The sequence below is a fragment of the Anabrus simplex genome, chromosome 8 (genome assembly GCF_040414725.1).
Source record: "Anabrus simplex isolate iqAnaSimp1 chromosome 8, ASM4041472v1, whole genome shotgun sequence".
NCBI lineage: Eukaryota > Metazoa > Arthropoda > Insecta > Orthoptera > Tettigoniidae > Anabrus > Anabrus simplex.
Genome location: NC_090272.1, coordinates 95,025,079 through 95,601,794, shown reverse-complemented (window position 1 = coordinate 95,601,794; position 576,716 = coordinate 95,025,079). Strand labels below are relative to the sequence as shown.

Genomic DNA, 576,716 nt, shown 5'->3' with positions numbered 1-576,716 from the left:
TTTTTTTTTTTTTTTTTAAGGACGGCAAAATATCCATTCCATACTTAATGATGTACGGCATTATTATTAAAAATTATTTGGTACCGGAATTAAAGTTCGCCACTACTATTAGACCTACAATAGCCTAACTCGGCGAAAGATAAGCAGACAGAGAAATACGCATGCTAGAGTAGATACAGTAGACTATAACAGTCACATTGTCGTGGACGGGTTTAGTGACAAAGAATAAAAAGACGGTCAGTCGTCTTGACCTTGATCGACGTTTCAGTGCTCTTTTGTCCTTTATCACAAGGTCTCGTGCACTGATACCCATGTGAGCAACAGAAATGTAAGACAATGCTGGGGTTCATTCTATCACAATCAACCTTTGAGCTCACATGCGCGAGTCCAATGTTTTCTTCCTGTAAATACGCCATTGTTCTGTTACGAATTACGATATTGCACTCTGGATGATTATTCGTTCTCATTTCTGACGTCTGACAAAATGCTTCGCCAGCTGTACGGCACCTTGCTACAGTATTTATTTTTAGAAACTCAATACCTTCTGACTTTCTATTTTCCAGTCATAAACGTCAGCAGTATTTTGATACTACAGAGTGACCTGAATTACGTTATTGCCTGATGTATCAACAGTGATTTCGCTTGTATTATGCTGTTTTAAATCTATTTTTAGTGGTACTATCGGTATTTCTGAAAGATCGACCATTATTATTTACTCGCACTTCTGTTTCTGAAAATTCGGGGTATTAGAACATCGAACTTGATTAAAAGTAACATAGTCCATGTTATAAACACATGCATCACACTTTCGTACAAAATATTGCATTTTAGTACCGGTACGTTTTTTATACTATTACGCCGCCGAAGATGCGTTCGCTTCCTCTTGCCATTTCATTTTATTTATTATTATTATTATTATTATTATTATTATTATTATTATTATTATTATTATTATTATTATTTTCGTGAATCGGGCAGCACAGCTATGGTCCACTTTCAGTTCCGAACTGTTAATACCCTACTTCGTGTTATCTCGGGTGTTTTTAAAACTAACCATGTCGTGTGAAACACCATATCCATCATTAAACGTTTAAAGTACTGAAACAGTTTCTTTTCCATTTCAGGGAACCGAACACTCTTGGCCCCCCAGACTGTTCTTTTTGCTTTGTAGGCGTTTTCAACAGCAACTCCTATTCTCGCCAGTAGCATGCGTTAGTCCGCGGTATGATTCTCGTATGTATGTTCAGTCCGTCAGCGATGCCGCTGGTGGGATCCTCAACAGCTCTGCCAACAGCTGTCATAGATGGCCTAGGCATCACTGAAGAGGCGTACTAGGGAAATGAGGAGTGAGGTAGTTTCCCGTTGCTTTCCTCGCCGAGCCAGCGTTGCTATTACATATCAGTCTGACAAGCTCACTGAAATGCATACACCAACCGACCCTATGAGCAACATTTTCACACCATTCATAGCAGGGACTGGTTGCATAAGGATTGGCTCATACCTCAGTCACTTTCATGTTGTCAAAGCCAAGGATAAGACAGAGACAGATCTATGAAAGTAACAAAATTACTCTAGCCTATACCAGAAGACACTGCACTGTAAACACTAGGTCCTTCCAGCAAAGGCGAATGATTCTCGTGCTCTCCGCGAATTCAATTAGCCTACCCCAAGTTTAAAACTTGCCGTTTTTGAACGCTTCTCCATAACTCATCGATAGGCTGTCACGCTGAAAAATAAATTATTCGGAAAGAAATTCACTTCATTCGATCTTGCACCTTATGTCTAACATACTGTCGTGTTATTCTGAAATTGGAGACAGTCCAACGATGTGACATTCCTTCTAGTCCAGGTTCAACCAACTCCCCAAGTTGCGGCGTCAGAACACCTTTGCTGCGTTGGCCTTCTGAGTACAAGTTGGCGGGTTCGATCCCGGCTCAGTCCGGTGCTATTTGAAGGTGCTCAAATACGTCAGCCTTGTGTTGGTAGATTTACTGGCACGTTGAAGAACTACTGCGGGACAAAATTCCGGCTCCTCAGCGTCTCCGAAAACCATCAAAAGTAGTTGGTGGAATTGTCCATTAAACCAGGGAATAACCAAGAATCGTGCAATAATATTAAATACCTACTTGCCTTTCATTCAAATAAGGGAAGACTGCTAGACTTCGAACTCTGACACAGAGTATATTTATACGTATTGCCACCTGAAGACCAACCTATGCGAGATACATGTGAGGCTGCTCGACATCATCCTTGGTGGGGGGGGGGGGGGGGGGGGGTGTGTGCAAATCTGTCTAACAGGGATTAGTAGTGTTGGAGCTGCATACATCGGCTGAGGTTCTGTAATGCCATATATTGGTAAGAGAAGGTAAATTCTCACCAGTAGTGTAGCATCATATTCATCTCCCTGCAGGGGTCGAGCCAGCAAAGCGATACGTTTTACTGTACGGTTAGTGCTGAGAGAGGAACATGGGAACTGCTGTGCATGAGTAGCCTATCTGGCGAGCATAAATCGGTGGCATGGGCGTGTGAAGTGTATGTGTATAGCAAGCGGTGTCAATACTATCTGTCATAGGAGGTGTAGAAATGAATCCTAGTCCTGGACCAGCGGGAGCTATTGGCTGGGTAGAGATGGAAAATATGAAGGAAATAGTGAGATAGACCTGCCAGAATGAACAAAAGGGGAAACTAATCCGTGAGCAGTACAACGAAATGAAGGAGATATAAGAGAGTGTAAAAGAACAACTGAGAAACAAAAACCTACAACCTGTTTTCCACTCATTGACAGGGTCAGGGATGTAATAAATGAATCATATATATGCTATTTGTACGCTGGGGTCGCCACTCCCAAAGTGATTTAATAATGACTGATAGATGCTATGAATGTTGCTGGAATTAAAGGTGACAGGGAAAACCGGAGTACCCGGAGAAAACCCTGTCCCGCCTCCGCTTTGTCCAGCACAAATCTCACATGGAGTGACCGGGATTTGAACCACGGTATCCAGCGGTGAGAGGCCGACGCACTGCCGTCTGAGCCACGGAGGCCCCTTAAGAACTGAGAATCATAACATAAAAGATTATAGAGAATACTAGTGAAGTAGAAAGGCTAACGTGAAGAGATTAGAAAAGTCAAGTGGCAAGATAAAATTATCAACCAGAAAGCAAGGAGAAGAAATCACTCTCATCTACGGTGCACTGGAGAATGAAAATGAAAATTCAAATAAATTATTTAATAAAGTATTCGCCGTTATAAATCACCATTTGAATATAAATTACTGTGAAACGAACGTTGATGACATGCATTGGGGAGAGCAAACAAGGAGTAAGAGACCAATTATAGATAAGTTGGTGACAGCTTTGTTGGCAAACCAAGTTATACGGAATGCTAATAATTTTAAAAGGGGAAAGCTTATGGGTGAAAAGAGACACGGACAAAGAGACCATCAAGGTACAGGGAATCCTTCGTTTCCATTTAGGAAAAGCAAGGAATTTTGGACTGAAGGACTACGTAAGAAGTAAGCGCCTCACAGTAGCTGACGGAAACTGGTCGTGAACTTGGACTCAGCTCAGTTGAATGAAATGAATGAGCAGCTGAGTTCACTGACTCCTGAAGTGTGTACGCATGCGACTGAGCTAGGAATGTGCAAGGTTGCTAGGAGTGCAAATTCTGCTAGTACTGTATATCCTCAGCTGACCAGGGACATCAACGCAAAGCAGGATCGGCGAACGGAAGAGTCGACAAGCAACTCAACATACATAAGCGATGGATATTCGAGTTACAGGCAGCCGGCTCGAACTACGTCCAGGGTGTAGTGGAGGTGCAGTTGAAGACAGAGGATAGGAAACGGTGTCCAGAAGTAAACGTTTGAGTTTATAAGGACTTCTTGTTCAAAAAGGACTAAGGCCAACAAGAACAGAGAAATTCACCAGAAGGCAGCAGTTTAGAATTAGAGAACACTTGACTGAGGGTAAAAGTAAAAAATAACTAGAATGGAGACTAGGATGTATCAGCGTCGAGGGATTTTCGAAAAGATAGTGAATACTTATATAGGTATCAGACGAGAATAAAACCAGGCGCAGGAGATGAAATTCTAGGCATAGCGGATCAACTTCTTCTTCTTAAGCCGTCGTCTCCAAACGGAGGTAGACGATCCACACGGCCAGCTCCGATCTTGACGTTGCAGCCATGCCATGTGGATTTATTGGAATATATCTCAGGATCTTTAATGGAGTGGTTTCCCGTTGCCTTCTGCATCCTAATGCCGTTGACCAAACTGGTTCCTCCGCCTTTGCGAACAATTTCTTGTCCCCAGGACAATAGAGTGCCCTTACCCATACCCGCTCATCCACTTTCAAAGAGACTGTTGGCACTTGGTACAGGGGATCTCCTTATACCGGGAGATAATCGGTCCCTTGTCCGACTCGTTGGCTGAACGGTCAGCGTACTAGCCTTCGGTTCAGAGGGTCCCGGGTGCGATTCCCGGCCGGGTCGGGGATTTTAACCTTAATTGGTTAATTCCAATGGCACGGGGGGCTGGGTGTATGTGTTGTCTTCATCATCATTTCATCCTCATCACGGCGCGCAAGTCGCCTAAAGGTGTCAGATAGAAAGACCTGCACCTGGCGAGCCGAACCTATCCTGGGATATCCCGGCACTAAAAGCCATACGACATTTCATTTCATCGGTCCCTTCATTCGTTAGCCGCCTGCATATAAAATATTATATGTATATGCAGTCGTTGCCCCCTCTCTACCGCGGGGAGGTGAATGTCAGGATTTCACCATCATTGAAACAAGGACCAAGTGGTATTTCCTTGTTTCTCTGGTTCTTTAGAGAGGTAGCGTATCAACACCGAATGAAATATCAAAATGGGGGTTGCTGGGTAGATGGAGTGAGAAAGCTACTATAGGGTAGGTGACAGGAATGGGGTATTACTAAAGAAATTTATTACGGGATGACAGGAGATTGTGTAAGAAGATTCTCCAAAGAGAGAAAGATATAGAAAAATAAACAATAAGGACAGAATGTAATCGCAAGAGAACACTCGTAGAATATTGCAAAAGAAGTGAAAATGTGTCGATAAGGGTTCAAATGTTAACAGAGGGATAATTCGGTGGTTGATGGGAGCCATGGAAGTAAAGGATAATCAATGCATGTAATAAACATATGAAAACCGGTCATCCACTGAAAGAAAAGTCAGAGAGAAATATATAAATGGGGAAGAGAAATGTAAAATCGAAAATGGGCCCGAACTTTACACTCTTGTTAAGCTATTAAATAGTGAATGGAAGGAATCAGGAGGAGTAGCAAAATTATGTAATTACTAGCATTTACCCGTGGCCTCAGCCCTCAGTGTACAAGGGGCAGTCAAATAAAAACCGAACACCCGTCATACTCATAACGCACATTCCGGGCGAAAGGTAACACTCTTGTTATACGTAACAATACTGGCATCGCTGTGGTATGGCTTTTAGTGCCGGAAGTGTCCGAGGACACGTTCGGCTCGCCAGATGCAGGTCTTTTGATTTGACACCCGTAGTCGCAAGTCGTGATGAGGATGAAATTATGATGAAGACGACACATACACCCGGCCCCCGTGCTAGCGAAATTAACCAATTATGGTTAAAATTCCCGACCCGGAACCCCTGTGACCAAATGCCATCACGCTAACCATTTAGCCATAGAGCCGGACATGTCACGGATGATCTACGCTATCTCCTTTCAGCAAATTGCAGAATTGCTCATTCTCGAGCTACATTCGACGGAGCATTCCCATTACGACACCTCTACAAGAGCTGAGTCACGTCCTGTAATGTCATGAATGATCTACGTTCTACGTATCTCCGTCAATTGGCTCTATCGGCTGTGGAACTCGCTAAAAGGAAACAGGTCAATCGGTACACCTCAGGTATTGAGCAAGGTCGTGGTCGCATGGCAACCTAGAATCAAATCATCTCAACTTTCTGTCACGTAATGCCACAGAAAGATATCATTAACACGTCAGCGAGATGAGTTAATTATCTGTACTAATGTAACAAGAGTTCAGAGTTTATCTACAGAATATCTGGAGCTCGAGTTTTATTCATTTTTGACTATTTAACGAATAACTACAAAATCAAATGAATAATAATAATAATAATAGTATGCAGCCTCGGGAGAGGTCTGGTGCAGGTGTTTCGACTTGACGCCTGATTGTCGACCTGAGCGTCTGTGAGAGTGGGACCCTACCTTTAATGAACACTAATGCTGAAAATGGCACACTCACCCATCCCCCGAACCATCGGAATTAACCAGTGAAGGTTAAAATCACAGACTTGGCCAGGAATCGAACTCGGGGCGAATAGGTTGAGATCCGTATGTAAATTATTCATCACATTGATGAATGGTAATTGGTGAAATACTACCATTTCACTGGTAACATAATTTTGACTCATCCTGTATAATTAATTATCTGTGTCACTAGGTAACCAGTCAGATAAGGTAGTTCCCGATAAATAACATCAGTAACATAACAGCCGTAAAGATAAAATAGTTACTCGGTTTATTTATTTATTTATTTATTTATTTATTTATTTATTTATTTATTTATTTATTTATTTATTTATTTATTTATTTATTTATTTATTTATTTATTTATTTATTTATTTATTTATTTATTTATTTATTTATTTGTTTCCCGAAAACCCAGGGTAACAGTTCCTCCCCTGTTCCCACTTGTACGCTTTTGGGGGACATGCTGTACGCATTTTTTAACAGTTGGCATGTAACTGAACGCAAAGTTTCTTCACAAAGGTTCCGTGTCCTGTTGTCTTTCACAGCCCTGATCGCCAAGTTAAATTTAGCCATTTAAAAAACGTAGAATCAAATTAACTTCCATCACATTTAATTAATTCGCAATGAACAACTGGTAACCAAATCAATTTCACATCACGTTATCCACCGTGTTATTAGCATATTAATCAATCAATCAATCAATCAATCAATCCTGATCTGCATTTAGGGCAGTCGCCCAGGTGGCAGATTCCCTATCTGTTGTTTTCCTAGCCTTGATGCTGCAATTTCTTTCATATCACTTACAGAAATGCTAAGGCACCCGGAGACACGTCTGTGGACTGAATAACGCTTATCATTACACATTTCGCTTTACAGTTAAATAAGAAAACAAAGCAAATTGCACTAATAAACAGTCATCTCTTGGAGACATCTTGAAGTTTAACTGTGAGGTTCACTGCACAACATCGAAAGTTAAAATACAGATACTAATGTAACAGTTTATAACTTAGCCTAACATGGGACATTCCGAATACAGGAAACAAATTAACAACAGCTCCTTAAAAATATAAAGTATCAGTAACAAAATGTAAAAGCAGCATTTATGAATGCTGCAGGTATGTATCATTGAAATGTGGTAACAATTTGCTCTAACCGTTTCTTTATAGGTGTCTCCCGAAGTTCAGCTTTGCTCGTAAAATATTAAAAATCACGCTCTTTATCGCTCTCAGTCGCAAAACATGACCTTAATGGTTTCAAAAAAAAATTTCCACTTAATAAATATGAAATACATGTAGCTTAACGTAGAAGTATATTTCGTAAAAGTTGACCGGGCAGTTCTCCAGATTTTCAGTTTCAAATTAGGTGAATATACTTTGCGTCTACAGTAGGTTGAGTCAAATCAAACTGTCTACACCACACGGTTGATGCACTCACAATTCTACATATATAGATTATATATATTAAGTTCAGTAGGTTTCTCTTCATAAGCAACCAAACGACCAAAGGCGATCATAACGACTTTATTAATATATTAACTATAGGACTACTCTGTAAATTCCAACACACTAGATCGGAATGGAAAATCTGACTGACCTTTTAACCAGTTCAGACAGTTGAGCACTTAGACTCTTATCATTTGCGAATATTTTGCGTTATTAACATGGTCAATTGGAGATATCGGGCTCCCGATTATGTGATAACAACTAACACTTATTCGCATCATTATTGTAGTACCGGTACTGAAAATGTTATAATATCACGGTAATGATTTCCTTTCGCTTGCAAAAAGGTTGAAATACTCACTTTTCATAACTGCCTCTTTCATTGGATTGAACATGTTATTTGAGTTAAATTAGTTTCTTGACAATGAACTGTTGACATGTTTTGCGTGCTACTGCAGTCAATGCATTATGACACTCTGTGTCTTTCTCACTGGTATAAATATCACCTACAGAAGATCGTTGTATTGTTTTCATCTTCATTAATATCCTAAAGGCAAGGCCTTGTCGTTGCAACCACATTTATCTCTCTGCTGAGCGTTTCAAGTCAGCATTTTTCTCCATCACGGAATCCAGATTATTCTTCCACGGTGTTCCTCTTCCCCAGAACTTTTCCTTCCAACATGGTCATGAGGAATTTGTTATGACGTAGTGTGTGGTCGAGGAACTTGGTTTTCATCTTGTCTGTAGTGGTGGTCAACTCCCTTGTTTCATCTACTTCCGTAAGGACACTTTCGTATGACTTTTTCTCTGTCCAGCTTATTTTCAGTATCCTCTTCCATACCCATATTTCCATTGCTTCCAGGTGTTTATCTCCTGTTTTGCTAAGACCAATGTTTCACACAATACACTCAACACAAGACATTTTGACACATTCTTTCCTAATTTTAATGTTTATGTTCCTGCTTGTCAGAAGCTGTTTCTTATTACTCAAGGCTTGTTTAACTAGGGCAATCCTCCTCCTAATTTCTGATTTCACCTCAAGTGTCGTGAAAAACTGTTAGGCAGCAAATCTCTCAACATGTACGTCCAAACAGAATATACAGACTGTTTCCGCGAGGATGATAAAGATTTTCAAGGATGCTGCAGAAGGGCACATGTACGATTTGAGATAGGGAACCCCGATCTGGAAACGTCTCAGTCGCCGGGTATAATCCGAATTTGTTTTGGGATTTCTATGAACGTGGGATAAGAAACTTTACGAATCTTTGTGTGGAAATGTAATACCTGTGCTGAATACATACCCTACGAGACATTTACAATAGCTTCGATACGGACTTCACAACGACACATTCATTTCTGGAGTATTCGGCCGAACAATCACAGCGCGCAGCGTCGTTCTAACGATATCACAGACAAGCGAGGATTCTTGCCAGGACCAGGAGTCCCTCTCCAGTCTCTATAGGTGTGTCGAAGAAAAAACTCTTCACATGACCCTACAAGAAAATAATGATGTGATTAGGTGAATGGGTTGGCCAAACAACAGGATCTCCACTTCCTATCCACTTGTCCGAGAACATCTATTAAGGTGTTCAAGAGTGGCATGTGAAAAATGGGTGGAGCCCCTTCATGTTGAACCCACATGCGTCGAGACATGTGCCCTTCTCTAGCATCATCACGGGGAAAACACTGCGTTTTAGCTTTAACTAGCCGTACTACAGATCGTGACGTATTATTGACATTTGTCAGCAATATTCGCCGTTGATGGGTTAAATAATAAAAATCTAACTTCATTAATATCTCCATTATCGTAACTCACACAGTAAAATTGTCTTCTTCCTGGAGTGTCTATCCGTTTGAGATCAGAATGGCAACACATCCTTTATCTGTAACATATTATCTTAAGTATGTGACTTATCTTAAAAGTTCATCCCAGCTTGTATTGAACCACATTCTCAAGTTCTTCAGACAATATATTATTTTTCATCCAATTCCTTCATTTCCTTCTTTCTCTGAAGAAGCAAATTCTTTTCATAATCCTCATGATATGCCATAAATTTACGAGATTAGACCGAGCGGAGTGGCCGCTCTGCATTCGGGAGACGCATGGGTTCAAAACCGTTGTCGGCTGTCCTGAGAATGGTTTTATGTGTTTTCCCATTTTCACTTCCAGGCAAATGCAGGGGCAGTTCGAATTCATGTTTCTTCCACCTCCTTACCCAGTTTCATTCACCATCATTCATTTCATCTCCATTAGCTCCTCAACTGAGGTTGGCGTCAGGAAGGGCATTCAGTCGTAAAAACACGCCGTATACATTCATCTCACCTCATCCCCGACCTCGTATCAAGAAACGGGACAGAGGGGTAGATAAGAACACAATAAACGAGATTTTATTGTTAAAGGAATCTCTTTCTGCTTTTCCATTATTTCCAGAACTGCCATTGCAGATGTTAGCAGGGCCGGAACTAGGAGATTTGTCAGGAGGCGCAAAGATCAGTTTGCCGCCCTCCATCCCCCGACCCCCTTCCCCTACCGCTAAAATATAATACCTCCGTAAGCTATACTTTTAGATGCGGCAGTTCAAATTACACACCATATGTATGCTATTAAGAAGTGTTATTTATGAATAAAACACTTATATTATTATACTTATACATATTAATACATACATTACACTTATACTGAAAAACACTAATACATGACTATTACAAATAATTTGTTTGTAGTGTAACTCAATTGTAACTATGCAAAAATTTGCTATGTATTGTACCTCAAAATTGAATTCTTCGAGCCTTCTTAGCTGCAAATGTACTGATGATGTCATCAAAGTTGATAAGGGATGCTCGTTTGTGTTCAGTTGACATTATACTTAGATTAGAGAGTCTCTTGTCCCATTGCACTTCTCATGTAGTTTTTGATGATTTTGAGTTTGCTAAAACTTCGTTCTCTAGATGGAACTGTAAATGACAACGTGCGGAACATTCTCAGTGCAGTAGTAATGTTAGGGTAGCCTTCCTCTAATTTATTTTTATAAATAAGACTTAACATTTCTCTTGATGTGGCTCTTTAAATTTCCGTCAACTGATAAAGCGTGGTGCTTGAAACTTTCTATTTCAAATTTAAATTCTTCATTTTTGAGATTGGCAGTGTAGATATTTGCCAATTCTTCTGTTTTCATTTTTAGATCTTTTGTTTGCATTTCTTTAATTCGAACTGCATTCAAAAATCCAAACTTACTGTTTATGTTGTCCAAACCCTTAAACCTGTCACTGAGTTCCGTAATCATCTGGTCAATAACCTCTAACATAGCTACTTGGTACATATTCTCAGTACTTGTCGGAGCTTCATCGCCACACAGCTCATCAGACATTTTTTTTCTTTCTTCTTTGCCTTTTTTCTGAGAACTCAGATGGTAGATCACTCATGCTTGCTAAAAATTTACCCTCAGTAATAGCCTCAGATGGAGCATACTCTCTGCAAGACTTCAAGAACGTTAAAAGACCTTGAAGGTTCCGGGTAGCCAAATCTACTGTTACATCTTTTCTTTGCAAAAACTCATTGACATGATTGATCTTTTTGAAGAAAGCATGCCAAAAACATGTGAAAACGATGAATTGAAGTTACCCAATATTTTTCAAAAGGGAGCTGCCCTCACTCTTAGTTTGAGGTGTTGAGAGATCATGGTTTTTAAGATCCTCTAGAGCCTGCACAACTTTACCGCAATGTTTATACACAGCTTCGACCGCATCTAATCTTGCAGACCATCTTGTATTGCTTTCAGGTTTCAGTGTCAGTGGCACATACTTTCGGAGAACTTCCCAGAGTGAAGTTGAAACCGCAAAGAAAGAATACATACTGTTCAAAGTTTCGAAAAGATTCTGAGCCATAAAAGCCGCATTAACACCAACTAAATTGAGGGAGTGAGCATCACATCGGACAAAATATGCTAGCTCGTTCCCCTGAAGTACGGTAGTCTGGACTGAACTCCTTTATACTTCCCGACCATATTTGCCCCATTGTAGGATTGGCCTCTACAGTTCTCTAAGTTTAGTCCATCTTTGTCTAATTTTTTTAGGATTTCTTGGCTGAGACCTTCACCTGTTTTGTCACTAACCAGGACATAATCAATGAAACCGTCTTCTACCTCCGATATATTTGCTTTGATGTAACGAACTACTTGAGTCATTTGCTCACTGTGGCTGATATCCGGAGTACAGTCAAATATTAAGGAATAATATTTCGCATCCAAAATGTCTTGTATTATCTTTTGCCTTATGTTATTAGCAATAATTTCAAGGAACTCATCTTGTATTTTATGAGAGAAATACGAAATTTGCCCTTTCTTACGCCGCTCAATATGTTGTAGAAGAGAGACATTGTAATGCGATATAAGTTCTACTGTATTCAAGAACTTTTCACTGGATGGGTCGCTGAAACCACAGTCTTCTTTAGTTCCTCAGAATGGACTCCCTTTGCTTTGCTAGGAATAGAATAGCATCGATAATGCGGCGCAATACCGCCTTCCAGTGAGACTTTTCTTGATGGATCTGGTTTTGGAGTTCTGCATCAATACCTCTCTTTCCTAAACAAGATTTCAAAGCTTTCCACGAACAAAAGCAAAGTTTTTGGATGGATGAATGTTCATGTTCAGGCAATTTTTCACTGAGTTTTCTCCAATTAGTAAGTCCTTTTTCTTTAGCTAAGGGAGGCACTAGATTTGATGCTAAGTGTGAAAACAGCCTGCAGGGAACACAATATAGAGCTTTCTTACTTTCACTGTAGCCTAACCATGATCTCTTTACTTTTTCTCCATTTTTGAGAACTTTATCAAACCAATCTTTCGTTAAGTTATGTCCTTCTCTGCTGCTATTACTTAAATTTGGCTCAATCAGATTTTCAAAGTTCATTTTTTTATGTAACACCTTTCAGAATCTGAAAAACTCTGTGGCCATGAACCAGGATCCCTAAAATCAAAGGAAAAATCGGATGTTTCTTCAAGACCAGTTGTAGGGTCTGGACGAGATGATAATTCATCTTCATTCGCTTCACCAATAGGACTGAGTTTCTTGCAAAGTTCCACATGTTGCGAACCTTCCTCTCCAGCTTCAACGTCATCTAAAATATTAAAAGCCGGGACTCAAATTCAATCAGTAATATGATATATTACAAAATGAAGTATTCAAAAAATTGTCCTAAAGTCCGATAAGGCACAATTAATTCATCTCTTCCCTAATGTGCTATAATTTAATTATTGAAATAAAAATTAATATTTACTTACCTGATTTTTCTTTTCAGCCTTCATCTTCATTAACATTGGTGTTTGTGACAGCACATCGCTTTCTTTCTTCCTTTTCTTTGACAAGTTTTCTATACTCGGCTCCACTGAGTCGTTTTCTGCCATCCATAATTTGGAAACTGATAAAAACGCAGCTCAGAGTGTACTAAACAATTCCGTTTTCCAAACGATGATACACGGTAACACGAATAACTAACCAACGCTCCGAAATAAAATAAAACAATTGTCGGTTCGTATCAACACACGCAGGCTGCATGTGTAGCCGTCGATAACGACAACGATGGCTGCAGGTTTCTGTTTAGCATGAGGAGAAAGGGGGTGAGGCAGATGAGATGTTCGCGCATCCCCGACCCCGCTGCCGAGCGCTCAGGCTACTAATTGTTCATATCAGTAGTAGGCATAACAGTATAAGACTCACTTCAGACCCATGAAGTACGTGTCTTATAAAGAAGAAAATAACTAGGTATATGGTGTCAGTGTAATAAAGTTGATGAATTGGGCAACAGAATTAAATAAAACTAAACAATATTAATTGTGGTATTATTATTTTGAAAAATTAAATGCTTATTATTTTTTATTAAACTTTTCAAATTTTGCCGCCCCTGAAATCTGCCGCCCGGGGCACGTGCTCCCCCTGCCCCGCCCTAGTTCCGGGCCTGGATGTTAGTATCCGATAATACAAGTGCATTTCATAAGCTTCCAGTTTTCTGACTCGATGGTTGCTTCAAGGTCCAAGCCAAAGACGATAGAAGCCTCAACTCCGTTCAGCGGTACTGGAAAGACAATACATTTCAACAATCTCATTTCACATTGGAGGGGATATATCCTGGCATGTACACAGCTTCAATATCTTTTGCAACTTTCGTTATGTACAATTATCAGACAGAACTGATAGTTGTACATATATTTGGATTTTTGTTAACATGAAATATTCATTTAGGAAGAAAGTCTTTCTTTCAATCACTCACCACTGATCTGCATTTAGGGCAGTCGCCCAGGTGGCAGATTCCCTAATATTAAAATTGATCGCAATTAATATAATCGGTATTTTAAATTTTGTGTGTTATTTATATCATGTTACGGTATATTTATTATACCATGTTCGAATAAAACATATTAATAAATACCCTAATACGTATAAAATCTTCTAAGAATTTTTTTTCACAGCCTTAGGTTACTGTTGTTTAACATATTTTTCATTTTGTATAATAAAAATGCTTGTGACAGTGCCACACGCCATTATTACACTTAGGATACACAATAATAATATATTTTAGTCAACGGTTATTTTTATATATTACAGGTAAGACACTTAACATAACAGGAAAATCCCTGGAAGCAATCAAATATATTGGAATTAATTTAAACACAAATATTGTCAATACGAAACTGAGTCAACACTCTATGAATTTTCTATGTAAAAATATGAACTGCCAAATGTACAAAACGTTAAACGAACGTTCTACAACATCATCTGAACTCAGACTAACGGGTAAATAGTATATACCACTCGACAATGTACAATATTTCACATCTGCTCTACAGAACATTTTATGTTTCACAAGTAAGTTTATATGGTATCGGCCTTATGATTGTACCTTCTTGATAAGCGGCACGACTTTGATACTCCTATCTCTATTTCATCTGTAGTGCAGATGTGATTGTCGTTTCGGAAGATGTGATAGAAACAGGACGCTTTACTGCGTTTTGGAATGGTTACTATACACGCACGTCTACGATGTCTTCTAGAATACATCCGGTGACATCTGTCTTCCTGCTCTTTGAATTATGCCCCAGGTTGATGTTATTCGTCGAAACAGACTGAACAATATTCTTTTCATCTCTATCACCGGGCGAGTTGGCCGTGCGCGTAGAGGCGCGCGGCTGTGAGCTTGCATCCGGGAGATAGTAGGTTCGAATCCCACTATCGGCAGCCCTGAAAATGGTTTTCCGTGGTTTCCCATTTTCACACCAGGCAAATGCTGGGGCTGTACCTTAATTAAGGCCACGGCCGCTTCCTTCCAACTCCTAGGCCTTTCCTGTCCCATCGTCGCCATAAGACCTATCTGTGTCGGTGCGACGTAAAGCCCATAGCAAAAAAAAATTCATCTCTATCGCCGTGTGTGTGTGTCCTAAGTATGGTGTTGTGTAAACAAAAAGGGCAGGGTCAAGTCGTGCTGAATACAGAAGAATATTACGAGTTATTATTAGTGCCGAGTCAGATATCGATGAACATGTCAGCAGTATAATAGAGAATGACTCTGTCAGCAAACAGTAGCCTAGCGAAATTGCGGACAGTGACACTGGAAATCTAATTTCGCGTCTTTTGCAGAATACAGATATTGTAACCAAATGTAATTATTGCAAAATGTGCAAACTATCTCAGAAGAGGGACCAAATTCCAGGTGTTTGAAAACTAGTCCTTAAAGTTGCTACGCTAATCAAATACAGTACATAATACTGTATATACCCTAGCGCATAAATCGGTTGTTTCTTAAGTCAAATACTAGTTACTAGAAATTCTATTGTGCCATTTTCCCGTGGTAACTGAATTTATGTTCAACTTTCGTACACCTAATCCGAAATAAAAATGAAGTAGCCTATGAGGCAAAAAAGTGAATTGTACACACAAAATTATAATTGTATGTACTGTGTATAGAACATTAGTCCGCCCCTGTAGTGTAGTGGTTAGTGTGATTAGCAGCCACCCCTGGAGGCCCGGGTCCGATTCCCGGTTCTGCTACGACATTTGAAAAGTGATATGAGGACTGGAACGGAATACACTCAGCCTCGGGAGTTCAGCTGAATAGAGGGGTGTTCGATTCCCGCCTCAGCCATCCTCGAAGTGGTTTTCCGGGAGTTTCCTCACTTCTGGTATCTAACTTAAGGCCATGGCCGCTTTCTTCCCTCTTCCTTGCCTATCCTTTCCAGTCTTCCCATTCTCCACAAGGTCCCAGTGCAGCATAGCAGGTAACGTCGCTTACTGGTCCTCCTCCTCAGTTGTATCCCCGACCAAATGTCTCACGCTCCAGAACACTGCCCTTGTGCCGGTGGAGGTGGGATCCGTCGCTGAGTCTAGGGGGGGGGGGGAGGACTTACCCTGGAGGGTAAACGGATTAAATAAATAAATAAATAAATAAATAAATAAATAAATAAATAAATAAATAAATAAATAAATAAATAAATAAATAAATAAATAAATAAATAAATAAATAAATAAAATATAGAACAATAGTGTCTTATAAACGTCTCCACGTATTATATTGCAAGAACCGGCTCCATGGCTAACAGATTAGCATACTGGCCTTTGGTTCAGGGAGTTCTAAGCTCGATTCCCGGCTGGGTTGGAAATGTTAACCTTCATTGCTTACTTCCTCTGGCTCGGGGACTGGTTGTGTGTGCCGTATTCAGCATTAGATTTCATTTTATGTAGAGTACCATCCTCACAGACGTGCGGGTCGCTCATGTGCGTCAACTCGAAAGACCTGCTCCACGCCTCTCCGGGGGCCATATAACATTATTATGTATTATTGTGCAACATTTCAATTACTCTGTTATATTCCACAATGCACATTGGACGCCCATTCTGAATAAGTGAACAGTCATTGTCTTGATCAGATAGATGTTTTGTCGCATTCGCTGCTTCATCCTCGAAAGGATCAGCGTGACAAAGAGAAACAAGACATTGTTCTAAGATTTTATTATCTCTCTCGAAATAAACATGTAATCATCGCGTATTGACAGTTTAACGGTGATATATCAAAATAAGCAGTAGAAAGCGATAGGAAGGTGCCCTCTAGAAACATTTATTTTTTCTCTTAGCAACGGCAGTATTCAACTGAGCAGGTGCAACAATTAGGCAACGTTGCGCTACTAATATTATTACTACCGTTACAGAAACAGCTTCCCATTTGATTTAAAGCCAATAAATAGCTTATTGCACACTCCCTATACCCTATAGCAACTCAGTAATATTTCGTTGTTCATTTGAAAAAATAAAAAATTCGTAACAAGCTCACTTTATCACTTACCAAGGGAGATGTTGAATACATTTCCAATTTCTTTGCAATCATTTAGGAAAAGGCTAGGAAAACAACAGGTAGGGAATCTGCCACCTGGGCGACTGCGCTAAATGCAGATCAATACTGATTGATTGATTGATTGATTGATTGATTGATTGATTGATTGATTGATTGATTGATTGATTGATTGATTTGTACACAGACTGATGTCTTCATTTTCCTTGTATACTGTAGTCATGTTAATATCCTGAACCCTCCTCCAGAGACATTGCGTAAAATGAAAAACTCCCGCCGATATTAACTGAGGGAAATACCTCCTTTTAAGGCTGAGATAGCCGACGTTTCAAAATTAGTATATACCGTCTCAGGCTGCCAATCAAGTAATTCTCATACAAGCAATCGTAGCATTCGCAAATGACTTTCTTTCTGTCAGGAAAAAGAGCAAAGATGACTGGTTTAACGTTTTTTTTTTTAATTCTATGCTTCCAAGGTCGACATGTATGGAATATATTTTATTAAACTGACTACTGCAGCTTTTCAATGTCCCCTCCACGAAGAGAAACTTTTCTCTTCTCAAAATCGCCTTTCCTTTGCCCCCACTGAACACCAACAACCTATTTTTACACCATCATCGGCCAAGAGAAAATTCTCCTTGTCAGACATTTTTGGGATTTCCTTACGAAGAACAACCTCCTCGAAACTTCTTGGCTCTTTTTGTCCTCCTTGAGCATGGCAAATTTATGTAAGAGTATCCATTATATAAAACGTAGGGCTTGCTTCTGTTCGTCCCAATGAACTCCACACAGATAACAACAGAAACCACATCAATAGCTGGGATAAGTACGTTGCAGACTATAGACTAAATATTACCTCAAAACAGCTCAAGAGCGAGGGGACGGGCTGGAAGAATCCCTGAGCCTAGCCGTATCACACGGTTATCTGGAATATGCCCTAATTAGCAGCCCCCTACTACATGGATGTTGGAAAACCCTGACAGGCTGCTGGTGTTTCTTTGCATTATTTTTTTCCTCTGTAATGATAGTGTTCGCAAATAGGACACAACCATTCGATCTACTCATCTCACCTTCAGCATTCCTCCGTGACAGTAGCGGCGATTAGGGAGGGGAGAGCGAGAGGGGGAGGCAGTTGCCCCCCCCCCCCCACACACACTTTTTGGAGAACATATTACATTTTTATTCGCACTTTTGCCGGCTGAAACTAGGAATTACAGGAATTATAAAAAAACAATTTGTACAAACCCTGTTGTCTTATCAGCAAATTCTTTCCATTATTTTTTTAATTATTTACAAAATTATTAGCGGACATACGCACAAAATGTTCGTCCCGGCTAACCGAATTGTATAGCGCCACAGCTGGTATTTATTATAATTTACTTTACGTCGCACCGACACAGATTTTATTGGCGACGATGGGATAAGAAAGGGCTGGGAGTGGGAAGGAAGCGACCGTGGCCTTAGTTAAGGTACAACCCCAGCATTTGCCTGGTGTGAAAATGGGAAACCACGGAAAAACCACCTTCAGAGCTGCCGACAGTGGGGTTCGAAGTTTAATATACTAGACTGGTTCTTGCTATTTGTTTCACGTAACGCCGACACATAGAGGTCTTATGGCAACGATGGGATAGGACAAGGCTAGGAATCGCAATGAAGCGACCATGGCCTTGATTAAGATACAGCAGGCTCACAGATACGTGATTCAAACCGTGTAACAAACTTGCTCTCACCCATTTCTGTTATCTTCAAGTACTGAACTACAGCTATACGCAGCAAGGTCTCAAGGGCGTTCACCTCGTCCATGATCGACTATTTATCAAAATGAAGATCAAATTCCTTCGTATCAAGCCCAAGCCCATAGTGATACTTATCGGTATCAGCTACATACTGTCATAACAGTGATAAGAAACAAATTAGTTGTTAAGCCTAATACATTGAAAAGTACAGTTCCTTTAGCAAGGGTCTATCCAGTTCTTTGTGGCAGTCAGACAAAAGAACAACCCAACATGTAAACATGGATGTGGAATGCATGATTCACTACGCTGAAGGTATGGTACATCTCGTGTACAATGTCCGTAGTCCTTCCTCTGACCGCACCTCGCCGCCGACAGATGACCCCATTCTTTCCCCACATGAACTTTGCATCACAACGCTTCATCAGCAGTTTCTACCGTAGCACGAAGAAAACACGCTCCCAGTTTAATCGCGTTCTTACTCGTTCACAATGAGCCAACACATTCTGATCATTCGGCAGTCTCATGAAACTGTAGCCTACCAGCTGTTAATATTTGACTGATATTTCCATATCTCCTTTGCACTCGGCAACTGTTTAAGCAAGTGAACGCGCTACTATCACTTGAAAAGTAATGAACATCCCGACCATGACACTTGAGAAGACTGTGACGCTTCTTTTTCTTACATGCTCATGACATACATCTTTCATCATCGCGGAGGTCTAAACCCTCTAAATTAACTTTATACGGAGTGATTCATGAGACTGACACTTTGAGCAAATATTTCATATGAACCTGTGTCCTACTTTCAATTCTTACAGAGTTACAATAATTCGAAAGGTGTTTATAAAACACTTTTTTTTTTCAATTTCCTTTCATTTGAACGGTAAAATAAAACTTTCCTTTATTGGTGCAATTTGTAACAAGTGTTACTGTTTACCCTCCAGGGTTGGTTTTCCCTCGGACTGAGCGAGGGATCCCACCTCTACCGCCTCAAGGACAGTCAGTAGCGGCGCTAAGAAGCTCGCCCCCCCCCCCCACCCCCCACCATCCTCACCCCGGCAATAATTGAAAATGGGCCCCTCGTTTCCTGATAAGGAAAGTTATTTACAAGTTCATTTCGTAGTACAGGGTTGTATATTATTGCAATGAAAAACAACGAGGCAACAATGATAACAATAATAATTACGTTGTAATTTAGTTTTCAAATCTGAAGGAACTAAAATAATACACGTATAGAGTACGAACACACGCACAAGAAATGCATATTGCAATTATAGTAACCAAAACACGCTGACTGTCACAATATTAAGAAATAACCTCGTTCCTAGGACAAAATAGTTTACCACTCAACCGTCTATCGTAGGCCTACTTAGCTACACTGACTGCCAAGAGTTATAAACAGTCTCGAAACTTCAGTATTTAGAGTTCAGAAAGGAGGGCGTCTTTGTTATCGCATCTTCGCTGACTACTGGGTTCTCAGAACTGGCTAATTACTTCACAAGCGTTGTTGATTGTTGTGAGTGGCAGCAAGCGATGGTTATTAATGGAACAGCTTGGGAAACCCACATTTTTTTTTTTTTCAGAAATAACTACCGTACTCCTTTTGACGAAAAAAGCTCTGCAATACGACGGCCTAAGTTTGGAATAACACTCTGTAATACGAATAGTACTGTGTTGGTGTGCTGTAACTTTGTAAAATCACTCTTCAGCTACCGAATTAAGAAAGTCATGGACCCCTCACAAGCCATGAGCGGGGGGGACCCCGCGAGGTCTGCGGGATCCTTATCGCCGCCACTGAGGGCAGTGTTCTGGAGCGTGAGACTTTGGATAGGGGAATAAAAGTGGGGAGGAGGACCAGTGCCTCGTTCAGGCTGCCTCACCCAGTTGAATAGGGGCCTTGTGGGGGATGGGAAGATTGGAAGGGATGGACAAAGAAGAGGGTAGGAAGCGGCCGAAGCCTTAAGTTGGGTACCATCCCGCCATATGCAACAGAAAGAGCATCAAAAATACTCTTAAAGTTCTCCTCGACAGCATGAACAATGGATGTAATGGTTGTTTTTGAATTGGCTTTCAGCCTTCTGAAGTTGAAGAGTCCACCATCAGTATCATAAATAACAGAAACGCCAGATGGAAGTTTCCCATAGACCAGAGAAGAGTGCTGGCGCAATAACTCGCGACTGTTAACGTAGTCATACGTTCCTCCACAACGACTACATGGAAAGAAAATGTTAAGACGCTTTTAGTGTTTGGGTAGAACGCGTATACTGTCGAGAGCATTTAACTTACGATTATGTTTAATGTAAATGTAACAAGTAGTGCTTGGTGACAACGGACTTAGCATCGGCAGTCTAGATAAGTCTTCGATCATAGTATTAATGCTCTAAGAGATAAGTACGTAAGTTTTTCATTGTATTAATCCTTGTAAATTGATTTTCTGTCATTACTGGTTCATGTTATCACTAAACTCTCTATCATTGACAAGTTTACGCAACGTAAACAATACTGTACATATACATAAGCACGTTTTAAGTGACTTGATAGAATCTGAGGATGTTCTTGTAGAACGAAACATGTCATTCTTTGTATAATAGTACCGTATGTATTTTCACGGGTATGTTTATAGTTTTTTATAGTTTATGTTTATAGTGTTACAATTTATATTGTAATTGCAGTGTGTTTGACAGACTGAAAAGTTTTTGTTAGATTTAACTAAACGAACACTGTAAAGTATTGGCTTCATTCTTAACAAAATATTCTTAATGTCTCAATTGACAGATAAAAGGGGAGGTTACCTGTTGGAAAAAAAAAAAAAAATCTGAAATGTAGTTTTCATGAAGAGGAAGGCAACATTTGTGCTCAATATGCGACGTCACACGCATACTGCGTTATAAGATGGCGCTGTGTTGACTCGCGCGCTCGGTTGGAGGTTAGCTGTCGATATAAATACATTGTGGTCAGTTGTATAGAATAACATGATATTTGTTTTTTCCTTTTAAATATTTCTGATGGGTAAGTCTGCGAAAGCCTCAAAACTTTGCGCCCTTTACAATCGTGACAGCCTGTCGCTAATGTTCTCACTGCAGCTGTCATGTTTTCATATAATGGTCTTAAAACCGATTTTAATGTTGGTGGACAGTCGTAAGAGGAGTAGTAGTTTCCAGAGTGCTGGGTGGTCTATTGATTCAAGTGCTTTCATAAGATCGATAAAAGCTATGAATAGCGGCTTGTTCTGTTCTGTTCTGTTCTCTACATTTGTCTTGTAGTTAGCGCGCAGTGAAGATCAGATGTATTGTCCCTCTCTTTCGCCTGAAACCGGACTGACTTTCCAGTAGAACTTCTTCACTAAGAGGCAACATTCGGTTATCTAAAATGAGGGTTAACATCAAAGGTGTGTTCATCAACGCTTGTGTCTCGATTTACGAGATCTTGAAAATGTTCTCTCCAACGGCTGTCAATCTTTAAGATGTGTAGTTTAATCCTTAGTACAAAGAGGGTTCACTCCATTGAAACTTCGCTCATCAGTAGCGGCGATTTGGGGCAGCGAGAGCGAAGGGGGTAGGGGGACAGTCGCCCCGCTCCCCACTCTGTGGAGAAAAATATTCCATTTTTGCTATCTGAGTTCACAAATAGGAAAAGTCCTCTCAGTTTTAATTATTGCGTTGATGGGGCAAAAGTTTCTTATGGGGATCACTGTAAGTACCTAGATATCAATATAATGAAAGATCTTCATTGGGATAATCACATAAACGGTATTGTAAATAAGGGGTACAGATCTCTGCACATGGTTATGAGGGTGTTCCCTCCACTTCTAACTCCCAATCGCCGCTACTGTGGTCCAAAAGCGTTGGTAGCCTTAAAAAGCTCATGGGTCTTGTGTCAATCCGCAAGATGTTAAATTTCTTCTGCCTTTGCCCTCCACCATTCATGTTTCAGTGTGCGGATTTTCTGTTTCACTTAAGCTCTACTTCATTGAAATGACCTTTTCTTTGTCACAGAGTTAACTTCATTACGCCAAGCGACAAAAGCCTTCCTTTTTACAATCAACGACGAGACTTTGTATTTCCTCGTCATTTTTATCGAACCATTCCTGATGCCTTGTTAGTCTACAGCCCAGAGTTTTATCAGAGACAGTGTGTTAGTTTCTATACCATATGATACATGTTACATTAAAGTATAATTTTGATCGTTCATGCTAGCAGACAGGCCAGCTGTGTCAGCGTAGAAACAGCCATAATAATGAGCGACAGTGTTTCAGACCTTAATGCTAGTATCGATTGCAGTAATAAATGGCGGTATGCCAGGTCGGAGGAGCATATAGGACAAATATAAATACCGAGCGAGTTGGCCGTGCGGTAGGGGGCGCGCAGCTGTGAGCTTGTATTCGGGAGGTAGTGGGCTGTCTGTAGCCCTGAAGATGGTTTTCCGTGGTAGGCTTAAATGTTGGGGTTGTGGGTTGTGCCTTAATTAAGGCCACGGCCGCTTCCTTCCCACTCCTAGTCATTTCCTATCCCATCGTCGCCATAAGACTTATCTGTGTCGATGCGACTTAAAGCAACTTGTAAAAAAAAAAAAAAAAGCGAGAAATAATTTCTATTCGTCCTGGTGTTACTGTTCTGTCATGCCGTAGCCTATTCATGTTGTGCGGTGTGTATCCATATTACTCGTGTTTTGTGAGTTACGTTTTACTTTTTCTGGATAACAAAAGCCTGCAAAAATTGCCTTTAGATTTTTAATTGATTTCTATGCAGTGTTGCCAGGTCTGCAAATAAAAATCGATAGATTGTTCGTAAAAATTTCGGTAGTTTTAATGACATTTTCGGTATCTCGAGCACTGAAATGTTATAAGTAAAATAAAGGATGTAAATAGTCATGTGAAGTTAGTATAAGAAAAATACACTATTTCACTCACTCGTATTCTCTGACCTCTCTGTCCGGCTCCATGGCTAAATGGTTAGCGTGCTGGCCTATGGCCACAGGGGTCCCGGGTTCGATTTTAATTGGTTAATTTCGCTGGCACGGGGGCTGGGTGTATGTGTCGTCTTCATCATCATTTCATCCTCATCATGACGTGCAGGTCGCCTACGGGAGTCAAATCGAAAGACCTGCACCTGGCGAGCCGAACTTATCCTCGGACACTCCCGGCACTAAAAGGCATACGCTATTTCATTTCTGACCTCTCTATGATTCTTCTTCTTCTTCCTCCTCTTCTCCTCCCGCTCTTTCTGTTGATGTAGTTATTCATCAGGCGTAAAAAGCGTGTGCCAATTTTGAAGTCGTAGCAGTATGCAGATTTTGTTCTATATGCGGATTGGGGATTTCCCTTCGAAATGATGCAGTCAAGCGTGAGTTTTGAGTTCGATAAAAGAGCCTAAAATGAATGCGGGGAAGTAACTAACGAATGATGTTATCGATGACGGAGTTTTCCGGCACAAATATATTATGTACCATTAATCATTATTATTCCTTTTCCTCAAATTTGGGTTAGAATAAATTTCGGGATTTTTCTTTTTCGGGTTTTCTGGTGTGTTGCAAAAAAATCGGGAGATCTCCTGAAATTTCGGGAGACTTGGCAACACTGTTTCTATAGGACTTTTGGTCTTGATTTCAAATATGATATTTTTTTCTATAACGTAAGAATTTTTTTACACAAACGTATCTAACTGTTGTGTACAAAATGTCAATGGTACAACACGAACAATCTTTATTCAATAACTGCTCAATAGATAGTCTACAACTTAAATTCCTGTAACTTCACAGGTTGACCGTAAGATGATTTCTCAGAATACTTCCCTTGGATAATATCTACACTACGTACAGAATGTATATTGCCAGTACACATTTGTGTATTAAGAGTTTGTCCGAGAAGACGGCGACCTGATTATGCCTATTTACACTATTTACAAGATTCTGAGTTGTCAGGACACAAACTAAAGAACAAGAGTATGTTTTGTAGTCTAAAGCATAGAGTTCTGAAGTACAGCATTCTGTGAGAATACAGCCGTCAACATTGATTGTAGACGTGTGTGTGTGTTTTTTTACAATTTGTTTTGCGTCGCACCGACACAGATAGGGCTTATGGCGACGATGGGATAGGAACTAGGAGTCCAACAGACTAATTAAACCTAACGGCTCGCTAGCTACATCTAATAAAGACAAAACCGAACATTAGGAAATACACTAAAATCTATATATATATAAAATAAAGAGTTTTGTCTGTACATTGCTCAGAATTTGAAAAGAATGGTATTTTTGTATCGGTCATGTTCACAGTAACAAGAAAATGCATTTTTTACTTTTCCGTAATTTCTGTCTGTCTGTCTGTCTGTCTATCTGTCTGTATGTATGTACACGCATCACGAGAAAACGGCTGAAGAGAATTTTATGAAAATCGGAATGTAAAGTCGGGTGATGAACCGCTACAATCTAGGCTATAAATTATTTTAATCACGCTGAGTGAAATGGTAGTTTAGGGGAAGGCCTGAAATGTAATTCTCAAATATTTATGTTATTAGTGGTCGTGCCTTAATGACAATCGGTAGACAAAGATGGAAAATAAGTCGCTACTATATAGGCTATACACGCTGAGAAAAATGGTAGTTTAAGGGAAGGCCTAAAATTTTATTGTCAAATATTCATTTTATTAGTGGTCGTATCTTTACGAAAATGGGTATGCAAAGTCGGGGAATAGGTCGCTATAATCTAGGCTATCAATAATGTTATTCGCACTGACTGAAATGGTAGTTTAGGGGAAGGCCTGAAATGTAATCTATATATATAAAATAAGAGTTTTGTCTGTACATTGCTCAGAATTTGAAAATAATGGTATTTCTGTATCGGTCATGTCCATAGTAGCAAGAAAATGCACTTTTTACTTTTCCGTAATTTCTGTCTGTCTGTCTGTCTGTCTGTCTGTCTGTCTGTCTGTCTGTCTGTCTGTCTGTCTGTCTGTCTGTCTGTCTGTCTGTCTGTCTGTCTGTCTGTATGTACACGCATCACGAGAAAACGGTTGAAGAGAATTTAATGAAAATCGGTATGTGAAGTCGGGGGATGAGTCTCTACAATCTAGGCTATAGATCATTTTAATCACGCTGAGTGAAATGGTAGTTTAGGGGAAGGCCTAAAATTGAATTCTCAACTATTTATGTTATTAGTGGTCTAATGAAAATCGGTATGTGAAGTCGGGGGATGAGCCTCTACAATCTAGGCTATAAATCATTCTCACGCTGAGTGAAATGGTAGTTTAGGGGAAGGCCTAAAATTGAATTCTCAACTATTTATGTTATTAGTGGTCGTATTTTAAAGAAAATGGGTATGCAAAGTTGGGGAATAAGTTGCTACAATCTAGGCTATCAATAATTGTATCCGCGCTGAGAAAAATGGTAGTTTAGGGGAAGGCCTAACATTTAATTCTCAAATATTGTTGTTATTAGTACGGTAGTCGTATCTTGATGAAAATCGGTATGCAAAGTCAGGAAATAAGTCGCTATAGTCTAGGCTGTAAATTATTTTATTCACGCTGAGTTAAATGGTAGTTTAGGGGAAGGCCTAAAATGTAATTCTCAAATATTTCTTATTAGAGGTGTAATCGATGAATGCTACATAACTAAGGTTATATAGTATTAAATTTCCTATTATTCATGCCTTATACATTGTTACCGTACTGGCTTTCATCTCAAACATGTTCATGAATTTGGATTTTTGTTACTAAGTCCATATCAGCACCGAGTAACCAGAAAATGGGTAAACAGTATTTAATGGAAATCGCTATGTAAGTCGGAGAATAAGAAACTACATTTTACGGTATAAAATATTTTACAAATCACAGAGTCGAAAGAAAACTAAATGTGAAGGCCTACAATATAGAAAGCTCCTAAAATTGATCAACAATAACATTACATTGACCATTGTTTGTCGTGATGTGCTTTGTCTTCTGTTGCCCCTCATCTCCGGTAGATAGGACTACTGCAATTTGATTTACGTCGCACCGACATAGATAGCTTTTATGGCGACGATGGGATAGGAAAGGGCTAGGAGTGTCTTAGGCCTTAATTAAGGTACAGGCCCAGCATTTGATTGGTGTGAAAGTAGGAAACCACGGAATACCATCTTCAGCGCTGCCGACGGTTATGTCTCAAAACTCACGAGTCCCAAAACTCACGGGCTAAAATTAGTAACAAATAGTCTCAAAACTCACGAACACGAACTGGTCGCTAAAGTAAACATTCTAATGAGTCCCAAAACTCACGAATACAAACTGGTCACTAAAGTAAACATTCTAATGAGTCTCAAAATTCACGACTCCGGACAGCAGGTGCTTGCGATGACCGCAGGAGGGACGATCTGCGTGATGAATCACGCTTCCCTTCAACCCGTGTTTTTCTACCGACTTTTAGAATGGTATTTCCCATGTACTATTAACGGGAATTATCATCCTACCAAAGATCAAATTCCCAAAGTGTAACACTGATCTTTATTCAGTTATTTTGCTTGGTGCCATCGAACAGTGCACAGCATGCAATTCATTTCTTCACAAAAGGGTAAAATAAATTTAGTGTACAATGGTTATAGGTTTTACAAGCAACGAGAGAACAAGTCGGGCGAAACAGTATGGTTTTGCTATAAAAGACTGTCATCCGCGTGTGCCGGTAAAGTGATAATAGTGTTTTTAGTGAAACAGTCCACCAGTGTGTACCTGATGAAGCAAGTCTCGATGTGTACAAAGCAGTCAGCCAGGCCAAGAAACGAGTTCGCGAAGAGCATGGAACATCAGTTACACAGGTAAGTTAAACATTTTTTTTTTACAAGTTGGTTACGTCGCACCGACACAGATAGGTCTTATGGCGACGATAGAATAGGGAAGGACTAGGAGTGGGAAGGAAGCGGCTGTGGCCTTAATTAGGGTATAGCCCCAGCATTCGCCTGGTCTGAAAATGTGAAACCACAGAAAACCATCTTCAGGGCTGCCGACAGAGGGGTTCGAACCCAGTTGCTTGCCCCTGAACTCGCGGCCAACTCACTCGTTTTTATTTTTGAAGAGTCCGCAGACGAAATTAAAGACCGTTAAAAATCGCGCGCGTGTCTGCTCGTGCATTGTAGCTAACAGCCTGTTATCTGTGTCGTTTCAATAGAAATTGAGCCAATGACCTAGGTGTTAGGCCCTTTTAAACAACAAGCATTAATAGAAATGGTTTATAAATTATATTTGTTCCGAGTAAGTGAGTACTTAAGACATATTGGTACTATTGGTTATTACTATAAGTTAGGTACAAGAAGGTAAGGATAATATTTTTTTTTTTTTACAGGTCTACACAGAAGAATTTGAATCCTTGCAGAAAAGAGGATATGAATTTATCACCAGGGTACCTCAATTTTCCAATGTAAAATCATCACTCTACAGGCACCGAAATAAAGCCCAGGGAGTCCAAAAAGAGCCAAAACATCGAAACGACATTAATTTAGATGAAGACACTCTACGCATGACCGATGGCAGTACATTTCTTCTTGCAGACAACAGGGATGGAGAAAGAATATTAGTATTTTCAAGCGCAAAGGGAAGAGAATGTCTCAAAGCGCATAGGACATTTCTAATGGATGGTACTTTCAAAAGTTGCAGCAGCCAGTTTTCACAGCTATATACGATACATGCTGATCTTGGAAGCCCCATCGAGGAAACAAACATAACACCTGTCATATTTGCTCTTCTCCCTAATAAGACCACGGGAACATACGCTAGATTATTTAATATCATAAAACATGAGATCCCAGAATGGAACCCAAATGAAATAAACGTCGACTTTGAGGCAGCCGCTATCAAAGCAATAAAAAAATTCCTTCTATCAAAGTGCAAGGATGCTTCTTCCATTTATGTCAAAGTCTCTGGCGAAAGGTTCAGGAAGTCGGCCTCACTGAAGCCTACAAAACGAATCAGGAAGTCCGACAAACAATTACAATGTGTGCGGCACTTGCCTTCCTGCCGCCTGAGGATGAAGACGAGGGGTGGATCTACATTCATAGTAACGCCCCCGAAAACCAAATGTTGACGATATTTTTTGAATATTTTGTCGATCATTGGCTACAAAATCCACTAGTTCCAGTGGAAACGTGGAACTGCTATAACAGAAGACACAGAACAAACAATTCTGTGGAGGGGTGGTATCACCAAATAAACAATGTTCTGGGAAGACCTCACCCTCGAATAAAAGACTTAATAAAAGGGCTTAAGCAAGAAGCTGAGAAATCAGATAAGAAGATTATGAGGATTGAGTTGAACCTAGAGGGTTTAAAAAGAAGAAAGAAATACTACCAACTTGATAAGAGGATCGAACGAAACACAAAAAAATATGAGGAGACAAGAGATGTAGGTGCATTTCTGAGAGTCACTTCCTTCATCCTTAAGATGGGTTAGACAGAAAGTAAATCTTTTCTTGTTGAATTAATCATGTAAATATGTAGATAAAAGTAATGTAAATAGTGAAAAAAGACCAATTGAACCAAATTAAGCATACTAAACCAATTGACAGAAATATATAAATAGTAAAAAAATATATACAAAAATACATAAAAATAAAATTCATTGAAAAAGACAAAGCTTTACAGCGGCTTATGGAACTAGGCCTTCATTTGAAAGGCCGAGTGTGGTTATCCGCGCGGGTCCATGGCATCCGTGGGTTTCTCAACCCCCTGTCGCGTATATTTTGTATGAGGCTACACGACAGGCCCACCTCTTGATGAGAGAGGTGCCAATTACAAGAGGGCACGCAGTTCCGGCTGACGCTAACAATGGACCTTGTCACACAATTCCGATTAAATTTTCAAATATCTACAGTCGTTATGTGACTGAAAAATCGAATACAAATTATTCGCTTATTCGATTATTTAATTTTATTCTATTAATCCATTTGCTTAATTTTTCGTTTATTCAATTACAGTATTTCTTCGATTCGATTATTTTTTCGATTATTCATTTGAAATTCCATTCGAATGACTGGGGCAAATAGATAGTGAACGCTTTCGAAATAATGGCACGAAAAGTAATCCTAACGTCATCAACTCATCAATCTCATCACAGGGAAATTAAAATCACCTATCTCCACCCCCTTACAGGAAGTGCACGGGTAGGACGAACGGTCTCTGATAAGCTTTCCGAGAATAAAGCGAACTCATGCTGCTCACGTATGAATGAGCCGTGCACTCAGATGCCATTACATAAAATGCAAAGATTAATATATTGCATCACGCGCCCACGCGGTTACGCGAAGTGCAATGCTATAGTATTGGCTACTTGGCTCACCAAATTTCTCAAGTCGTAAATTAAAATGCGTCAGAATTTTCTATAAAATATGGCGAAGTCGTTGGTCGCTATCTTTGAAATGATTTCGCTAAATGACTTCAAAGAGACTCCAGATCGATGATGATGGTGATATTTAGTGATTTTGGTTCTTTCCCACGCCAATATTTAAAAATAAAGAGGGTTCCTCCTATTCAATACAAAGATATTTATTAATGTGAAAGAATCACATATCGTTCAAATGAGGTACTAGTTTCGGCACCAGATATGTGCCATCATCAGCCACAAAGTCCAGCTCTGTCCGCCGATCACTCAGGCTGCTCAAGGTTCCTCAACCCATATTGAAGTGGGAATTAATTCTTTGGATCTTACCAAGTTCATGTTTACGTTTATTTTCCGGAACCAAACTACAGAACACACATAGTGTCAACTTCATATGACAATAAACCTCACAGCATAATTTAACAGTTTTAGAAAACTAAAGTTATATATAAGCTGGACAAACCGCCATGGGTATACAACAACGTAGTCATCATTTTAACGGATTTTAAAATGGAATACAACTTCATCTACTATATGTTATTTTATATTCATCTGTGCAAATGTTATAGTGTGTTTTTAAAGTTGTTTTAATGTCATATTTCATATTCATCCATGCAGATGTTATAGTGTGTATAAAGTTGTTTTAGGGTTTTATTGTGTTTGCCCGATTTGACTTTGTGGCTGATGATGGCACATATCTGGTGCCGAAACTAGTACCTCATTTGAACGATATGTGATTCATTCACATTAATAAATTTTGTATTGAATAGGAGGAACCCTCTTAATTTTTAAATATTGTAATCCCACTTCAATACGGATCATGAAATTTCTAAATATTCCCACGCCAAGAAAAAGTGTAAATGGTCAATACAAATCAGTAAGGGTTGAAAACAATGAATGTTGGTGGTGGTACTGTAAAATGAAATGGTGTATGGCTTTTAGTGCCGGGAGTGTTCGGCTCGCCAGGTGCAGGTCTTTTGATTCAACGCCCGTAGGCGACCTGCGCGTCGTAATGAGGATGAACTAATGATGAATACAACACATACACCCAGTCCCCGTGCCAGCGGAATTAACCAATGATGGTTAAAATTCTTGACCCTTCCGGCAATCGAACCCGGGACCTCTGTGACCAAAGGCCAGCACGGTAACCATTTAGCCATGGAGCCGGACTTGGTGGTGGTTATTACTGTCTTAACGGGAAACCTAATACCGTCGGGGTTCGGAAAAGAACAAGAGTTGACTAAGGATAGATGAAAGCAAGTAGACCGCCACAAGTGGGTGGAAGCAATGCCCGGATTCAGCAAAGGGCCCCGAGGTGGCCAACCCACGTTCTCTTGCTCAATCAGTCAATCAATCAACCAATCACTACTGATATGCATTTAGAGCAGTCACCCAGGTAGCAGATTGCCTATCAGTTGTTTATCTAGTCTTCTCTTAAATAATTTAAGAGCTCCTGGGGCCCCTTTTTAGTCGCCTTTTACGACAAACAGGGGGTACTGTGGATGTTATTCTGCCTCCCCAACGCGCAGGGGTAAAATAATGGGTGGTGAATGAAAGAGACAGAGGTGTATAATTATTATTTTAAAAAAGGCTATTTTGCTGTTGTCTTAAAGCTAATATAATATATTTTTTCCCTTTCACATAAATTTATAATAATGGCGTGTGGTCTCCGGGGAGGTCTGCTGCAGGTCTTTAGAGTTGACGCCGTACAGGCGATCTGCACGTCTGTGAGGATGAGGCCCTACCTAAGGTGAAGTCTAATGCTGAAGACGGCACGAACACCCACTCCCCGAGCCATAGGAATTAACTAATGGAAGATAAAATCTTCTACCCGACCAGAAACCGAACCCGGGACCCCCTGGACCCCTTGGACCAAAGGCCAGCAGGCTAACTATTCATGAATAAAGCCGGACGACATCAAATTAAAGTAGGTATATTGCCCGATGTCAGTAAAAAGAAACTGTCAGTTGGTAGTACTGGGCCTTAGATTCATTATGTGTCCAAGGCGGCATTTACTTCAATAAGGAATTTTATTTAGAGATATACATCAAGACAGTTAATTCACTCATTTAGTTTCAACATTTGGAGATTCATTTGGAAAAAAAGGCGTGTTTCTATTTTTCGTAAGAGTTCATCTATTCGCTTATTTCAGTCGATTATCTACCCGACACACTTAAAGAGAAAAATTTATTCATGGCGCATATAACTGAATGATATTTGGAACTCATTCCATTATTTGATTTGATTATTCATTCGATTATTTAAACAATCGGATAGAAGTTATTGGATTATTAAAAGTATTCCATTATCCCATCACTAATAGGGTGGACATTTATCCATTCAAAGAAGAACTGGCCCTGCTCGTGAGTTTTGAGACTGGCTCAGGTAGAGAAACCTGTTCTTACTAATCCTCTTCCTGGAATTCGTGAGTTTTGAGACTGGCCAAGGTAGAGAAACTTGCTCTTATAAATCCTTTTCCTGGAATTCGTGAGTTTTGAGACTCGTGAGTTTTGAAACTCGTGAGTTTTGGGACGACACGCTGCCGACAATGGGGTTCAAATCCACTATCTCTCGGATGCAAGCTCACAGCTGCGCACCGCTATCCACACGGTCAACTTGCCCAGTCGTACAGAGTGTAACAGCCTGCCTGAATATTGATGGGAAGTAGCTGGGGAGTTAGATAACTTTCTTCTTTAGCATGCCATTCTCCTGGTTTATAAATTTTCTGATACTACTGGTACGTAACACACTGGATCATCATAGCATTCGGGCTATTCAATCCCTACTCTGAGGCACTGATTGGAATGAACAGTGTGCATATTTAGCGGAATAATGGCAGATGAGTGTTCATGGCAATCTGCGGCCTGGTCATACCAGCTCTGGAACTTTTGGCTATTAGATTGGCACCGCAATCTAACCGCAGCACTGTTCGTTAAAAGTGATAAAACGTGCGGCTTTCCATTTGATCGAATATTTTATATGATAGCATTGCTTTTAATCGCTACATTGATACTTACGTTTTTTTAATTACCTATGTTGATTTCAGTTAAGAAAACCACAAAGTCAGTCTTTCTGAGAATCCCGTAGCGAAGCACGGGTACATCAGCTAGTATAATTATAAACCTAACGAACACTTAATAAACCAACAACACGATGGCACAGTCAAACACACAGTAAACAACTATTCACACACTCCAAATTACTCACCAGAATAGAAGTCAAAAAATAAAATAATCTACTTAATAATAAAGCCACCGGAAATAACGAGATCCCGGCATCACTACTAGAAAATCTAAACACACATACGCTACAACTGTTAACAGACATTTTCAAAACCATGGCACTTCTAGAATACCTCCCACAACAATGAAAACTGGCCAAACTTGTGTGCATTCCCAAACCAGGAAAGGACTACAAAAATCCCGCCAACGATCGCCCCATAACCTTATTAAGTATTGAGCCCATAATTCTACCTTGCTGAAATTTCAACTGCAAGATGAAGTGCATTCATATTTTTCATATTTTTATTGCAAGCTGACCTCGTCTTCCGTGGCGTGCCAACTCACAGCGGAAGGCGACCCACCAAAAACATCGAACGAGGTCGGAATATTTCGGAAGACCTCGGGTAATTAATAATGAAATTCTGGCTAATAACCCTCATTGTGAGAGATTTCGGCACTGTCATTAACAAGAAATAAGTATTGCCATTGATGCTTTCACGGCCCGTACTTATAGACATGATACTTTAGAGGCTTTTGGGCTTATGCCGTGTCAAGAAACTAAGGTGAAATTCTTTACGTTTCGCAGAGGATCTGTGCATGATGCCATTTTTTCACTACATATCCCATAATCAGCACCACGAATTCTACAATATCCCATTTATTATGCTTCGGACAATTTTACCATCGCAAATCCGTGTTATGCATATTCCGAACAGCTTTCTTGTTTTAATATTTATTAATTTATTACCACTGGTTGAGATAGCAGAAATGTGGAAAATGGATCCATTAGGAGTAATCTGCAATGCAAAGTATAGCAAAGAATGAGAGAAGAAGCCGCCGTGATTGACTAATATCGGGGTAGTCACCAAAAACAGAAAAGAACCAAAAGCATAATATTTATTAACTTATACAATAAGTTGTCCGCCTCTGTGGTGTAGTGGTTAGTGTGATTAGCTGCCACCCCCAGAGGACCGGATTCAAATGCCGACTCTGCCACGGAATTTGAAAAGTGGTACGAGGGCTAGAACGGGGTCCACTCAGCCTCGGGAGGTCAACTGAGTGGAGGAGGGTTCGATTCCCTCCGCAGCTATCCTGGAAGTGGTTTTCCGTGGCTTCCCACTACTCCTCCAGGCAAATGCCGGGATGGAACCTAACTTAAGGCCACGACCGCTTCCTTCCCTCTTCCTTGTCTATCCTTTCCAAACTCTCCATCCCCCCACAAGGCCCCTGTTCAGCATAGCAGGTGAGGCCGCCTGGGCGAGGTACTGGCCATCCTCCCCAGTTGTATCCCCAGACCCAGAGTCTGAAGCTCCAGGACACTGCCCTTGAGGCGGTAGAGGTGGGATCCCTCGCTGAGTCAGAGGGAAAAACCGACCCTGGAGGGAAAATAGATTACGAACGAACTTATACAATAAGTTGCATAAGAATAACAATATTAACTATCCAGTTTTAAAGCGAGCATTATCCCTCACATACCTGCGCGGTTTTCTTTTTTATACCCTTTTAAGAAGGGCCTAATCCGAACCTACACTTTGGAAGTAAACTTTCAACAATTCAAAAGGATGAGAAAAGTGGGGAAGAAATATACAAGGTCATCAGCTACCCCTTTGAACAAAAGTTAATCCCAACCTACATTGTCAAGAACAGAATTTAATTATAACGTTTTCCATTTTTTTTTTTTTAAATCAAGAATAGTATATGCCCATTCCGCTCTCTCGGCCTCGTACTTCTTAACAAATAATTCAACTAGAAGCCCGAAAAGCTCACCTTACTAGAATAAAGGCTCTTTTGACAGACCCTAACAGATGGACAGTTCAAAGCTATGGTCTTCTTCAGTACTCCCCTAGGGGGCACCACAGTAGGAAATGTGGAAATAGATCGAGGATGATAGAGGACTGTCATTTCGTATATGAAATCAGTCTCATACACTAGTAATGGGAATCCCATAATATGAAAATAAATATTTTATTTCACCAAACGGATAGTCTGTGCTTTGTTCTGTGCTCAATATTGAATTATGGTTATGATTCAGCCACTTCGACATTTATGTTTGCAAAAAGTTAAAATAATGTTCAAGGGAAAGGGATCTATATTTATTTAACAATTCTAAATTTTGTAGCAGGTGTAATCTAATAGCCAACTGTATTGTTAAGAATAAAACACCGTCTGTTTTATCGCTCTATTCAGGGTTTACCGGGCGGGTTGGCCGTGCGCGTAGAGACGCGCGGCTGTGAGCTCGCATCCGGGAGATAGTAGGTTCGAATCCCACTATCGGCAGCCCTGAAGATGGTTTTCCGTGGTTTCCCATTTTCACACCAGGCAAATGCTGGGGCTGTACCTTAATTAAGGCCACGACCGCTTCCTTCCAACTCCTAGGCCTTTCCTATCCCATCGTCGCCATAAGACCTATCTGTGTCGGTGCGACGTAAAGCCCCTAGCAAAAAAAAAAAATTATTCAGGGTTTCCCAACCTTTTTGTTTCTGAAGATCCCTCAGCATATCGCTGTATGTCCCAAGGATCACTGGCCGTAGAACATAACACTTAATTCAGTAAACAAGACAGATTTTTTAAATGTTACCGTGTTTAATTTCATTTGTATAATATAGGCCTACTATTTAATTTCCTTTAACGTTTAATTTAACTTCATTTTACATAAACAGACTTCGTAAAAATTATAAAACAATGTGGCACTTGCCTAATTATTACAACGGTCTGGATCTGGAAATTTACTGGAGAAAATTCCCTTTATATTTTTTTAAATGCAATAAAATCCATGTACCTTTCTAGAAGTGGGCGGGTATAGGGGACCAGGGGCGTAGCGTGTATTGGTGTGAGAGATGTATTAGAGCGACGTGGAGCCAAATGAAAAATAAGTCCAATGTAAGAACAATAATTGAGAAGCTATATGGCGCTGAAATAGCGGTCCCGGTCTAGAAAGCCAAGAGTAACGGCCAAGAGGATTCGTCGTGCTGACCACGAGTCACCTCGTAATCTACGACCTTCAGGCTGAGAAGCGGTCACTTGGTCTGCCAAGGCCTACCAGAGCTGCAGCGCCATAAAGGTACACGTGTTTGTGACGAGGGGTTAATCTCAATAACGGAATATCTCACAGAAGTTCTTCCGTAATTAATGATCAGAAGTTTCCTTTCCAGAAATCTGCTGCTCTGATTGCAGGTGAAAGCCATCATAGGGCACTCAAGCTAATGTTCTCGAAACTGGATTTCTCCACAGTCGTAGTTCGCATCAGGAGTATAACACCACTTCGCCACAATGCTTCTGAACTTTGAACCCTTAGGTAGTTCAGTGCCTTACAGCTGATAAAAGTTATATAAAAATATGACGTTTGGCAACAATAACGTTCTTCTTTTCTTCTTGATCTTTTCCCCAATTTATTTGGATAGAAATTCCGTATGGATCTGGCCCAGTTTTACGGTCGGATTTCCTTCCTGACGACAACCCTATGGGGAAGGATGTTTTCCCTATTATGTGTTGATTGGTAGTGAGGTGTGTTGTATGGTGGTAGTGATGATTGTTTTAAGAGGAAGTGCAACTAGGCAACCATCCTCTATATAACACTAATCAGAGAGAAAAAATGGAAGGGATCTGACTCTTCGAAAAGTGAAGGTACCGGCCAAAGAAAGCCAAGGGCCACGAAGGGCGTGAAAATGAAAGACTTCCTAGTAGGCCTCGAGTGCTCTAATACCGTCGGGGTCGGAAAAGAACAAGAGTTGACCAAGGGAGGTCGGATAGAATAGATGAAAGTGAGGAGCCCGGCACAAGTAAATGGAAACAATATAAAGACCCAGCTAAGCGCCCCGTGGTCACCAACCTACGCTCCCAAGTTCAGACCCCCTTACAACAGATAGGTTATACCGTGGGTGTTATTCTACCACCCCACCCTCAGGGGAGAGAGGTGTGTTGTATGTTTATGAAGAGAATTGTATTAATACGAATATTCAATCGCCGAGCTAGAGGAATTAACCATACCCAGTTAAAATCCTCGACCCGGCCGGAAATCGAACCTGGGGCCCTCAGAACCCAAGGCCAGTATGCTTGTTATTCAGCCAAGGAGCCAAACATCAAAAAAGTTACTTTACTGTACTTTGAAGGGGACAATCAATCGATCAATCAATCAATCAATCAATCAATCAATCAATCAATCAATCAATCAATCAATCAATCAATCAATCAATCAATCAATCAATCAATCAATCAATCACTGATCTGCATTTAAGGCAGTCGCCCAGGTGGCAAATTCCCTATCTGTTGTTTCCCTAGTCTTTTCTTAAATAATTCTGCCGGCCCCGTGGTGTAGGGGTAGCGTGGCTGCCTCTTGCCAGGAGCCCCCGGGTTCGATTCCCGGCCAGGTCAGGGACTTTTACCTGGACCTGAGGGCTGGTTCAAGGTCCACTCAGCCTACGTGATTAGAATTGAGGAGCTATCTGACGGTGAGATAGCGGCCCCGGTCTAGAAAATCAAGAATAACGGCCGAGAGGATTCGTCGTGCTGAACACACGGCACCTCGTAATCTGCAGGCCTTCGGGTTGAGCAGCGGTCGCTTGGTAGGCCAAGGCCCTTCAAGGGCTCTAGTGCCATGCGGTTTGGGTCTTCTCAAATAATAGCAAAGAATTTGGTAATGTATTGAACATCTCCCTTGGTAAAGTATTACAATCCCTAATTCCTTTTTCTATAAATGAATATTTGCCCTAATTTGTCCTCTTGAATTTCAACTTTATCTTCATATTGTGATCATTTCTACTTATAAAAACACCACTCGAACCAATTCGTCTACTAATGTCATTCCACGCCATATCTGCACTGACAGCTTGGAACATACCACTTAGGCGAGCAGCTCGTCTTCTTTCTCCCAAGTCTTCCCAGCCCAAACTGGTGTAAAACTTGGAACTAATAATTGTGGCATAATTAATTCGCGAGCGCATTGCTTAGTTAGCATATTACGAAATTTTATATTCCTACGATCTTTACAGCCCGCGCTGAATACCATAACTTTAATTGTGGACACCCGGTACAACAGAGCATAATGCCTCATTGTTGTGAAGTTGGATCTTGCATTTTCTCTTTTCATTTCGATCCCCGACTCTTGGTGTAAATGCTTGTTTATTTGAGTACCTTCAAATACAACTGGACTGAACTGGTATCGAACCTGCCAACTTGAGCTCCGAATGACATCACAGCTACTCAGCCCGGCTATATTAGTCATCTACGTCTACTTCCTCTACTACATGCACCATGTTTTCTTGTTGGCATCTGCCGAAAGAATTTGTGTGCTGTACTAATCATGCAAGTACATCACATTTCATTTTTCACTTTGCAACTTGCATTACGTCGCACCGACATTGATGGGTCTTATGGCGAGAATGGGATAGGAAATCGTTAGGAGTAGAAAGGAAGCGGCCATAGCCTTAATTAAGGAACAGCCTGGTGTGAAAATAGGAAACCACGGACAACCATCTTCAAGACTGCCGACAGCGGGCTTCGAACCCACTGTCTCCCGAATCAAGCTCACGTTTCATTGTCTGCACTTTATATGAGTACTTTCGTTATGAACAGTGCCTCTTTAGTACCCTTAGAGCTCCACAATCTGATAGCTTTAACAGTCATTTTATGGTCTCATTCGAGTTCAATGCACATCACAGTTATGATGCTCTCAATGTGACGGTTTTCATAAGAAATTCGAATGTGATGAAATCAACATTGTGTGCACTGTCAGGTAAGCTACAACTCCCGAAACTCATGCTAAGCAGAAAAATAAAGTTGGTGGTGTGGTGGTGATTTTCTATTTTTGCGTCTCATTGACATTTGACAGAAGAGGCCCAGGCTTGTATTCTCGCATGTGGACTGCAGAATAGTGTTCCAAGATATTTAGTATCGCGAGTGCGTATGAAAGCTGTAGTTAATTACAGTTGTTGAGTTTGCCCGGTATTTCTCATTGACTTAAAGTTTGGCATACTTCATTCATATGCTTGATAGTCCTAGGGTCGGAAATAACTTGGCATAGCTGAACACTTGGCTACCGGAGGTACGTGGGCCCCTTTGTGACTAGCTATTTGCGTCGGTTGAGCAGATGAACTGTTATCTGAATTTCTTCTTCACATGGACACACGGGTGACGTAGTTTCACCGGTTCTGCGAAGGTACTGAAAAATGTCCGATGGTTGTTAGTAATCGTGTTAGGATAAGTGAGGGACTATGTTGGTCTGCTGTCGGCATCTGTAATGAACAGTTTTGTGGATGAGGCTTTTGGAGAAGAAACGTACAACGTATTCCAGACGTGTGTGTAGAAGTTGTTGAATACGCCGGTTCTCGTCCCATCTAAGCAGTTAAGCAACAGTGGGTGTGGTCAGTACCTACTTGAAAGGGTGACCGCTTGGGAACACGATGTGCCGTTGCCGCAATTCCCTTCGCACGTTGTTAAAACGTTAATTTTTAGCTTCTACTTACATAGGGATAATGGAAGCTTATCGTATGTCATAATCTTCTGTCTTGCGGTATCCACTTTCGCTGGAAAGGCAGCTCGTTCATTTTTGTAATGTCCGGTATGTCCTCGAATCCAGTGAAGTGTGATTTTGCTGTCAGCAAATACATGTGCATGTTGTTGTTTGAGTTATCAGTCCATAGACTGGTTTGATGCAGTGTCCATATCACCCTATCCTGTGTTAATCCTTTCATTTCTACATAACTGCTGCACCTTGCATCTGCTCTAATCTTTCTTTCTTTCTTTCTTTCTTTCTTTCTTTCTTTCTTTCTTTCTTTCTTAATCTGTTTACCCTCCAGGGTTGGTTTTTCCTTCGGAATCAGCGAGGGATCCCACTTCTACCGCCTCAAGGGCAGTGTCCTGGAGCGTGAGAATTTGGGTTGGGTGATACAACTGGGGAGGAGGATCAGTGCCACGCCCAAGCTGCCTCACCCGCTATGCTCAACAGGGGCTTTGAAGGGGGTACGGGAAGATTGGAAGGGATAGAGAAGAAAGAGGAAGGAAGCGGCCGTGGCCTTAAGTTAGGTACCATCCAGGCAGTTGATTGGAGGAGAAGTGGGAAACCACGGAAAACTACTTCGAGGATGGCTGAGGTGGGAATCGAACCCACTTTACTCAGTTGACCTCCCGAGGCCGAGTGGACCTCGTTCCAGCCCTCGTACCAGTTTTAAAATTTCATGGCAGAGCCGGGAATCGAACCAGGGTCTCAGGGAGTGACAGCTAATCACGCTAACCACTACACCACAGATGCGGACCTGATCTAATCTGCTTGTCATATTCATACATTGGTGTACTCCTACCGTTCTTACCGCCTACACTTACTTAAAGAATGAACTAAGTCCTGGGTGTCTTAAGTTGTGTCCTACCATTCTATTTCTTATTCTTCCCCCTGTGGGTGGGGGCGGTAGAATAACACCCATGGTATCCCCTGCCTGTCGTAAGAGGCGACTTAAAGGTCCCCAGGTGCCCTGAACTTTGTGGAGCGTGGGTTGGTGACCACGGGGCCCTTAGCTGAGTCCTGGCATTGATTTCACTTACTTGTGACAGGATCCTCACTTTCATCTATCCTATCCGGTCTCCCTTGGTCAACTCTTGTTCTTTCCCGACCCCGACGCCATTATGTTTCCGAGGACTAGGGACTTTCATTTTCACGCCCTTCGTGGCCCTTGTCTTTCTTTGGCCGATACCTTCATTTTTCGAAGTGGCGGACCCTTTTTTTCCTTTTCTCTCTCTCTGATTAGTGTTATATAGAGGATTGTTGCCAAGTTGTACTTCCTCTTAAAACAATAATCACCACCACCGCCACCTATCTCTTCTTCTCATCAAATGTAATCAAATCGATATCCTCTCACCAATTCGATTCAGTAATTCTTCATGCTCTTCATTAGTGATTCGATCTACCCATCTCACCTTCAGCATTCTTCTGTAATACCACATTTCAAAAACTATTCTCTTTCTTTCTGAGCTAGTTACCGTCCACGTTTCACTTTCATACAAGGCCACGCTCCAGACGAATGTCTTCAAAAACATCTTTCTAATTCCTATATCAATGTTCGAAGTGAGCAAATTTATTTTCCTAAGAAAGGCCTTCTTGCTTGTGTTAGTCTGCATTTTATGGCCTCACTTCTGCCATCGTTAATTATTTTACTACCCAATTAACAATATTCATCTACTTTCTTTAAGACTTCATTTCCTAATCTAATATTACCTGCGTCACCTAACTTCGTCCGAGTGCACTCATCCAATACACTGTCCATACAATTCAGCAATTTCTCTAGATCTTCTGCAGTCTCAGATAAAATAACAGTATCATCGGCAAATCTCAGGGTTTTAATTTCCTCTCCTTTGATTGTGATTCCCTTTCCAAATTCTTCTTTGATTTCCTTTACTGCGTGTTCTATATAAACACTGAAAAGGAGGGGGGACAAATTGCAGCCTTGTCTCACTCCTTTCTGGATTGCTGATTCTTTTTCTAAGCCTTCGATTCTTATCACTGCAGACTGATTTTTATACAAATTGTAGATAATTCTTCTTTCCCGGTATCATATCCCGATCGCCTTCAGAATCTCAAATAGCTTGGTCCAATTAACATTATCGAGTGCTTTTTCTATATCTACGAACGCCATGTACGTGTGCTTGTCCTTTTTAATTCTATTCTCTAAGATCAAACGTAAAGTCAGGGTTGCTTCACGTGTTCCTACATTTCTTCTGAAGCCAAATTATCTTCTCCCAACTCAGCTTTAACTTGCCTTTCCATTCTTCTGTAAATAATACGTGTTAACATTTGCAGGCATGACATACTAAACTAATGGAGCGGTAGTTTTCACACTTGTCAGCACCGGCTTTCTTAGGAATATGTATAACAACATTCTGCCGAAAATCGGATGGCACTTCTCCTGTCTCATACATCTTACACACTAAATGGAATAACCTCGCCATGCTGGTTTCTCCTAAGGCAGTCAGTAACATTGAGGGAATGTCATCAATTCAAGGAGCCTTGTTCCTAATTAAGTCTCTCAAAGCTGTATCAAATTCTGACCTCAAAATTGCGTCTCCCATTTCATCAGCATCAACAGTCTCTTCTTGTTCCAGAACCATATCAACTACGTCTTTACGTTGGTGCAACTGTTGGGTATGTTCCTACCATCTTTCTGTCTTGTCTTATTTCGTCAGAAGTGGTTTTCCATTTGAGCTCTTAATATTCATACACCTAGTTTTCCTTTCTCATATCCTTTCTAATCTCAATGATTGTGGGATTTGTCGGAGACAGCTTTTAGCGTGGCTTATAAATCGATGTTGATCACATACCTGTTGTTTGTTTCTGTGTTGTGGGCTATCCAGTTTACAGCCAGCCATCTGAATTCCTTGAACCTCTGCTTGAAAAGCTGTACATTGTGGATTTAATTTAATTTAATTCGAGTAAATTTTTGAAGTACCACTAAAGACAAGCTTGTCTGCACCCATATTTTCTCCCTCTTGGATCCGTGCCGTGAGTATGGTGTACTTACCTTCCCCTTGTGATCCTGATAACTCAGCACAGTCTGGAGTCCTGCTGCTTTAACTGGTATTTTGGCCTTGAAAACTTCTGGTGTAACAGCAGAGGGCTTGAGACCTCGTTTAAGTGCCTAGATGTCATTTCTCAGCCTTAAGGCTCTGTCAAAAAAGAAACGGACTGTGCGCGCGGACTCTGTACACTGTGATATTACGTCATCCTGGTCAAACAGAAGGCGGCCTACCGCAGCGGACCAGACTTGTTCGCAGCGGACTGGCGGACAGTTGTAATTTTTCAGAGTTCGCGCGGCCAACACTGAACAATATCTCCAGAAGATACGGAGAAATTAGTCGATCTAGTGCGTGGTCATGAACACCTGTACGACACACGGCACGTCGATTACAAAGATCACAAGTAGTTTCATGGTTCTAATGTCATCATCCCTTGGTCGCCCCTTTTCCTCTTACTACAGTCAGGGGATACCGTGGTTGTATTCTATCCTCAGGGGTTGCTGGACATTTGATTAAAACGACAAAATGATAACGCCAGTTCAAGAACAAAAATTGAGTCGGTACGCACTTGATTGCGACTGCTTTCACACTGGTTCGCCCTGACTTGTGCGCGTTCTGTTTGACTACCCCAGTCCGGCCTGCGGTCATTTCGTCCGCTTCCTGTTTGACAGAGCCGTAAGTCCCCATCGTCGGCTGTCCTGAGGATGGTTTCCGTAGTTAGCCATTCTCCTGCACTAAGGCGAATTCCGGGAGAGTTCCTAAAATAGGCAATGGCCGCACTCACCTTACCTTCTCCGCAAAACACATCATCAGATTTTGGCATATTTGCATGTTTTGTTTGTTTCCAGATATAATAGGCCTATGCCCATAAGAAATAAAGTTTCATGTAATTTGAAATCGAATGGCTAAGTTTTATAGTGCATATAAATGCACAATTGCAGTTTTTATTGTCCGCCTCTGTGGTGTCGTGGTTAGTGTGATAAGCTGCCAGCCCCGGAGGCCCGGGTTCGATTCCCGGCTCTGCCATGAAATTTAAAATGTGGTACGAGGGCTGGAACGGGTTCACTCAACCTCGGGTGGTAAACTGAGTAGAGGCGGGTTCTCCCCTTGAGGGTGGGGCCGGTAGAATGACACCCACGGTATCCCCTGCCTGTCGTAAGAGGCAACTAAATGGGATCCCAGGGGTTATGAACTTTGGAACGTGGGTTGACGACCACGGGGCCCTTAGCTGAGTTCTGGCATTGCATGCACTTACTTGTGCCAGGCTCCTCACTGTCGTCTATCCTATCCGACCTTCCTTGGTCAACTCTTGTTATTTTCCGACCCGGACGCTCTTAGGTTAGCGAGGGCTAGGGAGTATTTCATTTTTACGCCCTTCGTGGCCCTTGTCTTCTCTGGCCGATACCTTCATTTTTCAAAGTGTCGGATCCCTTCCATTTTCTCTCTCTGATTAATGTTATATAGAGGATGGTTGCCTAGTTCTAATCACCACCACCAACACCACCACCAGAGGCGGGCTCGATTCCCACCTCAGCCATCCTCGAAGTGGTTTTCCGTGGTTTCTCACTTCTCCTCCAGGCAAATGCCGGGATGGTACAAAACTTAAGGCCACGGCCGCTTCCTTCCCTCTTCCTTATCTATCCCTTCCAATATTCCCATCCCCCACACCAGGTCCCTGTTCAGCATAGCAGGTGAGGCCGCCTGGGCGAGGTACAGGTCCTCCTCCCCAGTTGTACATCTAAAGTCCAATGCTCCTGGACACTGCCCTTGAGGCGGTAGAGGTGGGATCCCTCGCTAACTCCGAACGAAAACCCAACCCTGGAGGGTAGATGGATAAAGAAAGGAAAGCAGTGGTTTTTTTTTTTTTTTTTTTTTTTTTTTTTTTTTTTTTTTTTTTTTTTTTTTTGCGTTTAGGCCATCTGTGGACCACGGTGCTTGTGTTCTAGCTGTGTTTTTGTCTTCGTCTGCCCCTTTTAGCATACTGGATTGTGTACTTAGTGGCATCTTAAGCCTTCCTTTTGGCCCAGTATTCCTTCATTTTCTCGCTGAATTCTTTCCTGCGCTCCTCTGACCAATTCCTGGCTCCTTTGTGGCTATCTGATGTAAGGGATGTTAGGAAAGGTTTAGTTTTGACCATTAAACGGTATGCATTTCTGTCAGTAATGGCGGCTTGATTAATATTAAGCTCTGCAAGATCTTTGTCCACTTGTTTGGTCCAGGGGAATCCAGTAGCTTTGCCTTTGTTAGCAACCTTGAAGATCTTATGGGATAATCTATTAGGATCCATTCTGTATAGGTGTCCATAGAAAGTCAGACGTTTTCTCCCGATGGCATCTATGAGGTTTTCTTGATGCTGGTAGAGCTCATTGTTGGGTTTGTACCATCGCCTTCCATCTGGTAGGATCCTTGGCCCTATTATTCTTCTCAGGAATTTCCATTCTTGCACTTCCAGGGCTCTCAGTGGGTTTTTTTAGTTAGGAATAGGCATTCTGCTGCGTAGAGGACTGATGGTCTGACTACTGCATTATAGTGTCTCAGTTTTACATTCTTTGATAAATGCTTTGAGGCATACAGTTTTCTGCAGGCATGGTAGGCCTTGTCTAATTTGATTATCTTTTGTTCAAGAGCCATCGTTTCACTTAGGTCCTCCGATACCCACTCTCCGAGGTACTTCACACTTTTAGCTCTCTTGATGTGTTTTGTATCACTGACTCCCATTGTTTTATTATTATTTTGTACAAAACAACGTGTAATATTGTAATAAGAGTTTTGTTTGTACACAGCTCAGAATTAAAAAAGAACGGTATTTCTGTATCGGACGTGTCCGCAGTAACAAGGAAATGCACTTTCTATTTTTCCGTCATCTCTGTCTGTCTTAGCCTCCGTGGCTCAGGCCGCAGCGCGCCGGCCTCTCACCGCTGGGTTCCGTGGTTCAAATCCCGGTCACTCCATGTGAGGTTTGTGCTGGACAAAGCGGAGGGGGGACAGGTTTTTCTCCGGGTACTCCGGTTTTCCCTGTCATCTTTCATTTCAGCAACACTCTCCAATATCATTTAATTTCATCTGCCAGTCATTAATCACTGCCCCAGAGGAGTGCGACAGGCTTCGGCAGCCGGCACAATTCCTGTCCTCGCCGCTAGTTAGGGGCTTCATTTATTCCATTCCTGACCCGGTCGAATGACTGGAAACAGGTTGAGGATTTTCATTTTCTGTCTGTCTATATGTATGGTACGCGCATCACGAGAAAATGGCTAGAGAAGATTTAATATCGATAAATAGCCTACTACATAAGTAAAGTTATATAGAAATTACATTTCCGATCATTTATATCTTATACATTTTTACCGTACCGGCCATGACGACAGAGATGTTCATGAATTACGATTTTTGTTGTTAAGTTCACATCAGCGCCGAACCACGAAAAAATAGGTGAACAGAATTTAATAAAAATCGGTATGTAAAGTCTGGAAGTCCGCCTCTGTGGTGTAGTGGTTAGTATGATTAGCTGCCACCTCAAGAGGCCCAGGTTCGATTCCCGGCTCTGCCACGAAATTTGAAAAGTGGTACGAGGGCTGGAACGGGGTCCACTCAGCCTCGGGAGGTCAACTGAGTAGAGGACGGTTCGATTCGCACCTCAGCCATCCTCGAAGTGGTTTTCCGTGGTTTCCCACTTCTCCTCCAGGTAAATGCCGGGATGGTACCTAACTGAAGGCCACGGCCGCTTCCTTCCCCATCATTGTCTATCCCTTCCAATCTTCCCATCCCCCCGCAAGGCCCCTGTTCAGCATAGCAGGTGAGGTCGCCTGGGTGAGGTACTGGTCACCCTCCCCAGTTGTAACCCCGACCCAGAGTCGGAAGCTCCAGGACACTGCCCTTGAGGCGGTAGAGGTGGGACCCCTCGCTGAGTCCGAAGGAAAAACCGACCCTGGAGGGTAAACAGATTACGATACGATAGGATACGATGTAAAGTCTGGGAATAAGGTACTACAGTCTAGGCTATAAATAATTTTTATCGACGCTGGATGAAATGGAAGTTTAGGGGAAGGTGACTAAGATTTTAAATTTTTTAAATATCTATGTTATTAGTCCTATCGAAAAGAATTATAAACAAACGTTTTTCCAAATATTTACCATGCTTTGTTTTCTATAGTTTTAAAGCATTTTTTACAAGTCGTTTTACGTCACACCGACACAGATAGGTCTTATGGCGACGATGGGACAGGAAAGGGCTAGGAGTGAGAAGGAAGCGGCCGTGCCCTTAATTGAGGTACAGCCCCAGTCTTTGCCTGTTGTGAAAATGGGAAACCACGGAAAACCATCTTCAGGGCTGCCAACAGTGGGTTTTGAACCCACTATCTCCCGAATATTGGATACTGGCCGCACTTAAGCGACTGCAGCTATCGAGCTCGGTCTTTTACAGTTAATGATGTTGATGATGATGACGATGATGATAATGATAATGGTTGTTGTTTTAAGGGACCTAGCATCTAGGTTATCGGCCCCCTTTACAATTAAGCCTTCAATAATTTGTCCTTGAACATTACATTATAAATACTTATTTTCTTTGGCTGTCGAGTGCAATAAGGAAAACCTCATTGACACCATCTGTAAAAACTGATAATCTCAGATATAATTTTATTACATTGTTTTCCAGTGGCAATGACATTTTAGATATTTTTATATAACATTAATTCTGTGCACATGTCGGGAGTAAGCTTGCGTTATCACAATGGGTATCCTTTAATACACGACCTTATCAGGTCAGCTTATCAGTAATAAAATGACTTTTGTGTAAGTTAAATTCTCATGGTGATGGGGACTTCAACCAAACATTCAACTTTCTTTTATGTGAAGGATGTTTAACACAATACTCTCCTGATTTCCCGTGTAGGGTTATTTTAATCGCGCAGGATGTTTTAATGCAATCGTCATAAAGTAAACAAAGAATTTTTTTAGAGTCGCATCGACACAGGTAGGTCTTACGGCGACGATGAGGTACGAAAGGGCTTGGAGTGGGAAGGAAGCGACCGTGGTCTTAATTAAGGTACAGCTCCAGAATTTTCCTGATGTGAACATGGGAAACCACGGGAAACCATATTCAGGGCTGCCGATTCGAACCCGCTATCTCCGAAATACAAGGTGATAGACAAAGCCTTTTCTTCAAAAAGTTAATTTTTATTGACAGTTTATTTATTTTCAGTGTTCTCGCGTGGTTGCTCTGACCATAATAAATGTAAGATGCAAGTTAAATTGCTAGGAAGAAATTTCCCCCAAAAGATGATTATCTACTCAACAACTCGAAAAAACTGCCAGGCATCCGAAGAATTTACATATTTCAGTAAGATATAGGCAGAAAATGAGAGCCACCGTGGCTCAGACGGCAGTGCGTCGACCTCTCACCACTGGATACCGTGGTTCAAATCCCGGTCACTCCGTGTAAGATTTGTGCTGGACAAAGCGGAAGCGGAACAGGTTTTTCTCCGGGTACTCCGGTTTTCCCTGTCATCTTTCATTCCAGGAACACTCTCCATTCTCATTTCATAGCATTTATCATTCATTAATAAATCACTTTGGGAGTGGCGACCCCATCATACTAATAGCCTATATGTGCTTCATTCATTACATCCCTGACCCGGTCAATGACTGGAAAACAGGTTGTAGGTTTTCATTTTCACAGGCAGGAAATGAACAAGTAAGGAAAATGCAAAAATGAATAAATTCAATAAAAACGGAAGTAAACCAGTTCATTTCTAATTATAAGGTAAATCGCGTAATCTCCATAAACAACCCCTACTTGACCGTGCTAATTTTACTGTGTCCACCGAAACAAGTCTTCCACATCAATGAGTCGACTGCTTCTAAACCTCCGACAAAACTCCGATTGAGCACGAGGGACTGATTTAATCCGATAATGGCGCTTCATTCATACTGTCGGTTCACTCATAGAAGCAAGAGTGTTGCTGAACTGCCACAATTGTTGCTTGCAACTCGGCTTACTAGCGGAGCTTTGTCTCATTTGGAGGAATTCTTCTTATGGGTACCAGTTCGTAATTTACGATCAGCTTTTATGGCCTAGTTGAGTTCTGAGGAGAAGACGACTTGCTTTTTGAAAAGTGAATGGTACCTTTAAAAGCAGTGTGTGACGCTAAGGTGTAGTTAGCGGAGATATTACCTGTATCAGGATATCATGTGTTGACCGTACGGTCTCTGAGGCTTGTGTATGGTTACACAAATTCATCAAAGTTTGTCGCTTTTGAATTTGTCAGTCGGTCCGCCTCTGTGGTGCAGTGGTTATTGTGATTAGCTGCCACCCCCGAAGGCCCGGGTACGAGGGCTGGAACGGGGTCCATTCAGCCTCGGGAGATCAATTGAGTAGAGGGGGGTTCGATTCCGTCCTCAGCCATCCTCGAAGTGGTTTTCCGTGGTTTCCCACTTCTCCTCCAGGCAAATGCCGGTATGCTACCGGTACATAACTTAAGGCCACGGCCGCTTCCTTCCCTCTTCCTTGTCTATCCCTTCCAATCTTCCCATCCCCCGACAAGGCTCCTGTTCGGCATAGCAGGTGAGGCCGCCTGGGCGAGGCACTGGCCATTCTCCCCAGTTCATCCACCGACCCAAAGTCTCACGCTCCAGAACACTGCCCTTGAGGCGGTAGAGGTGGGATCCCTCGCCGAATCCGAGGAAAAAGCCATCCTTGGAGGGTAAACAGATTAAGAAGAAGAAGAAGAAGAAGAATTTGTTAGTCGTTGTCTCTTGATTACTAGGAATCGCTATCACTTTGAGTCACTGAAGAAGAGGAGCTATGTTTCCGCATGCACTTTTCTTTCAGGATTAGCTTTGCTATATAAATTTAAAGTCCGGGGGAAATTTTCCAGTAGTTTTTTATATATTCAACAGGGCCAATTGATACGTTTATTTTGATGATACGTACATGCATATAATAATAATAATAATAATAATAATAATAATAATAATAATAATAATAATGTCAGAATATAGGTAATTCATTTAAATTCATTGTGGACGCGTTATTTCAGGAGGGTATCCTAATTACAGTGCCCGAGTCATACTTACCCAAACACAGCCTCGTATATACGCTCTGGAAGAGAAGACAACTTTCATGCTCTGACAAAATTAAATTCGAGGGAGCCATTCTTGGTGAACTCTGGCTCTTCAATCTGCGGACATTCTGGTTATCGACCGGGTGGTTCACCAGCCCCTTATTCTTTCCGAAGGTAGTTAACCCAACTAACGCGTATATCATAGTCATCCGAAAAACATTAGTACCTGCTTCTTTATGGCCTTAGTAAAACCATACCGTGTATACTTCTTCTTTTTCTCCTTTATCTGCTTACCCTCTAGGGTCGGTTTTTCCCTCGGACTCAGCGAGGGATCCCACTTCTACCGCCTCAAGGGCAGTGTCCTGGAGCTTCGTACTCTGAGTCGGAGATACAACTGGGGAGGATGACCAGTACCTCGCCCAGGCGGCCTCACCTGCTATGCTGAACAAGGGCCTTGTGGGGGATGGAAAGATTGGAATGGATAGACAAAGAAGAGGGAAGGAAGCGGCCGTGGCCTTAAGTTAGGTACCATCCCGGCATTTTCCTGGAGGAGAAGTGGGAAACCACGTAAAACCACTTCGAGGATGGCTGAGGTGGGAATCGAACCCACCTCTACTCAGATGACCTCCCGAGGTTGAGTGGACCCCGTTCGAGCCCTTTTACCACTTACCAATGCTCGCGAATATAGTAGAAATCATTAACGGTAGTGTTATTTCTATTATTTAAACTATAATGAATGAGGAAAGCTATCACAGCTGCGAATAACACTATTTTACGTTTGGACGGGAAGTGTCTATAAGGACTACAACGTGCTAGCAGAACACCGAGGCTCGCGGTAGCGAAGGTGGCTAAAGCACGCATTAGTGCTCTTATATGAGCCAAGCCGTGTGCTAGTAGGTTCGAATCAGAGGCCATCTACAGTGACTGTAATATGGCCGCATATCATCCTGCTCCAAAGAGTGAATATGTATTTGGCCCTTAAAAGTACCGTTTTTATCCGATGTTGCGTAACCAGGTTGGACTACGACGTGATGATCTGTAGGTAGGAAGTATGGTACCCTGCATCTACCACTTTACAGTGTTTGGTCCACCTTGTCAATACACTTTTTAAATTACAAATTATTAATTTTTATTCATACTTTTTTTTCTTTCTTTCTTTCCTTCTTTATTTCTTTCTTAACCCGTTTACCCTCCAGGGTTGGTTTCCCCTCTAACTTAGCTAGGGACCCCACCTCTACCGCCTCAAAGGCAATGTCCTGGAGCGTGAGACTTTGGGTCGTGGGATACAACTGTGGAGGAGGACGAGTAGCTCGCCCAGGCGGCCTCACCTGCTATGCTGAACAGGGGACTTGAGGGGAGATGGAAAGATTGGAACGGATAGACAAGGAAGGAAGGAAGGAAGGAAGGAAGGAAGGAAGGAAGGAAGGAAGGAAGGAAGGAAGGCTTTTGCCTCGAGGAGAAGTGGGAAACCACGGAAAACCACTTCGAGGATGGCTGACGTGGGAATCGAACTCCCCTCTACTCAGTTGACCTCCCAACGCTGAGTGGACCCCGTTCCAGCCCTCGTACCACTTTTTAATTTTTGTGCCGGAGCCGGGAGTCGAACCAGGGCCTCCTGGGGTGGCAGCTAATCACAATACCACTACACCACAGAGGAGAACATTTATTCATACCGTAGATGTTTCTTTAAATTTTTAAAAGTTTGGGCTAAAACAATGGTGTTATGTTGTTTTTATTCTTTGATTGGACTTCTCTGATGAAAGGAGTGTACTATGTTCCTGAAACATTGTATAAATAAATAATTTTCAGTTATAAAAAGTGTATTGACAAGGTGGACCAAACACTTAGACCCTACTATTTTAAATAGTTTTTAATAGCTTTAGACATGTCAGTACATTATGGGTAAGTTTTTTAACACTTTACAGTGTTTAACTTTTTACCATTACGGAGCACGTGGCATACATTTTAATTCGACCGTACTTTCTCCTTAAATTAGCAACAACTCAATGTACTCTTCATAGGAATACATCGTGAGGAAATGAATAAGTGCTGTGATGTGACCTCGTAAGTTTGGATTATTATTTGTGTGTGTTGGATTCGGTAGGTTGTGGATTCGAATCCCATGCTGGCCGTTCTGAAAATGGTTTTCCTCGGTTTCCAATTTTCACCACCAGGAAAATGCCGGGACGGTACCTTAGTAAAAGACCAAGGCCGATTTCCTTCTCAATCCTTCCTCCCACTCATTCTTAGGGGAAAGACACCAAATCGGAGCGCATCCCTTATTACCAATAGCAAAAAAAAACTAATATTGTATCCCCGCAAAAATAGATCACCTCTGTCGTTCAGAAAGGTTATCTAATGTTGGATTCGAACCACTATCCTGCCGATATACATCTTCTCTTCTAGCCCTTGGCCGATTCAGCCACGAAGTCAAGATACATGATGCTTGCTAGAGGTTCTCGTAAAGTATGGCCGTTCCACCTGGAAAGTTAACATACGTGTCAAAGTCTTCAACGAAGGTTTGGAGTGTTCAATTCATTTTCTTACGTTACAGAGCACGTGGAATAGCCTATTAATTCGATCGTATTACGGGTACCTGCTATATTGCAAGGCGCAATAAATCACATGTTTGTAGAATGGTCCTTAGTATTTGGCGCGGAATTGTGCATAGTAGTTTTTCCTTTGCTAGGTCCATGGATCAATTTACAGTGATGACACACGGGTAGGGGAGAGCCTTATTGACCATAAGGAGATATTTCAAGTTATTTGGTGTTCATAAAATGAAATTATAAGGATATTTGTGTTACACGCGTTATTTGGGTTGCCTGTCTCCGAAAAAATGAGAGTCTGTGTGTGCGAGTATTTATTATTTTTTATTTGCGAATTGACCCCTTAGGATCATGCTAAAATTTCGTTTTGTCTTTCTCTGAAGTTTGTTCTTCCTCCGGTACTCCTCCATATGGGCTCTATGCTGTTTCTTCTTTTCATCCATCCAGCCTCTACCCGTCTTTGCAGTTCTTTCGACTTGAAACCCTTCCTAATTTTGAATAATGGTCCGAAATTTTTCCTGTCTAACATCTGAACTTCCTGGATGTTGGACTTCTCTAGATCTTTATGAACTTCCTTAATCCATGCCGTCGTTGTCTACTTATTCCACAGGTAGTCGAATAGCATTTTGGTTAGTTGTGGTTAGTCTGGTTTTGTCCATTCTGTACAAATGCCCGAGAAATGATAACCTCCTCTTTTTCATGGTTTATGAAATTTTCTCGAGATTTTTGTAGACTTCATTGTTGTTCCGAAGTTTCCAGGCGGTTTCAGTCTGCATTGGGTTCAGTATTTTCCTTAGTATTCTTCTTTCTAGGATCTCCAGCATCTCCAAATTGCAATTTATTTATTTATTTATTTATTTATTTTGAGGTGAGTATAAAGAGGAGTAGTTCTAATATAGTCTATATATGAGATATTATCCATAGGACCTCCTATATCTAAAGTGCCGTGATTGTAATTTCTAAAATCCCACGTGCATTGTGTGGGAATTGAATCACGGTTGCCTCGGTGAGATGCCAGTGACAGTGGCATATGGCTACCAACTCCCTCCTAAAGTATCCTTGAGTTGGTACATAATAATGTTAAGTTTAATTGAAATACCTCCAGTAGGTTACACGTAATAACGTACAGACGGACAAAAATAAATTTTCAGAGCATTGGTCATCAAGCAGTCTGAAAAGTGTCACCAAACGCGATGTGAAATCGGAAGAAACAAACAAAATTTGAATATCATTATGTTATAGATAATTGGCGGATAAAGGTGAGGACACAAAGCTTGAGAAACTTTTGTTGAGATGGGGTGAATTGAAACCTCTAACATTCATGTTCCTTCAGTAGTCAAAAATGCATAGAGACACAACTTCTCTTAATTACTGTATATTAATTTGACCTTAGGCGTTGAGCAAACCTAATAGCCAGCCAAGTGATTCAACATACAGTAAATGTTTTACATATTACATAGTAATAAAACACACATTGTTGTATTCAAATTTAGAGATGAGCTTCTTTAACACAGTCGTTATGTAATTGGTGTTGGGTGCGAACAAGAACCCTTATCAGGACATTTTGCACATTTCCTCTTGGTTGGCTTTATATTGGATGATTTGCTTTAAAGTGTAATTATAGTGGCGTGGTCTAGAGTGTAATAGCTGTACTAACCTTGGAGTTGCCTCTCCTGTATTTAACTGCCATTGCGCTTACAAGAACGAAGGGGAAAACCTACATGATGTTCATCATGTGTACATGTATTCCGAAAGGGAATACGATATCAACAGCCGTTATCAATATGAGAGGAAAAGAAGATCGAAGTCATTGTCCAGGAGCCTCGGGTTCGATTCCCAGTCAAGTCGGACATTTTAATTTAGCCTTGTTAATTTCTCTGACTCGGGGACTGGGAGTTTGTGTTTATCCCAATCATAGATAGGTCCCAATCCTATGGCTATACGGCGTCAGTTCAAAAGACCTGCACCAGACCTCTTCGGAGGCCAAACGCCGTTATTGTATGGCTTTGCTTAATCTTAAATTAGCTTCCGGAGTAAGTTCCCCATTCGGATCTCCCGGCAGGGGAAACAGGATTGAGAGAAGCCTCACAAAGAGATCATCAATGCAAATTGTCCTTGCGCACGATTACGATGCTTGCAACATGGAATGTTCTTGGCCTATTACAGGCAGAAAAGCTTGCAATTATTGAAAGAGAAATGCACTTACATGATTAGAAAGGATGTGGTCATTTCATTACCAACGAAGAGAACATAGTATACTTTTCAGGCTGTGAGAATGAAAGCCGGAGTGGTGTCGCTGTAGTTTTTTCAAAGAGACTGCCCAGTGCCGTCTTGAGATATTAACCAATTTCTGATAGGATCATCTGCAGTAAGTTGAACGCTTCTCCTTGTAAAATCAATTTAGTTCAGGTTTATGCTCCTACGTCAGCAGCATCTGAGGACGAGATTAACGAATTTTATGAGCTACTAGAACATGTCATCAAGAAAATACCAAGCAAGGAAATGTTAATAATCAAAGCTGAATTCAATGCTAAGGTAGGAGACATTGACATGAAGTCTGTGGTTGGACACTATGCCCTGGGTGAGAGAAATGAACGCTTATTGGTATTCTGTGCAAACGATGATTTTGTTATTTGTAATACACTCTTCTAGCATTATCCAAGACAGGTATACATGGGTTTCTCCAGTGATAGGACCAGAAATCAGATTGATTTCATCTTGGTACGACAACGTTGGAGGACTTCGATTCTAGACTGTAAGACCTTCCCTGGAGCAGATTGTGGCAGTGATCACATTATGCTCCCCATGAAAGTGAGAATCAAAACTGACCAAGAAGTTAACAGTTGGAAGGGTTCGTATTATTCATGAAAAAACCCTCCAAGAATTTGGAGAAAACATAAGACCAAAGCTACATGAATTTAACAAAGATGAGAATGAATCATTCTCGCAAACATGGGATAAAATGAAAGAGTTCATTTCTTCGCCTATTCCTAAACCAGATACTAGATTTTCAAATGCAAAACACCCCTGTATTTCACACACCACATTACTGCTAATTGAAGAGAGAAGTAATTTGAAGAAACGTGGTATACATACCATGGAGGACAACGATAAATACTCGTACAAGACACTTTGCCCTGAAATACAGCGTAATTCCAGATCTAACAGGACACGCTTTCTCAACAATGTATGCGAGGAAATAGAAGAACATCGAAACCAGAACCAGGTATATGACCTCTACAAAAAACTGCACAGCATTGCCCGAGAATTTGAACCACGCACATGGGTAATAAATGATGAAAAATGCAACCTTATCGTAGATAAAAAGGAAGCTGTAGAAAGGTGGAACCAATACTGCAAAAAAAAAAAAAAAAAAAAAAAAAAAAAAAAAAAAAAAAAAAAAAAAAAAAAAAAAAACCTAAATTCTAAAGAAAATAACATATTAAATCAGAAAATAATGAAACAACCTCAATTGGAATCTGATATTTTGTTCAGCGAAATAGAGAATGCAATTAAACATTTGAAGAATAACAAATCCCCACGTATCTTTCTTTTTTTTGCTTTACGTCGCACCGACACAGATATGTCTTATGGCGACGATGGGTAGGAAAAGGCCTAGGATGGGAAGGAAGCGGCCGTGGCCTTAATTAAGGTACAGCCCCAGCATTTGCCTGGTGTGAAAATGGGAAACCACGGAAAACCATCTTCAGGGCTGCCGACAGTGGGGTTCGAACCCACTATCTCCCGATTACTGGATACTGGCTGCACTTAAGCGACTGCAGCTATCGAGCTCGGTAATCCCCAGGTATCGATGGTGTTTCAGGAGAAATGCTTAAAGAGATGGGAGAGGAAGACATTCACGTATTGCACTCATTATGCAACAAGGTTTGGAGAACAGGGGAGTGGCCAAAAGACTGCACAAGTTCTAACCTAATTCCCCTACACAAGGAAGGGTCCGTTAAAAATTGCTCTAATTACCGAACCATAGCACTTGTATCCCATGCAAGCAAAGTCCTACTACGCGCACTTAATCAGCGCTTGAAGCCTTTCTTACAACCTCAGATATCCCTGGAACAAGCAGGTTTTGTGGAAGGTAAAGATACACGAGAGCAAATTCTGAACATGGGGCAAATAATTTAAAAATGTCGTGAGTTTTGTGTTCCTGTTTTTATCTGCTTTGTAGATTACAAAAAGGCTTTTGGGTGTGCTGAGAGGGACAAACTATGGAAAGTATTAGATGAATTCGGTGTTCCAGCACATCTTATATCGCTGCTGAAAGGCCTTTATGACAGTAACTTGGCGACCGTCAGGGTGGATGGTAATACCTCAGACTTTTTCAGTGTATCCAAAGGCGTAAGACAAGGCTGTGTATTGTCTCCCCAGTTATACAATATCTATCCCGAGCACATCATGAGGAGAGCGCTTGATGGTATAAATAATTTCGTGTGGCTATTTCTAGCCGAGTGCAGCCCTTGTAAGGCAGAGCCTCCGATGAGGGTGGGCGGCATCTGCCATGTGTAGGGAAGTGCTTGTTATTGTGGTGGAGGCTAGTGTCATGTGTGGTGTATGAGTTGCAGGGATGTTGCGGACAGCACAAATACCCAGCCCCCGAGCCATTGGAATTAACCAATGAAGGTTAAAATCCCCGACCCGGCCGGAAATCGAACCCGGGACCCTCTGAATCGAAGGCCAGTACGCTGACCGTTCAGCCAACGAGTCGGACGCTTGATGGTTGGTCTGGTGGTATCTCAATTGCTGAACGAAAAATCAACAACTTGCGTTTTGCTGACGACACCACACCCATTGCCAGTAATGAAGATAAGCTTGCAAATTTACTTGCAAGAGTAAAGGATGCAACTCTCATTTACTGATTAGAAATCGTTTTGAAGAAGACCAAACTCATGATCACTGATCGTAGAAATCAAGTGCACCTCACAGGTCGATTAAAGGGACTGGAGTTGGTTAATGACCTTGTATACCTTGGGTGACGTATAAGTGACGCAGGAAATTGAGATAAAGAGGCGTATTGTCCTGGGACGTGCAGCCATGAGTAAACTAACTAAGATCTGGCAGAACAGGCCAATATCCAAAATCACGAAGATTCGATTAGTTGAAGCACTAATATTTTCCGTGTTCTTTTACGGTTGTGAGACGTGGACCGTCAAGGCTAAGGACAAAGACCACGTCGATGCCTTTGAGATGTGGTGTTGGCGAAATATGCTAATGTAGCTTGGACCGAAAGGAAACAAATGAGTCCTTCATCAAAGAACTGAAGATAGTGAAACGTCTCTCTACACGTGTCAGTGAAAGAATACTTCAGTTCCTTGGACATATCTTAAGGAGGGGTGGAGACAACCTGGAGAAGTCTATCACAGAAGGCAAAATAAAAGACAGAAGACCACGTGGAAGGACAGCAAGCAGGTGGCTAGATCAGGCTAGGAAGATAACCGACCTTCCTCTTTAGAACGTCCTAAGAAAAACTGAAGATCAAGTTGGATGGCGACACTTTGTGAAGCATGTAACTCTCTAGAGATAAAACAGTGGGGTCGCGACACACAGTAATGAGTAATATGACTGATAATGATGATTTTATATCCACATCCTGAAATAGTGCCACAACGGAGTGCATGCGGTAAAATTAAATGGTCAGCTATTCCATCTAAGTTCAAGAAGCTGCTACTGTTCCGGTGGCAATGCAATAAAGTTTTTCGTACCTTAGAAGCAGAATCAAAATTGAAATATGACGAATACCCTTTTTAGTTTTGCTAGTTATAGTTGTTAGTGACTATATTACAAATTTGTAGGCAGTTTTGGTTAAGCCTTGAGGAGACCCTTGGTGCTATTTGACAAGAGTAGGCTATGCGCCGGCACCGAGTTTCACCCTCTCACCCTCCTATCATATATCACGTCATTTATTTCATACACGACCCCGTAGAAACAGAACAAGGGTTGAATGTACTTTGGTAAGTAAATTGAATTATGGGCTTGAAGTTTGTTTCGTCTTTTTAATTGTTGTTTATTTTCCATGTTCAACCAATTACCTCGGACTCGGCGGGGGATCTCACCTGAATGCCGTCGTCGAGCAGACAGGCATTGTATTAGAGCTGGATCACACTGCAGCTGGCGATGGGGTTTGGTCTTGGTCTTCCGCCCAAGTGGTGGGGCCCTCGGGATCGAACGGGGACCTTTTACCAAGGACAACTTAGGATATGAAAGGAAGCGGCTGCAGTCTTAACCCTTAAATGCATTGTGTAGAATATCTGCAACAAGAATTTTTTAAATAATATGGCACTTCTGGAAGGAATTTTGTTAACTAATGTGTTTCCCATGTGCCCCATGTTGTTAACAGACACTGGTCAGCTGAACAGTGGATTTACATTTGTATCTACTGATGAACAGGCAGAGCTTACATCATACTGCATTGGATTCGTTTGGAATTACATCATTGTATTTCCACGTATTATCTTTCGATATAGCGTCTTTGTAATTCTTTTTTCCTTTTATTATACGCACACACAAAGATTATTTTGAAAGAGAATTGCACGTGTTTCGTCGAAAGAAGTCATTATATCGCGCAAAAAATACAATGTTTACGTCTGCTCTGATTGGCTGGTTCTTAAACTTAAAATAAAATTAACCGCAAGAGCTTTGCGCATTGTGAATGGTTCCATCAGATAACATGGCCGCAAACTTCTAAGTTAACGGTAATTTTAAGTTTACGTTACGTTACGTTTGCGTTGTGAATGGAGCTTTACACAGGTTTGCATCAGTGCCTTGGAGTGATTACTCTGGTATTTCCGTCTGTGATAATACCGTGCTTCTAAAAGTAAGAGAAACTGAAACTAAGCTGAATGATAGGTACATAAAACTGGAAAAGTCAGTCGATTCCGTTCTTGGCGAATGGATCAACCCCAATGGTAGAAACGGAACCTCCATCTTAGGCAGATATGCCAAACTCAACGCAGCATTCCAACTGTCGCAAAACCGTTGCAACAAGAAGTGGATTTCGAAGAACGCCAAAATATGCCATTAAAAAACTGTTGTCAGACCTCAGTTCTTATCTCTGCGGAGATCTTACTGATGAATAGGAAAGGCACTATGGACAACCTGGGCAAAGTCGAAAGACGTGTATCCTCAGGAAAATTCATGGGCCAAGAGTGTTCGCGGATGGAACCTACCGGCTGAAAGCGAACTCTGAACTGTACCAACAGTTGGAAACTGCTACACTAGCATGCAACGTAGGCGGCTCAAGTTTTACAGGCACCTTTTGAGAATGGACAACGACAGGCTTACGGAAGGAGTTCTCACTCATCAAATGCTAAATGAAGTAAAAAGAGACTTAGCTCCCGCTGAAATTTCTGATACTGATGTCTCAGAGCGCCCTAAATTTTGTAAATTGATAAATACGTGGTCTCCTCTACCAAAGGTTGTTAAATCTCGCAAAACTCTTTCACGGGAAAGAAAGGAAAAACTACTAGCAGGACTCAAGAGGTAGTGAAACGAAAGTGAGCATAAGCGCTCCCTAGTGGGCTTAAATCACTCATAAATAAATAAATAAATAAATAAATAAATAAATAAATAAATAAATAAATAAATAAATAAATAAATAAATAAATAAATAAATAAACTTCATTGTTGTTAAACTTGACCATAATAGGTGCTGTTATTTCTGTATTGACTTACCTAAATTTATTTAAAAAATTATAAATTATAGTTCTTTAAATTTAGGCTAAACAAATGAAAATTGTTATATTGTTTTTTACTCTTTTGATGCTATAATTAAGCTGTACTTGATGATCGCTGATGAAGAGGATGTATATTGTTCTCGAAACATGTTCTAAGAATAAATAGTTTCATTAACAGAAAGCGTATTGACAAAGCGGATTAAACTATAATACCATTTTAAATAGTTTTTAATAAGTTTAAACTTTATTCTTCAGTACAGTATTTTCATAAAAAAAGAACGTCAAATATTTATATTTTCAACCTAGAATATCCACAATAAATATTTTCCGAGGATTATGCTACTTGATAAAACAATGCATGAATAGTTACTCAAAAACGAATGAGTGCATAGCATTATTATATGTTCCTTGCACGTAATATTTTATCAGACTTGATTTGAATTATTATCAAAATACAATTCACCTCTCATGTATAGTAGAAACCCACAGCATACATTATATCTATAGGTTCAGTTGTTTCTGAGAAAAGTGTACCTGTAAAGAACTTTTACAATACCATGAGCTTATTTTTTGTTTTTTTCTTCAAATCAAATCAAATCACTTTATTTGCAAATTAGATGTCTACCTCGGTGGAAAATGGTACACAAAAATATATTATTATCAAGCACTAAATTTTAAATTAACAAGAGAAGAAGACATTTTCCTAAAATACAGTATTACACAATTTACTCTAACAATTTTTCTATTAAACACACAGCTCATCCTTAATAAATTTATGTTATTTACAAAATTCTACTCATAATATCTTCTGTACTTACAAACATAATCAGTTCATATGCAGTATGTGTAATTACATCAAATAATACTATAACACTGCTATAAGATTAAAAATTACATTGCATTTTTTTACCCATTTTGGTACCTAACAAGTATAATGACCTGCTGCGTCTTAACCAGAGCCCCTTGTGCCATCGCTTTTCAGGAGTTCTCGAAGGACCTTCACAGCTACCGTAGCGGTTTGTTTTTTGACCGACTGTGCATTTGTGGGTGGAGTAAAAATCTTACTTTTCCAAATATGTCTCAACCGAATAGTAAACTTTATCAATAAAGACTCTGGCTGAACTGTTCTAGAATTACACATAATTTGTGGTGGTAAGGCATTAGCATTGTTTATACCAGTACAACTAGGTTTCTCTTCGTTAATTCTAACAGCGAGTCTTTTCTCTTGTGTTGTAGCACTATATATCTGAATTTCGCTGCTTTGGAAATCTAAATTTAACGACATAAACGTGTTCTGAAGATGTATATGCTGGTCAGGGTCATAAACTGCAAATGTTTGGATGATTCATTATATTTCAGTTTTGTTATGTACCTAACAGTTCTTTTCTTTAAAATAAAGATTTTATGGGTTCATCTACAATCGTATCAGTTTTTAAACGGAAAGAAAAGAGAAAGAACACGTCTTTATGTTCCTACAGAGGGTGTTTAGGAAGTTACCGCTCTCCCCCCCCCCCCCCTCCTCTCAAAAAAACCGTTATGCAAAAGTCCCTACGAACATATGCTCTATTGTTGATCGTTTACAAGTTATGCCACTTTTAGTTATTCGGTGAAACGGGGGGAGAGTTCTTATGTAGGATTACGTTAGGAGTTATGCATGGCGGTACGGACATGGCAATACTTCGCCAGCCTGTGGAACAAGGTTGCCATCGATGCCAGGAGTGTTGGAATGTGCATAACAATCATTGAGGTGGCGTACATTCAGTCGATTAAGAAACAAATGTTTATCCATGATATATTTGCGAAACATACAAAAAAATCACTTTCTTGTTTCAACTACCGACATGGAAACAAAAAAAATCCCTTCCAGAAAATGAGAAACATTTTTAAAGTCAAAATAAAAAATCCGCTTCTGTGGTGTAGTGGTTAGTGTAATTAGCTGCCAGCCCAGGAGGCCCGGGTTCGATTCCCGGCTCTGCCACGAAATTTGAAAAGCGGTGCGAGGGCTAGAACGGTATCCACTCACCCTCGGGAGGTCAACTGAGTAGAGGGGCGTCCGCTTCCCTCCTCAGCCATCCTCGAGCTGGTTTTCCTTTGTTTCCCACTTCTCCAGGCAAACGCGGGCCACGGCCGCTTCCTCCCCGTTCCTTGTCAATCCCTTCCAATCTTCCCATCCCCCACAAGCCCCTGTTCAGCATAGCAGGTGAGGCCGCTTGGGCGAGGTACTGGTCCTCCTCGTCAGTTGTATCCCCCGACAAAATGTCTTACGCTCCAAGACACTGTCCTTGAGGTGGTAGAGGTCGCTGAATCCTGGGGGGAAAAGCAACCCTGGAAGGTAAACAGATTAAATAAAAATAATATATTCGCTTAAGGGAATCCAGGATGGCCGAGAATTAGTATTTCATTTCACCTCAGATTTATTGCTCTCCCGTCCCACTTTGAGTTAACAGTGCTGATGATATCACGGAAAATGCCACACAACATTCTGTTTACACGAATAATTTTAGCTGCTAATGGAAAAATCATGTCCACAGGTGAACGTTCGAAATGTTATCTTTGGTCGGTGCGAAAAGCATCTGCCTCTAAATAGAATGATGATGACCTGTAAGAGATATATTGCACAAACTTGTCATTGTCAGAGTTTACAAAATGATTGAAGCAGGCGTCTTTCCTATGTCCGATATGTTCCGACATCACAACCACCTGTTGTACTCCTATGGTGTTGTTTATTGTCTTAAGAGGGAGTACAACAGTGCAACCATGCTCTGTTTATATAAATGAGAGAAAAATGGAAGCCGTTCTGCGCTTCGAAGAATGTAGCTATCGACTAAAGAAAGGGTAAGGCCACGAAGGGTGTGAAAATGAAACGCTCCTTGGGCCTCGCAAACTTAATAGCGTCGGGGTCGGAAAGGACGGAAACTCACCAAGGGAGGTCAGAAAGGCATCTGCCACAAGCAAATGGAATAACTGCCAGCCTCAGCTAAGGACCCCACGCTCCGAACTTTGCAGCCCTTTTCTTTTTTTTAAAGTTGCTTTACGTCGCACCGTCACAGATAGGTCTTATGGCGACGATGGGATACAAAAGAGCTAGCCTGGTGTGAAAATGGGAAACCGCGGAAAACCATATTCAGGACTGCCGACAGTGGGGTCCGAACCCACTGTCTCCCGAATGCAAGCTCATAGCTGCGCGCCCCTAACCGCGTGGCCAATTCGCTCGGTGGAGCCCCTTTTAGTAGCCTCTGACGACAGGCAGAGGATAGTGTAGGTGTATCCTATCCACAGAGGAATTGTGTTCGTATGACAGAACTCTTTCGACATCTGTTTATTCTCAGAATACAGTAGCATGTGTTAATGACAGTATTTGAGATTTCAGTAACCCCGTGGGCAATATAGTATCTATGAAGTAGCAGTTCATGGTCTGTCCTGTCAGAACGAGAAACCAGTGGGCGGACAGCTGTTCTTCATCACTCGGAAGATTACAAGTGGCTTGAATAATGGCGTGTGGCCTCCGGACAGGATTGCTGCAGGTCTTCCGAGTTGCTGCCGTAAAGGCCACCCACGCTTCTGTGAGGATGGAACCTTAACTATGATGAATTCTGATTCTGAAGATTGGCATACACACACTCAGCTCCCGAGCGATCAGAATTTAACAATGAAGGTTAAAATCCCCAAATTGGCCGGGAATCGAACAAGGACCCCTTGGACCAAATGCCAGCACGGTAACCATTTAGCCATGGAGCCGGTCTAGAAGTGATTGAACTGAGACAGGTAATCATGCTGCTTCGTTCCTGGCTGTCGTTTTAATAAAAAGGCAATTAATACAACTAAAGGGAAATACTGTACAAACATAGAAATCACACCCGCACAAAGCCGCAACCTCGACCACAACCCCTCCCTTCCAGAGCCTCCGAACACCATCTGGAACAGCCTCACTTAACTACCACAAACAAGACTCCAAACCAATACTCCTTCTTCAAACCTCAACACCACCACTCTAATATTTCTACTACTCCTGATGAACCTCCTAGCGAAGCCGAGGAGTTGCCTTAAATGTTTTCCAAATTTTATTTATTTATTTATTTATTTATTTATTTATTTATTTATTTATTTATTTATTTATTTATTTATTTATTGGTTATAGAATGTCCCAGTGAGCTAGTGGCTCAAGGAGGGACTGCCCTTTACAATCACAGCTTGGCAGCTTTTAGTTTCAGTTAACAGATAAGGCATAGGCCTACATATAGCCTATAACAAGGAATGTTTTACAAATATTGATTTACATCATAACATCATTATCTTACATGGAAAAACAAGATGAAATGAAATGAAATGGCGTATAGCTTTTAGTGCCGGGAGTGTCCGAGGACATGTTCGGCTCGCCAGGTGCAGGTCTTTTGAATTGACTCCCGTAGGCAACCTGCGCGTCGAGATGAGGATGAAATGATGATGTAGACAACACATACACCCAGCCCCCTTGCCAGCGAAATTAACCAATGATGGTTAAAATTTCCGACCCTGCCGGGAATCGAACCCGGGACCCCTGTGGCCAAAGGCCAGCACGCTAACCATTTAGCCATGGAGCCGGACAAAAAGAAGATATTCAAACTAAACTAAACTTAGGTGGAAAAATACCAACATACTGTTCAAGGAAGTATCTGCGTATTTCTCTCTTAAATCTATACAACTTATTGATTTGTTTTAATTTTGGTGGTATATTGCTAAAGGCTGTGCTTGCTGAATGAGAAATGCTTTTAACACCATATTTGGTAGTGATAGTGGAATCTTTGTAAAACCGGTTTGCTGATCTTGTGTTATGGGTGTGAATATCTTTGCTGTATCATAGTTTCGTATCAACAGAAATCATATTATTTTTATACCTGAACATAAATAAAGCTTGAGAGTATTTAATCTGGCATTGTACTGGTAATATGTTTGTTTCCTGAAAAACTTCCACAGATGGTTTTAGTAAATCATATCATACATAATTTTTAAAGCTCTCTTTTGGAGTACTTCTAGTCCCTTTACACCTTCCTGTGTACAATTTCCCCATATTATATTCATATACATAAGGTGTGAATGTATGGGGGAGGTATACATGTTTCTTTAGTGTTGGTTGTTTGTTCCATAGTCCTTCAATATTTTTAGTACTCCAATTACCCTAATAATGTTTTTTTCTTTACATTTGAGATATGCTCATTCCAACTTAAGTTATTGTCTAGAGCCAGGCCTAAAATATGAAAACTGCTTTACTCTTTCAATGGGCGCATTGCCAATTTTTACTTCATTACAGGTATTGATAATTTGTGTTGGTTTATGGAATATCATGCATTTTGTTTTTGAGGTGCTTATTACTAGATTACTTTTGTTCAGCCATGATGTTAGTATGTCCATATCTTTTTGCATATACTCCACAATAGTTTGTTCGCCAACTGCTGTCATAAAATATATATATATCATCTGCAAACAGGAATATCTTACCAGTAAACTCAAGATAACCTATATCATTAATAAATATTAGAAACAGTAATGGTCCCAGCACTGACCCTTGTGGGACACCATGTTTAACATTGTAGATGGGCCCTTTAGTTTCATTGATATTAACATATCAGTAAAATCATTTTTAAACCACTCAAAGGCAATTCCTCATCAGAAACATAGCTAAATTCCTTCTCAAAAAGCTCAATGACTTACATTACTGTAAGTACGCGGAAGCCAGCGGTAATGCCCCTTCTCTATTAATCCAAGCCACACTGAGCGCGGCCAATGCCTAGATGGGTATACTTGGGGACAAAACATAACGACATCGCCTCACACCACTACTCTTCAGCGGCATCCCGGTATACATTATCGGATTATAGGATTTACTACGTATACTGTAGCGAGAGTTACCAAATAGTCAGCTGCACTCGATACGAAGGAAGGTAAAGTCTGAACAGATTGTGAAAGAAAGTGGTTTGGCAACCTCTCCAGACCAAAAAAGGATCACTTAGAAGTCAGGAGGGTGCAGGGTGTGATTGACTGCTGGCTTCCAGATCACTTCCAGGAACTGAGGCTGTCATGTTTTGCCTCCAACTATACCCACCCGGATATACCACATGCCATCGGCTTCACTCAAATTATCAGTCATGTTAGTCCACGCCAGCTGTCGTCAGAGGCAGCGATAAGTTCTGGTTTTCATTTACATTATTATTATTATTATTATTATTATTATTATTATTATTATTATTATTATTATTATTAAATGTTAAACTTTCATCAAATTCGTTTTTTAATTCAAAGATTTTTCTCAGTAATATTTTTTCTTTAATAAGTACCGAATACGTGTAGAAATCTCTAAAAAAATATCCACTCTCTTTATACTAAAGTATTCCTGTTCTAAGCAAAGTTATTAAAATACAAATCTTCTAAAAAATCCTGAAGTTTAACGACTGCGAGAAAAGTGCGAATCGCTCATACCTCAGTCACCTTCATATATTGTGAAAACAAAGTATGAGACAGACAGAAAAATGAAAGTAACAAACTTGGTGTTGCCCATACCAAAAGACACGAGCATTGTGCACACTGTATGTCATCAAAGATGTATTTGAGCAGTGTAACCATGTAAACAATTTAAACAACTTCAAACTGAAAAGGGAAGTCACGATTATATGCATTCTGCCAGTTCTTCTGAACGGCTCACAAAGTCCTTAAGACAAAGAGTCAGGGACGAACTAAAGATGTGCCCGAGGAAAATCTTACGGGGTGTGTCTTGATTGGTGACTGCTGACAGTGTCGATTGCGGACACCTCATTAACAGTCTCGATTTGGGAAGAGTGTCAGCTTGTTCCAAGATTTTCCTTTCCACCCCTCTCCAACCCATTTTACCAATCCAGTTCTGCTCTATTTCTCACACAAAATGTTAGCTCTACCACTGTGTTGAGTTTTTAGTTCGTTTGCTTGTTTCTGTTCATTAACCATTGTGTTGCTATTATGGAATTTATTGAGACGGAGAAAGGTAAGCCATGCGCTTTTTTGCATGGGTGTACATACAGATGAGTAAAAATGATGTTAGCACATGGATTTGTTTGAAGGAGAAAACGAAGAAGTGCAGCGGAAAAGTATTTACTAATGATGTAACAGAACTTAATTTTAAAATATGTTAATAATTTTAATATGTATACCTCTGTATTAGGATCCGTCGTGCTGACCATACGACACCTCATAATCTGCAGGCCTTTGGGCTGAGCAGCGGTCGCTTGGTAGATCATGGTCCTTCGGGGCTGTTGCGCCATGGGGTTTGGTTTATACCTCTCTATTAAGTTTCAACTCTGATTCATTTAAAATTTAGGTGCAAATGTGTTAAAACATATTGTATTTACTAAGTTATTTGATTTTTTCCCAACTGGCAAATTTAAAATCTTTCAGCACGTGCCATGAAGCGTGTAGAAAAGTTTGTAATATTAATTTAGTTGTAGGAGTAATTGTTTTATTTAAATATTTTTATTCATATTATTATTTAATTATTATTTGTTTACAATTTGCTTCACCTGTCTAAAGCTGGAAGCAGATAATTCAGATCACTCAGTTATGCGGATGGACTTAAATTTTGAAGGTACTAGAAGAAACTAGTGTAAACTGGATGAAAGAATAGCTCGAAGCACGAGGAAGTACAATGAGGATGGTAACTCGGAGAGGTTTTTGAACGTAATGACATTTGTCTTCAGAATGGAGTAAGCGTAAGTGTGGTTCATTCAAAAAAAACGTACGTTGTAAATAGGAGTATTATTAGCAGTATGCATTTAAAATGATGACGAATCTTATAGATGAGAAACAATTATAAGCCTAAATTAATACGTAGATAATTAGTAGAAAAAATGACAAACTTCTTTAAAAATGCAAACTCTGGCAAAGCAAAAGAAAAGAAAAGAAAAGAAAAGAAAAGAAAAGAAAAGAGAATCTAATTATGGGACTAGGTCTTCATTATTTTAAAAGCCGAGTACGGTTAACCGAGTGGACGGCAGGCCTTTCTCGAAAATAAATAAGCGAGGTGCTCTTAAAAGAAAAAGGGCACGCAGTCCTGGTTGTTGCTAGCAATGAACCTTTACACATTTGCAGTAGGTAGTGATAAGATATAGATGCTTTATTTCACGAAGGCTTATCTTTAGGAAATAGTGTATGCAATCGAGGCTTATCGAGACTATTAATGGGGTGTCCGCAATCGAGACTGTCCGTAATAAAGACGTAACTGAAAGGGTAAAACCCTGGAATGAGCTGGCACTCTTCCCAAATATTTTGTGTCCGCAATCGACACTGTTCTCAATCGCGACGACACCATCTTAGGCATCACTTTGAAAGGCAAAATTAGGAACACGGAAGTGAGGACAAAAATAAGAATTCAGGACGTAGCGACTGCAGAAGAATGTCTTAGATGAAGGTGGGCCGAACATGTGGTGAGGTGCGCACACAGACTCACCGCTTGGGGACCCATAGATAGGTAGAAGGAAAGTAGGAAGACCGAAGACGAGTTGGTCAGTCGAATTGAAGGAAATTTTAGGAAAACAGTGGCCAATGAAGGCAAAACACAAAAAAGGGCTGGGAGAGACTGGTCAAGAGAGTTATAATAGAGATAAGCGGAAATTTCCCGGAATTATTAGCCGGGACTGTCCAAACTAGCCACCTTTCAGCACTTGACAGAGGCCATTGCCCTATATGAGATGTTCTAGGCAAATTCTAATTCTAATGACGTAAAGTATGTTATTGCATTTTCAGATAAAATAACAGTCTTAAAAATAGAGAGCAATATACCCATACTTTGACAGAAAAATAAATACGAGAAGATTTCTGTAAGCTACCAAACTTATAATAATAGATTGCTGTAACTTGCATCATAAACAGCGAATGAAGGACGAGAGTCGTTGATTGGATTATAAATGTCCACTCTACCCCTAATTCGAAAATAAACGCCATCCATGTGGAAAATTACTTAGGATGATCATATTTCTACGCCGTGGTGATTCACATGCAATTTTCAAGAGCGGTTACCCATCTGATGGTTTACCACATCGAACAAAATCGCTTTGATTTAGACAGTGAACTTCTGTGATAAGTGGAGTGATTCGATCTCCATTCACTGCCATGGTGCATGTTTGTTGAGTGCGCTCCGTTCCAGCCTCCGAGTTAGATTTTAAATCCCTTACAGAGCCACGAATCGAACCTGATAACTTAGATACCGAAGTCCCAATAGTTATCCCGAGACCACGCAGGGGGTCGTGACGAAGAGATTATAGCACAAGTTAGGTGGAAGCAAAAGCCATACACACAAAGGACCTGTTTGGATTAGACAAATCCGATTGCAATGATACTTGGTAGCATAAACATTTATGACATCTTCAACTTAATGATAGCAGATATTTATTTATTTATTTATTTATTTATGTATTTATTTATTTATTTATTTATTTATTTATTTATTTATTTATTTAATCCGTTTACACTCCAGGGTTGATTTTTCTCTCGGACTCAGCGAGGGATCCCACCTCTATCCACCTTAAGGGCAGTGTCCTGGAGCGTGAGACATTTGGTCGGGGGATACAACTGGGAAGGAGGGCCAGTACCTCGCTCAGGCTGCCTCACCTGCTATGCTGAACAGGGGCCTTATGGGGGATGGGAATATTGGAAGGGATGGACAGGGACGAGGAAGGAAGCAGCCGTGACCTTAAGTTGGGTACCATCCCGCCATTTGCCCGGAGGAGAAGTGGGAAACCACGGAAAACAACTTCGAGATTGGCTGAGAGAGAATCGACCTCCTACCTTCTCTTTATCTCTCTCTACTCATTTGACCTCGCGAGGCTGAGTGACCCCGTTCCAGCCCTCGTACCACTTTTCAAATTTCGTGGCAGAACCGGGAATCGAACCACTACACCACAGAGGCGGAGCTGTTTTTCTGCTGTAAAATAATATTTACTTAATTAAATAATAGTCTTTTTTTTTTGCTGCAGTTCTATATGGAACGTCATGCATCGAAGGCATCAATTGCAATAATACTTTGTAAGACGACCAATTTCGGACATCCTATCATATGTTGCGAGTGCTCGCCGGCCGTTGTTTCATAACCTGTGGACAATAAGAAAAAATGAACGATTCTGAGCAGGAATGCAGCGATTTCCTCGTTTGTGCTAATAAAATATTACATAAATAGCGTGTACATTTATTACTATTTTTCTTCTCTCATCGTTCCATCCGGTGCGCTTTGATGTCCCTTACCTTGTGCTGCGCCAATGACAGCTTCAGTAGACTAGAAGAAAATATCCTTTGACCCTAACCGTACTAATGAGAGCTCTCCGGTATCCAATAAAAACCTGAGAATGCTGGATGACAGTTTTTTGTCAACTCCGCGTGGAGTGACGTGCAGGGTTGCGATATCTTGTTGCCTTGTTTCATATTGTGCTAGGTCGCTTGAGAACATGGGTGGCGTTATTATTAGTTATTAGTAGTTGCACTGCAGAAAGAAAACTGACAACTCCGCTTCCTCTTCTTTCCATCCCACATGCTTCTAGGCACCACTTCGAGGTGGCGGTTGTTAACTTCTTTTTTTTTTTGCTGCTAATATTATTTTTCTTTTTCCAATTTGATTTACGTCGCATCGACACAGATAGGTCTTATAGCGACGATGGGGCAAGAAAGGGCTAGGAGTGGGAAGGAAGCGGCCGTGGCCTTAAATAAGGCACAGCCGCAGCATTTGCCTGGTGTGAAAATGGGAAAACAACGGAAAACCATCTTTAGGGCTACCGACAGTGGGATTCTTCTTACTTTTTGCTATTTGCTTTACGTCGCACTGACGCAGTTAGGTTTTATGGCGACGATGCGACAGGAAAGGGCTAGGAGTGGGAAGGAAGCGGCCGTGGCCTTTATTAAGGTACATGCCCCAGCATTTGCTTGGTGTGAAAATGGGAAACCACCGAAAACCATCTTCAGGGTTGCCGACAGTAGGGTTCGAACCCACTATCTCTCGGATACAAGCTCACAGCTGCGCACCCTAACCGCACGGCCAACTCGCCCGGTACAGTGATATTCGAACCCACCATCCCCCGAATGCAAGCTCATAGCTAAGAGACTGCACGGCCAACTTGCTCGGTGCTAACTTATTGAGAATCACAATTATAAGTGAAAAAGATTTAGTACTGTATAATACGGCAACAGAGACTTCCTCGTCACGGTCTTCTGCTCGGTGCAAGGGGAACGATTTACTGATTGGAGGCGAACGTACTGTTTAGCCCAGGGAAAAACCTTCGCTCGTTAGCGGAAAATATTGTCGCTGACTGTATAGCTATTATTTAACATCACATTTATATAAACAATTAACAAATATTATCATTATTTATTATGGTTTTAGCAGCCTGTGTCTCTGGCATCTTTCAGCAAAATAAGCATTAACACTTTACAATAAATGTTTTCTCTCTTTTTCTCTCGTTTAGATTATATTATAAACTATTCAGAAATAATAATAATAATAATAATAATAATAATAATAATAATAATAATAATAATAACACTATCAATATATACGTCATCATCAGCTAACTGTTCCGGACCATTCAGCTATTTTTCATCAATTAATCTTAGGACTGTCGTTAACATTCGGCAAAATTATTTTTACCACTAAATTTAGGATATGTTAGTTATTCATTCACCCAAGTTTCATTGAAGTCTGTTTGGTCCAAAACAAGCGGTTCCCTTGACAGTCGGGTCCTGAGATTGCCAAGCACATTTTACAACCTGTGAGTCCCTAAGGGAATATCCCTCTCCTCGCCCATCGTTTCACTCTCTCTCTTGAAGACTACAAAATACTAAGAGAACATGTAGGAAATTTCCTTTTCATGTCATAATATATTGAGTAAGTTATCATCCTCTTAATGACTGTCGAAGTTCAATATTCCATATCTTGACCTTGTGGCCTAATAAATGACTCGTTGACTGGTGTTTATGTGCAGGGCTTCTTGGACCTCGGACGGGAAGAACAGTGGGGAACTCACTATCACATTTCCTTAAGGCGCAATAATAATAATAATAATAATAATAATAATAATAATAATAATAATAATAATAAAACGATACTTACTGATTTTGAAGCTCCGCTGACGAGTGATTAGCTCAGGCGATAGAACACTGACCTTCTGAACTCAAGTTGGTGGGTCCGACCCCGACTCTGTCCGGTGAAATTCGAAACCTTGTTAAGAGTGCGATAATTTGTCGTGATATAAAGCAAATAACACCGAATGGTATTCAACCAAATGAGATGAACTAATATAAAAATCACAATTGATCAGCTCAAGAACTTGTATCTACTTCAGTCAGTTGTGGAACTTTAATTTGTTTGTAAAAAACAAAACAAAACAAGAACAGAGAACGCAATTGGTCGTAGCGCTATAAGCAAAGTCCAATAAATTACCAAGCAGAAGAAGAAGCTGTAAGCCACGGTTTTGCCCGGAACATTACGGTATTTTCTCGTTTTGTTCCGCATAAAACGTAAACCGTGCGCCGAATTTTCTCGTGGTTTAGACAATATTACGTATATTGATCGAACAAGACCGCGGTTATGATTTAGTACAAGATATTCTATATTCTGTCCCAAAATATCAGTCATCATAGTTGAGAACAGTGCCTCTGGCAATGTGCTAGTGGTACTAGTGAGCATGCAGAGCGTGTAAAGAATGGGGAAATCACTTTTGGTAACAAAGTGACTCACACATAAAAGAAATCGAATTATTTGCTTACTGCAGAAGTTAAGGTCTGTGCAAATGGTTTTAAAGCTGCCTATGAGGTGTGTGTTGTTTACGGAGCGAGTTGGCTGTACGGTTAGGGACGCGGAGCTGTAAGCTTGCATTTGGGTGATAGTGGGTTCGAACCCCACTGTCGGCAGACCTGAAGATGGTTTTCCAAGGTTTGCCTATTTTCATACCAGGAAAATGTTGGGGCTGTACCTTAATTAAGGCCACGGCCGCTTCCTTCCCACTCCTAGCCCTTTCCTGTCCCATCATCGCCTAAGATTTTCAGTGATTTTTACGCCTCTGCACCCGGGAGACGGGACAGGGCTGGACCTCACGGCTGGCCCCAACCGCCGGCTGTCCTGAGAATGGTTTTCCGTGATTCTCCTGCACTAAGGCGAATGCCGGGAGAGTTCATATTATATGCCACAGCCACTAGCCCCCTCACCTTCTCCCCGTAACAAATCTCCCGGCCTGAGGGACGGCGTCACCGTCTAAGAGGCCCGCCTCCCCCGTCAGGGGAGGAATGAAAACGTTTTAGTTAGTAGTAGTTAAGCGGGTATTGTTGAGTTCCGTGACTGATAAAGCGGTCAACTGAAATCTTCTCTGAATCCTCGAATTTCCCGCATGTTACGTTCCTCCACAGCATCCTCGTTAAGGCGTCAGGTCTGATACCGTAGTTAGCCCGTTCGAGTCCCGTTGCTGCAAAAAAAAATTCACCATCAAAATGTTGGCCGGCAGGTTAAAAGAGACGGTGCTATACAATTTCTAATCACTAGATTGCATGGATTAGGGGCTGCCTGACCGAGACGGTAAAGGCGTGCTCGGTTCTCCCGGAAGGACGTGGGTTCGAATCCCCATTAGGAAGTCGTAAAATTTCAGAAACGAGATTTCAACTTCCTAATGTGCACATGGCCCTGAGGTTCACTCAGCCTACACCAACAATGAGTATCAGGTTAATTCCTGGGGACAAATGCGGCCGGGCGTACAGCTACCCACTCTACTCCATCAAGTGCCGAGGTTACGGATAGTGGAAGCCTTTACCTTCCACTCCTCCAAGCGCCTTCATGTCCTGTACGGAGATGACTTTACTTTGCTTTTAGATTGCATGGATTCAATTTCAAAATCTCTCCGCAATGTTTTTTTTTTCAGTTGGAGTGAGGGCATATGATGCTGCCTTGAGCAGGCCTTTCGTGTTATTGGACAGGAGTGGGTTATGTGCCGATATTGGGTTTCACCCTCTCCCTACCTCATTACCATCATCATCATCATCATCATCATCATCATCATCCCCACAACCAGATGTGCAGGTCACCTATGGACGGCAAACAAAAAGACCCGTACCAGGCGAATCAAACAGGTCCTCGGACATTTCCGGCAATAAAAGCAATAAATAAATAAATAAATAAATAAATAAATAAATAAATAAATAAATAAATAAATAAATAAATAAATAAATAAATAAATAATCGTATTGGTCTAAAATTAAGACACGCTAATGTATAATCCGCATCTGTAAAAATCTGAAGAAGGAAATAGAAGAAAGGGGAAAACAAGAAGAAAGCGAGAGTGCTGAGGGGAGACGTGCAAAGTTTTATTTTTCAATTGCAGCACAGAATATTACCATTCAAGACATTCACATTCAATATAATTCGTGGATTTACAAGCAGACACACGAAGTCAAAAATATTACTTCTGAGAGAAAAGAAGTTTGAAAGTTTCCAGTCTTTCGTTGCCAATATCTGCTCTCAGAACAAGAATATTTATCTTTAAAATTATGCTGTGGGTTTTTAGAGTATCTAGAATAGCGCTATAGGGCAGTGAGAAAAAAAATTGCGGGGGGGGGGGCTTAATTTATTTTTGTTTTTGCATATAATCGCAAAACACATACAATAATTTAAAACATCCTTAAAGCGGCGAATTGAAACGAAACATCCATTTCTGTTCTGATGCGACCCAACATCACATATTAGGTCTGTTATTTGCCATTTTAACATAATGAATACTTGTTACATTTAAACTTGCATCATCTTTCGTTACTAGTCGTTTTGCCCATTGCTGAGCGTCGAGACCTCATAACTGCGTTGCAGCTTTGATGAGCTTTCTGTTCGATCACGATTCAGTAGAGCGTGAAATTACTTTAGGTTTATCACATGTGCAACGAAATTAATACCAGTTCCTTGGGCCATAATGTCCACAAGGAGTCCCTCCGAATCCCAGAAAAGGTTATAGTTGGTCGACATTTAAGAGTATGTTAAGAGAGAGAGAGAGAGAGAGAGAGAGAGAGAGAGAGAGAGAGAGAGAAGGGACGGATCTAGGCTTCTGAAGTTGAGTGGGTAGAGGGTAGGCGGGTCGTTCATTTGTGTGGGTGAATGGGCGAACTTCACCCAACGAAGGTCATGGGACTATAATAGCAATGGCACGGTGTTACATTTAAGTTTGCATGTGTAGTGGTTAGTGTGATTAGCTACCACCCCCGCAGGCCCGGGTTCGATTCCCGGCTTTTCCACGAAATTTGAAAAAGTGGTGCGAGGGCTGGAACGGGGTCCACTCAGCCTCGGGAAGTCAAATGAGTAGAGGTGGGTTCGATTCTCACCTCAGCCATCCTGGAAGTGGTTTTCCGTGGTTTCCCACTTCTCCTCCAGGCAAATGCCGGGATGGTACCTAACTTAAGGCAACGGCCGCTTCCTTCCCCATCATTGTCTATCCCTTCCAATCTTCCCATCCCACACAAGGCCCCTGTTCAGCATAGCATGTGAGGCCGCCTGGGTGAGGTACTGGTCATTCTCCCCAGTTGTATCCCCCGACCCAATGTCTCACGCTCCAGGACACTGCCCGTGAGACGGTAGAGGTGGGATCCCTCGCTGATTTCGAGGGAAAAACCAACCCTGGAGGGTAAACAGATTAAGAAGAAGAAAAAGAAGAAGGTTTTTGAAATAAGTCTTTTGTCTGTACTACAAAGGGACAGATGATTACACAACCACTAGCGAACTTCAGTAAATCTAGAGACGTACCTCTCGACGACAGAATGGTGCATCGACGAACGATTCCATTACATCTGAGCAGTTTTTAGGATTTCTCTGGCACTATGGGTGTCCTGAATGATCGTCATTCAAGAAGTGCACGTTTAAATCTTTTACGTTTTGGCATTTTACAAAATCAGTTTGACTCAAATGTTACCTAGCACCCAATACAGTTGACTAGATTCAATCAAAATACAAAACTAGTGTGCCATTGTAACTAATATTTAAATGTCAACAAAACATGCTACCGAGAATGATAAAAGTTTATTTCTCCTCACAAGGTAGAAAATCATAATAGGCAAGATCTTGTGGGTTACTTTACACCCCGACCACTACTAATTAATTTTATAAACAAAATTGGGGACAGGGAGATTTCCTTCGTCTATCTATATAAATAAAATTACAGTTGTGTATGTGCACTTACAACTTTTGTATCATACGTTTTAAAAAAATCTCGATTTAGGTATACAAAAGTCCAAAGTAGGTTCAGCTAAATGTTTGTCTGTTTATTGGTTTGTTTGTTTGTTTGTTTGTTTGTTTGTTTGTTTGTTACGATATAAGTAGAAAACAGTTCAACAGAATTTCTTTCTCGAAACTCGATATTTAGGTCTGGGGATAACATGATTATGCAGTAAGTTATACACAGTAATATTTGTTTGGTCGACGGTCGCGTAGCAATGTTGAGGGGACCAGAACAGGAAATGTCAAATTACTCAGTTAATGTTAACTTTATTGAAAACTACATAATATAACAGAAGCCTCCGTGGCTAAGGCGGCAGCGCGCCGGCCTCTCACCGCTGGATACCGTGGTTCAAATCCCGGTCACTCCATGTGAGATTTGTGCTGGACAAAGTGGAGGCGGGACAAGTTTTTCCCCGGGTACTCCGGTTTTCCCCGTCATATTTCATTCCAGCAACACTCTCCATTAATATTTCATCTATCAGTCATTTATCATTGCCCCGGAGCAGTGCGACAGGCTTCGGCAGCCGGCACATTTCCTATTTTTGCCGCTAGCTGGGGGTTTCATTCATTCCATTCCTGACCCGGTCGAATGACTGGAAACAAGCTGTGAATTTACATTTTCATTTTCACATAATATAAGTTGTGAAAAATATAATTTGCAATATTTTATTTTCCATGCGTTTTTATCATTCGAGGAATAAAAAGGATATATTCGCTGTTATTTCATTCTTCACAAACTTCCCAAATATCTCTGGGAATATTAGTTCCATCGAACAAGTCTACACAACAAAATCCAATTGCAATATCTGATACATTTTACCCTAGTTACCGAGCAAGTTGGCCGCGCGGTTTAGGTGACGTAGCTGCGGGCTTGCAATCGGTAGATGGTGGGTTCAAACCCATTGTCGACAGCCCTGAAGGTGATTGTCCGTGGCACCAGGAAAATGCTGAGGTTGTACCTTAATTAGGGACATGTCCGCTACCTTCCCAATCCTAGCCCTGTCCTATCCCATCGTCCCCATAGAACCTATCAGTGTCAGTGCAACGTAGAACAAATAGAAAATAACTACTTCTTCTTCTTCTTCCTAGCCATGTCCCAATTTCCTGGGGTTGGCATGGATCTAGCCCAGTTTTACGGCCGAATGTCGTTTCTGATCCCAATCTTCTGTGGAGGGAAGTATTCAATACTGAATGTTTCTGTGGTGAGTTTTAGTGTGACATGTAAATAGAGATTGGTATTAAAACGAGCACAAATACTTGTCCCAGAGTTAGATGAATTTACCAGACAAAAATTTAAATCCCCGTCCCGACCACGAATCGAACCCAGGGGCCTCTGAATCTAAGGCCAGTATGCTGACCAATCAGCCTAGAAGTTAGACATAGATATATTATCGGTATTTTTTTTAAAAAGTTTTACGCCCCACAAACTACATTTACGATTTTATGAGTCGCCAAGGTGCCGAAATTTAGTCTCGCAAGAATTCTTTTGCGTGGTAGTAATCTATCTGTCCGCCTCTGTGGTGTAGTGGTTAGTACGATTAGTTGCCACCCCCAGCGGCCCGGTTTCGACTCCCGGCTCTGCCACGAAATTTGAAAAATGGTACGAGGGCTGGAACGGGATCCACTCAGCCTCGGGAGGTTAACTGAGTAGAGAGGGGTTCGATTTCCACCTCAGCCATCCTCGAAGTGGTTTTCCGTGGGTTTCCACTTCTTTTCCAGCAAATGTAGGGATGGTACCTAACTTAAGGCCACGGCCGCTTCCTTCCCTCCTCCTTGTCTATCCCTTACAATCTCCCCCCCCCCCACACACACAAGGCCACTGTTCAGCATAGCAGATGAGGCCGCCTGGGTGAGGCAATAGTCCTCCTCCCCAGTTGTATCCCCGACCCAAAGTCTCACGCTCCAGGACACTGACCTTGAGGTGGTAGAGGTGGGATCCCTTGCTGAGTCTAAGGGAAAACCAACCCTGGAGGGTAAACAGATTAAGAAAGAAAAAGTAATCTATCTATATGAGGCTGGCGTATTTGAGCACCTGTTTTTTTACGTCGCACTGACACATCGAAGGTTTTCGGCGACGCAAGGAAAGGAAACGGCTAGGATCGGGAAGATAGCGGCCGTGGCCTTAATTAAGGTATAGCCTTTTTAATTCTCGACTCGGGGCTCCAAAGGGGCAGAAATCTCCTTCCTCCGCCCCTTTTGTGCTATGACCACCAGAGACGTAGAAAAATTGCTCGGTCGTCAGGTATCGATTTAACTGGCGATGGTCGTGGTTGCTATCCTCTCAACTTCTCATAGTCACTTCTTAATCTCTTTCAACTTAGACTGCGTTCATTTAAATCCAAAGATATACCTCCCTATGTGGATCAGTGGTAGAGTGTCGTCCTCCGTCCTCCCACTGTGGTCGGGGTGGTAGAATACATCCGCCGTATCCCCTTGCTGTCTTAAGAGGCGACTAAAAGGGGTAACCTCGGGGGCTCTCAACTTGGGAGTGTAGATTCGTGGCCACCGGGTTCTTGTCTGAACCTGATATTTCTTCCACTTACTTGTGCCACGCTCCTCTTTTTCTTATTTCTTATCCGACTTCCCTTGGTCAGCTCTTGTTCTCTTTCAACCCCATGGCTATTAGGTTTGCGAGGTCTATGAAATCTTCAATGTTTATGCACTTTGTGGCTCTTTCCTTTCTTTTGCCGATATCTTCATTCTTCGAAGGATTTAACTTTTTCCTTTTTTTCCTGTTAAGAGAGGATGGTTGCCCTATCACAGGCCTACTTCATCTTAAAACAACTATCTATACTAGACTGGCGTATTTGTGCACCACCAGCACAACTCGGCTACCGAATCCCAAAATGGTGGGCTCAAACCCGGCAGAAAAGTCGGATGTGGAGAAAAAGTACATTCGACACTCAATGTTGTCATGTGAAAAATCTCGGTGACACATTCGGAATTTGATGTAAGTGTGTAATGGACTAGTATAACTTGGAAACAATTCTCTAAACCCATGGGTAAATAGTGAAAATATCGAGCTCGATTAGTAGGAATTATTATTATTATTATTATTATTATTATTATTATTATTATTATTATTATTATTATTATTATTATTATTATTATTATTATTATTATTATTATTATTATTATCTACGTAGTTATGTACGACAGGTTGTCAGTACGGAATTATTTGGTATAAATTGTGGTCGTATTATTTGTGCGTTGTATGATCTGTCTTGTGTAACAGCACATGTGAGGTTATGTCACGATACTTCTGCTGTATGTTTATTAATACGACTTTATTTAATATAAGAACACGTAATTAATTGTATATACTTTATTTATTACCTGTAAATATGATGTATAAACCCGATGTAATGTGCAACACAGGATAAGAGTCTACAACAACGCACCTTTGACCTTATGTCACTCGAGGTTTACAAAATGTTCCAATCATTTGTATATAGGTTGTTGGAGACTCGAGAAGATACGAAACATGTCGTGTCATACTTTTCTCGAAGCATGGCCAGGCAAGGTATATAAAGGACAGTCTTGGGTTGTTTAGTCGAGTTGTTAGTGAGAGTCGATTGAGTTCAAGATGGTGGTTCATTTGATGTGCAACTATTAATGCGTATAACATTTGTAAATAAAATAGTATACACAACTGACAGCATCTCGTGTATGCGTCTTTGTGAATACGATAAATTTACTCAACAAAATTAATACCTAAGCCATAGATCGCTCAACAGAAATATATATATATTTTTTATTAAGATAATTTAGAGTCACTTTAACCCTAAGGTCTTATCGTGACTTCTAACTGTAGAATTTACATTAAATTACAGTAGGGTGAAGAATGAAAAAAATATAAAAGTGGTATTTTAAACTGAACAGTTAAATTTTTGAATACAGACCAGTGTCTATGAAAAACTTGATAATTTGTTTGCACAGTGAAGGAGATGAGTGTGTCCCCTTAATATCCTTAGGTATACCGTGGTACTGGCGCCATTTGTCATACAGTGAACAGTCTGTTATGATGTGCTTCACAGTCAGCACACTATTGCATGTTGTACAGATGGGAGGCAGTTTCTTCTCAAGGAGGTAGCTGTGACTTATCTTGGAGTGGCCAATCCGTATTCTAGTTATTAGGACTTGATCTTGCCTGTGAAGGTTGTGAAGATAGTGTTGTACTGTAGATTCCGTTGTTACTTCGTGGAGTTTGCTGTTCGAAGTTTGAAGCCATTTTATCTTCCACTGTTGGTATAATTTTGTTTTAGCATAGGCAATAATGTCAGTGTGAGGGGTAGCTATTGTTAGATCGCCTAACGGGAGGTAAGTAGCGTCTTTAGCTGCTTGATCAGCAGATTCATTGCCTTGAATACCTCTATGAGAGGGTATCCACACAAAGATGACTTGTTTGCCTTCTTTCATGATGTTGTTAAACAACAGTCGTATTTCTTGTACAAGGATGTGTTTTGATGATGGACTTTCTATTGCGTTTAATGCACTTTTTGAATCAGAAAAAATGATGGTGTTATTACAGGTGCTGGTTTTCAAAATATATAGCATAGCCTGCTTTATTGCGTACAGCTCATTAGAGAAGACTGTATAGTAGTCAGGCAATCGGTATAGCATGGTACGTTCAGGATATATAATCCCACATCCATTTCTTTCCTCACATTTTGATCCATCAGTATAGATTGCAGTGTGCCTTGGGTATTTATTAGAAATTTCAAGAAATAATTGATGGTAGTGAGATCTGTCAGTTTCATCTTTGACACTGTAATTTGTTTCAAAGTTAATTTTTGAAAGGGTAATAGTCCATGGTGGGACATTAAGAGAGTTGTCTGTGAGGAGTATTGGAGGGATATTTAAATTTAGTTCTTCAAGAAACTTGGCTATTCTGACATTGAAAGGCTGTGGTTGTGATCCTGATTTAATGAGTGTACCTTGATGCTTGTTAGGAAAAGCATACAACTTACTTCTTGATTCACTCATAGTTGCTACCTTGAGCGCGTAAGTCAAACTTAGTTGTCTACGTCTAATTGTGAGTGGTGGTTCATTTGCTTCTATTTGAATGCTGGCTACTGGACTGGTACGGAAGGCTCCTAGAGCAATTCGAAGAGCTGAGGACTGGATGGAATCAAGGATTTTGAGTGAAGACATTATTGCGGAATTGTATACAATGCTGCCATAGTCTAATTTAGCCCTAATAATGGCTTTGTACGTGTTCATTAGCACTTGGTAGTCTGCCCCCCAGTTCTTTGCTGCCAGGATCTTCATTATGTTCAGCCTTCGCAAGCAGTCATCTTTAAGGTTTTTCAGGTGAGGTATCCAACTTAACGTAGTGTCAAATAAAACTCCTAAGATTTTCATAGTTGTTACTGTTTCAATTTTGTGATTGTCCATGTACAGCTCAGGGTCTTGTAAAGTATGTTTACATTTGGAGAAGAGTATGCATTTGGTTTTAGTTTTGGAAAACTTGAACCCTGTAACTTTAGCCCATTTTTGGATATTATCAATTGATTCTTGAAGTAACTGTTGAGTAGTTAATTTATTTCTTCCTGCACTTAGTATAGTCAAATCATCGGCAAAAAGGCAAGCCTTTACTGGTAGGTGAATGTTGGAGACAATGCCATTTATTGCAACGAGGAATAATGTGACACTGATGACTGATCCTTGGGGAACTCCATTGTCAATGGTTACTTCATGTGAAAGAGTTCCATTTGTCCTGACTTGAATTCGGCGATCTTTAAGGAAATTATAAATGAAGTGAAGCATGTTTCCTGAAATATTATGTTTCATCAGTGTTTCAATTAGATAGTCTTTCCACACCATGTCATATGCCTTCTCAATGTCTAAACTAACAGCTATGAGGTGCTGATTATTTAGGAAAGCTTCTCGGATTTCTGATTCTAAACATATCAGAGTATCTGTTGTTGAACGTGCTTGACGAAAACCATTTTGTGCATCACTAAAAAAGTGTATATGCTCCAAATACCAGCGTAATCTCTTGTTAATAATTTTCTCCAGTAGCTTACACATTGTATTTGTCAAGGCGATGGGACGATAATTATCTGGGATCAAAATGTCCTTTCCTGGTTTGAGTATAGGCACTACAATAGCACAACGCCATTGATCTGGAAATAGTTTGGAACTCCATATGTAGTTGAAAATAACAAGTAGATAATTGAGTGCACTATGTGGAAGCTGTTTTAAAAATTCATATGGAATGGTGTCTGGGCCAGGACTAGATCTGCCGCATTTGTTGAGTTCTGTAACCATTTCTTGTAACTGTAAAGTATCATTATAAGCATAGTTCGGTGTAGGTACAGTTTCACTTAAGTCTATTGGATCTCGAGTTGTTTTCATGCGAAGAAATTCAGGTTCATAATTGTTATCGCTAGAGATTTTTGAAAATGATTTAGCCAGTTGATCAGCTATTTGTTGAGGTTCATTTACAATTGACCCAGCGACTGGATCTCTTGGAGAGGTACCATATAGAATTTATTGTATTTGCCACTTATTCTTTGGATTTTATTCCACATAACTTTTTGTGAAGTTTGGCAGGTTAAGGAGGAGATGAATGTTAACCAGGAGGTTTTCTTACTTAATTTTATTTTATTTCGTGCTATTGCTCGGTGTTTTTGAAAATTGATTTTATTTTCAGGCGTAGGATTTCTTTTGTATAGGTAGTAAGCACGGTTTTTATTTTTGATAGCCTCTTTACAGGAGTCATTCCACCAGGGAACCGTTTTCTTGAAGGGCATAGGAGCTGTTTTTGGGATGCTCTGGTCAGCAGATTTAATTATTACTTCAGTGAAGTCTTGAACAATATCATTGATGTGCTTAGAAGGAAATTTATTTGTTGGAGTTAGATCATTTAAATAGTTATTTACAATCTTTCTAAATGATTGCCAATTTGCCTTATTTAAATTCCATTTACAGTATTGGAGTTTTGATGTGTTGTCTGAAGAACTTTGATCATCATTAATTATGATGGGGAAGTGGTCACTTCCTTGTAGAGTTGAATAAATGGACCAGTTAAATAGTGCAGCTATGTCTGGCGTACATATAGTTAAATCTATGCTACTGTATGTTCCGTGTGCTATATCAAAACGAGTTGGAGCAGTTGAGTTCAATAATACTAGAGTAAATTCATCTAGTATCTTCTCTATTTCTTTCCCCTTGCATCAGTATTGCGACTACCCCATAAACTGTTGTGGCTATTAAAATCACCCATCAAGATGAAGAGTTTGGGGAGTTGGTGTATTAGGTTTCTTAAATCATCAGCGTGAGATGTACTATTCGTAGGAAAATAAACATTACATACACATATAGCTTGTGGAAGGTATAATAAAACTGCGACTGCTTCTAAATCAGTAGTTAAAGGAACCTCTTGATGGTGTCAATTATTTTTAACATAGGTGGCTACGCCTCCACTTGCATGATTTGGATTAATTCGGTTTTTATAATGTACGTTGAACTGTCTTAAATGGGAAACAAAGTTGTCTCTAAAGTTAGTTTCTTGTAGACAGACAACTGAAGGCTGATGTTTATTTAGTATAAGTTGTAAATACTCTCGCTGTGATCGAAAACTGTTGAGGTTCCATTGAAGTAATGATATAGTCATAAGAATGACAAACAAGTGTAGAGGGAATTTTATCATTATTATGTGAGGGAAGTAGAGTCATCGCTGGAGTAATCTGGAACTAAACTGTTAATTGCTTCACCTCGGTTTTCACTGCTAGCCTTAAGCAGTTTCTTGACTATTCGAGTACTCCTGTTCTTAATGGATTTTTCAGTGTAGTATGGATATAGTTTTTGAAGGGCTTGGGCTAAACCCTCTAGATCTTGGGTGTAATTGGAAGCTATTGCTACAATGTCATTAACTCCAATACTGTTTTCAAAAAAGGATTGGAGTTGTAAGTAATTGAAGGGAAAGGACTGAGGGTTGGCTTCTAGAACTTGCTTAATTGGCTTAAGCATATCACTAATAGTTGTGCTTTCTTTTTCTGTCTTTGGTTTCTTGTAAGTTTGTTTTGTCTTGTGTTTCCCTGTCTGTTCACTTGTCTTAGGTTCAGTTGTTAGGGGAGGTTCCTTAAAATCAAGGTCTTTTCTGCCTGTAGTTTCACTGCTAGATAGTGATATTGGTCTCTTTGATCCAGCAAGATGAACACATGAGGGGTTTTGAGGGCATTCCAAATGAGAGGTTAGAGTCGTTTCGCCTGAGGGTAAAGGCCCACAGTTTTGATTTTGAGAACACTGAAGAGATGTAGATGTAGCAGTTGTCTGAACAGTAGTTTGTGAGGGAGTACAGGTAATATTTTCTTGACAGTTTGTTTCAATTTTTTGTGTATCCGCTACTAGTTGGGGAAATTCTGTTAGATTGATCTTGCCACGAGAATGACTGTTTTGATTTAATGAGGAGCCTTCATTTATTATTTCATCATTATCAGGACAGTTTCTAGCTAAGTGCCCCTCAGTTTTACAAAGAAAGCAGGTGGGTGTGTCAGAGGATAAATAAATCCAGTAATTGGTACCCTCATATTCGATTTGGAGTGAGTCTGGAAGTTTGTTAAAGTCTTCATTTTGAATATAAATCTGTCTCCGAAAACTGAGAATGTGAGAAAATCCGGGGATTGTTAAACTTGCTCTAATAGATGATATCTTTGACATTGATTTAATGCCGAGTTTGAGAAATTCTTCTTCAATAACAATATTAGGAATCACAGGGCAAACATTGGATAGAATAACTCGTTTGTTTTTAGTTAGGAGAGGTCTTATTTCCAAGGAGACATTATTTATGAGAATCTTAGGATGTTTTGAAATTAATTCTTCAACACACTTTTGACTTGCAAGGAAGATACATATTCTTCCATTAGATATCCGTGAGACAAATCGGATGTTTCTAGGGCTAGTGACTTTTCCAATTGCTAGTATATAATCTCGGATACTAATACCATCGCAAGATTAGCTTGATCTTTGGTAGGATAGGATTGCATTGCTGCAGAGTAACTTAACCTTGGGTTGTTAGGAGATTGATTAAGTGTGTTAGGAACAGTAATAGAGGTTGTCATGAGATTACCTGGTTCACCGGTACGGGTGGGAATTATGCTTTCTTTATTCTGTCCATTCGTGAGGTTACTTGAGACTTGCTGATTTTCATTATTTAGATTCATTGAGTTAGAAAAAACTTGCCGACCTCCATCAACAGAGGCGGCCATTATCGGTTAGCTAACAAGATGAGGTTATAGGTATGAGAGTGATCCTTTAATGAACACTAATCTCCACAACGCAGATTTAAAACCACACTCACTACAAAAGTACTTAGCAGCTTCACTCTGGTACTTCAGACGGTAAATTTTAGCTTAGAATGACCGATTATTCAATAGTTCCAAGCGACAATATTACACGCGAACATCATGTAAGTCACTGCCATCTTGACTCGTTTGGTAAGAGAAATATATTTGTCTGTCATCTGGTAAAGTAAAACGGAACCGCGAAATTGACGCGCAGACAGCCTACAGGGCGCGAATAAAATAACTGAACACTGTACCTGAGGTCATGCTATTATTATTATTATTATTATTATTATTATTATTATTATTAATAGTAGTAGTGGTAGTAGTAGTAGTATTATGTTGTTGTTGTTGTTGTTGTTGTTGTAATATTCTAAAATATTCTCATTGGGGAGTGCAGGAAATCATGCAAGGTATAACCCCAATAACCACAGCTCGACCTGTCCCTGTAATCTGAGGTTAACCGATATCGATAGCTGCAGTCACTTAAGTGCGGCCAATATCCGGAATTCAGGCGATAGTGCGCTCGAACCCCACTGTCGGCAACCCTGAAGATGGTTTTCCGTGGTTTCCCATTTTCACACCAGGCAAATGATGAGGCTGTATCTTAATTGAGGCCACGGCCGCTTCCTTCCCACTCCTAGCCCTTTCCTGTCCCACCGTCGCCATAAGAGCTATCTGAGTCGGAACGATGTAAAGCAACTTGTAGAAAAAATTAGGTTAGTAAATATAGAGATTGTTATAGAAAAAACATGCATTAAATACATTCCACATAGCGAACACATAGGCATTATACCTCCGAGAGTCCTACTTTTCGTGTAAACCGTGAAATAAATATTTTTTACGTTCAAAACTACCCCAAATTAGAAGATGGATCAGTTGTGAGTTGTTCAATAACCCGTCAGAGACTAAGATACAGCTACCTGTAAACTTAGTACATGTGATGTGAGACATTACAAAAGTACCATTCTTACCCCCCGTGGCGCAACAGCCCCGAAACGCCATGGCCTACCAAGGACCGCTGCTCAGCCCGAAGGCCTGCAGATTATGAGGTGGCATGTGGTCAACATGACGAATCCTCTCTGCCGTTATTCTTAGCTTCCTAGACCGAGGTCGCTATCTCACCGTCAGACAGCTCCTCAATTGTAATCACGTAGGCTGAGTAGACCTCGAACCAGCCCTCAGATCGAGGTAAAAATCCCTGACCTGGACGGGAATCAAGCCCGGGCCGCCGGGTAAGAGGTAGGCACACTCCCCCTACTCCGCGGGACCGGAACAAAAGTATCACTATCTCACAATCCTCAATAGTATACTTTGAACTATAAAAAGAACGATACATAGAGAGTTAAAATGCTCCAGATGGTCCTTTGTAGATTAAAAGGTCTCAGGAAAATAAGTTCAGATTGAAGGGCAAATGCAGTGAGCGATCTATTTGCGTATGTCATTGAGTCTTTCATGAGTCATGCTTTCTGGTTTCGGTGTCTGCTCCCACGTCCCACTTGAGGTCTTTAAAGGCCTACAGTGTTTTATTTGAAGGTATAGGCTGGCTCCAGCTCTACCTCATATGAAGGCGTGCAACATCGCAGCGCTCCTACGCTCCTACTCCTACACAGACTGAAGTAACAGATGGTAACACACAACCAAAGACATGTTGTTTGAAATATGTTTCGTACGCAAAATTGTTGCGAATAAGCGTAAAAAATATAGTCTGAACCAAGTTCGAATTACCTCTTTTGCACGAACTAAAGTACTTAAGTTAAGAAAGCCAAAATTTTGCCCTTACCCATCTTCTAATCTAGGATAGTTTTGAAAATGAAAACTATTTCTTTATCGGTTTGCAAGAAAATTAGAACTCCCGGAGGCATAATGCCTAAGATGTTCGCAATGTGGAGTCAATAACAATCAATCACTACTGATCTGCATTTAGGTCAGTCGCCCAGGTGACAGATTCCCTATCTGTTGTTTTTCTAGCCGTTTCTTAAATGATTGCAAAGAAATTAGAATTTTATTGAACATCTTCCTTGGTAAGTTATTCCAATCCCCAACTCTCCTTCCTATAAACGAATATTTACCCCAATTTGTCCTATTTGTTCTATTTATTCTATTTATTGTCGCATGTGGATGTGTGACTGTAACTTTCCGGGAAAAGGTATTTAAAGGCCTACAATGTTTAATTTGAAGGTATAGGCTGGCTCCGTTCAACCAGTTTCACCTCCTTTGAAAGCGTACAGCATCACAACGCTCATACACTGTTACACCTACACAGACTGAAGCAGCAGATGCTAACACATAACAAAAACCATGTTGTCTAAAATATGTAAGGAAATCGCTTCGAACGCAAAAAAAAAAAAAAAAAAAAAAAAAGTTCAAATCCAACTTTCTGTTCATATTATGATCTTTCCTACTTTTAAAAACTTCATTCAAGCTCATAGTAATGACCCAAGCAGATAATGTATTTCTAACGTGTGAAGAAAAAAGCTGCGAAAATCTAGGAACTTCCTCCGAAGATGGTAAGAAACGGAATACTGACAGCTCCTCAGATCGCGAGTTGTGTGCTGAGTAATGATGTTCGCAGATAAACGAAACATTGCGGCAGAGAAACGAAGAAATTTGCCACTTCTGCCTAAAATGTAGAGGAATTTCACAACGCTCTGGTCATTGTAGACTTAAGATATAACCAAAAACATATTATTATTATTATTATTATTATTATTATTATTATTATTATTATTATTATTATTATTATTATTATTATTATTATTATTATTATTATTATTATTATTATTATTATTACGGGGATACCGTGGTGGACAGAGGTGAAAGAAGATGAGGCAATCAGAAGATCAATTGTTGTTGTTTGAGTCATCAGTCCATAGACTGGTTTGATGCAGCCCTCCATGCCACCCTATCCTGTGTTAACCTTTTCATTTCTACGTAACTATTGCATCCTACATCTGCTCTAATTTGCTTGTCATATTCATACCTTGGTCTACCCCTACCGTTCTTACCACCTACACTTCCTTCAAAAACCAACTGAACAAGTCCTGGGTGTCTTAAGATGTGTCTATCATTCTATCTCTTCTTCTCGTCAAATTTAGCCAAATCGATCTCCTCTCACCAATTCGATTCAGTATCTCTTCATTCGTGATTCGATCTATCCATCTCACCTTCAGCATTCTTCTGTAACACCACATTTCAAAAGCTTCTATTCTCTTTCCTTCTGAGCTAGTTATCGTCCATGTATCACTTCCATACAATGCCACGCTCCACAGGAAAGTCTTCAAAAACATCTTTCTAATTCCGATGTCAATGTTTGAAGTGAGCAATTTTCTTTTCTTAAGAAAGCTCTTCCTTGCTTGTGCTAGTCTGCATTTTATGTCCTCCTTACTTCTGCCATCGTTAGTTATTTTAATACCTAAGTAACAATATTCATCTACTTCCTTTAAGACTTCATTTTCTAATCTAATATTTCCTGCATCGCCTGCCTTCGTTCGACTGCACTCCATTACTTTCGTTTTGGACTTATTTATTTTCGTCTTGTACTCCTTACCCAAGACTTCATCCATACCATTCAGCAACTTCTCGAGATCTTCTGCAGTCTCAGATAAAATAACAATATCATCGGCAAATCTCAAGGTTTTGATTTCCTCTCCTTGGACTGTGATTTCCTTTCCAAATTTCTCTTTGATTTCCTTTACTGCCTGTTCTATGTAAACATTGAAAAGGAGAGGGGACAAACTGCAGCCTTGCCTCACTCCTTTCTGGATTGCTGCTTCTTTTTCAAAGCCCTCTGTTCTTATCACTGCAGACTGATTTTTATACAGATTGTAGATAATTCTTCGTTTTCGGTATCTGATCCCTATCGTCTTCAGAATCATAAATAGCTTGGTCCAATCAACATTATCGAATGCCTTTTCTAGAACTACGAATGCCATGTACGTGGGCTTGTCCTTCTTGATTCGATCCTCTAAGATCAGACGTAAAGTCAGGATTGCTTCACGTGTTCCTACATTTCTTCTGAAGCCAAATTGATCTTCTCCCAACTCAGCTTCCACTTGTTTTTCCATTCTTCTGTAAATAATACGTGTTAAAATTTTGCAGGCATGAGATACTAAACTAATGGTGCGGTAGTTTTCACACCTGTCAGCACCGGCTTTCTTGGGAATAGGTATAACAACATTCTTCCGAAAATCGGATGGGACTTCTCCTGTCTCATACATCTTGCACACTAAATGAAATAACCTTGCCATGCCGGTTTCTCCTAAGGCAGTCAGTAATTCAGAGGGAATGTCATCAATTCCAGGTGCCTTGTTCCTATTGAGGTCACTCACAGCTCTGTCAAACTCTGACCTCAAAATTGGGTCTCCCATTTCGTCAGCATTAACAGCCTATTCATGTTCCAGAACCAAATTATCTACATCTTTACCTTCATACAACTGTTGGATATGCTCCTGCCATCTTTCTGCTTTGTCTTCTTTCCCTAGAAGTGGCTTTCGATCTGAGCTCTTAATATTCATACACCTAGATTTCCTTTCTCCAAAGGTTTCCTTTATTTTCCTGTATGCAGCATCTACCTTTCCCAGGACCATACAGCCTTCAACATCCTTGCACTTCTCCTTCAGCCATTCTCCCTTAGCAACCTTGCACTTTCTATCCACTTCATTCTTTAATCGCCTGTATTCTTTTCTGCCCTCTTCATTTCTAGCATTCTTGTATTTTCGTCGTTCATCAATCAGGTCTAGTATCTCCTGAGTTATCCACTGATTCTTAGTTGATCTTTTCTTCCTTCCTAACATTTCTTCAGCAGCCCTACTGACTTCATTTTTCATGACTCTCCACTCTTCCTCTATAGTGTTTCCTTCAGCCTTTTCATTTAGTCCTTGTGCAACATGTACCTTGAAGCAATCCCTCACACTCTTTTATTTCAACTTGTCTAGATCCCATCTTTTTGCATTCTTTCCTTTCTTCAATTTCTTCAACTTCAGATGGCATTTCATGACCAACAAGTTGTGGTCAGAGTCCACGTCTGCTCCTGGGAAAGTTTTGCAATCCAACACCTGGTTTCTGAATCTCTGCCTAATCATAATGAAGTCTATTTGATACCTTCCAGTGTCTCCAGGTCTCATCCACGTATACAGCCGTCGTTTGTGCTGTTTGAACCAAGTATTGGCAAGCACTAAATTATGATCAGTGCAGAATTCAACCAGCCGACTTCCTCTTTCGTTCCTTTGTCCCAATCCAAATTCTCCTACTGTACTACCTTCTCTTCCTTGGCCTACCACTGCATTACAGTCTCCCATCACAATTAGATTCTCGTCGCCTTTTACATATTGTATTAAATCTTCATCTCTTCGTATATTCTTTCGATTTCTTCATCCGCTGAACTAGTAGGCATATAGACCTGCACTATTGTGGTGGGCATAGGTTTGGTGTCTATCTTGACAACAATTCTTTCACTATGCTGGTCGTAGTAGCTTACCCGCTGTCCTATTTTCTTATTCATTATTAAACCAACTCCTGCATTTCCCCTGTTTTGTATTGTATTGTATTGTATTTTATTTCGTCCAACTAATCATACAGTGATATGGGACACGTCAATAATCATATTTACAGTAACAAAGGATAAAACAGTAATATACATGCCATGATAAATAAAGAGAAATATACAATGTGGTAAAGAGGCACAGATTAAAAAAAAATAAAAAATAAAGTGATACATAAGTTAATTTTCAAGAGCTAAGTATTCTTCAATAGAATAAAAACAATGGTTAGAAACAAATTTGAATAATTCTTTCTTAAATTTTGAACATGGTTTTATCTGCTTAATGCAGTCTGGTAATTTATTAAATAAATGTACTCCTGCATAACTCAAACTTGATTCATATAGCTTAGTTTTGTGTGGTTCTATGTGCAGACTGTGTTTATTTCTAGTATTATACCTATGTACATCAGAATTTATGGTGTAGCTGTTTACATTCTCCTTCATATATACAAGTGTATGGAAGATATAAAGGCTAGGCAATGGTAAAATAAAATAAAGTTTAAAGTATTTCTTGCAGCTTGTCCTCCTGCCGACACCGGCCATTCCTCTAATTATTTTCTTTTGTAACTTAAAGATGACTTTGCTATATCGTGAATTCCCCCAGTAAATGATTCCATAGGTTAGTATGGGATGGACATATGCAAAATACATAATTTGGCAAGCCTTTAAATTAAAACTATTTTTCAAAGACATTATCATGAAATAAATTCTACTAAGCTTTTTCCCTATAAACTCTGTATGTTTATCCCAGGTTAATGATTCATCCATCCACAAGCCAAGAAACTTTGTTGATGATGAGTACTCAATTATGGTCTCTCCAAATGATATTGGACTAACTTCCATATATAAATTAATCTTATGGTGAAATCTAATCACAGAAGTTTTCTGTTTACTTAAAATTAATTTATTATCCTCAAGCCAGCTCAGGATATTACTCACTATATTGCCTGCCTTCAATTCTAACCCTTCAGAACTTTCATCAGCTACAAAGACAGTAATATCATCTGCAAACAAAGTTAATTGCACTCCTTGAATATCATCAACAATTTGGACGATATCATTAATAAATACTAAATACTAAAAATAATAATGGTCCTAAAACTGACCCCTGTGGAACACCATGATCTATGTTTCTGGCACAGGAATACACATTCTTAATTACATTTTTGCTCAAATCAGTACCGGTATATGATATTTCAACAATCTGCCTTCTATCCCCTAAAAATGATTTGAACCAGTCATAGGCCATTCCCCGAACTCCATACATGTATAACTTTTCTAAAAGCAAGCTGTGGTCAATTATATCAAAAGCTTTTGTTAAGTCCAAGAAAATACCTAAACATGCACCCTTCCCATCTAGTGTGTCATATATCCGTTCAATAAAGTTAATGAATGCTGTGGTAGTTGATCTATTTTTACGAAAGCCATTCTGGCAACCAGCTAATATATTATGCTTCTCTAAGAATGATAACAGTCTATCGTACATAATTCTTTCCAGTATTTTGGAGAATACAGAGGGGAGGCAGACAGGCCTATAGTTACCAGCATCTTCTTCACTACCCTTTTTATGTATCGGAACAACTTTGGTTACCTTGAATTTGTCTGGAAATTTACCAGTGGTTAGTGACAAATTTATCAAGTAACAGAGAGGCTTGATTATGTATTGGTAACAGCATTGAATAAGGTAGTTTGAATAACCATCTAAACCAGAAGACTTCTTTTTACCCATCTGTTTTATTATCTTATCTATCTCTTGCTCAGTCACAGGAGTAAGAAACATGGATGATACATTCCTGTGAACTGTATTCAAGTTTGTTCTTGTCACTGATGTTTGAAAATTTTCCGTTAACCTCAAAACTGCTTCTATAAAATAGTTACTAAATATTTCTGCAACTTCTTCTGGATCACTGATTTCTTTCCCTGCATTTGTAAGAGTAATATTATTTTTTAATGGAACTAGAGTACCTTTCTCCCTTTTTATAATGTTCCACATACAACTCCTGCATTTCCCCTGTTTGATTTTGTGTTGATAATTCGGTAGTCGCCTGACCAAAAATCTTGTTCTTCCTGCCAACGTACTTCACTTATACCAACTACATCTAACTTTAGCCTATCCATCTCCCTTTTCAGATTCTCTAACCTACCATAACGATTCAAACTTCTAACATTCCACGCTCCGGCTCGCATAATGTCAGTATCCATCTTCCTGTTGATCGCCCCCTCTCGTGTAAGTCCCCACCCGGAGATCCGAATGGGGGACTAGTTTACCTCCGGAATATTTTACCCGGGAGGAAGCCATCATCAGTACATCATTCATACAGAGAGAGCTGCATGTCCTCGGGAGTTAGTTACGGCTGTAGTTTCCCGTTGCTTTCAGCCGTGTAGCAGTATCAACACAGCTAAGCCATGTTGAGTATTATTACAAGGCCGTATCAGTCAATCATCTAGACTGCCGCCCTTGCAACTACCGAAAGGCTGCTACCCCCCTTTCGATGAACCATTCGTTAGTCTGGTCTCTCAATAGATACCCATCCGATATGGTTGCACCTGCGGCTCGGCTATCTGCATCATTGGGACACGCAAGCCTCCCCACCGCGGCAAGGTCACATGGTTCGCAGAGGAGGAAGATCAATTTAAAACTTTAAAATAAGATAGCTATATTTCTTTTTCTGCTGTTTTTTTGTTGTTGTTGTTTCGATGCTAGATTTTAACAAAACAAGTCACTCAGCGACAGAACAAGATTTAAGGTACAGAACTAGCTCGTTACCTTTGGTACAAAGTTGGAGAAATCAGAAAAATCAACAAAATTGCCAATTAACAATATGAGCTTACAGCTACCAATTTTACAAATGTTACTTGAGCACTATTGTTCCATCCACTCAACAGTCAAGGAGACAGATCGCCCAATTTTATTTACAGAGTATTCACAATGTACAATCTTCCAAGTGCACGTTTTGCTCCACAAAATTATCTAGGTGACCACGACGTTACCGCCTTCCAAAAGGCACCATTCAATATTTACACTCACACCTCTTCATGAATAGAAAGATCATCTATGCTCTATGCATTTATCTAGAAGATTGCGCTTACAGCCTTCTCAAGGCAACCGTCAACTTTTACATTTATAACCAGAGTATCTTTGCTCAATAAAATTTACACTTTTCAGGCCCCTCTAGGCACAACCTACATTTAACAAAACCGCATTAGCTGTCTTCTAGGCTCAACAGTCTGCCTATTTACACAAAAGAAATGATACAGGGGTATCGAGTACCCATTCTACCGGGCCTTTGTGGAAAAACTACAGGTTAAAGTTACTGGCCCAGAAAGCAAATGAGATGGAGGCGGACACTTGCACTCATTAAAATTTGCAATTAAAAGATTAAAACCCTATTTGGGCTTTTGGCCCGAAGTTACAGGGGCTAAGCCTAAACTACCGAGGTGACTAGATAGAGAGAAAATTTAAATTACAACGATTTCAAACTGAAACAGGTTACGAAACCATAGTCACCTCAAAATCAAGTTGATAGGGAACGCGAGAGGGTAACACACTCTCTATTCCCGGATTTCAGCTAAATTCTATTGACTTGTTTGAAATTTACACTAGAAGTAGAAATTTACATTTTCGGAAATTTAAGGTTACATTATTAAAGACTGGAAACCTTCGCCTTGAGCTAGCTTTCAGAGGCTATCACATAGTTATATAATGGCTGCCATTACCTTAAGCTGATGGAATACTCGATGATGGGCGAGATGCCTCCGCCTCCTCTATTAACACAAACTCAGTAGACTGGACGATCTATAAGACAAGGTGGCTCGAAAAAGTGCCAGCTTTTATACCCGAAAGGAAGGTTCTAGAGAGCTCTGGGCTAATGTCCGACACACCTCCAAATTTTATTGGATAATTAAATAGATACAAGAAAACGATTATTGGTTGAAAATTAAATACACAAAATTTTCTGTTGGCCAACATTCCAAGTTGGCGGAAAGAGATAGAAGTGTAGCAAACTTTAATACACCAAAAACAAAGAATAATCAACACAGTCTAGGAATTCTATGAATACAAAATTACTTAACAATTTTAATAGTTCCTCTTTACGCCAGAGGGCATGATATGAGATTTGTTTTTAAATACAGAAATTGTATACGTATGAGCTACGCTAGTCATATCATTCCCTTCACAGCCCGTTCCTGTTCTCGAAGGTATCGCCTGTAAGAGAGGTTAGGAGATGCTGTTTTAATGAGTTTAGTGGACTAATATGCGTGATATGCATTACATCATGAGGAAAGCAACGCAAACCTACATCGCTCCTCATTTCCCTAACACATCTCTTCAATGACAGTTGATGGTGGAACTGTGGGGATTCCGACGAGCCTTCGAGTTAACGACCAACATATTCTGTAAAGTACATATAACCTTAATACTTATCGAACGTCAGAAAAATAAATTATTCGAGAAATTACAGACTTACTGACTCCATAATATACAGTATATTGTATCATCTGGTCAGAAATTTCAGAGATCATATTACTAATGTAACATAACTTCTCTTTTGGTGTGCTTATGCCCGGCTCATTGGCTGAACGGTTAGCGTGCTTGCCGTTGGTCACAGGGGTCCCAGGTTCGATTCCCGGCAGGGTCGGGAATTTTACCCACCATGGGTTAATTCCGCTGGCACGGGGGCTGGGTGTTTGTGTCGTCTTCATGATCATTTCAGCCTCATCACGACCCGCAGGTCTCCTACGGGAGTCAAATCAAAAGACCTGCACCTGGCGAGCCAACCATATCCTCGGACAGTAAAAGCCATATGTTTCTTTTTTGATGTGCTTATTCCTATTTTAGTATTAAATTCAAATCTTTTCAAAATCTCCTTTCTTTTTAGTGACTGACTTCAATTTTAGGGGCCTATATATATATATTTGTATGTTTTCTCCATTGAATGTGTTAAGAGGGACTTGATAAACCCGTTGTTTTGCCACCTAAACAATTCCACTACCATCCTCTGATCCATTTGCGGTATATTTGACTACCAATGCTATTTGACCAAAATTGGACCAATCGTTGCCATGCTCCTTGTCTTGACACACAGTACGTAACCTCTATATCCCGTCACTTCGTTTGCATACACCAAGGTTACGCCTGAAATACGTTGGCGGCGAATACAGGAAGATCGAAAAGTTGGTTACAAACAAATAATCCCGCTCTGCGTTTACTTCCGGCTAATGGCAATCTTCAGAGAAGCTAAGTTTTGTACTGAAACGCTTTTTCTACTTAGCAATAACCATGTTACGATTATTGCTATCAATGCTTCTTTTTAGGAATGTAGGGCATGGCGGTTGACAGCATTACGTGAAGTCCGATATGATACACAGGGGAACAAAATACATTTGTGTCTGTTGCATGAGATTTTTCAACTGTTTTTATGCATTTTGGCATCGTTGGTTCTAAATATCAAGTCAGTTTTTTCCCTGTACATACTACATTTTTCATGCAATATGAGTTTTAATTATTGCTACAGAATTTGGTTATTACGCTGACTGTTTTAGTCTCCATAAAATATTATTTTCATTATTGGAAAACAGAAAGGTTTCACAAAATATATTTGCTACCTGTGCATGTGGCATAGCTTGGGAGATACACTGCACACGGAAGGAGTGGTCCGAACGTGAAACTCTCGAAGTAGAAATGCCAAATACAGTATTGTGAATGAACCTGTTGTCAGCCGAGTCAAAATCATCTTTCCCCCGCTTCATATCAAGCTTGACTTGATGAAGCAATTTGTAAAGGCTCTGAATACTGAAAATGAATATTTTCAACACATTGTTTCTGCTGTTCCTGGCCTGAGATTCGAGAAAATAAAAGCAGGTGTGTTTGATGGTCCTCACATTCGATCCCTTATACGTGAAGAGGAATTTGCTACGGGCTTTACGTCGCACCGACACAGATACGTCTTATGGCGACGATGGGATAGGAAAGGCCTAGGAGTTGGAAGGAAGCGGCCGTGGCCTTATTAAGGTACAGCCCCAGCATTTGCCTGGTGTGAAAATGGGAAACCACGGAATACCATCTTCAGGGCTGCCGACAGTGGGATTCGAACCCACGATCTCCCGGATGCATGCTCACAGCTGCGCGCCTCTACGCGCACGGCCAACTTGCCCGGTAAGAGGAATTTGTCAGGAAGATAATGTAGATCAAAAGGAGTGAGCAGCATGGGTGTCTTCTGTAGCAGTAATTTTTTTTTTTTTTTTTTTGCTAGGGGCTTTACGTCGCACCGACACAGATAGGTCTTATGGCGACGATGGGATAGGAAAGGCCTAGGAGTTGGAAGGAAGCGGCCGTGGCCTTAATTAAGGTACAGCCCCAGCATTTGCCTGGTGTGAAAATGGGAAACCACGGAAAACCATCTTCAGGGCTGCCGATAGTGGGATTCGAACCTACTATCTCCCGGATGCAAGCTCACAGCCGCGCCCCTCTACGCGCACGGCCAACTCGCCCGGTGTAGCAGTTATTAAGAATTTCCTTGTTAACAAGAAGGTAGAAAACTATGTACTTCTGGTTCAAAGGATGCTAAAGGTATTTTGCGATCTTGGATGCAAAATGAGTATTAAGATGCACTTCGTAAATAGCCATCTTGATCAATATTTCGATGTCAAATAGTATGAATCGTCTTTATTTCTTAGGTCATATTATATCTTGAAACAAACCATGTAAATATGCCAACATCCGCTTTGTAGTGATGACTGATTGATATGGAATAAAAACGGCTGAGAGATGGTGATGTGGTGGTGGTGATTATTGTTTTAAGAGGAAGTACAACTGGGCAACCATCCTCTATATAAAACTAATCAGAGATAAAATATGGAAGGGATCCCGAACTTCAAAAAATGAAGGTATCGGCCAAAGGAAGACAAGGGCCACGAAGGGCATGGAAATGAAACACTCCCCAGCCCTCGGCAACCAAATAGCGTCGGGTTTGGAAAAGAACAAGAGTTGACCATGGGAGATCGGATAGGATAGATGAAAGGTTTTTTTTTTTTTTTTTTGCTTTACGTCGCACCGACACAGATAGGTCTTATGGCGACGATGGGACAGGGAAGGTCTAGGAGTGGGAAGGAAGCGGCCGTGGCCTTAATTAAGCATTTGCCTGGTGTGAAAATGGGAAACCACGGAAAACCATCTTCAGGGCTGCCGACAGTGGGGTTGAACCTACTATCTCCCGGATACTGGATACTGGCCGCACTTAAGCGACTGCAGCTATCGAGCTCGGTGATAGATGAAAGTGAGGAGCCTGGCACAAGTAAGTGGAAGCAATGGCAGGACTCAGCTAAGGGCCCGTGGTCTCCAACCCACGCTCCAAATTTCAGAACCCCTGGGACCTGGCCGAGAGAGACTAAGAGATCGGTATAACAAACCGATTAGAAAGGATGTAGGATCATATAGTTATGTAGTAATAAAGAGATTGGGCCAGGATAAGGTGGTATGGGGAGAACTGCATCAAACCAGTCCAACTAGACAATACCTTAACGTGCACGGTATCTCCTCAGAAGGCCGGCAGCGACATACGTGGATGTCGTGGCAAGCTGATATGCATGATAACCTACAGTAGGTGAGCACGGAGGTGGTGGTGGTGGTAATTACTGTTTTAAGAGGAAGTGCAGCTGGGCAAACACCAAACATCCTCTGTTGAGAACAGAGAGCTTGCCTGGTTCGCTCTGAGAGACCGCAGGTCGTATCTGGAAGACCAGACGGTCTGTAGGAGGGTAAGGTTAATATGTAGATTAGAGGAAGGTGAGATGGATTGGAGAATTGTACCAGGCCAGTCCAAGAACTGACGCCGCTCTCTCACACACACACACACACGCGCGCGCGCGCGTATTCGTTTGAATTCAAGTAACCACTAAACACGAAAGTTACTTCAACTTTTTCCTCGACTTAGCGGAAGCGTGCCCCACGACGGGAACGCGCCAAGTGTAACAACCCCAATTCCCAGAAACTTCACTCCGAGAAAGAGGGGTCGAAATTAGCGAACACATGTTTCAGCTTATCCGCAGACATTCGACCATTTCCGAGAAAATGACGATCGAATTTCCGACGTTCTTTACGTGTCTTTTAGAGCGTAACAAGTTCAACTGGCGTGGTGGCGAGGGCTGGAACGGGGTCCACTCAGCCTCGGGAGGTCAGCTCAGTAGAGGGGAGTTCGATTTCCACCTCAGCCATCCTTTACGCGTTTGCGCCCCGTGTTCAAATATCGAATTTTTTTTTTTTTTTTTTTTATTTCATTTATCTACTTATGTCCATCGACGATTACTACACGAATGTTTCTTATCAAGGTAGTGGATACAAGGGCGTTATGTTAATTGTAAAATTACAACAGGGTTTCACAATATATGGTATTTTTCAGGGATTACAATGTTCTCTAAGTTCATTCTTATATTAAAGCTTCCGGGAGATACGGTGCATTCCTTTGGATTATGTTGATCGTACAAACATTCAAATCATGGAAATTTCGCACACCACGAGCATCGCGCGAGGGCAGCTTTGCTACAGTTACATTTCTGGGAGGGAATATCACTCGGAAAAGAAACGTCGTTATCATTACTGAAGATTGCACGTGTTGGCAATAGTTTGCGAAAAATCACGTATAACGGATCTTTTTTTTTTTTTTTTCAAAAACTGACGCTTGCAGTTGATTATGAATCAGTGTGTGAATTTTTATTGCATCGCGTCTAGTCATGATATCCCTTTGCTTTGCAATGAGTATAGAATATCTGATGTTTTAAAATTCATTTACAGTCCACCTTTGTGATGTAGTGGTTAGTGAGATAAATTCCCACCCCCGGAAGCCCGGATTCGATTCCCGGCTCTGCCACAACATTTGAAAAGTGACACGAGGGCTGGAATGGGGTCCACTCAGCCTCGGGAGGTCAAGTAAGTAGAGGAGGTGGGGGGGGGGGGTCGATTTCCACCTCAGCCATCCTCGAAGTTGTTTTCCGTGGTTTCCCACGTCTCCTTCAGGCAAATGCCGGGATGGTACCTAACTTAAGGCCACGGCCGCTTCCTTCCCTCTTCCTTGTCAATCCTGTCCGTTCTTCCCATCCCCGCACATGGCCCCTGTCCAGCATAGCAGGTGAGGCCACGTGGGAGAGGTACTGGTCCTTCTCCCCAGCTTCATCCCCCCGACCCAAAGTCTCACGCTCTAGAACACTGCGCTTTTGGCGGTAGAGGTGGGACCCTCTCTGAGTCCGAGGGATAAACCAACCCTGGACGGTAAAAGGATTAAGAAAGAAAGAAACAAAGAAAATTAATTTACCAGACAGAACATTAATAGAAGGAATTCGTGTACTAATCGTCAATGGACATAAATAGATAAATGAAACAAAACAAAAATCACCGCGATTTGAACACGGGGTGTTAAGATGTGAAACGGTGGCAATAGCCGCAGCACCACCGCATCGGTTGAATTTGTTACGCGCTAATAGGCACGTAAAACACGTCGGAAACTTCGACCGTCATTTTCTTGGAAACGGTCAAGTGTCTAGGGTAAGCTAATTTCGGCCCTTTCTCACCGAGCGAAGTTTCTCGTCAGACTGACCGCGCTGTGAGCTGTTACTACAAACATCAAACCATGAAGCACTGTCACCTCTTAGCTGCCCCGTCAGTTACTATTTGCAGTATCTTCAGCCCTGTCAATGTTTCAATTGAGCAATCTTTACACTATTTTGAGGGGTCGAAAGACTCTGGTATACACTTTTCATCTCTCAAAAGAGATGCCGTCTGCCGTCTGTCCAGACAAAATATCTCAAAGACTACAAGTTTTAGGAAGCTGTAAGTTTGCATGCAGCCAGCATGAATTGTCGGGGATTTTCTCCCGCAGAAGCTCTTTTATATGCCGGCAAATCTATTGACAGAGGCTGGCGTATTTCACCATTTTCAAATACCACCAGATTGAGCCGGGATCGATCCCTCCAGCCTGGGCCCAGAAGACCAGCGCTTTACCATCTGAGCCATACAGCCATTTTTATGCATAATGTGAACGCACGATGAGTACTTTAGGTCACATAGGTGACAAATAAAAATGAAACTGTTTCTTTTTTTTTTTTTTTTTTTTTTGCTATTGGCTTTACGTCGCACCAACACAGATACGTCTTACGTCGACGATTTGATAGAAAAGGGCTAGGACTGGGAAGAAAGCGACCGTGGCCTTAATTAAGGTACAGCCCCAGCATTTGCCTGGTGTGAAAACGGGAGACCACGGAAAAACATCTTCAGGGCTGCCGACAGTGGGGTTCGAACCCACTATCTCCCGAATACTGGATACTGGCCGCGCTTAAGCGACTGCAGCTATCAAACTCGGTGCTATTTTATTTTTACAATCTGCTTTACGTCGCACCGACACAGACAGGTCAACTGACGACGATGGAATAGGAAAGGGCTAAGAACGGAAAGGAAGTGGCCTTAACTAAAGTAAGCTCCAGCATTTGCCTGGTATGAAAATGGAATACCACGGAAAACCAAATTCAAGGCTGCCGACAGTGGGGTTCGAGCCCACTATCTCCCGAATTCAAGCTGACAGCTACGTGACCCAAACCTTGCAGCCACCAGGTGAAACTAGATTTTGTTTGCTGAGTTGTGTTCATAGAGATAAAAATGCTGTTAACAATGACAAACAAAACTGAGCGATAAGGAGCCTTTAGAGCCGTGGACGCCGGGCTGAGTAGCGCGGACAGTAGAGCGTTCTGAACCTAGGTTGGCTCAGACCGGAGGTATTTGAAGGTGCTCAAATCCACCAGCTTCGTGTCGATAGCCTATATTTACAGGCACGAAAAAGAAGTCCTGCGGGACAACATTTCGGTACCTCAGCGACTCCGAAAACAATAGAAGTATTTAGTGGCACACAAAACCAATTATTTTATATTAATCTCTCGTTTCGACCAACTAAGGACCCCTTCATTTTAACTATTTTCGTCTTCTTCCATGTTCGTTAAATTTTCCCCAGTACTCCTACCTAAGAGTGCATGTATACCTTGTCTTTAAAATCGTATTTTCCTGGAAATTTATGCGATTGAAGTTTCTCCTCAATAGGGTTCTGTTTCTAAATGCCTTCATGTGAGATTCCCTCTTCTTGCGGGTTCCTCCGTGAACCAGGCTCTCTTGGATTTATTATTTAGAGAAATATCCGGGTGGTTAACCCCCCTGTGTAAATTAAAGCCAAGTGACCATAAAGGACAATCCCCCACTTTTCTGAATTTCGTCACTGATCTTTTCCATGTGTATGAAACTCAGTTCGTGGTTATGTATTCTCCTGAGCTCCCTAGTTTCTTTCACAGGACCTAGAATTCTTCTCAGCACCTTTCTTATCAATAAAAGCGGGATTATTTACAGATAATTTTACATGTATATTTACATATAACTATTATTATTGTTGTTGTTGTTGTTATTTCTCCGTCAGGGTCTTCTAGGGACCATGAGACAATTTCAATGCTTCATCCTTTGCTGTTCCTTCTTCTTCCTCCAATACTCCTTCATCTGCTCTTTATGCCTCCTTTTCCTCTCCTCACACCATTCTGAGCCTGTTTTCTTTCACTCTCGACCTTGGAATCCTTCCCTTTTTAAAACTCTTTCTAAAATCTCTCTCTCTCTCTCTCTCTCTCTCTCTCTGTTGCTTCTTCTTCCCTTACCTTCTTTCTTTCCATGAATCCAGGTTGTTGTTGACTTCTTGTTCCAGAGATATTTGACGATCTGTTCGGTTAACCTCTTGTCACCCATTCTGTATCAATCGCCTCTTCCGCATTATATCTCTTATATTTTCTATGTTCCGGTATATTTGATCATTAGTTCTTTATTTCCAGAGTTCTGTAGTTCTTAGCGGACCGGGCATTTTCCGTATAATTTTTCTTTCCAGAGCTTCTAATTTATTCAGCTTGTAATTCAGTACTAGACATTCACTCGCGTACAGTCATTCCGGTGCGACTGTTGTGTTGTAGTGTTATATTTTGAGGTTTATAGATAGACACTTTCTGTTGTAGATATTCTTAGTTACACCGTATGTTTTTTTTTCATCGTGTATATCCGTTCTTCTACAGCGGATTTTAAAAACCATTTTCTTTCATTGTTTCTCCCAAATATTTTTATTTCTTTACCTTCTTCATTCGACCAATTTCTGTTATTAGAAATTCTGGAGCATTTTTTAAAACTTGTCATAAATTTGTTTCTTCTACGGAAATTCTTAAACCTGTTCTGTTGGCTATTTCTTCCAAGAGTTTGGCTTCTATTGCTGCATTTTTCAGGTTTTCTGAAAGTATGGCAAAATCATCTGCAAATGCCAGACAGTTTGTTTCAACACCTCTGTTCTTTCTTCCCAGTTTTATTGGTGATAGCTTGTGTTCTTTCAGTTTTTCCATTCCAAATTCTTACTATGTTCTCCAGGACGCCATTGAACAGGAATGGAGGTAAACCATCACCTTGCCTTACACCTGTATTTGATCTGAATGGTTTAGCGAGCTCGATAGCTGCAGTCACTTAAGTGCGGCCAGTATACAGTAATCGGAAGATAGTGGGTTCGAGCCCCACTGTCGGCAGCCCTGAAGATGGTTTTCCGTGGTTTCCCATTTTCAAACCAAGCAAATGCCGGGGCTGTACCTTAAGTAAGGCCACAGCCGCTTCCTTCCACTTCCCAGGCCTTTCCTATCCCATCGTCGCCATAAGACATATCTGTGTCGGTGCGACATAAAGCAAATAGCAAAAAATGTTCTGAATGGTTTACATATTTCACCAATAAATTTTACTTTTGATATGGTGTCTGTGAGGGCTTCACGGATTAGTTTTGCCAATTTGGTTTTAACGCCGAACTCTCGGATTATTTTATCTAGACCTCCCCTATCAATAAAGTCAACAGCCTTTTTAAAATCTATAAATGTTGCTACTATGTCTTTGGAGTTCATTAATCTGTGACGGATTATGGACTTCAGTTTGAATATCTGATCTGAGTAAGATCTGCTCTTTTTAAATCTACTCTGATATTCACCCAAATGAATGTCAAGAGTTGCTTCTATTCTGTTCAGTAATATTGTTGAAAATATCTTATAAGCCACTGGCAAAAGGGATATACCTCTATAGATGTTGACATCCAGCTTGTTACCAGTGGCGGCTCGTGAAAAAATCGTCCTACGTGCTACAAAAAACAAGCTAAATACGCTGTTTTAAATCTGCATATTGCCATGATGAACAACGCATACTTCAAACTTGGTAATAATACTACTACTAATAATAATCATAATAGTAATAATAATAATAATAATAATAATAATAATAATAATAATAATACAACTTTTCTCGCAATTTATTACTCAGAACAAACAAAAACAACATTAATTTGGAAGCAGATGAATTCTTCGACAACTGCCTGCGAGATAAATAATTCATTGAAGAAATATTGTTTTTACTAACCTAATGGCGCAACTTACATCAGTGCAAATAGAATCGTGGGAATATAGATCCCCACTAAGAACACTAATTTAATTTCACTTTATATACACTGCAGTGGATAAATAATTTGATAAATCTTCGTATAAACTTTAGCACTAACACAATGACAGGAAAAACACGCACCAGTAATATAACCGCGAGATTAAAAACTGCACAAAGCAACTGAAAGAGCTGCCAACTGATTCATTGAGACATCCCCTATTAGGTTACCAGAGTAAATGTCCGGCTCCATGGCTAAATGGTTAGCGCGCTGGCCTTTTTGGTCACAGGGATCCCGGGTTCGATTCCCGGCAGGGTCTGGAATTTTAACCATCATTGGGTGTACGTGTTGTCGTCATCATCATTTCATCCTCATCATCGCAGGTCGCCTACGGGTGTCAAATCAAAAGATCTGCATCTGGCGAGTCGAACATGTCCTCGGATACTTCCGGCACTAAAAGCCATACGCTATTTCATTTCACCAGAGTAAATTACATTGTAATGCGGGATAACATTTAGGGTCAGTCAAAGATTCTTTGACTCACCTACGAATTCCTTATTTTTGACACAAAAGGAAGATGGATATTTTAATAAGCATGTGTGAGATAGATTGCCTCCACTTACGCTTTACTTTCGAACCCAGACGATGCTACTCTCTAGTGGCAGATTCGCTTACCACGTTCAACATAAGCACGGCCGACTGGATCCCTCGCTGCGCTCCGGGTAGCAGGAGACATCGAGTAATTCCACCCCCTTGCGGAAGAGGAAGTAACTATAAACGGGATCAGTGAAAGTTGATCCCGGTTTACGGTATACTCCGCCGGCTAGGGGGAGTGTTGCAAGCTTGGCTGCGCGTGCGTATTGCTTCCTTCAGGCTACAGGCAAGGGCTCACTTCACATGAGCACGAGCCTTGTTCCTCGGGAGAACGGCGCTAGGTGTTTGACAGATCTCGTCCTGATTTTCACAAAACACAAATTCATATCGTACTCAAAACAACGAAAAGGCACCAGGATAATTGTACTGTACATAAATAATATTCCTTACAGTTCCAAGCTACGTGCTGGAGCCCGGTAGCACGTACTGACCGGCCGCCACTGCTTGTTACCTTTCTTATGCAAAGGATGAATAAGAGATGACTGAAAGTAAGTACTGGTCTCTTAAACCATTTTATAGTAATTAACACCTACTTCGAGCACCAATTCATGTTAAAAGGATGACAATAGAAACTATAGATCAAAATAGAATTTGAAATTAGTCCATAAGATAAAATATCTCCCCCAAAACAATAGCTTAAATTACCAAAATCACATTCCATTCTTCCGGGATCTTCTCCGTTTTCCAGATTTCTTCAAATATGATTTGAAGATCATCTATGATTTTTGGTTGAAACCATTTTATAAGTTCAACTGTAATGGAGTCTTCTCCACTAGCTTAATTGATTTTTAGGGTTTTAATTGCTTTCTCACTTTCTTCAACAGTAGGTGGTAGATCTGCGTCTAAGTTTTCACGAATCTCTGGAAACTCTAACTTCACAGTTCTCGGTGTTGGTTAGATCTATTCTGCCATATTCATCTCTGAAGCAAATACTTGGAGCTTGATAACCCTTCAGGTTGTTTTTAAACATTTGATGGAAATTCCGTGAGGTTTTTTTTTTTTTTTTTTTTTTTTTTTTGCAAAATTATCCTGTATGTCAATAAGTTGTGATGTTTCAAGAGATCGTTTGGCACTCCTTATTATTCTTACCGTTTCTTTTCTTTGCTGCTTAAATTGCTTAAAGTGTTCTTTCTTTCCAGAGCATTCCATTTTTCCTTAGTTTTTTTTCTTTCTGATAGCTCTTCTTCACAAGTTTCATTCCACCAAACTTTCTTTTTAGTCTTTGCTGATCCGAATACGTTCTTTGCTTCACTGTTGATTTCTTTGGATAATTTTTGCCAGTTACCATATTGATTTACTTGAATTATTTCTTGAAAATGTTGTTTCCTGTGTGCTGTTGAGTCTGTCTGTGTTATATCTCATTAATTTCTTTTGCCTTCTTTGATTTTTATGAGGGAGAAATTGAGCTTAACTTTAGAGAGGCAGTGATCAGAGTCAAATTCTATATTTATTACTACTTTTACATTCATAATTTCTTTAATATTTCTTTGAGAAATAGTCGCATGACCCAACTGGAATTCCTCCAACATTGGATTCGGAGATATCCGTTTTACCTCTTCTTGGTAGTTTTCTGAAGAAAGTCGACATTAATTTTAACTGAAAGCTTTTACAGAGAGTAATTAATTATATTATTATTATTATTATTATTATTATTATTATTATTATTATTATTATTATTATTATTACCCGGCGAGTTGGCCGTGCGGTTAGGGGCGTGCAGCTGTAAGCTTGCATCCGGGAAAGAGCAGGATCGACCCCACTGTCGGCAGCACAGAAGATGGTTTCTTTCCCGTGGTTTCCCATTTCCACACCAGGCAAATGCTGGGGCTGTACCTTTATTAAGTCCACGATCGCTTCCTTCCCACTCCTAGGCCTTTCCTATCCCATCATCATCGCTATAAGACCTCTCTGTGTCGGTGCGACGTAAAGCAAGTTGTAATATATATAATTATTATTATTATTATTATTATTATTATTATTATTATTATTATTATTATTATTGTTGTTGTTGTTGTTTAAAGTCCGGCTCCATGGATAAATGGTAAGAATGGTAAATATATCGATATTGGTTCAAGGCATCCCGGATCTGCTCTTTTTTCATTGGTTAATTCCTGTGGCTCGGGGGCTGTGTCTTCAACATTAGAATTCATCTTAGGACAGGCCCCATCCTCACGGAGCCTATAGAGCGTCAAATCGAAATACCTCCACCAGGCATCTTCGAAGGCCACACGCCATTGCTCTTCATATATATATATACTGCGTTTCGCCCACTAAGGAGCACGTAGAACCATTACTTAGCACTGGTTTTCTTGTTCTTCTTATATTTCCAAAACTTCCTTTCACTTTGGAACTGTCTTCTTTCTTGCATCCATGCGTTTGTGAGTTTCAAATTCCTTCCTGTTGGGTTCTTGGGTATGAAGTTATGTGTATTGATTTTCTGCCTGTATGGAGTCCGTGTAGTTGCAAGTGGGTCAATATCGATTTCTGAGAGGTCACTTTCGGCAACTTTCCGTTGATGATGTGGAAGATTTTCTTGGTCAAGTGGGAGTCGTCCATTCGTGCTATAAGACAGTAGAATTGTATACGTCTTTTCCGTGCAAGTGAGGTGAATCTTTCAGCCAGCGAATACAGTTCTTCTGAGCTTTTGCACATCCAGAAACCATCTTGAATCCTGGGCCCAGTGGCGTGCACTGAACCCCATCTACCCTAGCGCTGCTGAAGTAAATAACTTTGTATTAACATTTTCTAATTATTCCTTAGAACTCTTTATAATGTTTAAAAAATTGCGAAGATCTAAGCCAAGCCGAGTACAGCTGTCTCGACAATCCACTTGCACTACCGCAGTTCATGTTCTCCAGCGAACTAGGTTTCCTTGTCGACGTGAAAGAGAGCGACCCCAGCGAAATTTAAGGTCACTTGGTTGACGCATGCACTTGAAGCTTCATTGTCCTGGGAGCGGTGCGGAGCTGTGGGCCCTCCCCCGACAGCAATTTACGGCGACAGGCCAGCTAGCTTGGGAAAGGTATTTTAGTTTTAATACTTGACACTCGAAGTTTTCAGCGCCACAGACTGGAGACTACAAGAAAAATATCAATATGTTAATAGTATAGCCACTTGCACATCGTCTTGCTAATAAAAATAGAGCCATTTTATTAAATCAATTGTATTATAGAAGAATGTATTTAATTCTTGGGTTTTGGCATGTATACCATTTTTTCGATCAATTCATTGATGGCACGTGTAGAGTACGTTTTCCGATAGCCGCAGAAAAATATTTAGGTTGCCCAGCATGAACACACACACCTAAGGGCGAAGTAAAATAATTTTGTATTTGGTTGTCTGTGATGATAGTATATGGTGAATTTTTGTAGTGTTCCTCTTGGATTATAGGTGAAGGTTTCGCGAGTTCTGTGGCATTATTCATGTTTATAACGTGTGTTATACGTCATGACGAATATTGTCCCTCGTTTGTCGTTGATGCACGTACACTCAGTAGGCAAATGAAAGTATAAAACTTCGGCGACGGTAAAATACCAGTTAAATTTTACTGATTCAGTTTAGATTAGGCTTTTTAAGTAAAAAACAAATAGTCCCAGTTTTTTCGTGAAAACCATGACTGTACTACTATCACGAAGCATCACTGGATGAAACTGTAAGTACATTGTTTAAAATCTGCTATAGATTATGATGGTGTCGTCACTGCCGTGAATATCGATTTGGAAGTACGTGCGAGTGTATGGTTGAAAATATTCTTGAAAGATCTTTCTCGGGTAGACCTTTCCACGAAAAATGCAGCCTTATAAAATGGTAATGTTGCCTTTAGAGAGTGTAGTGGGGCTACGATTGTTTATATTTAAAAATATTTTTGCAGCTGGGGTAATGAATATGTTCACCGCACGCCACTGCCTGGGCCCAAATATTTTCCTCAGTACCTGTCCTTCTATTGTCTCGATGCCTTTGACGTTGGTTGTTAAAGATGACGTCTCCGCAGCGTAGAGTGCTTCTGTAAGAAGGACCGTGTGGCAGTGACGAAGTTAGGCTTTGGTGGAAAGCGATTTCTTGTTGTGCATAATTCAGGTGATTGTGTACGCTTTCCGCAATTTTTCTGCACGTGTTTTGTTAGTTATTCTTTCGTTTCCAGTGTTTCCAATAATTTCACCTAGGTACCGGTACTTGAAATATGTAACTTGTGTGATGTTGCCATACTTGGTTGTAACTGATGCCAAGTCGTAGGATTTTTTGAAGTCTACGAAAGTGTAAACTGTGCGGTTCGACTGGTGGTGTTGCAATATCATCTTGGGGTACAAAATCTGTTCCGCACATGATCGGCCCGGTCGGAAGCCTGTTTGGCTTTTGTTCCAGTGTGGTAAGCAGGACACGTGAGAACACTTTGTAGGCAATTGGTAGCTCGGTAATTGCTTGGATCCGTCTTGGCTCCGTTTTTGTGCAGTAGGCGGATCAAAGCAAGTTCCAATCTGCTGATATGCCGCCGCAATGATGGCTTGTAGTCTGTCAATCAAGGAGTTTACCCGATTTTGAGCATTTCTGCGATTATACCACGTTCTTCTGGAGCTTTGTTGTTTTTTTAGGTAGTTCCTCATGTGTAGGTGGAACAGAGTTTGGTGCGGTTAAATGGAATTGGAGTAGATCTGCATGTGATTCACAGCTGTGTAATTTCCCGAAGTACCTACTGCTTCAGGATTTCACAGTTGGCCTGTGTGTTCGTCTTAAGTGTTCCATTAGGACGACGGAAACAAAGACTGAGTGGCTTGTAGTCCATCAGTTCTTTCCTGTCCTGTAAAATTTTGTGTGTTGTTTCTTTTGAAATCTTTATCGATTTCTTGTAATTTTTTGATGTGGTATACCCTTTTAATACGCCTGATTGTTTTAGATGATTTTCTCTGCATTTCTAAAAAGTGCTGCCAATTCTCTGGAGTTTTGTGACTATGGCAAGTATTCCAGGCTCGGATACGGGATTCTAGCGCTCTGTCGCAATCAAGGTTCACCATCTGTGTTTCCGTTTCCGTGGGGGTTAAGCGCGTTTTCTTGCTGATTGTTGGATGGTTTCAAGAAGTTGATTCCATATTGTGTGTTGGTCTGTATCGATTATGCGAACTCCTCTGCGCGTTCTTTTGAGCATTCTGGATCTATATATGGCAGTTTAGACTTTCGGCTTTCTGTTGGATATGGGTGGATTTTGATCTGTGATTGGTGATGATCGGACTCCACGAAACCCCTGCGTACCCTCACGTTCATGATTTCTGGAGAGATTTTTCTGATTATCGCCACATGATCAATTTGGTATTTCCAATGTGGTTGGTTGGTAATTCCCAAGTTGCCATTTTCCGTGGTGGTTTCTTTAAGTGTGTGGACGTTAGTTGGAAGTTGGACATTCCACATACCTTGATTAGGCAATGTCCATTGGCATTTGTCTCTTTGTGTGCCGAGAAATTCCCAGTGATGTGTCTGTGCTCTCGTTCTCTAATCGATTTTTGTATTGAAATCTCCCAGAAGGATATTGAAATGGTGCTGGGGAATCTTGGTGAGTGCCCGTTCAAGTCGTGACCAGAACTTCTCAACTCTGATCTTGTCAGGATCATTGTTCACTAGGGCAGGTGCGTTTACAAGTATGTAGGCTTTGTTGGCGCATTTAACTGTGAGTAGGGAGAGGCGTTCCGAGGGTGATGTGAAATCTATCACAGGATTGTTTATACTGTTGTGTTCTAGAAATGTGGTTCCCAAGATGTGTAAATTACTGTTTCTGAGCTTGGTTGCAGATTTTCCTTTGTAGATGAGATATCCACAAGAGTCAAAATATCTAACTCAAGCAAGCAACGGAAGTGGACGTGCTGAGTGGAGTGTGCAGAGTAATGGTTGGAATGGAACAGTACCGGGTCACGATAGGGAGGTGGCTATGCGAATGAAGGTGAAAACAACTTAGAAAAGGGAGTGCAAGAGTGATCGATGGAAGACAGGAGAGATGGTGTTGGTGGCAGCAGTAGTAATGACGCTACTAGTTATTGCGGGCATGGAACTAAACCCCGACCCCGAATGCTAGTGTCAACATGAGCTGGGAGGATATGAAGGCTATTAGAGAGATAGTGAGAGAGGTGGTGAAGGAAGTCTGTTCATCGGATCAATTAAAGGAGCTGATCCAGAACCAGTTCAAGGAATTTGAAGATTTGAAGAGATGGACAAAAGAGAAATCAAGAGAGACAATAACAAAGAAGGAAAGTAATGAAGCAGAAATTGTGAATCTGAAAGAGAAAGTTAAAAAATTTGGAAGAGGAGGCGACAAAATTGAAGAAAATAGAGGCGAACTGCTGTCAGGAGTGTATGAAGAAATGCATATTCATATATGGAGTGAAGGAAGATGCCAAAGAGTCTAAAGTTGAGCTCATAAGGTGGTGGAAGTGATACAGAAAAAGATGAAGATCGACTTCAGTGAAGTGGATATTGATGATGCTGAAAGGGTGAGAAAAGTGAGAGGGAATAGGCCAATCAGAGTGAAGTTGCTATCAACACCGGGCGAGTTGGGCGTGCGGTTAAGGGCACGCGGCTGTGAACTTGCATACGGGTGATAGTGGGTTCGAACCCCACTGTCGGCAGCCCTGAAGATGGTTTTCGTGGTTTTCCATATTCACACAAGGCAAATGCTGGGGCTGTACCTTAATTAATGCCACGGCAGCTTTCTTCCCACTCCTAGGCCTTTCCTGTCCCATCGTCGCCATAAGACCTGTCTGCGTCGGTGCGAAGTAAAGCAAATTGCAAAAAAGTTGCTATCAACTTTGATGGCGGAAATCATGGTGAGGAATGCGGACAATCTGCAAGGCGAAAAAATATGGGCGAGAAAGATATGGGAAGTGAAGGCAGTAAGTGCGTAAACACTTTAAGGAAGCATCTATGGAGGGCAATACACCAAGGACTTAGATCGCATATCAGGAGCCAACAGTTGATATTATCTAACGGCAGATGGGTGAGACGCTGACCGGTGGCGAAGCTGCAGCAGATGGACGAGGAGTTAAAGAGGGAAGAAATTGTGGAAACAAGGCAAGACGACAGGCAGGCGGCTGAGCAAGCAGAGCGGGGCCACGAGGCAAGAGAGGAACGCACGCCAGGGATCAGTGTACAGAGCAGACCAGGAACGGAAGTAATGAGCCAGCAAGTGCTGGCAGAAGAAGATTCACAAGAACCGGAAAGTTCAAATGTAAGTAGGCAAGTGCAAAGTAACGAACAAGGTGCACGTGATGAATTAAAAGGGCGAGATATCCTGAATAAAGGGAGGAGTTTGAGTCTAAAGGATTTATGGGGAAAGAACAGTAAGTTGTTGAGGATAAGGAAGCACAAAAAAGAAGGCTTGTACGCAGAAGAGGATAGGGCCGTAATAATGAGAAGCCAAAACAGGGGAGGAAATGGGGAGGGACGGGAGGGTAAGTTATAGCTAGACTGGAATATATGGTTCGTAAATATTGAAGGGTTATTAAATAAGCTAGGTAATGAGGAAGTTATAAAAACAGTGGAAAGCTTTGACATTGTGGCGCTCCTAGAAACGTGGCTTGAAATCGGGAAAGAGATAAAATGGAAAGAGTTTGAGGTCAAGAATAAATGAAAAAGGAAAAACACGGAAAGGTAGAATGCCGGGAGGAATAGTATTATTAAAAAGAAGAGATTAGTGAACTAACAGAGGACATCGATAGTCAGATAGAAAAGTTAATCTGGATAAGGCTTAGTATGGGGAAGGTACAAGGGAGAGAAAAGAAGATATGTCTGGCCTCTGCATTATGTCACATCCAGAACTCTGCTTGTGCGAACGAAAAATTTTTTGGGGAACTTTTACTTGAAACAAGTATCATAAGAGGGAAATTTGACGAAGATAGAGTGCTGTTATTTGGGGACTAGAATGCAAGAATAGGAGAACTGTGCCCTTTATAAAGCAAAGAAGACGAGATGACGAGGAGGGTAGGTAGAAGAAATGCAGATGAAGACAGGAATGATGATGGATAAAAACTGTTGGAACTATGTGCCGCAGGTAAATTTTATATTTTGAGTGGTTGGTGGGAGGGGGATAGGGGGTAAGCTGACATTCATCACAGGACAGAGTGGGAGTGCTATTGATTTAATAATGAGTTTAGAAGACTTGTTAGACAAAATAAAACGATGGAGCTGGGCGACTTGGCGGAATCCCATTATGCGCCGGTATGGGTAATGACACAAAGATTTGAGAGAGACATGAAGGGCGGGGAGGAAAGGAGGTGTATTGAGAAGGGCAAGAGTTATACTAAATACAGATGGACAGAGAAGACTACACAGGAACTAGAAGCCCTTTTAGAAAATGAGCTGGATTTAATTAGTTGTGGGTGGAAAGAGGCCTTAAAAGAAGGTAATATTGACAGGGCGTTAGAATTATTTGAATACCCGATTAAAAGGGTAGCTCAGGCGACTACAGTCACGAGGAGGGAGAAGAGGGGCGAAGAAGATTGGTACAACAAGGAGTGTAAAGAATTAAGAAAATTAGTGACGGAGGCATTAAAAGAATTCAGGAGGAATGGAAGGAGTGAAGAGAGAATGGCGTTTCGTAACCTAAGAAAAGAATACAAATTGAAAGTTGCAGAGAGGAAGACAATTTGGATGAAAGAACAAGCCGAGTTAATAAATAGAGAGTGTAAGATGAATCAAACGGAAAGGTTATGGGACAGAATAAATAAAATTAACATGGGAGGGACGAGGGCTGACAAACCGAATATAGATTACGACCAATGGCTAGAATATTTAATAGAACTATTACGGGGTGAAGATAAATGAGTCAGGGGAAGAGGGAAATTGCCTTAGGGAGAAGCATAGAGGTTCGAATTCAGCAACTTGATAAAGAGATTTCAAGAGATGAAGTTATGAGGGTGATAGGTAACCTTAAGAGTAGGTCAGCAGGAGGAAGTTATGGTATTACCAACGTTTTTGGAAGGAAATAGGCAAATACGAACAGATGATAGAGGTTATAGTTAAACTTTTTAACAGGATCTTCGAAGGGGAAAAGTACCCAAAAGAGTGGGAAGTTGGGGTATTATGCCCAATATATAAAAAGAAAGGTAGTAGAAAATATTCCCAAAGAACTATAGAGGAATTACATTATTGGACTCGTTGAGTAAGGTGTATGCAGGAGTATTAGCAAATAGGTTGAGAGACTGCGCCGAGGGGCAGTCGATATTGAAAGGGCCGTAGGACAATAGACAGTATAATGACCGTTAAGATGATCCTGGAAAAATACTTGGATAGGAAAGGGGGTAAAGTGTACATAGCCGCAATAGATTCCAAAAAAGCGTTTGATACGGTAAGCAGGAGTACGTTAATAGAAAAATTAGGGAAGGTGGGGGTGTCAAGGAAGATTATCCAAGCGATCCAAGCGTTATATGATAAGGTATAGTGTTGTATTAGATGGGAGGAAAATTTAGTGAGCACGCAAATAGAATGTAAGGTGAGGCTTAAGCAGGGCTGTAAGTTATCACCGATATTATTTCTCCTGTTTATTAACGACATTCTACAGTCTCACGGATGAAATAACTGGGTAGCACAAGCGGTAAACGGGTTGGAGATACCAGGTTTAATATTTGCCGATGATGTGATTCTAGCCCTAACATGGGTAGGCCTGTAGAAAAGTCTCAACATGGTAGAGGAATTCGTAAGGAAGTGGTCCCTAAAAATTAATTGAAGCAAATCGAAGGTGATGGTAGTGAGTAAGAATAAGAGGAGGAAGAATGAAATGAAATGGGTGGTCCAGGGAGAGAAAATTGAAGAAATAAACAAATTGGAATATTTAGGAGTGATTATAAACAGGAGGGGAGGATGGGAGGACCAAAGTAAGGGGATCAAATGGAAAGGGGGCTGCAGCTCTAGAATCAAAATTCCCCGGTATAAATTACAATTTACAAAGACTGGTGCCAAAGACGTTCAATCAATCAATCAATCAATCAATCAATACTGATCTGCATTTAGGGCAGTCGCCCAGGTGGCAGATTCCCTATCTGTTGCTTTCCTAGCCCTTTCCGAAATGATTTCAAAGAAATTGGAAATTTATTGAACATCTCCCTTGGTAAGTTATTCCAATCCCTAACTCCCCTTCCTATAAATGAATATTTGCCCCAGTTTGTCCTCTTGAATTCCAACTTTATCTTCATATTGTGATCTTTCCTACTTTTATAAACGCCATTCAAACCTATTCGTATACTAATGTCATTCCACGCCATCTCTCCGCTGACAGCTCGGAACATACCACTTAGTCGAGCAGCTCTTCTTCTTTCTCTCAATTCTTCCCAACCCAAACATTGCAACATTTTTGTAACGCTACTCTTTTGTCGGAAATCACCCAGAACAAATCGAGCTGCTTTTCTTTGGATTTTTTCCAGTTCTTGAATCAGGTAATCCTGGTGAGGGTCCCATACACTGGAACCATACTCTAGTTGGGGTCTTACCAGAGACTTATATGCACTCTCCTTTACATCCTTACTACAACCCCTGAACACCCTCATAACCATGTGCAGAGATCGGTACCCTTTATTTACAATCCCATTTATGTGATTACCCCAGTGAAGATCTTTCCTTATATTAACACCTAGATACTTACAATGATCCCCAAAAGGAACTTTCACCCCATCAATGCAGTAATTAAAACTGAGAGGACTTTTCCTATTTGTGAAACTCACAACCTGACTTTTAGCCCCGTTTATCAACATACCATTGTCTGCTGTCCATCTCACAACATTTTCGAGGTCACGTTGCAGTTGCTCACAATCTTGTAACTTATTTATCATTCTATAGAGAATAACATCATCCGCAAAAAGCCTTACCTCTGATTCCACTCCTTTACTCATATCATTTATATATATAAGAAAACATAAAGGTCCGATAACACTGCCCTGAGGAACTCCCCTCTCAACTATTACAGGGTCAGACAAAGCTCCACCTACTCTAACTCTCTGAGATCTATTTTCTAGAAATATAGCAACCCATTCAGTCACTCTTTTGTCTAGTCCAATTGCACTCATTTTTGCCAGTAGTCTCCCATGATCCACCCTATCAAATGCTTTAGACATGTCAATCGCGATACAGTCCATTTGACCTCCAGAATCCAAGATATCTGCTATATCTTGCTGGAATCCTACAAGTTGAGCTTCAGTGGAATAACCTTTCCTAAAACCGAATTGCCTTCTATCGAACCAGTTATTAATTTCACAAACATGTCTAATATAATCAGAAAGAATGCCTTCCCAAAGCTTACATACAATGCATGTCAAACTTACTGGCCTGTAATTTTCAGCTTTATGTCTATCACCCTTTCCTTTATACACAGGGGCTACTATAGCAACTCTCCATTCATCTGGTATAGCTCCTTCGACCAAACAATAATCAAATAAGTACTTCAGATATGGTACTATATTCCAACTCATTGTCTTTAGTATATCCCCAGAAATCTGATCAATTCCAGCCGCTTTTCTAGTTTTCAACTTTTGTATCTTATTGTAAATGTCATTGTTATCATATGTAAATTTTATTACTTCTTTGGCCTTAGTCTCTTCCTCTATCTCGACATTATCCTTGTAACCAACAATCTTTAGATACTGCTGACTGAATACTTCCGCCTTATGAAGATCCTCACATACACACTCCCCTTGTTCATTAATTATTCCTGGAATGTCCTTCTTGGAACCTGTTTCTGCCTTAAAATACCTATACATACCCTTCCATTTTTCACTAAAATTTGTATGACTGCCAATTATGCTTGCCATCATGTTATCCTTAGCTGCCTTCTTTGCTAGATTCAATTTTCTAGTAAGTTCCTTCAATTTCTCCTTACTTCCACAGCCATTTCTAACTCTATTTCTTTCCAGTCTGCACCTCCTTCTTAGTCTCTTTATTTCTCTATTATAATAAGGTGGGTCTTTACCATTCCTTACCACCCTTAAAGGTACAAACCTGTTTTCGCATTCCTCAACAATTTCTTTAAACCCATCCCAGAGTCTGTTTACATTTTTATTTACCGTTTTCCACCGATCATAGTTACTTTTTAGAAACTGCCTCATACCTGCTTTATCAGCCATATGGTACTGCCTAACAGTCCTACTTTTAAGGCCTTCCTTTCTATCGCATTTATTTTTAACTACCACAAAAACAGCTTCATGATCACTAATGCCATCTATTACTTCAGTTTCCCTATAGAGCTCGTCTGGTTTTATCAGCACCACATCCAGGATATTTTTCCCTCTGGTTGGTTCCATCACTTTCTGAATCAGCTGTCCTTCCCATATTAACTTATTTGCCATTTGTTGGTCATGCTTCCTGTCGTTCGCATTTCCTTCCCAATTTACATCTGGCAAATTCAGATCTCCCGCTACAATCACATTTCTTTCCATGTCGTTTCCCACATAGCTGACTATCCTATCAAATAATTCCGAATCCGCATCAGTGCTACCCTTTCCCGATCTGTACACTCCAAATATATCAAGTTGCCTATTATCTTTAGAAATCAGCCTTACACCTAGAATTTCATGTGTCTCATCTTTAACTTTTTCGTAGCTTACAAATTCTTCTTTCACCAGAATGAAAACTCCCCCTCCCACCTTTCCTATCCTATCTCTACGATACACACTCCAGTGCCGTGAGAAAATTTCTGCATCCATTATATCATTTCTCAGCCATGATTCAACTCCTATTACAATATCTGGTAAATATATATCTATTAAATTACTTAATTCTATTCCTTTCTTTACAATACTTCTACAGTTCAACACTAACAATTTTATGTCATCCCTACTTGATTTCCAGTTCCCTGTTCCCTTATCACCGCTCCCTAGGCCATCCCGTTTCCCTGAATGTACCTCCCTATTACCCTTCCAAACAAATTTCCTAACTTATACGTACCACTGCGGTTTAAATGAAGGCCCTCTACTCAGTTAACCTCCCGAAGCTGAGTGAAGACCGTTCCATTAGCCGCCTGCCTCTTACCTGGGCTTGGGTTCGATTTCCGGCCAGGTCAGGAATTTTTACCTGGATCTGGAGCCTGGTTCGAGGTCCACTCAAACTACGTGATTATAACTGAGGAGGTGTCTAATGGTGAGATTTCGAGCTGAGCAGCGGTCGCTTGAGAGGCCAAAGCTCGCCATGGGGTTTGTTTCTATTTTTATTATTATTGTTTTTAGCAATTTTAACAATACATTGCAGTTCGGAAATATGCCTGTTGCAACGCCTGCTTATAACATCACAGCAACGAAATTAAATTGAAATAGTTATTTACGCAAATGCCACGAATTATCCCACGCGTTACGAGTGAGATGCAGGAGAAAGGAATTTCGAAACTAGTAACGTAAATTTAGTGACGGTTGCTTACAGTATTTTATTTCATACTATGGTGAACTTACTTACTTTAAATTAAAATATGTACAGTCATTATAAATATTTTTGACACGTCGTCACGCAAATCATCCATGTTTGATAATAACACCATTGCTTTTGCGTACGTCACGCTGACTACTTTTAACGGTTTTCGGAGTCGCCAAGGTGCCGGAATTTTGTCCCGCAGGAGTTCTTTTACGTGCTAGTAAATCTACCGACACGAGGCTGACACATTTGAGCACCTTCCAAATACCACCGGACTGAGCCAAGATTGTACCTGCCAAGTTGGGGTCAGAAGCCATTGCCTCAACCGTCTGAGCTACTCAGCCCGGCTCCATGTTTGACAAGTGCAAACATGTTTGTTGTTGTTGTTGTTGTGAGCATGTTCCTAAGAAAGACATAAAAGGGGTATACATGGAACTATGCGGTAATAAAACATCAAAATTAATGTTTCTTGAAGCAGTCAAAAGTTCGCTAAGGTCTCACAGTCCGATCCTGGATTAATGGATGTAATACAAAATGTATAATATATTGTAATATATGAGATATTTATCTGTTGGAGATGGATAAACCTATACATTAGTCAACATCTTGATGGCGGCAGATTAAGGGAAGTCCGTGTAATTTGGACCTGCGTGTAATTTGGGCCGATAATATTTTTGGTATTTGCAAGTTTGGTCACCCTCTGACTGAGGCAAGGTCAGCAAGACAGCCAAGGGTAGCTTTATTCTTGGAACTTGTTTTGCTAATGGATTTACGATTGAAAGGGGAGGAGGGAAATTATCTTAATACTCACATTCGTTGTAAGCTTATATGGTGACAAGTAAGTGTACTGTGAAGTAGTTACTTCAGCCAAGAGGGTGAAATGGAAATGGCGTATGGCTTTTAGTGCCGGGAGTGTCCGAGGACATATTCGGCTCGCCAGATGCAGGTCTTTCGATTTGACACCCGTAGGCGACCTGATGATGAAGACGACACATACACCCAGCCCCCGTGCCAGCGAAATTAACCAATGATGGTTAAAATTCCCGACCCTGCCGGGAATCGAACCCGGGACCCCTGTGACCAAAGGCCAGCACGCTAATGGAACGCCATGGAACCGGACAGCCAAGAGGGTGTTAAGCCTTTACAAGTACTGATGAAATATCTACGTAAGTTTTAACATAGTTTCATTCATAAATTTTAAATACTTTGCATGTTATTTTGTTTTCGATTAGATCTTTGCATGTCGTGTAATTTGGACCGTTGAAACAACTGTAATAATTACGTTTCTTCGTAGTTTTACTGGTGATAATAAATTAACTTGTTTTATAATATGAGGCCGATCCTGCGGTGTAGAGGTACCGTCCCTCCCTCTTACGCGGAGGACCCGGGTTCGATTCTCGGACAGGTTAGGTTTTTATACCTGGACCTGGGCTGGTTCGAGGTCCATTCATCCTACGTGATTGCAATTGAGGGGCTATCTGACGGTGAAATTGCGGCCCCGGTCTAGAAAGCCAAGAATAATGGCCGAGAGGATTTGTCGTGCTGACTCGACACCTTGTAACCTTCAGGCCTTCGGGATGACCAGTAGCCGAGAAACTGTTCACTACAGACGCAAGAAAAAATCAAAAACAGTTTGCATTGTATGTGACAAGTATTATGATGACGATTGCATTCAGTGCAATAGTTGCAAAAATTGGGTTCATGAAAACAGAGCCAAAATTCAGGATGAGTTGTTTTATCATTGTCTTACATGCCAAAAGTGACGACCACAATACATGGTGCCGTATTTTATTGCTTAGGATTTCATAATAAATACGTTAAATAACTTTAAGTGTTTATTTTTACCAGTCCAAATTATCGATCACCTGGTCCACATTACACGCTGTCGGTCCAAATTACACGATAACAAATTTCAGAATAAATATTACTTCAAAAAATCCTAAAGATAATATTAATATTTATTTTCAACAAATCATTACCTCTGTGGTGTAGTGATTAGTGCGATTAGCTGCCACCCCCGGAGGCCCGGGTTCGATTCCCGGCTCTGCTACGACATTCGAAAAGTGGTACGAGGGCTGGAACGAGGTCCACTCAGCCTCGGGAGGTCAACTGAGTAGAGGTGGGTTCGATTCCCACCTCAGCTTTATCCTGGAAGTGGTTTTCCGTGGTTTCCCCATTTCTCCTCCAGGCAAATGCCGGGATGGTACCTAACTTAAGGCCACGGCCGCTTCCTTCCCTCTTCCTTGTCTATCCTTTCCAATCTTCCCATCCCCCAACAAGGCCCCTGTTCAACATGGCAGGTGAGGCCGCCTGGGCGAGGTACTGGCCATCCTCCCCAGTTGTATCCCACGACCCAATGTCTCACGCTCCAGGACATTGCCCTTGAGGGGGTAGAGGTGGGATCTCTCGCTGAGTGCGATGGAAAATCCAGCCCTGGAGGGTGAGCAGATTAAGAAAGAAAGAAAGAAAGAAAGAAAGAAAGAAAGAAAGAAAGAAAGAACAAATCATTTGAAACATTGTACTAATTATCGTGTATAAAATTTCAGAAATTTTCATTACGGTCAATAGTTAATGACGTTTAAATTTAAGTGGTCCAAATTACACGTTCCTCTACCTGAGCTGGGAATGCCGTCCGACTCGTTGGCTGAATGGTCAGCGTACTGGCTTTCGGTTCAGAGGGTCCCGGGTTCGATTCTCGGCCGGGTCTTGGATTTTAACCTTAATTGGTTAATTCCAATGGCCCGGGGGCTGGGTGCTCGTGCTGTCCCCAACATCCCTGCAACTCATACACCACGCATAACACTATCCTCCACCACAATAACACGCAGTTACCTACAAATGGCAGATGCCGCCCACCCTCATCGGAGGGTCAGCCTTACAACGGCTGCAGTCGGCTAGAAATAGCCACACGAAATTTTTATTATTATAGCTGGGAATCCCGATACGCTGTAAATGGGTACGGGCGTGCTGCAATCAGGTAGAGAAACAATTCAACAATTAGGTTCGATTCATGATCTTTCTGACTATCCGTGTTTACATTACTGTGAAGTGGAGTTCAACCAATCAGACACGATTTCTAATAAAACAGTGTGGAACGTACGTAACTACAGTACGGTGAAGTGTCATTTTCCGTACTCTTGAGTACGGAGAGAAGGCAATTACGTCGTAGTATGAAATAAAATGCATTACAAAACAACGAAAGAATGACATGGGAACCAAATTTTCAGTTGCAACTGTTTAAACGTCACAACGACACAGTGAGATCTTCTGGCGACTGTGGGATAGGAAAGGGCTGGGACTGGGAAGAAAGCTATTTCTTTTACGTCGCACCGATACAGATAGGTCTTATTGGCGACGATGGGACAGGGAAGGTCTAGGAGTGGGAAGGAAGCGGCCGTGGCCTTAATTAAGGTACAGCCCCAGCATTTGCCTGGTGTGAAAATGGGAAACCACGGAAAACCATCTTCAGGGCTGCCGACAGTGGGGTTGGAACCCACTATCTCCCAGATGCAAGCTCAGAGCTGCGCACTTCTAACGCACGGCCAACTCGCCCGGTGGGAAGAAAGCAGCCGAGGCCTTAATTAAGGTACAACCCCATCATTTGCCTGGTATGAAAATGGCAAACCATGGAAAACCATCTCCGCAATGCAAGCTCACAACTACGTGGCTCAAACCGTGTAGCCAATTCGCTCGATGGCAAACAAAATATTATGGCAAACAAAATATTATTGGGAGCTATATCAAAACACGAAGTTACACGATAAGAGGAGAAAATTTGCATCCGGGAGATAGTGGGTTCGAATCCCACTATCGGCAGCCCTGAAGATGGTTTTCCGTGGTTTCCCATTTTCACACCAGGCAAATGCTGGGGCTGTACCTTAATTAAGGCCAGGGCCGCTTCCTTCCAACTCCTAGGCCTTTCCTATCCCATCGTCGTCATAAGACCTACCTGTGTCGGTGCGACGTAAAGCCTCTAGCAAAAAAAAAAAAGAGGAGAAAATGACTAAAAAATTCATGAAAATGAACTATTAGTTTTATGAGTAAAGTAACATACTTAAAATCAATCGCGTAAGAATTAACACAAAATGTATAAAATACAACTTAAAAGGTCCAATTACATAACTTGGTTATACAATTATTCACAAGAGATATACAGAATATAATTTAAATATTACAGTACAAAAAAATAATTAAAATGCAATGACACAGTAATTCATACATAATTTAAACATGGGCAGTGCTTAAATACTAGCCTACGAATTGCAATAGATTGATCGGTACAATGACTTACTACTACCTTAACATTGTATTTACAACACATCAAATAGATATGCATACACAGTTAACGGGAATTGAATTGTGTGTGTGTTTTGCTTGTAGGTTTATTATTTCTTTAAATAATCTAACACTTTTAGTTAAAGTGTCGAAGACTGTTGAAAGTAATCAGTTCCCCGATTTACAAATGAACATTTACCGTAGTTTACTTTCTTTTACTTCACGTGAATGATCGGCCCTGCCTATGTAACAGGGCTTTTCAAATCGACTGGTGCAGTCGTGTGGGATCATCAAGCGGTGGTGATACTGAATGTTCTTTGAGGTAAGAAGTGGGATAACCAGTCTCCCGTCACTCGATCAGAAAAGAAAGACGAGATACGAACTTCCGAAGAATGTAGATATCAGCTAATGGAAGGACGATGAAAGAGATTACATGAATGATTAGCTGACGAAGCGAAGTCAAAAGGGAAGATGAAAGAGGTCAGTCTAGAAAAAAAGTAAATGGAAGTTATGCCAGACTAGCATCTAGTACGTTCTCCTATCAGAGTTGCCGTGTTGAACCACTGTCGGAGGTTTCGCGTCTTCTCAACCTACCTACGTCCTCGTTTTCTTTCTGTCTTGCCTATCAAAAACTATGATGATGAAAAATTTCCATTCGCGAAACTGAGTCAAAAATAAAAATAATCCAACGCTCTTTGGAACTTTATTAAATCCAAAAGAAAAAGAAAATGAAAATGAAAATTCTTTCAACACGTGTCATTTAATGGAAATACTTTTACAAGTTACCCATTGTTTCGATGTTTGATTGTTTGATTGCTGATTGTTTTGCCACGTATTTCAAGAGTGTTTAAAGTTAACTTGCATTCTTTCATTTAATTTGCTTATTGAAAAAATGTAATGAGGTATATAATATATTGGGATTAAGAACAAGAAATTCGCTGATTCACATTACTTGATACCGAGCTCGATAGTTGTAGTCGCTTAAGTGCGGCCAGTATCCAGTATTCGGGTGATAGTGGGTTCGAACCCCACTGTCGGCAGCCCTGAAAGTGGTTTTCCGTGGTTTCCCAGTTTCACACCTCGATAGCTGCAGTCGCTTAAGTGCGGCCAGTAACCAGTATTCGGGAGATAGTAGGTTCGAACCCCTCTGTCGGCAGCCCTGAAGATGGTTTTCCGTGGTTTCCCATTTTCACACCAGGCAAATGCTGGGGCTGTACCTTAACTAAGGCCACGGCCGCTTCCTTCCCCACTCCTAGCCCGTTCCTGTCCCATCGTCGCCATAAGACCTATCTGTGTCGGTGCGACGTAAAGCAACTTGCGAACATTACTTGATGATGTCCGCTATTCTATCATTAAAATGCATTGATGAAAATGAATACAAGCGAGCTATTAGTAAACTCAAACAGGGAAAGCCAAGTGGTGCTGATGGGACACTACCTTATTTAATAAAGGGATGCATAGAATCGTAGGCCTAAATGTTTTCATTATGTACGGTATATCATTTACTTTTAAAAACTCGGATATTCCCCGACTTCTGGAAATTAAATCGAATATGCTCCATCTTCAGGTCAGGAGATAACAACATAATAGATGACTATCAACTGGTCTCAATTACGGTATTTTGCTCCTGCCAAAATGTTTGAAATTATTTTAGTTCTTAACATCTTTTATCATGTCAAACCACATCTATTAAAATATCAGCATGGATTTTATCTGAACCGATCAACGTCAACAAATTTGATGAACTTTTTTCGGTGTGTGTTGAATTCAATGATACATCGTTTGCCAGTTGATACGATATTAGGACTTTTCTGAGGTTTTTAATCGATTGGATCATGATGTTCTTTATAAGGTGTCAACTTTTGGCATTTCTAGCGAATTATTAAAATTGGTAACATCTTACAGAAAACAATTTGTTACTCATTCTGAAGCAAAGTCTTTCGTTTCTTAGTGTCAGTTCTGGTGTACCTCAGGGGTATAACCTGACCCTTTGTTCTTTCTATTGTTTTAAATGATTTAACGATTTAACGGATGTTATGCGATGTTCTAAATGTATGTTGTTCGCAGATTATGTTAATATACTGTATTAAAAAACTAATTGCCACGATGCATTAAAATTACAAATGGATTTGGACAGATGTTTTGAACGGAGCATTGCAAACAAGATTCCCATTTAATATTAGAAAGTGTTTTGCGATTACGTTCCCTAGAATTAGGAATGATTTATATTTTAAATGCTAAATAAATAACCAAGAGGTAGAAAGGATGAGAAGTACAAAAGATCCGGGCGTTACATTAACTTTCAATCTTTAATTTAATTTGCATACTAGCTGATGTACCCGTGCTTCGCTACGGGATTCTCAGAAAGACTGTCTTTGTCGTTTTCCTACCTGAAGTCGTCAGAAGGAATGTAGTGATTAAAAGAAATGTTATATAAAATACTCGATCAAATTAATAAACCGCACATTTTCTCACTTTTAACGAACAGTACTACGGTGCCGATCTAACAGTCCAAAGTTCCAGTGTTGCAATGACCAGACCGCAGACAGCCGTGAACACTTTCCTGCCATTATTCCGTTAAATATGCACACTGCTCATTCCAATCACTGCCTCAGAGTAGGAATTGAATAGCTCGAATGCTATGATGAACCAGTTTGTTACGTATCAGTAGTATCAGAAATTCATCTTACTCCCCAGCTACTTCCCGCCAATTTTCAGGCAGGCTGTTATACTTGGTACGACCGGGTGAGTTGGCTGAGCGGTTAGGGGCGCATAGCTGTGAGCTTGGATCCGGGAGTAATGGGTTCGAACTCCACTGTCGACAGCCCTGAAGATGGTTTTCCGTGGTCTCCAATTTTCACACCAGGAAAATGCTGGGGCTGTAACGTAATTAACGTAGGGGCGGCTTCCTTCCCACTCCTAGCCCTTTCGTATCCCATCATCGCCATGAGTCCTATCTGAGTCGGCGCGACGTAGATCAAATTTTAAAAAAACTCGGTATACAGCAGTAATCCCATCTATCGGAGGTGAATGGCATCAGAGACACAAAGAAAATCACAACAAACAATGGTCAATGTAATGTTATTGTTGATCAGTGTTATGAGTTTTCTGTATTGTAGGTCTTCACATTCAGTCTTCTTTCGACTCTGTAATATAAGGCCGTCTTATAAAATTAATTATAGCGTAGACTCTAGTTCTTTATTCCCCGACTTTACAAACCGATTTTCATTAAATTCTGTTTACCCATTTTCTCGTGATGGCGCTGATATGATCTTAGCAAAAAAAAAATCCATATTCATGAATACCTCCGTTATCATAGCCGGTACGGTCAAAATGTATAAGACATAAATGATCGAAAATTTAATACTATGTCACTTTATTTATATAGTAATTGTCAATAAGACCACTAATAACACAAATATTCGAGAATTAAATTTTGGACCTTCCTCTAAACTACCATTTCGCTCAGCGTGAATAAAGTTATTTATGGCCTAGATTGTAGCGACTTGTTCCCCAACTGAGCATACCGATTTTATTTTCGATAGGACAACTAATAAATTTTTCAGAATTACATTTTAGGCCTTCCCCTAAACTACCATTTCTCTCAGCGTGAAAAAGATTAACTATAGCCTAGATTGTAGCGACTTATTCCCGGACTTTACATACCGATTTTCATCAAATTCTCTTCAGCCGTTTTCTCGTGATGCGTGTACAGACAGACAGACAGACAGACAGACAGACAGACAGACAGACAGACAGACAGACAGACAGACAGACAGACAGACAGACAGACATTACGGAAAATTAAAAAATGTATTTCCTTGTTACTATGGACTTGACTGATACAGAAATACCATCCTTTTTAAATTTTGAGCAATGTACAGACAAAACTCTTATTTTATATATAGAGATTGAAAACATTGGTAATGATACATATAATCTATTGGGATTTTAAGTTATCCTTATTTCAAGCAGTACATTCGCTCATCGTATAAAGATAGAATTCTTCTTCTTTTACTTTTTCCTTTTCCTACCGCTGTTCCCACACCTGTGGGGTCGCGGGTGCGAACTGTGTAGCACATATGGATTTGGCCCTGTTTTACGGCCGGATGCCCTTCCTGACGCCAACATTATATGGAGGGATGTAATCACTATTGCGTGTTTCTGTGGTGGTTGGTAGTGTAGTGCGTTGTGTGAATATGAAGAGTAAAGTGTTGGGACAAACACAAACACCCAGTCCCCGGGCCGGAAGAATTAATCAGAGGAGATTCAAATCCCCAACCCGGCCGGGAGTCGAACCCGGGACCCTCTGAACCGAAGGCCTCAACGTTGACCATTCAGCCAATGAGTCGGACCGTATAAAGATAGAATACCATACAGAAACCTGTTAATGTTATTTAATTACGTGTATTTTAAAAAACCGTAAAGAAGTATCTCAACAAATTTAACTATATAAAATCGGCAAATGGCATGATAGATAACAGCTCATTTTTAGAACATTTAAACTTGAATATCCAAATATCTAATTTACAGGTACGGCAAACTTTCTTATCGTATACGAAGTAACACATTTAATTACAATAATTCATCAACAGAGAGAATGTGTGAAATATTTAATAATTTGATATTACAGAAAATACATATTGATTTTAACTTGAATTCTTCCAAATATTCGTGTTTGATTAAATAAATTTTCAGCAAGTGAATGGCACCGTATATTATTCATAATTTTAGCTCTATACCTAGGTATTATGACTTCAGCAATGATTCTCTAATATACCATTATTTCATATCTGTATCTCATTACCACCATCGCCATTGAAATGATTATTCTCGACAATTTGAAACCAAATTTGAACACAATCCTTTATTAAAAAATAAGATAAAAATATTATTGTAATCTTTCTATATTGTATATATCGTTTTTAACGCAGCCTGTTTGTATATTTGTCTTTCTTGTAGTTTATTAGTCATTTTATCAATTTCTTTACAGAGAATACTGAAATCTGAATCTTTCTCTGTCAACCAATTTGGTGAACTTTGTTCAGCATGTGTTGAATTCAATGATTCATCGTTTGCCACTTGATACGATATATTCGTACTTTTCTGAGGTTTTTGATCGGCTGGATTATGATGTTCTTCTTTATGAACTGTCAACGTTTGGCTTTAATAACGAATTATTAAAATTGATGACTTCTTACAGAAAACAATTTATTACATATTCTCAGGCAAAGTCTTTCGTTTTTAATGTCAATTCTGGTGTATCTCAGGGGCCTGAGCGATTTCCGAAATAAGAGCAGTGTTACGAACATGTTGAAAACTTTGGGCTGGGAAGATTTGGGAGTAAGGAGACGAAATGTTCCAATAAGCTGTCCGAACTGTCAGTGGAGAGATGGTATTTAATGATATTAGTAGACGAATAAGCTTCTGTGGAGCGTTTAAAGGTAGGAAAGATCACAATATGAAGATCAAGTTGGAATTCAAGGCGACAAACTGGGGCAAATATTCATTTATAGGAAAATGAATTAGGGACTGGAATATTTTATCAGGGGAATTTTTCAATAAATTTCCAAGTTCTTTGAAATCTTTTAAGAAAAGACTATGTAAACCACTCATAGGGAATCTGCCGTCTGGACGAGAGCCCCAAATACACAACCATGGTGACTGATTAATTAATTAACTAATTCATTCATTCATTCATTCATTCATTCATTCATTCAAAGAGACTGAACCTCTCGTAACATTGATCGAAGAAGGAAATTGTTAATAATTGTTTCATGTGTAACGTTTCTTCATTTGTTATGAGCGTTAATAGAAAGAGTACCAAAACTCCTGAAGAATTAGGACATGGGTTGAAGACAGATTAGGGCCATGAAAGACGGGAAAGTGAAAGACTATCATGGGCTTCCAAATCTAATATTGTTGGGGCCAAAAAAGAACAAGGGAGATTGGTTAAAAATGATAAGAATAGGGGAATGCGGTGCAAGTAAGTGGAAGGAATGCTTGTCTTGGCCAGGGTTCTGGGATTGCCACAATTGTTGTAAATTGTAAATCGGGTAAAGGAAGACTTCAGATGGCGTAGCCTTAACCCATTCGTACTGTGCTTCATTAAGAGAGAAATACGAAAGTGGAAGTGGCGGAACGTTCACATCATATTTACTGCAGTGTACTGAATGTTCTTGTAGCAGCACACTGTGGGATATACAGTGAATCACCTTAATATTCGGACACCGGATGGCATGTGACAATCTGAACATTATATTTGTATTTTCTTGAGCATACAGAAAGGAAAGTTTGACAATACAAAACACCAATGTTTCCAATATGATTACATAATAATACAAGTGTATCAGAACAAAAATGACTTGTAGATAAAAAATCAGTCGTCACCTTATCACATGACAAAACCACTTTAATATTCGGACACAAGGATCATAATGACCGAAACTGTAGCGTAACATAGAACTCAAACCAATCTAGTACTTGGTGGCATTGCCACGTTGTTTTATGACGGCTTTCAGTCGTTGTGGCATAGGAGAAACTAACTTTTCCGTGTCCTTAGGCCTAATATTAGCCCATTCTCGTATCAGTCTCCGTTGCAGTTCCTTCTTTGACGTTATTTTGGACTTCCTCGCTCTCTTGTCAAGTTCACTCCATAAATTCTCAATGGGATTAAGATCCGGGCTCTGGGGTGAAGTTTCAAGCACCTTTGGGCAGTTGAACTTTAGCCACATTTGGACATTCCACGCTTTGTGCTTAGGATCATTACCTTGATAGAAATGCAATGTGTCCCTGATCCCAAGCTTTGTAGCACTTTGGTGTAAATTCTGCTTCAGGATGGCTAGATACTGTTTATGGTCCATTGTATGTTCAATAAACGACATTTCACCCACTCCAGCAGACGAAAAGCACGCCCATACCATTGCATTCGCGCCTCCATGTTTGACAGTTGGTTGCAAATGTTTCGGTTTTAATTCATTTGGTTTGCGCCAAACCATTCTCCTCCCATCCGATCCATGAATATTAAATTTGCTCTCATCACAAAATAACACATGTTTCCACCATTCTGTGTCCTTGTGTGCATATTGCAAGGCAATCTTCAATCATTTCCTTCGGTTCACTTCACTGATAAATGGCTTTTTCCTCGACACCCTCCCGTTAAATCCGGCCTTTCGAAGAGTCCTGCGCACAGTTTCAGGGTGCACTGATTTGCCAGCTTCCTCTTCTAACTCCCGTGCAAGTTGTGGCGCACTCAGTTTAGGATCGTTTCCTATTTTTCTTAAGAGAAGTCTTCCTTCACGACCAGTTAGCTTTTTCGGTTGACCCGTTTGCGGTATAGACGCAAACCTCTCCTCTTCTTTAAATCGCCGTACAATGTCATTGACAATACTCTTACTCATACACAACATTCGCGCAATATCTCTGCAACTGCGTCCCTTTGCATTGTGGAAAATAACCAGTTGGCGCTGTTCAAATGTTGTGTTTCTGCCTTTGCGCCCCATTATACGTACAGACTAATCCCTGTCGTTCTGTACAGCGCTGCTCACTGCAGTAAAGTTCAGGGATACGTATCCTACTCCTTACGTTTCTCCCTTGCCGCAATTGGGTCAGGTAGTCACGTGCAAATGGAGTAACGATGACGTGTCCGAATATTAAAATGATGTGTAGTATCTCATTATTTCCTTTTCTATCACTATCAGAACACTTCACCAATTCGCCTGACATTTAATCTTGTTGTGATACGTGCGCTAAATACTCACGAATTGTTGGACGTATGTTTGTTGTATACACAATTTTGTTTGCGAACAAATTATGTCCAGAAACACTCCATTATCTGTGTTGTCCGAATATTAAAGTGACCCACTGTAATTCAGATTTTTGTAATGTACGAATGGTACGCTTTGAAATCGCAGGATTTGACTGAATCATCATATTAAGAATAATGCACATTTTTAATCGCGTGACAACATACAGAAATACAACGTGAAAGAAAATACATAAATTACAAGTCATGTATTTTTATCCAGTTAACATCAGGAATATTAGAATACTAGCTGAAGTACCCGTTCTTCGTACGGGTTATCAGAAACTTACTTTAGTTACTCATACTATCGGCGTGACGACTTCATTAGATATTTATATCACTGGTGTATTTACTTAAGTACGTAGAAATTATTTGTCATGTTTGTAATTATAGTGTATCTTCTTCTTTTATTCATGGGGGCTTCTAAATATTAGTTCCTAATTAGCTTCGACCTCTGAGATCTTTTGCTACCATGTTTTTCCTTCATTCCCATCTAGATATACCTGTTCCCTTCACAAACCTGCAGGTTTAGTGTAAGTATACTTCCGCTAGATAGTACCACAAATATAAATATTATTGAATGTATTTGTTTGATCCGACATTTCTTAACTATTACAAATGATCAAGGAAATATGCGATGCATAAGAGAAACTACTATAATTATCGAGAATTATAATTCTCACGGCTTGTCAATCATGTCGCACATCATATAATGAATCTAAGTATAAATGTTGAGAAATTTGTTCAAGTCATGGGCGCACCATCTTGACAATTGTGTACAATATATAGGTTATCAAAAAAGGCTTTCACGGCCGCAGATCTTAATCACAGGAATAGAACCAGCTTTTGGGTGGTTAGGCCGTGTGCATTATGCAGAGTTTCGTCCAGACGTGCCATTTGGACTCATTACAAAAATCTGAATTACAGTGGGTCACTTTAATATTCGGACAACACAGATAATGGAGTGTTTCTTGACATAATTTGTTCGCAAACAAAATTGTGTATACAACAAACATACGTCCAACAATTCGTGAGTATTTTTTTTAAACGGAGAAATCATTTCTCCTTTAGCAGGTTAGCAAACTTGCTTTGCTAACACGGCGGGGCCACACAGTTTGGTCTGCCACTGCTAAGCAGAGTCCTGGAGGGGCGTGCCATTCCAGCTGATGAGTCCAAATGGCACGTCTGGACGAAACTCTGCATAATGCACACGGCCTAACCACCCAAAAGCTGGTTCTATTCCTGTGATTATAAGTATATAGGTTGTTTTCATGGTTACAGTGATCGTAAAAGTGGACCAAAATATCGGCACTAATAACATTAGTGATCCTACTATTCCATAATTTGTTAGAAAATAGTTTAAAATATACGTAACAGACTCTGCAAAATGCTGAAACCTAAGCCAGTACGTAAAAATGGAGGCCCATCGGCAATCGCTGGTCGCTGTACTACGGAGATCTCCGGGGCTATTATTTTTATACTTCACTCCCTTTCCATACCCGCCCAAAGGAGTGCTATGAGCGTCTTACACAACAGTTTATTTTTTCCAGATAGTAAGTCATATGTGTATCAATTTTGGTTGGCAGCTATGTCCAAACGTATATGCATAATCTAGCTGCTGTAGAATCCTGGAGCTGACGTTGCCATGGTTACGGCCGTTCGTTTCTTTATCCGATTCTTAGAGCAAGGGTAGTGTGGTTCCAATATCTCCATAACGGTTGGTTTTAGGGCCTTAAAACATGTTTTCGGGCCCGAAGGGTTTACCGAGTTTTGTTCTTTGCGTCAACGGGCTTAAAATGAGCTTTGTCTCGTCCTTGTACGACAAATTCGATTTCGCCTATAATAGCCTATTTTTTAATATTTTTATTATATCTCGCCCGTCGCCCCCTCGAATTGTTTTGAAAATAAAATACAGTCCATGTTACTCACTGGCAATGTAGATTACTATAGGTGAAATAATTTTTAAAATCGGTTCAGTAGTTTTGAGTCTATCCATTACAAAAAAGATGCAAGTTTTTCCTCTTTATAATATTAGTATAGACGTATAGATTACATCCCTCTACATACGGTTGCCGTCAGGAAGGGCATCCAGCCGTAAAACAGGGTCAAATCCACATTATGCGACACGGTTCGCACCCGCAACCGCACAGGTGTGGGTAAAGCTATAGAAGAAGAAGATACTCATTTTAAAAATTCACCCGCTTTTTTATTCTTTTCACTCCCTTTAAGTGGATTTTCTAAAAAGAGTGTGTTCATTTTTAAAGGAGATTCCAAGTACCAATTTTAAAGTCTGTAACATCTTCATTTTTGAGATATATGTATCCTCATATAAATAATTCAACTCGCTCTTCACTTCTTTTCACACCCCTTTGAGTGGATTTTCTGAAAACGAATACTTGTGTTCTTTTATTTTTAAAGGGGATTCCAAATATCAATTTTCATGTTTGTAACATGTTAGGTTTTTGTGATTTATTGTAGATAATTTCGCTGCTGTAGAATCCTGGAGTTGACGTTGCCATGGTTACGGCAGTTTATTACTTTATCCGATTCCTAGAGCAGGGGTAGTGTGATGCCAATATCTCCGTAACGGTTGGTTTTAGGGCCCATAGGGCTTACCGAGTTTTGTTCCTTGCGTCAAGAGGATTAAATTGAGCGTTGTCTCGTTCTTATACGACAAATTCGATATTTTGCCTATATTAGCCTGTTACTTTTATATCTTCCCCCGTGCCCCCCACCTAGAATTGTTTTGAAAATAAAATACAGCCCATGTCACTCACTGGCAATGTAGTTTTCTATAGGTGAAGTGATTTTTAATATCGGTTCAGTAGTTTTTGAGTCTATTCGTTACAAACAAACATACAAATTTTTCCTCTTTATATGTTAGTATAGATAGATGCCATTAGGGCTTCCAGGATAGGAATGCAGAGGGCAGCGTTGAATAATACGAGTACTGTTTCAATTGCCTGATCTTCCTCACTACAGACGCACGTATGGCAACTGTAGTTTGATCGGCTTGTAACCGTACAACAGGGTTACAGATTCCATTCAGTTTTTATTATTATTATTATTATTATTATTATTATTATTATTATTATTATTATTAACCCGATTCATTAGATTTTATATATTCTGTTTCTCATCATTTAGACTGTAATAATTAGGTATCACGTATATTATTGTATTTAATCATAGGTTAAGTGAAATTTGTTTGTAATTATTCTGTATTGTAGTAAGTGAGTTTTGTTGGTTTCATATTGTCATGCTGTGGCTTGTAACTCTGACTAGATGAGCTGGCATAGTATTTTGCAATCGAGGCTATGTTTAACTGTGCAAGTAGATTTCCCGGTGACGCATTCAGCATAGTCATTCTCAATCCGCTTGGGTACGCTTAGACGACACATGACTGATGACATCAGTGCGTGGGCACGTGATTGCGACCAAGTGTCAGTATTCGCCAGCTACTGTATGTTGAAGTGGAAGGGATGAACAGTGAGTAGGGAGATGAGTCGTCATCGCGAGGTTATATAAGTTGATGCAACAGTGGGGAGAGGTGTTCAGTTCATATTTCAGTATCATATCTATTCAGTTCATATCGTTCAGATCATATGTAACAGTCAGATGTATCAAATGGAAGAAGTGGTCTTAGTGTGATGGTCAGAGCTAAGAGTTGTGTTTTCAAGAGGTCTTGTAATCATCGAGGAGGTCTACAAGTGGTGGTTGTATCCGAGCAGAGACGGGTACTATGCTGATAAAGAAACATCATCTTCTTGTGAGGATGGACTTCACAAGATGTTTCAATAATATTTTCAAATTACTTATAATATATTGAGTGGACGTAATTACATTGGAGCTCCCTACACGCGTACATGGTATGTAGGCCAACTCCTTGTTATATAAGAAGATAACAGCAGACGGCTCCCGACTTCAGCTCAGAGGTTTTCCCAAGAATTTCAAGTTCAACAGCGGTGCATGCCGACATCAGGTAATTAAAGCATCAGACATGTTATGCATTCATAACATGAAGAAGAATGTAATCAGCGGCGATATCAGATCTCACTTCAAGTTCATGCCAATAGCGTTTTTTGTTTAAATTAAATTTTCCTTTTATTAGTACCGCAAATCTCACGATATATTTTTTTTTGTTAAATTAAAAGACGTCAATGATTGTTCATTGTGACGTAAATTATAGTCATAAACTCAGTTTTATTTTAATTATAATAAGTGATTCCAGCTCCATGTACAATCCTCAATTGTGGAAATGCAACAGTAATTTAATATTGTCCTGATCCATATCCCTGTATATTGCCAGATATGTGAGTTTATCACCTCACGCCTTGAGATAATTGATATAAGAGGTATGCTCTACCGAATTTTGTTGTTTTTCTTAAAAAAAGCAACTGGCGCTCAAACAAATGTTATTTATATTGTGTGGAAGATATGAAGGTATAAGAGTAGTGGTTGGAGTAGCCACAGGCTGTGAAGAGTAAAATAAGATAACTTATGTTGACAATCTCAAATGGATATTTAATTTTTTAAATGTATTGCGTTTTATTCTTTCTTTGCTAGCTTTATAAGGTCACACTACTTTTATAGGTTTTCGATGACACTAGTATGTTATAGGACTAGAACGAGAAACGTTCCGGTCGTGGCCTTAATGAAGATACATTCCCAGCACCTGTATCTTGTTAAAATGAGACCGCGGATAACAATTTTCAACGCTGCCGACAGTGTGGATTGAACCCACTATCTCCCGAATGCAAGTTTACAGCTACACTCGCTCGGTGTGCTATAATTCAACTAGAATTATTTTTAATTGCTAGGAACCCAGTACTTCCGAGAGCAAGATTAATTATTCGGCAGGTGATGGGTTCGAGCGCTGAAATGGTTTTACCGTGGTTTCCCATTTTTACACCAGGCAGTTACGGCCACGGCCGTTACTTTTCCAACCCTTTACCGTTCCCGAAAACCGTCAATGTGTTAGCACGACGTTAAACTAGTAGGGAAAAAAAGAGCAAGATTAATAGTGAACACTGATAAATTAATACAAAAGATAAAGTGTCGTATTAAAGACAAAAGCAGGTGAATTATATTACTGCTAATACACGGCCACTACATAGTTATATTTCTAGTCCACTTATATTCATATGAACCCTTTTCATTTGAATTAATACCGACTACTTCCCGCTAACCATTATCTTATATATATAATTGTTATGTACAGATTGTGTCTTTTAGGTTAATCATTCGCGTGATGATATGGCTAGTAATTTTCAATCAGTTGATGCTCTCTCATTTTACATTTCAAAGCTAACTTTAAAACAAATCAGAACGTGCGTAGAGAAAGATAAAATGCATTATATTCTGTCTGATTCGTCCTTGCGCTACTCGTTTATTGTTCCGAACAAGACCTATTAACGTTCTCTGTTTGTGCTTGCAAGTTCATTTCAGATTCCACAAGCCGGTCGGCGGGCTCTCCTTATACGGGATGGTTCTGAAGCTGGTCTGCAGTCACCTGGTCCAGTTGTCGTCTGTCAGTGCTGCATTTAAAACTCGCCTCTTGCCAGCACTTCACACTCAATACAGATCAGCCCACTTGTCGGAAGCCCTTTCGATATAGCGACAAGATTATCAATTCAGCAAAACCCCTAAAACACAAAAACCTCTGTAAATCGAAGTTTTAGTACGCTCCTGTCCGCCCCGCAACAATAATTAAAATTAAAAAAAGTTTGTCAGACAGAAATTTGACCTTTAAAATTAGAATTATGGCAATCAGAACCTCTGTAATAAGAAGTCAAGGTAACGGAACCTTCACAAATCGAATTTTCTCAATCCGTGCCTCTATGACAGTGACGGCTGAAAGAAGGCAACGGAAGCCATTACTATCGCCCCGCGGCCTAGGCGTAGTGAGTCTGCCACTTATCCGGAAGACTCGGGTTTGATTTCCGACTTCCCACGGATTGTTAACTAGATCTGATGGCTGGCTGGAGATAGACTCAGTCTACATGAGAACAACTGAGGGCCTATCTGACGGTGAGATAGCGGCGCTAGTTAGAAAGCCTAGAATAACGGCCAAGAGAATTCGTCGTGCTGACCACGCATTACCTCTTACTCTGCAGGCTTTCGGGCTGAGCAGCGATCGCTTAGTTGAATTTAGTCTTTTTGAACTTACTGTACCTTGAAAAGTTTAGTGTTGTTATGGACGAAGTACACCGTATTTTTTGCTATTATAACAATCGCAACGGAAATCGAAATATAGACGCTTCACACTATAAATTAGCCTACAATTACACACTTTCTTACTTTAAATTGGCCTAACAGATAGGTTTTCAGGTTTAATCGTTTAATGCCTTACAAGTTTTCTCTATTCAAATACAAATTTTGCAACTAGTTATGTTTTCATTAAAACATCAATTTTTACATCAGTTATTAGAAAGCTTAAAACTGATTTTATTAAACAAAGGAATTTTTCAGGTACCGTTTTATTAAATCTGAGAATAACTCCCTGAAATAGTCAGAGTTCTATACGATTAGTGAAATTTACACGACACCTTAAAAACCGAATCTTTATTTTATTTAACATCGTTACATTGAAACGTCTATAAACCGAATAAATTGTTCTCTTACTTTGGCATTCAAGTTATAGAGGTTTTATTATATTTTTCTTTATCAACTTCGTAGTCGGTTACTGGCAATAGCTTCTTCAAAACTCAGAAGGTTCCTAATGGAGTAAGAAAATTCCCATCATCGACGAATAGAAAAATATAAAACAGTCTTCGAATGACGAGTGTAGCGGTACGATCGTACACCAGCAAATTTTGATGAACTTTGAATGCGAGTTATTAGAGCAACTCTCTAGGGAGCAGAGTCTCCGATCGTGACGACTGGTTACTGAGGGAGAACGGAGCAGCAGACAGACATCGCATATGCTGTAGTGGTGGCACTTGCAGTAATCGCATGGAGATAATTCGTTTGTGCATAGAACTTAAGGCTTCTCTTCTCTTCTCTTCTCTCCTCTTCGAAAATGATCCGTTCGGGCCTCTGTTTTAGTGGTTTCTCTTCAAATGATTTTATACTGTCGATTCTTCTTCTGAACTCTCTTCTATTATTATTATTATTATTATTATTATTATTATTATTATTATTATTATTATTATTATTACGGTACTGTATTTTCTCATTTTGTTCCTCTTTCAACCGTACGCCGAATGTTTGTTCGTTTTAAACGTCGTCGTTTAGACAATATTATATTTATCGACAAAAAGAGAGCGGTTATGATGGAGTACAAAATATTCTGTATTCTGAAAAGATCAGTCTTCATAGTTGAGAACAGTGCCTCTGGCAGTGTGCTAGTGGTACTATATAGTGAGTATACAGAGCGTGTAAAGAATGGGGGAATCACTTTTTGGTAACAAAGTGACTCATACATTAAATAAATTGAATGCTTTGTTTACTGGAGAAGTTAAGGTCTGTGAAAATGGTTTTAAACATGTCCGTGAGGTTTGTGTTAATTATCTATCTATTTAAATAGTTTGATTTTAATGTTTCTAACGATTTTTGCGTTGATGAATTGAATAACTCTATAAAATTCACCTCATTCAACAAGTTTTTTAAAATTAGTGGAGACATTATGTTTAGGAGAAAGGCTATGGATAAGATGGATTCAATAGGTTGTTGAAATAGTCAACTTGTTTTCTTGGGAGAATGGTGATGGTAAAACAATACTAGAGAGGTGGGTATATAGTTCAGGTTTAGTAGGCCCAGAAAAATTGAAGACCAATTTGATGGTATTTAAGTTTGTACTTTAATTATATTTCCATTGAACGCATATACTGAAATAATATTTTCAGTCTTTCTTTATTTCTTAATCTGTTTACACTCCAGGGTTGGTTTCTCCCTCGGACTCAGCGAGGGATCCCACCTCTACCGCCTCAAGGGGAGTGTCCTGGAGCGTGAGGCTTTCAGTCAGGGGATACAACTGGGGATAAGGACCAGGTAGCCCCACCTGCTATGCTGAACAGGGGTCTTGTGAGGGGATGGGAAGATTGGAAGGGACTGACAAGGAAGAGGGAAGAAAGCGTCCGTGGCCTTAAGTTAGCCACCATCCCGACATTTGCCTGGATGAGATGGGAAACCATGGAAAACCACTTCAAGGATAGCTGAGGTGGGAATCGAACCCTCCTCTACTCAGTTGACCTCCCGAGGCTGAGTGGACCCTGTTCCAGCCCTCGTGCCACTTTTCAAATTTCGTGACAGATCCGGGAATCGAACTCGGGCCTCTGGGGAAGGCAGCTAATCACGCTAACCATTACACCACAGAGGCAGACAATATTTTCAATAATAGCAATAAAATGGAGAGATTGCAGAAACAGAAGCTGATTTAATAAAAATGAAGTGTTTCCATACTTCAACTATGATGAGAACTGGAAGAAATTTCACATGAAAGTTCTTTTGAATTGTTGCAAATTGGTTCTTAAAGTGACAAGTATTTGCGAAATGTACAATTCATTGTAAGGACTGACGCATTATTAGTTTGTAATCATCAGAGTTGGGAAGTAATTGAGTAAAGTAATTGAACTACTTGTAACGATTACATTCTTAGTCATTTTTGCTTGTAATTTACTTGTTGAAACAAAATTGTAATCGTTACATTCCAGTAATCGATATACATCGTATCGAGAGTTTGGCAACTTTGGGGCCCCAGCACTCTCAACGGTAAAATTCCAGGATAGTTTGCGCGCTCTTTCATTTACTAGCAGGCTGTCGTGGTTACTGCTTGAGATTTAGATAATCGTGTACTGCGTGGTCTAGATGGTGGTGGTGGTGATTATTGTTTAAAGAAGAAGTACAACTGGGCAATCTTCCTCTACTAACACTAATCAGAAGAAAAATATAGGAGGTTCGACACTTCGAAAAATGAAGGTATCGGTAAAAGAAAGACAAGGGCCACGAAGGGCGTGAAAATGAAAGACTTCCTAGGCCTCGCACACCCAATACCGTCGGGGTCGGGAAAGAACAAGAGTTGACCGAGGAGCCTGACACAAATAAGTGGAAGCAAAGCCAGGCTCACTTAGCGAAACCGTGGCCAAGTTGAGAGTCGTTGGTCTCCCTTTTAGTCGCCTCTGACGACAGGCAGGGCATACCGTATATATTATTCTACCTCCCTCCACCCACAGAGGTTACGTGGTTGATAATGGGGCCAGAATAAACACGTGACTGTGAAGGGGTTAAGGCATTTCCATTCCCCTATTTGAATAAATTAGTTATCCTGAAAATGTCCGACTCGTTGGCTGAATGGTCAGCGTACTGGCCTTCGGTTCAGAGGGTCCCGGGTTCGATTCCCGGCCGGGTCGGGGATTTTAATCGCTTCTGATTAATTCTTCTGGCTCGGGGACTGGGTATATATGTCCGTCCCAACACTCTCCTCATCATATTCAGACAACATACTACACTACCAACCATCACAGAAACACGCAATAGTGCTTACATCCCTCCATAGAGGGTTGGCGTCAGGAAGGGCATCCGGCCGTAAAACAGGGCCAAAACCACATGTGCGACGCAGTTCGCACCCGCGACCCCACAGGTGTGGGAAAAGCGGCAGGAAAAGAAGAAGAAGTTATCCTGAAAATAATGCAAACACAAAAGTGACATGCAAATTTTGCTTGGGAGCAATAGTTTTGAAAGCCTGATTAGTTTCGCTTTGTGATGACAGTCTCCATGCTAAAACACAAAATGGAGTAATTTATTTTTTTCCTTGCAAACTTTGGTTATCATTCCATCCCCATGAGAAAAAATGTCAGTGATTCCCTAAAGACTCACGTTCTCTGAAGTAGTTGGAATTGGAATTTTACTGATTACTTTTTGAAAAGTACTTAGTAATTGTAATTGATTACATTGTCTCAGATAACTGTAATTCAGCCCAGTTACGTTTATTTTTGTGCTTTTCCCATCACTGGTTTATTTATTTATTTATTTATTTATTTATTTATTTATTTATTTATTTATTTATTTATTTATTTATTTATTTATTTTACGTATACAAGCTATCAGTTTTACATAGTTAGATAATTCTGTGAGTATACAAACTACATTACTAATTGGAATGTGAGGATCAAACTTCAGCAGTCTTGATGGCCTTAATAATATAATAATGGTAATAATATAATAAATATTTCACGCTGGTATATTATCACCGGTATTTATTAGTTAATTAATCCCTGGTGTTTTCTCTCATTCTGTGGTGTTTTATTTTAGCGCTGTCTGGCAAAGAAATTGAAGTGTTACTTATTTGCCATTCCCTGCCTGTCCAAATATCAAAAAGGCAATTAAAGCACACTACAGACGTGCACACCATCTCACTCACACCAACACAATTTCCCAACCAATAGCCCCCACCCACCTTCAGCCAAGTGACACACCACCCACCAAGTCCAGTAAGACCACACAAGTTCTCATTTATTCAACTTCCTCCACTGCAAAACATCAAGTGAAAAATGGAAGAGTATGTATAGGTACTTTAAGGCAGAAACAGGTTCAAAGAAGGACATTCCAGGTATCATTAATGAACAAGGGGAGTGTGTATGCAAGGATCTTCAAAAGGCAGAAGTATTCAGTCAGCAGTATGTAAAGATTGTTGGTTACAAGGATAATGTTCAGATAGGGAATGTGAGTAACACTAAAGAAGTATTAAAATTTACCTATGATAACAATGACATTTACAGTAAGATACAAAAGTTGAAAACTAGAAAAGTGGCTGGAATTAATAAGATTTCTGGGGATATACTAAAGGCAATGGGTTGGGATATAGTACCATATCTGAAATACGTATTTGATTATTGTTTGGTTGAAGGAGCTATACCAAATGAATGGAGAGTTGCTATAGTAGCCCCTGTGTATAAAAGAAAGGGTGATAGACATAAAGCTGAAAATTACAGGCTAGTCAGTTTGACATGCATTGTATGTAAGCTTTGGGAAAGCATTCTTTCTGATTATATTAGACATGTTTGCGAAATTAATAACTGGTTTGACAGAAGGCAGTTTGGGTTTAGGAAAGGTTATTCGACTGAAGCTCAGCTTGTAGGATTCCAGCAAGATATAGCAGATATCCTGGATTCAGGAGGCCAAATGGACTGTATTGCGGTTGACCTATCTAAGGCATTTGATAGGGTAGATCATGGAAGACTACTGGCAAAAATGAGTGCAATTGGACTAGAAAAAAGAGTGACTGAATGCGTGGCTATATTTCTAGAAAATAGAACTCAGAGAATTAGAGTAGGCGAAGCTTTATCTGACCCTGTAATAATTAAGAGGGGAATTCCTCAAGGCAGTATTATTGGACCTTTATGTTTTCTTATATATATCAATGATATGTGCAAAGAAGTGGAATCAGAGATAAGGCTGTTTGCAGATGATGTTATTCTGTACAGAGTAATAAATAAATTACAAGATTGTGAGCGGCTGCAGGGTGACCTCGATAATGTTGTGAGAAGGACGGTGGACAATGGTATGATGATAAACGGGGTTAAAAGTCAGGTTGTGAGTTTCACAAATAGGAAAAGTCCTCTCAGTTTTAATTACTGCGTTGATGGGGTGAAAATTCCTTTTTGGGGATCATTGTAAGTACCTAGGTGTTAATATAAGAAAAGACCTTCATTGGGGTAATCGCATAAATATGATTGTTAATAAAGGGTACAGATCTCTGCACATGGTTATGAGGGTATTTAGGGGTTGTAGTAAGGATGTAAAGGAGAGGGCATATAAGTCTCTGGTAAGACCCCAACTAGAGTATGGTTCCAGTGTATGGGACCCTCACCAGGATTACTTGATTCAAGAACTGGAAAAAATCCAAAGAAAAACAGCTCGATTTGTTCTGGGAGATTTCCGACAAAAGAGTAGCGTTACGAAAATATTGCAAAGTTTGGGCTGGGAAGATTTGGGAGAAAGGAGACGAGCTGCTCGATTAAATGGTATGTTCCGAGCTGTCAGAGGAGAGATGGCGTGGGAGGACATCAGTAGACGAATAAGTTTGAGTGGTGTCTTTAAAAGTAGGAAAGATCACAATATGAAGATAAAGTTGGAATTCAAGAGGACAAATTGGGGCAAATATTCGTTTATAGGAAGGGGAATTAGGGATTGGAATAACTTATCAAGGGAAATGTTCAATAATTTTCCAATTTCTTTGCGATCATTTAAGAAAAGGCTAGGAAAGCACAGATAGGGAATCTGCCACCTGGGCGACTGCCCTAAATGCAGATCAGTAGTGAATGATTGATTTGATTGAAAGCACTGGAACCTGGGGTACAGCCGAGGCGGAACGTCACAATACCTGCTAAACCAAATATGCTTAAATTAAATTGCACCCGCAATAACTTATTAACATGTACACTATAATAAGTAGCGCTAATCTAACAGTGCAGCCAGTTGCTACCCTTAAAGCAACATCGGGTGTGGTCAGTACCTGGATCGGTCACCATCCAAGACTGCCACAATATAACACTAGATTACTGTGTCAGCCAGACCACGAACTACAATAGAATGGCGACATAGCGTACCTAAAACCAAATCAAACCCCATGGCATTACAGCCTTTGAAGGGCCTTGGCCTACCAAGCGACCGCTGCTCAGCCCGGAGGGCCTGCAGATTACGAGGTGTCGTGTGGTCAGCACGACGGATTCTCTCGGCCGTTGTTCTTGGCTTTCTATCTCTTCGGAGATAGGTGCACATACGGATGACCAGGGCTTATTTGCCGTCTGGGAATCTGGCAACCCTACCTGGAGTGCACCTTCCGATTACTTTCCACATGTTTGGGAACACTCTGTATTAGAGTTGCCACCTGTCCCGTATTTGAGGTAAAAAAATTTGCGTCCCATAAAAACGAGCGTTTTGTCTTTTTCTTGTCTGTAAACATGTTAAAATCCGTATTTGTTTTGAGCACCATTGAAGTTCAAACTAGGTCCATTATTTTTTTCTCTGGATGCTCATAAGAAGGAAATCTCGTGATGTTTCGCCACTTGATGGTAAAGCTGAGCGTGCTGGGGTTATTTACCTCGTCTTCTACCGCGTACTTTCGTAGGTCTTCCATTCCAATTTCTAACGTGATTGTCCAAGGACCAAGGGGGATGTTTTCATTCCCCTCCCCGAAGGGGAGGGGCGGGCCACCTAGAAGGTTACGCCTTCTCTCTGGCCAGGAGATTTGGCGGGGTTTGGGGATTTGATGGGGTTTGAAGTTAAGAGGGAAGTAGCTTTGGGATTTGGAGATGTGAAGGAGTTTGGCCTCTTGGCTAAGTGTGCAGTATCTGCTCTTGTGCTTTTTATTAGGTTAGATACAATGGTGTTACAATAGTGTTTCATATTTACATTTGGAGATACAATGGTTATACATAGATACAATGGTGTTTCATATTTACATTTGGTTTACAATTTTGGTGTTATACTAGGGGTTACAATTTTAGTATATGTGATTTGGGATTAGGTTTGACTGTGGGTATGGTGGGATGACCATGGTTGGGAGCAGGTGTGAGGTTAGGAGATGAAGAGTGGTGGTACAGTTGTGAAGAGACAGGATGAGGAAGTGGAGGAGATCCAGTGAGGGTGTGGGCGGCTGGTAGGGGCTGGAGTGGGGGAGAGGTGGGAGAGCTTGGTGATATGGTGGAATTTGTGTGGGGGGTGGCCGGGGGCGGGGATGCATAGTGGCTGATGGTTGGCGGGTGGATGGGGGTGGTGAAAAGGAGGGTTCCACTCGGTGTTGTTCTCCGTAGATTTGTGCTCCGTTGTTGATGAGTTGTTGTACATCTCGTTCCGATGGTAGTTGCAGGCGGACCATATAGGTAGGGCCATGGTTGTTTCGGATCCTTATGGCCTTCTTCACTGGGATGCCTGCAGTGCGGAGTTCCTGAATGATGGCTCTTGTAGGGATGTCCGGGTTGATGCCACGCAGTACACAGCTGTGGATGGACATGGGAGATGGTGGCTGCTCGGTCGGCGTTGCTCGGTCGGTGTAGTACTCTTGTTCGGATGGTGTTACCTGGTCAGCGGTATAGTCCTGCAGAGTTATTTCGGACGTTGTTTGCTGTGGACTGGGGGGTTGGTAGATGGGAGGGGGGGGGGGAGGGTTGATGTCATGACCGGGAAGGAGTGGCAGGGTGTGCTGGTGGTGGTTGTGGTTGTGGCATGGGTGCTGGTAGTGGTTATGATGGTTGTGGTAGTGGTTGTGATAGGGAGGGAGAGTGGCAATGGTTTTGTCTTTATTGGAGGCTCATGGAGGATGGGAATTAATTCAGGTTTGGCTTGAAGTTGGTCTAGGATGTTCTGTGGCGGTGTTATTACCACGTAGTTGTAGTTCCTGAGGTGATTGTCCATGCTGTTTGGGACTAAATCTACGTAAATTGTGAAGTTATCAAAGCTCATCGAAGACATCAGTGTTAAGATGTCAGATGCGTTGTACCTACTGTAATATGTACTGTTAAAAGGGTGGAAGTTAGTTTCTTTAACGAATTTCAATAATTATCTGATTCTGTTAAAGAAACTAATTATAATCTAACTGAAACTGGTACCTAACGTTTGATTTTCTAGTATTTATGCACTGTCCCTTAATTTTGTGTGAAATCCCGTATTTTTAGGTAAATGTCCCTTATTTCTCAATATCAAAATATGGCAAACCTACTCTGTATATACAGGATGAACCGAAATTCGCGCACTCGGGCGTCGCATCGCGACTCCTCACATGCCAGCAATAAAAAAAATGTCTCTCACACAAGTTCATCCTGGGAGTATATCCGGCAGAAAAAGGACGTTGGAGGGTGGCAATCTGGCAACACTGTAACCACATATAGGGTAACTACCTTTGTCAACACATATTAGTCGTGCAGTGCAGTTGGTGCAGTGGATAGAGTTTTGAGTTAGCATGCAAGAGATCGAGGGGTCGATCCTGGGTTGAGGCGTATGTTTTTATTTCGTAAATGTAGTCCAGGTGGTATGGTATCTGGCATCTTAGTCGTCAACAGCGATTGCAGCGGGTCCTCTAGAAACCATTTGCACGTACATACTACCATCCTAGAAATTGACGAACAATCGTTTTCATTGGTCAGTTTTGAAGGACGCCCTTTCCACGTCGTGGGCGTGAATTTATCGCTGTTGACGATTAAGATGCCAGATACCATACCACCTGGACTACATTTACGAAATAAAAAACATACGCCTCAACCCAGGATCGACTCCTTGACGTCCTGCATTCTAACCCAAAACTCTATCTACTGCACCAACTGTACAGTACGGCTAACATGTGCTGACAAAGGTAGTTACCCTACATGTGGTTACAGTGTTGCCAGATTGCCACTCTTCAACGTCCTTTTCCTGCCGGATATACTCGCAGGACGAACTTTTGTGAGAGACATTTTTTTATTGCTGGCATGTGAGGAGTCGCGATGCGACACCCGAGTGCGCGAATTTCGGTTCATCCTGTATTTCTAAAATGTGCATGGTATTAATCTAATGTGCAGAGCCCGGAAGTTCAGGCATTTATTTTTGCTAAAGTGGGCAGGCAAATAAGCACTTAACATTTAGGAAATAGGCAGTAAAATAATTAAAATAGGCATTTATAATGACTAAGCCGGTCCCGTGGTGTAGGGGTAGCGTGCCTGCCTCTTACTCGGAAGCCCCGGGTTCGATTCCCGGCCAGGTCAGGGATTTTTACCTGGACCTGAGGGCTGGTTCGAGGTTCACTCAGCCTACGTGATTAGAATTGAGGAGCTCTCTGACGGTGAGATAGCGGCCCCGGTCTAGAAAGCCAAGAATAACGGCCAAGAGGATTCGTCGTGCTGACCACACGATACCTCGTAATCTGCAGGCCTTCGGGCTGAGCAGCGGTCGCTTGGCAGGCCAAGGCCCTTCAAGGGCTGTAGTGCCATGGGGTTTGGTTTGGTTTTTATTTATAATGACTAAAATAATAAAGATGCTTCAATGTAAGCTACGTCACACACATCTGCATCATGTTTTAGTACTTAATCTTACACCCCCTGTGGGTGGAGATGATAGAATAACGTCTGTCGTAAGAGGCGACTAAAAAGGGGACCAGGGGCTCTCAACTTGGGAATGTGGGTTGGCGACCACGGTTCCCCTAGCTGAGTCTGGCAGGTTCCTCGCTATTATCTTTCCTGTCTGACCTCCCTTGGTCAACTCTCGTTCTTTTCCGACCCCGATGGTATTAGATTTGCGAGGCCTAGGGAGTATTTCATTTTCATGCTTTTCGTGGCCTCTCCCTTTCTTTTGCAGATTTCTTCATTGTTCGAAGTATCATACCTCTTTCATTTTCCTTCTGATTACTGTTATTAGAGTATGGTTGCCAAGTTGTTCTTTTTAAAACAATAATCACCACCATTACTTAATTTTACGTAGCAAGGACGGGATCTGGCAACCCCCTCGACCATTTGGCTTGTGGAGTTTTCAGTAGAAATTTGTGTAATATGAAAACAAAATTTATGTGAATGTTATTTTAATTTAACTTCTTCTTTATTACTGATACAGTGAAATGTAATTATATTTTCTTTCCACTGATTAATTTTAATATATAAATAACAGCAGAAAATATCCAAAACAACTCAGAAGGCATTAAACCTATCAAATAGTCCACGGAAGCTGAAAAAAAAAAGAGGCAAAATAATAACTGGTCCTACCGTTCTCAAAGGTTCTAGGATATTTCGTACCACGGACATTTCGTACCACCGGACATTTCGTACCACTTGACCGGCTGATTACCTGCGAAGTGTCAGTTAAATATTTAGGAGAGGACATTCCGTACCACTTGAAAGAGAACGGAAGTACTGCGAAGTTAAAACGATTTCATAATGAATGTTCTGTATTCGTTTGCATACCCAGTGTCCACTAATGGCGCAGAAGCCTCCGCACGGTGTGACCACTGCTGATGTTAACCTTCCGTCGGGCGCAACTGACCTGATCGGTTTGTTTGTTAATTTTTATCTCGTATTCGCCATTCGCGGGGACCTAGCTACTTCCACCTTTCAGTACTTTGCTGTTTCCTCGTGACCTTCAAATCCCATATCGGAAAGTTCATCAGAATCTTTTATTTTACTTAACCTGATAATGAAATAATGCAGTAGTTTATAAATAATCACAATAATAGTAATATTATCCAACTTTGTGCTGGTCAGGCACATTGCGCCCGAACATAATGTATATTTCTATTGTATTGTTTTCTTACAGGCTTTATACTTCAAAAATCGACTTCCTTATGATATCTACGTAAACATAAGTGATAAGTATAGTTTAAACGGATATTATTAAAATAATACAGTTTTCTTCAGCAAATGTTGTAAATTTTATTTTTCTGATTTCTGAAGTGTGCCTGTCAGGCTCATTACATCCTTTGGCGTGGAAATGGAATTCTAATTTGACATCAAGTGGTACGGATTGTCCTGGCGTCAATATTTGGGGATTACGGGGAAACCGTTCGCAGGTATATAACGACCTAGGTGGTACGAAATGTCCTCAAAAATCAAGTGGTACGGAATGTCCGTGGTACGAAATGTCCGGACACCGTTCTCAAACGTACGGAAACATGTTAGTCTATATTTGACACTTCGATATATCCACCCAGATTTAAAAAAAAGTCATTTTGCCTAACTTCCGCGCTCTACTAATGTGTTATATTCCCAAAAACGAGGAATTATGCTCATAATCACTCATGTTGTCACTCTATGGACAGGCTATGTAACAACGGCAGGCATGAAGCTTTTTTTTTATGTCGTCATTGATCATCTCACCAAGTTCCACTGGAATCGCTCTGCTCCAACCGAAATAGTTTCCTTTCCTTGTGAGTGAACAAAATACTAATTTACCTCGGAATTAAATATTAACAGAGATTTCCCCCTTTTTGGTCTCAGAATTAACATGGGTTACCGCTTCGCTACAGTACTTCCTCACCAAGTTAATTCGAGCGCATCTTGGAGAGTGTAGGCAGTGGTTATATGTAGGAGTGGCTCAGGTCGAACCAAGCCCAGCCTCCAGAATGCACAAACAAGGTGCCTAACCCAAATTGCCTTGATCGCTCACAAGCCAGTTGTAACTGCAAATGAAAAGATGATTCTTGTTGTTAACAACATTTACCGAAGAAACTCCTTGATACTGTCTGTTAGGTCATCAGCCCAAAGGCTGGTCGGATCCTCAGATAGCACCAACGACTCTGCAAAAACCGATGGTGGCGCCAAAATGAGGTGAACTTGGCAGAATGAGGAATGAGATAGTTTGTCATTGCTTTACTCACTGGGCCAGAAAGTGCTATTGCACTGAACCTTTGAGTAGCATTTTTGTAACACTCAGACGCATTAGTCGTGATCCGATTGCCATTCATTACTCAGCACCACTAGTGCCTCGGCAGCTTTAATACCGTACGGCTATTCACGGGACTGGGACTTCGGCGGAAGCTACATTTCACTCTGGGCTGTCCCAGGAGACGGATGAAAAATACATCCATCAAGAAATAACAACAGGTGGCTTAATCAATCAATCAATCAATCAATCAATCAATCAATCAATCAATCAATCAATCAATCAATCAATCAATCAATCAATCAATCAATCAATCAATCAATCAATCGCACAAACAAACAAACAAACAAACAAACAAACAAACAAACAAACAAACAAACAACAGGAGCACATATGCATTTTCTTCCTTACTCTAAGATCTGCAGAAAATGAACTACACAGTAATCAAAAAATCGATACTGTATGATACTTATTTTCGATCAACGAAATGGAAATGGTTTCAGAAATGTTGTACCTGGGTGCCATTATAACTAGCAACAACAACTGTGAAATAGAGATCAGGAGAATGACTGCCATGGCCAAGAACATCATGCCTCAGTTATCTCATATTTGGAAGGATCGCTCCATTTCTGTAAAGCTAAAGATGAGACTAGTACAGACACTGGTATTCTCTATCTTCCTCTATGGTGCTGAAACGTGGACTCTACGAGCTTCAGATTTGAATAATATCAACTCATTTGAGGTGTTGTGCTGGAGAAGAATGCTTCGCATTCCTTGGAAAGCACTTCGAACCAACGAATCCATCCTCAAGGAGATAAACATCAGTACCAGGTTATCGGCAAAATGTCAACAGAAGATTCTCCAATTCTTTGGTCATATTATGCGTCGTGGGGGAAGGAAGCCTTGAAAAGCACATCATCTTGGAAAATGTGCCTGGAAAGAGGGAGCGTGGGCGAACACCTATACACTGGACAGATGGCATAAAACATGCAGCAAAGACATCGTTCATACAATCTACCCGTATAGCAGAAGACCGTGGAGGATAGAAACGGGTACAAAGAAATATCTTCAGAGATCACGATCCTCAGGATTGAGGGACCGATATAATAATGTTATTTGCTTTACGTCCCACTAACTACTTTTTAAGGTCTTCGGAGACGCCGAGGTGCCGGAATTTAGTCCCACAGGAGTTCTTTAACGTGCCAGTAAATCTACCGACACGGGGCTGTCGTATTTGAGCACCTTCAAATACCACCGGACTGAGCCAGGATCGAACCTGCCAAGTTGGGGTTAGAAGGCCAGCGCCTTAACCGTCTGAGCCACTCAGCCCGGCCGGGGACCGATATAGACAGACAGTATCACTCTAGAGAGTGTTTAAGAAAACACACGCACTTCCTTTGCAGCACATTCTGCTCATTTGCGTCTGGTTAAGGAGGCGAGGGGAGAAGGAAGGTCACGTAGCTATCAGCTTGCATTCGGAAGATAGTGGGTTAGAACCCCACTGTCGGTAGCCCTGAAGATGGTTTTCCGCGGTTTTTCATTTTCACACCAGGTAAATGATGGGCTGGGGCTGAACCTTAATTAAGGACACGGTCGCTTCCTTCCCACTGCTCGAGGGACTGTCACATGTGTCACTTCCGCCAGTTACGCTCATACCGACAAGTTTCACATACTTTTCGGGTGGAGCGCTGAAGCACTGCTGTTGTCTCACGAGAAATCAGACGAGAGCTACTTAAAATCCAAAGCCCCTTTCCATTCATTTGACCGGGTCAGGAATGGAATAAATGAAGCCCCCATCTGGCGGCGAGGATAGGAATTGTGCCGGCTACTGAAGCCTGTCGCACTCCTCTAAGGCAATGATTAATGACTGACAGATGAAATGAAATTGTATTAGAGAGTGTTGCTAGAATGAAAGATGACAGAGAAAACCGCAGTACCCGGAGAAAAACCTGTCCCACCTCCGCATTGTCTAGCACAAATCTCACTTATTTGAACCACGGAACCCAGCGGTGAGAGGTCGACGCGCTGCCGCCTGAGCCACGAAGGCTTCCCTACGAGAGCTACCATTGACATAAATTCGTATCAAACTGGAAGGAATTCTACAAATACTAACATAGAATAATGTATTTATTATAGTGACACAGAATCATACTGTAACATATTTATATATTGCGTGACATTCAGTATAAACTTATCGATCTTTTTAACTAGCAAGTTCTATAGATTAAATTTATAACACCTTTCTTCCTGTTAAAATCCATTCATCTGTCGAAGCATTCATATATTTCGGGCACACAACGATGATTATGCCTAATATTTATTGCAGTCTATATAATTTGCAAAATACCAGTATCATAATCGTAATTTACTGATATTTGGTAAGTTTTCATCTTGTAACCAATCTTACGTAACGATAATACACTTGTCACTGAAACTCGATGCTAGTTGTTTACATCTAATTGCAACCAGTATTCTACCATATTATGCGACTTTATTTAAGACGGCTGATAATATTCGTACAGTAATAGATATTCGGCAACCACATAGAAAGGCATAAGTATGTCCACATATAGGCCTGCCAACATAACGAAAATTGAGCGTCATGTTTTCGAGAAGCAAGAGCATTACTTTTGTCAATCCTGTTTTGGGATCTCTTATAGAGACACTTGATTTTATTAGCTTTAGTAGACACAGTGTACCGGTACAGTAAATCATTCTCTATCTTTTGGTGTTGCGTGCTCGGGTATTTCCGTCATTATGATGCAGGGTGAGGGAATTGAAAAACATCCTCAGGTAGGGAGGATATGAAGAATTCTGTATTTTATGAAGGATGCTTAGGATATGGCAAGTGCGCCACACACTTCGACATGATGGGAATAGATTAATGATTGATGACGATACAGCGTCGAAGTACCTCAAATTGTAGATCATACACATGGGTTCTCCACTCGTTATAGTCGATCTTTCTTTCCCTGCCGCTTTTTCCCACACCTGTGGGGTCACGGGTGAGAACTGCGTAGCACATGTGGATTTGGCCCTGTTTACGGCCGGATGCCCTTCCTGACGCCAAGCCTATATGGAGGGATGTAAGCACTATTGCGTGTTTCTCTGTGGTGGATGATATTGTGGTATGTTGACTGAATATGATGAGGAGAGTGTTGGGACGGACATATACATACAGTCCCCGAGCCAGAAGAATTAATCAGAGGCGATTAAAATCCTCGACCCTGTCGGGAATCGAATCCGGGACCCTCTGAGTCGAAGACCAGTACGCTGACCATTCAGCCAACGAGTCGGACTCCACTCGTCATAGTCGATCTTGTAGCCGAACTCAAGTACTTACACACACACACACACACACACACACACACACACACACACACACACACACACACACACACACACACACACACACACACACAGAGGCAGGCTGTTACGGAACCACATTTATTCCATGGACTGCCGTGTTATATCGTTTGGTATATCTATGGACATTACAAGTGACACAACACTGTTTATCTTGTTTGTGTAATCTTTGGTTGTAATGTTGTAATGTAGATCATGGCGTACAATGCATCTCTTGGTTAGTGCAGTGAATTGTAAACTTGTTTTATGTAAACAAATAAATTGTGTTAACGTTACATTATAAGCACATTTCTCAACATCTGGCGACCGCGACAGGAATAGTTTTCGCGTAAATATGGCAGAAATTACGAAATTGAAATGTGAACGAACACAATTGCGCCGATTGTTTACACGTGCTGGCAATGACTTTGAACAGAAGCTAAATGCAGAACAACCCACAAGAGAAGAGGTTTCAGCAGGATTCAAGATCTTCGAGGACAAAGCCGAAATATTATTCGGGCTCGATGAAAGAATTCGTGATGTTTGGTACGCCGGAGAGCACGAAGAAGAAGAAGAAGAGATCACTGCCGAACACGAAATCATGGAGGGATACCGCGAAAGGTGGTTAACCTTAAAGACCAGGTATGAGAATTTTTTGCATGATGCCACACTCAGTGACAATGGGGCAAATAGTATTGCTAGTACTAGTTCTAGTAAATCCAGGAGTAAAAGAAATTTAAGATTGCCTAAATTAGAACTTAAACAGTTCGATGGAGATGTGCGTAACTGGATAGCCTTCTGGGGGCAGTTCAGAAAGATACATGAGGATGACGAAATCGAGGAAGAGGATACATTCCAATACCTTTGCCAGGCTACCGTACCCGGGACGTCAGCTAGAGAACTCGTGGAAATTTTCCCACCCTCAGCTTCAAATTATCAGAAAGCTATAGAGCAATTAAAATCGAGGTTTGCAAGAGATGAACTTCTGATTGAGATTTACGTTTGCGAACTCTTACAATTAGTACTTCAAAAGAGTAACATGCTAAATGATATAAGTCTACGGAGTCTTTTTGGTAAACTGGAGACCCAGTTAAGGGCACTAGAGTCACTAGGGGTTACTAGCGATAAATATGCGGCAATCCTCTACCCGCTTGTAGAATCAGCACTACCGGTACCAGATGACATTTTGAAAACATGGGAGCAGTCTCGTATGTCGCAGGCATGTAAAAAGGGTGACCAGTCTAATTATCTCGAGACACTTTTGAGATTTTTGAGACAAGAGGTAGAAAGTGAAGAACGTCCTTCTGGCTCGTACTAATTTCTTAGGTGGCTGTGGGGGTGCATCGCAAAACAACAAAGAAAAGCTACCGACAGCAGCAGTAATTTTCTCGAGTGAAGAGAAAAGGAGTGATAAGGCATGTATTTGGTGCGATAAGGGGAACCACATGTCTCAGGACTGTTTTAAAGCTAGAGGTCCCACTACAAAAAAAACAAGAAGTTTTGAAAAAGGAAAGGAGCATGTTTTCATTGCCTCAAGGTGGGTCATGGTGCAAAAAAGTGCAAAATTGTGCTCAAATGCTTGTTGTAAGGGGCATCACACTATTATGTGCAATGGTTTAAAGGATATAATTCCAGTCGATAGCAGCAAGAAAAGTTCAGTTGAGAAAGGAAAGGAACCAGGTAGAACAGAAAACTTACTGTCTCACAAAAGGGTCAGACATTGTTGCAAACTTTGGTAGTTAAAGTGTCGGTGGACAAGGTTGTTAAATTGGCAAGAGTGTTACTAGACTCGGGATCTCAAAGATCATACATCACGAAGGACAGTGTTCACAAGCTTGGGCTGGAGAAGATAGGGGACGAGACGATAATACATAATCTGTTTGGTGGAGTAGAGACAGGGCGAGAAGTGCATGGTATTTATGAGGTTACTCTTAGAAGTTTAGATGAAAAATTTGAGTGCACCATTCCTATGTTGGACCAACAGAAAATTTGTGATTTTGTACCCCGGCTTGAGACCCAGCGGTATTACCCAGTGCTTCGAAACCACAACACTATCTTATCAGATGTAGGCTATAATGTTCCTGAGGTAAAAATATTACTTGGGGCGGACGTAATGGGGCAACTGCTAACAGGCTGCAGATTAGTTTTAGATGACACAATGGTTGCTCTCGAAACTAAGCTGGGCTGTACGGTGATGGGGCAGCGAAGAATATTCAGCAACTGCAATACAGTAACTGACCTCTTTTGTATGGCAGGTTTTAATGTAGCTGATTTGTGGCGTCTGGAAACCATAGGCATTAGCGATCCAGCAGATGTCAAAACCAAAGAAGTTCTGGAAGCAGACACACTTGAATTCTTCGAGAAGACAGTGAAAGTTGACCAAGAAGGAAGATACGAGGTTTGCCTACCCTGGAAGTAGGGGCACCCGCAGCTGAGGGACAACTACGATCTAGCGGAGAAGAGATTGTTGAGTGTAAGCAAAAGACTAGAAACCATTGGCAAGTTGGAAGAGTATGATGATTTCGTGAATGGCTGCGGGAGGCCATAGTGGAAATGATACCCTCTGCCAGCAAGAATGATGGTCACTACCTCCCTCACCAGCCAGTAATAAAGGTATCTAGTATTATCACCAAAATTAGGCCTGTGTTCGATGCCTCAGCCCAAGATAAGAGGCAACTCACTTAACAGCTGTCTGGAAAAAGAGCCCATTTTGGTGGAATTAATACCAAAGCTGTTGATACAATTCAGAAAATATGCTACTGGAGTGATAGCTGATATCAGAAAGGTATTTCTACAAATCAAGCTAGCCCAAGGTGACAAGGATTTTTTAAGATTTCTTTGGTGGAAGGACTGTCGCAACAAAGATGTGGCAATCCTCAGGCACTTCAGAGTTGTTTTTGGAGTGTCGTCTAGTCCATTTCTACTGGGTGCGACTATATCACATCACTTGAGACATGCTCCTGAGGAACTGAATAGTACCGCAGAGGGACTCAGAGACTCGTTCTACGTGGACAACTGTGTTACCAGTGTAGCCAATGAAAAACAGCTACAGAAATATGTTAGGGAAGCTACTGCACTGATGTCTACAGCACAATTTGATCTTCACGGATGGATCAGCAGCTCCGTTCATCAAGAAGACAGAGCTGCGATGCAAGATGGAGTTGTTACAGTCCTGGGTCTCTTATGGGATGTCACTACAGATGAGCTTCTCTGTGATGTCAAAACCATTGCGATGACCACTTGTCGAGTTACCAAGAGGAATCTGTTGTCTGTGGCTCAGCGTGTTTTCGACCCAATTGGCTTCACATGTCCGTCTACCTTACTACCAAAGCTGATGCTGCAAGAAACATGGAAACACAAATTTCGATGGGATAAAGAGCTTCCGGATAGCATTACAAGTAAATTCAAGAACTTGGTGGAGCAGATGCAATGGTTAGCTAGATGTCGCCTTCCAAGGAGAATGGTACAAGTGGACTGGGGAGCGGAAGATATCAGTCTTCATGTATTTTTTGATGCGAGTAAACTTGCCTATGCAGCTTGTGTATTCTTGAGGGCAAGGAGAGGCGCAGAGGTATCGGTCCAGTTGGTCCAGGCTAAGGCGAGGATTGCTCCTGTCAGACATGTCACTATACCACGTTTGGAACTGTTGGCATCAGTCATTGGCACCAGAATTTCTACCCAAGCGAAAGAGGCATTGGGACTACAACGGTGCGGAACATTCTTTTGGAGCGACTCGTCGGTAGCCGTGACTTGGATAAAGCGGGCGGACAACTGGAGTACATTCGTGGGTAACCGTTGTCATGAAATACGACAGTACACCAATACTGATGATTGACGCCACCTACCGGGTACTCTGAACGCAGCAGATCTTCCATCAAGGGGCTGCATTCCAAAGGCACTCTTTGAGAGCAACTGGTGGGAGGACCACGGTGGCTAAGGGATAATCCAGAGCAGTGGCCGTTTTATGAAATTGCCGCACATGAAGTCAATATTGAGAAACGGAAGACAGTTCTCCTGACTTTTGTTCGCACCTCTTGTATTTCTCTAGTTATGTCAAAATAGTCAGAATGATTGGTTGGATCATCAGATTTTTCCGCAACCTTACTAAGGCAAAACAAGCAAGAAGAGGTGAACTCACTGGTGAAGAAATGCAACAGGCCGAGAACACCTTGTTGAGAGTTGTGCAGCAGGAATTCTTTCGAGATCACGAGCAGGAACTTGAGAAGAAAGTCAGGGCATTCAAGAACGAAATGGGAGTTCTGAGGGTTGAAACAAAATTTACCTTTGGGGAAGAAAGTGAAGCATTCACGAAACCCATCTTGTTGCCGTCAAACCATGCCATCGTGACCAGATTGATTTGGGACGAACATCATCAGTCACAGCATGCAGGGCTACTGACGCTGTTAACTAGACTCAGGGAAAGATTCTGGATTATTGGAGTTAGGAAAGTGGCAAAGCGAGTTATTGCAAGATGTGTCAAATGTAAAAGGTACAAGGCTAGTTCTACAGCACCAGCTTTTGCTTCTTTGCCCAAGGATAGAGTGGGCTCAACAGCAGCTTTCGAGGTCTCGGGAGTAGATTTTGCTGGACCGCTGTATCTAAAGTCTGGAGAAAAGGCGTGGATTGTATTATTTACTTGTGCGGTGTATCGTGCGATACATCTGGAGCTGCTGCAGTCTTTGACAACTGATGCTTTCATTCTGGCGTTAAGAGATTCATTGCCCGGCGTGGAAGAATTTCTGTGCTGTACTCAGACAACGGGGCCAATTTCATAGGACTTAATAATGCCCTGAAAGCGTTGGATTGGGATGAAATTATCACCCACTCGGCTGTGAGAAAGATTAGTTGGAAATTTATCCCACCTACAGAAACCTGGTGGGGAGGATGGTGGGAGAAACTAATCAGAACAGTGAAAGAACTGCTGCGTCGAATCTTGGGACGAGCCTCTGTGTACTATGAAGAATTATATACTGTGCTGTGTGATTACGAGGCGTCGATCAACTCTAGACCACTTACACACATTGCGGACCATTCGGCTGAACTAAAGCCTTTGACACTAGCAACATTTCCGCATGGTATTCCTACAAATGAGATTCCAGATTTGGACGCAGTTGACAAGGTTGACTATGTTAAACGTTCTAGGTACCTCCAGAAACTACGTGAAGATCTACGAGAAAGATTCAGGAGTGAATATTTGGCGCTCCTAGTTCACCACGGCCAGAGGAAGACCAACAGCATCAAGGTGGGAGATGTGGTATTGATAGGATCAGATTCCACAAAACGCATCAACTGGTCCCTCGCGGTCGTCGTGGAAGTGTATCCAGGGAAGGATGAAGTAGCAAGAGTAGCCAAACTGAAGACATCTGAGGGAGAGCTGATCAGACCACTCCAGCGTCTCTATCCATTGGAGGTGCACACAACTCTAGAGGATTGGAAGCAGCGTGAAACTGTGACTATCACTTCGCCTGAGACGAAGCCTCCACATGAAGAATTCAAATTGTCAAAGGAAGGGGGGGGGGGGGTGGCGGGAGCGGAGAATTAAAGTGCCATCGAGACTTGATTTGTGAATACTCTTGATGTGACCTTGCTTTTGTGTTCACTTATTTATTGTGTTATGTGTTTGTGTTTCAGTTGCGGTACGGAGTATTTTGCAATTGAAAATAACAATTGCAAGGTGGGAGGATGTTACGGAACCACATTTATTCCATGGACTGCCGTGTCATATCTTTTGGTATATCTATGGACATTACAAGTGATACAACACTGTTTATCTTGTTTGTGTAATCTTTGGTTGTAGTGTAGATCGTGGCGTACAATGTATGCCTTGGTTAGTGCAGTGAATTGTAAACCTGTTTTATGTAAATAAACTGGAGCATTTGTGTAAAATTGTGTTAACGTTACATTATAAGCACTTTTCTCAACACAGGCAATATAAGTGTTTCGACCACTGTTTGTTTAACTTTCCCAAAAAATATGCATTTTAGCCTGTTGTGTAGCGAAGAGAATGAAACACTTCTTTCATTGTACTGTATTTTAAAATATGAGCAGTTCAAGACAGGTTTTCAGTCGTGCAATGTCAATGCATTTCATTGTAGAAGTTATGGGAGTTATACAGCAACAAATGACGATGAGAGAAAGATCTATGGGGTTAAATTTTGACAGGATCTTGTGATAGAAAAGAAGAATTGCTTGCAATTTTGTGGGATTAATTTTTCATCTTAAATCCATGATATAGCATAGTCTATCTGTAACAAGGTTTAAAACATTATGTGGGTGCTTCTGGAGGGGATTTCGTGAACTAGTGTCCGCTTCAGTGCACTTCTCATGAGCGAGAAGAGGTTACATCGTATGACATTAAAATTTGGAACAGTAAGCCGCACTCCCCGCCTTTAAAAAAATTAAGACTCAGACTGATCAATGGCCTAAGTAGAATAAAATACAAAAGCGATGCAAGGTTCCTGGATGCAGTGGATTCACATTGGTTTCTTGCATAAAATGTGAAATGTTTCTTTGCTTCGGCAAAGACAAGAAACGCTGCATAGGTTTCCGCCGGAGTCTGGATTGATCATCGTGGTCTCTTTGTTCTTTAGGATACAGTGTTTCTAAAGTGAGAGAAACACTGAAACCAAGAACTTACGCTGAATCATGAGTAGGGCCCGGATTCATATGCACTAAAATCTCCACAAAAATATGCATGCATATATGCACTAAAAATGTTGACAATGTGCACGAAAAATAAAACAAAAGACACTTACCGAACGCATTATTTAATTTTAACTCAGCGTTAAATTGATAAACATATTTCATTCCTTATAAAATGATGCCTGGCAGTAGGTTATTAACAGTTTTTTAGTCTTTTCCGGGGTCAATGACTTTCTGTTGTCGGACAGAATTATTTTATACGCTGATACTGATAGTTCTACGTCGACGGACGTAACTGGGCAATTTTTGTACTCCGGCACTGACTGCTTAGAACATTCTTCTGCCAGAGACTGCCTGATTCCACTTATGTAGTTGCTTATGGATTGAATGTCAGAAAGAAGGAAATAGCTGTTGTTAAAAGTGTCATTATCCGTCTGCGACACTGAAAGCACCTTCCTTCATCAGGGAAGGCTTCTCGTGTTGCCAAGGGATGTACAACATATATATAGAGTTCATTAGATTTTTCACTTCGTTCAGAAATCTTAGATAATCGATTACACATAAGAGAAAAATATGTCTATATATGCACTATCGGTCAAAATATGCGCTAACGTTCAAAATATGCACTTGCATATGCATTGTTTTAAATCCGGGCCCTAATCACGAGTTCATCTGCAGTCTTATCAAAGAACCAACACACACCATGTATGCATATAATTTGTATAAAATAAATAGGAAGAAAAGAGATGGAAGGTTTTTTGTGTACACATTGAACAGAGTAACACATTTTTATCCATGATGTAGCAGATATGCAATACGCAAAATATCTCATTGTTCTACCGAGTGAGCTGGCCGCACGATTAGGGTCACGTAGCTTTGTGCCTGCATTCGGGAAACGGTGGATTCGAATCCCACCGTCGTCGGCAGCCCTGAAGATGATTTTGAACAGTATCCCATTTTCACATCAGGCAGATGCTGGGACTATACATTGAGGAAGGCCACGGTCGCTACCTCCCCAATCCAAACCTTTCCCATCCTAGCATCGCCGAATTTTTAACATTATTTTTCTCCTCTTATACACTTTCCGGGGAATTCTAAAGTAATGCTTAAATGGCGAAAAAAGAATGCATTTAAGGGCTAAGACTACACGATGACTATGACGCTATGGAAAAAAGATCTTAGTTGAGGAAATCTACAGGTAACAGAAGATCATCTGGAGTAACACGAAAAAAAATCGTGTAGGTCATCAGCAGGGCATGGATTTTTATGATCTAATAAATGCCGAAAAAGGCCAATAAAGTGACTTAAAAATCCCCAAAAATTAAATGTGCGAGAAATGACCCAAAAAGCTTAATAATAATAATAATAATAATAATAATAATACCGAGAGACTTAGCCACGCGGTTAGGGTCTCGCAGCTGTGAGCTTGCATTCAGGAGATAGTGAGTTCGAACCCACTGCAGCCCTGAAGGTGGTTTTCCGTTGATTCCCATTTTTCACACCAAGCAAATGCTGAGGCTGTACCTTCATTAAGGCCACGGCCGCAATATCTGAGATAATAATATTTCAGTTCCTTTTAAAAATATAACTCTTACAAACAAACTGCGCATCTACAGGTTGTATCATAATTAATAGCGCAAATTAAAACAGCTGTCAGTACACGATACTAGAAGCAGACAAGTCTTAGTAAACATGGGTCGCAAACGAGCCGTTTGCCAGATAATTTAGAATTTGTGGTTATCAGCCACCACTGGCTTGACTGTGTGTAAACGTCATCCTAGTTAGGAAAAGGTACGATTAGAGTATTAAGAAAAGTTATTAGATACTTTGATAGAAGTGCAGTTGTTTTTAATGAACAGAAACACAGTCTTACTTAGTACACGTACACCTATGTTACATTTATAGTTTACAATGCCCATTCAACCAACCATTCAATCAATATCGATCTGCATTTAGGGCAGTCGCCCAGGTGCCAGATTCCCTATCTATTGTTTTCCTAGCCTTTTCTTTTCTTAAATGATTGCAAAGAAATTGGAAATTTATTGAACATCTTCCTTGGTAAGTTATTCCAATCTCTAACTCCCCTTCTTATAAACGAATATTTGCCCCAATTTGTCCCCTTGAATTCCAAATTTATCTTCATATTGTGATCTTTCCTACTTTTAAAGACATCGCTCAAACGTATTCGTCTACTCATGTCATTCCACGCCATCTCTCCATTGACAGCTCGGAGCATACCACTTAGTCGAGCAGCTCGTCTCCTTTCTCCCAAGTCTTCCCAGCCCAAACTTTGCAACATTTTTGTGACGCTACTCTTTTGTCGGAAATCACCCAGAAAAAAATCGAGCTGCTTTTCTTTGGATTTTTCCAGTTTTTGAATCAAGTAATCCTGGTGAGAGTCCCATACACTGGAACCATATTCTAGTTGGGGTCTTACCAGAGTCTTATATGCCCTCTCCTTTACATCCTTACTACAACCCCTAAATACCCTCATAACCATGTGCAGAGATTTGTACCCTTTATTTACAATCCCATTTATGTGGCATTAATCAAGAAGGGTGGACGTTCTCTACCAGATGTCTCTACAAAAACTATGGTAACACACTCTGGTGCAATGGCATGAACTTTCTTGAAGACATTTTGTATTCATAAGTTTTGTCTTTACTAAATTTTGTTCTGTCATTTGTGGGTTGGCAATATAAATCCTTTCTTTCCGCCTGTTTTGAATGTAGCCAATCAGGAATTTCTGTAATTAATTTTCCACCAATAAGGTGTTTCTTCCTCGTCTTGTGTATTAGTTTTTGCTGTTATCCAATAAACGTTTGTGGGCGGGTTGTTATCATTCATGAAAGGTCTCGAATTTTCCACGAGGGTATAAAAACTGCTGATTTTCTTGTCTCCTGGCCACTTCAGTAACATATTTCTTAGTGTGTGGATATGTAGCAGGGGACGGGAAGCGCCTCTTTCTTCGGGCAACAGATCTCCAACAAGGTAATGACCTTTTAACATCTGTATTTCTTGCTAGCTCAGCAGTTTAACTCTCGGGGAGGGTTCGAAACTTTTAATATGTAACCAATTCCTTTAAAATGTAAATTACTTTTCAGTATATGTAAAAACTTCAAATCCCGTTTCCATAAAGCAGGGATAGAGAGTGTTTCACCCTCTCGAGCTCCCTTTCATTTTGAAATCGAGGTGACTACGTTTTCATAACCGTTTCGTCTCTTCCTTAATGTATTAAAGTTTTTTCATACGAGTCACCTCCCTAGCTTGGGATTAGCCCCTGTATATCGGTCTAGAGCCACTTAGGTTTTAATATTGTATATTTAGGAGTGCAAGTTCACGCCTCCAGTCCTTTCTGTACTTTGGGCCATTAACTTAACCTGATGTTTTGTTTTCTTCATGCGAAGGCCCTGTAGGTTGGGTATTATATACCCCTGTTTCTTTGTATGCCTTGATGGCAGTTTGGATAAGAGTCTGTTATTGCCTTTATAGGCTTGAAAGATCGAGAGCGGGTCAGCTCTTTATGGTGTTGTGGTAAAGGTGCCTTAGAGAGGCTTGAGGTTAATAGTTGGGAGCAAGTGCTCCTTGTATGAAGGGGTTTTCTGCCCCTGGGATCTGATCTGTAACCTGGCAAAGTTGAGCTTGCAGCTCGAGGAATGTAAAACGGGGCTCGAAGCCCAAATCTTATAACGAACTGTAATTTGTAATTGCTTTATTTGTTGATTTGCTACTTGGTACCTGTTAATACTCTGTTATTTGTTGATTTTGAAAAGAAAATATAACCCTTGTTAAAGTTTTAAATTAACTTTAATTTTGTAGTTGAGACCTATTCCAGCCCGCACCTACTTTTACCTCTAACTACCACTGATATCTCCGTAACAATAATAATTTATTAATTATTATTCACTATTATTATCTAAATATATGGCCTGATTCCTGATTGAAATGAGCCGCTACTCAAGGGCGATTTATGAATAAGGGAGAGAAGTGAGGATTATGTACTACATAATATTATTATTATTATTGTTATTATTATCATTATCATCGTTATGCAGGAGGTTTCAGCGTCAGCTTACCTTGTGTTTCAGTAATTAATCTGTGTCACTAGCCAGTGGCTGCACACCCAAGTCGGAATCAGAGCCGGGGTCAGCACACGAGGTAAACTAATCCCGCCGTCAATACTATTCGCTCGGAAATGTTTATAAACAGACAGAATCACATTTCTCTCGCCGGACGTAAAAATTTTGCGTTTCTTCTTCAACTGATAACAGCCTGGTGAATTTTTGTTCGGATCCATTGCACAATAATATCCAATAACGAGTAAGAAGAAACCTACAAACGTACAACAGACTGCAAGAATTATGAATTAGCACACAATACGCACATACACTGTTTTGTGAAAGCGAAGCACATTGATACAATTCTCTCACTGCTGTTTTAAACAGACTATGTTTGGAACTGCACCCACGTGTTCAGGACGTCCACTGAGTGAGTAAGTATGGCATCTCCGCATTGACTGCACCATTGCCAAAACTCGCTCTGGGTAGCACACCCCCTTGCCCCCTCAACTACCGTGTGACAACACCGTAGGCGCTGCCCCTGTCGCCCGCGCCATCCCCTGGTCTATACACTCACTTCCGCTTTAGTCTGCTCAAAAGGTGGTCCGGAGAATAAGAGTCAACGGCCTAAGCTTACGATCTCCGAATACTTTTTGTTCTCTTTGTATAATGACTGCAAGTAATAAGAACTAGAATAAAAATCATCTTCAGAGGAAGAAATACGGTTTTCCCTTGCTACAAACCATCAAAGGAAACCAAAAATAATATCTAAATGGTAAAAAAAGAATGCATTAGCTCCTTTAGCTGTATTCTCAGGCTCATATCACGAAATGTTAGTTTAAATTTTCCTGTTTAATTTTTGCACGCTTTTACTGAAACACCATGTATGCAGCTGAAACCCTCGTCATGAATAGGAAAGCTCTAATACAACAATTATTGTAAATCAAATAAACATTTTTTTGCTAGCGGCTTTACATCGCACCAACACAGATAGGTCTTATGGCGACGATGGGATAGGCCTAGGAGTTGGAAAGAAGAGGCCGTAGCCTTAAATAAGGTACAGCCCCAGCATTTTACTAGTGTGAAAATGGGAAACCGCGGAAAATCATCTTCAGGGCTGCCGACAGTGGGATTCGAACCCACTACCTCCCGGATGCAATCAAAGAAACATATTAGTAGTCTGTGTAGCTTCACCCGAAGTTAAGAACGACAAGTGGACTAGGAAAAGCCAGCTGTTTCCTTTAGTCGTTTCTTGGGCTCTACGAGCAGCTCTGAACTGATTACCTCATTCTTATGAAAGCTTCGACATCAGATGTCTCCAATCTCTGCATCTTGGAGAAAGCGTCAAGGTTTCAGCTAAAATACAGTAGACTTCTGTCACGTTCACATTAGTAAGGCCATTTAAGTGTGCAGTACACACACACACACACACACACACACACACACACACACACTCACACTCACACACTCTCTCTCTCTCTCTCTCTCTCTCTCTCTCTCTCTCTCTCTCTCTCTCTCTGAACATCGTTTATACAGGAAGCTGTGTTATGTGACCGTTAACATTGTGATCACAACTAAGGGACCTACCGTCTTAATAATAATAATAATAATAATAATAATAATAATAATAATAATAATAATAATAATAATAATAATAATAAACCCCACCTGCAGTAATAAATGGGTGGATTAAGCAGCTCAGTAGTTGCTGTTGCCGGTCGCAAGCCCGTATAAAGAAGGAGGGTAAAAGAGAAAAAGAATTCAGCCTAGTAAACCAAGAGGCATCAGTCAACCACAGCGAACACCAGCTGCCGTAAGGACTAACTACCCTTTTACTATGAGAGTGATTTTAATCTACAGTACAGTCTGCGACTCATTCGCCCTGCGTTCAGGCCCACCAGCTAAAATTAACCACGAACTTAGCATGATGGAAACACAACCGACAATGCAACTACCTCAAGACCAAGCTGAGATGAGCGCAGGTAAACCTGGTCATTGGGATTCTGGAGGACCAGAACATTGGCATAATTGGCAGTCATACAAATTTTAGTAAAAAATGGAAGGGCGTGTATAGGTACTTTAAGGCAGAAACAAGTTCGAAAAAGGACATTCCAGGAATCATTAATGAACAAAGGGAGTGCGTATGCGAGGATCATCAAAAGGCAGGAGTATTCAGTCAGCAGTATGTAATGATTGTTGGTTATAAGGATAATGTCAGATAGAGGAGGTGACTAATACTAACGAACTACTGAAATTTACCGATGATAATGACGACATTTACAGAAAGATATAAAAGTTAAAAACTATAAAATCAGCTCGAATTAATAAGATTTCGGGGGATGAACTAAAGACAATGTGTTGGGATATGGTACCAAATTTGAAGTACTTATTTGATTATTGTTTGCATGAAGGAGTTGTACCGAATGAATGGAGAGTTGCTATAGTAGCGCCTGTGTATAAAGGAACGGGTGATAGACATGAAGCTGAAAATTAAAGGCCAGTGAGTTTGACATGCATTGCATATAAGATTTGGGAAAGCATTTTTTCTGATTATATTAGGGATGTTTGCAAATTAATAACTGGTTCGATAAAAGGCAGTACGAGTTTAGAAAAGGTTCCACTGAAGCTCAACTTGTAGGATTCCAGCAATATATAGCAGATATCTTGGATTCAGGAGGTCAAATGGACTGTATCGCGATTGACCTGTCTACATCATTTGATAAGGTAGATCACGGGAGACTACTGGCAAAAATGAGTGAAATTGGACGAGACAAAAGAGTGGCTGAATGGTTGGCTATATTTCTAGAAAATCGATTTTTTTGCTAGTTGTTTTACGTCGCACCGACAAAGATAGGTCTTACGGCGACGATGGGACAGGAAAGGGCTAGGAGTGGGAAGGAAGCGGCAGTGGTCTTTATTAAGGTACAGCCCCAGCATTTGCCTGGTGTGAAAATGGGAAACCACGGAAAACCATTTTCAGGGCTGCCGACAGTGGGGTTCGAACCTACTATCTCCCGAATACTGGATACTGGCCGCACTTAAGCGACTGCAGCTATCGAGCTCGATAAAATAGATTTCAGAGAAGTAGAGTAGGCGAAGCTTTATCTGACCCTGTAATAATTAAGAGGAGAATTCAAGGCGTATTACTGGACCTTTATTTTTTCTTATATATATGAATGATATGAGTAAAGAAGTGAAATCAGAGATAAGATTTTTTGCGGATGATGTTATCTGTATAGAGTAATAAATAAGTTACAAGATTGCGAGCAACTGCAAAATGACATCGATAATGTTGTGAGATGGACAGTAGGCAATGGTATGATGATAAACGGGATTAAAAGTCAGGTTGTCAGTTTCACAAATAGGAAAAGTCCTCTCAGTTTTAATTACTGCGTTTATGGGGTGAAATTTCCTGATGGGGATCACTGTAAGTACCTAGGTGTTAACATTAGGAAATATCTTTTTTCTTTCTTTTTTTTGCTTTACGTCGCACTGACACAGATAGGTCTTATAGCGACGATGGGACAGGGAAGGGCTAGGAGCGGGAAGGAAGCGGCCGTGGCCTTAATTAAGGTACAGCCCCAGCATTTGCCTGGTGTGAAAATGGGAAACCACGGAAAACCATCTTCAGGGCTGCCGACAGTGGGGTTCGAACCTACTATCTCTCGAATACTGGATACTGGCCGCACATAAGCGACTGCAGCTATCGAGCTCGGTGAAAGATCTTCTTTGGGGTAATCACTAAATATGATTGTAAATAAAGGGTACAGGTCTCTGGACTTGGTTATGAGGGTATTTAGGGGTTGTAGTAAGGATGTAAAGGAGAGGGCATATAAGTCTCTTGTAAGACCCCAACTATAGCATGGTTCCAGTGTATGGGACCCTCACTAGGATTACTTGATTCAAGAAATGGAAATAATCCAAAGGAATGCAGCTCGATTTGTTCTGGGAGATTTCCGACAAAAGAGCAGCGTTACAAAAATGTTGCAAAGTTGGGGCTGGGAAGACTTGGGAGAGAGCAGACGAGCTGCTCGACTAAGTGGTATGTTCCGAGCTGTCAATGGAGAGATGGCGTGGAATGACATTAGTAGACGAATAAGTTTGAGTGGTGTCTTTAAAAGTAAGAAAGATCACAATATGAAGATAAAGTTGGAATTCAAGAGGACAAATTGGGCAAATATTCGTTGTTTTTTTTTTTGCTAGGGGTTTTACGTCGCACCGACACAGATAGGTCTTATGGCGACGATGGGATAGGAATGGCCTAGGAGTTGGAAGGAAGCGGCCGTGGCCTTAATTAAGGTACAGCCCCAGCATTTGCCTGGTGTGAAAATGGGAAACCACGGAAAACCATCTTCAAGGCTGCCGATAGTGGGATTCGAACCTACTATCTCCCGGATGCAAGCTCACAGCCGCGCGCCTCTACGCGCACAGCCAACTCGCCCGGTAATATTCGTTTATAGGATTGGAATAACTTACCAAGGGAGATGTTCAATAAATTTCCAATTTCTTTGCAATCATTTAAGAAAAGTCTAGGGAAATAACAGATAGTGAATCTGCCACCTGAGCGACTACACTAAATGCAGATCAGTAGTGATTGATTGATTGATTGATTGATTGTTTGATTGATTGATTGATTGATTGATTGATTGATTGATTGATTGATTGATTGATTGATTGATTGATTGATTGATTGAATGATTGAATGTCATGCTGGGAAGAGTCGGAGCTTCCCAAGACTCATCAAACCCAAGAGAAAGCAATTCACTGGGAACTGAAGACGCTGCCGGATTCCTGTAACAAATTCTGTATCCGCATACTTGCGGTGCAAGAAACACTATTTCGTGACTGCGATCACTTTGACTCTTGTGTTACTACTTATTTATTTCCTCCAGATCGTACAGTAATTAAACCAGTCGATCCTTACAGAGAACACATTAAACTCCAACCCAAGCAATATTATATAAAACACAACAAAACCATATAAGATAACAAATAGAATAAGATAAATTAAAATGTAATAAACGTCACCACGGCATAATGGCCCCGGTCAACCCCTATTGGAGATCTGATCGCCATGGCTATCGGTACAAAACTAACATAATAAGCCAAAATTAAAATTACCAATAAACACAAAATAGCCTAAAAACATAAAAAAAGCAAACAATTTAGAAACGGCAAAACAAAACAACATTCAAGCTCCTATTCGGAGAAGACGGCAAAACGGCAACACGGTATAAGGACTGTAAATACCTTCGGAAAAACAAAATAAAATAAATAAAATAGCACACCGGCACTATGTGGAGGTTCATAACCTTCCACCATCCTGTTGTGTCAGCAATACCCGTTTATTCTCTTCCTCCTCTCACGTCACACGTCTGAGTAGGCAGCCACTGTCATTGAGCTATGTTACAATATCGACGACCTGTCTGCTTACTCATAATCATGCCTCTCTCTGCAGTTTCATGCTGCTGCCACAACACATCGTTCCTTCTGTCTGCTGAGTTGTGGCAACCTAAGTTACAATATTCTACCTATCGCTTGAAAGATCCTGTTCCACTGTCTCATTATTATGAACCATACCTTGAACAACACATAATTCACTCATGTCTTCTTTTTACAATTCTCCAGTTACTTACTTGTCCATTATCACCTTCCACTTTTGTCACACATCATTTTTTACCGCACATAAATATGTCTTTAAATTGCCACTCCTAAACCACTCATTAGACACCCATTCCATGATTTTTCGTTCATCCCCCCGTTTGAGTAATTCTTGCTCCCTAGTACTCAATAACTTACTTATCAATTTAATTAATACTATGCATTCATTCACCAAGTGTAGGTCAGTGTTCGCATTCCCACACACGAAACACCGTGACTTGTCTGCACTTCTTGCCCATCCCTTATTTCTGTACACCCCCATCAACCACCATAATAAACCTCTTCTCTCTGATCTATTTACGTTATTAAGGCTCATTCTTGTGACTTGTATAACTCTATTGTAAAGACTAAGTGAACTCCTCTCTCTCTCTGCACCCTTCCATCCGACGCTGCCTTTGAATGTCCTTTACCCTCCCTAAAATCTCTCTCTGTCTATTATTCCCCTTTCTGTTCCAGACTATCTTTCAAATATATCACATGCCAATCCTAACTAAATACATTTTAATTTTTGTAAGCCAGCACCTCGTATACATGTGTTTCAACTGTTGCTGATACGCTGCTTGTAAAACACAAGCCCCCTCTTCCCTTTTTAGCCACATCCAATAGTTTAGTATCTTTTTAACGCAGTCCACTTCAATATATTCCCTACATATTAGTAACGCACCGTCCCACCTCAGCCATCCCCGAAGTAGTTTTCAATGGTTTCCCACTTCTCCCCCAGACAAATGCCGGGATGGTGCCTAACTTAAGGCCACGGTAGCTTCCTTCCCTATCCCTTCCATTCTTCCCATCCCACTACAAGGCCCCTGTTCAGCATAGCACGTGAGACAGCCTGGGTGATGTACTGGTCCTCCTTCCCAGTTTCATCCCCCTAACCCAAACTCTGAAGCTCCAGGACACTGCCCTTGAGGCAGTAGAGGTTATCCTCGCTGAGTCCGAGGGATAAACCAACCCTGGAGAGTAAATAAATAAATAAATAAATAAATAAATAAATAAATAAATAAATAAAAAAGACCACCCTACTCCACTAAATGATTGCTTAGATCACTTCTCAGTGTTCCCCGCGTACGGGATGTAAGTACAGTTGCTCTGATATTCCGTTTTGTAAGCAGGCGATTTAAACAGAAGAGTGGATTTTACGTTACGCTACGCTACATACGTACTGATGGAACATGCTGTTATACTACGGTCCTTGTGGCGAGGAGGCATATGCATAGAAATCGAGTCTGGTAGGAGCAAGGACAATGCCCACAACCACACCTCCTCCTCAACAGGTAAGGTTTTCTTGGCCCACACAAACCACTCCTACATGCTACGACCGAACGCGTCTTGTACCTTCCCTTATATGATTACAGACCGAAGGATCATGACGTCACTTAAAATCTTGTCCAACCAATCACGTTGCTGCTGTCCCTTTAACTTTAAAGGCTATATAACAGAGCGGTAAGCTTCGCCGATTCAACTGACAGTTTGGAGAAGCCACATCGCACGCTTCTATCAAACGCAACACTTAGTGCTTTAAATACCATCAAAATGGTGAGTTCTCAACAACTATTATTTACAGTGATGTTATATTTATCGGGCCATAGATACATGTGTTAATAATAATAATAATAATAATAGTTCTACGAACTACGTTTACGGTTTTCGAAGACGCTGAGGTGCAGAAATTTTGTCTCGACGGAGTTCTTTTACGTACGTAAATCTTCCGGCGCGAGGCTGGTGATCTGAGCTAGTTCAAACACAACCGGACTGAGTCAGAATCGAACCGCGGACTTGGGCTCAGAAGGTCAGCACTGTACCGTCTGAGTCATTCAAACCGGCATAGATCTTTTATATTCCTATTCTGTTCTAAGGGTTCAAAGAAATATGGTGTGTTCTAGAAATATGATGTCTTCCTTTAAGGAGTAATACTATTTTCCGTAGAAATAGATTATTCACAGAAGAAACTGAGTTTGACACTCGGAATATTAATTGGAAAGTTAGTTTCGAGTGCACTATTGAAAAACTGATAATAAAGTATGAAAATCCGTGTATTTTATAGCTGAGTGTTAGTCGCTAGCATTTCTCCATTTCTGGACGTCTAACGGGTAATCGAATCCATGTCCTCCTGGGTGAACCAATCACAACTTTGTCGGCAATACTAGGCAGCCACAATTAATTATTTGTAACTTTTATTTAAGTAAAGAATACAGACAAATTTATGCAGAGTTCACTAAGATTATTTTTATTTGCAGATTTTATAATTTCATTTTAAATATATAGGTGCCTAATTCTGTATCAGTATTTAAGGAATGGAATAATGATTTTTCTCTCGTTCTTTTGATGCTCATATAAGAAAAATGTATCAGAAGTACGTGGTGTAGTCTATATAATATATCCGGTATATACTCATCACATTAAACGTTGTACATTGAACGGCTCGAAGACGCACACCACCCCACTCTGGTCATAGAAGTATAGGTCAGTTCTATGGGGGGAAAATGCAGAAGCGATTCTCAGACATTGTCTAGTTTTGAAAATGATAACTTTGAAATTCTGTTCATAAATCTAAGAGGTACCGACTGGGGCTATTATTTTGTATGAATTCACTGATATTGATAATGCAGTGAACTGCTTCTGCTCCAATCTATACGGGGAAGTAAACATATTAGTTCCTTAAACAACTTCACGGAAATACCCTGTAGCTTGTGGTTTACGATTCTATAATTCAGGAGTGGGAAACTAAAACTCTTGTCGGATTAATTCATTAGTCAGTTTAGGACAATAAGGTCCGAAATCAAATCAGCAATAAAATCAGCATATAAAAAAGCATATTGAATCTATAGAACTGGGTATAATTTACCTTCTTCGTCTTCTACGGCTTTTCCACACCTGTGGGGTCGCGGGTGCGAACTGTCACACACGTGGATTTCGTCTTGTTTTAACGTCCGGATGCCTTTCCTGACGCCAACCTTACGTGGCATTGCGTATTTCTGTGGTGATTGGTAGTGTGGTGTGTTGTCCGAATATGAAGAGTTTGTACAAACAAAAATACCTAGTCCCCGAGCCAGAAGAATGAATAAGACGCGGAGCCGATGACCTCGGATGTTAGGCCCCTTTAAACAACAACAATCATCATCATCATCATCAAAATCGCCGACACGAACGGAATCGAATCTGGCACCCTCTGAACCGAAGGCCTCAGCCCTGACCATTCGGAGAGAATTGGGCATAACTAATAATATAAAAACTTTCTGGGCGTTTATTAAAAACAAAAGAGAGAATAACAACAATGGGCAAGACGTAGCCGAGTCATTTGCGACATATTTTCAATCGGTTTACTTGTATGTAACTGGGCGAGTTGACCGTGCGCGTAGAGGCGCGCGGCTGTGTGCTTGCATCCGGGAGATAGTAGGTTCGAATCCCACTATCGGCAGCCCTGAAAATGGTTTTCCGTGGTTTCCCATTTTCACACCAGGCACGGACGCTTCCTTCCAACTCCTAGGCCTTTCCTATCCCATCGTCGCCATAAGACCTATCTGTGTCGGTGCGATGTAAAGCCCCTAGCAAAAAAAAATCCATGTATGTATGTATGTATGTATGTATGTATGTATGTATGTATGTATGTATGTATGTATGTATGTATGTATGTATGTATGTATAACAGCTCTACCATTACCTACCATAGATGGTCTAGGCATCAATGAAGGGGCGTAGTAGGGAAATTGGGAGTGAGGTTGTTTCTCGTTGCTTTCCTCACTGAGCCAGACGTTGCTATTACATATCCCTGAAATGCGTGCACCAACCGACCTTATGAGCAACATTTTCACACCGTTCATAGAGGGACTGGCTGCATAAGGAATGGTATTGCTAGCATCGCTCATACCTCGGTCACTTTCATATTGTCGAAGCCAAGGATAAGACTGAGACAGATCAATGAAAGTAACAAAATGTATTGCTTTAGCCCATACCAGAAGACATAGTGCACTGTAGACACTAGGTCTCGCCGGCAAAGGTTTGTAAGTCAAATACTGCATTCTTAGCTATCCACCAGTCACTACCGACACACTGTGCGTTGACAAAGTTACCTTACATGAGGTTGCAGTAGCTATTTTATACAAATTGAAACCTAAATTATCAGATGGTCCAGCTCGCATCCCGCCATACATAATTAAGGGTTGTGCAGGTGTTCATAAATACCCTCTCCTTTTGATATACCGTACAACTTAGTGATCGAAACTGCCACATTTCCATCTATCTGGAAAATAAGTCGTGTATATCCAATTTTGGAATCAGGAAGTCCAATGTTAATAAGTAATTACCGACCGATATGTATCATCAGCAATAGCGAACATTTTAAAACTCATTTAATGCCATAGACTTTCCATTTACGTAAGATCTTTAATATAATATTAAAATAAAACGGTTTCCTCTCCCCGACGTTCTACTATCACATACAGTATATGATTAACTTTACAGAATCAGTTTTCACGGAACCAGATGAGGGAGAACAGATTAATGTTGCATTCATAGACTTTCAGAAGGCATTTGACAAAATAAAACAAACGCGCTCCTGAAGAAACTAAAAATTGTAGGATTCTCTGATTCGCTTATACGCCTGTTTAGTTCCCATATCAATGGCAGGAAGCAACGTGTACCATTTCAAAAAAAAAAATCTGAAGAATTTACAGTAAATTCGGGTATAGTTCAGGAGTCAATTCGTCTATTCTAGGACCTTTGGTATTCCTATTATAAAACGATCTGCTGAAAAGAATAAAATATTTGAATTGCCTTTTACGGTATACACTGACGATTTCGAGGTACAGTATATAGAACTTTTTTTTTTTTTTTTTTTTTTTTTTTTTTGCTAGTTGCTTTACGTCGCACCGACCACAGATAGGTCTTATGGCAACGACGGGATAGGAAAGGTCTAGGAGTTGGAAGGAAGCGTCCGTGGACTTAATTAAGGTACAGCCCCAGCATTTGCCTCGTGTGAAAATGGGAAACCACGGAAAACCATCTTCAGGGCTGCCGAAAGTGGGATTCGAACCCACTATCTCCCGGATGCAAGCTCACAGCCGCGTGCCCCTGCCCGCACGGCCAACTCGCCCGGTATACAGGGTTATTCATCTAACCTGTTACACAGAAATAACTTCTAAACCATTAAAGATATCGGCGTTCTGTTTTCATATTCGTAAATGGTACCCAAGGCCTTGTAAAATAACGTGCTACTTAGTTTCATGGGGTGATTAATAACAGAGATATTGATATTAACTCAAAATTTTTAAATGGAACGGCACAAATTCATACAGCTGGTCTAAAAGATCAACTGCGTACAAGTTCAAATATGTAAGTATTTTCAAAATCGGATAATTACTTTTTGAGATATAAATAAGAACAGCATGCGTGGTTTTGCTGCCGCATCAGACGGCGTGAAGTCGGGCAAGGATATATTGAGGCGCAAGCTGCTTCCTGGCCTTGATTCCTGCCACAGAACGGATACCAGGCATGTACTATAAACATAATGCGATGTACGCTAACATACCCTGGGTGTGCAACGTTATTGTATGACTGACGAACACACAACGGGGAAGGGAGATTAAAGTTGTATTGTTTTCTTTTGACATGTAACAAGTTGCGCTCAGTTTAGCGTTTTTTCCTCACGGATGGGAATTGGAAGGATTTGGAAAGGAAGTCGGCCGTGGCCTATCACAAAGGTACCTATCCGGTATTTGCCTGGTGTTGAACATGGGACACCATTGAAAATCACTTTCAGGTTGGGCGAGGTAGGACTCGAACCTACGCTCTCCCGAATGCATGCTACTACAGTCGCGCATGAACTCTGCGGAGATTAATGCGTGTAAAATAAAACATAAATAATAATGTTGCTGCCATCTCACCACGATCAGCTCTGAACATTTGCTTTTATAGAAGGGGGGGGGGTCTTCCGGTGTTTTGTGTTATGTTTATTTCTCAACTCATACAGTAGTATGAACTGTACACTAAAACCAGTGACAATTATATCTTTCGTTATGTTCCTTTCAAGGCAATGTACTTATTTTATTCGTTTTAAACGCATCAACCCTTTCTGTCCTGTCATGTGTTCGTCTGTCATACACACTTTGCAAACCCATCACATGTTTACGAGGTGCTTACATGCCTGGTATCCATTCTGTGGCTGAACTCGCTCCCAGGCAACTGCTTGCGCCTCAATATGTCCTTGCCCGACTTCACGCCGTCTGATGCGGCATGCAAAACAGTGCATGCTGTTCTTACTTATATCTGAAAAAGTAATTATCCGATTTTGAAAATGCTTACATATTTGAACTTGTACGCAGATTAACTTTTAAATCAGCTGTATGAATTTATGCCATTCTATTTAAAAATATGGAGTTAATGTCAATATCTCGGTTGTTAATCACCCCATGAGACTAAGTAGCACGTTATTTTACAAGACCCTGCGTACCATTTACGAATATGAAAACAGAATGCTGATATCTTTAATGGTTTAGAAGTTATTTATGTGTAACATGTTAGGTGAATAACCCTGTATATAGAACACTTGTGATACCTACTGAATGCAACTTACTTCAAACATACCTAAAAAGTATAATGGAATAAACTACAACAGAAAAAAATATTAGAATTAAATGTAGCAATGTGTTTCATTGTTGTTCATGGGAAGTTAGGTTGTAGCCTCTGAAAGCCGTGAATGAAACGAAAGAGCTCTGGGTATTGCTAGTTAGAGAACTAATGTTCACTCCCCACGCACAGAAAAAAAGCAGCCGAATGAAATAATATACTGGAATTCGTTATCAGGAACAAATAAAAACATTTAAAAACACGAATGCATGTTAACGGCATGAATGTTAAATGTTAAGCGAAATTCCGTACCATCATACAGTGACGCTTTGTTTGAATTTTGTAAAATAGTAAGCTTTATAGTTGTGTACCATTACTTCAAATTAGATATCATTCTAATGAAATCTAAGCTATTTTGACTTTCACTTTCTAGTTTTAATATTTATCTTCATTTATAATAAATGTAGTAGTATCTAGATATTCATAAATAACTGTATGAATATCGAATTGTGTAAATTTAAGCCACTGTAATTGGGATGTAACATCCGGAAGTGTGGAAATAAATAAATAAATTAATTGCCTACATAGAAACGTCAAACTTTGCGATATTGTACACAGCTGATGCCTCATATCCATGATCACTGGTTCGCATAGAAAACAGCGTTCTATGAAGCAGAATGAATCGCTGTTTAGATTATAGATGTGTTAAGGTACTTGTTTAAAACAAAGCATTTATTTCGTATTTCAGAGGGAGTGCATTTCAGTTCACGTTGGACAAGCTGGAGTACAGATCGGCAATGCTTGTTGGGAGCTGTACTGCCTGGAACATGGTATCCAGCCTGATGGCCAGATGCCTTCCGATAAAACCATCGGGGGTGGAGACGACAGTTTTACCACTTTCTTCAGTGAAACCGGAGCTGGAAAACATATCCCACGAGCTGTATTTGTAGACTTGGAGCCGACTGTAGTAGGTATGTAGGCCCTAATATGTTGATTAAAAGTAATTTAGGGACCAATATCATTAAACTCACTGTGCTGAACTACGATCAGTTTCATAAATCTAGAGGTAATGACTATTATGTTAGTCATTTTGAAGCTTCTCTTGCTTCCGATGTTTGTCATCTTTGACAGAATTAATTTCGCAATATTGGTGCGTTCGATATTTTAACTTAGTTGTCAATCGGTACAGTAGTTTAAGCTTTATGAAAGAAATCGCTGAATGCCTATTAGTTAATTTTTATTTTTATTGTTATTTTATTATTATTTCTAATGTAATTAAACTTAAAAACTGTTATGTAATAAATCTAAACACATGACGAATTCTTTGTTATAGACTATATCCGCCTTGAAATTGTAACAGAACTGCGTAACCTCGGCTCCTAAGGTAGGCATGCACTATGTTAGGAATCACTGGTTTTCTGGGAAAGGTTACTGAAAATGATCGGTCATTGATTTTACTTATTCAGAAGCATGCTCAGTTTCCTTAACTTGACAGCTTTTAAAATTCAGCCTTGCTTGTATTTTTAATTGACACATTGTATAATGTACAGTACGGTTATAATAATAATAATAATAATAATAATAATAATAATAATATATGGGCTGTGGTGCCCACATGCCTTCCATTAGCTCGATTTATCTCAAGGCACCATACTATCATCGTCGTGTTGAAATCGTCCTTGAGGTTTGTTAGGATAAAAAAAAAAAAAAAAAACCTTAGTCGTCTTCTTGGGTTTACGTGAGCATAATTGTATTATCTGTATCAGTTAAAGCCTAAGACATCTCTCTATTGGTGATAAAATTCGCTGTGCATGTTCTCTGCAAAGCTCGTTAGAGCTCCATCAAAAGATACTTAAACACATATTCAATTTTCAATCTTGATATTTTAGGCGGGAAATCTGAGATACAACGGAACTACATTGCAATATTCTATACCCAATCTCCTGTGTTCATGATATTTTTTTAGAATGCAGTGTATGGTTGTATAAGTAATTTAAGGAGCTGTTGGAAATTTTCCCCGATTTTGTTTCCCTAGTGGTTCAACGTCGCACTAACACATCGAATATTTTCGGCGACGGAAGGATGGGAAAGGCCTAGAATTGGGAAGGTAGTGGCCGTGGCCTTAATTTGCTTGGTGTGAAAAAGGAAAACTACGGAAAACCATCTTCAGAGCTGTCGACGATCTGATTCAAACCCATCATCTCCCAAATGCAAGCTCATAACTACGCGACCCTAATCGCAAGGCCAACTCGCTCGGTTTTAAGTAGTGCCATTTCAAAAGTAATTTTTAGACGGTCGAATTAAAATAGTTTACAAAATAGTTTTTATTTTTAGAACTTGTTTTACGTCACACCGACACAGATAGGTCTTATAGCGATGATGGGAGAGGAAAGGCTTAGTAGTGGGAGGGAAGCGGCCGTGGCCTCAATTAAGGTACAGCCCTGGCATTTGCCTGGTGTGAAAATGGGAAAGCATAGAAAACCATCTTTAGAGGTGTCTACAGTGGGTTTCGAAGCCACTATCTCCCAAATGCAACCTGATAGCTATGTGACCCAAGCCACGTGGCCACTTGCTCAGTATGGCCTTGTACGGCTTTTAATGCCAGGAGTTTCGGAGGACATGTTCGGCTCGCCCAGTGCGAGTCTTTCTATTTGATGTCCATTGGGAGACTTTCGAGTGATGATAGCGAGGTAGAGAGAGGGTGAAATCCACTGTCGACACATAGCCTACTTCTGTCGAGTAACACCAGCGTGTCTGCTCATGGCTTAACGTCGCCATCCGATGGTTGAATCGCCATCAGCAGCGACATATGCCTTCAATCTACATGAACACTGTGGAGAGGTTTGGAATTAAATCCAGACTTTTGCTACACAATCTAGTGTTTAGACAGTTTATAGGCTACTACCACCTCTCCTATCCTGCTGGCCAACATTCTGATGGTGATTTTTCTTTTCCCACCAACTGGAGTGTTAGTGGTGGTGATTATTGTTTTAAGAGGAAGTACAACTTGGAAAATCTCCTCCATTAACACTAATTGGAAGGAAAATAACAGAAGGGATCCGACACTTAAAAAAAATGAAGGTATCGGCCAAAGACGCCAAAGACAAGGGCCACAAAGGGCGTGAAAATGAAAAACTCTCTAGGCCTCAAATGCTCTAATACCGTTGAGGTTGGAGAAGACCAAGAGATGACCAAGGGAGGTCAGATAGGATAAATGAAAGTGAGGAGCTTGGCATAAGAAAGTGGAAGCAATGCCAAGACTCAGCTAAGGGCCCCATGATCGCCAACCCTTGCCTGGGACCCCTTATACTAGCCTCTTACAATAAGCAGGGGATATCGTGGGTGTTATTCTACCATCCCCACCCACAGGGGTCCACCAATGGGACTCGAACCTGCTAACTACGGTGTTAGACCATAAAGACTTCATGCCTGAATGACATGGCCACCATATCATTATAATAGTGACTTTTTGATACTGATTTCAGTTTCAAAATGACCTACTTTTACGCATCAGAGTGTAGAATGTTTTTATGGTACAGTAGTGTTACTCAAAATTATTCAAGTTACAAAGTTTAACATTCGGAAAAGTACCATACCATTTTTCTTCTTCTCTGTTCATTTTTCAACAGTATCTTGATCATCTTCTCTGGCTAAAAGCTTAACGGGTTTAACAGTAATGGCATCGAGCACAACAATCTACTCTAAAGAAGTCCATAGCAAACAGTTTTCAGTAGAAATGTTTACTGTAAGAAAGTCTGAACAAGGAGTGATTTCAATTTTTCTTCCCTGGAATAAGTTACAATTAAGTTACAATTTGGCAGCCAAAATATAAAAAATAAAAATCTTGTATGCAAAGCATGTGTTACACTCTCCAATTCAGTACCATACATGTTAAGAAAGTGCATTTGAAAATCTAAGAAATGATTTAGGCTAACACACTTCTTGTTTTCTTGAAAAAGTCCTCTTTTCATACCCTGAATTTTGCATCAGGGAAGATTTATGAAATTCTAAAAAGTGTCTGAGATTTTGGCCTAATTCATTCTTCAGCTCCTTTTCTTACAAATATTATTATATTTTCTCTGAAATTAATGCAGAGTCAGTGCACCGAGAAGAGGAACAGTTTGGTTGTAAATTCTGTAAAAAGCATACCTTTTGTACAGTATAACTAAACTTCTTCAGGGATGTAACCTGTTAACCGTTTCATTTCTCACCTACAAACCGATCAGAATCTGCCAAAGAAGACACAATCTACAGTAAAATATTCTTGGGCAAGTCAGGAGGGAGCATAGAGGATGTCAAGAGTACCGTTACTCTTCCTTGATATGATATGTTCTTTTTTTTTAAAAAAAATTTTTAATGGGAGGGTGTTTTCTGTTGAAGAAAGGAAGGCAGCATCTCTCAGAATAAAGAAATATTGGGCTGATAAGAAATCAAAAAACCTTTGTATAATTAACTAAAGTGGTCCAATGTAGGCTGTAAAATAAATAATACTGTGCTATTAACTTGTAAAATACCCATATCTCTATAACGGAAAGTAAACTACAGAACTTATAATAAAAATTGAACTATTTTATTTCATAAAACAGTGATATTGATAAGTTTTATAGAGAGTGATATAGAATGTTGTACCATGATCATACGGAATACCAGAGAATGATATTTACAAGGCTTACATCTTCTTCATCCATTCCTTTTTCCAGATTCTCTCCAGGTAGGGTAGTGTACCAAAGCCCTCCACCTTACTCGATCTTTCCACCATTCCTCTTCTAGTACTCCTCCATCACATGAAAACCATACGGTACTTACTTTTTGGATGTTCTATAGGTACTGTATTATATGCTGTAAAAAAATTAATGATGTAATGTAAAGTCTTGTGTAAAGAAACAAATAGAATTCATTTCATAGTGCATTTACCAGAGTTCTCTAGTTTGCTCTTCTAACCAAAATAAGATAGCTGTTGCATTCTGTTTTTTGTACTATTCTGTGCAACGTGCTATGTTTGTTACAATACCAGAATTTGTAAAACTGCACCCCATATGTTTTATAATTAATTTGACTCCTAAACGACAATATAAGAACTGTGTTCTTATCAGTAGAAAGATGCAAAGTGCCATATTTATAAACAGTAAGTTATTGACTTAAAAAAATTGTGTCTGATAAACAGTTTACAATAGTAGATTTATTTTGAGAGTTAAATGAAAATTTTGACTGATATTTAAGAGTCGACTGATGACAAATTTAAAATTATCACACTGAGAAATAAACAAAAATGGCAGTTTATGAAAGGTGCTAGCTAAGTCATGCAAACATTTCATACATGCTGTGTTAAATTTCTTGTTCTTCCTGACCAAATAATGAACCATAGTTTTTAAATCATTCTTTATTAGAGGGGCATAAAATGTATAGATGAGCTAACTTCTGACATTGCTGATAACTATTTACATGTTTCCCATTTTTTCAGAACTTTTATCTTACAGTGAAATTCACTGTATGACTCTTTGGCATGGATTCATGCCAATTCTGATGAGTCTTAGGTGATGCTGATAGCTTTCAAATACTCAGAGTTTAAAACTGATAATCCTCTTAACCATATTTTGAGTATCAAATATTTTAATTAAAAAAAAAAAAATTGCAAATCCTCAAACATCAAATCCAGGCAATGGAAGGAAATCAAGACATATCAATAGAACATCACACCTTCATTTGTGAGAGTCTGAGGACTGGACACCACTGTCTAGCCTTGATTAAATGCCCTAGCACTTTCCACCTTCCTAGTAAAGATATCTAAGGTTTTTCTTTTAAATTGGACATTTTGTACCTTTCTTCTGATAAGTATCAAATTGTTCGTTGCATGGGATATTAAACACCAATTTTCTTTCAGATGAGGTACGCACTGGCACATATCGACAACTTTTCCATCCTGAACAACTTATTACTGGAAAGGAGGATGCTGCAAACAACTATGCTAGAGGACATTATACCATTGGAAAGGAAATAGTCGACTTGGTGCTAGATCGAATTAGGAAGCTAGCTGATCAATGTACAGGCTTGCAGGGTTTCCTCATCTTCCACTCATTTGGTGGTGGCACTGGCTCCGGGTTCACGTCCCTCCTTATGGAGAGGCTATCTGTTGACTACGGCAAGAAGAGTAAACTTGAGTTTGCCATCTACCCTGCTCCCCAGGTATCTACTGCTGTCGTCGAACCATACAATTCCATCCTGACCACACACACCACACTTGAACATTCCGACTGCGCATTTATGGTTGACAACGAAGCCATCTACGATATCTGTCGCCGCAACTTGGACATTGAACGCCCGACCTACACCAATTTGAACAGACTGATTGGTCAGATTGTGTCCTCAATCACTGCTTCTCTTAGATTTGATGGTGCCCTTAATGTAGACCTGACTGAATTCCAGACCAACTTGGTTCCCTACCCTAGAATTCACTTCCCACTGGTAACTTACGCCCCAGTCATTTCTGCTGAGAAAGCCTACCATGAGCAACTGTCTGTAGCAGAGATTACCAATGCCTGCTTTGAACCTGCCAACCAGATGGTGAAGTGTGATCCTCGTCATGGAAAATATATGGCTTGTTGCATGCTTTACCGAGGAGATGTTGTTCCCAAAGATGTGAATGCTGCCATCGCAACCATCAAAACGAAGCGTACCATTCAGTTCGTAGACTGGTGTCCAACTGGCTTCAAGGTGGGTATTAACTATCAGCCACCAACCATAGTTCCTGGTGGAGATCTTGCTAAGGTCCAACGAGCAGTATGTATGTTGTCCAACACCACAGCAATTGCTGAGGCTTGGGCACGTCTTGATCATAAGTTTGATCTCATGTATGCCAAGCGTGCTTTCGTTCACTGGTACGTTGGAGAGGGTATGGAGGAAGGTGAATTTTCTGAAGCTCGTGAGGATTTGGCTGCCCTGGAAAAGGATTATGAAGAAGTTGGAATGGAATCTGTTGAAGGAGGTGGAGAAGGTGGAGATGAATATTAAATGCTACTCATTTTGTATACACTGCTGGATTTCCATTCTGTGTTATAAAAAATGTAAATGCAAAAGCACTGATGTAAAGTATTTTTGAATAAAGATGCATTGCATATTTAAATTATTTGTCTTTGATTTTACTAAGTTTTATTTTTCAGACTATTCCTTAGATAAGTAGGCAAAAACTTCTATGTTATATTAGAAAAACTTTGGTATCATTGGTACTGGTAGTAGAAGATCCCACTTTCTTGGGATTCAAAGTAATTTCAGGAGGAACTCCTGAAATGTCATAAAAATCTCTCAATTGTGGATTGAAGAGCTTCTGCCCCGAAGAAATTTTGTTGCTATGAAGGAGAGACTGAATTCTTCACTATACAGTAAGTAAAATAATTATTTATTTAAGACTTCCCAAAATATTTCATTTCTAAAAAAAGAAAACTTCCTTCAGCTTATCCCAGTCATTTCTGGGCATCACTGGAGCCATCAGGCTCATTCTGGGTTTTCCTGAGGGTTTATGGCTGGGTGCCCTTCTTAGCAACACATGAATTTTCAGATGAAAATTTCAATCCAAAATTGAGTGGCCTCAAATCTCAACCATATAGGTAAAAAACCATTGGCTAACCCTCCATAATAATAATGCCCTCCAATAACTTCTTTAAACATTCTATATAAAATTAAAGATAAACAAATTAAGTCTGCTTACAAGTCAATAAAATTGTTTAAGACAATAGTAAAGATATTTTTTTACCACTAAACAAGTTAGCTTTGCTGTACAGGTTACATAAATGTAAACTATCACTCAGGAGATGGTGGGTTCAAACCCTACCATCGACACTCCTAAAGATGGTTTTCCCAGCACTGCAGAAAACTTACCTGTCTTAATGCCAACAGTATACAGCTAAGCGAGTCCCTACTCGCCAGTAGTCTCTGGCTTCCATCAGGTAGTGTAGAATGGATGCATGGTAGATGACTGAAGTGAATGGGCACCAGAAGTACATCAAGCAGCTAAATAATTAACTTGAGTCATTTTATATAGTAGTAGCTGTTTAATAAGTGTTATTTCTGCTGTTCATTAAGATTACTGTACAAATGGCAAAGAATTACTTTAATAACAAACGCATTAGGTACCCCTCCATCAATCGCAAGTGACTATGGTTTTACTTTTATATGGTATAAAATATTTACTTCTGCATAATAACAAAATAATCACTTCATCCCAATATCTGAAACTTCATGACCAACAACATAATGCTTGCATTATTATTTCTTTTCAATAATGGATGAACCAAAGATGGTCAACAATCCAAAAATCATAATCAGCAGCAATATGATTACTGAGAGACTTCCATATAATAACTTACATGTCTCAGTGACCTCGAATAAAATTACAAAACAAGCTAATAATGTTTTTCTTTGCACCCTTAAAACGACTACCCTCACCACTATAGCTCATAATTTATTTGAAGACTGTAAAATAATGTAAAGATTCTTTAAGTTATCATAATGTAGCCCACCTAAATATCAGGATAATTATAATGCCTATAACATACCTGTAATGCATGTATTTTTACAGGTATGTTACATGTGTTATAATGTACTGTACTGTAGTGTACTGTAATGTGATAGTGTGTTTTATACATCTTAAGACACCCAGGACTTGTTTAGTTTCTTTTTGAGGAAAGTGTAGGCGGTAAACACAATATGGGTAGACCAAGGTATGAATATTACAAACAGATTAGAGTTGATGTAGGATGTAATAGTTATGTAAAAATGAAAAGGTTAGCACAGGATAGGGTGGCATGGTGCACTGCATCAAATGAATTTAGACATATGACCCAAACAACAACATGTTCTTATCATTCACAGCTGCTAGCTTTGATTAAGAAAAGAAAAATAAGACGGTGTTTGATATATCTATCTGATTTCTCAATAACCTTTCAAAAAATCCCCAATTATTCATGTTTTTAATTTTAACCTACACTAAGTCGTCAATTGATGAGGAATACCAACCTATTATACTCGTAGATTGTCTACTTTTTTGAGGGCAGATTCCTTATGTTAATCTATTTCACGGTGTGTTAAAGAAGTGTGTGTGTGTGTCTGTGTGTGTTTGTGCATGCTCCTAAAGTAAAAACAGCTATTTGCTAAGTGGTGGGAAGAAAAAGAGCAAGACATATTTTGAAGTTCTCCTTTTATCAGTCCATAACATATATTGTAATTAAGACATCAATATTCATTCTTTTCCAAAATATTGAAAAAACTACATTATGACAGAAAATTAAAGAAAAAGAGATATTTTGAATAAAAGAACTATTTTAAAATATCTTTTAGGTTAATTACAGTATCAGTACATGACAAAATACTGATTGCTGGTCTTCTTTGCTAGTGTGGCCGTTGGTGATAAATTGTCAGTTCTTCCTACAAGGGTTAATGAATATCTTCCAGAGCAGCAGCTTCATGAGTTTGTGGGGCAATTTGCCAGAGCAAGAACAGATTTTGCACCCTGAACATGGTTTTCCAAGGTTTCCCATTTTCACACCAAGCAAATGATGAGGCTGTACCGTAATTAAAGCCACGGTCGCTTCCTTCACACTCCTAGCCCTTTCTATCTGCGTTGGTGTGACATAAAGGAAATTGTAAAAAAAAATCTGTCTTTAAAGAATAAGACTATTGGGTTTTATTTACTTTCTTTTGTTGATATCATCCTGTAGTCCTTGGCTCATTTCTTCAGAGATGCAGTCTCTAGTCATGTTCTCAGTCATGCTTCCTGTCTGGGTGCTGGCTGAGATATTGAATTTCCTTGTAGCAATAATATGTTCACACTCATAGTGTTGGCCTAATTAATGCAGAGAAGTCCAGGCATATATGTATATGTGACTAACATATAAAAGCTGGCCCCGCGGTGTAGGAGTAGCATGCCTGCCTGTTACCTGGAGGACTCGGGTTCGATTCCTGGCCACGTCAGGGATTTTTACCTAGATCTGAGGGCTGGTTCGAGGTTCACTCAGCCTACATGATTACAATTGAGGAGCTGTCTGACTGAGATAGCGGCCTCGGTCTAGAAAGCCATGAATAACGGCTGAGAGGATTCATCATGCTGACCACACAACACGTCATAATCTGCAGGCCTTAGGGCTAAGCAGTGGTTGGTTGGTAGGCCAAGGCTCTTCAGGACTGTTGTGTCATGGGGTTTGTTTGTCTTCTGACTCACATATAAACTGACAAAAGATGCTGAACTAATTAGCAAGGGCACAGATGAGATTAAAACATTTCTCACTTAGTGTGTTCCAATTACGTTAGTATTGAGAGGTGAGTCCATACCAACGGTCTGCACAACCAACAACCAATATAAGACTTGCCACAGTGTTCAGACTCATGACAGTCAAGACTGATATAAAATGGCACTCATGACCAGAATAGCATCACCGGTTAAACACAAAATAACCTGGCACTCAGAATAAAAATCAGAATAGAATGAATATCCACTTCCTGAACACACACCTTTTAACCATTCACAGTTCAAACCATTTCCATCTACGTGACTTCCTGCCTGGAGTACTGGTTTGTAGTGGTTACTTCAAGGGAAAAGATTGCACGCTGATATTTGAAGTTACAACCCACCTCTTATAACTTTTGAATGTTTTCAGTAATCTGGACTTAGTGTCCACGAGCACTTCCTGTATCACTTTCTGCTTTAACAGTTGAGTAAAAAAAAAAAAAACTTTGATTGTTTAATTATGTCCTAACAACAGAATGATTGCTTGACAATATCAGTGTTTATTTTTATAGATTTACAAAATTAATATATTTATAAATTTACAATATTTAAACAGCTATTAATATAATTATATCTACTTACTGGTAATCTATTTACAATATTGAATCTGTTTGAAATTAAATTACATAAAATACTGAATATGAAAATAATAACATAGCCTATTATTAAAGACATTTATAAGAAACAAATTGTTACATAATATGTATGTATGTATGTATGTATGTATGTATGTATGTATGTATGTATGTATGTATGTTTGTTTTAGATTGCTGGTTACAAGGATAATGTCCAGATAGAGGAGGTGACTAATGCTAAAGAAGTATTAAAATTTACATATGATAATAATGATATTTACAATAAGATACATAAGTTGAAAACTAGAAAAGCGGCTGAAATTTATAAGATTTCTGGGATGTACTAGACAATGGGTTGTGATATAATGCTACATCAAAAATACTTAGGCCTACTTGATTGTTTGCATGAAGGAGTGACACCAGATGAATGGAGATTGCAACAGTAGCCCCACTGTACAAAGGAAAGGGTGATACACATAAAGTGGATAATTACAGACAAGTCAGCCTGGCATGTGTTATTTGTAACCTCTGGGAAAGCATTCTTTCTGATTACATTAGACACATTTGCAAAATTACTAACTGGTTTAATATAAGGCAGTTCAGATTTAGGACAGGTTATTCCAGTGAGACTCAACTTGTAGAATTCCAGCAAGATATAGAAGACATTTTAGATTCAGGAGATGTTAGGCCCCTTTAAACAACAAGCATCATCATCATTAGATTCAGGAGGTCAAATGGACTGTATCGCTATTGACATATCCAAGGCTTTTGATTGGGTAGATCACGGGAGACTACTGACAAAATGAGGGCTATCAGACTAGACAAAAGATTGGTTGAATGGGTGGCTAAATTTCTAGAAAATAGAACTCAGAAAATTAGAGTACCGGTAGGTGAAGCGTTATCTGATACAGTAATGATTAAGAGGAGGAGGGGGTTTCACAGAGGGCATTATTATTGGACCGTTACGTTTTCTTGTATATACATAAATAAATTATGTAAGTAAAGAACTGGAATCAAGCCTGCCTGGTGGCCATGATTGTTAAGGCATTGAAGTCTAAACAGTCTAGCACCGTGGTTAGCTGCTTTGAGTGCCGTTGGTCGAAAAAGTGTCACCATCAGAATGTTGGCCGCCAGGGTGAGGGAGGTGGTGGTATACAATTTCTAATTACTATATTGCATGCCAAAAGTCTGGATTAAATTCCAAAACCTCTCTGCAGTGCTCATATGGAGTGAGGGCATATGACACTGTTGATGGTGATTTGTCCGTCGGATGGAGATGTTAAGCCTTGAGCAGACTCCTTGGTGCTATTCAACAGGAGTAGGCTATGTGCTGGCACTGGGTTTCACTCTCTCCCTTCCTATTATCATATATTATGTCATTCATTTCATCTCATTAACTCCTCTGATGGGTCTGACGTCAGGAAGGGCATCCAGCCACGACAGATTCATCTCACCTCATACCCGACCCTGTAGAGAAACGCGACAAGGGTTGGACAAATACAGAGAATTGGAATCAGAGATCAAGATTTTTGTGGATGATGTTATATTGTATACAGTATTATTATTATTATTATTATTATTATTATTATTATTATTATTATTATTATTATTATTATTATTATTATTAGCGTATGGCAAGGAAATTATACACATAATATACAATATATACACAATAACAAAAAACATTGATTCACTTGAGGCATTAGTGTTATCTGTTATACCTGAATATCCAACTTTGCAATCCACTGTAGTGCTTCCGCTGTTGGAAATACGAAGTCTTCCAATCTACCTAAATAGCGACCTAAATAGGAACAAGGCACCTGGAATTGATGACATTTCCTCTGAATTACTGACTGCCTTAGGAGAAACCAGTATGGCAAGGTTATTCCATTTAGTGTGTAAGATGTATGAGACAGGAGAGGTCCCATCCGATTTTCGTCAGAATGTTGTTATACCTATTCCTAAGAAAGCCGGTGCTGACAGGTGTGAAAACTACTGCACCATTAGTTTACTATCTCATGCCTGCAAAATTTTAACACGTATTATTTACACAAGAATGGAAAAACAAGTTGAAGCTGAGTTGGGAGAAGATCAATTTGGCTTCAGAAGAAATGTAGGAACACGTGAAGCAATCCTGACTTTATGTCTGATCTTAGAGGATCGAATCAAGAAAGACAAGTCCACGTACATGGCATTCATAGATCTAGAAAAGGCATTCAGTAATATTGATTGGACCAAGCTATTTATGATTCTGAAGCTGATTGGGATTAGATACCGAGATCGAAGAATTATCTACAATCTGTATAAAAATCAGTCTGCAGTAATAAGAATCGAGGGCTTCGAAAAAAAAAAAAAAGAAAAAAAAGAGCAATCCAGAAAGGAGTGAGGCAAGGCTGCAGTTTGTCCCCCCTCCTCTTCAATGTTTACATAGAACAGGCAGTAAAGGAAATCAAATTTGGAAAGGGGATCACAATCCAAGGAGAGGAAATCAAAACCTTGAGATTTGCCGATGATATTGTTATTTTATCTGAGGCTGCAGAAGATCTTGAGAAGCTGCTGAATGGTATGGACGAAGTCTTGGGTAAGGAGTACAAGACGAAAATAAAGAAGTCCAAAACAAAAGTAATGGAGTGCAGTCAAACAAAGGCAGGTGATGCAGGAAATATTAAATTAGGAAATGAAGTCTTAAAGGAAGTAAATGAATATTGTTACTTGGGTAGTAAAATAACTAACGATGGCAGAAGTAAGGAGGACATAAAATGCAGATTAGCACTAGCAAGGGAGAGCTTTCTTAAGAAAAGAAATTTGCTCACTTCAAACATTGATATTGGAATTAGAAAGATGATTTTGAAGACTTTCGTGTGGAGCGTGGCATTGTATGGAAGTGAAACATGGACGATAACTAGCTCAGAAAGAAAGAGAATAGAAGCTTTTGAAATGTGGTGTTACAGAAGGATGCTGAAGGTGAGATGGATAGATCGAATCACGAATGAAGAGATACTGAATCGAATTGGCGAGAGAAGATCGATTTGGCTAAATTTGATGAGAAGAAGAGATAGAATGATAGGACACATCTTAAGACACCCAGGACTTGTTCAGCTGGTTTTTGAAGGAAGTGTTGGTGGTAAGAATGGTAGGGGTAGACCAAGGTATGAATATGACAAGCAGATTAGAGCAGATGTAGGATGCAATAGTTACGTAGAAAAGGTTAGCGCAGGATAGGGTGGCATGGACGACTGCATCAAACCAGTCTATGGACTGATGACTCAAACAACAACCAATCTACTTGGATAAGCCCATAGTTGACACTCGCTTACAATGTGGGGAATAGTCTGGCGAGGGGCTCCACAGTCACATGGTACAAAGTTCCACTTGTAGAGAGAATGCCTGCACCTTCCATGACCTGTCCTGATCCTGTTCAGTTTGGACCAAGTTGGCAGTTGGGATCCATTTGCAATTTTTTTTCCCTCTGAAGATGTTATGCAGGGGCAAGTCAGGAGAGTTATTTCAGTGGCCTTTCCACTCCTCCAAAGCATTGAAGTTGGTGGACATCTTGAGAGGAGCATCACAAAGGGGTGGATGTTGTGATTTCAGTCTTTGGAGACTAAGAGCTGGTATGTCATTTAGAACAGGTAGCAGAGGATTCTTGCAGATCTTGTTGTACTCTCGAACAAGGGCACTGGATCTTCGTAAGTTAGGTGGCATTATTCGAGACAACAGTGTGAGCCAGTGAACTGGAGTTGATCTGATGGTGCCAGATATAAGAAGCATGCTGGTATTCAATTGTGGGTCAATATACTTTGTATACGGGCTATTAATCCACATTGGAGCACAATAGTCAGCAGAAGAGAAAACCAGTGCTAAGGCTGAAGAGCGCAGGATGTTTGCAGTAGATCCCCAAGTAGTACCAGTTTGCTTCTGAATAATATTGTTTCGGGTTTTAAATAAATAAGACAATGTTGTGAGATGGCCAGCAGATAATGGTATTATGGTAAATAGGATGAAATGCCAGGTTAACTTTCACTGAGAGGAAAAGTTGTCTCAGTTTTAATTACTGTGTCGATGGGGTGATAGTACCTCATGGGAATCACTAGGGGTTAATACAAGGAATGATCTTCATTGGTGTAGCCACAATAACGAGTTTGTAAAGAAAAGTTACACATTTTTCACATGGATATGAGGGTATTTAGGGGTTGTAGTAAGGATGTAAAGGAGAAGGTGTTTAAATCTCTGGTAAGACTCCAATTAGAGTATGGTTCCAATGTACGGAACCCACACCACGATTACTTGATACGAGAACTAGAAAAAATCCAGAGGAAAGCAGCAGTTCTGGGTGATTTCTAACAAAAGAGTAGTGTTATAAAAATATTGCTAACTTGGGGTTGGGAAGACTTGGAGTAAGGAGATAAGTTGCTCACATAAGCAGTATGTTCCGAGCTGTCAGTGGACACATGGTGTGGAATGCCATTAGTAGATGAATAAGCTTGAGCGGACCTTTTAAAAGAATGAAAGATCATAACATGAAGATAAAGCTGGAATTCAAGAGGGCAAATCAGAGCAGGTACCGGGTATTGGAATAATTTATGAAGGGAAATGTTCAATAAATTTGCAAATTCTTTGAAAACATTTAAGAGAGGTCTAGGTAAAAAATTGGTAGGGAATCTGCCACATAGGTGACATTCCTAAATGCAGATTGATTGATTGATTGATTGATTGATTGATTGATTGATTGATTGATTCTAAGTTGTCAATGTGGGGTTGGGATAGGAAAGGAAATTAAACTTACGAGTCATCTATAGAGAGACAGGAACATAAAGAAACATATAACAGGATAAACAAAATGGCATGTCAATGTTAAAAGAGGGAGTATAGAAAGCGGAGACAAGAACAATGCATGAAGATAGTAACGATTGTCCAAGTCCTTCTGTGTTTCCATGGAGTGCCAAATGGACAATATTTTTTCTTTTTCTTTCATATATGCAAATACCTCTGCTGGGTTTGGACCTTGTGATTCACAGGCAACACTCAACCACTGATCCACAGATGGTTGGTCAGTGAAAGCTGTTAACAAACCAAACCTCATCCATGATAAAGTCTACTACAGTTCAATAGTGATTGTGCTATGACACTGAATAGACTTCTATACTACAGCAGTTGTGGTATACATTGTTCAGTGTTTACGAACAGCTATCTGTCTTGTGGAGGATCACAACTGTGATTCCGTATTCGTTAATAAAGAGTAACAGACAGTTATACTTTCTTGCCTATGGACTACTCCTGAATTTACCGAGCTCGATAGCTGCAGTCGCTTAAGTGTGGCCAGTATCCAGTAATACCAATATAAATGGTCCGTTATTGGACATTATAAATTTTCCAGCTAACTCATTCCTGGTTGCCAGTGTTTTGCCCCAGTGTGCTAAGTTGGGCTCAACTGATGAACCCAACTTAGCACACTGGGGCAAAACACTGGCAACCAGGAATGAGTTAGCTGGAAAATTTATAATGTCCAATTACGGACCATTTATATTGGTATTATAAATTTAAATTTACTCATTCAGGACAAATATTTCAGATTCCTTATGGGAATCAACATCTATATCAGTATCCAGTATTCGGGAGATAATGGGTTCGAACCCCACTGTCGGCAGCCCTGAAGATGGTTTTCCGTTGTTTCCCATTTTCACACCAGGCAAATGCTGGGGCTGTACCTTAATTAAGGCCATGGTTGCTTCCTTCCCACTCATAGCCCTTTCCTGTTCCATCATCGCCATAAGACCTTTCTGTGTCGGTGCGAGGTAAAGGAACTTGAAAAAAAAAAAATTAAAACTACTCCTGAATTTTTAAATTTGCTTGAAAAAAAGGAAATTGGGTTGTAGTTAAATTACTCAGGCATTAATTGATGGTTATAAACATAAACTTAAAAGGGAGTTGGAAAATTCATATTATATAAGCAAGTTTGAATAATACAAAAATCACTGTGAATTATCAATGGCATCTTAGCAACTAACAACAGCGGGAATAATGATGTTAACTTAAAAGTACGTGATTACCTGATTACAAGCTCCAAAGGAATTTCTACTGTATCCAATTGTCATTTCACCAGTATTGGTAATATTCTTGCAAATAAAATTCCCTTTAAACCTAACAACAATATCGTAAGAGGGCCATGCATTTCCTTGTTACTTTATGCCCTCAGATGAAAGTTAGCTTTCAGAAATAATAAGGGGATTAAAAAGATACAAGTAATACTGTTCATGTATAATGGACTGGTCAAAGTAATTATTGCTTCTTTAATACCACAGTGAAGATAGAGTTCCTCAGATGTTAAAGATTGCCAAAACAATACCAGCTTATAAAGGATCCAATAAGCACAATATTAATAATTACAGTACAGATAACAATTTTCAAGACCACATTGTCTTACCAGCTACAATATACAGAAGGTCATTCGGAATCTCTCAGGATGAGGTTTGAAGGGTACCTAATTAGCTCATGAAAAGCCATGTCTCCACCAATGATCATGCTCAATTGGAAAGCCAGCATTTCTAGCTATAGCCTGACAATGTCAATTCCATTGCAGCAGAATTTTTTGCAGAGCTAGCATGTCTATTTTATCCCACTCCTCCTAACAGGCTTTTCAGAGGCCATTGATAGTGCGTGGATGTCTATTTTCTTTGGCTCTTTTTAGGAGTCTAAATGCATAGAAGTCAATTGGGTGACCCATTGGGTGCCATCACCAGAATGTCAGTAAAAGGAATTGCATGGGTTGCAGTTTTCATCTCCATTATCTCTAAGAACAGATGAGTTGAACAAGAGGTTTGGCTGGATGCTTTATCTTGATGTACTCATACCTGATTTTTTGTCCTCCCATACAGTGCTGGGATATCTGTGTTGTAAATGGGTGCTAAAACCTCTTGCTAATAGTATGTAGAGTTTGCCTTCACATTATTAGTGACACAGCAAATGGTTAACTTTCCATTATAGCAGTATCCAGTGATGATCATGAAACTCCTTGGAAAACTTTCCTGGCATAAGTTTTTTGGTCTCTAGGGCAGTTGTAAATCGAGTGGGGTTTGTTACAGTCATTAAGGTATGCATATGCCTTGTCTAATGTCACTACATTTTTTCCATCTGTCCACAGCCAGATAGCCCTCATGCAGCTTTCTTGCGTTAGTGCACCATTCCAAAATGTGACGAGGCAACAGCTTGTAAAATTGACACTCATGCTGTTTTTCTAATTGCAGGTCCTTGTTCATTATGGTGTAAACTATTGATACAGGCATATACGTGTGATTGTCTTTCGGGTGGCAGGACTACCACCTGAGCCAAGGGCCTTCACTTTCCTCACCACTTCTGGTGTACGGATGATGGCTGGTCATGGATTTGCCTGCTTTTTTGCACTCTGGAACCCAGTCGGCCTGTGCTGTTTTTACTCAATTCAGCACTGATCCTGTTCTTTGACATCAAGAAATCACGCTTCTTGCACATTCCTTGGATTGCAGAATAGCTATATTTAGCACCAGAAAGGCTGTAGCCCTCCCAGCGAGGGTCAATCCACTTCGGCATCGTTGCAGCTAATGCCCTGAAACTCGAAACATACGTTCTCAGTACTGACATGAATCAACACTCCCTGTTTTGATGTGCTCAAGTTGATAACAGCATTGCCAGCGACTTTCAAACTCTTCACCAGAGATCCCAAATGGCCTCCTGTATGCCTGTAAAACATGAAAAATTATTAAATAGCCAAATGTTTCTCAACAACATTGTCATTGGAGAGTTCATAGTGTCTTGTATCGTGATCATATCGCCCAACAAAGAAATATTATGCAGATTGGAATTGCAATGTTTGTCAGCTACTGTGACTGAGCATTGGAAGCAACTCCCTGTCCACATCCTACACATTCCAGAATATCATCATTTGAAGATTGCTCTGTTCTGGACACCTACTAAAGGGAAAAGGAAACAAAGTCAACTGCAAAGAATCAAATATTCAACGAAGCTCTCAGAAATATTAACATTTACTGGTGTGGGTGTGATGGCAAATGTGGCTTTTTAAAAAATTGTATAACTGTTAGGTTTTCCAGTCTGCTAAGGCTAATTTTGAAGAAATACATTGTTAAACTACCTGAAAAAGAAAACATTTGGTAACAGAAATATACATGAAAAAGATGCAATTTAGATTTCTAAATATTAAGTGTGATTCAATAGAATCTGATGATGTTTTTTCAAGAACGAAATATGTCATTCTATTTTGTTTCTTTTTCAAGTATAATTCTGTTACCATATGTTTTCTTTTTCAGGTAGTTTATAAATTTATTTATTCAAAATTAGTTTTGGTAGACCGAAAAATCTAATAGTTATATATTAACAGAGTTGAAACTGAAAAGAAATGGCTTCAGATACCACCAAAAAAACATAATGTGAAACTGTTGCTACAACCAACAATGAAGGCAAATACCTGATGATGATGATGATGATGATTGTGATGTAAGGTATAGGGTCCACTGTAAATAAATCTCTACTCTGCTGACATCAATTATGCTTTTGCCACACAAAAACAGCAGTGATGCCAGTCAGCAGGCAAATCCTACAGGTTAACATCCAACTGAACGGCGAGAAACTAGAAAACGTTAACTATTTTCAATATCTTCGTAGTATTGTAACTAGTGATGCAAAGTCCTCTTCTGAAATCACTAACACAGTCCAAAAAGGAGCACAATTTTATCACCAAGTTAGGTCTCTTCTATGGGATAACCAAATATCTTTAAGTACAAAGAGAACCCTTTATCAGGTAGGCCTATACAGTATTTCATGCCAATAACAACCTATGACTTTGAAACCTGTACAATCAACGGTAGAGATAGTAGCAGACTTCAAGCTGCAGAAATGGAATACCTGAGTGCTACAGAAAATAAGAAGAGATAAGTTCCAGACTGAATAGATCCATTATAACACACAAATAAAGCAGTCACTAAGCAAAAAAGTAAGAACATCAAGACTCTTACCTGGAGGTCCCGGTGTTCGATTCCTGCCAGGTCAGAGATATTTGCTTGGATCTGAGGGCTGGTTTGAGTTCCACTCAGCCTACATGATTACAATTGACAAGATATCTGATGGTGAGATAGCTGCCCCAGTCTATAAAGCCAAGAATAATGGCCAAAAGGATTTGTTGTGTTGACCAAACAACACCTCGTAATCTGCAGGCCTCCGGGCTGAGCAGCAGCAAGGCCCTTTGAGGTTGTTTCGCCATGGGGTTTAGTTCATACAGCATTTAAGGTCCTTACGCCTGGCAAGATGATTGCTACCAGGAAAAATGCTGTGTATACTGGAATGAATGATCAAAATGCTGACTCAAAATTGAATGTTGTTTGTTGTTATTTGAAGGGCTGCTTACCCGAGGCGGTAAAGGCCCCTGCTCGGTTGACCTGGAAGGACATGGGTTTGATTCCTCATTCAGGAAGTCAAAAATTTTAAGGATCAGGATATCCACTGCTAGAGGAGGGCAAATGTGGCCGGGCATACAGCTAATCACTCTATCCCATCGAGTGCTGAGGTTACGGATAGTGGAAGCCTTTACCTTCCTTTCCTAGGGCCTTCATGGCCTGTACAGAAATGGCTATGGCTTTGGCATTTGCTCTTACTTCGTGCAAGGCTTAAAACGTCATGATCATCACCCCACCATGTACTTTTTTTTTTTGCACCGACACAGATGGATCTTATGGCGACGATGGGACAGGAAAGGGCTAGGAGTGGGAAGGAAGCGGCCATGGCCTTAATTAAGGTACACACCAGGCAAATGCTGGGGCTGTTCCTTAATTAAGGCTACGGCCGGTGCTTCCCATTCCTAGGCCTTTCCTATCCCTTCGTCGCCATAAGACCTATCTGTGTCGGTGCAACGTAAAACAAATAACAAAAAAAATTAAGGTACAGCCCCAGCATTTGCCTGGTGTGAAAATGGGAAACCATGGAAAACCATCTTCAGGGCTGCCGACAATAGGGTTCGAACCCACTATCTCCCGAATACTGGATACTGGCCGCATTTAAGTGACAGCAGCTATCGAGCTCGGTATAAGTACTCTCTAAGTGTTCGTGTGTGTGTGTGTGTGTGTGGGGGGGGGTGTATCTCTAGTGTTGATGTGGTATCTGTTTGAGATGAAATTGAGACTAGAATCAGAAAAGAAGCAGCTGTGGCCTATATGATAACTTTCATAGCATTCACCTGGGGCTGAAGAGGAAAATCACTTCTACGATGACAGAGAAAGGAGATGGTGGAAATTATAGTTTTAATAGGAAGTGGAGTACAACTGGGTAACCATTCTCTCTTAACAATGATAAAAGAAAAAGTATGGAAGAAGTCCGATCTTTCAAAGAATGAGGGTATCAGCAAATGAAAGGACCATGAAAAGCATGAAAATAGGATGTAAGCCTTATAAACCTAATATTGCCAAGGCTGGAAGAGAACAAGAGTTAATCAAACAATGTCAGATAGGAAAGATGAAAGTGAAGAGTATGGTTCACAAATAATAAGAAGAAGAAGAGAAGAAGAATGTCCGCTTCTGTGGCGTGTGATTAGCTGCCACCACCGGAGGCCCAGGTTCGATTCCCGGCTCTGCTAAAAAATTTGAAAAGTGGTACGAGGGCTGGAACAGGGTCCACTCAGCCTCAGGAGGTCAACTGAGTAGAAGGCGGGCAGGGGGAGGGTTCGATTCCCACCTTAGTGGTTTCCCATAGTTTCCCACTTCTCCTCCAGGCAAATGCCAGGATGGTACCTAACTTACAGTTACAGCCGCTTCCTTCCTTCTTCCTTGTCTATCCCTTCTGATCTTCCCAATCCTCACAAGGCACCTGTTCAGCATAGCAGGTGAGACTACCTCGGTGAGGTACTGGTCCTCTTCCCCAGTTCCATCCCCTGACCCAAAGTCTTAAGCTCCAGGGACACTGCCCTTGAGGCAGTAGAGGTGAGATCCCACGTTGGGTCCAAGGGGAAAACCAATGGTAAATGGATTAAGAAAGAAGGAAATAAATAATAATAATAATAATAATAATAATAAGAAGAAGAAGAAGAAGAAGAAGCAAAGACAATATCAGCCTCAGTCTCTACTCGATTATTACCGGTACCTTAGGTTTACTCTAGTTCCTAAAATAATCAGCCCAATTTTAATTCGTGTCGGAAACCTAGATTTACGGGAGGAAAGCTAGGCTATTAGGCTAGTATGAGTGGATTCAAAATTTAACATTACCCCTGAGAATAACAAATCAATGTGAAATGGAAGAGAAGATTGCTAGAAATTGAAGTTTCAATGACTAAACCGTGAATATTTCACCACTATACCCAATGTTCAAATTTTAGTTCATGGAAAATCTGTGCTGGATGTAATACCGTAAAGGAGGAACACAGGGTCTGATTTCTTCAGATAGGCTGAAGCTTTCTTATGGCATAAGAAGAAAGAAAAACAAGCAATATTACAGCATCAAAGGGAAAAGTTGAACTCTTTTCTTTTTCGCTTTTTATATGATTATATATTTATCATGAATTTGGATGAGTATTCTCCATTGAATAACTTTGCAGTCAGCGATGGAATTTGAACCTTTCACGAGCAGAGGAAATGAAGAACCTTCCCAGGACACGCATTGGCCCTACAGTAAGCGCTCTGGCTTCTAAGCTACACCATTGAGCTGAGATGTATGGAAATGTAGTATAATGTAAATTATTTATATTTAGACATTCTAGTATTTTTGTTTTAAGCCATGAAGTTTATTCTGAGATATGTATATACTTGAGTTTTGTGACGACATTGCAACACTTTCTCATACGGAACTATTACTGTATTTGGTATTTTGTAACATGCTGCTGTATTAGCTGTTACTGATGTGTACAAGACTATTTTTTTTTTTGAATACCGGTACCAATTTTTTGCAACTGATTAAACATCTCGTACAAACACCCGTACCGTACACAGTTTTATTTCTTTGTACGGTACATTCATTTTTTAACCAGCATACTAGGAATCGCTAGCAATCACGATTGATTATGAAGTCTGCACGATTCCTATTGGTTGAGGAATTCCAGTCGGAACACGAATTAAATGCATGTTATCAGGAACTACGCTCTCGCTTTATCAGCCATCAGTGATCTCACCTCCCTCTTGCTCGGCGCTTACTTGTCAGTACGTCAGTAGTTCATGTCGTTGCCGATTGGCAGGACGAGTAGTTGACAATATGGCGTTGCTGTGGACGGTCGTTACAGTTTCGTGCTCGATATTCTTAACCCCGTTTTTAATGTTTTTGTTAGCAATTATATTTTTAGCGTCTATTGGAAAGTCTTTAGGTGTTCGAAGATTATATGTGAAAATATTACTCAAAATATTCGAGGTAAGTGGAAGGTTATCTTATTTTTAATATTTCTTAATAGGCCTAGATGCATGAAGGGAAGCAACTTATTTAGATGCTATTTCAGTATTCAGAGTAGTGACAGTTTTACTAAATCATATAAATAATCTTGCTGCTGCAGTAACGTTTCACATTTGCAACTTTATAATCAGTGTCAGTCTCTCTGGCGTTAATTACAGTTTTTGATGAACCTAGTCATTTTTATACACGAAGTAATTTTGAAGGCAAAGGAACAAATCATTTTGGTAAAATGTCACTATTAATAAATCTGTGAATATAATGAACCCAGTAGATTGATTCTAGAAGTATTTCTTTGCTTAGTGAACGTTCGTCAGATATCAATCAGTTACGGTATATTTTCTGGGTTGTTTGACAATCCAAAATTTGGTTTGAATTGTCCGACATTTTAAGTTAAATATTTTATAATACTACAGTCTGGCCGTAACATTTATATAGAGCTACGACATTTGACTGGAATTACTTGATGTTGAAGATATCACTTGAGGGGAAATGTTAATAATTTGACATATCAGTGTCGAATTACAGATTCGTTTGATTGCAATATGGTTATGCCTTCTGCGTTTCATGCTGCCTAGTCTTAACATTTTCAGGTTAGATTGTGTCCTAAGCATTCGCCCTTTAACTCTAATCCATTTTCATTATGTAATGCTTCCTATTCATAGAATTTGGTTCTGAAACTACTTTTATATACCGTACACTTTTAAATTTGTAGGCATCCCATCAAGCTATTTAGGCCTAACCCCCCCACCCTTTTTTTTCTATTACGAACTGTTCATAGACATAGGCCTACCCTTGTTTCTAGCACCGTATTAGATTCCTTGTTCGTAGACATAGGCCTACCCTTGTTTCTAACACCGTATTAGATTCCTGCCTCTCGCCTATTTTATTTGGGTTTTTGAACATGTGTTGCTGGTCTCTTCGTTCTGTTTTGAGATATATTTCTAATTTCCGTATTGCGACGACTTGTATTTCTATTTCTTTCACCCGAAGATTCTTCGGCAATCCGTATGTCTTTACTGAAACAAGATTGTACTTCTGTTAGTCATTTAGCTTGGCAGTTTATGCATAACTGTTATTTTTCTTTGTGTAGCATTTGACTTGATAAATAATGAAATGCTTTCTCTGCCTTTTCATCTTGCGTAGATAAATAATTCAGTATCTCTGGCGTGTTCATATCTATATCCTAAACAGATTGAGATATAACTTTAACTCTGGCTTTGTGAAAATCAACTGAAAACTTCTAATTTCCGTAGTACACCTCTTGGGCGACGTCCTGGCTTTCTATGAGCTGTTGGGATCCATTTAGTCATCTTTCGATTGGTTTAGTATTCGTACCCATTCCCATGCATATGTCATACGGTGGATGACAGCCGATCAGGATCGGCGTAATTTGGGCTAAACTTGACTGTTGATCTGTTGAAGTTATAATGCGATTAACTGCGGCGCTCTGTGTTGCGCAGTTGACAGCAAGGTTTTGTGAATGTTGGTTATAATTCCTTGTCCTTGGTTTACTTGACAAGGAAAAATGGCCAAACCTCGTTATTCTGATGGTAAAATGCAAGGTTTTGCCAAATTTTATGATCACCATTTATCCTTTGGAATAGTTATTAGACATTATTTTAATATTGTATATCTTTGCTGACGTTCGTACGGCAGTAGAATCCTTTACCTGTATTTCAGGGATAAATTAGGCATATTGCGTGTAATATGAAAGTGACTTATCATTGTCTTGCCATTATGTTTGCGTTATAAATTAGTTGGGTGTTTCGTTCAGTTACATTAAAAGGGTTGAGATTTCCATTTTTATTAAATATTTGGACTAAATGGGATTCATTAAAGTTTTATCACAATCTTCAGATTTTGTTGTTGTACGACTTAAATTTCGCTCTTTTGGTCTACCTGTATACAGGTTTGAACTAGTATTTTTTGATGCTGGTATTCCTTGGGCAGACTATTCATTGACCTTTGTTGGACCATGATTGAAGATAAAGTTAAATTTCACTGACCCAGCATAGAGTTCATATTAAAGACTGTAAGGAATGAGACTTCGGACCCAGTTTCTTGGCTTGATAGCTCTGATCTGAATGCAGGTGTTGACCCCCGCGATCGAAGTCCAACATTCTTGTTTGTGTTACCAGAGACATCACTTAACTTACCTGACATAACTTAAGTGATCGGTGAAAAATTTCGAAGGGCCCTAGTACAAGCACGACAAGTTGAAATAACTTTAACTACAGATTGCCTTAAATGCTGCTTGTAAACTTGCTCAATATACAAATACGCTGAGTTTGAAACTAAATATTCCGTGTAAGAGATCTTTTTTTCTTTTGTACATTGAACTTAGATTTGCTATTAATTTTACCGACTAGGACAGGTCTTACGGCGACGATGGGATAAGGGCAGGGAAGGAAGTGTTCAAACGGCGGCTGTTTCAACCATAGATTGTGGGGAAAACCCAAGAAACTTTTATTAAGGCACATGGGAACGTACCCATCGAGTATGGTACAACTTTTAAAGAATTGCATCTTTCTGGTCTCGATTACTCATGTCATTCGATAGTATTTTAAACTACTGTAATACATGGTGGACGAAAGATCGATTTTAAAAAATGAGTAGAAATAGCACCTTTTAAACACGCCTTAATTGAGGGGTTCTCCGAACTTGGGTTTGATTTGTAATTGACAAATGTAACCTTGAAGATAAAATACCAATCTTTGAGAGAAATATAATAGTCTCCACTTATCAGTCGCATTTGACATCTACTGTATTGTCATATTTATGCTTTGCTTCTCTCTACTATTCTTTCTCATACACACTTTTCTCAAAGACTGAGAGAATGAGCAATGTCTTGTGGTTTGTATCAATTTCTATGGGACTTCCTTTTCAAGAACTGTGTATAATAGTTAGTACAGTACTTAGACCTAATTGCATAATCCGTATGTTCCTAGTATAAGCTCAGTGTGGAAAATTGATTATTGAATATTGATTAACTTTTCGCGCCGAGGAGCTTTGATTAAATCATGATCGTTTAATATTTATAGTATATTAAGTCTGCGCATGTAATACTGTACCTATTACATCTATATGGAATATGTTGAACTTCAGTTGATGGCCACTACAGCGAAAGTTCCCGACTTTATCTCCAATGAATTTTTATTCTGTGTTTGCATCCTATCCGTCAACGTTTTATATCGTGTTTGCGTTATGAACGGAATGGAAATTGGATTTTTTGTTTGCGGTTCGATTTCTTCTTAGATCGTCTTTCCATGTATGAAATAAAATCATTTAAGTGAATTGTTGCGTTTCTTATACAGCACGAGAAAAAAAGGGCGGGGGGGGGGGGGTGCGTTAACATTGCTTCAAAGACCTCGATACCAGTAACGCTTCTCCTGTTGTGCCTTTTTTGAAAATATTATTGTAAAGTGTCTGGCTCTGTGGCTGACTGGCGAGGCGTCTTGGTGTTTGGGTTCTGTTGCTCAATAGGTCATGTATTCATTCGTAACTGGTTAAATCCCTTGTCTCGGGGACTGAGTCTTTGTGCTGTACGCAACATTTCTGCTACTCGCGCACAATACTTATCCTCCAGCAGGTTAATACCCACACGATGATTATTATCCCGCCTAGTGGCCATGATCGTTGAAGCGTGAGAAGTCTGTATGATCTGACACAGTGGTTGGCCGGTTTCAGTCCCGTTTGTCGAAAAATGAAAATAACAATCAGAATGTTGACGGGTAGGGGAGATGGTGGTATACAATTCCCAATCACTAAGATTGCGTTCCAAAAGCCTGAATTAAATTCAAACCGCTACGCAATGCTCATATGGAGTGAGGGCATGTGACGCTGTTGGTGATTCGTCCGTCGGATACTGGCGTAAAACCTTGAGCATATACCTTGGTGCTAGGGATGGGCCACTCGATCGCCTGCTCGAGCAGGCTCGAGTGCTGACGTCACGAACTGGTGTCGAGCGTGGTCGAGCCAGATCGAGCAACACAGAATTCCCTCGTGACGTAGGCTTGCATGTGCGCGAAGCAGGAGTGTGTGTTAGGGCTCGAGCCACAATTCAGTCTGCACTCATTCACGTTGATATTCACCATCCGGCACTACGCGTAGAGTAGAAGTAGAGTCATTAGCGATAGCGTTCATTCTACAGAAATACATACGTACCGTAAGTCATAGTGGACGCATCAGTTTATTAAATCCATATATGCCCAGAATTACTTTTTTTATCAAATGGAAGTGACTGCTCGACATGGCGATGAGCTCTGCATAGTGATAGTATTTGTGTGGTTTTCCTTTCGTTACTTGGCCGCTACTTCCATTCTTGGTTCTTCTGAACATTGTATGTATCATTTTAATAATATATTCTGTTCAGTTTTATTATAATGCTATATTTACTATTTCTCCTACATAATAACAAAATGTGAACAGACCTGACGTCCTGCGTCCGATATAATATAACTGGGTTTTTTGCTATTGGTTTTACGTCGCACCGACACAGATAGGTGTTATGGCGACGATGGGATAGGAAAGGTGTTAGGAGTGGGAAGGAAGCGGCCGTAACCTTAATTAAGCTACAGCCCCAGCATTTGCCTGGTGTGAAAATGGGAAACCACGGAAAACCACTTCGAGGATGGCTGAGGTGGGAATCGAACCCACCTCTACTCAGTTGACCTCCAGAGGCTGAGTGGACCCCGTTCCAGCCCTCGTACCACTTTTCAAATTGCGTGGCAGAGCCGGGAATCGAACCCGTGCCTCCGAGGGTGGCGGCTAATCACGCTAACCACTACACCACAGAGGCGGACTTACTTACATATTACGCCGTATCATTTCTCAGGCAATAATATTACTCTAGGATAACAACCATATAATCCATATACTCCTATGTTGTGTAAGGGATTCAATGTATTCCGTTAATAATGTTAAGGCGTTATCATTATAAATATTATTTTCATGGTACGAAATGTAACAAGCTATTTCTGAAATTGCCGGGTGAGGATATAGTTTGTTCAGTTGTGTTCCTGTACACACACTGGTTTCATTTCATTAGTACTAAAAGAGCAAAGAAGATTGCCACTCATCTGATTTAGTACAAGGTAATCACTCATAGATGGCAGGCCATACTCCTGCTCGAGTACTGCTCGAACTAGATCGAGCAGTGACGTCATCAGCTCGAGCTGCGCTCATGCCCATCCCTACTTGGTGCTATTCGACAGGAGTAGACTATATACTGGCACCGGGTTTGTCTCCCTACTATATCGTCCCCGCTATGGCGAATTAGGGAACCTGCAGTTCTAAAGTTTAGGTCTAGATGTTTAGGTAATGTCTACTCTGATAGCCATTCAGAATGAGCTGCATATGTGACTAACACATAAAACCAATATAAAACTTGAATTGACATGAGTAATCACAACTGTTTTCAGCTCTCCTATTTTTTTGACAATTTGCACATTCGTTAGTTTGTCATCTTTTCATATCTTTTTTAACTCCTCTGAGGTGGTCACAGAGCTCGATAGCTTAAGTGCGGCCAGTATGCAGTATTCGGGAGATAGTGGGTTCGAACCCCACTGTCGGCAGCCCTGAAGATGGTTTTCCGTGGTTTCCCACTCCTCGCACTTCCCTGTCCCATCGTCGCTATACGACCTATATGTGTCGGTGCAACGTAAAGAAACTTATGGGGGGAGGGGGAAAGGTTGACGTCAAGAGCATCCGGTCGTACTGTAAGCAGTCGCTGCAAAGATTCATCTTGTTCCATAACAGATCTCTTAGAGAAACTGGACAAGGGTTGGACATACAGATTATTATTATTATTATTATTATTATTAATAATAGTTTAGCAGAATCTGTAAGTTAACAAGCTTTTAATTAGTTAACTTTACTTTCGATTTTGTAGTTGTAGGATCGGGATCTCTAGACCACGTATCCTCTATTCGACCACTTTAATTTTACTAGATTTCTTACAATCCTCGAATATTGAGTTTTCGTTCGTATTCGGCCGACTCATTCGTTCTCACGCCGCAGCAGTGAGGCTGGGGAAGTACTTGTAGGTCTGTGCTCATTCGCCATTTGATACCAGGTTAATAAACATTGGTTTGAGAATCGTTGTTGAAGGCTACATAACAGGTATGGAAACTACTGATTTGGCTTTGAAGGGATAGATGATGTACAGTAGGAAGACCCAGATGGAATTACCTATGTATTCTGGACTAAGGCTATTGAAGGTGGTGTCTCCGAAAACCGTAAAAGAGTAGTTAGTGGGACGTAAAACAAATAACATTATTGAAGGTGGTATATCTTTTGTACGTGTGAATCGGTGGTCGTGCTGGTGTGAATGTTGCGTTTACCAACTGTTGTATGCTGAATGACTGTTCATTTCTCATATTTATGTATAGTATTTTAATATATTTCTATTCAGTGAACATACTTCAGTGTTACAAAGCGCTATAGAACTGGATTTTTCGGTGATTCCACTGACGGCGGATTTCCCGAGTGTGGTTTCCTTCCGGCTCTTTCGGTTTACTTTATAATAATATTTACCTTTGCCATTGCTGTAGTCACTGCAGAGGTTAGAAGATGGGTTCATCACATACCGTAGACAAGCTGCACAATGCAAGTGGTTAGGCACCCACCTCATTGTGCCAGGTATGCGGGATTAAACCTCACCGTCAGTTGGCGTTGAAGCTGCTGAAATAGGCCATAGATTTGTCACGCCAAAGAACCCTCTTTCTGAACAAAATCCGGGCTGTTATGACATAGCATTTAGAGCAATATTAATCGTAGTATTATTGCTCATAGCTCAATTGCTAATTGATTTCACAGAAAAGGTGTCTCATGCATGGCATTAGGTTTCGGAAGAGTATGGTACTAGTGTAACTTGTTGCGATATCCACATGTAATATATCAACGTGGAAGGAGTTTAATTTTGAACATTTGCTTCTAAAACAAGCATCGGACAGTGCTCTGGTGGCCTTGACAATTTAAAATGTTCTGGACGTAAACAGGATGTGTGCATGTTATGTTCTACTTAAAACGATTATGCGTGTCATGTGTCACTAAAGCACTGTCGTGAACTTTAGCAGTTGGTCCCTACCTATATAAACCTGGGAAGAAGCAAATGTAGCATTTACTCGTTGTTTGAAGCTTCAAGCTTTGGATGTGCACCACTGGAAAATGTAACTGCTGAATGACTTTTATTGTTGCAACACGTACGCACAATCTGAGAAAGAACCATATTCTTTCCATGTTCGTTGTCTTGGTTTACGACATACATTTCTGTCGCTACGGCCATGAATTGTTTGCAGAATGCACACTTTTAAACCTTGTCTGATCTAAGCTTCGAGAGTCTAGAGTGCCGTCTTCGTGATTAAAGTTCAGGGTCGTATGTAACTTTCATTGGTGTACTTTTTCAACTTTTCGTTCGAAGTTACACTCCTGTTACAAGTAAAGATTGAGGCCCTGCATCGTATTTCGACCTCTGGTAATTGTAATGTTATTGTTTATAAGTAGGGCCCGGATATTTATGACCTAAAGATGTTAAACATGCATTTATGGCCTAAAAATGTATTAAAAATATGACAAATACGACTTAAACATTTTTGGTCAAATTTTCGAAATCTTCAATATCTTGCCGTTGCTTAAATTACCGGCAACATTATGTTTAAAAATATACTTTTGAAATCTAGAACATTCAATAAATATTAATGTTATTATATTGAATTAGTTTACTCATTCCAGAGGTAACCCTCGACTCTGGACAGAATGAAATGAGTCACATTTTGATGGGCGATCAAAAAGAACTAAAATAGCAAATGGCATATTTTAAAGTTTTCAAATAGGAATAATCTTCTGTTTGTACAAAACATTGACTTGTAAGGGGAAAAGACCGCTCAACGTCGCAGGATGTTATTGGACCATATTTGAAATACGACAGATCAGGAAGAGTTCAATTGAGGCTCACTAGTATCGCTTGATACGCATCTCTCTATTTCTATACATGTTACCCTACTAATTCACAAAAATATATACTTCTAAGAAAGATAATTGTAAAAAAAATTAAACAATTAGATGTGAAAAATCCATCGTTGGGACGTCTGAAAGCAGGTTTGTGGAAATGGAATAAAATAAAAGTATGACAAAAAACACGAACATTCACGGGGGAAAAGATCATATGAGCAATTACTGGAAAATGACAAATGTTAAGAGCCAAAATGACTGTATATGACCCGTGAAAATTGCATGCCCTATTTAGGACATTGTTGATCACGTTCTATTTTCTTCCGGCTCGGCGATATAAAGTAATACAAGTAAAGGCTTTCAAACACCCTTTTAGTTTTTGTACCACCCAACCCCCGGTCTCATTTTTCGAGTGATCGGTCCCTTCGCGATTTTCTTGTTTCGATAGTCATTATCTCCCTGACCAGTAGGGGGCTAAGAGTTAATGTACCTTGATGGCTCTGGAACGCGTGCTTTATTAAATGTAAAATATTAATTTCCTGGAGAACCATTTGTTACTACTAAAATGTGACATTTCTTGCTCGAATACTGAATTTTAAATACATTCACTGGGCTTTATTTTGTGGCAGGACTATTAATTTGTCCATTTTGAAATGATCAATTATAGGAAAATCAGTAAAGCCTGTGTTTGAACTGAATGAGATATACCCACAAATTTTTACTCAATTGGTCTGGCAATAGTTTCGACGTGATGAGATGGAAAAGAAACGTGCTATCTCATTTCAATGTATTATGTGCTTCTTTGCAAATAATTTAAGCACTACAGGCCTATATTTTGTCGATTTTGAAATACATCGGGATGTGACAGTTTCTCTTACAATTCGATTGTTCGTTCAAAATTTCACGGAAGTCCACCCTACTGTTTCGAAGTGTTCTCTATTCGGTAGACTTCATTTTTCCCTTTTCTTAAGCGAGTTCGGAAGTACTCTCACAAATGTAATCGGTATACGTTGTTATGGAAGGCTAGATATATTAAGGAGGCCGACCGCAATAGTTCGGTCAGTTAGTAGTCTTATTTTCAAGATAATGGTGGCATGGGGATGTGGCTATTCCATGCTGTTGGGTTCCAATGTGTGAAAACTTTCCTGGGTCTACATTGTCATAATGGCGTGTCTTAAATTTTGTGCCAATTTTAGGGACTTCAAATTATTTACGAACTATCCTGGGGTAGGTTTATTGATACTCCAGAAAGCCACATATTTTAGTTTTTCTGCCAATCCCGTTCCTGTATTCGCAGTGGCGGCTGGTGCAGAAAATCATTTGTGTGCTGTAACCCATCCCCACTCCAAAAAATATTTAGAAACATACCGGTATGTGGTTTTCAAGAGGCTCTCCACTGAGGGTTCCACACTGAACAAACACGCGAACAACCCTAATACCAGTGGCGAAGCTATTAGTTAATGGGTAGGCAGGAAATCTTACCTTAAAGTTTCTTGTCGAGGAGTTCCATAAGTCGAGTTTTCTTGGTTGTAACATGGTCAATCACACGGTCCTTCAATACTTGATCACTCATCAATTCCTTCACAAGCATTTTCTCGTTAGAAATGGTACTAAGACTGCTGAGTCTTTCAATGTTCATTGAATTACGCAGAAATGTTTTTATCCTCTTCAGAGTGATCATACTCCTTACAGAGGAAGCCGTGGCCACAGGAAATATTTTTTTGCTAGCGGTTTTACCGACACATAGGTCTTATGGCGACGATGGGATAGGAAAGGCCTAGGAGTTGGAACGAAGCGGCCGTGGCCTTAATTAAGGTACAGCCCCAGCATTTGCCTGGTGTGAAAATGGGAAACCAGGGAAAACCATCTTCAGAGCTGCCGACATTGGGATTCGAACCCACTATCTCCCGGATGCAAGCTCACAGCCGCGCGCGCCTCACCGCACGGCCAACTTGCCCGGTACAGGAAATGTTAATATTAAATGAATCAACCTGACACTTCCTCATACACTGATTCAAGGTCATTGAGGACAATATAATGTAATTTTTTGAGGGGACAAATGCTTTTCTATATCGGAATAGGCCTAAATGTTAATCAATTCATTTTCCAATCTTTCCTTAGTAAAAAGGGATAAATGTTCATAAGACTGCTCAGTTTAATAGCAGGGAAGCTCTCTTTGTAAACTATGAACTGATTTGGATCTAACAACTCAACAAACTGGATGCTTTCAAAATCGCCAAACCGTATTTCCATTTGCATAATTAAGGTGTCACCACCAAACAAAACACACGCACAACAAAAAAGGTTCTGGGTTTCGGAACAGGCTGTTAACCACTAATATCGTGTATACCAAGAAAATTGAAATTTTCTCGCTACTTTACCGTCAAAATAATTAATAAGTTAATAACCAGATTAGGCATACATCTTTTGTATTTGGATTCACACTTCTCTTCGTAAGTCCAAGATGAGAACGGTTTACGTTTTAAAGAGTTCAAAAGACTCGTTAAGTTCCCGAAGGGGCCTACATCACATGTCATTTCAACGCGATTTTCAACCGGATGATGTCGGTCTCGTTTTACGCAACTAACAGTCCATGTCTGAATTGTTACAAATAAAGCCAATAACCTAATGCACGGATTTCCCACTAATTTCAAAGAAAAACGCACTTAACAATAGGGTACCGCTACTTCATTGTCACCTTCGCGCTGGGAATTACTGCGCTCTGAAATCCATGAGGCTTGCCTCTCTGGGTTCTAGACTTCTGGGTGAGAGGAGTGCGGGCGGTAAACCTATCTTCCCTCCACCACCCCGCGCCAGTCATCGAGCTGACAAGGGAAACAAAACAAAAAATCCTGCGTGAGACAACTTAGACTGCCTCCCGGTCAGAACAAGTGGTCTGCTATCGCCATCTAGCGGGGCGATCAGCGAAGCACATCATCTGTCATCATGTAGCACATATAAGAGATTATTGTTGATTTAACACAATAATAACAGCAGATAAATTTGTTACGATATTTATGTTTAATCCTATTTCATAGGGTAGGCATTGCCTCAAATGACTCCGAGTAGTTTCGCCACTGCCCAATACATAAACACATTCCTCATAAAAAAATTATAAAACTATATAATTAAACACATAACACCTACAATGGCAAAATATTCACGATCCCAAACACTTGGTGTGAGCGCGCAAAAACAGAACTTCCCAATGTTACCAATGTCATTGAAATAAACCAGCGACGGCGTAATGCAAAATTACATGTTATGTTTTTATAGTGACATTTAAAAACTAGACATTTTTAATTAAAGAAAATCACAATATCATGTCCTTATTTTGACAACATAAAGTACAATTATTATAGTTAATCGATTTACAAATGTGGCTATGGAATAGGCAAGTTGGTAGTATTCTATCCTCTTTGGTATTAAGAGACTTGGCGGGAACAGCTCTACAGTATTTTGTTTTCCCGTTTGCTTTGAGCGATCCCCCCTTAAATACTACCGCTGAGTCAAGGAGTGCCACCTGGCACCTTCCCATATCGGTCGTAATGCAAGTGTGACTAGTGCTAGTGCTGCCTCTGTGGTCGAACGAAGAATCGCTGTGAAGTGATGTCTTGGCTGTTGTTTCCACAGCCTATCGGAACACATTATCTTTGTATCGGAAACGTTGGGTACGCATGCGTAAAAGGCAGAGTTCCTGGTTTCCGGCTAAAAGCTTAGAAATTCTCGCTGAGCTGTGGGCACACAGCACTCGGCGTGGAGCGCACCAGTAGTTAACTGGTTGTGAGGGGAGTTGAACAATTTCCTATTCTTTGGCTGACGTCTTTTTCAATGCACTGTATTTGATTGTAGATAATATTTTCTAACGTATTTTTCCAACAGGCAGTGTGCTGCAGCACTTCAGCACATAAGGTACGGCCGCCCCTCGGTATTCGTAGGTCTTACAGCACTAATACCGTGTTCAAAAATTATGTAAGTAGTCCATAGTGAAGTTCGGAGCCCTCTGCCTTTCCGTGTAATTGGAAACATTTTTGACGATTTCTTGTCCCTCCGGCAATAGTTTTTACTAAAGGAATATAATAAGCCCTTAAAACAACCTCTTTCACATATTAATCCGATCAGTCCTCAAATGGTTGGCTAAAAGAGATGTGTGTATGGAGCCCCAGCTTGGTGCCATTTTCTCTAGTTGTGCTTAGCCTCCGCTCCAGTCTTTCTTCGCCGAACTGTAAGGGTTATTTCTTACTTTCTAGCGCAAATATATTAGATTTGAGGGATCGGACGTGTCTTCAGTCTTTGTTTAGCTCCTTAACCCACTACTTAAAATGTACTTGTACATTTTAAACTTTTATTTAAAGCGTGATTTAAGGATTAAATATTTTTTTCAAAATCTTACAAAAACCATCAATTATGGGGCTAGAGCATAGAGGAACCCATAAAAATAAAGTTATGGGTGGACGGTGGCTGGAAATTGAAACAGACTTTCGATAAGAGGCAGGCTTGTTAACCATAGATTGCGTGTTTGTATTATGCTAAAAATCTGGCAATCACTTTGGTAATTCATTAAACATCAGTTTTCGCCAATACATTCTTTCCCCCTTTGTTTCCATGAATTCAGTAGTAAACAGAAGAGTGATAATTTGGTTGTAAGAATTCTTCCTTGAAAAATTTACTTTTATGTGGATAGGGAATACTTTTCGCCGGTTACCATGTAGGAAGTTTGAGTTACAGTACGTGCTACACGGCGAATTTTTAATACCCTATGTTTAACATATGGCTTCAATGTGATTGACATGCGTTGAAGTTAAACAGCCCTTCATATCAGGAAAACCTCAGTATACAACTCTGGGTGTGTGTACGTACCAAATGACTGCTTTACTACAGGTAATGGCAGCATGACTCGTGCGAGGGGAATTTTACTTGGAAATTGAATCTTGTGAAGACCTTGGAGTACCCAGTTGGAAGGGATTGAATTAGCCTACGTGAAAACTTGCAAGTGGTAAACTGAGTCGTCGTTGATGAAAACAGAGACCAGATGAAAACAGCCCAGATGTACTGTTTGTGTTCTTTTAAATTGGAAGGCCCTTATGTGAACGATGCGAAAATCAGGTCATTCGATGATTATATTTCGCTGATTTTGTATTAGAATACTTTAGAGAGGAAGTATTATCATTTTATAGTATAATAATAATAATAATAATAATCATCATCATCATCATCTCAACCCCTGTTTGACACGCTATTATTGCAGACGGAAATCATGGCAATGGTTGTAGTATAACTGTCAGGTTAATGAGTTTTGTTTAGGTAATGCATTTATTTTTTAAATTTGAACAAGGAGGGGACAGTGTTTAGTTTATTAAAGTTCAGATAGAACTGACTATGAATAGCAACCTTTTTTGTTAGCGGCCGTACGTCGCACCGACACAGAGGTCTTACGGCGATGATGGGATAGGAAAAGAAAGGCCTGGGAGTTGGAAGGAAGCGATCGTGGCCTTAACTAAGGTTCAGCCCCAGCATTTGCCTGGTGTTAAAACCTCGGAAAACCATCTTCAGGGCTGCCGATAGTGGGATTCGAACCTACTATCTCCCGGATGCAAGTTCACAGCCGCGCACGGCCAACTCGCCCGGTAATAGCAATCTTAGTATGTTCTGTTGTGTCCAGCGACGTCACCTGGCTTGTTTGTATAGTGTGTCCCTTGAATTTAGAGTAATGAAAACAGAACTTTGACTTTGCTGGGTACGCGTGGTCTGATAACTAGAAAGTAGTAAACACCAGTTTTGCCAAAGCCTTAGTTGCTGGAGGAAGTATCTCTAAGTGTTTTACATAGTACATTCAGTACTTGGTTATGAGCTGGTAAGACATATTATATCGAGTATGTGGTACCGCATGGAGATTAAAGCTACATTCTGCTTGCGTTTGAATATATTGTCTATATTGTGTTGTGATAACTAGGACTCTTTATCAGGAAAAATGCATTCACTTCTGTCCCAAAAATATCAAAACATGGCGTAAGAATGAGGAAATACTGTCCACAATTTGCTTAAACGACCAGCAACAAACTGGCCACATCCCTTAAGCTCTTTTGTGCTTTCCATTTTGACAGCTTACTGCTCGCGAAATAGTTACCCTCTAACTTTAACTACAAAATATTTCCGAGGAGAGGAAATCCAAAATAACCACACACACTTGGCATTATTGGCACTGAATATATGGATAGTAATTCGGGAACGGATAAAAATGTATGACCAGATATGTACCTGCAATTTTTTGGGGCAAACTAGGACTTCAGGAAGGACGTTCGACCGTAAAACAGGGCCAAATCTATTTAAAACACCCTTCTCACCCGCGACTCTTCTAAAATACGGGAAGTATCAGGAGGAGGTCGAAACATCGTAAAATATGCATTTATGGGCCAATAAGAACAGTGTCGTAATGCTCACATAAGTTAGACATGTGCTTCATTTAACTTAGACCAAGATAAACGTGGCATCGTCATAGAAATCCGACCCTAGCGATAACTAAGTTCAGATGTGTCTTGCAACATTGTTCTTGTCGCTTGGCTTACTTCATGTTATAATGGTAAATAGCCTGTAAGCTATTGGGTCATAGGATCGGAGGTGGTTGTTGGGTAACACTGTAGTGTTGTAAGTAGCCGTGAATTGAATTGGGTAGGATAATACTTTGCCTTCTGTGAGACTTTGGTTTTTCATATGTTCAATTCGATGGACTTAATGCATCTGTGGAGTTGGAGCCTCAGAAGTCGTGTTCAGTTCGTTCAGGAATTCGTGCTCTAGGAATCTTGGCTCAAAATTATTCAATATAACAAGAGTACCATTGAATTTCAGCTCAAGGAACGGGGCATATTGGATAATTAGCGTGTGAAAAATTGATATTAGTTTGCTGAGGAACAGGAATTGGTTTCTTAACTTCTCAAGAATAACTTGGTTAAACCATACCGAGTTGCCTACTATTTGCATATTCTGTATTTAGTTTCGGAATATTCCGAAAGAGATTGCTCAGGTTACGCCGTATGTAATTTAGCTAACGCTCTTGAATAATCTTGAAATTTTCTTGTGAAGTGTACACCAACTACCTACCTACCAACCTATTACTGTGGATCGGTCGAAACTGGCTAGAAACTGCCATGAGCTGAATCCGGGCCTCTCAGACTAGAGAAAGTGTAAAAGGCTTGTGCCCAAGGCAGACAATAATATATAGCAGAGGTCAGTTAAAACGGATAAGGTTTATTAATATAAGCTTAGCAGGAAATATTAATTAATGGACACAGAACAAGCAAAATGGGGAAACACAGGGAATCAAATTCTCGCATACATACTTGGTGAAAATATCAATCCCAATCGAGTCGTTTGGCTCATCAAACTCTCTCATGAAATTCCTACACTGTCGCAACAAAGGCATAATGAAAGACGATAAAACTACATTCAATCGGTACTAGACAGTGGTAATTAAAATTTGGTTCAAATTATTTCTTTCTTAGAAACCAGACGTCATAGAGATTAAAGTAGCAGTTTTCACGCACGAAAATATCACGGCTCTCCAGATAAAGTGAAGCCTATTCTCAATTTATAAAAAGAATTTTGGCTCCCAACAATCTTCACAGAAACTGTATCACCAGAAATAAAAAAACGCCAGTGAATCAATACTGGCAGAAAAGGCGTATGAAACAAAAGGAGTTGCCATAGTTACGGAAACAAGCAAACATGAGTCGAGTGAAACGAGTAAAATTGAGTAAAATCCCGAAATAGAAAAATAAATCGGCTGAGCAAGCCGTGAACAAAATTGAGATAAAATAATGATAAAAGCAAATGTCCATTAGATACTGAAAAATAACACAGGTCCGATTATCATATAACACACACTTAGACCAAATATGCGAAGTAGAATGAATAAAAAATGTGTCAAGACACGTTACGATAGGAATCGTAACAGCATGACAAGAATCAGTCGATGCTCATGAGCTTGATCTAAGAGCACAATCAGATACCTGGGTCGCTGCAAAATAGGCCAGGCTCACCCAGTCAACACCATAACTAAAATTAACTTAAACGGCGCATAACACATTAATCTCGCATATCAAGGCGAACATGAATCGTACAGCATCAGCATTAAACCATATTACAGAACATAAGCTCAAGCGAGGCGTCGAAGCCGAAGATAATTAAAAGGTCTCCAATCGAAAACCACAAACTCATCACACACACACACGAAACAATCGGATCAGTGCTACCTTTCGCCTAAGGTAGGAACGATAATATAATAAGCAGACATGAAGAAAAAGGAAGGACAGTGAAATAAATCTGCAGCAAATAAATAAAAGAATACACAGGTCAGGGATCTCTCAGTAAACGAAACAAACATAACTACAGCAAGCCAAGGAAGGATAATTACCTGGAGATTGAAGGAATCATCGCATTGATTCTAGGTAATCATGTTCATTGACTCTGAACTTAGAGCGCCATACAATGTACAGCATCAATCTTTTCAAGTACCAATTAAATCAGATGAGAATCACCTACTGTCTCCATCTTTCTCATCAAAACCTTTATTGTCCCCTAGATCAGAGATCATACGAATCGAAGATAAATTAGAAAGAAATGCTTTGACAATCTCCCGTTACATAAGGTGCCTTCTGTCTAATCGGGATGAACTAAATGTCAAGTTAGGTATAGGGAATACTAACCAGTCACAACTGACTGATCTATGACATCGTAAAGAAAGCGATATTAGAAGATATGAAGGTAATTAGGTACAGCACAACTTTCCCACCACCCCTTGGAAAATGAGTCCTTTCCTTGGTGATCAAGCAAGGACTCGTTTTATATAAGGGTTAAAACTTAGTTAAACGCGCGCGCGCAACTATAACTAAACTAATAATGAAGGGTAACCCAGACATTTAGGAATAGCGAATATACACACATGATTATACACTAGTGTCCAAAAGTTAAGCATAATCACTAAACGAGGCCATACCGCCTGATAGGAATGCCAGACGGATTGCTGAACAAACGGAAGCTGAATCACACATATGTCACAACTTGTCCAGAAAGTATCAGAAAGGTTCTGATAGCTAAGGTACACCGTTGACAACAACTAACAAGACTTTGCAATGTCTTCCACAACAAAATAGGGTGTATGGTTACCGCTAACGGCCACACATGCTTCGCAGCGACGTGGCATGCTCTCTATCAGATGTTCCAAGAGCTCTTGTGGCAGTCGATCCCATTCCTCCGAAAGGGCAATGCGAAGGTCTTGGAGGGTCCTTGGTGGAGGCAGACGAGATGCATTTCGCCTCCCCGATGCGTCCCAGGCATGTTCTATAGGATTCAGATCCGCAGACCTCGCTGGCCAGTCCATCCGGTGATTGTCTTCCCCTGTCAGAAATTCATCCACCAGAGCAGCGCGGTGCGGTCGGGCATTATCGCCCATTAAGGGGAAGTCTGGACCAACCGCACCTCTGAAGAGTCGAACATGTGTCAGTACCTCAGTGTTCCTCGGACCTCCCATGAAGATGTGCAGGTCCGTACGGCTATTCAACATGCCGCTGCACACCATGACGCCGCCACCACCACCATACTGGTCCCGTTCCACGATGTTCCTATGGTTGTATCGGCTACCCGGTTCTCTCCAGATTGTGCGACGGGAATAGTTCTGCAAACTAAAGCGGGATTAATTTGGGAAGAGCACATGCCTCCATTCATTCATAGTCCAGTTTCGATGTTGACGGCTCCACAGTAAATGTGCCCGTCTCTGTGCTGGAGTGAGCGGGACGCACACCGCTGTACGTCGGGCGAACAGCCCTGCTGTTCTGAGCCTCCGGTACAGTTTGCCGGGAAACGGCAACCCCTGAGAAAGCTGCAAGCTCCGCCGACAATTGTCGTTGCAGGTGCACTCCCATTTCGTCGGGCGGTTAAGGCCAGATATAGGCCCTGCTGTGGGGTTGTCGACCTGGTACTGGCCTACGACTAACATCTCCTGTGTCTCGAAAGCCTGCAAATGACACTTTGTGGCACATTCAAGGATACGGCGACTTCGGTCTGTGTCTGGCATACTTCTAGGCGACCGAGTATTCTACCCTGTAAAAGGGGATACAAATGGCGTCGTTGTGCCATTGTTGTCACATTCACCACGAGGCTACACTCCGCACACTATAACAGGACAAACACGACTGAGGGAATAAGGGGCGCAGGCACTGGCTGTTTACCTTGCGGTTACGCCGCTAGTCACAGCAGGGAACACTCCTTTCCTATACAGAACGAACACGTAAGGTTGGTAGGTGCATATGTCGTGCGATTTGCGGTCTTTCCTGTTGCCCTCCTTACTCGTAAGTTATGCTTAATTTTTGGACACTAGTGTACAAACATGTATGCGTCTCGAAGGAATATGCAGGTACAGGTATTCGTTCATTAAGACCAACATAATGCTTCAAGAAATGGTATTTCCAGACAAACATATATTGTTGTTCAATAAATCACGATACTCGAACAAGTCTAATTCGGTCTTACTCAGATTTTCTTTCTCTTTCATCTTCAATTTGCCGATTTGGAATAGAACTCATACTGTCTTAAACATTCTTTGAAGAAGGGATTTACACACCTGAAACAAAAGGTCTAAGCGTATTGTTCTCTACTACAGGCTTATTCTTTCATTCAATCGAATCAAAATGGCACCGTATAATAAATTAGGAGAAATAGAGTAAATATTACGGATTCCTTGAATGCTACGATTTCAACGAGGATACATGGGCCTTGGACAAAACGTGGCTGGCGACGTCTTCTAATTTGAACGTCACAGGTCCCAGAAATTCGACCCCCTGCGGGTGGGGGACGCGCATGTGGAATACACCCGCGGTATCCCCTGCCTGTTGTAAGATGCGACATAGGTGCGGAACTGGATTGCGGTTGATCATGTGTTGGACCTCCTGTGGGTGGAAGGAGCTGAATACATTCACAAGTAATCCCTGCTTGTCGTAGGCTACTAGAAGGGTCATGTGGCCAATGTCCCCCCTCTATTTGTTACTGTTTTTTGAGGGTTCGTTGTAGACCGATACCAAATTTTTGATGTGCGTGCTGCTCGGAGATGGATATCTTACGTGTGTAATTACGCCCGAAAGCCCGCTTGTGAACACCCAGCGATCTTGCATGTGGGAGCGGCAGTAGTATCCGCCTGACAACACAGGTCCCCGCAGAGCCGAATGCCAGGAGGACACATTTGTTTTTTATTTTTTCGCTATACTTAGTGCTCTGTATACGCTCTGGTGTACGTGCTATTACGGGTGACTGGAGTGAGGGACTCATCGTGCTCATTGCCGCAGTTATCCCGTATTAGGCATCGTCCAACATCGGAACCCGGGCAGTAACTGCTATGACTAGGTGGGTATTGCCTTCGCAGCTTGGTTCGGCTACAGAGACCTCTGATCGGAGTGGGTGGCATTCGGAGAGGATGATTTCGGGAATGCCGGGCTGAGTGACTCACACGGTTGAAGCGCTGGCCTTCCGACCCCAACTTGGCAGGTTCGATCCTGGCTCAGTCCGGTGGTATTTGAAGGTGCTCATATACGTCAGCCTCGTGTCGTTAGATTTACTGGCACTTGAACTCCCGCGGGACTAAATTCCGGCACCTCGGCGTCTCCGAAAACCATGAAAGAGTAGTTAGTGGGACGTAAAACAAATATTATTGATTTCGGGCATGACTTCGAAACGAAGTCGCCCATCCCAAGGTGGTCCCCCACCGAAGTCTTTAACTTTTGCTTCCCTGAGAGGTTCAACTCCCTGGGATCATGCGCAGCGTGGAGGAATGGGATCCGGCTTCCCTAGGTTTCTGGTTCCTACCAGAACCGATGGACACGATTTTAAGCTGGTAACATCGATACCTTTTATAACACACATTCAAGGCGTCTACGGCGAACTTGAGGATCTCAAAATGCGCAACGGTAGTTTGCTTTTGAAGACTCGTACAGCACTGCAAGCTGATCAGTTGCTTAAGTGCGACCACTTTGGCGATATCCCCAAAGTGAAATCTGGTTCGCGGAGTCATCTTTCACCACGACAGGGAATTGAATACTCGCATACATACTTCATGAAGATATCAGTCGCAATCAAGTCGTTTGACTCATCAAACTGGATCTCATGAAATTTCTACACTGTCGCAACGGGGACATGAAAGGCGATACAACTACATTCAATCGTTACCAGACAGTGGTAATTAAAATTGGGTTCAAAGTATTTCTTTCTTAAAAACCAGACGTCATAAAGAGGGGAAAGTAGCAGATAAAGTGAAGGCTATTCTCAATTTATAAAAGGAGCATGGCTTCCAGAAATCGCCATAGGCTGTATCCCCAGAAATAAAAAACGCCAGTGAAGCAATGCTTGCCGAAAAAAAAAGTATGGAACACAAGGAGGTTAAAAGGAATTGCCATAGTTACGGAAACATGCAAACATGAGTCAAATGAAACGAGTAAAATTGAGAGTAAAATCCCGAAATAGGCAAGTAAATAGGCTGAGCAAGTCGTGAACAAGTGAGATAAAATAAGGATAAAAGTCTATCCATAAGATACTGAAAAATAACACAGGTCCGATAATCATATAACTAGAGACGAGAATTATAGGCACTAAAAACAGTTAAAATAGGCAGGCATATAGGCTCTTTAATTAGCCAAAATAGGCCGGTTAATAGGCACTAACGTGTAAAATAGGCATGAAAAATTACTTATTTAATAACACCCTCAATTACTATAAAAGGAATTTACAACACGCAACTTTTCAATGTTTTCCAGTAACAATTTTGTTCTCCAGTCGGGTAGACAATTCTGGACTGAGAGAAAGATCTCTCAACATCACAGGAAGTTACTGGACAAAACTTCAATGAAGCCACTTCATCTGGTTTTAGTTCAATTGCTTCATTTACCTCACCTCGTAACACCCTGACTACTTTATCGTCTGTCTCCATCATGGATTCTGCTGCAGGAATCTTATGGAACTGTTTGCTGACAGCGGCTACCTTTCCAGAGGTTCGGTCCATACTTCTGACTTCTTCCACAAACCTAAATGGCACCACCAGGAGAAAGCCACTCTTCTCCAACTCGGTGATTGCTCCCGGCAGCTTATTGAAGTTTGAAGATGCTCCAGTTTATGCAGGGGGGTATTAGCTCCAACCATTGCAGTGCACAGGTCTATAGAAAATTGTTGTTGGTCGCTGTCTACAGTGGACATTTGTGCTCGTGTCAAATGCATCACAGTATTTCTATGATCTATATGGTATCTTTTCACATTTGATCTGAAAAGTAATAAAATTGATTTAAATTACAAAAGTCCTATAAGCTTAAATTTCTACAGGTGGGATAATTGGCAATAGTGCTTTGTATAATCATGCATTTTTCATAAAAATATTAAGACTGTTAGAGGTGATGTTTCTAGAAGTACAAAACTTTAAAGTAGGAACAAGTTAATTCTTAATTTACATGGAAATATGTCCTCAAATGTTCAGTTATAACTGGCAGTTTCCTGTAGAGTTCACCGGGTGACAAAATAATAAAAATGACGTGAAACGATACCTGAGTAGCGTAGAGGAGAGATCCTTCTTATATGATTGCCAGGGACTCGCCAAGCTGTTCCTGACAGTATTCTTACTTACCCATAGAAGAATTAAAACGACCGGGCGAGTTGGCCGTGCGCGTAGAGGCGCGCGGCTGTGAGCTTGCATCCGGGAGATAGTAGGTTCGAATCCCACTATCGGCACCCCTGAAGATGGTTTTCCGTGGTTTCCCATTTTCACACCAGGCAAATGCTGGGTCTGTACCTTAAGGCCACGACCGCTTTCTTCCAACTCCTAGGCCTTTCCTATCCCATCGTCGCCATAAGACCTATCAGTGTCGGTGCGACGTAAAGCCCCTAGAAAAAAAAAAGAATTAAAACGGAGGCACTATAAATCTCAGATTTGTGAATATTTTACGTGTTGCTATTCGCCGGCTTTGGTCAGCCTGGTCAGCTGTCATGAAGACTATTTTCTGTTTCCTGCAATAGATCCTGCATCACGTGTGCCCACACGGCTGCCACCCTCGTTGAAAATTAGAAAACCGCGTGATTTGAAAATAACGTGGCATGCGCCCATAACCTTACTTTTTGTCACAATTTAGCAAGACTAGGTGGGATGCTAAATCTTACGCACCCCAGGCTCTTTGCTTGCCCCCCCTGCCCCAACACAACGGTTACTAACCGGACCTCACCAATCCAGACCAACGATCTTTTCACTGGCTTAATCTTGTAAAGATAGTCTTTGCAGCCGTGCAGAACACGCTGACATCGTCCAAGCCGTGCCATCCTGTATGACTAGTCTCTGTGACGTCCTAGCGGCACCACATTCGATCTTCATCCTATGTTTCGCGAAGACTTAGCGGAAGCGTAATACAGTTCACTAGAGCCTACACATAGCGCTGGTGAAAGTTCCTCAATTTAAAAAAAATAAATTTCAGTTGTAGTCTGCTTCTGTGGTGTAGTAGTTAGCGTGATTAGCCGCCACCCACGAAGGACGAAGTTCGATTCCCACCTCAGCCATCCTCAAAGTGGTTTTCCGTGGTTTCCCACTTCTCATCCAGAGAAATGCCGGAATGTTACCTACGATAACGTACGGACGCGGCCACTTTCTTCCTTCTTAGCCTGTCCCTTCCAATCTTCCCATGCCTTCACAAGGTCCCTGTTCAACATAGGTGAGGCTGTCTGGGCGAGGTATTAGTCCTCCCCAGTTTTCTCCTCCCACCCAAAATCTCAGGCTCCAGGACACTGCTCTTGAGACAGTAGAGGTGGAATCCATCGCTGAGTCCGAGGGGAAAAAACATACCGTGGATGGTAAACCAGATTAAGAAAGGAAAAAAAGAAAGAGAAAGAAAATATTTCAGTTGCAAATCTCTATTTTCACAGGGAATGAATCAGAGCTCAAAATTCCGATTTTTAATTTTAATCCACTCTAACAAGAGATCACCGACGTTCTAACTCCAGTAATTAAATGATTATTTAAATTTTAGTAATATAAATTAATGAAAGTTCACGACTAATACCGCATTGCAACAAAACAACTTTCTACAATACGTAATATAATAGGCCTATAAACGCTACAATGAAATGCGATCGTAGTTCTGGCACAAAAAAGGATAAAAGGAACAAACGAACTTACCTCTTTACAGCAAGCTTGGCAGAAGACTACCCTTTCATCCGTAGTGAAATTGGGATCACCTGTGGTCCACCGCTTCAGCCAGTAGGACTTCGACAATTTTTCTTTGCAATTGCCTTTTTTTTCTTTTTTTTTTGCGTCGCGCCGACACAGATAGGTCTTATGGTGACAACGGGATGGGATAGGCCTAGGAGTGGGAAAGAAGCGACCGTGGCATTAAGGTACAGGCCCTGCATTTGCCTGGTGTGAAAATGGGAAACCACGAAAAACCATCGTCAGGGCTGCCGACAGTGGGACTCGAACCCACTACCTCCCGAATGTAAGCTCACAGCTGCGCGGCCCTAAGCGCACACCCAACTCGCCCGATGATTTTTCTTTGGGCATTGCCACAGACACACTTCTTTACAATAAATCGCAGCACGTTCTGAAGACAAAGCGTACGCGTACAACAGTTCACATCGAGGAGGAGATATAAGGAGTATGGGTTGTGCAGTGTAGTTAGACGTTGTCAAATTGTTCCTTATTTCTCCTGACGGAAATTTCTCAAGAACTATTTCTGGTGACTTCCGAGAATTCCCATGTTTGTTCACGGGTAAACAGATCTTGAGAAATGAGAAGATAATTCTGTCTAGCACATCAGTTACTGGAAGAAAATCGGCTTCTTTAAAATAGATTAAAAAGGCATCAAATAGCAAATATATTCAAAATAGGCACAAACCCCTCAATTAAGCATTTATAGGCACAGTAAAACCAACGAAATCTAGCTTAGAGGACCCCAAAACGGATTTATATATAAAAAACCTAAGTTTCTAAACACAGGAATAAAATAGGCAAATTCCCGTCTCTACATATAACACACACTCAGACCAAATGTGCGAAGTAGAATGGATAAAAAATATAGTATCAAGACACGTTACGATAAGAATCGTAACAGCATGACAAGAATCAGTCGGTGCTCAGGAGCTTGATCTGAGAGCACAGATTAGATACCTGGGTCGCTGCAAAATAGCCCAGGCTCACCCATTCAACACGAACTTAAACGCCGCATGACATATTCATCTCGCATATCAAGGCGAACATGAATCGTACAGCATCAGCGTTAAACCATATTACAGAACATAAGCTCAAGCCAGGCGTCGAAGCCGAAGAGAATTAAAAGGTCTCCAATCAAAAACCACAAACTAACTCGCCACACACACACACACACACACACACACACACACACGAAACAATCGGATCAGGGCTTCCTTTCGCCTGACGTAGGAACGATAACATAAGAAGCAGGCATGAAGAAAATGGAAGGACACTGAAATAAGTCTGCAGCAAATAAATAAAAATACACAGAACGGGGATCTCTCAGTAAACGAAACCAACATAACTATGGCAAGCCTAGGAAGGATGAATAGTATAATGACCTAGAGATTGAAGGAATCAATTGCGTTGATTCTAAGTAATAATGTTCGTTGACTCTGAACTGAGAGCGCTATACAAGGTACGGCATGACTATTTTAAAGTACCAATTCAAAGTGATGAGACTCATCTCGTAGACTAACGTCTCTGTCTTTTTCATCAAAGCCATTACTGTCCCCCAGATCAGAGATCATACGAATCAAAGATAAGTTAGAAAGAAATACTTTAACAATCCCCCGTTACATGAGGAGCCATTTGTCTAATCGGGATGAACTACATGTCAAGTTAGGTATAGGGAATCCTAACCAGTGACAACTGATCTATGTCATCGTAAAGGATGAGATATCAGATAAGATATGAAGGTAATGAGGTACGGCACAAGTGTGTGATCATAAATATGGTTGGACTGTTCAGTCTTCTGCCGTACATTTCTCTAGTTGGTAGCTGTCCTTCTGCAACCTCGGGCACAACTTACGGCGGGGACTTAAAATTATTCTTTCGTAAGGAAAGTGGTTTTACTGGCCGGTTGTGGAAAATTTGGTAGTACTAAGTGTTCTTTTAAGAGGGCCTACAAATTTCTGTGGAACCCGAGCCAATGGAACGTGATTTCAGATTTCGAAAATTGTCTTGGGAACAAGTTAGCTCAGTGACGTCGTCGCTATCAGATCGTAATGAGAGAAAATTAAATTGGCCTGTATAGTCTTATAACATGTAATATATCTAAGGTACTTGGCAACAGTGGACATGTCAGTATTTGACTAGTAATTTGGATGACAAGGAATCTGTTCTGCATATGGCTAGAATAATAACTGTCTTAATAGAATAATTCTATAATTATGGTATTGCTCCTGAGATTTTTGTAAACTGCGGAACACACTAATAATGGGTTGTAACTACTGTACTGTGAAATTATTCTTCCTGGCCTTTTTTCCAATATGCCCATGATGTGGTTGACGCTGTAACTACTCCTACCACTACTCTTACACCTTAATCTCTTTCACACAATATACATTACGTTTGCTAAGCGCCAGTTGCTGTAAAAAAAATTCGGAGAGCGTGCCTCTTATCTCGCCTATTCTCAAGGCGTGAGGTGATACATCTGGCAATATACAGGAGTATGGATCAGGACAATAGTGGATTACGGTTGCATTTCCACAATTTAGGGTTGTACTGAATAACTTGTTATTAAAATAGAACTGAATTTGACTAAACTTGACGTCACAATGAACTAGTATTGCCGTACTTTAACACAAAAAATATACTCAGTGAGATTTGCTGTTATAGAAGCAGAAAAATTAATCAAAATAAGACTATTGGCATGAACTTGAAGTGAAATATGATATCGCTGCTGATTACATTCATCTTCATGTTATTAAAGCATAACATGTCGGATGGTGTAATTACCTGATGTCTGCACACACCACTGTTGAACTTGAAATTTCTGGAAAAACCACTGAGTTTAAGTCAGAAATCGTCAGCTGTAATCTTATCTTCTTATGTAACCTGGAGTTGACCTAAATTTCTTTTCGGAGTGTAGTGACCTCAAATGCGGTTACGTCCACTCAATATTTATAAGTAGAAATTGGGAAACTTTATTGAAACACATTGTGAAGTCCCTTCTCACAAGTAGCTGATGTTTCACTATCAGCCCAGTACCAGTCTCTACTCAGATCAAACCACCACTCGTAGACCTCGCCGACGATTCTAAGACCTCTTCAAACACCTCTTAAAACACTTAAACCACTTCTTAGCTCAGACCACCACTCTTAGACGGGCCAACTATTCTTACCTCTACTTTTATAAACTCGTAATGCTCACTCATCTCTATCTCGTCATCCCTTCCACATACATACACGGTAGCTAGCGAATAGACACTCGGTCGAAACCACGTGACCACGCACTGATGTCATGTGTCTTAAGGCTTGACCACGCATACAAACGATGACTATATAGCATGTGTCAGCGGAAAATTGACCTGCCTCACACAGTCTCGGTTAAACTTAGCCTCGATTGCAAAATAAAATGGCAGCTCATCTGGCCACAGTAACAAGTTACAGTACGACTATCTCAAACCAACAAATCTCACTTAATATACAGCTTAATTACAAACAAAATTCGCTTATCCAATGATTAAATATAATATGCGTGGTACCTAATTATTACTGTCTAAATGATGAGAAACAGAATATAAAATCTAATGAATTTGGTCAATTAATGATAATAAATGATGTATGAAATCTGTAACACTGTTGTACAGTTACAGAACGCATCACTCATGAAATAATCGGTTAAATGGATCGCTTAATTCATGAAATATTTACATTATCACCTGAAATCGGATACACACTATTAGTACATGTATAAAACACCCTTTACAAATTGGATACATAGTATCATCCATCTGGATGTTCATTATACATATAAAAATAGACAAATATTTTCACCTCTATTACACAATGTTATTTACATATAGAGATTACATTCCTTTCTTCACCTTGGTCGTTACAAACGTTCAATTAGTGTCCAATAGTAATTCTCGGAGATATTTCATTATATACACTTTCTCCAAATACTGGAGTTTATTGCACTGCCGTGCTACACGTTATTTCACAACACATGTTAATTGCACTGAAGTCCTGTTCACGATGCCTGCTTCATAAAATATGCTAAATTAACACAGTAATGAGAATTAATCAACGAACTTACATGATATATTTCTTAAGATTTATTCTGTTGTATCTGCCTACGATCTTTCCTTCTTTGTCTTTTAATGAATAAGCACATTTCCCAATCCGTTTCACTACGGTGAAGTATCCCTGATATAAAAAGAAAAACTTAGAAAATTGACCATCTTCTGCTGATGACGGGAGTGGCACTCTGGGTAAAACCTTGTCACCAAGCTCAAATTCTTCCAATTTAGTCTTCTTCTGCTGGCGAATTCGTTTATCTACTGCTTTATTTAAATTCTCCCTAGCCAGCTAGATATTAAAATCCTTAGTTTTCTCCTCTCCCAAGTCCAAGCCTAACATACTCGCAATTTCATCAATAGGTTTACTGCCGTGAAGAATTTCATTGGGCGTAAATCCAGTGGACTCGTGCAACGAGATGTTACACCAACGTTCGGCATTACCCAAATGTGAAAACCACGAGTTGTTTGTCATGCACATATGCCCTAAATATACGTCCTATTTCACGCATCGTTCTTTCAACCGTATTTCTTTGCTGGCAACGTACCGATGAAAATATAGTTTTAATCCCCAGTTCGGTTTGGTATTCCACATCTTCGTAATAAACTATCTGCCATGATCAAATAATATTCGGAGGGGACATCCGAACTCAAAAGTATCTGTCCACGACCTGTTTGAGACAACCCCTCCCTGTAGATTTCCTCAATGGATGCATCTCGACATATTTGCTGAAGGCATCAATCAAGACAAATACAAATTGGTAACCATATCAGGATTTAACTACGGGTCGAAACAGATCAACATTAATAAGCTTCCCAGGTCTGGCACCACTTACTTATGACAGGCTCCTCACTTTCATCTATCCTATCCGACCTCTCTTGGTCAACTCTTGTTCTTTTCCGACCCCGATGCTATTAGGTTTGCGAGGGCTAGGGAGTCTCTCATTTTCACGCCCTTCGTGGCCCTTCTCTTTCTTTGGCCGATATCTTCATTTTTCGAAGTGTCGGACCCCTTCCATATTTTCCCTCTGATTAGTGTTATATAGAGGATAGTTGCCTAGTTGTACTTCCTCTTAAAACAATCACCACCACCAAATCTGGCAGGGATAACAGCCTGCCTAGGCCCCTGTAAAAGTCTAGTCGGGTGCTTAGAGCGTTGGCATAGATCACACGTACAGAGTATTTTCCTCACGTGCCTTCCCATATTTCTCCACACAGTTATCCTGAATAGCATACAAGACCTTATTTGCTCCAAAATGACCCAGCTCCTCATGATAAAACCAAATCATATCCTCTTGCAGGGCTTTGGGTACACAGACTTTAAACTTTCCTAGTGAGAAAACCATTACGTAACTTATACGTAAGTTTACCGTACTCTAGAACAGTACCTGGTTCCTTATCTCTAAGCGAGGTCAACAGTCCACCCAACTCTTCTTCTCTTTCCTGCTCGACCAGAAGATAACGAAGTCTATCTCTTTCTGCTGTATTAACAGTCATAGAGCAGGCACAAGTCAAAATACCTTATTTCAGCTCTAGAGAGACAGTATTTTCCTCCTTAGGAAGATGCCTGCTGAGAAAATTAGCCATAACTTTACCTTTAATATGACGTATCTTAAAATCATATTCACTTATGGCTAAAATCCGAGTCATACGATTACTAGTTAGTTTGTAAGTATTTAAGAATACAAAAGCCTGATGGTCAGTCCATATGTCGAATTTGTTACCTAATACATACATTCTAAACTTATTTAATGAATACATGATAGCAAGAAATTCAATCTCGGTAATCGTATCTCTTTTCTGCCATACCGAGCCCACGACTTGCCAAGGAAACGATGCCTAAATTGCCGTTATAATCTCTTTGACATAATCATCCAGCAACTCCCTTCTCTGATCCATCAGTCATGAGAATAAATTCACGATCTTACACTGGATATCTCAACATAACCGCTTCATTAAACCCATCCAACTTCAGGAAAGCCTCATGTTCTTTCCTCCACTTCCACTTCGTACCTCCTTTCAGTAGCTCACGAAACGGCTCTAGCAACGCAGAATATTTGCCCACAAAACGTCTAAAGTAATTACACATTCCCAGAAAAGATTTCAATTGTTCTACATTACGTGGAGTAGGAGTGTTGTTTATCTTGTCTAATCTCGCCGGTTCCGGTTTTGCCCGCTGTTCTGATAGTGTGTCTCAAAAATGTGATTTATTGTGAACACAATGCCGATTTTCCCAGTTTTAATGTAAATTCCCCTTCCCTGATTTTATGTAGTACAATCTGTAGGTGTTTCATGTATTCTTCAAACGTGTGGGATGCAATAACTATATCGTCTATGTACATGGTCACAAAACTATCCATGTCCCTCCCTAATACTTTGCTCATGGCCGTAATTAACGCTGCGGATGAAGTACGGGTACCAAAAGGCACTCTGACGAACTGATGCTAGCAATTCTTGTACGCAAAAGCAGTAAGTAGACGGTCTATTTCCCTAACTGGAATCTGCCAGAAAGATGACAAATCAAAACTGGAAAATTTTCTACCTTCAAATCGTTGAATGAGTTCCTCTACCGTCTCCGCCCTTTGCTGATCGGCTTCAATTCCCATATTCATTAATCTGGCGTCAATGCAAAGACTCACCATGTTATCTTTCTTAGGTATAATTACAAGTTGATTTAAATTAGGACTGCATGATGGTTGAATTATATTATAATCTAGCATAATGTCAATCTGCTCTTCAACAGCGCTAGCGTATTTCAACGGAAAATTTGTGTTCGTAAAGATGTGTTCTACCAGGCCGGTCACAAGAAAAACACGGTGTGATAATTCACACAGTTCGTCCTTCTGACTTTCCGTTAAATTACATTTCTCCACTGTCTCATACAATTCATCTCTAGAATCTCTCTGTATAGACCAGGGCCATCCAAACAGCGCTTTGGCCGTGCTCTAAGCCAGTGCTCCGAGCGCTTTTGGGAATGTAGTTTCGGTAGTGGTGGGAAGAGCTTGGCTGGCTGAGCGAGCGGCCGCGCCGAAGCGAGTAGCCGATCCATCAGTCGCTAGTCTAGTCCAGTGCGTTTTGTTGACAGCGTGTAACTAAATCAGTTTCGCAGTTGTCATGACTGAACATCATACAAAAGAGTGGTGACGCAGTAGCCTTTAAAGCAGAATGGAAAATTTCATTTTTCTATACAACTTATAAAGGGCATGTAAAATGTTTAGTGTGCCACCGAAAATTAATGCGTTCTTTTAAACATTATGGAGCTAGTTGAGAAATTTGACAATCTTTCCCCTCAAACTATGGCTCGCCGAACAGACGATATGGCTGTTGATGTGGAACAGCAATTAAGGAGAAGACAGTAAATTTTGTATCATTTTTCCATCGTCCTCGACGAATCAACCGACATCGCGGACACAGCTCAGCTTATTTTCATTAGAGGGGTGGATGGTGATGTTCGGGTTACCGAGGATTTCCAGGACTTGGTAGCTCTCAGACACCAGTATCGGTTTCGATATTTTCCTAGCTGTGGAGGGTGTTTTTGAGTCAATGCGATTAAAATGGAAGCGGGTGACGAGTGTAACGACGGATGGAGCTCCTGCTTTACGTGGTCTACGCACGGGGTTCCTCGACTATGTAAAATTAAAAATAGCTGAGAGCGGTAGTGCCCTAATGGCGGCGATCCATTGCTTGATACACCAGGAGGCAATCTGTGCAAAAGTCGCCAAGCTTAAGAACGTAATGGGAACAGTTGTGCGAATGGTAAATTTTCTTCGCTCCCATGGACTCACGCACCCTCAATTCAAAGAGGTCTTGGATGACATTGAAGCGGAGTATCCGGATATCCCATACCATGTAGAAGTAAGATGGCTGAGCGAGGCGAAGGTGCTTCATCGTGTTTTTTGCCGTGATCCTAAGTGGGTGGCGGACTTGGAATTTTTAAGTGACATTACTGCCCATCTGAATACCTCAGGGCGAAAAGCACAATATCTGCAAATTGGTGAAAAAATTCAGGCGTTAGGAAAACCAGTTGCGTGCAAGGAACACAAGACATTTTCCATTGCTTAAAACAGTGAAAGAAAGTGTCGACTTCGATGAGTACTTGCAGGTAATTCGCCAATTACAAGAAGAGTTTGAAAAGAGATTTTCAGAATTATCAAAACTCCAAGCCGTGTTAGATGTACTTGTTCCACACTTTTCTCTTAGTGCAGACAGTGCTCCACAGCTATTTCAATTAGTTGACTGAACTGCAGTGTAATGTGCTAGTCTTAAAGATCTCTTTCTAATGTCACGAAGTTCAGAAGAATTTTACAGTGGCTTTTCTCAAGAAGAATACCCTCTTTTGTATAAACATGCATGTAAAGTTCTGTCAATGTTAGGCTCAACGTACATTTGTGAGCGTTTCTTTTCGGTTCTTAAGCTTACCAAAAGTAAAAATCGTGCAACGATGATCGATAGAAACTTGAGCAATTGTTTAAGAATAGCTTTGTTCAGAAATATTGTACCCAATTTGGACAAGATTGTTTGCTCCAAAACGAAAAGTTCGTATAAACGACTGAGCAGAAGTCACTCAAGGTCTGTACTATCTGTTCATATTGGTAACATTCTGTTGAATTTTCCGCTCAAATATTTTCAAATTTCTGTTTTGAATAAATCACATTATGCTTTACTTAACACTTGATTTCGTTTCCTACACATTCCATACATCGGAGTACCTTTCGATTTGTATATGCGGTATATTTATGGCAAAACAGCCCTGTCAATATGTCAACAAACCTACAAAAGTAGTCCACCACACGATTGCACGTACGTATCTAGTCAGCGTGGTCCGAACATCGTCCGCTTGTATCAGGTCTCCTCGCTGCCACAGTGTAGTGGTGGCAGGGGAAGGAGCGCTAGTCTGACTGCCCAGTGCTCCCAGAGCGCGGGCGCGCTCTCGGAGCGCAATGAATGAATGGCCCTGGTATACACACATAGCAGACATAAATATTCTTCCTCATGTTAGGAACTTCATTAGACCCTTCGGTACTAGAACACACTTTATTCGCACTAATTTGACACATCATATGGTAACGTGATTTCCCTGTTACTCTTTCCCCAAATCAGACTGACATTACATAGATCAAAATTTAATTTAGCCTTGTGACACGTTAACCAGTCGGTACCTAAAATAACAGCATAAGCTAAATTAGGTACAACTAAACATGGTTGGAAAATACATTCTCCACTTATGTTAATGGGGACAGCTATTTGTTTATTCCACCTTTGAGACTTGTTTCCAACGGAGGTTACAATGAAAGTATTCCTCACTGGAATTTCCGCAACCTCATGCTTTTCTCTCAATACTTCATACAGCTTGGAATTTACACATGGCTTCTCACGTCCAGAGTCCAACAGTCTTAACCTTCCTGCCCCATATCAGTTCAATCGTCAGTGTAACAGTAACACTACTTAAATTACCCTCATTACATAATATTAGATCACTTAACAGATCTTGCCTTACATCTAAATTTAAATTACACTTATAAACCTTATTTTCTACAATTAACTCGTCACTTAACACATTTGAATTATCGCTACTTAGGTAACAATCATGTTCACTTACAACTGTAGGCTGGTCGACATTGACTGATTAATACTAATATCCTGAGCTTTAGTTTTCTCACTAATGGCATTATTCTGCTCAGTCAGTTTGGACATCAGCAAATTAAATAAACCAAGGTCAATCCCCCCTTTTCTTTGATCTTGCGTGACAGTTTTCCTCAGTTTCTATTTTCTGGCTTTCAACAGGTCCCACCTTAGTCACCAGCTCCGTATTCATGTTATCACCTTGGATTTCCTTAGACATAACATCAGCCTCATCACCTGACTTCATATTGCTATCCTCGTCCATCTTCGTTTTCCTACTAATTTTTCGCCATCTCAAAGCTATTTCCCCTTGCACTTCCTCTGACATAACCCCTTAAATACAAAATTCAACAAAATGACCTAACATTACTCGGTCAACTTAACATGTGCGTACTCATTAAAAGAACTGATCCATGTATATTGCCATTCAGAATCGCTTTTTCTGAACCTTACGAGCTCCTCGTTCAGGCGACACGTAACTACTCCTGCCACTACTCTTACACCTTAATCTCTTTCACACAATATACATTTGTTGAGCGCCAGTTGCTGTAGAAAGCAACAAAATTCGGAGAGCATGCCTCTTATCTCGCTTATTCTCAAGGCGTGAGGTGATAAACTCACACATCTGGCAATATACAGGAATATGGATCGGGACAATAGTAGATTACGGTTGCATCTCCAAAATTTATGATTGTACTTGGGAATAGAATAACTTATTATTAAAAGAAAACTGAATGTATGACTTCACTTTACGTCGCAATGAACTAGATTTGCTGTTATAGAAGCAGATAATTTTTATCTAAATAAAAATTTTTTGGCATGAACATGAAGTGAAATATGGTATCGCTGCTGATTACATTCATGTTATTAAAGCATAACATGTCGGATGCTGTAATTACCTGATGTCTGCACACACCACTGTTGAACTTGAAATACCTGGAAAGACCACTGAATTGGTTGGTCAGAAGTCGTCTGCTGTAATCCTATCTTCTTATTTAACCTGGAGTTGACCTACATTTCCTTTCCAACTGTAGTGACCTCCAATGCGGTTACGTCCACTCAATATTTATAAGTAGAAATTGGAAAACTTTATTGAAACACATTGTGAAGTCCCTTCTCACAAGTAGATGTTTCACTATCAGCCCAGTACCAGTCTCTACTCAGATCAAACCACCACTCGTAGACCTTTTCGACGATTCTAAGGCCTCTTCAAACACCTCGTCATCCTTTCCACATACACACACGGTAGCTAGCGAATGCAGACACGTGGTCGAAACCACATGACCACGCACTGATGTCATGTCGTGTGTCTTAAAGCTTGACCACGCATACAAACGATGACTATATAGCATGTCAGCGGAAAATTCACTTGCCTCACACAGTCTCGATTGCAAAATAAAATGCCAGCTCATCTGGCCACATTTACACGTTACAGTAAGACTATCTCAAACCAACAAATCTCACTCATTAATATACAGCTTCATTACAAACAAAATTCCCTTATCCATTATTATTTATCGTATGATGTGCACAGATAGATTATATAAATAAGTATACAATATATACACAATATATACAAGCAGAAGCCTATAGTTCCAAATCAAGTCCGTTGATCCATTTTAAGGCCTCCTCAGTTGCATTATGAATGTCCTCCAAAGAACCTTGAAATGCTCTCTGTGGACACTCGGCAATTACGTGGTGGATGGTCTGTGAGGTAGCTCCACAAGCACACCCAGAAGACTTCTGCCAGCCCCATTTATAAAGAGTATAGCCGCATCTTCCTTGATTGACTCTTATCCTGTTTAGAGTCCTCCATTGACGTCTGGGTAGATGGAATCCGGGAGGTTGAACATGAGGTAGAGTCACAAGATGTTGATTGGGAACAGAAGACTGCTGCCATTGGTGTAACCAGGCGTTCGTGATGGAGAACCCAGATTCTTCCTATGCAAGTGCAGTGCGCCAGGGTGGAGATCTAGACCTAAGTCGTGGAGGGGCAGGTTGAGTAATATCCTGGTAAACGGGGAGGTTGGAGTCCAGGCGGGTCTTCTTCCACAGTTTTAGAAGAGCTTCAGACCTTAAACAAGGCGGTGGAATATTACTGAGTGTAGGCAGCCAGGCCACGTTTGTAGAGCGAGTACAACCAGTTATGATGCGCATTGCTTGATTTAGTTGAGCATCAATCTTCGCAGTATGAGCACTGTTCAGCCAAGTTGAAGCGCAGTATTCGGCAACTGAATAGCAAAGAGCTAGAGCAGTAGATCTCAACACTTGGTTGTTTGCGCCCCAGGATGTGCCGGCTAATTTTTGAAGAATATTATTCCGACTTTTGATCTTGGCGGCTGTGTTGTTAATATGATGTTTATATGTTAGGGATCTGTCTAATGTGACACCTAAATATTTTGGGAAGGGACAGTGTTGTAAGGATTCATTTCTGAATGTTATTGTAGGCTTGTAGTTGGCAAACTTATTTCTGAGATGAAACACAGATGCAACAGTCTTTTGGAGATTTGGACGGAGACACCACTTTTGGAAGTATGTATCTAGGTTTTTTTTTTTTTAGATCTGCTGTAAGAATTTGGTCAGCTTCTGGAAAACTTGGTGTTTGGCTAACCAGTAGTATATCATCCGCGTAAATAAATTTCCTGGACTTAGTTGCTGGTAAGTCAGCAGTATAGAGGTTGAAAAGTAAGGGTGCCAGAACAGATCCTTGTGGAAGTCCATTCAGTTTGTAGGTTTTGCTTACTGCATCATCCGAGATGATCTGAAAGTTTCTGTTGCTAATCATATTGCCAATGAGATTTGTAACCTTGACACAGGCGATGGCAGAGATAAGTTTTAGCAGGAGCCCTTCTCGCCAAACAGTATCATAGGCTGCTGATAAGTCTAAGACAGCCATACTAATCTTCCGATTCTCAAATCCATTTTCAATATCAGAGGTCAATGCAAAAATTTCGTCAGCGCAATTTCTTCCAGGTCTGAAGCCAGCTTGTTCTGTGGGAAGGAGATTATTGATGGTTTCTGAGATCCTATTGTATATTAGTCTTTCCAGGAGCTTTAGAGTAACACTTAGCAGTGCAGTGGGCTGTAGCTTTCCACTCTGAGGGTCCTTGTTGGGTTTCAAGATCGATATTACTTTGGTCTTCTTGAATAGAGAAGGAAGGTTACCTGTCTCCAAAATATTGGAGAAGAATTTGGTGAGCCAAGTGATTGTTGCAGGTCCAAGATGTTGCAGGAATTCAGGATAGATGCCGTCTATACCTGCTGTTTTCCCGGATTTTATGTTCTTGATGCCTTCTAGGGTTTCCTCTCTTGTGAAAGGACAAGAGAATTGGGATGATTGTTGTTTTGCTAATTGCTTTTTATATTTCAGTGTTGACCGGATTTCCCTTACAACTTGTTTATTGATCTTTGAGGTAGAGATCATGTGTTTGGCTAAATTTTAATGTTAACACTCAGCCTCTGTCTACCAGCTGGCTTTGAGTCAAGCTTTCTAATGAGAGACCAGGCCTTTCAACTTGAGTGTGTAAAGTCAAGAGATGGCACAGTGTCGTTCCAAATTTGTCTTCTGTTGTCATTCAGTGATTGAATAAGTTTTGTGGCTGTTTCATTGTTGCCATTTTCCTCAAATTCCTTAAGAAGGCTCTCTCTCCGCAGTCCATCCAGGAATATATTCTTTACGGTATCCTCCTCTTGGAATGCAACGCCGAGCAGCACCTTTTATAACTCCAACAAATGTCATAGTTATTAAAGGTTGGCTTAATCCATCTTATATTTGCATCAGTTTGTTCTTTACATTTTTTCCAATTAGCTTTTTTAAAGTTCCATCTAGGTTTCTAATAAGATCGAATGACAGGAATATACATGCCAATTTGGAGTATGACAGGCCGGTGTTGACTATGAGGGAAACTGTTGAGAACTGAGCGAAGTATCTGGTTTGGAGAGTTTGGGGATTGGGTTATGAAGGATAGGTCTGGAGTATATTTAGATTTAGATTTATTATTTTTCTTTAGATCTACAGTAATAATACCCATTTGATCCGTTATAAAGAAAAATAACAATGTCCAGCCTAAGCCAAATTTCATACAACTAACTTGGTGGACCCCCACACAGGCGGAATACCAGACAACCATGCAAGGTTCCACCCCTAGCTAAATCTGTTAAGCTGCCTCTAACATGGACGGATGACCAGCTCACATGCTAGGGCACCCCTTACATCTAAATTAAGCCTATAACTAATTACTTACAACATTAAATCTATACTAATTCTATCCTAGTACCTCTTGTCATTAACTCATAAATCACTCACCAATACTATCTCAATACACATAAATACACCTTCACTTGAATAAATACCCTCTAAACTTCGCTATCTCTCTTAATATCCATCCATCGAACTCAACAATCATTCACTTCATTTCCATGCCACATATCATTACATATCTACCTCTTATCATAAAGACACCTTTACTAGAATAAATACCCACTAAACTTCGCTATCTTTCTTATCATCCATTCGCCACCATGCCCCTGCTGAGTATACACACAAACCTTTGCACATTCCATTCCTCCTACATTTCCTCTACTTGACTCTCTCAGGGTTGCTGATTCCATGCTTCAGCGGTATTATGAATGTCACAGACCTCATACACGCTAACCTTAGCACATTCCATTCCTACTACATTTCCTCTACTTGACTCCCTCGTGGTTGCTGATTCCATACTTCCGTTGCACTCACATTCTGCTAATACGTATTCTACTCATGTTGCAACTTTATCACTGCACTACCTGTCTGTTCCTGCTCATCTTATTCAACCATGCTTGATCTAATTAAATAATCATCTAAAACCAACTTTGCTTGCCGATTTACCATTAACTAATAAATCACTTACCAATACCATTTAAACTTCGCTACCTCTCTTATCATTCATCCATCATCATCTTTCATACTTAACACTTCAATTCCAGTCCTCATTTACTTTATAATTATAATACACATTAAGACATCTTTACTTGAATAAATACCATCTAGACTACGCTACCCCTCTTCTCATCCATCCTTCGAATTCAATAATCCATCCATCTTATATCTCAAGACATCATTACTTGAATAAGTACCATACACTTACAGCACACTTAAAAACACCTTATTACCTCGCTACCTCTCTTATCATTCATCCATCATACAATACCCATGCAGACACCATCACTTCTTTACTTTAACCATTACAATGCCCTTCGAACTCAACAATCCATCCATCTTATGTATCTCAAGACACCATTATATGAATAAGTGCCATACAATTACAGTACACTTAAAAACACATTATCACCTCGCTACCTCTCTTATCATTCATCCATCATACAATATACATGCAGACACCATCACTTCTTTACTTTAACCATTACAATTATAGACACCATCACTTCTTTACTTTAACCATTACAGTGCACATACAGACCCCATCACTTGAATAGATACCATCTAAACTTCGCTACCTCTCTTATCATATATCTATCATCATCACCTTTCATAATTAACACTTCAATTCCAGTAGATACCATCCAACCTCCTTTATATCTCCAAACTCGTAACAATTACACTACACATATAATATCATTACTTGAGTAAGTACCATCTAAACTTCGCTACCTCTTATCATTCTTCACTTGAATAAATACAATCTAAGCTTCACTACCTCTCTTATCATCCATCCATCGCACTCCACAATCATTCTCTTCAATTCCATACCACATATCCTTACATATATACCTCTTATCATTAACTAATAAATCACTCACCAATACGATCTCAATACACATAAAGACACCTTCACTTGAATGAATACCCTCTAAACCTCGCTACCTCTCTTATCATCCATCCATTGAACTCCACCATCATTCACTTCAACTTTGACACAACAATCACTTATACTTAACACCGCCCCTTACAGACATCTATTTCATAACACAGGCAAACCATGTTACTACTGTTACTTGTCTTTTTACTTCTCGTAATTACTCCTTCTTCCATTTTTCCCTTTTTACCCCATAGCTCCTTCAAACTCAAGCTTCTCCCTTTAACCACGGCACTTCTTACTTCTGCTTCCTCCCTCAAACCATTATTCTCGCTCCGATTCTGTCCACTTGTCTTTCCCTGTGATTCTTCTTCCATCCTCTCTTCCTGCATCCTGCTTTCTTCACTCGCGCTGACCTCCGACACTAGTTCGTTCATTAATTTCCTGACTACTTCCATCCTCCTTGCATTTCCTTTTTCTTCAGCTCTTTTTACGATAGCTTCCCAGGAACCCCATCTACTCAGTGTTCCTCCCTTTACAGTATGTACATCAGCCCTGGTAGTTTCTTCTTGCCTCGAAATCTCAGCCTTGCTTTTTCCTTCTTGCCTCACATCAGCCCTGGTAGTTTCTTCTTGCCTCGAACTCTCAGCCCTGCTTTTTTCTTCTTGCCTCAAACTCTCATCCATTGATTTCAGTTTCGATACTATCCACTTCCGGGTCCAATTCCTGTCGCTTACCACAAGTATCTGACCACTAATATACGCTCTCAGCCCCTGGATTTTCGCTTTCACTAAGTGTTTCTTTAGAATTTTGAAATTCCTACTCTCTTCTCTTCCGAAATCCCTCTTCACTCCAATTTTCTCACTCTGCAGATTACCAGCGTTCCTTATCACTATATCTGCCATCAATGAAGATAGCAGCGACACTTTTATGGGCCTGTACCCTCCCACCTTGCCAACTCTCTCCACATTGTCTATATCGACCTCACTGAAATTAATTTTCATTTTATTTTGTATGAGATCTACCACTTTGTAAATAATGTCCACTTTAGATTCTGACTTTTCTTCCTCCACCCCGTAAATAAATATGGATTTCTTCTTACGCTCCTGTCTGCAAACTGCTATTTCTTTCTTCAGGTTTACCACCTCCTCTTCCATATTTTTTATTTTCTCCCTTAGTGACACCAGATCTTTCTCGCTATCTTTCATTATTGCCTTCGTATTTTTCATGTAATCCTGGATCCACTGTCTCGTCTTTTCGTGCTCCTGGACTTGCTCCTGAAGCATCTTTTTTAATTGCTCGAACGGGCATAACTCCTGTACTACCTCTTTCACCACTTTTCTCATAACTTCTACGTCTACCCAGCTCATCCTATCCATCTCTTTGCCGTCCACTTGGCCCGACCGCTTCCCCACTCCTACTCCACTCCACTCCACAGGCGCACGTCACACGACACGTCTGCTCTCCTTACTGGCTTCCGCTAGACTGTCTGGAGTATATTCCTTACCCCATCGGGCGGAGAAGGAGGTTCTTTAGCATCCCTTATTCATGATTAAATATAATATGCGTGATACCTAATTGTTAGTCTAAATGGTGAAAAACAATATAAAATCTAATAAATCGGGTCAATTAATGATCATAATAATAATAAATGATGAATGAAATCTGTAACCCTGTTGTATAGTTACAAGGCTCAGCTTTACGGTGGGATACCTTTCCTGTTACCAAGGCTATGTGCATGTTCCATATTTCTGTGGTGGTTAATACTTTTATGCATTGTGTGTAGATGAAAACTAGCACGCAAACCCATTCTCCGATCCAGAGAAATTAACCATGCAGAGCTAAAGTCGAACCCAGGGCTCTCTGAACCTAAGGACGGAACTCTAACCTGTCGGACAAGGAGCCGGACACTGTTTAAAAATTTAGTAACACGGTAGCCCGTAAACGGTCCAGTGTTACTGAGAAACAATACAAGAAAATATTGGCCCCAATCTGATTCAGATGGTAGCCCAAGTACAAATAATGGGAAATGCATGCAAATTGGGGACAGGAATTTAAATTTATCTATAAAGCCTGGTAGCTTTATCTCCAAGAGTATCATGAATTGGTGTGTCGATCTCGAGATAAACAGCTACACCTTCTTTCTACACAGAGGATTCTGGTTAATACTGGGCATGACTCTGCCCGGCGTGAAATAGATTGGCAATAATTCCAGTTTTTGTTTTTTCTTAACAGCACACTCGGTAGCAAAATGTTGTATATTGCATATTATAACTGGTCTAGGGATAGCAAGCCTGCTTCTCACCCAGGCAGATGAGGAATTTTTATCTGGATTTGGTCCGGAGCTTTTTGGCAGTGAGATAGCGACCCCAGTCTTGAAAGCAAAGAATAACGACCGAGGGAATTCGTCGCGCTGACCACGCATCATCTCAATCTGCGAACCTTTGGGCTGAGCAGCGTTTGTTTGCTAGGTCCAGGCCGATTTGCTGTCGCATGATGGGGTATGCCTTTGTTTCTTTATATAACTACTTATGAAATATTCTTCTGACATTCTGCCTGAAAGACCCCCCCATCAATCTTTGACAATGTTTATTCATTTTTTGTTTCCTTTGCAGTTGGTATTTGAAAGAATTCATAAAAACCAGGATAAGTGACTTCGATCAAAGAGCGCTATCTTTCCGGCCCTAAGTTTGCGAGTTCGACCCTATATTGCTAGACTTAAATGTCAAGTAAGAGTTCCAGCTATATTTGAATAATTATCGGTGCTGGATAAGGTAAAAAGCAGGATTAAATTCCAGCCCCTTCGAAAGTAGTTTGTGGGACGTAAAATCTCTATCATGTATATTATCCATTAAATGAGTGTAACATTGTCCTGTCTGTAAATTAGTCGACAGGCGAATGGTTTATAAAAGTAGTGTACAGTGAGCTGACTTGCGAAGATAAAGGGCGCGATCCCATCTGATGGCATTGAGGGTGTTTAAAAGCGACCATATAATGTCCTTAGGTTCTTGCACGTTACAACTCCTGTAGGACAACATTCCAATAGCAGTTGAAGGGATATTCATTATTTTTAATAAGAAACTTGTTCAGCTATTCCAGGCTATTTCTGGGGGTCATTTGGATCCTCCCAGGCTCATTTTGATTTTGGTTGGGAGTTTAAGGCCGGATGCACTTTCTGGCGCCACGTGATTTTGAGATGAAAATCTCAACCTGGGATCGGCTGAGATTGGTTAGGAGCTACTGTAAGCCACAGAGTTAATCACGCCACCCAGTATTCAGTATAATAATAATAATAATAATAATAATAATAATAATAATAATAATAATAATAATTGTAATCGTAGAAATACAGGTTGAGTAGATTCTTTGTGTACACACTTCTCAGTATTGCATTATTAACTGTTGACTATTTTGGTAGGTTGATAAGGCTCCGCTCACTGCAGTACCAAAGACACGTGGCACTGGGCAAGGTCAATCAACTTGTGATCAGAAGAGGGTAATGACCTTGAACCCTAGCCTACTTCGAAAGCTGAAGACTGAGTGGGGCGGTCGGTGGTAACACCAGTTTCCTGAATGAGATGGTGGGGGGGATTAAAGTGGGCCCTGTATTGTTAGAAGTGCATGTAAATAGAACATTATTCTGTATTTGAATAATTATCGGTGCTGAAAAAGGCAAAATCATATTCATTTATTGATATCGGTGGTAATTGAAATTTGCATATTTACTTGGACTTGAATGCACCAAATTTGTTTCCAGATCATTTACAGAATATACAGTGATTCAAAATGAATCAGAATTTTAATTGGAGTATTATATTAAGTATAAAGTTTCAGAGATATTGTATCATTACTTTTCTGCTTTCTATGTTTATATTAGAAATGAGTAACGGTGGTGGGTAGGAATGTTCTTTTTTAGAGTTTTTCTTTAACTCTTTTGTATGCAATATAGAGTAACCCATTCACTTCTTACTGCAGACATGAAGCTGACAAATTCTCGCTCCATTGTGGAATTGTAGTTGAAAATGTGTGTATATATAATTGATAGATACTTCAAACTTACTGAAACCTGGCAGTCGCTTCTTCCCTTCTACTTCGCGAATACTAATTTCAACACCACCGCGCTTTCTGGCTTGTAACAAGTACAATACACATTTAAGTTCTGCATGCCTTTTCAGTCAAACTGCTGCCCGGGAGACCTGAATATCTTGGATCGAGTAGGGGTATTTCAGTCGCCTTTACAAAGAATACTGCAATGTATCCGAAACGTCGGCAAACTGTACAGAATGTACAGAAAACACCACCACGGTTCAACTCGGAAGAAGAATCAAGTAAAACTATTGCTATTACAAATCGCATTCATAGATTGGGCATCTCTGGGAAAGACCACATTTGAAACACACACATAGTTGGAAAATTACAAACGCCTCCGTGAGTTCACGCAGTTGGGGCTGGTTTCGTCCTGTTAGGTAATGGATTATATTGTCATTTTGCTGCCGTTGCATATCGTCGGACAGATGGTCAACTTGACATCGGAGCATTATTTGCTTATCCTGCAAATTATTACGATTCCAGGTTGGTAATGCAGTCCAAGCAAGTCCATTCACTTTCTTCGAGCAGGTCTGAAAGTAGTAGTAATTACCCTGGCGTCATCTCCCGGACAGATACGGCGCGTACCATTACAGATTCGGGCGTGAGCAGTTGCTATTTCGGGGTTGCAATCTCTCATTATGAAACATATATACCATAACAATCATTCACCACTGATCTACAATTAGAGCTGTCGCCCAGGTGGCAGATTCCCTATTAATATTGTTTCCCTAGTATTTCCTTAAATTATTTCAAAGAAGTTGGAAATTTATCGAAAATTTCCTTTGGTAAATTATTCTAATCCCAGATTCCTCTTCTAATGAACAAATATTTGACTCCATTTGTTCAAGTGAAGTAGCTTTATTTTCATATGATAGTTCCTACTTTTTAAAAACTCAAACCAAGCTTATTCATCCACTGTAATTCCACGTCTTTCCACTGACAGCTCGGAACATACCGCTTAGTTTATCAGCTCGATAGCTGCAGTCGCTTAAGTGCATCCAGTATTCGGGAGATAGTTGGTTCGAATCCCACTGTCGGCAGCCCTGAAAATGGTTTTCCATGGTTTCCCATTTTCACATCAGGCAAATGTTGGGGCTGTACCTTAATGCCACGGCCGCTTCCTTCCCACTCCTAGCCCTGTCCTGTCCCGTCGTCGCCATACGACCTATCTGTGTCGGTGCGACGTAAAGCAACTAGCAAAAAAAAAAAAAGTTTAACAATCTCCTTACTCCCGAGGCTTCCCGACATTTTCGTAGCATTACTATTTTACCGGAATTCGTCCAGAAAAAAGATTGCATTGCCTTTCCTTGGATCTTTTCCAGTTCTCAAATTAAGTAATCCTGGGGAGGGTCCCATACACTGGAACCATGATCTGATTGGGATCTTAATCAGTTACTTAAACTTTTACATCCTTACTATAATTCGAAAATACCCTCATCATATGAAGAGATCTGTAACCTTTATTTACAACCTCATTAACACAGAGGTACTTGCATTGCTCCCCATGAGGCAGTTTTACTCCAACATAGTAATTAGAACTGAGAGGACATGAAAATTACAACCTGACTTCACACCCCGGTTACCATAAAACAATTTGCAGTCCACCTCGCAACTTTATCGAGTTTTTATCCAGCTGCTCACAATCCCGTAACTAATTATATACAGTACGTCATTCCCAAAAAATATTATCAGTGATTTCTGTTCTTTACTCATATAAGTTAATTTACATATGTAAGAAAACGACGGTTTTATAATACTGTCTTTCCCAACGTCCCTCTTAACCATTACAGGATTAGATAGTTTCACCAACTCTAATTCTCTGGGTTCTGTTTTTTAGAGAGACAAAATAGTTTAACCACCTAATCAATACACAATATTACAATCTAAAAAGGTTGCTTATGGAACAAAAGTGGACATGTTTTGGCTCTTGGAGCCATCATCAGAACACACACAAATCAGATTGAAATTTCATAACATCTCATTGAAACGATTTTAATATAAATACATTTGAAAGAAATGTCATGCAGTATTGGTACTTCAGACAATTCAATACCTGTTTTCTAGAAACTTACGTACCAAATACAATCACATATGCCTAGTAGTACAATAGCCCTCATATTTTTCAGTCTCCCCTGATCTATCATATAAGAAGCCTTGGATAGGTCCAGTATTTTTTTTTTTTTTTTTTTTTTACTTTTCCTTCATATTAGCTTCAACGTGATAGTGATTAAGAAAGCAATCTTTGTAGACCAGAGATATTGTAAGAGACGTTGAACTATCCATAAAAATATTTAACAAATATAATATGAAAAAATGGGAGTTTTATTGGACAAGTTGTCAGTGAAATTAAAATTGCAGTAATCATCTGAAGATGTAGTAATTTTCTTACAGCGTCATTTATCAGGGTCTGACAGTTTCGATTGCAACTTCGAATGAACGAACTATTTTTCTTTAACATGTTTTCTATAGTCACGCTAGTGATTTTTGCTTTCAATGTATTTATTTTCAACTAACGCCCTAATTTCGGGCACAACTTTTCATCCCAGGTCATTGAGACCATAATATGTATTCTCTAAGATTCAGAGAATGGGAGTCTAACAACTTACTGCGTGGCCATGCTTCCTAGCTAAGTCAACAGCAGTGTGTAATTTGTTCATGTAGGGTTTCCGCAGCTGTAGTACTGACTGGTGGAAGTTATATGTCGCATTCAGCTATGAATTTCATTATGTCTTCTCTTTTGCTTGGTATGGGTTGCAGCAGACGCGAGTGGTGTGGGGAATATTGAACATTACAGTTACTATTCTATGATCCTCAACATGGTTTCGCACCATTCTTCAAATATTACGGCATTCATGGTGCTGTCCTCCTGTGGGGGGGGGGGGTAGAATAACACCCATAGTATCCCCTGTCTGTAGTAAGAGGTGACTAAAAGGGGCCCCGGAGGCTTGAAATTCGGGAGCGTGGATTGGCGACCACGCGGCTCTTAGCCGAGTCCTTGCATTGTTTCCACTTGTGCCAGGCTTCTCACTTTCATCAGACCTCCCTTGGTCAACCCTTGTTCTTTTCCGACCCCGACTATATTAGGTATCGAAGTCTAGGGAGTATTTCATTTTTACGCCCTCGCCGTTGTCTTTCTTTGGCCGATACGTTCATTTCTTGAAGTGTCGGATCCCTTCCACTTTTGTCTTGAGAGAATGGTTGTCTACGCCATAATTTTTAACTCTTGTCAGTGGATACATTTAAAAAAAATTAAATATCATTTATCATGTCGTCCATCACGTTCCATTAGGGGCCGATGACCTTCGATGTCAGGCCCCTTAAAACAACAAGCATCATCATCAATGGTTGTCTAGTTGTACTTCCTCTTAAAACAATCACTACCACCACATCATGGTGCCGTGCTAATCATTTTGGGACTCCATTAAAGTCTTGAGTGTTAAGAGCAATTGCACTGGGTACAAAAACATTTCTTCCCCACAATGTGTAAAATGATAGACTGTTCGCCCTTTCCAGTTGAAAACCCTGCATCGCAAGCGTCTGTACCGTCGATCCAACGACGTAAAACACAATCGTGCGTATCGAACCATGTCTCGTCCGAATACAGACCCTTGCTATTCCTAATATTCCATTTGACTTGTGTACTCGGATCGCAATATTGGTATTCTGAGATTCCATTGCGGTGGTTGTACTTCCCTTTGAATTTGAAGCCTACGGATGTAAAACGTATGTTAATTAGCGCTGTTCTGATAATCGTTCATAGTCTTTCCCGTCTGAAGTCCGAAAGGATACTTTTCAGGTTATTTGTTGCTGGTTAAGTTCATATACCGTTGATCGGATTATATGTCTATCAAAATTGTTTGATTTGACCAATTTTTGTGCAACTCTTCGGCCATTTCTTTGTTGGCATTTCATAGTGTGGGATGTTTTGTAGAATTGTGGTTTTAACTGTTCTTGATACTCCTGTTGCTTTAACTGCTGTTGGGGTTTGGCTTCCTGTATCTGGAATGTGTTAACGCACGTTCAGAATGTGAGCGTTTTGTTCATGGAGTTCCCTGGCTTGTGGGTTACGGTGGTGGAGAGTATTTGCTGTCATATGCTTATTGCTTGCAGTTGTGCATTTCTTGAAGGTTCCTCTTATGGATGCCTCATATTGTATGGGTTGCCACAAATGTCCCAATTATTGCAGCGGTTAGCGTTCACTATGCCTAATAGGAGAATGGATAGTGCAGCGTCGCCTTGCTTATTTCGACACTCGATGTGCGTGTCGACTGTGCGGCCTCCTGTACGGAAGTGTCTTGTGTACTTATCCCTACGCTTACTGACTGGTCGAAAAGAATGAGAATGAAGAATTTTTTCCCCTCATTAACAGAGGTTTAAAAACTGGTGTTTTTCACTGGTTAAATTCAATTTGTTCTTAATGGGTCTTTTGAATTTACTGATTTAAACTCCTTGCAAAGCTTATGGAGAGGTTAAAAAATGTAAGGTGTGAATAATGACCTCGTTCACATCCGAGGATTGCCTGTGTAACCTCAAGTTGAAAGCTTGAGAGAAGTTGTTCATGACCTGGATTACTTCAAAAAGTCCCGAGTCAGTGTCGCATAGACTTGAAGTTGCTGATTTTGATGTGTTCTTGACGGGGTATTTATCCACGTTGTAAGGGGGGTACTTTGCAGATTACTGCAATTCCTGACTAAATATTAACTCTTCTAGGATTGCATGTACAACGAAGTATGTAGAAATAAGCAAATGTCGAGTTTGACTTAAGCCTTATGCCACATAAAAACAATAACCTTTATAGCATAGGACTACTGTTAGTGGCGGAGCATTCAACAGTTCATCTTTTGTGCTCATCATTGCTGATTCACTTTTGAATGGATTATGTGGATTTTGGCCGAATAGGAAACCTCTAAATTTGCCGAACCAACGTGATATAAAATGTTAATAATTACAGATTATTACCGTTTTTGTTTGTCCAACCCATGTCCCGTTTCTTAACGGGATCGGGTATGAGGTGAGATGAATCTGTCGTGGCGGGTTTTTATGACCGTATGTTCCTGACGTCAACCTCATCAGAGGAGTAGATGAGATGAGATGAAATGAATGACATATGATAGTAGGGAGAGGGTGAAACCCGGTGCCTGCACATAGCCTACTCCTGTCGAATAGCGCAAAGGGGTCTGCTCAAGGCTTAACGTCTCCATCCGACGGACGAATCAAAATTAACATCGTCATATGCCCTCGCTCCATATAAGCACTTCGGAGGGGTTTGGAATTTAATCCAGGCTTTTGGAACGCAATCTAGTGATTAGAAATTGTATACCACCTCCCCTACTCTGCCCGCCAACATTCTGATGAACATTTTTTTCGACCAACGGAACTCGAACAGACTAACCGTGGTGTCAGACCGTTTAGACTTCAACGCCTTAACGATCAAGGCCACTAGGCGGGCTTAACCATTGCTGTAGTAATAATGCTGTCAGTGTGTTATCACATCAGTTTCTGGTATATGTTGTTTCATATGAATTATCTTCTTTCGTATTATAGTTAAAGCTACGCTTTGTGACCCGAATATGATTATCAGACCTCACAGATGAGCAGTACAAATGAAGATACACCTGTAACCTGTTTCATTTCCACCGTTGAAGTAGCTTCTCCAACTTTTGACAATGTATCGTGTTAAGATTATGCATAAGTCCAAATAAAAATTAAAACTATTTTCAAATTATCGTATTTGAGGAAAAAATATGTACATTTGCGAAAACTTCGGCACAAGACAAGGTAGCCCAGATGATCACTTACATCAAAACTTAGAAAGACTGTTTGGTTCTAATTACAGTATTTTATGTTAAACTGATGAGACATAGATATTTATGCCAAAACGGAGTATAAACTGTTTTATTTTTGCAGGTAAAATAAATCTGTACTCTTGGAGGGAATAAGGTAAAAACGCCCAGACTCAGGAATCTTGTCATTTTTAAGAAAATCCTTTAAATGACCTCGCATTGTTACGAAGACATGAGAATTGTATCGTCTGAAGAAAACCATCAGCTCAATTTCTAGAAATTTCTATTCATCGTTTTTTATTTATTTTGCGCTTCGTCTGATTTACATCACACGTCTTGAGTTTTTCTTGAGAAAGTATATTTAATATTACGTTGGACATCAGTTCGCTTTAGTCCGAGCTGGACATTTGAGTATATAAATTACCGTGACCGAAGTAGGAGATAGTTGCACATTACACACACGTTGACGTTTTAGATTGCTATCAGCTTATGTCCGTCAGGAGTACGAGTTAGGCCCATCTCTCGGCTCTTTTGTACATATTCAGTTATTTCACTCAACAGAATCTTGTTATATTTTGAGAAACAGAGATTGAAAAGAAATACTGCTGAATTTGTTCCCTCCAAGCGTTAACATTACTGTTTAGAGCTACAAACAAAAGTAATGCAGAGATCAGCTCTTTTGTGTTCCGTCGCGTACGCAGATTTTCTTATTCTTAAACACTGGAACGTGTTGTGGATCTTTAAATGATAAATAAACTGTTAAATATCTGTGAATCTGTCTTGTTATGCCTGTTAAGGTGATGCTGTACATTGGTGAGTAATACACTGTGTGATGCAGGCCACGATTGCCGAGAACCACTTTCTCCCAAGGTTTCCCTTCGTCCTGTTAGAAGTTGCTAGCATATTGTTCAATTCCTACGGTTTTTTTTCTTTTTTTTTTCATTTTTTTTTTTCAGTTCGTTCAAATTGCTCTGTTGGGAACAGAACTACAGCAGTGCTAGTAGATATTTTTGTACAACATTCTTGGTTGTACTTGGGTTGATTTCAATTTATTAAGATATAAATAATTTGCATTCTATCTTATGTCTTACTGATACAGGTTGCTAATGCAGCTTTACAGTGATTCTTCCTTATTCTTTTCGAATTATGGGTGTCCTTGCCAACTTGCCGTCAGTGGTTCTTAGCTTTAACCTATAACAAAAAGTGACGTGCTTGGATGTTAATAGCATGACGTAATCTTTGCCAAACCACTCCTGCATCCCAGCTTTTGAGTTTGACGGAGATTGCTATTGTTAGACAGTTTTTTTTTCTCTCTCTCAAAACTTTTAAATGAAACAGGTTTTTTGCTTAACATTTTATAGATAGGCCTATGTCGTTTTATATTATTCCTGCCCACAATAACGTAGATTATAGACTTTGCTGGAAAGATGTAGTGTTTACAGTGCACTATGTCTTCTGGCATGAGATAGAATAAATTTTACTTTCATTGACCTGTCTTATCCTTGGCTCTGACAATATTATAGTGGCTGAGGTATGAGTGATGCTATATAGTAATGCCATTCCTTATGCAGCCAGTCCCTGCTATGAATGGTGTGAAAATGTATCTCATAGGGTCGGTTTGTGCACGCATTTCAGTGGGCTTGGCAGTCCGACTCGTTGGCTGAACGGTCAGCGTACTGGCCTTCGGTTCAGAGGGTCCCGGGTTCGATTCCCGGCCGGGTCGGGGATTTTAACCTTAATTGGTTAATTCCAATGGCACGGGGGCTGGGTGTGTGTGCTGTCTTCATCATTTCATCCTCATCACGACGCGCAGGTCACCTACGGGTGTCAAATAGAAAGACCTGCACCTGGCGAGCCGAACCCGTCTGGGATATCCCGGCACTAAAAGCCATACGACATTTCATTTCGGTGGGCTTGGCAGACTGATATGCGGTAGCAACTTTTGGCTCAGTGAGAAAAGCAACGGGAAACATCACTCATTTTCCTAGTACGCCTCTTCAGTGACACCAAGGCCATCTATGGTAGCTAATGGTGGACCTGTTCTGGATCCAACCAGCCTTCGGGCTGAATACCCAACAAACGTACATACATACATACATACATACATACATACATACACACGGAATGGTGGCAAAGACGTTTATAAGCTCCTGGAATGAAGCAGTGGATGTATCTTATTTCAAATTAACTGCTTTGGGTTGTCTCTTCCTGACTTCAACTAAACGCAAATAATGCTTTTTAAAATCATAACGACAGCAGGAAGTGAATATCCTTTACCGTTAGGGTCTCGAACCTGCGAGCTTTGCATTCGGAAGATCGGTTCGAATCCCACCGCCCGCAGCGCTGACAGTGGTTTTCCGTTGTTTCCCATTTTCACAGGAGGCGATTGTTAGGGCTACGGCCGCTGCCTTCACAATTCGAGTTCTTTCCCATCCTTGTGTGTCCGAAAACCTTCGATGCCTTAGTGCGACCTTAAACCACTAGCAAAAAATACGAAACGTTCCCGTATTCTCCTGAAATGTTTTTGAAAATTGCGAGAGGCACATACAACCAGAATCAGTTATTTCACTCAGCAGAATCTTGTTATATTTTGAGAATGAGAGATTGAAAAGAAATACGGCTGAACTTGTTCCTTCCAAACGCACCATGTGTGCGTTGCTTGTGAGTAGTACCTTTACGTGCGAATCACCGTGGGTTTGTGTTACCTGTGAGTGATGCCATTGTGTGCGACATATGATAGGTCTAGATTTCCTGTGATTAGTACTACCATGCGAGAAACACCATGGTTCTACCTCCCAGTGATTAGTAGCATTGAGAGGCCGGCGCCCTGGATTTGGGACCCGTTTAGATAACAATGAATCATCCCAGTAATTCAGGCTTTATGAATTGGATCCACTGATTGTTCTTGTTTCACTATATTTTTTTCATCATTAGTTTTAGATTCTGCAGCTCATTCTACGTTTGCACAATGGCAGGAACAGCCATCGCTTCGTTGCCTTCCTCCATTTTCCTTCTCCTGTGTTGCTCTGTACAAGAATCGTGTAGTCCCTCCCTCTGTGAACCGCCAGCAGCTCACTTCTGTAGAGCTCATCTAAAATTGTTGCCTGTGTGTTTAGGCTTTAAATCAGTGAGTACTTGTCTTGTGTTGAGAGTTGGTTGTATATTGCTTAGAATTTGTGTGTGTTTATTATATTCGTACTGTACAGAAGTTGTTACTGAAGATTTTGGTGTTGTGGTGTGCATAGATACGTCATGGCATAACTTGAACTGACAAGTTTTACGGCAGGATGCCCTTCGTGACGCCAACCCTATATGGAGGAATGTAATCACTGTTGCGTGTTTCTGTGGTGGTTGGTAGTTTGGCATGTTGTCTGAATATGAAGAGGAAAGTGTCGGTACGGACACGTGCACCCAGTCCCCGAGACAGAAGAATTAATCAGAAGCGATTAAAATCCTCGACCCGGCCGGTAATCGAACCCGGGGCCCTCTGAACCGTAGGCCAGTACGCTGTCCATTCAGCCAACGAGTCGGACAGCTTTTTATCTTGAACTTACAAACTGAATTTCACAAATTTATGTACCAGTTTTCTCGTGATGGTGTTGAGCAGGGCAGTTCGATATGGCAACCTTGTTGTCATAAGAGCAATATTGTTTTCTTAACGTGGAATTAACTATGGTCAGTGGATACATTGTGAAGTTTTGATTTTCGTTTCGTTCACCTGTTACCATTAGGGGCCGATAACCTAGCCCCTTTAAACAACAAACATTTCGAACTTGTGCCACTTGAATGTGCACAGGAGCTCCTGGCCGGTATTACAAGATATTAGAATCATTTCGTATTGACGGTTTTTACTTTACAAAAGGTGAAAAATGAGAGTATCGTCCTAATTCAATACAATAAATATTCCGTCATAAGACGGAGTAAACAAATTCAAACATGTTTCGGCTCGTTTGAGCCATCTTCAGTGAAAAATGAGGGGAGTTTGAAATAATTTACATCTCCGTCTTATGACGGAATATTTATTGTATTGAATTAGGAGGATACTCTCATTTTTCACCTTTGTAAAGTGGTATTACAATATCAAGGAAATTCGTCAGAGATCTTTTGTAAAATATATTTTATAAAATACGACATTGTAACATAGGAATATTTTATACAATGTCCTTTTATAAAATTTATTTGATAAAAGGTATGAATATTGTGTTATTTTCTGCAAAACATTTCACTTGTTCCATCTAAAATGGTGGATCGTAAGTACTGATTATTTCAGAGTATGGGATGTTGTACAACACACGACACCAGGATTATAAAAATAGAAATTTACGACAGCAGGTGTTTAAACATAGCGGAGACGATAAATACTATACAGGAAGTATGCACAGCTTTGGACGTGATTTTTTGCAAGTTGCTTTACGTCGCACTGACACAGATAGGTCTTAAGGCGACGATGGGACAGGAAAGGGCTAGGAATGGGAAGGAAGTGGCCGTGACTTTAAGGTACAGCTTCAGCATTAGCCTGGTGTGAAAATGGGAAGCCACGAAAAGCCATCATCAGGGCTGCCGACAGTGGGATTCGAACCCGTTATCTCCCGAACTCTGGATACTGGCCGCATTTAAGCGACTGCAGCTATCGAGCTCGGTGTATCCAGTATTTGACTGAAAAACTGTAATTGAATATGTTTACGTTATACATTATTTCTTCCATTCCTTTCTTGATCATTGTAAGCAATTTCTTATTTTTCTGATAAGTCACGTGAGATAACCTAAAACCATGAGAGTTTTACATGTATGAACAAGCAGATACATGTCGGACTTGATGTACTCTCTTGTGATTATTTAATTGAAAACATACCGGTACATTTTATAACAATGTTTCTCATTAACAATACAAATAAAACACTAATAGTAGCCAAACTTGCAAACAACTGTCCATTCATTTTTGCTGAACTATGATAAATTATGTAGTGTAATGGTGCAATAGTTGTATGTAATAACCTTTTATAAAAGTTAACGTGCACAAAATGTTTTGCAAAAGATATTTGGCAGATTTCTTCGATAATGTAATACTAGCCTTCGTACTTACCTGTGAGCGCTTCTTGCTATATTTCTTATCCAGGTATGTCTGTGGTTCATGAGTTCTGTGTTCTTAAGTTTGTTGTTAGATATTTTAATTCAGCTATGATTATGTTCGAATCCTCGGACACGTGCAGTATTATGAATGCCAGAGAAGAGCCGTGCAGCTGGTGTCCTAAATCGATGGAGGCAGAAGTTCAAGATCACAGTTCAGACAAATTGGAGAGTGGATATATTAATTTCATTCTTCATACCCCGTTGTTGAACGAAATTGTTCGAAATTTTGTAAAATTACAATGGTAGATATAGGTTTCCTGTCCTTAACTAGAATGTTACACGCTTTTTAAAGAGGTATGTATTTTTATCTTGGAAAAGGAAGTAAATAGATAACTGGACATAATGTGCCCTACTGGATATTTCTTTTCAAGTTGTACTGATGTGGTAATATTGTTGAGTCATCTGTTTGATGCAGCTTTCCAAGCCACCCTATCCTGTGCTAACCTTTTTAATTCTACAGAACTGTTGCATCCTACGTCTGCTCTAATCTGTCATGTTCATATCTTGGTCTAACACTACCATTCTTACTGCCTACACTTCCCTCAAAAACCAACTCTACAAGTCCTATCATTCTATCTCTTTGTCAGATTTAGCCAAATTGAATTTCCTCACCAATTCGATTCAGTACCTCTTCCATATCCGCTGTGAATGTGACCTTGCCGCGGTGGGAAGGCTTGCGTGTCCCAATGAGGCAGGTAGTCGAGCCGTAGGTGCAACCATGTCGGATGGGTATCTGTCGAGAGACCAGCCAAACGAATGGTTCATCGAAAGGGGGATAGCAGCCTTTCGGAAGTTGCAAGGGCGGCAGTCTAGATGATTCACTGATATGGTCTTGTATTATTACTTAAGGGAACCGTGTAGTTTAAACCGTAAATATCTCCGAAACTACTTGAGCTATATTTTTGAGATTTTTAACAATTGTTACAATAACTTAAGGATATACTTCAGTTGAATTTCGTGATGATTGATAAAACTATGAGCAGTGGCATAAGGTTAAGGTTGCCTTACTCATTTCTGGATTGCTGCTTCTTTTCGAAGCCCCTGATTCTTATCACTGCAGGCCGATTTTTATACAGATTATAGATAATTCTTCGTTCTCGGTTTCTGATTCTGATCCCGATCATCTTCAGTATCTCAAATAGCTTTGTCCTATCAAAGTTATCGAATGCTTTTTCTAGATCTAGATGTGATGATAATAATAGTAATAATATCAGCCACCGTTTGCATGGATTGGAATTTGACGCCAACTAGGCTACCTGTACGTTAGTTTTGACGTTCGAATTTCCAGATGGCAACATAAACTCTGTCTCTCTCGGTCATCCTATGGCGGAGTTTTAATTTTGTCCGGTAAACACGAAATGTGTTGCACGCGGACGTCTTAAGAATGGTGTGTCGAATGGACTTTTTTCCGCCCTTCAAAAGTCCGTTTACTTCTGGCGGGTGAGTCATATGGTCGCGGCCAAGTTGTAGACCTTGTGAAGTGGTGCCCTTGAAGGCGTGTTGCATACCAAATTTCGAGGAACAGGTTCCTAGGGTAGGAGCGCGCTGAAGGAAGTAATGTATTAATCTGTTAACAGTGCAGATTTATTCCTAAAAATTCTTAGGTCATGCGTAGCAGCTTTAGGACACTTTTATTTTCGTGTGTCTTAAAAAGTGAGGAAAAGTGTGTGTGTTCTGCTGCTTAATAAAGTTTAACTGCTTACAATAGAAAATCTCTTTAATTTTGTGCAGTACTTTGACTGCAAATGGTATTTATACAATTCTGTGCGACAGAACGACGGCGTCTGTTACCTGAAAACAGAAATCCTTGACTTGGGAGTACGCCGCGCTGTTCGGACATCCATCCACGTCATGCTATATTCTCCGTCTGGCAGCCCACGCGACGATGCGACTCGCCCGGAGTGGCCACGCCCCCTGGGCTACTACCCATTGGTTAGTAGACATCAGCTGTTGCCGGTTTCATATAGGTCAATACGTGAGTGTTACTAGCAGGCGCTTCATTGTCATGAATGTTGATAGATTTGCGTAGGTCTGGGCGTTAGAACAGGTCTTCCACGTGCTGAACAGTAAACACAATATTACAGTATAACCTCGTAGATATCCATTTTTAAAGGGCTACTGATTGAGGCTTGTAATACATGTTGGGTGAATAGGTAGTCAACGTTCCTCCTGAAGTGTACAGGCGTAACCACTTCAACTCAGTAAGCCCTGCGCGGATATACAAAATAATATCCGCATCCGCGAATGGTTATCCGCATCTTGAAAATGGTTATCCGCGGATATTGTAAATATTTAACTACAGTTAAATACCCAAGGTATTGAAATGGATAGATCTGTTAACATACTACTATACGCCTGGCACCAGAACCCCTAGTCACAGCTTAATGAGGGATTTTCTCTTGCTACAACTACAGACGTATTGAACTTTGTTCCTTCCTTCCATTAACTGCGGGCAGGAGTCTGGCCTAGGTCAGATTTACAGCTTTATCGTCTCAAGGCTCTATATATCACTTATCCCATATCAATGTCAAGGGTCGCCTAAGCACAAGCGAAAACAAGTGTACCTGAGTGAAAATCAATAAACTTCATTATTTAGAAACTTTTAGCAAAATTATCCGCACTGCCATACAATTTTAATCCGCCAAGACACTAACTTCGCGGATACCCGCGGATATATCCGCATCCGTGCAGGGCTCTAAGCATAGGACGTTGTGTTTTCAGCTCGAAGGCTGATCGGACCGCAACAGCTCCCTCGTCGCCTGGCTGAGTGGTTCAGGTGGTCTGAGCCCAAGTTGGCGGGTTCAATCACAGCTCATGTCGGTTGCATTGGAAGGTAGTAAAGTACGACAATCTTACGTCGGTATGTAAAAATAACCCCTACGGGACAAAATTTGATAGTTCGTAGTGTTCGTAAAAAGTGGTTGGTAGGACTTAAACATTATACAGCATTATTATTATTATTATTATTATTATTATTATTATTATTATTATTAATTTCTTCATCGGCCGTCACAGGTGGCTGAGGATCACCGAAGCGGCGTGTTAGTGATATGAGTTGTGACGTCGTTTCCACGTTACATTCCTCACTTATTCAGAAGGCGCTATTAGGTGTCAGCATATCAAACTCACTGAACGCATACCGTACGTAAACACTCTGAGTGTGTCATTTTCACGCCATCCTTCACAGGGACTGTCTGCATAAGGAATTACATTACTAGCATTGGTCATACCTGAATCACTTTCATGGATCTGGGCATCTACACGAATACAATGTCATCTGAGCATCTAGCCTGTATAGTTGACTCAATTTTAGTCCCGTATAGCATTTACCGAAAGAGGAAGAGGAAAATAACTGGGATGAATAGGTATATTGACCCCTCTGACATCGAACAGGAATGTGAAAGAGTTGAATACTGTTCTGGAAATGCCAAATTCTGCTGTTCCAGGGGTGTCTGTACATTTCGTACCAGGGACATTTCTTACCACCTAGGTCGTTAATTATAGTACCTGCGAATGGTTTTCCTGTAATCCCCAAATATTTACCCCAAGACAATCCGTACCACTCGATTTCAGATGGGAATTCCAATTCCACGCTCATTACCACATTAACATCATTATTGATCGCACTGTGCGGCTTTTAACATTTTGTAATTGTAGCGTGGAGTTTTGTACTGCAACTAAGGGCGGTTTGTGTGCTCGCTTCCGAGGGATACTCATATAGGAAGTTAGGAAGAAGTCAGGCGAAGGACGATACTGTTGCTTGGATGTGTAAAGCTATAATCGGACAATTATTGTACATACATACATTATCATTATAGACTGTTATGCCTTTCAGCGTTCAGTCTACAAGCCTCTGTGAATTTACTAAACGTCGCCACAATCCTCGATTTGCAACTAGTGTTGCGGCCTCATTTAGTTACGTACCTCTTATCTTTAAATCGTTAGAAACTGAGTCTAACCATCGTCGTCTTGGTCTACCTCTACTTCTCTTACCCTCCATAGCAGAGTCCATTATTCTCCGAGGTAACCTATCCTCCATTCGCCTCACATGACCCCACCACCGAAGCCGGTTTATGCGTATAGCTTCATCCATCGAGTTCATTCCTAAATTAGCCTTTATATCCTCATTCCGAGTACCCTCCTGCCATTGTTCCCTCCTGTTTGTACCAGCAATCATCCTTGCTACTTTCATGTCTGTTACTTCTAACTTATGAATAAGATATCCTGAGTCCACCCAGCTTTCGCTCCCGTAAAGCAAAGTTGGTCTGAAAACAGCCCGATGTAAAGATAGTTTCGTCTGGAAGCTGACTTCCTTCTTACAGAATACTGTTGATCGCAACTGCGAGCTCACTGCATTAGCTTTACACCTTGATTCAATCTCACTATATTACCATCCTGGGAGAACACACAACCTAAATACTTGAAATTATCGTCTTGTTTTAGCTTTGTATCCCCAATCTGACATTAAATTCTGTTGAATTTCTTACCTACTGACATCAATTTAGTCTTCGAGAGGCTAATTTTCATACCATACTCATTGCACAAGTTTTCAAGTTCCGAGATATTAGACTGCAGGCTTTCGGCACAATCTGCCTTTAAGACCAAGTCGTCAGCATAGGCCAGACTGCTTACTACATTTCCACCTAACTGAATCCCTCCCTGCCATTTTATACCTTTCAGCAGATGATCCATGTAAACTACGAACAGCAAAGGTGAAAGATTACAGCCTTGTCTAACCCCTGTAAGTTTGCCCCTGGAGTTTGCGTGTTTATAAAATCAAGAGGAGATTAGCCACTCCAAAGCCTGGATAAAGTGTGACGGGAATCAGAAAATTTATAATTTGATATTGTCCCCGTATTTATTACCAGGAATTGAGCAGAATATTTGGTATGTTCATTAACATTCTGTAAAAAGCTGGTTTAATCTATGTTCAGCTCATAAGGAGCTATTTTTGTTTCCTGCGATAACCTAGGAAGTGTCAGCTATTGACTTCAAAATATTTAGGAGAGGACATTCCGTACCACTTCAAAGCCTGGGAAGTATTCCAGGTTCATTGGGGCCATATTTACGTACTTAATATGCGCTTATAGTATGTTTAGTAGTTAATACGATAAAATGTTCTATACACCGTATGGGTATACAGAGTCCCATTAGGGCCTACAATTTACCTTCGCCGAGTTCCCGAGGAACAGAAATATTGCAACGCTTAACTCTTCGGTGTTTGTCGTAATCCTTTGCGGGCATCGCGCGCGCGCGGCGTGTGTGTGAACACAATTGGTGAGACGTGTAGTTGTGGTGTCCCTAGTAGGATATGCGTAACTGTATTTGTTTGGGCTCCTGATGGGCCGAGATCTCAATGTGAACTATATCCCTAGCTGGCGTTTCCGAATGTGCTGAAACAATCCCGAAAAAATTAAAGATAATTCCTTTCAGGATCACGGTTTGAAACGGATCTGATTTTTGCACTTCACTTATGCCCACAAAATGCTCAGCTATATTTTAATCAGACTGGTGAACGATTGCCAACGACGTAGCCATATTGAAGCACTGGGTCTTATGAGACCTAAGAATTAATCAACACTAGGTGTTGCCACCACTTGGACGTTGTTGGCCATGGTAAGAACAGAAAGGAACTGACCACTCCACCGCATGTAAACGTCGCCCCAAGATGATCACTGGCCCGTGACCTAGCTAGTGCCACCGACTATATAGTCACCGTCCAGGTTTGGATTAGGCACTTCGTTCGTTTGAGGGAGGATTCTTTTATCCAGTTTCTTATAAAATTGTCCAACAGTAAGTAAATAGGCCGCTTTGACGAAGAAAAAATATCAACGTGAACTGTGTGGTTCATTAATACGAAAGAAAATCTCTTATACGTTTGCTTAATTCCATTTATTATTACTTCTGAGTTAGTCACCATCTTGGTATTGTGAAATCATGTTGGAAAATAACGAAAAATCTACCCATAACTAGAGCCGTGCGCGGATATAAATTATCCGCATCCGCGCTTCCTTCATCCGCATCCGCGAATGATTATCCGCGGATATTGTAAATATTTAACTACAGTATATTACGCCCAAGGTACTTAAACGGATAGACCTGTTAAAAATACAGTAGGCTTGATATCTGGCAGCCCCATCACAATCACAGGTTTATGAGGGATTTTCTCTTCTGCGGTGGCTACAGACGTATTGACCTTTGTTCCCCCCTTCCATTAACCGCGGGCAGGAGCCAGTTAGGCTACATTCAGATGTACGGCTTTATGGTCTCAAGATACTTTATACATCTCCCACCCCACTGTCAAGGGTCACCTGACTACAAGCAGTATCAACAAATGCTCTATTAAATCGAATCAACAAATAAACCCCTGCCGTAACCAATGTTAAGAGTATACCTTGTGACTCTCCCCTCTTTGGTAACAATAATTGAACGAGAAATGCCACTATGCAAGCTAAGGGCGCCAATCTTTAAGTTTATGACTTAAAAACAAAAATTTATAATAAAGCTTGGACGGACTCTCATCACAGGGATGGGGTGATAGTGCACTAATCATTAAGCAGGAGAATTAGAAATCAAAAGGCTAAATAAGGCAGACTAATTAAAGTGAAGTAGGAAAATACTATTTATTATATTGAATATAAATGACGGCGGTTTGACGAGAACTGAATTTAAAATAGGAAATGAATTTAACAAAAAATTGAATGACTCTACTTCGCGAAAACTTGCAATATTTTTAACTCGCTTGCTCACCATGTAGTCTTGTTCTGCTGGTCCTTGGAAAGCTTCCATCCTTGTAGCTGGAACATCACCGGTCGTCTTTGAGATCTTCATCTGCAGCTACCATTCCTGCCTTGCAAATTGCATCAACCACTAATTGGATGATGGCTTTGAAACTATCACTCCTTGTTTTGCTCTATCCCATATATTGGAGATGAGTCCTAAATCATAGTTAGAAAAACCTCCTTGGGTTATGTGGAGAGGATACTCAATTAACAATCCTTCCAACTTTACTGAAAATGTGCACTGAAGTTTCATTTCTATCTAGTTTAATGCTACCTATTGTCTTAGACTGGTTTAAACTGGTCTAATACAGAGCTGTTCGTACTTCCTGATGAGAGTGGCTATACACCCATCATTCAGAAATTCCTAAGTACCACGTCGTGGTAACGAAGTAATAAATGTAGAAGTGATAAACTATCACACTAGTCCACTATGGTACAACAACCATAAGACAAGTTATCAGACCTAAAGCGAAATACAAGATAGAAGAATGATGCCAAGAGCTCCAACACGCCCTTTTATAACCTTTTCTGGCTCTAATTACAGGTCGCTACACGTGGTCCAATCAGTTGACACGTCTCTCCCCACTCCAGATATTAAAGTTGATGGGTCCCAACCATGATATCAACTGTTCTTCTATTAGCCCTTTCACTCAGTATCCATGGTAACATGACGCCTCCTTTGAAAATATAGGCGGTGATCAGTTTGAATTATTCTGGTCGAAATACAGTAGCTGTGGTTACAACGCTTGAACACGTGCTCGCTTTTCCCAGAATTTGATGTCTAAATTTGTCCTTCCTTCTTCCTCGGTGATGTGGCAAGGTAGAGGAAAATCTACTGCAAGTTAAATTTAAACGAATGTCGCAAGAACCCTAAGTTAATATTAGGATATTCAGCCCTCGTTTACAAGTCGTAGTTACAAAGTAATGAAATGATAGTGAGCAAATGATCAAACATGAATTATAATAAAATTACATACGAAGATAAATATCATGACGTTAAATTCCTAAATTAATTACACATAATAAAATTAACATAATTACACTGTGACGTCTGGAACGTTACAACCTGAGTAAATATCAATAAACATAATTATGTAGAAATTATCAGCAAAATTATCCGCACTGCCATTAAGTTTGTACCCGCCAAGACCCTAACTTCGCCACATCCGCGGATATCCACACCTGTCCAGGGCTGTACCCATAACCAAGGTACATAGAATAAGAGGTAGGTATCACGGGTGAGATGCGCAGTAGCAAAGCGAAGCTATGACGACACGCGGTACCCACACGCTGAACCAGGTAGAGGTAGTTCGAATAAGAATCGCTGTGCACGCAGACGATAGGAGCTAATCTAAGACAGTGGCATGTCTGCGGGGTAAAAGGAACAGTTTATTTTGAAATACAACACAAAAAGCAGTAAGTGTACATTTTTCAGTATGGTTTGGTACGCCTTCGTAGGCTGCACAAATCATAGCAGACACGCAAAGGAATAAAGGATAGTTTAATTCCATAAAAACACTGACCTAAATAGACGGTGGATCTATGCTTGTAAAAGACGTGATTCGTTTTCAACAAATGCTAGGGTTTGTTCCGGATATTTCGGAAATGAAAACTACCAACGAGATTTAAAGTTACTTCAGTTAATCCCCAGAAGAAACCTTAAATCATATGCTGTTTCACACGTAAAGTTGCCAAGTAATAAAGACACCACAGTTTCAGTAAATAAAAGACCGTGGAACTGAGTTGGGAGAAGATCAATTGGCTTCAGAAGAAATGTAGGAACACGTGAAGCAATCGTGACTTGACGTCTGATCTTAAGAAGATCGAATTAAGGACAAGCCCACATACATGGCGTTTCTAGATCTTGAAAAGACATATTCAGATTAGCTGCTGGCTTCCCATCCGAGAGGCTTTTAATTTCAAGTATCACGTGACATCAGGCAATGCATATGGTCTTAAACTCCCAGCTTAAACCAAAATGAGCCTGCAGAGTCTTATTTTAATATATCAGAAACCCCATCTGCATCGTATTGTATTTGATCTCGTTATTTTTCTAATGTAGTAGTGGAATGGTCGTGTCTACGGTTGTTGAAAATGTCAGTTTTCTCATCCCTAACTTGTGGCTAGAAACAGAATCTCAGATATATATTATTTCACACAGAAGACAAGGTGCTGAGAGATGTCTGGGTTCAGATGACGTGACAGACGGCCAGGTGTGGTGGAAAGATCTGCCTGGTTCTTACCCGAACTACCTTGCTATAACATGCCATGCCAGATGAACAGCGGCTGACTGAAAAATACGTTGATATGTTTATAGATCATCTGCTAAGAGGGAGTAAAGCATATGGCTGGGTGTGATTTTCATAGCCATCTTTTCTACATTTGAGCTACATGATCTCTGCTGTGAAGAGTATTTTGCTGCCTGCCGGCAGCCATGAAGATGGTTTTCCGTGGGTCCCCATTTTCACAGTAGGCAAATGCTGGGGCTGTACCTAAAGGCCACTCTCGCTTCCTTCCCACTCCTATCCCATCGTCGCAAGAGGTGGTGGTGATGATAGTTTTAAGAGGAAGTACAACTGGGCAACCACCCTTTATTTGACGCTAATTAGAGAGAAAATAGGATCTGACACATCAAAAAATGAAGGTATCGGCCAAAAGACAAGGGCGAGGGCTGTAAACGAATACCTAGGCTTCTATACCTTTTACCGTCGGGGTCGGGAAAGAACAAATTAACCAAGGGAGGTCGTAGAGGATAGATTAAAGTGAGGAGACTGGGCACAAGGGGAGGAAATGCTAGGACTAGGCTAAGGGCCTCGTGGTCGCCAACCCACGCTCTCAAGTTAGAGCCCCTGGAGCTCCTTTCGATCGCCTCTCACGACAGGCAGGAGATACCGTGGGTGTTACTCTGTCCCCATCCACAGGGGGCGTCACCGTAAGACCTATGTGTCGGTGCGCCGTAAAGCAAATTGAAAAGAAAATCCGTTCATATCATTAGTTCCCACTGTCGTTATAATTACACTGGTTAATCACGTGCGTTTTAACGTTGTTAATTGGAAGCCTCTTCGGTTGTAACAGTGTTTTTATACGTAGAGAAACTCCCCTTAGACATCACATGATGTATTGGGAGTCAATTTGAATACAGTTATTTCATCCAAGTATAATTGTGGTTAAGAATTCTCAAAGTTTGCTTCGTGTCCGCAAAGAATGTGTGTTATTGCGAAGCGTACAGTAAGCTAGACATTAGACTAAATTTTGCACTAATTGTATCAGCTACTTTACTTTTTGTTCCCTTTAGATCCTAGTTGTTCAATTTCCAGTGTTATCAGGTTATCAAAGTCGAAGCCTTACAGTTTCAAAACTTAGTAATTGATTTATTCAGTTTAATTTCCGGGTTTAACCGTGTTGTCTGTACATCACGTACAGTTTGCCAGAGGCAAGTTGTACATTACCGTAATCGACTTAGAAAAAGCTTTCGATTCGGTGAGTAGAAAAGCTGTCGTCCGCAAGTTGGGGCAGATCGTAATATCAGCTAAAATTATAAGAGCAATTGAAAATACATATTCGGAATTCAAATGTACTGTCAGTCAAAAATAGTTTACTAGTGGGTGAGAGAACTTTTAAAGTGGGTCTTAAACAAGGGTGTAAACTGTCCCCCATATTTTTGTTTATTAACGATATTTTCCACTCGAAAGATTTTGAGAAAGGAGCTTATCCATGTCTCGAGTATCAGGATATTCCAGGCCTAATCTTTGCGGACGATATCATTCTACTCGCATTAAAACCCAACAAGATGCAAAATAGATATTGATGAGGTAGAGAACTACTGCAAAGAGTGGAATTTAAAGGCTAACCCACAGAAAACCAGAGTAATGGTTTGTAAAAGGGGTGTAAAGGTTTCTGAGAGTGAACAGTGGTGGATGGGTAAGACAACGTTAGAAGTGGTCAAATAAATCGAATACTTAGGGACGATTATAAGTAATGGTAGTTGGTCTGACCAAATAAAAAGATCAAAAATGAGGGGAATAAGTGCATTGGCTAGTATCAAAATATTAGATAAAGATACCTAACGTAGAATACAAAATTCAGGAAAACATATTTAATGTAATAGTTAAAGCTAAGGTGTTGTATGGATCAGAAATTTGGGGAATAGATCAGGGAATTGTAGTAGATGTAATCGTTAGCAAATTTGCCAAAATAATTGTGGGACTACCAAACTGTACTGCAACAATGGAGTAAGAATGATGTGTGAAGGGGTGAGTATACGGGGTGATATTGCAAAACGAATAGTCAAGTATTGGTTGAGATTAAAGACGGGGGGAGGTGGTGACATATTAGGCTTAGCTTATCAGCACCAAATGAAACATCTAAACGAAGGCTACTGGGTGGATGGAGTGAAGAAGCTGCTAGAGTACATGGGATTCGGATCATACTGGGTAAGTAATATTTCAAGGGATGACAGGAGATTGCATAAGAAAGTAGTTCAAAGAGTGAAAGACATAGAAAGACAAACAATTAGGCCAAAATGTAACAGCAAGAGAACACTAATAGAATTTTGTAAAATAAGTGAGAATATGACTAGGGACCGTGCGTATAGCGAGTGCTGCCATCTGGTGGCTTTATCTGAAGTAACTGGTAGGAGCGGTAGAACCATTTTTCACCATCGAATTATTGAATAGTGTTATTTATTTTACTAGCTGTAAGTCTTTGACTGTTCACATTGCTTACTGAGGTAGCCTACATTTTGATTAGGTTCTTTCAGCATATTCTCTAAGCATGAACGATACTCATAGTTCCGCACCAGTAAACGCAGTAAATGTCACGTGAACTGTTTCGTGTACGGTTGTAATTAAACCTACTAAAACAGCCCACCAGGAACGAATTTTTTTCTTCTCCAGCGGCAGCTGCCCATAAATCAGAAAGGAAGCATGGATAACATATTTAAAACGTTCAACACTTGATGGAAAACGGTGGGTTCCTGCCAGTAATTCCAGAATCTGCATCCGACACTTTATTGATGGAACACCTACCAGAGACCCTGATAGCCCTGGATATAAACCTATTTTGCATGTTACCACGAAGAACTAATGAGGACGAAATACAGAGGAATCTGACAGTCGGGTACAAGAGGAGGAAAGGGAGACAAAGTGAAATGCAAGAAAACATGAATTCTGTTCCTGAATCACAATCTCCCCTAACTGTTTGTGGTATATGTATTCAGACTGATAATTTACCATTTTCATATGACCAGGAAAATGTAAATGTACTATTTTGTAATTTATATTTGCCCAGTGATAATTCAAAATGTGATTCAGAAACTCTGACGAATTTACACACGAAAGTGTTAGACAAACAAAACACGTACGGAAGCGCTGTGACGTAGCAGAAAAAAATAGTTGTAAGGTAGTAATGTATCCATATTACTCTCTTCGAGTAAAATATTTCGTACTTAATTTACCGCAGATTTTACACTTTATTTGAGTAAAAACAATTATCTTCCATTTGGGAAAAATAATAACGTGACATTTCGTGGATCGGATTCGTTCACGTAAGCAAAGGATCAAAATTAAGATTTTTTAAAATTCTTATCCTGTTGTTAATGTTATATGGGGTTTGACTAACATTTCTCTCTCAAACATAAACCAGATACTTCTTTTGAAAGTTTTTCTTCCACCTGATGTATGTGTGGCTATCATTAAGCTCTCTTCCTTTCCTCAAAGTAGTATTCCTAAAATACTGAGAACTCCACATAATTTTCTGAAAATCCACAAGAATAACAGCATTCGACATAGCTGATTAATTCAAATTATACGTATTCACAACACATTTCAATAAGTAAACGACAGCTGATGTTATTCTGGTGTTTCTCCTAACGATGAATAATCGTCTCTTCCGCTAGGGGCGCTGCGGTCGAAAATTTATTGTTACGCACGGTCCCTATAAGGACACAAATGTTAACAAAAAGGGAAATGAGAGGAATAATCTGGTGGTTGATGGGAGTGTATAAAAAATTAAGCTTTAAGAGAAAAAAATGACGAAAATAAATGTATTTTATGTAATTCATATATGGAAGTGGCACATTTGACTAAGGACTGTAAAGAAACAAACATTAGAGAGAAATACATAGAAAGGAGAGAGTTGGATAAAATTCTAAATGAACATGAACTGTACACACTTTCAAGTCTATTAAACAGAGAATGGAAGAAACCGGGAAAAATAGCATAATTATTTTTTTTAGAGGTATTTGGGGAAAAATGTAAAGAAAACAGATAATTACATGTAGTTACGGAAGAGGTGTTCTGGACTGTACAACTTAGTTAAAATCCAGGAAATACCTTATAAGAATAAGGTTACGTTCAAAGATATATGTAAGTAACTATTAAAGAATATGTCTGTGGTAGTAAATTATAATTGAATGTGGTATCAGTTACAAGTGAGTGGCATTTCGAAATTGAACAGAACCAGTGACATGTGATAGCGATTTATGCGATGATCGGGCGGTCTCTCTCCCGGGTTGGTGGTTATCCTTGGGTGGGGGAGGGGGTGTCCGTTCATTGTTTCCAATCGGTCGTGTGGAGTTAAATATATTCGATTTACTGTAATTCATAATCCTGGTCGCATGCCTATGCAATGGTCGCGGCGGGTGGACCTTCTCTCCCTCTCCGGAGGGCGGTTGTCCCTGACTGGGGGGGGGGGGGGGCTGTTCCCTGTTTTTATAAGGATGTATAATATGTATGTGGTTTTCAGTATATACTAACATTATCTGTTAACGAATTTTAAAATCTTTGAATTTTTGTGTATCTTGCTTTCGGTTATTGGTTTATTGGCTTGGAGTACGTTCAATTCTACTACATCTACCGTCTTACTAATAAAAAGTCCTTATAGAGTTGTTTAACTCTTGTTTAGTTATACAGTGAATAAACCCTGTATAAGCGTTTACATTTTTCTTACTAATAAACGAGGCATACGCATTGTATTACTATACAGCACGTATACACTCGTTCCAAGGCGTAGGAATCTCTTCCTGCAGTTCACTGACGTATTTCGCACGTTCACCGCCTTGATCGCTTCTGCTAGTTATCTACAACAAAACTTTCCGGAAAGTCGCATAGTAGCACGGCATATCGAAAAGGCAGTGGCAACACTGAGACAGCTGGAAATTGGCTTATACTGATATCAACATTTCTTCAGCTTGCTTGTGTAATGAACGCAAAAAAAAAAAAAAAAAAAAAGGAAAGGCTTAAGAAAGGATCAATAGCTCCTAACTGGGATAGTACGGAAAACGTAAGCAATTGTAATTGAATCGGCGAGTTGAAAAGGGTACACATTCCAAAATCCTTACTTTTCAGGAGAAAGGAAAACCTGTTTTGTAGCCAAACGAAAGGTTTAATCAAAAAAGTTTCTATTAGGCATTTATACATCATATTTCTGGGTATTCAACTACAAAGTATGTAAATCATTTTACGTACGGTTTTCAAGTTATACCATTTTTTTTGTCAAGGAATATGTCCCTTTTTGTACTCAAATTTGAGAAAGATTTAAGATCTTTGTAGAGGCACATAATGTATAATAGTAGTATAATAGGACAGTTCGGCCGCCACCACCTCCTCCGCGCTCCCAGGGGTCCCTCCGCCTCCCGCGGGAAATTTGAATTTTGGCGCGATATTTGAATTTGTAAACAAAGCCACGTGCTTTTTGACAAACAACAACGCATCGCTAACCTCACTGCTGCCATCTTGACTGGCCTAAACCTCAGTGGTACCAACTTAACCTCGCAAGCGCGAGATAAACAAATCCACGTGTTTTTTTGACAGCCACGTGCTTTTTGACAGCTGTCATCCGCCATCTTTAAACTACAGAACACCGTGCTGCCCTCTTTATCGCAGTAGCTGCAAATTCGTCACCTGTCATCCGCAGTGCTGCCATCTTGGCGGGCCTAAACCTTAGTGCTACCAACTTAACCTCACTAGCGTGAGATAAACAAATCCACGTGCAGCTGACATCCGCCATCTTTAATCCATAGAGCACAGTGCTGCCCTCTTTAGCTACTTACCTTTAAAATGTGGTACGTCACAGCTGTCATCCGCCATCTTGCATCGCAAACCTCAGTGCTGCACTCTTCAGCTAGATACCTTTGAAATGTAGTGGCAACAATTTGAAAAATTCTTTATGCTCTTGTTTGGAAACAAACCTATGCGCTTTTTTTTGACAGCTATCATCCGCCATCTTTAACCCAGAGAGCACCGTGCTGCCCTCTTTAGCTACTTACCTTTGAAATGTGGTGGTGGTGGTTAATTTTACACGCTCTTGTTTGGAAACAATCCCATGTGCTTTTCTGACAGCTGTCAACCGCCATCTTTAATCCAGAGAGCATCGTGCTGCCCTCTTTGTACCGGTGGCAAATTCCACGTGCTCTTGTTTGGAAACAAAGCCACGTGCTTTTTTGACAGCTGTCATCCGCCATCTTTAATCAATAGAGCACTATGCTGCTATCATGCGGGTAATTTCGTCAGCTGTCATCCGCCATCTTTAATCCACAGAGCACCGTGCTGCTCTCTGTAGTAGCGGGCAATTTGAAAAGTTCTGTTAGATGTCATCCGCCATCTTTAATCAAGAGAACACCGTGCTGCCATCTTTAGCTAGATACCTTTGAAATGTGGTGGCGGCAAATTGAAAAATTCCACGTGCTCTTGTTTAGTAAACAAACTCACGCGCTTTTTGTCAGCTGTCATCCGCCATCTTACATCGCAAACCTCAGTGCTACACTCCTTAGTTGAAGTATGGTGGCGGATAATTTAAAAAGAAAAATTCTACAGCAGCCATCTCTCGACGCTAATTGCACAAGATGGTGGCTATACATGACTCCTTATGAGACGCTCTAAGGGTGATTGTGCAAGATGGCTGCCGCTCGTAGCTTAGAGGCTAACGTGTCGTGCTGGTTCGATTCATTAAATTTAGGGCTTAAATGAAACATGTCAAATATCTCGAAAAGGGTGCACCGTAGAGCAAAACGGACAAAATTGTTCTGCCAATACGTAGGTTCGCAGTATGAGGAACAAGAAAAACATAGTCTAATGATGGGATCAACGGATCGATTCCTACTTCAGCCCTTTAGCATTGGCAGCTATCTAATTCTACAAGATGGTGGCTGCTCGTATGAGGCACAAGATGGCTTGAGACGTCCTAGGGATGCTTACGCAAGATGGTGGACACAAAATGGTGACTATACATAGCTCCTTATGAGTCAGCCTAGGGGGTGCTCGCACAAGATGGCGGCTACTCTTATGAAGAAAGCTAGCTTAGAGGCTACTGCGCAAGATAACGGTTGCTGTTATGCATGCGGTGGAGAGCAAATTGAAATTCTATGTGCTTAATCAACAGAGCACCCTGCTCCCCTCTTTAGCTGAAATGTGGTGGTGGATAATTTGAAAAATTCTTTTGACAGGTGTCATCTTTAAACAATGACGACTATACATAGGCTGTTAAGACCTTATCATTCTCCTCCTCCTCCTCTTATGTCAAGGAATAGCTTTATATCGAACAAGTTTAAACCTGCATCGCGAAGGCAAGCGTGTGCAGCGATAACATTGTACATGTTTAGACTTGCGAAACATAAGAGTAGAATCAAACGCTGTACTCGATACAACATGTGATCAGAACATTGATGTGTTCAGAACACAAAATAAGTGATCAAGACTAGAATCGAACACTGTACTCGATACAACATGTTAGGGGATACCTTTGTTCTAAGATCAGATTGAAACATAACAAGACTAGAATCGAACACTGCACTCGATGTCGTTAACCTTAACATGTGATCAGAACATTGATTGATGTGTTCAGATCACTAAACAAGTAGAACCGAACACTGTACTCGATACAACATGTCAAGGGATACCTTTGTTCTAAGAAAATTAGATTGAAACATAGCAAGACTAGAATCGAACACTGTACTCGATACAACATGTCATCAGAACATTGTTTGATGTGTTCAGAGCAAAAGTACAACTTCAATGATTTACCTAGTGTAAAAATCACACACTGTGCACATATCGCGAAGCTATCTCGCCTATCACTTGCCTAGTATGAAAATAAAAAACACACTGTGCACATATCGCATAGCTAACTCGGCAACACTTCAAATGATTTGCGTAGTACGAAAATAAAAAAAATCTATACCGCGTAGCTAACTCGTTCACCGCACTGCTAAGACGCTTAGTAATTGCAAATACACTGATATGTCATGCGAAAATCAAGAAAGCACACTGCGTAGGCAACTCGCTCGGTCACTCGCTTAGTAATTGCAACACGACTAGAACACTGATACACGTTACTATTTTTTTCTCGAAACACACACACACGGATAAGAATGTTGCGAGATACTACATACTTACATGTTAAAAAAATAGGGGCATGAAAGATCATAAATTATATGTACACATGTTGTCTCCAAGTTGTAAGACGACATAGACGCAGTACTGCGAGTTTCCGCTATAGCTGGCGAACGGAAGTAGCATGATATCTCAGAAAAAAAAATACGCGTGAGCTTGCATACACGCAAGTCAGACACAATGATGGATACCGCGATTCAAATCCTGGCAACTTATGCCGTCAGGAAGGGCATCCGGCTAGATCATGTAATTACACGTTATGACGATCGCGCAGGTCCCTCGCCTAGCATTTGCTATTTTTTACGGCTTACGACATTAGGAGTTCGAACTCGCTATCTCCCGAAGTAGCGAGAATGATTGCGGGTACAAGAGTGTTGAGGGTGATTCATTTGTCGGATGGATGTGATAAGCCTTGTGCAGGCTTCTTCGGTAGGAGTAGGCTATGTGTCGGTACCGGGATATCTAGTTATAAAACCCGCTACAACAGATTTATCGCGTATACTGCGATTTAAAATCCTAGTCCTTTAACGTCGGGAAGGGTAACCGGTCGTAAAACTATGGTGTATGATGTAAGAGGATAGATACTAATAGTTTATGCGTCAAGAAGGGCATCTAGCTATTAAACAATAGTTTGTGGTGTGGGACACAATTTAAAATCTTGTTTCGCTCATCAAAAATAACACCCGGCTGTAAAATTAATTCTTGTGATTTAAAATCTTAGTTCTCGCGTTAGGAAGGGTATCTAGCAGTAAAACAGATTCTCGCGAGTTAAAATCTGTCCTCGCGTCAAGGAGAGTAAATAGCCGTAAAACTATGGTGTATGATGTAAGAGGCTAGATACTGTAATTTAAAATCTTATTTCCTGCATCTCGAAGGGTAACTAATTTTAAAACAAATTCTTGCGAATGAAAATCGTAGTTCCTGCACCAAGAAGAGCATCTAGCTGTAAAACCCCGATTCTCGTGTTAGAAAGGGCAACTAGTTGTAAAACAGATTCTTAATCCCAGTTCTTTGACGTTAGGAAGGGCAACCGGTCGAAAACAATAGTGTATGATGTAAGAGGCTAGATACTGCTAGTTTTGTGTCAGGAAGGGCAACCAGTCGTAAAACAGATTCTTGTGATTTAAAACCTCGCGTCAGGAAGGGCAACCGGCCGTAAAACAGATTCTTGCGTTTTAAAATTTCATGTTAGGACGGGGGCACTCGGCTGTGAAATATATTTTTAATCCCGGCCCTGTTACGTTAGGAACCACATCTAGCTGTAAAACAGGAGCTCCAAACATTTACAGTGTTAAGCTTTAGTAGCAAGCTATGGGTTACATTTTTTGTTCCACTGCTTTTTTTGTTCCACAGTCTTTGAAGTTGTATCGGCGCAGTCAGTCAGAGCGACGTGAGGAATGAATGAGTTGACTGAAATTGTACACTCGGCTTTCGGCTGTACTAACCTTGAAAGAGGACACTGCGTGCTGATAAGCCACTTGTAACTCACGGAACGTTTTCTTAGCCGTGTAGCATTTAGCTCGTGTAAGTTCCTAACATAAAATATTATGATTGTACGGAGAGTTTAAAACACAGTGCCAGAACATAGCCTACCCCTATCGAAAGAGCCTGCACGGTGCCGGCATATAGACTACTCCTGTTGAAAGAGTCTGCACAAGGTTTAACGCCCCCATCAACAACCCTTACTTAATGCTGGCTTTTTGCACGCCCTCGAAACTACCTAAGAATGTAATATACTACAGTAGGGAGAGGGTAAAACCCGGTGCCGGCACATAGCCTACTCCTGCCGAAAGAGCCTGCACACAGCTTATCGCCTCTATCCGACAGATGAATCACCATCAACATCTTGTACTCACAATCCTTTTCGAAGGAGCCTGTACAAGGTTTAACGTCCCCATCAACAGCCCTTACTTAATGCTGGCTTTTTGCACGCCCTCGAAACTACCTGAGAATGTAATATGCAACAGTAATATCACCTCCATCCGACAAATGAATCACCCTCAACACTCTTGTACCCGCAATCATTCTCGCTACTTCGGGAGATAGCGAGTTCGAACTCCTAATGTCGGAAGCCGCAAAAAATAGCAGATGCTAGGCGAGGGACCTGCGCGATCGTCATAACGTGTAATTACATGATCTAGCCGGATGCCCTTCCTGACGACATAAGTTGCCAGGATTTGCATCGCGGTATCCATCATTGTGTCTGACTTGCGTGTATGCAAGCTCACGCGTATTATTTTTTCCTGATATCATGCTACTTCCGTTCGCCAGCTATTGCGGAAACTCGCAGTACTGCGTCTATGTCGTCTTACAACTTGGAGGAGACAACATGTGTACATATAATTTATGATCTTTCATGCCCCTATTTTTTTAACATGTAAGTATGTAGTATCTCGCAACATTCTTATCCGTGTGTGTGTGTGTTTCGAGGAAAAAAAGAGTAACGTGTATCAGTGTTCTAGTCGTGTTGCAATTACTAAGCGAGTGACCGAGCGAGTTGCCTACGCAGTGTGCTTTCTTGATTTTCGCATGACATATATCAGTGTATTTGCAATTACTAAGCGTCTTAGCAGTGCGGTGAACGAGTTAGCTACGCGGTATAGATTTTTTTATTTTCGTACTACGCAAATCATTTGAAGTGTTGCCGAGTTAGCTATGCGATATGTGCAGTGTTTTTTTTATTTTCATACTAGGCTTGTGATAGGCGAGATAGCTTCGCGATATGTGCACAGTATGTTTGATTTTTACACTAGGTAAATCATTGAAGTTATACTTTTGCTCTGAACACATCAAACAATGTTCTGATCACATGTTGTATCGAGTACAGTGTTCGATTCTAGTCTTGATCACTTATTTTGTGTTCTGAACACATCAATCAATGTTCTGATCACATGTTGTATCGAGTACAGCGTTTGATTCTACTCTTATGTTTCGCAAGTCTAAACATGTACAATGTTATCGCTGCACACGCTTGCCTTCGCGATGCAGGTTTAAACTTGTTCGATATAAAGCTATTCCTTGACATAAGAGGAGGAGGAGGAGAATGATAAGGTCTTAACAGCCTATGTATAGTCGTCATTGTTTAAAGATGACACCTGTCAAAAGAATTTTTCAAATTATCCACCACCACATTTCAGCTAAAGAGGGCAGCAGGGTGCTCTGTTGATTAAGCACATAGAATTTTAATTTGCTCTCCACCGCATGCATAACAGCAACCGTTATCTTGCGCAGTAGCCTCTAAGCTAGCTTTCTTCATAAGAGTAGCCGCCATCTTGTGCGAGCACCCTCTAGGCTGTCTCATAAGGAGCTATGTATAGTCACCATTTTGTGTTCGCCATCTTGCGTAAGCATCCCTAGGACGTCTCAGGCCATCTTGTGCCTCATAAGAGCAGCCACCATCTTGTAGAATTAGATAGCTGCCAATGCCAAAGGGCTGAAGTAGGAATCGAACCGTTGATCCCATCATACTATGTTTTTCTTGTTCCTCATACTGCGAACCAACGTATTAGGCAGAACAATTTTGTCCGTTTTGCTCTACGGTGCACCGTTTTCGAGATATTTAACAATTTGCATTTAAGCCCTAAATTTAATGAATCGAACTAGCACGACACGTTAGCCTCTAAGCTACGAGCGGCAGCCATCTTGCGCAATCACCCTTAGAGCGTCTCATAAGGAGTCATGTATAGCCACCATCTTGTGCAATTAGCGTCGAGAGATGGCTGCTGTAGAATTTTTCTTTTTAAATTATCCGCCACCATACTTCAACTAAGGAGTGTAGCACTGAGGTTTGCGATGTAAGATGGCGGATGACAGCTGACAAAAAGCGCGTGAGTTTGTTTACTAAACAAGAGCACGTGGAATTTTTCAATTTGCCGCCACCACATTTCAAAGGTATCTAGCTAAAGATGGCAGCACGGTGTTCTCTTGATTAAAGATGGCGGATGACATCTAACAGAACTTTTCAAATTGCCCGCTACTACAGAGAGTAGCACGGTGCTCTGTGGATTAAAGATGGCGGATGACAGCTGTCAAAAAAGCACGTGGCTTTGTTTCCAAACAAGAGCGTGTAGAATTTACCACCACCACATTTCAAAGGTAAGTAGCTAAAGAGGGCAGCACGGTGCTCTCTGGATTAAAGATGGCGGATGATAGCTGTCAAAAAAAAGCGCATAGGTTTGTTTCCAAATAAGAGCATAAAGAATTTTTCAAATTGCCGCCACTACATTTCAAAGGTATCTAGCTAAAGAGTGCAGCACTGAGGTTTGCGATGCAAGATGGCGGATGACAGCTGTGACGTACCACATTTCAAAGGTAAGTAGCTAAGGAGGGCAGCACTGTGCTTTATGGATTAAAGATGGCGGATGTCAGCTGCACGTGGATTTGTTTATCTCACGCTAGTGAGGTTTTGGTAGCACTAAGGTTTAGGCCCGCCAAGATGGCAGCACTGAGGTTAGCGATGCGTTGTTGTCTGTCAAAAAGCACGTGGATTTGTTTACCTCGTGCTAGTTACGTTAAGTTGGTACCACTGAGGTTTAGGCCGGTCAAGATGGCAGTACTGAGGTTAGCGATGCGTTGTTGTCTGTCAAAATGCACGTGGCTTTGTTCAAATTTCCCGCCAAAATTCAAATTTCCCGCGGGAGGCGGAGGGACCCATGGGAGCCCGGAGGAGGTGGTGGCGGCCGAACTGTCCTATTATACTACTTATAATAAACTCGCAATTTCAAAACTCTATTAAGCAGTAACACATTATTACACAAAAAATACGCCCAACAATAATTTCTTTTATAGTTATTCATTGTCACGCTCTTTAAAGTGTTTTACTTTACGAAGATGTCTAACCTCCATAACCTCTGAATGGTGTATGTCTTCTATGTTTAAAATATCGTGAAGATCAACGTTATCGTCCATTCTTTCAATGTGTGTTCAATGTTAAATGGATAAGTCGAATATTTCATCACGATTATATTACTGTAGACAATAAATACCACGAAAATAAACTGCTCACTCGTTTCTCTTTCCGCTACTCACTGTTATACAACGCTTATACAAGGGTCCTGGTCTGTATAAGCAATTCGATATAACAGATGTATACACAGGAGGCTTATACACGGTTTATTAGTTACGAATTTCACACATACGGTATATAAACCTTGTATAAAAGTTATACACCGTTTATTAGTAAGACGGCTAATGTTTTAGATTACAATAAACGAATACGCTCTCCCCAGTTGGTCATCCGTGACTGGGAGAGAAGCGTATTCATTCATTCATTCATTCATTCACTCACGTACAGTTTGCCGACGTTTCGAATACATTACCTTGGGAGACTGATTATCTCGGATCGAGTAGGGGTATTTCAGTCGCCTTGACCAAGAACACTGCAATGTATTCGAAACCTCGGCAAACTGTACGTGATATACAGATAACTACAACACGGTTCAACCCGGAAATGAAACTGAAGAATTCTTCACGCCGTGGAAGCTTCGCCTCTCAGTAATTGATCTTTATATTCTGCCGAAGTTTAATGTCATGTAAGTTATTCCGAGTTTCAGACAGAGCTCTTAGAAATAATCAAAACTTGGCCAATTATAATACATGAAGAATCAGAAGGATCAAAACTCTTGAATTATCCTCTCAAAGGAATCAGTTTCTGCAATAATATTGAGTAGCATCGAGCCACATTCCTCCTTCCCATCTCCAGCGTGTAAGGATACGTTGTGAGGAGGAAGAGGTAGAGCAGGACTGTTTTTCATCTTATATACTCGAAATGGAGTTTTCAGGAACATTTTCTTGCAGTTTTAAATTAGCCTGTCTACGCCGGGGTAAGTTAGTTGCTTCGAACCTGTTCTGCCACTATGCAAACTATGCGCGAGACGCGTAACAACATGCAGTACTTTACGCCAAAGTGGTCAGTCCTTTTTCCGCCTTGATAATATACGGGGCATGGGATCAGTTACAAACTGTAGAATGTTTTCACTCTTCAGTCTGGCGAGAGTAGATTCATAGCAGCATCAAACAGTACTGCAATGGTGGAACAATTTTACCTTCTCTAAAATCTTCATGTTGGAGGGAACACTTCACCGGGTTGGTCCTCGTCCATCACACTGATAATGTTGGCTGCGCATCTCTCATCTACATCGGTTGTTTCGTTCACCGAAACCCGTCGTGTTGTTGAGAACTTACCTTCTTTAAAAAAAATCTTGATAGTTTTCCAAGTATTGATTCATTAGGAATTGGCTGAATGACGCACTTTCCCCAGAAGGATCTGAAGCTGACATTATTAACATTTTTATAGGAATATTGGAAGTAACCATCATCGCGCAGATCTTCACTGAAGCAGCCCCCTCAAATGACTCTCCTCCGCGCGGAAAATCCTGTTAAGCGATTTTGATGCTTACTGGTATCAGTGTTGTTGCACATAGGAACGGTTTTGAACCAGTACCTTAACTTCAGAGTTTACAGTATAAAATAACACCATCGCTACTAAAAATCCGTTTCGCACTCTCTCGACACTTCTCTTGAGGCATGTTTAAATCACCCTGAAAGATTAAAGTTGTAATCTCAAAACAAGGGGCATTTGAAGGGCGGAGGGGAGGTTAGTTCAGTTCTCGCTTGCCCAGGAAACAACAATCTTGGCAGCACGATGCTTTTACTGGTGCCTACTAAAGATAGACTAAAGCTGAGACATATGTCTTCCACAAAAAGACACCACCTAGTAGTAATATATGAAAATTTGCCACAGAAATTCACATAACGGTAATATAACATTCTATGGAATTTGACGGACATTACTGAGTGTATAGAATTACGCAGAAATTGCCTATTTCACAGAAAGGTCCAAAAAATATATATTTTTAGTCAAAATACCCCGCGAATTTCTTCAGAATTCTTGCAGACGTTTTTACGTAGTCAGATAGCCCTCCTGGTGGCCATGCTCGTAAGTCGAAGTCTATATGGTCTGACAACCGCAGTTAGCCGGTTCGAGACACGCTGGTGGAAAAAATGTTCACCATCAGAATGTTGGCCAGCAGGGTAGGGGAGGTGGTGGTATAGAATTTCTAATCAGTAGATTGCGTGCCAAAAGCCTGGATTAGATTCCAAAACCTCTCCGCAGTGCTCACGTGGAACGCGGACATATGACGCTGTTGATGGTGATTCGTTCGTCTGATGGGGACGTAAAGCTTTGAGCAGACCCCTTGGTGTTATTCGACAGGAGTAAGCTACGTGCCGACACAGTTTCACCCTCCCCTACCTCATTACCCTTCCCCCATCCAGGCGCGCAGGTCGCCTATGGGAGTCAGACCTGCATCAGGCGAGGCGAACATATCCTCGGACACTCCCGGCACTAAAAGCCATACGATAAATCAATAAATGCATAGTTAGATTTTAAAATAAAGCTCTTAGAACATATAATAGAAATCCGTCCTTTAGTGATCATTACCGTATATAATTTCTTTAACGGTAAGTCTGTATTTTGCATTACAATCTGCAGATAAGAGAACTATCACTGCATATTTTGTAGGAAGTTAACATGTGAAAGTTCACTTTTTAAGTTCAACGTTGAGATTTATCTACAATTCAGCACGTAATATCGTGTAAATAAACATGAATGTGCATATATAACTTTGGTCTCTATGCAAGAGCATCACGGTTATTCATTAAAAACTCCACGCACTGCCACTGTACCGATACTACAGTGATTTTGGCAGTGCAAAGACTCTATATAATTCCTGAAGGTAGTGGGTTTGGGCGTTGGTGTTCGTCTTAATACACTTCTCCATTTACATACAGCACACGACACTACTAATATTCTTCAAAATAGGGTTGACGTCAGGAAGAGCATCTGGCCAGAAAACTGGGCTTAACCCACACATAGCACTTCTCTCTTAATTGGGAAAAAGGCCAGGAAAGAGCCTTTTTGAGAGGTGGGGTAAATGTGAAAATACTATTGATTACCGATATTGCCTGTGCTTAGCCTTTCGAATGCTCGATTGGATGCATTTTCTGGGAAGGGATACGGCTTGGCAACGACTCCTCTGAACCTCGAGAATTACACCTGAAACAAAGGTGGCTGGTAACTTTGTGTAGACCGCAGTGCTTCCTTGCACAATACAAATTTTCTAAAGGGTAAATGTGCTCTCAATCACAATTAAATGGGTGAAAGAATGTGTTTGATTGGATGTGTCCTCTTAATTACAATTTCTTTGTTGAATGATTGTCCGCAGATTTCTTCTGAAGCAAGCGACTGCAATCAAACTGTGAAAATGTGTAGGTGGAAGTTTGCCATAGCCGTGGCTAAACACGCAATGACAATCCAGAGTAACGAACATCCTGTGCAGATTGATGACAAGCTGTTGGCCTGGTTGCGTAAATAGATCGTAATTGATGAGGAAGGGGGACTATACGAAAACATTTCGTTTGGTAGCGGTAAGAGTTTTCTCATGGCAGTATTAATGGACGTGTGCAAAGTTTTGCTCGTAGGCCACATAAGTACGAGTAGCATGCATAGGCTGTTTTTTTTTTTTTTTAAATTAATGGACGCATCTTCATAAATAAGTTTGTACAATAGCCGGTTGTAATCGTCGATAACAGTACTACAGAAGTGTTCGGAAGAATTGAGAATATCTCGTAGATCACGAACACTCCAGAAAGGTATGTTTGATTCTACGTAGATGTGGGTCAAAGCACGGAAAATAACTCGTTAGGGATGCAAATACATTCTGTCCTGGAGGATGAATGCTGTATAACCTTAGAATGATTGAAGAGGTTCTTAACGAAGACAGGTTGTGCATAATTTTCTGCACAAGGTACGATCAGATTGATCATGGGTTCTCCTTCTATATCGTCGTGCCGAGATGCTTTATCGGATGTTCTATTACGTCTTAAAACCTGCGAGATAAATATCAACAATCGTAATATAGTTTAGAACATATTGTGAAGACACCTGATGGCTCACTCTGTCGTTCAAGCAACATGATTAACTATTTTAACTACTCGAGAAACGGTCTTGCAAGTTCTTTCATACTACAGTATATGGCAGTGTAATCAGAACGTATTATGTGGCCAAATGGACACGGGAGAAATCATTTCATTTTTGCTTTAATCTTGGACACGAGAGTAGAATGAAACAATGCCCATGAATGTTATATTTCGCCCGAGGACCGCAATGGGTATGGACAGAGTTCACCTACTGTTCCCGTGCTGTTACTTTTCCGACATTTCTTCGCTGATAAAATGTTGGAATTTTTTCTAGATATAACAGTGCATCTCGTATATGCTGGTCTAGTCAGCCTCACCAAGTCAGTCGAGTAAATAAGAGGTATGCATTGAAAACGTCTGAAAGCAACGGGCAACTACAGCCGTAACTAACTCCCGAGGACATGCAGCTCTCTCTGTATGAATGATGTACTGGTGATGGCTTCCTCCCACGTAAAATATTCCGGAGGTAAACTAGTCCCCCATTCGGATCTCCGGGTGGGGACTACATGAGAGGGGGCGATCATCAGGAAGATGGGTACTGACATTCTGCGAGTCGGAGCGTGGAATTTTAGAAGTTTGAATCGTTGTGATAGGTTAGAGAATCTGAAAACGGAGATGGATAGACTAAAGTTAGATGTAGTTGGTATAAGTGAAGTACTTTGGCAGGAAGAACAGGATTTTTGGTCAGGTGACTACCGAATTATCAACACGAAATCAATCAAAGGAAATGCAGGAGTTGGTTAATAATGAATAAGAAAATAGGGCGGCTGGTAAGCTACTACGATCAGCATAGTGAAAGAATTATTGTTGTCAAGATAGACACCAAACCAATGCCCGCCACAATAGTGCAGGTCTATATGCCTACTAGTTCAGCGGATTACGAGGAAATCGACAGAATATATAAATAGATCGATTTAACACAATATGTAAAAGGTGACGAGAATCTAATTGTGATGGGAGACTGGAATGCAGTGGTAGGCCAAGGAGGAGAAGGTAATACAGTAGGAGAATTCGGATTGGGACAAAGGAACGAAAGAGGAACTCGGCTGGTTGAAGTCTGCACTGATCATATTTAGTCCTGGCCAATACTTGGTTCAAACCTCACAAACGACGGCTGTATACGTGGACGAGACCTGGAGACACTGGAAGATATCAAATAGACTTCATTATGATTAGGCAGAGATTCAGAAACCAGGTGTTGGATTGCAAAACTTTCCCAGGAGCAGACGTGGACTCTGACCACAACTTGGTCATGAAATGCCATCTGAAGTTGAAGAAATTGAAGAAAGGAAAGAATGCAAAAAGATGGGATCTAGAAAAATTGAAAGAAAAGAGTGTGAGGGATTGTTTCAAGGAACATGTTGCACAAGGGCTAAATGAAAAGGCTGAAGGAAACACAATAGAGGAAGAGTGGATAGTCATGAAAAATGAAGTCAGTAGGGCTGCTGAAGAGATGTTAGGAAGGAAGAAAAGATAAACTAAGAATCAGTGGATAACTCAGGAGATACTAGACCTGATTGATGAACGACGAAAATACAAGAATGCTAGAAATGAAGAGGGCAGAAAAGAATACAGGCGATTAAAGAATCAAGTGGATAGAAAGTGCAAGGTTGCTAAGGAAGAATGGCTGATGAAGTGGAAGGATGTCGAAGGTTGTATGGTCCTGGGAAAGGTAGAAGCTGCATACAGGAAAATCAAGGAAACCTTTGGAGAAAGGAAATCTAGGTGTATGAATATTAAGAGCTCAGATAGAAAGCCACTTCTAGGGAAAGACGACAAAGCAGAAAGATGGCAAGAACATATCCAACAGTTGAATCAAGGTAAAGATGTAGATAATTTGGTTCTGGAACAAGAAGAGGCTGTTGATGCTGATGAAATGGGAGACGCAATTTTGAGGTCAGAGTTTGACAGAGCTGTGAGAGACCTAAATAGGAACACGGCACTTGGAATTGATGACATTCCTTCTGAATTACTGACTGCCTTAGGAGAAACCAGCATGGCAAGGTTATTCCATTTAGTGTGTAAGATGTTTGATTCAGAAGTCCCATCCGATTTTCGGCAGAATGTTGTTATACCTATTCCCAAGAAAGCCGGTGCTGACCGGTGTGAAGACTACCGCACCATTAGTTTACTACCTCATGACTGCAAAATTTTAACTCGTATTATTTACAGACGAATGGAAAAAAAAGTTGAAGCTGAGTTGGGAGAAGATCAATTTGGCTTCAGAAGAAATGTAGGAACACGTGAAGCAATCCTGACTTTTCGTCTGATCTTAGAAGATCGAATCAAGGACAAGCCCACGTACATGGCATTCGTAGATCTAGAAAAGGCATTCGATAATGTTGATTGGAACAAGCTATTTATGATTCTGAAGATGATAGGGATCAGATACCGAGAACGAATAATTATCTACAATCTGTATAAAAATAAGTCTGCAGTGATAAGAACAGAGGGCTTTGAAAAAGAAGCAGCAATCCAGAAAGGAGTGAGGCAAGGCTGCAGTTTGTCCCCCCTCCTCTTCAATGTTTACATAGAACAGGCAGTAAAGGAAATCAAAGAGGAATTTGGAAAGGTTTCACCATCCAAGGAGAGGAAATCAAAACCTTGAAATTTGCCGATGAGATTATTTTATCTGAGACTGCAGAGAACCTCGAGAAGCTGCTGAATGGTATGGACGAAGTCTTGGGTAAGGAGTACAAGATAAAAATAAATAAGTCCAAAACAAAAGTAATGGAGTGCAGTCGAACGAAGGCAGGTGATGCAGGAAATATTACATTAGGAAATGAAGTCTTAAAGGAAGTAGATGAATATTGTTACTTAGGTAGTAAAATAACTAACGATGGCAGAAGTAAGGAGGACATAAGATGCAGACTAGCACAAGCAATGAAGAGCTTTCTTAAGAAAAGAAATTTGCTCACTTCAAACATTGATATAGGAATTAGAAATGTTTTTGAAGACTTTCGTGTGGAGCGTGGCATTGTATGGAAGTGAAACATGGACGATAAGTAGCTCAGAAAGAAAGAGAATAGAAGCTCTTGAAATGTGGTGTACAGCAGGATGCTGAAGGTGAGATGGATTGATCGAATCACGAATAAAGAGATACTGAAACGAATTGGTGAGAGGAGATCGATTTGGTTAAATTTGACGAGTAGAAGAGATAAAATGATAGAACACATCTTAAGACACCCAGGACTTGTTCAGTTGGTTTTTGAAGGAAGTGTAGGTGGTAAGAACAGTAGGGGTAGACCAAGGTTTGAATATGACAAGCAGATTAGAGCAGATGTAGGATGCAGTAGTTACGTAGAGATGAAAAGATTAGTTCAGGATAGGGTGGTATGGAGAACTGCATCAAACTAGTCTATGGACTGATGACTCAAACAACACATGCATTGAATGTAGGTGGGAAAATAACACACTAGGGCGAAAATTCCGACGTCTTCAGAACTTAATACGATGCGGCAACTCTTAGTTTCGTTCACGGATCGATAGATATCTCGATACTGTTGAATTTACTGAATATATTACCAGGTTTTCTTTTGGAATTCTCCGCCCCGCAGCTTGCTTACAATGTTAATGTAGTACAGAATTTAATGCAGTATTTCGGAAGTGGACTGCGAAGTGTTAACTTGAAATCGGTGGTAATCAGTACAGTGTTTCGTGCCAGCCCTCACGTAGCCCCCTCGCCATTCCGTGTATTGTTCTCATCTAGTTTCCCCTTGCGCTTTCTGGAAGGTGCAGTGAGACTGTTCAGTCTGTAGCAGTCCCGAATATTCCAGTACTTTATCACCAGGCTAGTCGCGAACAGTGTCTGTTGGAGTTCATTCGTCGGGCTGGGGCGACAGCAAATCTGTCCCACGGGAGTCTGAACGTGGATTTGCTGTCTGTCGATGGAGTACTGTGTGTACCAGTGTGTACTGTGCGTACTGACTAGTGATGGGCGATATTTCACGAACTGTGATTTTTTCACTGATATCAAGAAATCACGAGTAACGACTGTTACTTTCTACGCTATCACTGTGATCAGTCGTGATTTCACTTCAAGTGATCGTCGTGCGCCCTCTTAACTCCATATACAGAACTAGAATGTTGCTACCTAAACTGTGACTGTGATCGATGTTGTGATCAGTCGTGATATCACGACATGTGCTGCCGCAACGGTATCCATGCGAAGCGATGCGTTCAAGGAAGCAGCATCGCCATGATCACCAACAGTATGGACATTTGTTGATTTCATTTTTTAAGGACGTCAACATATCGTTCAGTATATAATGTATTTGTAGGAATTGAGCACATTCCTCCCGAATATATTAACAACTGAAACACTTATAATCCTCGGCATCGCTTGCAATATCAGTTTCAGCAAATTGTCAGTTGACTCGCAGTGTGGTATTATTTTTAAGCGCGCGTTCAAAAAAATCGTGGTACACGGGACTCTCCTAGAATAGTAACAAACATGTATTTCTCCTGTATTTTGGAATGTCCGGGGGCATATTGTCACTGAAGCTCAGTATTAGGAGGCAAGTTGACTGAAATGGCGTTTTCTAGAAAAAGGAGGAACAGTGACCTGTAGCAGTCCTTTAAAGAAGTGGATGAAAATTTCACAATATGTAATATGAGCAAACAGAAATTGACTTAAAAAGAAGTACTTCAAATCTGAATAAACATTTGGAATGCGAGCACCTCTCACTTGCTTTGCCAGAAAGCAGTAGTCAACAATCGGCATGTATCTGATGATACAGACCTGGGATTTTAGACTCTAAAAAAATGTTTTAGGCACCTAAAATGGCTTTTTATACAAGTAAATAGGTTGTTAAAAGAGAATATAGGCACTTCAAATATGCTTTAAAAATATGCAGAAAATCGACTTTAAAATATGACAATATAGACCTACACTGTAATGTGATATTTTTTTTTACGTTAAGTACAGTAATGTGGTATAGGCTACCCTTTCTAAATAGGAATAGTTGCAAAATGAAGGCATAATTAAACAGGCGTTTATTACATACAGCTATGGATTAGGAAACAAAAAATTTTCATCAGTACTGTACTAAAATTAAATTAAATGCGTAGTACTGGTATGCATATTTATTTGTGAGGAACATTCCTACTGCACTTTTCAGTCGTAGTTTGCTTTACAGCACATAACAATAATCTTCTCCAAATTTTCCACAGTCAGGCTGCGTCTTTTGTCTGTTAAAACAATTTTTAAAGCAGAAAAAATGTGCTCTACACTCACAGATGTTGGAGGGGCATAGCAAAATTTACCTACATTTTTCAGTTCAATTTCACTAGTTAGGTCTACTTTTCCCCATCCATTACCAGATATATCCTTTCCTGCACTGAATTACCTAGATTCTTCTGCAATGCACTAGCCCACCTGTCTTTTATTTTATCCCTTACTTTACCCCTAGTACTTTGTTAATATTCTCAGCTTCCTCAATTACAAAATATATCTGTTTGAGACTCTACTTTTTTTCCTATTTTTGTAATGATTGACTGGAAGAAATGAAAAATTTGCCTGAATATATGCAATGTCTCTCTGAACACTGGAATAATCCTTTAGCAGATCTTTGCCCATATGACACACATGCAGAGTTGTCTGTTAAAGGCATATTGTCTATCACAGATGTTCGATATAATACAGGGCAGCTTCCATTGAGGAACCCCAACGGCTGTGGTGGAAAAGAATAGAGTGGAATTTCTCTCAGAAGATGGCTATTCTTGATGGAAGCTTACAGAACACTCTCTTCGTTGTTGAAATCAGATTATTTACTGCAGGCAACTTGGCCCTAACTATTTCTGTGAGTCTGTGCAAGGCATGGGCCATGCAAGTAACATGGACATTAAAGAAGGGTAGAAAGTTTTAACGAGAGGTAGAGTAGCAATCATGTAGGAAGCAGCATTGGAGACAAGGAGAAGGTCTTTATAATCATCAACACTCCCAGGATACAACAACTGGAACCCCTTGTTGATGATGTACACAATGCTTTGCTCTATTTTCTGAAGCTGCTTAGAACAAAGGAGAGCAGTAAATGCCAATTGGGTTCCAGTTTTCCTACTATAAGATTAGCAATGTACCTGCCCACAGAGTTGCTGGTTTTGTCCACATACAACCCTATGTAAGGACTCCCAAATATCCTCTGTGACTGGCAAAATTACCTCCTATATCTAAGTAGTTTTTCTTTAATGTAGATGTTCAAAGTATGTGTTGTTGGTGTATTTCTGTAAACAAATCTCTGAAAACATGACTATGCACAGAATTCCAGGGGATATTTTCAGCAACTAGGGCTCTAAACATATGAGCGTAGAAACTACTGTGGATTGTGGGAGGTATACTTTGTGTGAGCAGAGTCTGTCCAGTGTTACTTTTCATCGTTGATTTTGCTTTGTGACTAGCACTATCAGCATGCTCTTGTGAAATCTAAAACACAATAATGTAATGAAAATTAGACTAAGATAAAGAATAGCTAATGAATAAAATTTGTAATATTGAATTATTTCATTTAAACCACTACTACTCTAAAGTTAATTAAGAACAAGAACACTCCAGGCCTCGAAAGGTCTTGGCTTTCATTTACAGCTGCTGCGCAGCTCTAGGCTTGCAGATATTAGATAGCTGTGTGGTCAGCACATCACATCCCTCAAGTGTATTGCCGTGCCTCTTAGACCGCTCCTCATTGTAGCTTCCCAATTGCCCTCACGCAGCTGGGTCAACGCCTTTCCATACCATATATTTTTCTAATTTACTGCCGGTACTGGTATCTAGGGAAAGGTGCACTGGTATCGTTAACCTTACATTAGGTGGCTGGGAATAGTCATTCATCATTATATTTTTCACTTGTGCCAGATAAATGTGTAGAATTTCATTTCCTAGCACATACCAAATAATCGGTTACAGTATAAAACACGACTGTTACCAATGTTGATCCTATTTTTTCCTTGACATATTGGTTGAACTTCGGCATGTCTACAAAAAACGAATGTAAATAATAAAATGATTATGTTTGTACGCCTAGAAGTAAATTGGCAACGACCGTGTCTGTAATGCAACCAAAATGTAGGCTGTTTATTAAATACAAACCCTTAGGTGGCTGATTTTCTTATAAATGTTTACACAGAGATAGCCTAGTCACAATAACAAGGCATTCTCTTGATTACAAGCTACAAATAACAAGCACCAAGCAGCACGGACGATGCGGTGATTGTGATCACGTCACGACTAAAAATCACTGATATCAGAAAATCACGATATCAAATCACGCTGTGACTCACAAATCACGGTATCGCTCATCACTAGTACTGACGTGGAGTCGCTGGAGCTTGACCGAGGTACGTAGAATACAAGGTAGGGATCACGAGAGAGGTGCGCAGTGGCAAAGCAGAGCTGTGACGTCACGCAGGACCCTCGCGTTGAATCTGCTCTGAATGAGGTAGAGGTAGTTAGAATAAGAATCGCTGTGCACGCAGAAGCTAGGTGCTAATAATACACAATAGTAACATATCTGTGGTGTATAAGAAACCGTGTGTGTTTATTTTGAGATAAAACGTAAAAAGCAGTAATAGTGTACACTTTTCAGTATGCTTTGTCATGCCATTGCAGGCTGCACAAATCATAGCAGGCACGCGAAGGAACGAAACACACTCTTTCATGTATTCCCTAAAACCACTTACGTAAATAAATGGTGACAGAAGTAATCAAGACATTATCGACAGCTATCTTTCTCAGCTTCGAGGGTTCGGAAGGCTTTATGACGATCCTCTTCCGACAGCTGTGACGCGAAAGGTGAAGTCATTGCTTATAGCCTCAATTCTTCCGAGGCGATAAGAAATTCCAACTGTTCTCCGGAAGATTATGAAATATTACGCCCAAATACGTACTGGTGAACTCGATCAAAACTCGGATATCATGTGCCAGTCTAAGGCCAGCGTTGAGCCCACAACATCCTATTTTTTATCGGAGGATGAGCAAGGGTTCGTTAAAGCCCTTGATCTAGTAAAACGGCTCGAGGACAGTCGTGAAACCAAGGAGCTGTTTGAAGACTTCACTGGCTATATAGCTTTTAGGATAAAGAAGAACCTCGATATAGAAAGTAATTACGGAGAGAAAACAGGTCAAACTACAATGGGTGGAAATTAAATTTCAAAAAGAGTCCCATTTTTTTTGCAAGTTATTTTACGTCGTACCGACACCGATAGGTCTTACGGCGACGATGGGACAGGAAAGGGCTAGGAGTGGGAAGGAAGCGTCCGTGGCCTTAATTAAGGTACAGCCCCAGCATTTGCTTTGTGTGAAAATTGGAAACCACGGAAAGCCATCTTCAGGGCTGCCGACAGTGGGGTTCGAATCCAATCTCCCGAATACTGGATACTGGCCGCACTTAAGCGACTACAGCTATCGAGCTCGGTAGTTTCAATTTTACCACGGGAAAGAACTGAGAGGGTTCTAACATCATCACAAACCTTACGGATATCCTGAAAAAGAAATTCCCCGAAATTTGAGCTTGCAAGTTGCTTCGTGAGAAGCCGTTCTTTTATTCGAATGGACGCTTTAAACAAAAGTAAGACATTCAAGAGACCGGGTTTCAGTTAATACAACACCCATAAAGAAAGAAGAAAAGCATGGATAAGTGTTTGATATTCTTTTTTTTAAATATCAGCATTATACTTTGTGTATAACGTACCTGTTTTTTATTTATTTATGAATGGCAATTTATTATGTTGTATATGAAACCAGTGCTAAGAATGTTAATATACAGGCTCATTAATATGGCTTATCTAATGTTAACGTGGAATTAATTTCCTGGCACTTGGAGAACATTTACTGTACTGTTTGTGTTGTGGACAGTTTCCTAACATTTGCTGTTTGTGTTGTTGACAGTGTATGTAGTTTCCCAATACTCCTTGTAACAACGGACATATTTTTTGCAGTCATCGAGCTTTAATGTTCGAGTCTATAACAATTAGAGCCCCCTTGTTATTGTTATCATAGGTGTTGAGAACATGAACATATGGAATGGCCATTCCACTGCGATCACAGTCTTAGCATTGTTACAACCTTTTATACAGATCGAAATACTTCAGAAACGCTGTTTCTTTAATATTTACAATTCCCTGTTTGCACCAGCCCTTGTTTGGAGCCATTTCTGATAAGCCTTCTTTTTACGTTTACAAGCTGCTCTCACTTCATCATTCCAAAGTAGCTTAAATTAAGCAACCTGGCAACTCGACATTAGTTTTTCTTGAAAGGGCTACTCAGAAACAGAATAGTCTTAATGCATATTATCCCTGCTGTGCAAATAGTGTTCGTTTTGATTACTAAGTTGATCCGCCTTAATGTCCCCGTGGCTAAATGGTTATCATACTGGCCCTTGGTACAGTGGGTCTCGGGTTCTCCTCGCGATCTCGTCAGGGATTTTGACCTTCACTTGTTAATTACTCTGGTACGCTGTGTGTGATTGTGCCGTCTTCAGCATTAGAATTAATCTCTGGTAGGGCCCCGTTATAGACTCGCAGGCCACCTGTAGGGCGTCAACAAAAGCCCTACACCAGGCCTCTCCGGAGGCCACACCATTTTTATCTGTTTTTGACTTCAGTTTAGTTGAATAAATATTTCAAAGTGCGCAGGCAATGTTATACCTGTACAGGAATCACATTTGAAAAATTTTACGGAACAAGTCCCAATTAATCTCGACTGTTAACGATAAAGTCAATTTATTTGAATTATTGCTTATAGTGTAACCCTTGGGCACCCGATTCGAAATGTGAATTTCCTATGCAACATAATGACAAGCATAATAGAAAAAATGAGTTGAAATGGATTAATTTCCCTTGGCTGGCTTGCAACTGCTAAAGGCAAGCATGACCAACAAATGGCAAATAAGTTAATATGGGAAGGACAAGCTGATTCAGAAAGTGATGGAATCAACCAGAGGGAAAAATATCCTGGATGTGGTGCTGATAAAACCAGATGAGCTTTATAGGGAAACTGAAGTAATAGATGGCATTAGTGATCATGAAGCTGTTTTTGTCGTAGTTAAAAATAAATGTGATAGAAAAGGTCTTAAAAGTAGGACTATTAGGCAGTACCATATGGCTGATAAAGCAGGCATGAGGTAGTTTCTAAAAAGTAACTACGATCGGTGGAAAACGGTAAATAAAAATGTAAACAGACTCCGAGATGGGTTTAAAGAAATTGTTGAGGAATGCGAAAACAGGTTTGTACCTTTAAGGGTGGTAAGGAATGGTGAAGACCCACCTTATTATAATAGAGAAATAGATACTAAGAAGGAGGTGCAGACTGGAAAGAAAGAAATAAAAATGGCTGTGGAAGTAAGGAAAAATTGAAGGAACCTACTAGAAAATTGTATCTAGCAAAGAAGGCAGCTAAAGATAACATGATGGCAAGCATAATTGGCAGTCATACAAATTTTAGTGAAAAAATGGAAGGGTATGTATAGGTATTTTAAGGCAGAAACAGGTTCCAAGGAGGACATTCCAGGAATAATTAACGGACAAGGAGTGTGTATGTGAGGATCTTCAAAATTCAGAAGTATTCAGTCAGCAGTATGTAAAGATCGTTGGTTACAAGGATAATGTCCAGATAGAGGAGGAGACTAAGGCCAAAGAAGTATTAAAATTTACATATGATAACAATGACATTTACAATAAGATACAAAAGTTGAAAACTAGAAAAACGGCTGGAATTGATCATATTTCTGGGGATATACTAAAGATAATGGGTTGGGACATAGTACCATATCTGAAGTACTTACTTGATTATTGTTTGGTCAGAGGAGCTATACCAGATGAATGGAGAGTTGCTAGAGTAAGCCTCGTGTATAAAGGAAAGGGTGATAGACATAAAGCTGAAAATTACAGGCCAGTAAGTTTGACGTGCATTGTATGTAACCTTTGGGAAGGCATTCTTTCTGATTATATTAGTCATGTTTGTGAAATTAATAACTGGTTCGATAGAAGGCAGTTCGTTTTAGGAAAGGTTATTTCACTGAAGCTCAACTTGTAGGATTCAGGCAAGATATAGCATATATCTTGGATTCTGGAGGTCAAATGGACTGTATCGCGATTGACCTGTCTAAAGCATTTGATAGGATGGATCATGGGAGACTACTGGCAAAAATGAGTGCAATTGGACTAGACAAAAGTGACTGAATGTTTTGCTATATTTCTAGAAAATAGATCTCAGAGAATTAGAGTAGGTGAAGCTTTATCTGACCCTGTAATAATTAAGAGGGTAATTCCTCAAGGCAGTATTATCGGACCTTTGTTTTCTTACATATATAAATATGAGTAAAGGAGTGGAATCGGAGGTAAGGCTTTTTGCGGATGATGTTATTCTGTATAGAGTAATAAGTTAAAAGATTGTGAGCAACTGCAGCGTGACCTCAAATGTTGAGATGGACAGCAGGCAATGGTATGTTGATAAACGGGGTTAAAAGTCAAGTTGTGAGTTTCACGAATAGGAAAAGGCCTCTCAGTTTTAATTACTGCGTTGATGGCGTGAAAGTTCCTTTTGGGGATCATTGTAAGTATCTAGGTGTTAATATAAGGACAGATCTTCATTGGGGTAATCATATAAATGGGAATGTAAATAAAGGGTACAGATCTCTGCACATGGTTATGAGGGTGTTTAGGGGTTGTTGTAAGGATGTAAAGGAGAGGGCATATAAGTCTCTGGTAAGACCTCAACTAGGATTATCTGATTCAAGAACTGGAAAAAATCCAAAGAAAAGCGGCTCGATTTGTTCTGGGCGATTTCCAACAAAAGAGTAGCGTTACAAAAATGTTGCAAAGTTTGGGTTGGGAGGAATTGAGAGAAAAGCTGCTCGGCTAAGTGGTATGTTCCGGTCTGTCAGTGGAGAGATGGCGTGGAATGACATTTGTAGACGAATAAGTTTGAGTGGCGTTTATAAAAGTAGGAGAGATCACAATATGAAGATAAAGTTGGAATTCAAGAGGACAAATTGGGGCAAATATTCATTTATAGGAAGGAGAGTTAGGGATTGGAATAACTTACCAAGCGAGACGTTCAATACATTTCCAATTTCTTTGAAATCATTTAGGAAAAGGCTAGGAAAACAACAGATAGGGAATCTGCCACCTGGGAGACTGCCCTAAATGCAGATCAATATTGATTGACAATGGTAGAAATTACATACTGTCGATTCTCTGTATTGTATGTACGTCCAACCCTTGTTCCGATTTTTCTTGGTCGGGTGTATTGTGCTTTTTCTTTAAAGGGGCCCAACATCGAGCTCATCGGCCGCTCGGGTCTGAAGTGACGTGAATCTTCGTAGCAAGTTTTTACGACCGGTTGCCCTACCTGACGTAAACGTCCTTAGAGGAGTTGGAGATAAAATGACGTGATATTGTTATGAATAAAACTCAGTCTGCTTCATTATTCTAATTTATTTCAGGATGACCTAATAAATGCATACATACATATATAAACACACAATTCTAACCAGTTATGAATTACTGTTTATTTACAAATCTAACTTTCTTATGGCGCCACCGGCGGTCCAGCCCGTCGCTATACCTGCGGACGCTTAGGTCTAATCCTTACTTTCACTTCCCCCAAGTCCATTCACCTCATACAGCAGTTGTGTGTAGACCGCTGGATCTGAACACAGGGCTACGGGCCACTCGACTGTTCGTTGATCAGACTCCACAGACAGTCCAGTAATTCATTCACATGCAGCGAATCGCTAATGAGCTGAACAGTATTCTACAGCAGGACGATACTCAACAGCGAACATTAACACAGGTCCATTTATCCTCGCACTCTCGATAGGTTTCATCGCTGACTCACGGCGATCCTCATTCCACAGAAATGCACTAGCACACAGTACTTTCAGGTAGTGCACGTCTGCTGTTCCGTCGTCTACAGCCTATCTACTCACTGGTCTCTCCGACGCCATAACGACAGCTCCTGGTTCAGACCTCGGTGAGACACTAGCGAGAGCCAACACCTCTATCGCCCTCTGCCCAGCCACCGAACCCCAGCACCCGGAGTCTCACACGGAGTCACACTGACTGTCCGCCACCCTCTGCGGGCTTTTGTCAGAGTACCAATGTGGTTTTCGAGCCACTCGCTCGACCACTTACCACCTGGTACGCCTGGAGAGTTCTATCCAGGATGCCTTTCTCCGCAAAGAGCATTCGGTGGCTGTTTTCTTTGACTTTCTTTTCTATGGCACTTCATGGCGATATGGTATCCTTTCAGTCCTGCACCAATGGAGATTCCGAGGTAACTTGCTGGTATTTACTGCGAATTTTTTTGTCCCGTCAATTCCGTGTCAGAGTTGGGAGGGCATATTTGCAATATCACGTTCAAGGAAATGGAGTCCCACAGGGATCGGTTCTTAGTGTCACACTGTTCGTGATTGCTATAGACGGTATTGTCGCTGCTGCTGGTTCAGCAGTAATACCGTCGCTATAAGTGGACGATTTTGCTCTGCACTATGTATAGCTCGCGTAACATGGTAGTGGCAGAGCGACAATTACAGCACGCTATTAAGAGAGTGGAACAGTGGACCTTAGAGCATGGCTTTCGGTTTTCCACCGTAAAGACCTCTGTCCACTTTTGTGGACAACGCAGTCTTCAACCACATTCTGAGCTTTATTTAGGAAACTAGCTGATGTCCCCGTGCTTCGTTACGGGATTCTCAGAAAGACTGACTTTGTGGTTTTCCTAACTGAAATCAACATAGGTCATTACAAAAACGTAAGTATGAATGTAGCGATTAAAAGCAATGCTATCATATAAAATACTCGATCAATCGGAAAGTCGCACGTTTTATCACTTTTAACGAACAGTGCTGCGGTTAGATTGCGGTGCCAATCTAATAGTCCAAAGTTCCAGAGCTGGGATGACCAGGCCGCAGATTGCCATGAACACTCATCTGTCATTATTCCGCTAAATATGCACACTGTTCATTCCAATCAGTGCCTCAGAGTAGGGATTGAATAGCCCGAGTGCTATGGTGATCCAGTGTGTTACGTACCAGTAGTATTAGAAAATGTATAAACCAGGGGAATGGCATGCTAAAGAAGAGTTATCTAATTCCCCAGCTACTTCCCATCAATATTCAGGCAGGCTCTTACACTCTGTACGACTGGGCGAGTTGACCGTGTGGTTAGCGGTGCGCAGCTGTGAGCTTGCATCCGAGAGATAGTGGATTCGAACCCCACTGTCGGCAGCGCTGATGATGGTATTCCGTGGTTTCCCACTTTCACACCAGTCAAATGCTGGGCCTGTACCGTAAGGCCTAAGGCACTCCTAGCCCTTTCCTATCCCATCGTCGCCATAAAACCTATCTATGTCCGTGCGACGTAAATCAAAAAAATACTCTGTTCGCAGCAGTAATCCTATCTACCGGAGATGAGGGGCAACAGAAGACACAAAGCACTTCACGACAAACAATGGTCAATGTAATGTTATTGTTGATCAATGTTATGAGCTTTCTATATTGTAGGCCTACACATTTGGTTTTCTTTCGACTCTGATTTGTAAAATATTTTATACCGTAAACTGTAGTTTCTTATTCTCCAACTTTACATACCGATTTTCATTAAATACTGTTTACCCATTTTCTCGTTACTCTGCGCTGATATGGACTTAGTAACAAAAATCCAAATTCATGAATATCTTTGTGATCATAGCCAGTACGGTAACAATGTATAAGACATGAATAATAGGAAATTTAATACTATATAACCTTAGTTATGTAGCATTCATCGCTTACACCTCTAATAAGAAATATTTGAGAATTACATTTTAGGCCTTCCCCTAAACTACCCATTTTTCTCAGCGTGAATACAATGATTGATAGCCTAGATTGTAGCAATTTATTCCCCAACTTCGCATACCCATTTTCTTTAAAATACGACCACTAATAACATAAATAGTTGAGAATTCAATTTTAGGCCTTCCCCTAAACTACCATTTCACTCAGCGTGAGTAAAATGATATATAGCCTAGATTGTAGAGGCTCATCCCCCGACTTCACATACCGATTTTCATTAAATTCTCTTTAACCGTTTTCTCGTGATGCGTGTACAGACAGACGGACGGACATTTTCAAATTCTGAGCAAAATTTGACAGACAAAAATCTTACTTTATATATATAGATGTTGCTCTTCCTGTAGTTGACACTTAACTAATTCCTTGGGCTCCTTTTCGATAGCATATTATCGTGGGAGTCACACGTGCGGCAGTTAAAAGTGCAATGCACCAAGAAACTGAATATCTTGAAGTTCCCTTGTAGCACTAATTGGGGAGGTGACCGCATGGTGCTCCTACCTTTCTGTAAGGCACACATTCCATCCAGGTTAGACTACGGCAGTGCAGCATATGGGTACGTCCAAGATGCAGGCTGGTTTTCTGAGTCAGACAGTCCACGCTGACTGACTCCGAGCGGCAGATGGGATGTGGCCATTATGAAAGCTAGTTGTCAGCGCAGACAGAGCTGCCACAAAGGAAAAGATATGAGATACAACTGATCAGTGTAGCATGGAACTAAGAAGAGAAACAGGCTGCAGCTCTATTGCTGCTAAGTGACTATGTTCCAACCAAGTTAAAACGAATGATATACATCCAATTAAAGAATTAAGATCTATTTACTGGGAGTACAAACACTTTTTTCCACAGTTACTTGTCGACGAAAACAGATTTTTCGAATATCATCAGTCTTCATTTCTATAGAAATCTTTCTTCCACAGCCATCGACGATGTTCCTATTGAATTGGTCTTTAATTCGCTTATCTCATATGGGAGAATTAAGTTGAACTTTTGAAATCAAATTCTCGGTATCCATCGTTAACAAAATGTCACACACTCAACACGAAAATCAACAGCCTGCGCGGCATGTTGTCTGAAACCAGAATGAACTAATCATTCCGGTAAACATCTGAGTCAGACTACCAGTGCGCAGGCCTCCTGCGCGCAGCGCGCAGGTGCGTTATGGCCAGTCCCGCTTAACAACAAAGGATATACAGTACTTGTGCCGACTCGGCGCCGACTGTCTGACTCAGAAAACCAGCGTGCATCTTGGACGTACCCTATGGTTCAGCAAAACCAAGCGTCCTTGCGAAACTGAGTAGCATCCACTACATCTAGCCGGGCTGAGTGGCTCAGACGGTTAAGGCGCTGGCCTTCTAACCCCAACTTGGCAGGTTCGATCCTGGCTCAGTCCGGTGGTATTTGAAGGTGCTCAAATACGACAGCCTCGTGTCGGTAGATTTACTGGCACGTAAAAACTCCTGCGGGACTAAATTCCGGCACCTCGGCGTCTCCGAAGACCGTTAAAGTAGTTAGTGGGACGTAAAACAAATAACATTAACATTATTATTACCACTACATCTACCACCTCGATGGTTGTGTCAACCGACAGACTACTATTTTAGGTGTTCAAAAGCCTGATATTATACAGAAACTATTTGGTGCGCATGCCCGGTCATGGAATATTGGGCACGCACTTTGTCGAGGATGCTGCCCAGAAAACAGTGGACCGGATGACCTCATCGTTACTCCATTTTTAAAATTTTTTTCTTCGAGACTTGCGTCGTTTGTCGTGCCAGAAACTTACCCCTCCAACGACAACGGATGCAGCAAGATGGAGCTATAGCCCACACCGCGAGAGAGTCGACTACCCTTCAACTTTGAAGGTCACCTAACCTACTCCATTCTTTCGCCCTTTTGCTTCCCAGTTCTCACAGCCAAAAATCACCACCATCTAGGAAGAATCTGTTTTCAAGACAAATATTCCCGTACTAAGCGAGAAGACTTAATTTTGTACGTCCTTACGGTTTAGTAAACTTCAGAAACGTTACGAACAATGTGGCACGTGGTGGTACACGTTGGGACACACATTGTACGAGTTCAATTAAATACAATTTCAGTGTCTTTCTGTTTTGCCGCATACGGTATTTAAACAGCTTGCTACTAAAACTGCCGTTTAGAACTTATCAGGAAGCTTTCACTAGTGCACTGAATTGATAACTTAAGATATTTCTGATACTTACCTACATGGAGCAACACTTCTTTCAAGTTTCCTCTGTGAACTATGGAGTAGTTCTTTTGTTCTGTCTGTTTACGTCATTTGCTGATTAGTGATCAGTAAAAAGGATCGACGTTAGAAGTACTAAGAAGTGTCTTGTGTCGTAAACGAGTTTTTGAGGCCTCCTGCGTCTCGAATAGAAAGAGAAAAACACTGGATGCTGTTCTAGTTCTTGTTTTCTAAACCTAAATTTAGCTTCCATAACTACGAGGGTTTTCTGTATGTCTCTTGCAGCGTGAGTGGGAACGATTCCAATTCTCAGACTCGGGACGAATGACTGTAATTGTCTTTGTGCACTTTATAATACGAGTATAATGCGCTTACATTTCCCCAATTGCTGGATTTTTGTTTGAAATAATACATAAATAATTTAACTATGTAGAAAAGAATTGTTCGATTGTCCGCTGCCATGACTACTTAGGATTAGATTCCTTGCGTTACCTCGCATTGAAGACTGTTTTAAAGGGGTGAAAATGTCAATATTGACCGTGTGCCACTGGTTAACATTAAGACTGATATTTTTTTTCAATTTTCGTGGAACACAGAGGTATCAAAATTATATTGCAGATTTTTTCGATGGCTGTTTCCTCATAACTTTATTTTTACCGTAAGAATTGGGCTCATTGTCTCAAATTATTGTGATTAGCTTGTAATTATATTACGTGTATTATTATTATTATTATTATTATTATTATTATTATTACGTGTATAGATTGTGTATTAATCGGTTGAACAATAATAGTTGCGCTGTTCATAGAACTTGAGAAAAATAATTACGCAGTTTTAAATTTTCGAAAAAGAAAAAATAAAGAAAACTTGAAACACACTATCAAATGTTCGGTGGAGTTGTAATGTAAGCATTCTTGTGCATGTGCCTGATTTGAAATACCCTACTTTAATAGTTCATACCTTTCATTGAAATTCTAAAGCCTAGGAATTTCCTTATTTGATTATGTTAATAGTTTAGATGATTTCTTTGAGGATTTTATTAACTAAATTTTATAAAGTTAGGTGTGTGTGTTTTCATTACGATATTTAGTGATTTTGGTGGTAGAAGCATAATATTGGATCAGGAGCAGTCGTGATACGTAATTCAGTTAATGCCATTTTAAGGGATATATTCAGGCAGTTATAGTTAAGACGTGCGTTGAAATTACTTCTTCGGCCATTTAAGTTCTTTCGTTATGGGCGTAAGACGTTCAGCGGTCTCGTGTAGTCAATTCTGATAATATGTATGCCTATGATGTCCGTAGTAGTGCTTCGTAATTCCAACTAGCATGGGAACCGGACGACCGTGGGCTACGCAGGCCGAGTCAGCTAAAACGTTCATCTCAACTTGTAAACCGTTCAAAATACCGGAACTCTGATTTCTCTTACGTGTTACCAAAAAGATCATAATTTAGCTTGGAAGTAAATTATTTCAATGGGCTCAGGATTTATTCATAGCTCGTGCCTTGGCCTGATAAGTGATTCATGGAGGGCGGCCCACGGCTAGTGAATAAAGAAAGTTTGAAGACGGTTCCCATGCTAGTTGGAATTACAAAGCACTACTACGGACATCATAGGCATACATATTATCAGAATTGACTACACGAGACCGCTGAACGTCTTACGCCCATAACGAAAGAACTGAAATGGCCGAAGAAGTAATTTAGACGCACGTCTTAACTATAACTGTGCCTGAATATATCCCTTAGTGGCATTAACTGAATTACGCATTATTCCTCGAGAGGTACTTACTAGTCAGATTTTGAAAACAATCTCATCCTTGCATTTGTACAGTAAGTCCATGGCTTTACTTGTAATTCAGTTGTTCAAAAAACAAAGTTATCACAGTTACATCGGTAGACTAGCTGATGTACCCATGCTTTGCTACGGAATTCTACATTCTACGCAAATTCTAGGTTAAGTAGTGTACACGTTGTAAGATTGTATTAAATTGCACTATTCTTAACGTTACTCTGTAAAAGCGACGGGGAAGTCACCGTACGTCTTTTCTCATGTGAAGACTGAGTTGAATTTTCATTGCAAAGCAGAACCAATCGCCTATTGCCAGTCATAATCGAGTAGGACAGTTTTTATTATAATCACAGATACTCGCCCTCCACCTAGCTTTTTACATTCTCAGAAAGACTGTCTTTGTGGTTTTTCCAAATGAAATCAACACAGGTAATTGCAATGAAGTCTGTAAGAATGTCGCGATTAAAAGAAATGCTATCATATGAAATAATCAAATGAAAAAACTGTATTTTCTCACTTAACGAACAGTACTACGCTGCCGATCTAATAGTCCAAAATTTCAGATCTGGAATGAGCAGGCCGCAGACAGCCGTGAACACCCCTCTGCCATTATTTCTCTAGTGTGCACACTGCTCATTCCAATCAGCACCGCCGAGTAGAGATCGAATAGCTGGAACACTATGATAAACCAGCGTGCTACGTACCAGTAGTATCAGAACATTTATGAACCAAAGGAATGACATCCTAAAGAAGTTATCCAACTCCCCAGGTACTTCCCGCCGATATTCAGGTAGGCCGTTATACTCGATACGCATCGGATATGAGTGGTAACAGAAGAAACAAAGAATATCGCAAAAAATGGTCAATGTAATGTTGTTGATCAATTTTGAGCTTTCGATACTGTAGGTCTTAACATTTACTTTTCTTCCGACTCCGTGATACTAGGACGTCTAATGTAAAGGGAATCTCCCTTTCTTTCATGACTCTCTTGTCTTTTTCTTCAAGCGATCGTTCCTTTATGGTTTTTTTCTCACTGTTATAATCATCTTCACATTTTCCTTGTCGATATGGACCGATGATCATGCGTTTTTACAACTTAAGACAATCATGACAAAAGCCATCGCCAGTTAACACGATTGAATATTTCCGTATCAGCAATGCTCGGCGTTGATATGGACTAAGCAACATAAGTTTAAATTCATCAAATCATAAATTCTTATCGTAGTCGTCTCCCTGTGGATGGGGGCGGAAGAATAACACCCACGGCAGGGGACTGCCTGTCGCAAGAGGCGACTAAAAGGTGCCCGACGGGATCTGAACGTGGAAGCATGGATTGACGACCACGGGGCCCTTAGCTGAGTCCTGGTATTGCTTCCACTTATCGGGTTCATCATTGTCATCTGTCCTATCCGACCTCCCTAGACTATCTCTTGTTCCTGTCTGACCCAGACAGTATTACGTATGGAGGCGTAGGGAGTATTTAATTTTCACGCCCTTCGTGGCACTTGTATTTCTTAGGCAGGTACCTTCATTTTTCCATTTTTCTCTCTTAGTGTGTAATACACTATTGTAATTGATTCGTTTCGTTATGGGCAGCAAGTTGGATGATATATTAGTAATATTTTTACATGTAATGTAACGTGTATATCTCATTATTATTATTATTATTATTATTATTATTATTATTATTATTATTATTTCACTACTTGTTAGTTATCTTGTCCATAAATTAACACAAGTATCGCTTATTATTTGGTATTATGCTGCTGCTCGAGGTCACAGACTTCGATGGACAGGTATAAAGATAATACATTTGACTGTAAAGTGCAATACGAATCGCAGGATAAGTTCAGTCTATCGTAAAGCGTTGCGAAGTAAAGCCACGTTGTGTAATAATGAGCCGTCAGAGGCCAGTCTTCGAAAGAAGTGAGAGTTGATTTTTCATTATAAAACGGGACAATTGTTAAGAGAAATTTGCAAAATTGTGAACAGAAGTCATTCAACTGTGCAATGTTATAAATAGGTATAAAAGACGGGGCGAGTTGGCCGTGCGGTTAGGGGCGCGCGATTGTCAGCTTGCATCCGGGAGATAGTGGGTTCGAATCCCACTGTCGGCAGCCCTGAAGATGGTTTTCCGTGGTTTCTCATTTTCACACCAGGCAAATTCTGGGGCTGTACCTTAAGGCCACGGCCGCTTCCTTCCCACTCCTAGCCCTTTTCTGTCCCATCGTCGCCATAAGACCTAACTGTGTCGGTGCGACGTAAAGCCAATAGCAAAAAAAAAAAAAGTATAAAAGTACCAACCGGATCGAAAATAAGGCATCAGAAATGTACTTCAATTCCACAGATGAACGTTGGATACTACGAGAGGTTAAAAAGAATCCAGTGATTAGTGCGCAAAAACTTGCTATGATGGTTAGGGAAGAAAGCTCATCCAGAAACAATGAGGTGCATTATCAGGAAAAGTAATGGGCATGGAAGAATAAGTAGGAAAGAAAGACCATTGGTCAAGAAACTAAACAGGAAGAGGTTAGTTTGTTAGAGAGCACATGGGGAAAGATTGACTTCTGGAAAACGGTAATATTTGGAGATGAAAGCAAATTCATCCTCTGTGGATCAAATGGGAAATTTAATACTATCCGGAGAGAACCGAATGAAGAGCTAAAACTACAAATATGCATCCAAGTGTTAAATACGGTGGAGGTGGTGTTTGAGGCTGCATGGCAGCTAGCGGGGAAAGGAAATTGACCTTCATTGGCGGATAATAGATAAAAATGTATTTGAACATACTGAAAAACAATTTGCCTGCTAGTACTCAAAATCTTGGAATACATGACCAATACAAGTATTATTCGGATAATGACCCGAAGCACAAAGCTCACATAGTGAGAATGTGGCTCCTGTATAACTGTTCAAATGTGCTGGAAACACTTCCTCAGTATTTATCTATGAGACCACTAACATAAATATTTGAGAATTAAATTTTAGATCTTCCTCTAAACTACCAGTTCACTCGCTGTGAATAACATTTATAGCCTAGCTTGTAGTGGCTCGTTCCTTGACTTTAGATAGCGATTTTCATTAAATTCTCTTTAGCTATTTTCTTGTGATGCGCGTACATACAGATAGGCAGAGTGCATTTCCTTGTCACTGTGAACACGAACGATACAGAAATGCTATTTTTTTTAAAAAATCTATGCAATATACAGACAAAATTCTTTATTTTCTATGTATAAATATTGATACTCTGAAAAATAGTTCGATTATGAATACTTTGTTCGATTGAGCCTCTTGGTAAAATCACTAAGTGTACTGATCTTTGATATTCTCAACACCTTGAGTTCTAGATGGGATAATTTTAGCAGATTAATCTTGTCTATTAGATAGGACCCCAATATTCGCCTTGAGTTGACGTATGTAAACCACGGAAATTCATTTCTGAAATAGTAAAAATTGACTTTCACCCCGCTTCAATTTTATTTTAAAGCTGACCGTACCCCGACGGAGTCCCTCAAACTGCGAAATATCCATACCTAAGGCGGGAATCCAACTGGGCTATCCAGTTAGTTATTACTAGGGCTGAGAAGTTCATGCAACATTTTAGCCATGAAATGTTCGAAACGGAAGTTGAAATGTGCTCGAAAACACTTAAAATATGTAGCATGTGTGTTTATAAAAATTTATTTTGCATTGACATTTAAATCTTTTTGCTACAGAGAGAAACATAGTATATGCAGACAAAAATTTCTCACTTCTGGACATTTTATTTTGCATTAAGAGCACAGAATATTACAAGTTAAGATTTTCTGCTGAAGTGGGGGGGGGGGATGTCTTTTAAACGGTATCATCTTTTATTTCGAGAAAGACCTTTCTACATCCTCTGATGTGACAGGTGCATATTGTATTTGGCCATGTTTGTGCTCAATATATTCTAGAGCGGGGATGGCGAACCTATGGCAATTACGTCGCACGTCAGACAACATACTAACATGTTTTTAACATGTTAGAAATGTCGGAAATCTAGCAACATAGTATAATTAAATATTACAGTTTAATAAAGAAGTCTCAATGCTATGGCCATATTTTTTTTACACATTTTATTAGGTTGAAGTAAAGATATTCCTTATTCTTAAAATTTACCTTTTTTAAAAAATCTAATTTTCAGTGATCTTCGCAAAATAAAACCATGAAACATTCAGTCCAATGGATTTATATGTAATGCAATCCAATACCTAAACGAAGTCAGATGATGGGTTTCATGGTAATTTTAAAGGAAAATCGACGGCACACTAGACAATAAAAAGTAACAAACAATACCTTCATTGACACGCTAGTTGGTAAAGGTTTGACATTCCTGTTCTAGAGGAATATCCCTTCCTTCCAAGAGTTTACAAACTATGTGTAAAGTCCTAGCATCATGCCCCCTCTCACCATAATCTGCTGCCACAAACTTATCCATTGCCTTCTAAATATTTTTAACTGCATCCATTAATGTTGCTCTTGTGCTCTCCATCCTCTTTGAGTTTGGAAGGAAACTTAAGTGTGCTTAAAAAAGAGTTCCTGCTGGAGTAGTCTACTGCTTAGCACATCCTTGGCTTTCTTAATGGAAGCAGCCTCATCCTTATCTAGCATGTTAACCACCTAATTATAACATTACAAAGTGAAGGTAGGAAGTCACGTTAATTTCATAAAATTAAATTATCGGTACTTCTGTATCATGACGTGGAAATGATTAAATTTACTCTTGGGGTACCGTTACAATAAAAATCTGGATTTCTGTGGATAGTCCACTGAAAAGTGTACTGGTAATTGAACTTCCTTCCCACCCCACGGAGAGTATCATCTTTTACCATGCTCGTGTCCTTTTTTCTTATAACTTTTAAGTTAGGAATATTCCTACATATTTTACTTTTCCCTCGTGTTTTGCATAGAACATGGTAGCATTTACTCAGGTCCTTCAGAGTGATGAGAGGCATTGGAGGCAAAGGAAGGCTTCGTCTATATATATAAATGCTTTGTGGAGAAATCTTGTTGATTTAGCTGATAGCTTCATTGGTATTTGGACTGAGCTCCCTCATTTTCTCTGCTACTCTATACACGGCATGTCACATGCACCAAATTTGTCCCTTCAGTCTCCTTTACCGATCCCTTCATTTTTCGAGGGGATGGATCTCTTCTGTCTTCATTTCTTGTACCGAGACAACCCTGTCTCTGGAAATCTTTTACCTAACTTCTTTCCATAACTATTCTGAGTTGACTTAAATCTTGTATCAGTAACCGTATTCATTCTGCTTCATTTTGGTAGATGGCGTGGGCGTTTCATCTCATGCCGGAAATTTTATCCTTTTATCCTTTTATTGCTTCTTGACCTGTTAAAACATGACCTGTCTGAAGGAGAAAATGAAGACGATTAGCCACAGGATCGTTTCGCTGTGCTATAAGAGTTTTCACTCTGTTTAAAGACGAATAATGCCCTAGGTCTCTCTATTTCCGTGAGTTTCGTAGTATTTTTCTTGGTTAGATGATGCCTCCCCGTTCAGGGAAGGAATGACTACATTTTAGTAGTAGTAGTAGTAGTAGTAGTAGTTTGGTCGACGTTTGCAGACTGGGCTTCGGCCTACAGGTGGCCACGGCTGGTCCGTAGTTCGACGGCTCTGCACTCCAACAGACCAACAGAATACAGAAGGGGCGGCGGCGATTCTGGCGTAAATGTACGCCTTTGCATTCGGGCGACGGTGAGGGGCTGGTCCCCACCGTCGGCTGTCCCGAGAATTGTTTTTTGTGGTTTTCCATTCTCCCGCACTAAGGCGAATGCCGGGACAGTTCCTGGCATAGGCCACGACCGCAAACCCCCTCACCTTCTAATATCTCCTAAACCATATCAAATCTCACTGGTCTGAGAGACGGCTTTTTACTGACTCCATGTATTAGTTTTAAACAAGTGTTTTTTTGCAGGTCCTTTTTCTTATTGCCAGTTTAACCTCGTTAATCGAAACCATGGTAACCTTGTATATATATCTTGGTATCGAACCATTTAATTAGGTGGCCTCCCCTGTTTGTGGGCTCAGCGCGAGGTATAGTACGCGCACATTTTAGCGATACATGGACACCCTAGTGCTGAATCGGTCGACCTCGGGTATCTTCGAGATTAGTATTGGCAACCTTTAAAACACAAACTATGAATCGCTTATGCATGGCTGTGCGACATCTGGCGTACACTTTACGTACTAGTACCGTTGTTTACACAGCAAAGCCAAACAATACGGTTCATGCGAGGAACAAGATTCACATCGAAAAATGTTTGTGTGTATGACTCAGTTGTTGGCTTAAGATAATAAAGGTTTAGAAAATTCACATCGATCGATCGTATTATCGATTCAATTCAGATTTCATTTCCATTCAGTTGGCGGTATTACCGGAACCGGGAGAGCTCCCTCCTTACTCCTCACCCCGTACAAAGAAATATCGCTAAAAGGTGCGCGGACTATACTCTTATCTTTGCGCTTTGGTTCCTTTTATGTCGTCGGCTTTCTCTTCTTTGTAATGTTTACTCTTGGGAGGAAGTTTGAAAAAAGATTGTTTCCTTTGTGCATGGGCGTAATTGTTTATTGGGCCCATTATTTATTATATTTCCTTTAGGGCCATAAAATTGTTCTACGATACTTTTGACTTGTCCGTTCACTTATGAGGATCTTTATATATCGAGATGGAGCGTAAAAGTCGCGTACGAGATGTAACTAATGGGAAGTGTTAATACCACCGGCATTCAAGTTGCCGTGCTATGTCTCTCATACTACAGAGCCAAGGAAAATAAGTGTACTCTACCTCCTACATTCTTTCACTGTTATTACAAATTTGACCTTTTTACGTCTCTTTACTTATGTTTTTAATAAGTGTGGTATTTCTTTTATCTTTCCTTCCATTTAGTAGCTTAGTTTCCCTTAGCTATTTTCTTTAGTTTGCTAGTTGACGCGAGTTACTTTTTTTTTTTGCTCTGGCCTAGTTCACGTAGTAGAAATATCAGCATAACCTAGTGTTTCATCTACGCGTATAATCCCTGCTGTTTATGCTTACGATTCATTATTTTTGGTCCCCACCGATATGGAATGTGAAGAGGGCAGGGGTTAGGTAGAGAGGAAAAGTGGGTGGTGCAGTACTTCCTCTTAAAACGGTGATTAATACCGCCAAGTAGGGTTGAGGTCGGAAATGACATCCGGTCGTAAAATGGAACCAAATCTACAGTTCGCATCCGCGACCCCACAAAAATGTGGAATAAGCGGCTGTAGAAGATATGCTGCTTCCGGACTAAATTGCTCTAAATAGTGATTAGATGTTACGAAATGAATTATTTAAATTGTTGCCCCGACGTAGAATTCTAGCATTATTAGGTACAGAATAGCGTGTTCACAACGGTGATAACCATGACAAAATTCCATCTCCATACGCAGCATAAGCGACAAGTGTGCTTTCAAGGACTCTGCTGTAATTGTTGGATCTTATCCAAAGCGACCTGCCACTTTAATGCTTCAGTAAAGTTACGTCATCTTGTTTTTTAAAAACATGTTTAAAGAATGTTTGTTTGAGATTTGCTTGGATCTATAGACCAGTGGCAGTCTGTGCTTGCCTGATGTAACTATGACATACATGTAAGTCCGCCTGGTGACCGTGAACGTTAGGGCGTAAAGTCTTGGGTCTGATACCGTGGTTTTCTGATCAGTTACATTGGTCGGAACAAATATTCATATTTTTTTTTTCAATCTGCTTTACGTCGCACCGACACAGGTCTTGTAGCAACTATGGGATAGGGAAGGGCTAGGAGTGGGAAGGTAGCGGCCGTGGCCTGGTGTGAACATGGGAAACCACGGAAAACCATCTTCAGGACAGCCGACAGTGGGACTCGAACACACTATCTCCCGAATGCAAGCTCACAGCTGCGCGCCCCTAACCTCACGGCCAATTCGCTCGGTCATAAGATTGTTGGATGGTAGGGCGGGAGAGGTGGAGTGGTGTAAAGTTTGTAATCACTAGTGTCCCCCCCCCCCTCCTCTGCACTATGCGAACCAGTAGTTTCCTCCTATGAATACTATATTATTGTTAGACCAGCCCCATGTTATTCTTCTCGCATGCCCACGGCAGATCTGGACACGATGAGCACAGAGGAATAAATAACCGGAAAAAACATAACACACAGGCAGAAAGATAAAAAATGAAAACGATACAAAATCAGTGGAAGCTCAAATCAACCAGAGGTAACGGGGCGATACATAAATACTTACCTATGATGTTCACGTGGACCGGGTCGAAGATGTCTAGACGAAGTCATGAACTGAACTCCAATCTATTGAATTAAAAAGGGTAAAATTTAAAAGGTCACCCCTCCTATTCCCACAATAATAATGTCGATTAAAAAAAAGTTTATTAAATAATAATTAAATCAACATAATAGATGGCCACACTAAAATCAAAAGGATAAAATAACAAAAAATCGAAAACACACGCAGATGGAAACAATACATAAGCTCGATACACAATTCATTATCCTCATAGCATCGCGCCTCCTCATAACCTGAATCAGCCAACAGGTTGTCACACACAGAATACAATTAATTAGAAAATAATAAAAGAAATTGTTACCTGGGAAAAAAGTACTATGATTGTGTTATGCATAGCTCAGCCCAAAGTAAGAAATTATTACTTATCTCCATATCAACAGAATGAGTCTTCAATGGTCGCGATACACGGCCATTCAATGGGATGCCACAGAACAGTGGATTCCAACGAACACAAAAAGATCAAATATGGCCAAACCGAACATCAATGGGAAAATAAGGCGCGCGCAAGCGTAGCGCCCGTTATCAGATATAAACAAAGCTTAACAAAGGGAATATATACACATCAAAAAATGTCGGGGGCCCCAAAGCAAAAATAAGAATAAACGACACAACTAGGCAATACCTCGTATTCGAACAATCGCACATTTGCCTTTAATGCCGTCTATAAATGGAGTTCTTGGTCTTACCTTACTCCTTCCTTCCAGCTTCCCTTCAGTAAGGGTGGTGCACCAGTCATAATGATGAATCAAATGGCCAACAACGCTGTTCTTTCTTTTGTTCAAGGATTCAACCAAGATGCGTTTCTCACTTTCTCTTGAGAACGTCCTCTTTTGTGACTTTATCAGTCCAAGGTATCTTTATTATTCGTCTCCAGCACCACATCTCAAATGTCCTGGGTTTCAAAACATCTGCTTTTCGCAGGGTCCATGTTTCAGAGCCATAGCTAACAGTAATATAAAACTTTCACAAAGTACTTCCGCAACTTTAAGTTAACATTCTTGGATGTTAGTAGACTTCTTTTTTGAGAAGGCTTCTTTCACCTGTGCAATTTGAGCATTTACTTCCGTCGTACATTTTCCATTAGATGGTATCAGGTTACCTAGATATTTAAATTCCTTTACTTGGACTAATTTCTCTCCATCCATTAGCACATCGACAGTTTGGTCACCCTCCCTAGTGCATACAATTACCTTGGTTTTCTTTTTATTCTCATACGTCACCTGTTCTGTAGTAATTCGTTTATGTGATTCAGTACCTTTTCCATTCTTCTCATTCTCACCTATCATGGCTGTATCATCTGAAAAACGTATGGTACTGAAGTTTGCAATTAACTTTTGTACCATGACTGTTCATAGCTAAAAATTCTTTAATGACTTCTTCGATGTTAAATAAAAGTGGCGATAGTCCACATTCCTGTCTTACTCTCCAATTCTTGCTTCCACTCTTTCCTTGCCAATTAATGCTGTCTGGTTCTTGTAAAGTTGATATTCTTCTGTCCCTGTAGTCTATTTTCAGCTTTCTTAGGGTTTCAAACTGTGCATTCCAATTTACATTATCAAAAGTTTTTTCTAAATCAATGAAAGCAATTATCACAGCTCTATCAATTTCCAGGGATTTTTCAATTACTCTGTGACTTAGTATGGCTTCTCGTGTGCCTCTCCCCTTCCTAAATCCAAACTGTTCTTCTGAAGTATTATCTTCTAATTTTCTCTCAATCCGATGGTAGATAATGCGTGTCATGATTTTGGAGGCATGGTAGAGGAGGCTCAACGTTCTATGATCCTCACACCTCTGTGCTCTGTACTTTTTGGTACGGGAAAAAGAATAGTTTGCTCAAAAACTGTTGGTACTTCTCCTATTATTGATATTTATTAGCTTGTATAGGTTGTCCTTGGCTTATCTCCTGGAACCTGTAAAAGTTCGGCAAGTATCCCATCAGGCCCCGAAGCCTTTCTATGTCTTAACACTTCGAGGGCTTTATCAACTTCTTCTGTTATAATTGGTGGTCCTAATTCATCAACATCCACTTGGTCCTCGCTTTCAAGGACATCTGCATCTATAGTTCCTTCACAGCTCTGTGTACTCCTATCTTAACACTACTTCGTCTTCTTGAGTTAGGGCTTCATCATTCTTGTTCCGTATGATCATGTTCTTTCTTGTTCCAAACTGTTTCCGTATCTCGGCGTATGCTCTCCTACTGTTGCTTTTCGCCATTTCGTTTGTCTTTGCACTTCTTTTCATGCGATTCTTCCCTTAGTTTCTTTGCTTCTCTGTTAATCTTGTTTCTAGTCTTGCACATCCTTCATGGTTTCCTCTTGCTTTGCACTTCCTACGTTCTTCCATTAAATCCAGTATCTCTCCGGTGATCCAAGGTTTGTATACCACCTTTACTTGTTTACCGCAACATGCCTCAGCTGTTTCAGTTATTTAGTTTTTTTTTTTTTTTTTTTTTTTTTGTCCCATCTTTCCTGCATATTTACAGACCTCATCTTAAGGTCAATTCATTAGTTAGTTTTTTCTTTTAACTTTCTCAAAGTTCGCTCGTCACTTTTTACCTTGCTAATGTTCCATCTCTTATAGAGTGGTTTTATAACCTTTCTTCTTAGTCGTAGTTGACTCTTCAACACCAGATTCTGGTCTGAATCCACATCTGCGCCCGGATATCTCTTACATGATTTGGCTTGGTACGATAGCGGCCTTTTATCAATATGTAATCTATCTGATATGTCACCATTACCTGGCATTGTTTAGTTGTTCAAAGCAGGTATTGGCAATAATCAACATACACTGTGATCAAAAGTATCCGAACACCCACAAAAACATAAGTTTTTCATCTTAGGTGCATTGTGCTGCCACATACTGCCAGGTATTCCATAGCAGCGACCTCAGTAGTCATTCGATATCATGAGAGAGCAGAATGGGGTGCTCCGCGGAACTCACGGACTTCGAACGTGGTCAGATGATTGGGTGTCACTTGTCAGAAGTCTGTACACGAGATTTCCACACTCCTAAACATCCCTAGGTCCACTGTTTCTGATGTGATAGTGAAGTGGAAACGTGAAGAGAAACGTATAGCACGAAAGCGTACAGGCCGATCTCGTCTGTTGACTGACAGAGACCGCCGACAGTTGAAGATCGTCAAGTGTAATAGACAGGCATATATCCAGGCCATTACACATGAATTCCAAACTGCATCAGGATCCACTCCAAGTACTATGACAGTTCGGCGGGAGGTGAGAACTTTGATTTCATGGTCGAGCGGCTGCCCATAAGCCACACATCACGCAGGTCAATGCTCAACAATGCCTCGCTTGGTGTAAGAAGCGTTAACATTGGAAGATTAAACAGCGGAAAAACGTTGTGTGAAGAGGCGAATCACGGTACACAATGTGTCGATCCGATGGTAGGGTGTGGGTTTGGCGAATGCCCGGTGATCGTCATCTGCCAGCGTGTGTAGTGCCAACAGTAAAATTCGGAGGTGGTGGTGGTGGTGGTGTTATGGTGGCTTGCACCCCTTGTTTTGTGTGGCACTACCATAGCACAGGCCTACATTGATGTTTTAAGCACCTTCTTGCTTTCCACTGTTGAACAGCATTTCGGGGATGGCGATTGCATCTTTCAACACGATCGAGCACCTATTCATAATGCACGGCCTGTAGCAGAGTGGTTACACAATAACATCCCTGTAATGGACTGGCCTGCAGAGTCCCGACCTGAATGCTATAGAACACCTTTGAGATGTTTTGGAACGCCGACTTCGTGCCAGGCCTCACCGACAGACACCGCTATCTCTCCTCAGTGCAGCGCTCCGTGAAGAATGGGCTGCCATTCCCGAAGAAACTTTCCAGCACCTGATTGAACGTATGCCTGCGAGAGTGGAAGCTGTCATCAAGGCTAAGGGTAGGCCAACACCATATTGAATTTCAGCGTTGCCTGTGGAGGGCGCCACGAACTTGTACGTCATGTTCAGCCAGGTGTCCGGATACTTTTGATCACATAGTGTATGGCTTATGCAGAACGCATAAAAGGTAACAATGCTCAGTAGGACCCAAATGTAGAAGTACGGTTCATAACCTGAAAAAGAAACAATACAGAGCGAGTTGGAGGTGCGGTTAGGGGCGCGCAGCTGTGAGCTTGCATCCGGGAGGTAGTGGGTTTGAACCCCACTGTCGACAGCCCTGAAGATGGTTTTCCGTGGTCTCCCATTTTCACACCCGGCAAATGCTGGGGCTGAACCGTAATTAAGGTCAGGGCCGCTTCCTTCCCACTCCTAGCCCTTTCCTAACCAATCGTCGCCACAATACCTATCTGTGTTTGTGCGACGTAAAGCGAATTAAAAAAAAATACGCGTTATACAGCAGTAATCCCATCTGTCGGAGATGAGTGGCAACAGACACACAAAGCACATCACAACAAACAATGGTCAGTGTAATGTTATTGTTGATCAATGTTACGAGCTTTCTCTATTGTAAGCCTTCACATTTAGTTTTCGTTCGACTCAGTGATATTAGGGCGTCTTAAAAAATTTATAGCGTAGACTGTAGTTCCTTATTCCGCGGCTTTGCATACAGATTTTCATTAAATTCTGTTTACCCATTTTCTTGTGACTCGGCGCTGATATGGACTTAGCAACAAAAATCAAAATTCATGAATATCTCTATCATAGCTGGTACGGTAAAGAATAAGATATAAATGATCGGAAATTTAATACTATATTACTTTTGTTATGTAGTATTTGTCGATAGTACCACTAATAACACAAATATTTGAGAATTAAATTTTAGGCTCTCCCCTAAACTACCATTTCACTCAGCATGAATAAAATTATTTATGGCCTAGATTGTAGGGACTTACTACCGCACTTTACATACAGATTTTCATTAAATTCTCTTCACCCGTTTTCTCGTGATGCGTGTACATACAGACATTACGGAAAATTAAAAAGTGCATTTCCTTGTTACCATGGACACGACCGATACAGAAATACTGTCCTTTTAAAATTCTGAGCAATGTACAGACAAAACTCTTATATGTATACTAGGTGATGTACCCGTGCTTCGCTACGGAATTCTGCATTGCATAGCCCTTAACATTACCCTAGAAACGCGACCAAACATCTTTTCTCACATGAAGACTGGATTAGGGGATTTTCACTGTAATGGTAGACCCCCTTGCCTACCATCAGTCACAATCAGGTTGGGGAGTTTTCATTATAATGGTAGACACACTCCACCTGCCTTTTTACATGCTCAGGAAGACTTAGTGGTTTTCCCAACCGAAATCAACATGCATTACAATGACGTCAGTAGGAATGGCGCGATTAAAAGCAATGCTTTCAATATGAAATACTCGATTAAATCAAACCCCACACATTTTCTCACTTTTAACGAGCAGGGCTACACTGCCGATCTAACAATCCACAGTTCCAGAGCTGGAATGACCAAGCCGCAGACAGCGTGATTCGTGAACACTCCTCGTTCTTTTTGGGCGGGGAGAGGGTCGAATAGTGGAGACTCACAGGGCAAATCTATGCCCTTTTACTAGTGTTTCGTAGGAGTACCCCATGAGTCGGAAAATATCACTTCACTACACTGGCGGCGAAAAAATTTATCTGACTTGGAGTCATTTTTCCTCCAAGCCGGAGGAAAAACCCCCTCTTCACTGATAATTTGAAATAACATGAATGTAGAATTTAATGAAAGTGAAGAGGAAGAAGCTTTTAATGGCTTGTGAGTTATTTAGTAAATTGCGGTGCTGTAATTTAGAATAGGCCTAAATTATAATTCTAGACCAGGTACTACTACTACTACTACTACTACTACTACAAAGTGAACCTCTGCCTTAAGTCTGCACATTGCTCATTCAAAACAGCGCGTCAGAATAGGGATCGAATAGCAGGAATACTATGATGAACCAGTGTTTTACGTACCAGAAGTATCACAAAATATATGAACCAGAGGAATAGCATGCTAAAGAAGAAAGTTTTCTAATTCTCGAGCTATTTCCTGCCAATATTCAGGCAGGCTTTTATACTCGGTACGCACTAGTAATCCCATCTATCGGAATTGAGAGGCAGCATAAGAGACAAATAACATCACAAACAATGGTCAATGTAATGTTGTTGTTGATCAAAAACATAGGCATTTAAAAATTATCTAGTGCATCAATAATAGGAAATTGTATTCTGCAACTTTTGTTATCTAGTACATTTCGATAGGACCAAAAACATAGGTATTTAAAAATTAAATTTTAGGGGCCTTCCCCTAAACTACAATTTCATCCAGGGTGAATAAAATTGTTTATAGCTTAGACTGTAGTTTATTATTCCCCGACTCTAAACCAATTTTCTCGCGGCTCGGCGTCGATATGGATTTAACAAAAAGACAAATTCATGAATATCTGTGCTATCATAGCCGGTACGGTAAAAATGTATGACATAAATGGTCGGAAATTTAATTCTATAAAACTTAGATTATGCAGTATTAGGCATTACAGCTTGGCATACCAAGCGACCGCTGCTCATCCCGAAGGCCTGCAGATTACGAGGTGTCGTGTGGTCAGCACGACAAATCCTCTCGGCCGTTATTCTTGGCTTTCTAGACCGGGGCCGCTATCTCACCGTCAGATAGCTCCTCAATTCTAATCACGTAGGCTGAGTGGACCTCGAACCAGCCCTTAGGTCCTGATAAAAATCCCTGACCTGGCAGGGAATCGAACCCGGGACCTCCGGGTAAGAGGCAAGCACGCTACCCCTACACCACGGGGCCGGCTTTTTATCGATACGGCCACTAATAATATACATATTTGAGAATTAAATGTTACGCCTTCCTCTAAGCTACCATTTCATTCAGAGTGAATAAAATTATAGCCTAGATTGTAATGGCTCATTCTGCGATTTTGAATGCCAGTTTTCAATGAGATAGGACCACTAATGACATAATTCTTAAATATTTAAATTTTAGGCCTTCCCCTAAACTACCATTTCACTCAGCGTAAATACAATTATAGCCTAGATTGTAGCAACTTATTCCCCGACTTTGAATGCCAATTTTCATTAAATTCTCTTTAGCAGTTTTCTAGTGATGAGTGTACATACATACATAAGACAGAAATTATGGAAATGCACTTTTTATTTTTCCTTGTTAATCTGCACATGACCGATCCAGAAATACCATTCTTTTCAAATTCTGAGCAATGTACAGACAACTCTTATTTTATACGTATAGATGAAACACATACTCTGAAAAGTAGAACAAGTGAAAAACAGAGGCGTAGTCTTACACCAAAGTCTGGAAGGGCGAGAAATTGCGAAAATGTGCTTAGATAACACACGGATAGTGACGCTGGACCTCAGCGGCATCATTAAAACCCTGGGTTACTTTCTTTAGAAATTAAGTCCGTGCTTGGTGCGCCGTGAGGCTAGGTTATTTCGGTGTAACTTGAGTTCCTAACATGGCTTAGGTCCAGGGACCCGCATGACCATCTGAACGTTTTAGAGTACATCCCTGGAAGAGCGAGCAACGTGAGCGCTGGCATTGTCCTGGTGAATCATCCCATTTGCAACATTCACGATCAGGGCAACCGCTGGATTGAGTACTGTCAACATTCTGTCGGGTACAGTCGCCAATTGACCCAATTTGATGGGAAATCTTACTTACTTACTTACTTACTTACTTACTGGTCGGCGCTACAGTCCTTGTAGGTCCTTGGCCTCCTTTATCACCTGCCTCCATTCATCTTGGTCCTCAGCTTTTCTTCTCCAACGTTTAACTCCTAACTTTCTAAGGTCATCCTCAACATCATCAATCCACCTTTTCCTGGGTCTTCCTCTCCTCCTCCTTCCATCAAGTTTCCCTATAAACACCTTTTTTACGGTGCAGGTTTCTGCCATTCTCTGAACATGACCGGTCCACCTAATTCTTCCCTGCTTAATTTTAGCAACAATATCTGGCTGGCCAAACAGTCCTTGCAGCTCTACATTTGTCCTCATTCTCCACCCATCCTGCTCTCTTACTGCACCGAATATCTTTCTCAGTATCTTCCTTTCCCACCGTAACAGCCACTGTTCTTCTCTGGAGGTCATCACCCAGCATTCTGAGCCATACATAACTATTGGTCTTAGTACTGTTGTGTATATTTTAATTTTTGTATTCCTGCTGACATTCCTGGATTTAAACATATTTTGCAAGGCGTAAAAGCATCGGTTTCCACTTGTTATCCTCTCCTGTATTTCCACGGAGGTTTTATTGTCCTCTGTTATTATAGAGCCTAGATATTTGAAAGATGTGACTCTTTGATATTCCTTCCCATTTAATCTTACTGGGGTCCTTCCTCTTACTCCCTCTGTATCTCCCATCTTCATATATTTTGTTTTGTTTATATTCACTTCTAGTCCTAGGTCCCATGCTTTCCCTTCTAATACTGAGTAGCTCTCTTCAAGAGCTCTTTCATTTCTTGCAATTATTGCTACATCATCAGCATATGCTATCACTTGTACTAATCTGTTCAAAATGGTTCCCCCTGGGTTGATGGGCAATTCACGGATTACTTTTTCCAATGCTAGGTTAAAAAGAAGTGTGGAAAGTACATCTCCCTGTCTTAGTCCTCTCTCCACTAAAAACTCCTCTGACAGATCTTGCTCCACTCTCACCTTGCATACCGTTGTTTTCAAAGTCATTTCTGTTAATCTAATCAATTTCCTTGGGATTCCAAATTCTTTCATAATCTTGTAAATTTTACCCCTATCTAGACTGTCATATGCCTGTTTAAAATCAACATACAGCTGATGTAGCTGTTTGTCATATTCATAAAATTTCTCTAGCACTTGTCGTAATATAAATATCTGATCCAGAGTAGAGCGATGTTTTCTAAAACCTGCTTGGTAATCCCCTAATATTCTTTCCATCCATAATTCCAATCTTAAGGCTAGTACCTTACCAAAAACCTTATACGTTCCATCCAGCAAGGTGATCCCTCGATAATTTCCACATACTGCCTTATCTCCCTTTTTATGTAATGGGTAAATTATACCCAATGTCCAATCCTTGGGTATTTCCTCCTTTGTCCAAACCTCCTTAATCAATTCATAAAGAGCCATTTCTATTCCCTCTCCCCCATATCTCAACAGCTCTGACTCCATTCCATCTTCACCTGGGGCTCTATTATTCTTTAATGCATTAATTGCAGCTTTGACCTCTTCTAAGTTTGGCTCTTTTACTGATTCCTCTTCCAATTCTCTTTCTTCCCCATCAACATTTATATTTTCCTCCTCTCTATCATCATTATTTCCATTGAGTAACTCGTAAAAATACTCCTGCCATCTTCCAAGCACTTTGCTTTTATCACCCAGAAGGTTTCCATCTTTATCCTTGAAGAAAACAGCTCTTGGTTGAAACCCTCTCTTAATGTCTTTTGTTCTTTCATAGAACTTTCGTACCTCGTTTCTATCCTTCATTTCATCCAGTTCTTCGATTCTCTCTTTCAAAAGCTCTTTTCTTATATCTACATATCTTATCTGGTCTTCTTCGTTTCTCTCTATACTCTTCTACTGTTTGTCTTGTTCTCCTTTGAAGCATTCTGTTCCTAGCATCATTCCTCTCTTGGATTAATGTTGAACATTCCTCATCAAACCATTCTGCTCTCTTTACCAATTTCTTCTTTCCCAGGGTACTATCTGCAACTTCACTGATAGTTGTTTTCAGTATCTCCCATTTATCTTCCACTTCTCCTTTCTCCCATAATTCCCTTTTTATTGCCAAAGATTCAGCTATTTTCTTTTTGTATTTCTCTTGCAATTCCTCATTTTTTAGTCCTTCAATATTGTGCTTTGCCTTTCTTGTTACTTTTTCCGTTCTTGCCAAATCTATTTTTTGTCTGTACTTGACTCTAACAAGATAGTGGTCTGTATCTGCATCAGCACCTCTGCAGCTTCTAACATCCATAATATCTGATGCATGTCGCCTGTCTATGATGACATGGTCTATTTGATTTCTTGTCACACCATCTGGTGAAATCCAGGTCTCCTTGTGAATGTTTTTCCTAGGATGCCAAGTACTTTTAATTATCATCTGCTTTCCACTCACAAAATCAATCAATCTCAATCCGTTATCATTACTTACTTCATGCAGGCTTTCTTTCCCTACTAAGTGTTTGTACACTTCTTCTCTTCCAATTTTTGCATTTAAATCTCCAAGGATAATTTTCACATCATGCCTTTGAACTTTATTAATTTCTTCCTCCAATTTGGTATAAAATGCATCTTTCTTATCTTCTGCCTCCTCAGTAGGGGCGTACACACAAAACACAGTTACGTTGAAGAATTTTGCCCTAATTCTCACAGAGCACATCCTATCATTGATTGGAGTAAAGTTGATCACGCTTTGCTTTACTGACTTATGTATGAGGAATCCTGTGCCATTACTGCCTGCTTTTTCTCCACTGTACATCAAAATATGTTGTCCAGACATCATCATCCCTTGCCCTTTCCATCTTAGTTCCTGTAGAGCTGCTATTTTCACTCCATACTTATCCATTTCATTCCTTAATACTTTTAACTTGCCAGGTCTCTTCAATGTCTTAACATTCCACGTTGCTAATATATCATTTTTCCTTCTCTTTAGCCGTTTTTCTCGCCGGTTCGTCACCAAGTTTTCCAGTCCTGCATTATTCATTCTTAAGGTATCCGTAACAGTTGGTTTTTTTACGAGGTAGGGGAGTTAACCCTACGCTCAACCCCCAACCTGGAGGACCAGGGTATCACTCTTAGTCTGGATCATCACCTTAGACCTGTCCGGCTTGGGTGGCCCTACCAGGAGCAGATGCTCCCGCCGGCATAGCTCTAAGGATCATTTGACCACGCAAGCCTCCAATAAACACCCGGCAAAATATATTTTGCCTTCGTCAAGGTGGTGATACCTTCGGGAGGTGATGGGAAATCTAGTGGGTAATAATGGCTAGTGTTTTTCTCGTATCCCTTTCGGCAGTTCGCCTCGGCATCTGTCCTCCGTGCGTCGTTGGGAAAGATTGCGGTCATTGCAGGCAAGAAAATGATTCGATCGATTACTTAAAACGACACTAGAGTACATTCGTCAGCCCAGCGTGAATTTTCCCGACCAGAGACCAGCCTTTCATGTCGATGGTTTGGAGTCAATGGAGCCCTTTGCTCGGGTACTGGAACTCCTCATTGATATGCATGCATCATCAATTATTTCTCGCGTTACGTGGCTTGTCACGGTTGCTGAAATTAGCCATGATCTTACCACGGGCCATCCGAATTATGCGTTGATCCTCACTGTTGTTCTAGTTGGTTCTGTATCTGATTTATGGACGTGGGAGCCTTCTTTGCTGCCATACACGTTGTACCATTGATGCTTGTTGGCCAACACGTGTAACTAGTCTTTTGAGATAACACACTTCCACACGGATAAGTTATTTGAGCCGTATCGAACTGCGATAGTTACTAATATCGTGTTCTTCAGTTGTGGCTTGTGGGACAGGGGATAACTTGAGACTGCCTTTGTGGTCCACAACTGGCGGTCGTTCTTTCACGGCTAATCACGTGGAGTTTCGTATGAGCAATCCAATTAAATCTGACACTGGGCTCGTTTACATATCTACAAGGCACCATTCCTATCTGAAAAATGATCACAAACGATCAGTTGCTTGTGGGTGTTTCCATAGTCTAAGCGTGTTGAGTAGACGGTCCCAGTAGTGAGAGAGGGGAGTGTAAGAAAGTGAGGAATCTAAAGATGATTGGTGTCGAACAATACAGGGCAGTAATAGGAAGATGGCTGGGAAGAAAGAAGTGAAATTAGGAGGGAGTAGAATGGTATTGGGAATGAAGGGAAATATGATGCTGACAGCGGCTGTGATTATTGTAATGCTATGGATCGGAGGAGTTGAATCGAAGTCCGGGGAGAACTCCAGAGGAAGCATGAGTTGGGAAGACGTGGAGCTAATGAAGAGTTGTAAAAGAGGTGGTTGAAGAGGTGTGCCTGTTTAAGCAACTTAAACATTTAATAAAAGAGCAAACGAAGGAGTTCGAGAAAATGAAAAAATAGTTTCGAGAAAAGTCAGATTATACAAGTCAAAGTGAGAAACAACGCCGAAGAGTGGCATCATTAAAGGAGAAAATAAGACTAGAAGAGGAAGCGCTGAAGCTTAAATCAGAAGTAGAAATCGGTACACAAAATCGGAGAAAGAAATGCCTATTTATATAGGGTGTGCCCGAGGAGAAGAGGGAGGACAAACTGCTTACAATTTATAAAGTGGTGGACCTAATTCAGGGGAAAATGAAAATTGTCAGTGAAGTAGACATTGACGATGTGGCGAGAATAGGGAAAGTAAAAGGAAATAGGCCGATTAAAGCGCAACTCTTTTCCACGTTGATGGCCGATATAGTTGGTGGGAAATGCGGGTAATTTACTGAAGGAAAAAAATTGGATCAGGATAGAAATGAAGGGATCAAGAATGTCGATTTTTAGGAAGCATATGATTCGGGCCAGACACCAAGGTTTGAGAGCCTCTATCAGGGGACAGGAACTATTAGTGACAAATGGCTCCTGGAAAAGGATTTGGACCGTGACCAAATTACTGGACCTAGAGGAAAAGATGACCCAGGAGGAAGATAAAGAGATAAGTATGGGGAAGAGAGTGGAAGAAAGGAAAGTTATACACTGCATTGTTGGAGAAGACGGACAAGGGGATAAGGAAAATACCAAGGAAAGCAGGAAGCTGAATGAATACAGAGTGGAGCTTAGTGAAAGTGTGATCGTGAATAGTGAAAAGGGAAGAGCGATGGACAATGTGGTGGGAATAGGAAGGTTTACTGATACAGGTATGAGCACAGCAAGTGAAGAGGAAAGTCAGAAGTGAATGCAGTGAAGTACGGGATTTCCAGAGTGAAACGTACAACGCAGAGGTAACCAGGCGGAGAATTGAACTGTTTGAGCAGAGGAAGAAAGTCGGGCTTAGGAAGAAACAAGAGCTTAAGGGATCTGTGGGGAATAAAAAATGATATTGTAACAAGAAGCAAAAACTCTAATGTTAGTAAGTAGTTGTGGTTAATGTTTTGGAGGAGAGATTATAATGGATATGATGCTGTGATTATAGTGGATATGATGAAATTGTTGGTGAAATGTGTTCTGGAGGGGTGTGTATGGCAAAATTAATGTGGAGAAGGGCTTGATGGAGGGAATATGTTTTGGAAGAATGGTTTTAGTGGATATAATGAAATTGTTGGTGAAATGTGTTCTGGAGAGGTGTTCAAATGTTTAAGTGTGGAGTGGTGGAATACGGAATGGCAGAATTTAAATGCTGTTAGGGAGGGGAATGGAGAAGTGGTGCTTGTTTATAGGAAGTGTGATTGTGTTTATTGTAATGAGTTGGTAATGGAAAAATTTAATGTGGAGAATGGCTGGGTATTTAAATGGGATTAAGCATGGTGAAATATGAGTTGTAACAGATTGTAGTAGTAGGATTAAATTGCGACGTGAGCAGAACGAGGTGCACATAAGCGGCTGGTGGTGTAAGTCTTGACTCGACTCAGTTAGCAAGAGTGGGTCAAGTTGTAGTATTGGTATGAGGAATGAAATGTGCAAAGGTGTGCGTGACTAGACAGGAGGGACAAGGTCGTTGACATTGGACATGCCATGCAGGGACGGAAGATTCCTACTGAGGTGACCCTCCCTTTGGGGGCAATGTTTCCGGAGTATCCGAAGGACCTCTTGGCATGTCCAAGGTGAATCTGGTTTCCTTTCCTTATTATTACAGTATTTTGTTTTATTTACTGTTTTTGACCGTTTATGCCCATTGCATGCCAAGGTCTATGGATCACTAATAAGGGCTGATCATGGCCATATGGCGGGGCATATGGGGAATGATTGCCTTTTATTGTCGGCTTATTTTATTTGGCTGGATTTTTTTGTATGTCGTTTAGGTTATACCAAATTTGAACCATGTTGGATGGAAGCCTGTGAGGGACAATAAATAAATAAATAAATAAATAAATAAATAAATAAATAAATAAACCCGTGTGGGGATTTACCGGTTACCTCCATCGGGCGCGTCCCATTGGAATTGGGGAAGCTCGCTGGCTCTGCCGCCAGCAGAGTCAGAGGGTAGTACGGAAATAAAATACCACCGTGAAAAAAAACTGGTCCCTTGCCAGGGTTACGGCGAAGACTGGTAAATGACCAGAAGCCAGAAAACATCTTGAGGCAACCTCTAGGGCTAACAACCCTAGTTGTAAATGGATGGGTACCCGTCCAAAGCAAAGTCAAGTCAAAAAGCATGATGGCACAACATTTTAAGAAACATACCCCAGGGGGTAAATCTTCGGATAAATCCCTTGTCGTGAACGCCACGGCGCACGAGTCTCGTTCGGATTCTAGGGGAGACTCGACATCATGCAAGAGACGAGCCGGAGCGTCTCGGTGTACCCCGAAGAGTCAAAAACTCAGGCCAAAATCTAAAACCTTTCTAGCAACTTTCAACATACATTCACTTACACAAACTGGCAAGCTGAAAACCCTTACCAAAGCTCTTCACGAAAATCAGATACCCATAATGGCCCTACAGGAAACAAGGTACCCAGATGAAGAGATTTTTGAATCCGAAGGCTACCGATTTTTCAAGAGCAAAGCGCAAAGAGGAATCCTCAATGGAGCTGTGATGCTTGGAACCGCGTTTGCTGTTAGAACCAAGATCCTTAAATCGGTTGCAAATTTCGAACCTGTGAATGACAGATCGTCTATACCCACAATTAAATGCGCGAACAAAACCTATGCTCTAGTTAACGCACATGCTCCTACAAACGATAAGAACAAGTCTGATCCAGACGAAGTTGATAATTTCTGGGACCTACTGGATGAAAAATTAAACAAAATCCCTGAACACCATGTCAAGCTTCTTTTGAGCGACTTCAATGCCCAAGTAGGTCGTGAACAGAAGTACAAGAAAGTTATAGGAAATTACCCTGCTCACAAAAGAACCAATCCCAACGGCAAAAGACTGGTGTCCATTTGCGAAAATCACAACCTGCAGGTCATGTCGACCCACTTTCGCCATCTACCCAGAAAGCAACTGACTTGGCGTTCTCCCGTCCAAGCTCTCGGAGAGTTCCAAATTGATCATGTTGCAATCTCCAGGAGAAACAGCCCTGAGATTATGAATGTCAAGGTAAAGAAAGGCATCAATGTGGCCTCAGATCATTATGTCTCTTATCAAATTCAAACAAATTCCCGCAAACGCAAGAAAGACAACCAAACAGATCACACGCTTCGACAATCATAAACTTCGGCAAAGGGTCGAGGAGAAGGCTAGACCAAATGACTGTGACTTTAACAACGCCAAAAGTCTCCTTGTTGAGGCCGCCAACGACGTTGCTGAAATCAGGAGAAGCAAAAAGCATGCCTGGTGGAATGGTACCTGCGAATCAGTCCTCCAAGAAAGACTCGATGCGTGGAAACAGTACTACTCTACGAAATCAGAAAATGATTGGGAAACCTACAAAACCCAACGTGCCCAAGCAGCTAGGGTGTTCAGAACTGAGAAACGTAAATACGAAAAAAATCTCATTGAAATGATAGAACAAAACTTTAGGAAGAATGAAAGCAGAGAGTACTACAGAGCCTTCAAACGCAAACTCGCTGGCTATAAACCACCATCTCTATGCTTTGAGCGAAAGGACGGCACACTGGCGACGTCAAATGAAGAAAATTGCAGCATTCTGGCAGATTACTTCAAGAATTTACTTAATTGCTCTAAACCGCAAAGCGCCATTGAGACCAAGGAACCCTTACTCAGGTACCCAGATTCCAGACCACCTGACAGAGATGAAATCAAACGCCACATTGCCCGTCTCAAAAATAACAAAGCGCCGGGGGAAGACTCAGTAGTAGCAGAACTATGGAAATATGTCCCAGAAGAATCACGTGATATCTTGCAAAAGCAAATAGAAGAAATTTGGAACAAGGAGATCCTACCCGAAGATTGGAAAATAGCTTTGATCCATCCATTACACCAAAAAGGCAGCATGAAGAACATCAACAACTACAGAGGAATATCTTTGCTACCCGTGACTTACAAAATTCTATCACATGCCATCCTGGAGCGTTTGGGAGCACAAGTCGAACATCAAATAGGTGAATACCAAGGAGGATTCAGAAAAGGTCGCTCAACAGCTGAACAGATCCAAAATCTCAAAACGATCATCAGATATTGTACACTAAGGTCCAAGCAGTATGTCTTTCTTTGTGGACTTTAAGAAAGCGTACGACTCCATTGACCGGGAAGTCCTGCTAAACATCTTAAATGAATTTGGAGTTGATTTGAAACTGCTGGCATTAATTAGAGCCACCCTGACCGATACAAAATCCAAGGTGAAGTTCCACGGATGTCTCTCGCATTCCTTTGACATCAAAACAGGAGTCCGACAAGGTGATGGGCTATCCCCGATACTCTTCAAACTGTGTTCTTGAAAAGATCATCAGAACGTGGCGGGTGAGATTACAGGAAACCAACTACAGTCCATTGAGAATAGGAACCAAATCCAAGTGGATCGCAACAGACTGCTTAGCATTTGCCGATGATATTGCTGTTCTCTCGAACGGCATAGAAACCGCTAGAGCTCAAGTGAAATTTTAAAGGAAATTGCTGAACAAACTGGTTTGCAGATATCGTTTGAGAAAACAGAAGTAATGACTAACATCAAAGAGGCTCCACCAAAACTCCATACAAAATATGGGGACATCACCCGAGTAGACAAATTCAAATACCTGGGTGAGATCATCATGAAAAATGGACTGGACAAAGAAGCACTTCAGGAGCGAGTACGCAAACTGGAAATAGCCTATCAAACATCCCGCACAATCTACAACAAAAAATGCCTTTCCCAAAACACCAAGATACGTCACTATGAAACAGTTCTGAAGCCAGTAGTTCTATATGCAGCCGAAACCCTGTCTCTAAATGCCAACAAAGGACTCCTTGAAGAACTGGAGAAAAGAGAACTCAAAATTGTGAGAGGAATCTTGGGATCAAAGTACAGAAATGGAATCCATCAAAAGAGATCCAACAAGGAAGTCTACAGCAAAATAGAGAAAATTACCGACATAGTCAGAAAAAGACGGGCACGATTTTACGGTCATCTGAAAAGAATGGACGAAAGAATGTTAACTAAAGAAATCTTTCACTTTTTGATTCAAACCCCAAAACCACAATTCCCTGGTTTAGAAATACCAAAGAAGACCTGCAAATACTACATATCTCAGCTGAGGACGCCCTTAACAGAGATCTCTTCAGCAAGAAAATATTTACGAACGGGCTAAACCGAGACGAGCAACCGAAGAGAAGACACGGTGCTCCTTGGACAGAGGAGCGTAAGCAGGCCCACTCACAAAGAATGAGGGAAATTTGGGCTCTAAAGAAGGCCAAGTTCAGTGTCAAATGCAACAAGACTTAACGTGGTCCTTCATGGCCCCAGCGAATTATAAATAAATAAATAAATAAATAAATAAATAAATAAATAAATAAATAAATAAATAAATAAATAAATAAATAAATAAATAAATAAAAGCCGTGATGTGCAGTATGTTCTTGCGTTCCGTATACAGCTGTAAGATTTGAAAAAGCCTTTTTTTAAAATTTATATGTATATTTTGCTACCTGCAATTTGCTGAGGTTAATATTAGAGTGGTTATTGAACTAGCAATGGTGACTCATGGCAACCGAACCAGCCCCAAAGCTGGCTGGTTTTTGAAGGCTAGTAAATCGTGAGCTTGCTGTTAAGTTTGTCGCTATATGGTGCACCTGTCTACTTAGTATTCTGGGTATTCCTGCCAGTAACACTAATTTGAATTTACTTGGAGGCGTAATATGCGGAGCATTGGTCATCGAAATATACACAAAACTTCCAAGTGGTGTAGTATCGAGTACTGAATTGGCAGTACGAGTCCATGTAGCGTTATCAATAGAGGGTGACGTGCATTTTCTCCTTCAATACTTGGTCACGATCAGTAGAAATAGAGATTCTTAGTATTTCGTAATTGGATTTGTAAAAATTGCATTACGATAAGTGGGGGAGGGAGGAAAATGATCATCTGTGTAAATACTTTAAGGAAGATAGGCTATATGAGGAGTAAAGTATCGATGACTCATTGGTTCGGAAATGTCTACATAATAGTAGCGCAACGGAAGTAATACTCTGAACCTGATGTAATATCAGATAAGTCTTATGAACTATTTGAGATCCCCGACGATTTTTTCTACCGCAATTTAATATACTCATGTTCATTAAAAACCAGAATACCTTGAAAGACTAGAGATAGGAAGTTCATATTCACACTACATGTGCATTAGAATATTCTGAAGAAATGTTTACCATTTGAGCAATATGAGCCTTCAGGTTCAAAGTCCACATCGATATCTCTGCGCACCACCACCGACAGGTAAAATGTGCCTGCGGCTTTCGTTGCAGCTAAAAACCGAAGATAATGGATCACTGTGACTTGAGCAGACGTGCAGGATGCTTCGCAGACGTATGCGAAAACCGCGCTGTCAAATGAGCGAGGTTGAAAAAGGGCGGATTATTGGCATGAGAAAACGTGATGCATCTATCCTGAAAATTGCTGCTCGTGTGGGTCGAAGTGTGTCTGCAGTGCAACGGGTGTGCACAGAATGGTTCACAGAAGGCCGTAGAACACGACGAGATGGGTCTGGTTGCACCACCCAGACCGACCCGCGAGATGATACACCTCATCCGAATGGCATTGTAAGACGGATCTGCGTCGTCCTCGGCTCTGGCGCAACAGTGGAACAGTGTAACACATCGTACACTAACAGGAGTCCGTTGCCGTTTATTACGGTCTGGGTTACTGGTGCGTCGTCCACTTCTCCGCCTACCTTCGACTAATGTGCTTAAACATGTTCGACTGCAATGGTATATGGAACGACGTCACTGGGGACAGGAATTGCAGCAGATAGTGTTTTCGGACGTATCAAGGTTCCGTTTATTTGAAAATGATGGCCACATTTTGGTTCGCAGCAGACGGGGGGAGTGGCATCACATTGAGTGCATTCGCACAAGACATACAGCGTCGTCTCGAGGCCTTACGGTTTGTGGTGCTATTGGGTACAACTACAGATCACGATTGGTGCGTGTCCAGGGCACTGTGACCAGTTTGACCTACGCGAATGACAACCTGCGACCCGTAGCCATATCCTTTCTGCCGCCACCCCAGACGCCATATTTCAGCAGGATAATGCGCGACCACATGTTGCTGCATTAACACGTGCCTTCTTGTCACAGGATGTCAGACTGTTGTCCTGGCCCGCCCGATCACCGGACTTGTCGCCAATCGAAAATGTGTGGGATATGGTGAAACGACGTGTGCGGCGCTATGACCCAATGCCAAACACCAGAGATGAATTGTGGAACCAGATGAATGCAGCAGGAATGGCTATACCCCAGGATGTTATTCGCGCCTTATACGCGTAGATGTCATCACGCATGGAACAAGTTATCAGTGCCCATGGATAACCCAGTGCCTACTGGGCAACAGGACACATGCTGAACCTAGGTGACTGAAAGGCTAATCATTTCTGCAGAACATACTAATTAACATATCCTGTGAATGCCTTTCAAGGTGTTCTGTTTATGAACATGTGTATATATGAGAGAGAGAGAGAGATCCGGCCTACATTAATTTAAGGTAGAAGTAGTGTACTGCAATTTGCGTAATATTTTTGTTCCCATTTTTATCTTCACGTTCCCTCAAATATCGTAATACATACATCAATTCTGACCGTTAAGCCTTTCAGCGTTCAGTCTGCAGGCCTCTGTAATTTACTAAACGTCGCCAAAATCTCCTGTTTGCAACGAGTGCTGTGGCCTCAATTAGTTCTATACCTCTATTCTTTAAATCGTTAGAAACAGTCTAACCATCGTCGTCTTGGTCTCTACTTCTTACCCTACATAATTCCATTATTCTCCAAGGTAACCTATCCTCCATTCGCCTCACTTGACCCCACCATCGGAGCCAGTTATGAGTACAGCTTCATCCACAGAGTTCATTCCTAACTGAACCTTTATCTCATTCCGAGTACCCTCTTGCCATTGTTCCCACGTGTTTGTACCAGCAATAATTCTCCCTTCTTTCTTGTCTGTTACTTCTAACTTATGAATAAGATATCGTGAGTCCATCCAGCCTCCATTCCCGTAAAGCAAAGTTGCTCTGAAAACAGTCTGGTGTAAAGATAGTTTCGTCCGGGAGCTGACTTCCTTCTTACAGAATACTGTTGATCGCAACTGCGAGCTCACTGCATTAGCTTTACTGCACCTTGATTGATTCTCACTATATTACCATCCTGGGAGAACACACATCCTAAATACTTAAAATTACCTACCTGTTCCAGCTTTGTATCACCAATCTGACATTCAATTCTGTTTAATCTCTTACGTACTGACATCAATTTAGTCTTCGAAAGGCTAATTTTCTTACCATACTCATTGCACCTATTTTCAAGTTCCAAGGTATTAGACTGCGGGCTCTCGACACAATCTGCCATTAAGACAAAGTCGTCAGTATAGGCCAGACTGCTTACTACATTTCCACCTAACTGAATCCCTCCCTGCCACTTTATACCTTTCAGCAGATGATCCATGTAAACAACGAACAACAAAGGTGAAAGATTACTGCCTTTTATAACCCATGTAAGTACCCTGAACTCATTCTACCATCAATTTTCACTGCAGCCCAATTGTCAACATAAATGCCTTTGAAATGTCGAATGGCTTTTAGTGCCGGGATATCCCAGGAAGGGTTCGGCTCGCCAGGTGCAGGTCTTTCTGTTTGACTCCCGTAGACGACCTGCGCGTCGTGATGAGGATGAAATTAGGATGAAGACAACACATACACCCAGCCGGCGTGCCATTGGAATTAACCAATCAAGGTTAAAATCCCCGATCCGGTCGGGAATCGAACCCGGGGCCCTCTGAACCGAAGGTCAGTACGCTGACCGTTCAGCCAATGAGTCGAACATAAATGCCTTTGATTGATCTTAATAATCTACCCTTGATCGCATAGTCCCCCAGTGTGGTAAACGCCTCGGTACCCTGTCAAATGCTTTCTTTAGATCTACGAAACATAAAACACATCTGTCTATTCCTCTCGTAGCATTTTTAAGTTACCTGGCGCATACTGAAAATCTGATCCTGACAGCCCTCTGTGGTCTGAAACCACACAGGTTTTCATCCAACTTCCTCTCAACCACTGATCGCAGCCTCCCTTCCAAGATGCCAGTGAATACTTTGCCCGGTATTGATTTGATTTGATTTGTTTATTTATCATCAACAGAGTTATTGATTCTCCAATCACAGATGATATAATACATTCAAATAATAACAATATTAACAGAACTTACTACTACCACTAATTATAAATAAGCAATATATAATATATACATATTTACAAAACACATTACGAAGGATAAAATACATGTTTTGAAATGAACGAAGGAAGGAAGTATAACTTTCAGTTACTAAATGGGCAGAACAAGATACAAGGAACACTCTGTCTATGAAGTGTCCATAAGATGTCTGCGAATTTCACTAGCTGACGAGTGAAATATATCCACTATCCCGCTAATTTCGTTCAGGGATCTTAGGGCCTGCATAATCAACGCGATACCTCGATAGTTGTTGCAATCCCTCCTCTTCATTTGCTTGTAGATAGGTGCAATTACTGTTTTTATCCAATCTGAAGGTACCTTACCAACACTCCATGCTAACTGTATTACTTTCTGAAGCCATTTCATCCCTGCCTTTCCATAAACTTCACCAGTTCAGGTCTAATTTCATCTGTTCCTGCTCCCCTTCCTAAGATTCTTTATTACTGTCCAGAAAGGTTTCCCTGCAGATTACCAAAATCTTCCCATGACTTCTTTTTGGATTCAACAACTGTTTCGCTCTGTTTCTTTCATCTACGTACAATTCCCTGTCTGAATCGGCCCTTGTTTGGAGCCATTTGATAAACATTCTTTTTACGTTTACAAGCTGCGCCCATTTTTTTCCACAAAGATGTTCGCTTTTTCCCACCTTTACACACAGTTGTTCAGACATTCCCTTGCTGTTTCTACTACAGCATCATTGTATGCCACCCATTCTCTTTCTATATCCTGAACCTGCTTACTGTCCACTGTTTGGAACTTCTCCCTAATCATATCCACGTACTTCTAATTATATAGCTGCGACGAGACTCTAACTCACGTCTTCGAAGTTCGCAGACAAGTACGGTGACCACTAGGCCACCACTCCAGTTGGCTGTGATATAACTCTCCAAATTTATATGCGTTGCATTTGAATCGAGAATTAATAATTTTTTTGGAAATTATTAGGTTGCGGACCTGATATTTTTTTAGTAAAATTTTTTCGCCTTTTAGTGCTGTATCATCACTTAATCCGGAACGGATACTGTGTCATAACATTTGACTTCATTTTTTTCGAAAACGAAAGCGTATTGATCTAAACCCTTTTACTTCCTCTTAAAACTATCACCACCACTACCCACCTCTAAACACTGTTGAGTTTCTCCCCACAGGTACATTGACGCTCGTTGAAATCCGTTGGCCGCAGGGTCTGGCCTCTCCTTATTACACCATCACTTCTAAATTCGTAGCATCTAGAATGTCTGGGTAAATGAATGCATCATTTGTGTAAAATCAATGTACGTAATAGTTCAATAATTTCCTCTTTCGACAGAAGACGATGAACGGCCTCTTCACAAAGCCCTCTTCAAGGAGCGCTACGCGTCTGTCTTCAAGTATTGCACTTATATCATTGCCATCAGTAATAACGTAGGGAAAAACAAAAGCAGGGCAATTAATGTAAGGAGCGCGAAGCCTTGACTTGGAGACATAAGAACAAATCACCTTCAACTTGCGTTTCAGATAAACAAAAAATAAAAATGAACCTACCAACCTTGATGTACCACACTGAGGCCACTTCAACGTTAAGAGACGTGGATTGCAAACAGCTTGTGCAGTGAACGACTACTTCGAATATACCTATCCACAAGGACTCGTAACCGAAAATATTTTGCATTTTGAATCCCTGATAATTTCCCTTTTTAAATGATGTATAAATAATGTTAGTATCTCAACTGGAATATTCAATACTTTTTTGTGAAACAATGTGTTCTGCGCGCTAAGGCTGCGAAATAATAGCCATTTCCCATGTCTTTTTTTTAATACTTCAGGAACGTTTTATCAACCTCCTTTTAAATGCAAGCACTTGTAACTTGATAACTTATTTTGTCTTGTTGGCATACATTGGCTGAAGTTATTTTCGATAAGTCAGGCATCAAAGATTTGGGTGTCCTAAGCTGTTAATACATTTTCGGCGACTCTACATAAGAGGTTTTTAGAGTGAAAGTTTTCACCTAAGATCTTCGGTAAGACCATAAACTATAACTTATCAGCTCAATTGCTTTCCACGAGGACTTCATTATAAGCCGTGCTTTTGGTCTGTTTCTTTCTACATATTTTAGACATTGAATTGAAGAAATATTTCTTGAAGATGGTTGGTGTGGTAAGAACTGATAGCTTCATAAAATAAATTAATACTAGGCTATATTTTTTTCATATTGATCTACTGATTGATCTACTGATTGATCTAGCTCTTACTTGGCTTTTGACTACGGGACTTTCGTCTGTCGCACGTCCAGGTACTTAAAAGGCTTAATGTTCCCAAAGTTAAGACGAAATTTACTTCGAATTCTTACGAGAATCCCGGCTTGGGATGATTATAATAGACTAATAATAATGTGTAGCTTCCGGAAAGGCATAGTGCAGGTCTTTGGAGTTGACTCCTTCTGGGCGACTTCACGTCTCTGAGATGGGGCCCTTCTTATGATTAATTCTAATGCTAAAGATGGACCAGACATCAAACCTCGAACCATCGGAATGGTTAAAATCCCCGATTTAACCGTGAATTGAACCCGGGACCCCTTGGACCAAAGGCCAGCATGCTAACCATTTAGCCATGGAACTTGACCAGACTTTTACTGACGAAACTATCTGTTAATGATAAGTGTTGGAATGTAGGACTTAATTCCGTTGTGGGTGGAATGTATCCACGGCATTCCCCAACCTGTCGTAAGATGCGTTCTATTAAAAAGGGGTAACCCCGCAGGTGTTCTCAGCTTGGGAGCGTTGGTTGGCGACCACCAGTCCAGAGACTGACATTGCTTTCACATGTCAGGCTCATCACTTTCATATTTATATCAGACTTCCCCAACCCGGCTCTATTGGGTTTACGAGGATTATTATTATTATTATTATTATTATTATTATTATTATTATTATAACTGTTAGGAGGGAATGGTTACCTTAGCTGTACTTCCCCTTAAGTCACCACCACCACCATTCGTTTTACATTTGTATGGAAGCACATTCATTTGTGTCCATGAATTAAACTTTTTGTGTGCGTGACTTGGTGATAACTAACTCTGTGATAAACTTGACCCGTTTCCAGTGGTGTGATTGCTTACTCGTGTGATAATGATCTTATGTATGCATCTGCGTGATCTTCGCATGCTTAGCGTCAGCCTTGTCAAGCGTGGCAGACAATAATGATGTCAAAACATCGTCAGAGGTCAGAATCATTATTGAAATTCACTCTGCCTTGTGCAAAACTGCTAAGTGCCCGTCGATTATTCGTCTTAAATCATTTCCCCTTTTCCAGCTGACACCGGGTGGGGCCAAATATGCTTCCTTTCCACTTCGGCCTGTTTCTCCACCATTCCTCATTCAACACTGAGTTTAGTCCAGGTTCCGTTGTCCTATGCTGTTCTTCAGCACATCCATCGTAATCTTGGCCTTCCTCATCTCTTCCCTGTCATCTGTCTTTTTGCTCTCTCTACTCATCGCCATTGTCTTGCTCTTCTCCAAGTTCATCCTCGGTCATCATTGTTCAGTTCTGTTGAGTACCTTCAGTTGTTGTTGTACCACCTCATCTCCCCAAATCACATCTGCAAACATCATTTCATTCTTTCACATCTAAATCTTCTCTTGCTCCCTTTACGATGTCATCCATCACCATTGTGAACAGTAGAGGTGACAGCACATTCCCGTGTTTTAGCTCATTGTCTATTCCAAACCATCCTGATCGGCTGTCGTCATATATTGCTTATCTCTTTTTCTGTAACCCCTTTTTCCCAATCCACGGGCACTTCTCTCTCTCCACTCGAGTATCATGCAAGTCAACTCGACTCCTGCTGGTCCTGCAGCCTTGATCATTTCTATGGCTACTTCTATTCCCACAGCTTTACCTATCTTCCTTCTAACTGGCCGTTCCACCTGTCATTGTAATGTCTGATTCCATTTATTTTACTATTTCCGCTGCCTTCTCCATGTCTGGTTTCTCACGTTCAGTAGATCTCTGAAATATTCTTTCCATCTGTTCATTATCTTTTCTGGTTTTGTCAGTATTATTCCTTTACTACTCTTTACAAACTCTGTGTTCACCGCTGCATTCCTACAGTTTCTTATAGTTCTAGATAACTCTCTTCAACAGTTCAAATCTTTCTTTACTTCCTGGGCAAATGTTTCGCAACGTTTCTTCGGCTACTACTTTTTTGCAAACTCATTTCGCTTCTAAATATCTCGCTTTACTCTCTTCAGTCTTTGTTTTTTCCATTTCTTCCATGTTTTCTTTTTACTTAATCTTTCACTTTACCATTCCATGTTGCATCTTTTCTGAAGTTCTGCTACATGCCGTTGATTACTGTCCATATGAAATGCCTGGTTGGGACGCATTTGGTATAATTCGGTATGAAGTGTATTGACATACTGTGATCCACATAAAGCAGTTATGATTCTCTCCAAGAAGACCTAAACTGCGTCCAATGTCTCCCACTCATTGTTGATTTTCTATTTCCCTTTCCTTGAAAGAAGCTGTGAAAGGGAATAACCATCCTTAAATAGCAACAATACCTTTTTATTGTAGAAACTGCTAATATATCACTCCTTCGTGCTGTCCCTACTTTGTCTTACATGTTTAGTGTTCGTTTTTCTTAAAGCAGTATATACGGTTTTCTACTTACTGTTATAACTGCAGTGAGTACATACGTAGTGAGAAACGATATGTAGGTCACCTTTTAACTCTTCTGAAAAATTATTAAATATACACTACCGGTTTTGTGTTTGTGTATCTGATCAGGTGCATACCATATTACCTCAAAGTGGGACGGAAACAGGAGATTGGAACTGAAAGAGTGCTGTAATTGTAGCTCTGCATCACGAAGGGACAATAGGACAATAGCAACAAAAGTTGGCGTAGCCCAATCTACAGTGGTGTATACATTGCAGCGGTTCAAGCGAACCGGTGCCAGTGCAAGTGTTTCGCGATCTGGAAGACCCCGTGTAACACCGTACAGGGAAGATCAGTTCATATGTGTACAGAGTAAACGTCAGAGGACTCGTACGGCACCTCAAATTCGCGAGGAAGTCAATAATATGCGAGCTGCTCCAATCTCTGTCTCAACAGTGCAACGCAGTCTTCGTGAACGAGGTTTAACCTTTTCATTCCCAAGAATCTTTCTTGCTTATGCATGCCCCATCCCAGGTTATTTTGGATAATTTCACACTAGCTGAAATAGGCTAATATTTATTTTATATTTACAACTGTTTATAAAGTTTTATGACCAAAAATGAAATTAAAACATCCCTTCACATTTTCATTGAAACTTCACTACTATGTGGTAAATTTCCATGCAGGGGTGTACACAATGTGAAGCACTACACTTGACACATTCATATATAGTTTTCTTCCTCTTATGGCTAGTCTTATTTGTCCTTTGTGAATAACGTAATGAATATTTCGTATTCGGTAGAATGTTCGTTGAGGTTAAGTTCGTCCCTAATGCCAGACTGGGTTGGGTCAAAATCGTTTTTATTGGTGTAAAATTAGCGTCATTTATCCAGGTTCTACGAGAAACTGTATGTGGTGGCACTAACCACGGTCTTTTCCGCACCATGTGACCAGGTTCGATTTCTAATTTCTCCTCCTCCCCACCTTCAGATAAATCAACCCTACTATCACTTTCCACAGAATCATTCACTAACATATCATCTTCACTATCCTCGTAATAGTCAGACTCGTCATCATTACCTAAAACATCTAAAATATCACTTTCCGTCAAACTTTGTTTACTAGTGCTTGTGGATGCAGCCGTGTTGGGTGACTCAAGACAGCTGTCAAAGCATAGTGTAAGGGTAGAGACTAAATATACGGCGCTTGCGATGTTTCGAGATAGCTGTATTCTTCTCTGAGCATTGTCAGATGATGCCATCTCACGTTCAGCGACAGAACAGGAACATACGACTAAATTCGGCACCGGGAGAGAGCGGGGCATTTTAATACGAGTTAACTCGTGGTTGGGACAGCGGAAGACGCTCGGATGTCCGAGTTAACGTTTTCACGCCCACGCCCGAGTTAAAAGGGTGCATAGCGGCCAAAAAATCTTTATTACGGACACAAAATAAGGTGAAAAGAATGCAATGGGCACAGCAACATAAAAACTGGAGCGTGTAGCAATGGTCCAAGGTGTTATTCACGGATGAATCGAAGTTTGAAGTATTTGTGAGCCATCGTGGAATGTTTGTTCGTCGACTTCGTGGAGAACGTCTGACGAGTCAGTGTGACACCTACGGTGAAGCATGGTGGAGGGTCGGTTTTGGTGTGGGGATGTTTTGCGGGTGATAAAGTCGGTGATCTAGTGCGAATTAATGGAACATTAAAGGAGGAAGGATATCACAGGATACTGATCAACAATGCAGTTCCATCTGGCAAGAGGCTTATTGGTCGTGTGTTTGTTCTGCAGCAGTACAATGACCCCAAACATTCTTCCAAATTGTGTAGAGGGTATGTCGGTAGAAGAGATGTGGGGAACCGAAAAATATGATTTGGCCAAGTCAGTCACCAGACTTTAATCCCATTGAACTGTTATGGGATGAACTTGACAGGGAGGTCCGAAAACTGAGGTCAACTAATGTTGAAGAGCTATGGTATAATTTACAGAGCTGTTGGACTGCAGTATCTACACAAACACTACAGAATCTTATTTCCAGAATTCCAAGAGTTTGGAGATTACATTTTACAGTGACTGATGAAGACTCAGAAATGTCGGGTCGATGAAGGTTCTCCAGGTTTTACATTCAAAGATACTTAGTCGCATTTTCTACAAAACAAGGAGCTGTTTTGAGTGCCCGTTTGACAAGCAGTCATTGGAAATAGATATGAAGGACGTTCTTAACAAAGGAGTAAAAGAAGATTATAAGATTTCAAGCTTACGACCTATAATTTATATACATTTAACAGAACACCAAAACAGACATATTCTTTCTCTCACCACAGTAGTCACTCCCTCATTGTCAATAAGTTAAATATAATTTCTGGACAAAAACCAAAAGGTGACTAATCATGGCCAGTGATCTTTTAAAAATACATTAATGAAGGGTAACTCATACAACAAAAATGCACATCCATTTCAGAATGTTACACATGCTCTTCCTTCAGAATGCAGATGAACCTGTTGGGAAAGAATAGCTCGGTTATACTCTCGCTGCCGGGGTGAGTAGCTCAGACGGTAGATCGATGGCCTTCTGAACTACAGTTGGCGGCTTCGATCCTTCTCAGTTCGGTGGTATTTAAAGGTGCTCATATACGCCCGACCATGGCCATCTCGATAGGTAAGATGGCTATGGCCAGACCAGTTTCGGTATGATCACTGACCCGTAAAAACTCCTGCAGGACAAAATTCCTGCACGTCAACATCTCAAACTGTAAAAGTTAATGGGACGTAAAACCAGTAAAATTAATTTATTATACTTCCACTTGATTTACCGCAAATATTTACACACTTGAAGCAATTTTACTCTCGTCATATCTTTGAAATAAAAGGGGAGCTCGTTTTTTTTAATCTAAAAGAGCGTTCCAACTTTAAATTGCAGTACAGCGTAGATGGAGCGCGCTGTTGCGAAATAGACTCGTAAAGATCACGCTTGAGTGTGATTCAAACAAGGCGTCACGGTTCCACATTTTTCGTTTGTAATTTTGTAATTTTAACTTCATTCATAAATTGATATTTGTAGGATGGTAAAATAAATACAACGTACCTTAATCACTGTCGTTGCTCTGACATTGGACGTACACCTATAATTTCTGCAAGGCCTTATTTTCCCTCTTTGGATGAATCGGGTTCGGGAGATGAACTGGAGGATGATCCGGACGAAGAAGAACGTCTTACTAAAAACTGTTCATCGTCGACATCGGCCTGTAATTCGTCTGCTTTCCACAAATCTTTCATTTTGCTTTACTTCGTTCACGTAATTTGCTCAATTGTCCACCGTAATGTTCTTATACGCAGCGGTTATTAAATTTTCCATATCATTTTTCTTGAATGATACGTTATGATGCCGGATGTAGTTTTTCACCTGGGACCACACCATCTCAACAGCGTTTAACTCGCAGTGATAAGACGGGAGACGTAGAATCTGCCGACCTGCTATTTAATCTATTCTCTGCTTATCATACAGAGCCCTATGCTGAGAAGCGATGTGAAACAATTCTCGCTTGAGCATCCCGTCCTCAAAATATATTTGTTTTTTACGTAACCACTGCACGATGTCGTCTTTTGGCCAAGATGCCACGGGAATGATAAGCGGCATTATCCAGCACGATCACGGCACCTTCGGGAGTGTTCGGCAACAGTTGTTCTGAAAACCACTTCTCATAAATTTCACCAGTCATTTCCTCGTCCGCCATGTTTTTATGGCATAAAAGTGTTAGTTAATCATTTGGAACAAAACCATGTTCATTACCCGCGTGGACTAAGGCGAATCGCGGTCCTTGGCTTTTCGGTGGCCTAAGTCCTGAACTCACCCCCTTCATTGGCGGCCTGCCGTGCACTTTTCACTGTCGTATCCTTCCATTCTTTTATCACTGTCTGCCCAGTATTTACCCACGATTCATCTGTGTAAATTATAGCTTTATTTTGTGCCCTCAAACTTTTTATCTCAGAGATACATGTGCCTCAAATTAATAATTTCATCAGTTTCAATGAAAGCTGCTTTATTACCCCGTCTTAAATAACGGAAGCCTTTATCATGTAAGAAGCGATACAACGTAGTTATGGAAAATTGTGGCAAAGAATCTTCATTTACTCGACTCAAAATCACGTTCAATGTCGGTGGTATGTTAGCAAATAAGAGTGAACCACCCGACGCACTCTACGTTGCACAATTTCATCATATTTCATTTTCCTTGCATTCTTCTGCCGTCCTTCTCTTTTCTTATTTTTTAAATATTTTTTTTTGCGGAAGTTCGCAAAGGACCATTTGTGTTCCTTCCGTATAGAATAGATTGTTCTTTCGGAACAACTTGTAGCTTTAGCTGTTTCACTGACTGCGCTACTCACATTCATAGTCTTTAAAAAATAATCCAGGACACTGATAATATTGCGTTCTTTTCCCCTGAGTTTACCTACGGAAGTTTCTTTTTAATTTGACGATCCGTTGTACATCCTTCTGCACTTTTTCTTCGAACTAAGATCCGCACGCACTAGCACGAACTCACGAACCACACAAACGAAATACTTGCCCTCAAGAATTGTACATATGTCACTGATATGTATTTACCGTCTTACTAATAAAAAGTCCTTATACAGTTGTTTAACTCTTGTTTAGTTAAACAGTGAATAAACCCTGTATAAGCGTTTTACATTTTTCTTACTAATAAACGAGGTATACGCATTGTATTACTATACAGCACGTATAAACTCGTTCCAAGGCGTAGGAATCTCTTCCTGCAGTTCACTGACGTATTTCGTACGTTCACCGCCTTTATGATCGCTTCTGCTGGTTACCTACGAGCAAAACTTTCCGGAAAGTCGCACAGTAGCACGGCACATCGAAAAGGCAGTGGCAACACTGAGACAGCTGGAAATTGGCTTATACTGATATCAACATTTCAGCTTGCTTGTGTAATAAACGCAAAAAAAAAAAAGTGGAAAGGCTTAAGAAAAGATCAATAGCGCCTAACTGGGATAGTACGGAAAACGCAAGCAATTCTAATTGAATCGGCGAGTTGAAAAAGGTACACATTCCAAAATCCTTACTAGAAAGGAAAACCTGTTTTGTAGCTAAACGAAAGGTTTGATCAAAAAAGTTTCTATTAGGCATTTATACATATTTCTGGGTATTTAACTACAAAGTATGGAAATCATATTACGTATGGTTTTCAAGTTATGCCATTTTTTATCTCGAGGAATATGTCCCATTTTATAGGTACTCAAATTTGAGAAAGATCTTTGTAGGGGCAGATAATGTACAATAAACTCGCAATATCAAGTCTATTAAGCAGTAACACATTATTACACAAAAATACGCCTAACTATAATTTATTTTATAGTTATTCATTGCCATTCCGTCTCTTTAAAGTGTTTTACTTTACGAAGATGTCTAGCGTCCATAACCTCTGAACGGTGTATGTCTTCTATGTTTAAAATATCGTGAAGATCAACGTTATCGTCCATTCTTTCATTGTTAAATGGATAAGTCGAATATTTCACCACGATTATATTACTGTAGGCAATAAATACTACGAAAATAAACTGCTCACTCGTTTCTTTTTCCGCTACTCGCTGCTATACAACGCTTATAGAAGGGTCCTGGTCTGTATAAGCAATCCAATGAATAACTATAACAGATGTATACACAGGAGGCTTATACACAGTTTATTAGTAACGAATTTCACATAAACGGTTTATAAACCTTGTATAAAAGTTATACACCGTTTATTAGTAAGACGGTCAATCTCTATTATACATACTGCTGACAAAATGAGCGCTGCACTGGGAAATGTTAAAAGCTCATGTTTGGGAGATCACTACCGTTACTACAGACAACCAGCCAGCCGAGTCACGCGCGAAACCAAAATTCAAGGAGACATTCTTCCTGTCACAAATTTAAGAACTAAGCAAGATAAGAACTTCGGGATTGTTTTTAAAATGGCCTCCATATCTGAAGTCCATTTGCTTCGCTTTGACCCCCCCCCCCATCCTGCAAATTCAATAGGAAAGACGCTGTCCAGCGACTGACTTTCGTGCCCACATATAAAAATCCCTGAACATGACTGAAAACAAACGCATATACTGCATTGTAGCATTTGAATTTAAAAATAAACTTATGTACATCGAGCTGAAATGTGTCTTTACCAGCAGTGAAAAAATTAGGAAAATAATGAATATAAAATAGGAGTTATGACAGAAGTTATATGCAATGAAGATTTTGCATTTGGCGTAACTTTCCATTATATTACAATTTTCACACTATTTTTTTTTGTTAACGGCAACAAATGCGCCTTGAAATTATGTACATAACACGATATTCACCCATTTTAACCGATAACATTCTTTCTGATTTACGGATATTTGGCAAACCCGCTGCATTACAGGACAGCGCTACCCGCAAAACATGGGGGAAGGAAAGATACGTAATTATCTTATTGCTGCTGTACTGCATTTTAAGGTTGGAACGCTCTATACCATGCCTTACAAAGTCAGCCCGTTCAAGAGGTGGAGAGCGTGCCTTGTAGCCGGTTCGATTCCCAGCCAGCTCAGGGATTTTTACGTGGATCTGATAGTTGATTCGACATGAACTCAGCCTACGTGAGAACAAAATAGTTATATGACGGTGTTCATAGTGGTCCCGGTTTAGACAGGAAAGAATATCGGCGAGAGGATTCGTCGAGCTGATCACGCGTAATCTGCAGGCCTTTGGGCTGAGCAGCGGTCGCTTGGTAGGCCAAGGCCCATCAGACTTGTAGTGTCATTGGGCGGCGTGTTATCTTTCATGGTCTGCATACACGGCCGGGGCGACGACGTATCTCTCGGCAGCCGGCTAGAGAACTGTCGGAGAATCGAATATTATATTGAAACAGCCGGTTTGGTAATGAATAAAATCCTCACAATAGCTAGAATTGCCATCATAACCCCATCGTATCTGGTCATTAGATGTCGGAAATATTATTCATCTCCTGAAATAACGGTTGTATTCTCGCTTCGTATCCTCTCTCAGATAATCTGCTTGAGGGTCTGTTTCACAACCTTCTAGTTTTCAACTTTACCAATGCTTAAAAGTAAAATATAGTGTGATCAGGGAACCATGGGGGCCATAAGAACTATAATTCTTACCTAATGAGCCTATCATCAGAAATGTCCTCAAGTTTAATGACTTGATTGATAGCCTTGTTGGAAGTCCAGGCTGGCATTCACCATACCCAGAACTCGTCATGTGAGGGAGATTCGTATATGAAGTAAAGTTTCTCTGTTCTGACTCTGGTCGTATGATTGGGTCCAGTTTCCCTCTGTGGCTAATATGATCTAAAATACAGTTAAAGGAAACTATCCCATTCTCATAATCACGTGCTAGCAGGTCCTGGATAAGCGGAATTTGTTACAGTAAAACATGACGAATGTCCCCTTAGTTTTCTTCGAGTAGCCACACTGAAGGCTTTGGATCGAGAAGAATGGCGAAGTACGTATCGTCTAGATAGCTGAATTATGATAGCCAAGACGCCATGAGGCAAAAGGAATAAGAAACCTGCTTAACAGGCAGAGCCATTTCGGATAACACAGGTTTTTCGGATTAACCATGGTAATTGTTAAAGCGAAAGGGACAAATATTCTGTGTGCATGCAGTATTGTTTACGTTCATAATTTAATTTCTTTAAATATAAAGTATAGTATTTAGTCGCACAGTTTTATAAAATCGGACATTTTCTTTGAACTTTCTTCTCGCAACGCTTGTGAGCAGCTATATCACGCCGCCGCATTGTATCAGCTGATGTGGATTCACGGCTTTGTTGGAGAAGCCGTAAGTGTATGTCCGGGTAGCGGTATTCCTTTAGCACGTTGATGGGTAAACCACACATAGGGCTTGGTTTAATGTCTCATTAGGTTTTCTTCATAGTTTTGGGTTTTGAAATTTTCAGTGTAAAAAAACAAAAAACAAAGAAGGAATGTTACTGATAGACAACGATAAGATATGTGCTCGATGGAAAGAATACATAGAAAAACTGTATGATGGTAAGGACTTCAAGAATGACAATAAGCTAATTGAAGACATCGAGTGTGGAAGAGAAATTAAAGGTCCTCCATCATGAGACATGAATTTGAACATGCCCTTCAGTGTCTGAAAGAAGGAAAAGCAACCGGTGTAGATGACATCCCAGCAGAATTACTGAAAATTTTAGGTATCAACATGAAAGACCAGTTATTCAGAGTAATAAATGAATGCTACGAAAGAGGAATCGTGCCAGAAGACTTCACAATGCAGAATGCAGAACCATTACCATACCTAAAATAAGGGCAGTTGACTGCACCAATAATAATAATAATAATAATAATAATAATAATCGTATGGCCTCAGCTACCGTTTGCAGACATTTCGATTTGACGCCATCTGGCTGTCTGCTCGTCAATTTCGAATTACAGAACACTATCAATATTAACACATGCATCCAAGATACTCCTTAACATAGTTAAGAACAGAATAAAAGGAAAAGTAGATAAGTGTGTTGAAGACCAATTTGGATTTAGAGAAGGCAGAGGAACAAGAGAAGCAATTCTAGCCTTACGCATGTTATTGGAGAGAAGGATGGAAATTAATAGAACGACTTATCTTACCTTCATTGACTTAGAAAAAGCTTTTGACAATATGAACTGGGAACTACTGTTTAGAACTATGAGGAAAATAGGACTGGATTGGAAGGATAGAAAAATGATTAATCAACTGTATCTGAACCAAAGCACAAAAATAATCATAAATCAGGTAGAAGAAAAGGCCAGGATTTTAGGAAAGGAGTTCGACAGGATTGTCCCCTATCACCGTATTTATTTAACATGTTCATTGAGGAAGCTATTCAGATCATGAAGGGGAAGACAAAGGGAATAAAAATCAATGGTGAAAGGATACATTGTATCAGATTTGCAGATGGCATCGTATTAATGGCAGACTCAGAAAAAGAAATGAATAGAATGCTGAAAGTCCTCACAGGCACTCTTAAACTATGGAAATTAAAAGTAAACACATTGCAAACGAAAGTAATGGTAGTACGGAAAAATAAGGAAGAAATTAAAACCAATATCAAAATTGATGACGTCAGAATTGATCAGTTCAAACAATTGTTATCTTGGTAGTATGGTAACAGAGGATAATAGATGCTTCCTGGAAGTAAAGAGAATAGCATTGGCAGAACAGGCATTTATGAGCAAGAAAAACATTTTAACCCGCACACATGAATATAGGTGTCAGAACATCCTTTGCAAAATCATTTGTATGGAGTACACTTCAGTTTGGAAGTGAGAGTTGGACTCCGGGTAAGTTGGAAAGGAATAGGCTTGAAGCTGCTGAAATGTGGATAATGCGGAAAATGACCAGAACGAGCTGGACGGAAAGAAAAACCAACCTGGAAGTCTTAAGGGAAGTTAAAGGAGAGACGATTTTTAAACGAAATGGAAAACAGGAAATTAAAATTTATTGGACATGTCATCAGACACAATACTTTCATCACTAACATACTTGAAGGGAAAGTGCTGGGAAAGAAAGGCAAAGGAAGACGTAGGATGAAGTATTTGGACGACATCAAGAAGAGGTTAGGTTGTGTCAATTACATGGAACCGAAACGAACAGCCAATGAAAAAGTGGTTGCATCGACAAGGCATTAGCCTTTAGAATATTGACTGACTGACTGAAATATTGGCTTCGCTTTTACTCGGTCAGATACTCTCGATACAGACAGCACGATCTGTTGCTACGTTTTGTGACAGCCTCCCATTTTCCATGTCTGCTTCAGTTTTCTATGAAGTTATCGCAGCAAGTTTCCTTTTCATCATCTTAGAACAGCATATTTAAACATCTTACACTGATCAACGTCAAAAGTAAAATGCAACAGTACATACAACGGGGCTTTTGTCCAACGCCAGGGACCATCATAAATACTTCAAACCCTGGCGGATTACTTCGATCGGTAAGACAGAAAGATGTCACCGTAACACTCTTCGACATACGCAAAGCTTTTGACAATATTGGTCATAGTCATCTTTTTAAAACCCTTCAGTCTGAAGGAATACCTATTAAAAAAACCTGACAAACACAATTCTCAATCTACATACATAGAGGAAACACTACCCAGATAGAAACACAGAATGGTAAAACGGAACCCATGTCCTCAAAAGAAGGTGTGGTGCAAGGCTCTCCATTATCAATAGCCCTCTTTTAACAGTCGACCATATTTTTGACGAATAAAATGAAGTCTCTCACGCCAATATGGGAAATCTTACTCCAGAACTACCACCATTAACCGTCATGGCCTACGCAGATGATACTGTCATCGGCGTAACAGTGCAGCAGCGATCTCTCACAAGGCTGGCCTGCAGGAGGTTTAGAGAAATGAGCCTCAATATTAATCCTCAAAAATGCACGGGGATGTGTGTGGTGAGAGGTGTGCTAACACGTCTCCTGAGGTAACTCCACAATGAATTACAGCTTCTAGCTTCATCGCCACTACTTCAGGAAGACCGGAAGTTGAGAGTCTTACATATAATACTCATTCCCAAAATGTGATTCCACGGAAATTCCAAAGAAAGTTTTGTCTGAAGCCGATAAAATGATCAAAAGCGCAACATACATCTTGCAACTTCCTACTGACACACCGGACAACATGATCTATTCAGAAAATAAGTGTTAATGTCTCGGCCTTTTCAAAACATCGTGGGAAGTTTACCTTCTGTGCATTAACGGTTGTAACATACTCCTTAAGAACGATAATCCATTGGCTCACGTCTCGAGAAATTCCCATACGGAAAGTGGGGAATGTAACTTCTCAACATTTCGGAAATCCCTGCCCAAAAAACCTTAAATGAATAGAATTTATTGCATGGTTTTTTTTACATACCCTTTAACGGAATCCTACAATTACACCATACATTTGAATGAATTTAACGAATGCCTACATGAATTGGTGGATGCATGATGCCACCGGCTAGGGGAGACAGTATTCATGGAAGTATTCATGGATAGATGGATGAATAGACTGAGTTTCAGTAAAAAAAAAAATCCTCTCTCCCAATCACGGATAACCACCAACTTGAGTGTTTCATGAATGAATTGAATGAGTTGAATGACTGCATGAATCATTTCATGATTGAATCGTGTTCGTGCATGAATGATGGAATAAACACACTTCTCACCCACTCACGGATAGCCATCGATTGGGAAGAAAACATTCATTAATGGATGATTGAGTGAATGAATAAGAATGGATGAAAGCATGAATGAACGGACTTAGTTCCTGTAGTGGAAATGAAAGAAAGAAAGAAAGAAAGAAAGAAAGATCACCCATCACGGGTAACTACAAACTTGGGAAAGTTTCATGAATTAACTTTTTCATTTAGCCCACATGCAATTGATATATATATATATAGGCTACAGTAGAGATGGGCACTATAGACTGAAGACCACTATCGACTAGTCGGGCGATAGTCCCTTCGAACTATCGACTGATTAGTCGAATGTTTTCAGTCGAACAAAAGTATTCATTGCCTCCTGTCGAGAAGACTGAACAGTCGAATGATTTCAGTCGAATGAAAGTATTCATATAACGCAAGGAGTCAGTCCATGAAAAACATTCGAATGTTTCCAGTCGAAACTTTCCGTATCAAAAGAGGAGAGTCGTACTTTTACGAATTCGACTCATTTTAACGCAATTTACCAATAATTAGAGATCACTTGTATAGACACCCATTAGAAAAAAATTAATGTTATATTGAGTGACTTACAAATGTATTCACGTTCGCAACCGAGGAGTCCACATTAGGAATAAGAAGCTGCACCACCTGGATATCCCAGGTTCGTATTCCATTCACTGACAGCGGATACCATATCCTTAATGCAGTTTTCCATGGGGTTTTCTACATTTATTCCTGGCAAATGCCACAATAGTACTGTACCTTGGGCGCATACCCCAATCCCGGATTATATAATCACACTATCCAGGAATTCACAGTTGCGCAGATAAAAATCCGATTTACGCACTCGTCCGTACACGGGGCTAATAAATAGAGAGATGCCCTTAATACGAACGAACATAATACGAATGGCCTTTCTTGGTGCTAAATGGACAGTGAAACGTAGAAAGACGGCAACGAGGCTCTATTCCCGAACAATGCTAACAATAATGATATGTATAACTTGTTGCTGTAGTACACAATCAAGATATATATGAGAATAGCCAAACACACTATTACTGTATTTTCTAGATTATTATTATTATAGTTATGCACATTATTTTATAGTTATGCCTTATTTTCGAATAAAGTAATTAATATAAATATGTAACGAAATAAAGAGCACAAACGACAAGAGGAAATCGCCATATTAAGTAGGTACATATGAAGTTAACATTATATAATTATTACATATCCGATGTGACCATAAACCGATAGTTCCATTCGCTTCCGCGTCGCTGTGACGGGAGTGCGGCTGAATTCAGTCGACTTGTTTTGTGCTGACAGGACAGGGAAACGTGGAGAGATGTGTGACGGGGACTGCGACTGAATTCAGTCGACTTGTTTTTAATGTAGTCGACTGTTACGATAGTTTAAACTATCGACTAGTTCGATAGTTATCAGTCGATAGTGCCCATCTCTAGGCTACAGTATATTGGCAATTAGGCATATACATATTTCAGCCAAAACAAACCAACCTAATTAGAAAGGAATACTGTACGGAGTTCATATAAGTGAATAAATACTACTAATTAGAAAATGTACAATACGTACAGAACATTGATAAAATTTGACAAATATACATATATACAACAGAACTAGATACTAAAATTATAATCGTCGCCCTTATCATTGACTTCGACTCTGTACTGTTCCATACCTGTGGGTCAAAATTTGTGCTCTGTACATATATGGTAACAAAACCTCGTTATTATTACCCCATACGGAAATGATACTTCAGAGATTAATCATTTTCCGTGATTTTTAAATACTATAACCAATTATAAACTGCTTTTTTAATGTGCGGGTAAGTGATCAATTTGGAGCCTCCTTCTTCCAACTTTGGTTGTCCGAGGCAGGAGAGAGCGAGACTTTGTTTATCATGCATTTCTATATGTACTATACTATAATTGTAACCGTTTGTACTCGTGCTGATTTCACTGTGTTCACTTTATTACTTGCCGAGTTTGTCTTTTCGAATCTTCAAATGCATGTACCTTTCCCTCATTCACCACTTTCACTTTTTCTCCCGCAAGCTTTTTACTTACCAATAATTTCTGTAGTTTCCCTCGCTCTCTCCATTCCCTGTTTATTATTTTGACAATAGTATAGTATTCAAAATCTATTTCCATTTTATTTATCTCTTCAGTTTCAAAGTATTTAACCCGCAATGCTCTTGTACTTTCACACTATCTCAAGAAATGTGCTTTTCCTTACCCCTCACACAATACACGTGTATTCGCAACTTATTTAAATGCCTTATTTTTATAAACTCTTATCAACGATCATATCGTTCCTGTGTATTCTCGTTTGGTTAATTTATAATGTATTCTCATACCTGGATATATATTTATGAATTCCTCCAGAGCTCTGTTATTGCCCTCATCTCTTGGCATTTGTATTTCTATATCTGCTACTCTCCGTGCCACTTTCCTACATACTTTTCTTTCTTCTAAATTTTTGTCTCAGTAGTTCCTCATGCCAGTTCCTTCTAGTAATTTACGTTGGCCGCTCAGAACCCGTCCTGGTACCTCATTTGGTGTCGGTAAGCTGTACCTAAAATTTCTCCCCCTCTTTTTAACCAAAACGAATATTTATTACTCTCTTAATTCCACCTTCATATTAATGGCCGTACAGTCATCTTTCTCCACTATTCGCTGTACATATTGGTAAAGCTGTAATTACCTTATTGCATCTACTAGTGACTGCGATTTTCCTTTGTGTCCCATACTTCTGAACCGTATAACATTTAAAATTTAATCACAGCATTGAATACATTTCTTTGCACCCTGAAATTAATATTAGGCATTCTGTTACTTAATATCTAATATGCTGCACCTATCATTTTTGCCTTTTTCACGTGTTCAGGCCATTTTCCATTTCCTGGAATTAGAATTTCTAAATATTCTAATAGCCTGCTATCATTTCTTGATGGATGCAGTACTTTTGCATTCATTTCTTGGCACAGGCCAGAGCAAAGTGTCGCTTCCAAAGTTCCAGTCTCATCCATACCGAGCTCGATAGCTGCAGTCGCTTAAGTGCGGCTAGTATCCAGTAATCGGGAGATAGTGGGTTCGAGCCCCACTCTCGGCATCCCTGAAGATGGTTTTCCGTGTTTTCCAATTTTCACATCAGGCAAATGTTGGGGCTGTACCTTAAGGCCACGGCCGCTTCCTTCCAATTCCTAGGCCTTTCCTATCCTACCGTCGCCATAAGACCTATCTGTGTCGGTGCGACGTAAAGCAAAATAGCAAAAAAGGTCTCATCCATGGCTGTGACAATATGGTAGCTGCTGGGGTATGGGTAGTGCTGAGTAATGACATTCGGAGCACGAGCATAGCTCAGAGTTCTGGGTTATCTGATTTATTTTATCCCATACTTTCCTGCTATCATTGCCCTTAGTCCTTACACTTTTTATTTATGTCTGTAGCCGTCTTTTGTTGCCATTCAGACTTCGTCTTTCTTAACAAAGGTTTTTTTTTTTTTTTTTTTTACAAAATTTGTTTCTAGCTACTCGACCTCAGTCTGTATCTCGTAAGTGTCTTCATGACCAGTATTTTTCTTTTCACATTCTGTATTATGTTACCATCCATGTTTTATTTTCGTTTTACGTGGATTTAGCCTCATGCATTTTCCTGCCATTCCTATTACATTTTCTATCCTAGTTAAGGGAGGCTTAAACTCTATTCTCTTCTATCAGCTTTACACTACCTATTTTCCAAATCTCGATTCTCTCCATTGAAGTACTCTCTGAATTTATTCTCGCCAACGATACCTAGGTATTTAACTTTCCTTTAAGCTGTCGTAAACAATCTCCTGCACTCTATCTTGACTCATTTATATAATCTAGATACTGGCATATGGTTTGCCTCCGCCCATACCCTAATGCGTATCTCTTCGATAACTTGCAGACTATCCCTACAGATTAAAACTAGTTCAATTGTACTGCCCCCATTTTCTACTATATACTGTAGTGTAGCTTTCCACTCTAATCTCCGAACAACCATCCATTCAATATATGAAGCTCCTCTACCGGGTATAATTCAGTAGTTTTTCTCAGTTTCTGTTACATGCTTTATCATGGCTATTTCTATTAACTACTGATACCTTGTTCTCATGTTAGCTGTAAACTGGCTTCTTGTCCCCTATCCTCGCGTTAAGATCTCCTATAATTATAATGCTCGCCTGATCATACGTACTTATTCGTCTAATTACTGTCACTACTGTAAATTCCCATTCATTCTCCGCAAACGGGGAGCTGAAAGGTGGTTTATATATAAAAGCTATACATATTTCATACATCCAATTGACCCTATCTAATATTCGTATTCATTCATTAAACTCAGATTCCACGAGCTGCATCCCATCTTTTAAGTTGTCTTTGAATATCACAGAAATTCCGCCATATTGACTCCATGCAATACACCCTTCTATCTTCAGGTCTTCCTGTAACCAGACCGTGTTTCTAAAAGTCCAAGGATGTCTATTTCTTCCAGTAGTTCTTTAAAGCCTTCGTTATATATTTTGTTCCATATTCCTTCAATATTAACACATGCTACATTTAACTCGTTATTTTTTACCTCTTGTTCCACTAAACTCCCTGACTTATTTCTAGTCATCCCAGATCTTTCCATTTCCATTGTACTCCCCTCCGGAGAGCAAATCACGCCCTTCTCGGATAGTTCTGGGATTTTTTCTTTTACCTGAACCCATCCCCTTCTTCTGCAAGTCTTTTAGACTCGCCTGGAAGTAATCCTCAGCTGCTCCACGCGGTACCGCTGTTGACACCTGGCTCGCGTCGTCATTCCTCACACTGTTATTTGACGCCACTGGTAGATCTGATATAGACCGTTGAATCACCTGTCAAGGGTTATCAACACCAGCACTGCACGTAGACTCGGAAATCCTTCGTGTCATCACTCTTACACCAAGCACTTCCTTTGATGATCCGAACTGCTTACTTCGTTCTTTGAACATGACATTCAGATCACTGACCTTTCTCGCCCAGGTACCTTCTATCACATGCATAGAGCACTGCGTGGATATACAAAATAATATCCGCATCTGCTCCGCATTTCCTTCATCCGCACTCGCATCCGCATATGATTATCCGCGGATATTGTGAATATTTAAGTATAGTATATTACATCCAGGGCGTTGAAACGGATATATCTCTTAACCATTATACAGTAGGCCTGACACCTGACACCAGGACCCCTACAGTCAGGAATTTTCTCTTGCGGCAACTACTAACGTACTGACCTTTGTTCCTTCCATTAATTGCGGGCATTAGCCAGATAGGCTTTGGTCTCAAGACTGTATAATTATCACTATTCTCCCATACCAATGTCAAGGGTCGTCTAAATACGAGCAAAAACATGAGCATACCTGAGTGAAAATCAAACGTCATTATTTAGAAATTATCGGAAAAATTATTCGCACTGCCATATAGTTTGTATCCGCCAATACACTAACTTCGCGGATAAATCCGCGGGTGTCCGTATCCCTGCAGGGCTCTACACATGCTCTGGTCTTCATTCTCCTCGAGATCGGAACTGTCCGATCTGAGTGAGAAGATCCACGAGATCAAGACCCTGGATTGTCTTTCCTACCACGAAGCGTGCCGTAAGTTAAATTCTCCGAATGCACCGGTCAAGACACTAGACTTCCCCAGGTTCCTCATTTTCAACTGGAACACCTATCCAAAAGATCGCTGCGCCGAAGGCAGCAGTTGCTCCTGGGAGCAACGCTGCAAAGAGAACAAGCTCGAAGGCGGGTAACAACCTACGCCGGCACAGCAGGGGAAGAAGACGGTCTCCTTCCCTCACGAGGTCGGCGAAAGCCGCGCCTAAGTCGGCGGAGGCGGCATCGTTGACCAGGGCTGGGAAATCGCCTCCCAGCCCGTCTAAGCAAGAATCGACGGCGGGGAAGAAGACCGCCCTTACCAGGCGTTCTTCAACAACTCGTACAAATGGGGCCTCACCCCCTCCACCCGGAGGGTCTAATTCTGCGCCACCGGGTTTTCCTCCTGGAACCGGCGCGCTCCCCTTGTAGGAAGGAACCCCCCCCCCCCGGACTACGTCGAAGAAATTCAGGGCACATGGAGCACTTGTCTCCGTCTTCGGATGGGGATGTGAGTGTAGGTTAGCTTGCATTACACTGCTTCTAACCTAAACCTCAGAAGTCCACACCCACACTATGGCACTGTTACAGTGGAATTGTAATGAGTATGACAGGCATCTTGCTAAGCTACGTCAGCTCATAAGTGAGTACGCAGCGAGTATAGTGTGTATTCAGGAGACAAACTTCAGACCAGGTCAACATACGGTCTTGAGAAATTTTAGACTCTACTCGACAGAACATTATGCTCACCGGGCTTCCGGTGTCGTTGGCATTTTTGTCCGTTCTGGTACCTACAGCGAAGAGGTTCCATTAAGAACCCCGCTGGAGGCAGTAGCTGTTCGCGTTCCGCTGCCTGTCATAGCAACAGTGTGTAATGTTCACTTTTCACCAGGCCAGCCTCTTAATATAAATTATGTCACTGATCTAATAGATCAGCTTCCACCTCCCTTCCTTTTATTGGGCAATTTTAACGCTCTGAGACGTCTTGTCCCCGGGGAAGAGAGCTGGAAGCATTAGTAACAGAGCTGGATTTATGTAATTTGAACACAGGGGAACCAACTCACTTTAGTGTACGTTACGGCACATATTCTCGTATAGACGTAAGTCTATACAGCCGAACGTTGGTTTCGCTGTTCCGGTGGAATACACATGATGATCTCTGTGACAGTGACCATTTTCCCATCATCCTTACTTTGTTGAAACAAAAATCCGTCGAGGCTCCCCCTCGATGGATTCTTAAACATGCTGATTGGCCAAAGTACACATCACTAGCTGTCTTCAACGACGTTATTCGCCAAAGTAAGCAAGCTTCGTGGGAGAGTAATGTCTTCTATTACGTCACATACTCCATATCGAGTGTGGACTAAGACGTATTTCGGGTATCCAAGGATCATCTTCTGTACCGGGAATTTCCATTGCAGGCAGTGTTGTCACTGAACCTCTCTAGATTGCTAACCATCTAGATAGTCATTTCGCGGATGTATCTGGCTCCGGGAATTACCATCGCGATTTCCTCGCTCTGAAGCGGGAGGCAGAACGTCATCACCTTAGTTTTGCCACTCAAGCTTCAGAGGACTACAATGTGCCCTTTTCGGAGTGGGAAGTCCGCAGTGCCTCAGCGCTTTGCAAGGACACGTCTCCTGGACCAGACAACATCCATGACCAGATGTTGAAACACCTTAGTGATGATAGTCTACTATATCTCCTTCGTGTGTTCAACGGCATCTGGATAGAGGTTGATTTTCCGTCTCAGTGGCGAGAGGGCATAGTCATTCCTGTCCTCAAGCCTGACAAAGATCCTAGGTATGCAGGAAGTTACAGACCGATTTGTCTTACAAACTGCCTCTGTAAGCTATTTGAGAGGATGGTACATCGCCGACTTGTGGTGTCTGGAGAAATAAGGCGTTCGTTGTCGACAATGATAGATTTCTTTTTGCTCTCCCGGAAACCTGTAGTGTGTACACAGCATAGCTCTATGCTATCTGTGAAGCTGTGCGGCACGCACTGTCCGATGAGCGCCGACACTTTCTTCTGTGTACTGACTCCTTGAGCTCGCTAGTCTGTTGATACCTGTTTCCCTCGGCACCCTCTGGTGCAGCGGGTCCAGGACCTGCTGGCCGGGTGTTCGGATGCCGGCACCAGAATCACGTTTATGTGGCTTCCAAGCCACATGGGTGTAGAAGGAAATAAATTAACAGATAAGGCTGCCAGGGAGGCAGTTACACTGCCCCCGTTGCCTTACAAGGTTCCAGCAAGTGATATTCGCACTCAGCTGAAACATCTGGTTATGTCCCATTGGGAGATGGAGTGGCAGGCCATTCCACTTCCAGATAAGCTGAGAGCGATAAAAGGAACAACGAAGTAATGGAGGACTTCCCTTCGGGCTTCTCGGAGGTAAGCAGAGGTATGAAGTTGTCTTCGGATCGGCCACGGTATCCTGACGCACTCCCATCTATTGAAGGAGAACCCCCTCCGGTGTGTACTTGCGGCGACACACTTACCGTGGTACACATCCTTACGGAGTGTGGACCTGGTCGATCTGCGCCATAGGCTTAACCTCCCGAGTACAATCTCCCTCATCCTGCGAGATGACGAGCAGTCAGCAGACCTCATCATCCGTTTTATGAGGGATAGTGGTCTTTTTTTTTAAATCGTGTTTAATGATGTCCATTGTCCTAGTGTATTTGTGTTAACTGCGCTTTTATCCCATTGACTTTTTTAGTTGTGTTGCGTATTTTAATATGTTTAACGTCTAACGTGAATTATATATATGTGTGTGTGTGTGTGTGTTTGTGTGTGTGTGTTTTATATCTGTACTTCCTGACAATGCCTTATTCTTTTGTTACCTGTATTTTCTACTATTTTATTAGACAATAAGGCAGTGCGAATTAGATCCACTGATTGTTTTTAATCTCATCATTGTTCTTAATCACAATTTTTTAACTCTAGTCAGTGGATACATTTTAAAATTTTAATTATATATCATGTCGTCCATCTCGTTCCATTATGGGCCGATGACCTTCGATGTTAGACCCCTTTAAACAAGCATCATCATCAGCTTTTTAAGTACGTACATATTTTCACGACAGAATGACTAATCCTATTAAGTTCGTCTTAATATCATTGTAGTTGGTATGGTCCAACCCAAACAGTTATCGTGTCATTGTTAGTCCTTTCTCATCCTACTGTCGCCGAAAAACCTGTGTTAGTGCAACGTTAAACCGCTTGTTGAAACATTCCGTTATATTTTGTAGGTATTTCACGCATATCAGAAAATGGTTCTGTAGCCTAAGCCGTGTGTTGTCATTGCTTTTTTTCTTTTGTTTTTTCTCCACACTCTTATTTGTCAAGTCAGCAAAGCTAACTTCATTTTGCCTTATGCTTAGTGAATTTAAGGACAGATGTAAATGCAGATTCTGGATTGAAAAAACGCAGTTAACTATCTAGAATGACGGTGAGGGAATAACGTTAGCGTCTGCTCAAGATGGCCAAGGTTTTTGTCTCCAGTCAATGCGTAAGTTCGATTTTCGAAATGGAAAGCTCATTCTCATATACTTCGTGCAAGTCCTGTATCTTATGACGTAATATGAAATATCTTGCTTAATCTCATGATTTGGGCCGAAGCTCAATATTTCAGTGAACATAGGCTAACTATATTCCGACATCGGCACACAGTTCTACAGAACACTTCTCACATATTTTAACGTACTAACAAAATCGGAACTTAATTTCGAAAAATATATTTTAGACTCATGTACGTGTATACATATTTTGCAATTCAATATTTAAGAAGAAAATTATCAAAATAGGTACTTATGCAGCACCTGGAAAACCAAGCGAATGGGAACAGTGGCGTTTTCAAGAGTTTTTGATGCATCTTCAAGACATTTATCCGAAGTTCAGCGCGTTTTAATTACTCGAGAAGTGGGCAGTTCTCATTTCTTTCAGGAGAAACGAGAGAATATGGACTACGGTCAGGTTAGTTTGTCGTCGATCATGTTTAATACCGACAGAATTTGTAATGCAGAAAGGTATCGGGAACTCAACAGATGTGCTCTAAGAAGACTTAAATATGAGTTAAACTCTCTGTATTGTTAGCGTTCGTATTAGCTGGCACACATTCCCATTGAGCTCTCGAGGATGACAAGCACGAGAGATCGGTGTCAAGGTCATCAACAGAAAGTGTTCGTCTATTTTGGACCCTCGTGGCCCTGGTATTTCGCGTACGTGTAGCAAAGGTTTGAATTAACCGGAAAAGTCATTCCTCCAGTTGACATAGTAATTTTTAAAGTTTGAAAGTTGTATTTTAAAAATAAAACTCTTATTTGCTCATACGAATAAGACAATGTAAATTGCGACTAATCAATAGTCATATACTTTTTGTGATAAATATGCATAATATAGCCATTTTTACAGAGGAATATGATCGAGGAGCATCTAAAGTTATGGAGTCGGAAGTGAGATTTGAGACTTTTAAAGTGAGGAAACCCCTAATAAAATAATTTGTACTCATGTCGCCTAATTAAAATTAGGTTTGGGAAAAATTCTTTCGAAAAGTGAATGCTGCATTTTAAGTGTGTTCATTATATTGCCGTGGAATATTTAATTACATTTTCTCTTTTAAAGTTTGACTTTCATAGTCTGTTGGCCTTTTCATATACTTCTTTGTTCTTGGCTGCATTACAGCAATATGTTTTCCATTGCTGTGCGGAGGAACTTGCTGGTGAATTGTAGGTATAGAATGACTTTTATTTGGTCCCGTACTTATGCAAGTTGGTCAACTTTGCGTCGCTGTTTGTTAGACGCCCACCTCATGAGTTTCGGAATTTAATCCCGGCACAACCGGTCGTCATTTTAAGACTTGTCTATACATATATTTTGTACGTTAAAGAACTGTTTACAGAATAAGATTCTGGTAATTCATTGTCTACAAATCTAAGTGACATTGGGAGTGCTGTGTAGTTTCGTGATGCCTTACTATCTGATGTCTCTTTTGTTCGCAGTATGGACGTCAGCACATCGAGATTGCTAAAAAGGACCGTCAGGGCAGCCGAGATAATTCTGACGATGAAGAAGAGATTCCAGAAGATGGAAAGAACAAACCTTACGCAAACTGCAATGGCACAGGGCCCTATAAGATAAATGGCTTTGTACCCACCAGTGCTGGGGGTGTGATCAGTAGAGATGACCTAATTTTGGTTCCAGATCCCGAACAGAACATTAATACTGGGAATGTAACTCCCACCGAATCAATGCCGGTAAGTTTGCGTGCGAATTCTGAGCTTACTTAAACTGTTTTTTTGTTATTGAGAAATTATTTTTCTATTGTTTATAGAATACCTGCAGTCGGTGAAGTTATATATTCATTTTTCAGCGGAGTTCTACATTCTGAATAATTAATACAATAGTTGTAATATGAAAATGGATTTTTAAATTATGAATTGCAGTAGTTATGAAATAATTAAAAGAACTATAACTGAGTAGCCACCATTGTGACATAGGGGCTAGCAAGCAACGGATGAGGTGTTCTGAGTTTGAATATCATAACGATCGAAACGGGCTGCATTCACTTAGAAGAAACAACCGTGAAGGGAAATAATTTCATATCTAACTAGCATGTATCTGCGGCTTTGTCCGCGTTTATGAATTCAACCGCTACATGTTTTAAACCATTTATTTAAAAGCAAAATTAAAACAAAACCACAGGTTTTAAATAAATTGCATGATATACATTCTTTTATTTTTGTTACTTTCATTGCTTTAAGATACCTGGTTGGTGGATGGCACAAATAGGCTATAAAAGACCATATTATATAAAAAACATTTTTTCCTCTTAGAACTTCTGGAGAAACTATATTAGTGTCCTTCCATTTGGAACTAAGATGTATAGAAAGGTCTTTCCAACTCTTGAACAGTGCACGTACAAATGACGATGGGAGAAGCACAGTTTCCAAAGATGGAGTCCTACAACTTAAAGGCGATTGCCCTTGTGCTTTGCTGATGCATATAGCGAAATTCGAACAAGCGGGGAACTGTAGACGTCTAATTTAGAACGGTATATATCTCCTAAGGGATGATTTGAATCCGGGCAATGGATACTTCTTCGCCTGGGGCATGTCCAGCCATGATGGTGGCTTTAATAATATTCGGTATCAGTTTCTTGATTAATAGTCGCGTTCCGTTGCGGAGGGAAGGCGGATTCATTTTCATATTTGCATATACGGGAAAGTCTGTTTCGACTGTTAAGATGAAGGCATTTTCTGCCTTCCACCCCGGTGAATCTCCAGGCACCCCTGGTAAAAGGAGGTAGGTCAGTCTATTCTGTTCTAACCAATATCATTATGGAGTGGGAACGAGGCGCGCGCGCGCGCGTGCGTATTTGTGTGTGTGATGCGGTTGTTGGCTTAGGATAACGGTTTAGACATCTTTTATTGATCGATCATACTATCTGTTCAATTCAGATTTCATTTCCATTCAGTTGGCGGTACTAACGGAACCGTTGTTGCTCCCTCCTTACCCCATCGCCCCCATAAAACGGTGTCACTACTGAAAACGTTTCGCGGATAGTAGTTGAGCCTCATCTGTATTGAATGTGTCGATAAAATTGTAAATTCATAGAACACCGGGTAATTCTGGAGACATTCTAATTCTTTATACCATATGCAACCAGCTAGGAATTAAAATGTCTCTTACTCCTATCTTGCACATAATCTTACATCAATTTAGTGTGCAGTTAGTCCGATATAGTCTTCCCCGCACAATGCAAAAACGGTACAAGAGGCAGTAAGCGAGACCCATCTAAAAATACTGTACCATTTTATGTAGAGCGGCGTCCAATACACCACTTATTTGTAAGAAATGTTACTGTACTGTACAAACTATAGCCACTCCTATAGCTGTCGGTAGAGAATTGTGCACCTGATGGGTTTAAGAGGCTATTTTCTTTTGACAGAAAGGGTGGTCTCGGTATCATAGAAAACGTGATAGGTTAAGACCAATTACAGACATGTCAGTTCACCGCCATTTTGGATAGTCTCATCACATCGAAGTTGATAGAACCGCGTTTTTCACTGTATTTTATAATTTATGCTCGCAAATGCTGTACAGCAGATGTGAAAGCTTACGCCATGTAATTACTACCGTTCCAGCGTTCAATAAGTCATAAAACTGGACCATAAGCCTGTAACACATAAGTAACTTTACGAAGCGAGAACGTTCGCTCTCCTAACGAATACAGAGTTGTAAGGGTTGGGCGGTCACGCTGGAAGTAGCTGTGCAGACTTACGCATGTTCGATATACAGCATGTACCTATTCTATTCGTACAGGCTGTTTGCGTTAATACTTGAACGCACTGCCAGAAAATAATAAACCGAAAAGGATTTTATTCACTGAATAAAACATGTATATCTACTGTATCTGTTTGCAATCATGTTAACAAAACATACAGCTTCTAATCAAGAATAGCGCGCCCATAATCTTGGACCTTTCCTATTCGTACAAGCAAATTGAACACTTGAATTAAACAAATATAGGATTCCTGGAACATGTTAGTATCTAGTGGAATGTCCCCTAGCCTTTATAACTGCCTGACATCGTCGCCGCATAGAATACACTAATTTCTTGCACACGTCCGGGCTGATTTTCTGCCATTCCTGAAGAATCATACTTTTAAGTTCCTCCTTCGTACGCACACGTTGCCTACGCAGATTCCTCTTCAACGTAGCTCAAAGATGTTCGATGGGATTTAAATCCGGAGACTGGGGAGGTGTTCTAAGCTGCTTAGGAATGTTCCAGATCAACCATGTCTTATTAATATCAGCAGTGTGTTTTGGGTCATTATCATGCTGGAACATATAAACAGGTGGCATTCCTATTTTTTCGAAACTCTGCTTCACGTTTTCCCCTCAGGATTGCATTATAGCCGTCCTTGTTCATTATTCTGTCAATGAATAGTATGTTACCCACACCTCTGGCTGATATACAGCCCCAAAGCTTTAGACCCACCACCGTATTTTAGAGTTAGGAGTGTATTAGCCACATCATTGTCCGTACCAATTTTTCTTCATATTCTCTGGATGCCATCTGACCCAAATGTTTCTCATCAGACCAGATATCATTCCAGAATTCGTTCTTATTTATATGCTTCTTTGCGAATGTCAGTCTAAGCCTTCTGTTTTTTCTACTTACATATGGCCTTTTCCGAGGTATTCTTCCATAGTACCCATGCCGATACAGGATCCGACTGATGGAGTTGCTGATTTTCTTTCCAGTTCGTTCCTCCGTGAGTTGCCTCAATATTGCACTTAATTTGGAATCTGATTTTATCAGCCAAACAAACAGTTCTTCTCTTTCAGTTAAACACTTTCTTCTGGGTTTCCTTGGCGCGTTCTTAAGTGTCTTTGTATTTAAATTTATCAACCACATATTGCACCGTAGAATGTGTTCCAGTAACCAGCTGTCCAATCTTTCGTAATGAAAATCCTTTAAGTGCCGGTTTAAGTATAGTGTTATGCTCCGTACTTGAGTCTGCACTCCTACCCATGTCCACCACAGATACACTAGGAAAAAGACTAATATGCACTTGACCAGTCGTATGCCGTCACTGAGACTTCTCCGTGCATCGCAAACGAAAAATTGGCATCTTGTCCATGTGTACGAATACAACTGGTACACGCATTTGTCGATGCCGGTACATTCATATCAAATATTCTTGTCTATATGGAATTAAGTATGGTTTTCACTAACTAATTATCATTGACAAACCATGTTTTTACCCGTAAAGTACGTTTTATTTCAATTTTTCAATCGTTAATGTGAATATAGGAGATTTCATAAGAAATTGAAGCCTGTACGAATAAGACATATACTGTACGTGGATAAGCCACAGGAAGCAGTGAGGGTTCGAAAACTTATTGAATCATGCCTTGTTTTCATTTTTATTTTGTAATCTTCTAGGCATCCTTTTCGAAGACTTGACATTTCAGAAGTCTCAGATATTCTTCTAAGGAAGTTATAATAAACATACAAAAGTGTCGCCACGTAAGCACAGACTAGGGACGAATTGTGAATACCACCTGAAACATAGTGCTGGACTCACTTAACCAAGTAATAAGTAGGTACATACTGTAGGTCCTACTCTACTTCTAGAAAATAGTTGAAACTATCGGGGCTTAAGAGAGGCATGATTCTTTAGCACGCTGTGGTGTTTGCAGCAAGGTAAACCTGTCTGCACTTTAGAGTTCAGAACTTGTAACGAGATCAGTTTTGAAGCGATAGCGTAGATTATTCCATTAGTAAGAGATACGGGACATATTCTTCGTCGCCTTAGTGGCTTCATGGTACTAATCGCAGCTAGCATGCGATTTTTTTTTTCCGACGGATTCAGAGTTCGAATCTAGCTACGAGCTTTTTATTTCTATACTCTTGGCATTCCTAGTTAAGGTTTACTTTCCTTAAGTCTCAAGTCACTTTTCACCGTTAGAAAGAAAGCATGCATCAGAAAGGAATAAATACATGCAATTTTTACATGGCAAACGGCTACAACGAATGAAGCGCACTGCACTTATTGTCAGCATTATGAGAAACCCACTCAACCAAACTACTGCGCACGTTCGACTCGTACTGGATACGTAGAGCACATGCAACAATACAGTCATTTTTACAGTAAAGTGCAGGCAGATTCCACCACATACGCTGCAGCAAGCAAGAATGACTCTCCTATACCGTACACAGATATGCATTAACGGAGAAGGTGGTCAGTTTGGACATTTCCATAATTAATCGAATGGCCATACGCAAGCCCATTGCACCCCTGTTGGTAATAGCTTATTATACTCCAAATAGTTCTTTTAAGAGCTATTTAGAAATTAACATAAGAGCACCTGCAACATGAGAACTGTCATGATTTAGATTTGTCTTCAACAACGCGACTCATACGAACTTTCAACAACGAAATAAATTAGTCTTATACCGGACTCGAACCTCCGACTAACGAGCACCGCTTTCCTCCACTAACTTAGAGCACGCTCGGCTGTCACGAGTTGTCATTCGCCAGCGTTATATCAACACTACTTCTAGTCATTCAGCCATCATATTCTCTGTATATGAACTTTCTGTGATACAGAATTTTCAAGATTCCTTACAATCATTCGGTATTATATCGTTAATGCTGATTTCTTTGACACGAATAAACGAATTATGGAAAGCATAGTAAGAGCGGACATCGCAGTGAATAGCAAAGATCAATGCTTTTAGGTTAGGCTATAATCTGTACCACTCGATATATCGTCACCTTTTTTAAAAAACCTTGTCATAATTATAGTTTTAGAGGGGAGACAAAAAAACGTTCAATGACCTCAAATGAAGACATGTTTGTCCTTTTATAGGTACCCACCGTTAATTCGCCATAAAATTCATCCCGTGCCTACACTGACATGGAAGTTTAATTATTATGAATTTTATAATTCCATCAAATATGGACTTACAAGCATTTTAATCTTAAATTCAACACATTTTATGTCACGAGGTTTATGAAGTAAAAATGTGGAATAAAGAAATAAAAAGTCCACAGTTTTGTTTCATAATATTTACTTTACATCTGCCAATGTAGCCCGCCTAGTGGCCATGATCGTTAAGGCGTTCAAGTCTCGTTGGTCGAAAAAGTTAATCAGAATGTTGGCCGGCAGGGTAGTCTACAATTTCTAATCCGTAGATTGCATACCAAAAGCCTGGATTAAATCCCAAACCACTCCACTGCGGCGTGAGGGCACATGACGCTCTTGATGGTGATTCGTCCGTCGGATGGTGATGTAAAGCTTTGAGCAGACCCCTTGTGTTCGCCAGGAGTAGGCTACATGCCGACACCAGGTTTCACAGTCTCCCCACTTTATCATTCTTCATCCAGACTCGCAGGTTGCCTGTTGTTTGAGTTATCAGTCCATAGACTGGTTTGATGCAGCTCTCCATGCCACCCTATCCTGTGCTAACCTTTTCATTTCTACATAACTATTGCATCCTACATCTGCTCTAATCTGCTTGTCATATTCATACCTTGGCCTACCCCTACCGTTCTTAGTACCTACACTTCCTTCAAAAACCAACTGAACAAGTCCTGGGTGTCATAAGATGTGTCCTATCATTCTCTCTTTTCTCGTCAAATTTAGCCAAATCGATCTCCTCTCACCAATTCAATTCAGTATCTCTTCATTCGTGATTCGATCTATCCATCTCACCTTCAGCATTCTTCTGTAACACCACATTTCAAAAGCTTCTATTCTCTTTCTTCCTGAGCTACTTATCGTCCATGTTCCACTTCCATACAATGCCATGCTCCACACGAAAGTCTTCAAAAACATCTTTCTAATTCCTATATCAATGTTTGAAGTGAGCAAATTTCTTTTCTTAAGAAAGCTCTTCCTTGCTTGTGATAGTCTGCATTTTATGTCCTCCTTACTTTTGCCATCGTTATTTTACTACCCAAGTAACAATATTCATTTACTTCCTTTAAGATTTCATTTCCTAATCTAATATTTCCTACATCACCTGCCTTCGTTCGACTGCACTCCATTACTTTTGTTAAAGTGTTCTTTGCCGCAAACTTTTACATTTTAAAATTATCTTTGAAGATAGTCAGTATCTCGATGAAACATCCTTGAAACAATGCAGTCGGCACTATTACAATGCTCTCACTGAGCAAAACTACAGACAGCTGCTGAGAGTAATTCAGTGTCTATAATATGTCCACCAGTCTGATTCTTTCAAATCATCCTTTTCTTCAGGTAAAGTTTTATTACAGGATGCACTTGCTGGAGAATTATTGATTACACTGACATCAGATGTGAAAGTGGTGTCAAGAGAAGAAATGTTACTGTTAGAGGCATCTAACCTAGAAATGTCTTCCTTATTATCCACTATGCTGTTTCCATTCCCTGAGGAATTATTAGCCCCAGAAATATTATTTTCAAGCACTGCACTGCACTTTAGCTTTCTTCCAGGCCCTCCTCTTCGGTTCTTGAACAGCGTAATCGATTGTCATCTTCTGTAAGCTTCAAATGAAATCAAAACAAGCAGGAATGATTCATCTGAACAGTAAACAAATGAAGTCTGCGTGTGCAAGCAGGTTAGCCATCATATTAAAAAGGGAAATATTTCACATTTTTAAGAATAAACATACGCAAAACTCTATGAATGAAACAATCAGAAGGGAGCGTAACCAGCACGGCCGACGGTGCTAAAACATACATTTTTATGCCTTTTTAGTGGTACTACCAAATTCACACAAAATAAAGTCTTTCACCACGAGATACAGTCTCCCCCTAGTGAAGTCAGTGATATTTTTACTTGTGGAAGAAGCCGTTGGACTTGCCGACATATCCGTATTTTCCCAAATGAACATGACATTATATATGAAAATCTCTATTCCTGTTTCCAGGAGGCAAGAAGGGGAAGGCGAAGTGTAATGATGATTTAAGAATGTGGGCTTTACACCCCATCGTCTATAACACTGGTTAAAGCGGATTCAGGTGCGAAATGCAATCGAAAAGGACTATATCTTTTGTAGGTGAGAAACACATGCTCACGGTAGCTCCATTGGTTAGTTCACTTGCAGATTCAAACACCGTAATGCCAACAATTAGTAGAGATGGTTCTTTGCTACCTAAATTATTTACTGTACTGCAGGAGCAGACTGGAACATTTGGTCCTCTTGTTTAAAAAAAGTTTAAAGCAGATAACATCGTCACTGCCACAAAATCAGGAAAGATGGGGAAAACAGAACTTGTTTAGAGAATGCTTTTTTTTCTGTTCTCTGAAGGCAACTGTGCTGAGTTTTGTTTCGTGAGCCACATACTGTGATACAGCAAAGTTTTGTTTACTCTGTCTGCCATCTAGTAGGTCAAGAGTAAAACTGAACGTTGAAATTGACGAGTAGACAGCCAGATGGCATCGAATCGGTGTCAGCACACTGTAGCTGAGGCATTATTATTATTATTATTATTATTATTATTATTATTATTATTATTATTGGTGATACAGCTTGTCTTGACAGCATCCTTCCATGCAAAATGGTCAAACTGCTTCAGATACCTCTAGGTACCACGAGTATAATTCAACTGTTAGACAAATTCTTCTTCCAGCATTGGAAAGCTTTTTATCACCAATTAAGAGAAATTCAAACTTCTTGCAATGATAAAGGTCACGTTCACCTACGTAGACTCAATCCTTAAACTGCAGTCCTTCATACTTTTTCAGTTATTTCCATGATTTCCGGATATGATAAAATATTCATAGTTTGTAACAAATTGCACAAGAGCGACCACCCAAGTTTGTTGTGCCCGCTAAATATTATTTGGAGAAGAAATGTGTTGAGAACTGTGACAACGAAGTTCTTGGTGTACAAAAAACTTGTGCATTTATACCAGTCACTTGTTATACTTTTGAGTGACTGACAGGTGAATGAAACAATACAGCTTGAGAACATGCATATACGCCCCACCACACTACAAATGAGTCGTCAGTTGCAAAACCAGTTATGTCCATTTTTTTTTTCTCAAAATGAGTTACCACTGCCATTTTATGCAGCTCATCAAAATACACAATCCAGTAATGTAATACGTGATGAAAGGCCATTTAAACAATACGTTTAAAGGTGACAAATCACTGAACTGCTGCAAAATTCATTATGTCTAGCATGTGTTATTGCAACAAAGGTAGTTCTCACCCAGAACCCTGTAAGAGGATCATACTTCCACAAACATAATCAGGTAACTGTGTGATAAGAGGTGAAGTAAACTATAACAGCGATTGTGCCAGTACCAGTGGAGGAAGGCTTTCCTTTTAAGAAAGGAAAGCTCAACGACCTGAACACGTTGCTGACCAAACATTACGGGAAAGAGTGGATAAGGAACGATGACCTCGCCTTCTACAAGACACTGTTTGACTAGCAACAAACTTTAAACAGTGAAATGCCAGACTATGACATTGATGTGGGAGATTTTGTTGGGGACAATAACGGATTGTTAATATAACTGTACAAAATGTTAAAGAACTTATAAAACCTTTTGAATGAATGATTTCTTGATGTAATCTTAAAATCAAAGAGTGGGGATTAGATATCAACACATTATATCCTAACCTTAAAATTATTTCCATTCACGCTATTTTCATAGTGTAATACTTTCAAATGTAGCTAATAAAACACGTTCACCATAAATCTGCACACTCCATTCCATATACTGCTGCACATATCTTTTATCTCCACAAAACTGCTGCAAAACTCGTTATGTCCAAATGATTTTTGCAAAAAAAAAAAAAAAAAAAAAAAAAAGTTCTATAAGTTATATTTTGTGGAGATTTTGCAGTATGAAGAAAATAAACACTTAACTGTTTAATTACAAAATTTTCAACCTCCTATCTTTGTTGCATAACAAATGCGTTTTTTGCACTTCGTGAAGAATTTGTCTGCAAATAACTGGTTTTGCAACTGGACAACTCAAATCTGAGGTGATTCAAGGATGTCCAGCTGCGCCGTCTATCGTGCTTGGGTACCAGGATTCCAGGTATGATTTCAGAGCCTTCCCCCTAACACTATCTTCTTACAGTGTGATGATTGTGTGTTTTAAAATAAATAGGTTTCAACCTGTCTTACCCCTGTTGAGGGGGGGGAGAGAGAGAGAGAGAGAGATAGAGATATAGATATAGATATAGATATAGATATAGAGATATAGAGATAGATATAGAGAGAGAGATAGAGAGAGAGAGAGAGATATAGAGATATAGAGAGAGAGATATAGAGATATAGAGAGAGAGATATAGAGATATAGAGAGAGAGATATAGAGATAGAGAGAGAGAGAGATATAGAGAGAGAGAGAGAGATATAGAGAGAGAGAGAGACTCTACAGTGGTATGGCCACATTTAGAGAATGAATGAGGGAAGATTGCGAAGATGGTGGTTAGATATGAGAACAGAAGGAAAGCCAAGGGGTAGATGGCTGCAATGAATTAAGGAGGGTGTAGAGGCCAGGGGCCTTGAGTGGAGAAACATTGAAGAGAATAGTATATTGGCAGACAGCAAGCAGTGGAGAGGCTCATGTTTCCAACAGATCCTTCCAAAGGCAGGAAACTAATGGTGGTGTTTGTGAATATGTTTGCATACAGTGTAAAATTCTAGGAATAAAGAAAATAAACTAATTTGGGAGAAGTTGTTAGAAACAAATTTCCCTATCTCTATGATAGTACAATCAATCTCTTGTCTAATAAAAATGAATTATGATAGTAGACACATTGGTACAGTAATAGTTATATTATCTGTGAAGCACACTGATGACTTACCTTCTCAGTTACGTTGAGTTATACAAAAATATTAAACAGGTTTTTAGATTGTCTGTGTGGTAATGACACTTTGTGCTGTGAAATTAGAAAGTTTGTTTTGCAGGACTGCATTCACATACTTTTGCTTTATTTCAGGAACTACCTCGTCGTAGATCTTTCGAAACTTTAAAGCGGGAATTCCAGTTGTCGGATGTCTTGGATTATGTCAAAACTGGAGTAGAGGCCATCATTGAAGATCAAGTGACAATGCGTTTTGAGGCTGAAGAATTAAAGGTATTTTCAGGTGTTGAAAATTTCTGAGTAAATAGGATCATGACAGGACCTGACTAGATTATTGTGAGAGGCAGAGATAGACAACATTTCCATTAGATGTATCTAGCCTGGGTTGCAGCCCGAAAGAAAATTGTCATTTCTGAGATCACTTCCTGAATTCTATAAAGTATTTTTAGGCCTTCGTTGCATCATTCAGAGAAGTAAGGTCCTATTTGTTCCTGACTTGATGATTAAATAAATCAGATTTTATCATACTCGATGGAATAACATAGCTGTGATGATTTTTATGATATAGAGATGTTAGCCATTTAGAATTCTCTTGTTGCCTTTGAACAATGGTCTTCCTAGAAATTCTAAAAATGCCTTTTACATAATTTATGGTAAAGATTTAAAAAAAATGAAAGCACTTTTTTATTGCTGATGTTAAATTAATACATTTGTTAATTTTTTGTTGATGAATCTAAAAGAAAGCTGTTTCTGGCTCACTAGTCACTATGTTAAGGCAGGTATGATTTGAGAGTAATTTCCCAGTATCTTGAGCATTGTGAAAAATACATTGTTGGCCATTAAAAATTACAACACTAAGGATGTAAGCCATCACAACCAGATTAATTGGTGGCCTCACCACATAATGCTGAGAGTACAGTATTGAGAGGAAGAGGCATTGTATGTTTGTGTGCGAGATATTTACACCCATGTTGCTTTGATGTGTGCTCAAAGTTCATCTATTGTGGCAGGCCAGTCATAATCCAACCTTGGATAACATATTTTTGATGGGCAAGAGATCCAGTGAATGCGCAGGCCAAGGAAACATGGCATGTTGGTCATCCAGGAACTGTTGAATGATGTGTGCCACATGGTTACTCACTGTCCTGTCATTGCAGGGCTCCAGGCTAGTCCTGAAGAAAGGAGCTAACAGGCTACCAACATTTCTGCAATGTAACGTTTGTTCTTCAGTGTACCAGCAGTGTTGGAATTTGATGGCACCTGCTACCAGAACTCTAAATACCAGGCTGGTATGATAATGTATAATGCAGAACTCTGCCAGATATGTGCCACAGTGCTGCCAGACTAGGTCGCAACCATCCTGGTGATCTAAGCGGAAACAGGATCGATGAGGGAAGACAATGGCTTGCCCGTTCATCCTTCCAGGCCTGACATTCTGCATGCTATTACAGCCAAAGGTGCTTATGATGAGCAGTCGGTGGTAGCACAGTAATCAGTGCATGGACAAGATGCCCCATTGCAGATGGTGACGTACAATGTGTACAGAACAAATTGAAGTCCCACAAGCGAGGGTGCTTGATGTGTCCATAATAGCCTTGTACATCAATGAAGTAACAAAGGAAGAAGTCGATAGAGCAGTAAGAAAACTAAAACTCAAATCATCTGTGGCTTCAGACCACATTCCCCCCATATTTTATCAAAGGGTATGCAGAAATCCTAAGTGACCCTCTACGTTACTTTTATAACCTTTCCATCAAAACTGAAACATTTCTATCAGTCTGGAAGAAAACCAGTGTATTCTATTCTGAAATCAGGCAATCAAGTGTTAAGAACTAACAACCAGTTTGTGTAGCATCTGCAGTTGCTAAAGTTCTTGAATTTATTTTACACAAAATCTCGCACCAATAATTTCAGTCCAGCAACATGGGTTCGTACAGAAAAGATTTGTGGTGACAAATCTGGTTAATTTCTGTTGCGATGTCTTCATGCAATTAGATGTGGGGGGGACAAATGGACACTATTTTCACATTTGGAAAAGCATTTGATAGTGAAGAGTATGATACACTGTTAGCCGGCCCCGTGGTGTAGGGGTAGCGTGCCTGCCTCTTACCCGGAGGCCCCAGGTTAGATTCCTGGCCAGGTCAGGGATTTTTACCTGGACCTGAGGGCTGGTTCGAGGTCCACTCAGACTACGTGATTAGAATTGAGGAGCTATCTGATGGTGAGATAGCGGCCCCGGTCTAGAAAGCCAAGGATAACGGCAGAGAGGATTCGTCATACTGACCACACGACGCCTCACAATCTGCAGGCCTTCGGGCTGAGCAGCGGTCGCTTGGTAGGCCAAGGCCCCTCAAGAGCTGTAGTGCCATGGGGTTTGGTTTGATACACTGTCACATAAATCAGATAGATTTGGCTTCTTGAAAGCAATGCTCAGATTTTTCAGAATTAGTTTCAAACAAGAAGCAGTATGTGCAGTATCTTGAGAGCTCTTCCATGGTATACAATGTAAATTCAGGAATTCCCCAAAGCTCAAAATTGGGACCAGTAATGTTTCTGATTTTTGCAAATGATCTCGCTGAATGTCTAAAAAATTCTAAGTGTCTTTTATTTGGCGATGACTAAATATTCTGACATATTACTTAAAATTGACTGCTTGCTTCTGCAAAAAGATCTTAATATTGTGGAGTGGAGCCTTACAAACTTGAATTTAACATATTGAAATGTGTGTCATTGTCATTCACCAGGAGAAAGAATCTCATTTTCCCGTACAGGTTGGGATTGAACACGCGAAGGGACGTTCATTAAATGAGCGACCTGGGGATGATGCTCGATAGGGGTCTTTAACACTGCATGCAAGCAGAATAACAGCTGAGGGATACAGAGCACTAGGATTTATCAGAAGCACAAAACCACTCACCAAGGTGAAGTCTATCATGGCACTCTACAACACATGTGTATGAACAAAACTAGAATGTGCGAGTGTAGTGTGGGACTTGAGGTGTGAAAAATATATCAGGTTAACTGAAATGGTCCAGAGGCATTTAGTAAAAAACTTTTCACTGTAAAATAAAGGGTCTTCATTCTTTTATGGTGTCATACAATCAGCTGTTACAGAATACAATAATAATTAGCCTGGAAGGCCATAGAAAAATTAGTGATGCTAAATTCCTCCACAAAATTAACAATATTATAGGGAACGTCCAAGTCACGTGGTTCAGAGTGTTCTAGCAGACTTCCTTGAGTTATCGTGTAGCCTAGCACTGGGAGTTGTTAATGTAAATAGTGAGTAAGGATTTATGATGGATTTAATGCTGTAAATTTTATATCCAAAGGTGAATAGAATATCACAAGAGGCTATTTCAAATATCAGAGGTGTTAAATAACAGAAGGTTTGTTCTTTTCACTTTTTCATCTTGCTGACACTGATAGGTCTTAATGGCGATGATGGGGTAGGTAAAGGCTAGGATCAGAAAGGAAGCAGATGTTGTAACTAAGTTACAGCACCAGCATTTGTCCGGTGTGAAGAAAGATTCATCCCTGAGGGTGTTAAATGGGGGTTAAGACCTGAAAACAAAAACTCATTCCTCCAAAACAGTTTAATGTATGAAGACTTAATTCCAAATAGCAGTGTATATATATTTAAATTCTAGATGTAAAATAGGAAATAATTTTAAACATTCCACTGCTAAGAGGTTGAATGAGGTTAGCTCTGGAAAAAATTATTTTTCCCTCAAACTATTTGACCCAAAATTCTAATTTTACAAGAAGTATTCTTTTATGTCCTAGGTGTGAAATTAGATGTACTTCAAGAGTTTATAATAATAATAATAATAATAATAATAATAATAATAATAATGATGATGATGATGATGATGATGATGATGATGATCATGATATTGGTTTTACGTGCCACTAAATACTTTTATGGCTGTCAGACATGCTGAGGTGTTAGAATTTTGTCCCGTAGGAGTTCTTTTATGTGCTGGTAAATCTAGTAACACGGGGCTGACGTATTTGAGCACATATTTGACTGAGCCAGGATCGAACCTGTCAACGTGGGCTCAGAAAGCCAACGCCTTAACCATCTGAGCCACTGAGCTTCGAAATGTTTTTCCCCTGTGGAGTTCAGATGGGGTTTGACAATCAACAATATTCATTTTTCTAATAATATTTTCACGTACAAACGTAATATTTTACATGAAGGTTTGTCTTCTATGCCCCAGATGTTAAATAAGAAATATTTTTGAAACATTCTACCTCTAAAACAAAGCATTCATTCCTCCATTACTGTTTGATGTACAAAGTTAAAATTTCACAGGGTGGTCGCATCTAAATAACATTGTGTTTTAAAACATTCCATTTGTATGGTGTTCAAAAGAGTATTAGATCCAAAAATAATCGTTCCTCCAAAACTGTTTAACGTACGAACTGAGGGTGTATTTTATAGGCTGACAGTGGACTCTCCAAAAATTTAAAACTTTGAAAGATAACTTTCAACTTAAACCTGAAGCAAAGCACAGGTATTTTGCTAGCACTGTATAAAAGAGCACTGAAATGCTTGAACCAATATATCTATATACATCTCTGATTCAGCGAAATGTTTTCGTACCTAAAAACGTACATTTGGTAAAAATAGATTCAATACTGAGGAAGTTTCAAGATTCAGCCATAACTCTCCTTAATATTTTTTACTAGAAATAATTTGGATTCATTTACAAACAGTGAAATCTGGAATCAGCACAAAATTATTGGATTATATGAATTTAGCATTGCAACAAACAGACAAGGAACTTTGGAGACATTTTCATGTCTGCTTTAATGATGACTTGCACCGCTGTCATTCTCAAGGTGTTGGTTACGTATGAATTAAATATTTGTGGTATTTTGTCACAGTACTTACTCCATTCGGTTCATTGCCAATATCCATTTTTGTCTTCTTTCTTTTTCATATTTTTTTGATGGATACATGAAAAAAACCCATTAGAATAGCTATAACGATTTGAATTATGGCAGTTCACGACAAAACAGTGTCGTTTAGCACGACGGGGACATTCCATATTGCCACTGTATGTAAATTAAGTTTTAAGAATATATTATTGCACAGACAAATAACAAATCTTTCCGTCAATCAACACCACAGTCGTGGCATTAGTTAAATCAGCATGGACTGCAGGCTGCTTCACTGTTTTGCCACATTTAGCGCAAAGTTAGTATATAACAGGTTGCTCAGAACGGAGGTTTCTGCGTTCGGAGGGCTTTGGTTACGCTCAGTTATGTCAGTCAGTTACCCACCGCTAGTGTCGCTAAAAGTCTGTGCAGTAATACTGTATGCGAGTAGTGTGCAAGTTTCTTTAATATGTGCAAGTTAGTTGCAGTTTTGATTTTGTAGTTTCATGATGCTTTCTATGACTAGCCCTTGTCCCTAGCAAAAATGTGTATGGGCTTCAGTTAAAACAAAGACAAAATTTTAGATAAAATGTGTGACCTTATTAACAGTATGACCTGCAAAGGGGAAAAAAGTTAAACAAGTGTTCCGGAAAGCTATTTTTGTGACTACCTCCTTCAAATATTTGATCTCAGAAGTTCAGAATCTAGGAATGAAGTATAATTTAACCCACCGACTGAACCAGGATTCACTCCAGAATTTGTTTTCCCGGATCTGTTTTCGAGGAGGATTATACGACCACCCTACAACGCTGAACGCTCTGTCGTCTTCGGATGATTATTCTCAGAAATAATGCTGGTAAAATGGAGAAACATAACACGCAAACAGAAACCTCTGAATATCTCTCATCACAAATGCTGAGGAAGTGTGGAATAACGTGTTGCGCGTTAGAATATTCTCCTGCTGAAAGCTATCTTGAAGAAGGCAAATATGATGCTGTTCCAACATTTGCCGGTGTAATACACTAAAATGGAGGTCGAAGGTTTGAATTACATTGCATGTTGGATGGCTAAAAAAACATGAAAGCACTCATCCAAACAGACATAGGAGGAACAATAAACAGTACGTATTGTTTGGGGTCCTGGGTTCGAAGTCTGTCATACGGATAAGACAGCTGAGTGGTGACAAACTGTATGAGATATGGAGAAACGTTTGTTCTTATGGACTTACAGTCCGAAGAGGGTGGAAGTAATACAGAACCTAGTTTCTTTAATCTGTGCAAGTGATCCTAATTTAAGTAGTGATCTGGTAGCCACATTTGTGAAAATGAGGACATATGCTTGTATAAATTTTTTAAACTAACGTGAGGAAAAAGTAAAAAGTGGAAGCAAATGTCACCGTTATGGAGGTGAGAGTCAAGAATATAAAGAAAATGAAGAAACTTGCCAGTTAAGGTAAGATTCACTTTATCATAATAGAACCGTTTGTTAGTTTGCTTGTTTATTGGTCATACTTAGTGCTCAGTTTTGTTTAACTCAGAATAATTTATTGGATTTCAGTAGCGTAGTGTGGCCACTAAAATTCTGTTCGCAATAAACTCGGTGTTGTGACACGATTAGCTCTTGTATTGTGCATTATTGTGTTTTATCTCCTATTTACAAAATTAGTTTGAGCAGGTATAGGGGACACGCAAGCTAATCATTGTTTGGTTAAAATATATCGCAGTCACTAAATTCCATTGGAGAGTACTCCCACGATCAGATAGTAGGTATCTGTGCGACATCGCGCTCGAATAGCCAATGACCCCAAGCCAGCTGTTGTGGGTAACCTGTTACATATTAACCTTGCCTTTAGCACTAGTCACTTGCAGGTTTGCTATAGATAACCCAAACATTTTATCCAGGATAAATTTTTGTGTACTTTTTATAAATTCAGGGCTAAGTATTACCTTCATGTATGAGAAAGCACACACTACCTCACACAATAATTCACCACTTTACAGATTGTGTAATAGCTACAACAGGGTTGTCGTGAAAGAGCAAACACTTAACCTCACTCTGTTAAGAGTTCTTAAATATTTCCACCACACTGACAAAAGACTTAAACATGATTGACAGAAAACACTCCTTATGATTGTGTGTTATTTTAGTTTAGTTTCATAATCATTATAATTTAAATACTGTAATTAAAACTCTTGGAATATATGTATATTAGAAATAGTTTTTTGCTATTTGCTTTACTTCGCACCTACACAGATGGGTCTTATGGCAACGATGGGACAGGAAAGGCCTAGGAATGGGAAGGAAGCGGCCGTGGCCTTAAGGTACAGCCCCAGCATTTGCCTGGTGTGAAAATGGGAAACCACACAAAACCATCTTCAGGGCTGCCGACAGTGGGGTTCGAACCCACTATCTCCCGATTACTGGATACTGGCCACACTTGCGCGACTGCAGTTATCTAGCTCGGTAGAAATAGTTTTAGGTTAGATTATAATCACACTAATACGATAAAAGTAATGTGTAGGTTTACTGTAATTGGGGTGATTTTGCTCTGTTGTAAACAAGAGAAAAACAATAAATGGATAAATGCACACCAGATGTCTGTTCTTGCTCTCATTGGTGACTGGGTTGTTGGCTTTCTGCCTGTCACTCGGCCCTTCACTCCTTGGCACACTGATCCCATAACTGCTTCACAGGTTTTAATTTCTTCCAATCAATGCTGGAATAGATTTCATGGTAGGATAACCCGCAATCCTGACAGGCCACAATTCTCCCATGGTCAAAGGCAAATCTGTTTGTAATATCGTCTCTAATCTTCATTGCTAACTCCATCCATGCGTACTGATGGAAGTTGTGTGTGGTGAAATCGGGTACAGGGTTGCCGTGTACACTCGCCCCAGGCAGTTGTGAAATGGAATGCCCTGTCCTTGGTTTGTCTGCATGTTATTTTCAGTCTGCCTGTGTTCCGCACGTTAGGCACATCACTTCAAGATGCCTCCAAGACTACTGTTGTCAGAGAGCGAATTTGCAAATTTCTTTATATACCGGGGCTACTATAGCAACTCTCCATTCATTTGGTATAGCTCGTTCATGCAAACGATATTCAAATAAGTACTTCAGATATGGTACTATATCCCAACCCAGAAATCTGATCAATTTCAGCTGCTTTTCTAGTTTTCATCTTTTATCTTATTGTAAATGTTATCATAGGTAAATTTTACTACTTCTTTCGTAATAATCACCTCTATCTGGACATTATCCTTGTAACCAACAATCTTTACATACAGCTGACAGAATACTTCTGCCTTTTGAAGATCCTTGAATACACACTCCCCTTATTCATTAATGATTCCTGGAATGGCCTTCTTAGAACCTGTTTCTGCTTTAAAGTACCTATATCTACCCTTCCATTTTTCACTAAAATTTGTATTACTGCCTATTATGCTTGCCATCATGTTATCCTTAGCTTGACTTCTTAGCTAGATTCAGTTTTCTAGTAAGATCCTTAATTAGCCCAAACAAGTTTGTTTCTGCTTTCCAGCATCTTGACAGATGTGTGAGAAGTGGGAGATTAATGTAGGATAAAAAGAAAGGGATTCAAGAAACTAATTTAAACTATACCAGTTCTTGTTTCATTGGTAACTGTTGTGGGAGAGCTAACTCTTACCGGGCTAGTTGGCCGTGCGCGTAGAGGCGCGCGGCGTGAGCTTGCATCCGGGAGATAGTAGGTTCGAATCCCACTATCGGCAGCCCTGAAGATGGTTTTCCGTGGTTTCCCATTTTCACACCAGGCAAATGCTGGGGCTGTACCTTAATTAAGGCCATGGCCGCTTCCTTCCAACTCCTAGGCCTTTCCTTTCCCATCGTCGCCATAAGACCTATCTGTGTCGGTGCGACGTAAAGCCCCTAGCAAAAAACAAAAAACAACTTGTATGTAATATTGTCAGTTCAGCCTAAGCCACTGGCGAGTGCAGACGTATTGAGCGGAGGGTCCCTGGAGTGGGAGAAGGGTGTGTAGGTGCTGAGTGCAGGAAGGTAGTGTTGATTTTACAGACAATGATTGGTGTGGAGCAATACAGGGAGATTGTAGGAGGATGGCAGGGAAGAAAGAAGCGAGTGTAAAATAGAAATGGAAATGAAAGAAGAATTAATGCTATCAGCGGCGGTGATTATGATAATGCTATGGATTGAGGGGTAGAACTAAACCCAGGTCCGACTTCCAGTGGAAATATGAGCTGGGAAGACTTGGAAGCAATCAGAAGAGTTGTAAAGGAGGTGGTCGTAGAAGTCTGCCCGTTTGAGCAACTCAGAAATATGATTCAAGAGCAAACAGTGAGTTCGAAAAAATGAAGGGATGGTTCCAAGAAAGGGCAGAAGACACATCATCGCAAGTAAGGAAAAATGCCAAAGAAGTTGCAGCGTTAAGGGAGAAAATAGGACGATTACAAGAGGAGACACTGAAACTGAAAGCAGAAGTGGAAGCCAACACTCTAAATCGTAAAAAGAAATGCCTATTTATATATGGCGTGCCTGAGGAGAACAGGGAGGACAAAGTGCTTACAATTTATAAAGTAGTGGACCTAATTCAGGGGAAAATGAAAATAAATTTTAGTGAAGCGGACATAGACGACGTGCAGTGAGTGGGAAGAATTAGAGGCAACAGGCCTATCAAAGTAAAACTATTTTCTACGTTGATGGCTGATATTGTGGTTGGCAATGCGGGTAACATACAGAGGGAAAAAATATGGATCAAGAGGGACATGGGTACTGAAGTGATTAGGAACGAAAAATTCTTAGAAAACATATGATATGAGCTAGACATCGTGGACTGAGAGCAATCATCAGAGGACAGGAACTAGTGGTTTCAAGCAGCAGCTCGATTAGAATCTGGTCTGAATAGATTGATGGACCTAGAAATGAAGATGAAACAAGACGAAGAAACAGAAGTGTAGCGATTAGTGGGGAAGATAGGCAAGTGAAAGATAGTGATATTGGAGAAGATGGGGATGGTAGAAATGTAAATACTGAAAGTATCAGTGTGATGTGCGACGAGAGACAGGGAGAGGTGCCAAGTGAAAGTGCGATTATAAACACTGATAAGGAAGGAGCAGTGGATAATGGGGCGAGAGTAGGTAGGCCTAGGGACACACACAGTCGCAGCTAGAGGCAAAGGAAGTCAGTAGAGTGGAAACAGTGAAGAAATGGCGGCCCAGAGAGAAAAGGGAATGTTAGGAGGCAACCTGGAAGAGAATAGAGCGGCGCTGGAACGAAGGGTGGAGCAGAAGTTTAACGAACAAAGGATGGACATTACCGCTCGGAACATCTTGTTTCTCTCTTCTCTCTCTGCGTTCCTTCCCGCTCCACCAGAACCAAAGACCTCCTCCACATTCCCCACACTCAGCACTCAATATTTCAACGATCTTTCCTAATCCGCCTCCCAACACTCTTTAACAATATTAATAGGAGACAAGAGCTTGATATAGCATCAAATAAAAGTGTATTCGAGAGGTGTGTAAATAGTATCTTAAAGATAAGTTGATGTGAAGGGATTATACCGCCATCTTGACCCACGACGACTTGGCTATGAACATGGACATTCTCATGGTTTTCGATTTGGACAGTTATTAGTAGGATGTGTACCTGATCTTGTTATATTTTGTTATGTTTGTTATATTTTATTATGAAAGTTTACGTTTGTTAAATAGTCTGTTGACAGTGCAAGTGAAATTTGCTCAATGTAGCTGTATCTTGTGCTTCGTGAATAAATAAATCAATAAATAAATAAATAAATAAATAAATAAATAAAAGGTGTAAAACCTTAAGAGACATGTGGAGAGTAGGTGGAAATAAGAAGGGTATTGCTACAAGTAAAAACGCTAGTAAAGCTAGTAAGAAGTAAGAAAATTGTTACAGAAGGTAGGGTGACAACAAAAGTGATGAGCATGGCTTCCTTGTGAAATGGACTATGGTTATTTTACATTAAGTGTGTGTGAATTGGTGCTTGGTACGATTTACGAATAAGAGGCGAATAGGAGGTATGAGATTAGAAAGTTTCCAAGTTCTAAGGAAATTTGGAAAAGTAATTAGTGAGTTGTTTACTGGATTCAGGAGTGAAGTATGACAATTTTATGTTATTCGTGAGTTGTTTACTGGATTTAGGAGTGAAGTATGGTAATGTTATGCTATTTGTATGTGAATTGTGTTTGGTATGAATAGTGAACTGATGAATGTGGTGGTATAAGGTTGAGAGAAGTGAGTATTTGGTGAGTAATTTGAATAAGTAATTAGTGAGTTATTGATAGTGTTATTTGTTTTGAGGTTAGTTTAGGGTGGTACAAGCTGGAAAAAGTGGTTAATTGGTGTAATAATAGTTGATGTTGATTGTATGTGAATTTGTGTTTGGTATAATGTATGAATAAGAGATGTAAGGTGAAGTATGAGATTAGGGAGTCTGAAAGTGCAAAGGAGATTTGGAAAAGTAATTAGCGAGTTGTTTATTGGATTTAGGAGTGAAGTATGGCAATCTTATGTTATTCGTAGGCGAAATGTGTTTGGTATGAGTAATGAACTGATGAATATGATGGTATAAGGTTGAGAAAAGAGTATTTGGTGTATTGATGATGAAAGCATGAAAGAAATTAAAGGTTGAGGAATGAATAATTGGCATAATGATAGATGTACAATGTACATGTTGGATGTTATTTGTGCGTGATATGTGTTCGGTATGCATAGTAAGTTGATGAATAAGAGACGAGGGGGAGGTATGAGCTTGGAGAGTTTATGCTGGTATAAGGCTAAGAAAAGTGGTTAATTGGTGTATTGATAGTTGGTATTTGATGTTTGCAGTGTAATTATTAGAACAGATGTATCAGATATGAGAGTATGGTATTAGAGTAAACAGAACAGTAAGTGTGGTATTAGGTAGGCGTGGATGGAGAAAATTATAGAGGCTAATGTACTGTACTGTGATGTAAGGCAGAGTTTGAGAATGGTAAAATTGGTTTGTGATGTTATATGGTGGTGGGTGTTGAAGAAGCTAGGGGTGAAAGATGATTGGGGGTCATATGTGAGAGCCATTATAGTAAGTAGGGGTATGTGTTTATTGGAATTACCTAGAGTTATTAATTGCAGTAAGGAACTCTAAACAGTGCAGTGTTTGTGTGGTAACAGTGATAGTACAGCGTAGCAGATTGCATAAGTGGAACAATGTCAAATGGGTATCTGTATACTGCAGGAGTGAAAGCTGAGTGAACTTGGATATCTTTATTCATAAGTTGGAAATAATGGATATGAAAGTAGTGAGAATGATTGTTGGTGTGAACAGGTGGGAACAATGGCAGGATACTTTGAAGGAGGAGATAAAGGCTAGGTTAGGTATAAACTCTGTAGAAGCTGTACGTGTAAAGACGAATTCATAGGTTAGCTCAACCAGGAGGGTAGTAGTAGTAGTAGGAGTAGGAGGTTCCTTCTAATTAATGTTAATAAAGGATGGTTGCCTAATTGGACTTCCTCTTAAAACAATTACCATGCCCACAGAGACCATTGTGACTATGGCTACTCTGTTTTTAATGATTGTATGACAAGAGGTGTGGGACTAAATGGTGCCACAGAGCTAGTTTGCAAATAAGGGATTATAGAGGTGCTTAGTTAATTCATAGAATTCCAGGCTGAATGTTCAAAGGCAAAAGTCTATCATGATGTGTGCTTTTTCTGATTTCCAGCAATTATTTTATAAATTCTTATTAAATTTTTGTGTTTTTGTAATTGAACTACTATTTCAGGTATAATTTGTATTTTATGTAAGAGTGTTTTATGTATGCAATACTTTTCAGTCATGGAATCTCTTAACAAGGACGAATCACTACTACGAGTTCATTAGTTGGCGTTTATCAGCAATATGGATGGTGGGATTCTTTGTGCGTTACTTTTTCCTTCTTCCTTTAAGGATTCTTATCTGCTTCATAGGGGTGAGTTTCTCTGCTTTGTTCTTTTATGCATTTAAGTCACTTGTGAATTAAGAAGTTTCTTGGACAGTATACAGTATATTCAAACTCTATTGAAGGTTCATTCTTGAAAAAACTAAGGTATCGTATTTCAAACAAGTGCAAACAAATTACTCATTTTGGTGTTTGTGGTAATTTGAACTGATCTAGTGTTCAAATAATTCAGGTATTATGTTCAAAATATTCTTTGTATATATACATTTATTCAGAAAGAATAAATACTTCCCCCATAAGGAGGTTGCCCTTGAGGACAAAGTATACTATATACATTTATGGCTATATAAATAATTTCAGAGTATGGATAATGAGCCTTTCAAAGCTTTGAGTACCACGGTTTTTGTTAACCTTGATCGGAATTCTTCGAAGAACTTAGGAATTGTTCCTCTCGCACCGATCATGAGGCCTATAAATTCAACGTTATCCAGTCCGTATTCACATCGGTAGAAGGGGATAGTTGGTGTGTAGATACATTTCTTTTCCTCGTGTACTTCACTGGGATGATTAGCATGCGGTTCAAACTGAACCGTAGGATCATTAATACTGTATATCCATTGGTGTTATTTTTTAAGTCTATCATATCAATCCTATGGGTACTGCTGTTTTCTGATAATCCATGGACTTCTTCGTGAACTGTGTAACCAGCGTCTTGCAAAGACTGAGCGACAGTTTCGTATGGCATGGTGTCTAGTAAATTCAGTTGGCTTCTGCACTGTCAACTTGGTGATACTGGATCAGTTGTCATTTCTGATTAACTTACCTTAGCTGTGGCTATCTAATACATTGGTAGCCTTGCAATTTCTGTATATTAATGTGGGTGTGCTTCAATTGACATATTTGAGTTTTGTTTTGTAGGCAATATGTCCACGTTTGAGGATCATTGCAAAAGTCTTGCATTGTTTGTAGCAATGAAAAACAATTCAAAGATGACAGTGTAAGATTACTTAGTTGAGAATGATTCTTGACTGTTGTACCAGTTTGCAAAGTCATGCATTCACCATTTGACATTTTGGAAAGTGACAAAAGAATGTAACATTCTGATAGGATCATGTCCTGATATTCTCAGAGAAAAATGAGAATTGTGTTGGAATACTCCACCTTTTGTTCATCTCTCAAACACTGAATTACAGAACTGTCTAACTTCTGACATGTGGATCATGCTGATTGGGACGAAAACTTAAATGAAGGCAGTCATGATCAGTGATAAAATTAAAGTTTATTCATACGATGTTGAAACCAAAATACAATTGCTGTGGAGAAAGTACTCCTGCATCCTTCACTGTGGAAAAATATCACCTCTTGTAATACTGCTAATTAATTGCAGACTAGAAAACAAGGACTGTGCTTATCTATCCATCTGATTTTGTTCCCAACAGACTTCTTTCAGCATAACAAAATTCACTCTGGAATGATGATTTCAGTTGATAGAAAGCCCGCCTGGTGGCCATGATCATTAAAGCGTTAAGTCTGTAGGGTCGGACTCTGTGGTTAGCCAGTTCAAGTAGTAGTAGTAGTAGTAGTAGTAGTAGTAGTAGTAGTATTAGTAGTAATGTTTTATTTTACCTGGCAAGTTCTGTTGGTGGAAAAAAATTACCATCAGAATGTTGATTGACAGGGTTGGGAATGTGCGGTATATAATTTCTAATCGGCAGATTCTGTGAAAAACCTGGATTCAATTCCGAACCCCTCCACAGTAATATAGAGCGAGGGCATGCAACTCTGTTAATGGCAATTTGTCCATCGGATGGGGATGTTAAACCTTAAGCAGTCCCCATTCAACAAGGGTTGGCTGTGCCGACTGAGTTTTACCCTCTCTGTACATTATCCCACATCCAGACACGTGGGTCATTCATAGGCATCAAATAGAAAGACCCCGCACCTGGTGAGCCGAACATATCCTTGGATACTCCAGGCACTAAAAGCCATACTATATCCTAATAATATACCACTATGTTACACGATCAGAAGTATGTTGAGGATGTTCTTTAGTAAAAATAAAGTGCTGTGCTCTTCCTTGTTACTTTACTGTGTTGAATGTTCAGATGTCACGATATCGTATTGTGCTTGTATTTCAGAACTCTTCCGACATGTTAATTCTGTGAATAGCAAGCCAATGCCAAGTGTAACAAGAGACAGAGCAACAGAAGATGAATAAAAAACCCACTTCTCAAAGACCATTTTGTGGAACCAGGCTTTCAACGTGTTCACTCTGAGAATTTTTTTTTCCTATTGTCTTTACGTCCCACAGACACAGGTCTTACGGCGATGATGGGACAGGAAATGCCTAGGACTGGGAAGGAAGTGGCCGTGGCCTTAATTGAGGTACAGCCTGGTGTAAAAATGGGAAACTATTTTACTGAGTGAAAGTGAATAAGAGAAGCATAATACAATATTGTTTCCTGTCATTCTATAATCATGTTTAGTATTTAATGTCTGTTTCAGATTAGTATAAAAAAGTTTTAGCCTTAAGAGTACATAATTATGTAACAAGCCAAATCTTACTTGACTGCTAAGCCTTGATTTTTTAATTAAGGTAATATATAATTAATTCAAGGTATGACTATTTTGTAATATCTGTAACACAATGTGTCTTTCATTACTATCTTTTTAAGGAGCCAAAAATATTGAATTAATGGAAATTTGCCAATATTAAAATTGTCCTTTTTCACTCGTCTAATTTTTTGTAGTAGATTTTTCAATCATTTGGCTTATTTAATGCAAGATGAGGTAATAACTCCATTGAGTCTAATAATAATAATAATAATAATAATAATAATAATAATAATAATAATAATAATAATAATAATAATAAATCAAGATGGCTGTGGCTGTAAATGTTCAGCCGCGTATACACTTGAGCATTCGCCCTGAATGAGCATGTGTTCGCCCAGTTTTGCTCGGATGAGTACAGGGCGAACCGAATGGATCTGCATGCCTCAGCCCGATCTGAATGTTGTCGGTACCTCAAAGTGAGCACGTGCTCTGCTCGTGTTCAGTGTGGACGGTTGATGACGAATGGGGTAGCCCGAACAGTCTGAGCCGACTGCTTCCACTATGTTTCCTGCAGCCAGAAATCGGAATGTCACAGCTAAGCATTCCTCGGCAGATATGGCTTCCCTAAATGCCGTGTCCTCTCTCTCATTCGTAGCCCTGATACTATGCAATATCCATTCGAAATCTTCGGATGACATTCTCGTAAATATTTAAAATTATCATCTGTTTCATGTCCGATCGTTTTTAACAATTGAGCATTGCATTCCTCTTCTTACCCTTTGCTACCACCGCTTTCTCCTTTTTGTTTTTCAATGAATGCAATAAATACATATAACAATAACTGGCGACGATCAATTTTCGATTCGATTCACAATTGTAGCCTCAGGTCAGGCAAAACACTACACTACACCTAAACGCAGACGGTGTTCTCGGTCCGCACGAGCTTTGAACACAGTGGAAACTTGCTCAACAGATTGGCATGTGAGTCGTGCTTGTGCGTTCCCGCATCAGCAACGCATGCTCATTCGGGGCGAATGCTCAAGTGTATACGCAGCTTTAGTGAAATGTATTGCTCTGCAGAAAATGAATTTAATATACAATACTTTGAAATCAGACAAGGGAATGAATAGAAACTGGTGTGATGAAGTGCTTTCATCCATTAATGCTATAAAGCTGATGCTGGATACCTTTAAAGAAGAGTTAACTAGATTGGTGAATACTATACAACCTAGTACACAACGAGCTACTTATGCTAATGCTGTACAATCTAAAAATGAAGTAATGCCAACTAAGCATGTGGTTATAGTATCTCCTGAAGATAAAAGTGAAGTTAAGGACTCTGAATAAACCTTTAGACTATTGCAAACCATAACACAAACCAAATCATTGAAAGCTGGTGTTAAAAAAATCAGAAAGATCCAAAATACAAGTGTGGTTCTTGAGCTAAGAAATGAAAATGAGTGCAAAACTATGGTCTAAACATTTGAAGACAATACCTTTAAACAGAAAGCTTTTATTCCACAAAAGAAGAATCAAAGAATAATCATTCACGGAATGGAGGTTAACCTTCCCGAGATTAAAGTAACCGAGTGCATTATCGAACAGAAAGCTGTGAAGCAAATGTTATCTGAAGGCCATGATGACATAGGACTATGCTTTGAGGAAGTCGCGAGATGGCAGCACTCAATATGCACTCATTGAAGTTAGTCCTGTCATTATTTTTTTTAATTTTTAGTTGTGACAAGCTTTATATTTGGTACATGAGCTGTATGTTCAATGAATATGTTCCAGTCATCCGGTACCAGGTGTCGTGGTTTCGGACATTTCTCTACCCACTGCAGAAAGCAACAGACCTGCTCCCATTGCTCAGCTGCTCATAATATCAATAGTTGTCACAAAACTAAGATTGTGAGATTTGCAGTTTTCACATTCAACCAGAAAATTACTTCAAGAAATCAGCATGGCACACTAAACACCCAGCATCCTGTTGCTTCTACAGGCTGTCCAGTCTATAAGAAAATATTAAAGATCATTAAATCAAGAATGAATTATTGTTACTCTATTAATTTATCAAGAAAACTTGCATAAATCACTTGTGTCTACGCAGGGGCTTGTCTTTAACATCGAACATAAACAGTTTTATGCCTACAAGAACCGAATGTGAGGAAAAATAAAATGATTGGATTTGGTGAAGAATTTGATTCATATATCCAGAAACAATATCCCTGAAGAACAGATTCGTGCAGCTATTTTAACAAAATCAAAAAGAGTTTTAATGTTATCACAATACTGTTCTGCTGACAGTTATTTGCACAACCTTCAATCAGCGTGAACTGTATATATGCAGTGCTTATTTTGATTCCAGAAGGGACTTCAACATCGATATAAATGCTCTTCAGCAGATATATGATGATTTGAAAGGAAAACAAATTCCTTTCACTGGAGACATAAACGCCAAACACGGATTATGGGGCAGCCTTACTGAAGAATCTTGAGGAAAACTCTTTTACGATTTTTGTAGCGCCAATAACGTAACTATCCTCAATAATGGCGACAAACCAATGTACTTCCAAAGTAATTCCCAGAGCGTTTGATGTGTGCGTAATCCTTCACTTTTCCCTTTCGTTTTAGTCTGGGAAGCGAACACTTTCAGACCATGCTCTAATCACTGTGACTATACAGTCTACACCATGCAGCCCTACAATTAATGCTTAATTATCTGACAAGATTGTATAGAACAAAAAATGCGAAATGGGATCACTTTCATTTGACAGCCAGAAGAAATCTGGGGAAAATGGCAATGAAGATAGAGGCCTGCAAATCTGCAGAAGAGTTGGATGACATAACAAACTGCTCAAATGAAACCATAATAAAGCTTGCAGAGATTAACTTACCTAAGATCTCTCAAAAGCCGTGTAAACAATATTCTGGTGGAATGAAGAACTTTCTATACTTCGAAAGAAAGTACTGGCTTGTCACAGATGATATAAGAGAAGTTGCTAACGGGCCACTTGGCCATGCGGTTAGGGGCGCACAGCTTTGAGCTCACATCCGGGAGATAGTGGGTTCGAATCCCACTGTCGGCAGACTTGAACACAGTTTTCCGTGGTTTCCCATTTTCATACCAGGCAAATGCTGGGATTGTACCTTAATTAGGGCCACGGCCGCTTCCTTCCTATTCCGAGCCCTTTCCTATCCAATCGTCGCCATAAGACCTAACTGTGTCAGTGCGACGTAAAACAGAAAAAAGTCGCTGCCCTCGTATGTCAGAGATATGAAGTAGTATACTTGAAAACTAAGCAAAAAAACTAAAACTGAAATCAGTACGTTGGAAGGAATTTTGCACTACCCCAATGGAAAACAACCCTTGTGGGTATATTTATAAAACTATCTAGGAAACCAGAAAATTTAAACACCAACCGGACTTAAATCGAAACTGAAAACTACTACACAGAAAATTTCTCTGATACTGCCAACGTTCTGACAAATACATTCTTAGATAAAAAGATAACTCGGAACAACAAACATCAATTGAAACTTTTTCACTGATGATGTACCACTTCCTCAACAGGAAGTTGAATGTATTATCCTGTTGCAGAATGAAATAATCCTGAAAGGTAGTTAATTTTACTCCCAAATCATTTAGACTAATTTGTCTTATAGCTGTGCTTGGAAAGATCTTAGAGAAATTATTCATTGATAGAGTTGTATATCACGCATATCTCTATGGTCTTCTGAGTTGCAATCAGTATGGCTTTACCCCTCAGAAATCAACTGAATATGCTGTTCTTGATGTGGTAGAATGGATCCAAGGCATATTTTCAAACAAAGTTGCTGTGTTAATTTCTCTGGACATAAGTGGTGCTTTTGGCAATGCTTGGTGGCCAAAAATTTTGTCCCAATTAAAGGGGAAGTGATGCCCAAAAAACCTAAGCTTCAGATTGGAACAGCAGTCTCCACAAAATGTGTTTCCAAAGGCTGTCCGCAAGGATAAACGTGTAGCAATGGTTTCTGGTATATTCTTTTTTGACGACCTCTTACAGCCAATTCTTCCAACGGGATGTAGAGTCATTGCCTACGCCGATGATGTTCTTCTAATTGAAGCTGAAGATGTGAGATCTCACTGTTCTAACAAATAATGCCTTGTGTAGTGCTTTTAATTGGGGTGAAACTAACAAACTGCAATTTAATGCAATGAGGACCAAAGCGATGTTTCTCACGTGGAGAAGAAAACAGAAGAAACCAAGAATATTTATGAATGGACATCAGGTAAAAATTGAGGATCAATTATAATTTTTGGGCATTACCCTGGACAAATATCTCGCATTCAGAACTCTCTTCAACAACTTAAAAATTAAAGCCAGCAAATTTTTACAGGGACTAACTATTGCATGCAGACTGTCATGGGGACTGAATTCAGAAGTACTTAAAATTTATTATACAGCATTTGTGCCACTGATTCTATAGCGTGTCTCTTCTCTCAAAAACACGCAGGAGGGGGGGGGGAATAACAGGCCCGGAATAAATTATTGCAATTTTAGAGGTTTTGCACTCCGGATCTCCCAAGCTCATTACAAGTTATACATCTCATAGTTGGGTCCGTATTGAGCAACGTATACCCTTCTAAATAGTTTTTTTTTTGAGAGTCCACTATTTTAATAAAATGCTTTTTATTGATTTACATAAAAAATAACATTGTCTTAGGTGGCACATGTTTCGCCTATATTTTTAGGCATCTTCAGCTGATGTTCCTACACTCTAAAATGGAAACAGCCAGGATCCTGGGTATTTGTTTACTCATAAAATACTTAAAATTGTCAAGCTAACATGGATTCTTTTAAATAAAATAAGTTTTTGTGTAAAAATGTGGTCTGTGGAAACATCCGGCTGATTTGAATTATTTTGACGGGTGAAATTTGCTCTATAAAAAACATTTAGATTACATACAATTATTCTTTTAAAACAAGTGAGTCTACACTTGTTGAACATTTGATTTAAAAAAAACCTAATTGTTATGCTTTATAACTTTTGAATGACATTAGTTGGTTTGAATTAATCAGTCTTTAATATAAAACGAGCATGTTCTGCTGGGTGGTTGGGTTGTTTCATCTTGAATATCCGATTTGCGTGCTCTCACTGGAATGTTGGTGAACTTGAGTGTCACTTGAGATATTAATTTTGTTGGTGTATTTGTAAGATATCAAATTATCTGTTGACTGGATGTTACTTCAGGTGCTTCAGATTATGAACAGTTGTGCTGCCTGTCACTATGTAGGTGACACTCGAGTTCTTGAACATCCCAGTGAAAGCACGCAACTCGCATATTAAAGATCAAATAACCCAACCAACCAGAACACGCTTGTTGGATATTAAACAGTAGCGGCTGGTAGTATCTGAAGCTGGGTGTTGCACCAACATTTTCAGCGTCAAATTTTTATAGCTTGCAGAAATAACAAACTCCATTATCGTTAAGTAATGAACTACATTCCTACTAAAACTGAAATATATCTGGCAATTACAAACCATGAAATAAGAGGCTAATTATACACTGTAACTATAGTTACTCTTATTAATAATATTTTTAGCTTTACGTCCCACTAACGACTTTTTTTTTTTTTTTACGGTTTACGGAGGTGCCAGAGTTTAGTCCCGCGGGAGTTCATTTACAAGCCGGTAAACCTACTGACATGAGGCTAACGTATTTGAGCACCTTCAAATACTACCGAACTCTGCCAGGATCGAACCTTTCACGTTGGGGTCAGAAGGCCAGTGCCTCAACCGTTTGTGCCACTCAGCTTGGCAGTTACTTTTGTCTCACTTGAATTGAAAATTTGCCCTCCTGTTTTTCATTGAAGCAAGATGTTGGTAATATTGCGGGTGGTCTGGCATGGTGTGGAAAAGAAATCACCCAGCAAGTTGGCCATGCGGTTAGGGTCGCGTAGCTGTGAGCTTGCATTGGGGGGTTAGTGGGTTCGAACACCACTGTCGGAAGCCCTGCGGTTTCCCATTTTCACACCAGGCAAATGCCGTGGCTGTGCCTTAATTAAAGCCGCGGTTGCTTCAGACTCCTAGCCCTTTCCTATCCCATCGTAACCATAAGACATATCTGCGTCGATGTAACGTAAAGCAAAAAAATGGAAATGAAATAACCTGTGCGAGAGGAGAGAAAGTAGGAATGAATTAATCTCTGCTGAGTGGCGCAATCTAACGGGGACATTTGAAAACGTTTCTCGATAGGGGACTTGCTGGTCTCGTGCAACTCCCCGAGACCGATACTGGCGAGCTTGCTACTTTATGCTATACATGCTCGTCCCTGCTGAGGTACATTGCACCGCGTTGTCCGCTAGGGAATTGTCGTAGGGAAGCAAACCCCCTGAGTTTTGATTCAAAGCCGGCAGCATTTATTGGTCCGTTACGAAGCATTAGTACAATGAACGGCCATAAATGGATGATTTTAACACATTTTCAAATTTGTTATTTTTATTAAACTAAAACATCAGAAACAAAGATGACAAATGAAGTGCAAAATTATTGGGAGTTGTGCAACACTGCAACAATACCACGCACTGCCCCTGATATTAAAGACTGATTAATTCAAACCAACTAATGACATTTAAAAGTTATAAAGCATAACAATTAGGTTTTTCTGTCAAATGTTCAACAAGTGTACTCACTTTTTTAAACTAAATAATTGTATGTAATCCAAATGTTTTTTATATAGCACATTTCACCAGTCAAAATAAAAATCAGCTGGATGTTTCCACAGACCACATATTTACACAAAAACTTATTTTATTTAAAAGAATCCATGTTAGCTTGACAATTTTAAGTATTTTATGAGTAAACAAATACCCAGGATCCTGGCTGTTTTTATCTTAGAGTGTAGGAACAGCGGCTGAAGATGCCTAAAAATATAGGCGAAACATGTCCCGCTAAGACATAATAATGTAATTTTTTGTGCAACAAAATAAAAAAATTGTATTGAAAAGATAGACTCTAAAATAAAATAAAATAAAATAAAATAAAATAAAAACTTCATTTAGAAAGGGCTTGCAAGCTTACCGGACAACTTCTACCAATGCAGCACTTATTATTTCTGGAATTGAGCCGCTCTTTTTGACTGAAATTGTACTAGCCGACCTGACATTACTTGAGAAAAACAGGCAATCACCTGAGCCTATCATCAGTACTGTTATAGAACAACAATGCCACTTTTTACAGTCTGGTCATCCAAGATTTTTCAAGAAGATTCTCTGTAACAAATGCATCATTTATACTGATGGCTCTTGGACATCAAGCAATGATGGTAAGGACCTTATTGCGTGTGCTTTCGTAGTCTATGAAAACTAAACTGAAGTTTTTACAGCGCAGTATAAACTATCCTCTTGCTGTTTGGTCTTTCAAACAGAACTACTAGCCCCTAAATGTGCCATGACTACAGCAACAAAAGGGTCCAAATACTCAGCGACTCGCAAGTTGCATTGAAGTCTGTAGACAAGAAATATGAACCCATTAACAGTTGCTATTAGAACTATACCTCAATAAAACTGTCATAACTGGATTTCCTGGATTCGTGGACACAATGGATCCACTGGAAATGAGATCTGATCAACTAACAAAAGCTGCTGCTCAATCAAATCTGGAAGTCATATAACACTTTCGCAAGATAAATCAGAGAACATATTTTGAATCAGTGGAACCTCCTTTGGACCTCTGCTTCAAATATATCTGTTACTAGAAGACTACATTTTCTCACAGTTTACAACAGACTTCAGTGCAAACTTTTGGTGCCAAATTTTGAGTTAACACAATTGGTCAGGCCATGGAAATTTCAAATCATATTTTGAACATTTTAAAATTATTTTGACAGGTAACTATTCTTGCTTTTGTGGGTCTACTCACAGGTGATCATTTAATATTTTATTGTCTTGTGTTTGCAAGAGCAAGATTTGATTTGGACTCTCATTTGAACTACTGTAATATTCAACTTTCACAACCACTATATCATATTTCCAAACAGAAATTCTACTACAAACATTTCCTAATTTTCATTCATCGCATATTTCCTAAACTGGTTTTGTAAATCACCATCTATGTATGCATGTTTCAACTATAACCTTAAAATACTTTGTAAAATAGGGTTCATTTGTATTGGATGATGATGATGATGATGATGATGATGATGATGATAATAATAATAATTTCTACCACTTTTTCCACAGCTGTGGGGTCGTGGGTGTGAACCGTTGCACATATCGTCCATGAAACGGCAATATGTCATAACCCTCATATTAAGCGAAATTGAAATTTTGCCATTTTCAGGCTTGTGGGTTATGTTTACACCTTCAGTAAAATTATCATATCCCTCAGATAAATATTTCTATTTTATTTTTAAGGAAAACAAAATGTTGTATCCCCGATAATATTTTCAATGCGTGACAAAATGTCTTATCCCACAGATGTGAGGGTTACGACGAATTGCAGGCATCCGTTTTGTTTGTTTTCATAGATATTTTGTAGTAAGCCGCTCGTGATCACATATGAAACTACTTAGATCGTAATAAGACAGATTGTGAACCTATATCAATACCTGAAAACTTTAGGCCTGTGAATCAAACACAGTGTAATATGCTTGAAGTCCCTGAGAAAGTACTGATTCAGTTGCCTATTACAAATGGTTTGGCTAGTAGCAGTAATACAATATCATATCCAGAAAATCATATTTGTTCTGGAAGCAGATGATTTTTTTTTTTTGCTAGGGGCTTTACGTCGCACCGACACAGATAGGTCTTATGGCGACGATGGGATAGGAAAGGCCTAGGAGTTGGAAGGAAGCGGCCGTGGCCTTAATTAGGGTACAGCCCCAGCATTTGCCTGGTGTGAAAATGGGAAACCACGGAAAACCATCTTCAGGGCTGCCGATAGTGGGATTCGAACCTACTATCTCCCGGATGCAAGCTCACAGCTGCGCGCCTCTGAAGCAGATGATAGGGAGTTGCTTGATTTAATTCAGATGAGTGGCATTCCAGTTCTTGATTCCTCTAGCGAAATGAAGCGATTTTTACGGTTCCAAACAAACTGTAAATAATTGCAATAATTCCAGCATTACTGCACATTCTGCTTTAGCTGCTGATATTGCAGGGGCACTCATGGAATTGGAAGAACCTAGGGAAGAATAAAATTCTGCTACAGGCACCAACATTTCTGTCATAGCAGCTAATCCAAGATGCTTTAGATATGCCTTCAGATACAGAATTTCATCCTTCCCCACGTGATACTTCTTAAAAAAAGAAAAAAAAAGAGGGGTAATAGCAAGTGCTGGAGTAGAAATTTAAAGAAAAGACTACGAATGGAAGGGAAGAGATACATAGCTTATACGATTGAAGAGATTAATTTTGTACAGGACCAACCCATAAATGAAAGAATGTTAGGCGATAGAGCCAACTCTGAATCATGTAGAAAATGTGCAGAAGGAAAGTGTGATGACATTTCTGAGGAGGAGCGAAATTATATATTTCAAGAATTTTGGTCAATAATGTCTTGGAGCAGTGAAAGTTATTTGATGCAAACAATGTTAAGACATTAGTACCAAAGCGGCGATACACATCTGAAGAATCTCAGAAGTGTTACCTTCCTTAATTATTTGAAATTAAAGAATGGTACTCAGGAACCTGTCTACAAGAAAATGTTCCTTTCTTTGTTAGGGTTAAGAGAACGTTCTGTGAGAAATTGGGTGAATAAAAATTCAGCAGAAACGTATGTTTCAAATGAAGTCTCAGTGAAGAACAGGAAGAGTGACAGATCTACAGCTCATAAAGAGAACTGGAGCATTTAAATAAATTCTTAAACGATTTGCCATAACTTCCTTTGCATTACAATAGGAGTAATACATCAAAATTATCTCTTGAGCAGAGTATAGATTCCTTGGCCCGGCTGTATGAATTGTACTATGAGAAAATGCAACATGACAATGGAATTCCAGTAGAGAGAGCTAAATTTTCATCTGTATTCCATGAAAAGAATCTGTCCTTACATAAAATGAAAAAGGACCAGTGTGACATGTGTGCTGATCATGAGGCAGGTAACCTTTCTGAAGACTGGATCCAGCACAAAATTATAAAAGATAGAGTACAGAAAGAAAAAGATCATAAAACTCTTGCTGCATAGAAACAGTGCATTGTAATTACCATGCGCTTAGAGGCAGTGAAGGTTGCACCATGTATCCAGGCTAGTGCTTTCTATTATAAAACCAAATTAACATGCCATAACTTCACAGTTCTGAACCTAACTACACACCACTGTGTGTGCAATTGGTTCAGCAAAATAGATACCGATTTGTCAGCATTAACATTTGCAACTATGATTATTGATTACCTCAAATGCCACAGTGCGCATGATAAGGAAATAATCATATATAGTGATGGGTGCACATATCAGAACAGGAACAGTATTTTAGCAAAAGTTTTGCTAGACCATGCTATTAATGGGCAGACAATTATGCAAAAGTTCCTGGGAAGGGGGCACACGCAAATGGAATATGATTCTGTCCACAGCACAATAGAACGAAAAGTGAAAAGACCAAACCATCTACCCAGCAATTACATTACTATCACGCAAGAAGCAAGGAAGAAACCTTTCCCTTATGAGGCCAAATGGATAAACTTTGATGCTTTCGCTGATTATTCACAGAAGCCCCTGCACAGGTAAACAAAAATATCATTAGCACATTTAAACAATGTGATCTTACGAATTGAACACTTACCAGTAAATATCTAATATTGCCATTTTAAATTTTTTTTACAAGTTTCTGAGCATAAGTCCCGGGCAGAGAAAGGTAACAGGGGATATTGAGTACAAAGTTAATTTTGAAGAAGGCTGGCAATTATTACCCCAACACAGAAAGAAATGAAAACGCCAGTGGAATGGCCTTCACTTCACACCGAACCATGGAAAAATTTCTTCCCACAAGTATCGTCACCTGCAGCAGTTGAAATCGCTTCTTCCAAAAGACTGCCATGCCTTCTACGATTCACTCCCTCATGATTAAGTGTAGTGATTGACTTAAAAGTACTGGTACAGAAGATTACTACTAGTTTCGTAATGTACGTTCTCTTGTTATTTTCATTGTGCAGGCTAGGTAAATGTCTTAAAATGTTTCTGCCCTTGTTGAGTAGAGAAAACTCTTAGAATGAACACTTTCCTTAAGCAACAGTGCGAAGTTCTCGAATTTCTGAAGTTGTAGGTATATTTGTACTTCGTGTCATTTTGCTAGTTGATCAATGAATAGTCTACTTACATAACACTAATTCTCTTATTTGAAAGGAATTTTCAGTATTCAGTATGGTTAAATATTATATTCACATAGTAACCTTGAGAGATTTTGGATATAGTACATCAGTTCATGTTCAATTAAATAGAATTTTATTATTTATCCACTTTTTTATGCAGTATGTGTTTAGAATATTCAATTATCTCTTATTAGCGTTTATATTTTGTTTAAAAACAGTAAATAAGTAGGAGAGTACAACATGAAAAACGTCGTAACCCACATTCTCTATAAATTGTTTGATTCAAAATGTCATAACCCACGAACATTCGAGAAAATTGTAAATTGGGCAGTGTAGCATTCAAACTAGACTAGAATGAATCAATAAAACAGTTTCATAATATATTTAGGACGTACTATTGAAATCCTGCAATGTTTTTTGTCTCTCCTGTAAAATTGAACTATTGTGGGATACGACGTATTGCCGTTTCATGGACAATATAGGTTTTGCCCTGTTTTACGGTCGGATGCTCTTCCTGATGTCAACACTATCTGCAGGGCTATATCAACTATTGTGCTTTTCTGTGGTGGCTGGTAGTGAGGTGTGTTGTCTGGATTTGAAGAGGAGAGTATTGGGACAAACACAAACACCCAAACCCCAAGCCACAAGAATTAATCATACGCAGGAAAATTCCACAGCTAGCCAGGAATCAAACCCGGGACCCTCTCAATCAAAGGTCTTAATTATGATCTTTCAGCCAAAGATTTGGACATTATTATTAATCTAAAATGAGAATTGAAGCCAATGTCATTCGACTGCCATACTCAAATAAGTGTTTTTCAACATTTACATTACAGCCTCTGGGGATCAGTGGTAGTGTCGGCCTCCGGTTCCCAAGATAGCGGGTTCAAACCCGGCAGAGGAAGTCAGATTTTTGAAGGGTGTAAAAAAAAAATCCATTCGACACTCCATGTCATACGATGTCAGCATGTAAAAGATATCTGGTGACACATTTGGTGTTTACCCGATAAAATTAATTACATCTCGGCCATAGACGCCCAAAATAGTTTTGGTTTGCCCAGTCTGCCATCTGGTGGGCCTAGAGTAAAACGGAACATCGAAATTGACGAGCAGACAGCCAGATGGTGTCAAATTGAAATGTCTGCACCTGGTAGCTGAGGCCATATGATTATTATTATTAGCAAATATAAAATATCGTATATGCTGTGTTAATGTTTACAACTAAAAACACAAGTATTTCCATAGATTTTACTAGGATCTCTCTCTCTCTCTTTTTAAAATGCTATTTGTTCGGGGCATCACCCTATACAGATCTTTAGCCCCTACTTGCACCATGTGATATGAACCTGCGTGTAATTGGAATTGCGGAATGTAGCGTGTTGAATGTGAGGAAAGAAAGAAAGAAAGAAAGAAAGAAAGAAAGAAAGAAAGAAACGTTAAGGACGACACAAACACCCAGTTCCCAGGCCAGGGTTATTTTTAATTTACAATTAAAAACCCCTGACCCGGCCGGGAATCGAACTTGGGGCCGCCGGGTGACAGGCGGACGTGTTGCCCCCTACACTGGACACTACGATCTCTTAGTATGATTTTATTCCATAATAGCAATGAAGTATTCTTATCCAGGCATGATGTACCACATTAATTGTAGTTAGGGGAAAATCTTCAGTGTAATAAAATCTTCTAAATTGTCTGGTCGCAGTTGTTAAGAGTACCATTAAAAACAGTATCTTCAAAGAAATACATCATCAAATCAGACTACACAGAATATTAATTCTTGTTTATTCGTGAGGTGAGATTAAGTTGATTTAGGCCTGTTTACAACAGGCAGATAAAAGTACAGTACAGTAGAGTCTCGCTCAACCGACCTTCGCTTATCCGACACTCCGTGTTATCCGACACTGGTAGTCTTAATTTGAACTTTAGGTGTATGCAATTCTGGGACACGGGGTGTGGAGGGTGCGACTGTGGGACAAGCACTGGCAGTCATGCGGTAGGATTGTTCAGTGTAGTACTGGTTGGGTGCGGATGTTATAGTTATCATATCCTCCGTGAGTATAGCGAGTAAACGTAAGAAAGTGATTGTTTCTGTGGAAGACAAGTAGAGTGGGTTAAAAAGACTGGACAAAGGGGAAACTCTCCAAAAAATGGCTTCAGATTATGCTGTTCGACGTGTTACAGTGGGAGACTGGAAACATACGAGGGAATAAATTGAAAAGTGGTACTCTACCAGAGCAACAAGTGATGTACTGAAAATTAGAAAGAAAAAAAAAACAATGAAAAATGGAGTACGAAAAAGTGAAGCACTATTTCTTTGGTTCACTAAAAACCAGGAAAAGGGCTTGTCAATATCTGGCCCCATTCTGCAAGAAACGGCGGTGTATATCCAGAAGGAGTTTAATAAAGGGATCCTAATTTTACTGCCAGTGCTGGGTGGCTTGATCGGTGGAAAAAAACTGTACAGCATTGGGCAGCTTAATATCTGTGGAGAAAAACTGTCAGCTAAATTTAAGACAATTTCAAGAAATAATTCTTGCTGAAGGATTATCCGGTGATCAGATTTTTAATTGTGATGAGACTGGGCTGAATTTCAAGATGCTGACATCAAAACTCTTGCAGCCCAAGCCAAGACGTCTGCACCTGGCTACAGACGTAGTAAGAAAAGAGTACTGCATCTACTGTACAATTGAATTAATAAGTCGATAAATAGAGTCCCGTAAAACATAGTACATAATACAGTATAGCCTTCCTGTTTGTTTTAGTTCATTTTCAAAGTTATTCCGTATTATCCGACATTTTCGGTGATCCGACGTACTCCAGGTCCCGTTTAAGTCGGATAATCGAGACTCTACTGTATACATTTGTGGCAGTTTGTACATTTATTTATTTATTTATTTATCTATTTTTATCTATTTATTTATCTATTTATTTATCTGGAAGTTCAGTTGAAAACGCGTACTACGACTTTAGTTTATTTGCAATTGGGCAAAATATTACCTAGTTATGCTGAAGTTGGATAGGCAGTTAACGCTCTTATCTGGGACTTTGCTTCTATTGGGAATGCTGCCGTAAGAATCAAGATGGCTGCACATCGTGATGAATTAACAATAACAAATTGAATAATTAATAATGCAATTAATGATCCTCCGCTCCGTACGGTGGCATGGATTTCGAATATAAACTTCACTTTTCCCTTAATGTGCATCCTCGTAATTAGTGTTACACAAAGAACAAAATTATATCATGGGGTATGAATTATCTGAATCTTACAGTTTGTGTCCAGGTAACATTTTCAGTTTTTATTTTCTATAAACATGTCAATTTCATTACATATTTCAGTATTTCTTCATATGTGTAGATTTCAATCCCTTTTCTTGACCTAAACTTCCACATTATAGTCTAATAAGTGTGTAATATTGGACTCTAGTAATACAATTTCAAAAGGAATAGCGCTAAACAAACTAAAGCACCAGGGAACAGGTATACCACCATGAAAAATTTCACTACATTTTTAGTCAACTCAATAAAAATGTTACTACAACTTCTGCATAACTGCATTGATTACAGAAAAAAGGTGTGTGTGTGAACGGTGTAAATTGGTAGATGTTTGTAAACATGGTAATAAATATGATGAAATCTCTTAATAATAGCCTAAAAGTTAAGATTGAGTATGTACCATACATCCTGAATTTGAGATGATATGCCATTCAGTGTTTTATAATCAAACAACTTCTAACACCTGAAGTCCTTGTATAAAATTAATTTAATTTAGCTCTGTGGTAAATTATTTCATCAGAGTACCAAAGTGTTCAAAATTAGATAAATCTTCCCCACTATTTTTAAAGTGTGCCAGTGTTTCATTGTAAATTATTCTTTTCAGCATTGATGTGTAGTTTACAACAAACTTTATTTTCAGATTAGCTGGATGGTGTTTTCTACAGCTATCCTGAGCTTCTTTCCTGAAGGGTGTATTAAGCGTTGGCTCAACAGACGAGCATATCTCATAACCTTCCGTATCCTATTCCGCTCTCTCTCTGGAGTCTTGAGATTTCACAATAAAGAGTTTTGCCCAAGAAAGACTGGTGTGTGTGTTGCCAATCACACTTCCCCTATAGATGTAGTCATACTGTCGACAGAATCACAATTTTCATTGGTGAGTCAACAATTGAGGAAGGTTTGATGGGAGGTTATATGCTTTTGTACGGGGTCCTTGCAAGAAGTGGAATATCATTAGGATCTGGTGCACGAATTGTGGAATGTTGGGGGTAGGAAGAATCGTTTGTGGTCGGTGTGAAGAAGTGCTTTGTGAATATGTGTTCATGTTGAGAAGGGAGTTGGTGAAAATCTTGGGTAGATACAAAACTTTCCAGTCATAATGTACCAAGGCATTTTAGTCGTCTTCTGATATGGAACTGATAATCATGCTTTTTAACCTTCGAAATAACCACCATTTGGATGGTGTCTGTAGTCCCATGCCGTTGCTTGGAGATGTGCTCTGTAGGTAGGTATGCAGTCTACTATCCTTAATAAAGATTTTATATGTACCTGAATAGCTTGAACTATTCACTTGAGTTAGAAACTAAACTACCTGCAGGTTAAAAAAGTCTTGAATATTTTGACCTGCAGCACAGGCTAAGTTTTACTGTTTTATTCTTTGATACCACAGTATTAACAAAACATGCTTATAACCTATGGTATCTACCGAAGTCTTCCAGAAGTCTTACTTAATAAGTTGTAAATTTAACTTAGGGAAAAATTAGTGCCAATTCTTTCAATTATCATATTCATAATGCTTCACAAGTGTTCGTTCAGTAATCAGAGTAGAGAAAGCACGGTTTTAAGTCATAACGTTAAACAGAGGATACAGAAGGTATTAATTGCAAATGTGTTAATGACTACATTTTAACAGTACTTTGTAAATTGTTTTTGTTGACTCCCAAGATTTTAGTTAATATTTAGAACCAGCAAGAAGTTTCATATAGCCTACCTTAAACTGTATTTCTCAACATGTGGTGTCCTTTGATGTCTTGTGATATATTGTGTTGTCTGAGCTAGGAATGTACAATCATGTCCTGTGCTGATTCTCCTGTTTTGTTACTAGACATAATGAATTGTGAGGAGAGACATTTCTTTCCAATAAACTGTATTAAGTTGAAGGTGTGCTGAACTGGGGACGCATGCTGCTATGCATGTAGTGATGTCTTGTGCTGTCTTATGGTGTTCTGTGGGTGATGTAGGGGCTTGTTTGCAGGTGATGTGGTTGACAATTTGCACGGGAATCGTGGGTTATGTACCCGAGGGACCATTCAAGCGATGGCTGAATCACCGTGTGTCCATTATGTGTTTTGGAGTGTTATCCAGTGCGTTATCATCGGTTATCACATACCATAATCCTGAGAACCGGCCCAAGAATGGAATATGTGTAGCAAATCATACATCACCGATAGATGTTCTAGTGTTGGCCTGTGATAACTGCTACGCTCTGGTATGTTATGTGTTTATAGTTGTGGCATGAAATAGATAATAGAAAGTAGCTTGGTAATAGAACTAGTTAATAGTTGTCCAGTATTTGATTGATTGAAAACTTAAGACATGGTATTCTTAGGTTATGAGATGAGAGAAACTGCATGAAGACTTTGTTTCACATGGCGTAAACTCAAAAGAATATGGTATCTTACATAAATCTCACGTAAGTTATAAATTTATTAGGGAAAAATTAGTGTTCAATTCTTACCAATTCAAAATGCTTCACAAGTGTTCATTCACTAATCAGAGTAGAAAAAAGCATGGTTTTAAGTCATGATGTTAAACAAAGGACACAGAAGGTATAATAGCATCAATTTAAACATTAAAAAGCTTCATTAATTATGCCGTAAAACCCCATTGATCTGGCTCGACAGGATTGGATTCAAATGACAAAAAGAATCTGGAAAATTTGTGAATGTCATAAACACAGTTAAGTCATATCTAGAGAGATAACGAGAAAATGAACACATAATAGAATTAACACAATGGTAGATCAATTTATGAAGAGGTAGCAACAGAAAGAGGTGGCAAGAACATGCAAACTCAAAAGGACTAGGACAATCTCTAAATCTTCATACACTGCAGTCTTCAAATAGAAAGGCTCTCCTCATTAATCCCAGTTCTTCTACATCCATTCATTCTTGGCCAATATCAATCTGATTGCACATTTTATATACTTTTACAACACTATAAATGATACAAAGCAAAATATATTTGCTAATACAATACATTATAAGTTTGACTTCAGTTAGAGTAGACTTACTGTACATCATTTCAGTTATCCAGTAGGGAAGGGAGACCTTGCTTATAATACCAATTTAATGGTCCGTTATTGGACATTATAAATTTTCCATCTAACTCATTTTTGGTTGCCTGCGTTTCCCTTATGTGTTAAGTTGGGCTCATCAGTTGGTATTTAGCACACCCACCAAGACGCATGGCTAGTACATACCGTGGAGGCCATTGCATAGGCTACTTGAAGCCACCAGCAGTGCCAGTGCACTCTGAGAGACTTTGTCTCACTTCCAAAAACACAGGCAACCAAGAATAAGTCAGTTAGAAAATTTATAATGTCCAATAACGGACCATTAAATTGGTATTATAAATTTACTCATTCAGGACAAATATTTCATATTCCCTGTGGGAATCATCTATATGACCTTCCTTTTACCAACGAGATACCCACACTGAAAAAAAAAAAAATAGTCAAAGGGGTTTTTCCAAAAAGGAAATATTTGGTTTAAGGTAAATTCAGGTTCATTTTACCAATGCCTATTTTTCAAAGACAAATGTATCAAAATTAGCACTTTAAAATCTATTTTACATACAGCATTTCATCAACAAAACAAATCTTCAATTCCAAAGTGATTCAGAATATTTGGCAATTCAGAATAATCTTAGAATTCAGGAATTTTTTATTTTATCAGTTAAATTCTCGTAAATTATAAAGATCATCTATCTTAGATTGAAAATAATTTGTTAGAGTATAATGAAGAAATACATACATAGTCTGGATGAACTGGATTCTACTGTACTTAACTTCTCTTCATGGAATTTACTCACGTAAAATAAATCAAAGTGGTGGAAAGATGAAAATGAATTCTTCAACAAGTTGTATATTCCTTTTTTTTTATTGCATGCATGGCTAATATCATTTTAATAAATATTATCCCAGCTCTGTTCTAACTGGTATTATAAATTACCTGTTCAAATAATTATCCCTACTTTCAAAAACACTCATTAGATTTACTTGAATATTAGATGTTTTCATAATGCCCATCCTCCAAATCACAAAACGTTAAATTGCAGTAATGAGTAGGCTTCTATTTACTGACATTCAGAAAGAAAGATACCAGACAAGTTTTGTTATTGAATACAGGACTGTAGTGTAGTCTGGATTGGATAGTATCATGTAACATTTCAAGATACCTTTCTGATGTAAAGGTTTTGTTTCAGAAATATCTCTTCTTTGCACCAGGTACTTTCTCACATGTTACCTCTAGTACATTTCTCTTCTTTGGAAATTTCATAATCATTACTATCTCCCCGATAATTTATTTTGAAGCATGGGATATTCCTATGTACCATTTGCAAAATTGTGTAAGTTGCAGCCCTCATCATGGAGAGTATGCATAATTTGTGCTTGTATACTGAGGGCTTTTTAAATAGTCTCGCACATGTTCTTGAAAGCTGAAGTTTTGTTGATCATTTCATATATATTTTTTATAATACTTTCAATTCTGAAGTAAAAATACACATTCAGTTGCAAATTTGCGATATAAGTCAAAATAGTAATTCAAGTAAGAAACAAATGCAAAGCCATCTCCGTACAGGCGATGTTGAAGGCTCTTGGAGGAGTGGAAAGTGAAGGCTCCCACTATTCATAACTTACGTAGTGACTAGCTCTATGCCAGACTGCCTTTGCTCTCTGGAATTAAATTGGTTCTCATTTCTGGTGTAGGAGTGAAATTCAAGACCATGCACCTCTTCAGAAATGGAAATCTCATTTCTAAATTTTCGACTGCCTGATGAATCTAAAACCCACATCCCTCCAGGGTGAACCATGCCTTTACCACCTTGGTTCGGCAGTCCCTTGAAATAATAAGCAAAGGCTGTTTACTGTTGTTCCCTTTAGAATTTAGAGCATTTTTTGAATTGAAGCATCAACCTTTTGTTATGACTGAACTGAAACTTTCTTTTATATGCAAGAACTGCAAGACTGTGGTAAGCAGATTTATAGCCATGTATGTGTTTCTTGTCCTATTGAAAGATGCAGAAGTTATTTTTCTGTTCGTTACCTTAGTCAGTTTTCTCACTCATTCTTCATTTTATGTAAAATTCATCTCTTACTCAGAATTTTAGGAAATATGATAGGAGAAAATTTTGAAAGTATAAATTGTTTTAATTCATTGTTCTCTCTCTCTTTTCTTCTCCTAACTGGTTGAGATGTGAAAGGTCTGGTCTTTCTGTTCTCACTTTCAGTAGACACTTCAGTTATGGTTGGAATACTTTTAACGTTGAAAGGGGATTACTTTGTAAAGCTATGGGTTAATATCTGAAGCAATTTTTATATAAATTATTGAAGTCTCTAGCCATGCAAATGAACTTCTGTTGTGGGTGCACTTGAAAACTAATTTTGCTTTTTTTTTTTTTTTTTAATTTTTTTTTTTATAGGGTGGGCTGTCATTCCAAGCCCTCCCCTTTAACATATGAAGTCTCAGCCCTTTCATCACTCCTTGGTTCTAAAAATCCAGGCTTTTTTGGAACTATTTCCAATCATGTTGTAAAACATTTTTGTGAGCATACTAAAAAAAAAAAACATTACCATATTCTGAAACAATGATTATCTTTCAAAAGGTAAGAAACTGTCAACAGCAATGTTTAAATTTTCTATATTTATTCAAAAAAAATTCAAATTAGAAAATAAAACTTCTTTACAAAGGTAATGGGAAATACCGATAACTTTTATGTGGTATCCTCAATTTCATTTTCATATAGAACTAGGGGCATTCATCGCATATTTATGAATAAGTAGTAGTGAATAACATGAAAACATGTGGAAACGAATTTCTTCAATTTCTGTCTAGATGGGATAAACAGGAGAGGGTGGGGTGGGGGACATCTTGGTGCTTGATGCCACTGAATTTGTATTTTCTAAAATTGACAGTATCAAAGAGAAAAGACCAGTGAATGTATCCATGTGAACAAAAACCCAAGTTCTGGTCACACATGCAAGCTGACAACACAGGAAATGTTTCCAACATACGCTTGAGCCTGAGATGAACGAACATTTTAAATGTCCCAAGTCAAGGTTGGGCACAGACTTCAGTGTGTTAAAAATGTAGACGAGAGCTTCAGATAGTAACTTGTTAAAACAGGTAACAATGACTTGCAGTTAGTGTTATTAATAATTACCAGAATTGAAAGTATTTTATATATATGGATGAGTCTTTCTCAAAATATGAACAGCTGTAAAAATTTCCCACACATTTCTGTTTTTCTTCCCACCCCAGCTCAGTATTAGACGAAAATATAAAAATCAGTCTAGACTTTCAAACTCTGTTATTTGAGCTAATTGGTGGTGCTGCTGCTGCATCGAATTATAGAAACCTTGGATTACATGGAAATGAGAAGTCAAATGCTATAAAATGTGTAAATATTTCAGTACAAAAATGTTTAAACAGTACAGTACAGTACAGTACATACAATACCTGTTAGATATGGGCTAACATACCAAAGTTTAAAAGATACATACATTAAAAAAGAAATTGTCAAGAGTCTTTCTTTTTCAAAATAGACTCATTTTTGAGCAGCAGCATTTTGCCAATTTGTAATGAGCATAGTGTCATCCGGTGTAGCTCCAGTTTGCTGCTTGATGTAATGCAGTGCTGCATCTAGGATGGTCAAACCGTGGTGTGGATCATTGCTGATATAGTCTCTACATGCTCTTCAGCGGGTCCACTCATTTCAATGATTGAAACCTCGATCATGGTTGGGAATAATATACAGGTGCACTCACTACTGTTTTCAGTAATGGACACCCTGTGAGCAATTTATTTCTACTGACAGGGAAGTTACAAATCTGATGAATGAGTGACCTGAATTAGTGAAGGGATGAACAAAGAAACTATACATGCACTCATGAAAAATCAGCCTATAGACAGAATAATTCTTTATATATGCACATTCTAGATAGGGAACATACTTGTGAGAAAATTTTACAGTACTTGGGATTTGACTGTACTGTATTTTTATGGAAGACAGGCTCAAACTGTCAAATCTATACTGTAGTGCGACCTCTTTAATTAGTTAACATTGTTCTTTAAACACACAATTATAGCAAGTTATGTCTTCTAAGAGTAGTAATATTAATAGTAGCAGCACTTGTTCAAGGCAGGGTTAGGATATTAAAAAGTTAAATTTTTGTTCCCCTCCCCCCATTGAGAGATTATCTCTTTCCTTTTTATAGTTCCTGCAGGGTCAGGATGTTAGTAGCATCTTTCCATCCTCCTTTATCCAGCCACCATTGCTGCACCTCAACTGTTTTATCCTTCCCTCTTTCATCCTCTTAACACATCCCAGACATCTTGATTTATTTCTCCCGTTCTGTTAAAAAGCTTTTCCACTCCGATTTTATTCCTGATTTAATTAGTTATTCTGTACAGTCTTGTCTTTCCTATCATACATTTTATTCCACTGGCCTGGATTTTATTCTGTTTTTTCGTCTTTGTCGAAGTCTGGGGCAGTAGTCCATCTTCTACATCCTCTTTACACAACCTTGATACGTCCTCCTAGGTGAAGTTCCGCACACTCTGGTAAAATGCATTTCTTATCTTGTAACTTTTTATTGATCTCCTTGTCCAATTTGCACTAATTTGCTTCTCAAGTACTTGCAGCTATGCATAATTTCAAGGTCCTGTCCCCTAATTTTCTATCTTCCTCTAGTCAACACCATTGTCTGCTTTTCTCCATTGTTATTTTCATTCTGTAATTATCAATGCACTCGCTAAACATGTCCATTTGACCTCGTAGTTCCTCTTCATTTGCTCCCTACATCAGTGTTATGTTATCACCACCTCTGTCTTCATTTTTTCCCGGTCTGTTTGATTCACAAATTCATCCATTACCATTTTGTACAAGAATGGTGATAGCACACTTCCCTGTCTGTCCAGACAATTACATTCCAAAACCATTCTGTCCTACCCAAAATTGTTTATTGCTTGCGTGGATTCATTCATTCATTCCTTTTTAAAATACTTTCTACTTCATATTTTTCCATACCTTTGTTCTCGTGTGCTATCATATGCCTTTTCTAAGTCGAAGAATGTAATCACCATATCTCTTCCACATTCCCATTTTTCTTGATACAGAGACATAATTCTTCTTAAAGGTTCAGTTGTGGATTATAAGAACTCTTGCGTATTTCAGATCGGACAAAGGCATGGTGGTTTCTTGGGCGTTCTTCAGAGAGCATTAGCAAGAGCATCACCACACATCTGGTTTGAACGTTCAGAGGTGAAGGACCGTGAAGCTGTGGCTAAAAGGTGAGATTTTGCTGCTTTTTAATGCCAATGATGTCTTTCTTTGAAGTATTTGGTATGTAATTTATCTTCCTTCTTTGTTAGGCTGCGAGAGCATGTGTCAGACCCCCACAATCCACCTATTCTCATCTTCCCAGAGGGCACATGTATTAACAACACATCAGTAATGCAGTTCAAAAAGGGAAGCTTTGAAGTTGGAGGAGTCATCTATCCTGTTGCTATAAAGGTAATGTGAGCTTTTATTGTCTCTTGTTTCCACCTCCAATGGGCTGTAACAAAAAAGACATAGACATAACAAAATGATTTTATCACTAAAAGTTTAAATTTCGTGCTTATTTTTTTCACATAATCGTCAAACTATTTAGGCATTTGTCGTTTCGTGACACCAGTTTTGCGATGTCCTCTGCAAAGAAGTCTGCCGCCAGTGAGCGTTCTACCACCTTTGTAGCTGGCTAACACTCGGTGCCGCAGAGAGCGACAGGATGGATAACAGTCCAGTAGATCTTAGATTTCAGATGGTCCTTCATCCAACGCCCGTTGTCAATCGCCACTTCTGCTAGGCTGCATGTATCGTTAATGTAAGTCAGCAAGTCGGCCATTGTCGGAGATTGAGGCAAGATACTTAAATTTCTCTGCTCGTGGTAGATCTTAACAGTCAACGTGGTTGGTTCAATCTTCTCGAGGATCTAATGTCGTGTATTCTGTCTTTGTTGAGGTGCAGGCCGTATTGCACTAATTGGTTGTTCCACTCTTCTGTTTGGTGCTGGAGTTAAAGCTTGTTTTCTGCAGTCAACATGACATCAGCATAGAGAAGTGTCATCATGGTATCGGCTTGTGCAGGTCTGATGTAACTGTGACCATCACAAGAATTTTTCAGAATACCATAATTCAGCTAGTTGGCCTGCCTCGCATCAGATGATATGGATGTTTATTCCGAAAAGGTTCTCAGTCTTCCTGTGCTAGGGGGAGGATGCTCGAGCGAATGATCAACTTGCTTGATCTTTGCGTGTTTAATACAGGGGAACTGACACATTTCAGCAGCGCATATGGCACATTCTCACACCCGGATGTCACTTTGTGCAGCTATGCGCTAGTTCCCCTGCTACGGTGGAAAGTACAAGACCTGTGATAATGACCACTTCCTGATAATTCTATCTCTCTTCAATCAAACAGTCCAAAGTACCCAAGCGCTGGTTACTTCGGCGGGCAAATTGGCCAGAATTTACGAAACTCGCAGTGATGGCTGATGATATGCTGGAGTCTGTTGACGACCACGTTTTTTCCATTACTGCTGGAATTTTGGCTGCTGCAGAGGAAACAATTCCTTCCTCGTTCGGTAATCGGCGCCAGAAACGGGTCCCATGGTGGACGGATGAAATTGCAGAAGCCATACGTGATTGCCGACAGGCTTTTAAGCATTATCGTTGGAATCCTACGATGGCCAATCATATCACGTTTAAGCGTCTCCGCGAAGGCCCGTTTTTTTATTCGAGAAAGTAAGAAAGCTACGTGGGAAAAGTATGTGTTGTCCATCACGGCACATACTCTGTCATCATAAGTGTGGACAAAACTCTGCCGTATTGTCAGAGTACAGAATGTGCCCTCAGTACCCGGAATCTCCATTAATGGAGATAGTTAAGATTCCTTCAGTCATTGCCCACCACATCGCTTCACATTTCGCAGATACGTCCAGCTCTAGGAGATACGACTCTGAATTTCTTCCAATTGAGCACGAGGCAGAGGCACACCATCTCTCTTTTGCCTCTAGTGCTTCGCATTCCTACAACGTGCCCTTCACGGAGTGGGAGTTGCGGAGTGCACTCGCGCTATGCAGATACTGAACAATGAACATTTATTGAACATAACAGGTGATTTCGCCCCTATACATGTTCACATACAGAGAAAAGGAAAAATAAACAATAGAGAATACAAATTTACTAACTGCTGCTACCGTCCGGCCGTGTCATCACCCTGGTGAGAAAAAGGCCGCCCTCCTCATGACACAGCCGGCACTAACTGTGGAGCCCTAAGGTGAAACCCCAACAATCCTAACCAGATGACAGTGCGTTCATTCTCACCATTCCATTGCAACAAACCACATCTAACTGGATCCACTCTCCTCTCCTATCCCACCTATCGCATTCTTCCCTTCCTTTGCTTATTTGGCGTGGGCCTTACCCACCCCGTCATTTTCCCTTGCCCATCCTCCCTTATCCCCCCCCCCCCCAATATGCATGAATGGCGAGAAAAGGCACCTGCCCTAATTTCATAATAATAATGATAATGATAATAATAATAATGATAATAATAATAATAATAATAATAATAATAATAATAATGAACCACTCAGATCACCAAAAAAATAAAAAGAGAAAATTATCGTATCCCTTGGGCATGTCATAAGGCTCGTTGGACACTCCGGAAACGTGAAACCCCTAGAGCCACCACAGCAGTCATCCTCAGAGCCTCGTGCCATGCCCCTCATTCCGTAGAATTAACACCCCAGAATCAAGAGAGTAAAACTAAAAGAGGTAATAATAATAATAATAATAATAATAATAATAATATATGTATAAGAATATTATTCTTAACAGTCATTTGCTGTAGCAGTCTCTTACTCAATATTCAAGCATGCTCACTATGCAGATACTGCTACTGGACCAGACAAAATCCATTATCAGATGCTTAAGCATTTGAGTGACAGATGTCTCAAGGATATCCTCACCCTATTCAACAGAGTATGGAGTGAGGGAGTGTTTCCATCTCGATAGCGTGAGGGAATTGATACAAATTCCCAAGCCAGGTAATGATCAAAAACTTCTGGATAGTTATAGGCCAATATGCCTTACAAATAGCCTCTGTTAAGCTTTTTGAAAGGATGGTTAACCGGCGTCTTGTGTGGGCCATGGAAAAAGAGGGTCTCTTGTCTATCAGTGTGGTTTCCGCTCTCGGTGTGCCACTGATCATCTGGTCAGACTGGAGAGCGCCATTCAGGAGGCCTTTTTCCAGAAGGAACACCTGGTCGCTGTGTTTTTTGACCTGGAGAAAGCTTACAACACTACCTGGCGATATGGGATTCTTTCCACACTACACCAGTGGGGATTTCAGAGAAATTTGCCAACGTTTTTTGAGAACTTCATGTCCCTCTGTCTCTTGAGTCCGAATAGGGAATGCATTTTCTGAACATTACCTTCAGGAAAATGGAGTACCTCAGGGATCGGTACTGTCACACTGTTCACAATCGCCATCAACGGCATAGTTGCCACTGCTGGGCCCGCAGTCATTCCATCGCTCTATGTAGACTTAGCTCTACATTACAGCTCCGGAAGGGTGGCGTTTGCTGAGACAGCTACAGCAAGTTAATAACTGAGTCAACAGATGGACCCTGCAACATGGTTTTCGATTTTCAGCAGCGAAAACCTCAGTTGTATACTTCTGTCGACGTCGGCCTGTGCATCCCGAACCAGAGCTCCGCTTGCGAAACAATGTCTTACCAGTGGTTGACACCTGCAGATTCCAGGGTCTGCGCTTTGATAAGAGACTTACGTGGCAGCCCCACATCCATCAGTTTGCATGAAGACTTAACATGCTTAAGTTTCTCAGCAGCACTTCGTGGGGGGCTGACTGCGGTACTGGTACAATTTTACACGGCAATGGTCCTCTCCCAAATTGACTATGGAAGTGCGGCTTATGGCTCAGCATCAAAATCTACACTGAGCCTTTTAGACACTATTCACCATAGTGGAGTTAGGCTGGCAGCGGGAGCTTTCCTTACTAGCCCCATTCCCAGCCAACTCGCTGAAGCGGGAGTTCCACCTTTACGGATAAGGAGGCAGCAGTTACTCCTCACGTACGCTGCCAAAATTCATGAAATGCCGCTACATCCAAGCTATCAATGCATCTATCGTACCCAATACAACCAGAGGTGCCAAGACCGGCCGAAAACCACACGGCCGGTTGGGTTTCTATTTGATAGCTTGTGTCATGATTTGAATATCAATATCGGTGGTTGTCTTGAAAAAAACTCTTAGCGAGGTACCTCCGTGGTTGGTTCCACGACCGGATATACGTCCAGATCTGCTCCGTGGACCCAAGGTGAACACGGATTCCCCAGTTTACCAGAGGTATTTCCAGGACTTCGTTCTCCAATATCTGGCTGCGAGACATATCTTCAGGGATGGTTCTAAAATCAGAGATAATGTTGGTTCCTCTTTCGTCTTTAATGATATGAGCACGAAGATCTCGCTTCCTAGAGTATGTAGCATGTATACTGCAGAGCTTTACGCCGTCTTAGAGGCTCTGCAGTTTGCACTGCGTGACGAAAAAAGCCACTTGCTTATGTGTACCGATTTGTTAAGCTCTCCGCAGTCTATTGAAACCTGTTTTCCACAACACCCACTGGTATAGCAGATACATGACCTAGCCAGGTTAAGGGATGCTGGCACCAGAATCACTTTCGTGTGGCTTCCAAGCCATGTTGGGATTGCGGGAAACGAACATGTGGATGAAGCTGCAAAAGATGCAGTACTTTTACCTCCAAGATCTGTCAATGTACCTGCTAAGGATATTTGTTCACAGCTACGTCGAACCATTTTGGCGTCCTGGGAATCGGAGTGGCTAGCTATCCGAACTCCCAACAAGCTTAGAGCAATTAAGAAGACAACCACGGTGTGGCGGTCCTCTTTCAGACCTTCACAGAGAGAGGCTATAGTATTGTGTAGGCTGAGAATAGGTCATTTACAATGTACGCGCTCTTATCTCCTAAAGAGGAAAAGCCCCTCCAGTGTGTTCTTGTGGTACAGACTTCACCGTGGCCCACATCCTCACAGAGTGCGCCGATCTTTCTGGCCTAAGACGGAGCCTCGGCCTGCAGGAAACACTCAAACGCATACTAGCCGATGACGCGACTACTCCTGATCTCGTCACCCGCTTTGTGTGACGGTGGACTTATCAAGGGTATATAAATTACAAGTGTACTGTTACTCAGGGAACACACGTTTCCTTTTGATTCGTTAATATTTTTTTTGGCCTTATTCTATAACTGTTTTTGTTTTATTTTGTATTGCGTTTCCAAATTCCTTTGTTAAATAAATAATTTTGTTTTATATTTTAAATTTATTTTCCACTAATTTGTTCAGAGAGGATGATTACCTCATAGTACTTCCTCTTAAAACAAAATTCACCACCACCACCATCCCAAAAGCAACCTGAAATATTTCGGGAATCACTTTTTGGTAATGAGACAGTCTCTCATAGTGTATTGGCACTACCGGTGGCTCCAAATAGGCTACGCAGTGGCCTCCACAGTGTGCACTAGCCATGCGTCTTGGTAGATGTGATTTTTACCAACTGATGAGCCCAACTTGGCACACTGGGGTGAACTCTGAAAACCAGGAATGAGTTAGCTGGGAAATTTGTAATATCCGATACGGACCATTTATATTGGCATTATAAATTTACTCATTCGGGACAAATATTTCAGGTTCCCTTTGGGAATCAACATCTGTATGATCTTCATCGTGCAGCTCAGAAGTCTGATCAGGCGGTAATTAGAACAGTCGGCAGGACTTCCCTTCTTCTTGAAGATTGGTATGGTCGCCAGTCTGTTGGTATTGGACCTTCTTTGATGATCTGGTTGAAAAGCTATGTTTGCCATACTGCTGCATCGCACCGTTGAGAGCACTAAAACTCTGCTGGAAGATCGGGTCCGGTGGCTTTGCCTGGTTTCATCTCCTTCAGAGTAGCCTGGACTTTGGTGACGTCAGTTTCCTTCATTGGATCGTCAAGAGCGGAGATGGTTGGGATTGGTGGGTGGGGAAATTCTTCGGTTGAAATTTTCTCAAAGTAGTTCCAGCAGCATTCCCATGTTTTCTTCCAGTCACTTTACAAAGAAAAAATTAAATGTATCTTAATTCAATATAAAACAATTCCATCATTAGTGCAACCTCTCCAAAGGGTAAGGTTACAATTAATAGGTTTAAAGAAGTGAAAATGTTTGCTACCGTAATGCTTTCACCAAAAGTACTGTACACTAGGCAACATGTACGAAACTAAATTTGCAAGCACATAAATCACAGGAAATAAACAGTTTAACCAACATGACTATTAAGAAAGGATAACCCCGGGAAGCGGCTGGGAACCATATCCAGGCGGTGGAAGGTATTGGTAACACTGAAGAAGCGAAGTCAATGTAATCCTAAACTTTACTTAACAAGTTAGATTTGATTCCATATATAAAGCAATAACCAAGATACAATTAAAATAATGACGGCATAATTTCAACAACCATTACAATTTACATGAGGGTAGCATTTAGTAATTAAATTTATTTTACACCGGAACATCACACATGACGTTCCACTGTCGTGGCGTTACCTTTAAAAACCCAAAACAGTTCGAAATAAATAAAGGAAGGTAACGTTATACTAAAGTGAAGAGATACATCTAAGGAGGAAAAATAATTTACGTATAATCATGGAGCAGAGCATCTTCAGTGGGTAGCCCCCTCAAAAACACTTCTGAGAAAGGGTACCCGACCTAAAGATGAATATTCCATGATGAAGCGGAATTAATGAGATAGTCCCGAGAAAAATATTACTGATAAGGATTACTTCGAAAGGCGTATAACAATTAATTTACAAAACAACAAACGGGAACTATCTCTTGACAAAGTGAGGCGACTTACCGAAACGGCTAAGTCATAATTATAACATTTGGAAGCAGAAGGAAACACGGGTACGCTCCGGCAAGATAAATTAAATGAAACACTACATCTGAAACTGAATACCAGAAAAGTTAAAAAAATAATAATCAGTGCTTACCGGATGGCGGGGCCCAGAAGACCCGTACCTTGGAAGGTGACCGTTCCCTTCAGTGGTCAAACAGAAAAGACGCCCTCGCAGAGCAAGGCTCCAGCGACAACGCTTCTCCCCGGAAATTATGAAATATTACCACGGCCAATGAGCGTACGATGTTTTCCTTCACCTACCAATCACATTTCCTTTTATTTTCTCCAATAGGAGCGCAGAAAAAATAGTGCTGACAAAGAACATTTAGGAAGCCCTTAGAAATTACGAAATTTGTGCAACTTTACGAAACCGGAAATCTCCCACGCCGATGTGGCGCGTGTGGTACAGGATGCACCAGAATTACAATGACAAATAATTTTAAAATCATATCGACTTCAAACAAATTAAACAATTCCAAAATTCACATACTGAGGAAAACCAAAACAAACAATTGAATAAATCCTTTACATACATAATTTATCGCCGTTTTCCGAGTCCAAATAATCAAATCCCAATAATCACAACAATTAGAGTGAAAACCGTCAATATGGATTGATTCTAATTTCTTCTAGTCAACACACAGCTCGCCCGTTTGGTCACTGTTGCCGTAAAAACGTTGGTCTTCCGTTTTGTGGTGCCTTGATTGGATTAGCTGGTAAATGTGCCGCTTGCCTTTATGCCATCAAGTTTCACGTATAGGTCTGCATACCTGTTTGCTTTTGTTAAGGCAGTGACCTTCATTTCACTACGGGCTGTTTTATAGGCATGAAGGGAAATAAAGGTGGTGTTAATCTTCCCTTAAAAGATGAAAACCCTGAACCGATTTTTTTGAATTCGGGAAATCAGAGGCTACAGCAAACTAAGATGACAGAGGAGTCAAAATGACGCCATTGGGCGTTCTAGTGATAATAGATCTCTGCCTCATTTTTTTAGAATACCATAATTCAGCTAGTTGACTTTTCATTTGTACAATAATTTATTTTTTATGTGATATCACTATCAGTTATTGGTAGCTGCTACTGATTTCTCCCAAGGCCTGATTTCTTCACTTTTGTGTTAAATTTTACTTAACAAAACTATTATTAAACACTTAGTTAATATTGCCATTGATGCTTTCATGCCTGTACTTAGACATGATATAGGCTTTTGGGCTTACGCATTGTCAAGAAGATAAGGTGAAATTCTTTACGTTTTGCAGAGAACTGTGCTCTGTGTCATCAGATGAAAATCTCAACTGTCCATGAGAAAGGCTTCTTAAACAATTAGCTTTTGAATCTAGACGTTATAATAGAAGTGGAAGTGGTACATTCATTTGTGACCAGATGGCTCCCTGGACGTGGTACAGCGCTAGCGTTCGAAGCCGAAGCTGACGGAACCATCAGAATCGGTCTAAGAGGGTCACATAAAATGCGTACATAACATATGACACAGACCAGGTGTATAACATGGACACAAGCCTAGAATGAAACGTCTGGCGATGAGGAACATACAAATTTGGAAAAAACAGATGAAATAACAGTGCAGGGACAGGGAAAGGAACGGGAAGGGAACTACCTACATAAATCCTTAATGGCTGGCAATTAGGTATTACATAATTGATAGCCAGCATCCCTGTTGAAATTGTTAAGATTTCTACGTATTTCCACAGCTTACCATATAATCCTGGACCTAAGAAACAATGTTAGGTTTTGGTCCACCCAATCAATACGGATCTATAGGATGAAGTTTGTAAATTGTACTAATCCGGACCTGTAGTGTCTAGTGTGGGTAAGAGCTCGAGCATCTTGGAACATGACATGACCCGACGATAGAGCATGCTCAGCTATTTGTGATTTGTCTGGCTGATTGAGACTAACATTACGTTCACATTTCTTGATACGGGTACCAATGGACTGGCGTGTTTGGCCGATGTATACCTTACCGTAAGTACAGGGAATTTCGTATACCCCAGGATATAAAAGTGGGGACAATTTGTCCTTGGCTTTACCCAGACTGTGAGCAATTTTAGTGGCGATGCGAAGCACGGTTTTTATATTGTGTTTGCGGAGGACCTTGGCGATTCGATCTGTGGTGTTGTGAATGTAAGGCAAATAGGCAGTTCTCTTCACTTCTTCCTTATGTGAGCTTTGCTTGGTCATTTCTCTGGGATTCAGGGCTCTATGAATCTGCAAATCGCTGTAACCATTACCCTTGAATGTGATTTTGAGCGTGTCCATCTCCACCTGGATATTTGATGGCTCACAAATTAGTCTCGCCCTCTTGGCGAGTGTCATGAGAATGCCTTGTGTGTGTGCTGGATGGTGGTGAGAATCTGCATGAAGATAGCGATTTGTGTGGGTAGGCTTACGATAGACGGTATATCCTAAGGAGCTGTACGGTTTCTTTCTTACTAGAACATCCAAGAGAAGAAGACTCCATTTCCATACTGAATTTAATTGAAGGATGTTGCTAATTTAGGTGGTTCTGAAGTAGATGAAGTTTCTCAGGACCTTCTGCCCAGACCACAAATGTATTAACATACCTCCTCCATATCCTAGGTTTTGACGGGCACCGAAGCAATAGCCTCCTTCTCAAAATACCCACTCCGTCTGTCAGTTTATAAAAATTCCCACCCCACAAGAAATAGCCGGAAGTCATGCGGTGGTAAAATAGCTTAGTAATGTCCTCAGGGAACAGGTGTTCAGTGAGACATGATCAAGTCACTCGCCACTTTAGTGAGCAAGGACTTCACATCGAAACTCACCATAAGTGCATTAGGTTGAAGGGTTGTGGTTGACAGTTTGACGAAATACCGAGAGTCCCTGGTGTATGATTCAATATGTCCCATGTGCGGCTGAAGCAATTTGCTTAGGTATTTAGCCAGAGACTGAATCATACATCAGGGACTCTCTCAGTATTCTGTCAACAAACTGTCAACCATAACCCTACAACCTAATGCACTTTTAGGGAGTTCCGATGTGGAGTCCTTGTTCACTAAAGTGCCAATTGACTTGATCATGTCTCTCATTGAACACCTGTTCCATGAGGACATTACTAAGCTATTTTACCACCGCATGACTTCCGGCTATTTCTTGTGGGGTGAGAATTTTTATGAACAGACAGTGGGTATGGGAAGTCCACTTTCGCCCATAGCGGCTAATTTCTTTATGGAGCTTTTTGAGGAGGAGGCTATTGCTTCGGCACCTATCAAACCTAGGATATGGTCGAGGTATGTTGATGATGCATTTGTGGTCTGTGTAGAAGGTCCTGAGAAACTATTTCTAAACCATCTAAATCAGTAACATCCTTCAATTAAATTCTCTATGGAGATAGTCGGATGGGATGCCATCCTTTCTTGGATGTTCCAGTAAGAAAGAAACCGGACGGCTCCTTAGGACATACAGTCTATCATAAGCCTACCCACACAAATCGCTATCTTCATTTCATGCAGATTCTCACCACCATCCAGCACAAAAACAAGACATTCTCACGACCCTCGCCAAAAGGGCGAGACGAATTTGTGAGCCATCAAATATCCAGGTGGAGATGGACACCTCAGTCACATTCAAGGGTAATCGTTACAGCGATATGCAGATTCATAGAGTCCTGCATCCCAGAGAAACAACCAAGCAAAGCTCACAGAAAGAAGTAGTGAAGGGAACTGCCTACTTGCCTTACATTCACAGCACCACAGATCAAATTGACAAGGTCCTCTGCAAACATCATATAAAAAGTGTTTGGCACAGCCATTAAAATTGCTCAGTCTGGGATAAACCAAGCCCAAATCATTCCCACTTTTACATCCTAGGGGTATACGAAATACCCTGTACTTGCGGTAAGGTATACATTGCCCGAACCAGCCAAACATGCCGGTCCATTGGTACTCGTATCAAGGAACGTGAACGTAATATTAGTCTCAACCAGCCAGACAAATCGGCAATAGCCGAGCACGCTCTATCGTCGGGTCATGTCATGTTCCAAGATGCTCAAGCTCTTACCCACACTAGACACAAGATTATACAGAAAGCTGTGGAAATACGTAGAAATCCTAACAATTTCAACAAGGACACTGGCTATCAATTAAGTAATACCGGATTGCCAGCCATTAAAGATTTACGTAGGTAGTTCCCTTCATTATTGTTATTTCGTCTCAGTGTTTTCGAATTCGTACGTTCCTCATCGCCAGGTGTTTCATTTCAGGCTTGTCATCATACATCTGTCTATTTCATATGTTACATGCACATGTTATGTGACCCTCTTAGACTGATTCTGATGCTTACGTCAGCTTCCGCTTCGAATGCTAGTGCTGTACTGTGTCCGGGGAGCCATCTGGTGACAAATGAACATACCATTTCCACTTCTATTATAAAGTCTAAATTCAAAAGCCCATTGTTTAAGAAGCCTTTCTCGTGGACAGTAGAGATTTTCTTCTGATGACAGAGCACAGTTCTCTGTGAAATGTAAAGAATTTCACCTTATTTTCTTGACACGGCAGAAGCCCAAAAGCCTATATCATGTCTACTTAGTTAAGTTTCCTGTTTCATGAACACATTTCCAACATTTGTTATGAAATAATTGTTAAAGACAAATTAACACATTTGTGAGATAAGTGAATGCATTTGGCAGTGATTCTTTTGTTTCATTTCAGAAAGAGCTCCTAGTGTGTTCAAATAGTATTTTGTCATGCATGGTTGACATTATTTTATGTTATGGTTAGTGGAGACCGCTAAGACATGTCAAGTAAGAGGCAACAAAAGCATTAGGATGAATGTGAGACAAATGTTCTTACGGATTTAATATGAAAGTATGAGAGCATTCTTGAAAAATGGAAGAATGGACTGTTATATCGCAACATTTCACATATCCTTATGAGTGCAATCTGAATGATTTTTTTTTCAGGCATTCTTTTCTTGCAGGGAAAATGATGTAATGCCTTGTTAATACTGCAATGGCAGCAGGAATTCTTTGCAGAATCCTACACACTCTTGTCTTGCAATTGTGAATATAGTCTCCTACAATTACATGAAGTGTCTGAAGCATATTTAACAAGGAGAGGCCAGGCCCTGAGGCAAACAGATTTCAACAGGCTTCAATGTACCTGTGGGGGAACACTCAACAGTAACTCGTGTATGAGGGTTTAGGCCAATATGCTTTCATTTTAAAAGAGGTCAAAGGTCAAGGATCTGCTTCGGACAAAGTGGAAGTGATAGAACTAAAAGGCGAAGAAATTTTACTTAAACATTGCAGGTCCACAACCTAACAATTTCATCAAAAAATTGATGAATCTCTGATTCCAATGCAATGCATATATACTTAGAGAGTTACATCACAGTCAATCACAGTGGTGGTCTGCGAACCTCGAAGACATGAGTTTGAGTCTCGCGGCAGCTATATTTCTTGTACAGAATAAATTAATATTTGAGGGAAGGTGGAGATAAAAATGGAAACAAAAATATTGTGCAAATTGCAGTGCACTTTTTTCTACCTGAAATTAATATAGGCCTAAAAATTCTGTTACTGCTAGATATCTCTCTCTTATATAATTATATATACTTGCGTCTTCTACATGCTACCATTTTGAAATTTTTACGGCTGTTAAAGAGGTTTAACACAGGGCTGCTGCCATGCTAATTTAATGCAAGTATTAACAATTTGTTAGGGTTAACCATTCTTGATGAGATGGCCGTTTTGTTAAAATATGTGTGAAGTCTCTTCAGCAGCAGTGTTAACACGTACCATTCGTTAAAGAAGCTGGGCCTAAATATTATGATAATTAACTGTTTCAATAATTTAGCAAACTTTCATAAACAAGCCTAGAAAAATAGGAATATAAACAAGTTATCTTTCTTGTAAGTTCTCTTGTATGTACAGTGGAACCTTGACTATCCGTTCCCGGAAACTACGTTTTCCTGGAATATGCATTCAAATTACGTGGTCCGCGAGCATCATAATTAATTCACGTTATAAAAAGCCTGCATTATCTGTTCCTCTAAATGATTTCCTGGATCAACCGTCCAGAAATTTCAGTCCCATCAACGCTAAATCCTCGATCAATCGTTTTTTTAATAAACTGTATCTCACGAAAGAACAGCTATGGCATACTTACGGATCTTGACGTTAACGCCCTGTCATTGCGAAAATTAGAGCAAGTACTGTACCTACTGGAAAAGCGATGCAGTGAACTTGCATAAGGGTGGTATTGTTTAGAGAATCTTGGAAATCATGAAGTGTACAGTGGCCACAATTGTAAGGAGACGCAGCTCATTTCAACAGCTCTGCTTGAAGACTGAATGAGTTTCATCAAATGTTCGCACTAACAAAATGTCCACATTATGTCCAGCGTTAGATGTTTTTTTTAAATGTTTTCGATCGTATTGCCAAACAGGTTTTTGGCACTTTCCTCAGGGCACTGTAAAGTAACTGGGCTATCCGGCAGGAATCAAAACTGCTCCTTAACACAAATTTTGTATTTTAATATTATCGTACACGATTGTTAGAGAGACCAGAACAGATGTTGCACATTATATTTTTAAAAAAGCCATGCGAGGTCTTGGGATTGCCTATTAATGTTTTGGTCCTAATGTAAGACTGGGAATTTCACGTTTTCATGTTAAAATGCCAAAAACCACAGTCGTTTTATTTGCGCACGTTACATTTAAATGGTTTGTATCATTTCCAACTTGTACTACGTGCAGAGAGCGCACTTTCCAGATGACCTCAAGGTCATGAATAACCATAATTTCTTAAGTTTTGATGATTTTTTTTCCTCTTTCCAGTTAGATTGGATTAGGGATGGGCAGAATTGAATATAATGCATTCGAGAACTTTTGAGAATACTTACATTCAAAACCATGTTTTCGAGTTCAACATAACCTTTAAAAGTCGATGTAGGCCTAATTTACGCGGTACAAGATTTCCAGAAACTGACTACGAACATTATACCAGAGACCAAATTACAATGGAAGATCAAGAAAAGAAGAGATTCACCATCATGTTCGGCGCTTTTGTATCTAATGTGCTTTATTTTATTAGATGAGAATTAAAACTACTTGTGGTCGACTGTAGTTTGGCATCATTAGATTTTTTGAAGAGTTTGGCTAATCAAAGTTGCTGAACTGAAAGAAGTTTTAACGGGAAGCTGACGAAGATTCCCGTGTAAAATTAAAAACAAAGCACCGCATCAAGATTTTGAACTTGCGTACCGGTAATTAATGTGGTTTCGCGGTCAACATGCCTCTCGTCCAGAGGGCCTGGGCTCGATTCTGACCAGGTCAGGCAATTTTACCTGGATATAAGGGCTGGTTCCAGATCCACTCAGGCTACGTAATTACATTTAATTGAGGAGCTATCTAATTGTGAGATGGCGACCCTGATCTAGAGAGCCAGGAATATCGGCCGAGAATAGTCACACTGACCATGTGCCACCTCGTAATCTGCAGACCTTCGGGCTGAGCAGCGGTCGCTCGGCAGGCAAAGGCCCATTGGGACTGTAGTTTGGTTTGGTTTAGGAGTTTTTGTAAGATTATAATTATACACATTTCATTTTTGTGATGTTTAGCCAAATTGTTGATGGTTTTCATTCATTCCCGGATTTTCCGTTTTCCTGTGTTGTACGTTTTATATTCATGGTCCCTTGAAAAATCGAGAATCGAGGTTCCACTGTAAATAATGCAGATTCTTATTGTACTGAACTTTTAGTTGAAGTTATAATTTTTTTTTATGTTGCAGTATGACCCGAAGTTTGGTGATGCATTTTGGAACAGCAGCCGTTACTCCATGGTTCACTACTTATATAGGATGATGACAAGTTGGGCGATTGTTTGTGATGTGTGGTACTTGCCTCCCATGACTCAACAGCCTGATGAGTCTGCCATCGACTTTGCCAATCGTGTTAAAAGGATGATTGCTCGACAGGGTGGACTAGTGGATCTCGTGTGGTGAGTTTAGTCCACAGATGTACTTTTATTTGAAAAATTCTTCTTTCTTTCTTTCTTTCCATTATAACAGAATACTTTCCGAAATGGTTTCAAAATATAAAATTAATTTTACTGTTCCTCATGTAGAATTTCAAGTAATTTACCGAATGGTTCCTTTTCTTGGTATCCGTGTTGAAAAGGAACAAACAAGTGTCAAATAAAGTTGTAAATCTCTCTATTGGTAATTATGGTTACTCATTAATGTAATAATAGGCATAAGGGATATTTTTTAAACTCCTCTTTAGAAAAGGAAATGTTTCTGATGAAGTCCCAACAGAGTTCATTGGGAGGAGGACAATAATGGCAGTGAAATTGTTGAGAGAGTGAGGGAATGGTAAATAAATTAGTGTCTTAAAGCAGTAGAAATAGGAAAATTGGATCAGTGGGAAGGCAGGGATTAAACGACTTAATAGAATAGCATAGAATTTAAATGTAGCTAGCAGTTTGGCTCTTGGATGAAAATATCTTCATTGCTCTAGTTTCAGATGGACTTCACTGAATGGGAATGAAGGATACGTGGACTCAAGTTTTCTTATTTGTAAACTGGAAATGAACATGAAAGTAATGCTGATACAAACAGGTGTCAAAAATAGCAAGGCATATGCAATGAGAAGATAAAAGGCTAAGTTGGGAATGAAACCACTGATAAAGCTTTGCTGTGGTGGGGTCTTCTTCTCCTTCTTTTCTAGCCTATTTCAATCCACTGCTGGATATAGGCCTCTTCCATGTGCTTCCATCGTCTTCGGTCTTGAGCCACTTGGAACCAGCGTGTTCCAGCCAACAGCTTTGTCGTCGAGCCATCTCTTCAGGGGTCTTCCAATGCCTCTCTTGTGTCCCCATGGTCTCCAGTGAACAATCCTAGAGGTCCACCTCTCTGGAGAATAGTTTACCTAGCAGAATATAAAACTTGGCAGTGGAGGGTTAGAGAAACAGAAGAGGTTGATCCTAGTTAGATTCACTTCTTAATAATTTTAAGTTGAGAAGTGTAGAATCAAACAAGGCTATACAGTTGCAGAGAGAGGGTTGTAGAGGAAATTTAATTCATGGAGGCTTGCGGACTTCATACTGGAAGGCATAATAGTCTAGAATGTATGGACAGTTCTGTGCAAATTAATCGGAACACACAATCATACATATATTTTTTGGACTTGCTCACCTACTATCTTTAGCTTTTGCCAATAGCTAATATGTCCTTTAAGTTGCTTTGCATGATTTGGCAGAGATTCCAGAAGCTTTGAGCACATATTTCTAAATTCATCATAAAGCCACGCTGAAACTTATTTTCACATTTTTGTGGAGGATTCAAGTTTTGTGGGTCTCCTTTTGCAAATAGCCCAGATGTTTTCTATTGGATTCATGTCAGGGGAGTTCCCTGGTCACTCGACACGAATATTATTTTCACTGAAGAATTTTGTCACTTTCTTTGAAGTATGGCAAGGAGCCAAATCTGTCTCCTGCCTGCGTCAGACATTCCTAAAACATTTTTTATGATCTGTTGTAAATGTGCTGAAGTTGTTGGCTCATTCTTTGCTTAGCACACACATTGAACTCTCTACCCCTACAATTCCGAGTGACTTGCGCCAGAGAAAGTAACTTTCTTCCAGTGTTTTGTCCAATGCTGTTGACTGTGTGTCCACAAGAGACATTTCCTGCTCATTTCTCCTGTTTGAAGGTATTTCTTTGCAGGTTTGTGGACTTCCCTCCCAGCAGCCAGAAGTGTACAACAAACTTTACAAACAAGCACATCACTCCCTGCCCCCCCCTCCCCTCCCCCCCAGTTCGCAAGGAAAGCCCACAGCAGTGCGTCTGAAGTTTATACCTGAAGCAGGAGATCCCATAGGAAGACCTTGTAGTTAGTAAATAGTGTTATGGAATTTGAAATAAGTATTGTTGTGACTTCCCCTTTCGGAGAACAATCATTGAACGAGAAATGCAACCATGCAAGCTAAGGGCGCCAATCTTTAAGTTGATGACTTAAAGATAAAAATTTATAATCAAGCTTGGACGGACTCTTATCACAGGGGTGGGGTAATAGTGCACTAATCATTAAGCAGGAGAATTAGAAATCAAAAGGCTAATTAAGGCAGATTGATTAAAGTGAACTAGAAAAATACTATTTATTATATTGAATATAAATGACGACGGTTTAACAAGAACTGAATTTAAAATAGTAAATGAATTTAACAAAAAGTTGAATGACTCTACTTCGCGAAAACTTGCAATATTTTTAACTCGCTTGCTCACCATGTAATCTTGTGCTGCTGGTCCTTGGAAAGCTTCCATCCTTGTAGCTGGAACATCACCGCTCGTCTTTGAGATCTCTTCATCTGCAGCTAAGTACCATTCCTGCCTTGCTAAGTGCACCGACCACTAATTGGAAGATGGTTTCGACACTAACACTCCCTATTATGCTCTATCCCATATATTGGAGATGAGCCCTAAGTCATAGTTAGAAAAACCTCCTTGGGTTATGTGGAGAGGATACTCAATTAATAATCCTTCCAACTTTACTGAAAATGTGCCCTGAAGTTTCATTTCTATCTAGTTTAATACTACCTATTGTCGTAGACTGGTACAAACCGGTCTAGTAGCCGACCTGTACGTACTTCCTGATGAGAGTGGCTATACACCCCTCATTCAGAAATTCCTAAGTACCACGTCGTGGTAACGAAGTAATTAATGTAGAAGTGACAAACTATCACACAAGTCCACTATGGTACAACAACCATAAGACAAGTTCTCAGACCTACAGCGAAATACAAGATCGAAGAATCAAGAAGATTAATAATAACGAATGCAGAAGACGAATGATGCCAAGAGCTCCAACACGCCCTTTTATAACCTTCTCTGGCTCTAATTACAGGTCGCTACACGTGGTCCAATCAGTTGACACGTCTCTCCCCACTCCAGATATTAGAGTTGATGGGTCTTAACCATGATATCAACTGTTCTTCTATTAGCCCTTTCACTCAGTATCCATGGCAACATGACGCTCCTTTGAAAATATAGGCGGTGATCAGTTTGAATTATTCTGGTCGAAATACGGTAGCTGTCGTTACAACGCTTGAACACGTGCTCGCTTTTCCCAGAATTTGATGTCTAAATTTGTCCTTCCTTCTTCCTCGGTGATGTGGCAAGATAGAGGAAATCTACTGCAAGTTAAATTTAAACGAATGTCGCAAGAATCTAAGTGAATATTAGGATATTCAGCCCTCGTTTACAAGTCGTAGTTACAAAGTAATGAAATGATAGTGAGCAAATGATTAAACATGAATTATAATAAAATTACATACCAAGATAAATATCATGACGTTAAATTCCTGAATTTAATTACACATAATAAAATTAACATACAGTAATATACACTGTGACGTCTGGAACGTTACATTGTTAATTGTGAATTCAAGTAAAATCATAAACTCTCGTATGGAATCTCCTGCTTCAGGTATACTAACAGAAATCTACATCGATCATTTAAGCAAAATTGAGAACATTTTTTTCTGGTGCAGATTTGTAGATGACACTTTTGTTATTATAGACAATAGATTCACCAATGAGACAAATATATTAGAACAACTAAATAAAATACACACATATAAAATTCACAATAGAAAAAGAAAATGACTGCACTTTTAATTTTAGATATATCTGTCACTAGACACCACGATCACCTGACATTTCAAGTATATAGGAAACCCACACAAACCTCCAATAGGCCCTACAATAAGAATAGATTCTATCCACCCTAACGCCCACAAAAAAGCAGCTTATCACAGTATGGTACACAGAGCATTCAATATATCTCTATCCCAGGAAGAGCTGAAAAAAGAATTAAACACGATTTATGAAATAGCCCATCAAACCGAATTTAATAGAGAAATAGTAAATAAAATCATTCAAAAGATAAAATATCAACCCAAATCAAGACTAACCAGAGCTAACGACTCCAAGAAGGATTACATACTTTTTACATTCAATAATACCCACGTTCATTCCATAACTAATTTTTTTAAAATGCAATAAAAAATAGCGTATAAAACTACACATAACGGTGCCAACATTTTATACAATGCCAAATCCATTAATTATAATAGTAGATACAGTTGTTCAGGAGTGTATCTAATGAAATGAGACAGTTGTGAGGCTAGCTATATCAGACGTACTGGAAGAAATTTCTTTATCCCTTACAGTGAACACATTAACACCTTAAAGCATAATAACTTTTTCTCTATAACTCAACATAATGAGGATTATAAGCATAATTTTACAAATATTGAAAACTACATTCAGATTCTAAGTATGATACCCAAGGGCCCTCTACTCAATATAACGGAAGAATTTTACATTAGTATAGATCAATATGCAAACCGAAATTTTAACTTAAATGAAATTACAGATAACAGTTAATATCCTCTTTAATACAGTCATCCTGATTTTAAAAAACACCTTCATAAAAATAGTTAAGAAACAGAATCCAGTACATATCAAGGAACCTCCCGAAGACATGCCCAGCTCTACCTCACCTTCCCCAATTATTACCCCTATTGCACCTCCACTTCCCCTCTCTGCCACCTTTACCTTACCTTCCCCAGTCAATACCCCTCATGCCCCTCCAGTTCCCCTCTCCATAACGGCAAGTACCAGTCAACAATACTACGTAAGCAAGCACTTATTCTACACGTTCAGTAGACATTCTATTGAAGAAATTCTTGTACTTCATTTTCTTCTCTGTTCTCGCAGATTACTAGCGTGTCCAACAACACAACTACAAAGAGGGAGCATCTGCACCTATTCAATATCTCATAACGAGATTAGTACCAAGAAAACTAATGACACAACACAATATTTCGATGTAAATCATTCACCATTCTCAACTGTATGTACTCGCAAGATAAACAATTCACATCGTTAAACATTCTAGAATGGTTGGTACAAACATACCTGTGAACGTATATGATGCTTTACCAACATTAATATAACTTCAAAGTGTACCGCAAAAATACTGTGAACATTTTATGTTACAGAATATCGTATTTTAATGTACTATGTGTTAATAGTTTTTATCACATCCATATCGTGGAATATTCTAGAATACTTGGTACAAACATACCCATGAACATATGCAACAATTTACCAACATGAATTAAACTCCAAAGTGTACCTCAAGAATGCTATGAACATTTCAAGTGTAGAAATTGTATTTTAACAAATTATCTGTTACTCATGAACAGTACACAGTGTCATAAAATATCATCATTTTTAAAACCAGAGGACACATATCATTGTATATTTTAATATTATCACTCATATCACGTGACATTCATTAAATTTAGTAATGTTTTTAAATTATATATTCTCAACTTTAGATCTCGTGACCAGCTGAGGATGACCTCTGTGAAGGTCGAAACCGGTACTGCATAGTAACAAGACATAATAAAGTATTCATTAGGTGGACGGTATCCATTCATTGTAATTGTGAAATCCAAGTATCAATACGGACATGAAACTGATAGATTATAATGATCCCTTACTCTTTCATTCACATTCTTCAGGTCCCTTGATCTCACTCGGCAGTCCCTCACGCTGTTGCCTTAGGCAGTAATAGATGTCCAGTAAGCCAAGGAATTTTCTTTGGTTTCCCTGGCACGCTTGACAGTCGTCCTATTCCCTCTCTTCATCAGCCTTGTTCTCTGGCGAGACCCTGTGTGAAGTAACCAGGTTACACCTTCTGTTGTCCCCTTCTCCTTCAGTTTCCATTTCAATCTGGCCATTTTAATTCTCTTCTCCTGCGATGTCACCCTCTTCCTCATCTCCTTCCTCTTCCATCTGCTTGAAATTGTCCTGGCAAGTAATATACCTTCAAGTTTGCTGCGTTGACGATCTTTCCTATTGTCCCGTCCAGACTTCGCACCTTGTCAGAGTTATAACTCTGAATAATTTGATAAGGTCCAATGTAGATCTCAGCAAACTTGTGGTAAAACCTTGCTGCAGGATTTGCAAGTGCAGGCCTCTTGACAAGAACAAGTTCATTTACCCTTAAAGGTCGGTGAGAAAGGTTTTTCCTGGTCCTTCTTAGCCATCGTTCAGCCTGTGCCTTAAGGTGTTCTGCCGCAGTTTGCATGCGTATTTCTGGTGACAGCCACGGGTCATTTGGACATGGTATAACCCCATGCCAGGGTCTTCTCGGATATTCGTTACAGTGAACTACAGATTGGATCTGCCCTGTTGATTCTTGCCGCGTGGAGTTAATACACTCTGTGATAATGGGTATCACGCTCAACCACTTGTAATGCTCCTTGGGGCAGTACACTCAGCAATACTTAGCTATTTTTCTCATGATCCTCTCACTGGGGTTCAACTTTGAGTGTCGAATACTAGAGCACATGCCTTATTTCCAGTCTTTCCAATTCCCTTTTGAAAATGGCAGAGGTAAACTGGGACCCATGGTCACTTAGAATGCTCTCTGGTTTCTCCTTCCTTGGAATAATTTTGTTTTTGAGTTGGTTTATTACTGCCCTAGTGTTGGCCTTTAGAACGGGGCACAGAGTCACGAACTTAGAAAATACACCCATGTAAACCAGAATGAATTTAGATCTCTACTGGCTGCAGGCACACGCCCATAAAAATTTACAGCGAGTAGTTCCCTGAGTTTACTAGATCTCGGAGCTTGTTTGAGTAGGTATGTGTTCGGCTTTATGCGCTGGAAAGTGTCATGTCTTGAGCACCTGTTGTACCATCGTCCTTAACCTCGGCCACACGAAAGTTTCCTGTAACGCAGATGCAACTTTGTCTATGCCTGCATGTCCTGTTGTATGATGAGCTATCCATATTAAATCTGTTTGAAGGTTTGGGGGCACGACAATCCGAAACTTGGTGTGCTCCTCATCTACAAATTTGTGGAAGATATTATCGAAAAAGTGGTAGATGCTGCCTTTTTTTTTTCCCCCCCTGCCCCTCTGAATTGTGATGTAGCAGGTTGAAGTTCTTTCTTAAAGTAATCTATCATGAGACAAGTTGCAGGATGATTCCTCTGTACTGCAATGCCCCTTAGTTTTTCCAACGTTTCCTGGTCTTCCTATCCTAACGTTACCAAGTTGATGGATTCTTCCTTGGGATTTGGGTTACTGCTCAAGGCATCTGCCAGAACATTAATTTTCCCTGGACAGTGCTCCATGGCTAAACCAAACTGGACAAAGAGTGCCCAACGACTCACGCACCCACTTGCCATTTTGGTTTTAAGTATGAAGATAAGAGCCTTATGGTGGGTCGGTCCTATTTAGGATTGGGAACCCATATACATATTTCCACCAATGGCTCAAAGCTGCCACAATGGAGATCTCTAGTTCTGTCATGTACTTTAACTCACGAGATTGCAATTTCCGGCTCATTAATGCTAAGTAATCTTGTTTTCTTTCTCAGGAGTCTCCTGGTACAGGACGGCCCCTATCCCGACTTCTGAGGTGTCTGTCTCTGATAATTTCTGGTTGAAACTGGATAGCCTAACTTAATCGAGTTTGCTAGTAATTTCTTGGTATTCCGAAATGCTTCAGCAGGTAATGGTCCCCACTTCCAGCGGTTATGAACTTTCAGAAGTTCTTGGAGGGGTGCGACCTTATCAGTATAAGCGGGACAGTGGTTCGCAAAAATCTGACATAGGCCAAGAAACTGACTTATATGCTTTACCCGGCTTGGTGTTGGGAAGTGCTGGATCGCCACGATCTTCAGTGGGTTAGGTTTTATCCCATTTCCATCGACGACATGTCCCAGAAACAGAACACTTTGTTAACAAAAATGTGGTGTGGTGTTTTTTTTTTTTTTTTTTTTTCCCTCCAAAGTTCACTTTAAAATTCCTTCAATTCAGGGCTTCCAATAATAAATCCTCTCTCCTCAGGTGTTCTTCTAATGTCTCTGTACTTATCAATATATCATCAGTATATCGGATAGTAAAATCCTTGACCTCCTGGCTAAGGTTCCTTTCCAGTGCATGTATAAGGGCGGAAATTGAGTTCATTAAACCGAACGGGAGCCGATTGAAAATGTACATCTGATTGTCGAACATAAAGCTTGTTAACATGCTTGTTCCCGTATCCAATGCAATATGGTTGAAAGATGACTTCCAAGTCCACTGTACTGAAGTATTCCATATCACCGAACTTCTTTAAGAGGTCCTTAATTGCTGGCTCTTGATCGTATTCGGGCACCAATCTTCTATTTATGGCTCTTGCATTCAGGCAGACTCGAATTGAACCGTTGGCCTTCGCTACTGCACATAATGGGTTTAGGAATGGTGTAACTGACTTTGAAACAATACCATTCTTCCCCATTTCTTCTATAATTTCTGACTTGTGGGGAAAGTTTGTCTGAGATTGGATAAGGCCTCTGCTTATATGGTTCCCAACAGTTCACATTTTGTACTGGAAGTTAGCAATCTTGCCAGGTTTCGATCCGAATACTGTCTCATGACACTCAAACAAGTTCCGTAACTTCTCATCTTCGTCCCAAATCTTGACTTTGGCTACATTCTCCGGCATTAAAGTCTTAAATTCTCCTTCTCTTCCAAATTTGCCACCATTATCTCAAATTCTTGAAAGATACCCTCGTGATTTTCCAGCCAATCTGATGAAATCGCATAAAACTCCTTTTCCCCTTGGTCAGCAGTAGTTAGCTAAATTCTCTCTTCAGGGTTGTAATCTGTAATTTTATTCAATTTCATCTCCTCCCGTATACCGTCATTCCTCAACTTGATAGTGTTAGTCCCCATGTCAATAACTGCTTGATATTTGCGGAGGAAATCTGCTCCAAGAATCGGGTTGTATTCCATTTTAGGAATTACCACACATGGATGGGACAGGGTGGAATTGCCAACCTCAATGTCCAGGAGGACTTGCTCTTTAGATTGTAGTCTTGTCTGGTATGATCCCTCGAACTTTCAACTTTGAAATAGGTATCATGGGTATTTGAACCTTGGTCTGTAATTCGGAAACTTAAGGTATTCTTCTTTTGTTAAAGAGGGTCCCAGTTGATCACTTGTAATGTTGTCTTCATTTTCAAGGTCATTTGTCAGGATCTTCATATAATGTTTCTATATACCGCTTCCATCTTTCTCCCACTTCTTTACTCTGACAACAGTTTCCCATTTTCACTTAATATGCTGTTACTACGGCCAGTGACTGTTCTGAATTTTTTCTTAATTCATAAGCAGTTTCCATGTTTCCTCTCTCCATTCTTTCTTCTGTTTCTTTGCATTGTCTCATTATATATTCTTCCTTAGCCTTCTTTGCTTCTCTGTTGACTAGGCTTCGAAGTCTTTTATAGTTTCTGATTCCTTCTTCACTCTTTGAGTTTTTAAATTTCCTCATTTCCTCTACAAGTTCAAGCACGTAATCTGTAACTCATGGTTCTCATGCTTGTTTCCTTGTTTTCCCTATTACCTGATTTGCAGCTTTTATGATAGTGTTTAAGGCCCATCGATTTCTCATTTATTGTACCATTGGGTATTTCTACGACGTTCTGTTTTACCAGTGTTTGATAGTTTTCCTTAATTCTGTCTTGTTTTAGTAGTCTTAAATCAGATTTTAACAATACTAGGTTGTGGTCACTCGCTACATCAGCCCCTGGATAACTTTTTCATTGCTTGACTTGGTTACGGTACCTTTCCCTTACCATAATATAATCTATTTGGTATCTCGCTTTATCTCCAGGTGCAGTCTAGGTGTACCTTCTTCTCTTGGGCTGTTTGAACAAGGTGTTTGTAATTATTAGTCCTTTTGCTTTACAAAAGTCTATTAGTTGTTGTCCTCTGTCATTTCTTACTCCAAGACCATACTGACCTACAGTCTTCCAGTCTTCTCCTTCACCAACAGAAGCATTCCAGTCTCCAAGAAAAATGAGGTTCTCGTTATCCTTAATCATATCCATCAACTCCTCTAACTGGTCATATACCTGATCTACTTCTTCATATGAATGATTCGTTGTTGGCATGTACACCTGTATTATTATCATGATGTCAACTGGTTCATTTGCTATTCTCACCATAATTATTCTATCACTGCATTGTACATTGTACATAGCTCTGAACTCGTACACCTACATTTTTACTTAATACTATTCCTACACCTGTATGGCTTCCTTTTTCTCCAGAGTATATAATTCTAAAGTTATCGCTCCAAAAGTCCCCCTTCCCAGGCCACTTTATTTCACTCATTCCTAATATGTCTGTCATGTTTAGCCATCTCCTTTTTTAAGTTTTCTAGTTTACCACAAATGTTGAGAGATCGTACATTCCAAGTTCCTAAAATAATATAGAATTTAATAAAAGTGAAGGAGAAGCCTTTCTTAAGAAACTGCTCTTTTCAGGGTTGAAATTTCAGTTATTTTGTAAATTGTGGTGCTATAATTTGGAATAAGCCTAAATTGTAATTCTAGACCAGGTTATACTACTACTACTACTACTGAGCCTAAGTGTGCACACTGCTCATTCATGACAGCGCGTCAGAGTAGGGACCGAATAGCTGGAATACTATGATGAACCAGTGTGTTACGTGCCAGCAGTATCAGAAAATGTATGAACCAGAGGAATGGCACACTAAAGAACAAAGTTTTCTAACTCCCCAGCTATTTCCCACCAATATTCAGTCAGGTTGTTATACTCGGTACGCACCAGTAATCCTATCTGTCGGAGTTGTGACAGCATAAGAGACAAAGAACATCACAACGAACAGTGGTCAGTGTAATGTTATTGTTGATCAATGTTATGTGCTTTCGATATTGTAGGCTTTAACATTTAGTTTTCTTCTGACTGAAATACCAGTCTTATCATAGTCGGTACAGTAAAACTGAATAAAACATAAATGATCGGAAATTGTATCCTTTATAACTTTTGTTACGTAGTTATTTTCGATAGGACCATTAATATAGGTAGGCCTATTTAAAAAATACATTTTAGGCACCTTCCCCTAAACTAAGATTTCATCCAGTGTGAATAAAATTGTTTATAGCTTAGACTGTAGTTTCTTGTTCTCAGACTTTATATACCGTATTTCATTAAATTCTGTTCAGCCGTTTTCTCGTGATGCGTGGACAGGCAGACAGACATTACTGGAAAATAAAAAAGTGCATTTGCTTGTTAGTGGGACATGACTAATACAGAAATACCATTCTTTTCAAATTCTGAGCAATGTACAGAGAACTCTTATTTTATATATATAGATGTTGATTCCCATAGGGAACCTGAAATATTTGTCCCGAATGAGTAAATTTATAATACCAATATAAGTGGTCCGTTATTGGACATTGTAAATCTTCCAGCTAACTCATTCCTGGTTGCCAGCGTTTTGCCCCTGTGTACTAATTTGGGCTCATCAGTTGGTGGGTGTGCTATTTACCAACTGATGAGCCCAATTTAGAAGAATTGTTTAGATTTAATTAAGAGGAAGGTGCACAGAGGTGATGTCTCAATTGAGGCTTTCAGTGCATGTATTCAATGGTTTCATTTGCCACACCAAAGCATCTTAAAAAGGTGACCAGTAGTTCAGGAATATTGCCCCTTGCACCCAGCGTGAGCCTATCATATTCACAAGGATGCACACACGAGGTGCTGTTAATTATGTATACCGTTTTATTTCTAAATTATATACACATTAAAAGTTGCACATCAAATGAACCACCATCTTGAACTCAATCGACTGCCACATTAGCATGTCAACCAACCACTACGGAACACTTGACAAGATCACACGTGGTACAACACATGACCACTTCAACGGCAAAACCACAACATGAGTTGACATACTTAACTCGACTAACAATTCTAACAATTTGACTCGACCCAAGATCATCCTTGATATACCTTGCCTGGCCAGGCTTCCAGAAAAGTATGACAGCATGCTTTCTCCTATCTTCTCGAGTGTCCAATAACCTATATAAAAGTTAATAGAACATTCTGTAAAACTAGAGTGACAATGGTGCATTGTTCTAGACTCTTACCCTGTGTTGCACAACATTACATTGGATTTATACATCATATGTAATGTATCTGAAGAGGAACTCGTGGAGTGGATTCAAATGGATAACAATGAACCTACTGAGCAGGAACTAACCGATGAGGACATTATCCAAAGTGTATTAAAACCTCAACCTATACTCAATCTTGAAGGTTGACTCGGATGAGGAAAGCGAAGAAAACGAGAGAATCAGCTGGGCAGAAGCTGCAGAGTCCCTAAATAAATTAGTCACTTTTGCTGAGTGTAATACTAATTATAATGCCACCGAACTTACCAATTTACATATCAGAAATAACTTTTATGCCAAGTGACAACTATCTCGAAAACAAAGATATTGGAGATTTTTTTTAAAGTCTCACTAAAATATTGTACAGTACATGTATGTAAACTGAATGTGTTAAATTAAAATTTGGTGCTGGCCTAATTTTGAGCCGAAGTTATTAAACTAATGATTCTGCTGATCAACATTTTACTGCAAAACGCTGTGTTACAGCTGTTTTCGCTGTACGCCTTAACATAAATCGTAAGAGGTACTGCCCAATAGTCCAGCATTTTCGGTAATCCGGCACCGGGCTGGTCCCAAACTTGCCGGATTATCAGACTTCTGCTATGTAATTTCTATGCTTACAGCAGGAGTGTACAAGACAGTCACGTTGCTTATAAACTTCAATTGAAAATTTTATCTTTGTGAAAGTGTTACATTTTTACATGTATCCTTTAGAGTGTGAACATTGTCATATATTTGTGTTATGTCTGTTGATAATTGTATACCTTTTGCCCTGCTCTTTCAGTCGGCTGATGATGGCACCAAATGTATCGAAACCGGTCCCGAATTAAACATGTTGTAGCATAAGTTTGTGTAACTGTGCATCAGTGTATTGAATTGTGATTCTCTGTTCAATATGGAACAATTATGAAGTTTCTAACTTCAAATGATGATGCTTACCAAGCAGTTGGCAGACCTCGTCATCTGTTTTATGAGGGGTAGTGGTTTATTGTATCGCATATAAACATAGTGTTTCGTATTAGTCTTTGTATTATTGTTCACTCAGTTTTATTAATTTGACTCTGTTTTAGTTTGTGTTTGTATATTTTAATGTGTCTTTAAAAATAGGAATATGCATGATGTATTATTGCATTTTAAGGCAATGTCATATTCTACCATAATCTATCATTTTACCGAAAATAAGGCATTGCGAATTAGATCCACTGAGATTATTTTAAAATTCACAATCATTGTTCATCTTCATTTGTTTTAAATTCTAGTCAGTGGAGACATTTTAAAATTTTAATTATATCATGTCATCTATCTCATACCATTAGATGTTAGGCCCCTTTAAACAAGCATAATCATCATCACCACCAAGTTATACTAGTCCATTACACACTTGCATCAAGCCCTATGACCTCAATGTCCTCGAGGTTGTACTTACTGAGGTAATAGGGAATTAGTGAGGGTGATTATGGTTTTAAGAGGAAGTACAACTGGGCAACCATCCTCTGTTCCTACTAATCAGAGGGGAAAAAATGGAAGAGGTTTGACACTTTGAAAAACGAGGGTAATTGCCACAGAAAGCCTAGGGCCACAAAGGGCGTAAAAATGAGTCTTTCTAGGACTCTCAACCTAATACCATCGGGGTTGAACAAGAGTTGACCAAGGAAGTTGGTTAGGAGAGGTGAAAGTGAGGAGCCTGGCACAAGTGAAAGCAATGCCAGGACTCTACGGGCCCCATGGTCGCCAACCCACGTTCCCAAGTTGAGAGGTCATGTAGATTAGTCTTGTTCCACAGTCAACTGGGAGGCCTTGGACCTCTTCATGAAGTAGATACTCTTTTCCACAGAGCATTTTGGCCAAGGACAACTAGATGTGATGGTGTCTGGTCTTTCACAGGCATTCGCCGAATGGGCAGGATCTTGAGATGTGCCAAAAGTTCAATCTCTCCACATCGTCTACGTCTTTGAATCTGCGGAGAGTGGCATACCTGCCAACTTTACAAAAAAAAAATCGGGAGAAATCAGGAGATACAATTGGTCAAAACTGCTAATTCTGCATGTCTTGTCCAATACAGTACTATGATATATTTATAACACTTATTGTCTCAAAGCCCGACTGTTGCTATACGAGGCAACAAGGCTAAAAATCACCCATCTCTATTGCCTCACAGGAAGTATGAGAGGAAGATGATCGGTCTCCGATAAGCCTTCCGAAATAGCATCAAATGTATCAAGCACCCGTGCGATTATGCGAAGTGCAATGCTATTTGGGTCAAATAACTAGTTGTTGTAACTATGCTTCGCTACGGAATTCTCAGAAAGACTGTCCTTAGTTTTCCCAACTGAAGTCAACATAGGTCATTACAATGACGTTGGTACGAATGTCACAATTAAAACTAATGCTGTTATATGAAATATTCAATAGAATGAAAAACGGCACATATTCTGACTTTTAAAGAAAAGTACTACAGTGTCGATCTATCGGTTCAAAGTTCCAGAGCTAGAATGACCAGGCTGCAGACAGCTGCGAACTCTCCTGTGTCATTATTCCATTTAAGATTACACTTGTTGTTTAAAGGGGCTTAACATCTGGGTCATCGTCCCCTACTGGTACGAAATGAGACAAAATGTAATGACAAATGACAATTTAAAAGTCCAAAATCATCCACCGACCATAATTCAAAATGTGATGACTAAGAATGAATGGATGGATATAAATTTAAAGCAATCAGTGGATGCGACCTGCAATGCCCCACATTTCCAGAAACTAGTGTTAAACAGTAGTAATACTGACCAAGGGACTGCTTCCAGAGCACAATCCTGAATCGATGATGCTTGTAGTCCAAAGGGGTCCAAAATCCAGATCATCGGCCCTTCATAATGGTACTTATCGCTAGGAAAGTAGAACCATGGTATTTGCCATGTTGCGGTACTATTCTAAAGTAGCGTAGACTCGCGGTATTCCACGCATTATGGTACTACTCGCAGGTAATGTAATACGCACATGTAACACAGACTTATGGTGTTTCTCACATTGCGGTGCCATGTATAGGCAACGCAAACCTATATTGTTCTTCACATAGGTGTACTAATCGAAGGGACTCGTACTATTCTGTAGGCAAGCCAGACCCATGGTGTCGCTCGTAGTGGCACTAATCACTCTTTTGGTCCAACTCTTTGTAAGGGTGTAGTGGCATCACGTGACAATCCTTTTGGTGATCTTCCTCCAGGAGTGTCTGCTTTGGGCATGGTAACTGCTTGCTGTAAGCTCATCCTGGTCAAGCTTTTGATCTGGTCCATCCATCGTAACGGTGCACGTCCTCTAGGTCTTCGGCCGTCGACTTTTTCCTCTATGATAAGTATTTCCATTGTCTCCTGTCTTCCAGCATTATGGCCAAAATATCCGAGTTGTTTATGGTTCATAATGGTAGACAGCCTTGTTCTGATGCCGAGCTGTTGCAGGATCGATTCATTAGTACGGTGTGCTTTCCATGGTATTCGCAGTAATCTCCTATAATACCACATTTCTAGAGCATCAATCCTCGGCGATCCACCTTCTGCATCGTCCAAGTTTCTGCTGCATATATCGCGATAGGGAAGATCAGAGTTCGAATCAGGGTGTGCTTTGTCTTGGAAGTGATGGAGGTGTCCTTCCAGATGTAAGTTTTGCTGTTGAATTTCTCGTGATTGCAATGCGCTTACGGATCTCAGGTTCACAGTCTCCGGTATTTGTGACAATAGATCCTAGATACTCGATGCGACTGACCTCATAATCAGCAATTCTTGTTATGGCAGGTCTGTTATCAAAACGGTCTACAATCATCACTTGGGTCTTTTTATTGTTGATTTCAAGACCATATTCTCTGCTTCGCTCGCCTAACCTCCGCATGATGGCTTCTAGTTCATGTTCATCTCTTGCAATTATCACAGTGTCATCCGCATATTTGGGATTGTTAATTTTACTGCCACCAACTGTGATCCTGTCACTCCATCCTTGAATCTTCCTCATAATGTACTCGCTATATACATTAAATAGGAGGGGAGAGAATGCAACCTTGCACTCCAGCACTAGTAGAAAAGATGTCTGAGAAGTTTCCATTAACTCTCACTTTCGCAGTGTTCGAAGAGTACAGTTGTTGAATCAGGTACACTAAATGTCTCGGCGTCCCCATCTCAGAGTATAGCCCAGAGCTTTGACCATTTTACCTTGTCAAAGGCTTTCTTGTAGTCCATGAAGCACAGGAACATCTTGATATTGTACTCCCTTGTCTTCTCTATGAGCTGTCGGATGTTTAGGATCTGCTCAAAAGTTCCTTTGCCTGGAACAAACCCGGTTTGAACCTCTAGGATTTGTGGAAGTAAGAAGGTCTTCAGCCTCTCATTCAGCACCGTGAGCATTTTTGTACTGGCATGGGAGATGAGGGCTATCGTTCAATAGTTTGCACGGTCAAGTGGAGAACCTTTCTTGAACAGTGATACGAAGATGGAGTGGCACCACTGGTCCGGCCAATTTCTAGATGTCCATACTTTCTGACATAACTTGTGGAGGATGTAGACACCTAGGTCACCCATTTTCTTTAGGATTTCAGCAGTAATTCAATCTTGGCCTGGTGCTATCCGGTGCTTTTTTATTGCACGTTCCACTTCTCTAAGGATCATTGGTTCAAAGTCTGTTGGGTTCTAGTGACCTGGCATTGCTTGTGGGTCATCAGTGAACAGCATGATGCAGTATTTTCTCCTTACTTTGGCAATGCCTGCTGCATTTGTGATATTCCCTTGGTCATCTTTAATAATCTGAGTCTTAGGCATAAACTTTCGTGCTAAGTATTTCACCTTGTCATACAGTTCTGCGCTGTGATTTTTGGTCGCATATGCCTCTAGTTTTGCACACAGTTTCTTAATGTGTTCATTCTTGTGTTTTCTAATAGTGTGTTTGATACCATTGTTCAGCTTTTTTCATTAGTCATCCTTGTTATTCTGGATCTGTAACTGTGAGCCGGATGTTAAGTCTCATTTCAACCAGTGCCAAAGTTTCTTCACCCATCCAGTGTTGTGGTGTTCATCTTTGGGACCTTGCTTGCTGCATCTGTGATCCATTCTTCAATTGTCTTCCAAGCCATATCACAGTTTCCCTCTAGGTCAGGTGTCCCAGCAGTAATCACAGGTACGGTAAAACTCTCCCTGATTCACACTGTCACTACTAATCGCAAACCTATTGTGTATCTAACATAAAGTAAAAGCGACCCATGGTGTACCCTGCGTGGTGGTACTAATTACAAGTAGTCTCATGGTTCTAATTCGATCATTCCTTGGTTACCCCTTTTAGTTGCTTCTTACAACAGGCAGGGGATACCGTGGATGTATTCTTCGCCTGCATCCCCCACCCTCAAGGGGATGTGTGTTTGGTCCGTGAGAGCTATTTTATTTCTCTCAAGTCTGCCGGCAAGCCGGTTAGGACTCCCCTATCCCCCACGTGGGAGTATCACCTCTCCCGCTGCTACGTCAGCGTAGTAGGTTCGTGGTTATTCCATTAAAGTGTGCACACTGCTCACTCCAATCACTGCCTTAAAGTAGGGATCGAATAGCTGGAATACTAAGATATCAGGAAATTTATGAATTAGAAGGAACGGCATGCTAAAGAAGAGGGATCTAACACCCCAGCCACTTCCTGCCTATATGCAGGCAGACTGTTATACTAGATATGCAGCAGTAATCCCATCTGAGATAAATGGCAGCAGAATACACAAAGCACATCACAACAATGGTCAATGTAATGTTAATGTTGATCAATTTTATGAGCTTTCTATATTGTAGGCCTTCACATTTAGTTTTCTTCAGACTCTGTGATATTAGAGCATCCAATGTAAAGAGTCCTCCTTTCTTTCATGAATCCTTCTTGTGTTATTATTCAAGCTATCGTTCCTTCGACCTTTTCTCATTCTTATAATCATCTTCACAATTTAATCAATATTACCACCAATATTATTATAGTTGGTACGGTAAAACTAAATAAGACATAATCAGAAATTGTACTCTCCGTAACTTTTGTTATGTAGTACTTTTTGATATGACCAATAAGATAGGTCATTTTTGGCACCTTCCCCAAAACTACAATTTTGGACAGGGTGAATAAAATTATTTATAGCGTAGAGGAAGTTTTATTCTCCGACTTTACATACCGATTTTCATTAAATTCTGTTCCCCCATTTTCTCGTACCTCGGTGTTGATATGGACTCAACAAAAATCCAAATTCATGAATATCTCTGTTATAGCTGGTACAGTAAAAATGTATAAGACATAAATGATAGGAAATTAGTAATATATCAATAGGGCCAATAATAACATAAATATTTTAGAATTAAATTTTAGGCCTTCCCCTAAACTACCATTTCACTCAGCGTGAACTTTATATACCGATTTTCGTTATATTCTCTTCAACTCTGTTTTCTTGTGATGCACATACATACATACATACATACATACATACATTCAGTACATACATACATTATGGAAAATTAAAACGTGCAATTCTCCTCGTTACTGTGGTCACGACCAGTACAGAAATATCATCCTTTTTAAATTCTGAGCAATGTACGGACACTTATTTTATTTATATTGAGATAACTTAAAATTAGTCAGAATTGTCACCAAATGGCTCCTAAAATCTCTAGAAGAGTCACTAGTCATTATCATTGAAATTCTGTCACTAAATTACTTATAAAAAAACCTTCATATCTAGAGGACTACTCTCTATAATAGACTAGACTGATTTGAACGAAGACGAACATAGCACGTGAGAACGAGACATTGACAATCAATGTTCGCACCGCGATATACAGGTTTCAGTAAACATTGCACATTCGCGCACATTTCTTACATTAATAAACATCAATATTTTGTTTGAAAGCGGCCAATGAATGACTTCCGGCCACTGGTGTATAAAGCTGAAATGGCAGGCTTTGAAAACAAATGTTTGATGTTCACCAAAAAAATAAGCTAAAATTGGGATCACTAATAGAATATTCGAGAGGCAGGAAAAACTGTCGAAAATCGGGAGTCTCCCGCCTAAATTGGGAAAGTTGGCAGGTATGCAATGGCTACATTCACTGTCATTTTAAGAGCATCTTTCTACTCGGTACTTGAGTCATCCTGTTTCCTTATCTACCGGTTGTCTAATAAGACAATGGAGAATATTTAAGATAAACTTAAATATTATGAACAAGTGGTCCGCCTATTCAATACAATTTATAATTTATTATAATAGTACATGTTTCATCCCCTAAAGGACATCAGCTATAATAAATTAACATTAATATATAAGAATACAAAATGGATATTATTAAAATTGGCAAGACACATTAAAAAACATTGATATGTGGTATGACATTTAAAATATAATCTTAGCAAATTTTGTTAAAATTATAAGTCAGATGATAAAAACAGTTGAATTGTCCATTAAACTCTTGATAATGTTCTTGAGAATAACAGTTTGTGTTTTATAAATTCTTAAATGATCACTGTTGTGAATAGCACTATTGATTTAAAGTATTTCTTGACAAAAGATTGTTAGGTCTTCTTAAATAGTATATACATTTACATGTATACATATTACATGTAATACCGGTTGTCTGGAGTTAACTCTTTAATACAGACATATGCCTTTGCCTTTCTGGTTTAATAGGCACCATTTTTATATACCTTGTCTCTAAGAGATCTCAGATTTTCATGGTGTCCAGGAAGCAGTCATGTGTCAGCAGTTTAGCAGCAGTTTCAGTGAGACCTTCATTGTTGAGCATGGAAGTGCAATATGCAGTTTTGACTTTGAGGTTTCTCATTGCTGCAATGATTTTATTGCCAGTTTTGCAGAGGATGTTACAGATATTGATCTGTTGTAGAACTGCTTTCCACATTGTGTGTAAAAGAACTGGACCGTAACAGATTTGGGATAATAGATCATTTCATCTGGTGTGTCTGCTGGAAGAGAGTATTGTTGATCATGTCGCCAATATCCAAAATTGTGGGGGAATTTTTTCCAGTATAAATTTCCTTGTCCTTCAACTTGCTCTTATGTATGTTAGTGGAATAATTTCAATTATATTGTTTTAAAATACTATGACACTGTTTATTTCAGGGTAATGGTCTGTTTTACATAAATTGCATAATTATTTTCATGTCCCCTTGTCCAGCTCCTGCCAGTTTGGGGTGTTGATGGTACTTCCCCACAGTTGCCTTTCCTTGCATGGTTCTTCAGTAATTGTATTCCATTTGTTTTCTTTTTCTTATACTGTTCTTAACAGGGTCTATCGCGTAGTGAGCCTATTGTTTTTAATGCATATTAAGTTAATGCAATGCCTTATTCATACCTTGGATATTGTTTCAGGGATGGTCAGTTGAAGCGCATGAAGCCAAAGAAAGAGTGGAAAGAGAAACAGCAGGAAGAATTTAGCAAACGTCTCAAAGTGGATTGAAGCAACTTTGTTGCAGACCTGGTTACCTCACTGTCTACCTTCTTTTTTTGTGCAATATTTATGGGGTTTGCTAAGCATTACGAGAACTCTTGCTAGCATAATTTATTCCTCATACATAATGTTTTGCACAATGATGGAGAAGATAACGAATACTCTCCCGCCTTTAGAAGGTTCACAACACATGCATTTGTGATTCTTCTTTTTGTGTGGAAGAAAACCTTAGTTACCGTATACAGTAGTGTGAGCTACTGTGGTATGATTTATACCAAAGAATGGATACAGTTTGAACTTAGTATATTTGTCGAGAGTAGTGAATGAACTTTTTCAACGAGAAGCCTAAGGTTGTGATGAATACTTTTGGCCATGACCATAGTAAACATTCCAAATGATGTTGTACTTGTTTGCCAAAAAGACTTTCTGTGGTGTGTGTTTTGTTTAGCTTGTTTGGCCGCTGTGCGGGGTTTTTCGTTCTGCAAATCGTGCAATGCATAAGAGGTGAATGCGCTGTGATAACGACAGTAGGTTAGTTTTTGCAGTGAGAGTTCTCTGCATGTTCTGTAATAAGCCCTCATTTGCTGTTTATTTTAACCTGTTCCTGGAGAATGGGTTGTGCATTTTTATGGGTGTGCCTTGCTTAAACATGAAGTGCTGCAATGCCAGGATCATACAAAACTTCTTTGTAACAAGTCCTTTGTGAACAATATTGCCAACTTCTTTTTAGATATCCCCCTAAACATTTTTTAGAAAACCATAAAATGTAATTGAAATCTCAATCTGGTTATCCAGAAAGTTTTCTATAAAGACACTTTAAAAGGATAAATAATAACAAATATTTTCTGTATCATCCTTAGACTGCTCATAGCCTCAGTTGTAAATTTCCTTACCAAAAGAAGAAAAAAAATTATAAAAATACAAACCTCCTGACAGGGGTAAGAATGATAAATTTGATGGTATTTGCCATTTAAGCTACTCAGTTCAATTTACAAGGGCATGTGTACCCTTCCTAGAAGATGTGCGTATGTGGTACTCTTCTAAGGTACTTCTAGAGACAATTTATCCCCCAGCATCTTCCCTTTGGAATAAACTTATTCCCCATGCTCCAGTTATAACGGTCTTGTTGCTATATGTAATTCCTTATTAACAAGATTTGTAATGGGAAGATAACGTCAGAGTTCATGGCAGCAGCAGTTTCAGTGAGACTTTCAATGTTTATATTTTCACATAAATGTAAATTTTGTGTAGGAATTAGAAAACATAAGACTCCTGACAATTTTACTGCCCCTCTGAACAGGAACAGAGTATAAATGAACAAATGTACATTTGTACTAATCCTTGTGGGTGCCATGTACGTATAGAGTTTTCTTGGCAAGTTTCTTCTATGTTGCCTAATTTAGCAAAGATACTACAGATAGCCTTGCCTTGCCTTGCCTTTATTACAGACTACAAATTTAATTCTGTCTCGTGTGATAATATTTTATGAACTACAATCTTTATACTTCTCTTCAACTCGCAGCACTGGATTAGCATGTTATCTGAAGTCCTGTAGTTGTTGATGGGGGCAGTAAGAAATGTTCATTATAAGCTGGTTAAACTTCTTTTTTCTTTTCATATTTCTTATCAAAGTCTATCTAATACATCTAAGGACATGTTTCAGATAAGTGAAAATAAGTGACCATTAAAGTATCTTCCATGAAACAGGGTCTAATTTAGTGGAGGAGTTCCATGAAGTTGGCAGTACAGTTTGTGAAAATGATTAGATTTTCTATTTAAAATAAAACAGTCTGAAAAGAATCTATTTTTCTTGGGGTTTGTAAGTATTTCTATTGGTCTGAAGTATTATTACCTTGCATTGTGTGCACTTTTTGAGGTTAAGCTGCAATATGTGATGAGGCATATTTGTTAACTTCCTGATTACATTAAGACTGAATATAATATTAATAACATGCATAATCATAATTGTTATATACACATATTTTTTAGGTGTGTGCTTACTGTACATCTGTAATAATGTAAATTGAATGTTGTGAAATGAATCATCACATTTATTGTGTTCTAGTAGCTGTATTTTTGTGATTGGGCAATCACAGCACAAACTAATGTATGAATGGTAATAATGTACTTGTCGCTTGCAATAGCATGCAACAGAAACATAATTCCAGTGAGATGAATCGGCAATAGTGGATAATATGTATATACATATCTCTTAATATATATGTGTCCTTGTTACTTCAGGGTGGTTTTATTGTTTTACTACAGGGTGTATCCAAATTATACTGGCAAGATTAAAGGTTCCTCTTCGTGTTGTATAAGAAATGATGGCGCAATCAGATTGGTGGAAAACATTTTTCTTTTTGAGAAAAAGAGGATACTTTGTTACTTCCAAAAGCACGATTCGAATCATCTAACTTGCTGTATTTTCCTTATTAGAACGCAAACCGCAGCCATGCTTGAAGGAAGGGGAAGGGTGTTATATGAAAGACTTCAGTCAGAGATAATGCTCTGCGCGAATGCACAAGTTTCTTCGCTCGACTCTCGCAAAATTGTTCTTGTCTTGTCCGCATTTTCTTTATTAAGCAGCCATAATTGAATAAAAAGTCTGACTCGTTGGCTGAACGGTCAGCATACTGGCCTTTGGTTCAGAGGGTCCCGGGTTCGATTCCCGGCCGGGTCGGGGATTTTAACCTTAATTGGTTAATTCCAATGGCACGGGGGCTGGGTGTATGTGTTGTCTTTATCATTTCATCCTCATCACGATGCGCAGGTCGCCTACGGGAGTCGAATGGAAAGACCTGCACCTGGCGAGTCAAACCCGTCCTGGGATATCCCGGCACTAAAAGCCATACAACATTTCATTCATTGAATACAAAGTACTTAAGACACACTTCTCAGTCAAGGAATGCACCAGATATTTTCTTCTCTAGTCTGTTGCTCTCGGTAACATTCTTTGTTATTTAACATCCACAAAGATGCATCGCTGCTGCCACATGATTGTGCATTCCTTTACTCACAACATTGTAAAAGGAATGAAATACTGAACGAAAGAAACAATACGCCCAATGGTTTGAGTACACTACAGTGAAATGAGGTGGAGCACCATTATGAAACAGCATGTTCGCTGCCATATACCCAGGGAAACATCTTCCAATAATCAAGGCAGTGATTCTACCAAGAAACGGTAACATTCCGTACCGTTCAGGCAAGGAAGGACATGCTGCTCAAGGAAGTAAATAAGCACAAACAATGCCAGCCCAAATATGGACACTAAACTGATGCTCAAATGTGCACGCTACTGTCGCCCTCTTTTACAGTTGCTTTCCAATGGACATAAAGGTTGAATGGTGAGCTTGGTGGCATTGTGGGTGCCAGATGCCATAAATCAGTGCAGCTTCTCTCCCGTTGCAATTTTCAGTGCCATAGGCTATGTGCTCATCAGACATTTCTTCGCTGGTGTACTGAAACGGAGTCATTCTCACCAATTTATCTGCAAACTTAGTAGCCAATATGTACAGAACAAAATGTATTCAGACTACTGGGGCTGGGAAGTGACTGCACTAAACGAAGGAGAAACTTGTGCATTCACACTATCATACACGCCACTTCCCTGAAGCACAACGGCGGGCAGCGGTTTCTGCTTTAGCACAGCATATACGGCAAATTCATCAGTTTGAATAGCACTTCCGGAAGTAATGATGTAACCTAATTTTCTCAAAGAATAATGTCAAATTGCACCATAATTCGTTATATAACACAGAGCAGCCCTGATTATTTTTTATTTTTTAATATAATTTAGATACACTTATGTATGATTATTGATTTAACCCTTTAACTGCCATAATCCCCATTTAGGGATATTTTTTTCTGCATTAATTTTGAAGCAATCATTTGGTTGGCAGCATAGACTTATTTCCATTATTGTCTAGCACTTGTTCATGCCTGTGCATGAATTGATTATTGAATTGTTAACAACATATTAGTTATGGAGTGATACTTGTAGAATTAAAGTTCTTAGAAGGTACTATATCTTAGCATTTTTTAAATGCTGAAAGTCATATTACTATATGGATTATCTTCTGCATGAATAGCACTGCATCAGAATAGCAACAATCTCGCACACAGTTCTATCATCGGTAACTTACACTGACTGACAGAGCAAATGCAACACCAAGGAGTGGTTCGAAAGGGATGAAAGTTGAGGAAAAAACAGAGACGGCACGGACGAATAATTGATGTTTATTTCAAACCGATATGCAGGTTACACAATGCGCACGGCATCGACTCAGTAGGATGTAGGACCACCGCGAGCGGCGATGCATGCAGAAACACGTCGAGGTACAGAGTCGATAAGAGTGCGGATGGTGTCCTGAGGGATGGTTCTCCATTCTCTGTCAACAATTTGCCACAGTTGGTCATCCGTACGAGGCTGGGGCAGAGTTTGCAAACGGCGTCCAATGAGATCCCTCACGTGTTCGATTGGTGAGAGATCCGGAGAGTACGCTGGCCACGGAAGCATCTGTACACCTCGTAGAGCCTGTTGGGAGATGCGAGCAGTGTGTGGGCGCGCATTATCCTGCTGAAACAGAGCATTGGGCAGCCCCTGAAGGTACGGGAGTGCCACCGGCCGCAGCACATGCTGCACGTAGCGGTGGGCATTTAACGTGCCTTGAATACGCACTAGAGGCGACGTGGAATCATACACAATAGCACCCCAAACCATGATGCCGCGTTGTCTAGCGGTAGGGCACTCCACAGTTACTGCCGGATTTGACCTTTCTCCACGCCGACGCCACACTCGTCTGCGGTGACTATCACTGACAGAACAGAAGCGTGACTCATCGAAGAACACGACGTTCCGCCATTCCCTCATCCAAGTCGCTCTAGCCCGGCACCATGCCAGGCGTGCATGTCTATGCTGTGGAGTCAATGGTAGTCTTCTGAGCGGACGCCGGGAGTGCAGGCCTCCTTCAACCAATCGACGGGAAATTGTTCTGGTCGATATTGGAACAGCCAGGGTGTCTTGCACATGCTGAAGAATGGCGGTTGACATGGCGTGCGGGGCTGCCACCGCTTGGCGGCGGATGCGCCGATCCTCGCATGCTGACGTCACTCGGGCTGCGCCTGGACCCCTCGCACGTGCCACATGTCCCTGCGCCAACCATCTTCGCCACAGGCGCTGCACCGTGGACACATCCCTATGGGTATCGGCTGCGATTTGACGAAGCGACCAACCTGCCCTTCTCAGCCCGATCACCATACCCCTCGTAAAGTCGTCTGTCTGCTGGAAATGCCTCCGTTGACGGCAGCCTGGCATTCTTAGCTATACACGTGTCCTGTGGCACACAACACGTTCTACAATGACTGTCGGCTGAGAAATCACGGTACGAAGTGGGCCATTCGCCAACGCCGTGTCCCATTAATCGTTCGCTACGTGCGCAGCACAGCGGCGCATTTCACATCATGAGCATACTCAGTGACGTCAGTCTACCCTGCAATTGGCATAAAGTTCTGACCACTCCTTCTTGGTGTTGCATTTGCTCTGTCAGTCAGTGTATTTATTTTTCTTCATATCTCTATTTCCTGATTTTTTTATAATTGTCAAACAAATTTAGCATTTAAGAAAATGTAGGGTATTCTCTCGAGTACAATGATGTCTCACAGACTAAACTCATCTATAGAATGTAAAAACATACACACATTTTATACAAAACAAAGCAAAAAAGAAAAAGAAGAAAAAAGTTAAAAATGTAGTCTGATGCAGAAGTCGCGGAGGTGAAATACTTCGTCTCCTCCATAAGCTCTAATGGGACAATCTTGAAAGATATGCTTCACTATTTGTCTTATCAGCTCCACAGTTCCACTTAAACAGAGTTCGCACAAACTCCAGAGTTGGTTCTAATCAGGTTTAGTTTTGACCATATATCCTGCTAGGGAGGTCAAAGCCAGGAAAATTAAGAGATGACTGATAGTGGCATGTCTTGAAACTCGTGAGGAAATGAAATCTTCCAGTCATGGGATCGCTGTTGCACTACATCAAAAGTTCTGACTAGTCTCGCAGCTACCTAGCTCGATAGCTGCGGTCACTTAAGTGCGGCCAGTATCCAGCAATCGGGAGATAATGGGTTCGAACCCCACTGTCGGCAGCCCTGAAAATGGTTTTCCGTGGTTTCCCATTTTCACACCAGGCAAATACCAGGCTATACCTTAATTAAGGCCATGGCCGCTTCCTTCCAATTCCTAGGCCTTTCCTATCCCATTGTTGCCATAAGACATATCTGTGTCGGTGTGACGTAAAACAAATAGAAAAAAAGAAGTCTTGCAGCTGTCTTCATATGGGGTTGCCTTGAACTAAGCTGATTAGAGAAGCTTCAGATATGTCATGAAGAAGAAAATCCTGATTTTTGGAATATCTTGTGGTGCACTCTGACCAGAACATTACTCCTGTGGAGACGAGGTGGACAGATGTAGCTCAGAACTGGAAGCCATCGAGTAGGGGTGCAGTTAAAGGTACCGGAAATCAATCTCATTGTTTTGTTGATTTCAACATCAATCTTCCTTGATTTAACCACATGGGGGCACAGTATTCAGTTGCAGATATGAGATCAATAGCCGAAGAGTTAGGAGAATTAGAGCCCCATGTTTCACGTAGTTTCTGGATTAAGTTGTTAACATGATGTCAGCTTTGCAGAAGTCCTCGGCGAATGTTGCTTGAAGGGTAGCGTTCTATCTGAAGTAATGCTCTTCTACTCAGGGTAGTGATTGTGTGGTCAAAGGACATTATCAAAATACATTGAGAGCCATGTTAGCCATGTGGTTGTTCAGATGGAAGGAACAAACTTCAGTCTTAGTCATACTTGGAGTCTCCATTTGCTGAAATAATCTAGTGGAACATGCAGATCTGTTGAGTGTGGTCTCAGTGGTAGTTATGTCTGAGTATGCCATAAACAGTTCACCGTAAGAGGAATTCACATACGTATCACCTGCAGTCATAACTTTCAGATCACAGGTTTTGTTAAATGATTCCAACGATGGAGATTCATTTGTTATATCATTGAAAGGAACCAGTCCTGAACATGGCACAGTTCTGCATCAGATTGGTGCTTCTAATAAAAGTTTAACGCATTGTGAATTGTATGGATGTTTCTTTCAAAGTATTAACAGCCATTTAGTCCAATCCCACTCTGAAACACATAGGAGCAAAATTAATCTTGCCAAATGCCATTTTCGATGGAAAACTCTAATTGCATAAGAAAGTACCAGTGCCTTGTCAGATGAGTTGACTGACAGTAACAATCTTATGAAACCAGAACAGAAAATTAGTTATGTCTTACAATCATTTTGACAAAACTGTAATTATTGCAGTTTTGTTATGGGCCTCAACATCAATCAGTTAAGTATTACAAACTTCTACAAACAAGAAAGAACAATCCCGACAGAATGTTGTTTACAAAATCAATTAACCCAAAGGAAAGCAACTGGAAAAATGCTGAAAGAAGAAAAAAATAAATTTACTTTCAGAGTTAGCACAGTTTTATTCCTATTGCCAATGGAGCAAGGTTGTTATGCACCAAATTCTACATCAGCAGTTGGATATCAGTAAAACACACGTCATTAAAAATTATTATAGTGGTCTATTCAGTGATTTCCAGTAATCATTCAGTAAGATTCTTTTATTATGCCCTTAAATTATGAAAATGCCGAATGAGAGAGTATAATAGTGCAGAAGCTGATGTATTTAGCGCTTGTAAAGGTTTCAAAATCAACACTACTAATAGAGATGGTGTTCGTACGAAAGTAATAAGAGCTTACAGTAGTGATAGGCAGTCTGAGAGACAGGTCCAACATTTCTTGAGACTAGCGCAGACACTGTTTCTCATGAGAAATTCCGAGAGATCTCTAGAGCGTTGTTCCCACATTGTGTGGCGAACAGTGTCGCAGGCCTACAGATAGGTAGAGCTGAATGTTGTGCCATGTATGCGAATAGCCAACCACGGGCCTTCTCTATTCTGTAAATATGTATCTACAAGCAACTAGGCAGTTCATTTCTTTAATTTCTACAGAGGTCTGTTTTGACGCAGTATTAAATAATTGTAAAGGATACGCATTCTGGCATTCGTGTGCAGCGGTAAGTACATGAGTGAGTAGACTACGTACAGAACCAACGGCTACTGTAGGTGTAAATTGTTACCTGACCGCACATTCAATATCCAAACGACCAGTGCTTGTGTTTATTGATATTTTGGTGACGAAGGAAATAATTCCTTGTGTTATAGAGTATTAGATTCATAATTAGGTACTTAGGTATATGACTGTGTAATTGTCTAATTGTACACGACAACTTTAACGATGTCCAAAACACAACGTAAGACGTGGATGTACTGTAGGTTATATTGAAGAGATGCTGCATAGCACAGCCTGCTGTTATTTATTCAAAAGAAGTAAAATAAGTCAGCAGAAGTACTTATGGGATCAACTGGCACTTAAAAACACACTTCGCTGAAGGGGAATCGTTGCAGAGAACACCTTCGGCCCGGCCTGCAACACAAGAAGCTACGCTGTCGACAACAATTGCGAGGTATTCAAGTAGGTGTACATCCTATCTACAGTTATTTAACAGGGTCATTCAGCTAAGATGTCCACCTCAAACAAGTCTTGAACAGATTAAGATACTGACATTCTGTTTTCACTTTCGTTAATAGTATTAAGGGGTTCCTAGTTTAACACTAAGTATTTGTAATGTCCAATAACGGACCATTATATTGGTATTATACTAAGTACTTTTCCAAGCTTTTGACAAAATTTATCGGTACACACTTTTCCACGTGAAAACATTATTTCTTGCAATAACTGCTTATGATATACCATCAAGCTTACATTCATAGTCACTGGGACATCACACAGATCATAGCAGAGGAGAATAGGTCTAGATTCTTGCGAGAGTCCCAAGATGTGCAACATCAGTCTCGAGTGAGAGCATTGCCCATCACTAGCTTAAAGCACACACAACCATCTATCACATACAGCCTTTGCTAAGTCTAGGACAGGGTAGAACGTGTAATTTTTAAACACTGAGAACCAGATATAAAAATTCTCATTGCTCTGTGGAATCCTTGAATGAGTGCTCTATCATAGCAAATAGAAGTAGCAAATGAGAGCACTTACTCTTCCCATTACAGCAATGGAGAAACTAGTGGCTACGATGCGGGGAGTTACCACTGCAGAGCAACAATTGCTTTGGGTGCGTTGGTGGCATTGTTTATACCAGTGAGCGTTTTTGTTTGTCATGGGAGTGATTTATGAGTATATTAACTATATTTGGGAATATAGTGAGTGTGAAAATGCTGTCTTGTTTTGTGCCATGTCTATCTGGATACAGGTCAGATAAAGGTAAACATTTCTTCTCACCACCTGGAAATCGGGAGCATTCCTCTACGTGGACTAGAGCAATCCGAAGAAAAGACATGCTACTTACGCGTGACTAGTATTTGTTACTTTTTGGAAGATCTCGTAAGTAGATTCATGTATCGTTAATGACGAAAAGTTGAGATTCTGAGAATAAGGTGGAACTTAAGCCAGCAGTTGTCCCACACAATTTTTCAAACTTGCCATCCTATTTAACATAGTCCCTGAAAATTTGAAAACCACCACTGAAACAAGTTATTCGAAGAACATGTTGGCAATGACAATATTAACAGCAATAGCCTAGAATGTAATGAACTCAATTTACCCTCTACATCTAAAATAAGTGATAATGTAAAAATAAAAGAACCTCATCATAGATTGCTGTGTGCATCTAAAGTAGCTGACAGTGACGTTTATGTTTCTAGAATTATTATAAACTTAAGAATTTGGTAGGAATTTAATTAGAACCAAAAATTAAATTGGCTACATGCAAAGCTAATTTGAAGCAGATTGAAAATGTCAGTGTCAAGTCTTAAGTTCCTTATCAAGAAACAAAAACTCTCAAGAAATGTTCCAAACAGCCCCTAAGGTATGCGCTATTATATAAAGATTCCACCCAGGCCAAAATTAAAGAAAAAAATAGTACTCATGGCCTGGGAAAATGAAATCCCTCTTCCTTACGAGGGAAACTTTACAAAACAGAATTTACTAGTTCACGAAGCAGGCTACATAATAGGGAAAAGTGACAAATATGTAGACTTAGACTGAGTTCTCGCTCTTTGTAGTGAACAGCCACCTGAGCCTCCAAGAAACCAAAACCAAACCCCATGGTGCAACAGCCAAGGCCTGCAATCTTGAACCAAAAGAATTGTTTTATGATCTTATACAATTTAGATTAATGATAGTTTGGCTGATTATGCTCACGAAAAGGAGCGAAACATGTACCATATAAACATCATAATAAATATGTAAGTTTGTAATGTATTTTTATCGTATTGAAAAGGTGGCAATTGGCAAAACTAAAGGAATTGTATCACAAGTAGATCTTCAATACGGACAAGGAAAATGAAATTTATAATCTGCAACATACCACTTAGTCGAGCAGCTCTTCTTCTTTCTCTCAATTCTTCCCAGCCCAAACTCTGCAACATTTTTGTAACGCTACTCTTTTGTCGGAAATCACCCAGAACAAATCGAGCTGCTTTTCTTTGGATTTTTTCCAGTTCTTGAATCAGGTAATCCTGGTGAGGGTCCCATACACTGGAACCATACTCTAGTTGGGGTCTTACCAGAGATTTATATGCCCTCTCCTTTACATCCTTACTACAACCCCTAAACACCCTCATAACCATGTGCAGAGATCTGTACCCTTTATTTACAATCCTATTTATGTGATTACCCCAATGAAGGTCTTTCCTTATATTAACACCTAGATACTTACAATGATCCCCAACAGGAATTTTCACCCCATCAACGCAGTAATTAAAACTGAGAGGACTTTTTCTATTTGTGAAACTCACAACCTGACTTTTAACCCCGTTTATCAACATACCATTGCCTGCTGTCATTCTCACAACATTATCGAGGTCACGTTGCAGTTGCTCAGAATCTTGTAAATTATTTATAACTCTATAGAGAATAACATCATCCGCAAAAAGCCTTACCTCCGATTCCACTCCTTTACTCATATCATTTATATATATAAGAAAACATAAAGGTCCGATAATACTGCCATGAGGAATTCCCCTCTTAATTATTACAGGGTCAGATAAAGCTTCACCTAATCTAATTCTCTGAGATCTATTTTCTAGAAATATAGCAACCCATTCAGTCACTCTTTTATCTAGTCCAATTGCACTCATTTTTGCCAGTAGTATCCCATGATCCACCCTATCAAATGCTTTAGACAGGTCAATCGCGATACAGTCCATTTGACCTCCAGAATCCATGATATCTGCTATATCTTGCTGGAATCCTACAAGTTGAGCTTCAGTGGAATAAGTTGAGCTTCTAACTTTCTAGATGTTATTTATTATTTTACGAATTGAAACTATTTTATTTAAAGGTTTCTGCTAAATGGCAAAGTAAATGTTAAATTTAGACACGAAGAAGCATTTTATTCTTTTTATATGTAAATAAGGATGTAAAATTAACATATAGTGATTAATTTAATAGATTTTATTATTTAGGATTTGAAAATTTTAGTTTAAAGTCTGTAACAAATGACATAGTAAGTGAAAGGTGAAACATAGAGAAATATTGTAACAATTTCAAGATTTATATATAATTGTTCTATTTGTACCAATGCACCAAGTCCAAAGATTAATTAATGTTTGACACCGCTGAAGAAAAGAGTAGTTGGCTTTCAAAACAGGTACGGTAATTAAATATAATAAAATATGTAAAGTGTTGACAAGGCGAGAAAGTGTTATATAGAGATTTAAACTTCTTTCCACACAAGAAGCAATTTCCAGGATGGGTGCATCATGTTCTCTCATGCCAATAATGTGTCCTCTTTCAAACTCATTTGATGCATATGTCTGCGAGGCATCCTGCACGCCTGCCTAAGTCACACTGATCCATTACCTTTGGTTTATAGCAACAATGAGAGCCACAAGCACATTTTACCTGAGGGCCGACATGGTTCAAATGCTAATTTCTTTAGAACATTCTAGTGCACATGTCCTGTGAATATGAACTTCCTATCTCTAGTCTTTCAAGGTGTTCTGGTTTTTGTGAATATGAGTACTTTTTGATGGGACCAATGACATATGTAGGTCATATGTAGAAAGATGGAATCATCAATGAGATAAACAAGATAGGACAGCGTGGAAAAAAAGGGATCAACAGTTGAACGACACATGCTACCACAGTCACGTTACAGTATTACCAACATTTGGGCAACACATCGCTATTATTGTCGGTAAAGTGGTAGCGTCAAGAGCAAACAAAGATTGGGGAAGGACACAAACGAAACATGACATGTCAAGAAAAAGAAAAAAAATTACTTAAAAAATTCCTTCTCCATGTGGAAGACATGCAGAAGCTCAGTCACATAACCAACTAACCACACCCAATGACACTCACCAATAATTTTTAAAATTCTAATTTAATAACCCAAAATTTAAAGAAATTCAAATAAATGGAAATCAGTAAGAATTAAAACATAAATAAATTAACTGGAATAAAATATAAAATATTTTAAACCGACAAACCCACAATGACAATTTATCCTTAGCATGTACTTTAAAAATAAATAAACAACTCGAGAAAAAATAATTGAGTATTTAAGAAACAAAGAATTGACAATCATTCTCTGTAAGTAATCATAAAACCTTTTCTCTTACTGAAATATTGGTACCATTTATTTTACTTTCATGGAGTCTGAAATATCATATAATAAATCGGAGGCCTCCATAAAATTGAATTCAATTACCCTTAAGTTACCAGTAATAATATTTCGTAAACTTTACAAATATTTCACCGTTAAATATGTGTAGCCTACATGGTTTTTAATTTACACTGAGTCTTTATTATCCAAACAACCCTTTAGCAACTTGAATTCCATATTACAAAGTTTGAAAAGTTTGTCAAAATTAATTAAATTCCTCAAAAAATTATCGAGAAGTCTCATCACAGAAAAACAACTTCATCAAAACCGAAGCACATCCACATAACCACCAAGTTAAAACTCAAAGGAATTACTTTTGAAGTTTACATTACCGGGTGAGTTGGCCGTGCACTTAGGAGCGTGTACCTGTGAGCTTGCATCCAGGAGATGGTGGGTTCGACTCTCACTGTCGGCAGCCGTGAAGATGGTTTTCCGTGGTTTCCTATTTTCACACCTTAAGGCCACGGCCGCTTCCTTCCCATTCCTAGGCCTTTCCTGTCCCATTGTCACCATAAGACCTATCTTCTGTGTCGATGCGACGTAAAGCAAAATAGCAAAAAAGAAAAAAGTTTACATTACAACACACCCAAATACAAACATTCTGTCGAACTGACACAATTAGTTAACAATAGACAATGGGCAGCAGCCAAGAAAAGATTGGATCAAAAGATAACCCCAAGCACTAAATTCAACAATAAATAACCCTTTGACCGCCAGCCGAATACGCGGTGCCTATGTTCTATACCGCCAAGGCCTAATGAGCACTTTTTACCTTGCAGTAAATTATTCATTATAATTTCTGTTCAATTTACGTAAATTGGATGGGCATTTTTTTGTTTTGAAGATAATACTTTGGGCATTTTTGTGATGTAAATTAATGCACCTTTATTTTATAAATTTTTATTTTATAAAGTGATAATTCAAATAAATATTTCATGATCAAAAAACTTACAAGAAAAATATTTTTACCACCAAAAACTGCATTAATTTAGAGAAGTGGTGTTTCTTATGCCACATAGAAAAAAATAGAGCTTTATGTACAATATTAGTTGCAATATTATTATATATAATTCGCTGGGGCCATCAAGGACCACGTTAAGTCTTGTTGCATTTGACACTGAACTTGGCCTTCTTTAGAGCCCAAATTTCTCTCATTCTTTGTGAGTGGGCCGGCTTACGCTCCTCTGTCCAAGGGGCACCGTGTCTTCTCTTCGGTTTCTCGTCTCGGTTTAGCCCGTTCGTCAATATTTTCTTGCGGAAGAGATCTCTGTTAAAGGCGTCTTCAGCTGAGATATGTAGCATTTGCAGGTCTTCTTTGGTATTTCTAAACCAGGGAATTGTGGTTTTGGGGTTTGAATCAAAAAAGTGAAAGATTTCTTTAGTTAACTTTCTTCTGTCCATTCTTTTCAGATGACCGTAAAATCGTGCCCGTCTTTTTCTGATTGTGTCGGTAATTTTCTCTATTTTGCTGTAGACTTCCTTGTTGGATCTCTTGATGGATTCCATTTCTGTACTTTGATCCCAAGATTCCTCTCACAATTTTGCGTTCTCTTTTCTCCAGTTCTTCAAGGAGTCCTTTGTTGGCATTTAGAGACAGGGTTTCGGCTGCATACAGAACTACTGGCTTCAGAACTGTTTCATAGTGACGTATCTTGGTGTTTTGGGAAAGGCATTTTTTGTTGTAGATTGTGCGGGATGTTTGGTAGGCTATTTCCAGTTTGCGTACTCGCTCCTGAAGTGCTTCTTTGTCTAGTCCATTTTTCATGATGATCTCACCCAGGTATTTGAATTTGTCTACTCGGGTGATGTCCCCATATTTTGTATGGAGTTTTGGTGGAGCCTCTTTGATGTTAGTCATTACTTCTGTTTTCTCAAACGATATCTGCAAACCAGTTTGTTCGGCAATTTCCTTTAAAATTTCAACTTGAGCTCTAGCGGTTTCTATGTCGGTTGAGAGAACAGCAATATCACCGGCAAATGCTAAGCAGTCTGTTGCGATCCCCTTGGATTTGGTTCCTATTCTCAATGGAATGTAGTTGGTTTCCTGTAATCTCACCCGCCAGGTTCTGATGATCTTTTCAAGAACACAGTTGAAGAGTATCGGGGATAGTCCATCACCTTGTCGGACTCCTGTTTTGATGTCAAAGGAATGCGAGAGACATCCATGGAACTTCACCTTGGATTTTGTATCGGTCAGGGTGGCTCTAATTAATGCCAGCAGTTTCAAATCAACTCCAAATTCATTTAAGATGTTTAGCAGGACTTCCCGGTCAATGGAGTCGTACGCTTTCTTAAAGTCCACAAAGACACACACATACTGCTTGGACCTTAGTGTACAATATCTGATGATCGTTTTGAGATTTTGGATCTGTTCAGCTGTTGAGCGACCTTTTCTGAACCCTCCTTGGTATTCACCTATTTGATGTTCGACTTGTGCTTCCAAATGCTCCAGGATGGCAAGTGATAAAATTTTGTACGTCACGGGTAGCAAAGATATTCCTCTGTAGTTGTTGATGTTCTTCATGCTGCCTTTTTTGTGTAATGGATGGATCAAAGCTATTTTCCAATCTTCGGGTAGGGTCTCCTTGTTCCAAATTTCTTCTATTTGCTTTTGCAAGATATCAAGTGATTCTTCTGGGGCATATTTCCATAGTTCTGCTACTACTGAGTCTTCCCCCGGCGCTTTGTTATTTTTGAGACGGGCAATGTGGCGCTTGACTTCATCTCTGTCGGGTGGTCTGGAATCTGGGTACCTGAGTAAAGGTTCCTTGGTCTCAATGGCGCTTTGCGGTTTAGAGCAATTAAGTAAATTCTTGAAGTAATCTGCCAGAATGCTGCAATTTTCTTCATTTGACGTTGCCAGTGTGCCGTCCGTTCGCTCAAAGCATAGAGATGGTGGTTTATAGCCAGTGAGTTTGCGTTTGAAGGCTCTGTAGTACTCTCTGCTTTCATTCTTCCTAAAGTTTTGTTCTATCTTTTCAATGAGAGATTTTTTGTATTTACGTTTCTCAGTTCTGAACACCCTAGTTGCTTGGGCACGTTGGGTTTTGTAGGTTTCCCAATCATTTTCAGATTTCGTAGAGTTGTACTGTTTCCACGCATTGAGTCTTTCTTGGAGGACTGATTCGCAGGTACTATTCCACCAGGCATGCTTTTTGCTTCTCTTGATTTCTGCAACGTCTTTGGCGGCCTCAACAAGGAGACTTTCGGCGTTGTTAAAGTCACAGTCATTTGGTCTAGCCTTCTCCTGGAACTCCTTGACCCTTTGCCGAAGTTTATCATTGTCGAAGCGTGTGATCTGTTTGGTTGTCTTCCTTGTGTTTGCGGGAATTGGTTTGAATTTGATAAGAGACATATAATGATCAGAGGCCACATTGATGCCTTTCTTATACCTTGACATTCATAATCTCAGGGCTGTTTCTCCTGGAGATCGCAACATGATCAATTTGGAACTCTCAGAGAGCTTGGACGGGAGATGGCGAAAGTGGGTCGACATGACCTGCAGGTTGTGATTTTTGCAAATGGTCACCAGTCTTTTGCCGCTGGGATTGGTTCTTTTGTGAGCAAGGTAATTTCCTATAACTTTCTTGTACTTCTGCTCACGACCTAGTTGGGCATTGAAGTCACCCAAAAGAAGCTTGACATGGTGTTTGGGGATTTTGTTCAATTTTTCATCCAGTAGGTCCCAGAAATTATCAACTTCGTCTGGATCAGACTTGTTCTTATCGTTTGTAGGAGCATGTGCGTTAACTAGGGCGTAGGTTTTGTTCGCACATTTAATTGTGAGTATAGACAATCTGTCATTCACAGGTTCGAAATTTGCAACCGATTTAAGGATCTTGGTTCTAACAGCAAACACGGTTCCAAGCATCACAGCTCCATTGAGGATTCCTCTTTGCGCTTTGCTCTTGAAAAATCGGTAGCCTTCAGATTCAAAAATCTCTTCATCTGGGTACCTTGTTTCCTGTAGGGCCACTATGGATATCTGATTTTCGTGAAGAGCTTTGGTGAGGGTTTTCAGCTTGCCAGTTTGTGTAAGTGAATTTATGTTGAAAGTTGCTAGAAAGGTTTTAGATTTGACTCTTCGGGGTACACTGAGATGCTCCGACTCGTCTCTTGCATGATGTCGAGTCTCCCCCAGAATCCGAACGAGGCTCGTGCGCCGTGGCGTTCACAACGAGGGATTTATCCGAAGATTTACCCCCTGGGGTATGTTTCTTGAAATGTTGTGCCATCATGCTTTTTGACTTGACTTGACTTTGCTTTGGATGGGTACCCATCCTTTTACAACTAGGGTTGTTAGCCCTAGAGGTTGCCTGAAGATGTTTTCTGGCTTCTGGTCATTTACCATTCTTCGCCGTAACCCTGGCAAGGGACCAGTTTTTTTTTTCACGGTGGTATTTTATTTCCCTACTACCCTCTGACTCTGCTGGCGGCAGAGCCAGCGAGCTTCCCCAATTCCAATGGGACGCGCCCGATGGAGGTAACCGGTAAATCCCCACACGGGGATTATTATTATTATTATTATTATTATTATTATTATTATTATTACATTAAAGTGAAATTCTCTAATCTCGCGTTATATGCAAATGCTACAGTTCCTTTTTAGTATTTTTTTTTTTACTTAAAAAAAAAAAATGTGTATTTCACACAAACTTAACACCCAAAATTCACTTTTTGCCTTAAAAATATGATACAAGGAACTATTTACTAATATTTACACATGTTTATGATGTGTTCTAGCAAATGTGCTTAGGGAGGCACAAAGGGTGTACACCCTTTTTACACTGTTTACAAATGTATCTGGTCTTTTTCCATTTACCACCTTGATTAGTACTAATCTTTCTGTCTACGGAACAGTTGCATTCTTTTTTTTTTTTTTTTTTTTTTTTTTTTTTTTTTTTTTTTTTTTTGATAAAAGAGTAAAGGGTTCATTGCCCGCCCACGAGAGCTGAATTGTCGCTTGGTTACCAAGCCACTCGGCAGCAAGTTCCTCAACTAAACTTGTTGTATAGTCTTATTTAATCCAATACTAGTCCAAAATATATATTATACATTATTAAAATGAAAAAAATCACTTTGAAAGTATTTTTTTTCTGAACGTCCGATCAATCGGACGTTGGCGTTTTTAGACTGAACCTCAAATGTCCGATCAATCAGACATTGGTGGTTAAAGGGTTAAAGCAACAACAATTCAAAAAAATCAAGTTTATCATTTTCCTTGCTTTCTAATGTTTCAATTTTATAATTTTTCTTAAAGCCAAAAAATGAAGAAGAAGATACACATCGTTGAAATTCTGCAGTTCAGGCTTCTTCTAGTGGCGCTGACTTGCTTACTACTAAAAAAAAATGAGAAAGGATCTGCAGATGATGAAATAAGGATATTTCCTCCTAGTACAACGTAATGGGGGGACTTGACAGTAACAAAACAGAAGGAAGTGACCTTGGAAGCTATTGCATCTGTTACCCCAATTGATTGGGAAGGATTCAAAAGACATTTCATCAAACTAGAAAACGAGTTCTGCGAGAAGGATAGTCTGTTAGATGGCATAATGGGCGATATTATAAATGTAGGTGGCAGTGAATCTAGTGACGAAAGTCTTAATGATTCATCTTCAGACTCGGAACAGGTTCGGCCTATGTATGACAGTGATTAGAAGCAAGTTGGTTTATTCATAATGCAAAATCAGGTTTTAGTAAGGAAGTTAAACTTTCTTGGAAAATATAGTGTTATACTGAGATGTAGTTCCCAGGTGGTTCCTGTTTTATTGTTACCTTCAGAGACTCACAGGGTTACTTACTGGCCAGCAGTTGTGATACAAAATTGTTACATTTTATTATAGACCACCTATTCAATACATAATATGCTAATGTTGAATTACATCCTTATTAAATTGTTAACATGGTACACGTTTTGCTCCTTTTAGTGACCAAGCTCGATAGCTGGAGTCGCTTAAGTGCGGCCAGTATCCTGTAAACGGGAGATAGTAGGTTCGAACCCCACTATCGGCAACCCTGAAGATAGTTTTCCGTGGTTTCCCATTTTCACACCAGGCAAATGCTGAGGCTGTACCTTAATTAAGGCCACGGCCGCTTCCTTCCCATTCCTAGGCCTTTCTTATCCCATTGTCGCCATAAGACCCATCTGTGTCGGAGTGACGCAAAAAAAAAAATAACGGGCCCTAACTCATAAAATGGTTAAATATACATTGAAGGTTCAAGGACAATTATACAATTCAAGATAAACTGAATCAATATAATTAGCCAAATCTCAAACAAAGGTTTCAAAAAGATGGTCAACAGATGAGTTTAGTCCATAAGTTTAAAAGTGTGTTAATACCAAGATTTTAGACAATTGTGTTTTAGCTTAAAGATATAACTCTTTATTGTCACATGAACAGTAAAATATTGTAAGAATTGTCACTAATACTTGTGAAGCATATTTTAGCTCAATAGAATATGTTCATGATCTTACTTAAATCTTAAAAAACCAAACCAAACCAAACCAAACCCCATGGCACTACAGCCCTTGAAGGGCCTTGGCCTACCAAGCGACCGCTGCTCAGCCCGAAGGCCTGCAGATTACGAGGTGCCGTGTGGTCAGTACGACGAATCCTCTCGGCCATTATTCTTGGCTTTCTAGACCGGGATTTAAATCTTAAGTAAATGTTAATTGGCTGATGGTGCTCACTAAAAAGAGTGAAACATGTACCATGTTAACAATTCAATAAGGATGTAATTCCACATTAGCATATTATGTATTGAATAGGTGGTCTATAATAAAATTGTAACAATTCTGTATCACAAGTAGATCTTCAATACGGACAAGAAATGAAATTTATAATCTGCAATGGCCAGCAGTTCCCGAGAATGTGGGGTCGAACCCAGCTCAGGACTATGACATTGAAGGATGATTAAATGAGACATTTACATCTTACTTGCTTCTGGAACATCAAGGAACTCCTGCAGGACACTAAGGCATCTCTAAAAAGACTTAAGTTCCTAAAGGTCATTAAACAAAGAACACTAACATTACCATAGTATGTAGTACTTTTTTCTTCCCTCGTGTGAGCTAATGCGGGTACATTTCACTTGTTTTAGTGAAATCACATTAGTTTTCATAGATAAAGCATACAGTTTCTACATCATGCACGTTACTGTATTTTTATATTCATCATTCTTTCAATTATTTTTCTGTGCGATAGTTACAAAATGAATCCCAAAGATTCCATACTGAACTACATAGCATAGCTTTACTGCTTTCTTATTCTGTATCCTGTATGGGTAAAAGATTCCTGAAAATGTTGTTTTTGGATGAGATTTATATATATTTCTCTTGTTTTTCCCCTTACTTCCATTCATAATGGGTAATGACATGAAGTGTATATGGGCCAATTTAATGCCTGAATGTTCTCTCTACTGGTAACCCTTGACGAGATGTATGTAGTTCAAGAAAAGATGTTGATCTTTATCAATTTCAATAAAAGGTCATTTTGCACATAAATACAGGTTGTAAAGTTTTACTCTACTTCCAGTTTGCCGTATTGTTTACTGTTATACTTTACATTGTTACTGAAATGGCAAGATAGTGAATACACATAATGCATTCTCTAAAATTGTATTACTTGAATTTATATTGTATTTTTTCATGACTTGAATGGAATTATTTTAATTTTAGGAAGTGTCATGATCCTAAGGACTGGACAGGCTGACTCTGGTTCGGGAGGTTACACTAGGCAATGTCAAAACTGAACTTTCCATTCACACAAAACTCCCTTAATCTGTATTACTTAAAACACTGCACATAACACAAATATACAAATTCAACAAAGAGACTTGTTCTTTTTACAATTATGTACAACTTTAGGTTTGAGGTAGACTCTCAAGTCTTGTCCCTCCAGTTTCTCTCTACACTCTTTACTTTTGAATTGCTAAAGCTTTGGAAAACTCGTTGAATACTTAGCTCGGGTTCGAGGGGCTTCTTTCTTCTCCTTTCGCCTTCTCTCTTGATTTTTCTCTCCGAGACGCCATAGTCGCCTTGGGCGTCGCAATGACTTGTTGAATGGGAAGTGCAAATCCAGAACTCGAACTCGGCATCTTCAATCTCCATCATCAGTCAGCTTTGATATCTCCCTTCACTACTGGTTGCAGGTTTAATTTGCTGTGAGGAAAGGTACACTATCATTATTCGAGCCCTTCTAGCAGTTGGGTCTGTAATCGTTTCCATTCTCTAGGTTCACAGCTATGACAACTAATTCAATCATTGCAGCTCTGATTCTTCCTGTGGCTACCTGCCACCCATGTCCTACACAGTAGCTGCACAGCTTCTCAGTGGCGCCCTACCACATACGTCTTGTACCACCACTGGACTGTTTCTCCTGCTGTCACTCACTGCCACACGCGACCTCCACAATATTTGTACTGATTCTCCCCCTAGTTTCTCAAAACTTATGCTTCTATGCTCAGAGTTCTGATGTGTCTCAGTCTGATTGGCTCGTGTTCCTCCCACTAAACTAATGGGGTGTGTCATGGAACACTCGAACAAAGTATTTTCCTAATGTGTCAAAATCACTGCGTTGGCCTACATGATATTTCCTTCCACTGACTTCTCGAAATACCCCCAGGGTTCCTATTGCACTTCTGTTTTTGCACTGGCACCGTGCTGTTGGATATTTCACAATATGGCACTCGCACTGGTTTTGCTTTCCACTAAACTTTACTTTATGTTAGTCTGGTATGAAATATGCCTTGAATATTTCAAATATCCACTCGAATAAAATTATCACTCACTTAAATATTCGAAGCACTGTGACTTCTTGCCGCTGTTATACACTGACTGACAGAGCAAATGCAACACCAAGAAGGAGTGGTCAGAACTTTATGCCAATTGCGGGGTAGACTGACGTCACTGAGGTATGCTCATGATGTGAAATGCGCCGCTGTGCTGCGCACGTAGCGAACGATAAATGGGACACGGCGTTGGCGAATGGCCCACTTCGTACCGTGATTTATCAGCCGACAGTCATTGTAGAACGTGATGTCGTGTGCCACAGGATACGTGTATAGCTAAGAATGCCAGGCCGCCGTCAACGGAGCATTTCCAGCAGACAGACGACTTTACGAGGGGTATGGTGATCGGGCTGAGAAGGGCAGGTTGGTCGCTTCGTCAAATCGCAGCCGATACCCATAGGGATGTGTCCACGGTGCAGCGCCTGTGGCGAAGATGGTTGGCGCAGGGACATGTGGCACGTGCGAGGGGTCCAGGCGCAGCCCGAGTGACGTCAGCACGCGAGGATCGGCGCATCCGCCGCCAAGCGGTGGCAGCCCCGCACGCCACGTCAACCGCCATTCTTCAGCATGTGCAAGACACCCTGGCTGTTCCAATATCGACCAGAACAATTTCCCGTCGATTGGTTGAAGGAGGCCTGCACTCCCGGTGACCGCTCAGAAGACTACCATTGACTCCACAGCATAGACGTGCACGCCTGGCATGGTGCCGGGCTAGAGCGACTTGGATGAGGGAATGGCGGAACGTCGTGTTCTCCGATGAGTCACGCTTCTGTTCTGTCAGTGATAGTCACCGTAGACGAGTGTGGCGTCGGCGTGGAGAAAGGTCAAATCCGGCAGTAACTGTGGAGCGCCCTACTGCTAGACAACGCGGCATCATGGTTTGGGGCGCTATTGCGTATGATTCCACGTCACCTCTAGTGCGTATTCAAGGCACGTTAAATGCCCACCGCTACGTGCAGCATGTGCTGCGGCCGGTGGCACTCCCGTACCTTCAGGGGCTGCCCAATGCTCTGTTTCAGCAGGATAATGCGCGCCCACACACTGCTCGCATCTCCCAACAGGCTCTACGAGGTGTACAGATGCTTCTGTGGCCAGCGTACTCTCCGGATCTCTCACCAATCGAACACGTGTGGGATCTCATTGGACGCCGTTTGCAAACTCTGCCCCAGCCTCGTACGGACGACCAACTGTGGCAAATGGTTGACAGAGAATGGAGAACCATCCCTCAGGACACCATCCGCACTCTTATTGACTCTGTACCTCGACGTGTTTCTGCGTGCATCGCCGCTCGCGGTGGTCCTACATCCTACTGAGTCGATGCCGTGCGCATTGTGTAACCTGCATATCGGTTTGAAATAAACATCAATTATTCGTCCGTGCCGTCTCTGTTTTTCCCCAACTTTAATCCCTTTCGAACCACTCCTTCTTGGTGTTGCATTTGCTCTGTCAGTCAGTGTAAATTCACTTAGGTTCTACACCATACTCCTAATCTCTTCGTTCTCGGAGGTCGCGGATTCGAGACTCGCTCGAGTCCGTTCGCTCGACACTGAGATAAGAAAGGGGCGCGTCGCACCACGCGGTTGTGACAGAAGTGTTCATAATTTCATTAAATGTATTGTTAACCATATCTTGAAGATACTTGTGTTTTTCCTTTCTTTGTTATATTTTTGTTCTTAAAAATCATGTACCACGATCGTAATTAAACCTCAATAACACATTTATTGCAATGTATAAATAGATGTGCCAATTAGTTCCCTAATAAATCATTTTCTTATTCAAAATATGCGACACTGCTGTAGATTTGAGTTATTCATTAGTGAAAGTAAATTGTGTTCGGTTAAGTTTCTCAACAGGGGCCGATGACCTAGATGTTGGGCGTAGTGATGGGCAACGCTCTCGCTCGACACTCACGAGACTGACGTCACAGATCTCAAGAGACTACGATTGTAAACTTGATAGCATATCATCAGGAGTTATTGCGTGAAATGACGTTATATGGAAACGTGTGAGCCAATAAATGTTGTCAAAAGCCCGGCAAAGTGCTGCGTGTTCAACTATGAACCCCTTAATACCATTAAAGATAGTGAAAACAGAATGTCAGTATCTTAAACTGTTCACAACTTATTTGGGGTGGACATTTTAGGTGAATAACAATGCATAATTTGTGAATAACTGTAGATAGGTTGCACACCTACTTGGATACCAGAGGCGTGCATTATTCGAACTTGAGACGGGGAAAGATGTGCTTTGCTACACATGTAACCACCATTAGTGATGGGCAACGCTCTCGCTCGAGACTGACGTCGGAGATCTCGAGACTCTCGCGAGAATCCCGAGACCGATCCTCCTGTAGCGCAAGTTGTGCGTCGTACCAGTAACTACGACTGTAAACTTGATAGTGTACCATTGGCAGTTATTGCGTGAAATAACGTTCTCTCATGAAAACGTGTGAGCCAATACATTTCGTCAAAAGCCTGGAAAAGTACTGCATGTTCAACTATGAACCCCTTAATACCATTAACTAAAGTGGAAACAGAATGTTAGTATCTTAAACTGTTCACAACTTATTTGAGGTGGACATCTTATGTGAATAACAATGCATAATTTGTGAATAACTGTAGATAGGATGTACACCTACTTGGATACTAGAGGCGTGCATTATTCGAACCTGAGACGGGGAAAATGTGCTTTGCTACATACGCAACCCCCATTACACATGAGTGGAACGTGTAACAGGGGTGATGGGCAACGCTCTCGAGACCGATTTTCGTGTGCTGCGAGCTGTGAGACGTCCCAGTAACTACGAATGTAAGCTTGATAGTTATCATCGGCAGTTCTCACACGGAAACGTGTGTGACGATAATTTTTTTCAAAATCCTATGAAAGCACTGCATGTTGAACTATGAGCTCCTTACCATTAACTAAAGTGAATGCAGATTGCCAGTATCTTAAACTGTTCACGAGTTATGTCAGGTGGACTTCTTAGCTGAATAACCCGTATAATTTGTTAATAATTGTTATTAGGATGTAATCCTACCTGGATGCTTCACAATCGTTGACGGCAGGGTAGCTTCTTGTGATTCAGACCGGGGCGGAGGTGTTCTGTGACGATTCTTCTTCATTGATATTATGCGTTTGTAAGTGCCGGATCATCCCAGAAGTATTTCTGCCGATGTATTTTACTTCTTTTGAATAAGCAACACAATGGTGTGTGCTATGTGACATCTCTTAAAAATAACAGACATCCACGACAATTCGACATAGTTCACATTGCACCGTCATATATCGAAGTACGGTACCTACCTGATTATGACGCGAATACTCTATAGCAATTTAGATTCCACTCGTGCGTAATGGTAGTTGTGTACCTACCAGTGCATACAATGCCCGAATGCATATCCTTTATAATTATGTTATACTGCGTCAAAATAGATCTCGGTATAAATGAACGCCCTAGTCGCTTGTTGACACGTATTTACGAAAATGAGATGGCCCGTGGTTGGATATTCGCATATTCGGAACAAACAACATTCAGCTCCGACACCCTGATCGCCGCACACTGTGGGGACAACGCTCTCGAGATTTCTCGAAATTTCTCGCGAGAAATAATGCCTGCGCTAGTCTCGAGAAATCCCGAGACCTCGTCTCCGACTGCCCATCACTAACCACCATTACACGAGTGGAACGTGTAATCTAAAATACCCGAGCTTGTTCCAATTCTTTCGACACGGGTGATAGGCAACGCTCTCGAGTGCTGCGAGCTGCGCCACGTCCCAGAAACTACGAGCGTAAGTTTCATTGTATATCATCGGCAGTTCTCACATGGAAACATGCACGACGATAAATGTTGTCAAAAGGCTAGGAAAGCACTGCACGTTGAACTATGAATTCCTTAATTTTATTAACGAACGTGAAAACAGAATGTCAGTATCTTGAACTGTTCACGAGTTATTTCAGGTGGACTTCTTAGCTGAATAACCCATATAATTTGTTAATAACTGTAGATAGGATGTACATCTACCTGGATACCTCGCAATCGTTGTCGGCAGGGTAGCTTCTTGTGATGCAGACCGGGCCGGAGGTGTTTTGTGACGATTCGTTATCACTGATATTATGCGTTTTTAAGTGCCGGATCATCCTAGAAGTATTTCTGCCGACGTATTTTACTTATTTTGAACAAGCAACACAGCGGGTTGTGCTATGTGACATCTCTTCAAAATAACCACCATCCATGACTTACATTGCGTTTCGGACATAGTCAAGTTGTCGCGTACAACTAGACACAGTTACATATTGCACAGCCATATGTCGAAGTACCTAATTATGACGCGAATTCTCTAGAACATCCAAATAAACACAAGCAGTGGTCATATGTTATTGAATGTGGAGTCTGATAACGATGCACACCTACCTGTCGAAAGAATTGGAGCAAACTGAAGCATTTTAGATTACACATTCCACACATCCGTAATGGTGGTTGCATACGCAGCAAGGCGCATCTTGCCTCGTCTCGAGTTCGAACAATGCACGCCTCTAGTATCCAGGTTCTGTACTTAAACCACTCATTCGTGTACCTACCAGAGCATACAATGCCAGAATGCGCATCCTTTATAATTATGTTATAATGCGTCAAAATAGACGGGGGTAGAAATGAACGCCATAATCCCTTGACACGTATTTACGAAATTGAGAAGGTCCGTGGTTGGCTATCCGCATAAACGGCACAAACAACAGTCAGCTCCGACAACCTGTAGGTAGTGATGGGCAGTCTGAGACGAGGTCTCGAGATTTCTCGAGACTAGCGCAGGCACTGTTTCTCGCGAGAAAATACGAGAGACCTCGAGAGCGTTGTCCCCGCATTGTGCGGCGTGCAGCGTGTCGTAGGCCTACAGGTAGTCGGAGCCGAATGTTGTTTGTGCCGAGTATGCGAATAGCCAACCACGGGCCTTCTCAATTTCGTACATACGTGTCAAGGGATTATGGCGTTCACTTTTACCCAGGTCTATTTTGACGCAGTATAACATAATTATAAAAGAAACGAATTCTGGCATTGTATGCACTGGTAGGTACACGAATGAGTAGTTTAAGTACAGAACCTGACGGCTACTGTAGGTACACGTACCTGGATACTAGAGGCGTGCATAATTCGAACTCGAGACGAGGCAAGATGCGCCTTGATACATATGCTACCACCATTACGCATGAGTAGAATGTGTAATCTAAAATGCTTCAGTTTGCTCCAATTCTTACAGGTAGGCGTACATCGTTATCAGACCCCACATTCAATAACATATGACTACTGCTTGTGTTTATCGATATTTTGGTGACGAAGGAAATAATTCCTTGCAATGTTATAGAAGGCATTCTTTCTGATTATATTAGACATGTTTGTGAAATTAACAATTGGTTCGATAGAAGGCAGTTCGGTTTTAGGAAAGGTTATTCCACTGAAGCTCAACTTGTAGGATTCCAGCAAGATATAGCTGATATCTTGGATTCTGGAGGTCAAATGGACTGTATCGCGATTGACCTGTCTAAAGCATTTGATAGGGTGGATCATGGGAGACTGCTGGCAAAAATGAGTGTAACTGGACTAGACAAAAGAGTGACTGAATGGGTTGCTATATTTCTATCTCAGAGAATTAGAGTAGGTGAAGCTTTATCTGACCCTGTAATAATTAAGAGGGGAATTCCTCAAGGCAGTATTATCGGACCTTTGTTTTCTTATTTATATATAAATGATATGAGTAAAGGAGTGGAATCGGAGGTAAGGCTTTTTGCGGATGATGTTATTCTCTATAGAGTTATAAATAAGTTACAAGATTCTGAGCAACTGCAACGTGACCTCGAAAATGTTGTGAGATGGACAGCAGGCAATGATATGTTGATAAACGGGGTTAAAAGTCAGGTTGTGAGATTCACAAATAGGAAAAGTCCTCTCAGTTTTAATTACTGCGTTGATGGGGTGAAGGTTCCTTTTGGGGATCATTGTAAGTATCTAGGTGTTAATATAAGGAAAGATCTTCATTGGGGTAATCACATAAATGGGATTGTAAATAAAGGGTACAGATCTCTGCACATGGTTATGAGGGTGTTTAGGGGTTGTAGTAAGGATGTAAAGGAGAGGGAATATAAGTCTCTGGTAAGACCCCAACTAGAGTATGGTTCCAGTGTATGGGATCCTCACCAGGATTACCTGATTCAAGAACTGGAGAAAATCCAAAGAAAAGCAGCTCGATTTGTTCTGGGTGATTTCCGACAAGAGAGTAGCGTTACAAAAATGTTGCAAAGTTTGGGTTGGGAAGAATTGAGAGAAAGAAGAAGAGCTGCTCGACTAAGCGGTATGTTCCGAGCTGTCACCGGAGAGATGACGTGGAATGACATTAGTAGACGAATAAGTTTAAGTGGCGTTTATAAAAGGAGGAAAGATCACAATATGAAGATGAAGTTGGAATTCAAGAGGACGAACTGGGGAAAATATTCATTTATAGGAAGGGGAGTTAGGGATTGGAATAACTTACCAAGGGAGACGTTCAATAAAATTCCAATTTCTCTGAAATCATTTAGGAAAAGGCTAGGAAAGGAACAGATAGGGGATCTGCCACCCGGGCGACGGCCCTAAATGCAGATCAGTATTGATTGATTGAGTATTTGCGTCATAATTACGTACGTCGATATGTGACGGTGCAATGTGAAATTGTGTCTAGTTGTACGCGAAAACTTGAAGACGATGTCCGAAACTCAACGTAAGTCGTGGATGTCTGTTATTTTGAAGATATGACACATAGAACAGCCCACTGTGTTCCTTATTCAAAAGAAGTAAAATACGTCGGCAGAAATACTTCTGTGATAATCCAGCACTTAGAAACACATATTATAAATGGAGAGGAATAGTTACATAACACCTCCGGCACTGTCTGAATCACAAGAAGCTACCCTGCCGACAATGATTGTGAGGCATCCATGTAGGTTTACATCCTAATGACAGTTATTAACAACGGGTTATTCAGCTAAGAAGTCCACCTGATATAACTCACGAACAGTTTAAGATACTGGCATTCTGTCTTCACTTTCGTTAATGGTATTAAGGACCTCATAGTTCAACACGCAGTGCTTTTCTAGGTTTTTGACAAAATTTATCGTCATACACGTTTCCATATTAGAACTGATGATAACTATCAAGGTTACACTCGAAGTTACTGGGACGTCGCACAGCTTGCAGCACACGAGAATCGGTCTCGAGAGCGTCGCCCATCACCCCTGCTGAAAGAATTGGAGCAAAGTCGGGTATTTTAGATTACACGTTCCACTCACGTGTAATGGGGGTTGCATATGTAGCAAAACACATCTTCCCCGTCGCAGGTTCGAATAACGCACGCCTCTAGTATCCAAGTAGGTGTACATCCTATCTACAGTTATTCACAAATTATGCAGGGTTATTCAGCTAAGATGTACACCACAAATAAGTCGTGAACAGTTTAAGATACTGACATTCTGTTTTCACTTTTGTTAACGGTATTAAGGGGTTCACAGTTGAACATGCAGTACTTTTTCAGGCTTTGTTCACACGTTTTCATATGAGAACGTTATTTCATGCAATAACTGCCAATGATATACTATCACGTTTACAGTCGTAGTTACTGGTAAGTCGCACAGTTTGCAATACAGGAGGATCGGTCTCGAGATTCTCTAGAACTACGACGTCAGTCTCGAGAGTCTCGAGCGAGAGCGTTACCCATCACTACCTGTAGGCCTACGACACACTGCTCGCCACACAATGCGAGGACAACGCTCTCGAGATCTCTCGAAATTTCTCGCAAGAAATAGTACTTGCGCTAGTCTCGAGAAATCCCGAGGAATCTCGAGACCTCGTCTCAGACTGCCCACCACTAGTTGGGCCCCTTTAAACATCAAGCATCATCACCAATTTCTCAACAGAAACACTGTCGTTAGCTAACACAGTAAGATTTTCAACAATAATCGTGTCAGTTTTCTTAACTTCAGTGGTAGGATTAGCTGTAATGTGCTTTGGATGTTTTGAGATTATGTTTTCAGGAAGAGAGATATCACTAGGCTACTGTTAGACGTACAGATGCCATGGGCTTGGTAGGTACATTCCCTAGCCTGCAATCATTTCAGCTACGGACAGTAGTAGTATACAATTTCTAATCACTAGTTTGCATACAAAAGCCTGCATTCAATTCTAAACCTCTCTGCAGTGTTTATATGGAATGAGGGCATATGATGCTGTTGATGGCAATTCCTCTGTCTGATGGAGACATTAATCCTCGGTGCAGACCCCTTGGTGTTTGTCAACAGGAGTAGAAAATGTGCCAACACTGGGTTCCTCACCATCATCATATACATCCAGGTGAGCAGGTTGCCCATAGATGTAGAGTACAAAGACCAGTACCAGGCTTCTTTGGAGCCCACATCACATCATATTTCTGGAATTGAGCTAAATTACACCTGCCACAAACATGTCATTAAGAGCTGTGGTCTCTCTAGACCAGTGGTATTCAAAAGTGTGAAACGCTTACCACTAGGGAGGGGTACACGGGGTCGTCTCGAGGAGTACGCAAATTTATCGTAGCTTCTGCTTTCAGTGAGCAGTACAGAAAAGAGTTGAGCCTGCTCATTTTCAAAAAGTCTTGTTTTGATTTGGTGCATTTGCTACCACTACACAGACTCTCCCCTTTCCGAACTATTCATTCTAAAATGTGTCTGTCTGTACCTCCCATAGACTTGGTATGTAAAAATGCTTACTCATGCTGCACTGCTCTTGTTTCCATTTTTGTTTAGAAATCTACTCATTGACTTCATTTTTTTCAGTAGCAGTGTATACAGTATAGTACAATTAATAATACTCTTGTGCGTATATCATTGCTAGATAATGACAAACCTTCTAATTCCACTCATAAGGTAACCACGTTTCTCCATCTGTCTTGTGAAGGGTTACCGCGTTGCCTGAGAAGCGAACAGAAGATTCTGATGATAAAATAATTGGTCTATCATTAAGCAATGCAAATGTCAGGAACAGTTCTCCAGTCATTCCTGACCATTCACTTTTGGACCTTTTCTGCATACTTGAATGAGTTACAAGGTTTCCTTTGCCCAGCGACAATTACAGTATAATACCAGTATAGTTGGTCTGTTATTGGACATTATAAATTTTCCAGCTAACTCATTCCTGACTGCCAGCATTTCGCCCCAGTGTGCTAAGTTGGGCTCATCAGTTGGTAAATAGCACACCTACCAAGAGGCATGGCTAGTGCATACCATGGAGGCCACTGCATAGGCTACTTGGAGCTGCCAGCAGTGCCAATGCACTATGAGAGACTTTCTTATTTCCAAAAATTGATGCCTGCCTGGGCATTAGATGATATATCATATCATATCAGGTATAGGTTAAGCACCGTGTAAACCTTTTTAAAGACAAATAAAACTACATCTTAAAAGGGTGAGAGAATCCAGGAGGTTAAAGAAGTTAAACATTCTTAGCAAGTATTTACATACATTTGTCCACGTATTCAATACAATACTGCATACACCTCTTGAATTAAATGGCTTTTACAAATATGATGTCTAAAGGACATTGTTTTTCTTTTTTTGCAAGTTGCTTTACGTCGCACCGACACAGATAGGTCTTATTGCGACGATGGGATAGGAAAGGGCTAGGAGTGGGAAGGAAGCAGCCGTGGCCTTAATTAAGGTACAGCCCCAGCATTTGCCTGGTGTGAAAATGGGAAACCACGGAAAACCATTTTCAGGGCTGCCGACAGTGGGGTTCGAACCCATTATCTCCCGAATACTGGCCACACTTACGCGTCTGCAGCTATCAAGCTCGGTAAAGGACACATTTTGACCTATGTTAAGGTCATGTTCAGCATATGATACAGGAGATAAGACGCACACATTTAAAAAGATATAGTACATACAGTACATATGAATAAAACTAATGGGAAAGAATTTTCCAGTATACAAGAAAGAAGGTTTAAAATATTTAACAGAATTTTACAATCTTGCTGTGATTAATATTGGTGATGATCTGACTAGAATTAACAGGCTAAAGTTGAATAAAAAGTGCTTGGCTGGAGGAGTATCATTGGTATCAGACTATTTACAATAGGAATGTCTGATGCAATGCTAAGAATTTTTAACTATGTTTAAGTCAATATGGGACCCGAGATTAAATTTATCACATGTAATAAGTTAAATGAGCAGAGCTCATACTACAATAGGCCATGAATTAATTATTCCAAAACAATCAACATAAAATTTATAAAAGGCCAGCAACCAAAAATAGAAGAGAGATAATGAACACACAAGTAACGATCCCCAAACATTGTCATAACGAAACCTAATGGGGCGCAAAAGCACAGTGATAGAGAAGATAAGCCCATTAAGAGAGAACTACACCAGAAAACTGTTAAATTAATTTAAATTTTGGAACTTACTGGTTGCAGTGAAGAAAATTTGAATAAGAGAAACAAGGGTCCACACTCTTGCTTTCTTTAGAAGTTTATAGCCATGTTTGATACCTACATTTGTTTTATAGAACATCCAACATTGAGACATTTGTTCTATAGAGCATCCAACATTGAGAGGAGACTGTGGAGCCTTGTAGCAACAGCGTTGTTAGCTCTAGGCAGCAGTAGTGCTGAAGTCGTATGTTATCTTCACTGGCTTTGAGTACTGTGCGTGCACAAGGTAACGATACAGCACAACTCCAACAGCTACCTGAAATAGAACACTGCCAGAAAGGAGGAATTTTACAGGTTCTAACAAAGTGGGCTAATATTAAAGATGCGCTAACTGATCCAATAGGGTCATTCATTTTTTATGATTTGATGCATTACTGATTATTGGATGTCGAGAACACAACACTTCCTTCTCAGATGTCATTCTGTGCCTCGTACAAAATAATCGTCTGTTTCATACACTCCAGGAAGAGTTACTTCTTAATAGCCAGCATACGATAAGAATACCTAACAGATTCTAACCTTCCCATTAGTATTCTTACGAGGGACAGTAAACGTTATTTATTTAATAATTTATAAATAAATAGTATTTTAGGCTTTTCAGTTCTTCTACTTACCATGTATTCTCCACTCTGTTACCATGGGTTTCATTCCTTCCATATCGATGTTGGTATCATGGTCATTATTTTCAGGTGTGTCACTTGATGAAGTTTTTTCCAACTGAATTATAAAGTGCCCAGTATCTTCCAGCTGCTCATCTGCCTGCCACATATTTACTTTCGTTTCTTTCACATGGTCTACATAATTACTTTAGTTTTAATTTGAAACTATTCCAAAATAGGCCATAAATCAATTTTTCTACATCTTTCATTTTGTAGGTTGTGTTATTCATTCCTCCACAACATTTAATTTGAGCCCACAAGAGTTCAATGTGTTTCAGTTTACAGTGATATGGAGATAGGCGAAGCAGTTTATGTCCCTGTTCTTTTGCCAATTTTAAATTTTATTGAAGTCATATTTCCATTTGATGGAATTCACAAGTTCCATAAGTTGTTTCTTAAGCATGTAGTCTTCATAATGGACACCTCTGGACATAAGCCATTATCACATGCTTTGCCATTTCCATGATATTGTCAGAATGCGCTCTTTGTTCCTGCTGTGATACGATGCATTATTAAGCACAATTACAGGTAGGAGATTGGGGAGTAACTGGTGTTTAAAATGTTAGCAACGTTAAGTGTTTTATCATCCCGCTTTTTGTAAACGAAACAAAGATCTTTTATAAGGGCATGAAATGTGCTGTTTTTTTAATTTGGAAGGTCGGGGTTTATTCATGGTCATGAACACAGATTATGTCAGCGGCTGATTTCGTACAAAGAAATACAGTATTTACAATTTGCATTATATTGCACTGACATGATAGGTCTTAGGGCAACGATGGTATAGGAAAGGGCTAGGAGTGGGAAGGAAGCGACCATGGCCTTAATTAAGGTACCAAGGAAAACCATCTTCAGGGCTGCTGACAGTGAGGTTTGAACCTACTATCTCCCAAATGAAAGCTGACAGCTACGTGACCCAAACCGTACAGCTACTTGCTCAGTCTGAAAATTTGGTATGGGCAAAATCCTCCTTGATATTAACCCTTTCGCACTCAGCGCGCCGATCTATCGGCGTGAGAGGTTATGGCGAGAAAGCTCACGGCGCTGATACATCGGCTCTGTCCTATTTAGGGATTTTGGTCATTTGCGTGGCTGTTAAATCGTAACAGTTGATCGTGACGGTAACTTAAAGCGTTGAATTTGCATTTTACTATACAGATATAACCACCAGCCCTACAAAATATTTTTATTTTCGACAAATGAAATCTGTTGACCGTGAATGTTTTATGTTGTGGTTGTTCAAAGTTGTTATTGCGTGGATCTGTTTTGGTTGGCTTATGAATACAACAATTTGATCTTGCTATGAGTTTAGTTCAGAGTATATTTTGTTTCTTTGGTATATCGTGTGTTCGCTGTACTTCGCAAACTATAATTTTACTCCTTTTCATAACTCCGTTGTTGCACGTGCTTGCGTCATCTTTTTATCGTAATGGCTAGGCCATATTCAAGGCCGAATGAGGCCGATATCCTTGAATTTTCAGATGATTTGGACAGTAATAATGACCTTCTTTTGCCGAAAGTGATTCGCATTATTTGGGAAATGACAGTCACAGCTGCTCACCGTGCATCGGACGGTGAGGTCCTGACATCGATGGCCGTTACATCTACAGTGAATAACTTTGTGCTATGCTGCATGAATGAATTGCAGGACACACATCATATTTATATCAAATTATTCAGAATTAGATGTTCTTTCTTTCACGTCTAAGAGTAAAGAAGGATGACGCAATAATGTCTGATTTGTCAGTTATTGAAAACCAACAATTATTTTTAAAAATTTATTTTCAAAATTCAATTTTTTTTTTGGCTTTACCATTAACAGTACGTCCTAGGTATATTCATTTCTGAAATGCTCATAGTTTCCTGTATTAGTGTGATTTATTTTATTTTAATGTGTGTTAAACTGTTTACGTGTTGATTTTTTGTAATTTGGTTTGGAAAATGACATAAATTAGTCTGAGTGTCTTCGAGCACACCCCTGCATATAAGCTGAGTGCCAAAGGGTTAACTAAGTTGTGGTTTACAGTGTTGATCCTGTTATAAATTATGTGAGAGAAAATTTTGTATGTGCAGTCCAGAAGGGTTATTCCTTTGTAATTATCTGGGTTGGTTTTATTTCCTTTTTAAAATAATGGACGCGTTATTCCTGTTATTCAGTACTCCAGAGTTTTCTCATTGATCCACATTTGTACTAAATGTTAATAGATATTTATGACAGGTTTTCTGGCATTCTTTCCATATTTCTACAAAGACTAGGTCTTCACTGCATGCCTTGTAATTTTTTAGTTCTTTTATTGCAAGTTCTACTTCACTGATGATTGGAGGATCTATTAGATCAGGAATGGTTAAAATGGGTGTTGGATCTCTGCATTTTCTTCGTTACTATATGGCAACTTTCCACATTTATCTCTGGGCATTAAATGGGAGTTCATATTTTTTTTTAAGATATTGCCAAAAATTTTATAATAATCTTGCAAATGTTTTTTCTTAAAATTCTGTTCTGTATTTTCCAGGGTATTTTTGAGATATTTAAATTTTGGGGCTGACTTACTTTGTTTTATTAGTTCTAAATTGGATTCTTCTGACTTTTGGGCTTTATGGTTTATCCAAGTTTGGTGTCTTCTATCTATTGCATGATCACATTCTTCAGTCCACCATTTGTGTTTCTTCCTGGGATTCATTGGATTAACTCTTCTGCTATTGATTTTTATTTGGTGGTCAGTTCTTTAGCAATTTGGTGTTGATAGATCCTTTCCCTGTTTTCTTGTAGTACTCTATATCTTTTATTAATGATGTTGGGTCAAATTTTCTCCTTTTTTTATTGGGAGGTTTTTTTTTACCACTGAGGATGATTTTGTTTCAATCTCTACAACGTAGTGGTCTGATCCTGAGTCTACACCCCTTAGGACTGTGATATAGTGGATTTTTAAATGGTAAAATTTATCTATGTAGACGTGGTCTAGCTGCCATTTGCCTTTTCTGAAGTCAGGATGTTTCAGTCCTCCCTGTTCTTTAGTGTGTTTTCTGATTTGTGGAAGCATGTGTGTTTGAAATTGTGCAGGTCTTATTTATAGATTTCAGAGTTAGGCCTGCAAATCTGGGATATTGGGATTTGAATTTTATAACTGAGTCAATGATTTTGAGATTTATTAGAAATCCATTACCAAATTGTGGGCAATTTTTCATGACTCACTGTCCTTGGATTCCTTTACAAAGTCGGTATTCCTGTGATTCCATATGGTCTTGATCACTGTTCCAAATTTCTTGTTCCATATGGTCTTGATCACTGTTCCAAATTTCTTGAAGTGCCATGATTAGAATTTTGTGCTTGTTCATGTTGTCAGTGATGATCCTTAATTTTCCAGTTTGACCCAGGGAGTTGATATTGTGTGTCAAGAATGAGATTTGTTTAGATTTTGTTTTTTGTAGTTTTAGTGTGTGTGATGGCTGTTGGATTTTGAGATGCTCCGGTCCATCATAATCTTCTGAATGATAGCCCATTGAATCCAAATGCTGTCTTCTCTGCAATTTGTGGTTGCAGACAGTGGAATTCTTTTTCAAAAGACCTTTCAAGGTTAACTATCTAAGGTGTCACCTTGAGAAGAGAATAAATTCTCAAATTACAATAATTCTGAATGTTATTCAGAAAGGTGAATTATACTAGGTCACTCCTAACATGGAGCACAGACACTGCATAATGGATTACACTAGCATTTCCTCCACCGTGGGGACCGGACCATCTCCCACAGGAAATCGTCTACCCAAAGCTGTTGACTTATTTTATAGCAACTTTAGTGTATAAATATTGAAAAAACTGTTTATTTCTCTTTCAAAACTAAGCATTTTTGAGGTGGAGAATTTCACAAGTTCTACAGTTTTATTATCAACATCTGCTGGATCCACTGAAGACAACTATACCTTTTCCTTCCATCACTTGTGTTAAAATGATCATAACATGTCAAACTACGGTGCATATACAACATTTCTATTCTTACTTCGTGCTGTGTTATGGTCATTGTTGCCAATATTATTTTGAAGTAAAATTGTTACCATTCTATAAGAAAAAAACATTATTAGCTGGCTGCATTATTTTATGTACTATGAACAAAAAACACCTTACCATTACCCATTTAAAAGAGTCAAATTTGGTATTTTAAAAACTGTCACCCCTGAAAATTGCTGCCTTACCAATGTAAAAACTCACCCCCGGCTTTCATTAAAATGTTAATGTCAAGAAAAGGATACAGAATACCAGTCTGATGGTGGTCTGTCTTGCCAAATTACTACCTTTTCAAGACAACCCTCGCTAGGTACAAGAAGCGGCTTCCACACAGAAGATCAGTTGCAATATTTCACTGAGCAGCTGGTCACATGCCTGTACAGAGTTCAACCTTACCATCAGCCTCATCTTCAGATATATATCTTAAAAACAACCCAATTTTTTCTACCTTTATGGAAATTTCATCAATTGGATATACAATGCTGTTCGGTGAAGGAACAGCCCCCCATTGATGGTCTACAAAAAATGTGTGTGATACAAGGCCGTTGTTAACAGGCAATAGGCTGCGGTATCCTTGCATATCTTGATGAAGTCAATGAAGGAATTTTCCACAGTATGAGGGTTTTGACATGATGGATTTTTTTGCAAATAATTTGAAATAAACATTTAAACAGCTTCTAGGATAAAATATTATGTAGTAATTAAAGTTATTAACATAATTTTTCAATGAATTCATTAATTAACAGCATTCATACATATTTCATTTCCATCAAACTATGTAAGTGAATTTTGTTTTGAAAACTTAATAAAAGCCCAAAGAATTAAAAGGTATAGGAGCATAACATCTAGGTTATTACCAGCCTCATTTTCAGAGATATATTATCAAAACATCCCAAGCTGTGATGACAAATGTGGAGGAGTTCAGTTCGATATCAAAGATTGAGTAATATTCTCAGCTCAATTTTTATTTTATTACTGTTCAATTATAACAAATGGAGGATAGGTTATTCATAGGTAATTGTTTGGAATTTAATAATGGCGTGTGGCCTCCTAAGAGGCTGGGTGCAGGTCTTTTGAGTTGACGCCGTATAGGCGACCTGTGCGTCTATGAGGATGGGGCCCTACCTATGATGAATTCTAATGCTAAAGATGTCACACACACACCCAGCCCATGAGCCATTGGAATTAACCCATGAAGGTTAAAATCCCCGACTCGGCCAAGAATCAAACCCGGGACCCTCTGGACCAAAGGCCAGCATGCTAACCATTTAGCCATGGAGCCAGACATTGTTTGGAATGTAAAACATATTTTGAAATGCTTGCAGATTTGGTAAATGAATATGACCCATAGCAAAATATTTGGACTGTGGTTAATGACTGTTATAAGTAGACTCAACAATTAAGCACACCTAAAATCAAATTCTTTGACCATATTATGAGTTTTAAACCTCTTTGCTAGTGCTAGAGGGCACTTCACAGAAAAATTTAAACACTTATGCCTTGAGGAGACACAGATTTAAGATGGTTTTGTAGTGCAGCAAGAACTTCAGGTGACGAGCCACCCTCCAGAGAAGCCTGTTCAAGTAAGATATTACTATTTCCAGACTGCCATAGGAATGAGTAAGCCCTGAAACAAACAATTACCATACTTTTAATACAAATATACTGTATGTCCTGTAGAAATATACTGTATGTCCTGTAGAGTACTAAATCTATTATGATTTTTTTTAAAGGCACACGAGTCGCAAGAAGCAAAGTTTTGGGAAAACAAGAAAAAATGGTTTTATTCTGTAAGTGGATGATATTATTTTCATATATTTACTCTACAGCATTAGTTTGACCAAACAGAATGATAAAATGCATGATTTCATTTAAAATACCTTTCTAATGTTTGCTAAAATGTACAGACTGTTGTCCTTTTAACAAAATACAAGTGTAAGGTGAAGCTAACCTACATATACTTTTTTTTCCATAAAAATTCTTACAGAATTATTGGATATTTTATTGCACTATTGCTTTGCAACTAACTAAACTAAAATAGTCTGTAACAATGCTCAGTACAATCCTAGAAATAACAAATTTGGCTCTCTTAATTGTATTCTTGTGGATTATCATCTGCTGGCCACTGCAAAATGTTCTCATAAAACTCTGTGTGATCACTAGAAATCTCTCAGTTCTGCTGCTTTATGGATACTTTATTAATTGTGTATGCAATCCTGTCCAGTGAAGGACGCGTCGGCTGATAAAAACTGTCTTATATTTTTATGGGCCCTCCATGGTTAATTGACTCAACTGTCACTTGCCATTTTTCATACCTAAAAGGAATAAAATTATTAACGATATTACTTATCATTTATGATTTTTTCCCCCTTTGAAGATCTATGAAAAATGTGTGCAAAACAAAGCCTTTACTACAAGGTTTTCCGTATAAAACCTGACTGCTCGTGCATGGCTGGCAGGCTTCCCCAACACCTGCAGCCCTCCTGGCTGTCTGGCTTTCTTCTTGTCCTTCATTTCCCAAGTTGTAGTCAGTAGTCCACTTTTATTGCGAAGATGGGAAGACAGCTGTCTTTAGAGCAACACATTTTTGTTTTGTTCTGATATAGCACTGTCTTTCACAGAGAACTGCTTTCGCAGATACCTTACTCAAACATTCTCTGTGCAATAACTTGGCTTGTGAAGATATCTCTCTTATTTCCGGCATGTTATTATAGCTGGTTTTAATCTCGTCTCTGAGAAATTTTTATTGCATGGAAATAAAGGTACAGTAAATCTACCAACATGAGGCTGATGTATCTGAGCACTTTCAAATACCACCAGACTGAGCCAGGATTGAACCTGCCAAGTTGGGGTCAGAAGGCCAGCACCTCAACTGTCTGAGCCACTCAGCCCAGCAATGAGTGACTGAATCAGTTATTCAACCCTTTGTACACCTTGTAAGTCAAATCTATATATATAAAGTAACTTGTCCTGACTGACTGACTGACTGACTGAACGACTGATTCATCATCGCCGAGCCAAAACTACTGGACATAAAGAAATGAAATTTTGGACATAGATTCATATTAAGATGTAGGTGCTCGCTAAGAGAGGATTTTTGGATATTCCTTTCCTAAGGGGGTGAAAAGGGGGTTGAAAGTTTAAAATGAGTGATTCTATATCTCAAAACTTTAAAAGTTTACAGACTTAAAAATTGGCATTTAGAATCTTCTTTAAAAATAAGGAAACACGTATATTTTTGTTTTCAGAAAATCCCAAAAGGAGGGGGTAAAAAGCGGTGAGAAAGGGGTTGAATACCTTTAATCAGGATACCGGTACTTATATCTCAGAAACTGATGATATTACAGACCTGAAAATTGGTACTTTTGATCTCTTTCAAAAATAAAGAAACGCGTATTTTTTGTTTTTGGAAAATCCAATTAATGGGAGGGTGAAAAGGGGGGAGAATTTTTAAAATGGGTGCATCTATATCTCAAAACGTTTAAAGTTTACAGATGTAAAAACTGGTATTTAGAATCTGCATTAAAAATAAAGAAACACGTATTTTTTTGTTTTCGGAAAATCCCAATAGGAGGGGTGAAAAGGGGTGGAAAATGGGTTGAATGTCTTTAATGAGAATACTTATATCTCAGAAACTGAAGATATTACAGACCTCAAAGTTGGTACTTTTTCTCTCTTTTAAAAATAAAGAAACACGTATTTTTTAGTTTTTGGAATATCCAGTTAATGGGAGGGTAAAAAGCGGGGTGAATTTTTAAAATGAGTGCATCTATATCTCAAAACTTTTAAAGTATACAGATGTAAAAATTGGTATTTAGAATCTTCATTAAAAATAAAAAAACACTTTTTTTTTGTTTTCGGAAAATCCCAATAGAAGGGGTGAAAAGGGGTGAAAATGGGTTGAATGCATTTCATGAGTCTACTTATATTTCAGAACCTGAAGATATTACAGACCTGAAAATTGGTGTTTGGGATCTCCTTTAAAAATAAAGAAACACGTATTTTTTGTTTGTGGAAAATCCAATTAATGGGGGGGGGGGTGAAAAGGGGGTGATTTTTTAAAATGAGTGTATTTGTATCCCAAAACTTTTTAAGTATATAGATGTAAAAATTTGTATTTAGAATCTCCATTAAAAATAAAGAAACACGTATTCTTTTGTTTTCGGAAAATCCCAATAGGAAGGGTGTAAAAGGGTGAATAATGGGTTGAATGCCTTTCATGAGGCTACTTATATTTCAGAACCTGAAGATATTACAGACCTGAAAATTGGTATTTTGGATCTACTTTAAAAGTAAAGAAACACGTATTTTTTCGTTTTTGGAAAATCCAAATATTGGGGGGTGAAAAGGGGGGCTGAATTTTTTAAAATGATTGTGTCTACATCTTAGAACTTTAAAATTTACAGATGTAAAAATTGGTAGTTAGAATCTCCTCTAAAAATAAAGGAACACGTATTTTTTTGTTTCCTTTAAATCCTAATAGGAGGGGTGTAAAAGGGTGAAAAATGGGATGATTGCCTTTAATGAGGATACACATATCTCAGAAACTGAAGATATTACAGAACTGATAATTTGCATATGGGATATCCTTTAAAAATGAAGAAACACGTATTTTATAGTTTTTGGAAAAGCCAATTAATGGCGGTTAAACAGGAGTGACAAATTGGGGTGAATTTTTTGAAAGACTATATCTACAGAATATCTTGGAAACGTAAAATGTTACAGACGTTAAGAGTGGGTGTAAATCTCCTGTAAATGTAAAGAAATATAGGTGATTTGGTTTTGTAAACTCCACTTAAGGGGAACTCAAAAGGGGTGAAATATTAAAATGAGAAATTTTACAGTATATCTAAAAAAAACTTAACATGTTACAGAAGTAAAAAATGGTATTTTTTATCTCTATTAAACATAAAGAAACGTGTACTTTTAGTTTTCGGAAATACCACTTGGGTGGAGGGGGGGTAAAAGTGACTGAAAATGGTGATGAATTCTTTTAATTAGGCTACTGATATCTCAAAAATGAAGATGTTACGGACGTGAAATTAGATATTTGCAATCTGCTTTAAAAGTAAAGAAACACGTATTCTCGGAAAATCCAATGAAGGGGGGGGGGGGGGGGGAGTGGTGAAAGAATTGAAAAATTAATTTACTTAATTGTATGAGAATACATACATCTAATAAAAACTAAAGTTGTTACAGACGTGAAAAATCGTATTTGGACCTCCTTTAAAAACAAAGAAGAACGCGTTTTGGTGGGGAAACCATCTTGGAGGGCGGGAGTGTAAAGGAGTTGAATTCCTTTCATGAGGACACATAAATCAAAAACTGAAGAAGTTAGAGTCGTGATAATTGGTATTTAGAAGATCCTTTACTATTAAAGAAACAAGTATTTTTTGCGGGAAAATTCACTTAGGGGGGGAGGGGAATTATTGTGAAATGAAGTGAAAAAAAGTTAATTATTTTTATGGTGATACTTATATATCAAAACTGAAGGTAATAGACGTGAACATTGGTGTTTGGAATCTCCCTTAAACATATAGAAACAAGCATTCTTTTAATTTTTTGGTGGGGGGTGGGGATGGCGGTAAATATACTTAACGGCGGTGGGGTGTAGAAGGAGGTGAGACCAATTGATTTTACTGTTATTAATGTACTTATAAGGATCCTCCGTTGCTCAGGCGGCAGCGCGCCGGCCTCTCACAGCTGGGTTCCGTGGTTCAAATCCCGGTCACTCCATGTGGCATTCGTGCTGGACAAAACGGAGGCGGGACAGGTTTTTCTCCGGATACTCCGGTTTTTCCTGTCATCAGCCATTCCAGCAACACATAATATTAATAATAATAATAATAATAATAATATTCAGGACCGTCGTCAAATGTGCGGACCGCGCTGGAAACCGCTCCTGGACGGGTAATGAATAAGAATGCAGTCCGGCCGCGTATTCAGTGCCGCCAAGGCACCCAATATGACACCACGCCGGATCTCCTGAAGGATTTTATAAATATTATAAATATTATAGGAAAAGATGGCAAAGATTTACGGGCCCAACTGACCGGGAGGAATACCTGAGCCTAGCCCGGGAAGTACGAAATCGATTGCTGTAAAGGAAGATTTTAAAATGGGAGGAAACGTGCCGTACAATCATAGAAAACCAGTCAGATCGGAAATTTTGGTGGATTCTCGCAGAAAACGAGTCAGATCGCGAATTTCGGCGGATTATATATCTAAAACAATAAGCATTCAATTATAAATTTCAGTATAATACCGTAGCGAAGAACGGGTATCTTGCTAGTTTCATATAATGAAGAAATTTCATACAATGAAGGAATTTCATTTTAGGAATTTATATGAAGAATGTTTTAGTGCAAAAAACGAAGGTGTATTTCATTTCGCAGCCAAAAAAAATTGAAAAAGAGGTAAATTTCAAACATGTGCTTGTTCAACCGTTTGCACTCCTTGTAAGTCGAATTTCAAAAACTGCAGAAACTGTTTTTCAGGAATTTGTACGAAGAATGGTTTAGCGGGAAAAAAAGAAAAAAGTATTTTATTTTGTAACCAAGAAAATGGAAAATATTCAATTTAGAATATACCTCTATTTTAACCCTTTAAAATCAAAATATTGTAAAATCCTTTCTTAGCACTCCCTTACAAACTTATACAAGCATATCCTAAAAACTTAATATCTGTAGCTGTAATGGTCTCGGCTGGGCATTTATGAGTCAGTCAGTCCACTGATATATCGCTGGTGAGTCTGCGAAAACTGCTATGTAATATGTAATAATATTTTTGGAACAATACTGAGCCGCAGCATGTTATGAAGAGCGAGAATTCCTTGACATTATCCACACATAATAACCTTCGGTGTCAGAACCTTAGCGGCCAAAGTTCTAAGCTAATGTCTTTCCCATAGTGGTGTTTGCAGGCGCAATGAAGATATATATGTATACAGATTAGAATATTCCCTTGTTCAACCCTTTGTTTGTAAGTTGAAATTTTTTTTAAATGCAGAAATTGTATTTTAGACATTAATATGAAGAATGGTTCGGTGGAAAGTCGAAGTTATATTTTATTTTGTGGCCGAGGAAATAGAAAAAGAGGTAAATTTAGAATATACGCTTGTTCAACCCTTTGCACCCCTTACAAGTTAAAATTCAAGAAATGCAGAGACTGTATTTTAAGTACTTATTTTAGTAATTTATACAAAGAATGTTTTAGTGCAAACACAAAGTTGTATTTTACTGTATTTTGCACCCAAGAAAAACAAAGGGTTAAATTTTGAATATACCCCCATTTTAACCCATTAAAATCAACACTTTGTAAAATCTTTCTTAGCACTCCCTTACATACTTATTAGTAACAGTTTTAAACACAATGTGTACATGAGAGTTGTATATTACATAAAAAATGTATCATCTGCATAAAATGTCAGCGAGTTTGTCCTTGCTATGCAATTGAGTAGATGATACTGTTCACAGCGTTGTCCACATAGAGTGCAGGAACATCAAGGTGACACCTGGTGAAATCCTCGTTGGATGCAGATTCTGAAATGAAATCCATGCGCTGCCACTCTCGTATAGATGTGTCGCAGTGGGAAGTTAGGGGCCCTCCATTCATCTGTGCTCATGGCCGGCATGTGATAGAAGCTTTGGTCTATTGTGTTAGCTTTTTCTTCCCTTTCCCTTATATGGGTTTTGTATACTGGGGTTTGCGGCAGATTGTTCTTTATTGCTACCTCCCTGACGAAGAAGTCTGTGTCTGCTAGTAGATAGACGAGTCTGGTCCTTGTCGTTTGGGATAACCGAAGGGCTCTGTGTAGATAGGTTGCTTTCAAGGCCTCCAGCCTTCTTAGATTAGCAGGAGTAAGATGGATCCAAATTTTGGTGATTGCGTAACAAGCTACAGGGGCAATCTTAATGTAAAAGAGTTTTAGAGCTGTGTCAAGTGATAGCTTTTCAATGTTCTTATGTTGAAGATGGCTCTAGTTGCTGTGGTGCATCTTTCTCCTGTATGTTTCGTGAATGCTTTCCCTGTGACTTGAAGGGTTAGTCCTAGGTATTTATAAGAGTTTACCAACTCTATTTTGTCATTTCCGCAGTGGAAGTTGTCTAGTTTGGAGATACTGCCTCCTCTCCTGAATTTCATGATTTTTGTTTTGTTGGTGTTTATCACTAATTCATTTTCCTGTGACCACTTACAGAGCTTAGTCAGACCTACGTGCAGGGCAGATCTGCTTTTCGAAAGAAGAACAATATTGTCTGCATAGAGGATCATTGATACTAAATCTGATGCAACTTCTCTGACTACGTCATGAGTTAGGATATTAAATAACATCGGGCTAAGAGGGACTATTTGGAGAACCCCATTTGTTTGGAGTATGGGCTTCGATTGACTTACTCTGTCGGTGATTGATAGCAAATTGAACGCTAGTATACTCTCAATTAGTTGCAGGAGTGGGTTTCGTTGTCCTAGAATGGCAGAGAGTTTCCTTATCAGGATGTTCCGATTCACACTATCGAAGGCTTTAGTGAAGTCTACAAAGGTGACGTATAAATGTCCTCCTATTTTACTGGTGGCGTCCCATATGTTTGCAAATATTTTCTCAACGGCCTGGAGTGTTGATTTACCGGGTATGAAACCGAACTGTTCCTCTGGCATATGTGCTATGGCTAATGGTAGGAGGTGTGATGAAACCGAACTGTTCCTCTGGCATATGTGCTATGGCTAATGGTTACATACTTACACAAACATATCCTAGAAGTTTCATGTCTCTAGCTTTAATGGTCTTGGCCGTCCGACTCGTTGGCTGAATGGTCAGCGTACTGGCCTTCGGTTCAGAGGGTCCCGGGTTCGATTCCTGGCCGGGTCAGGGATTTTAACCTTCAATGGTTAATTCCAATGGCCCGGGGGCTGGGTGTTTGTGCTGTCCCCAACACCCCTGCACTCACACACCACACATAACACTATCCTCCACCACAATAACATGCAGTTACCTACACATGGCAGATGCCGCCCACCCTCATCGGAGGGTCTGCCTTACAAGGGCTGCACTCGGCTAGAAATAGCCATATGAAATTATTATTATTATTATTATTATTATTATTGTCTTCGCTGGGTGTTAACGAGTCAGTCAGTCCATTGTTTATATAGGTACAGTATATAAAACTGTCTCAGGGAAGGGAAGGGAAGGGAAGGGAAGGGAAGGGAAGGGAAGGGGAGTTTCTGATTGGCTAAAAGATACTAGGCTCCATAAGGAAGCATGGCACACTCCCGTGCAGGCGCGAGTGATGACTCTGCAACAGCACTGACATTCCTAATCTGTTACTTGTTGGATGGTTACAGATATTCTTTAGTTATTTGAAGTGCTTTCTACTAGGCTTACTGGTGGTAATTCATATAGTAGCGTAGTTCCTCAAAACAGTTCTGCGTAGGATTTCCACATTATACTTTGTTTCACGCTGTGTTGTGGGCGATGAGCAAAAGACAGAAAATGAGTCCTCCAAGATCTTTTACAATGTTGCAGACCATTTTACTAAATTTGTCCGATATGATTTATGTTGACAAAAATTCAATTACAAGGAAGCAGTTCCTAATTTGATGAAATGTGTTGAAAGAAGGCAGCCAATAATAATAATAATAATAATAATAATAATAATAATAATAATAATAATAATAATAAAAGCTTTAAAAAATCTCAAAATTCTACGAGTGCATATATTTCGGAGAGAATTTGTGATACTCAAATATCAAGTCTTGAAAAGCCATCACAAGTGCCATCTTGTATATTTGTCCCCCTCCTGAATCTTCGTTGACAGCAACTTGTGAATCAGTGAAGCAACAGTTGTTAACATTGCTTTTACCAGTACAAAAGGTGTCAGATACAGTAAAACAAGCTGGGCAAGGCACTTCCACAGTTGTTCACTACAGATTTCCAGCCTTTTTCTATGGCAGAAGATGTTGCAACCTTTCATACAAGCTATTTGCTATTTGCTTTACGTCGCACCGACACAGATAGGTCTTATGGCGACGATAGGACAGGAAGGGGCTAGGAGTGGGAAGCAAGCGGCCGTGGCCTTAATTAAGGTACAGCCCCAGCATTTGCCTGGTGTGAAAATGGGAAACCACGGAAAACCATTTTCAGGGCTGCCGACAGTGGGGTTCGAACCTACTATCTCCCGAATACTGGATACTGGCCGCACTTAAGCAACCTTTCATACTAGATTTACCAAGCGAGTTGGCTAAGCGGTTTGGATTATGTAGCTGTTAGCTTGCATTTGGAAGATGGCAGTTCCGAATCCCATCGTTGACAGCCCTGAAGATGGTTTTCCATTCGTCCTAATTTTACACTAGGCTGTTCCATAATTCAGGCTACAGTCACTTCCTTCCAGTCCTATCCTATCACATCGCTGTCACAAAAAACACATAGAAAAAGTATAGGATTAAACCTTGCTTACATTCTGTCTGGTAGGAGGACTATTTTCTTCTCATTCCGGCATCATATGAACAGTGTGTGACACCCATTATTCAACATATTTTATAATGTTGGGTTCCAGTGCTGTCTAACTACAGATCCTTGGACATCTAGGAGCACAGAGAGCAACCTAGCTGTCACCAGCTGTCCGCTTCAAACTTGCGCAGGCTTGCTTGGAGAGTAGGCAGCCAAGCTGGTCACACGTAAACAACTGTACAGGCAGGCTGCTGCACTCCTGTTCCGGTCAAGATCAGCCCATCTTGGGCAGGTCACATGTAAATTGGCTTGCCTGCTTTCATTCTTTCTTCTTCCTACTGTGGTACAGAACGTCAGCTTCTCTTCACCCTCAAGTGTCCCTAACTTTGCCGGATAAAATACCGTATTTGAAATTGCAGGGGAAAAATCCCTGTACATAACACGCACTAATTTCTGACGCTGTCATATGGCTGGTTGCATAAACCGTTTGATTTTATTTTTTGGTATTTGCTTTACGTCGCACTGACACAGATAGGTCTTATGGCGATGATGGGACAGGGAAGGCCTAGGAATGGGAAGGAAGCGGCCGTGGCTTTAATTAAGGCTGCCGACAGTGGGATTCAAACCCACTATATCCCAGATGCGAGCTTACAGCTGCGTATTCCTAACCGCACGGCCAACTCGCCCGGTCATTTGATTTTAGATCAGAGACGAAATTGATCTCAATTCATGCTAAACTCTGATTTTGTTGTTGTTGTATAAACATTAATCTGAGATCAATTCACACTGAACTAGGATTAACTTTGACCGGAGAAGTTTCTCTGTTCAAACTCTTTGATATCAGCTCAAGGAGTTGTTTTCTATTCGAGATAGAACAGCTGATTGTGAACATGATATTACCTGTGTTGTTTTCATAAGAAAATAAACAAAATACTACCCTAATACATTGTTAGCTGTAGTTGTTGACCGTATATAAGCTATATTGCGCTTCTTATAATGCAGTGAAACATAATTCTACAACATAACCTCTATGAATTGCTTACGATGTTACATTATCTCATTCATGTTTTACAGTGTCTGATCAGTAGAATATAGAGGGTTATTCAGTTAAGTTGTCCATCTCAAATAACATATAGACCGTTCAAGATAGAATGGCATCAATATCCTCTGAGGTAATGCTATTAACTTTGTCTTTAAAATGGAACTACACTGTTTTCTACAACTAGCCTTAAATCTACAAGCATTACAAGTTCAGCACTGTGATTATTCTGAAAATCGATCCAAGTACTTCTCGAGAAAATGTAATGTATTCAAACGTGCTTCATTTGTCAGCTGGGGACTGCCCTGTTCGATTTGCGCTACGTGTGAAACATGAGCTTGCTATTGACATGCACAGTTGCTTCACCTTTTCCACATAACTACATATTCGCTCTGCTGTGCTCATAAAAGCACTATGACCAAATGTATGATTTAACACCTTTATTATCACCATAGGTAACAGGAACCATAAAGGAAAAATGGACATGCAACGGGCTGTATGTGACAACATTTTTATCCTGACATGATATTATACCGCACAAGACTGAACAAGGTGGTGTAACTGGGCGATCACTCCTTCTTAACACTAATTGATTCTTCAAAATGAATAAAAGAAAGAGAAACAACCACGAAGGCTGTGAAAATGAAAGACTCATTAGGCTTCTCAAACCTAATACTGTCGGGATCAGGAAAAAAACAAGGGTTGACAGAAGGAAGTCGGATATCCGGTTTTCCTTCACCTGTGTTCGCTGCAAGAAAATCATATATGAAGAAATTCCAGTACGTGGTGCAAACGACGTTCATTTGTCAACAGTCACAGCCAGCTCAATCCCGCCATTTAAGTATTATCCAACGGGCAAAGCTATTTCGTATTTCATTTGTTTTGTGGTGTTGCAAGGTCCACTTTTCTGAACTCCGATTACATTTGAACTACACATGTGTAAACTGAGTTCAGTTTTGTACAATGCGACAAAGTCTCAGAACTAGGTTCCAAATTGATCTTCGGTCATATGTCTTTATGCAACCAGCCCATAAAGACATGCGGTACATACAGGAAATAAAGTCTCGGTATTCCGTGGACATGCCATTAAATATTGGAACTGTACCAATTGTTGTTATAGTACTTTGTACATGACAGTACAAGAAGCTGCATTTCTTTCTACCTGCAGAATGGCTGAGGCTAGCTGTTGTAACAAAAATACCAAACTCACAAACCCCCGCCCCAAGGCAGCATTCCTAGCCAGACGGTCACACTTGGCTACCCCTCTCACTCTTCCACCTTTGTCAATATGCTTCTTGCTACCTGTCCGGCAAGCTGATCACGTGAACTGGGAGTGTTTCCCTGTCCAGGCAGCCAAGTGATCATGGTATTAGGCATCGTCCATCTGTTGTATTGCAAGTGACATGTATTGAATAGGTGGTGATTATAAATAAATTATTTTTATGATAATCTTGCGTATTATCATCTGTTGTATTGTCGACAAGTTAGAGTTTTCTGTCTTCTCTTTTCATTCTTGTTTCTCATTTTTAAGTCTTCTTGTGTAGGTCGATCTTTAAGTTATGGAGAAACGTGGGAATTATACGGCTGGGTTTAAACTCACAGTGATAAAATATGCTGAAGAACATAGCAACATAGCTACGGGTCGAGAATTCAGTGTGAGAGTTTAATATTCGCTACTGGCGTAAACAGAAAAATGCGCTAGAAACCACCAACTGAACAAGTAAGGCATTCAGAGGGCCAAAAACTGGTAAGTTTCCTGAACTGGAAGATGAGTTGCTTCATTACGTTACAGGGTTGCAAAATGATGACTTGAATAATTGTAAGTCATATCTTAAACATAGCTATGTTTTGTTTCGGCCTTTTCCGTGATTGTGAATTAATTTTATTTATAAAATTTTAGTCGTAGTTTGTGAATAGAAACAAATGTCAACGTACACAAAAAGTCACAAATGTGGAATAGATTAAGAATAATTAAATTAATTTAATAATTACTAAGAAAAATTTTCAGAATTGTATGTTGCACGGTTTTGCATATTTCTGGTTTGATTTTGAACATTTTAGACTTAATGATGCATGTAAATCCTATCGCTAATGGCTATCATCGTCATCATCTTTATCATTATTGTTATATGAATGTCTCGTGTATTGGCTCCAGAAAATGTTGTGCTAACCATTCCACATTTTCTTTCCGAAAACGGTAGAGATCTTTATAATCATGTTTGAGAGAATCTCTTCGTGCTTTATAAATTTTTCTTCTCCGTTGTAAAACCATCATAAACTCCGACACCATGTTTTCAGCCTGATTCTATCTGTCGTATTCTATGAACAGGACAGGCTGAGGACATGGGTTCGAATATCAGATTGACCTTTATATAAGACACTTTCTGACACCATTAAATTCTTAGTCTAATTTATTTAAACAAACTATCAAATATACCCTTCCAATAATATTACATCACACTTGTAATTATTCTCTTCTCAATATTACTTTTAAATAACCAGTTTATCAGTCTCCGACTTCCTTGGAAAATGCACACACTTCTATGATTCACTTTACAACATTTATAAATTCCCTTCAGTCTTTAAAGTTTCTTAACTAGTTGATACTTATGTCGTGTTTTGAAGCTCCTTTCTTCTTGCTTCTCTCTTGAATCCGCGTTGTGGTGTTCCTCTGAATCTTCCCTGACGTTTTCAGGACTCGAACACAGAACTCTAAGGTGAATACTAACTGAAGCTACAGTCTCCTTCGAACACTCAGTGAGTTTTCTATGCACTGTCTCTGTATTTTACCCTGTGGAACACTGCTAACCAGTTCTACTGCTTGACAGTCTTAATTGCTGCTTAATTTGAATATCTTCTTATACTGCTGTCTTTACTAACTGATGGCAGGCTCAACTACTGCCTAATCTGACTAACCTCATATACTACTATCTTCACTGACTTTATTCTACAGTGTCTCTTCTCTGCCAAGTAATCTAGTGTCTGTCCCTTCTCCAAGAGAACGTTCCTTTTCAATGTTATAGAATAACTGCCTGAATGACACCAGGATTACTACCAACAGAATGACCAGAATGATGCAGAATGCCCGAACGACCAAATGACCAACAGGCTCCTTTGTCACTCCCCTTTATCATTTCTCTGAGCTTCTGGAACAAGTCATCCCCTACTACTATGTTCCCTCACATTACTGATCTGTTAGTTTCCTATTGGTTACTTCAAGTGTGGTCCCACCCGTCTCATGGATGTACATGTGACTGGTGACCTTCCAGAGATTCTTTCTAGAAAGAATTATTGCACCACAGCATGTATTCTTATTTTTACAGGGCACCTTGCTACGTGACCAACAACAGGTTTGCTTTTCCTGGTCCACCCTCTAAAAGCTTCTAACTATGACCTTGTAGTCTGTTTACTTGTTTCTCTGACCAATATTCTGATTGCACAAGTTTGCCTCATTCTCAGCTCACTGAAATGTTCCAAGTTGAGACTAGCTTTAAGAAATGCTTTTAATCATAATTGCAATTCTGCACTTATTCACTGCACTGATATTCTATTACACTTACTCATTCACTTCCACTGTTTCTTGCTGTATCTTCCTTTTATATATTACACTTAAATTACTCATGAGTATTAGGGATTTCTGACTGGGAGGTCACGGATCGAATCTCGTTCGATGCGCTCGCCCCATAATTTCCCACGGAAGGACGTGTTGCGAATCGGTGCTCGCGACATATCGCCTTGAGTCACCTTCTGGGCGGTCTCAAGAAATTCTGAGATCAGTCTCCATTCAGAGAGACTAAGCTCCAGTTTATTCATATACATTTGGAGATGTGTCTCCGAGAGAATCCGCTAACGAGCTGTGTCTCAAGGAGCAAAGGTCACTGCTGAGACATCGCTTTTTTATTCATATACATTTGAGACATGTCTTAATATTTATGAGACAAGAGATACGTCTCCAGTTTATTCATATCACCCAATGTGTGAGTCCACCAGGAATTAAAACGAGATCAGTTTTCATTTCCTGAAGACATTTCTTTGTGTCTTCCACCAAGTGTCCACAGAAACTGTTCCACACTAGCATTGCTGGGCGTCGAAGCAGTGCCCCTGGCCGTGCTCCTCACACCGTATGGACCCAGTCCTGGACTAGAGCTGTATCCGTCCATCCATCCTCTCTCTTGAACCCGTACATGAATGATTTGGGAAACTTTGCTTTAGGCACTGGTTTTTTTTTTTTTTTTTTTTTTGAAAATAACGTACGGTGGCAATATTCTTCCATCTGCAGTTATTGCTAGCATGACTGTGCAACGCTGTTTTTCACACCCAGTTGTACATACAAGCATGCTAGATTCTCCCTTTTGTTGATGGTGGTGTTGCATGGCATCCTGAATCTATGATTTTGTTGCTGAAATTGCTTGGCATTCTCTGGCTGAGAGATGTTTGCCTTCGCAGACATAATCCCTTTCGTGTCAATAATCTATGTATCCAATCCTGGCTCATTTTCTGATCCGAACAGCTAATTCCTCCCTTAATCGCTAGTCGCGTGCTTTGAAATGTAGCATCTCGTGCAAGATGTTAGGTAGAGCAACCGACGCGAAATCGGGAGGTTGTGGGTTCGGATCCCACTGGTGTCCGGTTGGCCATTTTTGTTCTGTACCTAACATCTTTTCAACACGTACTGAGTGTACGTAACACGACCTAATAGGTTGAAAGTCTATTGCGATTACAATACGGTCGTGAAAATTCAGTATTCATTGACTTGGCCCTCAACGGGCGACTTGAACGCACTCTACAGTGCGACGGCAGTAGTGCCAGACCTGTAGCTTAGATCATTCCCAACAGAGCAAAGATGGCCTAGGCCACCATAGCTCAATTGGTAGAGCAACCGACGCGAAATCGGGAGGTTGTGGGTTCGGATCCCACTGGTGTCCGGTTGGCCATTTTTGTTCTGTACCTAACATCTCTTCAACACGTACTGAGTGTACGTAACACGACCTAATAGGTTGAAAGTCTATTTCGATTACAATACGGTCGTGAAAATTCATGTTTACTTTAAGTGCCATAAAATTCCCTGCCCATGCCTTCTTCAATTGCACTGTTTCTAAGTTTATTTAAAACCGGCGGCTCACACTCTTGAGAAAAATATGCTGTAACTGGTTTCACAACATTTAACAGATTCGCATAATGACATTATTCGGCCAATGATTTGCTGCCTCTGAGTGCTGCTCTTTCTCAACCATCGCACCAAAATCTAACTTGCGCCGAATACTACAAGGGAAGCATTTGGTTTGGATCAGGCAGATTTCGATGAAACTTCGATAAATTGTCAATCCACCTGTCTTAAATTTATTGCTGATATTCACTTTGTCATAAAATCAATGACATTGTTATAATTAATTGCTAAAGAACAACTGGGTGGTTTGCAGCTGTATTGACCTCGTGTATGCACTGTAGAAATGCACTGATAGTTCTATTTTAAAGTTGCATTAAACAGTGCGCTTTAGAGTGAAAATTAGATTTTGACAACATGAACAGAATGTCTTGCCCGTTAAACCCATTTTACTAACATGCACAGTATATGAGTATTTCAAAATATTAGGCTTTTAATACTTCTTTGTTGTTTACAATTGAAGCTAAAATATGTAATATGAAATCCTCGTCATTTGTATATAAACTTGCATGCTATAAATAGCCTTAAACTTTTGGATTCTTGTTGAGAGTTTAATTTTGTCACACTGCGGGTAACCTATATAACAACGTCAATCATGCAGCGATGTTCTGATGTCTTAATTGATCATCCTACCATGTTTCATTGAAATCGCTGCCATCTACACACCACGTTCCATTTAAAACTGGAGCAAAAATTTACTGTCAATAAATACTGGTACGAAAATATTATTTCACAGCAGAACGGTTATCACCATTGAGTTCCGGATGTCTTGGCTCATCATGTTACTAAGTTTCATTGCAATTTGTCTGGTCCAAATCACACAACTCCCTTGTTAGTTATATTCGTTTCTGAATATGGATATTATTACTATGTTTTGAAACTTTGAAATTTAGACAGTTTATGCAACAGTATATAGGTATTGGTTGTATATTATACAGTATACCGGGTGAGTTGGCCGTGCAGTTAGGGGCGCACGGCTGTGAGCTTACATCCGGGAGGTAGTGGGTTCAAGCCCCACTCTCGGCAACCCTGAATATCGTTTTATGTGGTTTCCTATTTTCACACCAGGAAAATGCTGGGACTGTACCTTAATTAAGGCCACGGTCACTTCCATCCCACTCCTAAACCTATCCCATCGTCCCATGTAATTTTCCTTATGTTGGCTAAACTGGCCGCAGCTTCTCCACTAGATATGCCGAGCATTACAATGCTCAAAGACACAATAAATTCTCCGCAATGGCCAACCATATGAGGGACACAGGGCATAAATTTACCATAATAGAACAAGACCTCCATATCCTCAAAAGAGTCGATAAAAGTAAACTTATGACAGAATATAAAAATTTATTCATTTTCCTTGACCAGCATTTTAATAAAGATAAGAACCTAAATGACACTATTGATAAAAAAAGCCCCTTGTATGAACCGATTCTTATTCTATTACGAGAATCAACTCCCCTCACCAATATATTCTTAAAAATCTTCAACCTCACATCAATTAGCGTTCCCACCTCCTCTATAGCTAATACACTCCCCTCCCTTCCTCTCACCACTAGTACCTCTAATTCAAATGCAACCAATAAACCCATAGCCACACCCACTGTAACATCGCTCCCTCCAATGGCCTTACACCGATACAACACGCGCAGTAATACACTCTCCTCCTTCCCTCCCACTAATAGCAACCCCCCTCCAAGTACTACAAACAAGCCAATAGTTACATCACCGCAAACAGATCCCCCTCCAACACAAACCTTCAGCTATAACACACGTAGTAAGAAGTCTACTGTTGCAAATCCTTCTAATTCATAACGTTACAAGTTATGTTCGTCATCGTCAAATGGTAAGTGTACATGATTCTACTTCAATAATTTTAAAACATCTTTTCACACAATTAACTCCACGCTTCTTGTTTCCTTTTACAGATTCCACTGTTATCGCATGCTTTTCACTACTTTATATTACAAATTATTTTACGAAAATTTCCTAAGCTAAAATTGGGAGATCATTCTTGTATATGGTTATACCGTGAACACCTACGTGATGGCTATAATGCCTGCCTCATGTAACATGTGATAAGGGACTCTGCGTCTACGCCATTACTTCTTTCTACTGTAGTACTGTACATGGTAATTGACATGCATGTGTTCCCAAGTACCAAAATTATATTTCCTAATGGTTACTTCTACAGAATAAGTAAAACAGTTGTTGTGAGCTCTTGGGCAGATTTTGACTTTTTTTTCATACACTGTAACTTATTGGAGAGGAGTGCCCAGGAATATGTACGAATTTTGGACAAAAAAAAAAAAAAAAAAAAACAACAACATGTGATCACATCTAATATGAATGTACACCCTATTATATATCATAAGTCATAGACTTACAGATATATTTGTTGACTCTCATTTTTGCCTTCCTGATATTCAAACTTAGTAAAAGAAATAGTGAATACGACGTCAACTCAGATGGATCACATACATCAACATGCCCCTGAAAGAGAAAGGCACTGATATTCTACAATTTGTATACCAAATACAGATACAAAAGTTATTTGCTGACAACTACGCAATAGAGCAACAAGAAGTGTGTCTATTATAAAACATAATCAAATTGACAAACCTGTACAAAGAATAATGGTCTGTTTCTGCCAGCTTCAGTAGTCGTTTCAACATATTCATATCCTTGATGGTCTGCAAAAAAGAAATGTACGATGGTTTCTTTGTTAAGACTTCGTAAGTTCAAATATCACTCATTATATATTAAAAAACTAGACAATTTTAAATTTATTCCATGTTGACAAAATGACAGAAAACCTACCTTGAGCTTGAAGGCCTCCAACACCTTTCGTAGACGCCATGGTTCAGCTTTATTGCCATGTTCCAATAAGAGACGGCCCCATTCAGCACAGTAAGCATTGCATTCCACACCTTCCAGGGTACCAGATGGCTGTAACACAGCGTCCACTCCAGGCTGGGGTCCTAGACATTCTGCTACTGCACACACTGACAGGAATCTATGCACATCGTCGACCAGTGTAGCTTCTACAAGAGGTGAGCTCTTCACACCCCTGTTTTGTTGAGCCTTTAGATGATCCAGAATAGACCACAAAACTAGCATCAAGAATTTCAAAGTAACAGTGAAACATTAACAAGAAATAGCAATAAATCAAAACATATTTTTATGGACTTGTTAAAAGAAAAAGTTTCCAAAATGACAGCAAAAGAGAGTAAACACCATTATATACATCATGAGGAGAAAAAAATCAGAAGTGATCATTAAACTGGAGACTGAGATAGCACTTGAGAAAATGGAAGGCATTAACGAATAGATGAAGTAAGAGCAGAAATGATACAACCTTAGGCCATCTGGGAATAATATGATTCCATCAGATCTTTAGAGGAGTATAGAAGGAGAAGGAAATTCCAGAAGATTGGAAGAAGGGGATAACAGTCCCTCTATTCAGGAAAGGAGATACAGTAGAACCTCGATTATACATTCCTGGAAACTACGTTTCCCCGTATTATTCGTTCAAATTATGTGATCCTGCAAGCATCCTAATTAAATCATGTTGTAAAAATCCTGCATTATCCGTTCCTCGAAGAAAAAATTTCCCGGATCAACCATCCAGACATTTCAGTCCCATCAACGCTAAATACTTGATCACACGTTTTTCGAGAAACTGTATCTTATGAAAGGACGGCTACGGCATACTTACGGATCTTGGTGTTAACGTCCCACCACTGCAGTAATATGAGGAAGTACTGTACTGGAAAAGCGATCAGCGGTGAACTTGCATAAGGGACCATCTTAGCATCGCATTCAGGTGGTAGAGAATCCTCGGAAATCATAAAGCAGTGTCCACAACAATTGGAAGGTGACAGAGTGCATTTCGACAGCTCTACTTGAAGATGGAACAAGTTTCGTCAAATGTTCGTACTGGCAAAACGTCTACGTTATGCCCAGGGTTAGATGTTTATTATTTTTTTTTTATTTCGAGTATATCGCCAAACAGGTTTTCAGCACTTCCCTCAGGGCACTGTATAGTCACTGGGCTTTCAGGCAGGAATCGAAACTGCTTTTTAAGTAACACAAATTTAGCATTTTAATATTATCGTATCCGATTATGTTATTGAGACCAGAAAAGATGCTACACCTTACATACATAAAGCCATGGGAGGTTTTGGGATTGCCTATTACTGTTTTGGTCCTAATATAAGACTGGGAATTTCACGTTCTTGTGTTAAAATGTTATAAAAACCGCAGTCGTTTTATCTGCGCATGTTACATTTAAAAACTTTGTATCATTTTGCACTCATACTGACCTGTACAGCGAGCACGCTTTCCAGGTGAGCTCAAGGTCACGAATAACCGTAATTTCAGAAGTGTTAATGATATTTTTTCTCTTTCCAATTTGGTTGTGATTAGTGACAGGCAGAATTGAATATAATGCATTCGAGAACTTGAGAATCGTTACTTACATTTGAAACCACATTCTCGAGTTCAATATAACCTTTAAAAGTCGATGTAGGCCTAACTTACACGGTACAAGATTTCCATAAACTGACTACTAACAGTATACCCATCATGTTGGGCGCTTTTGCATCTAATGTGCTTTGTTTTATTAGATTAGAGAATTAAAAACTACTTGTGGTCGTTTGTTGTTTGGCTTGGCGTTACGGGTATTAGATTTTTCAAAGAGTTTGGCTGATCAAAGTTGCTGAATCTGAAAGAAGTTTTCAGAGGAAACTGACGAAGTTTCCCTGGTAAACTCAATGTAAAGTTTCGAGATTTTTAAGCTGCATACCGGTAATTAATGCCTGAAGTCAGACCCATGTTCTAATTTGCCTGCTTCTCACCCGGAGGGCCCAGGTTCGATTCCCAAGCAGGTCAGGCATTTTTACCTGGATATGAGGGCTGGTTCCAGGTTCACTCATTCTACGATTACCTTTAATTGAGCAGCTATTTAATGGTGAGATGGCGAATCCGGTCTCTAGAGAGCCAGGAATAACGGCCACAAGTCCAACCCCTCGTCCACGTCGTGGGAGATGGGCAACGTCATTAAGTAGGGAATAGCCTGTGGGGGTGAAGTACAGTGGGGACTGTGTGGGCCCCAAGACCGCTACAGTAGCTGTGAACACCCTGCAGGAATCCTGAAAAGGATGGCAGCTAATGGGGATCTGGTGAAGTCATGACAGGCCTAGCGAGCCAGTGATGGATATTAACTTGTTTTCAAGGAAACAAAGAATGATAAGCCAGACAGATGTAACAATGACGACCCTGACGAGGAACAGGATTACGAATTGGCAGAATGAATATACAAACATTGACTGGAAAAGTAGAAGAGGTTGTAGACATGATGGAAAGAAGAAAACTGGATGTACTAGGGCTGGCAGAGATTAAGTGGAGGGGTGAGGGTAGGAGAGAGCTGCGGAATGGTTTTTAGTTGTACTGGATAGGAAATGATGAGGGTAAGCTAAAAGGAGTAGGAGTGGTAGTAAGAAATGGCTTGAAAGAGGAAGTAAAAGGGATAAGTGAAGGTTGATAAAAGTCAAAATAACAGTCAAAGGAAAAACCTTGGAAATTGTACAAGTGTATGATCCACAAGCAGGATGCATGCAACAAGATAAAGATGACTTTGAGGAAGAATTGGAGAGACAATTGAATGGACAAAATAACGTGGTAATGGGGGACTTGAATGCCCATGTAGGCATGGAAAGGAAGGGTTATGAGAACGTGCATTGAGCAGAAGGATGGGGAAATAGGAATAAGGAAGGAGAAAGACTACTGGATTTGTGCAAAAGAAATGGGATGATGGTTGGGAACTCGTGGTTCAAAAAGAGAGAAAGTCATAAGATAACATGGTATAGCAGTGACTGGTCTAGGAAATCCATTGTAGATTACATGATCTATGACTGGGTAAATGAAGAGGAATGTTATAGATGTAAGGGTAATACCATCAGAGGCCCTAGATAGTGACCACAGACTACTGGTAATGAAAGTGAGAACAATGATGGAAAGGAAGAGAACAGAAAAGCAGGAAACTGAAGGAAAAGGAAACCAAGGAAGAATACCAGGAAAAAATAAGATTGAACGTACCAACAGATGATACAAAAACAGGAGAGGAGGAATGGGAAAGGTTCAAGAGGACACTAGTAAAAACTGCAGAGGAAGTTTGTGGGAGAACTAGTGCCAGGAAAAGATGCAAGGAGACCCCATGGTGGAACGACAGAGTCAAAGCGGCAGTTAGGGAGAAGAATAAAGCTTTCAGAGTGTGGTTTCAACAGAGGACAACGGAGACAAGACAAGAATATAAGATGAAAAAGGAAGAAGCTAAAAAGGTTGTTACAGAGGAGAAGAAAAAATAGATGGAAAATTGGACAAACATGATGGAAGAGGATAGCAAAGGAAATAACAAAGTACTGTATTGATGGTCGAGAGTAAGAGGAAAGGCAAGAGGGAAGATGTTATAATGATAGACAAAAATGGAAATGAAGTGCAGGAAATGGAGAAACTCAAAGGAATGTGGAAGGAGTATTTTGAAGATTTACTAAACCCAGAAGGATGCACTGAGGAGGAAAGTAGAAGCAGGGAGGAAGTAAGAAATATGGAAGGAGAAGAAGAAAAAGACTTAACATGGGCAGAAGTGGAGCTAGTACTGGACAAGATGAAAGGAGGTAAAGCCCCAGGGTTAGATGAAGTGAGTATTGAGATGGTGAAGGCAGCAGGAGAGGTAGGGGAACAGTGGCTTTATCGTGTGTTGAAAGTAGTATGGAAGAAAAGGAAGACCCCTGAAGATTGGAAGAAGGGGGTAATCATACCCATTTTCAAGAAGGGGAATAGAAAAGAGTTTAAGAACTACGAGTATAGGGGAGTCATGTTGATATGCCACTGTGCAAAGGTGTTTGAGAAGATTCTGGAGAATAGAATCAGAATGAGGGTGGAAGAAAAGTTAAGAGAAGAGCAGTATGGTTTCAGATCAGGAAGGACAGTCCAGGAACAGTTAGATGCTTGGGTAGAGGAGGTGGAACAATATGGAATGAAATTTAATGCCCAAAAGAGTGAGATAGTGATCAGAACTAGAAAGAAGGAGAGACCTACAAGAGCGTCATTATGAATGGGGTAAGGATCTTGTGATGGGCTTCGTGGACTTTGAGAAAGTTTATGATCGTGTGTGTAGAAACAAGGTATAGGAAGCCTTACAGAGAAAAGGTGTCGAGGAACAGACCGTAGAAAGAGTGAAGGAGATGTACAATGGGAGCGTGAGTTGTGTGAAAATCGGAGGAGAGAGAACAGGCTGGTTTGAGCAAAAAGGTGGATTAAAACAAGGAAGTGCTCTGTCACCTTTGCTCTTCGTAGTAACAATGGACAAGATAATAACAAAAGTGGCAAGGAAAATTGGAGAAGGAAAAATGAAAGTGATGATGTTTACAGATGACCTGTTAGTCTGAGGAGAAAAGGAAGAGGATATCCAGGAACAATTAGACGCTTGGGTAGAGGAGGTGGAACAATATGGAATGAAATTTAATGCCCAAAAGAGCGAGATAGTGATCACATCTAGAAAGAAGGAGAGACCTACAGGAGGGATAATGCTTGGAGGGGAACAGCTGAGGAAGGTAGAGAGTTTCAAGTACTTAGGAAGTGTCACAGAGGAAAGTGGAAGAAATGATAAGGAAATAATTGGGCGTGGAAGACAAGCAGGAGCATTTCTGAAAAGTGTCAGAAGCCTGGTTTGGAGCAAGGATGTCCCTCAGAGAAGCAAAAGGGTGATATACAGGATGTACTATATACCTATTCTGATGTATGCAGCTGAGACTTGAGTAATGAGGCAGAGAGCCGTGAATAGAATACATGCAAGTGAAATGAAATTTCTGAAAAGCAGGATAGGAGTGACAAGATGGAATAAGATGAGAAATGAGAAGGTTCGAGATATAGTAAAAGAAGAGCCACTACAGAATAGGATAGAGGCATCCAGACTTAGATGGTATGGACACATGTAGAGAATGACAGAGGAAAGGATACCGAGGAGGATGCACGAAACGGAGATAACAGGTATACAGCCAAGAGGAAGACCAAGAGATAGGTGGATAAAATAAGAGGAAGAGTGTGTACAGAGAAGAGGAGAGGACTGGGCAAGAGTGATTAGGGAGAAGTTTTGGGAAGACAAGACGAGGTGGAGAGGCTTATGTTCCAAGCAGACCCGGCCAACAGCTGGAAACTGCAGATGATGATGATGATGATGATGAGGAGGAGGAGGAGGAGGAGGAGGAGGAGGAGGAGGAGGAGGAGGATTCGTCACACTAACCATACGTCACCTCGTAATCTGTAGGACTTCGGACCGAGCAGCAGTCGCTTGGTAGGCAGAAGGCCCATTGGGGCTGTAGTTTGGTTTGGTTTAGGAGTGTTTGTAAGATTATAAGTATACATATTTCATTTTTGTGATGTTTAGTCAAATTGTTAATGGTTCATTCATTCCCGGATTTTCCGTTTTCCCGTGTTGTACGTATTTTTTCCGTGGTCCTTCTAAAAACGGAGAATCGAGGTTCCACTGTAGAAAGATGTGTGATAATTACTGAGGAGTCACTCTGATCCCTCATACTATTAAGATCTTTGAAAGAATTCTTGAAACAAGGATTAAAAGGGAAGTAGAGAACACCTTACAGGTGGAACAATATACTGATGAGCGATTGAATTAGAGATAGCTGCATTTTGCTAAACATGGTGAATGTAATAATATGGGGGCTGTTCACACGGAATGAAATGGGAACCCCTAGTACATGCACTAATGTCCCTCATCGGCAAACGATACAGAAACATCATCATCATCATCATCATCATCATCATCAATGTCCCACTCCAGCCTCTTCCACTTCTTTCTGTCCTTCCACTTTCCCTGCTCCATTACTTCTGCAACATCCAATCCAGCTTCTCTAAAGTCCGAATCTGATCCATCCACCTTCTTCTCAATCTTCCAACTGGTCTCTTTCCCTTAACTTCCCTTTCCAATTCCCTTCTTGCTACCCATTCCTTGCTCATTCTTTTTAAATGTCCAAACCTTCTCAATCTTGATTTCTATACCTTCTGTACTAATGGTTCTATATTTAACTCTTCTCTGATTTTAATATTTTGAATTCTATCTCTTCTTGTTCTTAAAAATTTCATTTCTACTGCTTGGATCTTACTATCTTCTCTCTTATTAGTTACCAGTGTTTCTAGTCCATATGTTACAACTGATATGAAATACTGTTTACATAATGTTAATTTCGTTCTCTTGGGTACTTTGTCATTGCATAAAAGCTCTCTGAATTGATAATAAAATGTTGTACCTTTATTTAGCCTGTTATTCATTTCAGGGTTGATTTCATTACTTCCATTAATAATGCTATCCAGATATGTAAACTGTTCTACATTCTCTAACCGTTCTCCATCTATGTTCACTTGGCTTCTCTTTTTCTCTTTTCCACAGTGCATGACTACAGTTTCCTTTTTACTAATTACCATTCCAAACTCTCTCAGATTTTCATTCCAAACGTCCAGTCTCCTTTGTACTTCCTTTTCTCCCTTTCCCAAAATCGCATCATCTGCAAATACCAAAGCATTCACTTCATCACTATTCATACTCTGGTTTTACACATTTTATGATTTTGTATAAAATGTTTCAGAGTCATCACTCCCTACTTGTACACTGCTTTTAATCTCATGATACAACATTTTTATCTTGTTAATTAAAGATTTTGGTACATTCCTTTTTCAGCAGGAATTCCCACATGTTTTCTCTTAACTGTAACACAAGCTTTTTCCAAATCCAAAAATACGAATATGATTTCCTTGTTCCTTTCCAGATGTTTTTTCCATTATCGTCCGCACTGTAAATATAAAGTCTATTGTTGATCTATTCGGTCTAAAGCCATATTGTTCTTCCTCCAACTGTGTTTCTATTATATCCCTCAGTCTTTTGTCTATGACTTTCTCCATTATATGTGATAATAGGGTTATACCTCTATAATTTTCAAATGTCTTCCTATCTCCTTTTTTGAACAATGGTACAATGCTTCCTTGTTGCCAGTCTTCAAGTTTCCTTTCATTCTTCCATATGGCATTGAGGTCTTGGTATAGCCACTGTAGTCCACTGCTTCCTGCTGCCTTAATCATATCAGCATTGGAATTAGTCTTTTCCACTTGTTTTACCTTTGGTCATTGCTTTCACTGCCCTTTCAAGTTCCAGTCATGTTGTCGGGTTGCCTTCTTTCTATCATTTCCATTTTCTTAACACCTTCTTCCTCCGAGCAGTCATCCTCATTATAACGTATTTAAAAATATTTTGCCATCACCTTCTGAAGACCCTTTCCATCATGTACTATGGATCCATCTCCTCTCTCTAATGCCTTGATTTTTTCTTGATTTACTCTTTTTAATTTTATTACTCTGTACAATAGTTTCTGATTTCCTTGACTATCTTGCTCAATTTTGTTGGCAAATTCTCCCCAACATTTCTCTTTTTCTTCTTTGATACTCCTCTTTACTTGTAGTTTCAATCTTTTGTATTCCACATGTAACCTTTCTATTTATTCTCATCCCTCTGATATGCTTTTTGCTTTCCTTATCCATTTCTTTCTTCACCATGTTCTTTTCTTTTATTATTTTTTTATTTTGTCTGACCACCACCGTGTCTCCTTTCCCTTAACCTTTGCTTTTGTTTTCCCCACATACCTCAATTGCTGCTTCTACAAATGTCTGTCTTAAATTGTCCCACTCTTCTTCTCCACTTCGTATTTCCGTGTTTTTCAACTTCCTTTTTATCCAGTCTTGGAAAGCCATTCTTTTATCCTCCTCCTTCAATTCCGAAATCCTGATCTTCTTCAGTACAATTTTAGGGATGTTTACTTTTTACCTGCCGTTAGATAATGTCCACTGATTTGTTCACCTCCAGCACCTGCCAGGAACCCTGTACCTACAGCAAGACAATTCTCTGATGCATCACTCCTGAACTGTGGTTGACTAATTTGATGAAAAGTCCACTGACATAAGAATTCTTGCCTGGCCCTCAAGGTCACCTGACCTGAAACCTATCGAGCACATCAAGGATGCTGTCAAGAGGGATGTGCGTGCCTTGGGCCCTGCTCTGAACACACTCCATACATTATTGGAGGTTGTGCAGTGGTCATGGATCAGTATGGGTCCTTAATGCTTCTGTATCTTATAAAGCCCATGTCTCACCGCAATGCTGCTGTCATCAGGGTGAAATGAGATGCTACACGCTACTAGCTGGGTATCACTAATTCAACTGCTCATCAGTGGATATCTTCAGGAGAGGGACATCTAACAGTGGACCTGATCTTTGCCATGCAAAAAATGATCACAAAGACTGAAGTGGTGATCTTTTATAGACCTAGCAAAAGCCAATGACAGTGTCCCTAGGAAAGTTGGGAGGCTTTAAGAAATAAGATCCAGAAGATAAATTTGACTATATGTCCGAGAAAGTACAGAAGATAAAAATTTATTTTGTTCAATGTAACATGAGCCACTGAAATCCATGATACATAAGTAGCCCCTGAAGGCAGAAGTAATACTACTTCATAATCAAGAATCAGGAAGGCAATGGGAAGCCACCTCATTAATTTTTCAATAAAGCTATTATAACATTATTATTCTGTGGCATTCTTCAATTTACAAGGTCAGATTCCTTTTAACTACCCTTTCCTTACATTATTTACATTTGTGTGAGCCAGTGCTTCACGATGGATGACAACGAAATCACAAAGCTAATCAAGCAACGGGGTTATCTGAAAGGTACAATCACAAAAGTCAAAACTTCCGTCGAAAAGTACGACACTTCTCAAAACCTAACAAGAATTAGGGTCAGATATGATTTAGAAAGCAAATACGATTTAGTTCAATTGCATCTTGAGGTGGAAGATAGCACTATGAGATCATAGTGTAGATAGAGATGAAGTAGATGATATTGTGTACAGTTTGAAGGCAAAAATGTAGGTATTACTGGACGTAACACTTCATATTTTTCGCACAAAAATATCAACATCAAATTACCCGCAATTGAACTACCGACGCTTAGTGGTAACTATGAAGACTGGATGTCGTTAGAAGATATTTTCAAACTATAGGTGCCTCAAAATTCCAGTCCAGCATCCATTCAGAAATTTCACTACTTACTAGGAGCAGTTCAGTGCTCAGCTAAAGCATTAATTCAGAACCGTAGTAAGGGAACTAGAGCACGGCTGACATCCAGGTGTGCTGCTGAAATGTGTCGGTCCCAATATGCTTTCCGTTATCTTGGCAACATGGGAGAGAATGGTGATTCCTCCATAGTTACTGCATATCTTATCTTCTTTCTTGAGTATTGGTTTTATAACCCCACTTTTCCCAGTTCCAGTCCTCGGGCACTTTTTTCTGTCTCCATACACACCTACGTATTCTGTAAGTCCACAAGATTCATGCTGATCCTGCAGCCTTGATCATTTCTATGACTACTTCATCTATTCCCATCTTCATATTTTTAACTGCCCATTCCACCTCTGTCTTCTTCTTCTTGTTTCGTATAGGCCAGCTAAGGACCACGACATTCAACTATTGCATTTTGGAATGGGCTTTGATGTTTGCCCAGTAGTTGCGCATCCTCAGGCTGTGTTGCTCCTTCCTCTCCTTTGTCCAAAGGGCGCCAGTCTTCTTTGTTGATAATCTGTCCTGGAACTTCTTATGTTTAAGCATCTTCCTGAGTGCTGTACGATCCTTTAAGATTCCTTCTGTTATTCCCAGTTCCTGTAGATCTTTATTCACTTCCATCAACCATGGTGACTTGGTCTTCCTATTTTGCCAGTAGCTGAGAATCTGGTTGGTCAACCTGGTAGGATGCATCCTGTAGACGTGCCCATAGAATGCTAGGCGTCTCTTCCTTGCTACATTCGTTATTCTTTCACAGTACTTGTAGAGCTCTTGGTTAGGCCGTCTTTTATAACTGTCCCCTTCCTTGACTGGCCCCAGTATCTTCCTCATTATTTTTCTTTCCTGGATTTCAAGTTTTTCCATGAGTCCCTTCCTGTTGAATGTTAGACATTCTGAAGCATATAAGGCTTCAGGGCGGATGACTGTCTGGTAGTGCTTCATCTTAGTATTACGAGAGAGACACTTTTTATTATACGTATTCTTGGTCAGTTGGTAGGCCATTTCAAGCCTGTTAACTCGAGTTGACAAAGCTGTTCCTTCAGAGAGATTGGATTCCAACCATTCTCCCAAGTACTTAAACCTATTGGTTTTCCTGATCTCTCCGTGTTCCAGATGCAACGTACAAGGAGATTCACCGATGTTCGTGATGAATTGTGTTTTTTCGAGAGACACATGTAGCCCAACCTTTGCTGCTTGTTGTCTGAGAACATTTAGTTGTTTCACTGAAATTTCTATTGAATTAGATATCAGGGCCAGATCATCGGCATACGCCAGACAGTCAACATTGAGCTCATTGCGCTTATGTCCCAAATAAATGCCACTTGGAATCTCCATTCTAGCTAACTCCTTTCGCCACTCTCTTATTACTTTCTCCAAGGCACAGTTAAAGAGGAGAGGGGACAGACCATCTCCCTGTCTCACTCCTGATTTAATTTCAAAACTTTCTGATATGACTCCTCTGAACTTTACTCGTGACCTGGTGTTGCTTAAAGTCTGTTTGATTAGGTTATGGGTCTTCTCATCAAGTCCTAGTTCCTGCAAAATCTTCATAAGAGTAGGTCTGTCTACCGAGTCATACGCCTTTGTAAAGTTGACGAAAATGACAACGTATTTCTTACCGGCCATTTTTGCTTGATGTAATACTGATTGCAGATTGAGTATCTGTTCTGTACAAGAGCGTCCTTTTCTAAATCCTGCCTGGTACTCTCCTAATTGTGGGTCTAGTTGAGGTTCGGCTCTATTTAATAAGGCTTTAGAGAAAATTTTGTATGTGACTGGTACCAATGAGATTCCTCGATAATTATTGATGTCAGTCAAGTCTCCTTTCTTGTGCAAGGGATGAATCAGTGCAGTGGTCCAGTCACTAGGTAATGTTTCGGTCTCCCAGATGTTTTGTAGAATTTCTGTCAGCTTGCTTACAGTCTTGTCTCCAGCCTGCTTCCATAGTTCGGCTACTATCGAATCTTCTCCGGATGCTTTGTTGTTTTTCAGAGACTGGATGATTTGTATTACTTCTTCTTTGGATGGTGGTTGCGAGTTTGGTTGCTTGATGTTGTCTTGGTAAACAAAAAAGGTATCAGGTGATTCACAATTAAGGAGATCCTCGAAGTACTTGGCGAGAAGGTGGCAATTGTCAGTGTCATTATAGGCTATCTTCCCATCTGGTCCACGGAAATGGAGACTGGGTGGACTGTAGTGACTAACGTTCCGTTTAAAGCCTCTGTAAAAGTTTCTGGTATTGTTCTTCTTGAAGTCATCATCCAACTGTGTCAATTGGTCTTTTGTGAATTGCCGTTTCACTTGTCTGATGATATTGGCAGTTATCTTCCGTTGCTCTATGAACTTCTGTCTGTTTTCTTGTGTCTTCTGTGAGTTCCACTTTAACCAGGCCATCTGCCTCTGCATTACCGCTTCTTCACATCTAGCTGTCCACCAGGCATGCTTCTTCTGTTTTAGTAATGGCGCAGTCTCTGTTGCTACTTTTACTAGATTTTTCCTCAATTCATCCCAATCTCTGCATTCTATTCTTTCCAATTTCTCTGTAAACTGTTTGCAAGTTGCAAGTTTTTCTAAATCAAACTTAGTAAGTTTAACTGACTTGGTTCTTTTAGTGTTCCTAGGTAGAAATTTCAGCTTTATTTTGGAGAGGTAGTGGTCGGAGTCCAAATTCGCTCCTCTTAACACTCTTACATTCTGGATCTCTCTATGGGCTTTCCTTGCAATGGCAACATGATCTATCTGAAATTCCCCTAAGAGGTTGTTGGGTGACGTCCAGGTCTTCTGTTACCTCTGTCATTGTAAATGTCTGAGTCCTCCTCTGTTCTTCTATTCCTGCTGCCTGGACACCTTCTCCACATGTCATGTTTTTCATGTTCAGCAGTTCACTGAAATATTCTATCTGTTCATTATCTGGTTTTGTCAGTATAACTTCTTTATTCTTCACAAATCTTGCGTTCACCATTTCATTCCAAATTATTTTTTTCCCACAGTTCAAATCTTCCTTTAATTTCTGGGTGAATGTTTACCAACTTTTCTTCTTTTCTTTGGCTACTACTTTTTTGAAAACTCCTTTTGCTTCCATGTATCTGGCTCTACTCTCGTCACTCTTTTGTGTTTTCCATTCTTTCAAAGTTTTCTTCTTATCATTTACTTTACCTTTCACTCTATCATTCCACCATGTTCTCTCCTTATCACTTACCTTTCCTGATATTCTGCCACAGGTTTTCTCTGCACATCTTACAAATGAATGCACTCTTAAAATTATTCCATTCCTGAACCTCCTTTTCCTTCAATCTCCAGACCCTAATCTTTCTTTATCTTTTTCGTCGTCGTTTTGTGAACTTGCCTACTTTCATCTTTGCTATCACTGCTCTATGGTAACCCCCACCCCCAAAGGCTTTCTCAGGCATAGCTGTAACATCAATCCGATGTCTTTTTCCCAGTAATATGTAATCAATGTTTTCGTCTGTCTTCCTATCCATACCTGTAATCTTCTGGCTATTTTTCTTCCTGAACCATGTATTTTCTATTATTGGTTCTCGGGCAGAAGTCCACTAGCATATCCCCTTCCTGTTTCTTGTTGCCATATTCATATGACCCCAGAATCTCTTCTCGTCCCAGTCTCTCTCTTCCTACTTGTGTGTTCAGATCTCCCATTATAATTACTTCCTTGTCTTCTATGTATTTCTTCACTTCTTCAAGTAATTGCTCTGTATTCTCTTTTTTATTTCCAGTTTGTGGAGCTCTTACTTGGAACAGATCTCGTGTTCCTATCTGAAACTGTATCCTTCCTATGAACATTCTGTCATTGATCTTCTTCACCTCCTCCACATATTCCTGGACATCCTTTCTGATGATCATTCCTGCTCCATTTACTGCATCCTGTCCTCCACTATAAAACACCCTGTACACTTCCTTCAGTTTTCTTTCCCCTCTTCTTCTCTATTTTATTTCACTAAGACCTAGAATGACAATGTCTTTCTCTTTCATGAACTCTATCAGCTATTCAGTCGTGTCTGTCAGGATTAGGACGTTGACTGTCCCGATTTGGATATACTGTGATACTAGCCGCCCAATTCTCACAGCTCACCTAGTACCTGAAGAAACCTGCACGTCACCTGCTCGGGATGCCATAGCATTTTCCGAGGACGCACAATGTTTGCGCTCATTTTTAGGCTAATATTATGATGGGTTCACCACTCTCAGAGGCACTTTAGAGCTGCTGCCAACAAGTGATGAGGCCATTCAGACCCAGACTAAGATAGCTGAAGATGATCAAGAATAGTATAATTGGAAGAAATCTCTCCTGGAACACAGTTATGAAGGAACAATGGTTATTGCATAGAGGAAGATGGAAAGGTGCCATAAACACCCCAACCCGGCGGATGATGGGCGAGGGAAATGGATAATGATCATCATCATTACTCAGTCATAATCTCAGTATTTTTTATATTTGGAGATTTGTTGGGATGAGATGCACAAAATTCTGTGATATTATTGATAGTGCTAATACTTTTTCCTGTATAAAAAGGAGCTAGAGACTTGCTGAGAAGGAGTGTCAAATAATGGCTCTTCTTTTCATCTGCCTTTACTGTGCACGGGTGAATGAGTAGGCTGCTTATCCAAGGAGTAATTCAGAGCTGCTCAGGTAAAGAATCAAGAATCTTTATTTGCCATTGACCATATACTATGAAATAGGCTTCGTCAACTGATAATAATTTAGTACTTAATAATACTAATGCTAAATGAACATACACTTTTTATTAAGACTTAATACTAACATTATGCATTTCTAAGAATTCAGAGGTACAGTATTATAAAATGGATTTTCTATTAACCAATCATACATTTTTCTTTTAAAATTACTTAAAGGAGTGGAATGTGCAGAATGTGGTAATTTCTTCTTCTTCTTCTTCTTCTTCTTCTTCTTCTTCTTCTTCTTCTTCTTTTATGACCACATAGGATCACTTTAGTCAGTCCGTCGTTCAGGTCTCTTTGAAGGGATTGTTCGGGCTTTGCGGTCCTCCCAGTACTTCTTCAGACGCTCCGATCTTCGTGCCCTTTCCTCAGTTGAAAATGTGCGTGTTGTTGGTTTGTTTTGTGTAAGGGTAAAGCGGAGGTTTGTATTCTTGAGTTTTGTATTCAATTTTATCTTATTTTTGGTGTCTTCTGTTGTAAGGCCTATTTCCTTCAGATCCTCTCTTACTTCTCTGATCCATTTACATCCTGTTGTGGTATTTTTTGAGACGAGATTGTGTTGTACTAGTTGTTTCAGAAGTCTCGAGTCCTGCATCCTCATGATATGTCCAAAGAATCCCAGTCTCCTCTTACGCATAGTATCTGTAATGGGTTCTAGCTCTTTGTACACGACTTTGTTAGGTATTAACCGCCACTGTCCATCTTTCTGATATTTTTTGTTGATACAGGTTCTTCCAATCCTCCTTTCAATTTTCTGAAGTCTGTCAGTCTTTGATTGTTTATTCAGGTAAAAGAGTGTTTCTGCTGCATATGTAGCTTCCGGTTTTATAACTGTGTTGTAGTGTTTTATTTTTGTATTTATTGATAGACATTTCTTTTTGTAGATATCCCATGTTAATTTTTGTGCTTTAGCTAATCTATTTGTTCTTACTTGGATTGAGATTTTTTCATTTAAGTTATGTGTTATTACTTCTCCAAGATATTTAAACTGAGTTACTATTTTGATTTTATTACCATTTATGGTGACTTCTTTTAGCTGTGTTGGTTTTTGGGGCATAATTTCTGTTTTTTCAAATGATATTTTGAGGCCAATTTTATTTGCAATGTTTTGAAGTTCTGATATCTGGGTTTTTGCTTCTTTTATGTCCACTGCTAGTAATGCTAAATCGTCAGCAAAACCCAGGCAATTTGTTTTGATTTTTCGGCCAATCTTTATTTTGGGGGGACATTTTCTAAACCATTCCCTCATTACCATTTCTAGAGCACAGTTAAATAATAGTGGTGAGAGCCCATCTCCCTGCCGTAGTCCAGTTTTTATTATTAATTTTATTATTTTTATTTTTATTAATTTTATTATTAATTTATTAAATAATCTTAAACAACTGATTTTATTTGAGTGAGCAGTTTTTGACAGCCTGTGAATTGGGATGTCAATGTCTGCTTTGCCCTGAGTATCATGAAGGTGAATGTTTTCCCTAGTACTGAATTCATTTATGTTGTTTCTATCATATGTCAAAGATTTATAAATATACAGATTTATAATTGTCAGTATTTTAAGCTTAACGAAGAGACGTTGACAATGGTCAATTGCACCAGCCCTACACATTGTTCAGACAACCTTTTTCCGTATTAGAAGAATATTATATACATAAGAAGAATGCCCCCATAATAGCAGTCCATAAGTAATGTGTGACTGGAAGAGACCAAAATATACCATCCTTAGGTAGTCACTGCTAACTAAATCCCTCAATTTCCATATCAGATAGGCCACTCGTGATATTTTTTTTACAAACATGATCAATGTGTGTTTCCCAGTTCAATTTGGCAGCAATATGAAAATCCAAAAGTTTGGCATTGGTGTTGTTTCAGTGATAGTGATAATTCAGTTCACTTAACCACTTCAATTGAACTATGGTACAGAAAAAACAAGCACCCAATGCATCAACATGGAAAGCATGAAAAGACTGAAAGCTTTGCAGTAAAATAATGAGGTGTCAGGCAGTCAAAGCGCACTTCACATTTCAGTGTTGCTAGCTCTGAATACAATACTGACTGAGTGTTACTGAGTGAGGACTGGGGAGATGAGCACTAAACAAAACGTGTGTGGATAGTAACGAGAGAGCAGGTTAATGGTCAGGGAACTGGATTGAAGTTATGGATTTCAATGTTGGTTTCAAGAATAATTTGTCATTAAAGAGTAGGTTCAATAAACAAGAAAAGTTTTTGTGACAAAATAGAAAATGAAACAAGAGAAAAATACCATACCAACTGCAACAAAGATGAAACTTGAGCTCCTAGGGCTTGAAGAACACGACCCACATACTGCATACACACCACGTGCCAGGATGCCAATCGATCAGAGATATTTGGATCCTGAGAAAATATATAATAGATTTAGATTTTGAAATATTTAATTTCAATTGATTCAGTGTCTTTGACATAAGTTAAAAATAAATATGAAATAGACAAATAGAAATGGAAAATTTTAAATGAATAGCTAATATTTTTGTGACAGAAGCACATTTTAAACCCCACAGTGATATTCCAAATACTCTGGAACAAGAAATACATCTATGGTACTCAGTATAAAACTAACAGGTAAGTTCATTATGTCTGGCTTGAATCTCAACTTGCTGTTCTCAAAGAAAATTAGAATGCTAAGTAAGAGTCAATGAATTTTTTTTTTTTTTTTTTAATTTGCAGTAGTACACCCATGTGCATATCCAGTTCTTGCATACAGTGCCATATATTTGGCCTCTAACAAGAGATAGTTACATACACTGAAATTGTACTAGAGAAGAATGGGAAGATATTTGCCAGGAATTTCTCAGGAGGACCATCTGTAAAACACTTGAGTAAATGATGCTGGACCAAGCTCGATAGCTGTAGTCGCTTAAGTGCGGCCAGTATCCAGTAATCGGGAGATAGTGGGTTCGAATCCCAGTGTCGGCAGCCCTGAAGATGGTTTTCCGTGGTTTCCCATTTTCACACCAGGCAAATGCTGGGGCTGTACCTTAATTAAGGCCATGGACGCTTCCTTCCCACTCCTAGCCCCTTCCTATCCCATCGCCGCCACAAGACCTATCTGTGTCGGTGTGACGTAAAGAAGAGAAAAAAACAATGCTGGAAGAGAAATCAGGGCACAAAACATGCAATGAGCAGGTCATATAGTGAGAATTGATCCCATAAGTAGACAAAGATGGCAAATAATTGATACCCCAGAGATGGATAGTGAGGTAGGTGTCAGAAGTCCTGAAGCTGGTCTTGGATTCAATTTGGGAGGAAGATAAGGATTTATATTGAAACGGTAACACCCTACGAGCATTCACGTTTCATTCTTTTATTAAGAGAAGCTCGCTAACACCCGGCCGTAAGCATTTAAAACTTGCGCCGAGCGCACAGGCATAATGGGAACTGCGAGCAAGTTCGCGACGTTCCAGAACACCGGCCAAGGACAAGCGACGTCACGCAGAAGGTTCCTTCGTGTTCCATTGCTGCATGAACGAAATATAAGCGAGTCGCCAGCCTGGGGTAAGGCAGAATGTAAGCAGAGAGCCTGCAGTAAAGCAGAAAGAGAGTGTGCGGTATGCGACGGCAGTGTGCTGAAGGCAGAGAGTGGAGTGAGTCGGCAGTAAGCCGTGAGTCAGCGAGTGTGTGCAAGTAAGCACGTCGCGACATAATTCGTCTCTCGGTCCGGCTGTATATTTGAATTCGTTTAAAGACTGTGTTCTCGCCAGCTTGAATTCATTTAAAGACTGTGTTCTCACATAAACTGTGCCAGCTTTGAATTCGTTTAAAACTGTGTTCTTGCATTAATTGTGTCAGCTTTGAATTCGTTTAAAGACTGTGTTCTCGCCAGCTTGAATTCATTTAAAGACTGTGTTCTCACATAAACTGTGCCAGCTTTGAATTCGTTTAAAAACTGTGTTCTTGCATTAATTGTGTCAGCTTTGAATTCGTTTAAAGACGGTGTTCTCGCCAGCTTGAATTCATTTAAAGACTGTGTTCTCACATAAACTGTGCCAGCTTTGAATTCGTTTAAAAACTGTGTTCTTGCATTAATTGTGTCAGCTTTGAATTCGTTTAAAGACTGTGTTCTCGCCAGCTTGAATTCATTTAAAGACTGTGTTCTCACATAAACTGTGCCAGCTTTGAATTCGTTTAAAAACTGTGTTCTTGCATTAATTGTGTCAGCTTTGAATTCGTTTAAAGACTGTGTTCTCGCCAGCTTGAATTCATTTAAAGACTGTGTTCTCACATAAACTGTGCCAGCTTTGAATTCGTTTAAAAACTGTGTTCTTGCATTAATTGTGTCAGCTTTGAATTCGTTTAAAGACTGTGTTCTCGCCAGCTTGAATTCATTTAAAGACTGTGTTCTCACATAAACTGTGCCAGCTTTGAATTCGTTTAAAACTGTGTTCTTGCATTAATTGTGTCAGCCTTGAATTCGTTTAAAGACTGTGTTCTCGCCAGCTTGAATTCATTTAAAGACTGTGTTCTCACATAAACTGTGCCAGCTTTGAATTCGTTTAAAACTGTGTTCTTGCATTAATTGTGTCAGCTTTGAATTCGTTTAAAGACTGTGTTCTCGCCAGCTTGAATTCATTTAAAGACTGTGTTCTCACATAAACTGTGCCAGCTTTGAATTCGTTTAAAACTGTGTTCTTGCATTAATTGTGTCAGCTTTGAATTCGTTTAAAGACTGTGTTCTCGCCAGCTTGAATTCATTTAAAGACTGTGTTCTCACATAAACTGTGCCAGCTTTGAATTCGTTTAAAACTGTGTTCTTGCATTAATTGTGTCAGCTTTGAATTCGTTTAAAGACTGTGTTCTCGCCAGCTTGAATTCATTTAAAGACTGTGTTCTCACATAAACTGTGCCAGCTTTGAATTCGTTTAAAACTGTGTTCTTGCATTAATTGTGTCTATCCGTTGAACTGTGTTGCATTATGATCTTAAGTGCCAGTGATAATCTGAAAATCACGACGTACTGGAACTTGGACTGTCATTTATTTCAACAAATGTATTATGCTGGTGGAGTACAGTGCAGAGACTGTACTCGATTTTCTTTATGAAGTGCTTTATCACCGCACCTCGGAAGGTCCTAGATTGTTTCATTTGCGTATTATTCCAAATACGAACTGTGACTCTAACTTTATCCTTGCTGCTGTGGGAACTATTTCGGCGTGCTTCGCCATAGGGAAGTGTCACACCAGTACCCCATGACGTCAAATGTGGAAGCTCCACATTTCCCCGTTCCTGCCTCTGGTTCGAGTCATCAACACTAATACAAACACCAACGACGGAAGACAACGCCGACGCCGACCGCAAGACGATGCAGCCGCCGCGGGACAACGTCCTCTTCACGCCCTCAGGGACAAATCTACAATTCAGCTATAAAAGGTGACATAATTATTTGCCTATTTATTGAATAAACTGAAGGATCCACTTAATCATGAATTTTTCTTTCACTACCCTTCTCTCTTACTCTCTTAGCATGGGCCGTACACGCCTTGTCGTTCCTCATGCTCTCCGATATACTGAAGTACGGGCGTTCCTGTTACAATATGTATTTATATAATTAGGCATACTTACCAAAATATCTCTTAGGCTTACATGCAATAATATTCTTTGATTCAAAAGCTTATGAAAAGTCTAAAATATTATTTTGTAGTCTAAATATTTTTGGACACACTTCATTCATATTTGTTCAGAGCCCTTAAATTCTTCATTACTGTTTTAGGTTGCCATCAATATCAAGAAGATAAATGACCTAAATGCCCTAAAACCCTACCTTGTGGGATACGAACAGTACTGACAGCATTTTATTTCGGCTTGCTACAGAGAGAGCATGTGCTGTGTAGTCTGTTTATAAGAATTAATTAGCTCCTGTCATGATGAGTAGGCATAGCCGATTTCATCCTTTTAATTATCTTTGTACTAACAATGTAGTCAAAACTAATCACAAATATTTTCTTTTTCCATGAAAATAGGTTTTACAACAAACTCCTAAATTTCTCTAGAACAATGCCATTTGCACCAATCGTTCATTGCAGAAACCAGTTAAGTGGAAAACATCTTTTGTTTTCTTACAGCAAAGATAAAAAGCACAAAATAATTCTCCCTAGGTAAAAATGATTAAAAGTCGCACAGCCGTGAGCTTGCATTCAGGAGATAAGGGGTTTAAACCCCAATGTCGGCAGCCCTGAAGATGGTTTTCCGTGGTTTCCCCTTTTCACACCAGGCAAATTCTAGGCTGTACCTTAAATAAGGCCACGGCCGCTTTCATCGTACTCCTATCCCTTTCCTATCCCATCATCGCCATAAGACCTATATGTACTGGTGCGACATAATGCAAATTGTAAAGAAAAAATTAAAGTATACACTACTTTCAGCAAAAAAAATACTAAAACCACTACCAAAACATTTAGTCTGATGCTAGACAACTTGTTTTGTTGTCCCAAAATTTGCAAATTTGGCACTTGACTGCTTTCTGAAATAAACGATTCAATTAATAAAGGAAATGTATGAACTGAAGTATTCTGCAGCGTATACTAAGAGTGACTTTGTGCCAACAATACTAACATGAACTTTGGTGATGTTAACAGGTGTCGGGGAAAAATAATGTGTGGTAAAGACTTCAATCTAAGTTGGTTAGAACTAACTGTCATTGGTTGCGGTGCACATACCATGCACAATTGTTCGCAAACAGCTCTTGATTATCTTCCCTACAATACTGAAAGTTTTGTGATGAAATTGTGCACGTTTTTGGGCTGGAGGTCTATCTGGAATTAGCGTAAGCAATTTTGCGTCAACAAAAACCAACACTGTAACAGGGCAACCAGTGTATGTCATTTGGATGGAAGAACAATGCCATTTTGGTGTATGGAAAGGCATGGGTATTTGGAAGGTGTTGATGTTGGACTTATAAGACCTATAAAGAAAGGCTGTAAACAAAGCAACAGCGAATAATTTTAATGGGAAAACATTAAAATTCTGAACACTGTGGAAGAGAAAATTATTTATTTATTTATTTATTGATTTACCAGAACTCTTTATCTCCGTTTGGGTGGAGTGAAATAATAAATTCATTATCTGTGCCCCCTGCATAGCAAACAACTAAAGAATCTGTACTCATTCTCTTGTCTTATAAGCTCATGCAGAGGAGCTGAAATCATTATAAGATTTAGTTGGCGTTGAATATGGTAGACTTGTGGAACATGGGAATACCTGCTTTTTGTCATTAGGACCTGTTCTGAAATGCATCTTACAACTTTTCACTGGACTCTTGTCCTACTTTTTTCTGGAGGAAAAGCCTGCCATTAACTTGGAAAAAATATTTAGTGATCCCTGATTGGAGCTGTACCTACTGTTTGTGATTGGTCAAATTCAAGTGTTTCAAGAAACAATAAAAATGATACAGAAAAATGATATGTCAGCAACAAAAATTTCATTTCATATTTTGACAGTAAAGAAAAAGTTAAAAGGAAGGCAAAAACAATAACTTGTCACTACATAGGTTACAAACCTCTTGAACTCTCTGGAATATTCTGGTAACATTAAAAGAGAAGAATTTCTTGATGTGGTTGACACTTCCTGTAACTAGCTTGGAATACTAACAAACAGGAAACTAGCTATGGCAGAGCCGGTAAATTTCAGAGGGTTCCTCTCCAGGTTATACCTAGTTGGTCTGAAATTCAAACCAGCATTTCCACTATTCCTAATAAATTAGTGAAAGCCTAACATCCTTTTAGAAGACAAAGCACGACTATTTCATCAGCGGCAATGTGCAAAAGAAATCATAACACCCATTTAAAAAGACAAAGACTGGAAAGAAAAAGTGGTTTGTATGGCACACAGATGGGTGCAAGATTTTAATAAGTTAGAAGAGTAACAAATGGAGTACGACATCCTTCTCAAAGCTGTGGAAATAGTATTCTGCTTGGCTGGTTCATCTAGCCCTGTGGAACGTATAATGAACATGTGAACAGATGAAAAATCTTGCTCGAGTGTCCAACAATGAATTCTACCCTGTTGATACAAGTGAATTAAAAAGAATGTGGGGCTTTTATGATAAAGAATAAAGCTGTTCTCACAATAATTGATTTTTCTGGTAAATACTTCTGGCATTTGAGACAGTTTTCAACAGTATGAAGGCTGGATCAGGAGAGGGTAGAAATATTATTGTATGTAAGTTATCTGAGATTTTACTATTAATTAATACAATCTATAAGTTCATATATTTTCTCTTATTCTTAAAATGTGTTGGTTCCTTATTAATAATAATAATAATTAAAAAATCCTAGAACATACTTTTGTGGGAGGGTGGGGGGAAACTGACTTGCTTGGGATGTCCTGTTTTCAGCTCAAAATATTATGGCCAGCCTATACATACAGTACAAGCCATCATTTTGTAAAAATTATTCCATCTCTCTCAACAGATACACAATACAAAATAATACATATATATAAATCTAAGAAAATAATAAGCATATAAAATTATTTAAGTCCAATATAATCTGAAGATTTTTGCATAAGGAATTTGAAGATATCTGTTGGATAATATATAGATTCAAAGTTCAAGATGGTGGTGAGTGAATGTCTCAGTGTGGGTATCCTCTGTGCTACTCTAGTAATATGGGTGGTTAATCAAGGATTTGCTGTCTCGAATTGTGTTGGAATTTTTTCCGAGGAATTTAGTGGTGATGTGGAGTATAGTGAGTTGGCGATCTGTGACGATATAATGGTGAAATCAATGAGATTGTGTTTGTGTGCCACGTGGTCGGGCTGTGACAAGCTTACGCACACTACGGGGCTGGCTTCTTCAACTGCTACGAGTGATCCGCCTGCAGGTACGCAATGGAACGTGGAAACTTCCCTCATCCTCTCACAGGCAGGAGACTGGTTACCTTCGGATCATAAGTTTTATTTTCCTTCCTTACCGACGGCTAACCTGTCTTGTTTTCTTACGGTCCCAACATCGACCCACGATTCGTTGAAATTACGCTGTCATGCGCTGTTCCCCGTTAAGTTTCTTACTAACACTGTTACTCCTGTCTGGTGATGTGCAAATTAACCCTGGGCCGACAACGAATAATGAGTTCTCTGTGTACTGTCAAAATATCTGTTCCATAAAAAATAAGATTACAGACTGTGAACTTCATGTTCAAGAATTAGCTGCTTTTGATGTTATTGCCTTAAGTGAAACTTTGTTGACGGATTTTGTGTTAGACTCTGAAATCCCACTCTCTAAAGAGTTTTCCTTATTCAGGGCCGATCGTAGAACTGAATCCCGGGGAGGGGGTGTTTTAATCGCTGTCAAATCTAAATGGCATGCGACCCTATGCTATGACCTGATGAATGACTGTGAAGCTGTTTGGGTTGAAGTTACGTTTCATAATATAAAATATCTATTTGCATTTTTCTATAGACCACCTCGTTCCTATCTCAACTATTCTGAAGCTTTTCTTTCCTATGTGCTTAAAGCCGTTCATTCCAAAGATAACATTGTCATACTAGGAGACTTTAATCTGTCTGTCTCCTGGATTTCCCCTTCATTAGGTCAGCCTTCTAATAGCCTGGACAAATGGTATATGGACCACTATATTACTGGACTGAACTTCAAACAGCATGTCTTGGAAAACACCTGCGGAAATAGTCTTCTTGACTATCTGCTTTCCTACAACGAGCCCTCATCTGTTTCTGTGGGACGAAATATTTTTAACTCCAACCACAAGTCCGTTGAAGCAACTTTCACTCTCACCCCTCCCTGTGCTTCGAGATGTCATCGACCTGTCCTTCGGAGCTCTGTGCCTGTGTGGCGTAAAGTTGACTGTGAATCATACCCTGTCCCTTTCACCATGGCATTTGTTGCTAGTGGGTGAAGTTCAAGATGCGGTAGACTTATTTTATGATTGGACGCATGCTGTGATCCGCAACCTCATTCCTACTTGTTCTATGTCCAGGAAATTCCCCCCATGGAAGAAGAGTGATACTAAAAGTGCTGAACTAAAAAAATCAGTAGCCTGGAGACAATGGAAGAATGTGCCCTCCGAAAGAAATTATAAAATATTCTCTGACCTTCGCAAACACCACAAGTATTTATTAAGGCGGGATTACTCAGAATATATTAACGAAGCCTGCCTTGAAGAAAGACACAACAGTAAAAGGTTCTGGTCACTTATAAATAACAGAAGGGACAACAAACGAATACCAGAAGTGGTAACCTGGGACCAATCTGTAGCCAGTGGAGCAGATAGACCTGAATTATTCAATGAATATTTTACCTCTAATTTTGTTAAACCTGTGCAGTATGCTGAGTCTCCTAAAATCAAACCTGTAACTTCCCATAGCCTCAGTAATATTTCTACCACTGAATCTGAAGTGTACTCCCTACTTTCGTCTTTGTCAGAATATAAACCCACTGGTCCTGATGGTCTCAGTCCTATCTTCCTTAGGAATACAGCAGTAAGTCTTTCATACCCTATTAGTGTGATATTCAATTGGTGCTTCTCAGTCAGCTACTTTCCGAGCTCCTGGAAACTTGCTTATATCACGCCCGTTCTTAAAGGTGGACAGAGGTCGGATATCGCAAATTATCGCCCGGTCTCTATATTACCTGCTTTATCAATCATTTGTGAAAGGATCATCCATCAGCATTTGCTTGCGTTTACAATTCCATATACACTGACTGACAGAGCAAATGCAACACCAAGAAGGAGTGGTCAGAACTTTATGCCAATTGCAGGGTAGACTGACGTCACTGAGGTATGCTCATGACGTGAAATGCGCCGCTGTGCTGCGCACGTAGCGAACGATAAATGGGACACGGCGTTGGCGAATGGCCCACTTCGTACCGTGATTTCTCAGCCGACAGTCATTGTAGAACGTGTTGTCGTGTGCCACAGGAAACGTGTATAGCTAAGAATGCCAGGCCGCCGTCAACGGAGGCATTTCCAGCAGACAGACGACTTTACGAGGGGTATGGTGATCGGGCTGAGAAGGGCAGGTTGGTCGCTTCGTCAAATCGAAGCCGATACCCATAGGGATGTGTCCACAGTGCAGCACCTGTGGCGAAGATGGTTGGCGCAGGGACATGTGGCACGTGCGAGGGGTCCAGGCGCAGCCCGAGTGACGTCAGCACGCGAGGATCGGCGCATCCGCCGCCAAGCGGTGGCAGCCCCGCACGCCACGTCAACCGCCATTCTTCAGCATGTGCAAGACACCCTGGCTGTTCCAATATCGACCAGAACAATTTCCCGTCGATTGGTTGAAGGAGGCCTGCACTCCCGGTGACCGCTCAGAAGACTACCATTGACTCCACAGCATAGACGTGCACGCCTGGCATGGTGCCGGGCTAGAGCGACTTGGATGAGGGAATGGCAGAAAGTCGTGTTCTCCGATGAGTCACGCTTCTGTTCTGTCAGTGATAGTCACCGCAGACGAGTGTGGCGTCGGCGTGGAGAAAGGTCAAATCCGGCAGTAACTGTGGAACGCCCTACCGCTAGACAACGCGGCATCATGGTTTGGGGCGCTATTGCGTATGATTCCACGTCACCTCTAGTGCGTATTCAAGGAACGTTAAATGCCCGCCGCTACGTGCAGCATGTGCTGCGGCCGGTGGCACTCCTGTACCTTCAGGGGCTGCCCAATGCTCTGTTTCAGCAGGATAATGCCCGCCCACACACTGCTCGCATCTCCCAACAGGCTCTACGAGGTGTACAGATGCTTCCGTGGCCAGCGTACTCTCCGGATCTCTCACCAATTGAACACGTGTGGTATCTCATTGGACGCCGTTTGCAAACTCTGCCCCAGCCTCGTACGGACGACCAACTGTGGCAAATGGTTGACAGAGAATGGAGAACCATCCCTCAGGACACCATCCGCACTCTTATTGACTCTGTACCTCGACGTGTTTCTGCGTGCATCGCCGCTCGCGGTGGTCCTACATCCTACTGAGTCGATGCCGTGCGCATTGTGTAACCTGCATATCGGTTTGAAATAAACATCAATTATTCGTCCGTGCCGTCTCTGTTTTTTCCCCAACTTTCATCCCTTTCGAACCACTCCTTCTTGGTGTTGCATTTGCTCTGTCAGTCAGTGTATATCCCCTCAGCAGCATGGTTTCCTTCCTGGAAGCTCCTGCGTAACTAACTTGGCTATCCTCCTCCATCATGCCATGTCTGCCATCCATGCGGGCTCTCAACTTGATGTATGCTATATCGACATCGCGACGGCCTTCGTTACCATGGATCACACGCTTCTTGCACACAAACTTTCTGAAGGGTTTAACATTCATGGGAGGCTCCTAGCTCTAATTAATAGCTTTCTGAGTGAAAGATTACAGCGCGTGGTCCTTGATGGATGCAGGTCTTCTCCCACCACCACCCTCTCTGGTGTCCCGCAGGGTAGTGTCCTAGGTCCACTTCTTTTTGCCCTGTTTATTAATGATCTTATCGATACTGTTTCCCACCATTCATGTGAAATCCTTCTCTTTGCAGATGATTGTAAAATCTTCAAGCAGATCGATTCTCCTACAGATACAATCCAATTACAAAATGCTCTTGATTCACTGTCAGGTTGGTGTACTACATGGCGTCTTAAACCTCATCCCTCTAAGTGTTCCACCATTTCGTTCACACTTCGTAAATCCCCCGTTCTACAAGAATATCATCTCATGAACCAACCGATTGCTCTTGTTGACAATCAAAAAGACTTAGGAGTGCATTTTGACAGTAAATTGTTGTTTGTCTCGCACATAAACAGGGTTACCTCACATGCTATGTCACTGCTTGGTTTACTCTACAGGTTTTCTGACATCACAGATGTAAATGCCCTCCGAGCATTCTACGTTTCCTCTATCTTACCTATTGTTGAATACGCCTCTCCAGTCTGGTCCATTTCTGCTTCTTCAAACCTCTGCCACCTTGACCGTGTACAATCTTTTTTCTGTGCTATCGTGCATGTCGGAACCTAAGCACTATCCAAGTGCTTGGAAAACTGAACCTCAAGACTCTTTCTGCTCGGAGGAAAGTAGCCGACCTAAAGCTGCTATACAAAGCAGCTAATGGTCTATTTAGGTCTCCAGATTTAGCTTCCTTATTCCCCCTCCACGTCCCATCCCGTAGTACCAGAATGAAGACCCTATTCCATATTCCTTACTCCCAGCTTTCTCTCACCCAAAGGTCCCTTTCTATACGTATTCCAGCAATGTTTCATACATTATCCATCAACATGAACCTAGACATCTTCGTAATGTTTCCTTCCTTCTGTCATGATATTTCTAATATAACTTAATTTTCCTTCTTGTTCTTTCCCGTTCTGCTCCTGTATTTACTGTAAATGTATTTTTCTTTGTTAATATCGTTGTTTATGTAAATATGTATCATATATGATTGTACAGTTTTATTGTGTATATTTGTGTTCTTTGTAAATATTTATATATCTTTCATTTTAGATTCATATCTATTGTACATAGCTCGGATCTTTGTAATTCGGTGTTATGCTGTTGCTGATCCTGAATAAATAAATAAATAAATAAATAAATAAATAAATAAATAAATAAATAAAGAACACCTTTATATGCTGAGATAATTCTTCACAGAATTGTGCCAATTCGGGACGAAAGGCTTCAAGGTTGGCTTCAGCTGCAGCAAGCAGACACACAAGAGTGTGACAGGGCAGAAGTATGTAATAACACACAGCAGGAGAACTTCCACTGAGACTGAAACACAAATACACACATAAAGTCACGTCTTCTCTCCACAAATAAAAATAAACTTACATAAATTGAAAAATATGTACCTGAATTCCATTCCAGAGAACGCTCCTGTCCCAGTATAGATAGCACCTTTCTTCAGACGCCGTATCAGGAACACTCGTAGCTGATTTTCTTGTTCAGAAGTCAGAGAAGTAGTAACCATCTGTAAACTATTGTATAGCATAAAATGGTTTTTAAAATTCTTTATTATACATTTACAATGAGGAGATTAAAAACGGGTCCAAGCAAATTACCCTATACATTTTAAGCACTTTTGAAACTTATTACATACAAAAGAAAGTAAGTAATTCCACACTTCCAGACATATCACATCTTTTTTCAGGAAGAACAATGCTGCAAACAGGAAATGGTTTCTTGAATATTTTACCTGTCTTCATACCCCTGAAAATAGGGATAAGAACACATACTGAGTATCCCTTCTTTATCATTACAGATGACTCAAATGACTATAACATAGTGCACTCAGAAAAACAATAAAGGGATTACATTGTGAGGGTTCATGAATGGAGGATTAAAGAATTATTCATCCCCAAGGATTTCTGATCTTTTTAAAATGAATAAGAGGCAGACATTCTAAACTGTAGGCCAGGCTGAATGGCTCAAATGATAAAGCATTGGTATTCTGAGCCCAATTTGGTGGGTTCAATTCAGCTCAGTTTGGTGATGTTTGAAGGTGCTCAAATATGCCAGTCTTGCGTCGGAAGAGTTACCGGACATCTTCAGTTGTACAGTAATCCAACCAGCAAGGTGAACAGATATGAAGTGCTGATGGTGAGTTATGAGTACGAGCGTGTTAATTACTGTAATATGGAAGTATCAACTCAGCAATACCAATGTTTTGTAGAACATAATGCAGTTGGTGTTGACATCAATTGTGGTGATAGTTTTATTGACTGGTGGCGCTGGACTTTCTTAGGAGGATATCGAGAAGCTTAAGGAGGTCATGAAAGAAGTGTACCAAAGAAATGTTAATAGAACAAAATAACAATATTTAACACGTTGAGTGGGTATGTGAGAGTAGTCAAGTTTTTGAACTTCACGTCCCCATATGGGGTCGTACGACCGTTCCAAATCGAGAGCTGTGCAAATCCATTTGGGTGCGCAGTAAGTATGTGTTTCGAAGCTGTATAAAATCTCTTCCTGCCTTCTGCTGGTCGTCTATTTAAGTACGTGCATAGTTCACCTTCCATTCCTCAATTCCTGCTTTGGCATGACCCCATATGGGTACGTCAAGAGTGCTTTGTAGGGTGACAAAGTCACTGTCTATCTCGCGCACGGATTGTTTATGTAAGTGTGCAGTGCTGTGAGTTTCCTTTTCTTTTTTAAGTCGTTATGAGTAAATTGAGCAGTAAAAGACTTGGTGCAGATAGTCTGGATGATATATCGAACAAGTCGGACAATGATGATGTAGACGAAGTATATAGTTACAGTGTTTTTGAACCCAGTCAGAGCAAATAGCGATCTTGCACATTCATCCACAGTGATGAATTACAGTCTTCAATGATATAGTCACTGGTTTCCCATGTTGCACAATCATCGCTGCTAGGTTCTCTTACTCAAATTAAATGTTATACAAATAAAATGATATACTTATTCAATATTCAGTAACTACTAATTCTTCTTATAGTACTATTCTCTTACATCCTAATTAACCACGTTTACGTGATTTTCACTACTTTATATAACAACATTTTATACGAAAATTTCCTAACCTAAAATCAGAAGATAGTCATTAACAAACATTTCCTGAGCTAAAATCAGGGATCGTACATTTTTCCGGCTCCAGTATGAACAAGCTAACACATCTCTCATAATCAATGCCATATAACGTGTCCCTGCAAAGGAAAGGTTAAGTATGACCGAGCGTCGGGACAGTAACTACTGTATAAGTGTGACCCCATATGGGGGCAGCGTGTACGTGTACAATTCGTAATGACCAATACGACCCCAGATAGGGTCGCAATATTTGACCTAATATACATAATAATTTAACCTAATATATCATAAATACATCCTCATTTCAGCGATCATTTGCTTGGTTAAGCCTGTGAACGTTTTGGCACCAGGGAGTAACTCGACATTAGCTCCCGGCACTAGACGGCAATTCTATGAAATTCTTTCTGGCACTCAACGTGTTAAGGATATGAAGAGCTACTTAAAATTAGAACTAAGCATCATGAAGGTGAGCCTAACTCAAAATAAGTCTGAGTTAGAGGAAGAATCAAGTACATACTGTACTAGATTTAGAAGAAAGAGTGAAGAAACTTGAATTAAAGGATCAATCACAAGTCAGGGAAGATATGAGGAGAAACATTATAAGATATGGACTGAAAGACTCCAATGAGGTGAATTTCAATGACATAAAAAAGAAAAAGTAACCTTATTGATCAAAGAGTAAGCGAAAGTGGAATAGGAAAGAATACAGGAAGACAACCTGTAAAAGTATGTATGGTGTCGAATCTAAAGGTCCATAAAGTCTTCAAAAAAATGTGAGGCACTTGAAAGGGACAAAAATATAGATCAAGAAAGAGCAGGATTTGGAAGAAATGAAGAGAGAACAGTATGTTTTCACTTTGGCAAAGTGGAGAACTCAAGGTTGAAAGCATTTATCAGGGGAAACAGATTAAAGGTGGTAGGAAATTCTTGAAACAGAACTTGGTCAACCAAGCAGCTACAGGAAATGGAAGATCCTGATGTGTCAGCAGTGAGAGAGAAGATCAGTTCCATGGCAGGCAGACCAGCGAGTGATAACTGGGTAATAATGGCTGAAGTAGGCGCAAGTCAAAGAAGTGATGATGTGCAACGTGGAGTGAGGACATTAGCAGTCCATACCAGCTGTAGGCATAGAAAAGGAGGCTGTTTCTAGGATGGATGATGTCACAGCAAGGAAAGAAGAAAAGAAACATATGGTACCATTAAATTTGGAAGACAATGGCTAAAAAAGGGATGAAGAGAACATGTAAATACAGGGGTCCACAGGATGAAATTATTAGGTCCTCAAATGGAAGTAAACCACGAGTCACTCACCGTTGAGTTGTAAATATCGCAGATATACTGTACCCTACCAGTACAGTTCCCAGGACCCTGACACAGCGGTCAACTACAGATGACATAGGCCATGCATAATTAGAATGGGAGACTATGCAGCGGAGCTGGTACATTTCCACAGCTAGGGGACAATGGAATTCAGGGAACCGATGCGAGAGAACAAGTCAGCAAGAAACAAATGAGTGAGAGAGAAGATCTTTGTAAATTTTCAAATCTTCCATCACCAGAAAATAATAGAACACCAAAATTTCTTTATGCCAACATGCTGGCAACATCATGCGTCTACCAACTTGAAAGTTAAGTTGGAAATTTAGGATATCTTCAGGACCAAGATTAATTATAGGCAATAAAAGTCAAATCCTTTGAGTTCCAAATCAATTGTGAATACCAACATCATAATAAGTGGTAATTATTCATTCTGGTAGCCAGCAAGCTATTGTTTCCTGCTGGGTGGGTACGAGCAAGCTAGAGTGACTACCAGATAAATTCTAATCTAATTCTACATACAGGATCACCCAGTTTAAGTTCTTGCACCACAGCACATTTATAGGGTTTTAACTTAATAACTTTGTAGCCCTTTTTACAGAACTGTAAGAAATTCCTGTTTACTGAGAAAGATGGCTAAAAGATTTCTTAGGAGAATTTTTCGGGCGTTGTCCAATGTCTTCAAACTTTTTTCTGTGAGCACTCTATATCGCTTTATATCATTACTGTTTCCCATTTCACAAAATTTATTAATTAATCTATGAGCTGTCATGACTTGGAACACCTGGGAATTTCTCTTGAAATAATTTCCTAATACCACGAGGGGATTCTGTACGGACACATGAACCATAAACAAACACTTGATGTGGAATAAAATAATTAGGCCTATTGTTATTATTTTCCATTTATTCTCACTTCACTTTGCACACAGGTGTTGCTCTCAATGAAACATGAAACAATATCAGACAAAGCCTCTCCCTCCAACGCAGCTGTCGGCTTAGTCACTCCTAGCCACCGCTCCAGTTCCAAGATAATGGGATGATCTTGTACGTGTACTGAACATTATCTCTCTCTCTTTTTTTTTTTGTTAGCTAGTGGCTTTACGTCGCACAGACACAGATAGGTCTTATGGCGACAATGGGATAAGAAAGGCTTAGGAATTGGAAGGAAGCAGCCGTGGCCTTATTTAAGGTACAGCTCCAAAATGTGCCTGGTGTGAAAATAGGAAACCATGGAAAACCATTTTCAGGGCCGCCGACAGTGGGATTCGAACCCACTATCTCCCGGATGCAAGCTCACAGCCATGTGCCCCTAACCGCATGGAAGCATAATCTAATAGGGAGCTTAATTTACACACTGAATTCAGGAGGGAGTACTATTGATCTAGCTATCACATCTAGAGAGGCAATGAACAGTGTTAATGGCCTAAAGGTAAAAAACTGGGCCTCATCTCATAATTTCCCAGTTGTTATTGGGTTGTACAGACGTGAAAAGAAATCAAAGGAAAAACAACATGTTTCTAATATAAAGAAACAGTTGGTAAGATATATGGAGAGATGAACATTGAAATTAATTTAGGGATTATTTGATGGGAGGGAATTTGAAATTTTGAAAGTTGATGTCAAAAATAAGATAAAGAATAACAACATCAGTGATGCAATACAAATGGCAGAAAGATAACTGGCAGAAAAATGGTTGGAAGAAAGAGAAGAGAAAGTAATAAAAAATGTTGGTAAAATGATATGTGTAATAAAAAATCTAAAACCATACAGGAATGAGGGATCATGCAAGTTAAGGATAGAATTCTGTAAAACAAAACAAGAAAAGGAGGAGCTCAAAGATTTATTCAGTGAAAGTATACAGAACTTGCAGGACAAAGAGGTACAATTTTGAAAGAGATACTGCAAAGAAAATGACACCAAAGAAGTATTGTACCGGGAACAGCGGTACAGACCTAAGTCCCCGCAATTAAAACTTAAACTTCGCTCTATGCGCCGGCTCAACAGCAGACGACAGCCAGAGACAGTGAGCAGCTGGTGTGTGTGACGTGGAGCGGGTTGACGTCACAGCCAGCCTCCTCGTGACAGAGAGAGCCTACGTCAGCATGGAACATTTGAAATGTTCTTCGTTTAACAACTTTTCTTCCACTAATGGTTGGATTAAATCAACAACATCATCGGGTAGCCACATATTCTACCTTCATTTCTACAAAGTTTGATAGAAATCCGACGAGAGACAACAAAGTTATTAAGTGAAATGTAAAGACAAATTTTAGCTTGATTTGAGTATAAATGGAGAGCCGTTTCCCTAGGCAGATCAGTGTGTGTGTGTGTGTGTGTGTGTGTGTGTGTGTGTGTGTGTGTGTGTGTGTGTGTGTGGAGCGAACAGCGGGCGTGAGCGCGGATCTTCAATGCCAGTCGAACCCGTCGGTCGGCTCGTGGGGACCGCAACGCTACGCGAGTGATAGTTTCATTTCGCTGGGTTCTTGATGCTTGTTGTTTTAACGGGCCTAACATCGAAGGTCATCGGGCCTTCCCCTGGGTTCAAGACTTAAACTCCACGGTGCCAAGTTCGAACTTATAAAGATTTCAACGCTACGCAAGTGATAGTCATATTTCGCCGAGTCTCAGACTTAAACTTGTAAATTTTCTGTGATTCACGAGTGATAGAATCTAGCCTCAATTAAGAGTGGGTTGTTGCCATAAATTTTCCAAGTGATTTATTATTCGAACGAATGTTTCAAACTTATATTTCTTTTCAAGTGCTTATAACTCAAGGTTGATGAAACAATTTGAACAGTGATGGATTGTGAATGATATTTGCCTTGCCAAATAATTGAAATAACCTTGAGAATTTTTCCAAATGTAGAATTTCTCAGACAGTGACTAGTGATTGATTAATGGACTAATTACAATTTGTGACTGTGTCACCAGACTTATAGAAATTGTGTGATTTTCCAATATCTTGCAACTTTCTGTTCAAGTTCAAGTGTCTGCAGTTCCCCACGAGCATCCATTTTGCTATGACTATCAACAAGTTGCAGGATTAAAACTCTGCACTGTATGCAATGTCAATCTATGAATGAGCTACTTCTCCCAGACTTGTATTATTACTATTATTATTATTATTATTATTATTATTGTCCGCGTCCGTAGTGTGACAGTTAGTGTTATTAGCTGCTGTCCTCGGGGGCCCAGGTTCAATTCCTGGTACTGCCAGAAATTTAAGAATGACAAGAGGACTGGTCCCAGCCACAGGGAGAGCAATCCAGCTCAACTCTGTGCCGGTCCCAAGCCCGGAAAAATGGTGAGGGTGAATGGCTGGTTATCGAGTCCCAGTGGAGGTGCCTGTGCCAAGCAGGTGCCTCTGAAAAATACTGGGAAATGCTCTAGTTGGCAGGTTTACCTGCCTACGCAACCAGCAAATCCCACCCCGTATGGGGATGGGTGAAGGCGAATGCCCGACGCCTTAAAACAGGGCCTCCTTGGCTAAGGTATGGTAACCCTAACAGAAGGTTCCCTGGTCCTCCAGGTTGGGGGTTGAGCATGGGGTTAACAGCCCCACCCCGGAAAAAAGAAACTGTTACAAATCCTCAACAAACAGAAGCCGGACGGATTGAATATAGACGACTCTGCAAGGATAATTGGCTACAATTTGGAACATGGAATGTACGATCATTGTACAGAACTGGCGCCCTCCAAATATACAAGAATACAATATAGATATACTAGCCCTACAAGAGATATGATGGCTTAGGAATGGCATTATGGAAAAGAAGGAATACAACATGTATTATAGCTGTCACGATAAAACACACCAGTTTGGTACTGGATTCATTGTGAACAAAAGTATGAAGCACCTAATCATCGATTTCAACCTATCACACCAAGACTATGCAAACTGCGTATCAGAGGAAGGTTTAGAAACTATACTTTATTCAGTGCTCATGCACCAACAGAAGAAAAGAATGAGGAGGTAAAGGATTACTTCTATGAACTCCTAGAAGGAGAATATGGAAAGTGCCCCAGACATGATATTGTGCTGATGCTGGGGGATTTTAATGCCCAAGTGAGTCAAGAGGAACATCTAGCACCTATAATTGGCAAGTATAGTCTTCATAGAGATAGTAATGAAAATGGCATGAAACGAGTTGATTTTGCAGCATCAATTGACATGGTAATAAGAAGTACAATGTTCCCCGCACAGTTAATCAGATTGACCACATTCTTGTTGATAGACACCACATGACTGACCTGGAAGATGTACGAACCTTTAGAGGAGCTAATGTGGACTTGGATCATTTCTTAGTTATTGTCAAATTGAGAAGTAAAATTAACAGCACCTATAGACATCAGAAACAAAACAAAATAAAGAAATATGATGTGGAAAAATTAAGACCCAGAAACTAAAACCCTCTATCAGGAGCAGATAAAGGAACTTTTTGCAATGGTTGAAACTGCTGCAAAAGCCAATAACGTAAGTTGGATGGATTGTAAGAGAGTGATAAAAGATACTGCAGAGGAAATAATTGGTGAAGTAAGCAGAAATAAAAGGAGCACATGGTTTGATAAAGAGTGTGCGGAAATAACTGAAAGGAAGAATATAGCCTACAAAGCAGTGATCAATAAATGTACCAGAAATACTGTTGAAACATACAGAGGGCTAAGAAGAAGTGAAAAGCAGGTACACACAAAAAAAAAAAAGGGAGTATCATGAAGCAAGACTCAAGGAAATAGAAGAGTTGTATACCCAAAATGATCCGAGAAAGTACTATCACTTGATTAACAATATGAGAACAGGATTTACACCAAGAACATTAAACTGCAGAAACACTAATGGAGAATTGATGGGAAACATAGAGAAGGCCTTCGAGAGATGGAATCAACATCTCCAGGAACAGCTTGAGGGAGTAGAGTATGATGCTCACTGTAATAAAGAAGTAATGCTGGAAATCAGATCCCCACAAATAGACAATGGAGAAATGAATCTGCCTGCTATAGAAGAGGTAGAACTTGCCATCGACACATTGAAGAACAAGGCACTTGGGCCTGATGACATAAATGCAGAACTCATTAAAATGGCAAAACCAACTCTCTTGCAAAAGGTTTTAGAGGGTCATCTGTGAAATATGGAAAAATGAACATTTACCTACAGAATGGGAAGAATTGTTGATCTGCCCAATACATAAGAAAGGAGATCCATTGGACTGCTCAAATTACAGGGGTATCATATTGCTGAACATAGGATATAAGATATTCTACAATATATTGTATATGAGGCTACTTCAGCATGTAGGAAAGACAATAGTTTCTTTATTTTTTGTTAGGGGCTTTACGTCGCACCAACACAGATAGGTCTTATGGCGACGATGGGATAGGAAACGCCTAGGAGTTGGAAGGAAGCGGCTGTGGCCCTAATTAAGGTACAGCACCAGCATTTGCCTGGTGTGAAAATGGGAAACCACGGAAAACCATCTTCAGGGCTGCCGATAGTGGGATTCGAACCTACTATCTCCCGGATGCAAGCTCACAGCCGCGCGCCTCTACGCGCACGGCCAACTCGCCCGGTGAGAGAGAGAGAGAGACAATAGGAAACTATCAATGTGGTTTCAGAAAAGGGAAGTCGACTACCGATCAGATACATGCATTAAGACAGATCCTACAGAAGACCCGAGAGTACAAGATCACCACACACCACCTGTTTATTGATTTCAAATCAGCATATGATAGTATAAAACGGGATAAACTACTTAGTGCAATGCAAGAACTTGGTATCCCAGAAAAGCTTGTAACCTTAACAAGAGCATCTCTCAGTACAGTCCAATGTAGAGTTAAACTACAAGGAAACCTCTCAGAACCATTCTGCACATAAAAGAGTCTTAGACAGGGAGATGCATTGGCATGTTTGCTGTTTAATATTGCGCTGGAAAAGGTCATGCGAGACTCTGGAATTGAAAGGAGGGGTACAATATTTCATATATCAGTACAAGTATTAGCATATGCTGACAACATTGACATTATTGCAAGAACAGAAAGGGATGTCAAAGAAGCATTTACTAGGTTAAATGCTGAATCAAAACAGATTGGACTCACGGTAAATGAGAAAAAGACAAAATATATGGTGGTGTCAAAAAATCCATCAAGACTGAAATGCCTTGAGATCGATGGCTATAAATTTGAAAAGGTGACTGAATTTGAATACTTAGGGTTGCTGATGACATCAGACAACAAAGTCAGTGTAGAAATACACCAAAGAATACAGTACTAATAGCAAATAGATGTTACCACGGAATAAAAAGAAATCTAACGTCACGCTACACAAGCCGTAGCTCTAAGGTTAAAATGTATAAGACCCTAATAAGACCAGTTCTATTATATGGCCCTGAAACTTGGGGTTTTGGGACAACTGACACGAGCAGATTGGCCATATTTGAGAGGAAGATCTTACGGAAGATTTACGGAACAGTCAATGATCACGGATGCTGGTGCACAAGGTACAACCATGAACTACACCTATTGTTCAAGGAACGTGATATTGTAAGCGAAATCAAAGCAAGAAGAGTGAGATGGCTTGGGCATGTGCATAGAAAGGACGAAAATGATCCTTGTAGGAAGGTGACATTTACAGAACCTTATGGCACCAGAAGAGTGGGACGACCTCCTCTGAGATGGCTGGATGAAGTGGAGAAGGATCTGAGGGGAGCTGGAGTCAGAGGATGGAGGATGAAAGCAGAGGATCGGGACACCTGGAGGCATGTTGTTGAGGTGATCAAGGCTGGAACCTGGCTGTAGAACCAAATAAGAAGGAGGGCTGGTATGTGGTTGAAATGGTACATGCAGTTCACCTCCAATGGGGGTGTGCCTGAAAAGAGCTGCACTACCTCCAGATGAGGACACGAGTTTACTTTATTATTATTATTATTATTATTATGATTATTGCTGTTTCTATTATTATGTAAACTCTACTGTCTTGCAGGGATTGCTCCACCTTGTATTTGAAGGAAAGTAGCTGCAGACAATGAGAGGACTAGAGTGGAGTAACAAAGTACTCATACCCTGCATGACCATACACCTCCAGCCCAGAGACCGAAGTCAAGAAAATGTTTCCTACAAACATCTGAGGAACTAACTGGATCACCTGACACTACAAGAGTACGGCTTTGGAAAGTCAAGGTCCCCGTCATCCCAGGACAGATGACAGTTGCAGAACATTTGCCCCCTGGATGTCATGAAGATTGGTCTGTCTGGAAGCCCTTGACCAGACTGCAGACAGGAATGGGCAGATCCAAAGTCAGCCTAGCAAGATGGGGCTATATTGAAGCTAGCAACATTCAATGTGACTGTGGTGAAGAATAAACTATACAGCATATGCTCCAATGTACTTTGTGTCCATCTTCCTGTACAGAAGATGATCTTTTTCATGCAACACAGAATGCACTAGATGTTGCTAGGTTCTGGTCAAGATTGGTGTGAAGTGTTTTGATTTTTATTTGTGTTACAGTTTGTTATGTTATTTTTCTTATGCATAATTGAACTGTGTAAATGATATTTCTGATACGATGATGATGACGATAATAATAATAATAATAATAATAATAATAATAATAATAATAATAATAATAATAATAATAATAATAATAATAATAATACACTTAGCTTTACACCAAAGAGAATGTGATTTTCAAATTCCAAATAATACATGGGAGATTATCAAATGAAAAGATACACTTCTGTGGTAATATATTTCAAAAGAATGAGAAATATGGTGATGAGATATTGGCATATATTAAGACTGAGTCCACAAAGAATGTATACAAGTTGCAGCTATAAGGCTGAGACCCACAGGACAGTCATTTTATGACTGAAGTATCATACATACATACATACATACATTATCATTATAGACTGTTATGCCTTTCAGCGTTCAGTCTGCAGGCCTCTGTGAATTTACTAAATGTCGCCACAATCCTCGATTTGCAACTAGTGTTGTGGCCTCATTTAGTTCTATACCTCTTATCTTTAAATCTTATCTTTAAAGCGTTAGAGACAGAGTCTATCCATCGCCGTCTTGGTCTCCCTCTACTTCTCTTACCCTCCATAGCAGAGTCCATTATTCTCCTAGGTAACCTATCCTCCTCCATTCGCCTCACATGACCCCACCACCGAAGCCGGTTTATGCGCACAGCTTCATCCATCGAGTTCATCCCTAAATTAGCCTTTATCTCCTCATTCCGAGTACCCTCCTGCCATTGTTCCCACCTGTTTGTACCAACAATCATTCTTGCTACTTTCATGTCTGTTACTTCTAACTTATGAATAAGATATCCTGAGTCCACCCAGCTTTAGCTCCCGTAAAGCAAAGTTGGTCTGAAAACAGACCGATGTAATGATAGTTTCGTCTGGGAGCTGACTTCCTTCTCACAGAATAGTGCTGATCGCAACTACGAGCTCACTGCGTTACCTTTACGACATCTTGATTCAATCTCACTTACTATATTACCATCCTGGGAGAACATACAACCTAAATACTTGAAATTATCAACCTGTTCTAGCTTTGTATCACCAATGTGACATTCGATTCTGTTGAATTTCTTACCTACTGACATCAATTTAGTCTTCGAGAGGCTAATTTTCATACCACACTCATTGCACCTATTTTCAAGTTCCAAGATATTAGACTACAGGCTTTTGGCACAGTCTGCCATTAAGACCAAGTCATCAGCATAGGCCAAATTGCTTACTACATTTCCACGTAACTGAATCCCTCCCTGCCATTTTATACCTTTCAGCAGATGATCCATGTAAACTACAAACAGCAAAGGTGAAAGATTACAGCCTTGTCTAACCCCTGTATGTACCCTGAACCAAGAACTCATTCTACCATCAATTCTCACTGAAGCCCAATTGTCAACATAAATGCCTTTGATTGATTTTAATAATCTACCTTTAATTCCATAGTCCCCCAGTGTAGTGAACATCTTTTCCCTCAGTACCCTGTCAAATGCTTTCTCTAGATCTATGAAACATAAACACAACTGCCTATTCTTCTCGTAGCATTTTTCAATTACCTGGCGCATACTGAAAATCTGATCCTGACAGCCTCTCTGTGGTCTGAAACCACACTGGTTTTCATCCAACTTCCTCTCAACGACTGATCGCACCCTCCCTTCCAAGATGCCAGTGAATACTTTGCCTGGTATACTAATCAATGAGATACCTCGATAGTTGTTGCAATCCTTCCTGTTCCCTTGCTTATAGATAGGTGCAATTACTGCTTTTGTCCAATCTGAAGGTACCTTACCAACACTCCACGCTAATTTTACTACTCTATGAAGCCATTTCATCCCTGCCTTCCCACTATACTTCACCATTTCAGGTCTAATTTCATCTATTCCTGCTGCCTTATGACAATGGAGTTTTTTTACCATCCTTTCCACTTCCTCAAACATAATTTCACCAACATCATTTTCCTCCTCCCCATGAGCTTGGCTGTTTGCAATACCACCAGGTGTTAAGCAAGCCATCCTGAAGTATCATTCAAAAAAAAAAAAAAAAAAGGTAGGACGTATTCATAATTAGACCCTGAAATCTACTACTAATATTTTCCATAAATAAATCAAGAAAAATATAACTGAGGGATATGGAGTTTTTCACTTACCCTGAGATATCAGCATCTTGGCTACTAGAGTCACTATTATTCTGGTTTGTTGTCAGATCTTCCGCCAACCTTTGAAGGCAAATTATCACCATTTTTACTCATTACAATACGAACATAAAAAAAGGGCTCATCTCCTGTATGAAAACAAATAAATAAGAGTACAAAAATACAAATTTATAATATCAAGGCTGTATATATTCAGTGTGCTTATTGTTGTTTATTTATTACTATTATTGACATACAGCAGTATAAAATAATTATACAGAGACATGGTATTGAAATATATAACGACTGAGTCCACAAAGAATGTGTATAAGTTTCAGCTATAAGGCTGAGACCCACAGGACAATCATGCCTTGAGATATAAAGATATAATGCGAGAGGACATAGAGAGCAAAACTGGATGGATTTAAGTAAAGTAACAGCTGCATACAAGTTGGTTAAAGGGGATACATTTGATGACGGATCGATTAATTGGAACATGTAATGTATGTACAAAATGTACATCTGCATATATGTATAGCTTCTTCGGTGGATCAGTAGTAGAGTGTCCGACTCATGATCCCAATTTTGCAGGTTCTGTCTGGATTGAGGCGATCAATTTTTTGAAGAATGCTAAAAAATCTTGGCACTTCATGTCATTATTGGTCTCTTAAAGATATCTGGTGGTGCACTCAATGTCATCTGACAAAATTAAATTAACTCAGCCATAGTACCCATTCCAGCGGAATTCCACTTTTGTTGCTAGATAGTTGCACAATCGGAATGTCAAAATTGGTACGCAGAGGTACCTCATCAGGTGGTCTGCATCAAGGTAGCCGATGTGATAGAATGATTATTTATTATTATTATTATAACCATCATGTATGTACATGGTGCTACAGCCCTAATAAGCCATGGTGTACCAAATGACCACTGCTCAGCTCGAAAACCTACAGATTACAACGTGGCACATAGTAAGTGCAAAGAATCCTCTCAACCATTACTCTTAGCTTTCTAGATAAGGGCTGCTATCTAACCATCAGACAGCTCCTCAGCTGTTCTCATGTATGCTGAATGGACTTCAAACCATCTCTCAGATCTATGTAAAAATGCCTGACCAGGCTTGGAGTCACACCCAGGACCTCCCAGTAAGAGGCACAGGCTTTCTACAGCTAGACTGCAGAACTGGGTATGTTTATACAGTGCTGACCAAAACTAAAATGACACCAAAATAAAGAACAAGATACCTGCAGAATGCACGGTGCAAGGAAACTTAGTGACTTCAAACATGGAACGATTATTACTGGTTGCCACATTAGTAAGCAGTCAGTCAGGGCCATTTCCCCCTTCTTCAAGAAATCCAAGTCGACTGTCAGGGAACTGAAGTGGAAATGGGAATATGCAACCACAACAAAACCACAGCCAGGTAAGCCACGTATGTCGACCCACAGGGACCGTCGAGCATTGAAGCAAGCAGTACATGAAAATAAAATTACATCATGCAATATTATCACCCACGAATTCTGTAGTAACACTAACTGTGCAGCCGGAACCATGGCTGTATGCCAGGAGATACAAGGACTGGGTTTCAAGGCTCAGGCACCCACCCATAAGCTGCACATTTTTTCAGATGAACACTAGGCGCCACATTTGATGGTGTAAAGAAAGCTGCCACTGGTCGGTGGACAACTGGAGATCCGTTATTTGGAGTGTTGAACCATGCTGTACCATGTGACAGATAGGGTGGTTTGGGTGTGGCAAATAATACATGCCAACCTGAACAACACGCACAATGAGATATGGCAGAGGTGGGGTGATAGTGTGGAATGCTTTTCGTGGAAGAGACTTTCCCTTCTCATAATATTATAAAGCACATTAAAGGTGGAAGCATATATCTTAACAAAATTTTGACCAATTGTGTGTTGTCTACAGAAGAAGACCAGCTGGGAGAAGACTACTGTATGTTTCAGAATAATAATGCTACTTTGAACCAAGAACTCATTCTTCCTTCAATTCTCACTGCAGCCTGATCCCACAATCCTGCAGTAGAGTTAACATCTTTTGCCTTGGAAATCTATCATATGCCTTCTACAAATGATCTACAAATCATGAATGTAACTGTCTATTCAACACCAAGCATTTTTCAATTATTTGACTCATACTGAAAATCTGGTCCTGACAGCCTCTCTGTGGTCTGAAACCACACTGGATTTCATCCAGCTTGCTCTCAACCATTCTTCTTTTTCTACCGCTTTTGCCTTGGAAATCTATCATATGCCTTCTACAAACTGCGAACTGTGTCACACATGTGGATTTTGCTCTGTTTTGTGACCGGATGCCCTTCCTGATGCCAACCCTATATGGAGGGATGTAATCACTATTGCGTGTTTCTGTGGTGGTTGGTAGTGTAATGTGGTGTGTGAATATGAAGAGGAAAGTGTTGGGATAAACATAAACACCCAGTCCCTGGGCCAGAAGAATTAATCTGAGGCAATTAAAATCCCCGACCCGGTCGGAAATAGAACCCAGGACCCTCTGAACCGAGCGCTTCAATGTTGACCATTCAGCCAATGAGCCTGACAACTTGCTCTCAACCACTGACAGTGCAAAAAAATAAAATAAAAAATAAATAAATAAATTTTTTTTAAAAAATGGTGCAACAGCTCCAAAGGGCCATGGCCTACCAAGCGAACACTGCTCAGCCTGAAGGCCTGCAGATTATGAGATGTCGTGAGGTCAGCACAACTAATCATCTTGGCTTTCTAGACAGGGGCCGCCGTCGCACCATCAGATAGCTCAATTGTAATCATGTAGGCCGAGTGGACTCTGAATACAGGTAAAAATCCCTGACCTGGCCAGGAATCAAACCCAGGGCCTCCAGGTAAGAGACAGCAACGCTACCCCTACACCGCGGGGCTGGCATTGACAGCATCCTCCTTTCCAAAATGCCTGTGAACACCTTCTGCAGACCAATGATAATTGAAATACTTTGACAGTTGTTGCAATTCTTTTCCTTTTTGCTAGTTTAACGTTGCACTAAAACATCAAAGGTTTTCAGTGATGCAAGGATGGGAGACAGCCAGAAATGAGAAGGTAGCAGCGATGACCTTAAATAAGATACAGTCCAAACATTTGCTTGGTGTGAAAATTGGAAAACATCTTCAGAGCTGCTGACAGTGTGTTCGAACCCACCAACCTCCAAATGCAATTAACAGCTATAACGCCCGAACTACATAGCCAACTCACTTGATCGATGAATTCCATTGCTCGGGACTTCAACAGGAAGATTTCCCTTTATGTCAAGAAAATTTTCAGAATATTCCTTCCATCTGTCCAGTGATTTGCTATGATCTACAGTCAAGTTCACTTGATTCACCCAACACGTTGTTAATTTCCTCTTACTTTCTAAGATTCTTTAGTACAATCCAGAAAGATTTCCCCTGCTGCTTGACTAAGCCTTTCCAGGTTATTACTGAAATCCTCCCATTATTTCTTCTGTACTCTGTAATAATTTGTTTTGCTTTACTTCTTTTACCTATGTACGATTCCTTATCTACATCAGTCCTTGTTTGGAACCATTTTTGATACGTCTACTTTTACACGCTGCCCTGATATCATTATTCCACCAAGATGTTCACGCTCCCCCATCTTGACACACAGATATTCCCTTGTCAATTCTACTACAGTATCCCTGTATGCCAACCATTTTCTTTCTATATTGTGAATCCGTGTAGTGTCAACTTTTTGCAACTTTTCATAAATCACATCAATGTACTTCTAATGTCCTTATCACTGGAAATTTTCTACCCTTCTTCATCAGAAGATAGACTACACTTTCCTTATCCTAGGCCTAACTTATTCATTTCAGACCAGGCAGTGGTCTGTATTGTTGTAAACTTCTCAGAATACCAGTATACTCCAAATAGATTTTCTGAATTCAGAGACAGTTATGATATAATCTATTATAAATCTGATGCCATTACCTTCCCATGTGTAGTGGTGAACAGCCTTGTGCTTGAATAATGAATTAGAATTGCTAATTGCATATTAGCATAGAAGTCCAGCAAATGCTTCCCATTCCTATTTATCTTCCACACTGTCCCCCCATTTATCCATTATAGTACATCCTTGTATCCTGCAGTTCTATTTTCAATTCTTGCAATGAAATCAGCCATTAACATTCTCCAGTCCTTGCTGTTGAGCCTGCCTACAACATCACTTACTTCATAAAGCTTGTCTACTTCATCCTCATCTGCTCCCTCACATGGTGAATACACCCAGACAGTTCTCATCCTAATTCCTGCAACCACCAAATTTATGCACATCATTTGTTTTATATACCTAACAGAAACTATTTTGTGTGCTACGGTTTTCCTAATGAACATTCCAACCCCACAACCTGCCTTTCCTCTTTTAATACCACTTAAGAATTCCTTAAAATCTCTCTCTTCCTCATTATCTTCCCTTACCCAAACATCATTACTTCTGGCTCATCCAGGCACCTCCTCTTTACTGACTCAGCCAGTTCTACTTTCTTTCTTCTACATATCCCATTAATACTGACAGCACCCTACTGACCTCCATTTCGTTAGCCAAGTTGTTTTCACATAGTCCCTGGCCTGTCAAATAGAAGTGGCACACTGTCACTTACACAGGTCTGAGGCTTGCTAAAAACATTCTGAGTGTGCTTGGTTGATTTTTGTGGAGTAGTATGGTAGCCTTACTGATGTGATGAGAATTCCTCCTCTAATGGTTTAGGGACCCTAGTGAATTGGATAGTCCTAGCCTCCTGAGCAAAAGGAGGGGGATGGTGGTGGTGATTATTGTTTTAAGAGGAAGTACAAACCAGCAACCATCCTCTGTTAATAACTAGAAGAGAAAAAGGAAGTTCAATCCTTCAAAGGATGAAGGAATCAGCAAAAAGAAAGGAAATGGCTACAAATGGCATGAAAATGAAAGACACTCTTTGCCTCACAAACTTAATACTGTCAGGGTCAGAAAAGAACAAGAGTTGACCAAGGGCGGTCAGATAAGACAGGTGAGAGTGAGCAGCCTGGCACAAGTAAGTGAGAGTAATGCCAGGACTCAGCTGTGCATCCTGCAACCACCAACCCATGCTTCTTAGTTGAGCCTCTAGGGTTTCTCTTTTAGTCACCTCTTATGAGAGGTAGTGGTAGTTATTGTTTTAAGAAAAAGTACAACTGGGTAACCATCCTCTCTTAACATTGCTCAAAAGGGAAAGAAGGAGAGGTCCGACACTTCAAAAAATGAAGACAACGGTACACAAAAGACAAGAAAATGAAAGATTTGCTAGGCCTCACAAACCTAATACCGTCCAGGTTGGAAAAGAAAAAGAACTGAACAAGGCAAGTCAGATAAGAAAGATGTAAATGAATATACTGGCATAAGCTCTTGAAGCAATGCCAGACTCAGCTAGTGAAACTGTGGTTGCCAACCCATGCTCCCAAGTTGGGAGCCCCTGGTCCCCTTTTAGTCACCTCTTATGACAGGCAGAGGGCACCGTGGATGTATTCTACTGCCCCCACCAACAGGGGGTGAGCAGCACAAGGAGGACCACAACTGAGAATATGTCTGAGAGTTCCATAGTAATTGGTGTCCCGATTCTCAGGACCACTTATTAGGCAACTCATCTAATGCCCATAGTTTATAAACTAGGATGCGACTACGGTAACCCACACCATGAACAACCTGAAGAAAGAAAAGGAGACAATTATGTTGGCAAGTGAATTTCCCTCCTGTTCCTCTTAAATCATAGAGCACCTGCTAGGTGCTGGTTGCATGAAACTTATCAATTACAAACACTGATGGCATCATTCTTCAGTCAGTGTATCAATTCTTGTGTGTAGTTGTTCAGATAAGAAAAACTTCTACTTACTCAGCTTTCTTCAGTTAATTGGCAACAGTATTTAGGATATAAATAGTATTAGTGTGTGAATTATGATCATAATTTATTTTACATTTGAGGAAAATTCACATTCACTTTGCAAGAGTGAAATACCATTCCACTCTTACAAACTCTATTCTGAAAGTTAAGTTTGTCAACCAGAAAACAGCATGGTCCTCTCATACACATTGTAACCACCGTGCAAGAACTCTTTGTAAATTACTGAAAGATAAGAAATGTTGGTGAAGCGTATGCTGTTCCCATCTATTTTTAGCATGGATGATAATCTTCTGTAGCAATGTAAATGGGTTTATGACATATATTAATGTCAACCAGAAACCATGAGACTGGAGACTCTTCATTTATTCCTCCAAGATGAATCTTACTTTGCATTCTTAACACGTTATCATCTGTTCCTGTTGGACAAACTTAAGGTGGGATACCTGACTGGCATAGTCACAGGCTGTTTATCAAGATGACTGTAGTTCAAATCCCAGCCAATGCACATGGGAATTTTGAAATGGAAATCACGTTCCTGTAGTTCAGATTTTTTGTAACACTGGAGGTCCAATGGCTATGATTTTTATATATACAGCATGTATAACTACAAGCTTCCTTGTATTTTTTGTTGGACTTATAAATTCTATTAATATAAAGCTCCTTTTTTATGAGCATAATGAAGAACATAAATGACAGATGTGTAGTGATCTGAAAGTTGTGGACTTCAGCTAGGCTACCGTATACAAAGAACTGTTGTTTCATCTGAGAATAGAATGGCAGAAATTGAAAAGTATATTTCAAAAGGAGAGAATAGCCACGAAGGACATCCCGGGAACCTGTTCAAACAAACGTTTTATATGCACCTCTAGTTTATTGTAATTTAATTATACTACAATCTTTGCACCTAAAATTAAGACTTGTAAAGATCCTCAAACCTTTGAATACAAATAGTATAGCGTAGTGATATCTTGAAGATAAGTTTCCACTTTTAAGATGGTGGTAGTCAGTACAAATAGATAATAAAAAATAATAATAATAATAATAATCGTATGGCCTCAGCTACCGTGTGCAGACATTTCAATTTGACGCCATCTGGCTGCCTGCTCGTCAATTTCGACGTTCTGTTTTACTCTAGGCCCCCACTAGACGGCAGACTGAATAACCGAAACTCTCTTGGGCGTCTACGGCTGAGATTTAATGAAATTTGTCGGGTAAACACCAAATGTGTCACCAGAGATCTTTTACATGCCGACATTGTATGACATGGAGTGTCGAAAGGACTTTTTTCCGCCCTTCAAAAATCCGACTACCTCTGCCGGGTTTGAACCCGCTATCTTGGGATCCGGAGGCCGACACTCTACCGCTGATCCACAGAGGCAGCTACAAATAGATAAGCACCCACCTAATAATGTCAGGGTCAGAAGGCGACAAAAAGTGACCAAGGGAGGTCAGATAGAAAAGATGAAAGCACCACAGTCAAACGTGATTGTTGATGACATTTTGCTTCTTGAAAAGGAGACAGGTACATACAGAAAGTAAAATTTTTGTTTGTCAAAACAATATTTTTTATTACAAGAATGTTCACAGTATAAAGATTTTTTTCCGTCAAAATACAGTCATTTCTCTTCAACCAATCAATCATGACTGAAATGCATTTGGTACTGTCACCCAAGTGGCAGATTCCCTATCAATTGTTTACCTAGTTTCAAAGTTTTTGGAAATTTATCAAACATTTCCTTCGATAAAAGATTCCATTCTATAATTCCTCTTCCCAAAAATGAATATTAATGCAAATTTGTCCTCTTGAATTTTAACTCTATCTTCGTATTATGATGAAATGAAATGACATATGGCTTTTAGAGCCAGGAGTGTCCGAGGACAAATTCAGCTCGCCAGATGCAGGTCTTTTGATTTGACTCCTGTAGGTGACCTGCGCGTCGTGATGAGGATGAAATGATGATGACTGAGACCTATGCAGAGTCCATTTTCAAGGAATATTTACCGTGTGATGTGGAATGTTGTTGTAGAATATTTCATTTGTAAATCTTTCTTAAGGAATGTTTACTGTATGATGTGGTATGTTGTGGTAGAATATTTTATTCGTATTCCATTTAGCTACCTAACCTGTATGATATAATATATTATTGTAGTATATTTTATTTATATTCCCTTTATCTACCTAAGTAACTACTAGATTGTAAATTATTGTTCTGTAATAGCTGGAACAGTCCAGAAAGGTTGTGATGTGGACTTTTAGAACACGGTGTGTCGATTGTCGATTCTAGAAGCATGTCCTTTCTAATTCTTGAAGATGGAAAGCTTGTGATTAGTGTCTGTCTATGTTCGGGAATATTGTGAAAACATCGTAACTGGATAAAGAGTTATGACTGGTGGATCTGGGTGGCGATAGGCTAAGAGAGGATTTTTGGATATTCCGTCGCTAACGGGCTGAAAAAGGGGGGTGAAATTTGAAAATGAGTGCATCTATATCTCAAAATTTTAAAAGTTTACAGACGTAAAAATTGGTATTTAGAATCTTCTTTAAGAATAAAGAAACACGTATTTCTCGTTTTCGGAAAATCCCAATAGGAGGGGTGAAAAGAGGTGAAAAATGGGTTCAATGCCTTTAACGAGGATACTTATATCTCAGAAACCAATTATGGTTAAAATTCCCGACCATGCCAGGAATTGAACCCGGGACCCCTGTGACCAAAAGTTAGATGTAAAAAAAGCTTAATAATATAAAATCTAACAAACATTTTTAGATAAATAGCTGTGACTTTTACATTTAGACCTTCGTCTGCAAATAAGTATAAAACCCTGGATGATTTTTTATTTGGTAATAAATACAAAACCACAAATGAAAATCCACAGCCTGTTTCCAGTCATTCGACCGGGTCAGGAATGGAATGAATGAAGTCCTCATCTAGCGGCGAGGATAGGAAATGTGCCGTTTGCCGAAGCCTGTCGCACTCCTCTTGGGCAATGATAAATGACTGACAGATGAAATGAAATGTTAATGGAGAGTGTTGCTGGAATGAAAGATGACAGGAAAAACCGGAGTACCTGGAGAAAAACCTGTCCTGCCTCCGGTTTGTCCAGCACAAATCTCACATGGAGTGACCGGGATTTGAACCACGGTATCCAGTGGTGAGAGGCTGGCGCACTGCCGCCTGAGCCACGGAGGCTACAAATACAAAACCACAATTCACATAAAATATTTATTCAAAACACAGCACGTGATCAGAAATGTCTGGTATATGGCCTACATATTGTATATGTTTGAGCTAAATGTACAGTAACTGGTGAGTACCTAAATACATTTTTCGTTGTACAAACTAGTAATGAAAATAAAACATAATATTTTTCAATTTTTATCAAATATTTAATAAGACCAAAGTTTTAGTGAAAAATAAATCCTGTAAATTTTTAACACCTAAAAATCTGTTCCCCAGTGATAATATAATGATATCTATATATATAAAATAACTTGTCTTGACTGACTGATTCATCATCGCCGAGCCAAAACTACTGGACATAAAGAAATGAAACTTTGGGGATACATTTATATTAAGATGTAGGTGCTCACTAGGAGAGGATTTTCGGATATTCCGTCGCTAACGGGCTGAAAAAGGGGGGGTGAAATTTGAAAATGAGTGCATCTATATCTCAAAATTTTAAAAGTTTACAGATGTAAAAATTGGTATTTAGAATCTTCTTTAAGAATAAAGAAACACGTATTTCTCGTTTTCGGAAAATCCCAATAGGAGGGGTGAAAAGAGGTGAAAAATGGGTTCAATGCCTTTAATGAGGATACTTATATCTCAGAAACTGAAGATATTACAGGCCTGAAAATTGGTGTTTGGGATCTCCTTCAAAAATAAGAAAACATATTTTTTGTTTTTGGAAAATCCAACTAATGGAGGGCGGAGTGAAAAGGGGGTGAATTTTTAAAATGAGTGTGTCTATATCTTAAAACTTTAAAAATTTACAGATGTAAAAAATTGGTATTTAGAATCTCCCTTAAAAATAAAGGAACACGTATTTTTTTTTTCATTTTCTGTAAATCCCAACAGGAGGGGTGTAAAAAGGTGAATAATGGGTTGAATGCCTTTAATGAGGATACACATATCTCAGAAACTGAAGATATTACAGAACTGAAAATTTGTATATGGGATCTCCTTTAAAAATAAAGAAACGCGTATTTTTTTGTTTTTGGAAAATCCAATTAATGGTGGTTAAACAGGAGTGACAAATTGGGGTGAATTTTTTGAAAGACTATATCTACAGAACATCTGAGAAACAAAAAATGTTACAGAGGTAAATAGTGGGTATTTGGAATCTCCTGTAAATGTAAAGAAACACAAGTGATTTGTTTTCGGAAACTCCACTTAAGGGGAACTAAGAAGGGGTGAAATTTTAAAATGAGAATTTCTACAGTATATCTCAAAAAACTTAACATGTTACAGAAGTGAAAAATGGTATTTTTTATCTGTATTAAAAATCAAGAAACATGTATTTTTAGTTTTCGGAAATACCACTTGGGGGAGGGAGGGGTAAAAGTGACTGAAAAAGTGTTGAATTCTTTTAATTAGGCTACTGATATCTCAAAAATGAAGATGTTACAGATGTGAAATTTAATATTTGGAATCTGCTTTAAAAGTAAAGAAACACGTATTCTCGGAAAATCCAATGAAGGGGAAGGGGTGAAAGAATTGAAAAATTAATTGACTTAATTGTATGAGAATACATACATCTAATAAAAACTGAAGTTGTAACGGACGTGAAAATTGGTATTTTGATCTCCTTTAAAAACTAAGAAAAACGTGTTTTGGGGGGGAAACCATCTTGGGGGGGCGGGAGTGAAAAGGAGTTGAATTTCTTTCATGAGGACACATAAATCAAAAACTGAAGAAGTTAGAGTCATGATAATTGCTATTTAGAAGATCCTTTACTATTAAAGAAACAAGTATTTTTTGCCGGAAAATTCACTTGGGGGGGGGGGGGGAGGGGGGAGGAGTGAGAAAGGAAGTGAAAAAAGTGAATTTTTTTAATGGAGATACTCATATCTCAAAATTGAAGGTAATAGACGTGGACATTGGGGTTTGGAATCTCCTTTAAACATAAAGAAACATGCCTTCTTTTAATTTTTTTTTTTGGGGGGGGGGGTAAATAAACTTAACGGTGGTGGGGTGTAAAAGGAGGTGAGACCAATTGATTTTACTGTTCATAATGTACTTATAAGGAGCCTCCATTGCTCAGGGGGCAGCGTGCCGGCCTCTCACAGCTGGGTTCCGTGGTTCAAATTCCGGTCACTCCATGTGACATTCGTGCTGGACAAAACGGTGGCGGGACAGGTTTCTCTCCAGATATTTCGGTTTTCCCTGTCATCATTCATTCCAGCAACGCTGACCAATATTTCATTTCATTTGTCATTCATCGATCATCGCCCCAGAGGAGTGCTTCAGCAGCCGGCACAATTCCTATTGTCGCCGCTAGATGGGGCTTTATTCATTCCATTCCTGGCCCTGTCGAATGACTGGAAACAGGCTGTATATTTTCGATGTACTTATTCTGATCATAAACCGATCTTTTTTAATCTTTCCTGGGTTCGTTTTCAACAGCCATCTCTTCCTTCGGAGAACGTTCTTAGATTACAGTAGATTCTCCTGGCATATGAATAAAAATTTAAACACGTTTGAAATAAATGATAGAAATGAGATTGACCGTCAAATTGTTCACCTCTATAATAAGGTCATTAATGCACAGAAGTTTGTCATTAGTATCGCCAGAAATCCCGCACACTTGCCTAAGCGCGACAATGGTGCTGGTCACATTGTCAACAATGACAATGGCAGCAGATGTAATTTACCGCCAAGTAGCGGTCTTGCATCTTGCTGTGGGGTCCAGAACATCTATAATAATAATAATAATAATAATAATAATAATAATAATAATAATAATAATAATAATAATAATAATAATAATGTTCTGGACCGTCGTCAAATGTGCGGACCACGCTGGAAACGGGTCCTGGACGGGTAATGACTAAGAATGCAGTCCTGCCGCGGGTTCAGTACCACCAAGGCACCCAAGACGACACCACGCCGGATCTCCTGAAGGATTTGATCCATATTAAAAATGCTTATAAGAAAAGATGGCAAATATTTAGGGACCCAACTGACCGGTTGGAATACCTAGACCTAGCCCAGGAAGTACGAAGTCGATTGCTGGAAAGAAAGACTGAAAAATGGGAGGAAACTTGCCGTAATCTATTAGAAAACGAGTCAGATCGCGAATTTTGGTGGATTCTCGCAGAAAACGAGTCAGATCGCGAATTTCGGCTGATTATATACCTAAAACAACATTCAATTATAAATTTCAGTATAATACCGTAGCGAAGCACGGGTAACTTGCTAGTTATTCAATAAAATGCCTTTCATTTACTGCAAAGGGTAGCAATGAAATCTCAATAATTTCTCCACCTCTTTCTAGTTCCTCTACTTCCCAACAATCACCTGCTTGTACGCGTATATTATACAAAAATGCACACGCAGTTAGTAACCTGGTTATGTTCCTGATCTTATTTTGTAATTCAAAATACAGACATGGGAAACATCTTTTCCACATACCAATATTGTACTCTTAGTTCCACTTTTAGTTGCTTTCAGTGCATTGTTGTAATTTTGTTTTGGGCGTTCAACAGGATATGGAATAGGAGTGTAAATATAATATTGTGGATAACTACTATCACCAAGTAAATGTCCCTGGATTTGTCCTTCCTTAATCTAACTTACTGCACTATTTTCAAAAATTCTACTGTCATGTGCATAACCAGGACAACTCAAAACTATGGCCAGAATTTTCTTATTGGGTCCACTAAAACCCTGCCATTTATAGAAAAGTACCCTTTCCTGTTCCTGAATATTTCATCATTAATAACTCCTTTGCTTTTAATTGCCACATCAACCAGGCCTATGATTCCAGGGAAACCAGATTTCCTATAAAAGTTCATGTTTAATTTATTGAAATCCTCTTGAAAAAAAGGAAATTTTATGAGTCTTTTGATATGACATTCTGATACAGTTTCTGACTCTTCAAAAATTATTCTGTACATTGTAGACTGGCTCACATGGTACAGATCTGCCCACAGTGACTACAAAATCAAATCAGTTTTAAATGTACAATATCTGAGAATACATAAATCATTCTAGGACCCTGTATTAGTAAAAATGAATTGTATCAGACCTGTTACGAGAAAACAATGCAAATACCTACCCAAAAAGATGATGCATAAAATCACAGTGCTGTCAGCAATTTTAATAATGATGTGATCGGCAAACTTCTCTCGTTTATAACCTCTTGTTGCAAATTATGAGCTGGGAAGACTTGGGAGTAAGAAGATGACCTGCTCAATTAAGAAGTATGTGGTGTGCTGTCAGTGGCGAGATGGCATGGAATGACATTAGTAGATGAATAAGCTTGAGTGAAGCTTTTAAAGGTACAAAAGACCATACGATGAAGATAAAATTGGAATTCAAAAGGATAAATTGGGGCAAATATTAATTTATAGGAAGAGGCATTAGGGACTGGAGTAATTTATCAAGGGAAATGTTTGATAAATTTCTAAGTTCTCTGAAATCATTTTTAAAAAGGACTAGGTAAACAACTGACAGGGAATCTGTTACCTGGGCAACAGCCCAAAATGCAGGTCAATGATGACTGATATTTGTATCCTACAGGCACTAAAAAATCCACAACTGTGGCCTTTACAAAACAGTATCTCTTCTTAAATATTGTTCTTCAAGAGTTCATTTCCAGAGGATTGTCCATGTCTCTAATATACCATTCAGGCATTCAGCAGTCTTCCTCATTGTGAAACTGCACAAACTCTGCAAAATAATTGTCATTCACATCTTTTGAAATTGAATGCCACTTAAGAGAACAAATGTGCTCACACTTATGCAGATGAGTGAATGTTTATTTGATCACTCATTTGTGAATCAGAGTAGAAATGTGAATTAGAAATGAGTATAAGCAACTCCTGAAGGGTTTGCACATGATAAGAGATGACTAAGAATTTGGTCTTAAATATACCCATTTTTGTTTTTAAATCACACAGGAAGTAGCAGTTGTTTAGCTACAAAACTTGGCATACATTTACATCTCAACCAGATAGTTAAATGAGGAGCATAATGATGTGATTAGTTGATAGTTTTGCCACCTGAGGCCATGAACAATGATGATGATGATGATGATGATGCTTGTTGTTTAAAGGGGCCTAACATTGAGGTCATCGGCCCATAATGGTACGAAATGAAATGACAACAAAAAGGTAAAAAAATCCACTGACCAAAAAAAAAAAAAATTAATGAAAAATGAATAGATGGACATGAACCAAAAAACAAAAACAAACAAGAAACAAACAAACAAAAAACAGTGGATCTGACTCAAAAAAGGTCATAAATAACACTATTACTGACCAAGGGACCACTTATAAAGCACAGTCCTGAATCGAGGGTGCTTGATGTCTAAAGGGGCCCAAAAAACAGGTCTAAGGCCCCTCAGAATGGTACATGTCATGAGTAAAATATTATTTTTATTGTTTATTAACGATATTTTCCACTCGAAAGAATTTGAAAAAGGAGCTTCTCCATGTCTTGAGTGCCAAGATATTCCAGGCCTAATCTTTGCGGACGATATCATTCTACTTGCATTAACACCCAGCAAGATGCAAAATAGTATTAATGAGGTAGAGAACTACTGCAAAGAGTGGAATTTAAAGGTTAAGCCACAGAAAACCAGAGTAATGGTCTGTAAAAGGGGTGTTAAGCATTCTAAGACTGAACAGTGGTGGATGGGTAGGACAAAGTTAGAAGTGGTAAAAAAAATCGAATACTTAGGGACGATTATAAGTAGTAATGGAAACTGGTCTGACCAAATAAAAAGATCAAAAATGAGGGGAATAAGTGCCTTGGCTAGTAGCGAAGTATTAGATAAAAAGATGCCTAACGTAGAATACAAAATCCAGGAAAACATATTTAATGCAATAGTTAAAGCTAAAGTACTGTATGGATCAGAAATTTGGGGAGTAGATCAGGGAATTGTAGCTTTAGATGTAATCGTTAGCAAATTTGCCAAAATAATTAGGGGACTACCTAACTGTACTGCAAACAGTGGAGTAAGAATGATGTGTGAAGGAGTGAGTATGCGAGCTGAGATTGCTATAATACCAATATAATGGTCCGTTATTGGACATTATAAACTTTCCAGCTAACTCATTCTTGGTTGCTTGCGTTTCGCCCTCGTGTGCTAAGTTAGGCTCGTCAGTTGGGACTTAGCACACCACCCAAGACGCAAGGCTAGTGCATACCGTGGAGGCCACTGCATAGGCTACTTGAAGCCACCAGTAGTGCCAATGCACTATGAGAGCTATGTCTCATTTTCAAAAATTGATGCCTGCCTGGCCATCAAATGATGTAGATATTGATTCCCATAGGGAACCTAAAATATTTGTCCCGAATGAGTAAATTTATAATACCAATATAATGGTCCGTTATTGGACATTATAAACTTTCCAGCTAACTCATTCTTGGTTGCTTGCGTTTCGCCCTCGTGTGCTAAGTTAGGCTCGTCAGTTGGGACTTAGCACACCACCCAAGACGCAAGGCTAGTGCATACCGTGGAGGCGACGACGACGACGACAAGAAGTTCTTTCATTCCCACCTCGGAATGAGGTGGGCGGGCCGCAGCTAAACCAGTAGCTCTTAGGCCGAGTATATTGAATTTTATAGCGAGAGTGAACATCTTGCGTGTGGCATGTATCGTACATACATAAAGGAGGGAGAAGGGAAAGGGTTTGGCGCAGAGGCAACCGAAACCACCCAAGTCGGACCCCAGGGAGAGGCCACACGACACCCGCCCGCATTAACCCCCGTTATTCCCCATTTATTGAACAAGACAGGTATATATACATACAGGTAACAACATATAATACAAGTAGTAGATTGGAGAGGTGCTTGATTAGAGTTCTTTGCACGTAAAATGACAGAGATAAAGGCAAGAAAAAGAGAGAATGTTAACACACAGTACAGAACGATGCACACGCACATTAGAAACTGTGGGCCAAAAGAAAATGTTGTCGTGATAAGGCCGTGTGCACTAGGTAAACAAAACATTAATGGCCTGATGGTGATAGTAAGCCATCAAGCGAACATACACGAACGAAGAAGCAATTTAATACAGTGCTGTCAAAAGAAGAAGAGGTACAATTACAATACACGTAAAGAAGGGGAAAAGAAACGGTAGCATGTGATAATGGAGGAATAACATCAAGTAATAGTAATGTTAAGATCAGTTCACGAGAAAAAGTCTATGGAGTACAAGCGACAGGTTGTATAACAGAATGGTAAGAGATAGCACGTTAGTGCCATAAAACACTCAGTTAGGCAGCTTGAGAATAAGTACCACTGCCGTCAGGAACATTTCAAACAAGTAATCAGACATAAAATAGCAAATGTAATGGGTAGCAGTGGTAAACGGATAGGGAAGCTACGTGATTGGGGGTGGAATAATATGATATGTACCTGGAATTCTATTATTATTAAAAATATGAGTAGCTAATGGAGATAGTGTAAGCGCTTCAATGATCGAAGGGTTGTGATTGGAGTGACCAGTTTGAAGATATTTAAGTCGAAGAGTATGTAAGTGGGATAGGATAGTGGGAAAAGTATAAAGAGGAATGAAATTGGCAGAAGGTGTATCAAGGGGGAGGCGATAGGCAATGCGTAAAGCATGCCTATCCAGTTTAAGCAACTGTAGATAAAGGCGGCTATCAGCCGGAAGCCATGTCAAAGATCCATAGGTGACGATGGGACGGATGAATGTTTGATAGACGCGGAGCACTTGGGGCGGGCGAAGGCCCCAAGTACGACCTGTAAGAAGACGGAGAGCATAAAAACGGTGAAGGGAGCGTTTGTAGACTTGGTTGATGTGATGATTCCATTTGAGGTTATTTTGAAATTTAATGCCTAGGTACGTGAGTAAGTTAGTCTCGGATAAAATAGTGTTATACATGGTTAAATGGACACGATTGCGAGGTCGTGTAATTCGCGATTTTTTCCGAAAAACGATAAGTTGGGTTTTAGTTGGGTTAATCGAAATGTGCCAAGAGTTGAACCAAGTTTCAAGAACGGTTAAGTAATTTTGGAGATGTTTAGTTAAAGTTTTAGTAGTGGGTGTTAAAGCTAAAATGGCGAGGTCATCGGCGTATTGATATAAACGTAATGGAGGATCAGGATGAGGGATATCGTGGGTATATAGGATATAAAGAAGAGGAGAAAGTGGAGAACCTTGGGCAACGCCAGCCGTTAACGGAAAAGGATAGGAAAGGGTGCCATGGATGTTGATCTGTGCCGTACGGCATGTCAGATAATTGTACAGAAAACGGATAATAGTAAAGGGAAGCGGGAGATGACGAAGTTTATAAAGAAGGCCGGGATGCCAGACCGAGTCAAAGGCTCGGTGGACATCGAGGCAAACTAATGCTGCTGTTTTTCGAGGTTGTAAGTAGGTATGAAGGGAGGCAGAGATATGAAATAAATGGTCATGCGTAGAATGATGAGGGCGAAAACCAGCCTGAGAAATGGGGAGGAGACTTAAGGAATCGAGGTAGGAATTAATCCTTCGACTGAGGATTCCTTCAAGAATTTTGCTAAGAACCGGAAGTAAAGAAATCGGTCGGTAGGAGTGGATATCAGAAGGGAGTTTATTGGGTTTGAGAAATAGGAGAAGGGTGGCCTTACCCCAATGAGCGGGGTAGGCCCCAGTATACAGAATAAAAGTATAAATCGTACTGAGAAGATCAATGAGAAGGGAAGGCGCTTCTTGGATATGCCGGTAGGAGATTCGGTCACAGCCAGGAGAGGTATTCTTCCTATGTTTCAAATAATGACGGATATCGGAAGGTGTAATAGGAGCATTTAAGGGATGGGTATAATCGACATGGGAAAAATGGAGAAAAGAAGGTTGGAGGTCAGAGTGGTCAGGGTGAAAAAAGTTATTTATGAGATGTTCGTCAGGGTGGAGAAAATCAGGGTTCGAGGATGGAGAAAAGACGGTCCGAAAATAATCTGCAAAGATATTCGCTTTGTCTTTATCAGTACGGGGATGGTTAGGAGCATGTAAAATGGGGTAAGTGGGGAGGGGCTTATTCGTTTTAGTGAGTTGTCAAAAAGTCGTCCAGAACTTACGTGGCTCATGATAATCATTTAAGTCGGTACATTTATCAGTCCAGAATTGACGTTTAATAGCCTTTATGTATGATCGAGCATGTCGTAATGTGCGTCTGTGAAGCTGTAACGTAGTCGGGTCTTTGGTGCGAAGATAGGAATGATAATAGTCACGGGCAAGGTGAAGGAGGTGTAAAGCCTTAGGTGGAATAGGAGGTTTAGACGGATGGTAGGAGTGGCGAGGAATATGGAGGTTATCAGAAATGATAATGGCGCGTTCAATAGTCTCAATGAGAGAGTGGAGGGCGGGGATAGAAGTAGGGGGTGAGATACCGTGGAGTATATGTTCTATAGTAGTATGATATTCCTGCCAATTAGCATGAGAAAAACGACGGGTAGGAGGGGGACGAGAAGATGAAACATTTGAACCCGAATAAACACCAGAAATAGTAATAAGGGCCGGAGCATGATCACTTTTGAGTGGAACAAGTTGTTGGATAGTTGGAGAAGAAGCTAAAGAGGGGGAAAGGAAAAGTACATCAGGAGTGGATTGGTTAACAGGTAGAGTATGAAAAGGGAAAGGATAATGTACACCCCGGAGAGTGTGACATAAATCTATGAAGTCACGGTGTTGTGTGGGTGTATAGGAAGTAACATTAATATCGGCTAAAATAATATAATCGTTAAATGTTGAGTCAATGTGTTGTATAAAATCGGTGGGGGCTGAAAGACCAGGTGAAAGATAAAGAGTAGCTATAGTGATCGATTTGTGGGGAGTGAGTATTTCTAATATGAGGTATTCTGAGAAGTTGTTAGGAAAATTATAATAATGTTGAATTACGGTGTATGTGCGACGAACGCCGATGGCGACGCCGCCGCGACCTTGACCAGGGCGGTCAGCGCGGTAAAGTACAAATGGAGCAAATTTAGGAGAAAAAGCAGGCGTCAAAAAGGTTTCATTTAATACAAAAACGTCCGGGGTGTACATGGAAAAGGACATATCCAGAAGCGGAAGGTTGGCGCGAACTGATCTTACATTAGCATAATAGACCTTGAAGTTATCGCATAAAATGTACCGTACTCAGGGGAAAGAATGAAAAATGCATTCTACTCCCCGAGTATGACACATCCACATGTGTATTGAGCACCAACCGAGCCGCTAGCTGGATTTGGGTAAGGATATGGGGACGGTGGGTAGGAAGGATATTCTGTAACACCATCGTGACAAAACGAATGATGTTTTCAGAGGTGGGGGGAAGGAGGACAGTATTGGATTGGGTAGTTGGGAGATCATGGGATTGTACTGGTACAGCGGTTTCTGGCTTGTTAGGTTCAGGGAGAGGTTTGTTTTTACATTTGTAACTAAAGGAAGGGTGTTCAAGGTTACAATTTACACACTTAGGAGTTGATTTATTGGGACAGACTTGTGTGGAATGTTCCCGACTTGAGCAAATGGCACATACCTCAGGATGATTACAAGGCGCGCCAGGAGCATGGTCATAGCGCTGACATTTGGAGCAGCGAATCCGTTGTGGAGGCGCAGATCTAGAAGGCTCCACCCTGTGACGCCGGCCGTAGATCAGCGCGCCGTCCCGCAACAGCGCGTCCAGCGTCGGGGTAGTCTTGCTGAGGATGCGTACCAAGGTTGTAGGACCATTTGCGTTCCGGATGCGATGGACTCGGTAGATGTCTAAGCCGTCGAGTATGAGTTGGTCCATGATGTCATTATCGGTGTAGTCCTTGTCCACGCCGTATGCCACCACAGACATGATGGAAGATGGGCGGGCAGGTGGGTCAGGGCGAGGAGCAGGACTGCGCGAAGGCATGTTGAAGACCTTGGCGTTGGGTCCCAGTCGATTAATACCTATTTTATTGGTAAAATGGGAATAGTATGGTTTGCTGGTTTTTATGTTGAAGCCCCCTTCTCGGGCGCGTTGAATTTCAAGGTTATATTCTTCAGGATGCGGCGTATGGGCGTACAAGACAGTGTAAAGCGTCTTGATGTTGGAGTGTGCGGCGTCCAGGTCTCGAAGCTTGAGAAGGTAGAAGGTCGGCTGGAGCGTGGCCTTGAAAGAATGGTCAATGGCACTGCGATTACGAATGTTCGGTGGCAGGGCAGGATTCAGCGCAGCCTGGGCGTACGATTTCATTCTGCCAGGCATAAACGGTGGAGGCTGCTGTTGTTGAGAGGTGGTCGGTGTCAGTTGCGACAGCGGTTCGATTCCCGCTAAAGGGTCAGCAATGGCCCTAGAAGCAGGATCGCGGTCACAAGAGGACGAGCGGCTGGAAGCAGGAGAAACAGCAGGCTTCGTGCCTGGAGCGTTGCGGATCTTCTTACGGCCCCCGGTTGTATCCGAGGCGTCAGAATCCGCCCGTCGTCGTGGCTGTTTGGTCTGCGTCACGTCCATTTCTGGTGATAGAGGTGGATCTGCCAATGGTGTAGAAGATGATTCGCTCATATCGTAGCTTCCTTCTGGTCTGGATGATGGTGTAGATTCGTTGTCGTTCAGAGTAGCCGGGCCGATCACTAGCCAAAACTGAGAGTCGTCCGTGGAGGCCACTGCATAGGCTACTTGAAGCCACCAGTAGTGCCAATGCACTATGAGAGCTATGTCTCATTTTCAAAAATTGATGCCTGCCTGGCCATCAAATGATGTAGATATTGATTCCCATAGGGAACCTAAAATATTTGTCCCGAATGAGTAAATTTATAATACCAATATAATGGTCCGTTATTGGACATTATAAACTTTCCAGCTAACTCATTCTTGGTTGCTTGCGTTTCGCCCTCGTGTGCTAAGTTAGGCTCGTCAGTTGGGACTTAGCACACCACCCAAGACGCAAGGCTAGTGCATACCGTGGAGGCCACTGCATAGGCGAGCCTAACTTAGCACACGAGGGCGAAACGCAAGCAACCAAGAATGAGTTAGCTGGAAAGTTTATAATGTCCAATAACGGACCATTATATTGGTATTATAAATTTACTCATTCGGGACAAATATTTTAGGTTCCCTATGGGAATCAATATCTACATCATTTGATGGCCAGGCAGGCATCAATTTTTGAAAATGAGACATAGCTCTCATAGTGCATTGGCACTACTGGTGGCTTCAAGTAGCCTATGCAGTGGCCTCCACGGTATGCACTAGCCTTGCGTCTTGGGTGGTGTGCTAAGTCCCAACTGACGAGCCTAACTTAGCACACGAGGGCGAAACGCAAGCAACCAAGAATGAGTTAGCTGGAAAGTTTATAATGTCCAATAACGGGCCATTATATTGGTATTATAAATTTACTCATTCGGGACAAATATTTTAGGTTCCCTATGGGAATCAATATCTACATCATTTGATGGCCAGGCAGGCATCAATTTTTGAAAATGAGACATAGCTCTCATAGTGCATTGGCACTACTGGTGGCTTCAAGTAGCCTATGCAGTGGCCTCCACGGTATGCACTAGCCTTGCGTCTTGGGTGGTGTGCTAAGTCCCAACTGACGAGCCTAACTTAGCACACGAGGGCGAAACGCAAGCAACCAAGAATGAGTTAGCTGGAAAGTTTATAATGTCCAATAACGGACCATTATATTGGTATTATAAATTTACTCATTCGGGACAAATATTTTAGGTTCCCTATGGGAATCAATATCTACATCATTTGATGGCCAGGCAGGCATCAATTTTTGAAAATGAGACATAGCTCTCATAGTGCATAGGCACTACTGGTGGCTTCAAGTAGCCTATGCAGTGGCCTCCACGGTATGCACTAGCCTTGCGTCTTGGGTGGTGTGCTAAGTCCCAACTGACGAGCCTAACTTAGCACACGAGGGCGAAACGCAAGCAACCAAGAATGAGTTAGCTGGAAAGTTTATAATGTCCAATAACGGACCATTATATTGGTATTATAAATTTACTCATTCGGGACAAATATTTTAGGTTCCCTATGGGAATCAATATCTACATCACTGAGATTGCTAAGCGAATAGTCAAGTATTGGTTGAGATTAAAGACTGGGGGAGGTGGTGAAATATTAGGCTTAGCCTACCATCACCAAATGAAGCATTTAAACGAAGGCTATTGGGTGGATGGGGTGAAGAAGCTTCTAGAGTACATAGGAATGGGATCATACTGGGTGACTAATATTGAAAGGGATGACAGGAGATTGCATAAGAAAGTAGTTCAAAGAGTGAAAGATATAGAAAGACGAACAATTAGGACAGAATGCAATAGTAAGAGAACACTAATAGAATTTTGTAAAATAAGTGAGAATATGACAATAAGGACACAAGTGTTAACAAAAAGGGTAATGAGAGGAATAATCTGGTGGCTGATGGGAGTGTATAAAAATAAAGCTTTAAGAGAAAAAAATGACAAAAATAAATGTATTTTATGTAATTCAAATATGGAAGTGGCTCATTTGATTAAGGACTGCAAAGAAACAAGAAACATTAGAGAGAAATACATAGAAAGGAAAGAATTGGACGAAATTCTAAATGAAAATGAACTGTACACACTATCTAGTCTATTAAGCAGAGAATGGAAGAAACCGGGAACGATAGCCAAATTATTTAATATCATGAGAGGTATTTGGGAAAAAAATGTAAAGAAAACAGAGATAATTACATGTAGCTACGTTCAAAGATATATGTAAGTAACTATTAATGAATATGTCTGTGGTAGTAGATTATAACTGAATATGGTACAAGTTACAAGTAAGTGACAGTTCAAAACTGAACAGAACCAGTGACATGTGATAGTGATGGATGCGATGATCGGACGGTCTCTCTCCCGTAATGGTGGCCATCCTTGGATGGGGGGGGGGGGGAGGGGGTGATGTCCGTTCATTGTTTTCAATCGGTCGTGTGGAATTAATATATTCGATTTATTCACAGATATGGAACATTATATAGTATAACTCACTAATAAGTAAGGGCGATAATAATTATAAGTTTAGTATTATGTTTCGTTTTTTATATTTGTTCAGTTTTGTTTCTTTGTTCCTTAGGTATTGTATATTTCTAATTAGTAGATTCATTTCATTGATATGTAAGCCTACTGTACACCTTCTAATGAGGTTGTTGGTTGTTTGTCTGCCCGTTTTATTTTAGTTTGGTATTGTTTGTTTGTTTGTTTGTTTGTTTGTTTTTGGCTGCTAACGTACAGTAGAGTTGGAAGAGGGGGAGATAGGCCTGACCTATCTCAAGATAAAGTGTTGATTCGGTACGTATGCACATGTAGAGTAGAGTAAAGTAGTGAATAGTGTTAGGTTAAAGGAAGTAAGTTGTCAATGAGACAGTGAAAGATGAGCCGAGTTATGGAATCCGTCTCGGCAGTGAAATACAGGTGTGACAGCCTACATGTAGAGCTAGGCAATCCACACACATGTGGGTTGTTACGGGAAGGAATGGTGAGGAAATAACATTGACAGCTTAAAGGGTCTATGAGGTATTGGTTCCTCACCAGGGGTGATGTCGCGGCCAGACAGATTTAGGATAGATTTAGTATATATTCATGTAGTAAAGTAGTTAGTTTAGTTAGGTGGTGTGTTGCATGTGGAGCTGGCAATCCGCCCATGTGCAAGATGCTACAAAGTAGATTTAGAAGTAGTTAAGTAGTAGTTAGTGCCTAGCTATAAATAGTATGTGAGTGTTTATTTTGAATTGCATATTGGAACATTGTAACTGGGCGAAAGCCTGTTATGTTCAGTTCAATAAATTCAAGTAGAACCATGGTATTTGTCATGTTGGGGTACTAATCAAAAGTAGCAAAGACTCACGGTGTTCCACACAAGATGGTACTACTCACAGGTATTGTACTTCGTACAGGTAACGCAAGCCTATGGTGTTTCTCACACAATGGCGCCACTCATAGCCAATGCAAACCGATGAGGTTCCTCACCTAGGTGTACTAACCACAGGGACTCGCACTATCCCGTGGTGTTCCTCACATAGTGGGTATTAATCAAAGGCAACGCAGACCCACGGTGTCGCTCATATAGTGGTACAACTCACAGGCAACGCCCAGACCCCGGTGTTGCTCACATGGGTACGACGCACAGGTACTGGAAACCCACAGGAGAACCCCCTCTTGCTGCTACTAATCACAAACCTATTTCGTACCTAATGTAGTGGTACTACTCGCAAGTACAGGCAACCGATGGTGTTCCCCGCATGATGGTACGAATCAAAGTAGTTTCATGGTCCTAATTCAATCATCCCCTGGTCGCCCCTTTTAGTCGCCTCTTACGACAGGCAGGGGATACTGCGGGTGTATTCTACATGTGCGTCCCCCACCCGCAGGGGGTAGCGTGTTTGGTCTGCGAGAGGTATTTTATTTCCCTCAAGTCCGCCGGCAAGCCGGTTAGGACCCCCCTATCTGCCACCTGGGACACGCCACGTGGGAGTATCACCTCCCCCCCTGCTACGCCAGCGTAGTAGGTTCGTGGAGGCCATGAACGTGCTGCCACATGTGGCCTATGTAAAAGCTCGAAGTGACTACTCATACGTAGCGGAATGTTGCTTCCGGTTGTGGCAAGCGTTAATAACTTGACACACTGAGTGAGTTGGCTGTGCGGTTAGGGCCGCGCAGCTATGAGTTTGCATCCAGGAGATAGTGTGTTCGAACCTGCTGTCGAGGCAGCCCTGAAGATGGTTTTTCCATTTTCACACCAGGCAAATCCTGGTGCTGTACCTTTATTAAGGCCAGGCCCGCTCCTTCCAACTCCTAGGCCTTTCCTATCCCATCATCACCATAAGACCTAACTGTGTCGGTGTGACCTAAAGCAAATTGTAAAAAAAAAAACCCTTGACATTTCTCTACGACACATTCAAAGAGACTTCACATTATTGGAATGCATGAGGCTGGATGGTCATACTATTAAACTTGCTATTTGTTTTACGTCGCACCGACACAGATAGGTCTTATGGCAACGATAGGATAGGAAAGGCCTAGGAATGGGAAGGAAGGAGCCGTGGACTCAATATACTAATAAACTTAATGTAAGAAATTTCATTTTTTGTCCGTACTGAACTGAGAACTACAATAAATAAACTTTATATGTCCACCTATTCAATACAATAATAATGTTGTTATATAGATGTTATTACAACATACTCGCAAGTCTTCTACTTGTGCAATTTTTTATTATGAGTCATTGTTTTTATTGTAGATGTCATTGGGTTTTATATTACGCACTTTAAGGTATGTCATGAGTTTTATATATAATTTTGCCTATTTTCTTTGTACAGCTGAAGATGACGCAAATATGCGTCGAAACTAGCACTGTATATAATTAGTATGTTGTAATAACATCTAAATAAACTGCCCGCACCTAGGCCATTCTTCCCACACTGTTAAGGCATGTTGCGACCAATTGAATGCCCTTGACTGACTTATCAGAAGAGATATCGTCTGATCCATGTCAAGCATAAGCAGATCCAACTGTAACAGTGTACAATATCCACGGAGCACCATTGTTACAAACTCCTATGTCTACCGGAACCATTTCCAGGTGCTTAGCTGAAGGAAATTAAGTCTCATGGCACCCATTACTTGTCTTACCACTGTCATCTCCATTTACAGTGGTGTCATGAATGACAAACACGGACTGCTACAGACTGGAACCGGGTTGTCTTTAGTGATGAATCCAGATTCTCTTCATGCAGTGACAATGGCCATATTTGTGTCTAGACATCTAGTGGCAATACCACAATCCTATTTTCACTGTGGTGTATGTGTGTGTAAAGGAGGGGGGAAGGAGGGGATCACATGCTACAGTCGTCACTCCTAGTGTAGTAATACAAGTGACACAGACAATATAGCAATACGTGCAGGACATCCTACAGCTGCATGTGTTGCTCTTCATGGCAGGGCTTCCAAGAGACATTTTCAAGCAGGATAATGCTTGTCACAAACAACAAGGTATAATTAGGGATGCCTCTGTAACACACCTGTATAGCCTACACGATTGCCAGATTTATTGTCCAGCGATCTTGTCTGGGATCACCTGGGGCACCAACTTCAGCAGCCTGGGAGTTTACTCGATCTAGAGGACCAGTTGCAGCAAATACGGACAGATATGGTGCAGGGTACCATACGAAATCTTTATCTCCATGCTCATTTGTATCACATTTTGTATCCTAGCTAGAAGTGGATGCATAGGGTATTAAGAGTCTCTCTTCATGTATTCAGGTTCTACAACAAACTATCATTTTGCTCTGACATTGTGATCACTTTGCAAGAGACAACTTTGATGACAGATCTGTATTGAAACTGACTGGTTTGTATTGAATAGGTGATGATAATGAAATAAATTATTTTTGTGATAATTTTGCTTATTGTAATCACTTACATCAACTTTATATAACCACCCATAATTATCAACTATTATGCAGTTCCAACACCTGCTTCTAGGTGATTTTATTTTTGGCATTGAGAGTATCAAAAAAGTGGCTGAGGGAACAAGAACCAGCAAGCATTTAAGATGTGAACTGGTATCTCAGTCTGAGAGTTCGTGTAATGTTCAATTACAGAGCAAATTTGTCAGCTAGTCATTAACCCTGGAACAGTCGCATAGTGGCATTCTGTGCCACAGTGCTGAATCTCTTTGAACTGCAGACTTTCTATCGTCCGGAAGTGCTAACTGCAGTGTGTATTCCTAGACAGACATGTCTCTGCTGGGACAACTACTGGTGCGTTGATACCTTTACGCCAGTCAGTCACTACTGTGTCCTAAAGAGGGAAGGTACTCGTCTGTGGTATTCCATTACATGTGCGACTGGAGAAGTAAGTAAAAACTTCAAGAACTCTCAGTTATTCATCATATTTAATGAATATACTAAATCATATTCTTTTTTTTAAAATATAATATTGTTAATTACTTCAGTTCACAATCTGAAATGAAATCTTTATACTCAGAGCAAACATGAATTGTGAATGAAGACTCAATGTCAGTGATGCTGAAAACTGAGTGTAGTGTTCACAACATTTCTGCAGAGTGCTCTGAGGAAGGGGAGGAGCCAGCCGACTTTGAAGAAGAATTCCATGAAAATGACATCATTTTTCAAGAAGTGAAATGGGATGACAATTCTAGCGATTCCGAGCAGTTCGACGAGGAATGCGATGAACCAATGCAAGTGAACTCTGAATTCCATTTTTTTAAATAGGAAAGACAATGAAACATGATGATGATGATGATGCTTGTTGTTTAAAGGGGGTCCAAAATCCAGGTCAACGGCCCCTCATAATGGTACTTATCGCTAGTAAAGTAGAACCATGGTATTTGTCATGCTGCAGTACTAATCAAAAGCAGCGTAGACTCACGGTGTTCCACACATTATGGTACTACTCACAAATGTTGTACATCGCACAGATAACGCAGACCTATGGTGTTTCTCACTTAATGGCATCACTCACAGACAACGCAAACCCATGGTCATTCAACTGGGTCAGACCCATGGTGTCGCTCATACAGTGCTACTAATCACAGGCAACGCCCAGACCTGTGGTACTAATCAAAGCAACTTAAGCCCGTGGTGTTTCACATATAGTGGCACTAATCACAGGTACTGTAAACCCACAATGAACCACTCTGCTGATACTAATCACAAACCTATTGCGTACCTAACATAGTGGTAATACTCGCAAGTAAAGGCGACCCATGCTGTTCCCTGCTTGATGGTACTAATCACAAGTAGTTTCATGGTTCTAATCTAAACATCCCTTCGTTGCCCCTTTTAGTCGCCTCTTACGACAGGCAGGGGATACCGTGCGTGTATTCTTCGTCTGTGTCCCCAACCCACAGGGGATACATACATACATACATTATACACCGTTATGCCTTTCAGCGTTCAGTCTGCAAGCCTTGGGTGAATTTACTAAACGTTGCCACAATCCTCTATTAGCAACTAGTGCTGTGGCATGATTTAGTTCTATACCTTTTATCTTTAAATCATTAGAAACTGAGTCTAACCATCGTAGTCTTGGACTCCCTCTACTTCTGTTACCCTCCAGAACAGAGTCCATTATTCTCTAAGTAACCTATCCTCCTCCACCACCAAAGCCGGTTTATGCGTACAGCTTCATCCATCAAGTTCATTCCTAACTTAGCCTTTATCTCCTCATTCTGAGTACCCTCCTGCCATTGTTCCCACCTGTTTGTACCAGCAATCATTCTCGCTACTTTCATGTCTGTTATTTCTAACTTATGAATAAGATATCATGAGTCCACCCACCTTTCACTCCCATAAAGCAAAGTTGGTCTGAAAACAGACCAATGTAAAGATAGTTTCGTCTGGGAGCTGACTTCCTTCTTACAGAATACTGTTGTTCACAACTGCGAGCTCACTGCATTAGCTTTACTGCATTACGACACCTTGATTCAATCTCATTTACTATATTACCATCCTGGGAGAACACACAACCTAAATACTTGAAATTATCTACCTGTTCCAGCTTTGTATCACCAATCAGAAATTCAATTCTGTTGAATTTCTTGCCTACTGACATCAATTTATTCTTTGAAAGGCTAATTCTCATACCATACTCATTGCACCTATTTTCAAGTTAGACTGCTGGCTTTCAGCACAATCTGCCATTAAGACCGAGTTGTGAGCATAGGCCAGACTGCTTACTAAACTTCCACCCAACTGAATCCCTCCCTGCCATTTTATACCTTTCAGCAGATGATCCATGTAAACTACGAACAGCAAAGGTAAAAGATTGCAGCCATGTCTAACCCCTGTAAGTACCCAGAACCAAGAACTTTTTCTACCATCAATTCTCACTGAAGCCCAATCGTCAACATAAATGCATTTGATTGATTTTAATAATCTACCTTTAATTCCATCTTCCCCCAGTATGGCGAACATCTTTTCCCTCGGTACCCTGTCATATGCTTTCTCTAGATCTACGAAACATAAACACAGCTGTCTATTCCTCTCGTAGCATTTTTCAATTATCTGGTGCATACTAAAAATCTGATCCTGACCAGCCCCTCTGCGGTCTGAAATCACACTGATTTTCATCCAACTTTTTCTTAACCACTGATCGCACCCTCCCTTCCAAGATGCCAGTGAATACTTTGCCTGGTATACTAATCAATGAGATACCTCGATAGTTGTTGCAATCCTTCCCATTCCCTTGCTTATAGATCTAGGTGCAATTACTGCCTTTGTCCAACCGGAAGGTACCTTAACACTCCATGCTAATCTTACTACTCTGTGAAGCCATTTCATCCCTACCTTCCCACTATATTTCACCATTTCGGTCTAATTTCATCATATTCCTGCTGCTTTATGAAAATACAGTTTATTTACCATCCTTTCCACTTCATCAAGCACAATTTCACCAACATTATTTTCCTCCTTCCCATGAGCTTGGCTGTTCGCAACACCACCAGGAAGATTTCCTTTTACGTTGAGAAGATGTTCAAAATATTCCTCCACCTCTCCAGTGATCCCTTAGGATCTATTATGAGTTCATCTGAATAACCCAAAACACTGTTCATTTTCTTTTTTCCTCCCTTCCTAAGATTCTTTATTACTGTCCAGGAGTGTTTCCCTGCTGCTTGACCTAGCCTTACCAGGTTATTACCAAATTCTTCCCATGAGTTCTTTTTGGATTCAACAACTACATATTTGTTTTGCTCTGTTTCTTTCATCTATGTACAATTCCCGGTCTGCATCAGCCCTTGTTTGGAGCCATTTCTGATAAGCCTTCTTTTTATGTTTACAAGCTGCCCTCACTTCATCATTCCACCAAGATGTTTGTTTTTTCCCATCTTAATACACAGTTGTTCCTACGCATTCCCTTGCTGTTTCTACTACAGCAACCCTGTATGCCACCCATTCTCTTTCTATATCCTGAACCTGCTTACTATCTACTGTTCGAAACTTCTCTCACTAATCATATCCATGTACTTCTGTCTAATTTCCTCGTCCTGGAGATTTTCTACTCTTATTCGTTTGCAGGCAGATTTCACTTTCTCTATCCTAGGCCTGGAGATACTTAGTTCACTACAGATCAGATAGTGGTCTGTATCATCGAAAAATTCCCGGAAAACTCGTACATTCCTAACAGATTTCCTGAATTTGAAGTCAGTTAAGATATAGTCTATTATGGATCTGGTACCCCTAGCCTCCCATGTGTAGCGGTGAATAGCCTTATGCTTGAAGAATGTATTCGTAACTGCTAAACCCATACTAGCACAAAAGTCCAGCAAACGCTTCCCATTCCCATTACCTTCCATATCTTCCCCACATTTACCAATCACCCTTTCGTATCCTTCAGTTCTATTTCCAACTCTCTCATTTAAATCACCCATTAGCACTATCCTATCTTTGCTGTGGACCCTGACTACGATGTCACTCAATACTTCATAAAACTTGTCAACTTCGGCCTCATCTGCATCCTCACATGCTGAATACATCAAGACAATTCTCGTCCTAATTCCTCCAACTGCCAAATCTACCCACATCATTCGCTCATTTTTGTGCCTAACAGAAACTATGTTGCGTGCAATGGTATTCCTAACAAACAGCCCTACCCCATACTCGGCCCTTCCCTTTCTAACACCCGTCAAATACGCTTTATAATCTCCTATCTCTTCCTCGTTATCTCCTCTTACCCGAATATCACTTACTCCTAGCACATCCAGATGCATCCTCTTTGCTGACCCAGCCAGTTCTACTTTCTTCTTCCATAAGCCCCATTAATATTGATAGCTCCCATCAAATTCCATTTCGTTCGCCAAGTTGTTTCCAAGGAGTCCCTCGCCTGCCAAATGGGAGTGGGACTCTGTTACTCCCATAGGTCCGAGGCTTGCTTAAAATGTTCTGAGCTTGGTAAATTTATGAAGCAGGATGCTACTCTGCTTGCACATGGTCCAAGTAAGGATCTCTCCTCTAACAGGTTAGAGACCACCCGTGAATTGTATAGTCCTAGCCGTCTGAGCACAAAGAGGGCCATGATCCAGAATATGTCCGAGATGCCCACTCCCATTCCATAGCAACTGGTATCCCGACTCTCAGGACCACTTACTAGGCCACTCAGCTGTTGTCCATGGTTCACGAACTAGGACGTGACTACAGTAACCCACACCACAAACCATTAGACCTACGCTGTTCCACACATTATGGTACTACTCAAAAGTATTGTACGTCGCACAGGTAATGCAGACCTATAGTGTTTCTCACATAGTGGCATCGCTCATAGGCAACGCAAACCCATGGTGTTCTTCACCTATAAATCCACAGCCTGTTTCCAATCATTCAACCAAATCAGGAATGGAATGAATGAAGCCCCCATTTAGCAGCGAGGATAGGCATTGTGCCGGCTGCCAAAACCTGTTGCACTCCTCTGGGGCAATGATTAATGAATGACAGATGAAATGAAATGATATTGGAGAGTGTTGCTGGAATGAAACATGACAGGGAAAACCGGAGTATTGGAGAAAAACCTGTCCCGCCTCCACTTTGTCCAGCACAAATCTCACATGGAGTGACCAAAATTTGAACCACGGTACCCAGCGGTGAGAGGCCGGCGTGCTGCTGCCTAAGTCATGGAGGCTATGGTGTTCTTTACCTATGTGTACTAATCACGGGCGCCGGTATTCCCATGGTGTTCCTCATATAGTGGGTACTAATCACAAGCAACGCAGACCCACGGTGTTGCTCATATAGTGCTACTAATCACAGTTAACGTCCAGACCTGTGGTGTTTCTCACATAATGGTACTAATCAAGGCAACCTAAGCCCGTGGTGTTTATCATATAGTGGTACTAATCACAGGTATTATAAACCCACAGTGAACCACTCTCTGCTCACAAACCTACTGTGTACCTAACACAGTGGTACTACTCACAAGTAAAGGCGACCCATGGTGTTCCCCGCTTGATGGTACTAATCACAATTAGTTTCATGGTTCTAATACAATCATCCCTTCGTTGCCCCTTTTAGTCGCCTCCTATGACAGGCAGGGGATACCGTGGGTGTATACTTTGCCTGCGTCCCCAACCCACAGGGGGTAGAGAGAGAGAAAAAAAGAAATAGGAAGGGATCCGTCACGTAGAAAAAAGAAGTAACGGACGAAGAAAGGCAAGGGCCACGAAGGGCGTGAAAATGAAAGACTCCCTAGGCCTGGAATGCTCTAATACCATTGGGGTCAGAAAAGAACAAGATCTGACCAAGAGAGGTCGGACAGGATAGATAGATAGATAGATAGATAGATAGATAGATAGATAGATAGATAGATAGATAGATAGATAGATAGATAGATAGACAGGATACAAGTAAGGGGAAGCGATGCCAGAACTCAAAAAGGGCCGCGTGGTCGTCAACCCATCCTCCCAAGTTCAGAGCCCCTCAGGCCCTTTTAGTCACCTCTTACGACAGGAAGGGAATACCGTGGGTGTATTCTTCATCTGCGTCCCCCACCTACAGGGTGTGGCAATGCAACATTATTTGCTAGCCATCCTATAGCACCAACCAGCAGGACAAGGACAGAAAACATAATTAAAATTGTCCTTGAACCCAGCAGAGCCATAAGAGATACTAAAAGTCATCTGGAGATATTTCACAGGTTCATTTCACTGGACACGACTGATAAAATCGTGTTTTTTCTTTTTTTCTTTTTTTTTTTTTGCTAGTGGCTTTACGTCACACCGACATAGATAGGTCTTATGGCGACAATGTCCGACTCGTTGGCTGAATGGTCAGCGTACTGGCCTTCGGTTCAGAGGGTCCCGGGTTCGATTCCCGGCCGGGTCGGGGATTTTAACTTTCATTGGTTAATTCCAATGGCTCGGGGGCTGGGTGTTTGTACTGTCCCCAACATCCCTGCAACTCACGCACCACACATAACACTATCCTCCACCACAATAACACGCAGTTACCTACACTTGGCAGATGCCGCCCACCCTCATCGGAGGGTCTGCCTTACAAGGGCTGCAATCGACTAGAAATAGCCACACGAAATTATTATGGCGACAATAAAATTGTGTTTTACACCAATACATTTATAGAGAGCAAAAGGTCTAAATATGAGAGGGAGCGGGACAACTCAAGTGGAAATCGAAGCTCCACTAGGCACACTTCTTTTTACAAGCTGCAGTCTCGATAGCAAGCGCGATAGCTGCAGTCGCTTAAGTGCGGCCAGTGTCCAGTATTCAGGAGATAGTAGGTTCGAACCCCACTATCGGCAGCCCTGAAAATGGTTTTTCATAGTTTCCCATTTTCACACCAGGCAAATGCTGGGGCTGTACCTTAATTAAGGCCACAGCCGCTTCCTTCCCACTCCTAGCCCTTCCCTGTCCCATTGTCGCCATAAGACCTATCTGTGTCGGTGCGACGTAAAGCAACTAGCAAAAAAAAAAAAAAATTAATAATAAAAAAAAAAATATTTACAAGCCATAAAGAAAGGCAACTATACTAATGTTCTCGAGTTGCACAGTTCAGATGGTACACGGATTAATAATTTGAGGGCTCTATTCAGGTTACAGGTGATATCTGTTTTTACTTAGAGCTCTCAGATTCAGTGATTTTACTACTAGACCAAAGCATCAATAAACAAACCTTCTGGCAGCTATAAGGGAATTTCATGATACGTTTATTTTGAACAATAAAAACAACTATCACCCAGGGGAATATGCAACCACAGATGAAATGCTGCATCCTTTCTGAGGAAGATTTAGTTAGTTTCTTCTGATACATTCTTCAGAAACTTGCCAAATATGGCCTGAAGTTGTAGCATCAGACGCACATTTTACACTCACAATTTTGAAATTGATTGTGGAAAACAACCTCCTTGAGGGCCATTTCACAAATCACATTCACTCATAGTAAAGAGGCTTGTACAGCCAATACCAAATTCCCAGAGAAATGTCACAGCTGATAAATTATTTCACCAGTTTTCCCCTTGTGGAATATCTCTTGCAAGTGGGTCTCACACTACTTGGAAATAAAAGACAAATTCCTGCAGAAGTGCTAAATACACAGGATTGTGAAATGGGATCCTCACTCTTTGGATTTGGAGAAGATATCATTCTTGTACCCTACGTCTGTTTTGATGGTGTCTAGTATGCATGACACCGCTGCTGTGAATTCAACTACAAGCAAGCCTGAAATTATTGTAGACTACAATGGAACGAAAATGGTTGAATGGAATGGTTGAAGAACTTACCTCGTGACATTTAAATCTTCCTATCAAGATACAGAGCAAGCAAGGTGAAACAAATTTCTGCATTCCACCCAGGAAACTGGTCCTTGGTATGAGTGTTCTTTACACAAGAATAACAGAACAAAAGTCTGCTACAGTTAGTGCCAGAATTTTGTGTGCTAAAGTCACTGTGGGGAAAAAAAAAAAAAAAAAAAAAAAAAAAAAAAAAAAAAAAAAAAAAAAAAAAAAAATTTGTTGCCATCGGTGTCGAAGAGAAGGCAAAGAAGGAAATGACAAATAAGAGTTCCTATGTTTCAATCCTATGTTCTATATTTGCATTCAATATTCCCTATATTATTACTACATATTTGATGCTTGTTGTTTAAAGGGGCCTAACAGCTAGGTCATTGGCTCCGACTACATATTTAACTGACTTCATTTATTTCTTTGAGTTCCGAATTTGGATAGAATTTTCTCTACTTTATTGTTTCAATATGTATTTTTGACTGGGTACAAAAGTGTCTGGTTGGACTTAAAAATACCAGTTATATTCTTTATTTCATTTTATTTATAATGTGCAGCACTCCAATGCCATCAATGTATATTTTAGCATATGCGTGTAATGTTAATATACGATTCCTTTTCTTTCTTTTTTTTTTCCCCAAGCTGCTTTACGTCGCACTAACACAGATAGGTCTTATGGCGACGATGGGACAGGAAAGGCCTAGGAATGGGAAGGAAGCGGCCGTGGCCTTAATTAAGGTACAGCCCCAGCATTTGCCTGGTGTGAAAATGGGAAACTATGGAAAACCATCTTCAGGGCTGCCGACAGTGGGATTCGAACCCAGTATCTCTCGGATGTGAGCTCACAGCTGCGCGCCCCTAACTGCACAGCCAACTTGCCCGGTCAGTTATGTCTTATGGCGACAATGGGACAGGAAAGGGCTAGGAGTGGGAAGGAAACATCTGTGCCCTTAAGTAAGGTACAGCCTGGTGTGAAAATGGGAAACTACGGAGAACCATCTTTAGGGCTGCCGACAGTGGGATTCAAACCCACTATCTCCCACTAGCCATATGTCTTGGTGGGTGTGCTAAGTACCAACTAATGAGCCCAACTTAGCACACGGGGGCAAAACGCATGCAACCAGGAATGAGTTAGCTGGAAAATTTATAATGTCCAATAAACGGGCCATTTATACTGGTATTATAAACTTACTAATTCGGGACAAATATTTCAGGTTCCCTATACAGGAATCAACATCTATATCATACTAGATACTGGTCGCACTTAAGCGACTGCAGCTATCGAGCTCAGTCGATTCCTTTTCATTGACATAATTCATATTATCTGGCACCTATTGATTTTCTACACATATTATTTCATTTTTTTAATATTACGATGTATATTTGTAACTTAATTTAATAAACTAATTTTTAAAATATTAATTTCCATCTATATTAAATATAATTTTCTCAACTACAAGGACTATGCAATAGAATTTTGATCTGTGGCACAAAATGCTACATGGGACTCTCCATATCCTAATGAGAGGCACGACTGCTCCAAGGTTAAATATTGATGTATTAACAAATTACACTTCATCAAGAACATAATTCTCATTACTGGCACTACAAAATATAGACAAAACTAAAGCAGAAGCCCTGCATACTTCCCACACAGAATGATGCATTAACATGGAATGACATATTTAATTCTTGAAAGATCATCATCCAAGTCTATCAAATCACACTCACATTTAGAAATGTATAAACATATATGTTTATTTCTATTTAAATTCTTAAATCTTTAATTTTGGAACTTATCTTAATGAAGTCCTCATTGCTCTCCACTCAAGCAGTTCCTTGGGCACTGAGGAAACTGTGATCAGTACCCAACATCATGGTTCTTTTTTAAAATTTGCTTTACGTCGCGCCAACACAGATAGGTCTTATGGCGACGATGGCATAGGAAAGGACTAGGAGTGGGAAGGAAGCGGCCGTGGCCTTAATTAAAGTACAGCCCCAGAATTTGCCTGGAGTGAAAATTGGAAACCATGGAAAACCATCTTCAGGGCTGCCGACAGTGCGGTTCGAACCCACTATCTCCCGGACACAAGCTCACAGCTGCGCGGCCCTAACCGCACGGCCAACTCTCTCGGTTCAACATCGTGAAGGTGAGCATAATCAATCTTATGACCCTGACAGGAAAGGCAAAAGTAGTGGAGTTTATGAAGAAAAAGGGTTTAGAAATGATGGGCCTGAGCTAAGTTACAGGAAGGAGAAATGAAAGAAGAGAATGAGGAAAGGATATACACTATACTGGAGTGGTGGCTGAGAGGCAGAACATGGAGTGGGCCTGATAATTTCAAAACAGCTGGAAGAGTATGTGGATATGGTAGAGTACATCAACAACAGGATAATGAAAATCACACTGAGAGAGGAGGATATTGAGGAATTCCTGGAGAAACTAGAATAGGAAATAACTGATGTAGAAGTGATTAACATGAGCGACTTAAATGCACAGGTGGGAAACGAAAGACAAGGAAAGGAAGAAGTAACTGGACCATATAGATATGGGGAAAGCAATGAAGAAGGAGAGAAACTAGTCAAATTTTGTGAGAGGAATGGAATGATTGTGGGCAACACATGGTTTTGGAAGAAAAAACAACAAGGAAAATTACAAGATATGGCTGGGGTGACAGAATAATAAAATCAATAATTTACTAGTTTCTGGTGGAAAGGACAAATTGCAGACAGCTGATGGATGTAATAGCTTTACCAGGAGAAGCATTCAATGCAGATCACAGAATTGTGATAGCAAAAATGAGAGTGTGGAATATGGAAGAATTAAAGAAGACAAGAGATAGTAATATAAAAGTGTGGAAATTAAAAGATAAGTATGTACAGAAGAGACTGAAACAACAAATTCCAATTACTGAAGTAGGAAATGTGGAAATGAATAGTCCAACTTCATAAGGACATTTGTAAGTGGAACAGAGAGTGCCTGTGGTAGAATATCAATGAAAGTGAAGGAAAAGGAGACACATGAAAAGGTGAGAGAAGCAGTGAAAGAAAATAAAAAAGTATGGCAAGAATGGAATAGAGATTTAAAAAAAAAAAATAAGAAAGTGAAAGGAAGTATATTGACAATAAAAAGAAATGTAAGAAATTCTTAAGAGAAGAAAAGTTGGGAAGAATTTACACAAAAGATCGAAACAGATGGAGCTGTCAGTAAAAGAATGCTGTATGGAATTATATGAAGTAATAGGAAAGAATGAGTTTATACAAAGCTGGTGAAAGAGGAAGGTGGAGAATTCATAACACATCCAGACTAATAAATAGAAGATGGAGTATTTTGATACAATGTTGAATGTGAGAAATTGTGCAGTGGAGATGGTAGTAATACTGTGTGATGACTCAACAGTATATGATGATATAATCATATAGAGTTGGAATTAGCAGTCCGTAAAATTAAAATGAGGAAGGACCGGGCGAGTTGGCCGTGCGCGTAGAGGCGCGCGGCTGTGAGCTTGCATCCGGGAGATAGTAGGTTCGAATCCCACTATCGGCAGCCCTGAAGATGGTTTTCCGTGGTTTCCCATTTTCACACCAGGCAAATGCTGGGGCTGTACCTTAATTAAGGCCACGGCCGCTTCCTTCCAACTCCTAGGCCTTTCCTATCCCATCGTCGCCATAAGACCTATCTGTGTCGGTGCGACGTAAAGCCCCTAGCAAAAAAAAAAAAAAAAAAAAAAAAATGAGGAAGGCACCAGGAATAGATGAAATTTGTGTGGAAATGATAAAATGCTACTGGACCTGTTCGACTACAATGGGTGTACAGATTGTTAAAGTGCATATGGAGACAGAAACGTGTCCCAAAAGACTGGGGAAAGGGAACAATAATACCAGTCTTTAACAAGGGAGACAAAAAATGTGTGATAACTATAGAGGATTCACACTCTTATCACAAGTGGCAAAAATACTGGAAAGAATATTAGAGAGGAGAATGAGAAGAAAGGTAGAAAAAGAGTTGCAAGAGGAACAGTATGGCTTGGGAAGTGGAAGATCTATAGTAAGGCCCACAAGAGTTGGAGTCTGACGTTTGGCGCCACTGGCGAGAACAAGTTGACTAATGCTGCTTGAAAATGGTCTGTTGTTATGGCAATGATAATAGCGATGACACATTTAAGAATTCTATCGCCACATGGGTTACTTACTCTCAGACGCTTTTGTGATATTATTCATAGTGGTACTGTTTTAGTTATTGCTATTTTATGTATTTACGTGTTTGTTTTCTAAATATTACTTTTGTTGTTATTTTTTTTCTGTAAGTCAATCAGTGGCTAATTGTGCAGTTCTATTCTGTTAATGTGCATTTGTCAAGGTTATTGTCAGATACTGATGATTTTGTTAGTAATTAAGAAATCTCATATTTATCGGCAGTGACACGTTCTGTCTTAAATGCTGGAATTATTAACACGACCTGAGGAACGGGTTAAAGTTTAATGAACTGCATTAATCCTACATGTTTTATTAAACGCTCAAGCTGTATGAAAGTGTGATATGCCACAGATGGAGGTAATTATGACAACGCAGCGTACTTAGTAGTTACTGCTTTCACTGCTCAAATGTCTTACATCTTACATCTGATATGTTTCTGACATTTTTGACGTGCTCTATTGGTGAAAAATATCTAATTCCCTCCATGGGAATTTAGAATTTTCCATTCGGAATTGCTAGGCGGCCAATAATTCCAATGTGGAGATTTATCTCCCGTATGCAGTTATCAGACTGTGCCTCTTATATAGGCTTCTGATAAGCTCACCTACATACACCCCAGCGTCAGTGGGTAGGATCTAACACATCCCACTCTGATGAGTCTAGTGTCAGACCTAAGACAAAACGCTGGTTAATAGAGCAAATGCCTGAAAAACCTTAAATCTGATATGTTCTTGACATTTTTGACATGCTCTATTGGTGAAAATTCCCTCCATGGGAATTTAGAATTTTCCATTTGGAATTGCTAGACAGGCAATAATTCCAATGTGGAGATTTATCTCCCATAAGCAGTAATCAGACTGTGCCTCTGATAAGCTCACGAGCCCAGCGTCACATCCCACATCCCACATCCCACTCTGATGAGTCTAGTGTTACACCTAAGACGAAACGCTGGTTAACAGAGCAAACGCCTGAAAAGCCTTACATCTGATATGTTTTGACATTTTTGACATGCTCTATTGGTGAAAAATATCTAATTCCCTCCATGGGAATTTAGAATTTTCCATTCAAATGTCAGACTCCAACTCTTGTGGGCTGAACTATACAGTGGACCCAATCTTTAACATGAGGCAATTAATGGAAAAGAATTGGGAATATGGAATGGATCTGGTCATGACATTCATTGATCTAACAAAAATATACGATTGCATTCCCAAAGAGAAGGCGTGGGAAACCATGGTCAAAAAGAGACTGGGTTCTCAAACTGTAGAAATGGTGCAAGTAATGTACAAAAACTGTGTCAGCAGCATACAGAGCAGTTTGGAAAGACATATTGGTTTATAAATGAAACCGGACTAAGATAGGAAAGTGCCCTGTTGCCTCTTTTGTTTTTAATGGTTATGGACGAAATTGTAAAGGAGACAAAGGAAGCATATGGGAATAGGAAGATGAAGTTATTATTATTTGCAGACAATATTGTGGTCTGGGGAACCAACAGCAAAGAAGAACAAAAACAACTTGATGCACTGAACAAGAAAATTGAAAAATTTGGTATGAAAATCAGTGCAGAGTAAACCAAAACCATGGTGATATCAAGAGGAGAAAGGCAAGCGAAAGGCATTGTGAAAATTGGTGGTCAAAGCCTTGAAATTGGCGACAGATTCAAATACTTCGGGAGTGAATTAATGCAGAATACAAGGCTTAGCAAGAAGGTGCAACACTGTGCCAGAAAGTAAGAAACCTTGTGTGGAATAAGGAAGTACCAAGGAAGTGTAAAGAGATACCGGTAATGTACAAAATGTATTATGCACCTATATGGAGCTGTGTGTCTGAGACCTGGACAATGACAAGTAGGGAGGAGAGTAGAATTCAAGCCAGTGAAATGAAAGGAAAGACAAGGAAGAGAGATTAAGAAACAAAGATATGAGAAAGGAGGTTAGAATGAAAAAGCTAAATGAGAGAATTGACAGGAATAAATGGACATATAAAGAGGATGGAGGAGGAAAGAATATTGAAACAGACGATGGAGATGAAGTTTGAGGGAAAGAGAGCAAGAGACCTAGAACAAGGTGGATTGATTTGTTAAAGAGGAGTGTAAGAAGAAGAAACTTGGACTGGGACAAAATGATGGAAGAGGAATAGTGGAAGGCAAGAGGAAAGTGGAGAAGTGCCATAAATGGCCCAACCCGGTAGAAGCTGGGCAAGGGAAAAGGAGGAGGATGATGAATTTTGTTTGCATATTTTTTTATTTTTTTAAAATCATAAATGGATTTATTCAAAATCAGTTTTGGCAAACTGAAGAACTTAACAGTTATAAGTTAAACGAGTCGAAACTGAAAAGAGATTACTTCAGATATTACAAATTACTCAACCAGTCAGGCAAATTATGAAGCCAAAATTAAATGTTTATGCATTTCTAAATATATGTGCATGTGATTTGATAGAATCTGATTATGTTCTTTCAAGAACAAAACATGTCATTCTATTTTAATTAAGTTGTTCCTTTTACAGATAGGCTAGTTTATAAATTTATTTAATCAAAATTAGTTTTGGCAGCCTGAAGAACCGAAGTTATAAAAACTGCAAGTCACATGGCATAAGAATGGCTTTGGCACAGTTGAAACCTCAAAGCAGAGAGAACGCCTGGACAAAAAATGAGTCATGGTACTAGTTTGTATACGCCGATGGAGGGTACGAGTGCGTCACAAAACACTCAAGGCAATGGATTCCCTTGTCAGCACAGTAGCCTACAATTGAGACCAGAGGTGGGTGTTACCATCGTAGGAGAACTGTTCACATAGGATAAAAGGGGACTCCTGGTACATGAGTACCGCTTTCTATAGTTTCACCGAATTTGACTATGTGCTACGCAAGCGCGAACTACAACGAGATAAAAATCCTCTTCCAACTCCAACTAGTCGAGGAAACAAAAGAAGTTAGAAAACTTCGGGAAATGAAATGTGAAATGTCGTATGGCTTTTAGTGCCGGGATATCCCAGGACGGGTTCGGCTCGCCAGGTGCAGGTCTTTCTATTTGACTTCCGTAGGCGACCTGCGCGTCGTGATGAGGATGAAATGATGATGAAGACAACACATACACCCAGCCCCCGTGCCACTGAAATTAAACAATTAAGGTTAAAATCCCCGACCCGGCCGGGAATCGATCCCGGGACCCTCTGAACCGAAGGCCAGTACGCTGACTGTTCAGCCAACGAGTCAGAAAAATCGCAATAATATTGGAAGTCCAGCAAAGGGCGTCAAAATGAGAGACACCGAAGGCATCGTGTACTATACCTCGTATCGCCGAAGTCAGAACACAACACATGACCAAGGGAAGATAGGCAAAATTGAGACGACTGACACAAGTAAACGAGTGGGAACAAAGACAAAAAACTTCAGTCTCTGAAGACGAGATCTATTTATAACATGAATAAAAATAGAATTTCAGAGAAAACGATTTGCTACAAAAACAAAATTGGATGAAGCGTTTCTATTCCTCATTGAAAACCGGTCTTAACACAACCTATCACTGCCCGTTGTAACCACTAATTATTTAGAAACATTAACTCAATAGGTACATACGTTTCTTTATTAAGCATATAAAGTGCATAGCGGGAATATATATTATCTACATCCTCTGAATCCATGGGTTTAGATTTGATCTTCTCACTGACAGAATCTTCCGCCATTTCTCACATATAATCATAACACTTCATAGGGAGCGTCCGAAGCAGTTCTGAGATGGGCCAATCGATCTCCGCCAACTTCTTCTTCTTCTTCTTCTTTTATGACCACATAGGATCACTTTAGTCAGTCCGTCGTTCAGGTCTCTTTGAAGGGATTGTTCGGGCTTTGCGGTCCTCCCAGTACTTCTTCAGACGCTCCGATCTTCGTGCCCTTTCCTCAGTTGAAAATGTGCGTGTTGTTGGTTTGTTTTGTGTAAGGGTAAAGCGGAGGTTTGTATTCTTGAGTTTTGTATTCAATTTTATCTTATTTTTGGTGTCTTCTGTTGTAAGGCCTATTTCCTTCAGATCCTCTCTTACTTCTCTGATCCATTTACATCCTGTTGTGGTATTTTTTGAGACGAGATTGTGTTGTACTAGTTGTTTCAGAAGTCTCGAGTCCTGCATCCTCATGATATGTCCAAAGAATCCCAGTCTCCTCTTACGCATAGTATCTGTAATGGGTTCTAGCTCTTTGTACACGACTTTGTTAGGTATTAACCGCCACTGTCCATCTTTCTGATATTTTTTGTTGATACAGGTTCTTCCAATCCTCCTTTCAATTTTCT

General features: G+C 40.1%; 3 protein-coding genes across 5 annotated transcripts; 2 read left to right on the top strand and 1 right to left on the bottom strand.

Moving 5' to 3' along the window:
* Positions 1 to 170,167: 170,167 nt before the first annotated feature.
* LOC136878846 (tubulin alpha-1 chain) lies at positions 170,168 to 182,409 on the top strand. Its single transcript, XM_067152378.2, has 3 exons — positions 170,168 to 170,261; positions 176,038 to 176,260; positions 181,171 to 182,409. The coding sequence occupies exons 1-3, from the start codon at positions 170,259 to 170,261 to the stop codon at positions 182,295 to 182,297; spliced, it is 1,353 nt and encodes a 450-aa protein (XP_067008479.1). The 5' UTR covers positions 170,168 to 170,258; the 3' UTR covers positions 182,298 to 182,409.
* Positions 182,410 to 198,275: 15,866 nt separating this feature from the next.
* On the top strand, positions 198,276 to 439,461 carry Gpat4 (Glycerol-3-phosphate acyltransferase 4). Of its 3 annotated transcripts, XM_067152375.2 has the most exons (10): positions 198,276 to 198,512; positions 353,470 to 353,724; positions 363,931 to 364,068; positions 376,512 to 376,646; positions 394,377 to 394,613; positions 395,712 to 395,945; positions 401,915 to 402,030; positions 402,112 to 402,253; positions 416,523 to 416,731; positions 437,148 to 439,461. In XM_067152375.2, the coding sequence occupies exons 1-10, from the start codon at positions 198,360 to 198,362 to the stop codon at positions 437,233 to 437,235; spliced, it is 1,707 nt and encodes a 568-aa protein (XP_067008476.1). In that variant the 5' UTR covers positions 198,276 to 198,359; the 3' UTR covers positions 437,236 to 439,461. The 3 variants fall into 3 exon arrangements, with proteins under 3 accessions (XP_067008476.1, XP_067008477.1, XP_067008478.1); XM_067152376.2 differs by lacking the exon at positions 395,712 to 395,945; XM_067152377.2 differs by lacking the exon at positions 394,377 to 394,613 and having other exon boundaries at positions 198,277 to 198,512.
* A 35,156-nt stretch (positions 439,462 to 474,617) lies between these two features.
* LOC136878843 (protein Njmu-R1) lies at positions 474,618 to 576,139 on the bottom strand. The gene is made up of 8 exons (XM_067152371.2): positions 576,008 to 576,139; positions 533,944 to 534,012; positions 521,277 to 521,402; positions 521,049 to 521,196; positions 509,740 to 509,847; positions 493,417 to 493,680; positions 493,219 to 493,289; positions 474,618 to 475,579 (listed from the first exon to the last, which is right to left on the bottom strand). The coding sequence occupies exons 1-8, from the start codon at positions 576,112 to 576,114 to the stop codon at positions 475,438 to 475,440; spliced, it is 1,035 nt and encodes a 344-aa protein (XP_067008472.2). The 5' UTR covers positions 576,115 to 576,139; the 3' UTR covers positions 474,618 to 475,437.
* Between the last annotated feature and the right edge of the window lie 577 nt (positions 576,140 to 576,716).

Excerpts from the sequence above, each read along its gene's own strand:
- Gpat4 (XM_067152375.2), top strand. The coding sequence starts at position 198,360 with ATGGCGTTGCTGTGGACGGTCGTTACAGTTTCGTGCTCGATATTCTTA. Across the intron at positions 402,254-416,522 it reads TCTATCCTGTTGCTATAAAG|TATGACCCGAAGTTTGGTGA; the intron begins GTAATGTGAGCT and ends TTTATGTTGCAG. Across the intron at positions 416,732-437,147 it reads GGACTAGTGGATCTCGTGTG|GGATGGTCAGTTGAAGCGCA; the intron begins GTGAGTTTAGTC and ends ATATTGTTTCAG.
- LOC136878846 (XM_067152378.2), top strand. Across the intron at positions 176,261-181,170 it reads CTTGGAGCCGACTGTAGTAG|ATGAGGTACGCACTGGCACA; the intron begins GTATGTAGGCCC and ends ATTTTCTTTCAG.
- LOC136878843 (XM_067152371.2), bottom strand. The coding sequence starts at position 576,114 with ATGGCGGAAGATTCTGTCAGTGAGAAGATCAAATCTAAACCCATGGAT. Across the intron at positions 521,197-521,276 it reads TTCTCTGGAATGGAATTCAG|TCTCAGTGGAAGTTCTCCTG; the intron begins GTACATATTTTT and ends TTTGTGTTTCAG. Across the intron at positions 493,681-509,739 it reads TTTCATCTTTGTTGCAGTTG|GCTCAACAAAACAGGGGTGT; the intron begins GTATGGTATTTT and ends GATCATCTAAAG.